Raw genomic sequence first — 576,716 nt, forward strand, 5'->3', positions numbered from 1 at the left:
ATTTCGCTAGATTATACTAAGTCTCGGCCAAAACAACAATTAAAGCCAGGTCTGAGGCCCTGCTGTAGCCTTTAGATTACTCTGCCGCAATAATAACCCGCCTTTCCCAGCATTATTAAAATAAATAGATTAACAATCTTACTGGTAGATTAATAATTTATGACAATAATTTATCTTTGGGAGCTTGAGTATTTTAATAAGATTTTTTAAGTTCTGCTTTAGTGGAAACAGTAATTATTTGAACGATGAATCGTAAGTTCGTATATTAGCGTGAATAAAATAATGATAGGTCAGTATATCTTATTATTTTATTGAACATTACTTTAAATGGCTTATTTTTTAATTCAAAGGACTGTATAATAAATATGATAAACCATTGTTATTCATCAGATGTCTACCATATTTTTGTAATTTTGTAGATACGAACGTAGCTCTGGTTCTTTGAAGTGTTCTTTTAAAGACATAAGTCGATTATTTTAGATTAATTTTATTTTGAATTATGCTAAATGTAAGATTCTATGGGGCGCCGTTTCGGACAAAATTCACATAAAATGGATATCAACAGGAGCAGATGACAAAGGAGTCTCGGACGCTAGCTTCCACAATATAGAGGGCAATGGCACCCGCGTACGTCACAGCTGTAGCGGTATCGTTTGCCATAGAGGCGCTATCAGACATTATAGCAGACGATGCTTTTGGTGGATTATATCTGGCACCAAAGTCTGCTGGGAATTTTTTTGTAATAACGGACTAACGGTGGCTACTGAGGTTCGTCCTATCCGATCGCGACATAAATATACACAATATAATTACTTTATTCAAACAGCTGTAACCGTTGGTATTAAGATAAAAGATAAGACTACATTTTGTGACTTTAAACCTACTAAATAGGGTCAAATTAAGTCCAAACTAGCAGAGAACCCCAGGTAAGCCAAGGCTTAATTAACAATTTGTGCCCACTGGAATGATTGGGGTCGGGTTTTCAAAAGATAAAAGCAAGGTTTTAAAAGATGCCGAAACACAATGTTATATATGTGTTTTAGGGCCAAAATATTCCGTATTTTGGCTACAAGAGGTTGGAAACGAAATCACTGTCTCTTACTTTTTGAGCTTTAAAAGATCGTGAGTGATTTCTTTTCCCAACCTCTTGTAGCTATCATTTAATTCAAGAAGAAATTTAGAAAAAATTAACTGAAACACATTTTAGTTTTTTAATAGTGTTATCAATTTTAGCCTTAAAAAAAGATTAAAAAGCCGTTGAAATCCAATTTTTAACTCTAATACTCGTTACGCCTAGGCTAATTATAAGCAGACGATACGTATTTTTAAAGAGAGGCTCCAGACGCGATTTCCCAGATCTCCTTTCGAGACTTTGCAGCCACGCTATTGGTTGGAAAATAAAGCTCAAATTTCCTACGAGAGGTGGCACTGGCGTAATGATTTTGGTTAATAACCGTGACGTTCGCGGATCCCATTGCCCTCTACATTATGGAAGCTAGCGTCCGAGACTCCTTTGTCATCTGCTCCTGATATCAATAATTTAAGAACGGACATCAATAATTTAAGAACGGATATCAGTAATTTTAGAACAGATATCAATAATTTAAGAACGGATATCTATAATTTAAGAACGGATATCAATAATTTAAGAACGGATATCAATAATTTAAGAACGGATATCAATAATTTAAGAACGGATATCAATAATTTAAGAACGGACATCAATAATTTAGGAATTTACATCAATAATTTAGGAATGGACATCAATAATTTAGGAATGGACATCAATAATTTTAGAAAGGACATCAATAATTTAGGAACGGATATCAATAATTTAGGAACGGATATCAATAATTTAAGAACGGACATCAATAATTTAAGAACAGATATCAATAATTTAAGAACGGATATCTATAATTTAAGAACGGATATCAATAATTTAAGAACGGATATCAATAATTTAAGAACGGATATCAATAATTTAAGAACGGATATCAATAATTTAAGAACGGACATCAATAATTTAGGAATGGACATCAATAATTTAGGAATGGACATCAATAATTTAGGAATGGACATCAATAATTTTAGAAAGGACATCAATAATTTAGGAACGGATATCAATAATTTAGGAACGGATATCAATAATTTAAGAACGGACATCAATAATTTAAGAACGGATATCAATAATTTAGGAACGGACATCAATAATTTAAGAACGGATATCAATAATTTAAGAACGGATATCAATAATTTAGGAACGGATATCAATAATTTAGGAACGGACATCAATAATTTAGGAACGGACATCAATAATTTAGGAACGGACATCAATAATTTAGAAACGGACATCAATAATTTAGGAACGGACATCAATAATTTAGGGACGGACATCAATAATTTAAGAACGGATATCAACAATTTAGGAACGGATATCAACAATTTAGGAACGGATATCAATAATTTAGGAACGGACATCAATAATTTAGAAACGGTCATCAATAATTTAGGGACGGACATCAATAATTTAGGAATGGACATCAATAATGGACAAATTTGTGGTTTGTGTTGTTTCTCTTGGCTATATCATCTTACCTAAACTTGGATAAGGACGACTTACCACGTCGGCCTCCCTTTAAATACTAACAACTTCGATAGTCAAGCACAAAACAAAACCAACTACCACTCTAAGTTCACGAAATTAACTTATTATCGTTAATCATTCAAATACTAATAATAAATTGTAATCATTAATTTACCATTTACTTATTTACATAAATTTACATAGTACAAAATATTTATATTGACCATACCATGAGTTGTACCATAAAATTATATGTTGCGTCGAGGGGTTGGCCACTCCGATGGTCGCGCAAAGTAAAAACAAATAAACCGAAAAGTGAAAAACACGGTAGAAATGGAATCGGATGGGGAAAGCTTTACCTTTCAGTGTATTGTCATACTTTAACCGGTTAAAACTTAAGCAAAGAAAGAGAGGTACACTGGTAAGCGGCGCCGGCCGGTCTACCGTCGAACAATGCCCAAAGGTGGTCTAATTACAATTTTAACTAACCTATGTTAACATCTACGCCTTACAATTTTAACTAATCTATGTTAAAATGTGTGCATTACAGGTTTTATAAAAAAAGTGTAAAGTTATATATCAGTCGCGTTCCTCTCTCTAACACTACAAATTTCAGTGAAAACAGTTTAACGTTTTGTTAAGTTACTTTCCGAAACATTTTCGGGAATTTTTTATGGTTTTGTGAAACCTTTGGTCAGTGAAAACCAGCCTATATTATTCGGAAATTTGGTTCGTGCAAACCAGCCTTTTAGAACCTAGAGAGAAAAATACTTTCCCACGCTATGTAGTTTACCCGTACTTTAAAACTTCGGTTGCAGTTGAACAGATTTTTTCCCACGATTTTGCAAGTTTCCACCAGGGCGACCGAGCAGTACCGCTTAGCAACTATATACTGAAGAAAGGTCATTGCGTCTTGGATCTTTGACTTAACTAAGCAAACTTAACTGTAAGAGTTTTTCAGTTATTTCTAGAAGTACAGGAATTAACCTGATGGACTCCAATAGACGAGATACATTAGATCAGTCAGTTTTAAGAGAAACTTTACAAAGTATAATTGCTATCGGAAGTGAAAGACTATTAGAGACGCTGAATTCTAATGTAACGGCTTTACCCGTACCAAATCGTGGGAATGCCGTTGATAGAAATTCAAGTGAAGGAGCGATTGGGACTGAATTAAGACGTGTATTTAGGCCTAATACGAATCGCGAACTCGATAATTTACCAGTACCAAGGCAGCAACCTTCACCAGAAGTACGGACAAGGTCACACGTATCGCGAGTCCCGAGTTTCAATTTTACGATGAGTTCTAAGACTACAAGGAAAAGTATTGCTAGGTAATTATGGTACTGTTTTAAATATTAGAAGTTGAATAATTGAAAAATAATATTTACAGGAAGAAAAACCAAAAGGATGAGGCTTCCTTTCAAAAAGAGGCGGTTCTCTTAGATGGTCCTAGCTGTGAGACCGTGCCAAAAGGATCTAGGAAACTTGAGTTGCATAAAGCCGGACTTATTGTGGATGCGATGACCTTTAAAAAGTCCTGGACACAGGATCAGATATTACAAGAGATTCGAGACGAATTTCATGAGAAAATCAACGATGATACCGAGTTGGTAACATTTTTATACGTGCTAACCTGAGTTAATAATATGCTAGCTCCCTATAAGTTACTCAGACTCCATAGGCGTAGTGCATCCATCGATTTCTTCCAACTTCGTGCGGGGAAGGGGGAGGCGGGAAAAAAATCCGAATGTTGCGCTCTCTCTTGTCGAAAAAACTCCCTCTTTTCTGTCTGTTTTGATCTAATTTCCTTGAATAATGCCGTTCTGTTTAAAATACATTTGTCTCAAAAATTAGAGAACGATCCCATTGCGAATTAAAAAATCCAATCCATCGAGTTAGGTCTGGACTGTTTAATTAACAGAGATCCGAGGCTTCCGACTATTGAATGAAATATTCGGCTGCTTAAATAACTCTAATACCATTCGTTAGCTCCCACTGCACGCACTTCCGGGGAAAAACCGGAAAGAACGGTAAATAAAATTTTCGTTCAAGCAGATCCTCCTTGGTTCAAGTGGCGGCCGCAGAGTGTCGCATATAGTTGGGAAGCCGGCGGCCCGGGAGAAAACGCGGGAGTATAAAAATGAATTGCCTGAAGGACCTAGCATATTATTAACTCATGGTACTAGCTAAAACGTAACCAGGAGTTCATAAAACGGGGAAGTAGCAAAATAAGGCTTTCTCCATAACCTCTTGAAGCTTTATGGCAGACTCATTAGTCATAGACTAGTACCGAAACCGAAAAGGCTTGACATATTATGAAGTTATGTTCAACACTTTTTCCTTGCCCTAACAGCTAGAGTATATAGATTCTTGCTTAAGTTGCTTATACATATCCTGCTATTGTAGTAACTGTGTCTGTAATGTGTAGCTGGGTTGGTGTACAGACCGGCGGCCGAGTCTTGGAAAAAGGGTCATCTTTAGAAGCGAAATATTTCCTCTGTTTTAAAGGGTATGCGCAGCTTTATTTGAAAAACCTTTCATTCATTTAACAAAAGATAGAATTTCTTTCAAAGAATCCAAAAATATCAAACTTTTAACTCTCCGATTTGTAGTTATTTAATAAGATAAGTTTGAATATATAAAGTTTCTACCCCCATTTTTCAAATTAGGCCGCCATTTTACCAAAGTAAAAACAAGTATATGACGTCAGATACTTGTCTTTCACTAGAGGGTTTTTGGGTCGGGACTCGGGGAAACGAAATCTTCAGTTGCGCGTCCCGACTCCCGGACCGGCCAGACCGCGCTCCACTGCGTCGTCTGCAATCACGGAGCAATTCTGTTTTGATTTTTAAAGCAAAGGGCGGCCCCATCGTTGCCCCTTTGATATCTTTCCCGCAGTACACTAGAATCTCTATCTGTACTGGTACACCACCCAGCGGTAAATTGAGGAACTGTACAGTTCGAGTTCAATTCAGACCTTTTTTTTCGAAAAAAGGCTTATGTTCAGCACTGGCTTATTTTGAATGAATTTTTTTGGGGGGTGACGGACTGACGGGGTCTTATCTTTAAAAATGGCGGCACTCCGTGTCTTTATGCTTTTTCACGAGTTCCCTATTATGATACGAAAGATTTTTTTTTGGAAAAGGAATGGAATAGCCGTGATAGTGGCTTGTGCCCTTAAATAAACAACTAAAACGTGTTTTATAAGGGATACCGTTGTAAGTGAAGTATTTAACTGGCAGGACTAACTTCGAACTTTCAGAGATCTAATCCAAATAATGAAGTAAGTTCTAAATTATTCTAAAGTAGGGCAAAGCTAAGGAGCTTTTACTATCCACTTATAGAAGTTACTACAAAGAATTTTTCGCGAACCTTGTAATACTAAACCTTCATAAAATAAAATGTTCTTGAGCCATCAAAACACAATTTAAGAATCTTGGTAATAATTGTTGGACGTTTACAATTAGACCTGAAACTAATTTCTTGTTCTTTCATCGTGGTGCACTTTTGACAACAGAGCTATTTTGAGATTGGCTAAGTGACTTTTGCAGGTTTGTTCACCCTACCGAAAAATTTGGTGTTGCGGTGAGCTACTTTGCGAAGTTTGCGTTTTTGTACAGTTCAGAGACCCATAATTTTCAAGTATCTCGCTTATAATTTCTCAACTTTGGATTTCCTGGCATTTTGTAATAGCTTTTCATTAAAATGATTGGACTTCCAAACTACTTAGTAAACAGTGAAATAACAGGAGGCTCTTGCCCTAAATGGCTACTGAATTTTCACAGAGGGAGCCTTTTTGTTTTTAGATTTGGTTAACTCGAGCCATTTTACAATTGGCATTTTGCTCGGAGAAACTCTCAAACAAAGATACTTTGTAAAGCATTAAAATGAAGCTTAGTTTCAATGAACAATCGGGTTTATATGGGGTATTTGTTGTTTTCTAATTTTCTATTTAAATTTTTAATACATACTTGTAGGCGCAAAACTTTGAAGCAAAGAAATAAAGACCAAATTTCCGAGAATAATGTTTTTAATTTATTGTCAACCCCAAGGAAACATTTTAATCTAATTTTAAACCTTAATGTTATCAACCCCCCTATTTAATATTATATTACATTAATTTTAATTTTTAGTTGCCGTGTTAATTGCGGCGAAACGGCTTTGATGCATTTCAATCAATGTTGACTTTGGTGGGCAATCTACCATACCCCTGTTTTTGTGTATAAGTTTCGGGTCATCAAGTTCAATGAGCCCCCTTTTTTTCATATTACCCTGTAAATAATACCAAAAAATTAATTAAAACGCAGTACTCTGTAATATTTTTATATGAAAGAGTGCATTTACTACAGTCGAGATTGAGGACGAGGGGGAAGAAAGCGCGTTTCACAGAGAGAAAAAAATATCCCAAATCAGTACATTTTTATTTTTGCACACGCCATCTGGCGGATGCAAAAATGTTAGTCTCTATACGGGACAATTGACGAGGGAGAAGCCACTCTGTAATAAAGTCTTTTTGTGGGTGTAAGATGGGAAGCGTATTACGCCTTTAACGCGGAAATACACTCGGGATTACTTTTTAGTTGTCGAGGGGAAAGCCGCTCCGTAATAAAGTCTATCTGAGCGTGTACGATGGGAAGCGTATTACGCTAGTTGCCTGATCCCTCGAATGCCGAGCGCTCTCGCGGGGTGCGGGTTAGTAACCTCGTATTGGTGCGGCTCTAGAGACCGCGCGCGTTATCAGGGGTATCGTAAATTATGTACGTGCGGGAGATTCAAATGTTCATTTGGATTTGGGTTAGAGAATAGGGTTTTAAGCTCTCTCTCCTTATGGAACCAACCCTAATGTTTACATTTGGATTTGGGTATTTAATCATTGAAATTTTTAGAGAATAGTGTCCCTGGATACATTTCAAGTGTTCTGCTTATTTGCGCTCTCGCGAATTTCCAGGAGGCTCAAAGTATTTGACTTATTTCCGCCCCAATTCAACCTTTTATAGCTGTGATTTATTTCGTCGGTTTTATTTTAAGCAGGGACGGAAATAAGATAACTTTGAGACACTTATAGGGGTCACTGCCTCACTGGACCAATGTCCTATAAATTGATTGGGTGTGCAAAAATGTCGTGGTTGCTGGACCAGCTTGTTTTCATTGGGAAAGCAAAAAAGCAATTCTCTTGCGAGGGGCTAGTCATTCACCAAAATTTTGTACACCTGATTACTGAACGAATTCCTTGATTTCTCTGATTACGTTTATTGCCGCGGATTACTCGTGATTCCTGTTTAAATCCATTATTCCGGTGGTTTTGGGTGATTATTTCTATTTCATTGATTATAATTTTTATTTTGGATTTTCGAATTCCTCGATTGATTATGTGTGATTATTTCACGAAAGGAGCAATTACCGAGGTGATTACATATGAATACTAGAAAATCATGTGATTATTTCTGATTTTCTCAAGATTTCACGTAATTTTCAGTGATTATAGGAGATTTCTCATTACCTTTAATTACTCACAAGAATGATTTTGATTACTGATGATTTTCTAAGTATTCTAGAAATCAAGTAATCGATTTCTGCGGTTTTGTACACCCGATTATTCAAAAGACTAACCCCTCGTTCTCTTGCAATGTTTGAGGTCAATTTGCATCTCTTCTGTACTAATTCTGGGCACACTAATTATATTTACTCACACTGAAAATATGGCGTTTTTCAAATACTTTTAACAAAAGCCTGTCCATATATGAGTAAGACTTGGCTTCGTAAACTTTAACAGTAAACCATGCTTTACTACGTTTACTGTAGCATTTAGAAAACCTGTAAATCAAGAGAGATAACATATTCACAATAGAACTATAATTTTAACTGTACTCGCATCACTTTTGAAAGAGTAGTTATTGTTATAAATATAAGTAAACTATTTTGCTGGAATTTAATTTTATGTAAGTTCCGGAGCGAGCTACGCGAATTTTGGGGCTCTGATAAAATACCAGGCAACACATTTTCTGGTCACCCTGATACTGTTATCCAGACTTTCAATTTCCCTTCAAAATATTTTTCCCTGACCATTCCAGTTGGTTTATGAACCGGTTCATGTTTATACATGACGCGAAATCAAAGCACACACAATCCACGCGACTATCTCCTCGAAAAATGCTTACTGCTGTGATCCATCTTTTGACCTGGCTTCAGCACGGCCAGTATGGTGATTGTGATCAATTGCTGCTAACTTCACTCTCATGTCATATATTTTATAGCTAATATTGATATATTATTATATTTCACAATTACATCTAATTAAATTATGTTACCCTTACCTGAAAGCAAAACGTTTACTTGCGTATTTTAGTATCATACTATGATATGTTTCCAGAAATCCATTGTGCCTACAACAGTATATGAAATTTTACATACAATGATATGTAACAGAAAGGTTTTTTCCCACAAAATCTTACCTAAAATTTGCGTAATAACTTAAGTTATTTAGAACATATTTCTGTGTCACAATGGTCCTAATTTCTTTAAATTGTTCACATTTGGATTCTAACCATTGGTGCTGTTCAATTTGTTCAGGTGTTAGATCCTCATGCATACAACAAGTGGGGGCACCAAAACCCAGTGGCAAATTCCATTCATGGATGTTACAGATATGTTGCAATAAGGACAGCCACAAATAACGCATCACACTAACGTCTCCATCACACTCCCGTGCACAATACCAAAAGTGGTTTCGGATTAATGGTGCCCAATGGGCTATTGACTCAAAACCTTTCTTCTTGGATTTCTCCATTAGTTTCTTAAGCAGATTTTTAGACGCATGCCATATATCCCAGGAATGTTTTACATTCTTGTATATTCCAGCCCTGCTGGCTTCATATAAATTCAGTAATAGTTAACTAAAAAAGCCAAAGAAAACTAAATTCCAAAAATAAATACCTAATAATTTTTTTATTTGGCAATGCGCGTCAGTTACTATCTCCACCACCTTCGTGTTTGATTTTTGGCCTAATTCATGAACTTCCGCAGCTGCTAGTTCGAAACCCATAATTTCCATGTTGACACTCTTCCCATCTGCATGCCTTACATCCCGAGTTTTAACTGACAGTATTTTATGTGTTTCCGTGTCAGCCATTGTATAACTGAGATACATAGAAGAATGCCCCGGGGAATCATTTCTGCCGTCTCCAGCCACAATAAGGTTCTTATTGGCTAGTTCCTCAAATGTTTCCTTCTGGGTCTCAATCCAAAACTCATCCACTGCAGGACTTATAAAATGATCTTGGTAGCTAAAAGATAAGATATATGTTTGTATAGCTATAAGTAGGAAACCATATTGTGGATTTTCTAGTGACATAGGTACATCCCAAAAATATGTATGTCAGAATGCATGGTAAATTAACATCGTTTCCATTGTCATTTCCCATGCAGCAGTTTTATTAGAGTGATAATTTCGAGGGGTTCAACATTTGCACCAAATCGCGTACGCTTCTCGCAAAATCTTTGATGAAATTACGAAATCTTTGATGAAATCACGAAATCTTTGATGAAATCACGAAATCTTTGATGAAATCACGAAATCAAAGATGAAATCACGAAATCAAAGATGAAATCACGAAATCAAAGATGAAATCACGAAATCAAAGATGAAATCACGAAATCAAAGATGAAATCACGAAATCAAAGATGAAATCACGAAATCAAAGATGAAATCACGAAAAGATGAAATCACGAAAAGATGAAATCACGAAATCAAAGATGAAATCACGAAATCAAAGATGAAATCACGAAATCAAAGATGAAATCACGAAAAGATGAAATCACGAAATCTTTGAAATCACGAAATCTTTGAAATCACGAAATCAAAGATGAGATCGCGAAATCAAAGATGAAATCACGAAATCATTGAAATCACGAAATCAAAGATGAAATCGCGAAATCAAAGATGAAATCACGAAATCTTTGGCGAAATCGCGAAATCCAGTACGCTTTTTTGGGAATGTCGGACCCCTCGGATAATCTATTGTGTATGATTGCATATAGGTCTAAAACTAATAATTGCTACTTTTGCCAAATTATATACGTAGATCCACTTGAGTTTTCAAGGAGCTCCCAAAGAACCAAGGCCAAACCTCATTCAGTAACAATTAATTTATTTCAAAAGTTATTGGACTAAAGGTGGAATTCATAAACGTCGGACGCAACGCAGTTTAGTACAGGCAAAGGCAGGGCGTCGTGCGCAAACTTCCGCCTTTTGCGCACGACGCCCTGCTTTTGCCTGTACTAAATTGCGTTGCGTCCGACGTTTATGAATTCCACCTCAAAACTCTTCTGAAAGTCACTTAGGTTATTTTTACCACTAATAATTCTTTCATAATCATGGCCTGAAACATCTATAATGTGTCTAGATTTATAACTACGCAAGAAAGTAACGTTTACGGGGTCGACTAATCTGCAGGTCCTCTGAATGTCTGAAATGCAGTCCACGGTAGGAAACCTACTATTTGTAGTATGCAGGTCGGTTCACATTTTCAATATAGGAAAGCAATTCTAAAATTCATTGCCTAATATACAGTCCAACAAATTTAGAGTTTCAACTCTGAAATCTTTTGACTAAAACGCAGTACTCTGAAGTGCAGTGCTCGAAATCTATTATTTTCAACTCTGAAACCAATTGACTAAAATGCAGTACTCTGAAAAGCAGTCCACGAAAATAATAAATTTCAACTCTGAAATCGATTGACTAAAACGCAGTACTCTGAAATGCAGTACTCAAAAATTATAATTTCAACTCTGAACTCTATTGACTAAAACGCAGTACTCTGAAATGCAGTCCTCAAAAATTATAATTTTAACTCTGAAATCGGTTGACTAAAATGCAGTACTCTGAAATACAGTCCTCGAAAATTATTAATTTCAACTCTGAAATCTTTTGACTAAAACGCAGTACTCTGAAATGCAGTCCAACAAAAATTATAATTTCAACTCTGAAATCGATTGACTAAAACGCAGTACTCTGAAATGCAGTCCTCGAAAATTATCAATTTCAACTCTGAAATATTTTGACTAAAATGCAGTGGTCTGAAATGCAGTCCAACAAAAATTATAATTTCAACTCTGAAATCGATTGACTAAAACGCAGTACTCTGAAATGCAGTCCTCAAAAATTATAATTTCAACTCTGAAATCGTTTGACTAAAACGCAGTACTCTGAAATGCAGTCCAACAAAAATTATAATTTCAACTCTGAAATCGATTGACTAAAACGCAGTACTCTGAAATGCAGTCCTCAAAAATTATAATTTCAACTCTGAAATCGGTTGACTAAAATGCAGTACTCTAAAATACAGTCCTCGAAAATTATTAATTTCAACTCTGAAATCTTTTGACTAAAACGCAGTACTCTGAAATGCAGTCCACGTAAACTATTAATTTCAACTCTGAAATCTTTTGACTAAAACGCAGTACTCTGAAATGCAGTCCAACAAAAATTATAATTTCAACTCTGAAATCGATTGACTAAAACGCAGTACTCTGAAATGCAGTCCTCGAAAATTATCAATTTCAACTCTGAAATATTTTGACTAAAATGCAGTGGTCTGAAATGCAGTCCAACAAAAATTATAATTTCAACTCTGAAATCGATTGACTAAAACGCAGTACTCTGAAATGCAGTCCTCAAAAATTATAATTTCAACTCTGAAATCGGTTGACTAAAATGCAGTACTCTGAAATGCAGTCCTCGAAAACTATTAATTTCAACTCTGAAATCTTTTGACTAAAATGCGGTGGTCTGAAATGCAGTCCAACAAAAATTATAATTTCAACTCTGAAATCGATTGACTAAAACGCAGTACTCTGAAATGCAGTCCTCAAAAATTATAATTTCAACTCTGAAATCGTTTGACTAAAACGCAGTACTCTGAAATGCAGTCCAACAAAAATTATAATTTCAACTCTGAAATCGATTGACTAAAACGCAGTACTCTGAAATGCAGTCCTCGAAAATTATCAATTTCAACTCTGAAATATTTTGACTAAAATGCAGTGGTCTGAAATGCAGTCCAACAAAAATTATAATTTCAACTCTGAAATCGATTGACTAAAACGCAGTACTCTGAAATGCAGTCCTCAAAAATTATAATTTCAACTCTGAAATCGTTTGACTAAAACGCAGTACTCTGAAATGCAGTCCAACAAAAATTATAATTTCAACTCTGAAATCGATTGACTAAAACGCAGTACTCTGAAATGCAGTCCTCAAAAATTATAATTTCAACTCTGAAATCGGTTGACTAAAATGCAGTACTCTAAAATACAGTCCTCGAAAATTATTAATTTCAACTCTGAAATCTTTTGACTAAAACGCAGTACTCTGAAATGCAGTCCACGTAAACTATTAATTTCAACTCTGAAATCTTTTGACTAAAACGCAGTACTCTGAAATGCAGTCCAACAAAAATTATAATTTCAACTCTGAAATCGATTGACTAAAACGCAGTACTCTGAAATGCAGTCCTCGAAAATTATCAATTTCAACTCTGAAATATTTTGACTAAAATGCAGTGGTCTGAAATGCAGTCCAACAAAAATTATAATTTCAACTCTAAAATCGATTGACTAAAACGCAGTACTCTGAAATGCAGTCCTCAAAAATTATAATTTCAACTCTGAAATCGGTTGACTAAAATGCAGTACTCTGAAATGCAGTCCTCGAAAACTATTAATTTCAACTCTGAAATCTTTTGACTAAAATGCGGTGGTCTGAAATGCAGTCCAACAAAAATTATAATTTCAACTCTGAAATCGATTGACTAAAACGCAGTACTCTGAAATGCAGTCCTCAAAAACTATAATTTCAACTCTGAAATCGTTTGACTAAAACGCAGTACTCTGAAATGCAGTCCAACAAAAATTATAATTTTAACTCTGAAATCGATTGACTAAAACGCAGTACTCTGAAATGCAGTCCTCAAAAATTATAATTTCAACTCTGAAATCGATTGACTAAAATGCAGTACTCTGAAATGCAGTCCAACAAAAATTATAATTTCAACTCTGAAATCGGTTGACTAAATTGCAGTACTCTGAAATGCAGTCCTCGAAAATTATTAATTTCAACTCTGAAATCTTTTGACTAAAACGCAGTACTCTGAAATGCAGTCCAACAAAAATTATAATTTCAACTCTGAAATCGATTGACTAAAATGCAGTACTCTGAAATGCAGTCCAACAAAAATTATACTTTCAACTCTGAAATCGGTTGACTAAAATGCAGTACTCTGAAATGCAGTCCACGAAAATTATAATTTCAACTCTGAAATCGGTTGACTAAAACGCAGTACTCTGAAATGCAGTCCTCGAAAATTATTAATTTCAACTCTGAAATCTTTTGACTAAACGCAGTACTCTGAAATGCAGTCCAACAAAAATTATAATTTCAACTCTGGAATCGATTGACTAAAACGCAGTACTCTGAAATGCAGTCCTCAAAAATTATAATTTCAACTCTGAAATCGATTGACTAAAATGCAGTACTCTGAAATGCAGTCCAACAAAAATTATAATTTCAACTCTGAAATCGATTGACTAAAACGCAGTACTCTGAAATGCAGTCCTCAAAAATTATAATTTCAACTCTGAAACCTTTTGAAAAAAATGCAGTACTCTGAAATGCAGTCCAACAAAAATTATAATTTCATCTCTGAAATCTTTTGACTAAATCGCAGTACTCTGAAATGCGGTCCTCAAAAATTATAATTTCAACTCTGAAATCGGTTGACTAAAATGCAGTACTCTGAAATGCAGTCCAACAAAAATTATAATTTCAACTCTGAAATCGGTTGACTAAAACGCAGTACTCTGAAACGCAGTCCTCGAAAATTATTAATTTCAACTCTGAAATCGATTGACTAAAATGCAGTACTCTGAAATGCAGTCCAACAAAAATTATAATTTCAACTCTGAAATCGATTGACTAAAACGCAGTACTCTGAAATGCAGTCCTCAAAAATTATAATTTCAACTCTGAAATCGATTGACTAAAATGCAGTACTCTGAAATGCAGTCCAACAAAAATTATAATTTCAACTCTGAAATCGGTTGACTAAAACGCAGTACTCTGAAACGCAGTCCTCGAAAATTATTAATTTCAACTCTGAAATCGATTGACTAAAATGCAGTACTCTGAAATGCAGTCCAACAAAAATTATAATTTCAACTCTGAAATCGATTGACTAAAACGCAGTACTCTGAAATGCAGTCCTCTAAAATTACTAATTTCAACTCTGAAATCTTTTTTTAGTCTTCGAAACATTTTTGAAAATTATTTACAAAATTATTTTTGTACCATTTTTTATACTTTTTACTTTTATTTAACTATTTCAAAATTTTTCAGATTATTATTATTTATTTTTAAAATGTTTATAACAGAATACCTTTCGAACACTTCTGCGGGGCTTTTTTAATTTTATTATATTTTTATTAGTCTTTTTTTCAAGACGTCATTTTTTGAATATAACAATAATCATTATTAAAGTTTATTAGCGAAGCATATTTAATATAATAGTTCCAATCCTTTATCCAAAAGGAACATTTTTTTAAATATGTACGACGAAAAAATGATGCAGAAAGTTAAATCTGTTATCCCGTCCTCAACAGACGGATGGATAACCGTTCTCAACTTGAAGTTGCACTTGACCTTCTGCATCATTTTTCTTCATGCAAATGCGGTAGTTGGTTCATCTATCTTAAATGGCCTTAATAATTATTATCATCATTTTCAACAATTCCGACATTTTTGGCAGTTATTACAACGCTTAAAATATAAATACTAAAAACCTAAAAAAGCTGTACAGAAGTGTGCGAAAAATATGTTGTTAAAAAGAAAATTGAAAACAATGTTTAAAAATAATGTTAAGAAAAAAATTTGAAAAATAAAAAATTAAAGAACTAAAAAGGTTAAAAGAAGTTAAAAAATATTCTTGTACAATTTTATAACTGAAACTTCTTTTACAAATGAGTCATTTAAAATGGCTATATGTTCTTGGTTACTCTGTATAGGAGTTCATATTGTAAACCTTTTTCACAAATGTTTCGAAAACTAAAAACATATCATTAAATTCGGGTGAAAAATCTGGGAAGAAATCCTTCTGCGTAGAGTTTACAAGTTCTCTCCCCGCTTGTTAAAGGAGTTTTCCTCCGCGGTCTAACCCGGTTTCTCCTTTCCATCAAAACATGCAGAGGTTAACGGTAATAGTTAGTATAGGGCGCTGTCGGTTAGCTGTGGCATAGGGGCTAGCCACCACCCCTCTATGCATTGTAAAGGCGTTACAGAAGTGGCAATAAGTCGCAAGATGACTCGGTCCAATTAGCTAGCTGAACTTACTCTACTTTTTAATCAGGCCTATAAATAATCCATTTTATATAACGAGTGATCTATAGGAGTAGTAAGCTATTTCTTTTAAATTTTATTCATTCTATCACTCACAGAGTTTAATTTAACCAGGGATAGATAAAATTTTAGAAGTAGGAATGGTGAACTGAGAACTGTGGGCGCGCGTCAAAGTTCCGGACCCCCTTCCACGGGACGGAGGGGTAAGCAAGAAGGTATCGTTCCTTTCAACCGAATTCCCAATGGACCGAAATCCCATTCGACCGAATATCCCGCAATGTTTTTAGATTTCCAGCCCAATGGCTATATTCCCGATGGACCGAAATCCCAATCGTCCGAATATGCCCCTAAAAAATACATGAATATAACTTGAAACACTGTAGCCGTCAGCGATTCGGTGGTGTAGTGGATACGATGTTGGACTGCGAAGCGATAGGTTGTTGGTTTGAATCTCCGAAAGGTATGTTAACAATATTAAAACTAAATGTTTCGTGATACTAATTAAAACGCTCACTTTCATTCCTTTCAAGGCAAGAGATATATAGAATTAATAAACAAATTGTGCTTAAATGATGTACAGTCTCAATGGTAGTTCCATCAATGTCTTTAAATTTTAAATTAAAATTTTAATATTTTGGTTTCGGGTGGGTTAGGTTAGGTCAGGTTAGGTTAGGTTAGCTTAGGTTAGTTTAGGTTTGGTTTGATTTGGTTCCAATAATTCGTTGACACCTTTTCCAAAATATGCTCCTTTTAATTAGCTACCACCTTTTCCAAAATATTCTCCTATTAATTAGCTGCCACCTTTTCCAAAACCTTCTCCTATTAATTAGCTGCAACCTTTTCCAAAACATTCTCCTATTAATTAGCTGCAACCTTTTCCAAAATATTCTCCTTTTAATTAGCTACCACCTTTTCTAAAATATTCTCCTATTAATTAGCTGCCACCTTTTCCAAAAGATTTTCCTATTAATTAGCTGCCACCTTTTCCAAAATATTCTGCTATTAATTAGCTGCCACCTTTTCCAAAATATTCTCCAATTAATTATCTGACATCTTTTCCAAAATATTTCTATTATTGCTAATAAATTGTTCGTGGTAAGAGGCGGGCTTTTAATACTCATAAAAATAATCTTTTTACCTCCAAACAAGGTTGGGTGAGGTTAGGTTAGGTTAGGTTACGTTTGGTTAGGTTAGGTTAGGTTAGGCTAGGGTAGGTGAGGTTCGCCGTAATTAAAACGTAGTTAAAATGAGTGCAGTAATACATTTTTAACTCACATTTATTTTAACAATAGTAAGTTGTGAAATTAAAAATATATTTAATGCAAAACCACACAGTATGTCTTCTTCCAGTTCAATAGAATTTCGGTCCAATGGGACTATAATAAAATCGCACCTTTGGCTACGTTCGGTCGAATGGGACCCCAAAAAAAGCCCCTTCTGTCGAATGGGAATGCGGTTCAATGGGACCAAAGCTGAAAGAAGGGGCGGGTTTAGGTAAAGAGGTAAAAAGGAATTAGGTATTTTTCACCGTCCCTGTCAGCAACGTCATCAGAACGTAGTTTAAGTGAGCCAATAAGATAATTTAAACTTTTCGTTACGTGTTGAAGGAAGGAGGCTCTATACTGGGCTATGAGTCGGACTGAAGTAATCAGAACGTAGTTTAAGTGAGCCAATAAGATAATTTAAACTTTTCGTCACGTGTTGAAGGAAGGAGGCTCTATACTGGGCTATGAGTCGGACTGAAGTAAATATTAACCGTTCTCCATTACTACTTCTAAAATTAAATCTATCCCTGATTAAACAAAACGTACTGTATCTATGTGTGTGAGGAAGGAAAGCTCATTCTAACATCTTGGAGGACTGCATTATAGAGTACTGCATTTTAGTCAACCGATTTCAGAGTTGAAATTTATTATTTTCGTGGACTGCTTTTCAGAGAACTGCATTTTAGTCAAAAGATTTCAGAGTAGAAATTATAATTTTTTAGGACTGCATTTCAGAGTACTGCATTTTAGTCAACCGATTTCAGAGTTGAAATTTATTATTTTCGTGGACTGCTTTTCAGAGAACTGCATTTTAGTCAAAAGATTTCAGAGTAGAAATTATAATTTTTTAGGACTGCATTTCAGAGTACTGCATTTTAGTCAACCGATTTCAGAGTTGAAATTTATTATTTTCGTGGACTGCTTTTCAGAGAACTGCATTTTAGTCAAAATATTTCAGAGTAGAAATTATAATTTTTTAGGACTACATTTCAGAGTACTGCATTTTAGTCAATCGATTTCAGAGTTAAATTTATAATTTTTGAGAACTGCATTTCAGAGTACTGCATTTTAGTCAAAATATTTCAGAGTAGAAATTATAATTTTTTAGGACTGCATTTCAGAGTACTGCATTTTAGTCAACCGATTTCAGAGTTGAAATTTATTATTTTCGTGGACTGCTTTTCAGAGAACTGCATTTTAGTCAAAAGATTTCAGAGTAGAAATTATAATTTTTTAGGACTGCATTTCAGAGTACTGCACTTTAGTCAACCGATTTCAGAGTTGAAATTTATTATTTTCGTGGACTGCTTTTCAGAGAACTGCATTTTAGTCAAAAGATTTCAGAGTAGAAATTATAATTTTTTAGGACTGCATTTCAGAGTACTGATTTTAGTCAACCGATTTCAGAGTTGAAATTTATTATTTTCGTGGACTGCTTTTCAGAGAACTGCATTTTAGTCAAAATATTTCAGAGTAGAAATTATAATTTTTTAGGACTGCATTTCAGAGTACTGCATTTTAGTCAACCGATTTCAGAGTTGAAATTTAGTATTTTCGTGGACTGCTTTTCAGAGAACTGCATTTTAGTCAAAATATTTCAGAGTAGAAATTATAATTTTTTAGGACTACATTTCAGAGTACTGCATTTTAGTCAATCGATTTCAGAGTTAAATTTATAATTTTTGAGAACTGCATTTCAGAGTACTGCATTTTAGTCAAAATATTTCAGAGTAGAAATTATAATTTTTTAGGACTGCATTTCAGAGTACTGCATTTTAGTCAACCGATTTCAGAGTTGAAATTTATTATTTTCGTGGACTGCTTTTCAGAGAACTGCATTTTAGTCAAAAGATTTCAGAGTAGAAATTATAATTTTTTAGGACTGCATTTCAGAGTACTGCACTTTAGTCAACCGATTTCAGAGTTGAAATTTATTATTTTCGTGGACTGCTTTTCAGAGAACTGCATTTTAGTCAAAAGATTTCAGAGTAGAAATTATAATTTTTTAGGACTGCATTTCAGAGTACTGCACTTTAGTCAACCGATTTCAGAGTTGAAATTTATTATTTTCGTGGACTGCTTTTCAGAGAACTGCATTTTAGTCAAAAGATTTCAGAGTAGAAATTATAATTTTTTAGGACTGCATTTCAGAGTACTGCATTTTAGTCAACCGATTTCAGAGTTGAAATTTATTATTTTCGTGGACTGCTTTTCAGAGAACTGCATTTTAGTCAAAAGATTTCAGAGTAGAAATTATAATTTTTTAGGACTGCATTTCAGAGTACTGCATTTTAGTCAACCGATTTCAGAGTTGAAATTTATTATTTTCGTGGACTGCTTTTCAGAGAACTGCATTTTAGTCAAAAGATTTCAGAGTAGAAATTATAATTTTTTAGGACTGCATTTCAGAGTACTGCATTTTAGTCAACCGATTTCAGAGTTGAAATTTATTATTTTCGTGGACTGCTTTTCAGAGAACTGCATTTTAGTCAAAAGATTTCAGAGTAGAAATTATAATTTTTTAGGACTGCATTTCAGAGTACTGCATTTTAGTCAACCGATTTCAGAGTTGAAATTTAGTATTTTCGTGGACTGCTTTTCAGAGAACTGCATTTTAGTCAAAATATTTCAGAGTAGAAATTATAATTTTTTAGGACTACATTTCAGAGTACTGCATTTTAGTCAATCGATTTCAGAGTTAAATTTATAATTTTTGAGAACTGCATTTCAGAGTACTGCATTTTAGTCAAAATATTTCAGAGTAGAAATTATAATTTTTTAGGACTGCATTTCAGAGTACTGCATTTTAGTCAACCGATTTCAGAGTTGAAATTTATTATTTTCGTGGACTGCTTTTCAGAGAACTGCATTTTAGTCAAAAGATTTCAGAGTAGAAATTATAATTTTTTAGGACTGCATTTCAGAGTACTGCACTTTAGTCAACCGATTTCAGAGTTGAAATTTATTATTTTCGTGGACTGCTTTTCAGAGAACTGCATTTTAGTCAAAAGATTTCAGAGTAGAAATTATAATTTTTTAGGACTGCATTTCAGAGTACTGATTTTAGTCAACCGATTTCAGAGTTGAAATTTATTATTTTCGTGGACTGCTTTTCAGAGAACTGCATTTTAGTCAAAATATTTCAGAGTAGAAATTATAATTTTTTAGGACTGCATTTCAGAGTACTGCATTTTAGTCAACCGATTTCAGAGTTGAAATTTAGTATTTTCGTGGACTGCTTTTCAGAGAACTGCATTTTAGTCAAAATATTTCAGAGTAGAAATTATAATTTTTTAGGACTACATTTCAGAGTACTGCATTTTAGTCAATCGATTTCAGAGTTAAATTTATAATTTTTGAGAACTGCATTTCAGAGTACTGCATTTTAGTCAAAATATTTCAGAGTAGAAATTATAATTTTTTAGGACTGCATTTCAGAGTACTGCATTTTAGTCAACCGATTTCAGAGTTGAAATTTATTATTTTCGTGGACTGCTTTTCAGAGAACTGCATTTTAGTCAAAAGATTTCAGAGTAGAAATTATAATTTTTTAGGACTGCATTTCAGAGTACTGCACTTTAGTCAACCGATTTCAGAGTTGAAATTTATTATTTTCGTGGACTGCTTTTCAGAGAACTGCATTTTAGTCAAAAGATTTCAGAGTAGAAATTATAATTTTTTAGGACTGCATTTCAGAGTACTGCACTTTAGTCAACCGATTTCAGAGTTGAAATTTATTATTTTCGTGGACTGCTTTTCAGAGAACTGCATTTTAGTCAAAAGATTTCAGAGTAGAAATTATAATTTTTTAGGACTGCATTTCAGAGTACTGCATTTTAGTCAACCGATTTCAGAGTTGAAATTTATTATTTTCGTGGACTGCTTTTCAGAGAACTGCATTTTAGTCAAAAGATTTCAGAGTAGAAATTATAATTTTTTAGGACTGCATTTCAGAGTACTGCATTTTAGTCAACCGATTTCAGAGTTGAAATTTATTATTTTCGTGGACTGCTTTTCAGAGAACTGCATTTTAGTCAAAAGATTTCAGAGTAGAAATTATAATTTTTTAGGACTGCATTTCAGAGTACTGCATTTTAGTCAACCGATTTCAGAGTTGAAATTTAGTATTTTCGTGGACTGCTTTTCAGAGAACTGCATTTTAGTCAAAATATTTCAGAGTAGAAATTATAATTTTTTAGGACTACATTTCAGAGTACTGCATTTTAGTCAATCGATTTCAGAGTTGAATTTATAATTTTTGAGAACTGCATTTCAGAGTACTGCATTTTAGTCAATCGATTTCAGAGTTGAAACTCTAATATTGTTGGACTGTATTTCGTAGAACTGCATATTTGGCAATGAATTTTAGAATTGCTTTCTAAGATTTGTAAATGTGAACCGAACCTGCACACTACAAATAGTAGGTTTCCTACTGTGGACTGCATTTCAGACATTCAGAGTACCTGCAGATTAGTCGACCCCAACGTTTACTTAGCTCGCGCAAAAACTTCAGTCGGCATTCAAATCCAACGCGCCTCCCTCCCGCCCATTTACTTCGTTGACTTTCCCAAGATAAAATTCCAAAAAAAAACTAGGCTGAGTTTTTCTCTCTTGAACGCAGCCACGATACTGTCTTTCCCCATTTACCACTAACCCCCCTCCCGTATAGACAGCCAGCCTACAGTCTATGTCGCGCATGCATTCACTTATAGAGACTATAGAGTACGAAGTTTTCTATAAGAACCTTGGGCAGAGCGCGCGTCTGGGGGTGGTTGGGACCCGTCACGTGTGGGAGAAGCCCTCTTAGAGTCTAGTCGAGCGGGATCTGCCTCGTTTTTTCATTTCCCCTTTATAACACTGATTCTCCCCTTCGGATGACTCACAGCAAAGAAGAAAAGATATTCCCACTCTAACCATTCCGCTGTTGCATAGCCCAATCGATCACACAACCTGCTCGCTTTATAAAAGCGGGAAATTCAAATGAGGCTAAAATTATGGAAGGCCGTGAGGTTTTTTGGGCAATATCCTCTGTTCTATTTATTTAAATTACATGAAAATTTAATGGGAGGTCTGTTTCAACGTATCGAAATATATCCAAAATAATGATAGATTCAGTGATAACACTCGAATTTCATTCAGATACACTGGTGCAAACGAAATTGGAAGTAAATAGTTATTAAAAATATTTCCAAGACTTTATTTATATGATAAATACGTTGGAACTAAACTCTCGATGTTATTTGTATCACGAGAACATAGGATTTTACCAAAATAGAAATATAATTAAAAAGAAAAAGAAAAGAACCATAAGAAATATTATTTTTGCGACCATATTGGAAGTCGTCAGCCAATATTTGACCTCCTCCCCTCTCAGTAGCTCTCTATAGCGTCGTTAGCGCGATCGAGTGAGCTAAAGACTGTACCTAGGGGGCAGTAAATGTTCTCTTTTGTTTCGCGTATTGGCGAATTAGTGGCGCTTAGAATTTAGCAAGGAAAACGTTCTCAACATTTATCCTATATTTATTACCGAGAAAACCATAAAAAATTATGGAATTGGTGCGATTTGGAGACAATATTCCGTTAGAAAGGGGGTCAACAGAGGCCTGGGCTGTAAGTTGCTCGTGTAAGCATAATTGCAGTCGAATAAAAGGAAGAAACGTGTGTCCCTGCAAAAGTCTCGATAAACCCTGCACTGAAACATGCACATGCGGGGAAGTCGGTAAAAAACAGTTAGTTTGTGTGAACAAAGAGAAGCCAGTAAGCTACACTAAGAAGATCAAATCTACAAAAGTATATGAACCTCTAGTCGAAGAGGAGGAAATACTTAATGAAGATTCTTCGGGTAATGATGATGATGAAATAGTTCAGAAGAGTGATACTGAGGATGAAGATTTCATACCACACGCATCATTTCACGAATCAGACGAAGAAATTGAAAAGGTAAGAGAGACTAGGCCTATAGTAAAGTTAAAAATTGTGTTAATTCTGAATTGTTACAGAAGAAGCTGGAATTACCAACAGAGCAGCCCAAAAAGAAAGCTGTTAGGAAAACTACTACAAAAAGAGGAAAGACAGGGAACAAAGTTTTAAAGGAAGCAATGAGCGCCATTGATCCGAAATATATGGAAAATTTAACAACTAGCTTAGAGAGTCATCACGCGCGTTTGCAGGTAATCAAAAAAATCATTATTTATTTTTCTTTTGGAAACAAGCAAATACTCATGGTTCTTATTTCTTGATAATGTTAATTCTAGGCGCTTATTGATCGAATGCCTTTAGATGCTAAAGAGGCGCTATTGACTAAAGTCAGCAAAATACTTCCCGAATTTGAAACATTGGCGAAAGAAGTTATATATGGACGTAATGTTTGCAACGAGGCTTCCTAATGCATTTGTAAAATTTTATTTCAATGTTTCTAACCCAAAGTTTTAGGCGAAATCAATGCCCCAACTGAACCGGAAATAGAAGCTCAAGAGGAGGAGTGGAAAGAATGGAAGCGGGACAATCCTAATTATGAAAAAATTGATAATTTGGATTTAGAATCAGAAATCATGGAACCATTAGATGTAGTTCCAGAAATTTCTGAAACATCAGATGTACCGTCACCAACGCAAAAATTTAGCCACACTCGTCCTAAAAAATGCATTTGTGGGCAATGCCGGGAAATGCCCACGGTGATAGAAAATAAGTGCTGCCGGGATCCCATGTGCATTACCACCACTCCTGAATTTAGGATGCTTTGCCTAGAGCCGTTTGTTTTAGTCTTGAACATGAGGATGAGAAATGAACTACTACTAGAGAGAGATATGTTGGACATTGCCAACAACAGACTTAGATTTGCTGCGTACTCAAATCTTTGCCTTTGGTTGTACGGTCGCTTAGGCGTGGGAAATAGACTTGTTTTGCCAGCTTGCGCTGTGCTAAGAATTCGTGCTCGATTTCCCAGTGAGAACGGGGAATACAAAGGTTTCCGAAGAGGCTATTACCCAGACTAACATATATCACCATTTTTTTCCCACAATAAATACTGTTTCTAAACTTTGTCGAATAATTTTTGGGGAGATTGTCACTGCGACAAATATGGGTATATAAATAAAATTGAACGTTTCTACAGAGGGCCGTTTATTTTTGCCCGAGTGGTTGGAAATTATGTATGGCTAATATTTACATCTCCTGAGAATGGACCATTCATCTTAGAGGTTTCCATTCATCTTAGAGGTTTATAATAGACTTTCCATTGTTGGTACAGTATTTCAGCAAAAGTTTTTGACCTGAAGGAAAAGCTAAAAATTCTAGGTCGACGCGCGTGAAAATCTTGCTCCCCCTTTCAAAGTACAGGAGGGAAATGTAAAAGGACTTTTTTCTCTCACTTGTCGCCATTCACGACTCGCTGGTACGGGTTTGTGAGAACCAATGATGAATTACACAGGGGGGATATGAAATCAGGACCTACTGGTGGATTGGACAGATAGCTAGAAATTTGGCCCATTTATCCCTTCCTGTTTACGCTTTTATTCTGCCTTAATCAGAGTATTCGCATAGGACTATTCATTGTGCTTTACATTAAAACAGGGATAGTACGTAGTTTTTATATTTAAAATCCCTGACTTCTCCAGCTTATCCCTGACCAACTTTTGCCAATATCCCAATGCTTACCAGATAAATAAGTGTAGAATGACACTTGTGTATAAGGTAATAGTTAAAAAATCTAAAAACCACTTTAATTACACAATAAAAAATTTTAGTATCAACGCGTGATGACTAGTTTCATCTTATTTCGAAGGCATCCTCTGGTTTGGTTAACAGTCTTTTCGCCCGTATCAATTTTTGATTCCGTTAATTCCCGCCTGTCGATTGTAAACTCGTCCGTTTTTTGGTTTTTGTAACAAAGTTCACCGACATAACTGACTATTCAAGTCATTTTTTTGGGTTTCTGTTTTTTAATTATTTGTACGTATTCTCTTAAATTTAGCTTAAAGTAATTATCTACTGTGGCGATGGTTTTAGCGTTTGCAAACAGAACAGAGTGGTCATTTTCCATGCTTATATGTTCTCCTAGCGATGATGAATAGGACTTGTTATTTTTAATGTCGTTTTTATGTTCATTGAACTGGAAACGGAAATTGCGTTTGGACTGTCCGATGTATGAATTCCGTGTTCATGTGGCAAATCATACATTGGACAATCCAAACGCAATTTCCGTTTCCGGTTCAATGAACATAAAAACGACATTATTCATCAGCACTAGCCGAACATATAAGCATGGGAAATGACCACTCTGTTCTGTTTGCAAACGCTAAATCCATCGCCACAGTAGATAATTACTTTAAGCTAAATTTAAGAGAATACCTACAAATAATTAAAAAAACAGAAACCCAAAAAATTACTTGAATAGCCAGTTATGTCGGTGAACTTTGTTACAAAAACCAAAAAAAGGACGAGTTTACAATCGACAGGCGGGAAGTAACGGAATCAAAAATTGATACGGGCGAAAAGACTGTTAACCACACCTGAGGATGCCTTCGAAGTAAGGTGAAACTAGTCATCACGCATAGATACTAAAATTTTTTTATAGTGAGATTAAAGTGGTTTTTAGATTTTTTTAACCAGAGCCCACTTCATAAATACACTTAGCTCATATTTAGCATTGCTCGAAGCAATCATGTTTTGATGTACAAAACGAAATCACTGACACTGTTGCATTTTTTAAAAAGATTTAAATCCCTGACTTTTCACTTATTTTCCATATCCCCGACTTAAACAGATTCCGTAAGAACCCTGTAAAACCAATAAAAGGTCTTACTTGTTGTAGGTGTCCTTTTTGAAAAAGAGGATTCCAGCAGTTCTCATGAACATCCCTATTTTTCCATACATATTCCCGGAAAATGGAATGCTAGCAGCGACAATTAAGTTTCCAGAATATAGTCCATCAATAACTGGCTGCGTTGCCCAATTACCCTAAATAAATAATAAGGTAAAAAATGTAGTAAAAAACTATTATTATAGTGACAATATTTGTACCTTGCTATGCCTCGCAGAATTATCTGTCTCACTACAGCACCATGTCACCTTCATAGCAGTTCCCATGTATTGTGTTGTATAGTTTATAGAACTTCCACAAATGTAACAATGAGAATTGTAAGCTTTTTTTACTAATGCCAATAATGTGGGTACGTGAACTAAAGCCATTTGACTGCCGACCACACTTTCTCTCGTTTCTGGAATTACCTCTGCCTGAAAGGAGTAAACTAAACTATCATTCATGTAAAAAACTATATAATTCTCAACAAAAACGCTTCAACAATAAGCGTATACCTTTGCACATTGTTCAATTAAAAGCGAGTCATAATCATTATGGTCAGGGAAGTCCCCGAATTCAGATGGCATCTTTAAAAATGACCAATTATTAAGTTACCGTTATTAAATCAATAGAAGGATTTAAAAAATCACTTTTTCTTCATCATTTTCTTCTCCACCATCAGTAAATGCATTAGAAAAATTCAAGGGATCTGCATCTTCCTCCCTGACACAGATTATAGTTAAAAAATTCAAATAATTTGAATGGAAGTAAGCCTGAAAGATCAAAGAATTTTCAAGCGTCCATAACTGGTATTCTAGAAATCGTATTTTCATCTTGTCTTGTTTTTTAAGATGGCTTTCCTAGCATCTAAAAGGCGATATCTATTTTATTTTAGTTTATTTTTAATTTGAAACATGATGCCAGAAGTGAAAAGATCCTTGAGAAAACATTCGTTAACTGATTTACTCCGAGGAACGGCCTCTTTTTTAATATACTTATGTTATAACTAGGAAATCATCGTGTGCAATTTTAATCGCAATAATGGTTCATTTGTTATTGACGTTGCTAAATGACTGTAAAACAATCAGCCCAAACGTTTCAATTTACATTTTATATATTTTTAATACACCTAGCCATCAAAGAACAGACCGTCCTACGCCCAAGGAAAAAAGTAATCACTCTAAGTGAAATCATCTTTGAGATATAGATAGTTTGCACACATGGATAATTCATACCATTTACAACCGGAGGCTGGGATACCTCGAGGACAATAAGGTATCCCAGCCTCCGGTTGTAAATGGTATGAATTATCCATGTGTGCAAACTATCTATATCTGAAAGATGATTTCACTTAGAGTGATTACTTTTTTCCTTGGGCGTAGGACGGTCTGTTCTTTGATGGCTAGGTGTATTAAAAATATATAAAATGTAAATTGAAACGTTTGGGCTGATTGTTTTACAGTCATTTAGCAACGTCAATAACAAATGAACCATTATTGCGATTAAATTTCTACATGATGATACCCTACTTTTAAGCTTTTAAAGTACATTACAAAAGAGTCCAACTCTCAGAGAAAATCTGTTGGCAATGACCAATGTTTGTCCGAAGCATACTTTTGCTTCTGGCATCATGCTTAAAACTAAAAAAATAGCTATCAAGGTTTAGACTATATGATGCCCTAGCAAAGTCAATCTAAATTACGAAAAACATAATAAGAATAGGCTACTATGTGTAGAAACCGAGTTATGGTCGCTTGAAAATCTGTAAATCTACGAAGCCTCGCCTTAAACAGAAAATTATCATATATATTTAAAAAAAATAGTTAACCCAATGTTTTCTAATCCCAAAGCCATTTCATGTTCCTCCACCGTAGCTAATCGACTTTTATCAATCTCACTATCGTTCTCAATGTCATTAACTCTATAGTAATTAAAGAGTTAAAAAACAAAAACAGATAATGACGTACTGTAATACAAATATGGTATTTAGCTTACATGGGAGAAAGTTCGAAATTTGCCAAGTCTAATTTGACTTTTTTGCATGGCGTAGAAAACATTTCTTTAAATTTCTCAGGTGTTTCACCATTGGACTCAAGATCGGACTCTAGTGCAAGTCCATATTCCAAATGGGTTGGTAATTCTATTAAAGTAAAAAGAAAAAGCTCAATACCATAATTTAACTCTTGATTTATAGTGTAAACTTACTAGTCGGTTTTTTTGTACGCTGATACGTTTTTGGGTTTAAACAGCTAAATTCAGTATTTGTTCCGATAGAGGAAGAACCCACCTTTACAAATATATCTGTTTGAATACCAATACTAGTAGTACTATTTTGTGGTACAACATTGCTCGTGATTGAGCCAGTCGTCCATTTTTTCAACAACAAAGTCGCGAATTGTTCATTGGTAACTTTGAGCTTTAACCGCTCTTCCCTAAATGTTTCGAAAGCATCACCAAGGCTTATCTTATTTTTTGTACCTAATGGTAATCGTAAGACTTGCTTTTAAAATTAATACTCAAAAATACTATAAATTAAATTCGGTACTCACTTTTAGGAGGCATAACCACAAACCAATAATACTGTGGTATTTCGAGAATTTTAAAATATCATTTGAGAAAATTTAGAATTTCCCAAACATACACAAGTAACTTAGACAAAGTAAGCTGTCACGAAGGTAACGCGACGTCGCGAGCTATAACCGGTGGGACTCGCGAGTTTAAATTGCGACCGTTACATTGAGAGGCGAACAATGCAGCGATACGAGACTAACATCTTAACATCATTTCAATGCTAAAAATTGGTTACTTTATTTAAGCCGTGGTGTTTGGTGCTTGGAAAAAACTGACCAATGGTGCCTAATGCACTAGTTGAGACTGAATAAATTATCTCCGATCCTAGCCCCATCTAGTGACGATTTTTGGTTCCGAAGGCGGGCCGCCCTTTGCTTTAAGAAGCGGAACTTAGCGGATAGTTTAGCTGAAATTTTACCTGTTATGTCTTCAAACTCGAGTAGTGAGTCGGATAATCTGGTCGATGTGTTGTCAGATTTTTCAATTAATTTAAGCGGTTCGTCCGAGTCTGAAGGGGAGGGTGCAGTTGTTAGGCCTAGGATTCATGAAAATCTAGGTGCACAACCCTATCAGTTCGAGCCTGAGGCGCGACCTAACCCCGAGGCGCGACCTAATCCCCCACCAGATGAAATTGTAGAGGAGCCAGAGAGAGAAGGGCATGAACGACTTAACAACAATAACTGGTAGGCATTTAAATTAATCAAGGCTACCTTATGGTTAACAAAGTTTGGTGATGAACGTTGCTTCTAAATAACCAGGTGTACTTGCGGGTTTTGTGTTCCAATGAGCTCCGTGGAAGAGAGTATTTGTTGCCAGGAGATAAGAAAAGTGTGGGACAAAATCCAAGCCCAACACACCTGCATTACTCAGCACCCAGGCACAGAATATGTTTATTTAAATATTTATAGCTTGGAGGCTGGAGTTTATGAGTACTGCGATAACAACTTCGTTATACCCAATGATGCTACAATTCACAAGTATACCAAAACTACACCAATTTATTTATATGCATATGTGTCCTAACAAACTTAGCATTTAACCACTTAAATTTTTATTTAGAACGTACCGCTACATTGCTTACCGCAAGTTCACCAGATGGATTCACAAGCGTTTGAGACGGGGCCAAAGACGCGCAATTCCTAGCTGCGTTTTGACGAAGATCAGAACTGCATTTCCATCTGAAGAATATGCTGGATTTCGTTACCCACGCATTAATGACTAAATTAAAATAATTAAGAATGGCACAAGGGCTGGGCTCATAATAGCCACATCGTACTCAAATTGATTACACTTCTTCTGGTTAAACTATAATTGTATTCCCATTTTATGGTATAAAGGTATGCCAACTTCCTATACTTATTTTAAAGAGAGAATGACATCCGCTATAACATTTCTCGTATTATAGACAATCCTTATGGCGTAAGTGTGAGAACGACAATGATGACTTAAAACTCAGATACCGTGTAACGAGGAGGCTAATTCCGTTAACACTTCTTCTGATTAAACTATAATAGTATTCCCAATTTATGGTATAAAGGTATGCCAACTTCCTATACTTATTTTAAAGAGAGAATGACATCCGCTATAACATTTCTCGTATTATAGACAATCCTTATGGCGTAAGTGTGAGAACGACAATGATGACTTAAAACTCAGATACCGTGTAAAGAGGAAGCTAATTTGACGAATGTGAAATAATTCTGACAATATTTATTTTTGTATTATTTTTTAATTAATGGATGTAATAATGTGTAGCTTATTAAAACTACCACATCGAGCGACTGGCTTTATTCGCCTTCATTTTCTTCAACTCTAAAACGTTTCTTTGCCTTGTATGATTCAATTGCTTCTGATTTTTCAGGGTGAACATATTGAGCACTTAACGGTCGTGGAATTGGTACGGACTCGACTTCTCTATCATATAAATCTTTTGCATTCTTCATGCTCAATTCCGCTCTATCCATTACAATTTTGAATAAATTCTGCACATAATCTAATTTTATCCAACAATACGAAAAAAAAAATAATTAAAACGAAGTTTACTAGTAAAAGTTTTATATTATTAAATTACCGTATGTAGATGGCTCCTTGATAGGTCTTACACTATACTCGCCTAGTTTAGCCTTAGGAAAAGAAACACTGTAACGCAAAGTGCCATCCGCTTTGCGAGCGTGAGCTTTGTTAGAGTTTTCATTGAAATGTAAGACTGACAAGAACAATCTGCAAAGTTAAATTAAATTATGTTTGTCTTATGTGGGCAAAATAAAGAAATATAATTTTACCTAGCTTCCATAATTTTGTAGGGGTAATAAACACTCTTGCTTGCAAAGTGCAACACCACAGAGTGATATGCTTCTACATTAGATGTTTGTACAGTGGGTGATAATTGGCCTATGTCATGGCTGGCGAGCTTCACAATATATGCTAGTCTATTGTATGGCTCAGATACTGCAATTATTAGTTGTTAAAATTCATTGAGAGTAGTAGACCAAAGCCATAATTTTTGTCATCTTTCTTACAATGTACGAGCCATTCTTTTGGTGTTATTTGTTCGTGAGCACACTCTGGAAACAACCCACCATGACCAGTATGCACATTTGTGACATGACGAAGAACAGAAAGCCATTTGTCTTTTGCCAACTCCGCGTTTCCGTAGCTTGAAACAGCACACCAATAAACATGGTTTACAATGCTACGCTTCCATTGCAAAAGAACTTCACAGTTTTTTTTCTTTCCTGCAGCCTCAATTTTAGTTTTAACCCCTAGATGAATATAATTTACAATTAGGCCTATATTCATTAATTTTTTTGGGGGTTTTGAGGGATTAACGAAGGCTCCCTAGATAAAATAATGGATGGTGCACACTCCTCTGGCAAGGGGGAACATAAGTTGTATAGAATAGCGTAATCTCAGAGCTAAACAGCGTTACATTTCCGTGCATTAGGCGCGAATATTTAACCCAGTAGTAGGCAAGGACTGGTTTTTCCGCGAAAATATTTCATGTAAATCAATGAGAAATTCCATTTTTGGGTTGGAAAAAAAAAATAACGTGCACCAACCGTCATTTTACCAGGGGAGCCTTGGATTTACCTTTTGCAAGATGCCAGCAATCAAAAAAATGCTTTACAGCGGGATGCTCTTCTCTCATGTGCTTCCGAATACCTTTATGTCTGTCAGTTACAATACTTCCAACTGTTATACCACTGACTTCCAAGTAACGTAAACCTCTGCGTAATCCTTCCAATTCCATTGCCTGGCTACTATTAACTTCAGTAGACTAGAAAAAGAATATTTCAAAAAGCTTGCCTCATTAATAATAATTAATTAAAGTCCATATAAAGTCGTGTTTTTGTAGATTTACCTGGACAAGTTGCAAATGTATGACTTTTTTCGTAGTGCTCTCCAAAAAACAATAACTTCCAAATAAAGCAGAATAACCTGGTGAATCACACCTACCATCTCCACCAATGTCAATGGTTTTGCCCTCAAATGATGTTAATAGCTCATCTTCTTGTCTTATCCATGCCTACCATAATGTCAGTAATTTGAAATATAAATCTTTCATGCACCAAAACCATCTTACTTCTCGAATAGCAGGAATTAGATAAGCTTCTTGTATGTTGCAATAAGCTCTTTTCTGGATCATGGCTATACCAATAGACTTAAACATTCTCAAAACTTTAGTAGGATTTAGTCCAGCGAAAAGGATAGCTGCCGCAGTCAAGAGATTCCCCAAAGGTTTTCTCATCATTTTGGGTTGACTTTCCCAAACAAAAGTGTGGTTGTTTTTGCAAACAGCTTTAACCGTGACCAGTGATCCCAAAATTGATAGAGTTTGAGTGCATGGCGCCAAACAAGAAAAACAATATTTGAACAATACTAATAACGCTGACTGAAAAACTAAGAATTTTGGCTCTGAAACTGGATTGTCAATAACATCCAAATGATCCGAAGAGCTATTAGTAATAATATAGATTTATTTTATACTTTATAAAATGTAATTCACGTATCAAAAATACATACCGAATAAAACTAGTATCTCCGAAGCCAAGACTTGAAGGAGTAAAACTAGTATCAAGTGGGTCAGACTCTATACTTTCATCATCACTCTCATGAATATCTGACATTTCTTCATCTTTTGTCATAGTTGTATTATGATTTATAAAATCAGTTTGGGTTCCAATACTGTTCACGCTGTTTAATTGGGTCGTTTGACATGCTAAGTAAAAGTTGTCTCGGATTACACATTTAAATAAAATCTAACTACGAATATTTTAATACCTTTATGCCGATTGCTGGGAAAAGCTTGAATGCCAACACTTTTGCCAAGATTATAAACTTGGATATATTTGTCTTTACCTACCGTATTTCTCTGCAATAACTTATCGCTCTGCGGTTCATCTGGGCGGCTAATTGATTCTTCACCTTTTGATTTTGAATATAATTTTTCAAGGCCGAAAGCGCGACTTCGGTGTGGCATAGGGCTTGTTGCACAGATTTTTTTTACGGGCAAAGGTCTCTGAAGTGGTTCTGCACTGCCACTGCAGCCTGCAGAAAGTTCTTTGGGTTTCTCAATGAAAGAATCGGAAGGAAAAATAGTTGGTATTGCCGACGTAATTAAACGTGACTTTTTCTTCTTTCCCAAGGTTTTTACAACGTCTGGATTATATTCAAAACATTCATTTGTAAAGTGAGCTGAACATACGAGAGATCTAGCTTTCGGTTCCCAGTTTGGTCTATCAATATTTTTTAACCATTTTTCTGCTAAAGAAGGGTCTTTAGGAAATATGTGAAACGAAATATCCTTATTTAAGTTGTTGTTTTTACAACGTGGAACTACGCAAATCGTACTCGGTTTAGACATTTTTTATATCTATTTTATATTTAGTTCAGTTACCCAGAAACCAGAAAGTACAGTAGTACACGCTACAAACAAGCAAAAGTTTAACGCGGTAAAATAAGTAGCAGACGTCACGTAACCTCAACCACGAGTCGACTCCAAAGAGTCCAAACGCTTCGCGCCTAGAGAGTCCGGACTACCGTTTTCGCATAGAGCCAAGATTAAGGCTCCATGGTTTTTCCCGCGCTTATTCAGTTGACGTCAAAAAACAAGCTGGTAAGGCAAGAGTATAGGTATGGAAAAATTCAGTTTTGACGATTTTTAAATTGATTTTAAGTATAGAATTAATTGTTAAATTATTTTAAAAAGTTGATTTTTATAAATTAGAGACTCGAAAGTGTAACTTTAGACCTTTTAAGATATAAAATAAGATATGAAATTAAAGCTGCCTATACCCTTTAAGCATAATGACTCAATTGCACGAGTTTATTGCTTTCTTGTTATTTTTGCAGCCTTGAATTATTAGTTCCATGCAGAAGCCGCCTAGTGAAACCGAAGCTTGGAAAAGGCATGGTCGTATCTGGCGCTACAATTTCTACTATTTGGAAGCAGAGGGTTTTGTACGTCCGCCCATCAAGAACTATTCTGTCTAAAAGCGACGAAGATATTGTATCTGACGAGGAATTACCAGATATTAACACATGTACTTCGTCCGAAAATAATATTGTCGCTAAATCTCACGATGAAATGGACCAAGATCTTGAAACTGAACCACATGTGCAAAGCGGAACAAATCAATCGAATACTGAACCACGCCTCGAAGTTTCTCTGTTGCCATCATGTTCCACTACTAGCCTGCCGCAAGATTTGCCATCAACTTCTTCCGGAGTTAACAATGAACAATCTTTTTACACATCAGATATGTATACTGAATTTCTTGGTTTTATAAGCGACGATTTTTACTCATCTGAAGATGCCGTTGGCCCTGAAGGAGAGGAGCTCTTAAACCCGACTTTCTCATGCGGTGGTTCAAATGTAGAGAATTCGAATGTAGAAGATGAAGTTGAAATTTCCGCTTCAGAAATTTTAAAAGATCTCGCCCAACAAATTAATTGCGAGAAAATATCTCTCTTCAACATAAATCGTAGAAGAATTTTAGATGGCGCATTAAGGGGATTTAAAAAGAAAGGGTTTAGACCAGAAAACAAAATTTCCGTGTGTTTTTCTGACGATTTGCATACCGCCGAAGGAGCAATTGACGCTGGAGGACCGAAACGGGAATTTCTGCGCCTTCTTTTAAAGGACCTTCTTTCAAGTCATATTTTCTGTGGAACTGAAAACTGCAAGTACCTCAACATGAGTCTGTCAGCTATGAAAGAGGATTTATACTTCTATGCAGGAATGGCGGTTTCGCTTTCCCTTATTCATGGAGGCCCAGGGCCATGATGTTTTTCACAAACGACATACAAGTCGTTGTTTGAAGACCCATCTAAAATCCCATTAAGCATTCAAGATGTCCAAGATTTTGATCTTGGCGATAAACTATATAGATTTCAGAATTGCCAAACCCTAGAAAGCCTGCAGAAAGCCGGGGAAGAACTGTCAGAATTAAGATATTTTTCTGGAAGCAGCAAAGCAATTCTAAGACTAGAAGATAAAGACGAAATATTAAATGACCTCTTGCGTGGGTGTGTTCTAATTAGGTGCTCTGAAGCACGTTCAAGATTCATTGTTGGACTTGAAACCTTGAATTTGTACGACATGATTAAGAGGAATCCCAAATCCTTCGAAAGTATATTTTGCTCCACTGAAGAATCGTTAACTGCCGCAACGTTTCTGAGATTGTGTGGAGTCATTAATTATTCCGAAAGAGGCAGCAATCAATTTGAAAAGGAAGTTGATACAATGACTTTCTTTCGAGAATACATCTATGACATGGAAGAAAATCCTTACGCTCTACAGCTCAAAGATGTTTTAATTTTTACCACTGGAATGGATGGCGAATCACCCTTGGGATTTGACGTTACACCATCCATAAATTTTATTCATACTGATGGTAAGTACCCAGAAGCAAGTACCTGCTCCTTGCAGTTAAGTCTCCCTACTATCCATAAATCATACGACGAATTTAAAACAAACATGGATTTCGCCTTACTGAATACCTATGGATTTGGAAAATTCTAAAAAAAAGTTGTAAAAAGTAAACAACGGAAAGATAGTTTTGGTTTTCTCACTTGTTTAGTTTTCATTTGGCCCGAGCAAGGACCCGTTTTCGTTTAAAAAATAATTTTAATCATCTTTATTCTTATTTGAAAAATTAGTATTCCCAATTAGTAAATCCCAATAAAAATGCATCCATTTAAAAATGACCAATGCCCAAAAATATTGTCAAGGTAAAAATATTATTTGTACGTCAACAAGTGTATTTGACTTTCATAAATGTAGTTATCTTTAGAATAAAAACGTCTTCATATAACAATCACATGTCTTTTTTTCCCCCTGTAACAAATTTGTTCACCCTTATCACATTAGAAGGGGTAGGTTCAGGTTTATCCGAGTAAGTCAAACTAATATAATTTTCTATAAATTAATAACCCCTTAAGACATGTGAGTATCAGTAAAAATCACCGGAAATATTTTATTGCCACATTTAAAATCGGCCACCAATGTCAACCATTTCCTACCCTTTTCTCGTTCCTTCGTGTTTGAGTACGTCCCTAATGGCCAGCGGAGCGCAGTAGCCGAACCGAAAGAAGACTCGAAAGTATTTATAGTTGGCTCTACAAGAACAACACAGAATAGTTTAAACATTTCCCCGTGATTCCATTCTTTCGCCAGGCTAACTATTACTGCCGCGAGAGGGTTTCGAATCAGAAAATCCCGATACGTTTCACTTGTCGTATGCAAGTAGTATTATACTATTTGGCCTCATTCACACCAACTGACCTTTGTCGTTGCGACCGCCGGGTCAAAAGTCGGACGGAAGTATCGTTTCCCAAAATTCAATGGAATGTTCAGACGTCTTCCGACGCGACACAGTGCGGTTACGTCTGAGCATTCCAAGGAAATTTGGGAAACGATAGGTCCGTCCGACCTTTGACCCGGCGGTCGCAACGACAAAAGTCGGTTGGTGTGAATGAGGCCTTAAAGGTATATCCACACTACAGTTGGTTTGCAAGCTTTGCTCGCGCGCTTCGCTCACACTGTTCGCTTATCTTGCACGCGTCCTATCTACACATAAGGTTTCTAGAGAGCGCAGACGCCACGCCTATACATTTTAAACCAATGAGAAGATCCTTCTATGGTGACGCGTTCAGGCAACCGGGCCTAGTACTAGCCACCAAAGAATAAATTAACGATGAACAATAAATTTCTCATATGTTCTTTTGTTTATACGGATTTTTCTATGGCTTTATAAAAGGAGCTAGAAAATCACAAAATTATTTATTTATAACTGCATTCTATGATTTCTGTACCATTTTGATCTAATATGAGTTCTACTTCTCACAAAAAATTAATGACGTAATTCAACAGCTCATCTGATTGGCTGCAGGGTCGCGAACGACGCGAAAATCTTTGGCATTTCAAAGATTTTCGCATCGCTCGGCGTAAGAAGCGAGCGAAGCGTGCGAACAAAAATACAAAATTTCTAGGTGTGGACGGGAAGCGTAATGCGCGCGCTAAGCGAGCGAACTCGCGAAGCGAAAAAAAACAGTGTGGACTTGCCTTTACGCTTTAATTACTTTTACGGAATTACGTACTGAACTTTTGTTTTACGGGACAACCAGGAGGAGATTCTGTCTGCAGACTTTAAACATGAAGTATTGAATTCCACCGAGCTAAAAAAGTTGTCAGCTATTTTTAGAATATGTAACCACATCATAGTTTCAAACCACCCGAAAATATTATGGCATAAAAATTTTAAATTCTCCTTAGGTTAATAAACTTTTCCTTTAAAATTTTAGTTAAAAATAATCCCCAAGGTCACTAGCAAAGTACATAGAAAGATCCAGAACATTTTCATATGCCCTATGTCCCCCTTTGGACTGTATAAGTTAATAAATTTGACCCTGAAAAAAGGAGCAAAACAGAAACATAAAATAACCCCTCTAGCTTGGTAAGCCTAAGAAAATCACATCCACGTGCTAAATGACATTTCCTCAGAATAATGGTGTATATAGAATAATGTAACTCAAGTTGATTTATTTGTAATTGTTGGCTTTCATATGTAACTGCTTGTATTTTAATCACAAATGTTTTCCTTGTAAAACATTTAATCACTGCCCATTAATTTAAACCTTAAAAATAGTTTAAAGGAAACGTTCCATGTTAGAATTCTTTTGACTTTATTCGAAAGAGCACATAAAATAATGAATATTACAAATTGGAACCGCGTGTCTATCTACAATATTGATGAAGATAAAAGCAATTAAGTTCTCTTAATGAACCCTACGGGTTAGTATTCCCTACGAAAAGGTTGAAATAGTTGTATTGGACTATACCACCTGACGGATTCGTCCAATTGGATTCGAGAGCCCCGTTTCGTCATCGTCATAATTAAGCCGACTTTTAGGATCCAGTCAGTAATCTTAATCGCTTATATCTTCTTTAATATTGTAGTTAGACACGTGGTTCCAATCTGTTATATTCATTATACGCTCTTTATAATCAAAGGCAGTAAAAACAGATGGCATTTATGTAACAACTGAAAATATGTTAATGATAATAAATTTTCCAATTCATAGTTTTTAATGAAGGTACCAATTATTTAATTGATTCAAGACCCGTAAATAAGTGTTGATTCCGTGGTTTCCATCTTCGGCAATAGGACTTATTAACTGTTGAAGGTGTTGAGATTGTTCCGGAGTCAAAATTATTCTACAATCCTCAACAACAACATTGTTATTGGTTTCGATAGGAGTAGTAAGAACATCTTCGGTTCCATATAATGCTGGATGAGTAGCATAATCTTCGTTTTGAACTTGATCATCGAATGAGTTCATTCTAGATATAGCCCAAAGTTGATTTGGAGAATAAGCGTTTTCCGTGCTTAAAGAATGGTGATTCCACGAATTAACAAGAGTCCTACTAGACGCTCTGATTCTTGGTAAAAATGTGTAGTGCAAACTAAATAAATGACATTCGTTGTGCGCGTCCAACATGCCATTCTCTTCCATAAACATGAAAATGCTTTTATAGTAGGCAGAAACTACTCTATTAACTTCTCCCCAAAGTCTCTCTATTCTTTGGTTATGCACAGATAATCCAGCAATGAAACTTCCTCTATTAAGGCCTCTATTTTCTATCATGTATCTTGCAACTTGTACATTTTTAGTTCCCTTATCACCTCTCACACGTAGCGGCAATCCATGTTCACGTACCCCTTCCATGAACAACTGAAGGACACTATGAGCCCTGTTATTAGTTAAACATTCTAAATATATGATCCTTCTACTGTATCCATCAATGCATCCATGAAAGACGATCCGCCATGAAATTAGTTTGTGGTTACTGTCTATGTGCCTGCAAGTATCGTTTAAAATATTTCAACAATTGTATATGTTCTGGTTATTTCTGATAAGTCCACCTTAAAATTTAAGGGAGGGTTCTTTGAGTCAAACTGAACAGCAATGGTCAAAGAATAAGGGTTGTACAAAAATTTTCTATGGAGAGATGGACCCCAAAAATAGGAAAGAACGATTTTCACTAAGCAGCATTATTCCAGCTCGTTTAATATTAATCGATAAATTAATCAAATTTCAACCAAAGAATATTATTAAACTGTTAAAGGGAGGGTAAAAATAATAAACGATTTCAATCGATTGTTCTATACTAATTATAAGACCTAAATTCATAGTGAAACAAAGAAAATACCCCTCGAACCAAAATATTGACAGTTTTGGAAAGATCCCGGTCTAATGGAATAAGGCCAGGTACTTAATGTTTCTCTATAGGTTTTAATTAGTAGAGGAATCGATAAAAATCACTTTACTTTCCTTTTCATACACTCTTCACTTGCACGTTAACATACAGGATGTTTCATAAAGGCTTTGGTTGTATCGAGAAAATGTGGTTGATTTTTATTCAAAAGCTCTATGAATATTACCACAAGGGATATGATCTCCTTTTGATATTACTAGTGTTTGTAAATTTTTCCGCAAATCAGAAAATATAAGAGCAGCAATTAAGCGAGCTTTGAGCCAATTTTCGAACTTAAAAAGATTTAATTTATAAACAAGTTTGTTTCAGACTAGTTTGTTCTCTTAATGGTTAGGTCTCTCTAACGCCTTCAACGTTCCTAAATTATAAGCTTTTGCTATAGGGAATAGGGGTCACTAGACTATTGCGTTCTAGGAGAATTTTTTCATCATTCCGAATTCACCAAAAACAAAGTGACAAAATATTGTGAAGGAATATGCAATTGAAAAAAGTATTTTTAAGGTTTAACTTAGGGCTGTGCGAATAATCGAGGACTCGAATATTATTCGCCGGTTTCGAATCGATTATTCGAATCGGCGAGTCGAATATTGGATTTTTGAAATCGCCGATTATTCGAAATTTTGAATGATAAATGGAAAGAAATATCGAATAATCGAAGTGGATTCGAATATTGATTTAAAAAAATGCGAGGAAAATTCGAGGAGATACCGTGTTCTCTATAAATATTTTATTATAGATGGAAGCTGTTGTCAGTGTTGCAGTTACTTTTCAACTTGTTAAATTGGGTTTTCTTCATTTTCCCCACGCTTCAAAGATAAGACAAACCGTGGGAAAGTTTTGGTTTTGTGTTTTTGACTTTGGATAAGTTTTAGTTTGGTTTCACTCTTAAAGATTATTCGAGTTTTGTTCGATTATTCGACTTTTTTTTCAAATATTCGACATTTTTTCGATTATTCGCCTTTTTTTCGAATATTCGAGGTATTATTCAACTATTCGTAAAATATTCGATTTTTCGATTAATCGAATCGGGTTTCGAATAGTGATTTACTATTCGAATTGTATTGGAACCGAACTCAAAATCCACTATTCGCACACCCCTAGTTTAACTTTATAATCGGGAGCTAACAGTTGGCCAAGGGGTAGAGATAGTCTGACGTCATGCAGCCCTCTGCCTGGTTGGAGTATCTGCATCCAACCGTTAAGAGGGATAGCAACACCAGTAAGAGATAGAAGGGTGTGACATTTCAAGGTCACAACTGTTAGTTCCCTATACACCTGTCCACGTAACGTAATTTTCAAACTGCCCCTAAGCGTGAAGCAATTTTTTTAGATTTTATTATAAACCACAATATTCAAATCCTATTAATTTCGCTTAATCAGCAAACTCTCACTTCTATTGGTCTCTTCCGGAAAACATTTAATATAGCTCAAAAATTTCATAGAACAAGCCTCATTCTTTTTAAGGGCCTTTTAATTTATGAGACTTATTATTAGACTTATTAGAAACATTCTCATTCTGCATAATAACAGGGACCCTTGAAATATGGTCAATATAAAATCGTAAATAAATAACAAGCTTTAAGCTTTTTCCTTTCTAAAGCTTTTTATAGAAATGCCGATACAGCTGCTTACCACAATGCATTAGCTCCTTGAACACTATATCGCCGCCTCCTTATGGAGTTTCTGCGCCTCATAGCACGTCCAACAGGATCTAATTCATTTAGTCTTTCTCGGATGCGCCATCTTGGTACACGAATACCTTGTGATCGGAGGCCCCCGATCACATATGTTTCTCCAATATTTGGGTTTGTCGTTAATATGGTTGAAATGTGCTGATCCAGTTGTTCATTTGATATCTCAACATTTTCGTTGTTAATTGACAACAGTTCTCGGTGGCGAAATAAAGTTCTTACGTTTAACCCCAGAAATGATGCAGTTCTTCCCCAGTTGAACCCAAGGTCGTTCCTACAATACAATATTTCTTCCCTAGTCACTTGATAAAGTGGCCTTCCAACACTTCCATCGTGTATAACGGGGCACACATATGGATCGTCTTCCGCGGCTTCCACAGACAACACTTCCTCTAGTTGATTAACAAGAACAGCCAAAGTCTCGTAAATGTTATTAATATGAGCAGCTAGTGATTCAAATTCATTTGTCACACGATCTGGGTCTGCAAGAGCGTTATTTTCCAGAACGGTTATAATCGCTGATAATATGCCGCAATGACCCTGCAACCTCCTGTGATAGATTTCCAATAGATTTAAATCGGAACTATAACGATTTCTTGCAGCCTCTTCAAAACAGTGACGTAGCTCATTGAGATATTCTTGAACTTCATTCGCATAAATATTGTGCAATAGAGTTACGAAAGTTAAAATATAAATGAAAGGTTTCATTTTAATAGATGAAGTCAACGGAGTTCTTAAATCTTCAACCGAATGTCATTTAGCGATCTTCTATTTCGAGCAATGTTCGTTTTAAGGTTGAACTAAAACTATGCATTTCAACAGGGGTGAAGGATTAGGGGAACTCTATTGTGGGGACATTTGACTTACGAGAGAGAGCGAGCAAAGACTGGAGGGCCGACATTTCCCTACCCCCTATCAACTGGGCAAAATAAAGGGCTCTACCTGGTGGTAGACAAGCGAACTACTCCATTCTTAAATTATTGATGTCCATTCCTAAATTATTGATGTCCTTTCTTAAATTATTGATATCCGTTCCTAAATTATTGATATCCGTTCCTAAATTATTGATGTCCATTCTTAAATTATTGATGTCCATTCTTAAATTATTGATGTCCGTTCCTAAATTATTGATGTACGTTCCTAAATTATTGATGTCCGTTCCTAAATTATTGATAGTACAGGAAAAATAGGTTTTAACCCGCAACAAATTGAAACAAAGCTGAAAATTTCAGATCTTATAGATTTTTGGGCGCTCTTTAACGTGGTGTGGTCTCCCACACTCTCCCATTGGAGGAATTTCCGCCATATTGGAAAATGGCGGACAAAATCGAGAAAACGTTTAATAACTCCGGTTCTACTTAACCGATTAACTCTTAATTAGGCTTCAATTGTAGATCACCTTCATACACATAATTCACCTCTTAAGTTAGTTTGTCCTACAACTAACCGGAAGTTCACAATCTGACCCTGAAGATTAGCCTCATATAAAAAATGGGGATTTAAAGCATTTATGGTTTCTATTTTCAGAATACGTTTCCAAAATTAAACATATAGTTCCTATTACTGACAAATTTTGTTTCTTTTCTGACAAGAGCTATAATGTATAGTACGGGAAAGGGTAAAACAGCCTTTGTACCATCATAAAACTTAATGTTTTAATATATACCATTGTTCGCCCAAACTTGTCAATACGGCTAAAGTTGAGTTAAAGCGTGTGAAACAAAGTTGACATAACCAAGTGTATACTTTAAATGAAGATTATGGAATTGAGCTTTTGAATTAGCTTCTCTTCCACCAACAAGTGCGGCAGCAAAGCAGCATTCAAGTAGTTTATCCCAAAGTTCAAACGTGGCTTGGAAGCAGCCTAAATGCTAGAGAATGGGGTTGGAGACAAGTAGGATCTGAACTGAAACCAATCGTTACTACTGCACAACCTGCTCCAGCTGAGCTTCTGCAGATGATCCCTCGTAAATGCAAGGAAGTCTGTGACTTAAAATGTGAAAACTGGTCCAGTCTGTTCTTCAATTTGTAGACAATGCTAGGGAGTATCTTGTTCAAATGAACATAGAGATTTTGTGGCTCAACCTCAAGTAGAGGACTATGATTAATCTTAAGCTTAACCAATATTGATAAATATACTAATATACAATTGGTAAACCAAAATAAACCTCTCCGATACGAGACGCAATTAAGATGTTATTCTTAAAGAATTAAGAAAATGTAACTGATATTAATTATTTTAGACGTTAGTAGTTTAACGTAATTCTACTGAAGTCGTTTTAAGAAACTTAATTCCTGATATAATTTTAAACATATAGCTATTGTTGACGTTTGAATTCTAGCGTATGCCTCTTTAACAATTTTTCGAAATTTAGGGTATATAAAGCGATTGATTCACAATAAATGATAAGAAATCCGCAATTGCATGAACCTTTGGTTGAAGCCCTACAATTGGGAGGCTAGACGTTTCTCGTAACCCTAGCCGATCGCCACGCACTTCTTGATCCTAACGTTGGGAGTAGAAGCCAAAAATTACTGCGAACACGTTTGCTCCGATTTGCCAACTGCGGACGCGGTGACCGACACACAGACAGACAGACACCCCCCCCGCACACAAGTCCAGTATAATACCTCTCCGTGACGTCATCGTCACTTAAAGAGGTAAAAATATAATGGGAATAATATATTTTAGGTTTAAAACACTCTTTGCATTTATTTTGCTATTAACCGTTTCGAAATACTCAAAAATTAGATTTGCCTTACCTTCCGGGCTGGATTGTGAACTTCCGGTTAGTTGTAAACCAACATATCTTTAGGATGAATTATGTGTTGGAAAGTAATCTACAATTGAAGCCTAATAACTTGTTAATCGGGTTAGTAGAACCAGAGTTATTAAACTTTTTCTCGATTTTGGAAATGTATTCTGAACATGGAAACCATAAAATGCTTTAAATTCCCATTTTTATATGAGGCTAATATTCAGAGTCAGATTGTGAACTTCCGGTTAGTTGTAGGACAAAATATCTTAAGAAGTGAACTATGTGTTTTAAGATGATCTACAATTAAAGCCTAATTACGTGTTAATCGGTTAAGTAGAACCGGAGTTATTAAACGTTTTCTGGATTTTGTCCGCCATTTTCCAATATGGCGGAAATTCCTCCAATGGGAGAGTGTGGGAGACCACACCATGTTAAAGAGCGCCCAAAAATCTATAAGATCTGAAATTTTCAGCTTTGTTTCAATTTGTTGCGGGTTCCCTCTATTTTTGGGCTAAAATGACTGTACTATGATGTCCGTTCCTAAATTATTGATGTCCTTTCTTAAATTATTGATGTCCGTTCTTAAATTATTGATATCCGATCTTAAATTATTGATATCCGTTCTTAAATTATTGATATCCGTTCCTAAATTATTGATGTCCTTTCTTAAATTATTGATATCCGTTCTTAAATTATTGATATCTGTTCTTAAATTATTGATATCCGTTCTTAAATTATTGATATCCGTTCTTAAATTATTGATATCTGTTCTTAAATTATTGATATCCGTTCTTAAATTATTGATATCCGTTCTTAAATTATTGATATCCGTTCTTAAATTATTGATATCCGTTCTTAAATTATTGATATCCGTTCTTAAATTATTGATATCCGTTCTTAAATTATTGATATCCGTTCTTAAATTATTGATATCCGTTCTTAAATTATTGATATCTGTTCTTAAATTATTGATATCCGTTCTTAAATTATTGATATCCGTTCTTAAATTATTGATATCCGTTTTAAATTATTGATATCCGTTCTAAATTATTGATATCCGTTCTTAAATTATTGATATCCGTTCTTAAATTATTGATATCCGTTCTTAAATTATTGATATCCGTTCTTAAATTATTGATATCCGTTCTCAAATTATTGATATCCGTTTTAAATTATTGATATCCGTTCTAAATTATTGAAATCCGTTCTAAATTATTGATATCCGTTTTAAATTATTGATATCCGTTTTAAATTATTGATATCCGTTCTTAAATTATTGATATCCAGTTTATTTGAATTTTGTCCGAAACGGCGCCCCATAAGATTCTAAAATTATTGGAGATATCAATCAAAACGTAAGTCAATTTAAACAAAAATTGTTTAAAGTTGGCATTCTTGGGTTGTCTCTGTGCTTTTTCCTCTCCGAGTTACGATGACGTCACGGAGAGGTATTACACTGGACGTGTGGGTGTGTCTGTCTGTCACACCATACGTGACCGCGTTCGCAGTTTGCGTATCGGAGCAAACGTGTTCCCAATTTCCGGACTGCATTTACAGTCCACGGAAATTTGGAAAATTGTGTTTGTCTCCGCTGGCTATTCTACTTGAGTTCCCACACCACCAGTTTTGGTTTTCGTCCACTCCACATGGACACTAGTTTGTGTATACCTCATACACACTAATCTATCCTCATTGGCGTCTAACAACCACCATCTTCGTCTATACCACATAGACACCAATCTGCAACATTGGCTTCTAACACTAACATCTACTGGTCTTTCGTCTATACCACATAGACACCAATCTGCAACATTGGCTTCTAACACCACCATCTACTGGTCTTTCGTCTATACCACATAGACACCAATCTGTAACTGTTGTGTACATAAAAAAGTAGTCTAAATAGTTTTTTATGTAACAACGTGAGATAAAGAATAGGCCAAAATTTGTATATATATATATAAGAGAAGCTTGAAATGCAGGGTCTTCAATTCGTAGTGAAGAGTAAATCCATGCTCGACCGCAAATGGTGGGTCTGTTGTCACTGGCAATTAATAGTGATAGCATCGCTGATCGTCCGGAAAAGTTTACATGGACTGTGGTTTGTCCAAGGATGGTTACAGGGTCCCCGTTGTAGGCGAAAAGCGTTCTTTCCGTGAAAGGTTCTATGTCTTCCGTTGTAGATATGGTTTTGAATTTGTCCATGGGCATAATGGAATATGCGGATCCGGTATCGTATTCCATATGCGTGGTTTGGCCATTGATTTCGCATGCGATGATCCTTGGTTTCGGAGGTTTTTCATGTTTCGAGCTGGCTCCATTGGGTCTCAGGTGAAAGACTTCGTATCCATGGTGTTCCTGATGGTTTTTGCCGGTGTCTGTCGATAATTGCGTTGGTTTTTCCGAGGTGATCAAATTCGTGTTGTGACGTTTATGTCTAGAAAACGTTCTTTCGGCGAGGCATGCTCTGGCGATGTGGCCTTTTTGTTACACTTTAAACACGTAGCGTTAAGGTATGGACAACTTGACGGTATGTGGTTGTTGTCCTTGCAACGAATACAGCTACGTTGATGTGTATGATCCGGTTTCCTCGCTGGTGGATTGAACGTGGGATTTTGAGACTTCGCTTGTGACGATTTAGCGTGAGATCTGCGTCTACGGTTGTGTATTGCGTTGACTACTGTTGGGCTGGCGTTAGGGCCTTGCTTCAATTCTCTGGAGTTTCGGGCAGCGGTTTCCATGGAGATTGCCGTGGTCGTTGCTATTTCCAGTGTTATGTCCTTTATAGTAATCAGTCGCTCGTAGATTTGTTGGTTGTTGATTCCAAATATCAAACGATCAAGTATCATTGTTTCCAGGTCTTTAAATTTACAAAACTCACTCATCTTTCGTAGCTCTGTGAGGGACGTGGCAATGGTTTCTCCGGGATGATCTGCTGTAGAATTTTTCCCTCTCTGCAATTTCAGTCGGAATGGGGTTGTAGAACTTTTTCAATGTGTCCAAAACTGTCGCATAAGTACAAGCGGCATCCTGTGGTGTGACTGGATTCAAGATTCTTCGAAGAGTCGTGTATACTGTAGAGCCAACGCAAGTAAGTAAGTGTGTTTTCTTCTTATCTTGGTCCGTGATGCCCAGAGTTTGGAAAAAGAATTCCAGCCGTTCGGCGTAATTAGTCCAAGTATCCAGATTTTCATAGAAAGGGTCAGAAAGTCGACCAGAAGCCATGTCGTTTGTGTGCGAACTGCTCCCGATGTAACCGAAAAGATGAGTCTAACGTCAACGTCCGCGTGTTTTTTAAAAGTTCGTAGTGTCCGTCGCCAATTTTTGTGTTTGTGTGTGGGGTTAACTTAAGTATGAGCCGACATTGACAAACATAATAGTTGTAGTTTAAAATCAATTTATTAATGATCACATTAAACTTTAAACATTATACATTCTAAATGAACTAATCACAGTCACGGCGCGCGTAGGAATGCTGTCTGTTCAAGCTTCTCTTATCTATATATTTACAAATTTTGGCCTATTCTTTATCTCACGTTGTAACATAAAAAAAAACTATTTAGACTACTTTTTTTGTACACAACAGTAACATTGACTTCTAACACCACCATCCACTGGTCTTTTGTCTATACCACATAGACACCAATCTGTAACATTGGCTTCTATTCCATCGTCGTCGTTAGGCTTAAGGGCTTCAACCAAAGGTTCACGCAATTGCGTATTTTCTTATCCCTTAGTGTGAATCAATCTCCTTATATACCCAAAATTTACAGAAGTTCTAATAAAGGTGTTCCCTAGAAGTATAACGTTAAAGATAGCTATGTATAAATTATTTTAGGAATTAAGTTTCTTAAACCGACTTAACTATAATTAACGTAAAATACTGACGATAAAAATGATTAATATCAGTTATATTCATTTAATTATTTAAGATAATCTTCTTTCTTTGGAATGTACAAGTGAGAGTTTATATAGAACGAGTGATTGTATCTGAATCGAAACACTACACGCATCTCAAAGTTAATATAAAGCGAGTAGGATGAAAAGATCTCTTACAAAACTATAACATTTTCTTTTTGCAGAATATTAGAAGGAAATATTTTAAATATTTCTCGGCATTACGATTCTTTTAGTAGTTGTGTAGCTATAAAGCTCTGTTTCATCCCAATATTCCCAGAACATATTTTGATATTAACATTTCAAATTTGGTGTTTACTTTTTAATTCAGCTTTACATCATTTATATATAGTGTAAACGTAACTTTCATCTTCATTAGACAATATGGATTTCAATGCTTCATAATTCCATAAGTGTTGAAACTACTGGGTCTATGAAATAAGATACCCTAGATTTAAACCAGAATTGACCTTGTTTCGTGTCCTCTTTTAGGAGGTCTTAACGGTTCAGAGTGAGCCGAAAGTTAAACACACTTTAAGTGACAGATATTAGGTTCTCATTAGAATTAATGAGGATAGACAGGGAATTATTAAACGCTTTAACCTTTACAAATGAATTTGAACTATGTATTTCCCGTTTTTCTCATTGGCCGGTGGAATTGTGTTAAGAAAGTGAATTCGTCTCGGCTCGGAGAAGTTTATTTTGGTTTCTGTTGTGTTGACCGGGTTAAATAAGTGTATTTAAGTGCCGAGTGAAAACACAATGTAATATTTAAAACTGTTCATTAGCATTAGTTAATTGTCATAATTATTATTAAATGATACTTTAAACTGACTACGGTATTATACAACTGTGGACTGATGCCCGTTACTCTATACAACGGACTTTATATACACGATATAAAAAACATTAGGTCTATTAAGTTAAATAGCATTAATACATAAAAAACTGTTGGTCTATTTTTCTAGTTAGTTTTTTACATGCGCGTCACATTCCTAACACTATCCCTTTTTTAAAGACATAGTCTTTCTGGTATCTTAATCTTCCTTCCTGACGTGCGTCTTGTGGTAACGATTTTCTTGACCGTTGGTCCTGGTGCTGTGATCGGTTGATTTGTCAGGTCTTCGTTATTCTGCGACTGCTGATTGGCTGGTTCTGATTCAGAGTCGGCTCTCCGGTGGTTGTTGACTTCCGGTAGTGGGTTTTCCATCCTCTTAGGATCTTGAGTAGCTTCGGGTCAGTGAAGGATGATACCAGAGAGAATTAAGTAGGGAGCTGAAGGTATAGCCTTTAACAGTATAAAATGTAATGTAGCTCAAACAAGCGGGTTACGTCGCGATATCTAGGCAGGCTATCTTCCGGCCACATGGCAGCTCTTCATAATCTCGACCGTTATTGGCTGCAAATGGTTGGGGGCGCTGGCACATCAGAGCCAATCAGAATCAACTCTCTGGATCTGCGTATTAAAAGCAGACGCCGAGAGGCGAAGTTTATATGGGAGAGGTTGTTTATGAATTAATCTCTCGGTTATTAATTATCTGTTTATATTTGAAACGTAATGGTGCATTATTAAGAAGACAAAAGGTACGCTTTATTCTCTATAGTATATTAATTCATTAAACTTTGAAGGTAAATTAATTAACTGCCCTTTCTTAAGGTTTCCGAAAAGGTCCAAGGCTTCCCAGATAATGCCTACGCTAATTGCTTGCAAATATGGATCATGCACGTCAAAACAAAATTCAAGAAACAGACAAGTTAATGGAGCCCCTGGAGTGTTTTTCGTCAGGTTTCTTTCAGCGAAAAGGGACGTAGAACAGTGTCAACGGTGGGTTAATGCCTGTGGTCGGAAAGATTTCACTATGCGTAACGTTTCTCATGGTACCTACATCTGTTCAAGACACTTTAATGGCTTTAGAGGTCCAACTTTAGAATATCCTGATCCTATTCCGCTAACTACTGTAGTGGAACCTATACAATCAAAGGAAGTAAGCTAATGCACGATATCAGTTTTACCTGTACTTAACATGTATTGAAAACACTGTATTTACAGAAACATTTGGCACTTATTGGAGATGCGCGAGAAAACGTCAATCAAGAATGTGAAGAACGCAATGTAAAGATGGTTTATAATTAACTTTGGCAACTTTAAATACCATATGCAACATATTTTCTTGTAGGTGGCTGATGCGAATAGACATGAAGATATCATAGACGTTAGTCTGTTATCTCCACCAACTTCATGGTCAATGGAGAAAGTAAATGAAGGTGTCATGTTTACCAAGATTATTCTATCATAGGGATTTCTCTTCAGTGCACCTACTATGACTATGGAAATCAATGCGTTGGGTTAAAACATATCCAATGATAAAATAGAGAAGCAACTGGAGATTAAAAGCAATGGTGACATATATAAGTGTTTATCCAAACTTAATAACTTTAAGATTTGCCCCGGCAATTCCGATGAAGACCTTGTTAAGCTTTACAATGAGAGGCGCCCAAACTTTCATAAACGCAACAGCTATTATTCAAACGATCTGAAAGCCGTATATAGAAATAGATGTGAATGTCTCATTCTGACTAATAAGACGCGTTGTGTTGCGTGTTACCAATATCGGTCTTTATCACTGTTAAAAAAAATGGAACTGTTTGACACCTTTAGAGGTGTTTCCTAATGCATCCCCAGTAGCACCTCTATTGGTGTTTAAAGCACCATTCGAGAGGATGTCAATACGCACCTTTCAAAACGGTGCGAAATAATACCTTCTCTGAAGGTGCTTTTTAAATCCTGTTAGGTGTTTAATCACTTAGAATAGAGGTGTATATTAATACCAGAAAAAGTGTTAATAAACCCTTAAAAAAAAGGTCTTTTTGAGACTAATTTGGTTTTTTTAAATTCCATTGACGTTGGTGCTTTTTAATTCCTGTTACGTTTAAAACATCATTCTTAATAGAGGATTATAATTATACCAGAAAGGTGTCTATAGACTCTGTAAAAGGTGTTTTTTGAAATTATTTTTTTCAAAACACATGAGTTACCATAGATTAGTCTATCAAAATAGCTGCTCAAAATCTGCTGCTCAAATCCAGTGGATTAAGGGTAAACGTTTTTCTGCTGTAAGCCTTATTCAACCGTGTAAGAATTGATATGCGTGTGAAATGGTTAATTTAACCTTTACTGTATATCCTCAATAGTTCTATTTAAGGACCTGATTTACATCATTCAAATGTGTATTTAATTTTCGGCTCACTGCGAACCGTCAAGACCTCCTCAAAGACACACGAATTCAAGGAACCAATCCGAACAACGCTTACCATAACATTTCGAAGTAACATTTAGTGAAACTAGGAAAGTTAAATTTCAAGTTTACACTGTATATAAATGTAGTAAAGCTGAATTAAAAAGTAAACACCAAATTTGAAATATTAATATAAAAGATCTTCTTGGAGTATTGAAATGAAACAGAACTTTATAGCTACAAAACTACTTAAAGAATCGTAATGCCGAAACATACTTAACATATTTTCATTTAATATTCTACAATAAGAAAATGTTGTGGTTTTGTAAGAGATAATTTTATCCTACTCGCTTTATATTAACTTTGATATGCGTGTAGTGTTTCGACTCAGATGCAATCTTCATTACTCGTTCTATATCAACTTTCACTTGTGTCGTTCCGAAGAAAGAAAATTATCTTAAATATTGAAATAAATATAAATGATATTAATTTTTTTAATCGTCAGTATTTTACCTTAATTCTAGTTAAGTGGTTTTAAGAACGTTATTCTTAAAATGATTTTAAACATAGCTATTGTTGACGTTTGACTTCTAGCGTAAACCGTTTTCACAATTTTTGGAAATTTAGGGTATATAAGGCGATTGATTCACAAATGGTAGGAATAAGCGCTATTGCGTCAACCTTTGGTCGAAGCCCTGCCATTGGGAGGCTGGTCGTTTCTCATAACTTAAGCCGATTGCGCGAACATCTTAATCCCAACGATGATAATGGAGTAGAAGCCAATGTTTCAGTTTGGCGTGTATGTGGTATACACAGAAGACTATATGATGGTGTTGTCAGAAGACAATAAGTAAAGATTAGCGTGTATGTGGTATATACCATTAGAAAAACAAGTGTGGCGATAGAGTAATGAAGTAGAATTTTTACCTCTCTCCGAGTGACTGGACGTGTCTGTGGGTCTGTCTGTCACCGCGTTCGCAGTTGGCAAATCGAAGCAAACGTGTTCGTAATTTCCGAAACGCGTTCGCAGTATAAAGAAATTCGGAAAATGTTACTTCGTTGCTATATCCATCTTATTTAACGTCAATCATTAACTATCCGTTACACCTTTATCTGCTGTCTAACAACCAATTGTTTCACCCAATGCTAACCGGTATTTAACGGTTTCTAACAACAACACCATGCACTACTCTTTCGTGTACACCACATACGCCACACGTCCACACGTGAGACATGAGAAACGTCTAGCCTCCTAATGGCAGAGCTTCCACCAAAGGTTCACGCAATTGCGCATTTCTTATCTCTTAGTGTGAATCAATCACCTTATATACCCAAAATTTACAAAAGTTCTGATATAGGTGTTTCCTAGAAGTATAACTTTATAGATAGCTATGTTTAAAATTATTTTAGGAATTAAATTTCTTAAACCTTCCTAATTATAATTAACGTAAAATACTGACAATTAAAATAATTCATAGCACTTATATTTATTTAATTATTTAAGACAAACTTCTTTCTTTGGAATGACAAAAAAGAGAGTTTATATAGAACGAGTAATGAAGATTGCATCTGAATCGAGACACAACACGCATATCAAAGTTAATATAAAGCGAGTAGGATGATAAGATCTCTTCCAAAGGATAACATTTTCTTTTTGCAGAATATTAAATGGAAATATTTTAAATATTTTTCGGCATTACGATTCTTTTAGTAGTTGTGTAGCTATAACGCTTTGTTTCATCTAAGACACACAGATACGTCCAGTGTAATATCTCTCCGTGACGTCATCGTCACTCGGAGAAATAAAAACCTGTGTCAAGGGGAAATTCAAGTGATAATTTTATGAATTACTCTAATTCCAAGACATTCCGGCATATTGAACTCTTCGAGAATAATTTTCGAATGATTGAAAAATCAAAAAAGTATAAATTCCTTCAAATATTAGAATAAGCTAGTCCTAAAAAATGTTAAATAATTTAAATTTTTAAAATCTTTGTGTTATTTTTAGGATGCTTCACTGTGCAGGTAGAATTAGTAGATTATTTCCTTCTAAGCTCATATCAATAACCTTTCACTTAAAAAGACACCATATCAGCTTAAAATGTGTAAAGTAAAGCCCAAAGGTGTTTATTCGCACCATTCGAACAGATTTATATTAAAAACACTATTTCCGTTTAAAAAACAATTTAATAAGGGTCAATTAACACCAAAAGGTGTGTCTACGTACCAGTGAATCACAATTTCCTTAAAAAATACCTTAAAAGTGTCAACTAGCACCTTTTTACGAAGAAAACACCATTTCATTTAAAAAACACTCCAAAAAGAGTGTATAAACACCTCAAGGTTTTTCCGAACACCCATGAAACACCTTTTTTTCTAACAGTGTACGCACTCTCCGTTGCCGTTACCGAGCATTATCTAACAAGCTAAAGGAAGCTAATAGAAGAAAAGCAAAAGCTAACAAGACCAAGCTCGTTATATCTCAGAAAGGGAAGCAGGAAATGAATGCGTTAAAGCGGCTTTTCAAAGAGAAACTAAAAGCAGAGAATCCTGGGTCTTTCATGTCGCTATTCATTAAACAACAATTAAGAGCATTGGAGAGGTCAAAATATGGGATGAGGTGGGACTCATTTTTTTTCTGAAATGGTGCTCCTACTTAAAAAATAAATCTAAATCAGCCTACATAACGCTGGGACAATCCGGAATCATTAAGCTACCCACAACGAGAACGTTATATCATCATGAACACAATACCGCAAACAAATCTGGATTTAACGAAGATGTTTTCAATGAAATGATAAAACCCACAAACATTGATAACCTTCCCGAACATAAAAGGTACTTCGTTCTTCTTTTGGACGAAATGTCTATCAAGCCGGACGTAATTTGCCATAAAGATACAGGGTACATAACGGGTTTCATAGATGTCTTAGACCATCATAATACGCTTAACGATACTGAGATGAGAGAAAAGGGGACTACTACACCGCCTCTTGCAACAAGTATTCTGCAACTTATGCTTCGTGGAATCACAAGCAATATCAAATTTCTATTCGCTCATTTCCCATCAAAAGGAGCTACGAGTAGCGAATTGTATTCAATAATTTGGGAAGCAATTATTTTGTTGGAAAATAATGGATTTAGAATTTTAGCAGTTGTTGGAGATGGCGCTTCAACAAATAGAAAGCTTTTTAGAATGTGCCCTGATAATGAAGGAACACCATCAACACCTTTTTCCACTTGTAATATTCGTGCAGCTGATGAAGAACGGGACATATTCTTCCTGTCAGACGCCCCTCACATGATAAAGACTGTGCGCAATTGTTTCAGTAACAGTGCTGCACATTCCAATTCCCGCAGCCTCTGGACAAATGGCCAGGATATTTCTTGGAAAGCTATCTTGCGCCTTTATTACACCCAATTTAAAAGGAAAGGGCAATTTAAAAATGCTTCCAAGTTAACGTACAGTCACGTGTTCTTAAATGCGTATTCGAAAATGAAGGTCAATTTCGCTACTCAAGTCATGAGTGAAACTGTTGCTTCGGCAATAGAATTTCTTTTCAATGATGATAAATACCACGAAACAATTAAATTTATAAGGACGTTTGACAAGTTTTTTGACATGTGCAATGTCGGTAACTGTATTGAAGCCTTAAAAAAGAGAAAACCCAACAGGAGAATATTTGACAATGAAAATGACGAACGATTAAAAGCAATTAAACCCATTATTAGTGTTTTAACCAAATAAATATAAAGTTTAAATTTATTTCAGTGGCTGGAAGTTGACTTCATAAAATATTTAGACGATTGGGAGCAAGATGTCTCAAACCGCCCTGGAGACTTTTCTAAGCGTGAAAGGAGCAGTATGCTTTTGAGCAGCGAAACTATCGAAGGACTACTAATGACGGGTAATTAATAAGCAGCTTGAGTCTAAAACCTTCCTTGTTACGAATCTATCACCTTTCAATTATAGCCATTTCAACGGTTAGCATCGTAAAATTTCTCCTCAAGAAAGGAGCAAAATATGTTTTAACGCAACACTTAAACCAAGACCCCCTTGAACAGTATTTTGGAAGACAGCGATGCTCCGGCGGTCGAAACTGTAATCCCTCTGTTGCCCTTTTAGAAGCCAACATGGACAAACTGAAAGCCTTAAAAGGACTGGTTTTACAAGCAGTTAATGGGAATACTACTATTTCTGAAAAGACGGTTATGTAAATGAGAATGTTTTAATTCTTTGTAATACAAAAAAACATAAATAATTATTTGGAACCTCTTCTCAATGAGGTATATTGCACTTCTTAACCATAAAATAAATAAAAATATCACATTGATTAGTTTTCTTATGGTAGCGATTGTTGAACGCGGTCAAGATCGGGATTGCCATTTCATAATTTGAACTTAATTACAATGTTCCTTGGGGTCAACAGATGTCTGTGGTGAGATGTTAGTATTGGGAATATGAATTCTAGAGGGACATGTTGCGTTGCTTAATGATCCTACAACACGTTCCGGAGGTAGAAATTGCAGAAACAGGTCTCGATCCGGGTCACCATTTAAGAAATTGTACTCAGAATGTTCGTTGATTTCAAGAGGTGTGTGTGGTGAGATGTTACTATCAAGAATATGAATTGGAGAAGAGATTGTGTTGCTTAACGATCCCACAAGACTTTCTTTAGGTAGATATTGTTGAAACAGGTCAAAATCTGGATCACAATTTAAGAAACTGTACTCGGAGTGTTCACTGATTGCAACTAATGGCTGTGACAACGTGTTATTATTAGGAATATGAAGGGTTGGGATTTGACTTGGTGGTGATAATTTTTTCTGCTCGCCTTTTGATGTCTTTGAAACAGTATTTCCTTTTCTTCCTGCCATCTTTTTCTTTGGAGCAGGTTGATTTTCAGACTCCTGACTCTTCTCTAATAAACGTTTTTGTAAGGTCTTCTTCGCTTTGAGCGTTTCTTTACTTTCGTACTGGTACTGTTCCAGTATATCACGCACTGAAACCTTTCCTCTGGTGTTTAAAAACACATCCAACAGTTTTAATAGCCATTGTTTACTATTACTTTTGCTATACATTAATGTCCAGAGTTCATCAATTTGGGAATTCTGTAGAATATGTTGGATTGTCTTGGTTTTTAACTCTTGGTATCTTATCTTTGAAATGTCACTTACGTAGATCAAGTCGGAAATCTGTTTCAATAATTTTATTAGATCAAAAAAAAACATTTGTAACTGAGATTAATCCGCCTCTAGAGAGTTTAAGAGTGCATGACTCTGATCTTTCTGGTTCGGTAAACTCAGCATTACATGGAATTTGGTCTTTAACTATCATTTTTGCTAGTTCTGGAGGACATTTGTTCTTCACCAACGAAAATGCACAATATCCCGCAACATATCTAGTCACAGGTGTATTGTCACTGGTTGTATTGCTATTGGTAATGGTATTCAAGGGGTAGCGTTTCTGATTTGGTGATCCAAGAAGCTCAAGCTTTTTATTTTCTCGTTCAACTCTGGCATTTTCTTTGCAAATTGCTATTTCTACCCCAACTTCCATTGTTGACATTACTTTGTGAAAGAAATCTTGCAATAAACGACTTACTACATTTTTTTGGATTTGGGGAGAAATATCGTTGAATATAGGGCAAATCCGACGGATAAGATGTCTCATTACTTCCCCACTCCTTTCTGATTTAATTAAAGCATGAGTTTGTTTAAGAAAATCTTCCCTACTACAGTCAAATTTTAAGCATTCGACTTTTACTAAAACGTGTGGTATTAGTTCTTCTCTAACCCCATTGCGGTCCATGTACAAAAGACACTTCGTTACACCTTCTCTGTCCAAGCGAAATGCAAAACTCTCTGTGCGTATCTTCTTCAAAGCAAATTGTAAACAACAGTTTACAGCACCTATAGTCTGTCAAACGAAAGAAGAGCCCTGAGAAATTTGTCCAAATTGGTGTCGCCACCATCGACCCCATAGTACTTTATCAACTTGTTTTGTTTTGTCAATAGTCGTCTGTAATATAGTCTGCTATTATGTCATTAAAATATATTGCAATGCTAGTTCAACAAAGATAAAACTGGTGTCTTGTCGTTAATTTTGTTTTATATTCTTTAATACTCGATGATCGTAAAAAACCATGAAACATAAACATATTAAATGTATATTGCAAAATGTATTGGTTCTATTGCGATTAAGCCTATCTGTTTAGAGCAGACTATATTACAGACGACTATTGACAAAACAAAACAAGTTGATAAAGTACTATGGGGTCGATGGTGGCGACATCAATTTGGACGAATTTCTCAGGGCTCTTCTTTCGTTTGACAGACTATAAGTATTACAATCATTATAAAACATAAAAGCATACATAATTTCTTTAATTAAACTTAAGTAATGAATGAATAATTACCTTTCAGTTGAAAGGCAAAGACATGCCCACATGCTTGATGCTGCCAGCAGCAGACGCCAGAAATTTGAATTTCTACCCCCAAGCTTTCCGTCCCTAACGACGTTTCTCTGTTTGGACCACCCAATGGGGCGGTGCTACTAACGTCATACCGGAAACTAACCTGCCTCGATATTTTACGTCACGTGGTTTTTGGAGCTATATTTTTCTGCCGAGCTTCCTCTCCCTACTTAATTCTCTCTGATGATACAAAAGGTTTGAAGTTGGTTCCGCTTGTCAGTTCGGGAACCGCTGGCTCGGTGATTGTACTAACGTCCTCGTTATCAATGCGGGCCTTTATTTGATCTAGATGTTAACGATGGACTCCATTCTCAGCTTCGACTTGGTACATCATGTTGCCTAAGTTCTCCAGTACCTTCGCCGGTATCCATTTTCTAAGTTTGGGTTTATTATGGTTTGCCACATAAACTAGATCTCCTATCTTGAATTGGGGACGTGCTGTTCTTGGTCGCCGATTGTCGATGTTGTCGTTCTCGATCTGGATTGATTTTTGACTCGATATGTTTCTTGGGTGGAACATGTTCAGTCGATTATTCAGGTTTCTTCCGAATAGCAATTCTGATGGTGAATTTCCAGATTTCGTAGGCGTGCTTCTATAGTTGAACAGTATGGTAGCCAATCGATGTTCTACACACAAAAAAAATTGAGTGTTTCTTTGGAGTGAAAATGGTGTACTTTTTAAATACACCTATATAACACCTAACATTTTCACATGAATAACAAAAACGGTGTTATATTGGTATTTTAAAGGTGACCATTATCTACGAAAAAACGCTAAGTTAATATAGGTGCAAAATGTATCTGGAATTACTCCTTTTTTTCAAAAAGGGTGTTATAAGGGTAGATCTCAGACTTTAAATTTTTTTAAACTGGGATTTTTTAGCACAATTCTCTAAATTTTTAATTTCTACTGTATGTAGTTAAACTGTCTCATACAGTACCATACAATAACGCGAGAGAGGCGAGAGACCAATTTCGTATTTTTTCACTGATTTATGATTACTATTAATATTAATATGAAATAGTTTTGTGGACAATTAATATTTAGCGAAATGGAAGTTTCAAAAGAGTGTAATTCAAGAAAACACTTTTTTACAAATTAAAAACACCCAAAATAGAGTTTCGTCACTTTGAGTTTTCCGGACAATTTAAGGTGTAAATTCGGTAATAAAAAATTGTAAAACACCGTTTGAAATTATACACGGAAATTAAATAATAATACTGCGGGATAGAAAATCAATAACTTGTTTCTTAAATGAAGTCTTCCGTTTCTATAAATTTTTTAATCATGAAGTCAATCCAAAGATTATAAAGTCAAGGAAAATACTTAATTGTTCGTATTTAATTAAATATAACAGCATTTTTTAAAGATGATATTTTCTTAAGAAAATATTTTTATCCCTGAGTAAAACGTAGCTAAGGAATTTGTCATCAGGTGGTATGGTAGCTTTATAAAACCTGCTAAAAGTGTTATGTGACACTTTTAAAAGCGTTACGCGACACTCTTAAAGGCGTTATGCGACACGCTTAAAAGTGTTATTTTAAGCTCGCATAAGTGCTGAGACACACAAGGAATTGCACAACACACATAAAAGAGTAACAATTATCTTTTAGTACGAAAGACGAGTTGAAAAGGTGTTAAACTGCACCTCTGTTGAACAATTTCCATTCTTATTTTCGACACCCATTGTTCAAATAAGTGTGTTTAAATCCTTTCAGCTTAATATCTAAAGAACAGTTTCGAAGTGTACCATATTTGACATTACCCATAAAGTTTTATAATCATTGTTTTGACACATTGCGTCCCGGGTTTAACATTTTTAGTCCCATCAAACAAGGTTTATTTATCGTTAAGTGCTCACGACGCCCACACTCTGCGTACACGGCCCAAAGTATCGGTTATCGGTTGAATTAATAGTTTAGAAAACCCATATAATAACAAAATTTCTTCTGCACTAAAATTTCGTGATTCTGCGGATGTAAATTTGAACTACAGACAAACCTTTCATTAAAAATCCATAAATATCTCAACAATTTACTGGAACATGTTTATTTACCATTATTTAAATATCAATCTATCTTTTTATGCATCATCTTACAATAATAACAAGGGATATGTCATGGATTATGGCTTATTTCACCTTTCCCTTATATTTAGATAAGCCTTCAAATCTTTAGACAATCTTGCAACTCTGTTATTATCAGAGAAATTTTTGCAACGAACACTTAAGTGTAGTTATTTTAGGCTATTTACCACTGTTCGAAAACCGCCTAAATTGCGGGAGTTTGGTCAAATGGGACCTTCGAATTATGGTTTCGGTCTGTGTGAAATGTGAACCAATAAAAACGACTTTTAAAGGTGTTAAAACACACTAAATATTTTTGAGTGTACAGTGAAAAGTATAGGTAGCATCTTTATTGAGTGTAACACGATGTGGTAAAGGTGGCAAACTGTATTAAAATCACGCTGTGTAATATTTCACGCCTTTTCTGCAGTATTTTCCACTTCAGTAGTTCAAATTCACGCCATTTGAAGAATATTGGAAGAACATACAAACACTTAAAGAACACCTTTTAAAAATATTATTTTTAAAAGGTGTAAGAAATAGCTCAATGAGGTGTAATAAATGTGCCAGTGGGAAATATTTTTAAGATGCAGTGTTAAAAATGGTCTATTTAACCCTTTCAGAGGTGTTGTTTAACATCTTTAAATTAAAACGAAAGGTGCTAAATCCCACCTTTTAAGAGTGTAATATTCCTTTTCTGCACTATTTGACACTTCAAGCCAAAATTGACGCCTTTTGAAGAATATTAGAAGAATATAGAGACACTTTGAGAACACGTTTTAAATATATGGTTTTGAAAAGTTGTAAGATAAAGCTTTATAAGGTGTAATAAATGTGTCGGGGGAAAATATTTTTAAGACGCAAAGTGTTGAAAATGGGCCATTTAAAACCTTCAGAGGCGTTATTTAACCACTTTAATGGTGCTGTTTTTGGACCCGTCAAAATTAAGACAAAAGGTGCTAAATCACACCTTTGATTTTAAGAGTGTAGGGTTCCGTGTTTGTGACTTTCGAACCCACTGTTGAGTGCAGCGATCTCATCTGTCATCCCTCCGGATACCTTCTTTAGCGTTGTTTTGATCGTGCATACACTTCTCTCTGCCTGGCCATTGGAACAAGGATGATACGGCGCTGTGGTCAGTTGTTTGATTCCGTTTGCTGACATGAACTGGCCAAACTCTTCGCTTGTGAAGCAGGTTGCATTATCGGTAACCAAAGTTCTCATGATTCCGAATCGGGCAATTGTCTCTCTGAGAGCTGATATTGTAGCTTCCGAAGATGGTGTTCTTCTCACGAAGACCTCTATCCATTTAGTATGTGCGTCGACGATAATAAGCAGATATCTTCCTTCTATGGGACCAGCATAGTCTAAATGAACTCTTTCCCATGGACCGTAAGTGAGAGGCCATGGGTTGTGAACTTTTGGCGGCGCTGACGCAGTTTCTAGACAAATACTGCATGTCATCAAAAGCGCATAGATCAGAAAGTGAAGAACATTAAACCTTTCCAGCCTTTAGCAACGGTATTCGTGTAAAATGAGAAGCAAGGGGGGACACAAATGTGTGGTTGGTGAGCCTCGTTTTCAACTACCAATCGAATCAGAGATATATTAGGTCATCGTTAATGTCACGCGACAAGCGGAAAGTAGTTCGCGATGGTGGCGGCTCCTGGGGATAGTGGGGAATACTATTGAGAAATCGGCTGCTTAACTAGGCTTAACGGTTGTTCTTTAGCGCTCTTTCGGTTCAATCGTCGTGGAATTTTCAAGTTTCGTTAAGTTGAATTTTGATATTGTTTTTCATGCATTCTATTGCACCTTTAAGTTTTCTGTCTTTATCAATCAGGAAAAAGTCATCGTTTTCGTAGCTTTCTAAAATGTTTGCTAAATTCAAATCTGACATTTTGACAAATGTGCCGATTCCCGACTACTTAAATGACTAGACTATATTAAGCCTTGGAATTAAACTATAGCAGACGACATGAAAATAAAGAAATAAGTGAACTATATTTTCAAGCCAACTTACGCATGTACCTTGTGTAAAACTACGCGAAAGTAACTCTCCGCCGCGGCATAAGACCAACTCTTCCCGTCGCTCTGTAAGGGGGACGGAAATCTTGAATCGACTATGGGGGAACTCATTTTTCACGTTGCGGTTTAGGCTTCTCGTTCTTCACTTTCTGGTTATCTATGCGCTTTTGATGTCATGGATGAGATTCGTATTTGTTCGTCGATTCTTGGCCACCAAATTGCAGCTCGTGATTTGGACTTCATCCGCACGATTCCATCATACGTGTTGTGTAATTCTCGTAGTAGAATTTACTGTAGTTTGCTCGGAACGACGACTCGTGAGTTAATGAGAAAGACGTCGTGCGAAATGGATAGGTCTTCCCGTCTGTTGAAATATGGAGTGATCTCGGGTCTAATTTTCGATTTCGGAGGCCATCCTTCTAGTAGGCGTTTTCGCACGGTTTGTAGTACCGGATCCTGTTTCGTGGCTTCAACCATTGCGCTTGTAGAAACGGGTCCTTCACCTATTGTCTTCATCAATAAGACGTATTCCTGAGGTTCAGGGTACTTGATGTCCGGAATTGGCAAAGGCAATCGGCTTAAAGAATCGGCGTTTGAATTTCTGGTGCCTTTCTTGTAGATGATCCGGTAATTGTGGGATTGTCATATTCACATGTAAACTATTCCATACAAGATGTAGATGGCGCTAGTCTCACTAATAAAAGGCTAGAGCCTACCTCCCGACGGGAAATCACTCTCGCTCTCTCCCCGGCTCTGGGCGGTAACCTAATCGCGTTACTCCCATCCTGAACTATGTAATAACCAACCTTTATTAAATGTAGAATAAATCTTAAGTGTATAATTATCCCGACTAATTATTTACCCCGGATTTGAACACTACAAATGGCGACGGAGATGGGATGCATCTATTCAACGACTGCAATCGCCCACAATCAATATTAAAGGAAATATTACAAAGAGCCAAGGCCCGAATTTTCACAACGAGGGATCTCGCGTGCACACATCTCTCGCACACACAACGCTAATCCTCATGGGACATTTCATCGCTTTGCAACGGACTCAATTTTCAAGTACGACGTTTATTTTCAAGTAAATTAACTTCCTCAGGACCTGAAAAACCCGTAACGCCTGTTATTTCGTATCCACGCACGATCGTAACACGTAAATCATAATACACAAATCTACGAACGACCACGCCGCGTCCAAAGCTATCGGAAATAATACAACAAGAAACTGTTTTGATATGTCCTTATTCTTAGTCTATTAACATAATGAGACGTATAAACTAGAATAACTATTTAATATAATATTTGAATGTTAGGGTTACAGAGGAGACATTTGAGTTCGTTATACTTAGTTGTCCTGTCACTACAAGTCTGACTCAGCTAGTTTCTTAGTACAAAAGTATTGATATATATAAAAAGACAAGAATGATACTCTATGGTTTAGTTCAGTTCAGTTCAGATATTAGATATTAGATATTCTAACAGAAACATATCCCATAGATATTCGCAATAATCCTACTCAACAGATTAACCATGGGAACCTTCGGTATGTTGCCAATGTTTGACGATACAAGGGATGTTTGGACCAAATATGCACCACGTCTTGAAGCATATTTCATCGCCAACGAAATCACAGACCTTCCAAAGAAAGCCGGAATCCTGCGCACGGCTATATCAGCTCATACACACGACCTTCTTGTCGAAATGTATCACCCAGCTGCTATCGGTACGAAAACCTACGCCGAATTGACCGCATCGCTCTCAGCCCATTTCGATCCTAAACCATCGCGAATTATTGAACGGTACCACTTCAACAGTCGTTCAAGAAAGCAAGGTGAAACAGTATCTCAATACATCACTGAGCTCCGCAAGTTAAGTAAGCATTGTGAATTTGGAACAGTTCGCGATGATTTACTCTTAGATCGATTAGTCTGCGGCATCAATAACGAAATCATGCAGCAGCGCTTATTTGCTGAGGATGAAAAGAAGCTCACGCTAGATAGCGCCACGAGACTTCTAGTTGCGATGGAAAACGCCTCGCGCAACACCCAAATTCTTCAGAAAAATAATGGATCAGGGGTCAATTCCAATTCTGGAATACATCAAATAACGCAAAAACAGAAGCGTCAAGGCGACCGCAAACCCAACTTCCGACAAGGACGGGTTCACACAGATTCAAATATCAACTCTACCTCTACCGTACCCAGACCTAGAGGAAAGGTAATTAACGGTCGATTCCGCCCAGATGACAATTCCTGCATCTTATGCGCTTCCATAGGACACAACCGCACCGAATGTCGGTACGCATCCTCCACATGCGCCCATTGTAACAAACAAGGTCAGGTTGCGTTAGCGTGCTTACTCGAAATCAATAAAACACTCACTCACAACTCGAGATCGAAAACGACACTCCCAAATCCTCGTAACTCTCGTCATTCTGCTCATCATATTCACCAAGATGATACAGACACTCAACCACTCACCAATCAAGTACCAGCTGTGATACAGGAACGACCAGTTCATATTCCACCCAACTCTTACGAATACGACTGCCAAATCTACCACCTCACTGCGTCACTTGCTCCGGCGGATGACAAACAATCCGCCAATCTTAATCTCATCCACGAAGACGAAGATATTCCTCCACCTGCGAAGATCATTTGCAAATTGCAGGGGACACCTACCATCTTTGAAATGGACACAGGGTCCGGATACACTATGCTCACGGAAAACGACTATCACTCGCTTCCAAATAAAGGTAACCTAGAACCTTTCTCTATCACACTAGGTTCCTATTCCGGAGACACCGTCCCTGTCCTCGGCAAGCTACTCATTGAAGTGGATTATAAGGGTATTACGGCCACACTACCATTACTCGTAGTCAAGGGGCAGGGACCTAACCTATGAGGAAGACAATGGTTATTTTCCACCTTGAACATCCTGCAACGTCCAGTGGCCACAGGAATTCATTTACTGAACCAAGTTCCTGAGATTCCAGACCCCAGCTCGTTAACATCCATTTTGGAAAAACACAAGGAAATATTCTCCCCCGGTGTTGGCAAATTACGCGACATCAAGGCTCACCTTCACGTTCAACCAAACGCTACACCCATATTCTGCAAGGCTCGCTCCATCCCTTATGCTCGAGCGGAAGCCGTCGAAACAGAAATCCGGCGTATGGAACAAGAAGGCATCATAAAGGAGATTCATTGCTCCGAATGGGTCTCTCCTTTTGTTCCGGTACAGAAGGTGAACGGAGGAATCCGCATCTGCGGGGATTTTAAGGCAACTCTTAATCCACAACTAAACGTTGACAAGTATCCTTTGCCCAAACCAGAAGATCTTTTCGCTAAGCTAGCTGGTTGCAAGTATTTCTCCAAACTCGACTTGCGGGAGGCCTATAATCAGATAGAGCTTGACGCAGCCTCACAAAAATACGTGGTGATAAATACCACTTTTGGACTATTCCAATTCACACGTTTAACTCAAGGAGTGGCATCCTCATCTACCATATTCCAGCGAATTATGGAAACATTGCTACGTAAACTCAAACACGTTCTCCCATTTCAAGATGATGTTTTAATTGGCGGGACCACGACCGCGGATCATTTGCTAACATTAAATCAAACACTTGAAATCTTCCAACATTCAAACCTCAAGCTTAACCGCAACAAATGCAAATTCTTCGTTGCACAAGTAGAATTTCTCGGACATATTCTTGACGCCGAGGGACTACATCCACAAGTATCCAAGCTGGAAGCCATCATGCGCAAGCTCCAACTCCGAAGAACTTGGAAACTCTCAGATCCTTTCTAGGATTACTGAATTACTACGCCAAATTCCTACCAAACAACGCTACACGTTTGGCTCCTTTGTACACGCTTCTCCAGAAGACAACGAAGTGGGAATGGGGTTCCGAACAGGAACAGGCGTTAATCGCAGCTAAGGACACCCTGATACATTCTAACATGTTAACGCACTACGACGTAAATAAAGAAGTCACCCTCGCTTGCGATGCATCACCTGTAGGTGTAGGTGCAGTCATTTCGCACGAAATCAACGGCCAAGAGTACCCTATTTCTTTCGCTTCCCGAAGCCTAACACAAGCAGAACGAAATTACTCTCAATTGGACAGAGAAGCCTTGTCCATAATCTTTGGGGTCAAGAAATTTAGAGACTACCTTTACGGTAAGAAATTCATCCTCCTCACGGACCACCAGCCATTGGTCACGCTCTTGGGAGCTAACAAACAAGTACCTCAATTGGCCGCAGCCAGATTACAGCGCTGGGCGCTTCTTCTTGCTGCCTATTCGTACGAGATTCGTTATAAAAACGGCATACACCACCAAAACGCAGACGCGCTCAGTCGCTCGCCGTTACCCTTCACGCCAGAAGACACTCCCGCACCCGCGGAATACGTTATTTTGGTGCGAACTCTCACTTCGGGTCCATTGACTATTCAAGAATTGGACCACTCCACGCAAACTGACCCAGAACTAACACTGGTACGCAAACACATGCGTCAAGGTTGGCCGCTCGGAAAAATTGGCCAAGCCTTGCTCCCATATCACCGAAGACGTCACGAGCTTTCCAATTTTCATAACATCATCGTCTTAGGAAACAGAGTGATTATCCCCCATTGCTATCGCAAAGCTATGTTACTCGAACTTCATAGCTCTCATCAGGGTATCGTAAAATTGAAAGCTACGGCACGCTCAAGAATATGGTGGCCCAACATAGATAGGGATCTGGAAACCCTAGTCCACGGTTGTACTGCATGCCAACAAGAGGCACCAATGCCGGCTGCGCACTTCACCCCTTGGAAACTCGCTCAACGACCATGGGAACGTGCCCATGCCGATTTTGCTGGTCCCATCGACGGGAAATTTATTCTCCTTCTCTCAGACGCTCACTCAAAATGGATTGAAGCTGAAGTCACTCGTACCACGAGCACAGAAGCAGTTACCACCTTCCTAACCTCACACATTGCGAGATTCGGGATCATGGAAACCTTGGTAACCGATAACGCGACATGCTTTTCCAGCCTGGAGTTCAAAAACTTCATATCTCACTATGGCATTCGTCACAAACTCACTGCCCCATACCATCCCTCTTCCAATGGACAAGCTGAGCGCAGTGTACGCACCGTGAAAAGCAGTTTACGCAAACTAGACGGTAGAGCCACAGATTCCTCAGACGTCATTAATCTGGGTTTAGACACCTTCACAACTGGCACTTTAGCATGCACACTAGCTCACATTCTCACGAACCATCGCCGCGCCCCAGTGGTCCAGGAAAAATCTCCGTATGACGTCATGTTTGGGGGCCGCATAATTCTGACCCGTTTGGATCTTTGCCATCCACACAAACTCTCGTCCGCTCAGGAAACTCTAACGGCTCCAATCCCTGCGCCGCATACGAGGAAATTCCAGCTGGATGACCCAGTTTTTGCCAGAAATTTCGGCAAAGGCCCGAGATGGTTCCCAGGCACAATCTCCGCCCACCAGGGCCAAATGATGTATCGCATCGATGTTCCAGGGGGCAGCATCACCAGACACCAGAATCAGATCTGACTTTCTCGAAAGATTCCAGTGCAAACTGACGGCGAAACAGCCTCTCCCAACGCTCAAGCTTTCTTGGGGACACCTCTGTCCTTGGTACCACCATCTCTAACTGCAAGCAGCGGAACGGAACCAATAGTACAACAAGTACCAATCCTATCACCAGAGAGATAGTCCTCAGTAGAACCTCCATCCATAGCGAAAGAAGCCGAGACACCGAGCCAGACCTCCAATCGTCCTATCCGGAACAGACGAGTTCCTACACGGCTAAACCTTTAAACGTCATTGCCTAAATTTAACAATCAAGTGATAACCTGACTCTGAGACAATCAATGTTAATTCCTTAGAGTAGTACAAATTCAAAATAGTTGAAGCCCTTTTAAATAATAACTTTACAATTTGTTTAACAACATTATTACATAAAGTGCACAACCACAGTCCCTTTTAAAAATGTAAAACACACTTCCTAAAGGCTATTATGAGTATTATTTTGAACTTTTAAATTCTCGCGTTTAACTTATTATGTACCTCGAACTTAAAATCTAACGGGAGAGTATTGTCATATTCACATGTAAACTATTCCATACAAGATGTAGATGGCGCTAGTCTCACTAATAAAAGGCTAGAGCCTACCTCCCGACGGGAAATCACTCTCGCTCTCTCCCCGGCTCTGGACGGTAACCTAATCGCGTTACTCCCATCCTGAACTATGTAATAACCAACCTTTATTAAATGTAGAATAAATCTTAAGTGTATAATTATCCCGACTAATTATTTACCCCGGATTTGAACACTACAGGGATGATAACAACAACGCCCATCGCTGTAGCCTTGATGCAGCCATCGGTGGAATCAGTTTCTTCTCAGAAAGAATGGATCCCAATGGTTGATGGTCCGTTATGAGAGTAAAAGTTCGACCCAAAATATAGTCTCGGAATTTAGACACGCCGTACACCAAAGCTAATGCTTCCTTCTCGATATACTCCCATAGTCTTTCTATCTTGAAATTATATAATATAATATAATATATTAATATAATTGCTAACTTTTGTGGTTTTTTAATCTTTCTTTTCATTGGCTTTTATTACCGCGTTTGTGGATTTTTTTACCTTGGCTTTTTTTTTGTATTCGTAAATTTGTCTTTTATTACCTTGGCTTTTTTTCCATTGGCTTTTTTTACCGACAACCATGTCACGGAGAGGTTCTGTAACGATCGTGGGTGTCTTTGTGTGTGTGTGTGTGTTGTTACACCCACGTGACCGCGTTCGCAGTTTCCAAATCGGAGCAAACGTGTTCGCCATTTCCGAACTACTTTCACAGTCACACCACCATCTTCTGGTCTTTGTCCATCCCACACGGACACCAGTCTGTACTTACTGGCTTCTAATCACCACCATCTTTTGGTCTTCGTCCATCCCACATGGACACCAGTCTGTACATACTGGCTTCTAATCACCACCATCTTCTGGTCTTTGTCCATCCCACTTGGACACCAGTCTGCACATACTGGCTTCTAATCACCAACATTGTTGGGGTCAGTGGTGGCGCTACATTAAGGCTATAGCCTACCTCACAATTTGATAGGGGCCCCCAAAATTGAGGAGAAGGGGGCCAAAAAACCTCAGAAAAATGAGCAATGAAAGGGGAAAAATTCGGTTTTAAAAATATCTTCAAGGTTAAGCTGATATGTAGACTAGTAAACATTTATAAAATTTCGTTTCTAGAGGCGAATCACCGCCTCCCTCTCCCACACTGTAAAATCAGCTGACAGCTTCACCCACAGTCAGTCTGAGTCATTTTTAGACTGGAAGTTTTTATTAGCATTGGCTAGCCATAGGGTGAATGTTCAAAGTTGTAAATAAGAATAGATTTTTATCGCACATAAATCTGAACAAGCATAGTCTCTTACGCTTTGTAACGGAAGGGTCTCACAATTTAAAACGCTTGAATATGAGTAGCAAAAAATAGTTATCTGGTGCGCAAAAGCGTAACGCAAAAAGAGACAAGACAATCTGACATTGAGAAGCAAAGAAAAACAATGGAAAATTTCTCTAAAAGAAGCAACAATGATTTGGAATCAGCCTCTGAATCGGACCCTTATCTCGGTAACGAGGCAAACACTGAAGAACTTGAGGAATTGAATTTCGACGGAATAACCAAGGTGCGAAGTAAGTCTCATATGGCTGTGGAGACATCCTTATCCACCAAAACCGAATTGGGGACAATCGGTGAAAGCAGCAGTTCGTCCAGGACCCTTACTTGTGCAAGTGGGTCAAGTTCTCAACATGAATTTGAGAATAAATCTGATCTTCTACTTGACCCGAAAAATGCAACGCAGGATTACCCGAACAGTTCTACTGGTGAAAGTTGGAAAATTTGTACCTTGACAACCGACACTATAACTATACTAAAGCCTCCGCCTCCAGAGCAACACCAATCGTATTTCGCAACAGACATTAGTCTTGATAAGGATTCTTAGCCAGTTAAACCCATTCTTATCCAAAGACGTACCGAGGTTCTCAAAATCGAAGTTTCAGTTCTGCATGGTTACTTAAGTATCCCATGTTAGAATTTTCAGTGCAAAGAGATATGGCCTATTGTTGATCATTTTGAAAAGGAAGGATCATCTCACCACACATGTTATGAAAAGTACATGAATTACCTGCAAACAAAAAAGGACGGAGCCAGCTCAATAATTTGTAAAATAAACAACCAGCAAAAGAAAATATAATTAGAAATAGGGAAGTCTTGTCATACCATTTCGATGTAGTTTTACTTTGTGTTCAGCAAGATATAGCTCTCCGGGGTCATGATGAAAATGAAATGAGCGAAAACCGGGGTAACTTTATCGAGATCTTAGAATTTTAAAGAAAAACATTGTCCAGATTTAAAATTAAAATCCCAAAGTATGTCTAACAATGCAAAATACACTCACGGCACTATACAAAATGAAATTACAAACATCTGCGGAAATCTAATTCAAAAAATGATAGTAGATGAGATTAATAATTCTGGCGGGTACTTTTCAATAATAGGTGACAGTCAAGAGATAAGGGTGGGACGGAGAAGTTAAGCTTGTGTCTTAGGTACCTTTGCAAAGGAAAGATTTTTCAGTTTCTCCGACTTGCACGTTTTTAATGCAGAGTCAATTAGTTCGGAGATTTTAAAACTAATATCGGAAAACGGATTAGATATAAGAAAATGCGTTTCTCAAAGCTACGACGGCGCTAGTGTTAAGTCTGGGGGAAAAAACCGTGTTCTAAAACGCATTCTATCCGCAATTGAGGGACCTTGCCCATACGTACATTGTTACGCTCATAGATTAAATTTAGTTTTAGCAGATTCTTGTATGTGTTGAAATATGAGTTAAGAAATGATGAAATGATGTATTATAGCTTCCAATCCAGTATTAAGTACTCCTTGTACCCCTAACTTAGAAAATTGCCAACGTGCTAGCCAGCACTCCTCATGATGTAGTCTAAGAGATTAGACGTCCGTAACTTCTTATTTGTACCTCAATTAATTAATAATAAACAACTGTTAACTTTAAGTGTAGTTATTTCGTGAATTGAATAGAACCCTACGAGCAGATTATACAAGAGTTACGATAAACGTAACAGTATGTCTATTGCTCGAGTAAGAGAACTACTTGGCCTTTTACAGGCCATATACAACTTTCAGTGCAATTCTGTGCTCAGAAACGAATGTTTTGTAAATGCTCAGAAAGAACTAGGCCGTTACCGAAAAGTTGTGACATAAGGTGGTCTAGCAAAAGAAAAAGGAATACACTATTTTAGATCAAAATTAGACTCAACCATTTTAGCCTTGGAATACATTATAGCAGAAATTCATGATATAACCCTCGTTCGGAGGGGAAGTATCCAGCTAAGCAAAATACGCGGTGCATCCTTGTCCCGTCGCGCAGCACCGCGGAAGCAGACAGAACTTTTTACTCCCACGAAAGAAGTGCCGTGTCAGAGAAGAGAAGTCCGCGACCGCTTTACATTATTATCTGTCGTCTGCTAGAATTTCTTTTCATGTTTATTTGTTGGTGTGGTTGATTTGTTGTTGTAAGACAGTTAGGCCAGTGATTTGGCTTAATAATGGAAATTTATCCATTATCACAACTAGAAGAAGCAATCAGAGAGTGTTCGCTTGAAATTTTTCGGCGTCGCTTTATAAAAAAGATACCAAATATACTGCTTCAAGAACTTCATTGCAAGTTTACAAACCAGCTTTTGCAATCTGAACAAGGCAACCTCATCGATAAATGTTCAAAGGTACCTAAATTACTTGAAAGTTTTGGGTTAACATTTCTAAACTTGCACCGTAATGTCCGAAACGTTGCAAATAGTCAAGATAAACTTAAAAAGAGGTTAAAAACAAACACTGAGAAATGTACCGTTTTCCTGCTGGATTGGTATACGGCTGTACCTAACCACTTGAATGAATTTAAATTGTATTTGCATAATTCTGAAGCCGATGATTATGATCTTATCTAGATTTTGCACATATATGCTTTTGAAGCATTTACATTTTTCAAGAATTCTTTGCCTGGCCGGTGCAAACAGGACTGTGAAACCCATGTACAAACAGAACACCATGACGATATCTTTCTTCGATCATTACTATCTGTGGGCGATGGATGTATTGGAGAGATTTGGAGGGTCGCAAAGAGGAAAGTTATATTTAGGAAGAAGCACAAGTTGTCTGAGAAACAAGAAAAGAAGTTCAGATTGTTGTACTTCTATTGTATGAACATTCGCATGAGTATAAACGCAAGCTGAAGTTTGCTGGAATCAAAATTAGGGACAGAGGCGGACTTTTTATTCCCCACAAGAACTTGTTGCCTTATTTGTTTGCATTTAACAAGTCAATTGTTGTGTTTCTACTGATTTAGAAATACACAAACCGTTTGTTGTTTTATAAAGTTCATTTATTAATCGTAAAAACTATACTGAGTCTATTGACCACGTTATTTACATACATCATAGTATCGCGTACATGGTAATGACTAACTTAAGCGGGAGGGAAAATCTCTTTATATACAATTCTAGGGGCTTGGGATAAGACGGTTCAGTTCAAATCAGTTCACTCAACATCCTTCCCCTAAGTTACCTAAGTTAAATTTACAAGTTAAGTTTATTAATCTTTATAATTAATCGGCCGCTTCTAGATCTAGTTTCTTTTGTGCTAGTCTTGTCTACGACAATCCCCTGGTTGGTTTGGAGTTGGTCAGATTGTTGAATGGATCGATCTGGAGAGATCTGCTGGATAGGCGGCTCTGTCTGGTGACTAGATTCCTCGGTCTCGATTGGCTCGTTGTGTTGACTAGATGCGTCGGTCTCGATTGGCTCGTTCTGTTGACTAGATGGTTGTAGCCTGATAGGTTTAGTTGGCTGGTCCGAGTCAAAAACATTTGGATCTGGAGCTTGTGTCCTAGGTATAACGACCAAATGATACCTATTTCGTCTAACAATGCCGTTGGACGTTTGGAGGATATAAGATCTTGGTTCTTCGGATACGTCCTTGACCACGGCTTCTGTTCTCAGATCGGTGATCCATACATTCTCTCCTTTTTGTAGTGAAGGCAATGGTCTAACCCGGTGACACTTGTCATAATTCTCTTTCGTTTTATGACGTCTTAAGGCTTCTCTTTCTTGAACGACGTCAAATGGAGGTATCGTTGGCATAAGTTCCTTGTCCGTGATAGGCAACGTTGTCCGGAGCTTTCGTCCCATTAAAAGCCCCTCCGGTGAATACCCGTTGGCTAATGGAGTCGTACGGTATGACAATAATGCCATATGCGGATCTTGACTTTTCTTGAGAGTCTGTTTCACGATCTTTACAGCAGCTTCGGCAAGTCCGTTACTCTGCGGATATGGAGGACTCAATGTAATATGGACAAAGCCATATTCTTTTGCCAACAGGGCGAACTCAGAGTTATTCGTTTTCTGGAACTGGGGCCCATTATCACTCTTAACGATCTCAGGAATCCCATGCGCTGCGAATACTTCTTTAATATGTCTTATGACCGCTCTGGAGCTGAGATCTTGAAGTTGTTTGATTTCGAAGTAACGAGAGTAGAAATCGGTGACAATGACTTACCATTTCCCGTGTATATAGAATAAATCCATAGCCACGATCTTCCAAGGTCGGTTCGGAAATTCGCTTGGATGGAGTGGTTCGTGAGGATTAGTTGTTTCTTTTATGCAGACTTGGCAATTTTTGACGGTTTCTTCTATATCCTTGGTAATTCCTGGCCACCACACCGATGACCTGGCACGCTCTCTGCACTTCGTAATTCCTTGATAACCCTGATGGATCCTCTCAAGTATATCTTTGCGTAGGCTAGTTGGAATAATGATTCTGGATCCTTTTATCACTATGCCTTGTTGTTCCGTGATGTCGTCTCGAAATGGGTAATATTTGGAAATTTTTCCATTTATGTTTTTGCTTGTTGGCCATTTTGTATTAGTATAATGCTGGAGGATCTTGCATATGTCGTCTCGTTTTTGCTCTTCCCATATTTGGGCAAGCCGTATGTCGGTTGCTGGAACACTTGAAGTGATTTGCTGGACGTACGCGCTAATTTCTTCTTCAAGACCGTTGTCCTCCGTTTCTTTCAGTGGTCTCCTGGACAGCGTGTCGGCTATTAGTTCTTTTCCAGGCGTGTAGAAGACTTCGTAGTCGTATCGCATCATTTTAATTCTGAGATGTTGTAAACGGGGAGACAGGTCATCAATGGCCTTGTGCTGCATGATGGATACTAATGGTTTATGATCGGTTTCTATCTGGATTCTGATGCCAATAATATAATCCATGAACCGTTCGCATGCCCATGTCATCGCTAGTGCTTCCTTTTCTATTTCTGCTCGGCCGAGGTTAATGTTTTAGATGCATAGGCCACAACTCTAGTTTCGTTGTCTGGCTGTTCTTGACGGATTACCGCTCCTATACCGAAGGAAGATGCATCCGCGGATATTGTTGTTTTCCGTCTTGGATCATACAAGGGTAATATCGGCTTTGAGGATAATATTTTCTTGACTTCTTCGAATGCCTTGTGCTGTTCATGAGACCATGCCCAATGATTCTTTGTACTTAAAAGCGATGTTAATGGTCTTATGATTTCCGACATCCTGGGAATGAATTTCGCTAGGTAATTCGTCATTCCTAGGAAGCGTCTTAGTTCCGCTACGTCCTGAGGTGGTGGTGTTGCTGTTATTGCTTTCACTTTCTCCGGATCCGGGCTGATTCCGTTCTTGTCGATAACATGTCCGACGAACTTGACTTTTGTTACAGCAAACTTGCATTTGGCAAGATTTAAGGTAATTCCGGCTTCACTGTGGCGATGAAGAATTGCCCTCAGATGTGAATCGTGTTCTTCGGAGTCTTTGTTATAAACCAATACGTCGTCTTGCAGGTTTACTTTTCCTGGGACGCCTTCCAATATCGTGCTGATTTGCCGCTGGAAGTGTTCTGAGGCGGAGGTTAATCCGAATGGTAAGCGATGGAAATAGTAGCGTCCAAACGGCGTAATAAACGTCGTAAGCAATGCTGACTCGTTATCTAGTGGAATTTGCCAGTATCCGCTATTAGCATCTAGCTTGGTGAACACTTTCGCGTCGGCTAGCTGGCCCAAAACGTGATCCACAGCAGGCATCTGGAATCTCTCTCGTCGTACGTTTTTATTTAACTGCGTATAGTCCACGCAAATACGAAGGTCCGGTGGCTTCTTTTCGTCGGTATTAATTGCTTGTCTATTTTTAAGGACTATTACCATTGGAGCGCACCAGTCAGTAGGTTCCTCTACTTTTGTTATGACTCCGTTTTGTACCATTCGATCAAGTTCCAACTTAACCTCGTCCGCGGCGTTGATAGAGAGAATGGTCTTGCATTCGGCTCCAGTTGTATTTTATAAGAATTCATCATTCTTCCTAGTCCATTGAATAACTTGGGAAACTCGACAACAGGATCTACGGCTGATTGCGTAGCTTTATCTCCTATGGTTGCTATTCTCTCAACTAGTTTCAAGTCCTCGCAGGCTGCTAATCCAAGGAGCGCTATATGTAGATCGTAGATTACGTATAAGTCGTCTTTGATCTGCGAGTTTCTATGTCGTAATGTTGCTTGAATTCTTCCAGCTACTTTTAGTGCTGTTCTTCCTGGACCGAATAACTGTTTCTCAGCTGGGAGTAGCGCAATATGACTGAGATGTTCTTCGTAAAATGCGATTGGAATTGCATTTACGTCGGCTCCGGTATCCACCTTGAACATGACTGGTACTTGATTTATTTCTATGGTCACCGTCCATCTTCTTGCCTCTGGATTCGTTAGTGAGTCCAAATTGGCGACGCTCATCTGAGAATAGTTTGTCGTCGTATGATTTTGATTTAACTGGTTTGATTCTATTTCTCCAGAAAACAGAGACGGCAGGCAGTAATCGTCCAAATCGGATTCTGGAGTAGGTTCTGTAGAAATTGCGCCCAGAAAAGCTCCCGTCTCAATTGTGTAGAGACTCTTCTTTCTACAGACTTTTGAGTAATGACCCGTCTTCTCGCATTGAAAACACTTGGCATTTTTGGCTGGACACTGTTCCCTTTCGTGTAATTGAAGGTCACCACAACGATGGCATCCCTTTTCCTTGGTATTGCTGTGAGTCTTGCGAACAGCCTTTGTAGGTGCTGGGAATTTTCCAGTTGTGTGTACGTTAACGTAGGGTTTCTTGGCGGTTTTGCGATGTTGAGTAGCCCGTATACGATCAAGTTGCTTCATTGGTGCATGTAGATCTTGCTGTTCTCGTAAATCAGAACCATTTTAAACGAAGAATCAGTTAAAAAACACGGGAGGAATATCATAAAGGTAGCGCATCTAAATGGAATTTGTTGTACAGTGATGGTGGTTGGCTCTAATTTTATATCTTTCAGGTAGTTCATGATCAAGTTATGGATGATGCTAACCTATTAGGCGTATTTTACGAATGCTGTAATAAAATTCTGAAAGTTGCAAGACCTAACTCCGACCATGAAGTCTTTTTGAAGGTGTGGCAACGTAAAATGACGCATGCCTTAATTAATGAATTCATATCTGCGAGGGACATGAAGCTTTGCGAGCAGAAAAAAGTACCAAGCAAGGAAAGAAACTCGTTAAGAGATAAGTTGTTCATTGAATCCAATGCAGATGGTCTGAATACCCAAGAACTTTCAAATAATAAGTCAAAATGTAAACAAATCAGTGTAAGAATTAAAACCGTCACCAAAGAAGAGTCGAAAAAGAGGGCATCAAACCAAACAACAATTGCATCAGATGGGCAAAGGAAAGCCTCTAAATTTCAAAATACATCCAAACAACTTAAGCCAACTAAAAAAATCAAAGAAACTGCAAAAAAAGGGCAAAGGAAAACCTCAAAATCGCAAAAGACCTCCAAACAGCCTAACTCTAACATGAAAATCCAAGATGCTTCCAATACGCTAAACGCCACTCAGAAGTTGTTGGATACTGTAGTCAATTCATTTATAAGCAACACAGAATCGCCTGAAAATAATAAAAAAACCACTTGCAATTGTAAGTAAACGCACAGAATTATCAAATACGTTGATAACACCACACGCGATTGAAAACCCGCCGGCTAAAAAGGATTCTACGACTCAAGTTGTGATTAAATCTAACTTGCCCAGTAATCTCTTCATCGCACAAAATATTGCCATGGCCCAAAAGTCAATAACAGTTCCCAAAACGCTTAGAAAGAAGATGTGTGCCAACGTTAATCATGTACACACGGATAGTAATAACAACTGTGATACAGACATCCTGGTTAAACCAGGGAAATCTATACAAATCTCAAAAAATGTGATGGAAGGGGTTATGAAGACCAGTGTTGTAACAGCAGTGGACATTACTAAGGATCTCAAAACTACTCTAGTCCCAAAGTCAATCAAAGTTCCTAGAACGCCAAGAATGAAGATGTGTCCCAACGTTAATCATAAACACGCAGATAACAATAACTGTGATACAGATATCCAGGCTAATCTAGGGAAATCTATTGAAATCTCGAAAAACGTGATGGAAGAGGTTGAGAAGACCAGTGTTGTAACAACTGTGGACCTTCTAAGGATCTCAAAACTACTCTAGTCCCAAAGTCAAAAAAAGTTCCTAAAACGCCAAGAATGACGATATGTCCCAACGTTAATCTTAAACAGGCAGATAGCTATAACAACTGTGATACAGACATCCAGGCAAAACCAGGTAATTCGATGGAAATCTCGAATTAAGCTACTCTAGTCCCAAAGTTAAAGTCAGTTCCCACAACACCTAAAAAGAGAATGAGTCCCAATGAAAAAACGAAATATTCGGATAAGGACTACAACAAACGTCCAAAGCGACAAAGAATGAACCCACTGTATCTTCGTGATTTTGAATGCAATTAAAGACTTAATTTATGTTAAAAGTGTTTTTACAGCAATTAAAGCTTCATTTTTCTTTAACTAAGAGTGCTTCATTCCTATAGCTAGCACCAGAGTGATGCTGACCATGAACATCACGTTTTGTTAAAAGTGACTTTCGCGCACAGGCAAAATTAACACTTGATAATTTACCATTAGCGTTAAATTTGTACTGCGAAAACAAACTCTCAACAGCACTTCCATTCAATCTGAGAGGGGCTAAATAATACCCTTTATATTTCTTGAAAAAAAGTATCAACTAGTCCTTCCATCCCATACACCATAACTCGTAGTAAGTCCCATGTCTATAGAAAAACAAACCATTATTAAACATAAAACAGATTACCTCATATTGGATAGTTATGAGGAATTAAATTAGTTTACCTGCCACGAGAGAAATTCTTTGTTTGGATACATGCAGTTAAAATTGGGGTTGTTTTCTGCCAAACATATCGATATATTAGTATTTGGAGTTTCATATGCATGTTTTAGTTTACCTTTTAATTTTAGAAGCCAATTCTTGAAAAAAGAAAATCCATCTCGAATATTTACAAGTGCTGTATCGTTTTTCTGACGGACTTTCGTTTTGCTTAACATGCCATTTTCAAATAACAAATTAAGTGCCTTGAGGTAGTTGTATGTATCCTTAGCTTCTTCCGAATCTGGCGGTAGTGGACCACAAGGATTTGCATATTCGTATATTTCGGACATTACATCATCTTGCTATAAATTATTTGATTCTAAAATTTCCGCATAAAGTTACCCTACACCGATCTTTCGGCAAGAGTTACACACCTGTATAATTTTTGCTGGCTTAACATTTAATTTCTTCCACGAGTCTCGATCAATGTAGCTCTGTAAAAGTTTAGGAACTAGCCTAGGAAATTGTTTATCTCTTCTTTCGTCTTCGCGGGCCTTCATCGCTATAATCTGATCCCATCCAAATTTTATGCCATTAAAATTGAAGTTCCTTGTTCCACCTTTTTTCGATGCGAACAAAGCGTTAATCAAGCTTTTCATCTGTTACGAAAATTCAACTGAATTTAATTTATTTCAAGATTTAGAAAATCGCTTTGTTGAAATACCTCATGAGACGGGCAAATAATCCAAAAGATACGATCACTTGGTGAAAATGGATTCATAAACCATGGCTCAACTGAAGCATCAATATCCACATTGTCTGAGAATTTTATTCCATAAGCTCCGAAGCGCTGTTGTGTCATTTTGATTAAACTTAGATTAGAGCTGGCTCCATCACATAAAAGAACCGAAACCTTGAAGCCAACTAGATGGAAAGCTCTTAGTGTCTCTAACAAGGATGCTACTATGTGGCGTGAATCGGTCGTTTTTTCAGCAGAAAAATATGGCCCACTGATGTCGAAACCAAAGGTTAAGTCTCTCCATAAGAACTGTAGCATGTATGCAGCTTTTGGGATATCTTTCTCTTCAAATTGAGCAAATACATCGTCCAATGTTGGTAATTGGTCTACAGCTGTAGCTAGACCTATGAGCGTGTGGTTTTAGCTATTCCAAAGCACCTTGGAAGTACCGGAAACCTCGTCAAATATCAGAATTCCATCCCCTTTGGGTTCCTTAAAGCCGTTAGCAAGCTGATCCTTAACAAAGTGGTCGTACAGTTCCTTCTGTTGTTTTAAATATTCGAGGTTAACTCCTGGTTCTTCCAAGTGACGACCCATTTTGCTTTGAATACTTCTCCACGACGGTAATTTTAAAACTTTGAAGCTTGCCAGTGCCATATAGACTGCCTTACTGCGGCAAGCGACAGCTTGGGCTATTATTAGAAGCATACGCATTAATTTCAATCCTTGCATTTTTAGCTAATGCAAGAAGTGATATCTAGTTTATTAGGGAGAAGGGATAAGATGCCTAATTATTCGCGCGCCATAGTCCCAGTCCCGTTTCAAAATACAAGGGGGACGTAAAAGGAGGCCGGGCAATTTCGACTCTCTTCATTCGGAAAATACGTAATTTTCGTCATTCGCGTCACGCTGACGTGAGTTTTCAAGAACCAATGAGATGCTGGTTCTAATTTATAGGCGGGTACTAACTCCGGACCTTCGTTAGGACTGGAGATAAAGCTAGAAATGAGGCGAATTTATACCTTCTCCCTAATAAGCTAGATATCACTTCTTGGCCAATGTTTAAGTGAATACATAAATACTCTTACCGATTCGATATGTTATGGCACTCCATCTATTTCCACTTCGGCCAGCCTCTAGAAAAAATCATTTAAACATTAATTCTATTTAATTACACATAAATGAAATGGTTTAGTTGCTTTACTTACGGTTATGTAGTTGATCTCTCTTAAAGTCTTCGATATTTTTTGCATGGTGAGCAGTACAATCTTCATTCCAAGCACTCCGAATCGTTTTCTTCACTTCGTCACTAACATTCTTACCTTCCGCAAGTATGTTGTCCAAAATATCTTTGTAATTATTGTTTATGACAGATGTAACTTTAGTCATTTCTTCACTCTGAGTTCTGCTAAGATTTATTTTTAATTCCTGGCACTTTTGTCGAAGCTTTGTGTTGGCTTGAAATAATCGTCGCTTTCTTGCTCTGCCAATTCGATTTCTTATTTTGGATGAATCTGGCAATACAAATTTTAAAGGTACGTGCGAAGATGGAGAATGTTTATTCCTGATGGACATTTTGGCAAGTAGTTTCCTATTTGGCAATCGCTTGCAGTAGCGTGATACATAAGCACATTGGCTGCACGAGTACAGTCCTGAAGATAAAGTGGCTAAAGGAGTATTTCGAGCACTTTTAAACCACACTGAGCAGGTACTCAAACATATGCGTTCGACAGGCACAGAATATTTGGCTACGTTCTTTGGGGTAATACTGTGCAATCGTATGGTTTCTATGGCTTCTTGAGTCAGTCCATTACACAAAATAAAGGCTTCGGATAAAAGGCATTCGAAAATGTCCAAAGCTTCTTTTTCCACGAAAACGTTGTCAGAGAACAAATTGTTGGAGTCATTGCGACATCTCGGAACATTTATTCAAATATACGTGCCCTGTTATTTTTCCTCACGCGGCCAAGTATCACCACCTAGCGACCTACTTTGGCAACAGCTGGACATAACAAATATTTTGCTCTCTAAGAGTGTTCTCTCTTTTTATAACGCGTAAAGTTAAGACGTGTATAACGCTGCGGCGTAGTAACTGACTGTATTTCCATTCCATTTTTTCAATGTCATATTAAAGTTTTTCGTTAGAATTAGTTGCGACTAATTAATTCAACGGGTTATGGGCCTAGCGAGCGTTAACTGTGAGTAAATTTAAAGAGATCGATCTGTTTAGTTAGGCTTAGCTGAGTTGTTGTTCTCGAGGGAAAATCCTAGTGCTTAGTTTGAGGACTGCCTAGAGATATCACAATGGCGGCAAGCAGTAGTGCAAGAGCAAAAATCAATCTCCTGAATGGAAAGAACTATGTTTCTTGGAAGACAAAAAATGGAAATGGTCCTGATAACCACAGATTTGCGGAGTATTGTTGATCAGGTAAAGCCTGTCTCAACCGACCCAACTATACTGGCGGCATGGGAGAAAGCAAATGACAAGGCCCGAGCTCAAATAATTTTAAACGTGGAAGACGACCAACTGGTACACGTCCGATATTTGCAGACAGCACGCGAGATGAGGACAACGTTTCAAAAACTGTATGAAAGAGCCACTTTTGGGACTAAATTGTACTTGCGAAGAAAGCTTTACAGTGCTCGTTTCTCGAAGGGGACGATGCACGAACATATAAATCAGGTGCTAGAGATCATCAACCAGCTCAAAAGCGTAGGAGTAGATGTAACAAGCGGCGAGCTGATCGCCGTACTCATGTGCAGTTTACCGGAGTCTTAGTCAGGATTGGTCACCGCTCTCGAGGGACGTGACGAAGCTACATTGACGACTGACTATGTTACTGGGAAGCTCCTAGATGAATATCAGCGTAGAAAGGAGAGTAGCGGCGTATCTGAGGACACAGTTGTGGCACTCCACACTACTGCAAGAAAGCACCACACCTCAAGGACAGGTGGGAAGTTTAAGGAAACTAGAGTCTGTAACTTCTGCAACAAAACGGGTCATCTCAAAGCTGATTGCTATCTATTTAAGAAACAGCAGTCAGTGAAGCTGGCAAAGAAAACGAACAGCGGTACCGATGACGAGAAAAACGTGAGACACGTATCATTTACTGCACATGTGAGCGCTAAAGTAGCAAAACCCAAGTCTTGGGTATTAGATTCAGGCGCATCTAGTCACATGACTTGTGACGAGTCCTTCTTCACTTCGCGGAGGAAACATGACGCCAACATATACCTGGCAGACAACACAATGGTTACCGCTATTGCTATCGGTGAGGGTAATGTCGTTTGGGAATCGCCCACTGGAGAATTGGCCAAAGTAGAACTACAAGAGGTATTACAAGTTCCTAATCTAAAAGATAGTCTGCTGTCAGTACGCCAGATGACAAAAGAAGGTTTTAAGTTGGTGTTTGAGGGCACCAATTGTACAATCAACAAAGGGAAAGAGACTATCGCGGTAGCTCCAGCAAAAGACAGTCTATACGAATTACCGAGCCCGACATAGGAATCGGCAAAGATCGCAGGAGTCAAAGTAGACATTCAGCAGTGGCACAGAAGACTTGGCCACCGAGATATAACAGCAATCAAGCTATTGAGTTCCGAGGAGCTCGCAACTGGCCTTCAGATTGAGAAAGGAATCCAGGAAACTATTTACGAATGTTGTATCAAGGGAAATTGTCACAACTGCCGTTTCCCACGAGCAAATCAAGAGCAACAAAGTCGTTAGACCTAATACATACGGATGTCTGCGGACCAATGCCGATACCTACACCGTCAGGAAACCGATACATGTTGACGTTGATAGACGATTACTCAAGATTTACTGTTGTCAGGCTGATGAGGAAAAAGAGCGACGTCGTAGGTATCGTGAAGGAGTATATCACAAAAATGAACAACCAATTCGGAAGCAACCCGAAAACATTAAGGTCGGATAATGGAGGGGAGTATGTGAATAACGAGTTGCTCGCATACCTCAAGCAACAGGGTATTGTTCACCAAACGACCGTTGCCCACACTCCACAACAAAACGGCGTGCCGGAACGAAAGAACCGTTCACTGACCGAAATGGCGAAATGTATGTTACTTGACTCAGGCCTTGACAGACGTTTCTGTGGGAAGCGGTGCTAACGGCCGCTTATTTGCAAAACCGACTCCCCAGTAGAAGCGTGACGAGGACGCCATTCGAATTGTTGCATGGCTCGAAGCCAGATCTAGGACATATCCGAATCTTCGGATCAAGCGTATTCTCAATCATCCCGCAAGCCAAGCGCCGGAAATTCGATGATAAGGCTGAGGAAGGTGTATTGATTGGGTACAGCGACGAAGTCAAAGGGTATCGAATCCTTGACCCAAAATCAAACACGGTATGGATCAGCAGATCGGTAAAAATCATCGAGGCCGACGAAAAGATGGAGAAGGCGAAAGAAGAGCAGAAAGCGACCAAGCCACTCCAGAACGAGAATACCTCGCCAGATTCAGAAGGGGATTCAGACGAAGAAGAAACACAAGAATCGGACCAAGAAGTAGAGGAAGCCTTACCCCCAGCGCCTAGAAGATCACAACGTCAAAACAAAGGACAGCCACCCAGAAGGTATTCCCTAAAAGTGGAAGTAGATCGTCCTCTCGAACCGTCTAGTTGGGGCGAAATGATCCAGTTACCCTCCCGCGAGAAGGTAAAATGGATGGCCGCGGCCAAAGAAGAAATGAAATCACTGATAAAACACAAAGTTTGGGAGCTGGCGACATTACCAGCAGGTCGAAAAGCGATTTCGGCCAAATGGGTGTTCAAAACAAAATGGAATTCACAAGGCGAAATCGACACATACAAGGCCAGATTAGTGGCGAGAGGTTTTTCGCAACGCTACGGGGAGGACTATGACGAAACATTCGCTCCCGTAGTGAAACATGAAACAATCCGCGTGTTATTCGCCATCGCTGCAGCAAAGAACCTACACGTCCGTCACTTAGACGTGAAATGCGCGTACCTGAACGGCGGACTAGAGGAGGAGCTTTACCTTGAACAGCCCGAAGGTTTCGAGGAACCCGGACGGGAAGATAAAGTACTCCGCCTTAAACGCAGCTTATCCGGATTAAAACAATCGGCACGCGCATGGAACAAAACGGCCACCGAAGCGCTCACAGAATCTGGGTTTATTAGCAGTCAAGCCGACCAGTGTCTCTTCTCTCGCGTTGAGAAAGACGGGGGAAGAACATACATCTTATTGTACGTTGATAACCTACTGGTTGTAGGAAGTTCATCAGAAGAAACAGCTACGATTGGACGCGCGCTAAACGAACACTTCGAAGTAAAAGACTTAGGAGCTGTCTCGCATTACGTAGGAATTCAGATTAAACGGGAAGATGGCGGATCTTTTCTGTTCTATCAAAAGACAAAGATAGCGACAATGCTCGAAGAGCACGGACTACTAGAACCAAAACCAGCAGCAACTCCAATGGAAACGGGTTTCTTCGCGAATCCGAACGAGAGCCCAAAAATACCCAACAACAAGCGATATAGACAAGCAATTGGGTCGCTTTTGTATATTACCACCGTGTCTAGACTAGACATAGCGGCAGCGGTAGGGTTTTTATGTCGACGAGTCGAACAACCAACAGAAAGCGACTGGAAGTCAGTAAAGCGCGTTATGCGCTATTTAGCCACTAGCATCGATAAGAAATTGCGTTCCCAGACCAGCAATGCTCTGGAACTGGAATGCTATGTCGATGCTGACTATGCGGGTGATCGGTAAGATCGAAAATCAACAAGTGGCAACGTAATAAAATTGGGACAGACCACCGTCGACTGGTCTAGTCGAAAACGGACCACGGTGGCACGGTCCTCAACAGAGGCTGAGTACTTGGCAGCGTCTCACGCTTGTAGTGAACTTGCTTTGGTTGAGACAGCTTGTCAAAGACATGGGGATCCAGGCAAACGGGCCAACGATTGTCCACGAAGACAACCAAGGTTGCATCAGAATGATTGATTCAGACCGCAGCAGCGCCCGAACAAAACATATAGACGTTTGCCACCATTTCCTGCGTGATCTCCGCGCCCAGAAAGTAATTGCACCGCAATACTGCCCAACGTCCGAAATGTTGGCGGACATTCTAACTAAGCCCTTGTGTAAGGACGCTTTCGCTTGCTTGTCAGAGCGTCTCGGACTACAGGACTAAACTCTATGTGCCAAGAGGTCGAGAAGAGGTGTTGGAGTCATTGCAACATCTCGGAACATTTATTCAAATATACGCGCCCTGTTATTTTTCCTCACGCGGCCCAGTGTCACCACCTAGCGACCTACTTTGGCATCAGCTGGACATAACAAATATTTTGCTCTCTAAGAGTGTTCTCTCTTTTTATAACGCGTAAAGTTAAGACGTGTATAACGCTGCGGCGTAGTAACTGACTGTATTTCCATTCCATTTTTTCAATGTCATATTAAAGTTTTTCGTTAGAATTAGTTGCGACTAATTAATTCAACGGGTTATGGGCCTAGCGAGCGTTAACTGTGAGTAAATTTAAAGAGATCGATCTGTTTAGTTAGGCTTAGCTGAGTTGTTGTTCTCGAGGGAAAATCCTAGTGCTTAGTTTGAGGACTGCCTAGAGATATCACAATGGCGGCAAGCAGTAGTGCAAGAGCAAAAATCAATCTCCTGAATGGAAAGAACTATGTTTCTTGGAAGACAAAAAATGGAAATGGTCCTGATAACCACAGATTTGCGGAGTATTGTTGATCAGGTAAAGCCTGTCTCAACCGACCCAACTATACTGGCAGCATGGGAGAAAGCAAATGACAAGGCCCGAGCTCAAATAATTTTAAACGTGGAAGACGACCAACTGGTACACGTCCGATATTTGCAGACAGCACGCGAGATGTGGACAACGTTTCAAAAACTGTATGAAAGAGCCACTTTTGGGACTAAATTGTACTTGCGAAGAAAGCTTTACAGTGCTCGTTTCTCGAAGGGGACGATGCACGAACATATAAATCAGGTGCTAGAGATCATCAACCAGCTCAAAAGCGTAGGAGTAGATGTAACAAGCGGCGAGCTGATCGCCGTACTCATGTGCAGTTTACCGGAGTCTTAGTCAGGATTGGTCACCGCTCTCGAGGGACGTGACGAAGCTACATTGACGACTGACTATGTTACTGGGAAGCTCCTAGATGAATATCAGCGTAGAAAGGAGAGTAGCGGCGTATCTGAGGACACAGTTGTGGCACTCCACACTACTGCAAGAAAGCACCACACCTCAAGGACAGGTGGGAAGTTTAAGGAAACTAGAGTCTGTAACTTCTGCAACAAAACGGGTCATCTCAAAGCTGATTGCTATCTATTTAAGAAACAGCAGTCAGTGAAGCTGGCAAAGAAAACGAACAGCGGTACCGATGACGAGAAAAACGTGAGACACGAATCATTTACTGCACATGTAAGCGCTAATGTAGCAAAACCCAAGTCTTGGGTAATAGATTCAGGCGCATCTAGTCACATGACTTGTGACGAGTCCTTCTTCACTTCGCGGAGGAAACATGACGCCAACATATACCTGGCAGACAACACAATGGTTACCGCTATTGCTATCGGTGAGGGTTATGTCGTTTGGGAATCGCCCACTGGAGAATTGGCCAAAGTAGAACTACAAGAGGTATTACAAGTTCCTAATCTAAAAGATAGTCTGCTGTCAGTACGCCAGATGACAAAAGAAGGTTTTAAGTTGGTGTTTGAGGGCACCAATTGTACAATCAACAAAGGGAAAGAGACTATCGCGGTAGCTCCAGCAAAAGACAGTCTATACGAATTACCGAGCCCGACATAGGAATCGGCAAAGATCGCAGGAGTCAAAGTAGACATTCAGCAGTGGCACAGAAGACTTGGCCACCGAGATATAACAGCAATCAAGCTATTGAGTTCCGAGGAGCTCGCAACTGGCCTTCAGATTGAGAAAGGAATCCAGGAAACTATTTACGAATGTTGTATCAAGGGAAATTGTCACAACTGCCGTTTCCCACGAGCAAATCAAGAGCAACAAAGTCGTTAGACCTAATACATACGGATGTCTGCGGACCAATGCCGATACCTACACCGTCAGGAAACCGATACATGTTGAGTTTTTCGTTAGAATTAGTTGCGACTAATTAATTCAACACAAATTTGCCCTCTTAACACATCCATTGAAAACAACAAACAGGCTCGCCTCACCAAGACTGTTAATGAGACCTTTGACGGCTTCGCAACCAAACTGGGGGACAAAAATATCTGTTCTCGTAACCTCTAGATAAACCTGAAACATTTATACAATAAGACAATAATAACGTTAATATACTTTTCAGCCATATAATATATTATTATGTTACGTCATTTGGTTAGCCCATGAATTTTGAGTTCGCAGGGTTGTGGACATACAGCGTACCATTCAATCGGTTATCAACATCGTTATTATTATTTTTTAAATTTTCTGTATATGATTTTTTTTTCTTAAAATAGTATATTTATGGCATTATATATTTAAAACCAAAAGAAATTGAGTATTGTAAAAGCGTTAAAATGGGTATTAGTTGACTGAGTGTAGATGGGTATTTAAAATTTGTATTGAGTTCCTAAGAACGGACATGGCTACGTCCGTTAAGGTAGTCGGGGGCAGACCGAACCTGTCTATAACATCCGCGAGAAAGGATGTGATTGATCCACGGGAGCCAATATATAGTCCTATCGTTTCCCATTCGTGAATGAGAGGGTATTTCTCCCGAAAATATTCGTGCGTTGGGTCCATATAAGTTTTTTTTCCCAAGTTGACTCTACCAGCTTGGTCTTCGTATTGTTCAAAACGAACTGTCGGGTCAATTATGAATCCTATTTGATTCGTATTTGGAGGAGACGTCCAATCTCTTACCCTCGCCCTGCCCTTTAAATCAACGACAACTAGATCGGCGCGTTTATTTGATTTGGTGGCCGAATCCACGCAGTGCATTTCTTTGTGCACCTCATATCCCTTATTAATTAGTGCCGCCTCAAGAATATTATCCACGTTGTTGTGTCTGGCAATAACCATTGCGTTGGTACCAGGGCAATCCTGCAGAACGTGGCATAGAGTTTCTATGTACCATAATGTTAATTTTCAAGGGCCCATAACGTCGCAACGGAGCAGGTTGTAACGAAAACATGATTTTTTTTATAGTTAACTCTACTCCGTTTTATTTGCTCATGATAGAGCCCGAGAAAAAATATAGTCGCGAAAAAAAACCCTTTCGTACCAAAAACGTAAAAAGAAGATAGTTCGCCTCGATAAGCGGCCTTTGGTCTATCCTTATTTACCTAGAGAAAAAACACCTATTGTAAGCAGCGTGGACACTAGCGGAAAATTTGGTGATTCACGCATTTTTGGTACGAGAGAGGCCCCCTTTTTACCTCTCCGAGTGACGATGACGTCACGGAGAGGTATTACACCGGCCGTGTCTGTCTGTCTGTCTGTCTGTCAGACCCCATGTGACCGCGTTCGCAGTTTGCGTATCGGAGCAAACGTGTTCCCAATTTCCGGACTGCATTGACAGTTCACGGAAATTTGGGTTTGTCTCCTCTGGCTATTCTACTTGAGTTCCAACACCACCAGCTTTGGTTTTCGTCCACTCCACATGGACACTAGTCCGTACTTGCTAGCTTCCGAGCACAACCATCTTCTGTTCTTCGTCAATTTCACCTTGACACCAGCTTCTATGCAACACCATCTTCTGTTCTTCGTCAATTCCACGTTGACACCAGCTTCTATGCACCACCATCTTTTGTTCTTCGTCAATTCCACATTGACACCAGCTTCTATGCACCACCATCTTCAGGTCTTTGTCCATTCCACATGGACGACAGTCAGTCCATTCTGGCTTCTTTTCCTTCGTCATCGTTTGGTTTCAAGATATACGCGGCGATCGGCTAGGGTTACGAGAAACGTCTAGCCTCCCAATGGCAGGGCTTCCACCATCGGCTCACGCGAATGCGTTTTTATCTATTATTGGTTTCAAGATATACGCGGCGATCGGCTAGGGCTACGAGAAACGTCTAGCCTCCCAATGGCAGGGCTTCCACCATCGGTTCACGCGAATGCGTTTTTATCTATTATTATAATGGAAACGAATCGTATATATACCCCAAAATTTGAAAAAAGCGGGCAAGAGGGGTACCCTTCACTTTAAACGTCAATATTAGCAAAGTTTCGAAAGATAATAGGAACAACTTTATTTTAAACGATTTAACTATTTTTAAATTTATTTACTGGCGATTAAAATAATTAAAAATAATTATATTTATTTAAATATTAAAGATAAACCCAAGTACCGAAGTCGTTAAATCATTGCCTCCTATATCAATCAAGGCCCGTGCATTGCGTTATATTTCCTACATTGCCTCCTGTATCTATCAAGGCCCACGCATTGTGATATATTTCCTTCATTGTCTCCTATATCCAACAAGGCCAGTGCATTGCGATATATTTTTGAGAACAACAACCAAAATGGGAAGCTCCTCTCAGAACCATAATAATTTGTTTTTTCTGTTATATGAAATGAAAATATGGATAATATTTTCGGCAATTCGATTTGAATGGCTCTTTCTGATGTATCATTCTCTCAGCACTGTTCATAATGGACAGGAACGTAGAGATTCGAGACACTAGGAATTACGATAGTGTTTCAAATCCTCTGTAATGAGGGCTTAAAGGCTTGGAGTGAGTCGAAAGATAAATACACATCCTAGTTTTTAGTTGTACCATGCGTACCACAATGTTGCCAGGCGTTTATTGAAGGATGCTTGGATACTAGTACAGACTGTTACGTCTACCAAGTTTCCTAGCATCCAACATTAAATAGGATTCATAAAAGCCAGTGTTAAGCGCATGCCATAGGTCAAGTCGTTAAATATATCGACGCAGTTAAATAGCTGATGGCATTATTTTATCCACTTTCTCATTGCGTTGCGAGAGGAAGTTCAACTTTGGCACGGACGACAGATGGCGCTCTTAACCTTCTACCCCCAAAAATCGCTGTTGTCTGCTCGTTTTCCCCTTCCGCGTTTTTTCGTTATAAACTTATGATTTAACGAACTGTTAAGATAAAATTTCATATTTCCTAAGACAGATAAGCTTTTACTCCTTTCATCTTACTCCCAGTTAGATTTAACCTTGTTAAAACATAATCAGATGAATTTGAGTTACAATGTCGTAAACTCCTGTGCATACAGTTACCTAGGAGTGATAGAGACATTTTTAACGATGCCTATATAAACTTAAGCGAAATTGTTTTACGTTTGAATAAAAATACCGCTTCCAGTAGTGGGTTTATAGTACTCCTTGTTTGTGTAAGATTAGTGTAGCTGTAGAGCGTAATCATGGTAAACGCTTAAAAATATATATTTTCAATAAAAACACCGCTTCCACTAGTGGATTTATACTCCTTGTTTGTGTAAGATTAGTGTAGGTGTAGAGAGTAATCATTATAAACGCTTAAAAATATATTTTCAACAAGTTGGGAAAACCAAAATATTACCTCTCCGAGTCAAGAGGTCTACTACTACAAACTTATTTACCTAGATATGGAATTATTTCTCTTTTTTGAAGTAAAATTTACTAAATATTGAAGCAGTATTCCAAGCATAGCGAATATACAGTAAAGCAGACGACATTTTACATCCAATAAGGATAAATCTTGGACACATGGAAATCAGTCAATGGGGAAAAGCACAGGAAATGAAGTCTACGCTTCAGCTGTTTACCGTATATTCACTTTATATTATGGAATAAGAATGAAAACTTCAAAGCTATGATCCGATAACGATTAGCCCTTTCACTGATCTAATTGCTACCATGATGCTTTCTTCTATTATAAAATCTAAATCTAATTATTTAAACGTGTATTTAACTTTCGACTCACTCTGAACCGTTAATGTCCCTTCATTACAGACACGATTATCAAAACCCAGAGTTTACTCCACCTCAGGTCTCAATTATTTACTCTTTGGTTCACTAAGCCTATTGCGGATCAAACTTGATTTACCCGTCAGAATCCAGGCCATAGCTTTCGTCAGGAAATAATTAAACCAAGGATTATTCTATATACAGATGTAGTATAGCTTAAGTAATATATAAACAGCCATTTCAAATAATAATATTAAAAAACATCCTTGGAATATCAAAATGAAACAGAGCTTTAAAGCTACAAAAGTACTAAATGCATCGTAATTACGAAAAAGATTTCCACATATTCACTTTATATTATGGAAAAGGTGAATATTAAGGTTCTGTAGGATTTCTTAACACATCAAAACAAAGCGAACTGCTAACTCGGCGCACTAGTGTGATAACGGACAGACACAAACAGACAAAAAAATAGACTGCTTTTTAACTCTTTCCGTATTAATTTTGAATTGAGAAAAGAGATTATCTTAAATATTAAAATAAATATAATTAATATTTAATATTTTCTTCGTTAGTTGTTCGCCTTATTGAGCGTTACATCGTTTTAAAAAAGAATAATTAAACAACCTTCAGAGACTTGACTAATATTGACGTTTGAATTGAAGGATATGACTGTTGTTTTGCCTTACTCAAATAGGTAGTATATAAAGGATTCGAATCGCAGCTGTAGATAAGAACATCGCAATTGCGTGAACCTTGGAGGAAGACCCCTCCATTGGAAGGCTAGACGTTTCTCGTAACCCTAGCCGATCGCCGCGTATGTCTTAACCTTAAGGATGATGGTGGTGTTAGAAGCCAGGTGTACAGACTGGTGTCCATGTGGGATGAACAAAAACAGAGACCAGAAGATGGTGGTGTTAGAAGCCAGGTGTACAGACTGGTGTCCATGTGGGATGGACAAAAACAAAGACCAGGAGATGGTGGTGTTAGAAGCCAGGTGTACAGACTGGTGTCCATGTGGGATGGACAAAATCAAAGACCAGAAGATGGTGGTGTTAGTAGCCAGGTTTACAGACTGGTGTCCATGGGGGATGGACAAAAACAAAGACCAGAAGATGGTGGTGTTAGAAGCCAGGTGTACAGACTGGTGTCCATGTGGAATGGACAAAGACGAGAAGGTGGTAGTGTTTAGAAGCCAGTAAGTACTGACTGGTGTCCATGTGGAATGGGCGAAAGACTAGGAGATGGTGGTGTTTAGAAGCTAGTAAGTTCAAACTGGAGTCTATGTGGGGTGGACAAATGAACAGAGTTGTTAGACAGGCAATGGAGTAATAGCCTGTAAGTGGAATACAATTTCCGGGACAGTAAATTCGGTCTGGAAATTGAATACACGTTTGCTCCGGTTTGCAAACTGCGAACGCGGTCACGTGGGTGTAACAACGGACAGACACACAGACACGTCGAAATTAGAACCTCTCCGTGACATACGTCACTCGGAGAGGTAAAAATGAAGAATATAGAACATTTAATTTGTATCAAAAAATATTTTGGTGCTAAGATTGCCTTAGAAAAATCCAAACGGCTAGGTATTGGTAAAAAAAAATGTGTTAGCTATTTGTAGATGAGATAATGTTTTACATGTTTTAAATGAGGCTAAAACTTCCACTATTGTGTCTAAAAAAGTGTTGGCAATGTATATTTTTTAAATATGACGGAATTGCGGTTGATATGATAGCGCCCTATTTGCGAAAAAAACCTTTTTTTAAACAGTTGAATCACTCTTTGATGATAGAATTTCAAAGGCAGAAGTTAAACGTTAAATTTGCTCGATTAATTTTGTTCGGAAAATAATATATTTAAGCGCTACGTATTACTGAAGGAGATTGATTTTGCCAATCTTTGTGAGTATTTAACTGTTTAATAATTATTTTGGTTAAGTGGGAGCCTAGCTTATGTGTGATTGGGTTGTGGCTTCCATGTTTTGGGGACATTTGCTTTTTGTGTGGCGAGGTATGATTCAGCTTTGATATGGACAAATGTTACAAATCATACTGGTAGACTAAGAATACGGTTGAGGTATAGCGAGAGAGTAGAGTTTCCACAGCAATTGAGAGATATTGAAAAGGCCTGAACAATTGACTATTTTAAAATTGAATTCCAGCACTTGCAAAGAATTAAAAAAAGCGATAGATGCATATATTTAGGTTGTTTAAGGGGTAGTGATAGTCATCTCCACTCGGAGAGGTAATATTTTGGCTTTCCCAACTTGTTTACCTCTCCGTGTGACGTAGTCCAGGAGAGGTTCTGTAACGGCCGTGTCTGTCTGTGTGTGTGTCTGTCCGTTGTTACACCCACGTGACCGCGTTCGCAGTTTGCGTATCGAAGCAAACGTGTTCGCCATTTCCGAACTGCTTTCACAGTCACGGAAACGGCTACTCTACTTGAGTTCTCACACCACCATCTTCTGGTCTTTGTCCATCCCACACGGACACCAGTCTGTTCTTATTGGCTTCTAATCACCACCATCTTCTTGGTCTTCGTCCATTCGACTTGGACACCAGTCTGTACATACTGGCTTCCAATCACCACCATCTTCTGTTCTTTGTCAATCCCACATTGATACCAGTCTGCACTTACACTGGCTTCTAACACCACCATCCACTGGTCTTCCGTCTATTCCACATAGACACCAATCTGTATCATTGGCTTCTACTCCATTATCATCGTTTGGTTTTAGGATATACGCGGCGATCAGCTAGGGTTACGAGAAACGTCTAGCCTCCCTAAGGTGGGATCGCCACCAAAGGTTTTCGCAATTGCGCTTTTTCCTTACTATTATAATGGAAACGAATCGTATATATACCCCAAAATTTGAAGAAAGCGGGCAAGAGGGGTACCCTTCACTTTAAACGTCAATATTAGCAAAGTTTGAGATGATAATAGGTATAACTTTATTTTAAACGATTTAACTATTATTAATGTTAATTATTGAAGATTAAAATAATTAAAAATAGTTATATTTATTTAAATATTAAAGATAAACCTCTCATGCAAAGAGAGAGATTATCATTGCCTCCTATATCTACCAAGGCCCGTGCATGCGATATATTTCCTTCATTGCCTCCTATATCTATCAAGGCCCGTGCATTGTGATATATTTCATTCATTGCCTCCTATATCTATCAAGGCGCGTGCATTATGATATATTTCATTCATTGCCTCCTATATCTATCAAGGCCCGTACATTGCGATATATTTTTCAAAACAACAACAAAAATGGGAAGCTCCTCTCAGAAACATAATAATTTCTTTTCTCTGTATATGAAATGAAAATATGGATCATATTGCGCTCCTTCTTTAATGGTATGAATCCTTGCCTGTCTATTAATATTTTACGTAGGAGTAATACGTTTTTAGCGAAGTCTAGAGAGGATAAACATAAGCGAGATTGTTTCGGAAAAAAAATACTGCTTCCACTATTGGGTTTATACTCCTTGTTACTGTTGTATAGAGTAATCATGATAAAAGCTTAAAAAATACGAGAGGACAGACCATTTTTATCCTCTTGTTTTATTCTTAATAAGAATATAAAACCTTTATTTTGTATCAAAAAAAAATTTTTGGTGCTAAGATTGCTTTAAAAAAATCCAAACGGTTAGGCATTGGTAAAAAAGACAAATGATATTTTTCAAATCTAATGAGATAACGCCCACCTAGTTGAAAATTGCCCTTTTTTCCGCGGGAGCCATTCTTAATGAGAATTTCGATGCTAGTAGGTTGTCAATTAAACTACCGGTATATTATTGTTGTTGGAAATTGGATATTAAATCAAATTAAGTGGTTGTAAAGAGCCAGCAGGTTTTTGCCGCTTCTTTTTGTGAGTATTTGATTTTTGTATGTAAAATGGAGGAAGATAATGTTGAAGTAAGGATGAAATGCGGAAGCGCAAAGCGCGGGAAAGGATGAGGGCAAAAAGGTCGACGTTTTCATTGGATACTTAAGTTTATATAATCTTCTCGACACGGAGAGGTAATATTTTGGTTTTCCCAACTTGTTTAAGATTCTGTACCCTTTCTATAGAGAGGGTAGTTGCAAACAATTTGTAAACCCGAAAGGACGTGTTCTTCACTTCAATAAAGTTGTTTTTCTTCTTAAATTTATATCGAAGTTTAGTGTTGTTAATTTTAATTCGCCAACCTCAGTTAAGTTTAGTCTGAAACTATTTCGAATCGTTTCATGGTGCCGAAAAAATCCGGGATGGATTAAAATTTAGAAATTATCACTAAACACTTATTTAGTAATTAGAAGTCGAGACTTTCGAGAAGTTCGTAGCCGTTAAAAAGTATGTGAATTTTCAACGAAACCTGTACGGATAAAAGAATTTCGTGAACTTTCCAAGAATTTAAAGTTAATTTCAACGAGACTTTTAAAACCGTGTGACCGTTCAAAGAAACCTGTACCGAATACGCGAATTTCTTGAACTTTCAAAGGATATTAACGAGGTTTTTAATCGAGAAGTAGATCGTTTTAATTATGGATCCACACAAAAGAAACATTAGCAAAAGAGGATACGCGAGACGAACTTTAACGCGATCGGACAATGAAATATCTCAAGTGTTAGGAGCAACGTCTCTAAGTGTAACCAACGCCGTTTTAACAAAGTACATTCTACAATTAGAAAAAATCAAATCAAATATAAGTGACTTAAATGAAAAGGTGCAAGAAGGATTTAACACGGAACACTCTTAAAAAAAACTGTTCAATGTAGGACAAAATCATGTGCAGAGGGGTGACTCTGAGATAGCACAGATTACTGACCAAATCTATACAGTTTTTATCATATCCAACTGCGCGCATAAATTTGACTGTGCAATTTTGAACGGTTTACTGACCATCTATGAACGGTTTACTGACCATCTATGAACGGTTTACTGACCATCTATGAACGGTTTACTGACCATCTATGAACGGTTTACTGACCATCTATGAACGGTTTACTGACCATCTATGAACGGTTTACTGACCATCTATGAACGGCTAACTGGCCATCTGCGAGCTGGAAAGTGACCAACTTTGAATGGAAAATGTACCGTCTTTGAACGGATAAGCGACCATCTCTCAACTAGAAAACGGACCACCCCTGGACTGGAAACTGACCACCCCTGGACTGGAAACTGACCACCCCTGGACTGGAAACTGACCACCCCTGGACTGGAAACTGACCACCCCTGGACTGGAAACGGACCACCTCTGGACTGGAAACGGACCACCCCTGGACTGGAAACGGACCACCCCTGGACTGGAAACGGACCACCTCTGGACTGGAAACGAACCACCTCTGGACTGGAAACGGACCACCTCTGGACTGGAAACGGACCACCTCTGGACTGGAAACGAACCACCTCTGGACTGGAAACGAACCACCTCTGGACTGGAAACGAACCACCTCTGGACTGGAAACAGGTCACATTTGAATTGGAAATTTCAGCTTTGAAACGAAAAAAGTACCATCTTTCTTTCGACAGAAAAGCGAGCTGTTTTCTTCAACTACAAACCTAATTTTATTTGACATAGAAGCTTATGATCTAACTTTAAAAAAGTGTTTTACACAGTATTCGAAACAAATATAAACATAAGTTTAATTTCCTATTTAAATTTAACTTAACTGGTTGACAATATTGGTCACTCCAGAAGAAATCTTTTCATTGCTAATTTTGAAAACCACCTTTTGCAGAAACTCCATGGTTTTTTGTAATCCAACAGGATAATGGAGTTGGAATGCATAGTATCCCGCAAACATGGTTGTTATTCCATCTTCTACTGTTTTAACGTCAAATGATACTCCTTCAATTTCAACCGTCAAAGGAGCCTCTAAATAGTCGTTGTTTGAAAACAATACCACTGGGGTGGATCCTTTAGGTTTCTAAACATTACGTTATACGTTAAAAATTACTGTATTTGTTGTTATACAATAAAAATAAAATCAATGCATGTTACTTACTGTTGAAGTAAAATACAGCTCCAACTTTTCTCCAAATATGCAAGGCAATAAAAGAAGACTCGCATTCAACTGCAAAACTAAAAAATAAGGAAGTTCTAGTTATTTACGTTTTATATATATTTGGAGAGGGTGACAAGTTCTAGGGAGAGGCTTGTTATGACTATTATTACAACGTAATACAATGCCAAAACAAAATTATACTTTCAGTTCTATTTTACCTTTAAATGCTTCTTTTGAAGACACTTCTTCTTTTTCCTTTAGAATACTTAAAAGGCCTTTTGCATTTTTTTTCTTGGAACACAGTTCAATGATTCTAGACACTATTGGTTGTATATGGTGTACTAACACCTTTTCCGCCGATGGCCTAATATTTTGCAAAATGTTTAGCTCTTTTATGAGCTGAAAAATATTAAGCTTTTATTAAAACTGGAACAACAAGCATTTCTACAGTGTTGTTGCTTTCTGCGTAGAAAACAAACAAATTGGTTATAGAAATTTTTACCTTGTTAGTTTTAACCAGAACAGGAAACTTTGAGACTATCTGGTCAACCCTTTGATTGTCGTAAGCCATTTTTTGCCGATGAAATGCAGTTCTCTGCATTTTCTCTTCAATTAGAACTTCATTGGGATGCCCTTTGTCAATTTCTTTGTTGAGTATATCAGTGTGCACTTTTATACTTTCTTCGTCTTCTGCCATTCCAGCCATGAGCTATGTTTTATAGTAAAGTATTAAGCATGCGCACATAGTGCGAAAATAAAAATATTTTGCGCACCCCTGGGCATATTCTTTTTGTCCTTTCATCTTTTATCTTCTTGCTCTGTGTATCTTCTTTTTCAGTGACTTCCTTATCATCAGAGCCTTCCAGCATCCCTTTCCTTTTTCTGCTGTGAATAGCTTTCATTGCCTTGACGCATTCTAAATCAGATCTATTACATCGTTCATGGCGAAATTTAGTGTGTAAAGCTTCAGCCCATGTATCCTACAAAACATATTGGTTTCAGTCGGAGTTAGTATATTTCATGTACTGATTACTCTGGTAGATTAAATATTGGTGTGCACTTACATAAGGGTTTCCATTCAGATTATTTAATTTGTCTCTAAGGAAAGGATATCTTCGCACCAACGCACTGGCCACTCTGTTTCGTTCGTCTTTGGAAGGGTAACTATGAATAGGAAAAATATATTAATTGTGGGCTTGTTCCATGACGACTTTAACTAATCTTACTAGTTATTATATTTGGTCACATCTTCATAAAGAATACTGACAATTCTCGGTCTGTATTTTCTACCAAAGACCCTAGCATCTTTTTCATTTATCAGTTTTACTATTTCTGATGGAAGGTGTGGTATGATGTAGGGATCCGGTATTCTTTGCACAACATTGCTGCAGGCTGGTATGGGAATATCTGTCTCATCAATCATAGCGGAGTTAGGAAGTTCGCCGATATTTCTATCGTACAGTGAATTATTATTATAATATTAATTGTTTAACACAAAATGATAAAAACATACTCGGTGAGGATTTTATTGTCATATGATAGCGTTTCTTCCTTAGCTGGTAGTACCAGAATTTTTGATCTATCCTCTGGTAGGCCATCCTTGAAGTCAAAGTCAACCCAGTCGTCCCAGGATGAGTCAAACACTTGGACAGTTCCAATTTTTGTTGAGAAAATATTTTCAATTTCTTCACAAAACTCAGTTTTGCCAGAGCTGGCCAAAACCTTAACACATTTCTTCTTTTGCTCGCAACTAACGTGATAGCTTCTCTCCATATTAAATACTATATATTCGTTCAGAAGAAATTATAGTTCTCTAAGAAAATAGGAAAATGTTTTACAAGTTCTCAAATTTTAACAATTTCTCAAATTTTAAGCAATTCAAATAAAAATAAAAATATTAACATTCTCAATGCATTTTTTGCATTATATGAAAATTTTAGGGCATAAATTAACTGATGAAAACGTCCGCCGACTGATTTTTACTTCAAGCATTAACATTGCAAATTCGGTGACTAAATATGATAACATTCTGAGAGTCTAGTTTATAGGTTTCCAAAGTCCTATTATCTATTTCTTTCCCCGGCTCCATAATCATCCATTCATTTAACTCTTCGACAACGTAACAATTATAATGTTTTAAATAATTTTTGCAAGTTATAATGCGGCCACACACGTGCCATTTTCCAAGCACTTCTATTAAGAAATATATTTTTATGAAAATTGGCAAATCAACTTCGTTCATTGTTACTGGAAGAAGAAAGTTTTTTTTGTACGTCACACCTTTTACTCGAATAGAAGAAGCAATTTGTGTAACATTAGGTTCTATGACAGAGACATTAAAAAATGCATGTACTTCTTTTCGGAGATTTAAAGGTAAAGAGCTAAACTTAAGGGTGAGCGTTTTCACAAAGTCATCGTTCTCTAATCCAGACGGGCCACTTCTTTCGTAACACTGAAGTAATTGATGTCTTTTTGCAAGTGTTACGCAAATGTTTACGAAATTGCGAGAATTAGCGGCTATTTGTTTGAAGTATTGATGCTTTCCTTCAAAGCGCATACACCACAAGCGTACTAAAGGTCCATATTCCAACATTAATCTTGCGTAATGCGCGAGAAAATGTATTTTCGGTATAAACCGTCCATTTGGGATCTCTTTCATAATACAATTAAAATCATTTACAAGTTCATACAAGTAAGGCATCCATGTGGGATCAATTACTGGTGATATTATAATTTCACCTATTTCAATAAGCGTTAGAAGCAATTTCCAATATTCATCATCATTAGGAGTTACGGAGCCAAACATTAAGGGAAAGAAGTATAAAAGGCACTTCATTTGTGCTGCTGTACCAACTAGACGCCCAGTACCTCTAAGGACCTCTTTAGAGATAGGTACACTTTTATCCTTCACCATCAGTTCTCCATAGGAGAAATTTTCAATAATGTCATTTATGTTTTTCAAAGATATAAAATTCTCATCTATCAGGTGATTTACAATAAGTTTTAGAACTAACGGCACAACACCCTCGTAATAATCGTGCATTATGTCGGGGGGGAGTGACTGCGTTACTTCGAAATGAGGTAGAACCGAAAAAGGACACATTCCTTTCACTCCGTACACCATTTGATTGTCTGGATTTTCCAGAACTGCTTTTAAATGATAGCGATGTACTTCTGGACTTCTAATTAACATGTTATTTTCACAAAACTTCAGCGAAATATGCTCTTTTCTAGTCATACAAAACCGACAAAATCTACCACTAGAAAAACATTGCTGATATCCACCCAACCCATTGCTGGAAAGATTATCTGCCGATATTGTAGCCAATGCTCCTTTGACATTAATATTGTTACGTACTAAGATTCCATCTGTCTGAAGTACTTCAAGGTCATCCAGAAGAGGTTTCAGTACTTTTTCATATCCGTATTGTTTAAGATCAGGATACCTTACAACCATGGCCAAGTTAATGCTACTTAATTTACTCCTAAAAACCGGGCTAATATTTCCAATCACGAAATATACTAAGGTCACTTTATGTTTACCCCTCTTAGACCCGAGGGGATTGTTCAATTCAACCTCATCTAAATAAAAATGCAAACGTAACGCCGAATTATCTTTGCTAAAAATGGGATGGTTCTTACATATTGAACCATCATCATAATCTCGTAAGTATTTGTTGTAACTCTTCGCTTTTGTTACTTCACTCCAAATATCATCATGAGCCAACATATTTTGCAATATTTTTAAAACTGGAACATAACTGAACTTTTGTTTAACAATTTTGCAATTTACCCTTTTAACACCGAGAATATAATCTATGGGCTCAATGAGGTTGAAATTATCTACACAGTATTTATGCAGGTTATGCTCTGAATTTATGTGACTTATAACTGACTGAGACAAATTTCTAGCTTCTGACATACGCTCAAGCTCCGACAAATTGTGTTGACTTAGATTAAAGCAACTGTCGATACAATTTTCAAGGATGTCTTTAAAACTCAGCGAAATGTCGTTTGCAACACTAATTGGTAGCTTGTGTTTTTCGCGAATTTTAAGCACAAAAAGAGCAGAGCTTCTTTGAAGTTGACTGATACTGTAATTTTCACGAATTTGTTCATCGTGATTGTCTTGGTTAATTTTATCAATTTCATCATAATCATTAAAGTTTTGAGCTTGAAATAAACCATCTACGTTAGCTACAATTGGTTCGCCTTTCTTAAAGTGATTTCTATAAACGTGAGTCTTAAGGGATTCGAACTTTAAAAACAACTTTTTGCAACCATGGAATGCACATAAAAATTTTCGATTAGGCTCATGAGAATGGCGAATTCTTAGGTGCTTTATCCATAAATGGGCCGTTTGTCGGTTCACTCCACAGATGGAACATGAATATGACATTGTCCTTTTCAGTTTGGCCACGACCTTGCAAATCAAAACCAAAAAACAATACTGAGCAACATCTAAATCAGTTGCTTTATTTAGTAAGAGCTTGTATATAAGGGAATGACGTTGTTATAGGGTCTTTGCCCGTGACGTCAAGTTACCTTCCCCCTTTCCTCTCCCCTTGCCGGCTGCCCGCTCTGGCCACGTTAGGACGCCATGTTGACATCCCCTGAAAACCGGTTTTCGCCCCTTACTTCATCTCCCTTTTTACTCTCGCGGAAACACCCTATTCATAGCAGTGAAACTACTCTTATTGTAAATGACTTTCAAGATACTTAAACTAAGTTAATAAAAATTATCATTCTCCCATAAATCATGTTTTTATATCCATTAGGATTAAGGCCTAATAAACGTCCCTGCAATATAATACCCATAGCGCTAAAGCTATGAAACCTTGGCGTCATTTCCTATTCTTAATGTTAATTTTTGTACAGAATTTAGAAATCATCACTTACCATAAGCTTGTTCACGGTGTTCTTAATCGTTCCTCAAGGTTTAGCAGTCTCGGAAAACATGAGAATTTGCCAAAAACCTGCTTCAGGCTGTTTAGGATATTTAAGCCTAACGGTGTCGAACGTTAAGAATTCGTCTAAAATATAAACGTAGTTTTACTCTTTGTTTAGAATCAACTTTGATTTTAGATTAAAAATAGAAACTAATTGCTTACCTATTTTCCCTTTGTCTTGAAGCGTTGATAAAAATAATTTCACCTCGCCGTACAGAAACTGAATAACCGATTACCGATAACTTAACCAAGCTTTGAAATAATTTTCTGCCTCCGAAAGCTTCGGACCGAACCCTAGATCCTAGCCTAAACTTGTGATAATGCGAGGAGGGGAGGGGTATCGAACGGCCAAAAGAGGTTAACGTAAAAACCCCTTCGCAACTCTCCCTTTTTCGTACACAATAACACTTGGGACTAGGGAGTCTCGCTTTCTACCTGCAGCATGATTCACCTGTAACATTCCTTTCTATAAACTCCCTCCCCCCGGCAATATGGAAAGGCCTAGAGGCTCAACTCTTTCTTTTTAGGGGGCAGAAAAGTAAACATGAACTTTAGCACGTAGTCCAAACTCCAAATACCAAGAAGCGAAGTATGCGTGTGTCACGTGGTCCCTTGTCGACTCAGAGTTGCCAGATGGGCGGTTTACCGCCCAAATTGGGCTTCTTTTCGATCTATGTAGCGGGAAAAAATGGTTGGGGTTGGGCGGAAGGCGGTTTTTTTGGGCTGGTTAGGTTTCTGCCGGTCTCGGCCGGCGGTAAGCGCAATTAGGCCGCATTTTTAGCATTGGAAGGTTAACAAAGTTAATTTAAGATTCTACTCGTTGAAAAGTCGAAAATCTAATAAAAAATTAACAAATTTTTAAGCTAAGATATTTTTGTTAAATAAAAACGAAGTTAATAGTAGTCTCTAGACAGTGTATCAGGGAAAGTACTGTAACTAAACAAGTTTATGATATTACCATCTATTAAATATGTTTATATTGTAAGTTAATAACCTGGCTTATTGTTAAAAAGACTTTCTGTATTGGGCGAAAATTTGGCGCTTTTTTGCAAAAACAAAATTTTTGTTTGGGCGGTAATTTGGGCTGATTTCCGCTTGGGTTGGGCGAGATCTTCAAAACTGATCTGGCAAGTGGCAACTCTGCTTGTCGTCCATATACTTTGAAGAGTACACGTGGGTCACGTAGTCCATTTCGGGGAAAATAATCGTTAAAGGGAGAATGAACCATTCAAAGGAGGAGTGAAATATATTACAAACTCTCGGCTGATAGAATCTGTTGTAATCTCAATTACATTGATGCAACAAGGTCGAGGTTAAAACATCATGACCGGATAGGTTAAATTATCATGACCGGATAGGTTAAATTATCATGACCAGATAGGTTAAATCATCATGACCAGATAGGTTAAATCATCATGACCAGATAGGTTAAATCATCATGACCAGATAGTATATTAAACTATGGTGAAATATATTAAATCGTGATAAAATATATTAAATCAAGGCTATATGAAATAAATTAATTCAAGGCTATATAAAATAAATCATGGTTATATAAAATAAATCATGAATATATAATATATAGCATGAGTTTGATAGCTTTAAATCATATCCAGGTCGCGTTTAGATAGAGTAAATCATACCCAAGTTACGTTTAGATAGATTAAATCATATTTAAATATATTAAATCAGTTTTAGATAGTTAAATCAAGTTTAAATAGAGAGTTAAATCAAGTTTAAATAGATAGCTAAATCAAGTTTAAATAGATAGTTAAATGAAGTTTAAATACATTAAATGAAGTTTAAATAGATTAAATGAAGTTTAAATAGATTAAATGAAGTTTAAATAGATTAAATGAAGTTTAAATAGATTAAATGAAGTTTAAATAGATTAAATGAAGTTTAAATACATTAAATGAAGTTTAAATACATTAAATGAAGTTTAAATACATTAAATGAAGTTTAAATAGATTAAATGAAGTTTAAATAGATTAAATGAAGTTTAAATAGATTAAATGAAGTTTAAATAGACTAAATGAAGTTTAAATAGACTAAATGAAGTTTAAATAGATTAAATGAAGTTTAAATAGATTAAATGAAGTTTAAATAGATTAAATGAAGTTTAAACATATCAAATGAAGTTTAAACATATCAAATGAAGTTTAAATAGAATAAATCTGTGCAGTTTTGGTAAAGAGCGTCCAACACTGGCTGATTATTTAAGAATCTGTGCAGTTTTGGTAAAAAGCGTCCAATACTGGCTGCTTATTTAAGGATCAGTGCAGTTTTGGTAAAAAGCGTCCAACATTGGCAGCTTATTTAAGGATCTGTGCAGTTTTGGTAAAAAGCGTCCAATATTGGCAGCTTATTTAAGGATCTGTGCAGTTTTGGTCTAAAGTGTGCAACGTTGGCTGCTCATTTTAAGATCTGTGCAGATTTGGTCGAAGTAGTGCAAAGTTGGAAGACCTCTGGTCGATTTTTTCTAAGAGTGAACCTGAGTTAGAAAAGGACTTACATGACTGTGAACTGATTCAAAGTAAAATAATAGATTTAAAAGCAAAATGCCTGGACGTTCAACATGATCTACAATCAGCAAACCAACGGTCAGGAGCATCGAGTACCACGCAAATAGTAAGCCCAAACCCATCTCCTTTATCATTTAATAGCGCGCAACTTGCAACCACGAAATTACCGCGAATTGTCATCGAAAAATATTACGGAGATATCAGTAAATGGCAAGAATTTTGGACGTCGTTTGAAACAACTATCCACAATTCTTCGTTACCCGATTCTGGAAAACTTGTTTATCTGAAGAGTTACCTAGGCGGCACAGCTTTAACTAGCGTTAGCGGAATTTCCATGACCTATGCAAACGCAATTATCACTCTTCAAGATAGACTTGGAAGAGATGATCTCGTAGAAAAGGCTCACATTGAAAAAATTAGAAAACTAGAAGCTGTCAGAAAATCTTCAGAAATAAAAAGTTTAAGAAGTTTCTTCGACAGCCTGTACATTAGCGTAATGGGTCTTGAAGCACTAAATGTTAAAACGAATACTGAATTGTTGCCAGAAGATATAGTCCTCAGTTTTACCCAGAAGAACAAAAGGGCAGACGCGTTATCGATAGATAAGTTGATAGATTTCCTAAAAGAAGACATTGAAAGTAGAGAGCAAGCGTGTAATTTGAAGAAAAGCGTCATCTCCGTTGAGAGAAAACCAGAAAACGCCTTCAATAGAAGCTCTACCTTCAATAAACCGAAGATTGCGTCAACATCTTCCTTCAAGGCAACAGTAGCCCAAGAAAGCCCATGTGGTTTTTGTAAAGGTTCACACAGGATGGAAGACTGTACCGCTCTAACCGCGAAAGAAAGAAAGGAAATTTTCAAGAAAAAGTCCCTCTGCTTTATATGCGCCCAAGGAAGACACATGGCTAGATTTTGTAAGAAGAAAAGAGAAGTTTCATGTAAATTTTGCAATAGATGTCACTCACACATGGTGTGCGAGGAAAAAAATCCAGAAGTTAATCAAAATCAAGAGACGAATGAAGGTCAAGGAAGTGAAACATCAAGTATGCCCACTATCACCTCTAAGAAGGACAGTGTTTCACCACCGATTTATCTTCGTACTGCTTGGGCTAAAATATGTCATGACGGAAAAGAAGTGAAAGTACGATGCTTGTTAGATGACGGTACCTATGTTTCGTCCGAATTATGCCAGAAGATGAATTTACCAGTCGTCGGCAAAGAATCCTTGAACCTAACCGTATTTGAAGGGAAGAATAAGAAAATAGAACGTGGGAGAGTACAACTAACACTAGGAAGTCTCTTCGATTCTCAGAGCATAACTATAGAAGCCATTGTCTCTCCTAAGCTAAGTGGAAATATACCAGGAGTTCCAAGAAAGGATTTGATAAAACTATCCAAAGAAAAGAGGTGGAATTTAGCAGACACGCCTCCTCCAGAATCACTCTCGAGCTCAGAAGAAATAACCATGTTACTGGGAGCCGATTATTATTGGAAGGTTTCAAGTGGTAAAACAGAAAGAATTGGTACATCCCTCATGGCGCATGAAACTATTCTTGGATGGACTATCCATGGTAGAGACGAAGACTCGGAAGAAGAGAAGCCCTCAACTAGCATTTATAATATTTGCGTCTTCAAAGCACTAGTCAATCAAGAAACAAGCGAAGATGAACTCATATCGGACAACTTGAAAGCCTTTTGGAAATTAGATTCCCTTGGAATTGTACACAAAAGCGACGAAGAGTTAATGATCGAAAAGGCCATTAAAAAGAATTCGATTCAAAGATTACCTATGACGGAAACCGTTACAGTGTATGTCTTCCGTGGAAAGAAGAAAGAAAACCTTCGAACAACAACTACATTCAAGCTAAAAGAAGATTTCAAGGTCAATTAAGGAAGTTTAGACAAAACCCTGAGTTATTTGACAAGTATGCTGACGTCATAGAAACGTATATAGAAAATGGAATCGTTGAGAAAGTAGAAGGCGAAGGTGAAACCAGCAAGACATTTTACCTTCCACACAGAGAAGTCATCAAGAAAGAAAGAAGCACAACCAAGCTCAGAGTGGTTTTCGATGGCTCTTCTCACTCTCCAAACTTTCCGTCAATTAACGACTGTCTCCACTCAGGACCAGCTTTGAATGTAGATCTATTAGGTCTTCTCGTCAAATTCAGAAAGAATAAAATCGCCTTCACCGCGGACATAGAAAAAGCGTTTCTCCAAGTTGGACTGTCCGAAAGCGATCGAGATGTGACGAGATTCTTACGGATTAAAAACAGAGAATTAAACCCGGATCCACTAGAATTCGAAGTACTCAGAATGACCCGAGTTTTATTTGGACTGACGTCAAGCCCTTACTTACTTGCGGCAACCATTCGATTTCATATCGAAAAGTACAAGGAAGAATTACCGGAAGCCTACCAACTGTTAAGAGATTTTCCATATGTTGATGATCTCGTGGGAGGAGCTCAAGAAGAACAGAAAGCGCTGGATCTAGCCAAGAAGTTATATCAGTAACTCAGAGAGAAGGTATAAGATGCCTTTGTATTCGCGCGCCATAGTCCCAGTCCCCCTTTCAAAATACAAGGGGGGACGTAAAAGGAGGCGCCGGGCTATTTCGCCTCTCCTCAGTCGGAAAATATGACAGTAATTTTCGTCACTCGCGTTGTCGCGCTGACGTGAGTTTTCAAGACCCAATGAGATGCTGGTTGTAATTTAGAGACGGAGATTGACTCCGGACCTACGTTTGGACTGGAGATAAAGCTGGAAATCTGGCGAATTTATACCTTCTCTCTGAGATACTAGATATAACTTCTTGATCTAGCTAAAGAAGCTAAAGGCATCTTAAGCACCGCGGCAATGCCTTTACGCAAATTCCAGTCAAACTCGACATGGCTAAAAGACCAACTGTCAGAAGAACAAAGTAATCAAGAATCAAAGGAAATTACCAGTAAACCAGAAAGCACCCTCATGATAGTATTGGGTATCTCTTGGAAACCAGAAGCGGACGTATTTTGTTTTGATGTCTCGAACCTTCTAACGTTTATCAAAGACAAAAGAAATACGAAGCGATTTATTTTGCAAGCATCCTCACGTATTTTTGATCCAATTGGGTTGATATCGCCATTTACAGTTAGAATCAAATGCCTCTATCAAGAATTATGGAAACGTGGCACTGATTGGGACCAAGAAATAGACCCAGATTTAACTGAATATTGGAACAAATGGTGCCTGGAATTGCAGCACATGTCTGAATTAGAAATTCCAAGACATTACGGTTCTAACTTTGGAAAACTTCAGCTACATTGCTTCACTGATGCCAGCGAGAGGGCATTCGGAGCCGTTGTCTATGTTCGCTCAATAAAAGAAAATGGTACTCCCAAAGTACTATTAGTGGCGTCTAAGAGTCGTGTTTCGCCTTTGAAGAAACTGACAGTTCCTAACTGGAGCTTATGGGAGCTATAATTGGATCCAGATTGATGAAAACAATTAAATCGAATTTCGAAAAGGAGAAACCCAGTTTACATTTTTGGTGCGACAACCAATCAGTCATTTCCTGGATCAAAAGTAACGCCACAGAGTGGAAGCCTTTCGTAGAGAACCGCGTTTGCGAAATCCAGGAACTAACGGAACCAGTACAATGGAGATACGTTCCGACCAAACAGAATCCAGCCGACTTTCTCCGGCGTGGCCTAACAATAGATGGACTTAAAGCGAACGATACCTGGTGGACAGGACCAGAGTTTTTAAAGAAGTCTGAATCAGAATGGCCTGTTCAACCTGCCAGATATATCAAATCAGATGAAGCTGAAACAGAAAAAGGCTTAAGTACAGACCCTCCATTGTCTTATACGCGAGCGAAATGTCAACCAAAAGGATTGAACCTGTATTAAAACTAGAGAACTACAGTAGTCATAAAGAAGGTATATTTTCAACTGTATGAATCCAACCAAGAAAATTAAAGGAGAATTAAGCACAGAAGAAATCGACCAAAGCGAAATTTATTGGATTAAAATGGCGCAACAGGAAACCTATCCAAGAGAAATAAAGGCTCTCAAGGAAAAACGAGAGATTCATCAAGGTTCAGTACTGTCAGAATTGAATCCCTTCTTAGACCAAGACGGTTTATGTAGAATAGGAGGTAGACTTGGCTTCGCGAACATGACATTTGATGAAAGACATCCAATTATCCTGCCAACCGAACATCATTATACCTACCTTCTAATCCAGAAGCAACACAGAAATGTAATGCACATGAGCGTCACCGCAACTCTATCGAGTCTTAGAGGAAGGTATTGGATTACGCGAGGACGGCAGATCGTGAAGAAACAATTGGCCGGTTGTGTAACATGCAAGAGAATGAAATCACGTCCGTTCGTTCGCGAAACCGCGCCTTTACCTCCAGAACGTGTCAACGCGAGTCCGGCTTTCGAAACGACAGGAGTAGACTTTGCAGGTCCGGTCTATGTTAGATGTTATGACGAAAAGGAAGCAAAGTTCAATCAATCGAAAACTAAAAGTTACATCGCGCTTTTCACTTACGCAATAACTCGGGCAGTGCATCTCGAATTGGTTTCGAATTTGAGCGCTGAAAATTTTATATTGGCTCTCAAACGGTTTGTCGGTCGTCGAGGCGCATGTAGACTTCTTTTCTTGTCGGACAATTCAAAAACATTTAAAAGAACAGAAAAAGAATTGTCAAAACTTTGGAACTCGGTCCTCACACCAGAAACTAAACAATATTTCGGAGAAAATAAAATTGAGTGGAAATTTATTGTAGATTATGCCCCATGGTGGGGAGGAATATGGGAAAGGATGGTAAGGACAGTGAAGGACTGTTTGAAGAAGGTTTTAGGCACAGCTCTATTGTCTTACGAAGAGTTCGTAACGGTTTTGATAGAAGTTGAATCGGTAGTTAATTCTCGCCCTATAACCTTTACCGCTAGTGACCATAACGAGCCTTCACCCCTTACTCCATCCCATTTCCTCATTGGAAAGAGACTTGACGCTCTTCCCCCACGGAAATTTAAATTGTCGGAATTAGAACACAGAAGACATGATCTAACAAGTAGATGGAAACACCGTCAAGAGTTAGTAAACAGATTTTGGGTTAGGTGGCGGAAAGAATACCTGCTAGAACTCAGAACAGCTCAGGTAGTTAAAAATGGAACTAAATGGTCAGCTCAGATTAAAGTAGACGACATAGTTTTAATAAAGGATGATAAGTTGCCAAGACATCTTTGGAAATTAGGAAAAGTATTGGAACTCCATCTAGGACGAGATGGAATATGTCGGTTTGTTTCAATAAAGAAAAGTTCATCCATCATAAAGCGTCCAGTACAACTTTTGTACCCATTAGAAGTTTAAAAGTAGTTTTTCCTTTTGTCATTAAGTTTAAAACAAAAATGTTTGTAAAAATAAGAATTCAAAGAACCCTCATTTGGGGGGAGTGTAACGAAAACATGATTTTTTTTATAGTTAACTCTACTCCGTTTTATTTGCTCATGATAGAGCCCGAGAAAAAATATAGTCTCGAAAAAACCCCTTTCGTACCAAAAACGTAAAAAGAAGATGGTTCGCCTCGATAAGCGGCCTTTGGCCTATCCTTATTTACCTAGAGAAAAAACACCTATTGTAAGCAGCGTGGACACTAGCGGAAAATTTCGTGATTCACGCGTTTTTTGGTACGAGAGAGGCCCCCTTTTTTTTTAAGATTCTGTACCCTTTCTATAGAGAGGGTAGTTGCAAACAATTTGTAAACCCGAAAGGACGTGTTCTTCACTTCAATAAAGTTGTTTTTCTTCTTAAATTTATATCGAAGTTTAGTGTTGTTAATTTTAATTCGCCAACCTCAGTTAAGTTTAGTCTGAAACTATTTCGAATCGTTTCACAGGTTAGACTAAAGGTCGATAGACATTTTTCACTTATTTTCATACAACGCACAACCTCCTTGATTTCTTCCAGACGTTTTAGAAACAAGGTGTACAAATATAACTTCTAGATTACAATTTGGGCTTTCCTCCATTAACCCATAATATTTGTCCAACTCTAAAGTTCTTTTCAGATGATACAACTTTTGACTAAACTAGATGGGTCAAAATGTTGAGTCAGCAAAAAATTGGTCAGTGATCAATTTATAATTTGGTGATGCAACTTGTCCAACTTATATTCATACGTCGCAACAAGTTTACTCAACTCAAAAAAGTTGTTTCGTTGGAAAGTGACTTAAGAAAGACGTATTTTTCTTAAATGTGGGTCAATTTAAATTTTAGTCACACGTAACAATCATTTAAATATAAATTAAAAGATGATCAAGTATTTCTGGCTAGATAGTTCAAGGATTATGCTGTGTAGATTCTAATATCTACCAGAAGTTCAATAAAAGGTGTGACTTCTTCAGCCCATTAACGCTGGATCTCTAAAGGGACCGGAAAACGAGGTAGATCCCTCCATATGGCACGTTTGCTTTAGAAAAAAATAAAAAAAGGGCAATGGTCGTTAATTTTTTTTTCAGTAGGTTTATGAAGAATCATAATTGACAGAATGGCCTTGACTGTTCCCAAATTCACAGCCCCCATCCCTTCCACTGAGCTAGAGAGGGCTCGGTTTTACAGTGTATGGGAAGCGTTTTTGGTCTCTTTAGCTGTTACTCACCCAATAGGGCAAACTTTGGTGTACGAGTCACACCTAAACCGGAGATATGAGAAACGTTATCGCAAGAAGCAGAAATATATTACTTTACACGAAGTTCACTTCTCCCTACCTCGCGCCGGCCATCATCTATGAAGTTTTTTTACAGGCTTGAAACGTTACCGTTCCTCCCGAACAGCGAGGCAGAGGTGAAAATAACAAGACGGCCCAAGGGCTCGTAATAGTAGCCACATCGTACGAGTGAATAGCCTCTATACCCTACCCTAATGAGTGAATAACCCCTCTATAACTTACCCTAATGATACTCTAAACAGTGATAAAATTATAACCGTATAAATACTGTAATTCTAATATTCCGGCGAATCGAAGAACAGATAGTTTTAGTGATAATCCCCTCGAAGAGTTTACAACATAGACTTATGCCGATGCACACTTATCGCATCATATAAATTTCTAACAAGGACTTATGCCCAGAAACGTTTGAAAGAGAAAGTTTAGTTATAGTGATTATCCCCTCGAATTACCTTTAGCAATGCTAAAATGATCAAACGCATAACGCTCATTTAACACTATGTTAGCTCTACCTAAACCCATATTTGAATTAACCGCCAAAACGTTCCAGTCAAACATAACATAGATGACGATAGCTACCGAACGAGAACGAAACACGTGAGGAGCGCGGTAGGAAAAGGAAGTATCCGACCCCACAGATAATAATTGAAATGTATCCGACCCCACAGATTAAGAGGTACCCCACCCCACCTCACCCCGACACTTTAGAGATAAGACTAAACCATAAAAACTCAGATTCTCTACCAAGTCTCTATGGCTCAGTGGTAGAGTGTCTTACTACTGTGTCAGCGACCCGGGTTTCGATTCCCGGGTCTGACCTGAAAAAATTTTAATTGTTGTAAAATCTCTAACCGACCTCAGTTATCCCTATTGGTGGGTTGAGGTACTATAGAGTTCCTTTTAAGCTAAAATCTGACGATAACGAAAGCGACAACCCCGGCCACTACTACTACTACTACTACGGATCGAGAAAACTTAGAGCCTTATCGTATACTACGATGTAGCTAAAAACACTAGCTTCGCGTAGTGAAACAAGATGGCCCAAGGGCTGGGCCTTAATAGTAATTTTACACGGCTCACGTATAGTTGATCTCCAATAAATTGTACAACTAAAAACATTTCTGAAACACAATCGTGTATCCCCTTAATTTCTAATAACGTCACATTTCAAATAATATTAATGAAACTAAATTGTGCATCCCACTAAAGTATAATTTTTAAAAACCATACGAATCAAATAATGTATCTAAAACAAAATCCTAGATCCCCTAAACCAGAAATCACTATGACCGTAAACCGTCCCCTCTATTTTACGAAACCTAACCTAACCATCCAGCATAATCTCTGATGTATTACGCGCACAAAGTGCAGTAGTGCACGAAAATTATCATCTTGTTTCCCTTCACTCAAAAAAGCCCGCGAGATTTAAACTACCTTTCTTTCCTCTCTCCTCTCCGAGCGGGATGCCCCCTCTCCCTCTCCCCCCTCTCACTAATATACCAGGCAGGTATATTATATACGCGGAGCTTCGTTTCCCTCTTCGTATCGCCATCGCGTACGCTAGCGATCTCTCTCCCCCCCCGCGCACTTTCGTTTTCCCCCTCTCTCTCTCATCGTAAGCGTTCGTTTCGGGGACGCGTCCGGCACAGGGACAGGGACAGGGACAAGGACAGGGACAGGGACATGGACAGGGGTTTGGTGCCCTTTCTTAAATTTTACCGGAGAAAAATTCCGTGTAAAATTAAAAAATGTGCTTTTCTTACAATCGTATCATGGTTGTATGCAGGCTAAGCGAAATACAGTTGAATCCCGCCGTTTCTAGGAAACGTCAGATTATCTTGGCAGTGGCCATTTATCACAGTTCTCTCTCGAGAGAAAAAAATTTTCTCTTCGAGACTAGCGCGCGTCGGGAGGGGGAAAAAATTCACGCCTCTTCACTCTTGCAAAGTTCTTTTTTTCGGGTTTTCTCTTCATAGATGATGCCCACGGTACTAACCATTATTGAAGTAAGGTAATATATTTCTGCGAGAAGGCGAATGTGCCGAACTTTTTCAGTATTCCTACACAAGAGAGGGGAGTCCCAAACACCGCGTTTGGTTACTCCATAGGCTAGATTAATGGACTCCTGCATGTACGTGAAAAACCTACGATTTTTGTTTTTCACTTCCTCGAGTGACGATGAGGTCACGGAGAGGTAGTACACTAGATGAGTCTGTATGTGTGTGTCTATCTGTATGTCTGTCACGCGTTCGCAGTTGGGAAATCGGAGCGAACTTGTTCGCAAAATCCGAGCCGCGTTCGCAGTTAGAAATATTGACTCCATTATCATCGTTAGGGTTAAGATGTACGCGGCGACCAGCTAGGATTACAAGAAACGTCTAGCTTCCCAATGGTAATGCTTCTACCAAAGGTTCAGCCAATTGCGACCTTTTATATATTTTAAATTTCCAAAAATTGTCAACAGTAGCTATTTTTAAATTGATTTTAGAAGTAAAGTTTTTTAAAAGGTTTTAACTAGAATTAAGGTAAATTACTGACGATTAAAATGATTAATATCAATTATATTTATTTAATTGTTTACGAAAAACATCTTAATTGGGTAGATAGCCCAGGTCTCGACTCGGAGAGGTTTATTTTGTTTCCCCAATTTGTTTGTTATTGTGTTAACGATAACAGTACATAGAGGTAAATGTAATTATTCACGAGTTGTTTATACAGACTAGACCATGTAATAGTGAAATTATTCGTATATACAGAGTAAGTGTACGTTAATGTCCTCTCCAACACAACGGCACATGCGCTCCAACATTAAATTCTAGGCTAATTAACAGTAGATGGAGAATAAAATTTCGAAAACAAAGCAATAAAATTTTATTCACCATTTCTCGTCAAGAAGAACAGAGTATAAAAGGTCATATTTTGTGGAAGGAAAAATTCATTCCATATTCGGAGAACTTCAACGGCAACTTTAAAATCTACGCTCTTGAACTTGTTGCCGGTAAGAAAACTTTGGCCTTTTTTTATTCGTGTGACCAAATATTAGTCGGACGGCTGGCCAAGCATTTTCGTTTGTGATTTCTAGAGATGGGCACAAACCAATATGATATCGGTTACCGATATGGCACTTTAACCGATATATCGGATCAAGATTCATTTACCAATTTTTTAGATTAAACGGTTCAAGGTTAATATACCATCTTATCGGATAATAATCGGTAAAAATGCTTGATCATTGGTATATAATACTGGATAATTGGTAAACAATGCTTGATAATTGATAAAAACGGTTGATAATTGGTAAAAACGGTCGATAATCGGTAAAAAGCGGTATAAAAGCCTGTCGATATCGGTTTCATTGGCGTAAATAATCGGTTATCTCCCAGAGTTTAAATAGCCCGTTAAAATCAGTATCGATTCCTGTAAAAGTTCGTTATGGTATCGAGATCGGTTAATTTACTAAACCGGCCATTACTAGTGATTTAAAACACACTGACCTAAAGCCCTTCTAAAAAATTTGTATTCAATGCAAAAAAATAGTATAATTGTATATTTCAAAGGATTAAGAATTGGGTTTTATTGGAAAACATCAGAATAAAATTTCTCACGCATACTAGGGTATCCAAAAAATAAATCCAGCCTAAAACCCCTCGGGTTTTATTGGTTTTGTCCCACCAAAAATAAACCTTCTTAATAAAAACTCATCACTAAAATCTTCAATATTGAAAAATTAAAATGCTCAAATAATTTTTTTAGATAGTTTAAGAAATTTCGTGTTTCAACATCGAAAGTATTCTTTAATGATTATTATAAATAGTTCACACATGGAGGATTGCACCGGAAGACCAGACTACGTGGACAACAAAAGCAGACGGGTTTCTGTCCTCCAGATAGCCTGGCCTCCCTAATGATTAAAACTCTGAAATTATGATTAATTAATTATATTAGATGTAAATATGGCCAAATTTTGCATTCAAATAATAGCTAGTGTACTGTTGTGATCAATATGGAAGAGTATAGAGCCGTGGCACGATTATTTTAACCATAACAACGCTCAAAAACATCATTATGTGGAACGTAATGTACTTTAAAATTTAGCCCTATATTGATGATCTTATAATGGAGAAGAATTTTATGAAACAATACATCTATATTTAACGCGCATTATAGATACAAATAAAAATTTAATTGAACTCCGGCTCTCCCGATTGGGTTCCGCATGGGATGGCTTAGTTTTCGAAAACCGTGTTAGAGAGATATGAAAACAGACCAATACGTGATCCCTATTTTTCATGCCTGTCGAAGCTAAACTGAGATAAACTTTAAAGAGTATAAACATGGATAAGGAATGCTCGTGCGGAAATATTTTTCACGCTATAGGATAGGCAACTCCGTATCTCGAACTACAGCTTATTCTGTATATACTCAGTTACCGCTTTGGTTGTGAGCACGAACTTTAAGTAACCGGCTTGGGAGAGCTAATCTATTGGTATTTTACGCCTACCGACTGAAAAAGTAGGCTTCCTTCCTGTCGTATAGTTGCGTTGTAAATCTAAATGGGATATAACTTATGCGAACTTGAACTTTAAGGATCAGACTCGATTTAAATCAAACAACTAATCAAACTTTTAATTTTACATTATAAAATTACAATGAACATTATAAAACATGGGCCATAGTGGTTCTCTACCTCTAACTTATTTTTGCTTCTTCCTTGTGGAAGCATCTCGCGAGAACTAAATATCTTTTCTCAAAAACCCCACTCTGGTGGTGTTAGTAATTTTCCGAAAACTCTTACACTGTTAGAGGAGAGGCAAGGGAAATTCCACCCTTGACGTAGGTGTTTTGGTAGATGACAACTATGGCCTACTTGACCCCTTCCCTCACCTCTCTCTTTTTTCTAAGCCCTCTATACAAAATATGTGACCATCCTTTTTGATCTTGATATAAAATCTTAAAATACACTGAAACACAAATATTTTGACACTTGACAAAAGAAAAACGTTCATACCGCAATTATTCTATAACTTGAACTGTTTAATTACCTAAATTGCTTAATTTAAAATTAACTTCTTCAACATAAACTCCCCACCTTGAACTTTTAGTTCAATATCAAAGGCTAAATAACTAGCTTAAACTTCTAGGTGGTATAAAAGTCTAATATGTCTTCTGATCTCGGTGCCATTGGGTAGTTTCAGCATACAAGATCTCACTAGTCAGTCACGTCCTGGAAGGGCTTCCTTGACTCTGGCTAACTTCCAGAGAAGTCGGGGTGTGCGAGGCTCTTCGACTATTTCCACGTCTCCAGCTTTCGGCGTGGTCGTCTGTTGGTCTTTGCTCCCATGATGAGCGGATCGTAGGTCTAACAGATAATCTGTTCTCCAACGATTCCAAAATTTGTCCAGAAGAGTCTGCCGGTATTTTAGACGTTTGACCAAGTCTTTTCTACTGATAGGTTGATCTGCTTTGGCTGGGAAAGTTTGACGCGGAAGCGAGGTGAGCCTACCCCCAACTAAAAAATGGGCTGGGGTCAATGGCTCCGGTTCGTCTGCTTCGTTGTATACAAATGAAAGCGGACGTGAATTCAGGATGGCTTCAGCTTCTATTAGCACGGTTTCTATTTCATCGGGTTCGAGACGTGATAAACCCAAAACCTTGCGAATGTTGTTCTTTACATTCTTGACCATCCTTTCCCAGAAACCACCTACCCAAGGGGCTCTGTCAGTGATGAAGGTCCACTTTATCTGAAGCTCTGCCGCGAAAGTTTGCACTTCAGAACTTCTCAGTGTTTCTGCCAGGATCTTCAAGTCCTGATCCGCCCTTTTGAAAGTTTTCGCATTATCTGACAGGATATGTCTAACTATTCCGCGACGCGAAATAAACCGTCTGAAGGCCAATAAAAACTTTTCTGCCGTCAAATCTGATACCAACTCAAGGTGTATGGCTCGGGTGACCGCACACGTAAACAAAGCGATGTAACATTTGTTACCCGATTTTGTATATAATGGACCCGCGTAGTCCAAACCGCATGTTTCGAAAGGGGGCGAAAGCGTAACTCGGGCTTCAGGAAGAGAAGCCATTTTCGCTGAAGAGGATTTGGCACGAAATCTTTTACACTCAAAACATTGAATTATTACCTTTTTTACTAATTGTCTCGCTTTAAGAGCCCAAAACCGTTCGCGTACGTCTATTAAAGTCTCGTTCACTCCGCAATGCATATTTCTCTGATGGGCTTGGTTGACAAGAAGTTCCGAAAGTCTGTGATTAGGGTTCAGGAGCCAAGGGTGTTTCTCCAGGTAAGAAAAACCTGTCCTGTCCAGCCTTCCTCCAATACGTAATAAACCGTTATGTCAAGAAACGGGTGCAAAGTGTATATTCTTGAACTTGATCGGATCTGTTCACCCTTTTCTAACGTATCTAATTCTTGTGAGCACGAACTTTAAGTAACCGGCTTGGGAGAGCTTATCTATTGGTATTTTACGCCTACCGACTGAAAAACTAGGCTTCCTTCCTGTCGTATAGTTGCGTTGTAAATCTAAATGGGATATAACAGAGAATAGTAAGCCTCGATACCCGCGGGCAGCGCAGGGGGGATGAAATTTTTTTCCCCCATGGTTTATACCCGCGAAGGGGGGGGACGAATTTTTGCCCCCATGCCTCCATCCCCGGAGGGGGGTTGGTGTGTCTCCCCCTCACCTCCTCCACCTGAAGGGTGAAGGTTGTTCTTGAGTGTATGCTCTCTCTTTGCGCTAAGTCCCCCTTTTTATTCAGACTTTCACTTTCTCTTTACCCAGCCCGATACCCGCAAGAGCGCTGTGAAGGCTGGAGAGTTTTTTTTCTTCTCTCTCTTGGTTCCCTCCTCACCGTCTCTTTCCCTTTGACCATCTCTTTATTTTTACGCTTGCGAATGTACTAGCCTAGCGGCGAGCGGCGCGAGAGCGCTGTGAAGGAGAGTTTTTTTTCCTCTCTCTTCGTTTCCTCTTCTCCTTTACATGTGCAAAGCGGGGGAATGCGTGTACAACCATAGCGGCGCGCGCTTTCTCTCAGTATAGCACTGAAATGTTATAGGATTTCCATCTCTCGGGTCCCTCTCTCCGATACACGTGCAAAGCGGGGGAATGCCTGTACAAGCCTAGGAATTTCTCTCGCAACGTTTTTTTTTAATTTTACACGGAATTTTAATTCCGGTAAAAGTTTTTTTTTTTTAAAGCGGGGCATTTTTTTTTTACTTTCGCAATATGTATAAATCAAGAGGCGTTAAATATTTTATCCATGTTTTATTTTTTTACATAAAGTATTTTTTCTAGTAAAGTATTAATATTACGGATGCGTTCATTAAAATGCAATTTATCGATATAATAATAGTTAAAACGATCCTCGTAAGGTATTTTATATATTACGGTAAAAGGGCAAAAAGTAACCTTTTTTTTCACCATTGTAAGAGTCTTTTAAATTCGTCTTTTCTTGATAAGACAGATATAGTCATCTTTTTCCGAAGTAACGTCTACTTCGATAGGCACATTGAGCGTCCGTTTTCCAAGAATGAAGGGGCAGTCAGGGTACAATTGTCTATGTTTATCGCGTACCGATTCCGAGGTTGTCCATACTTGAAGAGTACCGTGACAAAAGAAACATCTGAAGGTATGGTCCGTGTGGACTAGCGTTTGTTGCCCGAAAATGTATGGACAGTCTGGGTACAATTGTCTATGTTTATCGTTTACCGATTCCGAGTTTGTCCATACTTGAAGAGTACCATGGCAAAAGAAACATCTGAAGGTATCTCTACGGCCTAAATAAAACCCGTCTCGCGCTAGTTCGGCTGCATCAACGTAAAGCGACGGCCACGATTGGAAAGTTTTTAAACGGGCTTCTTCCGAATTCATGTCGTATTCAACATCTCGCGGTTCTTGGGGTCGCTGAAAATTTCTTGGACGTAGGTATCCAAAATTGCCTTTTGAATGACAGACTTTGGAATGCGAAACTCCATATAATCAGAGCGGGCGGCGGGTGGTACGTCGTGGCCCTTGTCGTCTTCGATCGGTACGTTGTTTGTTGGAAGTCCGCGGATGAAGGGACAACTAGGAAAATGCCGTTTGTGCTCTTCGTGCACAGAAGCTCGAGGTTTCCAACTGTTTAATATACCGTGACAAAAATAACACTCTACGGTATCGGTACCATACGTATATAAATAAAAAAATCCGTCTCTAGCTAAATCTCTGGGATTTGTATACGGGGCTTCCCAACGAGAGAAACTTTCACGTCTTTTCGCCTCGACGTTCATACTGGGTTATGAAGCCCAACGGCCTTTCCCGTTTGCTTATATAAAAACATGTACACCCCCCTAGCGGCTAAAATAATTCATGTCCAGACCTGTTCGCCCACTCCTTCCTTCCCCCACAGCAAAAACTAAACTTTAACTAGAACCCAACCTATAACCGGAACTCCATGAAAACTAAACTCTAACAAGACCTAGGGCCCCTCGACAAAACGAAACAAAAGAGGCCCCCGTAAAAATAATCCGTGTCTAGACTTGCATACTATAACTAAAATTCTTTAACTACGTCAATGTTACATCATCTCGGTTTTATTAGAAATGAGGCCCACTCCTTCCTTCCCCCACAGCAAAAACTAAACTTTAACTAGAACCCAACCTATAACCGGAACTCCATAAAAACTAAACTCTAACAAGACCTAGGGCCCCTCGACAAAACGAAACAAAAGAGGCCCCTGTAAAAAAAATCCGTGTCTAGACTTGCATACTATAACTAAAGCGTGTCAAGGTTACATCATCTCGGTTTTATTAGAAATGAGGCCCAATCAATCCTTAACAACAAACCCCGAATAACGGATCCTTGCAATACGTGTTTAGACACGTTCGCTCTCCTAGCTAGAAAAAATAGGCCCTGTTTAAAACTGTAATATGTGTATGTTGAAAAAATAAAATCATTTTTAGGGGAAAAAGACATTTATTTATTTTTTACATATAAAATTCGTTAAGTGTATCAAGATTGCACGAAATATTAATTTCGGCTTTGTTAGAATATGCCCATAAGGCGTAAATTAAAGCCTTGTCAAAGGCGCAGGCCGTTCGGTGCTCACCGACGGGGTGAGGGTACAAGCACCGTACGGGAAGAGAAATGATGTCCGCGGTCGTGGCTTTCGGACACTTGAAGTCGTTCAAGTCGTGAACCGTTCTGTTGAGACGGTCAGAGAGAAAGGTGACTTTTTCGTCACCCTTTGAAAAGATTAGGTCGACCCCCTGTAGACCGGCGGCGAGGCATTCGTCGAGTTTGGCGTATGAGGTCAGGCCGGCATTCCAGTCCAATCGGTGCAGATTACGCGAAACCCACTGGTTTTGCCGTTGTTTTGAAATCGAGACGTGTGATTTATTGTACGGCGGCGCGAATGTCCAGGAAACGGTAGCCGGCTTGGCCTCGATGGTTGTTATGGCCAATTCTTTCACGATAATGTCCGTGCTGCCATCACTACGAGTGCATCCGTTCAGGTATTCTAATTCAATAACGGCGGACTTCATAATAATAACTAGCAGCGAGTCTGTGGGTGACTGTTTAAAACCGAGCCGGGAGTATATATGAATCTTCTAACGACCGTAGGGCTTCTTTTATAGAGATTGGCTGACATCATAACACCAACCGAGTCGGGATTGGATACGAGAATTCACGGGGTGTGTGTTTCTCTTATAGAGGCTGGAACGGCTGACGTCATAACACGGTCTAATACCGAGTCGGGATTGGGTAAGAGAATTCAGTGGGAGGGCGTGGTTCTCTTATAGAGGTTGGAAATGATGACGTCATTCATCCACGGATCCCTCTTAAATTTCTTGAAAAACATGTTTGTGCTTCTTCTCCTCGTTCTGTGCATAATGTATACAACGCAGTATATACCGCAAGCGGAACTGTTGGGTGGCTGCAAAGCCCTCGTATTATAGTTTATTTTCGTAGAATTTTCTCTCATAAATGTTTTAATATCTTCTGTCAAGGGACCCAAACCCAAAGAATCAAAATAATAACATTGTTTATTCCCATCGATATAGAGACAAATCCAATGACTACCGTTTCCTTTGTGATTATCTAGATTTATAACAATGGAAGCCGGGTATCGAAGGATATATTTGGGTAGAACATCGCGCGGGTATACGCCCATGAAACCGCGGGTGTATCTCAAAACCCTTCTTATGGTTGAAGCGTTCATGGCGAATCTACAACGACTGTTCTATTATGATCTATGTGCATTAAACTTTGAAATTCTGAATAAACGATCAAACTCAGCGTTTCGGGTACTGGTTCTTCGAACCCGAGTTCAAGTCGCAATTGTCCTTGTCGTATAGGGTTGTAATGATTTATATCTGACGCGGTACCATCTTGAGTCAAATCAAAACAGTAAAGCGTATAACCTTTGGGATACTCCTTCATAGATATTTCGTTACCATCGTCTTTGTAATGAGTACCAGATCCGGTAAACAGAGAATAATATGATCTAGCGTAAAGACCTTTTTTGAAATTTGGTCGCAAAGGCTTAGCGAGTACTTGTTCCGAACCGATAATCGGATTAACATAATTCACGTTAAAGTTTTGGAAGTCAAAAGGGTTCCAACTCAATTTGCCGTTATACGAGTTATGAGTTACTAAACCCGCTGTTAATCTGTTTGGTAAAACCCCTAAATATACGTTATCTATAGTAGTTTTTTGAATATTTGCCGAAATGGTAAAAACTTTCACTTCTGTCCTAGTGAATGGATATTTTGCCGTGGCTTTAGTCCAAGCCGATTCTAAAGCTAACATTACTCGAGGGGCTACTCGCACTTTACGAATATATAAACCTACTTCGAGTATTTCGTGTTTGTACCATACGCCACCGGGGGGAGGAGCTCCGAGCAAAACAAAGCCTGGTTTATTTCGGGTCATCCTGACTCTAAGACTGACGCCATTGGGTATGAATTTTGAAACGTTAAACATATCAGCGTGTAGGGCTCCGTACATTTCAATCTCTTTCGATCCCTTTGCTAACTCTTTTCTAACAAGATGTCCCTGGTTTTCAGTTGCAGAAGCCATTTTCCCAGCCGTGTCTTTATGCCATAAAGAAGAAGTTAAATGAGATTTTTTAGCGTCTCCTCCATAGTTTAGCAATGTTTCTAGGTAGGCCTTGAAGGCGTAGTTTCCGGTTGAAGATGAAATAGCTGTATCATTGGCGGTCACTTCTACCGTATCCCAGAGCGAGTGTAAAAAATTGTTGATGGGTCCTACGTTATCTGTATCATCGATATCTGTACCGTCCGTATGTACTATTTTAGCTCGAACATAAAGCATAGTTAGAGAGGCGTCAATATATTCTTCGCCATTTCCGGGAACGTAAAATTCAATCTGAGAGTCTCCATCCAAAACCGAAATAGGTCGATAGCAAACATACTTGGTCGATTCTACCGATGTTTGAATCGGGACAGATTCGAAAAAATCCAGCTCAGATTTTGTCGCTTGAAACATGTTTAGGAGAATATATCGTGTCGTCTTGACCTGTAGGGTATACGACGGCGAACTGGCTTTATTTTCCTGGTAGCCGCTCGTTTTATACCTTTTTTACTTTGAGCCCGTTTTCGTTTCAAGGGTTTTTTACGTCTGCGACGTTTCCCCCCTCCCCCATGTTGTGTTCTAATATCATCTAAAGTTTCCGTTACTCTTTTCTTAGCAGCCTCTTTAATATCCTTGCCCGATACTACGTCACTGAAAATTTTGGTCCCTGTACTAACAGCTTTTCTGCCGAGAAATTTGGCACCGCTTGTAAGCAAAGGCCTAACAAACTTTACCAAACCTGAAAAAAAGGATCCGAACCCCCCGTGACCTTTCAAATTAGGGTTATTTCCAATATAATACCCTCCGGCCCCCGCTTGATTATTGTAATATCGCTTGTAGCAACATTCTCGCCTTTCTAAGACGTCGGGCTTAGGCATCGCAAGTGTAGTTTAACCGTTAAGCTCCCGTATTCAAATGGCGCCGGTTCCCCTAAACTATTCCTTATATTAACTTCGATGATATCAAAGTAATTTTTACCAACGGGTACGTAATGAGGATTGGTAAAGGTTTGAAATATTTGAGACCCGTAAGGTTTCTTGGCGTCGACCGAAACGATCCGTAGTAAAGGAACCGAGTGGTCGCCTACAATCTGATCGCTAGCGATATTTAAATAGATGAATAACTGGTCCGGAACGTGGTAATTCAAATTAGAGGGCCTTTGGCTACGACCTATACATTCGCTAGCTTCATCGTATCCAAGAATTTCGGCAACGGCTTTTTCGAATTTTAAATAAGGTTTCAATAATTTTTCAGATTGGTTTATAGTAATGTGCCCGGTTACGTTATCGTAAATCAACCGCAATGTTGGGCCATTTTTGTCGAACGAATTATTTATGACGTTTATTAAATGTTCTATAGACTTGTAAAACCCCGGGGGAACGTCGGGCATAACTAGGGTCTCCCTCCTAGCGTCTTTACTTTTTTTCTCTCTTTTCTTTCCTTCGACTACATCCCCAACTGTATATTTGCTCCCGTATCTGGAAACGTTATGAAAACTAACATCACGTTCTTCCTTAGGCCTTGGCACGTTGTAAAAAGTAGACGTATACATTATATCTACTAGAGCCACTTCCCATTTTCCATTTAAATGAATAGGATTAGGCAATTTGGTACAGTAATGCGCCCTGGTATTATCGGGAAATAACGAGCCGTTGACGTTACTTGGTAGGGTTAGGTAAAACGATTGATTCGACATCTTCTCCACGAACCCAAGAGGTTTGGGTTTTCGGGTAACCTTCCCAAGATACTAATAACTCCAATTTACCACGCCTTTTTCGCCGCTTTATGATTTTTTCAATGTTGAACCTTTCAGGTTTAACCGTTTTCTGAACCTCTTCGCGATAGAACACGCCACTTATAGGGTTTCCTTCCAGATCCTTTAACTTGTAAATCACTGGATCACGGGCAGTTCCAATAAAATCAACTTGGAAAACTTCGGTGGAGTAATTGGCTTCGTAACCCTTTTCAAAAACCATTTTTACTTTGCTAACCCTGACGTAATCACCCACTTTTATTCGGGGGTGAGGGCGTTTTTTCTGTCCTTTGCTTTCAGTCCCGTAAATATTTCTATACACTTCTAATATATTGGTTGGCTTAACATTATTTGGTGTCATCTTAATAGTACTATGCCAAGCGCCGTTATACGCCGTCACTATATCTCGCAGGTGGTCGATATACCTTCTAGTGTGGAGATGGGTAAACAGTTTAAACATACGAGACTTTAGCGTTCTATTCACTCTTTCTACAATGGGGGCGTGGTGGACGTCATTCTCGGTTGTAAAGAATTTAACCCCCTTTTCTTTGAGAAATTTTCTGACCGAGGAATTCAAAAATTCCTTCCCTTTATCCGTTTCTATTCTAATCGGTATTTGGTCTTTGAATATAAGAGCTAAGGCTCTAACAACTTCTTTTCCCGTCTTACGTAGTAAAGGCACGACCCATAGTTTTCTACTAAAACAATCTATACACGTCAATAGAAACGTGTAGTTATCATTATCTTTGGCCAAGGATCGCATGTCAACCAAGTCTATTTGGTACAAATCACCGATATTGTGAACTATAATTTGGCGTCTCTTAAACTTTTTACGAGCCGTTTTATGCAAAGTATACGGGGCGGAACTTTCCAAAAACGAAATTACTTCCGCTTTCGATATACCATCATCTTTAACAGCTCGATGTAAAGCGTCTATTCCTGAAAACGAGGCGGGGTTAGAAGGATCATAGTATATGGCTTTTAATTTTTCGGTGTTGTTGGGTTGAAGCTCAGCCATTTTGGTATTATAGAAGAAGAAGATTTCCTTTTCGTAACGTAACGAGCCCCACTTGAATTTTCTTTATTGTAATTTCTTAGCCGTCTCTTTAAGGGCGTTCTTTTTGGCGGGGAAGTGAAATGAAGGAGAGGAGGAGGAGGGGGAAGGATGGGGACTGGTTCGGGAGAGACGGCGTTTTTTGGTCCTTCAATTTCTTTTACAATGCTATGAAAATCGCTCCAGCCTTCGGGTATTTCTTTAAGGGGGGTAATGTAATGGTATACTAACTGCGCTATATCAGAATTTTTGATCTCTCGCCCGTTTACAAATAGTCTTCCTTCTTTCGACCACCTTAAGGTCTCGCCAAGCGATTGCAACTGAGTAAAAACCTTCTTTGCTCTCCCCTTATATTTGAGGGGGAACATGTCAATCCATTTTTCGGTCGGATCCGGCACGATTTCTCGAGAAACGTTATTGTACCTTTGGACTAGCTGCTGGTACATAATCCATTTGGAGCGATCGTCTAACGATTTGTTGTTTAAAACCGTTTGCATCTCCCTATTCAATTCTTGCATAACATCTGTCTTTAGAGTATCAGAGGGTTGAATAGCGGGTTGAGACGGTATTTGCCGTTCATTCAAGGGTACCAAGGTCATTTTATGGTACATTACGAACTAAAAGCTCCGATAACCGAGGAAAGAAGCGGTACGAGTAAAGAAAAAAGACCTTCTCCCTTTTGGTTCGATAAAATAGCCCTTTTCTTTTTCCAAGCTATTCTTTTACTAGCTATTTTGCGTAGGTTATTCTTATACCTGTATAGCCTACTTCTTTGACCCAAATTCAATTTCACGTTTCCGTGTAGCGTATTTAAAACTAATTCTGATATAGCGTCTATTAAACCTTTATCCGCGGATCTTATAAAGGCGTGTCTAGGTCCTTTTTTAAGTTTACTCAAGAGGGCGAGAACGTCTCGCTGTGATGTAATCGCACGGCGTTTCATAATTCAAATGAATGCTCGTGTATGATACGAGTCTTATTTATCTCTTTTTGGGCACGTACACTACCATGATCTCATCGGGAAATATGTTTGTTCTAACCCTATAATCTTCGGGACAGTTTTGCTTAAAATCTAATAGCAAATACGAATGAGGTTGTTCAGTAGCGTCCATGTAACTCTCCATTAAAAATTTCGGGTTACGCGGGTACATTTGTCTAGCTAGATAATTTATTTGCAATTTATCTCTAACCTGCTTGAACAGTATCAAATAATTTGTGTTTAAACTTATGTCCCTAGCGTCGCTGGATTTATGATAAAGATTTTGAGTTAAATATAGCACGCTTAAATTACGATGATGACTAAACTTGGTAAAAATTGAACCGATCAAACCTGATTTGTTCTGATCCATTAAATCGTCTATTACTAGAAGACAATTTCGAGAGCCGTCGTACTCGTTCATATCCGGCAAACCTTCCTTAAAGACAACCAAACCTTTCAACCTGTCGTAAAATGGTTGATATTCTGAATAATAGAAAATAATTTCAGCGATATTGGGTTCAAACATTTCCCGATGATTTTTAATGATTCTTTCGCAAAGAAACGTCTTTCCAGCCCCACTCGGTCCATTTACCGTTATGGTACACGGATGATAAAAGGGAATCATTGTTCTCCGAGCTCTCGAGCTTAAATAAATTAAACTTTAAGTGGCCAAACGTTAATATAGGGGTCGCGCGCGTCTTCTTCTTCTTCTTCGTGTCGCGGAAATGATCGCGTCGTGCATAGCAAGGAAACGCGCCGCGTGTCGCGTATGACAGGGAAGCGCGTATGACAGGAAGCGCGGGAAAAAAAGGAACAAAATCAGTTTAAAATTTTTTTTATTTTAAATATACAATATACACTTTTAAAAAAATAAATTAATAAATTAGTCAATAAATTAATAAATTAGTTTTAAATTAGTTTTAAATTAGTTTTAAATTAGTTTTAAATTAATAAATTAGTTTTAAATTAATAAATAAATAAATCAATAAATTAGTTAATAAATTAAGTTGGGTTCTGGTAGCCATAGGGGACTGTTTTGAAATTGTCTAGTATACGGATTTTATCGACCGTGGCTCTATAAACTTTGTGAGTGTCTATAGAGACAAGCGTGTGATTGGGAAGCCTCGAAATGTGTCTCGGAATTGGAACAGTTATGGGCAAAAGGGGTTTGTCTAAATCAACGCCTAGTAATCCTTTTAAAGTTTCGTGATTGACTAGTTTCTCGTTAGAGACATTAAGACGAAACCCTTTGACTTTGGTTGTATTGAACCTTTTGCCAGAGTCTGGATCTGTTACCCAATAACTATAGTTTTTGCATCCTCCACTGACAAAGGTATCAATGTAGGCGTTTTTACCATAACCTTCCAATTCGTTGGTCATTTCACCCAGAAAGTTACCAGTTTCTATTAGCGGTATTCCCAGGGGGGACATGTACACAAGAGAATCTGTATCGTAGTAAAAGCATTTATCCCCGACAATTTCCAGATATTCTAATAAACAAAGACGGGCCATGGCCGTTGTATAGCAGGCTATAGAGACGTTGGTATGCTTCAAAACAACGTCGGCCTCAGTCGTAGGAACCCATTTGACTAGCAGCGTTTCTTCATTTATGGTTAAAACGCTTTTTACTTCAACATCCGGGTTACTTAAGAGTTCGTAAAGTCTGCGGGGTTCTTTGATAATTTCCGTTTTGGTTGGTTTCACTCTTTCCCCGAATTTACCCCAAAGACTATTCAAGGCAAGTTTTGCTACGCTACGCAACCCTTCGTTTCTTTTAATCTTGACTGGGTCTAAAAGTACCCCCTCTCTAATTTTAAAATTTTTAATATAATTGTCACGTTCCTCGGGGGTAACGCAATTCGAGGGGTAACCACTAGCCGTCTGCTTATGAAGAAGGAACGAATCAACGTATTTTTGAAACAAGCCGGCCTCGCCAGTTTCAGGGTTATATTGTCGCACCTTGTATTTCCAGGCCTCTATCTTTTTTAGGATAACATAACCCCGATTTACAGCGGCACGAAGTTCATCAATCACCCAAGTGCCGATTAGTTTTCGCTCTTCGTCGGAATGGCGACAGTCTCCTTGGAAACGTTTCAAGGCACACTCCCGGCAAAGAGTGAAAACTAATTTATTGTTTAACCTTGTGGGCAAAACAGGGTGAAAGAGGCCAATTGGCGGCAAAACTTCGCATTTCAGAAATCCATCGAATGTGAAAATGTCGGGAATATTATCCAGTAAAATTTCTGGGTGCCCGACTGGCAGCTTCTTTCTCTTGTTGACGAAAGGATAGAGACTAGTTACGTCAACGTAATGCATTTTCTCGCTGCCGGATACTTTATGGTATAGTTTAAGTACCGACGTTCTTCCACCAAAAAAGGCATCGCGAGGATTTAAAGGTTCGCGTACTTTTTCTTTAATGTTTTCTGCTTCCAGAAAAACACCAATAGCCGGATTATCGGTTTTATCTTTAGTCCAATCACATTCCCACTTCGTTATTACTTTAAAGCCCGCTTTCTCGATTCGTTCCTTCTTTTTTAAAGTTCTGACGTACAAGGTGTTCAAGGTTTGACCAGGATCACCTTGCAAAGATTGGTTACGGTTGACTTTGTAGCATTTGGGGCAACCATGGAAATAACACCCGTTAAACTCTAGAACATCTTTATCACAAAGACCGTCCACTTTCATTTTCAAAACTTTGGCTTCAGAGCCGTTAAACGCAGACTGTATATTTACGCCGTTTTCGTGAGCATACCAGGATAACCATTCTATAGCCACAAGTGACTGATTATCAATCATTCTATAGAGGTTATGAGGAATAATGCCTATAGAATCTTTATCCATAAAGTGTCTCCTGTATACCCAGCTACACAAACCGGCTATAGTACACGCGACCTGGAAAGGTTCCACCTGGGCAATGTCCAAGAAAATTTTTCTAAAAGCTAGACAACCTAACTTTAATATCACAACATCCTTGATGCAATAAAACTTTAATTCCTCCAGAAAATTAAAGCCTTTTTTCTCCTCAATTTGTTTATCGTACCACTCCATAAACTCATTGAGATTTTTGGAGGTTAAATTTTCCGACCCGTAAGCTTCTGGAGGAGGCATTTGGTTTTCTAAGACATAATTTGTTGCTAATTGATTATTAAGGTCGAAGACGTGATCTTTAACCACGTTAAATAAAAAATGAGGGAAATAACCCTTTGTCGCATCTTCTAAGCCGAAAGTGGCGGCGAATTTAGAGAGTGGTACGGAGATAAAATTGAAAGAGTCAAGGAAATTTAAATTAAAGACAGTTAAATTTATAATTTTAGTGCCGTTAATTATGCAGTTAGGTTTAAATTCTTCGCCTAGAGCCATAATCTCTCGCAATAGAAACTGATTATCGTATCCGCTAGCATTATGAGCCAATAAAGTTACCTTCTTGACAGAGGCTAATGTTCTTAGAAAAGCTAAAAAATTTGAAACAGGGTTTGCTCCTTCAAAAACTCTCTGTCTCGGACCTAGTGACCCACATTTCCCGCAGACGAAACCAGCCTCGGGCACATCGATACAGCTTTCGCAGACCATCTCTGATACGCAAAGGAGAGGCTGGTGGACTAACGCCCCTTTTTTTTCCTCAGATTCTAATATCTGAATCGCTTCAAAATCATAAAAAATATAAAGCAAATCAGGGACAACTTTCTGTTTCTTAGCTTGGCGAACTTTAGGAGGTTCTTCTTTAATTACCTGAACGTAACAATAGTGTGGACTGGGAGTGTATCTACTGCACACAGAACAATAGGTCTCACAGCACGTATGGGGCTGATTTTTACGCTTAAATAAATTTATTTGCGTGAAACATTGTTTGCAATGAAATAGTTGCGCGCAAATACTCTTCCCGTCTACACCATCTTGTTTATGATAATTAAAACATTCATCTCCTTTGAAAACCTTGAGACATTTGTCACACGCTCGGTCAGCACCCGTACAAGTTTGATCTCGTAAACAATTGTAACAATAAAGATTGCAACTATGATCTCTCTTGTTTCTAAATCCTACCAGACAATTTTCACAGTAATGGTCCATCCCGAACAAAGGTCTTAAAGACGTGACGACGTTGTAATGTCTATTTTGATTAATTAATATCAAACGTGGTCTATTGTCGTCATTGTCGATTTCCCCCAAAATCAACTCGGGCAAATTATTTTTAAAAATATATATTAATATATTATATTGCGCTAATTCGGCTTTAAATTTTTGTATAGATTCTACTTTACCGCAGTCTTTCGGGTTAACTTTAGCTTTGCGGCAAAGCTCTATAGCGGCATCTCGTTGAGAGGCCGTATCGCCTCTATCCGCTCGTGTGTACGAAATCGACTTAAATTTGTTTTTAAGCGCGATATTAGTCGGGTTTTTCTTATGTTCCGAATGCGCAATTGCCACGGAAATCGCTCTCGCTAGACACAGATTATCATTGTTCACTATCCTGATAATTCCTCGAGAGTCACGAGAAAAGATATCAAAGGACCGCACTCCTTTGGGAGCAGCACGGCCAAACCCTTCTACCGGGATTCTCACCACGTGAAATTTTAAGACGATGGGTCCCAAAAAGAATCTTTCAAACTCATCATCGTATAAAACTGACTCTATCTCATCTAAAACAGATTTAGAGTCCAATTGGTCAGCTCTACGAAATGAGAGTGATATCTCGCCCCTGTTTGGCAAGCTTAAACTTTCGGCCGTTATCTGAATCATATCAGATGGAGCTAACCTATTAAGAACGGCCTGGACAATATTGGCTAAGCCTTCAACCAAATTATTAGTTATTCTTACGGTGATTTCGAGACCCGTTAGGTTAAATCTAGGGTACATTTGCACTCTTTGATCCGTAATTTCACAGTGAGGTAGAGAATCTATTGGCGTCATAACTGCCCCCCTCGCTCCGCCTCCAGATTGGTCAGGGAAATTACTAAGACCCGAAAAATCTATAGAGGCGAAATCGTTTTGAGAGGCGAAACCCAGCTCTGGATTATTGTTTAAAAAGTCGCGAGCTATACGATCGTTCTGGGAAGATTCAAATTCCCGAACAATTGATTCTTCCTTTTCGAAAATGTTTAAAGCTTTAATCATGTTTTCATCTTGCTCATCAACGAGTAGATTTTCAGCTTGCATTTCGTCTATATCGCGTTGACCTATGTCACACGTTAAAGGCAGATTATTAAAGAATGTTTCCAACTCTTTAATGTCGCGGCATTGTTCAGGCTCACGCGGTACGCTTAACATATATTTAAATATGTCTGTAAATGTTTCAAGAATAGCGTATCCTCTATTTGACAAAAATGGCGGTAATATTTCCCCGACTGTAGCTGGGTTAAGTTTGAGTACTGTACATAAATCAAAGAAAAAAGCGTAGATTTTCTCAATGGGCCAAGGTCGCGAAACAACCAACGACTCGATCTCTAATAAAATAGATTCTTGAGCGTCTATATCGCGTTGATTTATTTCTAACGCTCTTTGTTCGAAACGGGCCCTATATAGATCACGATACGCTAAAGGCACATTATTATAGAGTGTGTCCAACTCTTCCGCGTTGCGGCATTGTTCGGGTTCACGCGGTACGCTTAACATATATTTAAATATGTCTGTAAATGTTTCAAGAATAGCGTATCCTCTATTAGACAAACAAGGCGGTAAAATTTCCCCGACTGTAGCTGGGTTAAGTTTGAGAAATGTACATAAATTAAAGAAAAAAGCGTAAATTTTCTTAATTGGCCATGGTCGTAACGCGGCCAATTCCTCGATCTCGAATAAAATAGATTCTTGATCCATCTTTACGCGTTTTTATAGTAAAAAAAAAAACTTACGTTAAATGCTATCCCCATGAAAAACAAAAAAGAATATAAAAATACGTTACCTTTCAAATCAAGACGTGTCCGGGCAGGTTTTGTAAAACTTTTCTAAAAGCGAGACTATGCTATTCGTCTTTACTTTATAACTCTGAAGTAGAGAATGAGTTTTGCATACTCAACATATCGCCTTATATAGGTCATAACACTCAGCTTACCCCCCCTCCTCCCCCCACATGTTGTACGTAACGGCTTTTTACGAAGCAAAAATGTAATCTTTTTTAGATACATCCCCCCTCTCTCTCCCTCTAAAGAACCCGTGCTATAACATGAACCGACCAACACAGTTTCGTCCAGGCCTGTTTACCCTATATGAAAGAGGCCAACCTTAAACTAGAACTGCCACCCACCCTCTCTCCCCAAAACTAAACTCTAACTAGAACTTCCCCCCTCTCTCTCTACCCCCAAGCTAAACTCTAACAAGAACAAATCTTTGCCCAGACCTGTTTACCCTATATGAAAGAAGCCAACCTTTAACTAGAACTAACCCCCCTTTCTCCCCCCTCTAAAGAATGAAGACATAAGCCATGTTAGGGCTCACTTTGATTTTGACAGTCGAATAAGAAGGTCGCTTGAATTGTAAGTAGAATTTTTGCGCAACAGTTTTGGGCGCTCGCTTGGTATAATAGCAACGGTTGCTTTTTTTAAGATAAGAATGGAAGTTGATAATTTTCGTAAACGAAAACTCCCGTCCAAACCTCGTAAAATCAATTCGAGATTTCATTTGGGAGAAGTATTTCTATCTTTCGGATTCACGTCTGATCTCGCCATAGAGATTAGAATATGCCAGAAAGAACCAGATTTGTCCACGTTTCGCTTTGATGTTGACACCTGGCAAGCTTTTGCATCCAAAATTGGTCCGCTTAGCGGATGGACAAGTTGCCAAGAACCCACATCATACGACGCTATTTTAGCCGATACTCCATTATCTTCGACATCAGCACACGCAACCTTTAACAATCTAAAGCTGGAAACGAATATCAGGGGTGGAGACAGTATCGACTTCACATTGAACGCTTCAGAAGCAAGCGAGTTAAATCGATTAATGCCATATATCAATGAACATGTGAAAAAGCTTGTATCGAATGAACAGGTGTATTTATTACTTGGTGATTTGATTTGCGCTGAACTTATTACCATATATAAAATATTACACATAGATTACGGTGAATTCTTTTCTTTCGAAGAAATTGAAGATCATATTAATTTTGATCGTGTACTATCATATTTTGGCTCGTACGTTTCACCGTATAAAATATTAATGGCTTTTGAAAGTAGATTAAAGGAACGCGGAATAAGTTTTGATTTTCAATCGTATAATATATTTAATATATTAATGTCTCAAACTTCTTATTTAAAGAAACGTATAAGCGTTGTCAATCTTTTTGGCCTGGTGTAAATTTGTATTGAAATAAATTTTTTAAAACGTAATTTTTGTCATTTGATCTGGATAGGCATATATATTTATAGGACCATAACAAGACGCTTCTAAAGCATTGTGGACAACAATAACTAGTCTACAAAGAAATCGGCTAGGATTGTGTTATTATCGTTAGAAATCATTTGAACTCTGGGTCAAATTCTGTTTTTTTGTGACAGCGTCTAGACTTGTATTTATTAATGTATTGAAAGACATGCGGCAAGGGTACATGGAAATCGGTGTTATTATTATCGTTAGAAATAATTTGAACTCGGGGTCAAAATTCTGTTTTTTTTTTAGATATGTGAGATGGTCTAGACTTGTATTATTTATTAATTTATTGAAAGACATGCGGCTAGGGTACATGGAAATCGGTGTTATTATTATCGTTAGAAATAATTTGAACTCGGGGTCAAAATTCTGTTTTTTTTAGATATGTGAGATGGTCTAGACTTGTATTATTTATTAATTTATTGAAAGACATGCGGCTAGGGTACATGGAAATCGGTGTTATTATTATCGTTAGAAATAATTTGAACTCGGGGTCAAAATTCTGTTTTTTTTTAGATATGTGAGATGGTCTAGACTTGTATTATTTATTAATTTATTGAAAGACATGCGGCTAGGGTACATGGAAATCGGTGTTATTATTATCGTTAGAAATCATTTGAAGTCTGGGTCAATTCTTGTTTTTTTTAGGATTGTGAGAGGGTCTAGACTTTTATTATTTTGGGGCCTCGTTTGCTTCAATAACAACTTTTGAATATTGGAAAGATCATAAGGTTTTTGTATTGGGGGTATATAGAAAGAGCGTCGGAGACTAAAAGAACCCCCCCGGTTTCTCCATGGGTTCTATAAATATGACAATTTACCCAATACAAAAATCACTCTCAGCCTAAACACTGACGAACCACTACTAAGACTAAAGCCTGCACCAAACTTTCAATATGTGAGTATAATGTTTTTTCTCCTGAAATCATAGAATAAGTTTTTTTGTTATTTAGGGCACCCAACCCTTTACCGTTTGGGAATGAGGTATTTGAATATCTAAACCCACCTGTCCAAGATGAACCTTTGGAAGAAGAACCTTTTCCTCTAGCGGAACTAGAGGAAGTGGTGGTGGAAGGAGGGGAGGAGGGAGGGGAGGAGGAATGGGAGAATGAGGAATTGGATGAGGATGATGAAGATCCTACGCCATTGGATTGCAACATCCAACGGTAAACATTCCATGTTTTCTCCTATTTTTTAGTAGCTATATTTCCTCCATAAAATTTGATCAGGATCTTAGCCCAGATCCGTCAGGAGGCCGAGGAAGAAGAATGGCTTGCCAACAACGAAGTACGCCCGGCCATCGAACAAGTGTACTCGGTCGAGACAAATTATGTTATCGAAGCCCTGGGTCAAATTCTGTTGGGTTTCATGGTATTCCCTGTAGAGCCCCTAGAGGGGGCACCCCTAGTCGAGGAACAGCCCTTAAACATAGCTAACTGTTATTCCGGCTTGTAAGTTATATAGTTTTTTTTCTTTTTTAAGACCATTTCTAATTTCTTTTTTCTTTACAGTCTCAATACGGCCATCTTAAAGTTTTTTAAAAGGAGAGCCCGAATATACAGGGAATCCGAAGGGGAGGTTGATGCTGACGGCGTGATTGACGCCGCGTCCGTTCGGACAGCAACCGAACACGATATACGTCGGGCGAAACTGTTCCTCGACAAAGTCGCCTACGGGGTGCTCGCCCAACAGATGGTAGATCTAGGGCTTTTTCGATAACATAAATATCCGCGTCTCGGGGGGCTATTCAATTTCCCGCCCCTAGCCCCCAAAGGTTAGAAACCGTTTTTGTATATTATAAGGGGAGTGGGGGGGGGGTAAAGAGTGTCTGGGTTTCAACGGTCCCCCTCCATACTATATATACGGAGAGTTTCCCAATACTAAAATCATTCTCGCTTTAGCTTCGGCCAGAACATCATCCACCATTATCATGTGAGCATACTGTTTTTTTTTTCTGAAATCGTGGAAAGACTAACTTTTGAACTTAATAGGGCGTACAGTCATATTGACGATGTTCTTTTATACACGGACGACGAGGAGGACCCGAGACAGAATTTTCGCGAGTGGCAACAGCGTCAGCCACCCCCACATCAACCCCAGGAAAACCCGCCGAGAGTAAATGAACATCTGCCAAATGATTGCAGCCTCTTCAGGTAAAGTCTCTATATTTTTTAAAACTTTAATGGCTATATTCAAACATTTTTTATAGGATCCTTGCTGATGTCCATAAGGACTTAGTGAGGATTCGCGCGGAGAATCTCGGACATGGTTTTGATCTCCGCGAGGACGATGTTGTCTTCCGGGAGTTGAGTTCTCGACTCATACCATTCGTTGACATAACACCCACTCCCGGAAACCCTATGCCGGTTTACGTTAACACGTCTCGCTCGGGCTCGTAAGTTAATTAGCATTATTTTTTTAAAGATGGATCCCTAATATCTTTTCTTTCTATTTTTAGTCTCAATGCCGCTATCACCGACTATTTCAAGGGGAGAGCGGGAGTCCTAGACCGGCTTAGGCAAAAGCGTTTCCTCAGAGCTGTAGCCGATGATGTTCATTTACAAACAGGCCTTTAATCTTTCAATTTTTTTCTATTTAAAATTATATACAAATAAAACATGGATAAAATATTTAAAATTATATATATATACAAATAAAACATGGATAAAATATTTAAAATTATATATATACAAATAAAACATGGATAAAATATTTAACGCCTCTTGATTTATACATATTGCGAAAGTAAAAAAAAAATGCCCCGCTTTAAAAAAAAAAAACTTTTACCGGAATTAAAATTCCGTGTAAAATTAAAAAAAAACGTTGCGAGAGAAATTCCTAGGCTTGTACAGGCATTCCCCCGCTTTGCACGTGTATCGGAGAGAGGGACCCGAGAGATGGAAATCCTATAACATTTCAGTGCTATACTGAGAGAAAGCGCGCGCCGCTATGGTTGTACACGCATTCCCCCGCTTTGCACATGTAAAGGAGAAGAGGAAACGAAGAGAGAGGAAAAAAAACTCTCCTTCACAGCGCTCTCGCGCCGCTCGCCGCTAGGCTAGTACATTCGCAAGCGTAAAAATAAAGAGATGGTCAAAGGGAAAGAGACGGTGAAAGTCAGGAGGGAACCAAGAGAGAGAAAAAAAAACTCTCCAGCCTTCACAGCGCTCTTGCGGGTATCGGGCTGGGTAAAGAGAAAGTGAAAGTCTGAATAAAAAGGGGGACTTAGCGCAAAGAGAGAGCATACACTCAAGAACAACCTTCACCCTTCAGGTGGAGGAGGTGAGGGGGAGACACACCAACCCCCCTCCGGGGATGGAGGCATGGGGGCAAAAATTCGTCCCCCCCTTCGCGGGTATAAACCATGGGGGAAAAAAATTTCATCCCCCCCCTGCGCTGCCCGCGGGTATCGAGGCTTACTATTCTCTTATAACTTATGCGAACTTCAACTTTATGGATCAGACTCGATTTAAATCAAACAACTAATCAAACTTTTAATTTTACATTATAAAATTACAATGAACATTATAAAACATGGGCCAGAGTGGTTCTCTACCTCTAACTTATTTTTGCTTCTTCCTTGTGGAAGCATCTCGCGAGAACTAAATATCTTTTCTTAAAAACCCCACTCTGGTGGTGTTAGTAATTTTCCGAAAACTCTTACACTGTTAGAGGAGAGGCAAGGGAAATTCTACCCTTGACGTAGGTGTTTTGGTAGATGACAACTATGGCCTACTTGACCCCTTCCCTCACCTCTCTCTTTTTTCTAAGCCCTCTATACAAAATATGTGACTATCCTTTTTGATCTTGATATAAAATCTTAAAATACACTGAAACACAAATATTTTGACACTTGACAAAAGAAAAACGTTCATTCCGCAATTAATCTATAACTTGAACTGTTTAATTACATAAATTGCTTAATTTTAAATTAACTTCTTCAACAGGTTGTCAGCACGCGAAAAGCTAGGTCTCTATGTAACGTACTTTTGCGCTTGCTGACAAGAGACGAATGAAATATTCATGTTCAGGATTTAAAATATCCTGAAGTTTTTTAGCCTCTTTTTAGCAAGCGCAAAGCTAGGTTTCATAGAGACCTAGCTTTGTGCGTGCTGACAACTGACGTTGTAACAGAGTATATACAGGATAAGCTGTCATTCGAGATAGGGAGTTGCCTATCCTGTTGCATGAAAACAAATTTTTTCCTTATCCATGGTATAAAGTAGTTCATTAGCCTTTAGCAAATATCACTTTAAATCAAGTGCTAACTAACGACGTCACACAATCCTTTCAATACAGTGTATTATTAATACACTTAATAGAACCGATTTCAGTAATGGAAAATATTTCAAAGACGTTTATCCTCTTTGCTGTATTCAATATTGCCACTCTCGTGCAGTTGTCCGACTCAGCTTGCATAACTGACGAAGGTAAGTAGAGAACGTTAATTGTTTTAAAATACAATCCGAAATTCAATACTTGAAAAACGTTACCCTAGTCTGAATTTACTTTGATTGGATAGCTTAAACGGTTCGTCTAGTCTACTCAAGGAGGATGTATAAGAGAAGATAAATTTTGTAATGAGGCGCGTCACGTGATCGTTGTTAAAACCAGAGATATTCAAAATTATAAACAAGCTCATGAGGCAAGAGTATAGCAAGGAGGCGTGAACGCATTGCACGACAACGGACGCTATCTTGCAGCTATAAGGGGTAGCGGACCATTGGTAAAAGGCTAAAAGCCCTGCCATTGCGAGGCTAGACGTCTGTCGTAATCCAAGTCGATCGCCGCGTACATCTTAAAGTTAGCCTTAGGAGCGAATATTGCTTTCTGTGAACTGCGTAGCCCGGATATTGCATCCGTTTGCTCGGATTTGCCAAATGCGAACGCGGTGACAGACACAAACACAGACAAGTCCAGTGTAACACCTCTCGGAGAGGTGAAAAGTCGTGATAGCTCTCTTATTGAATATATTCACACTTATATCTAATTAGTATCTGAAGGCGATAATATAAGAAAGATGACACTCTGTATCCTCTTTATACTTAAGTTCTGTAACATGATTCTTCCCAGGCTGACCCTTTTTGTTTGCTCTCCCGTTTATCAAACTTCAGATGGGCATCGCACAGCGTGCTAGGGTGATTTCTGTTACTGTTTGCAGTACTAGTCCTAGGCAATCAACCCACAAACCTCCTCTTGACGTTTGACAAAAATTCATAAGCGCGTATTGACAAATAGTTAAGCGCTTATAGAGTAATGATAAGGCAACTATTTATCGCGTATGTGATTCGGTTAAGTAACCTTGGTCCAAATGTTAAGGGATGTTGGAAAGAATCATGCTATAATTACCCCGCTTTGTGGTGGTACGCTTCTCTCGAACAGATGTATTATATCCTTCTGTTAATTTATACATATATTTTATTTTTTTATTTTTTTTTTGCACTAACAGCGTCAGAGGGTGAGTATTTACATTTATCGGGAGTAATATGATAACGCCAACTTCAAAAAGTGTGAGAGTCGGGAAATTTGTGTTATTATTTTACTTTACTCTTGCGTAATATACAGGGTGTTTCTGGAAAGTCTGGCACAAATTAACAGGCATGTTCCTTGGGTCAAAAGGAATCCGAAAGGTCCTATGACATTTTGGGGTAAAGCGCTCCGTTGCGACGTTATGGGCTCTCAAAAGTAGGCCGAAAAACATGAAGATTTTGCAGAATTAGAGCATTAGTATTGTGGTTTTGACCCAATTGTTTTCGATTATTGAGCATAAGGCAATGATCGAAATAAGTTCAAACCTAGTGGAAGACCGTGAACGTGTTAAACGGTCAAAAGCGTTAATCCCTTTGTTTTTATTAATGATTGTAATTAAAGCTAAGGAAAGTAGCTCAGATATCGGTTACTTGTTTGTTCAGATGTACTGGTAACTGACCAGTCTTTTATTCTTTTTTTTTTTCAATTAGACACATTACTTTTACAATAATTCGAATGAACCCCTTAAATTTTACAATAATTCGAATGAACCCCTTAAATTTTACAATAATTCGAATGAACCCCTTAAATTTTACAATAATTCGAATGAACCCCTTAAATTTTACAATAATTCGAATGAACCCCCTAAATTTTACAATAATTCGAATGAACCCCTTAAATTTTACAATAATTCGAATGAACCCCTTAAATTTTACAATAATTCGAATGAACCCCTTAAATTTTACAATAATTCGAATGAACCCCTTAAATTTTACAATAAATCGAATCGATTCCATTAATTTTACAATAATTTGAATCGAACCCTATTACTTTTACAATAATTCGAATCGAACCCTATTACTTTTACAATAATTCGAATCGAACCCAATTACATTGTTCTACAAAAATTGTTCAAAATGGGCACCATCAACGTTTAAGCAAACTTGCGCGCGTCGATTGAAAGATTCACGAACACGTTCGAAGATTCCTAGCGTGTTACGGATGCTATCACATCCATCAATTATCCTTTGTCGTAAGTCTTCGACATCGCGAACTTCACTTCGGTATACCAAGTCCTTGAGATGACCCCAAAGAAAAAAATCACATGGGTTGAGATCGGGAGATCTTGCTGGCCACGCAACAGTTCCGCCTCGACCTATCCACCTCCGGGGAAACGCGACATCAAGATATGCTCTAACTTGAAGACTAAAATGGGGCGATGCTCTAACTTGAAGACTAAAATGGGGCGATGCGCCATCTTGCATGAACCACATTATTTGTCGCAGTCGTAACGGTACGTCTTCTAAAAGCTCCGGTAAATTGTCACGCAGAAAGGTCAAGTACGCCTCCCCATTTAGCCTCGCTTGCAAAAAGTTAGGCCCAATTAAATGATCTCCTACAATTCCGCACCAGACGTGCAAACTAAACTGAACTTGATGTTTCATGACAGTGGTCGCGTGCGGGTTTTGTTGCTTCCACTCGTGATAGTTATGCAAATTAAGTATCCCGTCACGCGAGAAATTGGCCTCGTTGGAAACTAGCAAAGTTCACGGAAAGTCTAAGTCATTTACCCGTGCCACAAACCACTGGCAGAAATCGACCCGTCTCGGATAATCAGCTTCGTTTAAAGCTTGTACCTATTGCAAATGGTATGGGTGGAACTGATGTCCTCGAAGGATTTTCCAGACGATTACATGGTTAGCGCACAATTGCCGCCCGACGTTCCTGGTACTGGTTGTTGGTCATCTTCGAAAATTGTCAAAACGGTGTCCTCTACATCCTCGGGAACAATCGCCGCACGAGGTTCAGGTCCCGACGGTTGAAGTTTCCCGGTTTCTCTCAAGCGTCTGTCGACTGCCGTAAATGTTTGTCGATTGGGAACTTGTCGTTGAGGAAAGTGCTCCTGGTACAAGCGCCGAGCTTCCACCGCATTTCCCCGAGCCAGTCCATACATAAGATGGATATCTGAGTACTTTGCATTCGTGAAGTAGACCATGATTAGTTCCAGATAAGCTTCCAAATGTGCACGTACGCCATGAAACACGTTAAGGTAGACACATTTAAGCCGTCTGTAAAAACCTACAACTTCTGACGTTGAAAACTACCCTAATGTTTAGACCAACACAGCATAATAGGTTTTTAACGGAGGTGGATAGGTCGAGGCGGAACTGTTGCGTGGCCAGCAAGATCTCCCGATCTCAACCCATGCGATTTGTTTCTTTGGGGCCATCTCAAGGACTTGGTATACCGAAGTGAAGTTCGCGATGCCGAAGACTTACGACAAAGGATAATTGATGGATGTGATAGAATCCGTAACACGTCAGGAATTTTCGAACGTGTTCGTGAATCTTTCAAACGACGCGCGCAAGTTTGCTTAAACGTTGATGGTGCCCGTTTTGAACAATTTTTGTAGAACAATGTAATTGGGTTTCATTCGAATTATTGTAAAAGTAATGGGGTTCGATTCGAATTTTTTTAAAAGTAATGGGGTTCGATTCGAATTACTGTAAAAGTAATGGGTTCGATTCAAATTATTGTAAAATTAATGGAATCGATTCGATTTATTGTAAAATTTAAGGGGTTCATTCGAATTATTGTAAAAGTAATGTGTCTAATTGAAAAAAAGAATAAAAGACTGGTCAGTTACCAGTACATCTGAACAAACAAGTAGCCGACATCTGAGCTACTTTCCTTACCTTTAATTACAATCATTAATAAAAACAAAGGGATTAACGCTTTTGGCCTTTTAACACGTTCACGGTCTTCCACTAGGTTTGAACTTATTTCGATCATTGCCTTATGCTCAATAATCGAAAACAATTGGGTCAAAACCACAATACTAGTGCTATAATTCTGCAAAATCTCCTTGTTTTTCGGCCTACTTTTGAGAGCCCATAACGTCGCAACGGAGCGCTTTACCCCAAAACGTCATAGGACCTTTCGGACTCCTTTTGTCCCAAGGAACATGCCTGTTAATTTGTGCCACACTTTCCAGAAACACCCTGTATATTTGGCAATGGGGTAGGTTGTTCCGTAACATTACCGACATTGAAGTTGATGACTGAGACCAAATTCTTTATATTTCTCGAATTTTCCATAAAGTAATGAGTATGGTAGATTTACAGAATATAGGGAAACAGCAAAAAGGGATGGGTTTCGCGAAGGCTTCTCCCTTTGTGAAGTAGAAGGCTTGTGGGAAGTTGTGGGTTAATAAAGTTGATTGGGCTAGCGGAGGTCTGACTTATGGTAGGAGGGGTTTCTTCTGTACTGATGTGTCCCTATACTGAATAACCTCTCGATTGCTACAGTTTCGGAGCCAATGAAATCTGAAATTTTAATTTCTTTCGCTCTGAACTTCTGTTTTATAAATTTCTTGAGTTTGAATTTCAAAAAATTAATGTTTTACGCGCTCCTTTCAATTAGAAATTACGCTTTCACCAGAACTATACCGTAAGTACATGAGTGAATTCGTGTTTGTCAATCATTGGAAAATTTCTGATAACATAACATTATACCATAAAAGAACGGCCTTTATCTATATATAAAAGGAAAAATAATAAAAAATATCTCTCATTACAAAATAATTAGCATTTAATTAGTCTTAAAACGAGGACTACTGCGCCGCCATTGTTTTTGTGGCTTCTGCTAGCCAGAACCTCTTACCCCTAAGGTATTGGTTGAATTCTCACTGGCTGAGATAGGTAAGGATAAGGGGTTCTGCTTACCAGACGCCACTAAACCATTGGCGGGTGTTGCAGTAGTCCTCGTTATTAAGACTAATTAAATGCTAATTATTTTGTAAAAAAGATCATTTATTATTTTCCAATATTTGTATATTTCAAAAGTCCGTTCTTCTAACGTATAATGTTATTTAACCTGACCTTTTGCTTTAAATTCTATAAAATCCCGAGAAATTAAATGAGAAATGCTTGTTTAACACGCTCCTTTCAATTAACAATTACGCTTCCTTAGAAAATATGTGTGAGTACCATTTACTTTTTAACTTATGGTTACGTAATAAAAGGTACCTTTGGAATACGAAAGTAGGACATAATCCCCCACCAGGGAAGAAATGGACTTAATCCCCTCACGCACGAAACAAAATCCCCCGGGCAATTTCTCTCCGAATAGATGTCGAGGACAAATTAAAGGAATAGCGAACTGATTTAAAAATTATCTCAAATATAAAAAAAACCTTACTTTTCTGAGAGTTTAAACTCAACTGGTTCCAAAAATATGCTTAATAAATATTTAAATATGAGGGGAAAACACAGAAAAAACACTTCGAAAAGTTGAAATTTGGGGCCAAAGGCAAATTTGCGGCGAAGATATTTTGGCGGGTTTTTCTCCTGGCTACGTCACTCACGGCATCTCGCGGAAAAGCCAAGCGCGAGCGACCGATATACTCCTGCCGCGCGAGTCTGAATAAAATAGGCTTAACGCGGTGCTGAGACACTAACAGGCGTCACGTGAGCGACATCAAGAGAGAAAATTTCTCCTTACTACGTCATCAAGCGAAACAAAATTTTAACTAGGCCTTTTCCAATCACAAAAATTTGATTGCAATTTTATAAATTTCTACGAAACCAAATACAAAAGTAAACATATCATAATAAACTAGATTTTTAGCCACATCGTTTGATGTACATCTAACGATGGGGGTATTAGTTTGGCTTGGTCTGAAGAAGAAGTATCGTTCGTCATTTTAAAGGGAGAGTGAAAAAGGGATTTTTGATTTTCAAAGGGTGGGGATTATGATTTGTCTATGAGAGTGCAATGCGAATGTACAACGCACTTGTTAATGAACGTGCTTAGAGTTAAAAGGGATAAATTGTGTTAAGGTGATATTTTTCATTAATTGGTGATTTTAAAGGGGAAAGGCTTATGATCTATCTCTAACAGTACAATGCGGATGCACTGAGAAAATATTAATGAACAAACAGTAATATCTGTAGTCTTTTATGAACGCACAAATTTTTCATATTGCCTTACCTAAAACGAAAAATATCATTCTCTCTTTAAAATTTCTTATACTTTAAGCCATGCCTTTTCTAAGAATCCGAACTTTCTATACAATGAAAAGTTCGGGGTTTACACAAAGAAAGAACTGAAGTTGGGTGTTGTACCGAATTCTTTCTCTTTCAATACGTTCTGGGCATATGTCCATGTTAGAAATTTATAAGATCCGATAAGTGTGCATCGGCATAAGTCTATGTTGTAAACAATATTGTAATATTACAATTAAAGCATAAGTAAATTTTTACGGGTAATAATTTTATATCTGTTTGGAGATGGACATTGAGGGGCTGTTCACTCTGATTTTATGCACGGTAAATCATTTAAGCATTGTAAAAGATAGCGCTATTCACTCATTAGGGTAAGGTATAGAGGGGTTATCCACTCATTAGGGTAGGGTTTAGAGGGGCTATTCACTCGTACGATGTGGCTACTATTACGAGCCCTTGGGTCGTCTTGTTCAAGGATTTTTTTTCGTATTTTAAGTTTGTGACGAAAATTATGGCACTAACTCTTTAAGAGGATTTTCTTAAATAAATATAATTGATATTAATTAATTTTCTCGTCATTAATTAACCATAATTCTAGTTAAATTGATTTAAGAAACGTTCTTCCTAAAGTAATTTGAATTCAATAGTATCCTTTTTAACAATCATTCGTTTAGGGTATAACGCGTTTGATTCTCAGTAAATGACAAGAAAACACGAAATTGCGTGAACCTTTGGTGAAAGCCCTTCCATTGCGAGGCAAGACGTCTGTCGTAATCCTAGCCGATCGCCGCGTTAGAAGCATATATTGTTTTCTGTGAACTGCGAACGCGGTCCGGACATTGCATATAAGTTTGCTCCGATTTGCGAACACGGTGACAGACACACGCACAGACAAGTCCAGTGTAATGCCTCTCCGTGACGTGATAGCTTTCTTATTGAATATATTCACACTTATATCTAATTAGTATCAGAAGGGTATAATAGAAGAAGAATTACCGTCTGTATCCTCTTTACACTCAAGTTCTGTAACATGATTCTTCCCAGGCTGACACTTTTTGTTTGCTCTCCAGCTTATCAAACTTCAGATGGGCATCACTCCGCGCTAGGGTGATTTCTGTAACTGCTTGGTACCAATCCTCAGCAATCAACCCACAAACCTCGTCTTGACCATGGAGAAAGGGGGGAGGAGTCGAAATCTTGAGCCGAACTCTGCCCCGACCCGCGAAACAATTTCCCACCAAAACGGGAGGATGGGGTGGGTTGAAATAGTAGGGGTCGCATCATCCACATCGTGGTAAACACACGTGACCTAGTCAGCTGGCGCCGTCTGTGGCACCATGGTGGCGAGTTTAATTTAATTGCCTTCTGCTACTTCGTGGCGTGTAGATTTCAACGGAGGAACGGAGGCAAGCTTTTTGTGAATTAGGTAATATTTCACGAATTAATTATTTGATTATGGGCATATACTGCGTGTATAAAAGCCAGAGTTATTATCTAAAACAATGGAAGCGTAGAAAAAAAAACAAAACCAGGCTGCCACTATATTTTGAATTTACTAAGTCGAGACATGGTCGAGAGAGGGCGTGATAAATGTAGCCAAAGAAGCATCATGGTGGTTTTACCACAGTATGCAAGAATCTTTCCCCATTCCATACCCCCACAGTTTTCTCCCACTTGGGGGTGAAACTTACTACGCATAGTGACCGAAAAACGCTACTCAATTCGACTCCTCCCCCCTTTCTCCATGTCTTGACGTTTGAAAAAAATCCACAAGCGCGGCTTGGCAAATAGTTAAGCACTTACAGAGTAATGATAAGGCAACTATTAATCGCGTATGTGATTTGGTTTAGTAACCTACTCCAAATGTTAAGGGAGGTTGGGAAGAATCATGCTGCAATTACGCAGCTTTGTGGTGGTATGCTTCACTTGAGAAGATGTATTATATGCTTCTTTAAATTTATTCATATATTTTATTTCATTTTTTTCACTAACAGCGTCAGCGGGTGAGTATTTACATTTATCGGGAGTAATATAATAACGTCAACTTCAACATGTGTGAAAGTCGGAAAGTTTGTGTTATTATTTTACTTTAGTCTTGCGTAATATATATTTGGCAATGGGGTAGGTTGTTCCGTAACCTTACCGACATTGAAGTTGATGACTGAGACCAAATTCTTTATTTATATTTCTCCAATTTTCCATAAAGTAATGAATATGGTAGATTTACAGAATATAGGGAAACAGCAAAAAGGGATGGGCTTCGCGAAGAGAATTTCATGAAGTAGAAGGCTTGTGGGTGAACAAAGCTGACTGGGCTAGCGGAGGCGTGACGTTTGGTAGGAGGGGTTTCTGCTGTACTGACGTGTCCCTTTACTGAATAACCTCTCTATTGCTACAGTTTCGGAGCCATTGCTATATCAGAAATTTTAATTTGTGTCGCTCTGATCTTCAGTCTTATAAATTTCTTGAAATTTAATTTTAAAAATTTTATGTTTTACACGCTCCTCTCAATTAAAAATTACGCTTCCACCAGAAATATACCGTGAGTACATGAGTTATTTCGTGTTTGTCAATCAGACTACTGCTTTGCTTTCCACATTTGAAAATTTATCGGGCCGGGTCGGGCTTTTCAAATTTTGGAAATCAATCGGCCTACCGGGCTTTTGTTCATTTTTCAAAATTCGGGCCGGGCCGAGCTTGATTCTCCTTTATTCTAAAATTCAAATGAAACATAATTTAAATGAATATAAGCTTCTAGAACAAATGGGACACTGTGCCGAACAATTATAAAAATAAATGAATAATACACGAAGCTAAAGATAATATGAAAGCAGTTCATTGGTGTTATGTAAAAAATTTAAAAATTCCAACTGCACTACATTTAACGGGCCCGGCCTGCTTAATTTATGCGATGTGACGGGCCGGGCGCTGAGAAAAAACTATGTACTCGGACCGGGGCCGCGGGTTTCGGACTTTTCCAAAATGCTAAATCTCGGGCCGGGCTTGGATCGGGCCTGAAAAATTCGGCCCGTGTAGGTCTCTGTTGTCAATATCCTTAAAGGAATATTTCAGGTAACATAACATTATACCTTAAAAGAACGGTCTTTATTTAAATATAATAGGAAAAATATTAAAAAAATAGCTCTTATGGCAAAATAATTAGCATTTTATTAGTTCTTAAAATGAGGACTACTACGCCGCCATTTGTTCAATGGCTTCTGCTAGCCAGAACCTCTTACTCCTAAGGAATTGGTTGAATTCTCACAGTGAGATAGATAGGGTAAGTGGTTCTTGCTACCAGACGCCACTATACCAATGGCGAGTGGCGCAGTAGTCCTCGTTATTAAGACTAATTAAGTGCTAATTATTTTGTAAAACAGATCATTGATTATTTTCTAATGTATATATTTGTCCATCTATATTTCAAAAGTCCGTTCTTCTAAGGTGTAATGTTATTTGACCTAACCTATTCCTTTCAATTTAATAAAATCCTGAGAAATTAAATGAGAAATGCTTGTTTAACACGCTCCTTTCAATTAACAATTACGGTTTCTTAGAAACAATGTGTGAGTACCATTTACTTTTTAACTTATGGTTACGTAATAAAAGGTGCCTTTGGAAAACCATTGGACAATTAACATGTATGGAGTCTAAAGAGCGCGTCATGTAAAAAACTAATTTCGAAGACTGAGGGGTTGTCAAGTGAAAATCTAGTTTCGAAAACTCTGACAGCCTGTCACGTGAAAAACTAGTTTTGAAGACTCTGACACCCATGAAATAATCCCCCTTTACATTTAGACCAATCTAGTTTTAATCTTTAAAGCTTACCACACAATTAACACTAAATCAGAGAGACGATACTGAACCCCCTCCCCCTAAAAAGGCCCATCAATTTGATCCTGGAATGATGGTCACCTATTGACCTATTGACCTATCCATCTATGCATAAATATGTGGAGACGATTTTAATATACAAAAAAAGCTAACTGTATCATTTATTTAAAATCGTGACGTCTTGATTTCATTAAAGGCGACAATTTTACATCCATAAACGTTGAAGAAATATGTGAGTTATCAGGTTTTAAATTAATGAAAAAACAAGTCGTTTACTCTTAGATACATTGAAGAGGCTTATGCCATAGATTAGTGGACAGGTGTTGTAATCAGTTCTCGTTAAATTTTATTTGGCTACTTCCGGCACTCTGTTTTTTTACCCATGCGGGTGAGAATACCCCCCTCGCACGAGTATTTTTATGGCTTTGAAGGTCTCTCTAGCATAGCTTTGGCAATGCATGGCAAGAGGAATACCGTGTGTTCTGGGGCTTTTCACCCCCATCATTCCGATTTCCATTTTTTAAACTAATCACTTATTTGGTGACTCCACCAGTACGAAATCTGGTTGAAGCCACAAAAAAAGGATAAATAGACTCCGCCTCCTCCTAAACACGCAATGGTGCCTTGGTTTAGCGTTGATGCGGTGGTTTAAGGATGGTGCTAGAGGATAGCATAAGTCTTTAGAAGGAAAGTCTGCTGCGAGTTCTATTGTTAATATTTATTAGTCTCGCTCACAACTGGAGGTATGGGGTCTAGTAATGAAATTTTTATCTCATGCTCGCTTTTTTAGCCCCTATTGATTCACTTTTTATTATCTTACATATCCCCCACGAGTGTCCTTCTTTCTGCTGGGGCAGCTTGTTGGTAAACACGTGGGTACCTTCGTTTAAATATCACTTTCCGCCTCCTTAGAGGATACACGGTAAAGCAGACGACAATTTTCAACCAATAATGATATGTCTTGTACAGAAGACCAGTCTGGGAAATAGCACACTTCCTCTGGTCCAAAACGGGTTTATTAATTGCTTGGACTTGTTTTTTAATTCAAGAAGTGGGGGTTACTGGTCCTCGGGACCAGTTTATTAATTGCGAATGTATTGGAAAACAAGGGCCGGAGATCAGTTTATTATTTCAGACACTAGGGGGTCACTGGTCCAAAGGACTAGTTTAAAAAATATCCTTATTTCTCAGACTGCAGAAGACAATCACCCAATGGGAAAAATATGAAAATGAATAGTAAAAATTTTGGCGAAATAATCCCTATGTATTGGTAAAGGCTAAAGTGTCCACTCCTCTATGCTCATTATCGACTTCATAATTAAAGGCAGTCTAAAATTCTACTCTACCTAAAAATAAACGACATTTATTTGGTCATGAATAAACTATAATTAGCATATACATAGAATTCAGACTTCGATGATTGAAACTATTTCCACCAGGAGACCAGGCTACTTGGCGGTCAAAGTGCAGTTCCAAGTGAACTCGCCTCCTTGTTAAAATAGTATCAATCCTCCTAGTCTGAAAACTGTGTATTTTATCTTTGCTATGCCGACGTCTTCGTCTAATTACATAACGTTTTCCCCTTTTTACACTAACTACATAAAACAGGCAAATATAGTAAGTGTTTTCGTGTAACAGATGTAAAATATAGCTCGAATGATAATATTAACTACAAGTATGTGCGTTTAATAATAATTATAATAAACTTGATATTTTAACATCTCGTCTAGGCATTTTCACACATGTTTCTTTAACTGCCATACTTATAGTTAATCGATTACTTAAAGGTAAATTTCAGATAACATAACGTTATGCCTCAAAAGAGAGACGAAACTCAACCAATGGCGACGCAGTAGTCCTTGTTTTTGGGATTAATTAACTGCTAATTATTTTGATATTTAATTTTTATTTTTCCTTTTGTATTTAAAAAAGGTCGTTCTTTTAAGATATAATGTTATGCTAGCCGTACTTTTCCTTTAAAAGTTTTAGCCTAATATGAACCCCTTTGCAAATTATTTTTAATCGGAGCCTCCGAGATGATCTAGGCCCGTGCGTGTAAATTTTTATGGGGGGAAATATCCAGTTTCATAGAGGAAATATTTTCACCCAATATGTGTACTAGATGGTGCTTTTATTACAGTTGCTAAGGGGGTCTTGCATAAAATGTCGTTGATATTTTATGGGCCGATTATAAAAATTTTATGAAAGAAACGGTTTCAACCTAAAATTAACGTAATTGTTTAAGGGGCTATTTACTTTTTATTGAGTCATTTGGTTAGATTGTGTGGACAACAAAATTAATTATAAAATTTTAAAATAGTTGTTTTTTTTTTAGTAAAACAGAACTTCTTGAAGTTGCTAATTCAGTTTTATTATACCATAAGAGGAATTTTTTAACCCCTTCGTAACCTTTCATTTTTTTAACGTTAGCTTTTTTATCCTTTACTTCTTGGCAATTTTGGAATGATTGTTTAATAAAGGTATTCGGAAATTTTCCAAAACCTTTTTTTACTACACGCGACCTCGGCTTCACCGTTCTACGCCTATGCCTTGAGCTAATATTGTAGCAGTCGACGGGTTCACGAGGCTGAACTTATTTTTATTTTACGATACTGAGAGCGTCCCAAGCGAGAAAACACGACGAACTAAAATAGTTAAAAAATATTGTCGCTTCGTGATATGCACGGCCTAGATCATCTTGGAGGCTCCGTTTTAATAAAAACAAACTATAAAAAATAAATATATGAATTTTTTTTTTCAATTCAGGAAATGAAAGTAAGCGAAGTTTACATTATTTTAAACTAAACATGGAAACAGAACTACTTATTTTTAACTAAACATATTCTTTTTGAAGCATGAAGTCCCTTTCAGACTACGTTAATTTCGTGTTGGTAGGGTAGGCTTGAATTAGAGAGGGGTGGACTGGAAATCTCCATACCTATAACGATGCCTCTGTACCCCACCTACGGAATGGCACCGTAGTCCTCCCAGCATCCACAGTGGCGTTTAGATAGGGTCGAAGAGTACGAAATCTTAAAGGAGGCCCCCTCTTTCTTAACAATAGAAGTTAGTTCTACAGGTTTACAGTGCACCCCTTTTGATCAGGGCTGCTCCCTAGCTGATAGGGAGCGCAGCAGAAAATGTAATATTGTAACAAACGAAATATAGGCACGTACAGTACATGAAGTAATACAGGGTGGAAGAAATCAGACCAACAGCTACCTTTGTTGACGGCCCCCAATATTGCTATCGGGTGACGTCACTATACTACAGAGTAGACCTCGTATACAGGGTGTAAATAAATACGTAGCATTGTAAGCAAAAGAGATGGTTTAATATGGAACATGTCTGAAGGCTACCAGCCTCGGAACTACGTGACTTCATGACTTAACCCCAAGCAACCTTATTTAACAACGTTAATACTACGATATTCCCTTAACATAACCCCATAGGAAGACATCCAGTGGGGTAAGGGCAGGAGACCTTGCTGACCACGGAATTGGTCCACCTCTACCTATCTAACAGTTATGTAAAAGTTCTTGCAGCCATTAACGAACACTGACCGCTCAATGTGGTGGCAAAGCTCACGAATTACTGCTAATGGTAATGCGTCTATCGCTTCACTAAACTCGTGACGCAGGACGTCCAAGTACGTTCCACCAGTAATGTTCTCATCGAAGAAGAAGGATCCGTTAAGTCGGTACCCATGAATGCCAAGTCACACATTTACCTTCCATCGCAGTTGATGGTAATGGTGTCGTAACCAATAGGCTTTTTGATGGGACCAGTAATGCATGATAAGACGGTTAACCGTACCATCCCTGTGAAATGTAGCCTCGTCGCCTTTGCCGGAATAGTGGATCGGCTGCAATTAATAGTTCACGCATGGTATGACAAATGTAATGCCGTCTTATTAAATCGTCCTCTTTTGAGGCTTAATGGCGGTGGATATGATAGGGTAGGAAATGGTGTCGATGTAATATGGCAAGAATATCTGTATGGCTTAGTCCAACCGATCTACCACTGTTACGAGGATTTTTGTCAAAACGTGCTAGAATATTCTCTTCTCTGTCTTCATTACCGATTACACGGATCTCCTACGTTCAGTGTAACATTGCTGTAAAACGCATACCAGTAGATAAGACATCAGTACGAGGTTTCTTTAGAAAGGAGTACTGTAGATCAGAGTTACACAGGCAATTCTGACCTACAGTTCTCCACGGATTATTTTAAAGATCCCACGAATGGGATCCTTATCTACGGTAGGCCAAAACGCGGGCTATGTCTATGCCCATGGCCCGTAGTTTAGCCTACTGTACTGTAGATAAGGAGACCTACACACATTCTGTAATCACAAGCGCGCGAGTTACGATGCCGCTAGTTTCTTGTTAGTGTTGTTCATTCTGTCACGTAGAAGAATGCCAGCCTATTCTAACAGCGATAAACTGGACATGATGTTTATCTTGGGTGAATGTCGCGGTAATGTGCAACAAGCGGCAGCATTGTATGCCGAACGCTTCCCAGACCGCCAACATCCGGTTCGTAGCACCTTCGTTACCATTAGAGACAATCTTCGTGATTTTGGTACTTTCGTCGTGCACGACCGTGCACGTAGACGAGACCGTATAGTCGGTGATGAAGGTAGGGAGGTGGACATCCTAGCACGGTTTGAAAGTAATCCTCACACAAGTAGTAGAGCGGTCGCACAAGAGGTCGGACTGAGCCATTTCACCGTTCTTGCTATTTTACATCGTCACCACTACCGGCCATATCATATCCACCTCCATCAAGCCTTAACGGACGATGATTACTTAAGACGGCAAGATTTGTGTCTCACCATGCGTGAATTAATTCAAGCCGATCCGTTATTCTTGCGTAAGGTCCTTTTCTCCGAAGAGGCGACATTTCATAGGAATGGTACGGTTAACCGGCATAACGTCCATTACTGGACCCAACAAAATCCCCACTGGTTACGACAACATTACCATCAAATTCGATGGAAAGTAAATGTTTGGGTGGGTATTATTGGCACTAGAATTATCGGTCCGTTCTTTTTCGATGAGAACATCACCGGAAACACGTACTTGGACTTCCTGCGTCTTGAATTTAGTGAAGCGATTGACGAGTTACCATTAGCAGTGCTTCGAGACCTGTGGTTTCTGCAGGACGGAGCACCAGCAGATTGGACGGTTCAAGTTCGTCAATGGCTAGATGAACACTTTCGCAATCGTTGGATCGGCAGAGGCGGACCAATTCCGTGGCCGGCAAGGTCTCCTGACCTTACTCCACTTGATTTTTTCCTATGGGGTTATGTCAAGGGCGAGGTGTACAGCACCGAACCGTTAAATGTAGACGATTTGAAGAACCGGATTCGAGCGGCAATTAACAGCATCACACCACAAATGCTGGAAAATGTGTTGCAGGACCTGGACAGCCGCCTTGAAGAGTGCCTTCACCACGATGGAAGATACATTGAACATCTACGCTGATATGTTTGCAAAACAGATTGTACTGTACGTTTCAGTGTGCGGCCTAAGTTCATAGGCTAAAGTGTAGGGCTATGACAATTCAATGTGTGTAGCATTCAGACATACTCCCCATTATCACGTTTGTACTGTCTTACTTTTAATAAAATGATGTGAATCCCAAGGCGTTGTTATTTACACCCTGTTTGATGTGAATCCCAAGGCGTTGTTATTTACACCCTGTTTAATAGGTCTAAATGTAGTATATTCACGGTATCTTTCGGCAGTTTTGGGGGTCGTCCACAAAGGTAGCTGTTGGTCTGATTTCTTCCACCCTGTATAATGGAATTTGACACTATGTATATGAAATTAAATTACACACACTTGAAACTATATACAAATGAAATTAAAGACTTTGAAACGAAATGCAATTAAATGAAATGAAATGAAATTATCCACACTCGAAACTATGGCGTTACGCGGCAACACTTGTCGTCAACCGATGGGTAGGGGCGTGCGTGAGGTAAACTGGAAGAGTTTCTGCGCCGCAGGTCGCCTATCATCATTTCCACTGCATCTTACCTCACTGCTCCCTAGCGTCATTTCCCCGTTCGGACGTGAGAGCCGACGGCTTAAAACTAAAATAGCCGAAACCAAAGGGACAAGAACAGGGCCGGAAATAAGAAAGGACATGTGTCCATTGATCCACCTTTGACTGGGAAATTAATAGAACTTTATTTTTGCGCACACCAGTGGACACTGGAGCGCGCAAAAATAGTGTCCCATCTTCATAGTCAAGCTATAAACATTGGAACAGTTTATTGGTCAACTGTCTAGTGACCGCCTTAGTTTTTTAAAAAAATATGGGACATTTTAACATTTTATTGAACAATGTCCAGTGTCCTGTACTTATTTCCAGCCCTGGACAAGAATCCTAAAACTTTTCATATATCGTTTGCTAAAGCGTAGCTTACTTGATCACGCTTCAGTTAGACATAACATCAACACTTGCACCCGACGAAACTAAACAATTTTCAACCTTAACCATTGAATTTTTAACGTTACATAGTCGTTGTCACGTGTCAACAGTCTAATCAATTTTTCCTTTTCTCGCCAACTACATCGAACAGATGGCTCATGTAAGTATTTGCAACTGAATTAATATATACATAGTTTACACGCAAGGAGGATTCATACTATTTGCACAAGGAGACCAGGCAACTTAGAGTGTAAAATAGCAGACAATTTTACGCTCTAAGTCGCTTGGTGTCCTTGTGTTAATGATAGGAATCTTCCATGACTGTAAACTATGTATAGCTCTAATAATAATAATATTAATAATAAGAGGTACTGTCATAAGTTCATAAGGTATGCTCCATAAGTTTGTCACTGATTACTGATAGCTTGTCTTGAAGTGACGTAGGTGAAACGTCATAGATTCTCCTAAATCTGGTGAGGCGCTGTCAAAGGCTTAGTACAGACTAAATAAGAAAAGGGACTGCAAAATCGAGTGTAGTCAATTCTTGCTTGTCATTCTCGAACTAGCTCTTAAAACGAAGTATATACAGTGCCATACTTGTGGAATATATCTTGTTAACTTATGCTACTATAATTATTATGATATCTCGAAATGATCTGAATAAGAAACACCAAAGTTGATCTGAAAAGTATTTCCCAAACAGAATTTATTCAATTCGATCCCTCTGTCTTTTTAAAATAAAAGATATGCCAGGTATTAACATAAGTTCATAAGATATCTCCCATAAGTATGACCCTATATTTCATAATGCTAGAGACTTACTAAAAGCACAATTTATGGAACATGACTTTTAAACTTATGGGTTTAGGGTGCTTAAATATATAAGCGCAATATGACCCCCTTCCTATTTCAAATACTCTCAAATGAAACCCGAAACTATTAAACATCTAATGCATACATACACTTTGTTACACGCGCATTTCGATTCAGTTACAAGTAAGTGAAGTTTACATTATTTTTAGACTAAACATAAATTCCGTAAATGAAACTAGGTAATTTTATACACCTTGTTTCAAAACTCATGTGTAGTATAGTACCCCAATGTTAATTATTTTTATCAGAAGGGGATAATACTTGTTATTAAGTTATATACATTATTAAAAAATAGTGAAAAGCTATTTCCTAATAGTCTATGTTCCCACTAACCCAATCCATTTAAATGTTGTAATTTCGTATTTGAAACGCTAATTTCAATTAACAATTACTCTGCTTCAGGAAGCTACAGTAAGTAGAGCCATTTCTTGTTTATCAACGCACATAACTTTTTGAGTTCAATTTCAGTTAAAAATTGAAAAATGTTGTATTTTTATTTTAAACGCTCGTTTCATTTAACAATTACGTTTCCTCAGAAAAGCTATGTGAGTATCATCTACGTTTTTAACTTATGGTTACGTAATTAAAAGTGCTATTGTAATACCATTGGACAAAACATGATTGGTAGCGCTGGTATATTGTATTTGTGTGTTTGTGAGTTAACCCAGGGTCATGCCCGAGTACACGAAAAAGGAGCAGCATGGATAATAACCGATTAAGGCAAGATCCACTACCACCTTGGAGCTCGTAATGTGAAAAGAACTTTGCGAAATGAAGTACATTAGCCCTATGATAATAGTTAACCCCATGTTAAGAAAAGATCATCTTCGGGCTCTTCGAAGTATTGGGAAAGATACAATATTGGCATTCAATTTCAGGCGGAAAGAGCACTATGTATAAACGCAGGGTTGCTGTTATTTATTTATAGTTGTCGTTGAAAAAATGAAAACCTTTCCTGACTCTTCAGAGTATATCTAGTTGTAATTGTAATAGGTTTTTAGCTTCGAGTGTGAAAGACATGCTGGCTTTTACGATTATGATCTGTGAGTGTGTGTGTTTGTGGTTTTCACGTGGAGTCTGGATAGACGAAAAGACCCTTTAGATAGGCGTGGTAAGAACTTAGCGTACCCCAACCGTTGGGCCATCTAGAAAATTACCTTAGCTAGTTAGAATACATGAATACTGTACTACATTAGCACATACGAAACTAACACGCTCTCCTCACTCCCAACCACGTCCAGCTAATACGGATTTTTTTTTACGTGACTTGATGCTATCAGCGATAGATTTAATTTTAGAAGAACGAATGGAGAACAGAGTAATCTGGGCGAACGTCAAAGTCCCGGACCCCCTTCCACGGGAAGGAGGGGTATGAAAGAAAAGGCGGGTCATAGCGACAGAGGTAAAAAGGAATTACGTAATTTTCGCCGTCTCCGTCAGCAACGTCATCAAAACTTAGTTTAAGTGAGCCAATAAGATAATTTTAACTTTTCGTTATGTGTTGGAGGGAGGGGCTCTTTACTGGGCTATGAGTCGGACTGAAGTAAATACTAACCGTTCTCCGTTCCTACTTCTAAAATTATATCTATCCCTGGTGCTATAAAAAAATAAAAATAACTATATCTTTTATTTATACGCTTGACGTTTTCTGATCTAAATTAAAGGTGCTCTCGTGTCAAAAGCAAAATGCTTTCAAATGGATGAAGAGGCCGGGTTATTATGTGAGTTATCAGATTTTAAACAAATAAAACTCAAGCTGGTCTAAATGCTTTCTTAAAAAAAGAAGATAGATTGAAAGAAAGAAATGCTTTACTAGAAACAAGAATAAATATATTTAATAAGGAATCACTGTGCCACCATATCTCCCATGTTATTTTCAATGCGGGATTTAAGGGGCCGGGCCCTATCCCCGTCACTCCTTATAATTCTTATGGCGTCTTTCTAACTGTCGTTTCATTGGTGGGTAGCAGCGCGAGTTCCTAGGCTGGCAAGGCGCAAGGTGCAATGCGCACCGAGGTAGATTATTAGCCAGGTAAAATTAGTCATACATAATGATTAGTTTAGCTCTTCCCACAAAATCCACCAAGATACGTTGAGTGACAATGGCTATACCAGAATTCCATTAAATTATCCAAGGAAGTAAACAATTACAATAGCTGGTATAGCGTATGTCTCTACTGGGGTAAGAACTCCTTCTAACTCCATGGATACGGGGTAAAATTTTTCCCCCTTTCCTAACACTGTTAGAAATCTCGAGCTTCTTTCTAGGAAGTCTTTCTTGACGTGAGCGGGGCGTGACTTCTTCAGCCCATGAACGCTGGATCTCTAAAGGGTAGATTGTTTGCTTTATAAAAAAAATAAAAAAATAAGAAAAAACGACCACGGTCGTTAAATATTTTCTTTTTTCAACAGGTTTATGAAGAGCCATAAAAACTGAATGACCTTGGCTGTTCCAAAATTCACAACCCCCAGCCCTTCTCCTGATTCTATGCTAAAGAGGGTTCGGTTTTACAGTGGAAGGAGGGTTTTTTCGGTTCCTTTAGAGATACAGTGTTCATATTCAGGCAATCGTATGATGAACATCTACGATGTGGGTCTTAGTTTGACCTGGCCTGTTGGTGGTGGTGGTGGGGGCGTCGTGAAAGAGAACTGCCTTCGACAGTATAAAATTTTTCGGTCGTCATTGAAGGGAGAGTGAATGGGAGAGAATTGGGGTGAGGTGATATATTTCGTTCGTGTATTTTAAAAGGAAGGGAATTATAATTGTTAGTTTAAGCATTGGATTTATTTGTACTAGCAAAGTTAAACATTGAGAATTGTGTTTTACGTTTGCTCGATATATATAAAGCGAGAGAGAGGACTATGGTATTGCCTTAATTTAAATGGAAGGTTTAATACTCGATCCCTTTAAAATTCCGGTCACCCGTGGACAATAGACCTAAAAATAAAATAAACAAGCTGGCCATATATATACGCCCGTTAAGGGGCAAATTGAAAATGAAGCAAGCGCCATCTAGTGAACAGAAATACAAACTCAAAGGTGACATTTTTTCATTGGCTGAAAACATTCTGACACTAAAATTCTGCCTCTGCGCATTTCTAAGCGAACCAATAAGATCACCCCTCATTCGTGAAAGCCCGGTTTAGAAACTCGTATGGCCGTTGTAAATTTTGAATGAATTTATTTTTAGGTGTATAAGGGTTTCACGCCATCAATCATCCCGATCCCCGATTTCAAAATTCAAAGAAATCGAGGGGGATTTTTAAGAAGCAAATCAAGTAAATACCGACGTTATATGTAGAATGGTGTTTATTATTAGAATTTACGTGTATTTCTCCTCAAATCGAGAAGAATTTTAAAAGAAAGTCCGAGCGGGCAAGAATTCTAGAAGCGCGCTTTAGAAATCCTTTTAGTTTCTTCTTAGCTACAAGGTATCGATGGGATTAATAGTTTTACCTGAGCAGTAGTCGTAGTAGTAGTAGTATTAGTAATTTAGTAACGGGCGTTGGCGATATTTGATTCTCTTTGCCAAGCAGCCATTGAAAAATTATTCCCTCTGACCGGTATATTAGGGACCGTCCATAAACTACGTCACACTCTTATGGGGGGAGGGGGTTTCTAAATTTGTGACGGTCCGTGACAAGGGGGAGGGAGGGGTTCTTAGATGCGTGACGTCACATTTAGCATTGATTTTGTTACGAAGTCAGCAAGAGGCCGATTGGCTCTCTTATGTTATAGAAGAAGAAAGACATCATTCCATAGTCAACGTTACAATAATTTACCAAATTGTTATTCCATCATCACTTAAATAGTAGAAAATTTAAGCAATTATCTACTATTTACACCTTTATATAGCCAATTTAAATAGCGCATTTAAAATAAACAGCGTAAACTCTCTTATGTCTCTGTTTATTCGCCCCTATTATTTGTGAGGATGAATCAAATCCCCCTGCCGATTGAAATGGTTTCGATTCTTTGGCAAATTTTCTAATTCTCAAGCTCGATTAGTCTGTTTTCCGTGACAGTGTCGAAACCTAAAATTGTGCCCCTTTAATTAAGCTTTATGGAACTTTTTCGAAGCTTATAAAAGGCGCATCCAGACATTAAAATTCTAAAGGTCAATCAGAAAAAGCTTAAAAGGGAAGAGAACTTGAATTTTCAGCCGAGCAAAATATTTCTGAGAGGGCGGATATCACTCAAGAAATTAATCAAATTAAATTTGTAAAGTAAGACAAAACATAGTGCGGAGGGGGGGGGGGTTAAAGAAATGTGACGTGGTTTTTAGGGGAGGGGTCTGAGAAAAGCGTGACGAAGCGTGATCTGGGGGGACGGGGGGTAAGAAAATGCATTTTTTCGCGTGACGTAGTTTATAGACGGTCCCTTTATTGTAGTAGGGATAGCGAGAGTACGTAAACGATGTGGCTTAATTATGGGCTACACCATCTTGTTTCTCTCTCAATAAGGCAAATTTTGGCGTACGAGTCGCACCTAAACCGGAGATCTGAGAAAAATTATCGCGAGGTGGCGAATGTGTCTCCCTTCTTCAGTATTGCTACACAAGAGAGGGGAGTCCCAAACCCCGCTTTTGGTTACTTCCTAGGATAATTTAATGGACTTCTGGCTATACTCAATGACGCCTATTAGCTGTATATTTTCCTGCTAAAAAACTAAATGAGGAATAAATAGCTATGCTTAAGAAGTCAACTCTTTCAGTTTCGATAATAGTAGCTATGCTAAAAGTTAAACTAGGAAAAAGGAGTATATCCTTTCACACTAAAATCATATCTTCTTTATATTTTTTTTACGCTTCGACAATGTCTTTGTCTAATTACATTTTCACACAAACTATATAAAACAGGTCTCGCGAGTAAGTAATTTATTTTAAAATGAATTTTCTTTAAATGATAACTGCACTTAAAAGTATTTTTTACTTAAAAGTTAATTTTAAGTAAAGTATACTTTTTAAAGGGAGAATAAAATGGTCCGACAACCAATTTTAATCGATTTGTATTGAAAAAATAACATCAAATCAAATCATTATGCAGGTAACGATAGTTTATGGCAAGACATATCAAATTAGAGATACTTTGGAAAACGAGACAAATTTTTTGGTTCATAAAAACGAAATCAGTGAAAAATGAAGCAAGACGGAGTGGAAAAGATGATGGGTGTGTACCTCGCGTACGCCCTTACCCGTCGGTAGACTGTTGTTCATGAAAACTAGCTTCTATTTTTAGGATTCCACACTTAACGATCCTACCTAAACGATGAGGATGTTGTCACTGATTAATGAGAGCTAGTCATGAAGGGACGTAGGTGAAACGTCATATATTCTCGTAAAGCGACGCCTGGTGAGGCGATGTTAAACGCTTAGTACAGAATAAATAGGAAGATGGACTGCAAAACCGAGGGTAGTCAATTCTCGCTTGTCATTCTCAAACTTGCTCTCAGTAAGTCTCTAGCATTACGTAGTATAGGCAGTGTCATTATTATAGAACATACCTTTTGAACTTAGGGTATTATCAATATAAATCGATTAAAAATGGTTGTCTGACTATTCCATAAGTCAGTAGCAAATTATTTCAAATAAAAACTGAAACTTTAAACATCTAATTTTTTTTCCCTGTTACATGCTACTTTCGATTCAGTTTATGGTAAGTAAAGTTTACATTGTTCAAAGCTTCTAATGGAACAAATTACTCGTGCCCACTGGTTAAAGGCGGGGTGGTGGAAGGGAAAGCGTCTGTGCCCAGGAAGATGCTCGAGGGGCCAGTCACGCATCATTTTAACGCGAGAGCTCTATTCCTATACGCGCAAAATGGCGGGATTTATTTTCACATATTGCAACAAAAAAGTTTCTAATTTAAAAATATCATTAATATACAACTTGAATTTGAGTAATTGTCCAACCCCTCAAACATGTCATAATAAACACGGATTTCACCCCTTATTTCAACACACACAGACATAAGATGCAAAGGCGAATATCATCAATATCACTCTTTCGTTCTTGAAAGGCAGATGAAAAAATTACGTTTCGTTTTATATATATGAAATCAGGAATGAATGGAACCCCCCTCCATACATTCCTGATGAAATATTGTTATAAGAAAAACCCAAAGGGATCATTTACACATTTCCCATAAATTTGGCTTTCAGAAGAAATAAATTACGAATAAATAATTAAATATTTGTCGATTTTTTAAATTATATTTAAGATAAAAGCTTAAAATTTAAATTAAAAAATGTGTTCCGCGGGTAAAACATTTCTACAGGGGCCCATGGCCTCCTAAAATATCCTGCAACAGTCTAATATTCCCGACTCTTGGGGGCTCACAGAAATTAAGCTATTATTTAAAGGTGGGGGGAAAGACATTGAAAGTATCGCATCATTCCGTCCAATAGCCCTTTCCCAATGTGTATCGAAGGTTTTCATATGGCAATTTTAAAGACACGGCTAGAACGATTTGTCGAGGAAAACAGTATTATGGGGGAGCTGCAGAACGGGTTCAGGAGGGATAGGAGAGGGTCGGATAGTTTATTTGTTGTTTCTCAGTTGATGGACATTGCGCGCATTGAGCAACGCCCAGTGTTTTTCGCGTTTCTGGACTTACGTAAGGACTACGACAGTGTCTGCCGTCCGAGATTGTGGGCGACCCTGGGGTACTTGGGCATTCCTGTTAATTACGTAAATCTCTTGGCTAGACTTTATGACGAGGTAAAATATCGCTTCTGGTTTGGAGGGGATGTGACGGATTTTATGCCTAGCGGGGTGGGTTTGAAGCAGGGGTGTCCTTTGTCTCCACTTTTATTTGCGTTATACCTGGAACCCTTAGATAGGGCCCTCAGTAAATGCAATTATGGGTTCCCTCTTCGTTATCCTGGCTGACGATATTTTTGCTGTTGCTGAGTCAAGGGTCTATCTACAAGCCGTTCTGGATATCTGTGGGTCGTACACGATCGAGTATGCACAGACAAATGTATCGACTTCGCGAAAAATTCACCAACACCTGGCGGGACGGACCCCATTTTTTTTGCAGGGTGGTGGGGTTTTGGCGGAAGTTTTAGAGGTGACATACCTAGGTGTGAAATTTAACAGTGGACGCCACTCCATGGAGAGTCAGGAGATCCGAGATTAGTTTGGCGGCGAAGGCAAACCGTTTGGCTGGCGCTATTAAGCACAAAGCGTTTCAATCTTACAACAAATATAGCGTCATGAGAACTCCATGGAAGGCGGTAGCTCGGATACTTGTCGGCGATTAGATAGGGTCCAGTTTTCCGTTGGGAAAGCTGCGTTGGGTGGAAATTTCATGACGGCCTATGCAGCCGTCAAGGGTGAAATGGCGTGGTTCGAGTTTGAGGAGAGGGAAACCAAGAGTAAGCTGCGGTATCTGGGGAGGCTGTGGTTTATGGCGGAGGCTCGCGTAGCACATTGGGTGTATCGCTATGTTCGCACAATGAGCCGTAACACTTCATGGCTAAAGAGATTATAATACCAACACGAACGTTATGGCGCCGGCTTATCGCGCAGCTCTATTGCATCAATGCATGAATGGTATCTGGAAATAGATAGAGCGGTAGTAGCTGCTTCCTAGGCACGATGGCGGTTGGAGCTAGCTCGCCATCCGAGCTTGACCCTTTACGCCTTGAAGGAAAACCCGGGCCTAGAGTCGTTCTACGACAATTCCCTCGCGAGTGGATATTTCTTCCTAGGTAGGACGGGGGCCTTGCCAACAAGCGAACGCTTGTCTGACATTTTAGGGAACGTGGTAACTAGTTGCCCTCTCTGTGGCGCTGTCAAAGAGGACATAGCGCATGTTATCTTGGAATGTCCATCCCTGGAGTTGGCGAGGGTGCCGTTTAGGACCTTTGGGTTGCCCGCGATTGAGGATACTCTGGCGCTTGGAGAGGGGCTAAACGTAGAATTGGTAGGGACAACGAAAGCGATTCTCCAAAAATGGGCAAATTTGCGCCATCTATGCCAACCTTATCCTGTTCTGCAATCCGTAGATGTACATAGTCAATTGCTTATATATATAACTGTAAATATTATAGTGATTTCTGTATTGTATTTTGCATACTATTGTTCCGGACCTGTGAACACCAAGAGTGTTCCTCCCTGATTTAAAAGGGATTGTTTTTCAAAAAGGTCAATAAACCATTCATTCATTCATAGAAAATACATACTATTATGCAAAATATTACTTTCTGCTGCGCAACCCCACTTTTAGCGAGGCACCCTGATTCAAAAGGGTAAACCATTGTACGTCAATCAATTTAAACCTGTAAATCCGGGGTTTTATACGCCTATAAGGTGGCGTCCCTGGCCTACCTATTATTATTTCTTCGCATTAAATAATTTTGCGTAAAACAATTTTAACTTAGTGTGATTAATTATTATCCGTCAACTTTCGCTTATTTAAGATTAAGCGAAGGGGTTTGCCATGTCATGTCGTGAAAACGTTAACGATTGTAGGCTAACAATGTATATTATGTCATAAGTAAGCATTGATACACGTTTATGCCTGACCCATACTGGTACCTCCAATTCGCCGCTTGCGCCTCGCAGTAAGGAGGTCCAGAGTTTGAGCCCGGAATGTGTTAGGTGAAAAACCTGTGAACAAGCCACTCTTTGTAGAGTTGTTAAAGGAGCTCTCCTCCTCCTTTCCATCAACAACAGTAATAGTTTAGGGTGCTGACAGTTAACTGTGGGGAAAGGGATCCACCCATAAAAAAGCCACTGCCTTAGACATCCTTTCAATTATAAGTGAAAACGTTAAGTAATATGTCATTGTTTGATAATTTTCTGATTTAACTTTCAGCTAGCACCTTTTACGATCTTGGTGGAGGTGAGTTGGATTAAAAAAAAATTACCAATAAGCATTAGGGAGCGTTTAAGTTTCCAACATCCGTAAAACACTCCAATTTAAAGAAAATGTTTAGGTAACATAACATTATACCTTAAAAAAACGGCCTTTTTCTAAATATAACAGGAAAACTAAATGATCTCTTATTACAAAATAATTCGAATTTAATTAGTCTTAACTACTGCACTGCCAATGCTTTAGTGGCGTCTAGGTAGAACCATGTCCTTATCTTTTACCTCTCTCAGCCTTTGAAGATTCAACCAATAACATGGGGGTAAGAGGTTAGGTTTAGCAGACGCCACTAATCCAATGCCAGCACAGTAGGCCTTGTTTTTAACTAAATGCTAATTATACTGAAATAAGAGATTAAAAAAGGCTGTTTTTTTAAGGTATAGTTAACTGAACTTTTCTTTGGACAATAATCTATGACCTACGTCAATTCACTACAAGCTCTCAGAAAACTTATGGAACATATATCTTATGAACTTACGATCTAATTATTAAAGAAATATCAAGAGATGTATTATATATTTCTGTTAATATGTACTTATATAAAACTTGTAAATTTTTCCAATAACAGTGTTATATGGTAAGTATTTACATTTAGCATTAGTAATACAATAACGTAATAATAATGCCATAATAGCGTGATTAATAAATTACTTGAGTTTGAATTTTAATTATTTGATGTTTTACATACTCCTTTCATTTAAAACTTTCTCTACCACCAGAAGAAATCCGTAAGTAGAGTCATTTCGTATTTCTCAATGTCATTAAATTCTGACGTCCCATTTCAATTAAATCTTGAGAAATTAAATGTGAAATTCTGGTTTAACACGCTTAACTTTCAAATAACAATTACGCTTTCTTAGAAGAAACGTGTGAGTAGTATTTACTGTGTTTTTAGCTAAAGGTGACACACTATAGGCAGTCAAAACGAATAGTCGGTAACCCCACTAGTTCAGTTTCTGGGGGTCTGAGTCACATGCCCTCGGATAGCTCCCTGAAATGATTAAATCCATTAATATATCGAAATGTGTGGAAACTGAATTTTAAAATGCCAAAAAACTAACATTAATCTTAAATTTTATCGTTTTGATTTAATTATAGGCAAAAATGCTACATCCGAAATGGTTATAACAATATGTGAGTTATTAGGTTTTAAATAAGTAAAAGCAAGTTGACTTGATGTTAGGTAAAACCAGGGATAGATTTTTATTTTTAAGAAGGAATGGACAACGTTTGGCCTTTACTTCAGTCCGACTCATAGCCAAGTATAGAGCCCCTTCCTTCAACACGTAGCCAATTCATTAAATTATCTTATTGGCTCACTAAAACTACGTATTGGTGACGTTGCTGACAAGAAGGGCCAAAAATACGTTATTCCTGTTTACCTCTGTCGCTATGACTACGACCCCTCTTGCGTTGTACAGATAAGCGTCTTCACAGGGATTCAAAATGGCGCCGTCTAAAAGCGAGGGAATTCGGGAATTGTTTTCAATAGCAATTAAGAAGGTAGTTAGTTAATTTGGTGCCGGTGTTTAGGATTTGATTTCATCTGTAAGGGTGGAAAGTGATCGCTAATTCTTTCTAAAGCCAATTATGTCTACCATACTCATGATTTTGTAAGCGAATTTGGTGAAGTTAACCAAGGCTTAGTGAATGGCCAGGAGTTTTGTGAGCTTAGTGTTTGGTTAAAACAGATGACGGGAATTGTCAAATTTGTTGTGGTTTTACGAAAACGGAAATAGGATCTAAAGCGCCTTCCAAGTTTCTAACATACATTAAAAGTCCACATACGAAGTACATTTCTGCTAAATGTGCGGGAGTTTTCAACTTGACAGACGAAGGGGCAGACGACGTTTATTTGACCAGGATATACATTCAACACCATAATGAAAATAAGACCCGCCTCTTCTTTCATACCCCTCCGTCACGGGTAAGGGGGTCGTGGACTTGGACGCGCACCCGAATAACCCTGTTACCCATTCCTTCTTAAAAAATAAATCTATCCCTGGCAGGGTTGGCAAAAATCCGGATAATTTGAATAAAATCCAGACCAGTGGTTTTTATTGGATTAAACCGGATTTTATTGGATTTATCCTTATTTTTTAAAAAAATGAGTCATTTTAGGTTTTTTGGAGGCAAAGTACTTCTGTTTAGCTCTTATATAAGTTTTGGGGCACTCCCCGACCCGACCCCTAGCCTCGGTTCCAATATAAAATCGTTTAACTGCTAAAATGTTTTCCTGAAATCTATTTCTTTCCTAAGTGCACGAACCTAACACTAGCGCGTCTCCAGTGGATCCCTTACAAAGGGACTTTCCTTCTTAACTCCGATTTTGGCTTGGCAAAGGCTAGTGGGCGGGATTTATACATGCACGTATAAATCCCGCCCACAAATGCCTCTAGCTTTCCCAAGCCAAAACTGGAGTTCGTAAGGAAAGTCAACCTGTAGGGGATCCACTGGAACCACGCTATGCTTTAAGTTCGAGTGATACTGGTAAAATATTTTAAGCTGAAACTGGACAGTAACCGGTAACATAACTATTAGTTTTATCATTTATAATAAATAATCTTTAGTTATCGCTTCATATATTTTTGCCTTAATTGTTTCTGGTTGTATTTTAATTATTTTTATGGCACAAATTTGATTTTTCCCCATTCATAATTAAGCCGGATATTTTAGGTGGATCTTTTTAAGTGGATTAATCCGGATTAAACCAGGTGGTTTAAACCGGACTGGATAGGTAGTTGCCAACCCTGATCCCTGGTAAAACTCAGTATCGGGATATACAAGGGGGGTTCTGGGGGGGGGGGTTGATCTTGCGCACTCTCTGTATCCAAAACCTCTAGAGCGCATGCGCCGAAAAGCGAGATGGAAGGCAGAGATTTAACCCCGTGCCTTTTTTCTAAGTTTAGTAAGTTTCAACGAAGAGTCTTATACTACACCCATCGTCCTCATAATTAAAGGGAGTGTAAAATTCCACTGTCCCTAAAAATAAACGACATAGAGCATTCCATTATTACCAAGGGATGAGAACTTTACAGGGCGCAGGGGTTCGTCAAGGTTTCAAGAAGCACCGCTAGAGAGAGTCAGGGCGAGTTGGCTAGCATCAGGCTGTAAGCGTCGCTGCTTCTTGGCGAGTTGGAGATACCCCTCCGCCCCTGCTCCTTTTATTTCTCTACAAGTAATTAAAGGAGTGATCTCTTATTCTAATTAGTGGTTTACTTTACGTGTAATGGTGTAATTTATTTCTCAATTATCGTTATACATTTGATATGTGTAGATAGTACTCAGTCTTTACGCTTATCGATGGCAAAAAGCCATCTACGAACTTTGATTAGTATATTTTAACTATGCTTTGACCACGTCTTTGTCTAATCACATTATTTTTTTCTTCATTTCACACTAACTACATAAAACAGGCAAAACTAGTAAGTGTTTTTCTTGTAATAGGTGTAATCATAAGTTCATAAGATATGTTCCATATGTTTGTGATTACTGAGAGCCTGTAATGAAGTGACGTAGGTCATAGATTCTGGTGAGGCGTTGTCAAAGGCTTAGTTCGTGTGCCTCTAAATAGGAAGATGGACTGCGAAACCGCGTGTAGTCAATTTTCGCGTCGTTCTCGAACTACCTCTCAGTAAGTCTCTAGCATTACAAAGTATAGTTAGTGTCATCCTTATGGAACATTTCTTATTCTACAGGGCCGGTAGACCCTTGTAGATGTGACTTTAAAATTCTGATGTAAAATATAATAACTACAAGTATGTGCGTACTGGATATTTTAAGTCATCTTTACACATGTTTCTTTAACTGCTATACCATAAGTTTTCAATTTATGTTCCATAAGTGTGACAATTAAACCGTTTCCCATCCCAATCACACAATGACAAAATATTTTGAGGGTTATTATAAGTGTTTGGTTTTTCTTTCTTTGGGCCAATTAGAGACGAGTGCCGGAAAGTAGTTCGTAGGTGTTCCCTAATCTCTCTAGATGTAAACTAACGGCTGCCATCGATTGAGCGAGCGAGCTAAACACTACAATTCTTAAGCGGCAAACGCGTTGCAAAATTAGTTTTAGTACGCGAATATTTGATATGAGAGAATCAAATTCAACCCAGTGTAATTTAGGAAAAAGAATAGTTGTTAAAATGAAAGAGAAAGCGAGTCAAACTAACAAAGTTTTGACGGGAACGCTATTCTCTGATTATGAAGTTGAGCAAAGGCTTAAGTATCGCCACCGCCAGAACTTATTGAAGATAGTGTAAAATAATTTAAGGATACTGTTATTATCAATCAAATTATTGAACCTTTCATGGTATTAATCTGAGCTAATCTTGGACTAAAATTATAAGCAAACCAAGACCAAACTCGGAAAGACTCCGAGTCCGAGCATGGTCTGAGGCAGCGAGGCTCCGATGTAACTATCGATCCTACCACGCATTGATACATTTCCGCGAGCTTCAGAGAGTGCCCTCTAAGAGGTTTATTTCAAAATTTGTGACGTCATGCAAACAAGATGCCCAAGACACTAAGACTGGATATCAGTAAAAACTTTACCCGATTGTCACACTTATGGAACATATATTATAAACTTATAGCCATACTAATAGTTGCTTAATTATTTAAAACTATTGGCCTAATATGAACGCTATTTGATTATTATTTCAAATGAAAACTGAAACTAATAAATAATGTATGAATTTTTCTTTCAATTCAGGAAGTAAAGGTAAGCGAAGTTGGCATTTTTTTAAGTTAAGTATAAATTATTTAATAGACTACTGGCGGTAGAGAGGGGCGTAGACTGGGTATCCCTCCATTTGGGCGCGCTCGTGTAAGAGCAGATATTTTACGCGCCCAATAGGGGGATGACACTCAGCTAAGAGATAGAACTGTATGACGTTCGCATACGTAGTACTGCCATTACTCTATACATGGGAACATAACTACCTATTTTTATACATCATAAGCTTTTTCAAGTAGGCTATAAACTCTCATTCAGACTACTTTAATTTTGTTTCGGTTTCGTCGGTACGCTCCTTTCCTCGTTCAAACGTGAGAGCAGACGACTTAAAATAGAATCGCATATATGGTGATTTTTTTAAACTAAAGCTTTTTAGTACTAAAATTTGACGAAGCCGAAATGACAAATACAGCCAAGAATCCTAATACATTTCATATATCGTCTGCTAAAGCGTATAGCTCTCTTTTTCACGCCTCAGTGAGACATGATCGAGAAAACTATGGCCAAGAAGGGGTATCTAGTTTACAAGGGAGAAGGTGTAAGATGCCTAAGTATTCGCACGCCATGGTCCTTTAAATGTCCCCCTTTCAAAATACAAGGGGGACGTTAAAGGAGGCCGGGCTATTACGCCCAGAGGCCTGCACGGGCCGAGCTTTTCAGACCCGACCCGAGCCCGACCCGGGATTTAGCATTTTGAATAAGTCCGAAACCCGGCCCGAGTCCGAGTATATGGTTGGTTTTTCGGCTCGGCCCTACACATTGCATGAATTGACCAGGGCCGACCCGTTACACGTAGTGCAGTTGTAATTTTTATATTTTTTTACATAAAATCAATGAATTGAATTCTATGAGAGCTGAGAGCGGTAGCTCTCGCTCTTAATGTATAAGGAAGGTTTTTTGTTTGGATATAACTTTTTTTTTATTATGTTAACTGTTTTGAAAAAATTCCACGGATCTACAATCCAGGCCCTTAACACGTGGTTAAAATTTCAAAGAGATCCTTGCTATAGCTTTTTTCATAGAAAATAAATATGCTAAGGGTAGATTTCATTTTCATAAAATTATTCAGTCAATTTGGCAAAAAAGGGAAATTTTCCCATAGAAATAACATGGGAAATGTTTGCTGTGAGCCTGTGACAGCCAAAGTTTCTCGACCATTTTTTGAAGACTATCTAATCGCTTGGTCTGAAAATGGTTTTAAATGAAAGGTTGAACATTAAACTGGTACCTTTTGAAGTTTCATTAAAAACAATTAAGTTTAAGTATTGGTTTTTATAATTTTAATTACGTACTCAAAATTGCGTTTTTTACCCTGAAACCAAAAACGGATTTATGGGATAAGAACGTCGGAGTTAGCGAATTCACTCCCCATCCTCGCATACTTTATTGAGAAACTTCGTCTGCTTATATTTTGACTCCACCCACAAATTCTGTATTCTAGAGATAGAATTTGTGAGTGGAGTCAAAATATAAGCAGACGAAGTTTCTCAATAAAGTATGGGAGGATGGTACTAGAGGCTAAAGCTACGATCCGACGTTCTTATCCCATAAATCCGTTTTTGCTGAAACTGTGGAACATACGACTTTTTAGTGGTATGGGTTAGGTAGTCGTTTCACCGCGATTATAGCGCCTTTATAGACGATTATACTAGGTTAACGATCAAGGGTAATAGGCCTTTCCATTTATCCGCCATATTTCCATCCCCCACGTTTTCCGCCAAAAATTGGAAACTTGTACTCTTCCTATAGCAGATCTGCCAGACATTGAACGCGGACAGTGCGTCTTATCTATGTAACCGATTAATATAACTGAACGAATTGTACCTTATCGGTTTAGCAGACCGCCCTAAAAGTTAGGCCTTGGTTTTTTTAACTGTTATTGATATTTAACTAGTTGTGCCACCATGGATATTTTAAAATTCTTTCCTAACATTAGAATAAGGTACACACTTTGGCATTTTCGCGCATGAGCCCGAGGTTAGGAAAAAAAAACACTGGCAGCCTAGGCCTTATTCGTCACCATGACCAAAGCAAAGTAACCAAAAACTCTTGGCAACAGAGCTGCCAGACTACAAAGTTTAAGAAACACAAAATAGTGAAACAGTGCTAGTCCTTTTTTAAACAAAATTATATGTTCTTTCTGGACTGGTACAGTTTTACTACCCCCATTATAGGAAAGGCCGATTGAATTAGATTAGCGATCAAGGGTAATTGAACTAGGCGAGCGATCAAGGGCAATTGAACTAGCTTAGCGATCAAGGGTGATTGAACTAGGTTAGCGATCAAGGGTTATTGAACTAGATTAGCGATCAAGGGTGATTGAACTAGGTTAGCGATCAAGGGTGATTGAACTAGGTTAGCGATCAAGGGTGATTGAACTTGGTTAGCGATCAAGGGTAATTGAACTTGGTTAGCGATCAAGGGTAATTGAACTTGGTTAGCGATCAAGGGTAATTGAACTTGGTTAGCGATCAAGGGTAATTGAACTTGGTTAGCGATCAAGGGTAATTGAATTAGATTAGCGATCAAGGGTAATTGAACTAGGCGAGCGATCAAGGGCAATTGAACTAGGCAAGCGATCAAGGGCAATTGAACTAGCTTAGCGATCAAGGGTGATTGAACTAGATTAGCGATCAAGGGTTATTGAACTAGATTAGCGATCAAGGGTAATTGAACTAGGCGAGCGATCAAGGGCAATTGAACTAGCTTAGCGATCAAGGGTGATTGAACTAGATTAGCGATCAAGGGTTATTGAACTAGATTAGCGATCAAGGGTGATTGAACTAGGTTAGCGATCAAGGGTGATTGAACTAGGTTAGCGATCAAGGGTGATTGAACTTGGTTAGCGATCAAGGGTAATTGAACTTGGTTAGCGATCAAGGGTAATTGAACTTGGTTAGCGATCAAGGGTAATTGAACTTGGTTAGCGATCAAGGGTAATTGAACTTGGTTAGCGATCAAGGGTAATTGAACTTGGTTAGCGATCAAGGGTAATTGAATTAGATTAGCGATCAAGGGTAATTGAACTAGGCGAGCGATCAAGGGCAATTGAACTAGGCAAGCGATCAAGGGCAATTGAACTAGCTTAGCGATCAAGGGTGATTGAACTAGATTAGCGATCAAGGGTTATTGAACTAGATTAGCGATCAAGGGTAATTGAACTAGGCGAGCGATCAAGGGCAATTGAACTAGCTTAGCGATCAAGGGTGATTGAACTAGATTAGCGATCAAGGGTTATTGAACTAGATTAGCGATCAAGGGTGATTGAACTAGGTTAGCGATCAAGGGTGATTGAACTAGGTTAGCGATCAAGGGTGATTGAACTTGGTTAGCGATCAAGGGTAATTGAACTTGGTTAGCGATCAAGGGTAATTGAACTTGGTTAGCGATCAAGGGTAATTGAACTTGGTTAGCGATCAAGGGTAATTGAACTTGGTTAGCAATGAAGGGTAAATGAACTTGGTTAGCGATCAAGGGTAATCGGCCTTTCCTATAATGGGGGTAGTAAAACTGTACCAGCAGTGGCGCCGCCAGGATATTTTTGGAGATAGGCCAAGGAAGATTTGGGGCCCCTTAAAAAATTTCAAGAGAAAAATCTAGTTTCACAGCGTCGATAATATTAAATTAACAACTATTTTTATCATATCATTGATATAGAGAAGTTAAATGTATTAAAGTTCAATATTACCAGACAATAGACATATTATTATAAAAACTATAGTTTGCGAAAATAATAAAAACACCAAGTCGGAGTGATAGCGGAAGCTGAGGGGGATTTTCAGTTAAGCCCCCTATGAGGTCATTGTACACTGTCGATGTGGTGAGGAAAAGTTAAGTCGGTTTACCAAAAGAAGTCTGACATAGAAGTTATATGTTAGCAGAAGGAATGAGAGAGAAGAGGGTTAAAGAGCACGAAACAAAAAATCAAAAAGCTAGATAACTTTTTATGCTAGTGAAAATATTTACCACGAGTGTGTTAACCCATTTTCCATATTCTAGAATATTGTAAAAACTATGGATGAAGCGGTACCGATACCATATCGGTATCGGCACCGATACTCGGGGTTTCCCGATAGTAGTGTACCTCGTATGAGCAGTTCCCGGTAGAGCAGTTCTCGAAATAGCAACCACGATTCCAAAAAACAGCGCCGTTGTTCAAAACTGCTGTTTTAGCAATAAAGGCTGCTGTTTTAGAAAAAGCGGCTGCTATTTTGGGACATAGCAGTGTTTGTGTTGAGTTTCGAGCATTTCTTAACAATACAGCTATATTCGTTGGTTTCAAAAACTACCTTTTTCTGTGATCATTTAATCAATAATGTGACCTACTAACGGATAGTGTTTTTGAATTTTTTTAAGTACACTTAAATATTATAATATTCTTCAGGCTGCATCAGTTGACAAATCTCATACCAGGATAGAGAAATAATTCGAGAAAGCTGTAACCGCTTTTACCTAGCTCTGCAAAATAAGTTAAGTTTCCCTACGAGCGGCTAACATAAGGCACGAGGCTTCTCGAAATCTAAAAGTGGGTTCAACTTAAGTCTAGGGGTACGAATAGGTTTAAGAAATGGAGAGGTTTGAAATGTCCAAGCGAATGACAGAATTTAATCGAATGATCAAAATACTACAACCAAGGCAGAAGGCCTTGGCCAAACAAAAGATAAACAATGACAAATCCCCTTACTATATATTTACACTGGCCCCCAAAATAATATAAACATGCGAAACAAATATTTAAACATTGACCCCAAAGTAAACATGCACACTATCCCCCAAAATAATATAAATACACTGTACTGTTTCAATCAAAAAGTTTACGATACCCAATCGTCGCTCGCGAGCTCTCTCTCTCTCGTTTTCGCGGAATATTTCGCTGAGGGAAACGTTCGCGCACAAACTTCACCCGGCAATTAAACTATTGCCACGCACGGGGACTTCTAAACTGGCTTCCCAAAAGGTACTGGAAGCCTCCTTCTCCGATTAAAGTTGGAGTCTTGGAGCAGGTTTTCCACCAAAAATGGCTAAGTATCGAACCTGGTTGTTCCTCTAAAAATGGCTAAGTATCGAGCCTGGTAGTTCCTCTAAATGGCTAAGTATCGAGCCTGGTTGTTCCTCTTTGAAGCGGAAGCGGTGAACACCGTGCTTCCTTCGTGGTCTAGCTCTCCTTCCAAAGTGTCCTCTTTTTCTTCTAGGAACCATGTCCCTTGATTATAGTTTTCGCGGGTCTTTTTCCTAAGCCAATCAGGTAGCGCGACCCTGTCCAATTTGTTTAAGTTCTCGGAACTCAGGTAAGGTCGAAGGTCAAGCGAGAGAGAGCTATTTCTTGGGCTCAAAGGCGACCCGAGAGAGAGCAATTAGGGAACAGTCTTCCCGGTGCCATTAAGTGGCGACCCTAAGACGCGAATGGTCTGGTGCCATTAAGTGGCGACCTTAAGACGCGAACGTTGAACACAATACATTTTTGAAATATAACAAAAAAAAAAAAATCAAAGTTCAAATGGCCTAAGCCGCCTAAATACAAAAATAGTTTCTTAACCCTTATATACCGAAAAACCTTCGCTTGGACATTTTTGTAATACAAAGAGATAGGGGCATGATAAATGACTGTCAGAAGCGGGGCTCCACGAGAAGCCAAGACCTACAGAGCCGCCGGTTACCATTTGGGAATAATTAACCAAAAATCGGGGAATTGGTAGAGATAAAGCTTAAAGAAAGTTCTCGTTCGGAAAAATATAAAAGATCTAAAAATATAGCCGTGACAAAGCTTATCTCATTTCGGAAGTCGATAATTGTGAACAGTAATTTTTTGGAAAAGGCATATTATCATTTGGGAAGCCAATAAAGATAAACAAAAATATCTTGAAAAAGGCGTAACATTGTTACACTATTTCCAAATATTACTAGCCTAAGTCTAACTAAACGAAACAAAACCTAACCGAAAGCATCCCAACACAGCCTATCCTAACCTGACCTGACCAAGTAATATTTAGCTGAAAATAATCAACTTTAACCCAACCAAATTATCCATATCTGACCTATAGTTCTTTTTGAGTTCATCTAACCCAGATTAAACCATAAAGAGAACTATCGTTTTTCGCATATCTGTTTTGCTTCTCTTTAGAGAACTGCTGTAACGGTACGCCGCGTTAAGGAGAACCACGGTATCGGTAATTGCTATAACGGGTAAACTGCCATTTCGGGAAACCGCTATTTAGGGAACTACGCTCATACGGAAAAGGCTCATGTGAGGGCTTCCCGGTTTAATACGATACTAAACCGATACTCGTTTAAAATGCGCGTTAGATGGTGCTACATGACATTTAGGTCTTTCAGTAACGTATTGATGGTGATAATTTCTCATTTCTATGAATGTCAATCGTGATCAGTTCTCATTTAAATAAAAAGAACCTGAATTTAGTCTATCTAGTAATTAATAAGCGAAAATAGCTATAAAACTGTTGATAAAACTAAAAAAATGTTTTATATCACCATATTTTTAAACTGAAAGTTAGCTTCGCAAATATTTTTCAAATTTTTAATAAATTTAACATTTTGCTTTCAATAATTCAATGAAAACTCACTAACAATTACAAAAGTATAAGTATAAAAGGGCCTCTCAGCATATACTAGTTCAAAAAGACAAGTTGGGAAAACCAAAATATTACCTCTCCGTGTCAAGAGGTCTACTACTACAAACTTATTTACCTAGATATGGAATTATTTCTTTTTTTTTGAAGTAAAAATTTACGAAATATTGAAGCAGTATTCCAAACATAGCGAATGTACAGTAAAGCAGACGACATTTTACATCCAATAAGGATAAATCTTGGACACATGGAAATCAGTCAATGGGGAAAAGAACAGGAAATGAAGTCTACGCTTCAGCTGTTTAGCCTATATTCTGATAGCTACATTCACAACTGGTTTGCAGTGTAAACACTATCGTCTCGTCTCACCTCAACAATATTCTTAGTTTGCCAACATGAATGTTAACGTTAAATAACACCAAAGCTAAATTGTAGCTAGACGCACTAATAGTCAATGCGCACCATAAAGAGAATAATAAGTCTGTAGCTACTACCCGTTCACCATTAGCCCTGTTACTAACTAAATTGCCACCATGATCTTTTCTTCCATTATAAAATCTTTACATGATTATTTAAGAGTGTATTTAACTTTCGGCTCACTCTGAACCGTTGATGTCTCTTCATTTCAGACACGAAAATCAAAGCCACAAGTTTACTTCACCTCAGGCCTCAATTATTCACTCTTTATTTCACTAAGCCTATTGCGGATAATACTTGTTATACCCGCCGGAGTCTAGGTCTTAGTTTTCTTCATGAAATCTCTAAACCAAGGATTATTCTATATACAGATGTAGTATAGCTTAAGCAATATGTAAACAGCCATTTCAAATAACAATATTAAAAAAATCTTTGGAATATCAAAATGAAACAGAGCTTTAAAGATACAAAAGTACTTAATGCATCATAATTACGAAAAATACTTCCACATATTCACTTTATATTATGGAAAAAGGGAATATTAAGGTTCTGTATGATTTCTTAACACATCAACACAAGGCTAACTGCTAACGCGACGCACTAGTGTAACAATGGACGGACACACACAGACACAAGGAGTATAAACCCATTAGTGGAAGCAGTATTTTTTTTCCGAAACAATCTCGCTTATGTTTATCCTCTCTAAACTTCGCTAAAAACGTATTACTACTATGTAAAATATTAATAGACAGGCAAGGATTGATACCATTAAAGAAGGAGCGCAATATTATCCATATTTTCATTTCATATACAGAGAAAAGAAATTATTATGTTTCTGAGAGGAGCTTCCCATTTTGGTTGTTATTTTGAAAAATATATCGCAATGCACGGGCCTTGATAGATATAGGAGGCAATGAATGAAATATATCGCATGCACGGGCCTTGGGCAGATATAGGAGGCGATGATAATCTCTCTCTTTGCACGAGAGGTTTATCTTTAATATTTAAATAAATATAATTATTTTTAATTATTTTAATCTTCAATAATTAACATTAATAATAGTTAAATCGTTTAAAATAAAGTTATACCTATTATCATCTCACACTTTGCTAATATTGACGTTAAAAGTGAAGGGTACCCCTCTTGCCCACTTTCTTCAAATTTTGGGGTATATATACGATTCGTTTCCATTATAATAGTAAGGAAAAAGCGCAATTGCGAAAACCTTTGGTGGCGATCCCACCTTAGGGAGGCTAGACGTTTCTCGTAACCCTAGCTGATCGCCGCGTATATCCTAAAACCAAACGATGATAATGGAGTAGAAGCCACTGATACAGATTGGTGTCTATGTGGAATAGACGGAAGACCAGTGGATGGTGGTGTTAGAAGCCAGTGTAAGTGCAGACTGGTGTCAATGTGGGATTGACAAAAAACAGAAGATGGTGGTGATTAGAAGCCAGTATGTACAGACTGGTGTCCGAGCGGAATGGACGAAGACCAGAAGATGGTGGTGATTAGAAGCCATTATGTACAGACTGGTGTCCATGGGGATGGCCGAAGAACAAAAGATGATGGTGATTAGAAGCCAGTAAGAACAGACTGGTGTCTGTGTCGGATGGACAAAGACCAGAAGATGGCGGTGTGAGAACTCAAGTAGAGGAGCCATTTCCGTGACTGTGAAAGCAGTTCGGAAATGGCGAACACGTTTGCTCCGATACGCAAACTGCGAACGCGGTCACGTGGGTGTAACAACGGACAGACACACACACAGACACCCCGACAGACACACACACACAGACAGACACGGCCGTTACAGAACCTCTCCTGGACTACGTCACACGGAGAGGTAACAAGCAATGATATTATTTTGGAAGTACCTCTAAACATTGTACTTAGTAGTATAATTCATGAAATTACTCTTTAAATTATTAAAGAGTACTTTTAATTCATATGTAAGTGGCACTGAACTACTAAAAATATCGGTATCGGGTTTTGGATCATAGTGAGCATATATCGGTATCGGTTTATTTTTGCACCGGTATTGATCGGTATCGGGTTAAGCCTGCGGTATCGGCCATCTCTAGTAAAAATCAAATGCTCATCATCCTTATGAAACGTTGTAAAACTAAATTGTCTTGTAGGTCATAATATTGTAATAATGGTGTTTTTTGAAACCTAATTTCGGGGCCCCTTCTGAAATTTACGGGTAGGCTGTAGCCTACCCAGCCTACCCCCTGGCGGCGCCACTGTGTACCAGTCCAGAAAGAACATATAATTTTGTTTAAAAAAGGACTAGCACTGTTTCACTATTTTGTGTTCCTTAAACTTTGTAGTCTGGCAGCTCTGTTGCCAAGAGTTTTTGGTTACTTTGCTTTGGTCATGGTGACGACTAAGGCCTAGGCTGCCAGTGTTTTTTTTTCCTAACCTCGGGCTCATGCGCGAAAATGCCAAAGTGTGTACCTTATTCTAATGTTAGGAAAGAATTTTAAAATATCCATGGTGGCACAACTAGTTAAATATCAATAACAGTTAAAAAAACCAAGGCATAACTTTTAGGGCGGTCTGCTAAACCGATAAGGTACAATTCGTTCAGTTATATTAATCGGTTACATAGATAAGACGCACTGTCCGCGTTCAATGTCTGGCAGACCTGCTATAGGAAGAGTACAAGTTTCCAATTTTTGGCGGAAAACGTGGGGGATGGAAATATGGCGGATAAATGGAAAGGCCTATTGAACTTGGTTAGCGATCAAGGGTAATTGAACTAGGTTAGCGATCAAGGGCAATTGAACTAGGTTAGCGATCAAGGGCAATTGAACTAGGTTAGCGATCAAGGGTAATTGAACTAGGTTAGCGATCAAGGGCAATTGAACTAGGTTAGCGATCAAGGGTAATTGAACTAGGTTAGCGATCAAGAATAAGTTTTCGCTGTGAAAACGAAGGGAAAGCTATTTGGGTTGAGCTGGTCGTTGATTGTCATGTCAACCAGTCAGGATTGAAACTTTAAATAATGGACACCAAAACCGTTAGACTTAAAAGGAGAGCCTGCTTTTTTCTCCTAAGGTTTAAAACGCTAGTTTCTAATCAACTTTAATAAATATTAAGACTGAAGTCCTAGATATTAATAAAAACTGTCTTTGCAGACAAAGACTAGAAAAAGTAAGAGATAAGTTTATAAATTAATTTAAATTTTGACTTTTGAAGACATGATTATAAAACATTTTATACTTGAAAAAAAATTATTACCTGAGTTTTTTTCACCAAAATTTAATTTGCCGAAAATATTTTTCAACATTATTTAAGCAAGTATTTTGCTCTTAATAATAGTTCTAGAAAAATGCATTTCCAAGACTATTTTAAGGGATTCTGGATACTACCTATATACCAGTGGTTTATTTATTATTAACAACTGCTTTTAAGAACTTCAAATATTCGGATATCTGAACAATTGAACTTGATGAATTTAATTTTTGATATTTTAATATTGAAAATATTGCGAAGCGGAAAATAACATAAGCCGTTTGACTGTGATATAGTTATTAAAGTCGAAAAGATCTGTACCTTGATCGTGATCTTTTGAGAGCTATACAACACGTTCATGTTTGGCACTTCGAAAACTTAAAATTAACTAACACGTTTTGTTAGGTCTTAATACTAAATTTATTTTATCAGCTATCATCGATTTTTAGTACATTTTATTCTCCTTGTAGAGCCGAATACTCAAACCTAACTGTATATTTTTAATAGAAAGTAAAATGCACATGAGTAATGTTTTTAAAACGATGCAGATATTTCATAATGAAATATTTTTACTAAAGGTATTTTGGTGAAAAAACAAAGATAAGAATTGTTTTCAAATATTAAATGTTTTATAATCATGTCTTTAAAAGTCAAAATTTGGATATCTGTACTTCACGCAATTAATTTATAAACTTATCTTTTACTTTTTCTAGTCTTTGTCTGCAAAAACAGTTTTTATTAATTCATATTTGCTTTAGCGTCGTGTATTATTCATTTCTTTTGATAATTGTTCGTCACATTTGTTCTTAGAAGCTTATACTCATTTAAATTGTCTTTCATTTGAATTTTGGACTAAATGAGAATCAAGTTCGGCCCGGCCCGAATTTTGAAAAATTAACAAAGCCCGGCCCGGCACAGACCGTTAATTTCCAAAATTTTTAAAGCCCGACCCGGCCCGGCCCGATACTATTTTCAAATGTGGAAAGCCTGGCTCGGCCCGACGCGATCGGGCCGGGCCTCGGGCTCTGATTTCACCTCTCCTCAGTCGGAAAATACGTAACTTTAGTCATTCGCGTCGCGTTGACGTGAGTTTTCAAAAACAAATAAGATGTTGCTTGTAATTTAGAGGCGGGGATTAACTCCGGACCTATGTTTGGACTAGAGATAAAGCTAGAAATGTGGCGAATATAAATTCTCCCTAATAAACAAGATATCGCTTCTTGCTATGGCTAAAGAAAAGGTTCAAACGAGTTGTGGCCATCTGAACACTGCCTGCGACGGAATTGAAATATTTTCCAATAAAACCCTCGATTCTTTAAAGTAGTCGTTGTCACCTGTGAACATACACCTTTTTTACATCCTAGAAGCTTATCGCAGTAGGACAGGGACAGGCGTTCGTTGCCTTTCTTAAATTTTATATGTCATTGTCTAATCAGATCATTTTTCTTTTCTGTCCAACTGCATCAAACAGACGGATCATGTAAGTATTTATTTGAAACAGAAGTTGTACATAGCTCTAATAATAATAATAAATACTATTCGAAATGATTTGAACATTCTAAACAGTAGCTTCCAAAAAAGATATTAGATCCCTCTCACCATAAGATATGTTCCATAAGTTTGTCACTGGTTAGTGAGAGCTTGTCATGAAGAGACGTAAATTATAAACTTTGCGTTAGCCATGGAGAATAGATATTTTAAAAGAATTAAAACGAAGAGATGACACATGGTGATTAAAAATACGAATTACTTTACTAATTTTAAAATATTAAGTGATCCGGAGAGCTTTCGACCCGTGGGTCTGCATCAGTCCAATAATTAAAACAATGAAAAATATCATATATGCCTAGTTAAAACATTCTCAAAAAATATGACACGGATTACTTAATATTTCAAATTTAATTAAGTAATTCGTATTTTTAATCACCATGTGCCATCTCTGGTTTAATTTTTTTTTTAAATTTTGAAGTGACGTAGGTGAAACGTCATAGATTCTAGTAAAGCGACGCCTGGTGAGGCGCTGTCAAAAGCTTAGTACAGACTAAATAGTTAAAGGGACTGCAAAATCGCGTGTGGTCAATTCTCGCTAGTCGTTCTTGAACTAGCTCTCAGTAAGTCTCTTGCGTTATGAAGTATGAAGTATAGGTAGTGTCAGACTAATGGAACATGTTTTATGAAATAATGGTTTAAGGGTACTTAAATATATTGGCGCAATATGAACCCCTCCCTATTTGCAAATACTATCAAGTGAAACTCGATACTTTTAAACATCTGATGTATACATTCACTTTGTTACACGCGCATTTTGATTCAGTTACTCGTAAGTGAAGTTTACATTCTTTTTAGACTAAACATAAATTCCGTAAACGAAATGGTGTAAACCTATATGTTAAAAAAGTGTGAAAGTGATTTCGACCCGAATATCCCTTTTCAATTAAATGTTGAGTTTTAATGTTTTAAACTCTTCTTTCAATTATCAATTAATCTGCTTCAGAAGACAGCAGTAAGTAGAGTCATTTCTTGTTTATAAATGACCTTAAATTCTTGTGTTCAACTACATTTAAATATTGATAAATGTTGTGCACGCTCCTTTCATTTCACAATTACGCTTTCTCAGTACAGACATGTGAGTAGCATTTACCTTTTAAACTTATGGTTACGTAATTATAAGTGCCATTGTAATACCATTGGTTAGAAAATGGTTTGCTCCCATGATTTGAACGCTCGTATTAATTGAGATGTCGAATTTTATTATAAAAAAAGTTGATTATATCTTTCATTTATGCGTTTGACCGGAGCCTACGTTAATAAAGGCCCGCGCATACTGGCTTTCCAGGATTTTTTTTTGGCATTTTGGTTCGCCGCGTGTCTCCGCTTGGTGCGCTCTTAAGAGTACGGTTTTAAATTTAAAATTGGTTTTCGCGGGCGATTGCAACGTGTGTCGCAATCCAAATCCCGTTTCGTACGGTGCTGAGAGCCGAGAGAGAGAGAGAGAGAGAGAGAGAGAGAGAGAGAGAGAGAGAGAGAGAGAGAGAGAGAGAGAGAGAGAGAGAGAGAGAGAGAGAGCAGAAGCATAAGTGCTGGGTTGGAGCCGCTGGATCTTTCCAATAAGAATTATAAAATTTATCTTTCCAATAAGAATTATAAAATTTATCTTTCCAATAAGAATTATAAAATTTATCTTTCTAACTCTAAATATAAAATTGATCTTTCTAACTATAATTATAATATTTATCTTTCTAACTATAATTATAATATTTATCTTTCTAACTATAATTATAATATTTATCTTTCTATAATATGAAATGAAAGGAAATATTGGTTTATTGTGTACATAAAAAGTTACAAGAACTCACGAGAATGTACACAGAAAGTTTTCGAAATGTTTGGTTATAATTTAAATAATACTGATCTATTATCGTATACTCTCTATACGAGATGAGAAAATGTCAAAGTTTGTGGCAAGCAAGTTGCAAGAATGTTGCATCCGATTAATAGGTATTAAGTTTTTACCTTTTATATAAAATGTAGAAGGGTTAATCCTAGAATACCTAGGAACTAAAAAGTTTAGTTTTGCTAACAATTCTGGTAGTGGTATAACGTTATTAATTAATTTGAAAATGAATTTAAAATCAATCATAGAGCAGTAATTGTTAATTGTAGGTAAGCTAAGAATCGATAAGATGTTTTCATAGCTGTACTCATGACTGTTTAAGAAATTATAAAAACAATATTGAACAAATTTCTTCTGGACGCTTTCTATTTTATCCAACAAATATTTACTACATCCCCCCCAAGCAACCCATCCGAATACCAGACGTGACCTCACCAAACTTAAATACAGTAACCGAAAGTGCTTAAGTGATTTTAATTTTCTAGCTAGTTTTAACACCACCGCAAGGGTACGGCGACAACGGTTGATGCAGCTAGAAATATGGTCTTTGAAGTATAGGCCACAGTCAAATAGAGTGCCGAGATCCTTCATGACGGTTTGCTTACGAACTTTAACATTGTCGATATCTTTCTAATTATAATAATATATAATGAATATTTGCGACTCCAACATTAAAATAAAAATTTCAATCGGAGCCTACGTTATTATAAATTTTATCTTTATAATAATAATTATTATAAATTTTATCTTTCTAATAATAATTATTATAAATTTTATCTTTCTAATAATAATTATTATAAATTTTATCTTTCTAATAATAATTATTATAAATTTTATCTTTCAAATAATTGTTATTATAAATTTTATCCTTCTAATAATTATTATTATAAAATTTATCTTTTAAATAATAATTATTATAATGATATATAAGAAATGCACGCGTTTCATTATATAAAAAATATTTTAGTCAAAACAATTTTATGCATGATCCCTCTAATCTTCCCGCTCTACAAATTCAAATAAATGGAAGATCCCTTAACATTTACTATCTAAAAGCGCCACCATCCGAGAATCAAGCGCAAAAAACAAGCTGGCGCGTCCTTTCAATGCCGCCCATAGCCAGAAGGCTATGCGCGGGCCTTGATTAACGTAGGCTACGGTTTGACGCTTTCTGATCTAAATTGAAGGTCGTACCCTGGAGAAAAGCAAAGAGTTAGAAACCGATAAAGCAGCTGCGTCAATATGTGAGTTATCAGCTTTTAAACAGATAAAACGCAAGTAGGCCTAAAGGCTTCCTTTTTTGAAAAACAAAAATGCAATCCTAGAAACAGGGATTTAAAAATGAATCATTGGATAACCATATCTCCCATGTTGTTTCCATGCGGGTTTTGTAGGCCTGGCTTAAGAACTTATTATACGCGCCACGTCTTATAATGTGGCCAATACACGCTCAATGTTTTGCGCAAATTAAATGCAGAGCATCTATAAAAATCATCATCTTAAAAATCATTCCAAAGACTTTTCACTAATTGAGCAATTCAAAATGCATCATGATGTTAAAAGCTCAATATTTAGAAAAAACCTTAAAACTTTATTGGGCAGATATATTGATTAAACTCAACATGATATATTCAATTGTATTGAATATATTTTGATCACAATAAAAACGTTTATTCCATAGACCGGGTACAATTTTATTGTCCAAACATTACATATAAAGCGTTAAATACACAGACTTTAATGTTATTCGAATGCGAAATATTGTTCAATTGTTTGAATAACATTTTGCACGATAAAAACTCATTGAGATTTTTTACGCAAATAATGTCCAAAATTTACCGCAAATGATGTACAATTTCCAAAAAATATATATTTTGGCATTATATTTGAACTTTGCACAAATGTTAGTCTGGATAACGTTTTATTTATACTTCGTAACTTAAACAACTGGCCCCCATGTTTTTTCCGCCAAACTGTGATTTCATTGGTTGGTGGCAACGCGGTCAGGCGTGCAAGGCACAGCGAGATAGATTATTCGCCAGGTAGAATTCGTCATAAATCATGATTAGTCTAGCTCTTGTCTCAAAATCCGCGTGGATTCGTTGAGATAGTGGCATCGCAATGATTCCTATTAGCAGAAGTAAATAGAAGGAAGTACTTATCTCCATCAATAGCTTGTGCAAGGCGTCCATTTCCCGGAAAAACACGGCTTGCAGCACAAAATTTGAATTCCTCCAATCTGAGAGAGGCAACTTATCGATCGAAATTTTCTTACTCGCGCCACCACAAGGGGACACTCAACGCCTCACGTACCAATATTGAATCATACTATCCACTATTTACTTCTGCTACTAGCTATACGTATTCCTCCTAAAAATTTAAGGAAATTTCAGGTAAAATAACATTATACCTTAAAAAACTGCCTTTTCCAAAATATAAAAGGAAAATTATATATATAAAAAATTCTCTTTTATTACAAAATAATTAGTATTTAGTCTTGTTTATTTGCTTTAAGTATCCTCATTATACTTTTTATACGCTTCGACAATGTCTAATGACATCATTTTGTCCCCTTTTCGCGCAAACGCAAACTACGTAAAACAGGCAACATATGTAAGTATTTTCTCGTAACAAAAGTAATTTATTTTAAAATGGTCAGTTGCAAATTATTTCAAATGAAAACTGAAATTTTAAAAATCAAATGAAAACTGAAATTTTAAAAATCAAATGAATAATCTTCGTTACATGCTCCTTGCGATTCAGTTTATCGTAAGTAAACTTTACATTGTTAAGTGTCATACTTATTGAACATATCCAATGAACGTATGGCATTATCAAAATAAATCGATGACAAATTTTTGTCTGACCAAGTCATTATTTCAACTTTAAACATCTAATGTATATTCTTTATTACATGCTCCTTTCGATTCAGAGCTTGGTAAGGAAAGTTTACGTAGTTCAAAGTTCCTAATTTAATCAGTTAAGAGGTTCTAAAACGCCACTTGTACTATATTCTCCTCTCCACAAAGATTTCCAACGTCTTACGCTTTCTAACTTCTAAATTAGTTAAAATACAATTTATATTCATTATCTTGAAATCCTGAGGTTGTGATTAAAGATGTGCAATGGAACATTTTGATGTAACCAAGAGGGAAAGACAAGGGGCTAAAACTCTACCATCCTTCTCGCTTTTTGGCGCCTGCGCTGAAGCATCGCCCACTCGATGAAGCATAGCCCACTCGATCACGCGCATGACGACGCAAGCTGCTAGCAGCGCAGCGTCCGCGAGCGTGGACCGAGTGGGCTATGACTGTAGTCTTTTTGTATCCATGAGAATGCGCAGAGACAGCAACATATCAACCCCGTGAATGTCTCGATTCTGACTGTTGCCAACCCCCTTTTTACAACGAAAAGGTCTATAATCCTGATTTATACCGATTAAAATTTTGGGATAAATAACATTACTGTTCTGTCGGGCTGTACGGTGATTTTTTGAGCACTTTATACGGATCATATCTGACCTTAGTAAATAAATATGCGGATCTAGGGTTCTGAATCGGTAAATTACCATGATAATTACGGCTTTATTTGCCATTTTCCAAAATTACTGTAATTTTCGAACCATGTGCGGATTTGATCCGGTAGCTTGAAACAAATTGAAAGTGGTCTATCAGGTTTGAGTAACGCGAGACGTGGCTCTGACCGCTCAATTAAAGAGAATTAACTAGCCCCGCAACCCCCCTCCCCCCGGTGGCTATATACTTTCAGATTGTATAATAATAATTTTATACGTCTTTGTTTTCCTGCTATTTTCTGAACCAACTTGAAGACGAAGAAAAAAGAAACGCTGGTAAAGGTGAGTTGGAAAAATTTGCCCCTTTTTCAACGGAATTTCTAAAGCGCGTTTGGATCTCTTTCTCCTTTATGGTTGAAGTTTGCTATTGTAAAAATATTTTAATGATACTTTCGTGAATCATGTGTGATCAAATCTCATCTCTGTCCCTGGGTTTTAGCCCCCACCCCCAGTTCGGAATATAACAAACTGTCAATCATAATGTATATTTATTTGTTCATGGACATCTATATCTATATAAATCAAAGTCCTGACTGACTGACTGATAATCAACGCCCATCCCAAACCGCTCGGCCTAGATTGCTGAAAATTTCCAGGAACGTTACTCTTAAGTTGCATGCGCGTACTAAGAAAGATTTTTCCAATCATGAAAAAAGGCGACCGGAAATGTAAAAACCTTCTTTAAGCAATTATGTCCTCGCGTTTCAACCAATTTCACAAATGTTCAGTACACGGATTTCCTTTATCCTATAGACGGGCTTTATGTCCTTGTGGGTTAAGTTTTTTACCATCTTTTAAAATGGCGGCCGGAAATTTTAAAAACCTTCTTTATGGAAGAACGTCCACGCGTTTCAGCTGATTTCGCTAATATTTATTACACTGGTTCCCTATAACCTTATGCTTCTTTGGGTAGGTACTAAGAAATATTTTTCAAATCCACTTTCATCTTGGAAAATAGTGGTCACAAGTGTACCGAGCCTCTACACAATAACAGTAGCGTTGCTAGGGTTTGAACATTGGAGTTATTTTAGTATGAACAACTTAAATTTAATTATGAAACTGAACAGGCAATGATTTCTAATTTAATTAACGGAACACTCCAATCTTCGAAGGAGAAGCTCGAATAACATAAGATTTAACCTTAAAAGAACGGCCTTCTTCTAAATATAAACTAAAACTAGTAAAAAATATAAATAAATGACCCCTTATTATAAAATATTTAACATTTAATTATGCATAGTCTTAAAAACTAGGATTACTGTGCCGCCATTGCTTTCGTGGCGTCTGCTAAACCGAACCATCCTTACCTCTCTCAGTCTGTGAGAATTCAACCAATTCCGTTGGGGTAAAATGTTCGAGCTATACACTGATAAAAATGAGCGTGCTTTTTGGCATTCAAAAATGATGGCAACCGTTCAATTTTGAACAAGCCTCTATTGACGAATTCAGATTTAACCAGAAACATTCAAGAAGTGTCATATCGATCAAAACTTAACGCTAGCATTCAGTTTTGAGCAGCTTATATATTACCATTCAATAATGAATCTTTATCTGATTCAGTTTTGAATAACCGCGTTGTTGTGGATCTTTTTTAAAAATAAAAATTTAACCAGTTTTATTTTCAATATGAGTTTTACAAGAACTTTTTTTTTCGTGACCCGTCTTCTCGCTTTTATACCAATTTTTTCAAGAGAATTTTTTCTTTTTTTTTGTTCCTCTTAACTTGAAGTTATCCTTCATTTTATATTTCGAGATATATACTTGTGATTTTAATTTTTTATCTTGTTGTACTAACCTTTAAATTTCTTATTATCTTGAACCCATTAAATTTAATCTTCTTAAGTATACTCAACCCTAACCCTTTAAATATAATCCTTTCAAGTATACTCAATCTAAAATATAATTTAAGTATCTTTTAGTAATTTACCAATTTAACACGACTTGCGGTAAATTTGCGTTCAAACATGGTCGTTTTGGCGTTCTAATAGGATTGTAATAGTACTCAAACTTGAGCGTTTTAGGAGTTCAAATAAGAGTATTTTGGCGATCAAATTAGATTGTTTTTGGAGTTTAAAAGAGAGAGTTTTTGGCGTTAAATCAAGAGCATTGTGAGCGTTCAAACGCGAATGTTTTTGGTGTTCAAATGAGAGCGTTTTTCGCTTTTAAACGAGAGCGTTATGGAGTTCACAAGAGAGTTTTTTCTGTTCAAATGAGAGCTTTTTGGGCGTTCACGGGAGAGTTTCCTGGCGTATACACGGGAGTTTATTGCGTGTATTATTTACAATGGTATATATCCAGGTTTACCTGCTATTTAATCACGACGTTAAGGTACTGGCTAAACCAAAATCTTAATATAATTTTGGGTTGGGTTAGGTAAGGTTTAGGCTAGTTTATATTAGATGTCTTTGAGTCCTACAGATAAACTTTAAGCATTAAGCCTCTTAATTGTAGACGTGTGCATAAATCCATATCCTATAAATTTTATATATTAAATAAATGTTTTTTCAATAATGTGAATCGGCAGCGTTTAAAAATAAAATTTTTGCTAATATCGTTTTGAGCCACTATATTACGTTAGGAAATTATTAGTTAAACCACCTTGAAATGCGGTAAATAGGGTCCTGAAATGAGGTAATTGTGGTGAATAGAGGCTCGAAATAGGGCTTTAATATGGGAGAATAATGTATGCAAATGGCGTGATTTGACCAGGAAAATGATGTTGAAGTACACCATAACCTCTCTCGTTTGAATGATAATCAAATCATATTTGAACACAAAAACGGTCTCGTTTGAACACCAAAATGGCTTACATTTGAACACCAAAATGGCTTACATTTGAACGCCAAAATCGCTTACATTTGAACGCCAAAATCGCTTACATTTGAACGCCAAAATCAGTTACATTTGAACGCCAAAATCGCTCACATTTGAACGTCAAACACGCTCTCGTTTGAACGCCGCAACGCTCTTTTTTAAATGCTAGTTCAATCATATTTGAATGGCAAAATGACCTAATCTGAATGCTTCATTAGCGTACATTTTTGAGTATCAATATTACCGTTTATATATAAACATTTCGTAAGCGTGTACAATTGAATACCACTTAATACGATCAAATTCGATTACTAATGCATACCACCACAGTGGAACGGTTTTGTACGCTAAAACATTCAATTTTGAATGTTCTTTTTGCTAATTGAGATCATTTATTTTTTATTATAAATTTTTCCATTCATATTTAGAAAAAGGCCGTTCTTTTGAGGTGTAACATTATGTTACCTGAACTTTTCCTTCATGACTGCCTTTAATTTCTGACAGACCTTTTTATAGCAAACTCAACGTTGAGTCCAGAACATAGGGCGACATGATTTCCTTATTTACAAACATTAATTCAATTAATTACAGGTCGCCATAATAATTTATTTGGCTAATTCGTAACGGGAATCTTCAAGAGCACGGTAACACCAAGGGATTAGTGCTCAAGGGGACAAGCAGCACATCTTTAATATTATGAATATGCCTTTAATAACATTATATTTATGCAATTCGAAATAAAAAAAGTATATATTCAGCATTATAAGCAAATTTGTTAAACATCTTTTCACCGATTTTAGTACATAAATAAATACTGATAATTGTGAACACGTCCTAAATCCCATTTAAAGGAAAACTTTGCGAGGTCGAAAAATGTTCCAAATTTGGCTTAAAGGGAGACTCTCAGCTGAAAATCTTAGTGCCGTTTTTTATTTTGTTCCGGGTTCGTTTCAATTAAATATTAATCAAAAATGTCTTGATTAGAAGTTATCACTTGACTGAAGGATCAGATATTAATTTTAATTTTAAGTTAAAACTTATAAAACTTAAAAGGAGTGCTTGAGAAAAAACAACGTTCCATTACCGTATTATATAACAAGACGGCCCAAGGGCTCGTAATAGTAGCCATATCGTACGAGTGAATAGCCCCTCTATACCCTACCCTAATGAGTAGATAACCCCTCTATACGTTACCCTAATGAGTGAATAGCGCTATCTTTTTCAATGCTTAAATGATTTACTGTGCATAAAATCAGAGTGAATAGCCCCTCGATTCCCTACTCTAAACAGTGATTAAATTATAACCGTATAAATTTACTTATGCTGTAATTCTAATATTCCGGCGAATCGAAGAACAGATAGTTTTTAGTGATAATCCCCTCGATGAGTTTACGACATAGACTTATGCCGATGCACACTTATCGCATCTTATAAGTTTCTAACAAGGACTTATGCCCAGAAACTTTTGAAAGAGAAAGTTTAGTTATAGTGATTACGCATTTTAGTGATTATCCCCTCGAATTACCTTTAGCAATGCTAAAATGATCAAACGCATAACGCTCATTTAACACTATGTTAGCTCTATCTAAACCCATTTTTGAATTAACCGCCAAAACGTTCCAGTCAAACATAACATAGATGACGATAGCTACCGAACGAGAACGAAACACATGAGGAGCGCGGTAGGAAACGGGAAAAATCGTTATCTATTTAATTAGCACATACATAAAAAATATATATATAAAAACCCCAAACATACAAATTCAAAAGTATCCGACCCCACAGATAAAAATTCAAAAGTTTCCGACCCCACAGATTAAGAGGTACCCCACCCCACATCACCCCGACATTTTAGAGATAAGAATAAATAATAAAAAACTCGAGGTTTCTATCAAGTCTCTATGGTTGAGTGGGTAGAGCGTTTGTCTTCTACACCAGCGGCCCGGGTTCGAAACCCGGGTCTGACCTGAAAAAATTTTAATTAAAATTAAATCTCTAACCGAGCCCAGTAACCCCTATGGGTGGGTTGTGGTAATATAACGTTCCTTTTAAGCTAAAATCTGACGATAACGAAGCGACAACCCCGGCCACTACTACTACTACTACTACGACAGCTCGGGTCAAACTAAGAGCCTATCGTATACTACGATATGGCTAAAAAAGGACTTGGTTTCCCCAAGCCTAAAAAACAAAACGATAAGAGTTTTTTCCAGTTGACTGAAGCGCGGATATTTTATTTTTCTATATAATTTTAAAGACAATCCGTATTTTACTACTCTTTAGAATTTAATTCAATCTCCTGATTTTACTGGTAATGGATTTATTTCCTATAAATTAATTGAAATAAAAAATTACTTATCTCAGATTTTTCACGATAAAATTTTGCGAAAATGGAATTGTTGTTGAAAATCTGAGATAAGTAATTTTTTATTTCAATTAATTTATAGGAAATAAATCCAATACCAGTAAAATCAGGAGATTGAATTAAATTCTAAAGAGTAGTAAAATACGGATTGTCTTTAAAATTATATAGAAAAATAAAATATCCAAGCTTCAGTCAACTGAAAAAAAACTTATCGTTTTGTTTTTTAGGCTTGGGGAAACCAAGTCCTTTTTTATATAATATCTGTTCCTTCAGTCTGCATTTGTATTAATCTATTATAAAACAATTTTTTGCCTGAAATTCGAAATTTTTCACTTCTAGGACGAGGTTAAAAATGGCTCTACACTTCTACTAATTTTTATAAGATACGGCTCACAATTCGTTTTAGAACCCGAGCTTTATGGTCAACTTCAAAACCAACATCCTGCCACGATTTTTAAACTATCAAAGCCGTATCTTTTACAGTCCACTTTACGATTGCAATTATCCATGACATTGCGTTCACTGCTGCCCTTGTACGTTTACAATGAGTGGCACCGTGGCCAGTTATTTTAATTAAAATACCTAGGCCACAGGTCCAGTTTTAAAAAAAAATCCTTATTTCCAACACTGATCCATCTATCCTTCACGCTTTTACAATGACTCATTGCATAGACTCACTCAATAGTCTGCCTAAGCATGGATTTATAATAGAAGCTTACGCTTCCTGGATATTTCACTCACCTTAAAACGCGCACAACATTTATTCCTCGTCTGAAATAGTACCAGCCTGGCAAGCGCGTTTGTGACGTAGAATTTGAGGCAAATTCAGAGGGGGGTTGAAGTTTTTCACGTGATCGAGTTCTAATTTTGAATAGCGCGCGCGCACGCGCGCCAAAAGAAAAAGGTTTGCCTCAATTTCTACGTCATCAGACCCCCCCAGTCCCCACCCGCGCGAATTTTTATGACATAAATGTGTTTAAAATCAAAATGCCCTACTGAAAGCTACAGTGAAATATCCATGAAGCGTAAGCTTCTATTATAAATCCACGGCCTAAGGAAGGCAACTTAAGCCTTGGTCGAAACTAACATCTAAAATATAAATTAAAAAGGTATCTTAAGTATAGAATTTCAACCGAGACACATAATAAAAAGAAAATTAGACCCGCCAAAGAAAGTTTTAATAAATATAGTGTTATATTTATTGAAAAATATCAAGTTAAAGTTTCAAGGCGGTGAAATGGCAAATTAGCGTCGTCTACTGTAGAGTAATGAACAACTAGCGTCGTCTGCTGTAGAATAATCTTTTGAGGTACTTACATTTTTAATTAAATTAACATACTTAGACTTAATTAATTTTGATGAAACTTGAAAAAGCCACACCTTGAATAGTTACTTGTTAATTTGAAAGTATTCCGAAACGTAACTTCGCTTTAGTTTTTAAATGATTCGATGTGCAGGAGCACCAAAAAACCCATGTTATTCCTATGGGAAAATCGGCGAAAATCTGTGAATTTTCATTTAACATTACGGGAGGGTGTGGGATCTTATCTAGAAGGGCCTACCGGCCCTCTAGAATTCCGTTGAAATAACTTATTTTACTAGTAATCAATTTCAAAAATTTACTTATCTCGGCTTTTCGACCAGAATTCCATTCCCCGAAAACATTTTATCATTACATTAATTACTTTTGAGAGAGTACGTGTATGACATTGCATTTTAAAAGGTTCTCAAAGACGTTACATCCCCATTCGTGCCCGGCACGGTTCGCAGTGGAACTTTTTAATTATTCTGTAAATTGAATAGCGACAGTAAGATTTTTACTCGTGGTTATGCTCAATGATGTAATATCAAGTGTACTTTAGACAACCGTCATTCTGTTCTTTCTCATAGCTCAGGGCATGATTAGGGTTACTTCATTCTGTCTAGTTTCAATCAATGGTTAGAGACTATATGATTTCGCACAACACAACCTTAAGAGAATATGCAGCCAGTATGGAGTAATTCAAGATGGCGGCCACTCAAGGGGGAGGAGTCGGTTTTTCCCGGTCTCTCTCTCTTTACCTGTCAAGATTTGATTGATTGATTGTATAGGCTTATAACAAATGATGGTTTTGTAGGAATAAAGACTATAATATAAAGTTAAGAACATTTATTTCGCAATAACAATGATATTAAATAGATTAATGAAGATTTATTTGGTATTAATAAAAAAAAGTCTGCAGACAAACCGCCCCAGTTAATTAAATGCTTAAAAACTATACAATTATATACAACTTTACAAATTTAAATTTACTTAAGATACCCGTAAGGGGTCGTGGTGTAATCGGGGAAAACTCTGACTTTGTCGACAACTACCTGATATGTTTTAGTTTGATCAATTGTAATTAAAGTATGATTAGGTAATCGTCGAATTTGGGGGCCAATCGGTACTTGTACAGAGTTCATTTCTGGTTTGCCGTTGTTGTTTACGCCTAACAACTTTTTCATAATATCAAAATTGACATGGTTTTCTGTTGACGAATTTAAATAGAAACCTTTAACTTTAATTATGTTGGTGATTTTTTCTGTTGCAGGATCGTATATGTTCATAGAATAATTTTTTGCCCCCGCGCTTCCAAACTCACAAATGTAAGCGTCTTTCCCGTATGGCTCTAACTCATTCTTTAACTCACCAAGATAATCTCCTGTGGGGAGTATAGGAGCGCCATCTGGTGAGAGGTAGATCAGGCTGTCCGTATCCATATAAAAACATAGGTCTCCCACCATTTCGAGATGTTTTAAAAGGTGAAGGCGTGCTATAGTTGTTGTATAGCACGCTATAACTACATTTGTATGCTTGTGAGCTATCTCGTTTTCTGAAATATCTTCTGATTTGACTAAGATGGTATTGTCATTTAGTGTCAATAGCGTTTTCACCTCTTTGTCTGGGTTAAGCAGTAACTCATATAGAGTCTTGGCGTCTTTTATTATATCTGTTGACACGTGTCTGGTGTTTTGTCCGAACTTCCCCCAAAAAGAATTCAACATGAGCTTACTTAGGCATCTCAACCCTTCATTCTTTTCAATTTTATTGATGTCTAAGTCGATCCCTTCAACTTCTTTGTAATTTTTGACATAGTTTTCTTTGTCTTCCTGAGTGACACATTCGGCAGGGAAGCCGCTAGCCAGAGTTTTATACTCCAGAAAGGCGTTTACATAGTCTTTAAAAAGCCCGCCTTGTTTAGTATTGGGATCGTATTGTGTTATTTGATATGACCAGGCTTCATACATCTGCGTGATTTTGTACCCTCGTTCTACGGCGTACCTCAACTCATCGGTTACCCACGTGCCTCGTAGTTCTCTTTGATCAGGTGTGTGGGTGCAGTCCCCCTGAAATTGTGTCTTACAACAAGTGTAACATAGGGGGAATGTTAACTTCCCATTTATTCGAGCTGGCAAAACAGGGTGTACTAGATTTTGGGCCGGAAGTACGTCACATTTGAGAAGTCCATCAAAAGAGAAGATGTCGGGGAAATTATCCAAAATAATTTTGGGATGACCAATAGGAATTTTTCCCGTTTTGTTGACGAAAGGGTACAGGCTAGTGAAATCCACGTAGTGCATTTTCTCTGTACCTGTTGTTTTATGGTAGAGCTTGTTCGCACAGCAGCGTCCCCCGAAGAAAGCGTCTCGGGGGTTTAATCTTTTGGATGTTTTAACACGAATGTCGTTCCGTTTTAAAAATTCATTAATGTCGGGGTTATTTGTTTTGTCTTGTTGCCACTCACATTCCCATTTGACATTGACTGTATATCCCAGGGCCTCTAGTTTGCTAATTTTCTTCTCGGTTTTCGTGTACCTGGTGTTTAACGTTTCAGTAGGGTCACCATGTAACATCTTGTTTCTATTGATGGGAAAATGTATTTTGCATCCATGATAATAGCATCCCATATATTCGAACACTTCTTTGTTGATTGAACAATAACCGTCTACCTTTAGGGTTTGGATTTTAACTTCCTTACCCCTAAAAGAGGATTGAATGTGGATATTTCTCTCATGAGATGTCCATTCAAGCCATTCAATGGCGCCTAAAGACTGATTCTCACCAAGTCTGTAATAGTTTGCGGGAATGATACTAATGGTATTCGATTTAAGATAATTTTTCCTGAAAACGTAAGAACAAACGCCAGGGAGGGTAACTGAGCCGCAATTAAAAGGATCTACGCTAGTGACTTTAAGTAGAAGGGACCGAAAGGTTAAACATCCTAGAAAGAGAAGTAGAGTATCGTTTTCGCAATAATAATACAACTCATTTAAGAAGTTGAACCCTTTCTCTTTACTGACTTCGGAGTTGTGCCATTTCATAAAGGTGTCCAAGTTTTTCCTTGTAAAGTACTGGCAACCGTAAGCCTCTGTGGGGGGTAAAGTATTTTCTAACACGTAGTTTGTCTCCTCCTGTCGGTCTATATCGAACTCGTGATCAACTACGTTGAAAAGAAAATGGGGAAAGTACCCCTTGGCGGCATTAGGTAACCCAAAAGTGGCAGGGAACTTAGATAAAGCTACGGGGATAAAATTGTACGAATCGAGGAATAATAGATTAGAGAGTTTCATTTCTAAAATGCGCGTACCGTTAATTTTCAGAGTTTCGGGGACAAATTTCTCGTCCCGATCGATAATTTCCCTAATTAATATTTGATTGTCGTAATTGCTCCCAAAATGCGATAATACAATAACCTTCTTTACGTCGAATAGGCTGACTAAATAATCCAGGAATAAAGCTATAGGTTTGCCTCCTGAGAAACGTTGTTTTCGGGGTCCAAATTGGTTGCATTTGATACAATTAAAATCTAGGGATTTTTCGTCAACGCAATCTTCGCAAACAGAGATACTGACGCATAAGATGGCTTGATGTTCGTAAGCACCCAATTTTTCCTGACATATTTTCGTCTGTATGCATTCCACGTCAAAGAAAACATACATTAGTTCCGGTATATTACGACGAGGTTTTTTCGAGGGGATAACGCTGGTGTTTTTGTCCTTTATCACTTGAATGTAGCATAAGTGATCGCTGGGTTGATGTTTTCCACATACTTGACAAAAAATTTCTCCGCAAATATGGTTAGTCTTACGGTTTGCGAAATCTATTGTTTTAAAACAATTTTTACAAAGGTAGAGCCTCTCACAAAGAGGTTTTTTGTTACCAGTTGGAACCAAGTGACTGTTATAACAATCATCACCCCAGAATTTTCGCAAACATGAGCCACATGTTTTTTCACGGCCATGACAAATAGCGGGAAGCATACATTTAAAGCAAAAGTCATTGCATTTGTGTGATTGAATTCGCCAGTATGGGGTAAGACACTTCTCGCAAAAGTACTCGTGACTAAAAAGAGGCTTTAAATTGGTAATTACATTGTAGTGATTATTTTCGTTAAGTAGAAAGAGGCGTGGTCTGGTGTCTGTAGGGTCATTTTCGCCCAATATTAAAACAGGTACCCAATGTTGGGCACATTTATTTCGATATATCTTTTTACCTATCAAAATATTTTTGTTTTCGCCCCTATCAATTTTTTACCTATCAAAATATTTTTGTTTTCGCCCCTATCAATTTTTTACCTATCAAAATATTTTTGTTTTCGCCCCTATCAATTTTTTACCTATCAAAATATTTTGGATTTCGCCCCTATCAATTTTTTACCTATCAAAATATTTTGGATTTCGCCCCTATCAATTTTTTACCTATCAAAATATTTTGGATTTCGCCCCTATCAATTTTTTACCTATCAAAATATTTTGGATTTCGCCCCTATCAATTTTTTACCTATCAAAATATTTTGGATTTCGCCCCTATCAATTTTTTACCTATCAAAATATTTTGGATTTTGCACCTATCAGGATAGGTTTTTACAAGTTCCCGTGATGAAATAGATAACAGACATAAGGAGAAGGAGCTTAGTTACTAACTTACTACCGCGAAATTTCCAATTAATTTTATGTGTAATTTCTTTTGACTGATCACTAGAATAAATAAACCGATTCGCGGAAACAATCCAATGAATGCAGGCCAGCTTCGGAGGGAGAAATACCGCGAAAAGGGACAGCTTCAAAATAACTGAGGAGTTACAGCCTTTCATTCCTTCGGCATATTGTCCATCGCTTGAAACTTTCGTTCACACCGGGAGGGTGGGACCGTGGGAGGGGTGGCGAGAGTTAGCAGATTCCGGGTTAGAGCCCTGAGACCTAACCGAGGCTCTTTTTTTTTTCAGGCGCATGCGCGATTTTTTTCTCCGGACCGTCGGCCGCTAAAATTTACTCTCGCGTGAGTCGCGACGGCGCGAGTCGTTAGGCTTAGAAATTTGAAACTTGGTTTTTTTCTCTCTCTAACGTCAGTGATGACGTACTTGCGCACCGCTGATGCGTAGTAGCTACTAGTCGGCCTCGGGTAGATCTCTCTCCAGACCTACCGGGAAGAGGGAAGGAAGGAATTCACTAAAATTTTATTAAATATATTAGAAATATCATTTTTGCTTTCAAATATTTTTAATAGGTAGCGATACCTATCAAATTTAAATCAAATTAAATATTCTTAAAAACTAATGAATCAGGAAAAGTATCAAAAAAATTCCTTACGAATCGGAACTTTCAAACTCAATTTTTCAAGCCTATCATTTATAGGTTGATCTATCACTATCAAAATCGGTCAAATGATAGGTAGATTTTTTTACAACTATCAAATAAAGTATCAGATTCAAAAAAGATATGATAGTGCCCATCACTGCAGGTACCCTATTTTCGAATTTATAGACAAAGATGGAGTAAGCCGGTAAATAAACTTTAAATTTCTGGAACGAGTCGGGGCTACCACATTCAGATAAAGCGACTCCTGCCTTACGACATAGCTCTAAAGCCGCTGTTTTTTGCATTTTGTTGTGGGGACCTATTCTGGATATGCTCTTGTAATGAGCTTTTAACTCTTCGTTGTTTTTGTTGTTCATGTAGTCACGATGAGAAATAGCTACACAGAGACCTCGAGCTAGGCACAGATTATCGGTACTTGTAATCCGACGTATTCCACGCCTATCTTTAGAGAAAATATTGAAGGGTTTAAGTTGACGACGATTAGATCGACCGTATCCTTCGGGAATTCTAACTATATGGAAAATAATTTTTACGGGGCCTTGAAAAAAATGTTCAATTTCATCGTCATAAAGTAGATCGGCTAGTTGGTCAAAGAGAATAGAGGGATCTACTTGGTCTAGTCTTTTAAATGACAACTCTAATTCTGGCCTGCAATTTATACCTAGACTTCTCAATGTTATTTGGACATAATCAGTGGGTCGATATTCGCTTAATACGTGATCCGTAATAGTACTTATACTATCTACGGGGTCGTCAGTAATGTTTAGAACTAATTCTCTACCGTACATATTAAATTGGTCATAGAATTTTTCGCTCTGTTCCAAGATTTCGCAATGTGGGACGTCCTGAATAGGTGAAGGTGGGCACCCACCACCCCATTGATCGTACGCATCGGCCTCGACTTCTTCCGAGTCCACGAGAGACTCCTGTTCACTGGGTAGGTAGTCGGAGAAGTTAAGAGACAGGTACTCAAAAGGGTCGTTTTGTTGACATTCCTGATTCAAAAATGCCGCCATCTCTATATCGTATTGTGGATTGTTGAATTCGGCGATTAAGGTTTCTTCCTGGTTAGTGGGTAGTAATTCATTCCGTCGACTTTCTATGCGATCGGCGTAAGAAATATTTAGAGGTCTAGGGATTAAGTTACTTAGGTGGTCCAATTCGTCTATTGTATGGCAGTCTTCCGGTGTTCTAGGGACGGTTCTCATGTACGCGATTATGTCCAGAAAAGTTTCGATTATATTTAAACCACCATTCATAATAAAAGTGGGTAAAGTTGAGGGTACATTAGCAGGGTTGATGTGTAAATAGGCACATAGGAAAAAATAAAATTTGTATAGTGAAGTTAGGGCCCAAGGCCTATTTACAGCTAATTCATCCAAATTCCAGCGAAGTGATTCAGGATCCATCTTGATGTTACGAGATCTAAAGTTAGAATGTGGTATTCTGTTGATCTCTCTCGTTATTCTATACTAAATTTCTCTAGGCTTTTTAGCAGGGGGGAGGGGAGGGGGGTGGAGGTTTACCTAAGCTTCTACTGGCCAATGGTACGTTGACCTTTCGGACGAGTTTAAACACGTCTACTATTGTTTGGCAATCAACAGTAGGTGACATAAGATTGACATTCGAGTGATTTTAAAAGGTGGCAGATGGTAACAAAAGGATGAGTCATCAATAGATTTCTTAATTCAACAAAAGGATTATAACAAAAGAGATGATGCGTCATTCCGTGGGGTTTTTACGACAATACATGAAGATGTAAGAAAAGTATTTCTTCAAACAATCAAATATTGACAGGTTACGGTTGTCTCTATTAATAGATAAATAGGTCAAGTTTACTATTGTATAATTTATTTATTCGTAAGCTGCTACGGAGTCAAGTACACAAAGGCTGTCGAGAATTCGTCAGATCTTGGAGATTAATCCCCAAAAACTACTTATTGTATTATTTATTTTATTGATTTTGGGAATGCTTTGACTGTCTATTTTTTTTAAAAAAAAGGGTGTAAGCCGGGGGGGCAGGTATGTATTGGATAAACAAGATAGTTATATAGTTGTTCAATCTAGCTATCCATAGGTCACTGGGTAGAGGTAAAGCTTCCTAAAATGAGGGACTGAAGGGTGAAGAAGCCTGGGGAGATATAATCAGCGGGGGGAGGGAGGGGATATTTAGGATAAAGAAGTTAATAACAGTTGTTAAATGTATCTAACCATAGATCAATCGGTAGTACGATAGAATGACAACACAAAATATTTTTAGGTGTCGAAGACACTTCTTTACATTTTATCCATAAGATAGCAATACTTTGTTTAATGCATGTGGTAAAAGACAGAATAGAGTAATTGTCTTGATATTCAGTTTATTGACTCATAAAACGAAATAAATACACGAGATGTTAGAATAGGGCTTGCCCCCATCCCACAAATACTATGTAATATAATAAGGAACATATAGTCATTTATAAAATGAATTTCAGTTATAATAAAATACTAAAATATTTTTAATCTTTTTTTTAAATTTTTAGTATTTTAACATTTTTTTTCTTAACTTTATTTTAAACTTTTTTTAAATTTTTTTTTAACAAAATACTTTTCGAACATTTCTGTGGAGATATTTGATAATTTTTAACTATTTTCGTGAGGAAAAAATGCTGCGCAAGGTCAAGTCCGACTTCAAGTTGAAGTCGGTTATCCTTTCCTCTTCGGAGGGAAGGATAACACACTTGACCTTGCGCAGCATTTTTTCCTCGCGAAAATAGTTAAAAATTATCAAATATCTCCACAGAAATGTTCGAAAAGTATTTTGTTAAAAAAAAATTTAAAAAAAGTTTAAAATAAAGTTAAGAAAAAAAATGTTAAAATAGTAAAAATTTAAAAAAAAGATTAAAAATATTTTAGTATTTTATTATAACTGAAATTCATTTTATAAATGACTATATGTTCCTTATTATATTACATAGTATTTGTGGGATGGGGGCAAGCCCTATTCTAACATCTCGTGTATTTATTTCGTTTTATGAGTCAATAAACTGAATATCAAGACAATTACTCTATTCTGTCTTTTACCACATGCATTAAACAAAGTATTGCTATCTTATGGATAAAATGTAAAGAAGTGTCTTCGACACCTAAAAATATTTTGTGTTGTCATTCTATCGTACTACCGATTGATCTATGGTTAGATACATTTAACAACTGTTATTAACTTCTTTATCCTAAATATCCCCTCCCTCCCCCCGCTGATTATATCTCCCCAGGCTTCTTCACCCTTCAGTCCCTCATTTTAGGAAGCTTTACCTCTACCCAGTGACCTATGGATAGCTAGATTGAACAACTATATAACTATCTTGTTTATCCAATACATACCTGCCCCCCCCCCCGGCTTACACCCTTTTTTTTTTAAAAAAATAGACAGTCAAAGCATTCCCAAAATCAATAAAATAAATAATACAATAAGTAGTTTTTGGGGATTAATCTCCAAGATCTGACGAATTCTCGACAGCCTTTGTGTACTTGACTCCGTAGCAGCTTACGAATAAATAAATTATACAATAGTAAACTTGACCTATTTATCTATTAATAGAGACAACCGTAACCTGTCAATATTTGATTGTTTGAAGAAATACTTTTCTTACATCTTCATGTATTGTCGTAAAAACCCCACGGAATGACGCATCATCTCTTTTGTTATAATCCTTTTGTTGAATTAAGAAATCTATTGATGACTCATCCTTTTGTTACCATCTGCCACCTTTTAAAATCACTCGAATGTCAATCTTATGTCACCTACTGTTGATTGCCAAACAATAGTAGACGTGTTTAAACTCGTCCGAAAGGTCAACGTACCATTGGCCAGTAGAAGCTTAGGTAAACCTCCACCCCCCTCCCCTCCCCCCTGCTAAAAAGCCTAGAGAAATTTAGTATAGAATAACGAGAGAGATCAACAGAATACCACATTCTAACTTTAGATCTCGTAACATCAAGATGGATCCTGAATCACTTCGCTGGAATTTGGATGAATTAGCTGTAAATAGGCCTTGGGCCCTAACTTCACTATACAAATTTTATTTTTTCCTATGTGCCTATTTACACATCAACCCTGCTAATGTACCCTCAACTTTACCCACTTTTATTATGAATGGTGGTTTAAATATAATCGAAACTTTTCTGGACATAATCGCGTACATGAGAACCGTCCCTAGAACACCGGAAGACTGCCATACAATAGACGAATTGGACCACCTAAGTAACTTAATCCCTAGACCTCTAAATATTTCTTACGCCGATCGCATAGAAAGTCGACGGAATGAATTACTACCCACTAACCAGGAAGAAACCTTAATCGCCGAATTCAACAATCCACAATACGATATAGAGATGGCGGCATTTTTGAATCAGGAATGTCAACAAAACGACCCTTTTGAGTACCTGTCTCTTAACTTCTCCGACTACCTACCCAGTGAACAGGAGTCTCTCGTGGACTCGGAAGAAGTCGAGGCCGATGCGTACGATCAATGGGGTGGTGGGTGCCCACCTTCACCTATTCAGGACGTCCCACATTGCGAAATCTTGGAACAGAGCGAAAAATTCTATGACCAATTTAATATGTACGGTAGAGAATTAGTTCTAAACATTACTGACGACCCCGTAGATAGTATAAGTACTATTACGGATCACGTATTAAGCGAATATCGACCCACTGATTATGTCCAAATAACATTGAGAAGTCTAGGTATAAATTGCAGGCCAGAATTAGAGTTGTCATTTAAAAGACTAGACCAAGTAGATCCCTCTATTCTCTTTGACCAACTAGCCGATCTACTTTATGACGATGAAATTGAACATTTTTTTCAAGGCCCCGTAAAAATTATTTTCCATATAGTTAGAATTCCCGAAGGATACGGTCGATCTAATCGTCGTCAACTTAAACCCTTCAATATTTTCTCTAAAGATAGGCGTGGAATACGTCGGATTACAAGTACCGATAATCTGTGCCTAGCTCGAGGTCTCTGTGTAGCTATTTCTCATCGTGACTACATGAACAACAAAAACAACGAAGAGTTAAAAGCTCATTACAAGAGCATATCCAGAATAGGTCCCCACAACAAAATGCAAAAAACAGCGGCTTTAGAGCTATGTCGTAAGGCAGGAGTCGCTTTATCTGAATGTGGTAGCCCCGACTCGTTCCAGAAATTTAAAGTTTATTTACCGGCTTACTCCATCTTTGTCTATAAATTCGAAAATAGGGTACCTGCAGTGATGGGCACTATCATATCTTTTTTGAATCTGATACTTTATTTGATAGTTGTAAAAAAATCTACCTATCATTTGACCGATTTTGATAGTGATAGATCAACCTATAAATGATAGGCTTGAAAAATTGAGTTTGAAAGTTCCGATTCGTAAGGAATTTTTTTGATACTTTTCCTGATTCATTAGTTTTTAAGAATATTTAATTTGATTTAAATTTGATAGGTATCGCTACCTATTAAAAATATTTGAAAGCAAAAATGATATTTCTAATATATTTAATAAAATTTTAGTGAATTCCTTCCTTCCCTCTTCCCGGTAGGTCTGGAGAGAGATCTACCCGAGGCCGACTAGTAGCTACTACGCATCAGCGGTGCGCAAGTACGTCATCACTGACGTTAGAGAGAGAAAAAAACCAAGTTTCAAATTTCTAAGCCTAACGACTCGCGCCGTCGCGACTCACGCGAGAGTAAATTTTAGCGGCCGACGGTCCGGAGAAAAAAATCGCGCATGCGCCTGAAAAAAAAAAGAGCCTCGGTTAGGTCTCAGGGCTCTAACCCGGAATCTGCTAACTCTCGCCACCCCTCCCACGGTCCCACCCTCCCGGTGTGAACGAAAGTTTCAAGCGATGGACAATATGCCGAAGGAATGAAAGGCTGTAACTCCTCAGTTATTTTGAAGCTGTCCCTTTTCGCGGTATTTCTCCCTCCGAAGCTGGCCTGCAGATTCATTGGATTGTTTCCGCGAATCGGTTTATTTATTCTAGTGATCAGTCAAAAGAAATTACACATAAAATTAATTGGAAATTTCGCGGTAGTAAGTTAGTAACTAAGCTCCTTCTCCTTATGTCTGTTATCTATTTCATCACGGGAACTTGTAAAAACCTATCCTGATAGGTGCAAAATCCAAAATATTTTGATAGGTAAAAAATTGATAGGGGCGAAATCCAAAATATTTTGATAGGTAAAAAATTGATAGGGGCGAAATCCAAAATATTTTGATAGGTAAAAAATTGATAGGGGCGAAATCCAAAATATTTTGATAGGTAAAAAATTGATAGGGGCGAAATCCAAAATATTTTGATAGGTAAAAAATTGATAGGGGCGAAATCCAAAATATTTTGATAGGTAAAAAATTGATAGGGGCGAAATCCAAAATATTTTGATAGGTAAAAAATTGATAGGGGCGAAAACAAAAATATTTTGATAGGTAAAAAATTGATAGGGGCGAAAACAAAAATATTTTGATAGGTAAAAAATTGATAGGGGCGAAAACAAAAATATTTTGATAGGTAAAAAGATATATCGAAATAAATGTGCCCAACATTGGGTACCTGTTTTAATATTGGGCGAAAATGACCCTACAGACACCAGACCACGCCTCTTTCTACTTAACGAAAATAATCACTACAATGTAATTACCAATTTAAAGCCTCTTTTTAGTCACGAGTACTTTTGCGAGAAGTGTCTTACCCCATACTGGCGAATTCAATCACACAAATGCAATGACTTTTGCTTTAAATGTATGCTTCCCGCTATTTGTCATGGCCGTGAAAAAACACGTGGCTCATGTTTGCGAAAATTCTGGGGTGATGATTGTTATAACAGTCACTTGGTTCCAACTGGTAACAAAAAACCTCTTTGTGAGAGGCTCTACCTTTGTAAAAATTGTTTTAAAACAATAGATTTCGCAAACCGTAAGACTAACCATATTTGCGGAGAAATTTTTTGTCAAGTATGTGGAAAACATCAACCCAGCGATCACTTATGCTACATTCAAGTGATAAAGGACAAAAACACCAGCGTTATCCCCTCGAAAAAACCTCGTCGTAATATACCGGAACTAATGTATGTTTTCTTTGACGTGGAATGCATACAGACGAAAATATGTCAGGAAAAATTGGGTGCTTACGAACATCAAGCCATCTTATGCGTCAGTATCTCTGTTTGCGAAGATTGCGTTGACGAAAAATCCCTAGATTTTAATTGTATCAAATGCAACCAATTTGGACCCCGAAAACAACGTTTCTCAGGAGGCAAACCTATAGCTTTATTCCTGGATTATTTAGTCAGCCTATTCGACGTAAAGAAGGTTATTGTATTATCGCATTTTGGGAGCAATTACGACAATCAAATATTAATTAGGGAAATTATCGATCGGGACGAGAAATTTGTCCCCGAAACTCTGAAAATTAACGGTACGCGCATTTTAGAAATGAAACTCTCTAATCTATTATTCCTCGATTCGTACAATTTTATCCCCGTAGCTTTATCTAAGTTCCCTGCCACTTTTGGGTTACCTAATGCCGCCAAGGGGTACTTTCCCCATTTTCTTTTCAACGTAGTTGATCACGAGTTCGATATAGACCGACAGGAGGAGACAAACTACGTGTTAGAAAATACTTTACCCCCCACAGAGGCTTACGGTTGCCAGTACTTTACAAGGAAAAACTTGGACACCTTTATGAAATGGCACAACTCCGAAGTCAGTAAAGAGAAAGGGTTCAACTTCTTAAATGAGTTGTATTATTATTGCGAAAACGATACTCTACTTCTCTTTCTAGGATGTTTAACCTTTCGGTCCCTTCTACTTAAAGTCACTAGCGTAGATCCTTTTAATTGCGGCTCAGTTACCCTCCCTGGCGTTTGTTCTTACGTTTTCAGGAAAAATTATCTTAAATCGAATACCATTAGTATCATTCCCGCAAACTATTACAGACTTGGTGAGAATCAGTCTTTAGGCGCCATTGAATGGCTTGAATGGACATCTCATGAGAGAAATATCCACATTCAATCCTCTTTTAGGGGTAAGGAAGTTAAAATCCAAACCCTAAAGGTAGACGGTTATTGTTCAATCAACAAAGAAGTGTTCGAATATATGGGATGCTATTATCATGGATGCAAAATACATTTTCCCATCAATAGAAACAAGATGTTACATGGTGACCCTACTGAAACGTTAAACACCAGGTACACGAAAACCGAGAAGAAAATTAGCAAACTAGAGGCCCTGGGATATACAGTCAATGTCAAATGGGAATGTGAGTGGCAACAAGACAAAACAAATAACCCCGACATTAATGAATTTTTAAAACGGAACGACATTCGTGTTAAAACATCCAAAAGATTAAACCCCCGAGACGCTTTCTTCGGGGGACGATGCTGTGCTAACAAGCTCTACCATAAAACAACAGGTACAGAGAAAATGCACTACGTGGATTTCACTAGCCTGTACCCTTTCGTCAACAAAACGGGAAAAATTCCTATTGGTCATCCCAAAATTATTTTGGATAATTTCCCCGACATCTTCTCTTTTGATGGACTTCTCAAATGTGACGTACTTCCGGCCCAAAATCTAGTACACCCTGTTTTGCCAGCTCGAATAAATGGGAAGTTAACATTCCCCCTATGTTACACTTGTTGTAAGACACAATTTCAGGGGGACTGCACCCACACACCTGATCAAAGAGAACTACGAGGCACGTGGGTAACCGATGAGTTGAGGTACGCCGTAGAACGAGGGTACAAAATCACGCAGATGTATGAAGCCTGGTCATATCAAATAACACAATACGATCCCAATACTAAACAAGGCGGGCTTTTTAAAGACTATGTAAACGCCTTTCTGGAGTATAAAACTCTGGCTAGCGGCTTCCCTGCCGAATGTGTCACTCAGGAAGACAAAGAAAACTATGTCAAAAATTACAAAGAAGTTGAAGGGATCGACTTAGACATCAATAAAATTGAAAAGAATGAAGGGTTGAGATGCCTAAGTAAGCTCATGTTGAATTCTTTTTGGGGGAAGTTCGGACAAAACACCAGACACGTGTCAACAGATATAATAAAAGACGCCAAGACTCTATATGAGTTACTGCTTAACCCAGACAAAGAGGTGAAAACGCTATTGACACTAAATGACAATACCATCTTAGTCAAATCAGAAGATATTGCAGAAAACGAGATAGCTCACAAGCATACAAATGTAGTTATAGCGTGCTATACAACAACTATAGCACGCCTTCACCTTTTAAAACATCTCGAAATGGTGGGAGACCTATGTTTTTATATGGATACGGACAGCCTGATCTACCTCTCACCAGATGGCGCTCCTATACTCCCCACAGGAGATTATCTTGGTGAGTTAAAGAATGAGTTAGAGCCATACGGGAAAGACGCTTACATTTGTGAGTTTGGAAGCGCGGGGGCAAAAAATTATTCTATGAACATATACGATCCTGCAACAGAAAAAATCACCAACATAATTAAAGTTAAAGGTTTCTATTTAAATTCGTCAACAGAAAACCATGTCAATTTTGATATTATGAAAAAGTTGTTAGGCGTAAACAACAACGGCAAACCAGAAATGAACTCTGTACAAGTACCGATTGGCCCCCAAATTCGACGATTACCTAATCATACTTTAATTACAATTGATCAAACTAAAACATATCAGGTAGTTGTCGACAAAGTCAGAGTTTTCCCCGATTACACCACGACCCCTTACGGGTATCTTAAGTAAATTTAAATTTGTAAAGTTGTATATAATTGTATAGTTTTTAAGCATTTAATTAACTGGGGCGGTTTGTCTGCAGACTTTTTTTTATTAATACCAAATAAATCTTCATTAATCTATTTAATATCATTGTTATTGCGAAATAAATGTTCTTAACTTTATATTATAGTCTTTATTCCTACAAAACCATCATTTGTTATAAGCCTATACAATCAATCAATCAAATCTTGACAGGTAAAGAGAGAGAGACCGGGAAAAACCGACTCCTCCCCCTTGAGTGGCCGCCATCTTGAATTACTCCATACTGGCTGCATATTCTCTACCTTATATACATTTGTAAATTCTTAGTACCACAAAAAGATAAAAGAAATCCAATTTTTTGATATTTAGGCTTGAAATGAATAAACTCATGATACTAGTTATTGCGAACGGAAAGTCAGGGTAAAGAGCAGATAAATGAGAAAGAAGGTTGCTTCAAGTTAGCAGAGGGGGATGGTGGTGAAAATAGTAATCTGCAATTTTATTTGCTCAAATCTTAATTAATTTTTAGAGCATGATCGAGTGGGCTACGCCTGGAACCGAAGTCCTCCCAGCATTGTCAGGGTTTTTTTATAGGGTTTTACTGTACGGAATCGAAAAGGATGGTCCCTTTTCTTAAAAATAGGAGGTACATCTCTCAGAAATACAATGGCGCTAAGCAATAGTTTTCGGTTGAGGCGTCACAAGGTACACTGGGAGAGTTTCAGTGCCGCAGGTTGTACATGATATTATTTCCACTCCATGTTACCTCATTTCTCCCTGGTCGTACTAGTAGCGGGTTAAGCTCTAGTTTGTTCATGGTTTGTCAGTATCGAAAGGGTTATATGGTGCTTGTAACTTTTTGGTCATGGCTGCTAAACAGACCGGCATTACAGTTTTTATTGTGTTAAAGATTTTTTTGATACGTTATCTCTCAAAAGTAAATAATGTAATGATAAAATGTTTTCGGGGAATGGAATTGTGGTCGAAAAGCCGAGATAAGTAAATTTTTGTTATTTCAACGGAATACGATACGGTAATGGAACGTTGTTTTTTCTTAAGCACGCCTTTAAGTTTTAGATTAAAATGAAAATTAATATCTGGGACCCTATTCTCTAACTACATTTGGATCGTTCCTAATCCAAATGATTTGGATTTGGGGTCGGCTCATCCCCAAATGACACTAATCCGTATTCTGTAACTCCAAATCCCTTTTCATTTGGTTCAAACCCTATCCAAACATTTGGCAAGCCAAATGGCCGGCCAAATCGTCATTTGGATAGCTCTTTTCCCCATTTTCACCCCGTTTGTGGCCGCCATATTTTTAAGGGGAAAAAATTTGAGAATGGGATCTTTTTCGTGGTCATTTTCATATTTTTTGAGGATTTCCTTATGGATGGATTTTAAATATAATATAAAGTAGGTCTCAAGCTTTAATATAAGCCTAATATCATAATTTTCCACCTTTTTATTGTCCCACAATCTATTTCTAAACTTGGCCCTTTTTTAAGGCGGTGAAATTGCGCTAAGCCTTGGCCTACCGTTAATTTTTGCCATTTAAATGTTTGCCTCTCGTTGCCCGTTACTTCGCCTTCTCTTATCGTCGTATTTTTAAAGTTTAGACTTTGGAAGTAGTGCTTTGTTTTCTTAAATTTAACTTAATTGTATAAGATTTCAATAATATAATTGCGTTAAACGTCGGTATTTACGAATTCAAGGGACGCGCCTTGCATTTGAATTTAGTTCCCTCGAAACTACCCCCCCCCCCCCCCCGGATAATTTTTCTTTATTGCCGTCTCGCTTCAGCCCCGCAAACAGCTGTTATTTACTAAAAATGTATGCGGTCAGTGTGTTGTTTTTGCATTTTAATGCTTCTAATCGTGGTGCGCGTCGAGGTTTACGAATCCAACGTCTGTTGCGAAATGAAAATCAAGGGTGGATACTATATGATCTATGCTTTAAAAGGAATTTGACCGCGAAAGTCAAGCAAAACGGTATTAGGCCTTGCCAAAAGATTATCACATGCCATATGATATAAGAAATTGACCCTCGGATATCCTGTGACTAGAAGATGGTTATAAAGTTACTAACTCTCGATTTTGGAGGTAGTTACTGTCTAGTGACACTTAAAGTAACGATTTAATCTTATAAACAGACTACCATCATAAGCCCATATCGTAAATTAACCGATGTTGATATCAAAGCTTAACTCAATGAATCTTCAATATCAACATCAAAAATTATCTACTGAAAGAGATATCTACTTATATTCCATTCAAATTTCTCGCAACATTTCAAATTAACGAGTAGAAATGTGCAAATGAAGTTCAAACCGATTAATTGGGCAAATTGCTATATTGGTCACCGTTACCGATCACAGATAGATTTGCGTCCTTCAGTAGTGTTTATTATGCTTGTGAAATGGTAAGCGAAATCTGTGATTAAAGTTTAAAATAGACATGAGCAAAAAGTGCTTCAAGTCATATCAACTCGATTACCGAATATCTAAATTTGACCAAAATTAACAAAATATTCTCTTCATGATTAAAAATCTTGTTTGAAGAAGCAAGCCATCTAATCCTTATTTACCTTCTTTTGAAAAAAAATAGGTTGATACCTCTTTCAGTAGATGATTGATTGATATTTCAGTTTCATTGAGTTTAAAAAAATTGGTTCCACCATTGGTTAATTTACAATATTGACCAATCGACAATCACAAATTTTATTAACTAAATTACAAAAACCGGTTCAAAACCTTATTAGTTTTGAAACGAGTTAAATTCTAATATTAATCATATGTACTAGTTAATTCCTCGTAGGTAATTAATTTATTGCCTTAGTGAAATTAATGCTGAATTTTATATACACAAAATAAATAAAAAATTAACTTCTAAAATTTAAATGTAAAATGTGTGCATTACTTCCCAATTAATAAAAGATATCCACCTATTTTTCATTCAAATTAATTTCCCAATTAATATTAATTAGGCCTAATAAGCTAAAACTATCAAATTAAGAGGTTTCTTAATTTTACAAAATTATTACAATCTAACATGCAAAAATCCAAGGCTTAAATACATTTTACTTTTATATTAAACGCTGCAAAAGAATTGACCAATAAACACTAAGTAAAATTGCGTAATAAAAGAGGATGTACATTTGGTTTGGATAAAGGTTTGGCGGGAGATCCAAATGTCGATTTGGATTTGGGTTAGAGAATACGGTTTTAAGCGCCCTATCCAAATGGAACCGATCCAAACGTTTAGATTTGGATCACCGTCCAAATGATTTAGATCCTTAGAGAATAGGGTCCCTGATCCTTCAGTCAAGTGATAACCTCAGTCTTATCGATACTTTTTAAGTCTTGATTCTAATCAAGACATTTTTGATTAATAGCTGTTACTTCAGTCGTAATTGTTTATTAATTTATTTTCATGTTAAATCTAGGGTTGATTTTAGCCATTATTTCATCGCGTATTCCTTCATACCATATAATAGGCCTTATTATTTAATTTCCGATGGAGGCTGACCAGAAATATACCAAGCTGATAATTTTTAAAGTCTGTTTCAAATGCCATTCTTTTAACAACTGATTTAAATACGGATATTTCTCTTAACTTTCAAGTTTAACGTAAATGACTTTAAAGTGTTAGTGCCACGTTTTTTGAAAAGTGGCTAATTTTCGTTTTAAAACATCAATTGGGTTATAATAACAGTAGATCCAAAGTAAAAAGTCGTATATAAATTTATTCATTTTGTAATATGAAAAAGAAAATTGATATTTCACATACCTCATTAAGACGGAATAAATTATAAATATACCCCTGGTGACGTCATAAGAGGTTGACCAGCGCGAGACAGATTTCATTACGAGAGCTAAGACTAATTTTTAAACATCGCGCGCGCGTCAAATTCTGGATATAACCCCGCCTCGCGGAGTCGCGGTTCAACTCCAGGTTGGTCACCAGGGGTATATGGAGTACCGCGAAATTTAACTGTCAAAATAGTTTTAAAAAATTCTGCGAGTAGGTTCCGAAAGCCGGGGTTTTAATAATTTTTGAAAAATTATAATGCATTATATAAATAGATATTCTGAATCAGAAAGATTTGATCTTTCAGATGGGAATAAAACCTTTTAGTTTTAAAAATGGCCATTTTTGGTGACTCTAACACTTTAAAGTACGTTTTATTCCCATAGTCGCAACTAATCGAGGAAAAAACAGACGTTAATATAAATAAACTAACTAGGAATAATTTGAAAAAGTAGCAATTTTTTTGGGTAAAAACATATCCAAGTTAGTATTATCATTAAAAAGGAGGCAATTTGATAATGATTTGAAAGCAATAACAGGCGCAGAAGAAGAAAAGGGCCAGTTCTGGGACAATGTTATTCCTATGGGGTTGCACCCATAGGAATTACATGGGCTGCACCCATTTTATTTTTTTAATTTTTTTTATGTTTTGTTTTTTATTTTTTTTAGTATACGATGAGGCTCTTAGTTTGACCTGAGCTGTCGTCGTCGTCGTCGTAGTTGTAGTAGTGGCCGGGGTTTTCGGTTCGTTATCGTTAGATTTTAGCTTAAAGGAACTTTATATCATAACAACCCACCAATAGGGGTAACTGGGCTCGATTAGAGATTTAATTTTAATTAAACTTTTTTCCAGGTCGCAGACGGGAATCGAACCCGGATCGCTCACGCAGTAGACAGACATTCTACCACTGAGCCATTGAGACTTGATAGAAACCCCGAGTTTTTTATTATTTATTTCTATCTCTAAAATGTCGGGGTGTTGTGGGGTGGGGTACCTCTTAATCTGTGGGGTCGGAAACTTTTGAATTTTTATCTGTGGGGTCGGATACTTATGAATTTAAATGTTTGGGGTTTTTATATTTATTTTCTTTTTATTTATGTGTTAATTAAATAGATTACGATTTTCCCCGTTTCCTACCGCGCTCCTCATGTGTTTCGTTCTCGTTCGGTAGCTATCGCCATCTATGTTATGTTTGACTGGAACGTTTTGGTGGTTAATTCAAATGTGGGTTTAGATAGAGAGCTAACATAGTGTTAAATGAGCGTTGGGCTTTTGATCATTTTAGCCTTGCTAAAAGTAATTCGAGGAGATAATCACTAAAATGGGTAATCCGTCTAACTAAACTTTCTCTTTCAAAGGTTTCTGGGCGTAAGGCCTTGTTAGAAATTTATAAGATGCGATAAGTGTGCTTCGGCATAAGTCTATGTTGTAAACGCATCCAGCGGATTATCACTAAAACTATCTGTTCTTCGATTCGCCGGAATATTAGAATTGCAGCATAAGTAAATTTATACGGTTATAATCTTATAACTGTTTAGAGTAGGGCATCGAGGGGCTATTAAATCTGATTTTATGCACGGTAAATCATTAAAGCATTGAAAAAGATAGCGCTATTCACTCATTAGGGTAAGGTATAGAGGGGTTATCTACTCATTAGGGTAGGGTATAGAGGGGCTATTGACTCGTACGATGTGGCTACTATTCGAGCCCTTGGGCCGTCTTGTAAAATTTATTATTATTTCGAGAGTGCGAGTGCGAAAGTCGAGTGTTTCGTTTCGCGAAATTGATGGGAAATTCCACGAGGTAATTGTAACGGGAACTAAAAACCAGAAGTAACCGAATTTTTGGTTAAAAGATTATCAAATCACGAATGAAATCATATGATTTTTTTTTCTCGGTAATCCACATTTGTTACGTTAGTGGTAAGATTCGTGTGATCAAATTTCACGGACCATTAAGAAGGGTTCCCCTTTCATTAATGGATCGGGTGAAGACAGCGCTAAATGAAATGGTTGAGATGGGCGTTATTGCTCCGGTAGATGAGCCAACCGATTGGTGCTTTGGAATGGTTCTCGTGATGAAGCCTCAGAAGGAAGGTACAGCTGAACAGTCATTCAGGATATGCGTCGACTTAACGCCACTGAATCAATATGTCGAACGAGAGTTACATCCACTACCCGTTACCGAACACGTTCTCGGACAGATTTGGGATGCCAAGATATTCTCAAAGTTGGACGCGAATTCGGGATTTTGGCAATTTGAGCTCGCCGAAGAATCGCAGTTGCTGACAACTTTTGTTACTCCCTTTGGGCGCTTCAAGTTTAAACGTTTGCCTTTTGGTATTTCGGCGGCTCCCGAGTTCTTCCAGAAACGGATGATGGAGATACTAGGGGACCTTCCTGGGGTACTTTACGATATGGACGATGTTCTGGTAGTAGCAAGTCAGTTGGAGGTCCATGACGATCGGCTACAAGGGGTCCTCAAGCGGTTACGCGATCATGGCCTGACTTTGAATCCAGATAAATGCGTCTTCGGCGCCTTCCGGATAAAATTCTTGGGACATATCATAGACGGACATGGCGTACATCCTGATGACCGGAAGGTTGAGGTGATTGTGGAACTGCGACCCCCTACCAATACCACCCAGCTAAAACGTTTCTTGGGCATGACATCCTACCTGGGCCGTTTCATTCCCAATAAAGCGGAGGTGACGCACCCGCTGACTGAACTACTGCGCACCACGAATCAATGGATCTGGGGTCCGAGTCAGCAGCGGGCTTTCGACAACATCAAGGAATCCTTGACAAAAGCGACGATCCTGGTCAATTATCATACCAGAAGAGAAACCATAGTTTCGTCCGATGCGTCGTCATATGGTTTGGGAGCTGTCCTAAAGCAGAAACCGGATGACGGTACCTTTAAGCCCGTCTCCTATGCCTCGAGAACTCTCATCGACACGGAGAGGCGTTACGCTCAGATTGAGGAGGGTCTCGCCATTGTCTGGGCCTGCGAACGCTTCCGAGACTTTATTACCGGGGTATCTTTCAAGATTGAGACGGACCATAAACCACTTGAACCAATCTTCTCAACCAAATCACTTGATGATATTACTCCACGACTTCAACGCATGCGGCTCAAGCTCATGAGATATTCGTTTGAAATATTTCACACTCCGGGGAAAGAACTCGTCGCGGCAGATACACTGTCACGTAGCCCACTTGAGTCGGCGGAGCCTAGCGACATCAAGGGCGATGTCGTGGCCTATATTCAAGCGATTAAATCCAGTTACCCGGCAACGGATGTCAAGCTGAAGGAGATAGAAGTTGCCCAATTACAGGACGAAGTTCTCCAACATCTACGCTTTTATACTCTCAACGGGTGGCCGGAGAAAAATCGTCTTGCGTCTGGATGCGACGCTTATTGGGCTCACCGTCATGACATATTCGCTGCTGATGGATTATTATTGAAGGGGTCCCGTATCTTAGTACCAGCTGCATTACGAGAGAACTTACTTGGTTGCCATCATCAGGGCCATCAGGGCATAACTAAGTGCCGGCGTCGCGCACAACAGTCTATTTGGTGGCCAGGGATCTCAGCGCAGATTGAGACAATGGTTCGGTCATGCTCCAGATGTATCCAGTTTGAATCATTTAGGCTTTCTCTTTTTTCGCTAGTTGGAGGATTTTGACTAGTAGAACAGTTATCACAGTTTGAATCATTTAGGCTTTCTCTTTTTTCACTAGTTGGAGGATTTTGACTAGTAGAACAGTTATCACAGTTTGGATCGACACGCAGCCTTTTAAACCTTGTATTTCCGTTTTCTATATATTGAGGTAACCTTACAATTCCATTTCCTGACACCTCATTTGTATTGGAAGCCATTTGAAAAGCAGTGAGGTCTTCTGCAAAATAACCTAAAGGAACCTAACAAGTTTTGGTCAAAATTATCAATATGTTTTTCAAACGGCAATAAAATATAATGCGAATATAAAAACAAATAACTGTACTTAATTAGTTTTCTTAAAACATTTGTTTTAAAAATAAAGTTATCATTAATGTTTATGTGAAAACAATATCACACTAAATTAATTTCATAATCGAAAGGATGTTTAATAAATAAGAAAATAATAACGCAAAATAAAATTTCCGAGGTCGTATCAGTTTTAGCCGCTAGAGGGCGCAGCGAAAGCGTAATCTGGCCGGGGCCATCTTGTTTGATATGACCAAATGAGATATCACTAATTCTGCGTTTAAAACGTCATACAGCTGGGATTATAAAAAATTACTTTGAAATCTCAAAAATATAGGACTTTATTTATTTGGAGAATTATAGGACACTTTAAAAAATATGGGACAATCAGTCTATAAGCAAAATTTGGAAAGGGCCCCCAAAAGCCTTGGGCCCGCCCGCAGTTACGCCACTGATCTAAACGTGTCGTAAAGAAACACTCCACTCAGATTATCGGATGTGTTTATTCAATAACAAAAAAATTCTATTAACTTGATGAAGCGTATTACCACATGATATCGAGGAAGACCTATATTTATTTCGCGGACTTACTTTAACTAAATCTGACTTCGATTGTCTAAACTTGAAGTATTTCTATCCATATAATATAGTTGAAAACGTTGTCATATACTAAATTCAATTAAAAGGTGCTGTAGGATAACATTTTCATAAAACTTGCTGTTAAAGAACTAAATTCTTCAAGAAGTTATGCTTTTTGAATAAAGTGGGGTTGAAACAGCTGTAAAATGAGGAAATCGTTTTGTTAAATGAGCAAATATTAGATAAAAGTTATTGTAAAATAAGCAAAATTTATACAAAAGTGTTGATAAAATATGGTTGATAGTTTCGATAAAAGATAAAAAGATGGTTACATGAGCTGATAAATGATTTAAATATGGTTGAAAGTATACTTTAATTGGCTAAAAAGATGTAAAAACATGATTAGATGGCTAAAAAGAGGTCTAAAACATCATTAAATGAGAAAAAAGAGGTTGAAAGAGTTATTTTAATAACTAAATCGTGTATGAAAATGTTTTTAAATGATTAAAAAGTCGCACAAAGGGTTATTAAATGAGAAAAAGATATTTGAATGTCTTGATAAACGTGTTGATTTATGACTTAAAAGTGGTTAGAAGTGTCGTTAAAAGACTAAAATATGAATGAAAATGTAGTCAAATACTGTAATATGAATGAAAATGTAGTTAAATACTATAATATGAATGAAAATGTAGTTAAATGAATATAATATGAAAGAAAATGTAGTTAAATGAATATAATATGAAAAAAAATGTAGTTAAATGAATATAATATGAAAGAAAATGTAGTTAAATGAATATAATATGAAAAAAAATGTAGTTAAATGAATATAATATGAAAGAAAATGTAGTTAAATGAATATCATATGAAAGAAAATGTAGTTAAATGAATATAATATGAAAGAAAATGTAGTTAAATGAATGAAAAGTGGATTGAAGTGTAGTTAAATTACTGAAAAGTGTCGTGAAATGACTAAATCGTGATTGAAAGTGCTGTTAAATGAATATAAAGTCGTTGAAAGGGTTAAGCTGGATTCTCACTCGGCAGAAAACACGACGGAAACTCGGCGTTTAGGGCTCGACGTAAAAAATTTGGCGTCGACCCCGACGGAACTTCGGTTTCGTCGGACAGAATCGCGGTTCTATTTTTTCGGTCGTGTTCGGCGTTACGCCGGTGTCTCAGCCAATGAAATTATCTCACTGACTACGTCATAAATTTCAAGTGCGCACGCATACGCGAGATAGATTTTATAGCCGCCATTTTTTTTGTGGTTGACCAAGGCTTAGCTTAAACATGCCACCAAGAAAGAAAATTGAAACTAATGGAAGTTAAAGGAGATTAGATGTTAATAGGAAAGAATTTAGTGAGGAGGCTAGAAAATATCCCTTCTTGTACGATCGAAGCGACAAGGGGACAAAGATAAACATTCAGAGTGCGAAAGAGATGTTGTGGAAACCACTCAAATCTGCCACGTGACCCAAAAATATCTACCGCCAAACTAAAAATTCAGCCGTAGTGTGAACGGTCTACCGCTGGACGCTGGCGTAAGTTAAAATTTCTACCGTCGGCTGCGTGATTTCCGCCGGGTTTTTTCGGTCGAGTTGGAATCTAGCTTAAGTAAATGAAAAAAGAAAGTCGAATGTGTTGATAAACGACTGAAAAGTAGCTAGTGTTGATAAACGACTGAAAAGTAGTTAGTGTTGATAAACGACTGAAAAGTAGTTAGTGTTGATGAATGACTAAAATGTGGTTGAAAGTGTAGTTAAATGACTAACACATAAATGAAAATGTCGTTCAATGACTATAATATAAAATAAAATGAAGTTAAATGACAGAAAAGCGGTTTGAAGTTTAGGTAAATTACTGAAAAGTGGTTGAAGTTAAATAACTAATTTCAATGACAAGTTCTGCTTTTTCAATAAAATGTGGTTGAAAAGTGATGTTAAATGAATTAAAAGTGTTGTTAAGTGAATACAAAATAGTTGCAAGTGTTAATAAATGACAAAAAGTGGTTGAAAATTGATAAATGAGAAAAAATGCTTGAATGTGTTGATGACTTTAAAGTGGTCGGAAGTGTCGTTAAATGGCAAAAACCAGGTTGATAATATAGTTAAATGGCAAATAAAGTGGTCGAAAGTGTGATTAAATGAGCGTAATGTGGATGAAAATGTTACTTAATAAAAAATATTCAATTGAAAGTGATGAAAAATGGATAAAAACTGTTCAAAGTCTTGTTGAACGACTAAAACACCCAGAATGAAACTTATTTGAATGATGTTAGCATTTTTAAATGGAGGTTTTAAAAAAATCTTGCAAAGATATAAACGTTTTCCGCGGTTCTCAACGGTCCGTGAAATTTGATCACACGAATTTTACCAGTAACGTAATGTGGATTACCGAGAAAAAAAATCATATGATTTCATTCGTGATTTGATAATCTTTTAACCAAAAATTCGGTTACTTTGGTTTTTAGTTCTCGTTACAATTACCTCGTGGAATTTCCCCATCAATTTCGCGGAACGAAACACTCGACTTTCGCATTCGCACTCTCGAAATAATAATAATAAATTTTAAAACCAGAGGTATTAAAATGGCGCCGGAAAAAAAAAAATAAATAAAAAAACAAAAAAAAAAAATAAAAAAATGGGTGCAGCCCATGTTATTCCTATGGGTGCAACCCCATAGGAATAACATTGTCCCAGAACCGGCCCTTTTGCCCTACTCGCAGTTTTAGTGAAACGTCGCTCCTTTGGGCTGCTAGATATTTTCAATTCTGTGTAGGTTGCTAAAAGTTGGCATAAGCTACTTTAAGGTCGGCCCTTTCGTACACTTGAAATTGGTTCCTGCCTTTGGTAGGGAAAAATTCTAGTGTAGATTATTAGGCAGCATGTTAGGGCAGGCAATGGAACTGTGTTTAGCTTTAGCATTAAGTGCTGGCAATAACTATTTACTTGTACTTGTGAAATGAATGGTGAAATTACGTGTAGTCAGCTATTTTAGCCATGGTAAATGGAGTTAAATGAGAGTACAGAAATTTAATTTAGGGTCAATAATTTTATTCAAAAACACTTCTTCATATAATAATTACTAGCTGTTACCCGCGGGGTCACGCGAGTGTAGTAAGAACTTCCATAAAAATTATATAAAGAATAGGTAGATTTTACTGATGGCTAATATATTTGTACCACCCTGGGAGCGAAAGAACTTGGCGTTGCCCGTCAGCCCGTCGGGACATTTTTTATTACTTTTCATGCGGACATTATTCCATAATGAAGGGTTTTAAGTTCTTGTGTTATTTGGAACTTATATAGTTTGAGCCAATACAATGGTTATTTCTTTGAATACCTTTGTTGTTCGGATTCCAAAGTCACTTTCACTCTCTGAACGCGCCAATCCAAAGTGTCTGTTATTTCAGTAGAAAAATTGAATATGGATATTTCTTTACAATCTGTCGTGGGTCTTGTTGTGGTTTATTTCTTTCAGCTCGGGAAGTTCTAAATTGACAAACGTTTTGTTTGATAACTCCAATAATTTCAGAATCTTACATTTAGCATAAACCATAAATAAAATTATTTTAAAATAATCGACGTATGTCTTTAAACGAACACTTCAGACAACCAGAGCTACGTTAGTATCTAAAAATTATAAAAATATGGTAGTCATCTGATGAAAAGCAAAGGTTTATCATGTTTAATATACAGTCCTTTGAATTAAAAAATAAGCCATGTTAAGTACTCATGAATAAAATAATAAGATATACTGACCTATCATTATTATATTCACGCTAATTTATGAACGTACGATTCATCGTTCAGATAATTACTGTTTCCACTAAAGAAGAACTTAGAACAGCTTATTAAAATGCTCAAGCTCCCAAAGATAAATTATTGTCATAAATTATTAATCCACCAGTAAGATTTTTAATTTCATTTATTCTAATAATGCTGGGAAAGGCGGGTTATTATTGAAGCCAGAAGTGGATCATATTACAGCTCCCTAGAAGTACAGGACGATATAACATCGCTGTGCATCAGCATTGTCTCCCAGTACTGAAGGCCCAGGTAGCAAAAACCAGTGATTTACACGTCTAAAAGCGGTGTACGGTAAACCTAATTATGAACGTGTAAAAAACCCATACCTTGTCACCTCTAAACACCGTCTTATTCACGTTAACAAATAGTGAAGATCACGTTGTTTTTATTAAATATGTAAACAATTTTTGACTTAAAATTCACGTGATAATAATGTAAGGTAATTAAATGTTCGTAACGTGCAATTTACGTGGGTAGCACGTGTAGCCAACGTTTCTCGGGTACCCAAAAACCCGTTATTTACACGTCTTAAAGCGGTGTACGGTAAACCTAATTATGAACGTGTAAAACACCCATACCATGTCACCTCTAATCACCGTCTTATTCACGTTAACCAACAGTGAAGATCACGTTGCTTTTATTAAATATGTAAACAATATTTGCCCTCAAAATTAACGTGAAAATAATGTAAGGTAATTTAGTGTTCGTAACGTGCAATTTACGTGGATAGAACGTGTACCCAACGATTCTCAGGTACCCAAAACCCGTGATTTACACGTCTAGAAGCGGTATACGGTTAACCTAATTATGAGCGTGTAAAATACCCATACCATGTCCCCTCTAAGCACCGTCTTATTCACGTTAACCAACAGTGAAGATCACTTTGTTGTTACTAATAAATATAATAAGATTAACTTTAGATGCGTGAAAATGAATGGCACATGATCATTTAACTGTTATATGTTGAAGTCCAAAATATATCCAGGTTAAATTTTAAACGCAAAGCTGGAAACTAACCTCCAAAAACGAGCTGGCTCTTGCTTGTTCTACTGATAATATAATCTGGTTAGGTGATATCAATATTGATATCACCAAATATCTCTTAAATTATAATGACCCTAACACTATAGACTATCTAACTACCTTACATGAAAATGGCTTTAGACCATATATAAATGATCCTACGAGAATTACTGAACATTCCGCCAAATGTATAGACCATGTATTTGTTAAAAAAAGACATACTACTCTCTTAAAACTCATGGGTTGAATGAGTTGGGCTATTTGAATTTTAACTAAAATTTGGTTAAAAAATAACCCAGTAGCAGTTGAATAAACATTCCCTGGTAGTTTGGTATGATGTTGTTTCAAAGCCAAAAAATTTGCTTATTGCAGTAACCCAAATTGGGTCATTTGCAATTTTAGGCAAATCTAACATACAAATACAAGATATTGTACACTAGATGGATGTTGAGGCGACTTTGTTACTCTTTCTCTATTAACTTTGAGTTGATAAACATGATTATCTTAAATATTAAAATAAATACAATTAATATTACACATTTTCTTCGATAGTTATTTACTTTATTGCGGGTTGCATCGTTTTTAAAAAATAACTATTGAATATTATTGAGATACAGACTAATATTGACGTTTTAAATGAAGTATACGCCTGTTGTTTCGTCTTACTCAAATCGGTACATTAGGCTTCGAATCTTAGTAATGGATCAGAGCAGCGCATTTGCGTGAACCTTTGGTGGAAGCCCCACCATTGGGAGGTTAAACGTTTCTCGTAACCCTAGCCGATCGCCGCGTACATCTCAACTTTTACGATGATGATGGAGTAGAAGCCAGTGTGTACAAACTGGTGTCCATGTAGGATGGACAAAAAGACCAGACGATGGTGGTTATTAGGAGCCAGTATGTACAGACTGGTGTCCATGTGGGATGGACCTTTAAGTAGAGGATGGTGGAGTTAGGCAGACAATGGAATAATAGCCAGTATATAAGTGAAATGCAATTTTCCACATATCCGAGACCTGTAAATGCGGTCCGGAAATTGAGAGCACGCACATATGCTCCGATTTTCCAACTGCGAATGCGGTGCCCTGGGGTGTAACAACAGACGAAATTAGAACCTCTCCGTGGCATCCGTCAGGTAAAACTAATCAGCGATCTTAAAATATGGTGGAAGCTGAAATATGGAACGCGAGGTGGGAAAAAACGCTTAGCTTTGTAATAAACAGCAATCTGGGTTCTATTTTGAGAGGTTTTAAACAATACAAATTAGGGTTTCGTTCAACCCAAAATTATGTAAGAATTTAACCCAATTTGTGGCTACCTTTTATCCCAAAGTTGCGTCAAAATTACAGTTAAACCTTGCTAGGGTTGTTTTTTACCCAAATATGATTTTACAATTTAGCCAGTAATGTGGTTACTGTTTAGCCCAAATCTTAGTTATCGTTTACGTAGACTCAACATTGTGATAAATAAACAACCAATTTTAGGGTCAAGGAACAACAACCCAAAAAATGGGTCGGTTAAATACTGACCCAGCAAAGAGTTGAAAAATAACCCACTTTGGGTCAGAAACAACCCAACATTTTTAAGAGTAGTATTATCCAGTCACTCGTTTATGAAACAAAAATCACGGACCATTTCGCAACCATCATTGGCATACCTAACTTACGTAGGAATGAAACTAGAACTGGTAAACAGATACAAGTACATATTGGAAAATAGACATATAAAAAAGGATTTGACCTAATTGTGTTAAAGCGCTCCGCTAGGGGGTGTGTCAGAGGCTAGTTGTATTCTAGAGATCGTCTGATTCTTCCTAATCAGTCTAGTGAAACCTCCTGCCGTAATAGTCATGCTTTACTTTTTTGTTTTAAATAATAAACTAACTAACTACCGTTTTCAATAGTGGCTATTATTTCACACTCGCGAACTACAATAATTCAACAGTACATACTTCAATAAATTATGAAACCCTAAATGCTAATATAACAAATGAAACATGGTCTCGAATATTATCTATCGAGGACAGGGCCGGATTAACAATATTTTGGGCCCTTGGCAAGGCCTTAGTTCCGGGCCCCCAGCCCCCAACCCCAACAGACCACAGTTTAAGAGGATCTAAGAGACATACTATCTTTTATTATTTTAATTGACTTAACACTTAACTGCATATTTAAATTTCTTTTTGAACTCAATAGTTAAATTTCTACTCAAGAAATTAACAATTATCTCTTCATAGTCTATGAAGTCGTTTAGTATATCCTTTTCAATATACAGGGTGTTTCTGAAAAGTCCATCACAAATTAAGGGGCGTGTTTATGGGACCAAACTGAGCGGAAAGTACCAAAGAACATGGGGTGTACAACATTTTGTTACGGAGATATGGCCTTCCAAACATTCGCCCCTAAAACAAGGAAATATCCAAAAATGAGGAGTAACACTTAAGACCGACTAACCAGCTTGTTTAAAATTACTAGACAATTTCAATAGCCTTTAATCGAACAATTGATTTCTACCTTTACTAATCAGAAGCGTATAAATGAGTAGAAGTATGCCTACGGTGGTAATGTAAAATTAATCCCAAGTGACATGATGTTTCAAGATCTTCCCAGCACCAAGTAAAATGGTTCTGATTGAAGGGACTTTTATTAGCACAGCGTAAACAACGTTATTTTCAGGAATTAGTCCAAATGTCCACGGGCGGCATTACAAAAACGAGGCAGTCTTTCGAATGATACTTGGACATGTTGGAAGATCCCTGGCTTGTTCCTGTTATCTCAAACCGTAAAAAGCTACGCAAATCTTCATCATCACGGACAACACTCTTGTACGTTAGGTATGACCTTGAGAAAACCTAAAAGGACATCTCGAATGTATTTGAAAAACCCATCTCCAATTAAGGGGCGTGTTGTTTGTTTCCAACAGAGTAAACTCGCCCAGAGAACAATTACAATGCAGAGCCACGTTTCGGCGTTAATGGCCCACAAAGGTGGTCCCAAACAAAAGAACAAACTTTAATTTGTTTCGTTCAGTAAGTGTTTCATGTGTCATAGATAAAACGCCATGATTAATGCACGAAGAAAATGTTATTGACAAGTTTTCGGACCGCGATGCTGAAATGTGGTGGTGCACCATCGTGCATGAACCACATTCTGTTTATTAAACCTAAGGGTACGTCTTCGAGTAGTTCTGGTAAATCGTCCCGTAAGAACTACAAGTAAGCCACACCGTTTAACCTGGGCTCTAGGAAATATGGCCCAATTAAATTGTCACCCACAATACTACACCACACGTTTAAGCTGAATTGTACTTTGTGAATTCTAACGCAAGTTGCGTGTGGTTTTTTCTTAATCAGCAAACCAATTGGCGGCTGCTTGTTTTTGGATCGTCCTCGAAAATAGTGAGAACTTCGCCTATTCTTAAAAAACAGAGCACTAAAACAGAGCACTATGTTTTTTAAGAAAGGAATAAAAGAGGTTTCACGTACATGTGTTTGTTTTATTAAACTCATAATTCAACGAAGTCTGTTACAATGCCTTTCTTCACAAATGCCGAATATGCGGATATGCACCTAATGTATGGACTAGCCGAGGGGAATGCCGCTGCAGCTGTACGCTTGTATCAGGAAAGATTTCCGCAGAGGCGACTACCAAATCGACTGACGTTCGAGGCTGTGGACAGACGTTTGAGGCAAGATGGACGAATAAAACCGGCTGGACCTCAACCTAGAGCGAGAGCCATCCCAGAGGCCGTAGAAGACGAAGTTCTCACCATTTTCGAGGACGAGCCTGAATCAAGTACCCGCCAAGTTGGTCGCCGATTAGGCGTAAACCACACGCTCGTGTGGAAAATCATCAGAAGCCACCGGTTTCATCCTTTCCATGTTCAAAAAGTTCAAGGTTTGAATCCAGCGGACTACCCACGACGCACGGCGTTTTGTCAGTGGTTTCTGGCTAAAGTAAACGATATCGATTTCCCACGGGATTTGTTGGTTACTGACGAAGCTAACTTTTCACGGGATGGTATTATTAACTTACATAATAAACATCAATGGTCCCAGCTAAACCCCCACGCAACTTGCGTTAGAAGTCACCAAGTACAATTCAGTTTAAACGTGTGGTGTGGTATTGTGGGTGACAATTTAATTGGGCCATATTTCCTAGAGCCCAGGTTAAACGGTGTGGCTTACTTGCAGTTCTTACGGGACGATTTACCGGAACTACTCGAAGACGTACCCTTAGGTTTGGTAAACAGAATGTGGTTCATGCACGATGGTGCACCACCACATTTCAGCATCGCGGTCCGAAATTATCTTAACGCGACCTTCCCTTTGCGGTGGTTAGGTCGAGGTGGACCTGTGGAGTGGCCTGCTCGATCACCCGATCTGAACCCTTGTGATTTCTTTCTTTGGGGCCACCTGAAAGACTTAGTTTATCAGACTGAAGTGCCCGATGTTGAAGAGCTACGTCGACGAATAATTCACGGCTGTCAAACAATTCGCGAAACTCCAGGCATTTTTCAACGTGTAAGGGAATCATTTGTAAGACGTGCTAATGTGTGCCTTAACGCGGGTGGTGAACACTTTGAACAATTTTTGTAACTAGTTGCAATTAAATGTTAAAACTTGTCAATAAATTCATTTTCTTCGTGCATTAATCATGGCGTTTTATCTATGACACATGAAACACTTACTGAACGAAACAAATTAAAGTTTGTTCTTGTTTTTGGGACCACCTTTGTGGGCCATTAACGCCGAAACGTGGCTCTGCATTGTAATTGTTCTCTGGGCGAGTTTACTCTGTTGGAAACAAACAACACGCCCCTTAATTGGAGATGGGTTTTTCAAATACATTCGAGACGTCCTTTTAGGTTTTCTCAAGGTCATACCTAACGTACAAGAGTGTTGTCCGTGATGATGAAGATTTGCGTAGCTTTTTACGGTTTGAGATAACAGGAACAAGCCAGGGATCTTCCAACATGTCCAAGTATCATTCGAAAGACTGCCTCGTTTTTGTAATGCCGCCCGTGGACATTTGGACTAATTCCTGAAAATAACGTTGTTTACGCTGTGCTAATAAAAGTCCCTTCAATCAGAACCATTTTACTTGGTGCTGGGAAGATCTTGAAACATCATGTCACTTGGGATTAATTTTACATTACCACCGTAGGCATACTTCTACTCATTTATACGCTTCTGATTAGTAAAGGTAGAAATCAATTGTTCGATTAAAGGCTATTGAAATTGTCTAGTAATTTTAAACAAGCTGGTTAGTCGGTCTTAAGTGTTACTCCTCATTTTTGGATATTTCCTTGTTTTAGGGGCGAATGTTTGGAAGGCCATATCTCCGTAACAAAATGTTGTACACCCCATGTTCTTTGGTACTTTCCGCTCAGTTTGGTCCCATAAACACGCCCCTTAATTTGTGATGGACTTTTCAGAAACACCCTGTATACCAAAGATAAAGACTTAATTTTTCCTGGGCTAATGTGGTTATTAAGTAGTTTTTCACTCTTTTTAAAGCTGAAAAGGATCTTTCGCCACTTGCATTGCAAACACAAGTATATTCTCAAAATAATTTCTAAATTTCGAAAAGTTGAAATGATATTATTGGTACGAATGAAGAAATGAAATAATTCTGGGTTTTTGCTTTCTTCATTCTTCACGAAATCCTTGAAATGTAGCAGTTCGTTTTCAAGTTCTTTAAAATTTAAATCATTGCAATACGTTTCTGCCAATTCTTGGAAAGGTCCAGAGAAAGATTCATTGGGGACATTAATGTTAAAAATAGGTTTGATCTTTTCATCAGTGTCCTTGTTAACTTCAAATAGTTTTTTTAGTATTTGTCATTAGATTGTCACATAAGACGTAAAACACTCAGTGTGTTATCATCGTTTTTAGCCACATCGTATGATGTACATCTACGATGAGTCTCTTAGTTTGGCCTGTCCTTTTGTACTCGTACTCGTACTAGTAATAGCACCAGTAGACGTGAAAGAGTAGCGCGTTTGGCGGTATAGAATTTTTCGTTCATCATTTAAGGGAGAGTGAATGGGACAGAATTGTGGTGATGTGATTTTTACGTTCGTATATTTTAAGAGCATGGCGATTATAATAGTAACTTTAAGCATTGCATTTAATTGCACCAGTAAGGTTAAGCATTTTGAATTGTGTTTTACGATCGCTCGACATATTTAAAGCGATATAGAGGATTATGGTGTTACCTTAATCAAAATGGAAGGTTTAATACTCTCTTTAAAATTCCTGTCACCCGTCGACACTAAAGGTTTCACGCTTTCAATCCCGCTCCCCTATTTCAAAATCCAAAGAAATCGAAGGGAATTTTTAAAAACCAAAAGGAAGTATATTCCGACGTTATATTTAGAATGGTTTAAGGAGATGTTTATTATTGGAAGTTATGTGTATTTCCCCAGAACTTTAAAAAAAGTACTAGCTTATGGCCCTAAATATTACAATTATAACGTAATATTTATTGAAGTAAGGATTCGGGGTTATTAGTTTTGTTAGGGCATCACTCTCATTTTCTCTACTTCTTTAATTGGGCATTTATTTATATTTCGTTTAACCACTGTTAAAGGATGTATAAGCCTTTACCTGTCTTTCTTCATTTGCTGTTTATGGGGTGGGGTTGGGTGTTAGACGTCTTACTAGAAAGGTGAAGTTGCAAGACAAACACCTACCTCTTTTCACTTATGATTCTACCTCGCTAACGCTTGAAAAGATGTTAGAATGCAGTCAGTTATGGAGAGTTAAGGCCTTTAACGGGAACGAGGGGCTTATAAAATTTCTGAATCAAAAGTGAATGGTTTGTGTCAATTGAGATTCAAAATAGTTTCTAATCCAATTTTTAATATCCAACATAATATTCAATCTTATTCATAAATTTTCACAAACTTTTATAGGGGTTAAAATAAAGTAATTAAACAAAAAATCAAACTTATATCAAAGGGAGGTTTGTACTTTGAAACCTCTATGGAATGTCTCCTTTAAGATTCAAATTTAAATTTTAGGGGTGTTTAGGTTAAAATTGTGCAGTTATGCACTAAAAATAATAATGTTCAAAAATTGATGCACTAAAAATAATAATGTTCAAAAATTGAAAGTTAAGATTTTTTTAAAATTGAATCAATCCGTCAACCATAATCTAAGTTCTTTAACCATAGTTTCAAGTCAGTTTATCAAAATAGTTTCAAGTTTTCAATTTCTTACGACAAGTTGATCCTCTTCCATATTCTTCTTAAGGGTTAAGGGTTATTTTTTCTTCTTTCTCGAGTTAAAGAGATAATTATGAATTTTTTCTTTTCTCGCGATTTAAGGGTTAATTATTATTTTTCTTTTAATATTTCGCGCACTCGCGCTCTTTCTCTTCTTTTTAGGGGTTAAAAAAATATCTCCGAGTCTTCTCCGAAAAATTAAGGATTCAAATTGATTAAAAATAATGGTATCAAAATGAATAAAATAAAATCTCCGATTCTCTTCCGAAAAATTAGGGATTCAAAATGATGAAAAATAAAGGTATCAAAATGAATAAAATAAAAGTTTCGATTTAAAATTTACTCCGTACGTCTTAGGATTTCTTAAGGGTGAGCCGACAGGGTTTCGTTTAGACAGTTCAGGTATTGACTGAGGGTGGGACAGGAGGGACTTCGTATATATAACTTCTAGTTTTCGCGAGGATCTCTAGAATAGGCAAAACTTTTAAATCTGGGACCAAATTGGGATTGGTCAGTTTAAGGGTTAAAAAAAAGTTCTATTGAAGTTTATTCTCGGGTCAAACGGGAGAACCCTCGTTCCTTGCTTCTCCAATTGATTCCTGGTCCAGACTCTCGTTTTTCTTTCAAGTTCTCGGTTTTAAAACCTTGACTCACGTGGTTACTTTTGGGACCCGGATTGACCCTTGGCCAATTAATGTTAGCCACTTTCAAGACCCGGATGATAGGTGGCCAATAAAAATACGTAAAAGGTATGCAAAAAGCCTTAACACGTTTGTTAGCAATGAGCTTTCTACTTCCATGGAATATCTAGCCAGGCAATAATTTATTTTTCAATATCCTAATAAGTGTAATCAAAAATAAAACATTGATGAAATATTGTTACCACTAGCGATGGCCGATACCAGGCTTAACCCGATACCGATCGATACCGGTACAAAAATAAACCGATACCGATCGATACCGATATTTACTCACTATGATCCAAAACCCGATACTTCAACCGATACCGATATGGTATCGGTTCATCCCTAGAGTAGTAGGCGCGTACTAAGAAAGATTTTCGCTTATTAGTTGTTAGACAAACTGAATTCAGGTACTTTTTATATAAATGAGAACTCGTCACGATTGAAATTCATAGAAATGAGATATTATCACCACCATTACGTTACTAAAAGACCTAAAAATGTCATGTATCGAGTATCGGTGCCGATACCGATATGGTATCGGTACCGGTTCATCCCTAGTTACCACCATACTGTAGAAAAGCCAAGAAACCAGATTCACAAGCAAGAAAAAGACAATTTTCACCCTTGAAATTAATATAATAATATATTTTCAGCACTTCGATTTAGGTACCGATTCTAAATTTAGTGACATTTTACACAAGTGTAGTGAACATGTTAAAGTTGTTTTTAAATTTTTTTCTGTTGCTATATAGTTAATTTTATTTTAGTCTGACTTTATCCCGTAAAATCATAATTAATATAAATCCGTGATTAATCAGATTTTTTAGAAACTGTGAAATGTGATTTCTTCTGAAAACAAGATGCAAAATTTCCAACTGTTAACACTATGTTATAGTAAAATGGCCCCATAATCAAATTCACAACAAAGAAGATGACGATTTTCGCCAATGAAAAATAGTCATACTTCAGATACAATGAAAATATCCCAGCGTAAAGATCGTAAGCTATAATAACGCCCATTAAAGTTAAAAATATTTCTCCTTGAAATTTTAAATCAGCAAATAAGGTAATAAATAATGATATTAGATAAAGCACATGCCCTTGAGCGAATGTTCGAGATAATTGAAACATTATCCAGTACTTTCCGCGAAAAATGTGATTCTTCTCCAAGCAAGTGAACCCCATACTTGCTCTGACCTTTTGATTTTGAAAGTCTTTGACAGTAAGAGTACCTTGTTCGAGAATTTTACCTTCAACCCAACCTTTTCGGTAACCCTTAATGTGAGCGTTAAAAATAAAATATATGAATTCTATAATGGAAGAAGATGGTCCTCCATCGAAGGAAATTTCTTTTTCAACGCCATTGTTACAAACAACGAACGAACCCTTGCCCGCAGAAGGTAGCACGTTTAAAATTTTAGAAAATATTCTAACATGACCTATATCCCATATCACCCTATTAGCTACGAGCATTTGCGTTAAAGTTTCGCTTAAATTGTCGGGATCGTACAATATAGCCCCTTCTCCAACGAAATAATTCCCGTCGTGAATGAAATTGACGATTCCTTTCAGAGCTTCGGAAGTTAGAATACTGTCTTCATCCAAATGCACAATCCAGTCTTCGTCCGTAAGACAACTGACACCTTCTTCTAAGCAGTATTGAAGATTCCGGCCTAGATTTAGATAAAATTTTAATATCTTTGAAATTTATCAAAATAATGTATATTTAAACAAAAGGTCTAGATCAAGGACGGGCGCCAGATCATACCCGTTTCCCTCATTTCCTACCCCTTTTAAGTCGTCCTTCTTCGAATCGCTAGAGTGCTACGCCATGGGTTGATTTAGGATAGTTGATTTAATGCTTTGGCCTATGTCATCCAATTTTCGAAGGCGACCGTGGCGCCCCATATTTTCGTAAGGAAAAACGGGGGGATATTGAGATTGGGGAAACTAGACCCTCGCCCGGTACATCTAATTATGTTCCGTAAGAAAACTAGAGGTCGCTATAAGCACTAGCTTCTGCAACACTTCTGCAATGCCTCTACCGCACGGTAACGGAATTTGCCAGAGTCGACTCTCCTGGGCCGCGTTCAGCAGAGCTCAGCGTTGAGTCAGCGCTGTTAGCCATGTCCTACTGAACAGGATTTTGTTTTGGATTTTGACGTCACGCAGCTCAGCGCTGAGCCGGCCCAGTCACCAAGAAAGGGTCGGTTTTTGGGATCACGTGACGTGAAACGCTTAGTTCACAGCTTGGCGAAAAAAAAGATCATGGAGGAATTATTACAAATAGCTCTTGCTGAATCTGATGAGACTACCTATTTCATTGCCGTGAACCCAGTTGATCAGGCGAGAATTTTAAGAGATATGTTAGTGTTTCAAATTTTAATTATTATTGTTGTTCTTATTTATCTCTATAAATATGTTTTCATACACGTTTTGTTAAGTCCTGGTATGTTCCACGCTTTATTGCGCTACCGTCATTTTTAAAACACCGATGACTGGTAAAAAGTGTTCAGCAAAGGCGCAAAGCTATGACGACCGAGATGACGGCATAGCTCATCGGTCAAAGTTTTCCAAAATTCGCTTTTTTGCTTAGTGAGCTTGGCTGAACGCAGCCTTGGTTTGCAGTTTAGGCCTAGTTACTGTACCTGCGGTATCTCGTATTTTGCTCATACTGATGACGAAAGGGGTAACATATTTCGCCAATATGTAGAGAACGCCCGAGCGAAAAACTTTACCTAATATTTACGATGTTTTAAACCTAATAATCACCGTGTTTCATTTAATTAAGAGTTAGTTGATTTTGAACATAGGTTACGTGTCGTTTTTGCCGCATTAGAGTTGTGAACCTTTGTAAAATACTTGAAATTCCCTAAAAAGCGTTATACTTAAAATAATTAATTTTGCCTAGATTACACTGTCACTCACTCTACCCAATGAAATGAACTAGATGAGTACAACCTGTAGTTAATAGGTCAACAAGGCCAAAAAAAACTATTACTTAGCTAAAACTGCCTGTAATTGGGCGAGAGCAGGCTTGCATTGACTGTTACGATCTTTGCCAACATTATTAATCCAGGCCTGAGCGCGCTATCTCCGGGAAGGGAGTAAAGGCGTATTTGGGCACCACGCATAGGTGGCGCTTTTCAGAACCTTTTTTCTCCCGCGCAATTTTAAAGCCAGAAAAACTGTGGGGTAGAGAGATGAGTTTGGGTAATTCAAAATCACGAATTATTAGAATCTTAGGGAATTGTTTGCACTTTTACATTTAAAATTACATTTTCTTATCACATAGGAATGTTACAACATTTTAAAACTAAGAATAAAACAGTCTCACGATTAAAAATATAAATAAAATAGCGTCACATATTAAAAATAGGACTAAAATAGTTTTACGTTTTAAAAATATAAATATAATGTTGCGACAATTTAAAATTAGCAGTAAAATATTGTCACATTTTAAAAATATAAATAAAATATTGCCACATTTTAAAAATAGGCATAAATAGGGTCACATTTTAAAAACAGGAATAAAATAGGGTCACATTTTAAAAATAGGAATAGAATTGTTTTAATGTGGCACTATATTATTCGTAGTTTTAATCTAGCACTATATTATTTATTGTTTTAAAATGTTTTAAAACAATCTGAATCACTTTTGTTTTAATTAAGTAAATTCCAATTTTTAAAATGAGATAAAATAAAAAAAACTTACTAGAAAAATTAAACAAATAGAAAGGTTTTTTTCATTTTTAAATTCCTTGTTTTATATTTTAAATTTAGAAGTTCCAACGATTCCCTAATATTCTAATAATTCTTGATGTTCTATTACCTAATCTCATCCCTCAGCCATTTAAAGAGGGAATGACCATCGTCTACTATATGGATCGACACCAAGTTTTGCTGCGTTTCAAATTTCGCGGGAAATTTAGGCTCTAAAGCGCGCCCCTTGCGGACGCATTCGGCGAATTAAAAGATACCGAAAAAATTCTCGAAATAGGAGCGCGCTCAGGCCTGGATAATAATGTTGGCGAAGTTACGATAATAAGGTGGCACTCACAAAAAAAAGTTGGAAACCGAAGACATTTTGTTAAAACACATATACTTTTGATCATAGATAAAAATAGAATTACCTTTGAACAATGTTCCATTTTTCGTTTCATAAGATTGCGGGACTATAATTTTAAATACGTTTGATGGCAATTCCATCTCTTTCTCCGTTACTATTTCAATAACAAATTTCTTTAGTCCAAAATCTTCACAAATATTTTTAATCAAGTTGGCGTTTTTGCTGACTAGGTTCGGATAATCGCCCCGAGTCACGACTCTGAATGAAATTCGCGGTAATTTCTCTAAACTCGCTTTGATTTCAACTGGTCCCGGGAAACAATCGTAAAATATTAAACCAGCTATGCCAAAGATAACCACGAAAAGTCTATGAATAACACCTATATAGCTCAAAATTAAAATGAAATAGTTGTCATAATTTGAAGCTGGATTCAAAGAAAACATTCCAGTAAAATTGTTCTTGAAGAAGAAAATCGATTGCACAGACAAATAACAAAGAGTCAATAAGACTATGCAATGAGATATGTGTCGCGTGGAATACATCTGGAATTAAGGAAACTTTAGAATTAACGTTTTAGCTAGCGAGTATAAAAAAAAATTAATAAAAATAGTACTTATAATTATACAAGTTTCACAGCCCACTTGATGGTAAAAGAAGTCGTATTTCGTTGTGCCTGTGTGTTCACGCTAGTGTTTATTTGCGAGTTTCCTACTAATAACACGAAATCAGTAGGTTTTGTTCGTTAGCTCAGGGGCGACGCGTTGTCGTCAATGTATCACTAGCTGATATTTCAATTTGCTTTAGGAGGTATTCACCAAATTTAAAGATACAAACGATTGATTTTTAAAATAACCACATTGAAATGGGTAGAAATATTTCGTTTTAACGTAAATTTTACTTACATTTTGCTCCTCTAGTCTTTTATGAGTTAACCGCGATTCGCGAATAAGTATTAACAAAACTACGATGTAGGTGGAACATTAGTTTTCATAACATTTTCCACGGTACAAGTTGAATCGTCCATCTGTTCTACAAACACTTAAGAATACAGACGTTCAACAACAACAACATCTACTCATAATATTTACCAAAACATTTCATTTATATGGAACACTATACTGTAAAAAAAAAACACTAGTACCATCAAATATCTACTATGGTATTTTTCTTTTAAGAGTACTACAAAATTCCATCGTGTAAAGGTACTCTAAACTACCTCTTAAAGAAGGTATTTTTTGAGGAGTACAAGGTATTTTGTATTACCAAAATGGGTATCAATTACAACCCAAAAAAGATCAGAATTATACTTTGAAATTTGGAAAGGTAGCCTATTCCTTATTACCGAAGTGGGTACCTGTTTCAACCCAACAAGCTGCCCCATCAGAAAGGACACTCGTGCGGGATATGTAAGATATTAAAAAAGTGAAACAATAGGGGCTAAAAAAGCGAGCATGAGGTAAAAATACTAGAGGAATATTTTGGTCGAACCATTAAAGCCGACTTTTAACACATTGATATTACAAGAAATAATTATATAGACTAAAAACTTTGCAGTTTTATGGTGGATGATGGAAATTTATTAAGACAAAAATAAATAGATGAAAATTTATTAAGACAAAAATAAATAGATGAAAATTTATTAAGACAAAGTCAAATAGATGAAAATTTATTCATTCTTTACTAGACGTCATACCTCCAGTTCTGACTCTGAGCGAGACTAAATATTAACTTAACAGTAGAACTCGCGATCCTCGGCGGAGGCAGTCTATTTAGTATTTACCCTTTTTTGTGACTTCAACTAGAGTTCGTTCTGGTGGAGTCACCAAATAAGTGTTTACTTTAAAAAAAAATAGAAATCGAAATGATGGGGATGAAAAGCCCCGAACACACGGTATTCCTGTCTCCATCCATTACCAAAGCTAGGGTAGAGAGAGACCTTGGGGGGGGGAGTAAAAAGGTTCGAAAATATACTTTTAAAGGTAATTCGGAAGTATTAAAAGTAAAATAAAACATGGTGCAATGGTCTTAAAATGAATGGAATCAAAAATTGTGGTTTTTAAAAGGGGACCTATGACGCAGAGGAAAACCTGTGCTACGAAGTGGGCTTGTCCTAATAACAGAGGTTTAGTCATACTACATCAAAAGGGTATATGAGTATGAGAGAGGGAGTCAGGAACCCAGGTCAGAACGAAATAATATGGGCTACTGAATGGTTGTGCCCCAAAATTGTGACTATATGTTTTAGTTATAAAACCAAGTCTTTATACTTTGTCGACGCAAAAACTTAGCTATCGAAATTAACCTCGAAGAAACTTTAGCTAGTTATTTTACCTCTATCAATTGTTTCAGTACGATTGATAGCAATTTAACATTATAGAAGATCTCCAAAAATAGGAGGACCGATTAAATTGTAGGAGGTAAATTAGGAAAATTTAAACTACTTTCTCCCTCCGATAATCAACAGCCCTGTAAAAACTTAGGACGATGAAACCACCGGAAAATACAAGATTCTGTGACAGTTATGAAACTATGGAATTAAAAAATAAATAAAAACTTAAAATTAATCGGTATAAGATTAACTTCAATTTTATTACTCTTAAATAAATGGGATTTTAAAGCTCAATTGAAATTATCTAACGAACATTTAAAATTTACGGGACGTTAAAGTGGGATATGTTTGATTTCACATTAAAATGGCATTGGCATTTAAAAAAAATTATTCACATTTTTATTTTCCGTAACATACTTGTTAAATACGTAAATGACAGGCCTTTGAATCCAGAATGTGAACATACAGCGTGGAACAATTGAAGTGAAACAGGTTGAAACTTACAGACTGCCTTACTGATAATCAACGCCCAGCTCAAACCGCTTTTCGTAGAAGACTTAAATTGTGTATGTAGTATGTGGGCACTAAGAAATGTTTTTATAATCCGTGGTCATCTTGAAAAAGGGCGGCCAGAAATCTACTAAACATCTTTTATTTAATAACGTCTACGTTTCCCAACCAATTTCGCTGTTACTTTTATACTGGTTTGTTATATCCTATAGACGGTCTAAATGGTTTTAGGGGTGTGATTTGCAGCCATTTTTTGCTAGGTGTGGTAACGTAATCCAACCTGGCTTTGCGATGGTGTTTTGTGTGTGGCCCCCGGACACACGAAAAACAAGCGCTAATAGCAACCGAGTAAAGCAAGATCCACGATCACCTTGGAGCTCTTAATGTGAACGAAATTGCAAAAGAAAAATATCAGCGCTATGGTATGAGTTAACAGCAGTTTTACGACTTGAGATGGACGTAAAACAAGTTTGTCGGGGCGCTTGTTAAGAAAAGAACCTTTTTCGGCTCTTGGAAGTATTGGGAAATAATTCTACAGGGTCGGTAGGCCCTTGTAGATATGACTTGATACCGGTTTGTAATGCTTAACGAAAAAATCACCATTTTAGGGTTAGCGTCCCATAGAAAAAGCATTACATTTTACCCGGTTTTTTAGGGAAATTGTAATAGGCGATACGGAAAAACTATTAAAAAATTATTAATTTCATGATAAAATGTTTTCGGAAAATGGAATTGTTCTTGAAAAAGCGGAGATATGCAATTTTTTGAATAAATTTAGAGGGAATAGATCGATTAAGAGTAAAATCAGTTGATTGAATTAAATAGTGATTAAGGATTAAACTACTAAAAATACTTAAAGAAAAATTTCAATATCTGAACTTCAGTCAATTGATAAACCTCACTCATATCGTTGGTTTTTTAGGTCTTGGTCCAAACAAAGACGTTTTTGTATAATCAACATTGGCATCGTCAAACAATTCACCCGGTTAACCTAATACGGCTACCCTCAAGTTTAATTTTAATGTGATTGACGACTGCGAGGCTGGATAGACGAAATACCTTTTTAGCTAGGTGTGGTAAGACCTTAATGTACCCCAACCGTTGGGCCATCTCGAATATTACCTTAGCGAGTTAGAAAACATGAATACTGTACTACATTAGTACATACAAAACCAACACGCCCTCCCCACCCCCAACCACACCTAGCTTATACGTAAATTTTATTTACGTGACTTGTTTAAAATGGTGTCAAGGAAAGTATATGAAAAATGTCCCGACGGGTTGACCAGCAACTCCGGGTGCCTTTGCTGCAGTCTTTCGATATTCAGTAAGAGCTGTTTGAAGTTCTTAAGACTAAATTTCTTTAATTGAAAAAGTCAAAAACCAAACAACCGTCGTCTACCTTAATTTCTCTGAATTTTACTCCTCAAAGGGAAACATTCGAATATACATATATATACATATACAGGGTGTTTCTGATAAGTCTGCCATAAATCAAGGGGCGTGTTTTCTGGGTCAAACTGAGCGAAAGTGTCAAAGAACATGGGGTGTACAAGAATTTGCAACGAAGATATGGCCCCCCAAACATTGGCCCCTAAAACAAGAAAATATTCGAATATGTAGACTAAAACAAATTCAGCCTTATCAACTTGTTTAGAAATAATGAGACAATTTCAATAGTTTCCCTCTAACATCGTTATTGAACTTTCACCTGGCAGAAGTGTATTAAATGAGTAGAAGTATGCCTACTCTAGTAAAGTAAATTCAAAGTATCATGGTACCTTTCGGTTGGTATTACTTTTATTCTTAACAAGTTAACATGGACGTTACAGGTATTGTTCAAAATGTCCACCAACGGCGTTAAGACAAACATGAACCCGTCTTTCGAAAGATTCTTGGACATGTTGGAAGATTCCTGGCATGTTCCTGATTGTTTGACAACCTTCAATAATTCGTCTTCGCAAGTCTTCCTCATCACGGACTTCATTCTTGTACACGATGTCTTTGAGATGACCCCAAAGATAGAAATCGCACGGATTTAAATCCGGAGATCTGGCTGGCCACGCAACTGCTCCTCCACGCCCAATCCACCTCAAATTAAACGTAGCATTAAGATGTTCTCTAACTGCACGGCTGAAATGTGGGGGTGCCCCGGACTTCATTCTTGTACACGATGTAAAAAAAATCTTTGAGATGACCCCAAAGACTTTTTAGCAAACCACCGTTTATTGTTTACGTTTGTGAATAAAAAACAATGCTGACAGTCATGACGCAAACGTAAAAACTAAACGGTGGTTTGCTATAAAGTAACGCGATGTTGTTGATAACGTCACAGTATCAGTTCGAACGAACGTGTGGTAGTACAGTATGGCGTATACCAATGCAGAATATGCAGACATGCATCTCATGTATGGACTGGCGCAGGGCAATTCAGTGGAAGCACAGCGGCGATACCAGGAACAATTTCCGCAACGACGCATACCAAATCGTCGTACGTTCGAGGCTGTTGACATGCGCTTGAGGGACATCGGACAAGTACAACCCAACAACGTTCGAGAGCGAGACATTCCAGAAGACATGGAGGAAATCGAGGAAGACGTCCTTGCCATGTTCGATGAGGACCCCTCGACAAGTACCAGACAAGTTGGACGACAATTACATGTTAATCACGTTTTGGTCTGGCGAATTCTCCGCGGACATCAGTTTCACCCGTATCATATTCAAAAGGTGCAAGCTCTTAACCCGGCAGATTATCCAAGACGCATCGACTTTTGCGAGTGGTTTTTGGCCAGAGTAGAGGACAATCAATTTCCATGGGTCATTTTAGTAACCGACGAGGCACATTTTTCCCGGGATGGAATTCTGAACTATCACAACCACCACGAATGGCGCCAATTAAACCCACACGCAACTAGTGTTAGAAGTCACCAACAGCAATTTTCTTTAAACGTATGGTGCGGCATTGTCGGTAATCATTTACTAGGTCCGCATTTTCTTCCACCCAGACTAAATGGTGAAGCATATCTCACGTTCTTAAGAGACACTTTACCTGAACTACTCGAGGACATACCGTTAGCATTACTTCGTGACATGTGGTTTATGCACGACGGGGCACCCCCACATTTCAGCCGTGCAGTTAGAGAACATCTTAATGCTACGTTTAATTTGAGGTGGATTGGGCGTGGAGGACCAGTTGCGTGGCCAGCCAGATCTCCGGATTTAAATCCGTGCGATTTCTATCTTTGGGGTCATCTCAAAGACATCGTGTACAAGAATGAAGTCCGTGATGAGGAAGACTTGCGAAGACGAATTATTGAAGGTTGTCAAACAATCAGGAACATGCCAGGAATCTTCCAACATGTCCAAGAATCTTTCGAAAGACGGGTTCATGTTTGTCTTAACGCCGTTGGTGGACATTTTGAACAATACCTGTAACGTCCATGTTAACTTGTTAAGAATAAAAGTAATACCAACCGAAAGATACCATGATACTTTGAATTTACTTTACTAGAGTAGGCATACTTCTACTCATTTAATACACTTCTGCCAGGTGAAAGTTCAATAACGATGTTAGAGGGAAACTATTGAAATTGTCTCATTATTTCTAAACAAGTTGATAAGGCTGAATTTGTTTTAGTCTACATATTCGAATATTTTCTTGTTTTAGGGGCCAATGTTTGGGGGGCCATATCTTCGTTGCAAATTCTTGTACACCCCATGTTCTTTGACACTTTCCACTCAGTTTGACCCAAAAAACACGCCCCTTGATTTATGGCAGACTTATCAGAAACACCCTGTATATATATATATTTTCATATTCTCATTAACGAGTAATAGAATATTTTTAACGGCCTGTAGTAAGGCGAATAATTTTATATCTCCTAATGAATCTCCAGCTTCCACCCCTTGCTCATACTCCCTGTCGCTTTTTAGCTTGTACCGGTATGTAAGAAGATAATTGAAAACCTTAATTTTCGCCTTTTGCTCCAAATAAAAATAAAATGAGGGAGATATGTTTTAGTAGTTAGAAGGTTCGAGAAAAGGCGTAGTTGTTACAATTCAATATTCCAAAATGTGTCTCGATATTAAAATTGGATTTGAATTTATTTTAGGCGTTCAGAAGATACTGCTTTAAAAATTATTATGAAACCACAACGCTGAAGGATTTAGTTTGAGACGCATGGCGAAACACTCCATCATAGTTCCGGGCCAGTAAATAAGTAGCGTATAGATTCAGGTTTTACTTGCGCTTTTAATATTCTAATAAAAATTTAATCGACGTGTTTGAACGCTTTACCATACCTTCAATGCACTATCATTTAATATTCATTGAATTAGTAATTCAATACCTTTATTTCCTTAGTGATTATCGTGATAATATTTATCTAGCTCACGTGTGGATACATAAGATATTCATTATTTAGTCACGCAAAATATGCCGTTTCATTTTCCTTGTATTTTCTCGTATAAATGTTAATTATATTTTTCCAATTACGTGAGTAAACATATTTCATATTTCTTACGTTAACACATCTACAAAAATTCCCTTACTTCGAGTAGTATGATGTAATGAGTGGCAATTCCACCGAGTCCTTCCTTCAGCCGAGTTATATTTACTCCGAAAATATAATCAACAAAGCGTTCTAATAAACGACAATAACCTGCACTGACATTAAAACCCGTGCTTCTCGTTGCTACATTTCAAATTTCGAAACTTACTTGAGAAACGCCATCGAAAGATTCATAATGTGTGAGAATCAAACCCTAACCGTGGCCGCTTTGGATGTAAGAGCATAATTATTAACACCAGAAGTAAAATAAAGGACTAGAAGTAAAGTGCTCTAGCATTGGTAATAGTTCCTGGCACTAGTGAACAAATTTGAGGAATTTGTGTCGCTTCCATCGCGCCTACATTAGAGAGAAAAAATTGGTCGAGTTCCAAAACAAATTCCTATCCCTTTCCCCACAACCTAAAGCCGCGGAACACGGACGCGGGTGCTTGAATCTAGTTCGGCAGTCTACCGCCGCGAGCGTCTCACGTTTTGGAGTGAAAATTCAGAAACCGCTACCAAGTGAAGAATTTGGTTAGCTCGATACTTCTAGTCCTTTACCTTACTTCTGTTAACGCTAAGGAAATTTGTTCCCTTTAAAATTCATTGAATTTCAAAAATTGCCTTGGTCAGTGTGCATTCTCAAGACCATGTATATTATGCACTCGTTCACAATCTTGGAAGGGACATTTCAGAAACCAGTTTTACCTAAAGTTTGAGGTCCTTCCAAGTTGGTTAAAGAACAGTTAGCGCAATTTCCATAAATAAACTTCAGACCACTTTTGGAAATATAAAGGACGTACATCTGAAACTCTATTTTTTAAAGCGCTTTATTTTCAAGACACCTTCGTTCAGATTTCCGATGAAAGATATGCATTCAGAATTTCATGGACGCGAGTTCAACGTTTTGAAAATTCTGTCGGAAATATTGTCTTTTAAGTATGACTTTTAACTTATTAGAACTGGAACTCGGTATGCCTGGTATTGGGTATCTTTCTATTAGAATTTCTTTCCCCATATGGCATTCATACCTTTACGGCTTGGAAGCGCAGACTCACACAGAAAAAAATGTGTTAAAGATTTGAACACATTTTAGTGTTCAAAAACCAAATTTTGGTTTCTTGATATGTTTAAGTGAGGAAAACTTCTAATTTTTGTTTGTATTTTAAAAAATTGTAACCGTTGAACACTAAATCTGAACATTTTCACAATGAAAGCGTTCAAAATTTAGGAACAGCGAACGCGATCATTTGTTTTCTTGTTCTGTAACCATTGAAGGAGTACTTCGAGGAATGTTTTCAAATTTTAAGCATAGCTTAGTTGTATTTCGCACGTAGACACGGTTCCATGGGTGAAGAATGAGCGTGAGGAAATTTGTTTTCTTGCTACAGCATTGTTCTCAGCACGCTCTAACCTATATCTCTATGTAACGTAGCTTTTTGCGTGCTGACAACCGAATAAGCTCCCGTCGGAGATAGGAAGTTGCTTATCCTATAGCGTGAGTACCTATTTCCTCGCGCGCATTCTTTATATCCACAGTTTTTCTTTGTCGCCCGAGAGTGAATTTAAAGTTTAAGTATTAATACAATTCAAGGAATCAGTGGTGTCGCTAGGCCTTTTTTTGGGGGGGGATATAGCCCCCCAAATTTCAAACTTATACCCCTCAAAAAAATAATCCGTAAACCCTACCAAAAATTGCTCGTAGCCCCCTAAAGTTCTGTAGCAATATATAAAAAATTATATTGATAGATTAGTTAAGTTTCAATGAACCACTTATGCAAAATTTTGTTATTAATTTCTTATAATAACTTTAAAATAGATTGCCCAGACACCTCGTCCCCCCCCATTTCAAACCCTAGCGACGCTACTGCAATGAATACGAATGTGTCAATTCGACTAAAAACATGGTAAGCATATTTATAATTAATATACGTATACTTGGAATGTGAATTTAATTAACCTATGCCTTGAAAACGTTTCTTGGCAAAGCGCCGACTATGAACTCTCCAGTCTCTCCTACGAAGCATTTTTTGCAATACCTGTTATTTATGTTTGGTAAATTTCAATATTCCCCAAAATTCGTCTGCAACCTTTACTGCTGCTAAATTGCCAATAAGAAAACTGATCCCGAAAGTAACAGCCCGTAAGTTTGGGCCGGATTTTTAAGCCTGGTGGGAGCTTCAGGAGATTAAAGGTGTAATCTTTTTTGAGGGTAAGTTTTAAGTAACTATTGCGCGATAAATATATATTTCAATACTTAATAGTGCTTTTGCTAGCAATATAACTTATAACTCAGTACAAAAATACATATTAATTGTTAAATACCAGAAATTCCGTACATATCCCTCTCGGAATGTGGAATGAGAGAGGTACTTAATATGTGCATATGCAGAACACTTAAAAGACGTTCTAAACCGAGACAAATAAGTCTTGAACACATTAGAAAGTGAACATATTTTTACTCGAACATGTGCTCATTTTTGAACATGTATAGGAGAGCGTCGCATAAAGGTGTTCAGGGATTGTGTTCAGCTTCCCAACACATTTTCTGTGTAATTAACATGTCAGAGGCTGAACACTGAACTAATAACAAGTTCAAAACCGGAACATAAAGTGGCTTGAATACATTAGAAAAAAGAACATATTTTTAATTGAACATGTTCTTATTCTTAAACATGTATAGGAGAGTGTAGCATGAAGGTGTTCAGAGATTGTGTTCAATAACTTCAATTTCCTAACACATTTTTTTGTGAAGGTTGTCATATACCATAATTTGTAGGGTTTTGGCACGCGCACCTAGGCCGTGTAACTAAGCCTTGAAGTGGATAGCTCAAAAGAGTTGGTCTTTTTCAAAATGTATTTATAGTTGCATGTCAGAAAGAAACTTTTATAACCTAGGAAAGGGAAAATTACTACGATTTTGAATACTAGCTTATAATGGTCGTCGGTTCTAGCAAACACAGTCGGGCTATCTGGCTCTCGGGAGTGCATGGTGACACGGGAAACGTCGGAGCGGGGCGGCTCACAACCAATCACAAGAGATATTATCCCAATTGTGAAGAACCGCTTAAAAACCACAAATTAAAGGAATACTCTGCTGCGTTCGAGCCCCTTGAGATTAACTTCACTGCGCCCAAAAAAGAGAGAAAATGTGCTGCCGCCTAGGTGTGAAAGCTTGCAATTCAATTTTTCCTCTAACGGTTTTTCAGTTCTCCCCTTCCTCCCACCCGTTTCCACGGCAAGGCAAAAGCAGTTGTCCCCTTTTTTCGTTTCTTTATTTCCCCTCTTGCGAGTTAGTTTTTAGTGGGATTCAAAGAAGGAAAACTACCCTAGGCGTAGAGTTCTATAGGCCCGTGGGGCCCGAGCCCCCCCCCCCAAATATTTTAGAAGTGGCCACGGGCCCCTCCAAAAATTTGTCATCCATAATACCGAAATCATGAAGATAGTGACCTCATAAAAAGAATTTTTGCGTTTAACTGACTGCAAAAAACCCATTAAAACCACTACAGAGCAGTGTTTCCGAACAGAATAGTTTTATTTTGTTCTGTAAAATTATCGTTGATATTTTAGGGGTCAGTCATAAAATTTTTATGATAAAGAAAAGTTTCATCCTAAAATTAACGTAAATGTTTTTATGACTCTTCACTTTTTATTGTATCTTTCGGTTAGATTGTATTGATGACAACAAAATAAATTATTTCAATTAAAATAATTCAGTAAGAGTAATAAAAACGTATACTTACAATCCGCGACCTTGGCCCAAATACTTAAGCAGTCGACATGGTCAAGGGGTTGAACTTTGTTTATTTTACGGTAATATAAGCGCCCCCAAGCGTAAAACCGCGGCGAACTAAATTGGTTAAAATAATATTCTCGCTTCGCGACACGCATGGGCCTAGTTCATTTCGGAGGCTCCGATTGAAAAGTGCAACTGGTCTTCTGAAAATAACCCATTTTAGCATGCTCTACTCTAGTATAGTCAGAAGCCGATTAGGCTTTACACATGAAGTACGTAACATGTGCCATTGTGCCTCGAGGAGCTACACGATATTATCTAAGCTCCTGGGAAAGAACCTCCTCTTATACGGAGGAACATAATTCGGTAACGCGGCTCCTTCAGATCCTTGCGATTCTTCCGCTTTAAGAACCGATTTACCAGGTACATAAATTAGGGAACTACTATAAAGACTGAATATTCTTTAGTTAAAACTATACACAATACCAAAGATTATTTGGGAGTAAGGCACGAAGATCTTATCAATCTGGGTAGCTTTTGCTTAGACTATTTAAGACTCCGTGTATCTGTTTTTTTACGAGGATTATTTTCTGTTCTCGCGGCTACGGCGAGCCGAGCCGCCAGGGCTCGGAAATCGGGATACCGCCGATACCTAGCCGAGGCTTAGTGTAGTTTTCGAGTCTACTTTTACTCGCAGAGCTATTTTTCTGTTGAAATTAAAAAAATTCTTATAATATTTAGTTGAAGACTTATTAAATGACTCGAAAATTTTCGAAACTTGAGCTTTAAAACGTTGAATATAATATAACGACTAACGAACGATACCGCAAATTTGCCTTTCCAGCTTCCCGGTTATGTTATATTGCCGGCGAGGTCTAGTCGAGGTCCCATGCAAGAAAATAGTAATATTCGTCGCCATTGGTCTGGCATTAAAGAGGCTATCTACGGTTAGGGGACTTATGATTGGTTAAAAGCTTTTTTGTTCGTCTGTTTAGTTTTTACTTCGGGAATGTCATGAAATCTATGGCCAAAGCTATGGAAAAGTGGGACTTACGTACTTTATGTGTGAAGCATTATCCGTTTTTGGTATAGTGCGACGAATGTAAGGCCAGGGATACTAGATGCTTTAAGAGGGATTCGAAAGGAGACGGAAATTGCGACAGAGTTATCGGCGTGTCATGCGTAGTACAGTCTACCGGACTTCTAGATTTTAGTGCTATAGTATTGGTCCATTTGAGCGCCGCATAGTTCTCAAGAATCTCGCGGCGTTTTCCGCGGGAAAAATAAAATCAAGTGATCGGCCGCCATTTACGGAGAGAGGGATTTTTTTTTCGAATACCTAACTCGATCACGTCCGTGAGCGGGTGGGCCGTTTTGGTAACTGATTATCGTCTGCTTCATAATTGAGAGAACTACAGGGCACAATTATAAAACGGCAGCGTCCTAGCCTTATTCTTTAATTTTTTACTATATTTTGTTCCACGTTTAGAAATTGAGCTTTCCAATTTTATTAAATAGTATTGAAATTAAGCCAATCCCTTACAAAAATCTTCTTAAGAACTCTTAAGAAAATTCCTTGGGAAATTTCTTTGGAAATCCTTAAGGCGTTCTTTAGGAAATTGGGGAATATTGGCCCCTTTTTCTTTGGAAATTACTTTGGAAATATCTTTGGAATTTTCTTGGGAAATATCTTTGGAATTATCTTGGGAAATATCTTTGGAATTATCTTGGGAAATATCTTTGGAATTTTCTTGGGAAATATCTTTGGAATTTTCTTGGGAAATATCTTTGGAATTTTCTTGGGAAATATCTTCGGAATTTTCTTGGGATATATCTTTGGAGTTTTCTTGGGAAATATCTTTGGAATTTTCGTGGGAAATGTCTATGGAATTTTCTTGAGAAATAAATAGGGAAGATTATGGGTTAATTCATTTAGCCACTTGAAACGAGGATAGTTCTCACATGGAAAACCATATCCCAATACAGAGAGTGTAGTTCTTATATGCTGAACTACATCCCTTATAGCGAGGGAAGTTCTCGCATGCAGTGTGAAATTGCTTATAAAGTCAGACATTTAATCTACTTAAAAACATCCGTAAACGGCAGAAAGTTTTAAACCTGTCCAATTGTATGGGGTAATAAGTGGGTTTTGGAGGCTTTAATGGCCAAGCAGTAGATACAGACGTTGTTGTTAAATTTAATAATGTATATTCACTGAGAGTTTTTCGAGTATCGGAAACGCGTTTAAGCTAATTTTGTCTACAATGTTTTCAAAAAAATATTTATTTTGGACTCTAATTACGCTCGAAATAAAGATAAAACATGCCATAAGAGAATTAAGCAAAAATTCCGACTGACAGCTTAGATTCCCTGTAAATCTAAACATAACGATTTTAATTACTCTTATTTTACTTTTAATCTATTTCATCCTTTACATAAACACCTCACGGATTATTAAAGGCAAAAAAAAGATAAAAAAGAAAACAATAGGTAAATATAACATTCCATTTCAGCGCTTGCTGAGTCTTATAGCTACGGGACAAGCCTTCGTGAAACGTTTTTAATTTTTTTAACCATCAAGTTAATGTCTATCTAGGAAAACTCTAGCTAAACAATTAGGGTAAAAATATTGTTTAGATAATTATATGTAAAGCATAATTGCAATATATCTGGCCCTTTGAAATTCATCTCTAAAATTCTAAACTAAATTCGTTGGAAAATAAACCCTAGACCTTCTTTAGAAATTTATCTCTTGAATTCCAAACGAATTTCATTGGAAAATAAACCCTAGATCTTCTTTGGAAATTTATCTCTAGAATTCTTAAAGAATTTCTTAGGAAAATAAACCCTAGAGCTTCATTGGACATTTATCTCAATAATTCCTAACGAATTTCTTTGGGAAATTAACCCTAGACTTTCTTTGGAAATTGATCTCAAGAATTCCTAAAGAATTTCGTTGGAAAATATTCTCTAGACGTTCTTTGGAAATTTATCTCTAGAATTCCTAAAAAATTCTATAGAAAATAATCCCTAGACCTTCTTAGGAAATTTATCTCTAGAATTCCTAAAGAATTTCTTTAGAAAATAATCCCAAGAAGTTCTTTGGAAATTTATCTCTAGAATGCCTAAAGAATTTCTTTAGAAAATAGTCCGAAGACATTCTTTGGAAATTTGTCTCTAGAATGCCTAAAGAATTTCTTTAGAAAATAATCCCTAGACCTTCTTAAGAAATTTATCTCTAGAATCCCTAAAGAATTTCTTTAGAAAATAATCCCAAGACATTCTTTGGAAATTTGTCTCAAGAATTCTTTAGGAAATTCCAAGGAAGTCTTTGGAAATAGTTTCTTTAGAAAATTATCCCAAGGGCTCCGTAGGGTTCCAAAGAAATTCCTTTAGAACTCTTAAGAAGATTTTTGTAAGGGATTAAAGTTTCCGTAAACAAAAATTAACCTTTAGGGATGTTCTGTGTCCAAATACGGAATGAATAGCAGCTGACGACAATCAGTCCAAAAAATTCTAGGGAAATGTGTCTGGCAGCATTGCACCTCCGAAAATGGCGCTAGGTTTCGCTGCCGAAAATGAGCGACCGCCGTATCGGCGGCGTTACTTCAATATGGACCAGGACTATTCAAAGCCAAATCAAGGATGATGGCGGGAAGATGCGAAATCTGAGAGAAATAGGCGCGCTGTGGAAAGGCTTAGGTCCGGTGGAACGGAAAAAATGGGGGAATACTCGGAATAGGAATTCAATTTGTCCTTGATAGGTAAAAACAAAACGGCGCGCGTTATAGATCCCCGTTAAAAAACCCATTGCCGCAGTCTCGTCTGAACGTACGTGAGCTGATCATCCCTCTTTAAACATCTAGTGTCCCTGGTAAGGCACGCCGCTGGCCAACTCCATAGAGTAGATAAACAATTTTCAAAATGTTTTTCGAGGCACAAGTATAAATTAGTCTTATGGGTTAAGTCGCTCTCATGGTTTCCTAAGTTGGTGATTTTCCTGAGTTCTGAAAGTGGTCTCGAAATTTTTGAAAGGATTTTAACATTCGCATTGTAATGCGCAAATACGGATAAATTTGTTTTAAAACGGTCTAGATTATCTTTAGAGGAAAACATAGTCCATGGATATACTTAATAAATACTATATAATGTAGTATATATAAATTTATTACTTAATATCCCTTACAAAAATCTTCTTAAGAGTTCTAAAGGAATTTCTTTGGAACCCTACGGAGCCCTTGGGATAATTTTCTAAAGAAACTATTTCCAAAGACTTCCTTGGAATTTCCTAAAGAATTCTTGAGACAAATTTCCAAAGAATGTCTTGGGATTATTTTCTAAAGAAATTCTTTAGGGATTCTAGAGATAAATTTCTTAAGAAGGTCTAGGGATTATTTTCTAAAGAAATTCTTTAGGCATTCTAGAGACAAATTTCCAAAGAATGTCTTCGGACTATTTTCTAAAGAAATTCTTTAGGCATTCTAGAGATAAATTTCCAAAGAACTTCTTGGGATTATTTTCTAAAGAAATTCTTTAGGAATTCTAGAGATAAATTTCCTAAGAAGGTCTAGGGATTATTTTCTATAGAATTTTTTAGGAATTCTAGAGATAAATTTCCAAAGAACGTCTAGAGAATATTTTCCAACGAAATTCTTTAGGAATTCTTGAGATCAATTTCCAAAGAAAGTCTAGGGTTAATTTCCCAAAGAAATTCGTTAGGAATTATTGAGATAAATGTCCAATGAAGCTCTAGGGTTTATTTTCCTAAGAAATTCTTTAAGAATTCTAGAGATAAATTTCCAAAGAAGATCTAGGGTTTATTTTCCAATGAAATTCGTTTGGAATTCAAGAGATAAATTTCTAAAGAAGGTCTAGGGTTTATTTTCCAACGAATTTAGTTTAGAATTTTAGAGATGAATTTCAAAGGGCCAGATATATTGCAATTATGCTTTACATATAATTATCTAAACAATATTTTTACCCTAATTGTTTAGCTAGAGTTTTCCTAGATAGACATTAACTTGATGGTTAAAAAAATTAAAAACGTTTCACGAAGGCTTGTCCCGTAGCTATAAGACTCAGCAAGCGCTGAAATGGAATGTTATATTTACCTATTGTTTTCTTTTTTATCTTTTTTTGCCTTTAATAATCCGTGAGGTGTTTATGTAAAGGATGAAATAGATTAAAAGTAAAATAAGAGTAATTAAAATCGTTATGTTTAGATTTACAGGGAATCTAAGCTGTCAGTCGGAATTTTTGCTTAATTCTCTTATGGCATGTTTTATCTTTATTTCGAGCGTAATTAGAGTCCAAAATAAATATTTTTTTGAAAACATTGTAGACAAAATTAGCTTAAACGCGTTTCCGATACTCGAAAAACTCTCAGTGAATATACATTATTAAATTTAACAACAACGTCTGTATCTACTGCTTGGCCATTAAAGCCTCCAAAACCCACTTATTACCCCATACAATTGGACAGGTTTAAAACTTTCTGCCGTTTACGGATGTTTTTAAGTAGATTAAATGTCTGACTTTATAAGCAATTTCACACTGCATGCGAGAACTTCCCTCGCTATAAGGGATGTAGTTCAGCATATAAGAACTACACTCTCTGTATTGGGATATGGTTTTCCATGTGAGAACTATCCTCGTTTCAAGTGGCTAAATGAATTAACCCATAATCTTCCCTATTTATTTCTCAAGAAAATTCCATAGACATTTCCCACGAAAATTCCAAAGATATTTCCCAAGAAAACTCCAAAGATATATCCCAAGAAAATTCCGAAGATATTTCCCAAGAAAATTCCAAAGATATTTCCCAAGAAAATTCCAAAGATATTTCCCAAGAAAATTCCAAAGATATTTCCCAAGATAATTCCAAAGATATTTCCCAAGATAATTCCAAAGATATTTCCCAAGAAAATTCCAAAGATATTTCCAAAGTAATTTCCAAAGAAAAAGGGGCCAATATTCCCCAATTTCCTAAAGAACGCCTTAAGGATTTCCAAAGAAGTTTCCCAAGGAATTTTCTTAAGAGTTCTTAAGAAGATTTTTGTAAGGGATTCGTTAGGAATTTATATACATCATATGCATGCATCATGCATGATGCTATCTATGTATTGCTCCAGGCTGGTTGGGCCGGGCCCCAACAAACATGTACGAAACTCTACGCCTATGAAAACTACTACAGTCTTCGCCCTCTCTAGCAGAGATCTTCCGTGATGTGATATGCTATACGTTCTTCGGTTAGGGCTGTGCGAATACTCGAATAACATTAGTTTAATTCGAATCGCATTTGGAGAAAAACGAGTATTCGAATCCCAAAACGATTATTCGAAAAGAAATTAGAATACCCAATTTAAATACGAATACAGTTTCCTAAACCGAGTAATCGTTTCCAAGGGGTTAAATTCGAATAGAAAACGAGAATTCAATTGAAAGATTTTGCACTTCGTGGTATTTTTTCTCTCACGAAATACAAGTCTTAGCGTGGGAACCAGAGTGAAAGGAAAAATTCAAATCTATGCGGGAACTAAAATATTTTTAGACTACTACATGTATTTAGAAAACGATTAATCGTTTTGAAACGAGTATTCGTCTGGTGAAACCGAGTAATCTATTTTCTAGCACTCGTTTTGAAAAAAAGGAGTACTCGAACAAGATTTTTTGAAAAAGAGTAATATTTGTTTGAACGAGTACTCGATTCGGATTTCGAGTAGGAGATTTACTATTCGATTCAGTTTGAAAACCACTATTTGCACAGCCCTAGTTTCGGTTTATAAAAGGGGGAGGGAGGTATATACTATTCTAAGGGAGCGGTAGCTCCCTTAGATAAGGCCTGATGATGGCTCTAATGTATAAGGAAGGTTTTTTGATTGGATGTAACTTTTTTCGTATTATGTTTAGTGTTTTCAAATTTTTCCTCTGAACTACAATCCTGGCCCTTAATATGTGGTTAAAATTTCAAGGAGATCCGTCCAATAGTTTATTTTATAAACCATAAAGTTGCTAAGGGTGGTTTTCATTTGCATAAAATTAATCACAGATTTTGAGGAAAAACTAGAAAATCGCCATAGAAATAACATGGGAAATTTTCCAAACTTCCCCATTTGGTAACTACCCCTACAGAATTAACAATACGTTCGTTAGATTTGAGAACGGTCTTGAATGAAAGCCTAATTTTTAGAGTTGGCGCCACTCTTGGTTTCATTAAGATCAATTAAGTTTAAGTATTGTTTTTGACAGTTTTAAATACATACTCCGACTTGCGTTGTTTTACCCTAAATCAAATACTGTTGAACTTACGATGTTTTATCATGGGTTAAGTCATGTTTAAAGCCACTCTTGGACTTACGTTGTATTACCACAAATCATAGCACAAATTACTAAAATAGAGACTACCGCCATGGATTTAGTATAGAACCTTACACTTCATGGATATATCACTGTAGCCTTCGGTAAGGCAATTCGATTTTAACTACATTTATGTCATAAAAGTTAGCGAGGGTGGGGGTACAAGCTGATGACGTAAAAATTGAGGCGAACTTTCTTTTTCTCGGCGCATTCCCCTTGAATTTATCTCAAATTGTACATCACAAACGCGCGTGTCACTGAATTTGCCTCAAATTTTACGTCACAAACCAGTTTGCACCATTTCAGCCGAGGAATAAAGGTGGAATTCATAAGCGTCGGACGCAACACAATTTAGTGAAGGCGAAGGCAGGGTGTCGTGCGCAAAAGGCAGGACGTTTGCGCCAGTCTTGGAAATAAGGATTTTTTTGAAACTAGTCCTCGGGACCAGTGACCCCCAGCGACTGCAATATTAAACTGGTTTATGGGACCAGTGACCCTATCCCTAATTTATTGTTTACTAATCCTATTGAAAAATTTAGGGAGTATTTCTTTGACGCACAGCCCATTCAATCGGGCTATAGATGCAAAATTATGTCAAAAATCAGAGTTAACTCTTAACATTTCCGTCATCGGGGGGAACACCGTTTTTGGTCCTAATTTTGAAAGTACTGGTTGAAATCTCTTGAAATTTTAATGAGATTTGCAAAAAACGTTCGGTATTTTTGTGCAAAATTTTTCTCTTACAAAGCTTTTTGTAACAACATTAAAGCGAAAATTAACCATATTTTAAAGGCTTAGTCTCAAACAGTTTAAATTTGTTTCCTTCAGTATCACTGGTTCGAGTCTCTTGAAATTTTAGTGAAAGGCATATTGAAAGGTTTTAAATTATCGTGCAAAATTTGGAACTTTTAAAACGAATAGTTCTTTTCCTATAATTTCCCTAAGCGACTCAATACACCTAAAAATAAATTCATTCAAAATTTACAACGGCCATACGAGTTTCTAAACCGGGCTTTCACGAATGAGGGGTGATCTTATTGGTTCGCTTAGAAATGCGCAGAGGCAGAATTTTAGTGTCAGAATGTTTTCAGCCAATGAAAAAATGTCACCTTTGAGTTTGTATATCTGTTCACTGGATGGCGCTTGCTCCATTTTCAATCTGCCCCTTAACGGGCGTATATATATGGCCAGCTTGTTTATTTTATTTTTAGGTCTATAGGTTGTAGGATTATGCACAAGCACAATTTTAATGAATGTTTTGGAAGTGAATTGTTTCTTTGAAAACTTTGAAACTTTGCATCATAATTTGAAACCGTTCAATGTGCCTCTCACAAAAATTTCAAGAGATTCGAACAAGTGAAACGGAAGAAACTTATTAAACCGTTCCAAGACCAAGCCCTTCATTTAGGGCTAATTTTCGTTCTAATATTTATACAAAAAACTATAAAAGGGAAACTTTTTAAAATTTCCAAAACATAGCAAACGTTGATTTGCACATCTCTTTAAAATTTCAAGAGATTTGCACGAGTATTTTCAAAATTAGGGCTAAATAACCATGTTCCTCCCATAGCCGGTCATGTTAAAAGCTGGCTCCTTGGATTTTTCGAGCGAAAAAGCCGAAAATTACCAACACGCGCTTTTACATAGGAAAAACCATGAACGCTGGATCTCTAAAGGGACCGGAAAACGCCCGCCTTCCACTGTACAAACCGAGTCCTCTCTAGCATAGCGTCGGGGGAAGAGATGGGGGTTGTGAATTTGGGAGCACTCAAGGCCATCGGCCTTTTGTGATTCTGAATAAACCTATTGAAAAGAAATTTAAACGACCTTGGCCGTACCCGTTTTTTTTTATTTACTTTTTCACAAAGCAAACGTGCTATAGAGAAAAATCTATTCCGTTCACCAGTCCCTTTAGAGATCCAGCGTTCATGGAAAAACATTGTGTGTAGGGGCTTCTATAGCGTGTGAAGCCAAAGCTTGATCGAGTGGGCTGTGGTTGTAGCAAGGAAGGCAAGAATCACATGAATGAGAAAAAGTCAAGGCTTGGAGACTATATCCATGGAGTAGAAATTTATAATGACAAGAATTTTTAAACTGGTCCCTCCTGAATTTTCATAAAAATTCTCAATTAATAAACTGGTCCCAAGGACCAGTAACCCCCGGATTTTGAATAAAAAAACTGGTCCGAGCAATTAATAAACTGGTTTTTGACCTGTGGACCTGTGCTATTTCCAAGACTGGTTTGCGCACGACGCCCTGCCTTCGCCTGTACTAAATTGCCTTCCGTCCGTTGATTATGAATTCCACCTTTAATGTAGTGCGTGTTTTAAGGTTAGTCCATGAAGCGTAAGCTTCTATACTAAATCCATGCTTCCGCCGACGTAAACTAGTTCATAGCCCACTCGATCCGCGCTCGCGGACGCTGCGCGTGATCGAGTGGGCTATGTCTAGTTGGTAGGTACATAGCCCACTTGATCCCGCGCATCACGATGCAAGCTGCTCGCGCTATAGAAGCCCGATCAAAGAATTCAGTTTACATGTATAAGCGCGACCTTTGAAAAATTTAACATTAAGTTCTATGGGAGGAGGTCAGTTTTTTCGCCATATACTCTGTCCTATTGATCGAAATTACATGAAATTTTAACGAGAAGTGTGTTTCGACGTGTTTTATTATACTAAACAGGATTCAAGCTTCTAGAGCGGATAGTGTTTTTTAAAAATTATTTTCAAAATTAAAATGAGGGGTTCAGTACTAAGACTGAATATATCTTCGGATCTACTGATACAAACGTCCTGAAATTTTAATGAGAGGTGTGTTACAATCTATTCTATTATATTAAAAAGGATTCAAGCTTTTAGAGTGGATAATTATTTTCATAAAAATTAATTTCCAATGTCATAATTGTAAATTAAGTGCTTAATGCACAATATCTTCGGATCTAATGGCCCAAATATCCTGAAGAAGTCAGACTTAGATTCAATTGCATCGGATGAAGTGATCTTTGGATGTTTTTTAAATACGATGAACTAACGCAAAATGTAAGACAAGCCAACGACCAAACTTACGGTGACATTCTAAGCAGAGTTAGAATTGGAAATATTACGGAGGCAGATGTTGCAACCTTAGAAAGTAGATTGGTTGCCATTTCTACGAGAAAAAAATTAGTCAACCACATGTCACTTTGAACGAGATGCTTCTTAAAAGTAAATGGCTCGGTAAACGGCTAATTATTCATAAGGATGAATCGTTGGCTGAGGGACATTATGTGAACTTTGTAAAGAAAGACAACGGCTGGTACGAGGTCAGACATGCAATGATTAGAAAAAGAGAGCGATTCATCTGTGTTCTGCACTTGGAAATAGTAAAAGCATTTTAAAGGGAATGTAAAGGGCATGGAGTCTTTATGAAATTTAACCAGGAGGAAAGTTAATGTTACCTGCCAAAGATGTACGAATAGTTTCATATTCCCTTTAAGGTAATTCATGACTGGGTAAAATTATCGGCTCTCGAGTAAGTTTAAGATTTACGATAGTTCAAGGTTAACTTTGGAGTTGTCCTGGCAATAGCTGTGCAAAGGGAGGGAAGGGAGGGTTGTAGGGCCTAGCTATGGCTACGAGAGAAAACCCCACGAATTTTGCGTTAATTATAGAATTTCCAAGAGGTAAAAAGAAACTAAAAGCGTAACCCCTGTTGGTAAAGCGTTGCAATTAAATACAATTCCATAATAAGCTCGTGAAAAAGGCTACTTAACACTGAACAGACTTGATGAACTGAAATTTAGACACTAGTATCCAAATTTTAAAGCAATATCAATTCCAATTAATTTTTTGAAGGAGTGCACTAAATATCAGTTTCACAACTTCATTACCAACGCTCTAAATTTTTAACGTTAAGACTAGGGGTCGGCATTTGGATAGGAAAATATCTGTTTGTTTTATCTTTATTCATTATTTGAAATTATCCACGGGAAGTCTATGATAAATGCAATGTAATCACGAATAATTATCTGATTATTATTTATGAATAACTGATTAACCAAAATTCTGTGGATTATCTTGTCCAAACGCCGACCCCTAGTTAAGACACCCTTTAAATTTTTACATTACTAATTTTAAAAAGTTTCAAAAAGTCCACAAGATTTTATAAAACCATAGAATTAATAATCTAATTTTAAGCATTTATAACTTGAACACCCTAATAGCTGAGATTTATGATAATATCTATAAGTATATGCTTTTATTTGCATAATTTTCGAATAATATACCCGGCCCAAATTGATAACAATTACATTACTTAAATTTTAAACTAGTTAGTAGTTTTTCCTAGGGGTCGGCGTTTGGACAAGATAATCCACAGAATTTTGGTTAATCAGTTATCCATGGATAATAATCAGATAATTATTCGTGATTACATTGCATTTATCATAGACTTCCCGTGGATAATTTCAAATAATGAATAAAGATAAAACAAACAGATATTTTCCTATCCAAATGCCGACCCCTAGTTTTTCCAAAATAGCAATATGAACTAAATTATTTGTCTGGTTAACTAATACCCTACTATTGGTGTAGAAATTTATTTTTTAAGTGTAAAAGAACTTTTCACTATTGTGGTTACCAAAAAAATATAGAAATAGCCCCCATAAATAGAACAATTACTAAACAATTTTTCTCAAACAAAATATTCCAGGAAGTTTTGCATATTCTCTTTGTGTAGCTAAACAGCTGGCGTGACAGGTGCGCGTTGCTTAAAATTCAACAGGGGTAGAATTTGCCAAAAGTTTCTGGAAAATATTTAAAATACATTTAAAATTTAATAACCATTTCATTGTCCCTTTGCTAACCCATGCACAAAATAATGATTATATAAAACAGCAGTGTTCCATAAGTTTAAGCTAAGAGTTGCGTGACAAAATTTTAAAAACATAGCCTAAAATTTTATTCTATGAGACTTACGGCGTTTTTGTCGTGCTTTACGCCGTTAGAGGGATATTAAGCAAGAAAATGGCGTTTGAGCCCGGGTGCTTGTAGGTGCTTGTGGGTGCTTGTAGGTACTTGTGGGTGCTTGTAGGTACTTGTGGGTGCTTGTAGGTACTTGTGGGTACTTGTGGGTGCTTGTAGGTACTTGTGGGTGCTTGTAGGTACTTGTGGGTGCTTGTAGGTACTTGTGGGTGCTTGTAGGCACTTGTGGGTGCTTGTAGGCACTTGTGGGTGCTTGTAGGTACTTGTGGGTGCTTGTAGGTACTTTTGGGTACTTGTGGGTGCTTGTAGGTACTTGTGGGTGCTTGTAGGTACTTGTGGGTACTTGTAGGTGCTTGTGGGTACTTGCCCCGGGTGCTTGTGGGTACTTGCCCCGGGTACTTGTGGGTGTTTGTAGTTACTTGTGGGTGCTTGTAGGTACTTGTGGGTACTTGTGGATGCTTGTAGGTACTTGTGGGTACTTGCCCCGGGTAATTGATCCTTTGATTATGTAATAGTCCTATTTGCCCCTTCCCTCCTTCGTTAACATTTGCTCCATAGGATACTCCGTATACGGGAAAAACCTGGAAACTCAGGGAAGTACATGGGGAAAAGCCTGGAAATCTCAGGGAAATTTATTTTCCAAAAGTTGTATGAAGCTTGTTATGGAACATATCTTATAAACTTATGGTTTTAGATATATAAAATTTTACCAAGAAGCGATATCTAGTTTACTAGGGAGAAGATATAAGATGCCAAGTATTCGCGCACCATAGTCCCAGTCCCACCACTTACCCCCCTCCGATTTAATTTTTGAACTAGACCAGGCAATTTTTAAACTGGTCATTTTCCCTGTGTCACCGCCTTATTTCCCACGCTGGCGCGAGTTGCTTTGCGTTGGCGAATGCGTGATGGAGTAGGCTATGCCTGGAGTCCCAACCTTGAAGGAGAGAGGAATGGAGTGGAAACCCTAATACCTATAGCGTTGCCTGTGTACCCCCACCTACGGCACCATAGTCCTCCCAGCATCGTCAGCGGTTAGGTAGGGTCGTACTGGACTAAATTGTAAAGGGCGCTCCCTCTATCTTCAAAATAGAAGCTAGTTCTCATACAAATGTAATGGCGCTACGCGGCAACACTTAGCAATCGCCTACCGAAGGGTAGGGGCGTGCGCGAGGTACATTGGGAGAGATACGGTGCCGCAGGTCGCCAATCATCATTTCCAATCCATCTCAACTCCCTTATCCCTGTCCCAACCCCCGCGACTTCCAACCACTAGATAAGCCCACTCGATCACGCTCTCTTTTCCCCGGCTACATATTTTGAAGATGGCACTTTTTAGGCGTATTAACAATCTTGGATCATCTTTGTGAACTTTTAGGGTAGCCCTGACTATATTTTGTTTAAGGTTTTAAGCTTAAACAAACAGACGTTAGTTTTTGCTACATAAAAGTTTGAAATTGACAATCTCGGATCGTCTTTGTGAAGTTTTAAGGATATCCGAATTTCATATTGAGCTTATGACAATTTTGAGCTAAATGTTAAACGGACATAAATCAGCATTTTTAAAAATTTTGTAAAATTGTCAATTTGGTCCTATTTCTGGAAGTTTTAGGGGGCGCCTCGCGTTTCAAATATGATTGTAAAAAATTTAATTATGTTAATTACAATAAGAATCCGAACTTTTAATGATTTACGTTTTTTTTGAAGTGTCATTATAAATAAATGTCTGATTGAGCTAAAGTTATGGTTCCCTTTATATATGTTTCTGCTTAGAGCAGATTTTGAAAATGTAAAACAGTTTCTTAACATTCTTAATTAAAATGAAGACTGAAGGAACAGATATTAATCAAAAATGTCTTGATTAGAATAAAGACCTAAAAAGTATCGATAAGACTGAGGTTATCACTTGTCTGAAGGATCAGATATTAATTTTTCTTTTTAATTGAAACTTAAATGCATGCTTAAGAAAAAACAACGTTCCATTACCGTTTTCCGTTGAAATAAATTATTATACTGGTAATCAATTTCAAAAATTTACTTATCTCGGCTTTTCGACCACAATTCCATTCCCCGAAAACATTTTATCATTACATTAATTACTTTTGGGAGATAACGTGTCAAAATAACCTATAAAACAATAAAAAAACTGTAATAGCAGTCTGTTTAGCCATGACAACAACCTTTTAAAAGTTACAAGCACTATATAACCCTTTCGTGTCTAACAGGACCTGAGCAAACTATAGCTTAACCTGCTACTAGTACGACCAGAGAGAATTGATGTAAACTGGAGTTGAAATTTCATCATGTGCGACCTGCCGCACTGAAACTCTCCCATAGTTCCAGTGTGTGTAGAACATAATTTTTTCGCTGTTATCTGCCAAAATCAATCTTTCTAGGTAGTGCCGCCTCCTCACTTGAATTTTTCATGATATATTAAGGTTTGAACGAACAAAATTCTAGATTACTATTTTCACTACCATGTCCCTCTGCTAACTTGAAGAAAACTTTCCTCTCTTTTTGCTGCTCATTACCGGTGCCATTCCCTTGACTTTCTGTTCGTTATAACTACTATCATGAGTTTATTTATTTCAAACCAAAATATAAAAAATAGGATTCTTTTTCCTTTTGTGCTACTTAGAATTTACAAATGCATATAACGTTGTGCCGTGCCATATGAAAAAGTCTCTAACCATTGTTAGAAACTAGAGAGAGAAATTGGGCAGTAACACTGATCATGCCCTGAACTATGAGAAAGAACAATACAACGGTTGACTAAAGTACACTTGATATTATATCATTTTGCAAAACCGCGAGTAAAAATCTTACTGTCCCTATTGAATTTGGCGACATTGGTTTTAGAATAATTAAAATAATCAACTTCGAAGCGTGCCGGTTACGAATGGGGATGTAACGTCTTTAGGAACCTTTTAAAACGCAAAACCATACACGTACTCTCCCAAAAGTAATTAATATAATGATAAAATGTTTTCGGGGAATGGAATTGTGGTCGAAAAGCCGAGATAAGTAAATTTTTGAAATTGATTACCAGTATAATAATTTATTTCAACGGAAAACGGTAATGGAACGTTGTTTTTTCTTAAGCATGCATTTAAGTTTCAATTAAAAAGAAAAATTAATATCTGATCCTTCAGACAAGTGATAACCTCAGTCTTATCGATACTTTTTAGGTCTTTATTCTAATCAAGACATTTTTGATTAATATAGTTTGCCTTGGTCGCTTTCTACATAGACTAATGGCACCCCATGTTATCCCCTCGTAGAGTTTAATTCAGTCCAGGGGGCACTGCCATTACTCTATTCAGTAGGTATTGAGTAGCTATAAAAATGTTTCTTTATTGTGTTTATTTTGCTAAAATGTTGAAATAATTAATCAAAGAGGCAAATAAGGACATGCAATTGACATATCCTTTTTTCACCTCAAATTACATAATTCCTTCAAGTGAGGTTGAACATGGAGCAAAAAAATTTAATTTATTAGTTCAAATTGTAAATGTACAGTCCTAAAATTGAGGTTTTGTCATTAAATATAATTTGTTCACACTTTCTGATATGAAATGTTCAGGTACTAGTTTTATTCAAAACTAATGTGTGTAATCGGCAAGTCCTGTTCACATTATCGGAATCAATTAATTTGGTAAAGTTGAATATACTCATTTTAAAAAATAAACACAAATAATTGTAATTCTTACCCTAATTAGTCAAGAAGAAATGGAGCCAATCTCTCATTATTTGAACCTCTACCTATCCTAGCTCTCTCAGCTTTCCACCGTTGAAATCCTAATTTTAAAAATTGCATTCTAGGCGTAGTTTCTGGTGAATCAATAAACATAAGTTAAATATAGCTAAATATAATTTTGAGCATACATAATGTGTTCCGAAATTTTAAATAAAGAACATGGCGATCACTTTATGACAAACCTTTGGAAGCCATTTCAGTTTGATGTTTGGAAATCAAACTTTATAATCCCACTCGAATTTTTAATGTAAATGAATTCCTATTTAACAAAAAAAAACTGAATAACTAAAGCGTTTAGAATATACAATAGAATAAGCGGTAATATAATTACTTACTATTTAAAATAACAGCTGTAAATCCTCTAATGACAGAGCAACAAGTGTTTCCAAATTTCACTATAGTCTGTCAAACGAAAGAAGAGCCCTGAGAAATTTGTCCAAATTGGTGTCGCCACCATCGACCCCATAGTACTTTATCAACTTGTTTTGTTTTGTCAATAGTCGTCTGTAATATAGTCTGCTATTATGTCATTAAAATATATTGCAATGCTAGTTCAACAAAGATAAAACTGGTGTCTTGTCGTTAATTTTGTTTTATATTCTTTAATACTCGATGATCGTAAAAAGCCATGAAACATAATCATATTAAATATATATTGCAAAATGTATTGGTTCTATTGCGATTAAGCCTATCTGTTTATAGCAGACTATATTACAGCCGACTATTGACAAAACAAAACAAGTTGATAAAGTACTATGGGGTCGATGGTGGCGACATCAATTTGGACGAATTTCTCAGGGCTCTTCTTTCGTTTGACAGACTATAACAAATTTCGCGTCGCGACCGAAAGAAAAAATAACCAGCCTAAACCCGTAAACCGGCGATATGGCATCCGAATTCCAAAACGAAAACTTTCCCATGGGCCGGATGGGGAAAGAAATTCAATTAATAAATGCGGTGTGAGAGAGAGGAAAGACACGAGATTTACCAAAATCCGGACCCCCAAAACCCAGCGCTTCTGCAAGCCACGCTTTCTGTTATATTTCTCAGTCCCTAATGTAAGGTCTTTGTACCACGTGACTCAATTGGCCAATGGTGGCTGATGTACATATTTCAAATGAAACGTACCCGCCCCCTGAAGGTCCCTTACAAAAATCTTCTTAAGAACTCTTAAGAAAATTCCTTGGGAAATTTCTTTGGAAATCCTTAAGGCGTTCTTTAGGAAATTGGGGAATATTGGCCTCTTTTTCTTTGGAAATCCTTAAGGCGTTCTTTAGGAAATTGGGGAATATTGGCCTCTTTTTCTTTGGAAATTGCTTTGGAAATATCTTTGGAATTTTCTTGGGAAATATCTTTGGAATTTGCTTGGGAAATATCTTTGGAATTTTCTTGGGAAATATCTTTGGAATTTTCTTGGGAAATATCTTTGGAATTTTCTTGGGAAATATCTTTGGAATTTTCTTGGGAAATATCTTTAGAATTTTCTTGGGAAATATCTTTGGAATTTTCTTGGGAAATATCTTTGGAATTTTCTTGGGAAATATCTTTGGAATTTTCTTGGGAAATATCTTTGGAATTTTCTTGAGAAATGTCTTTGGAATTTTCTTGAGAAATGTCTTTGAAATTTACTTGGGAAATGTCTTTGGAAATTACTTGGGAAATATCTTTGGAATTTTCTTGGGAAATTTTTTTGGAATTTACTTGGGAATTTTTTTTGGAATTTACTTGGGAAATGTCTTTGGAATTTACATGGGAAATATCTTTGGAATTTTCTTGAGAAATGTCTTTGCAATTTTCTTGAGAAATGTCTTTGGAATTTTCTTGGGAAATATCTTGAGAAGTGGGTAAATTAATTTAGCCACTTGAAACGAGGATAGTTCTTACACGCAGAACCATATCCCAATACAGGGAGTGTAGTGAACTACACCCCACATAGCGAAGGAAGTTCTCGCATGCAGTGTGAAATTGCTTATAAAGTCAGACATTTAATCGACTTAAAAACAAACGTAAACGGCAGAAAGTTTTAACCTTGTGCAATTGTATGGTGTACTATGTGGGTTTTGAAGGCTTTAACGGCCAAGCAGTAGATACAGACGTTGTTGTTAAATTTAATAATGTATATTCACTGAGAGTTTTTCAAGTATCAGAAACACGTTTAACCTAATTTTCTCTACAATGTTTTCTAAAAAATATTTATTTTGGACTCTAATTACGCTCGAAATAAAGATAAAACATGCCATAAGAGAATTAAGCAAAAATTCCGACTGACAGCTTAGATTCCCTGTAAATCTAAACATAACGATTTTAATTATATACTCTTATTTTACTTTTAAGAATTAGTGACAGCCGGGAGTGTGGCGCACTCCTGTAAGCCAAGCTTCTGGGCGGCAAAGTTTGAGGGAATAAGACACATGTCGGCGATCCAACCCTATAAGTGCCGACTGCCCCGTGTCCGCCGGAGGTGACTTGACCCCCACACCCCTTCCGTCACCTCCCAAGTAAACCTCATTTCCTTCCCTGCTTAAATACATACTGAACCCTGACTAATCGCATCCTTGTCGCGGACGTATGTGCCCTACTTACATTGAAACATCCACAATAGAAAAAAAGAGTTAGTGCCATAATTTTCGTCATCCACAAACTTAAAATGTGAAAAACTTTGGAAAATAAACCCTAAACCTTCTTTGGAAATTGATCTCAAGAATTCCTAAAGAATTTCGTTGGAAAATATTCTCTAGACGTTCTTTGTTAATTTATCTCTAGAAATCCTAAAGAATTTCTTTAGAAAATAATCCCAGGAAATTCTTTGGGAATTTACCTCTAGAATTCCTAAAGAATTTCTTAGAAAATAATCCCAAGAAATTCTTTGGAAATTTATCTCTAGAATTCCTAAAGAATTTCTTTAGAAAATAATCCCTAGACCTTCTTTGGAAATTTATCTCTAGAATTCCTAAAGAATTTCTTTAGAAACTAATCCTAAGAAATTCTTTGGAAATTTATCTCTAGAATTCCTAAAGAATTTTTTCAGAAAATAATCCCAAGAAATTCTTTGGAAATTTATCTCTAGAATTCCTAAAGAATTTCTTTAGAAAATAATCCCTAGACCTTCTTTGGAAATTTATCTCTAGAATTTCTTTAGAAAATAATCCCAAGACATTCTTTGGAAATTTATCTCTAGAATTTCTAAAGAATTTCTTTAGAAAATAATCCAAAGACATTCTTTGGAAATTTATCTCTAGAATTCCTAAAGAATTTTTCAGAAAATAATCCCAAGAAATTCTTTGGAAATTTATCTCAAGAATTCCTAAAGAATTTCTTTAGAAAATAATCCCTAGACCTTCTTTGGAAATTTATCTCTAGAATTCCTAAAGAATTTCTTTAGAAAATAATCCTAAGAAATTCTTTGGAAATTTATCTCTAGAATTCCTAAAGAATTTCTTTAGAAAATAATCCTAAGAAATTCTTTGGAAATTTATCTCTAGAATTCCTAAAGAATTTTTTCAGAAAATAATCCCAAGAAATTCTTTGGAAATTTATCTCTAGAATTCCTAAAGAATTTCTTTAGAAAATAATCCCAAGAAATTCTTTGGAAATTTATCTCAAGAATTCTTTAGGAAATTCCAAGGAAGTCTTTGGAAATTGTTTCTTTAGAAAATGATCCCAAGGGCTCCGTAGGGTTCCAAAGAAATTCCTTTAGAACTCTCAAGAAGTTTTTTGTAAGGGGTCTCGCCATCTAGCGTTAAAAATCGGTAGTTTACGGAGGAGAGTATTCCTTTAATTCCTCTTTGACGCGTTTTGCATCAGCTGCTTACGTTAATAATTGCCAACCACTTTACAGTCTCTTTAAGTTTCTGAGATTATCGAAACTAGATATCAAAGAGACGTATGTCAACCTTACCAAAGTTTTCATAAAATTGACAATTTTGGGTCCTCTAAACTAGCTTCAATTTGGAAGAATAACAGGGGTGATCGAAATTTGCAAAATCGCTACGGAAAAAAGCTATAACTTGCTTTCAGACCTAAATTAATCATTCAAGTCCAAATTATTATAAGTTTCCGAAGTTATCGGTGCTGAATATTAAACAGACAAATGTCAATCAAATCAAAAATTTATTAAAATTAGCAGAATAACAGGAATATTTGGGAACTCGCGACGGAAAAAATAGCTATTACCAAAAGTTTATTAGGGGAAAGTATGCTACGCGCCATAGAGCCAATGTTAAAAATAACGTCCATCAAATTCGCGCCATAGAAAACATAGCCTATAGTCCTTGTAATGGACTAGCAGTAGATCGTGACGTTTCCATGGTTACCTCCAAAAAATAGTACGTTTCCAAGCAAGGCCGACTGTATAATAAAGTCGGCCTTGTTCCAAGGTAGAATCGTAGGAAAAAATGGCGTCGCGATCATCAACTGCGGTGTTTTCATCCCAATTTGGCCCAGAACTTAAATCAAAACTAGTCAAAACAACTGTAAAATACAAAATATTGCAAAAAAGGGGACACCTTTGTAATTGCGACGAAGTTTCAAAAGAAGAACCTCCCTGTAAACGGGTGAGGACTGAGGCTTGAAGAAAACTGTCAGGTAAGGTTTATATTATCAAAGTCTGATTTTGAAATATATAACAATGTTTTTCGTACTTAAATTGCAATAAATATATAAACTTAATTACAGGGATGTTCTGAAAGTGTAACATTGGCCAAAGTGATGGCTTGGCTTATGAACAAAGATAAAAATAAATGTCTCTTAATAAAAGAAAAGCTCAGTCTTCTTGGCAAAGAGGTAATGATTTTCAAGTCATTGAGTTCCAGTCTGAATAAATTTTCTCTCAATTTAAAGATACTTTTGGAAATAACAAGGAAGGATCGGTTCATATTAAAGTACGGATTGGATCCAATTAAAATTGTTATACAAGATGATGGGGAAGCGTCAGTTTTTCACGTCTTTAGGGATTGCGTAAACAAAGTTCAACTGTTTAAACAAGAAGTGTTCCTTGAAAATATCGCGATGAAAATTTTTCACCAACTTTTAGATGATACCTTTTGTCATGTGCCCAGGCCTTACTGAAGACTCAATTAAATTGATAAAAACATTACCATTTATCCCACAAAAAATAATCAAATTAGCTTATCCTTCCGAGCATTACCTTTCGGAATTATGTTTGGCATGGTTTAAGCCCCCCAAAAATGCCCCAATGATTGAACTTGAATCTGGAAGCTATCGATGCACTGAATGCAGTTATCTTTCTCGATATTCTAAAACGTTGTGCAATAAAAAGTTACAATCTACTAGAGATGAAGACTTCACCAACTTCGAAACTCAAATTGAAATATTTGTCCCCAAACTCGGTAAAAATCCGTCGAAGAAAAGAGAGGTGTAGAAAGCAACGGTTATTTCCAGTTAATTCTAGACTTTCGGAGAAGTGTCAAAATTTAAAATTAAATTTTTCGGAGAAAAAAAGTAACGAAATGAGCAACGTAACGCAGATCATCAACAGAGATTTCAAAAGCGAACTAGAAAAACTTCTAAGCGAGCTACCTTCTGCCAACGAGAATGAATGCGAAATAAAAGATATGATCATGAATTCATTTACTAACATGAATGTCCATGTTAAGCATTCCCCTGTAGTCCACTCTCAAAAAGAAATAGGAGGAGCCAAATTTTCGCGCCACTCGTGTGACGTAAATTTTACATCCAATAGGAACCATACCAGAAATTCTTCTTCTTTCGGGCGTGTTTTACCGTTTATTATTAAGCAGACAGTTCTTTGGGATACTGGTTAATCTATCTGTATCGGGTTGTCGTTTTACTCACTTAATTTAGTTCTTAACATTTAACTCATAGCATGATAGTATTTTTGTTGGGTTCGTCGCTCAACGTTTTATAAGTGAATCAATAGTCTCAATTATTGCTTTAATACTTTATTGTTACTAAACGATAATGCAATCATAAATATGAATTTGGGGAGTCCTTCATGCACGAGTGCCGGTCCGAGAGTGCCCTCTCGCCCCGCGTCTCAAACGTGAGCGCCCTACGCCGCGCCCTCTATTGTGTACATTGGCATTGTAAATGGAATTCTACAATACCTCCCCCCTTTTTTATTTTTTGTTTGTTTCACTTTTTTTTTTATGGTGAGGTTATGTGTTGGGACGAAAACATGACGATTAAGGTTGAACATGGAAGTTTACGGTTGTACGTATCTAGCCGGCAGGCGAGGATGACGTCGCGGGCGCGAAATAGCGATAGAATCCTGGTAAGGACGCGGGTCACGATCATGACGAGGGGAAGCACGAGGCGACACGGCGTCGCGAGTAAAAGTGCCAGGGGTACTTGAAAAAGCCGAATCCCAAATATCGAGATAGTCGTCAGAACCAGCTTGAGCCGACGGTTCGCACACGTTGTCGCCCACGCGAGGACGTAGCTGGTTTCTATGACGACGAAGATCGCCGCGAGGCGTTGTGACCGTGTACATCATTGTGCCGTGGATGCCACTGATGGTGCCGGGAAGCCATATGGGTCTTTGGCCATGGTTGTGGGCGAAAACTTTGTCGCCGAGATGCCAAGGATTTTCAGGACCGAATGATGGTGTCTGTGAAGACGGTGCCTGAGCCACGGATGGATGGCATAGGTCGAGTGACGCTGTTACACGTGGCTAGAGACCTTCTTCAGGGTGTCCTTTACCGTTCTAACATTCCGCTCGGCAGCACCATTAGAAGCTGGGTGATATGGAGCGGAACGCAAATGTTTGATACCAAGGTGTCGAAAGAACGCGGATAATTCCTGACTTGTGAAACAAGTTAAATTGTCTGTTACCAATTGTAACATTATACCGAATCTGGCGATTAGGTCTCGCAAACACGAGATTACAGCTTGCGAAGATTCTGATTTGGTGATAAAAACTTCGAGCCATTTGCTGTAGCTATCAACAATGATTAGCAGATAAACCCCTTCAACCGGAACGGCGAAATCCATATGTACTCTAACCCATGGGGCGGTAGTGGTCGGCCATGGTTGGTAAGATTGCGGTGGCAGCGAAGCGAGTTCTCGGCAAACTTGGCAAGTTGCAGATAGGTTCGATATGTCCTTATCAATGGTGGGCCACCACACACGAGACCTTGCAACGGCTTTCATTTTTACAGGTCCTTGGTGCGAGCTGTGTAGCGTTTGTAGGATGTCTTTTCGTTGAGCCTGAGGGATGACAACACGGCTGCCCATCATGAGGAGACCGTTGAACGTCGAAAGTTCATCACGACGACAATGATAGACTATCATGTCTGGCGGAAGATCCGAACGTGGCCAACCCGTTTGTATGTATTGACGTGCACGCTGGAGAGTAGGGTCGTCGCGAGACGCTGAAGCAAGTTGACTCGGCGTGAGAGGACCTTCGGTGGTAATGGCGCACAGCGCAAATACGTATTCCGCTGGGACAGGCGTGCTTGTCTGAAGCGATGGGAGCGGCGAGCGACTTAAGGCATCAGCGTTGGCATTTGCGACGCCTTTACGATATTTGAGTTCATAAGAAAATGCCGCGAGAAACAAGGACCAGCGCTGAAGCCGGGCTGCAACCATGGGCGGAATCGGTTTATGCGCAGTGAATAAAACCACTGACGGTTGGTGGTCCGTGTATAACGTAAAGTGTTTGCCGTATATATAATCTTTGAACTTTTTTACAGCAAAGATGATAGCTAACCCCTCCTTGTACAGTTGGGTGTAATTTTTCTCAGCCGGAGTAAGGCTCCGAGACGCGAAAGCGATTGGTTTTTCGACGCCCTCAACAGTATGCGACAGTACAGCGCCCACGCCGACGGGTGATGCGTCGCAGGCCACGGATATAGCCTTCGAGACGTCGTAGTGCACCAACAAATTCGATAATCGAAGTGTTTCTTTAGTTGCCTGGAACGCGTCGCGCTGGAGGGGACCCCATGTCCAAGTGGAGTTCTTGTGCAGAAGTGCGTACAAGGGAGCAAGTCGTGTAGCATTATCAGGTAAAAAACGTGCGCAATAGTTCAATACTCCCAGAAAGGAACGGAGTATCTCGACGTTGTTCGGAGCCGGCACGTCCATAATGGCTTTCACTTTACGTTCTTGCGGATGGATGCCGTGTTTATCGATTTTATGGCCCAAGAACTCTGTTTCAGACTGTAGAAACTTGCATTTTTCCCTTTTTAACTTGAGTCCATAGTCAGCCAACCTTTGAAGAACCGCGTCAAGTCGTTCGAGGTGATCGCGACGATCGCGGCCCCCGATTAGCATATCGTCCTGGAAAGGGGTGACGCGTGGTATGGTGGATAAAATCATTTCCATGACGCGTTGAAAAATAGCCGACAAGGATGCGATGCCGAAGGGAAGGCGGTTGTAACGAAAAAGGCCTAATGTCGTGTTAATGACCGTGTACTGGCGTGAATCGATATCCAATTCAATTTGGTTGTAAGCCTGCTTCAAATTCAGTTTAGAAAATAATTCACATCCAGCAAGCGTTGCGAAAATGTCATCCGCTTTCGGAAGCGGGTACTGATCAACATTTATTTGTTGATTTAAGGTAGTTTTAAAATCTGCGCATATCCTTATCAGGCTTTTGAATAGATACAATAGGAGATGCGTAATCGGGATAGGCTACCTTTTCTATGATTCCTTCGCGCTCCATTCGGCGGAGCTCCTCCTTCACCATGTCCTTCCTCGCATACGGAACGGAGCGTGCCTTACAGTACCTGGGTACCGATCCTTCCTTGACATGGATATGAGCTTGAACATCCCTTATTTTGCCAAGGCCCGGGGAGAAAAGTGTGGCATGTTTTTCCAAGAGGGCATCTATGTCACGATCGCCCGTCTGGATGGCGTGGACCTGGTCGGATGCGTTGTTGAATGAAGGCAAGATATCCAGATCCGAATAAAGCCAATTACGATCGCATAAATTTGGCTTGTCACCCTTGACCACCAATACAGGCAAGAAAGCTCGTCGATCGCGGAAGTCGACTTGGACGTTGGCTTCGCCCAATACGTCGATTGAATTCCCCGTGTAAGATTCTAATTTCCGGGGGAAATTGTACAATACGGAGTTTTGACCGACAACTGTGAAGTCCCGCTCGGAGCGAAACGTATAACCCGAACCGTTGTCCAGTTCGAATTTGACCGGCTCCCCATTTATGAGCAGTTGGATGAGCTCAGGAGGAGGGACTTCGTTGACTGTTGACGGCGGAGACGAAACATTGCCGATAGTGTCCTGTGAATCCGGGTTGAGTATTGGATTCGTAACTCATTGAAGTCTGTAGCGCCTTTTCCTGTGGTTTTAAAGAAAACTCTTGAGCAGACGACGCGTAAAAGATAAAGTCAAACCAGATTGGCGGTATTCGAACTTCCCTCCGTTTAGAGCAGCCAATCGTGCTTCAAAGCAATTACATCATCGAAAGTAGTTCGAGTGAGGAAATGTAAAGCCCCGCCCATTGACATGCGCGATAACCACAGCAACACGTAGATGGCGAAAAAATCTACTTTTTGGCGCGAAATTTAAAATGCTTAGTTATAGATCATTGGTGTTGCTATAGGTAACGTTAGTTCAAATCATAATGAATAGGTGAATATTTGTGTTATATGTATATTTCCTACCTCGTACACATTATTTATTACTAAACAATAAAGGGTTTACATTTATTATTATTAATCCTGACGTTTTGAAAAATGGTTTAGATTATTGGTAGACCGAGCGATGATGCCTTGATTGGAAAATACCTGCCCTTGCGTCTATGCAAGTTCACGTCTTTTTTTTTTCAATAGCTAATTTGTTTGAAGGATCATTTTTCTGTGAACGTTTGCAGTTAATTGCAGGATGAGGAGAGTAGTCTTTGTAAAGAGCGGCTCTTGGAGTCAATTTAGCTCCCACAAATGTAAATAATGACGATAATGACTTGTTTTGTTATGGTCTTAACTTTGCATTAATTTTGCCCAAGCAAAGTAAGTTTAACACACATTCATTCTATTTCATAATTGCGATTACTTACGTTTTTGGCCAATTCAATTAACTTCAAGCGTAGCACTTTACAAAAACGTCTCTCCTCATCCTGGAATTAGCCTCAATAAATAACAAAAACAATCCTGATTGTAAACGAGCAAGAGATGTTATTAAATCCAAACTTGTTATACATTTCCTCTGTTCATTCTTTTATTCATCTCAGACATAGATATTGTGAATGCAACAGTTGGTTTTGGGGCTTCAATTGAAGGAACTGCATTTGGGAGTTTCTTTATTCTTTCTACCAAAGCAATTCAGAGAAAAATGATAATGCAAACGAAGTGGCTATTAGTAAACCATTAGTCTTTCATTGATAGAACAAGACATTATCTTGCAAAAGACGGAAGTGCCGGTATTATCCTTTTAAGGCATCATTGCTTGGTCCACCGATATATTTAAACATTGTTTCCTAACTTTGGGATTATTTGGGAAATATACATCCATTTCTGTGTTTCTGCAACTCGGGATTGGACATTTACAACTCATATTTATTTAAGAAATAATAAATTTAAATCCTAAAGACAACTTATTCCCATAGTTATACAATAATAATAAAAAACTCATGGACTTAAAAATATTAACTTATATTGTTTAGTAATAAACAATGTGTATGTTGTTTAAAACATGTCAAGAAATATATTTTAGAATCTATATAATACCACGAATATTCATCTTTTTATTAAGATTTGAACTAACATCATCTATAGCAAAGCCAATGTTCTAAAACGAAGCAATTTCAGCAATTTCAATTTCGCGCCAAAGGATAGATCTTTCCCGCCATCTACGTGTTGCTGTTGGAAGTAAAACATCCAGTGGTTAGCTTGCATGTCAATGGGCGGGGTTTACCTTTCCCCACTCGGTCTAATAGTCACGTGTACCAGGAACTATAACTTCAAGAGGTAGGGATACAAAGGTACAAGTGATTCGCCGCCGCGTTACTGTGGTTTTCCGCTAAGGCGGGGACGTTTAAGAGAGCGAGAGAAATAACACGTTTCATAACAACGCGGAAGTTCTTCACTTTCTGTACGTAGTAGCCTATTCACTTTTGCTAATATTCATATTCACGGAATTCACGTTTAAAATTCATAACAAAAAACATAAATATCACTAATAAACTTTTGATATCACAATAAAAATACACCACCAAACTTTTTAATCCACCTTGGTTAGGTCTTTGGCAAGGATTACAGATAGCAGTACAAATAGTAGACGAACAACCGCGTTACTTGAACATTAACACATAAGGACTTTGGTTGTCTTTGGGGATTTTTAAGGAGGGCTTGTCTTTATATCAGGTTCCTAAACTAAAGTTGCTCAATTCGAATTAGAAATGTTTCGGTTTCAACATTAAGAACTCTTTTGTTTCAAGTATTATAAAACTGATGGATGACAATAATAAGTTTTCTGCTACAAACTTTCAATTTCAAGTGGTTTCATTAAAAAATTATATAGAATCCTTCTGCGTAGAGTTTGCAAGTTCTCTCCCCGCTTGTTAAAGGAGTTTTCCTCCGCGGTCTAACCCGGTTTCTCCTTTCCATCAAAACTTGCAGAGGTTAACGGTAATAGTTAGTATAGGGCGCTGTAGGTTAGCTGTGGCATAGGGGCTAGCCACCACCCCTCTATGCATTGTAAAGGGACCAACCTGTAAATAAGCCAAAGGCTTAGTGTGCAAATCCCTTCGTAGACAAAGCTTAGATTATTATTATTATTATTAAGTTACAAATTCAATACCACTTTAGTTAATAAAATAAAAAGAATAGTAGCGCCTTTTAATGAACGTATGTAAAATTTTAAATTGCAGCCTTAATTAAAGTGGATTTAAGTTTCTAACTTCTATCTAAGATTGGTGTTTTTGATTAAGTTTCATTACTTTAAAAATAAATGTCTGGTTGGGCTAAAGTTACTCTCTTATTTTCTTTGCTTCTGCTAAGTGCAGATGCAGCAGATTTTAAAAACTCAATACCTTCTCAACAAACTTAATTAAAATTTAGACTGAAGGAACAGATATTAATAAAAAAAAGTGTCTTAGTGGACAATAACTATAAAAAGAAAAAGGATATAAGGATATAGTGAATCGTTAAGATATAATTCTAATTTTAGTTTTGAAATCGTAACTCCATCTGATGGCCAATATGGAGTATGTTACCTTAAGAGCAATTATTGTACTGGAATGGTGGGAATGGTAGCTCGACAAGTAAATATGCGGCTCTGCCCCATTGGACCGAATCGCATTCGGCCGAAACCAGTCCCAATCAACCGAAAAACACGCACTTTTGGCTTATTCGGTCCAATGGGACAGTCCCATTGGAGCGAAAACCCGCACTTCTCCGGGTTTCGGATTCGGTCCATTGGGACGAGAATGCATGCGCATATACACCCGATGGAACTAAAATGAATTTAATTCCCGGGAGCGCAAAGATTGCATCTTTGCAAGCAAACAATTTCTTTGACTTATAATAAAATAATGGTCAAAGAAATTGAGCACCATACGCGAACATTCTTTAAAATATTAAGCACCCATTTTAGCTTAGAAGAACCAAATACTTTCAAATCCCCGAAAATTTACTTTTTAAAGGGAATTGTAGTTTTTATCATTATTTTAAGTCATATTTATCACGTTATCAGCTAATTAATAGGAGAATGTTTTGGAAAAGGTGGCAGCTAACTATTAGGAGAATATTTTGGAAAAGGTGGCAGCTAATTAATAGGAGAATATTTTGGAAAAGGTGGCAGCTAACTATTAGGAGAATATTTTAGAAAAGGTGGCAGCTAATTAGTAGGAGAATATTTTGGAAAAGGTGGCAGCTAATTAATAGGAGAATATTTGGAAAAGATGGCAGCTAATTAATAGCAGAATATTTTGGAAAAGGTGGCAGCTAATTAATAGGAAAATATTTAGGAAAAGGTGGCAACTAATTAATAGGAGAATATTTTGGAAAAGGTGGCAACGAATTATTGGAACCATTGTTTTGGAAAAGGTGGCAGCTAACTATTAGAAGAATATTTTGGAAAAGGTGGTAGCTAATTAGTAGGAGAATGTTTTGGAAAAGGTGGCAGCTAACTATTAGGAGAATATTTTGGATAAGGTGGCAGCTAATTAATAGGAGAATATTTTGGAAAAGGTGCCAGCTAGCTATTAGGAGAATATTTTGGAAAAGGTGTTAGCTAATTAATAGGAGAATATTTTGGAAAAGGTGGCAGCTAATTAGTAGGAGAATATTTTGGAAAAGGTGGCAGCTAATTAATAGGAGAATATTTTGGAAAAGGTGGCAGCTAATTAATAGCAGAATATTTTGGAAAAGGTGGCAGCTTATTAATAGGAAAATATTTAGGAAAAGGTGGCAACTAATCAATAGGATAATATTTTGGAAAAGGTGGCAACGAATTATTGGAACCATTGTTTTGGAAATGGTGGCAGCTAACTATTAGGAGAATATTTTGGAAAAGGTGGTAGCTAATTAGTAGGAGAATGTTTTGGAAAAGGTGGTAGCTAATTAATAGGAAAATAACCTAACCGAATCGAACCTAGCCTACCCGAAACCAAAATATTAAAATTTTAATTTAAAACTTAAAATTGATGGAACTACCATTAAGATTTTACTTCATTTTAAGCACAATTTGTTTATTAATTCTAAATATCTCTTGCCTTGAAAGGAATGAAAGTGAGCGTTGTAATTAGAATCACGAAACATTTAATTTATATATTTTAAAACTACACCAACGAATCGCTGACGGCTATCGTGTTTCAAGTTATATTGATCTATTTTTTAGGGCATATTTGGACGATTGAGATTTCGGTCCATCGGGAATATAGCCATTGGGCTAGATTTTGAAATTCTAGCCAAACATTTTCTGTCGAATGCGATTCTGTCCATTGAGATTCGGTTGAATGGGAACCCCCCAAATATGCAATCTCTTGGAGTTCTGATGGTTCATTTTATCTAACACGGGTTAAATACCTAGGAGGCTGACATTGCTATTTCGACCATAACTCCAACGGCGGAACGAGAGATATTCGTTGATTTTTCACATTCTTATCTTCACACTGGTATGACTTTAGTTACCCGAGCGCCCAGTGTTTTCAGAGTCAACAAAGCCTTGTTTCTAACAGAACCGCTGGAAATTCAAGTATTTTCAACCATTTTACTATTATTAAATAGACATTCTATTTATTCCTGATGATATGCAAACACGCAGAGGGGAGGCCGCCATCTTATGTTATTTCCCTAGCGCCAGGAAGCACCGAATTTGTAATTTTAGGAAAATAATCTATAGAATTTCGTAATCATTCGATTCATCTTTATAAATATCCTATGGAATTTGGGATTTAGCGAAAAAATCTACAAATACTCAATAAGGCAAAAAAATATAAAAATAAAAAAATAGATTTCTATGAAAAAATAGGGCAAAAATAAAAATCCCACCAAAAATACTAAATGAATTAGATTTTTGATTCAGCAAAAACTCACTAATTGATTTAAAAAGTCGAAAATACAAAGAAATATATAAACTTGCCCCGTTTTTGTATCGAATGACCGACCCCTTGCCATGCAAACTTTCACGTCTCCGAGTTCCTGAGCTCATGGTGGAGTCAATGAAACACCTCAGGGGAGCTGATAAAAGTGCGTACGCGATTCTGAGGATGAGAGTGGCTTCTCTTTTTTAGCACTGGACCTTTGAAAAAACTTGATTCCTAATTTGCTATTAACAGAAGTTTATGACTTCTTATCCTGGGAAGTATTGGACTCTAACCATATCCGGAACCATCTCTGTTAGCCAACTTCTTATTAGGTCCGATCACCGCGCCACCTACGGCGTTTCCCTCATTTTGAGCTGTCAGGTTGATTTGCGCGCCAGCAGCGGGAAAGTAACGAAACTTTAAGGTGTGTTCTGTGGTTTGAGGTAACGAATCAGAAACGGTGACAAGAACAGCTGTTAATAGAGTTTGCTACAAATTCCGGTCAAACCAGTGTGGGGGTCCTAGGCCCACGGATTGTAATGGATTTTCATAGAGTTCTAGACAGACGGCTTTTCAACGATTGGCGCTGAAGAAGTTTTGAACACGCCCCACAGTTTGAGTGCCACAGTCTCTCGGCGTGTTTTTTTTCAGTAGATTAGATAGTTTTCCTAGTGGGGAGGAAACTTTCGACCCTCTTTTACGATTGCCATAGGCAATGTTGACTAGCAGGGATGGACACAATATAAAGCCTTAGTGTTCAATACTTCCCAGGATAAGAAGTCATTAACTTCTGCTATTAAAAATAATGCGGTAAATTTTATCCTATGAAAAACATTAACATGTACAAAAATGGGCCAAGCCTCGCTTCGTGCCCTCTCCGCCGTAAAACGTTCTGAGATCCCATGTAGAGCCAAGTCTGTCTTTTGTTCTCACTCAATCGCCAATTGAACAATTATGTTATAAATTAAGTCCTTTTCCTAATTAATAACCAATATTCTTTGACTCTATCATTATTATACATCTTTGTTCGTATCAAAAATATCGTGACTTGGCAATCGCAGATAAGTAATATTGAAAGGAAGTCGAGGGGATATTCACCAAATAGTTGCCGATTTTAAAAAAATCGAAGGGATATTCACTAAATCGTTTATGGTCGAGGGGATAGGTACAAGTTTATAAGATGAGTCATGCACAACCCTGTGTACAAATTATATGGTGAGTTATGCATAGCCCTATTTACAAGTTTATAAGGCGAGTTATGCAAAACCTTATGTACACCTGCGCTTGCCAAGTCACGATATTTTTGATACGAACAACAGGGCTCCCACCAGGTCCCTAAAAGTCCCTAAAGTCCCTATTTTCCTACAAGGTCCTTAATCTACCCTAAAATTGGTATTCGGTCCTTAAATCACCCTATTTTTATAAACCTCAGAAAAAGTATAAGGGTGACTTGAAAATGTCTTGTCTGAGATTTGACCAGAGACCCAAATTTGCGTAGCTCGCTTCGCTCGCTCCGGTTATTTATGATTTACTTAATGTTAAATTTAAACGAATTAATTGGCAAATTTTTATAACAATAACAACTCGTTCAAAAATTATTCGACTGAATTTAGACTGGTTTTCATATATGTTTGCCATGTACGTTATTGCAAATGGTCAGAGAAATTTGTTCAAGTTAGTCAGGGAAAACCTGGAAAAGTCAGGGAATTTCATTCCAAAAATGTTGTACGAACCCTGTAAAGGTCCAAATTCTAGTTCAGTGGATTTTTTAAAAAACAGTAAACATGATACGAAAATAGTTACTTCTAATCAAAAAAACGTTCCTTATACATTAGAGCCAGTATCAAGTCTTACCTACCGCTCCCTTAGTATAAGAATATAAACAAAAGAAAGTTAGAAATAATACCCTATTTTGTCGAAAAAATAGAAAAGAGTAATAGGTTCCTAACTGTCTGTTTGTGATATTTTCACAGAATAGATATCATTTTGTTTTACCAGTGGTCCCTTTTTGGTTCCTAATTTTAGAATTTAGGTCCCTATTTTACCCTATTTTTATCGTGAAAAGTCCCTTTTTCCCCTATTTATTTTTGAGATTTTGGTGGGAGCCCTGGAACAAAGATGTATAATAATGATAGAGTCAAAGAATATTGGTTATTAATTAGGAAAAGGACTTAATTTATTACAGAATTGTTCAATTAGCGATTGAATGAGAACAAAAGGCAGACTTGGCTCTACATGGGATCTCAGAACGTTTTACGGCGGAGAGGGCACGAAGCGAGGCTTGGCCCATTTTTGTACATGTTAATGTTTTTCATAGGATCTCACTTCTTTTTGTAGACCCTCTCGTTATACTTCGGTAGTTATATTAAAACAAGACCCTCTCGTGGTACTTCGTTTGCCAATATAATCGCTAACGTCTGTCCATATTTACGCTGAATTACCCCTTTCGACCCGAAGAGAATATGCAATAAAGATTGTACGCGATATCCTAATAAAAGAATGTAGCATCAGTTACGACACATTTCTTTTAAACTACTACTCCTATTAGCTTTAATATATATTTAACTTTCGGTTAACTTTGGACCATTGCGTCGTTTCATCAAGAACACACATTATTTCTGTTGAAAAGACGGCAGCGCCATCTAGTTTTAAAATAAAGAACTAAAGAACAATTTTATAAAAATTTCGGGATGTTTTAATTTTTCTGTGCTTTATAAAATAAATGAAAACTAAATCCTGAATTTTAAGTTTCTATCTCCTCTAGAAGTACCTTTGAATTTTGATGATCGGTGAGTGAGTGAGTGAGTGACAAAATAAGGTAAATTTCACCTGCGATATTTCGAAAAGTATATAGGGTAGGAACTTGAAATTTGGAAACTATAGCTACGATTGACAGTCCTCGCGGCAAGCAAAATTTCAGACTTTTACCTATACCCATCACGAAGTTACAGTGGGCTTAAAAGTGCCACGAGTTGCTTCGAGAAAAGGATGTCAGTGCTCGACTTGGCTGGGAGCACTGCCGTGCTCCCAGATTTTCCTCTTAAGCTCTGGATATTCATCGTGTGTTTATTGACTGCAATGATTGTAATCGTGAAACTTTTAATAAATTGTTTTTGGAATGAAAAAAATATTTGTTGGAATGAAAAAAATATTTGTTGGAATTTAGTGGAAATAACTTTAGGTCAAGGTGAGAATATCCTAAAAGGCATGCACGAATCGAAAAATCTCAAGTCTTGTTTTCTAAAGGTATTAAGTCGAATAATATTTAATCGACGATGTGCGTGGTTGTTCTTCTTACCACGATTTTACTTTTCGGAACAATGAAGGCACTTTACGCCTCTTACTTGAAGTCCGCTGCGAGTTTGACTCCTGTCACGTCACCAGTTGACACCTTCGAACAAATGGCCCAGTTAATCATATCAGAAGGTTACGTTGTTAGTTCTGTGGAAGGAACCTCAATTCAGCACACTATTATGGTATATATCAACCATCAACCTATTTGTTTTTACTAAATTACTACCACCCAAGATTTCGATAATAGAAATGTTAAAAGAAACTGGTAGATTTGATGGTATTATTGTATTTATGCTATTTCACGAGGTGAATAATCTAACACCAAGTACATAGCTTTCCAGCTTACGAATGAGGGTATTGTGTGTCAGGTTCTCTCTAACGAACGTCTCATCTCGAGTGTTCCTAAAACTTGAAATCCCAAGGCTAGGCCGAATAGTAGTGGAACACCCAAAGTTTTTCTATCCTAACATTTTTTCTCGGCGCCAACTAACATCAGCCGCGGAAAGCTGGGTCTCACTAAAAAAATTCCACCCCACTTAAAAAATGTACGAAACTTCAGTTGTTTGATTGGAGGTTGGGTCCGCTTGTGATGAGCTTATCGGCCAATAGAGAGACGGATATCTTATAAGACGATCGGAGTTTACGTTATGGCGGAGCAAGTTACGAATCGGGTGTTAATGTACTAATTTAGAAATGGATAAAGGGCTCTCAAAAAAAAAAACTCATAGTATTTCCGCCCCAGAAAAATATATTTCTGTCGGGTTCTAATTTATCCATTATGTCGAATTAATGCTTTGGTCCCATTGAACCGAATTCCCATTCGATAGAACGGTTTTTTGTGGTGTCCCATTCGACCGAACATAGCCAAAAGGTGCGTTTTTATTTATATTTTAGTCCCATTCGACCGAAATTCAATTGAACTGGAAAAAGACATACTGTGTGGTTTTGCATTAAATATATTTTTAATTTCACAACTTATTTTTGTTGAAATAAATGTGAGTTGAAAATGTATTACTGCACTTATTTTAACTACGTTTTACTTACGGCTAACCTAACCTAACCTAACATAACATAACAGGTAATGTTTTGGAAAATGCAAATTATTTGAGAAGTCAATGAAGCTAACCATCAATATTTTGGAAAAGGCGTAACATTGTTAAATGAATTATAAAATATTACTAACCTAACCTAACCTAACCTAACCTTACCCTAACCTAACCTAACCTAACCTAACCCTAACCTCACCTAACCTAACCTAACCCTAACCTCACCTAACCCTAACCTCACCTAACCCTAACCTCACCTAACCTAACCTAACCAAACCAAACCTAAACAAACCAAACCAAAACTAACCGAACCGAACCTAACCTACCCGAAACCAAAATATTAATTTAAAACTTAGAGACATTGATGGAACTACCATTAAGACTATACTTCATTTTAAGAACAATTTGTTTATTATATAAAAAGGACTTGGTTTGCCCAAGCCTAAAAAACAAAACGATAAGAGTTTTTTCCAGTTGACTGAAGCGCGGATATTTTATTTTTCTATATAATTTTAAAGACAATCTGTATTTTACTACTCTTTAATTCAATCTCCTGATTTTACTGGTAATGGATTTATTTCCTATAAATTAATTGAAATAAAATATCTTATCTCAGATTTTTCAACAACAATTCCATTTTCGTAAAAATTTTATCATGAAAAATCTGAGATAAGTAATATTTTATTTCAATTAATTTATTGGAAATAAATCCATTACCAGTAAAATCAGGAGATTGAATTAAAGAGTAGTAAAATACAGATTGTCTTTAAAATTATATAGAAAAATAAAATATCCGCGCTTCAGTCAACTGGAAAAAACTCTTATCGTTTTGTTTTTTAGGCTTGGGCAAACCAAGTCCTTTTTATATAATATCTGTTCCTTCAGTCTTTATTTGTATTAATCTATTATAAAAGAATATTTGCCTGAAATGCGAAATTTTTCACTTCTAGGACGAGGTTAAAAATGGTTCTACACTTCTACTAATTCTTATATGATACGGCTCACAATTCGTTTTAGAACCCGAGCTTTATAGTCAACTTCAAAACAAACCTGAAACTATTTTAAACTATCAAAGCCGTATCTTTTACAGTCCACTTTACGATTGCAATTATCCATGACATTGCGTGCACTGCCCTTGTACGTTTACAGTGATTGGCACCGTGGACAGTTATTTTAATTAAAATACCTAGGCCACAGATCCAGTTTTAAAAATATCCTTATTTCCAACACTGATCCATCTATCCTTCCAGCTTTTACAATCACCCATTGCATAGACTCACTCAATAGTCTGCCTAAGCATGGATTTATAATAGAAGCTTACGCTTCCTGGATATTTCACTCACCTTAAAACCATAGATATATTAAAAGGGTAGATACACAATTCAATGGGAGGTCGACGCGGAAGGGGCAACGAGCAGACAGCCGCTATTTTCTGGGGGTAGCCGTATAAAACGCCATCTATCGGGAACTTTCGAAACTAAATTAAGGGATGAGCTTAGAGTAGTGGCACTCTATGTTAACCCCCTATAGGGCATAATAAGTCAAACCCTCGGAGATGCCATTACTCCATTTTATACGAGCTAAGAGCGGAAAAACGTATTTTATAAATTTTACACCTGTAAAATCTTTTAAAAAACACTTGGAACTTGTATTTCTACTTACTTTCGAGGAAATACCACCGTTTTCTGAAGGTAAGAGTCTTTTTATATACATTTTTTAGTAATAAAAACATTTAAGGCGAGCTAAGCCTTGGTCTTGTAAAACACGGCAGATTCATGGTTCATCCATGGCAGATTAGTGATTAGCGTGTTTTCAGCGTACAGCCTCTTTTCTCTATGTGCAAATCTACATTATGGCCATGACCAAGGCTTAGCTCGCCTTAAATGTTTTTATTACTAATAAATGTATAAAAAAAGACTCTTACCTTCAGAAAACGGTGGTATTTCCTTGAAAAAAAGTAGAAGTTCCAAGTGTTTTTTAAAAGATTTTACAGGTGTAAAATTTATAAAAAACGTTTTTCCGCTCTTAGCTCGTATAAAATGGAGTAATGGCATCTCCGAGGGTTTGACTTATTATGCCCTATAGGGGGTTAACATAGAGTGCCACTACTCTAAGCTCATCCTTTAATTTAGTTTCGAAAGTTCCCGAAAGATGGCGTTTTATACGGCTACCCCCAGAAAATAGCGGCTGTCTGCTCGTTGCCCCTTCCGCGTTTTTTCGTTAAGCCTAAGCCAGCGAAGTGGATCTAGACCCTTTATAGTTTTACTATATCTATGCTTAAAACGCGCACAACATTTATTCCTCGTCTGAAATAGTACCAGCCTGGCACGCGCGTTTGTGACGTACAATTTGAGGCAAATTCAGAGGGGGGTTGAAGTTTTTCACGTGATCGAGTTCTAATTATGAATAGCGCGCGTGCACGCGCGCCAAAAGAAAAAAGTTTGCCTCAATTTCTACGTCATCAGCCCCCCAGTCCCCACCCGCGCGAATTTTTGTGACATAAATGTGTTTAAAATCAAAATGCCTTACTGAAGGCTACAGGGAAATATCCATGAAGCGTAAGCTTCTATTATAAATCCATGGCCTAAGTAAGGCAACTTAAGCCTTGGTCGAAACTAACATCTAAAATATAAATTAAAAAGGTATCTTAAGTATAGAATTTCAACCGAGACACATAATTAAACGAAAATTAGACCCGCCAGAGAAGTTTTTAATAAATATAGTGTTATATTTATTGAAAAATATCAAGTTAAAGTTTCAGGGCGGTGAAATGGCAAATTAGCGTCGTCTACTGTAGAGTAACGAACAATTAGCGTCGTCTGCTGTAGAATAATCTTTTGAGGTACTTACATTTTTAATTAAATTAACATACTTAGACTTAATTAAATTTGATGAAACTTGAAAAAGGCACACCTTGAATAGTTACTTGTTAATTTAAAAGTATTCCGAAAGCTAACTTCCATGCAGTTTTTAAATGATTCGATGTACAGGAGCACCAAAAACCCCATGTTATTCCTATGGGAAAATCGGCGAAAATCTGTGAATTTTCATTTAACATTACGGGAGGGTGTGGGATCTTATCTAGAAGGGCCTACCGGCCCTCTAGAATTAATTCTAAATATCTCATGCCTTGAAAGGAATGAAAGTGATCGTTTTAAATAGTATCACGAAACATTGACTTTTAATATTATTAACGTACCTTTCGGAGATTCAAACCAACAACCTATCGCTTCGCAGTCCAACACCATATCCACTACACCACCGAGTCGCTGACGGCTATAGTGTTTAAAGTTATATTGATGTATTTTTTAGGGGCATATTCGGACGATTGGGATATCGGTCCATCGGGAATATAGCCATTGGGCTAGAAATCTAAAATCATTGCGGGATATTCGGTCGAATGGGATTTCGGTCCATTGGAAATTCGGTTGAAAGGGAACATACCGAATTGATGACCCTCTTTAAAAGCCTTTAGCACGCCACTCGATACGCTGTCGCCATAAAAAACGTAAACACCGTGCACATGGATGAAACCTCCATGCTTGAACTTACTCAGATAAAAAAATAGCCCCGCCTTTTTAACTTCACTCTCCACCGCTGTGGGGCGCTGCTTCAAACCTCGTTCTCCGTCGTGGCCGAGATTTTAGAAATTTTATCTCTCCATTCACGCGAGCTTCGTTGGGAACGTAAAAAAGCTTAACGTCACAACTTTCAGAACTAGAGGCTACGGCAAAAAATCTTATTTAAGATCTTGGTGTTAGATTATTCTCCTTGTGGCTATATCTTGTACACTTTTTTCACAGATATCCAACCATTTGGACATCGCCCTTCGAAAATTTACGACTTGATTTACAAATATTGAGATATTGTTTCAATGGAAATAAAATATACCCCATATTACTCAGGAATTGGTGAAAAAAAATTAGAATCGCTTCAGTAGATACAGAGATTGATCCGTACATAAATACAAAAAGAAATTTACTTCTTTAGAAAATTATAATATTAGTATAGATAAAATATTTTTCAAATATTTTTTCTAGACTTCCGACAACGAGTATTTGAAAGTTTACGCTAATTCGATTGAAAAACATGGTTTTAAGCTTCCAAAAACGGGAGAAGAGGGCGTGAATCGAGTTTTAAATGAAAAGTACGCTTTTATGCTATACGAAAGGGCATTGGTATTCTATGTTATGAAAATGAAATTGCCGCGGAAAGCCTTTCACTTCGGTAAAGAGATTTTATTCGTCGATCAACACGCAATCGTCTTTCGCAAATCACTATCGTGCAAAGAACACATCAATAAATGGTACGTTGTCATTAAAACTTTAAAACTGAGAATGAAGCCGAAGAGCACGGCCTGAAACCACTATTGTTCTGTAATATAATGTTGAATCCTGAAACCAATTTCAGGATTCATCGTTTAATGAGTGTTGGAATATTTTCTAAATGGGAATTAGAAGAATCGCGTGATTGGATGACAAATTTCAACGAAACCGAAATCAAAGGGAGCAATTTCATCAAATTGGACGATCTCGAATTGATATTTTACGTCTTGGTGGTGGCATAGATCAGCGCATTTTTCCTACTTGTTCTACAAATTTTAAAGACACTTGCTACATAATTCAATATATATGTTCTCAAAATATATCATTTGTATTTCTATTTAGACAATGAGGATCGTTTCCGATGAATGAAGTAAAACACCTTATAAAAATCTGCTTAAGCCCCAAAATTATCTACACTGTTAAAAATAATGGTTCCTTAATGCTATAAAAAGGGTATATCCTCTCCCGCTGCACCATTAATGGTTTAAATTTAGCTAGACCATGGATGAAAAAAAACTAAATCTTCATTGGTGTAATTGTTGCTAGCCAGGTTTTTGTCTAAAACATCTTTCAAAACGTTGTGCGTATCTTCTTCTATTTCATCACCATGAACAGAAATTACTTTAGTTAATCTTCTCTTCAGACGTACTATTTTTGCTTTTAAGTTATGAACAAGACCCTTAGTTGATTTCAAATTAGCCACAAGGCAATCTTTGTCCATGTTTTTGAAATGCGTTAGCTTTCGGTGATTCTTATTTTGGTTTCGTCTTAAAATAGTTTTGAGACATGCTCTTTGTTTAACGCAATAAAAACCTCTAGATCTTTTTTCATTAATTTCGATAAGGCAGCACCTTTCACTGTAAACTCCACCTGTTATCAGGTTCAAGAATGCAGTAGAGCTGTTACGATCATTAAACATTTTCACAAACTCAACCTCAGTATTGCCATTGCACATTTTCATTTTATCCAAGCAGTTTATAGCAATCATTAAGTCAGTAGTGTTCTTTATTTCGTTGGGGATAGGGTTAATTTCCCAAAGAAATTCGTTAGGAATTATTGAGATAAATGTCCAATGAAGCTCTAGGGTTTATTTTCCTAAGAAATTCTTTAAGAATTCTAGAGATAAATTTCCAAAGAAGATCTAGGGTTTATTTTCCAATGAAATTCGTTTGGAATTCAAGAGATAAATTTCTAAAGAAGGTCTAGGGTTTATTTTCCAACGAATTTAGTTTAGAATTTTAGAGATGAATTTCAAAGGGCCAGATATATTGCAATTATGCTTTACATATAATTATCTAAACAATATTTTTACCCTAATTGTTTAGCTAGAGTTTTCCTAGATAGACATTAACTTGATGGTTAAAAAAATTAAAAACGTTTCACGAAGGCTTGTCCCGTAGCTATAAGACTCAGCAAGCGCTGAAATGGAATGTTATATTTACCTATTGTTTTCTTTTATATCTTTTTTTTGCCTTTAATAATCCGTGAGGTGTTTATGTAAAGGATGAAATAGATTAAAAGTAAAATAAGAGTAATTAAAATCGTTATGTTTAGATTTACAGGGAATCTAAGCTGTCAGTCGGAATTTTTGCTTAATTCTCTTATGGCATGTTTTATCTTTATTTCGAGCGTAATTAGAGTCCAAAATAAATATTTTTTTGAAAACATTGTAGACAAAATTAGCTTAAACGCGTTTCCGATACTCGAAAAACTCTCAGTGAATATACATTATTAAATTTAACAACAACGTCTGTATCTACTGCTTGGCCATTAAAGCCTCCAAAACCCACTTATTACCCCATACAATTGGACAGGTTTAAAACTTTCTGCCGTTTACGGATGTTTTTAAGTAGATTAAATGTCTGACTTTATAAGCAATTTCACACTGCATGCGAGAACTTCCCTCGCTATAAGGGATGTAGTTCAGCATATAAGAACTACACTCTCTGTATTGGGATATGGTTTTCCATGTGAGAACTATCCTCGTTTCAAGTGGCTAAATGAATTAACCCATAATCTTCCCTATTTATTTCTCAAGAAAATTCCATAGACATTTCCCACGAAAATTCCAAAGATATTTCCCAAGAAAACTCCAAAGATATATCCCAAGAAAATTCCGAAGATATTTCCCAAGAAAATTCCAAAGATATTTCCCAAGAAAATTCCAAAGATATTTCCCAAGAAAATTCCAAAGATATTTCCCAAGATAATTCCAAAGATATTTCCCAAGATAATTCCAAAGATATTTCCCAAGAAAATTCCAAAGATATTTCCAAAGTAATTTCCAAAGAAAAAGGGGCCAATATTCCCCAATTTCCTAAAGAACGCCTTAAGGATTTCCAAAGAAATTTCCCAAGGAATTTTCTTAAGAGTTCTTAAGAAGATTTTTGTAAGGGATTACAATTCACTCGTTCGATTGGGTAGTCATCTCTTCCCAACCATTTCAACCACCGCGTACATAGGTCAAAAGACCTCTATGGCTTGGAAATGGATAAAATTGAACGCCCTTCATATAATTTTTATCATTGTACCGCGAATCACTATTGCAACCTTTATAAACACAAATTTTGGTACGCGGCATCGCGAAAATTGTGTGCCAAGGCTTAATTGATTTCGTCTATTTTCTTTCAAAATCTGTTGAAAACGTACTTTTGAGTACTAAATACCTGAAATTTCAATATCAATTAAGGAGGAACATATTAACTATCTTAAAAACAATTTATGCAAATTCCAACCCTATCAAATCATACGAAAATTCTCAAACGTCTAAACTCTAAAGTTAACGGAATCGACATTTTTAAATTAAAGTTCCCGAGGTTACCACGAGATGGCAAAATTTCTATAAATCTACTTCCGAATTTGAATCGGTAAATGAGCTAAAAAAATTAAATCGACATCAAATCTGGCAGCCTTGTTGGTAACAAACGTGTTTCACTCTTAGTAATGTAAAGTCTACGAGTTTGATTTATCCCTGTTAGTTTTTTTTCATCCATGGCTAGACAATGGTGTGATTATGGTTTGCTTTGATTGGCAAACCATTGATGGTCTATGAATGGTTTATCTTAAATTTTTGACTATTCCATATATGGTTTGATAATGGCATGTTAGGATAAGTGGTTAAAATATGGTTAAGAAATGGTTTATGTTAAAAACTTTAGGCCATTCCATATATGGTTTGATAATGGAAAGTAGGATATATGGTTAAAATATGGTATAAACATAGTTAAACATTTTTCTATATTCCATATTAGGTTTGATAATGGAAAATTAGGGTATATGGTTAAAATTTGGTTTAAAAATAGTTAACAATTTTTACTCTATTCTATAACAGGCATAAAATTTAAACCTTGGCACATTAGTTTAAATTTAAACTGTTGGCACAGCCATAGTTTTTACCTCTCCGAGTGACGATGTCGTCACGGAGAGGTATTGCACTGGACGTGTCTGTGTGTGTGTCTGTCTGTGTGTCTGTCTGTCTTAGTCTCTGTCTGTCTGTCATCGCGTTCGCAGTTGGCAAATCGGAGCAAACGTGTTCGCAATTTCCGGACCGAGTTCGCAATATACAGAAATTCAGAATATTTTACTTCCTTGCTTTATCCATCTTATTTAACGACAATCATTAACTATCCGTTACACCTTCATCTGCTGTCTAATCACCATTGTTTCACCCAATGCCAGCCGCTATTTAATGGCTTCTTTAATACGGCCCAACACGGTTTTCGACACAACCACTCTTGTGTTACCAATTTACTAGTTGCAACCAACCTATGGACTAAATGGTTAGACGACGGCTCCAGTGTTGACGTAATCTACCTCGACCTTGCCAAAGCCTTCGATAGTATTCCCCATGATTTACTTTTGAAGTCCCTTAGCAATGCTGGAGTCACAAGCAGGGCTCTCCTCTGGCTGCAGAATTACTTATCGAATCGTCGTCAGCGTGTAGTAGTCAAAGGCAAACACTCACCTTGGGCCCCAATAGAGAAAGGCGTACCTCAGGGTTCAGTCCTTGCCCCCGTCCTCTTTAATGCTTTCATAAATTCCCTTCCTAATGTAGTACGCTCTGCCTCATTATTGCTTTTTGCTGACGACGCTAAACTATTTCACCGCATCCGCTCCCCTTCAGACGTCACTAATCTTCAGGCAGATTTGCAATCTATTGAGAACTGGGCTACCACTCATGGCCTCAATTTCAATGTCAATAAATGTGCAGTCCTACACCTAGGCTCATCAAACCCACGTCACACATACTTACTCTATGATAGCCCTATTAAAGCCTCCTTGTCAGAGCCAGATTTAGGTGTTATTGTAGAACCTGACTTGAAATTCTCTCAACACACAAATAAAGTCAGCAAACGCCTAAGTAGTATCTCTGGGTTAGTTCGGCGTAACTTTTCCACTCGGTCCTCAAAACTAATTAAGACAATTTATAATTCCCTAGCCTTACCCCTAATAGACTATGCATCCCCAATCTGGACCCCTTCCTCCTGTAATGGTATTACAACCCTCCAAAAAGCTCAAAACAGGATCACTAAATTGGCTCACAAGCTAGATCACCTGCCCGCCCCTGTTAGACTGTCAAAACTTTCCATTGACCCAGTCCTAACCCGTCATCGTATCAACAACCTATGCTTATTACATGACTTTTTCAATAATAAACTTGCCCTGGATATCAGTAACTTCTTTAGTCCCGCACCTATCCACTCTACACGCGGGCACTCCCTCAAATTACTTAAACCTAGGGCCAACACCACTGTTCGTTAACAACACTTTACTCACTCCGTAATAACTGATTGGAACACACTCCCCGAGTCCATCATAGCCCTAACTGATAAACCTAAATTCCGTGACGCCCTTTCTTCCCACTTCGATAAATTTCGCAATAGTCAATAACTCCACTTTATGGTCAATCATTCCTGATTTAAGATCTCATCTTTATAAAGAAGCTCATAAAAATAAAATTAATGTTTTTTTTTATTTGATTGTTGTTCCACATTTTCTTTTTTTCCTCCCTCTTTAATGTATAACTACTTTTACTTCAATAATCTTAAATTTAACTTGTCCTCTTGAATTCAAACTTCAACCAACAATCAACGTCTGTTGGGAGGAAACCGAGGCTTAATAAAAATGCCAAATTGTTTTTGTAACGGTTGTAGGAATGATTCAAGGTATTCGCTTAAAAATATATGAAAGGAATATCCTTACACGCGTTTGCAAAGCCAAAAACCCAGATAGAAAAATGTAAAAGAAGGATATTAGCTTGTGGAAGACCGATTTCCACTAGCTTCTATTCACTTTCAATAAATTTCAAGCTTTGTTTTTGTTAGGGAAATGGTTTGAAAACGATATTTACCATGTCGGGTCTTGTTAAATATTTAAAGTTACTTGAACAATTAAAGAACAACACTTTTTATAGTTAACCATGGCAGAAATTCAAACACGACCTTCCCCTTCTAGTTCAAAGCCGGTTTTTAAATTTGACGCGTGCGCGCGGACACCGCGATGAGTCCCCGAGTCAGCGCCAGAGACTCGCAGGCTGGGAAATAAGGATATTTTTTAAACTAGTCCTTTGGACCAGTGACCCCCTAGTGTCTGAAATAATTAACTGGTCTCCGGACTGGTCCCAGCCTTTGCTCTCCAATAGATTTGCAATTAATAAACTGGTCCCGAGGACCAGTAACCCCCACTTCTTGAATTAAAAAACTAGTCCAAGCAATTAATAAACTGGTTTTGGACCAGAGGACGTGTGCTATTTCCCAGCCTGCCAGAGAGAGACGAGTTTAGCTAGGAAAGCGAACGAACGCGCCTATTCACTTTAACACTCCCCCTCAAGTCTCTCCTCCCTGGTTAAAATATGGTATAAACATTAGAGATGGGCCGATACCGATGCCATATCGGTATCGGTACCGATATTTGGCTTTAACCGATATATCGGTATCGGTTATAAATGAACCGATATTTCTACCCGATATTTTTTAAAGAAAATAAATTCTTATGTTAAGATTAGGTGGCCTAAACTCTGAGACAGCACAGTTTTTCATCTATTTTTGGATAACGTTACTAATGTCCAAAATGGGTTTGTCGTATGATAAGTCAGTTTTATAGTTTCAAGTACCGAAATTAGATCGAGAATCATCAATAGAGATGGGCCGATACCGATACCATATCGGTATCGGTTTGATATCGGTTTAATCGAAGGATCGGGTAAAATATCGGTATCGGTACGTATCGGTTTCCGAAGTATCGGATCATATCGGTATCGGTTTAAACTGGTATCGGCCCATCTCTAATTAATCAAAAATGTCTTGATTAGAATCAAGACCTAAAAAGTATCGATAAGACTGAGGTTATCACTTGTCTGAAGGATCAGATATTAGTTTTTCTTTTTAATTGAAACTTAAATGCATGCTTAAGAAAAAACAACGTTCCATTACCGTTTTCCGTTGAAATAAATTATTTTACTGGTAATCAATTTCAAAAATTTACTTATCTCGGCTTTTCGACCACAATTCCATTCCCCGAAAACATTTTATCATTACATTAATTACTTTTGGGAGAGTACGTGTATGGTTTTTGCGTTTTAAAAGGTTCCTAAAGACGTTACATCTCCATTCGTGACCAGCACGCTTGGCAGTGGAACATTTTAATTATTCTAAAACCAATGGCGCCAAATTCAATAGGGACAGTAACATTTTTACTCGCGGTTTTGCAAAATGATGTAATATCAAGTGTACTTTAGTGAACCGTCGTATTGTTCTTTCTCATAGTTCAGGGCATGATCAGTGTTACTGCCCAATTTCTCTCTCTAGTTTCTAACAATGGTTAGAGACTATTTGATAAGGCGCGGCACAACGTTATATTCTAAGTAGCACAAAAGGAAAATGAATCCATTTTTCTATATTTTGGTTTGAAATTAATAAACTCATGATAGTAGTTATAACGAACAGAAAGTCAAGGGAATGGCACCGGTAATGAGCAGCAAAAAGAGAGGAAATTTTGCTTCAAGGTAGCAGAGGGACATGGTAGTGAAAATAGTAATCTAGAATTTTGTTCGTTCAAACCTTAATATATCATGAAATATTCAAGTGAGGAGGCGGCACTACCTAGAAAGATTGATTTTGGCAGATAACAGCGAAAAAAATTATGTTCTACACACACTGGGACTATGGGAGAGTTTCTGGGCCACAGGTCACACATGATGAAATTTCAACTCCAGTTTACATCTGTTCGTACTAGTAGCAGGTTAAGATATTGTTTGCTCAGGTCCTGTTAGTCTCGAAAGGGTTATATAGTCCTCGTAACCAGTGGCGTCGCTAGGCCTTTTTTTGGGGGGGGCTATAGCCCCCCCAAATTCCAAACTTAGCCCCCCCAAAAATAATCAGTAAACCCTACCAAAAAATTGCTGTTAGCAACCTAAAATTCTGTAGCAATATATAAAAAAATTTCAATATCAAACAGTAAAATTTTGAAGAAAAAAACAGATGGAAACAAGTAAAATGTTTCATGTTCTTTCGAAGGGAGTCCCAATAGTGTGGACTAAAAGCTAACCAAAACTAAAAATAAACCTAAGACGAGTGAAAATCCAGGCGCAGCAGTAAGACACGCTACCACTGTGGGGTCGGACATTTCTGATTTTTTGTTTAGGGTCTTTGAATTTTTTTCTTTTTATTCATGTGCTAATTAAATAGATAACGATGTGGCTACTATTAAGTCCCAGCCCTTGGGCCATCTTGTTTATATTAAGTTCTTATAATAACTTTAAAATAGTTTGCCCAGATTTAGCCCCCCCCCCCCCCAAATTTCAAACCCTGGCGACGCTACTACTTGTAACTTTTAAAAGGTTGTTGTCATGGCTTAACAGACCGCTATTACAGTTTTTTATTGTTTTATAGTTCATTTTGACACGTTATCTCCCAAAAGTAATTAATGTAATGATAAAATGTTTTCGGGGAATGGAATTGTGGTCGAAAAGCCGAGATAAGTAAATTTTTGAAATTGATTACTAGTAAAATAATTTATTTCAACGGAAAACGGTAATGGAACGTTGTTTTTTATTAAGCATGCATTTAAGTTTCAATTAAAAAGAAAAACTAATATCTGATCCTTCAGACAAGTGATAACCTCAGTCTTATCGATACTTTTTAGGTCTTGATTCTAATCAAGACATTTTTGATTAATATCTGTTCCTTCAGTCTTCATTTTAAGTAAGAATGTTAAGAAACTGTTTAACATTTTCAAAATCTGCACTAAGCTGAAACAAATATATATAGGGGACCATAACTTTCGGTCAATCAGACATTTATTTATTATGATACTTCAAAAAAACGTAAATCAATAAAAGTTTGTATTCTTATTGTAATTAACATAATACAATTTTTTTCAATCATTCATTGAAACGCGAGGCGCCCCCTAAAAATTCAAGAAATAGGACCAAATTGACAATTTTACAAAATTTTTAAAAATGCTGATTATGTCCGTTTATCATTTAGCTCAAAATTGTCATAAGCCCAATATGAAATTCGGATATCCTTAAAACTTCATAAAGACGATCCGAGATTTTCAATTTCACACTTTTTTTGTAGCATAAACTAACGTCTGTTTGATATGAAGCTTAAAACCTTAAACAAAATATAGTCAGGGCTACCCTAAAAGTTCACCAAGATGATCCAAGATTGTTAATACGCCTAAAAAGTGCCATCTTCAAAATATGTAGCCGGGGAAAAGAGAGCGTGATCGAGTGGGCTATGCTAGTGGTTGGAAGTCGCGGGGGTTGGGACAGTGATAACGAAGTTGAGATGGATTGGAAATAATGATGGGCGACCTGCGGCACCGTATCTCTCCCTATGTACCTCGCGCACGCCCTTACCCTTCGGTAGGCGATTGCTAAGTGCTGCCGCGGAGCGCCATTTTATTTGTATGAGAACTAGCTTCTATTTTGAAGATAGAGGGAGCGCCTTTTACAATTTAGTCCAGTACGACCCTACCTAACCGCTGAGGATGCTGAGAGGACTATGTTGCCGTAGGTGGGGGTACACAGGCAACGCTATAGGTGTGGGGGTTTCTACTCCATTCCTCTCTCCTTCAAGGTTGGGACTCCAGGCATAGCCAACTCCATCACGCACTCGACAACGCAAAACAACTCGCGCCAGCGTGGGAAATAAGGCGGTGACACAGGGCAAATGACCAGTTTAAAAATTCCCTGGTCCAGTTCAAAAATTAAATTGGAGGGGGGTCAGTGGTCCACGAGACTACTAAGAAAGTTCAAGGGTAATCAGACTCCACACATTAAAATTCTCATATTTTAATTATCTACTTCTTTAGTTTAGCAGACGACGTGCTCTGGTCAATGGTAACGGACCAGTTTATTTTTTCCAAGTCAGGAAAGTCACTGGCCAAATGTCCAGTTTAAAAAATGCTTATTTGGTCACGGACCAGAAAACTCACGTAAACGCGACGCGAATGACGAAAACTACGTATTTTCCGACTACCGAGAGGCGAAATAGCCCGGCCTCCTTTTACGTCCCCCCTTGTATTTTGAAAGTGGGACTGGGACTATGGGGCGCGAATACTTATTCATCTAATACCTTCTCTCTAGTAAACTAGATATCGCTTCTTGGTAAAACTTTATATAACTAAAACCATGAGTTTATAACATATGTTCCAAAACAAGCTTCATACAACTTTTCGAAAACAAACAAATTTCCCTGAGATTTCCAGGCTTTTCCCCATATACTTCCCTGAGTTTTCCATGTTTTTCCCGTATATGGAGTATTCCATGGAGCAAATGTTAACAAAGGAGGGAAGGGGAAAATAGGACTATTACATAATCAAAGGATATCCCTGTATCTCTAATAAAACCAGAGTTACGAGCTTCCAAAATTTAGTGTAATGTTAATCCTATGGAGGAGGCAAAGTACCTACAAGTACCCGGGGCAAGTACTTACAAGCACCCGGGTCAAGTACCTACAAGCACGCGGATCAAGTACCTACAATCACCCGGAGCAAGTAGCTACAATCACCTGGAGCAAGTACCTACAAGCACCCGGGGCAAGTACCTACAAGCACCCGGGGTAAGCACCCAGGAGCACCCGGGGCAAGTACCTGCAAGCACCCGGGGCAAGTACCTGCAAGCACCCAGAGGCACCCGTGGAAAGTAACCACAAGTAACCACAAGCACCCACAAGTACCTAAAAGTACCTTCAAGCACCCACAAGTACCCACAAGTACCTACAAGTACCCAAAAGTACCTACAAGTACCCAAAAGTACCCACAAGTACCCACAAGTACCCACAAGTACCTACAAGTACCCACAAGTACGCACAAGTACCCACAAGTACCTACAAGTACCCACAAGTACCTACAAGTACCCACAAGTACCTACAAGTACCCACAAGTACCTACAAGTACCTACAAGTACCCACAAGTACCCACAAGTACCTACAAACACCCACAAGTACCTACAAACACCCACAAGTACCTACAAACACCCACAAGTACCCGGGGCAAGTACCCACAAGTACCTTCAAGCACCCACAAGAACCCACAAGTACCCACAAGAACCCACAAGCACCCACAAGAACTCACAAGTACCTTCAAGCACCCACAAGTACCTACAAGCACCCATAAGCACCCACAAGTACCTACAAGTACCTACAAGCACCCACAAGTACCTACAAGTACCTACAAGCACCCACAAGTACCTACAAGTACCCACAAGCACGCACAAGTACCCACAAGCACGCACAAGCACGCACAAGTACCCACAAGAACCCAAAAGTACCTACAAGTACCCACAAGTACCTACAAGTACCCAAAAGTACCTACAAGTACCCAAAAGTACCCACAAGTACCCACAAGTACCTACAAGTACCCACAAGTAGGCACAAGTACCCACAAGTACCTACAAGTACCCACAAGTACCTACAAGTACCCACAAGTACCTACAAGTACCCACAAGTACCTACAAGTACCTACAAGTACCCACAAGTACCAACAAGTACCCACAAGTACCCGCAAGTACCCACAAGTACGCACAAGTACCCACAAGTACCTACAGGCACCCACAAGTACCTACAAGCACCCACAAGTACCTACAAGCACCCACAAGTACCCAAAAGCACCCACAAGTACCCACAAGCGCCTACAAGTACCCACAAGTACCTACAAGTACTCACAAGTACCCACAAGTACCTACAAGTACTCACAAGTACCCACAAGTACCCACAAGTACCTACAAGTACCTACAAGTACCCACAAGTACCTACAAGTACCCACAAGTACCTACAAGTACCCACAAGTACCTACAAGTACCCACAAGTCCCTACAAGTACCCACAAGTCCCTACAAGTACCCACAAGTCCCTACAAGTACCCATAAGTACCCACAAGTACCTACAAGTACCCACAAGTACCTACAAGTACCCACAAGTACCTACAAGCACCCACAAGTACCTACAAGCACCCACAAGTACCTACAAGCACCCACAAGTACCTACAAGCACCCACAAGTACCTACAAGCACCCACAAGTACCTACAAGCACCCACAAGTACCTACAAGCACCCACAAGTACCTACAAGCACCCACAAGCACCCACAAGTACCCACAAGTACCTACAAGCACCCACAAGTACCCGCAAGTACCCACAAGTACGCACAAGTACCCACAAGTACCTACAGGCACCCACAAGTACCTACAAGCACCCACAAGTACCTACAAGCACCCACAAGTACCCAAAAGCACCCACAAGTACCCACAAGCGCCTACAAGTACCCACAAGTACCTACAAGTACTCACAAGTACCCACAAGTACCTACAAGTACTCACAAGTACCCACAAGTACCCACAAGTACCTACAAGTACCTACAAGTACCCACAAGTACCTACAAGTACCCACAAGTACCTACAAGTACCCACAAGTACCTACAAGTACCCACAAGTCCCTACAAGTACCCACAAGTCCCTACAAGTACCCACAAGTCCCTACAAGTACCCATAAGTACCCACAAGTACCTACAAGTACCCACAAGTACCTACAAGTACCCACAAGTACCTACAAGCACCCACAAGTACCTACAAGCACCCACAAGTACCTACAAGCACCCACAAGTACCTACAAGCACCCACAAGTACCTACAAGCACCCACAAGTACCTACAAGCACCCACAAGTACCTACAAGCACCCACAAGTACCTACAAGCACCCACAAGCACCCACAAGTACCCACAAGTACCTACAAGCACCCACAAGTACCCGCAAGTACCCACAAGTACGCACAAGTACCCACAAGTACCTACAGGCACCCACAAGTACCTACAAGCACCCACAAGTACCTACAAGCACCCACAAGTACCCAAAAGCACCCACAAGTACCCACAAGCGCCTACAAGTACCCACAAGTACCTACAAGTACTCACAAGTACCTACAAGTACCCACAAGTACCTACAAGTACTCACAAGTACCCACAAGTACCCACAAGTACCTACAAGTACCCACAAGTACCTACAAGTACCCACAAGTACCTACAAGTACCCACAAGTACCTACAAGTACCAACAAGTCCCTACAAGTACCCACAAGTCCCTACAAGTACCCACAAGTCCCTACAAGTACCCACAAGTCCCTACAAGTACCCACAAGTACCTACAAGTACCCACAAGTACCTACAAGCACCCACAAGTACCTACAAGCACCCACAAGTACCTACAAGCACCCACAAGTACCTACAAGTCCCTACAAGTACCCACAAGTCCCTACAAGTACCCACAAGTACCTACAAGTACCCACAAGTACCTACAAGCACCCACAAGTACCTACAAGCACCCACAAGTACCTACAAGCACCCACAAGTACCTACAAGCACCCACAAGTACCTACAAGCACCCACAAGTACCTACAAGCACCCACAAGTACCTACAAGCACCCACAAGTACCTACAAGCACCCACAAGTACCTACAAGCACCCACAAGCACCCACAAGTACCCACAAGTACCTACAAGCACCCACAAGTACCCACAAGCACCCACAAGTACCCACAAGCACCCACAAGTACCCACAAGTACCTACAAGCACAAACAAGTACCCACAAGAACCCGGGCAAAGCACCTACAAGAGCTCAAACGCAATGTTTTTCTTGCTTAATATCCCTCTAAAGGCGTGAATCACGACAAAAACGCCGTAAGTCCAATATAAAAAATTAGGGCTAAAATGCGTGTCTCTAACTGTGGTAAAACGCCGTAATTCCAATACCCAAAACAACGTAAGTCATAGTATGTGTTAATAATGATAAAAATCGATACTTAAACTTAATTGATCTTAATGAAACTAAGAAAAGGCACATCTATGGACTGTTATCTTTCATTTAAGATGGTTCCCAAACGTAACGAATGATTAGTTTTCTTTATACACGATCCCAATTAAGGTCATTTTTCAAAAAAATCCCATGTTATGTCTATGGAAGAATATTGTATCTTTCACCAAATGTCTGATTAATTTTATGGATTCTAAAACCACCCTTAACAACTTTTTTCTTTATAGAACTAACTATTAGTTGGATCTCTTTGAAATTTTAACCACATATTTAGGGCCCAAATTTTAGTTCACTGGCAAAATTTCAAAGCAGCAAACACAATACGAAAAAAGTTATGGCCAATCAGAGAACCCTCCTTTAGCATTAGAGGCAGTATCAAGTCTTATCTAAGAGAGCGACCGCTCTCCTAGAATAAACATAGTTAAACATTTTTCTATATTCCATATTAGGTTTGATAATGAAAAATTAGGGTATATGGTTAAAATTTGGTTTAAAAATAGTTAACAATTTTTACTCTATTCTATAACAGGCATAAAATTTAAACCTTGGCACATTAGTTTAAATTTAAACTGTTGGCACAGCCATAGTTTTTACCTCTCCGAGTGACGATGTCGTCACGGAGAGGTATTGCACTGGACGTGTCTGTGTGTCTGTCTGTCTTAGTCTCTGTCTGACTGTCATCGCGTTCGCAGTTGGCAAATCGGAGCAAACGTGTTCGCAATTTCCGGACCAAGTTCGCAATATACAGAAATTCATAAAATTTTACTTCCTTGCTTTATCCATCTTATTTAACGACAATCATTAACTATCCGTTACACCTTCATCTGCTGTCTAATCGCCGTTGTTTCACCCAATGCCAGCCGCTATTTAATGGCTTCTAACAACAACACTGTGCACTCGCCTTTCGTGTACATCACTTACACAATAATCTGTTCTTAATGGCTTCTAACACCACCATCTACTGGTCTTTCGTCTACACCACATAGACAGCAATCTGCAACATTGGCTTCTACTCCATCATCATCATTAGGCTTAAAATGTAAGCGGCGAAGGGCTAGGGTTAAGAGACACGTCTAGCCTCCCAATGGCAGGGCTTCCACCAAAGGTTCACGCAATTGCGCATTTACTTATCGCTTGGTGTGAATCAATCGAATTATATACCCTAAATTTACAAAAGTTCTGATATAGGTGTTCCCTAGAAGTATAACGTTAAAGATAGCTATGTTTAAAATTATTTTAGGAATTAAGTTTCATAAATCGACTTAACTATAATTAACATTAAAAACAGACGATTAAAATATTTAATATCAGTTACATTTATTTAATTATTTAAAATAAACCTCTTTCTTTGGAATGACACGAGTGAGAGTTTATATAGAACGAGTAATGAAGATTGCATCTGAATCGAAACACTACAAGCATATCAAAGTTAATATAAAGCGAGTAGGATGAAAAGATCTCTTACGAAACGATAACATTTTATTTTTGCAGAATATTTTTAAATATTTTTCGGCATTACGATTCTTTGAGTAGTTGTGTAGGAATAAAACTCTGTTTCATGTCAATATTCAAGAACATCTTTTGATATTAACATTTCAAATTTGGTGTTCACTTTTAATTCAGCTTTACTACATTTATGTATAGTGTAAACGTAAATTGTAACTTCAATAGATAATGTGTATGCTATAACTTCATTTCCCCAGTGTTGTTACGATTGGGTCTATGAAATAATATACCTTAGATATAAACGAACATTGACCTTGTTTCGTGTCCTCTTTTAGGAGGTCTTTATGGTTCAGAGTGAGCCGAAAGTTAAATCCACATTAAAGTGATAGATATTAGGTTCTCATTAGAATTGAGGATATATAGAAAATGATTAAACGCTTCAAACTTTACAATTCCCTTGGCAATAACTCGACAAATTTGAACTATGTATTTCCGGTTTTTCTCATTGGCTAATGGACCTGTATTTAGAAAGTAAATTTTTGCTCGAAAGAGTATGCCCTCGTTTAAACTCCGAGACGTTTATTTGGTTCCCCAACTTTTAATGGAACAATTTACAATTTATTTTATATTACCTCTCCGAGTGAATTATGTCACGGAGAGGTCCAATTTTGACGTGTGTGTCTGTTGTTACACCCCCGGGGACCGCGTTCTCAGTTTGCAAATCGGAGCAAATGTGTTCTCAATTTCCGAACCGCATATACAGTGTATTTTTTGTGTACTTTTGTCTATAGAAGTATATACAGTACAGAAGTAGTATTTTTTTATAAAAATAATAACATTAAATTTTTTAAGATGATTCTTATTTACAAGGATGTCCGTTCTAATAAATTTAATTTGACTAAATTAGCGAAATAAATATAATGTAGAATTACGGTGTTTTTAATTTAAAATTGTCTTAATATAAGTGTTGATGTCATTTCCATAGGCGTAGAGTTCTATAGGCCCGTGGGGCCCGATCCCCTCCCCCCCAAAATTTTAGAAGTGGCCACGGGCCCCTCCAAAAATTTGCCATCCATAATACCGAAACCATGAAGATAGTGACCTCATAAAAAGAATTTTTGCGTTTAACTGACTGCAAAAAAACCATTAAAACCCCTACAGAGCAGTGTTTCCGAACAGAATAGTTTTATTTTGTTCTGTAAAATGTAAACAAGACGACTCAAGGGCTGGGCCATAATAGTAGCCACATCGTTATCTACTTAATTCAATAAATTTACTTTTGTTATAATTGTAATTGTGCGACACAAACAGAGAACTTGAAATTTACTTCTGTTATATTTGTAATAGTGCGACATAAACAGAAAACTTGAAATTTACTTATGTTATAATTGTAAGCTTTTGCTTTTAAAATTCCCCACGATTTCTTTGAATGTTGAAATAGGGGAGTGGGATGGAAAGCGTGAAACACTTGTCGAAGGGTGATAGGAATTTTAAAGGGAGTATTAAACCTTCCATTTTAAGGCTATATCATAATCCCCTCTCTCTCTTTCTCTCTCGCTTGAAACATAGAGCAAATGTTAAACAAACAATGCTTAACCATACTAGTACAATTTAATGCAATGCTTAATCCTCTCATATTCTATCTTACTTCAATGGCGAACGAAAAATATCACCTCACCACAATCCTCTCCCATTAGCTCCCATTGACTCTCCCTTCAATGAGGAACGAAAAATTTTATACTGCCAAAGGAGTACAAAGAAGGCAGTATAGAAATACTCCTACAATGCCACCGCCAACAGCGCAGGTCATACTAATGTCCACATCGTAGATGTACATCATACGATGTGGCTAAAAACATAGGCGTAGAGTTTCGTAAATGTTTGTTGGGGCCCGGCCCAACCAGCCTGGAGCAATACATAGATAGCATCATGCATGATGCATGCATATGATGTATATAAATTCCTAACGAATATTAAGTAATAAATTTATATATACTACATTATATAGTATTTATTAAGTATATCCATGGACTATGTTTTCGTCTAAAGATAATCTAGGCCGTTTTAAAACAAATTTATCCGTATTTGCGCATTACAATGCGAATGTTAAAATCCTTTCAAAAATTTCGAGACCACTTTCAAAACTCAGGAAAATCACCAACTTAGGAAACCATGAGAGCGACTTAACCCACACACAAAAAAAATTGAGTGTTTCTTTGGAGTGAAAATGGTGTACTTTTTAAATACACCTATATAACACCTAACATTTTCACATGAATAACAAAAACGGTGTTATATTGGTATTTTAAAGGTGACCATTATCTACGAAAAAACGCTAAGTTAATATAGGTGCAAAATGTATCTGGAATTACTCCTTTTTTTCAAAAAGGGTGTTATAAGGGTAGATCTCAGACTTTAAATTTTTTTAAACTGGGATTTTTTAGCACAATTCTCTAAATTTTTAATTTCTACTGTATGTAGTTAAACTGTCTCATACAGTACCATACAATAACGCGAGAGAGGCGAGAGACCAATTTCGTATTTTTTCACTGATTTATGATTACTATTAATATTAATATGAAATAGTTTTGTGGACAATTAATATTTAGCGAAATGGAAGTTTCAAAAGAGTGTAATTCAAGAAAACACTTTTTTACAAATTAAAAACACCCAAAATAGAGTTTCGTCACTTTGAGTTTTCTGGACAATTTAAGGTGTAAATTCGGTAATAAAAAATTGTAAAACACCCGTTTGAAATTAAACACGGAAATTAAATAATAATACTGCGGGATAGAAAATCAATAACTTGTTTCTTAAATGAAGTCTTCCGTTTCTATAAATTTTTTAATCATGAAGTCAATCCAAAGATTATAAAGTCAAGGAAAATACTTAATTGTTCGTATTTAATTAAATATAACAGCATTTTTTAAAGATGATATTTTCTTAAGAAAATATTTTTATCCCTGAGTAAAACGTAGCTAAGGAATTTGTCATCAGGTGGTATGGTAGCTTTATAAAACCTGCTAAATGTGTTATGTGACACTCTTAAAGGCGTTACGCGACACTCTTAAAGGCGTTACGCGACGCTCTTAAAGGCGTTACGCGACACTCTTAAAGGCGTTACGCGACACTCTTAAAGGCGTTATGCGACACGCTTAAAAGTGTTATTTTAAGCTCGCAAAAGTGCTGAGACACATAAGGAATTGCACAACACACATAAAAGAGTAACAATTATCTTTTAGTACGAAAGACGAGTTGAAAAGGTGTTAAACTGCACCTCTGTTGAACAATTTCCATTCTTATTTTCGACACCCATTGTTCAAATAAGTGTGTTTAAATCCTTTCAGCTTAATATCTAAAGAACAGTTTCGAAGTGTACCATATTTGACATTACCCATGAAGTTTTATAATCATTGTTTTGACACATTGCGTCCCGGGTTTAACAATTTTAGTCCCATCAAACAAGGTTTATTTATCGTTAAGTGCTCACGACGCCCACACTCTGCGTACACGGCCCAAAGTATCGGTTATCGGTTGAATTAATAGTTTAGAAAACCCATATAATAACAAAATTTCTTCTGCACTAAAATTTCGTGATTCTGCGGATGTAAATTTGAACTACAGACAAACCTTTCATTAAAAATCCATAAATATCTCAACAATTTACTGGAACATGTTTATTTACCATAATTTAAATATCAATCTATCTTTTTATGCATCATCTTACAATAATAACAAGGGATATGTCATGGATTATGGCTTATTTCACCTTTCCCTTATATTTAGATAAGCCTTCAAATCGTTAGACAATCTTGCAACTCTGTTATTATCAGAGAAATTTTTGCAACGAACACTTCGAAAACCGCCTAAATTGCGGGAGTTTGGTCAAATGGGACCTTCGAATTATGGTTTCGGTCTGTGTGAAATGTGAACCAATAAAAACGACTTTTAAAGGTGTTAAAACACACTAAATATTTTTGAGTGTACAGTGAAAAGTATAGGTAGCACCTTTATTGAGTGTAACACGATGTGGTAAAGGTGGCAAACTGTATTAAAATCACGCTGTGTAATACAGCCTTCCTACTATATTTCACGCCTTTTCTGCAGTATTTTCCACTTCAGTAGTTCAAATTCACGCCATTTGAAGAATATTAGAAGAACATACAAACACTTAAAGAACACCTTTTAAAAATATTATTTTTAAAAGGTGTAAGAAATAGCTCAATGAGGTGTAATAAATGTGCCAGTGGGAAATATTTTTAAGATGCAGTGTTAAAAATGGTCTATTTAACCCTTTCAGAGGTGTTGTTTAACATCTTTAAATTAAAACGAAAGGTGCTAAATCCCACCTTTTAAGAGTGTAATATTCCTTTTCTGCACTATTTGACACTTCAAGCCAAAATTGACGCCTTTTGAAGAATATTAGAAGAATATAGAGACACTTTGAGAACACGTTTTAAATATATGGTTTTGAAAAGGTGTAAGATAAAGCTTTAAAAGGTGTAATAAATGTGTCGGGGGAAAATATTTTTAAGATGCAAAGTGTTGAAAATGGGCCATTTAAAACCTTCAGAGGCGTTATTTAACCACTTTAATGGTGCTGTTTTTGGACCCGTCAAAATTAAGACAAAAGGTGCTAAATCACACCTTTGATTTTAAGAGTGCATAAGACTAATTTATACTTGTGCCTCGAAAAACATTTTGAAAATTGTTTATCTACTCTATGGAGTTGGCCAGCGGCGTGCCTTACCAGGGACACTAGATGTTTAAAGAGGGATGATCAGCTCACGTACGTTCAGACGAGACTGCGGCAAAGGGTTTTTTAACGGGGATCTATAACGCGCGCCGTTTTGTTTTTACCTATCAAGGACAAATTGAATTCCTATTTCGAGTATTCCCCCATTTTTTCCGTTCCACCGGACCTAAGCCTTTCCACAGCGCGCCTATTTCTCTCAGATTTCGCATCTTCCCGCCATCATCCTTGATTTGGCTTTGAATTGCACTAAAATCTAGAAGTCCGGTAGACTGTACTACGCATGACACGCCGATAACTCTGTCGCAATTTCCGTCTCCTTTCGAATCCCTCTTAAAGCATCTAGTATCCCTGGCCTTACATTCGTCGCACTATACCAAAAACGGATAATGCTTCACACATAAAGTACATAAGTCCCACTTTTCCATAGCTTTGGCCATAGATTTCATGACATTCCCGAAGTAAAAACTAAACAGACGAACAAAAAAGCTTTTAACCAATCATAAGTCCCCTAACCGTAGATAGCCTCTTTAATGCCAGACCAATGGCGACGAATATTACCATTTTCTTGCATGGGACCTCGACTAGACCTCGCCGGCAACATAACATAACCGGGAAGCTGGAAAGGCAAATTTGCGGTATCGTTCGTTAGTCGTTATATTATATTCAACGTTTTAAAGCTCAAGTTTCGAAAATTTTCAAGTCATTTAATAAGTCTTCAACTAAATATCATAAGAATTTTTTTAATTTCAACAGAAAAATTATATAAAAACGTCTTGGTTTGGACCAAGGCCGAAAAAACAAACGATATGTGTGAGGTTTATCAATTGACTGAAGTTTCAGATATTGAAATTTTTTCTAGTTATTTTTATACACTCAATCCTTAATCAATATTTAATTCAATCAACTGATTTTACTGTTAATCGACCTAGTCCCTCTAAATTAATTGAAAAAATTACATATCTACGCTTTTTCAAGAACAATTACATTTTCCGAAAACATTCTATCGTGAAATTAATTTATCATGTTGAGGATACAGTATTGAATATTTGAAATGTTCTACTGGATGTCTAAAACAAGCAAGCGAACTTTGGCATAACTCGAATGGAAAATGTAAATATTTGATCGTGGATGCCAAACAAGGGTGTTGCGCGAATTTGTACATTTAATTTCGTATATCGAAATGCTACATTTCTATTGTCGCCTCTTTGATGGTAAAGTTGCACTGGAACTTCCTTTTCCGTACTTAAGAATTTCTTGGTCATAACTCAGTCTATGGTAATATTGGCTGAGTGTGTTGCGACGGCTCAGATGACCCATACACTGAAACCACTGGTGATTATAAAATGCCATATATTGGGAAAATAGAGGAAGGGAGGGGGTGTCGGAGTTAAATGTGACCTTCTTGGCATAACTAGTAATGAATGATTTGTTTAACCATATTATTTCCGCGGGAAATGAATATAACAAGTCTGAGAAGTATTTCTGTTTATGTGATCTTTACCCTTTACCACACAGGATAAACTTTGTTGCTTTGTCTTAAGTAGACGACATTCACTCTAAACGACAGTCTTATCAACAACTTAAAACAGATTTAAACTTCTTTTGGTGCAAACTTGAAAATTTGTCAAGCCAGCAAAAATTAAAACTATGTCGGTCAAGATGCTCACAAGTTAGTGAGTATCGACACGAAATCCCTTCAAAATAATTAATTTCATGATAAAATGTTTTCGGAAAATGTAATTGTTCTTGAAAAAGCGTAGATATGTAATTTTTTCAATTAATTTAGAGGGACTAGGTCGATTAACAGTAAAATCAGTTGATTGAATTAAATATTGATTAAGGATTGAGTGTATAAAAATAACTAGAAAAAATTTCAATATCTGAACTTCAGTCAATTGATAAACCTCACACATATCGTTTGTTTTTTCGGCCTTGGTCCAAACCAAGACGTTTTTATATAATATCTGTCGCTTCAGTCTTAATGTAATTAAATTTTGAGTAATTATGTTTTCTTTACCGCTTATTATTATGTCCAATTACGATGGTCAAAACATGTATCTAGCAGGGCCCGAACGTTGCACCTTCCGCGTGTTAGGCGGACGAGATAACCACTACACTACACATACCTGGTAATACTGAGATTCCTAAGAGATCTAGCTTATTATTATGTCCAATCACGATGGTCAAAACATGTATCTACCAGGGCTCGAACCCGGGACCTTCCGCGTGTAAAGCGGACGTGATAACCACTACACAATGAATACTTGGTTATTCTGAGTTTTCGAAGAGATCTAGCTTATTATTGTGTCCAATAACGATGGTCAAGTCATGTATCTACCAGGTCACGAACCTGGGACCTTCCGAGTGTAAAGCGGACGTGATAACCACTACACCATAGATACTTGGTTATTTTGAGTTTTCGAAGAGCTCTAGCATTATTATTATGTCCAATCACGATGGTCGAAACAAGTACTTCTGTATAGTGCTTAAAATTATGAACTGTTTCTTCTTTTATGACATCTGATTGCGATATCTTTCCCGCGAAATCGTCAACAGTTCATTGAACGTCGTATTTACTTTCAGTTATTAAATCTGATCCGATAAGGTGATAATTTTCATCCGACCTAGCGCTATCTGAACGATTTATATACTTATATCTGTTCAGATATCTTTTTAATTTTACAGATATCCGTGTTTAACTTTATACACTGATTACATGTACAACCATTCCAGTACACATTAAAACCCTCAATTATTTAGCCAAGACTGAGATACAGAGATTCATGTAATTTTACAAGCAGGAATAGAGAACAGGGGACTTTTTGCGCACGTCAAACACCCTTCCTTGAGTCGGGGCCGGGGGTTGCGTATGAAAGAAGAGGCTGGTCATTAAGACAGAGGTAAAGAGCAACGATCTATTTTTGGCCGTCTCCGTCAGCAACGTCATCAAAACGTAGTTTAAGTGAGCCAATTAGATAATTTAAAATTTTCAATACGAGTTGAAGGGATTGGATTTATACTGGGCAATGTGTCGGACTGAAGTTTACACCATGAACCTTCTATATAATGGACCAAAATCTTAATGGCGGATCCCATGTTAAAGTTTTCTTGCTAAAGTGTCCCAAAATAATAAAGAAAAAAAGCTGGCAGACGACAAGGTCTTGGAGAAAGACGGTACAATGTAAACTAGTAAAATGGCCGCTTGGTCTCATTTCGCTAAGACTTTGGACAAATGTAAATTTTTTTGCATCAATTTAAAAGTAGAGTTTAATAAAATAATTAAAAATAGGAAAATTAAAGATTTGTGCGTTTGGCAATTGTGAGAGTGATTCAAAGAAATTAAAATGTAAAAACATAAGTTTTGTACTCTTCCCAAAAGCGTCACGTTTGTATACGTTGTACCGCGGTGCGCGTACCCTGCAAAATTGGCGGGAACTGCGCACAGACGTTGTAAGCAGAAAAAAACCTCCCAGTTTCTGGTCCTTATAGATTGAAGGTTCATGTTTAAACTAACCGTTCTCCATTCCTGCTTATAAAATTACATGGATCCCTGGTCAAGGCTTGTTACTGTGTTCTGATAAGTCATCGACAACCTCTCGCACGATCAGTTCTTTCTATTTTTATTAAATAGGTGAAATAAATTACAATCGCAACCAATGTTGTAATTTTGAATAAATTGGTACCACAAAAATAATTGCTTGCTTCTAGGAACAACTTTTCCCTCGTACCTAGAGATGTGAAATTAATGTATATTTTAAAAACGGTAACTTACAGTTCAGTCACTAAATTTGGTAATTTATATTTTACGTGCTTACAGTAAATTAAATTTAAACAGCGTTGAATTGTGAGCACTATATAAGGTGCTTTACATAATTTTGCGGCTTTTGCTACCAAGACGGCAGCCGTGGCCTTTCTAATCTGATCTTTAACTAACGATTTTTAGAGCTAGCTGGCGCCTGGCGAGTCCATTTAGAAGTAAATACAGAAATAGTTGATTATTTAAATATAAAAATGTGCATGTGACTACTTGGTCGGGCTTTCAAGTAAACACTACTTAAGTGACTAACAATATGAGGATGTGTGAACCACTATTTTAAGCTAGAACAGCTGCATGAACGAACGGGAAGTCGAGGAAAACGGGAATCCGAAGTAAAAAAGGACGTAGTTTTAGTCTTTGGAAGGCTAGTACACTAGGTTTCACTCCCAGAGGTTTGTATACTCTGAGCAAAAAAATTTTAAAAATTTTTTACAGCTCCATTATAAAATTACGGAAATTTGGTATATTACCGACTCACATTTCTACTAGTACCAAGTCAATTATTTGGGAAAATAAACTGAACTGTTTCCCTCCGAGGTAGGTTAGATGTCGAGGGATTCCGAATCCCTCGACATCCAACATACAACAAATACGCAATTTGTCTGGATGTTTTTTGAAGTATATGCGTTATGAATACATTTTAAGCGTTTAAATTCATAAAAGGTATTAATCCGAAACTACGTCCGATGCCACAGATATCTGATTCAAATGTCTACAATCTCGCTTTTATCTCAGATATGATGTGATCCGAATGTGTATCACAAAAAGGCATCTGATCTGAAGTGAAAATGGCTCTCAACTGTTTAACTGATAACTGAAGTGAACCAAAGATATTTCATCTGTTCGGATCACAAATCAGATAACTGTGTTCGGGTTAAACCACTACTTCTGTAATTAACTAAAATTAACATACTTAGACTTAATTGTTTCTGATTAGACTAGCCGATCGCACACCCTGAATACTTAATTGTTAAATTAAGAGTATTCCGAAAAGTAACTTCGCTCTAGTTTTTCAGTTAGAGGTGGTTAAATATCACGAAAAACCCCATGTTAATCTCCATAGGAAAATTGGTAAAAGCATGTGAATTTTGATTTAACGTTACAAAAGAGTATCAAGTCATATCTACAAGGGCCTACCGGCCCTGTAGAATAGCTCTGCGAGTAATAGTAGACTCGAAAACTACACTAAGCCTCGGCTAGGTATCGGCGGTATCCCGATTCCCGAGCCGCCAGCGGCTGGGCTCGCCGTAGCCGCGAGAACAGAAAAAAATCCTCGTAAAAAAACAGATACACGGAGTCTTAAATAGTCTAAGCAAAAGCTACCCAGATTGATAAGATCTTCGTGCCTTACTCCCAAATAATCTTTGGTATTGTCAAAAGTAATATAAGAAACCTCCCTACGGGAGGAAAGTGTACAAAGGCGAATTTTTCCCGATACATCCTCGTACCGCCAATGTCCCCGCGCACTTATACGGCCGTAAACAAAGTTTAAAAAATAGGGCTGGGCCGCGTAGAGCGTAGGAATACATTCTCTGATCTCGCGATTACGTCGGCTGCTTAAGCGATTGCGTCGGCTGCTTAAGCGATTGCGTCGGCTGCTTAAGCGATTGCGTCGGCTGCTTAAGTGATTGCGTCGGCTGCTTAAGTTTGTCAATTTCACAAACTCATTGTAATTTTAAACTTTTCCAATGAAATAATTCATGCAGTATTTTTAGATTTTGATGATAATCAATCATTAATAGACAGGCAGTGACTAGATTGTAGGATTTTCATAGTTCTTTGCGTAAAATTTGAAATAAACCCTTACTTTGCCAAGGTATATGACTAACACTATACATAGATTTCAAAATGGTGTTATTATCTTTCTCGAAATTTTATTCTTGTATTCATAATTTTCATCTTCTTCTTGGCTTCACAATAAACTAGATTTTCGTTTCGAAATAAAAGTATGTGAATATTTATTAACAAAATCAGGAATCTCCTGTTTCTTTAAGACAGACGGCTAAGCAGACTACACTAGTTTGAAGCGCTTTTTCCTCTTTCCTTTTCCAACGACCATATCGAAAGACTACCGTACCTTGTCCATGAGCAATAGTGTCTGAATATGGTATTTGGCGGTACGAGGATGTATCGCGTGTTTTAACGTTATGCCTATGGCGTCTTGTATACTTCCCTCCCGTAGGGAGGTTTCTTATATTACTTCTGGTATTGTGTATAGTTTTAACTAAAGAATATTCAGTCTTTATAGTAGTTCCCTAATTTATGTACCTGGTAAGTCGGTTCTTAAAGCGGAAGAATCGCAAGGATCTGAAGGAGCCGCGTTACCGAATTATGTTCCTCCGTATAAGAGGAGGTTCTTTCCCAGGAGCTTAGATAATATCGTGTAGCTCCTCCAGGCACAATGGCACATGTTACGTACTTCATGTGTAAAGCCTAATCGGCTTCTGACTATACTAGAGTAGAGCATGCTAAAATGGGTTATTTTCAGAAGACCAGTTGCACTTTTCAATCGGAGCCTCCGAAATGAACTAGGCCCATGCGTGTCGCGAAGCGAGAATATTATTTTAACCAATTTAGTTCGCCGCGGTTTTACGCTTGGGGGCGCTTATATTACCGTAAAATAAACAAAGTTCAACCCCTTGACCATGTCGACTGCTTAAGTATTTGGACCAAGGTCGCGGATTGTAAGTATATGTTTTTATTACTCTTACTGAATTATTTTAATTGAAATAATTCTGAGAGAGCGGTAGCTCTCTTAGATAAGACTTCATACTGCTTTTAATGTATAAGGAGGGTTTTTTGTTTGGATGTAGTTTTTTTTGTATTGCTTTAATTGTTTTGAATAAATTCCACAGATCTACAATTCGGGCCCTCAATATGTGGTTAAAATTTCAAAGAGATCCATTAATTAGTCTATTTTATAAAAAATAAAGTTGCTAAGGGTGGTTTTCATTTCCATAAAATTAATCACACCTTTTGATGAAAAACAGGAATTTTTCCCATAGAAATAACATGGTAAATTTTTGGAAAAAAACAAATCGGTTATTCGTGATTTAGAAAAACTATACGTTGGTTAGTTTTGGGAACGATCTTAATTGAAACTTTACACTATAATCTAGGACCATTTTTCTTGTTATTAAGAAAAATTAGTTTTAAGTATGTTTAATTTAAATTTTAAAAATTGCCCCAATCTGCGATATTTTAGCATTTATACACTGTTTTATTGGGAAATATCAGCGTGACCAATATTGGCCTTTTTTAACGTATAGTTGCCTCATAATAATCCGATTGTTTCTTCTTATTGCCTTTTGGTTGGAATGGCCTATCGATAGTGTGATAAGATGGTTTTAATATTGCCGCCGCGACGATGATGCGGCCGCTGCGGTGACGCCATCGGTACTTGTGGGTGTTTGTAGGTACTTGTGGGTGCTTGTAGGTACTTGTGGGTTTTTGTAGGTACTTGTGGGTGTTTGTAGGTACTTGTGGATGTTTGTAGGTACTTGTGGATGTTCGTAGGTACTTGTGGCTGTTTGTAGGTACTTGTGGGTGTTTGTAGGTACTTGTGGGTGTTTGTAGGTACTTGTGGGTGTTTGTAGGTACTTGTGTGTGTTTGTAGGTACTTGTGGGTGTTTGTAGGTACTTGTGGGTGTTTGTTGGTAATTGTGGGTGTTTCTAGGTACTTGTGGGTGTTTCTAGGTACTTGTGGGTGTTTCTAGGTACTTGTGGGTGTTTCTAGGTACTTGTGGGTGTTTCTAGGTACTTGTGGGTGTTTCTAGGTACTTGTGGGTGCTTGTAGGTACTTGTGGGTGTTTGTAGGTACTTGTGGGTGTTTGTAGGTACTTGTGGGTGTTTGTAGGTACTTGTGGGTGTTTGTAGGTACTTGTGGGTGTTTGTAGGTACTTGTGTGTGTTTGTAGGTACTTGTGGGTGTTTGTAGGTACTTGTGGGTGTTTGTTGGTAATTGTGGGTGTTTCTAGGTACTTGTGGGTGTTTCTAGGTACTTGTGGGTGTTTCTAGGTACTTGTGGGTGTTTCTAGGTACTTGTGGGTGTTTCTAGGTACTTGTGGGTGTTTCTAGGTACTTGTGGGTGCTTGTAGGTACTTGTGGGTGTTTGTAGGTACTTGTGGGTGTTTGTAGGTACTTGTGGGTGTTTGTAGGTACTTGTGGGTGTTTGTAGGTACTTGTGGGTGCTTGTAGGTACTTGTGGGTGTTTGTAGGTACTTGTGGGTGCTTGCCCCGGGTGCTTGTGGTTACTTGCCCGGGTGTTTGTGGGTTCTTGCCCCGGGTGCTTGTGGGTACTTACCCAAACTTTTAATGATTTACGTTTTTTTTTTATAGTATCATTATAAATAAATGTCTGATTGAGCTAAAGTTATGGTCCCCTTTATATATGTTTCTGCTTAGTGCAGATTTTGAAAATGTAAAACAGTTTCTTAACATCCTTAATTAAAATGAAGACTGAAGGAACAGATATTATTCAAAAATGTCTTGATTTGAATCAAGACCTAAAAAGTATCGATAAGACTGAGGTTATCACGTGACTGAAGGAACAGATATTAATTTTTCTTTTTAATTGAAACTTAAAGTCATGCTTAAGAAAAAAAAAACGTTCCATTACCGTTTTCCGTTGAAATAAATTATTTTACTGGTAATCAATTTCAAATATTTACTTATCTCGGCTTTTCGACCACAATTCCATTCTCCGAAAACATTTTATCATTACATTAAAACTTTTGGGAGATAACGTGTCAAAATAACCTATATAACAATAAAAAACTGTAATAGTGGTCTGTTTAGCCATGACAAGAACCTTTTAAAAGTTTCAAGCACTATATCACCCTTTCGAGAGTAACAGGACCTGAGCAAACTATAGCTCAACCTGCTTCTAGTACGACCAGGGAGAATTGATGTAAACTGGAGTTGAAATTTCATCATGTGCGACCTGCGTCCCTGAAACTCTCCCATAGTGTGTAGTAGTGTGTAGAACATAATTTTTTCGCTGTTATCTGCCAAAATCAATCTTTCTAGGTAGTGCCGCCTCCACACTTGAATTTTTCTTGATATATTAAGGTTTGAACGAACAAAATTCTAGATTACTAATTTCACTACCGTGTCCCTCTGCTAACTTGAAGCAAACTTTCCTCCCTTTTTGCTGCTTATTACCGGTGCCATTCCCTTGACTTTCTGTTCGTTATAACTACTATCATGAGTTTATTTATTTCAAACCAAAATATAAAAAAATAAATTCTTTTTCCTTCTTAGAATTTACAAATGTATATAACGTTGTGCCGTGCCTTATCAAATACTCTCTAACCATTGTTAGAAAATAGAGAGAGAAATTGGGCATAACCTGAACTATGAGAAAGAACAATACGACGGTTGACTAAAGTACACTTGATATAACGTCATTTTGCAAAACCGCGAGTAAAAATCTTACTGTGCCTATTGAATTTGGCGCCATTGGTTTTAGAATAATTAAAATGTTCCACTGCGAAGCGTGCCGGTCACGAATGGGAATGTAACGTCTTTAGGAACCTTTTAAAACGCAAAACCATACACGTACTCTCCCAAATGTTTTAATGTAATGATAAAATGTTTTCGGGGAATGGAATTGTGGTCGAAAAGCCGAGATAAGTAAATTTTTGAAATTGATTACCAGTAAAATAATTTATTTCAACGGAAAACGGTAATGGAACGTTGTTTTTTCTTAAGCATGCCTTTAAGTTTCAATTAAAAAGAAAAATTAATATCTGTTCCTTCAGTCACGTGATAACCTCAGTCTTATCGATACTTTTTAGGTCTTGATTCTAATCAAGACATTTTTGAATAATTTATTTTGTTGTCATCAATACAATCTAACCGAAAGATTCAAAAAAAGTGAATAGTCATAAAAACATTTACGTTAATTTTAGGATGAAACTTTTCTCTATCATAAAAATTTTATGACTGACCCCTAAAATATCAACGATAATTTTACAGAACAAAATAAAACTATTCTGTTCGGAAACACTGCTCTGTCGTGGTTTTAATGGTTTTTTTGCAGTGAGTTAAACGCAAAAATTCTTTTTATGAGGTCACTATCTTCAGGATTTCGGTATTATGGATGACAAATTTTTGGAGGGACCCGTGGCCACTTCTAAAATTTTTTTGGGGGGGGGGCTCGGACCCCACGGGCCTATAGAACTCTACGCCTATGGAAATGACATCAACACTTATATTAAGACAATTTTAAATTAAAAACACCGTAATTCTACATTATATTTATTTCGCTAATTTAGTCAAATTAAATTTATTAGAACGCACATCCTTGTAAATAAGAATTATCTTAAAAAATTTAATGTTATTATTTTTATAAAAAAATACTACTTCTGTACTGTAAGTACTAATTGCTACTGCGGAGTACTATAGAACTGTATATACTTCTATAGACAAAAGTACACAAAAATACACTTCATTAACAATTCCCTGCCTTAGGCTGTAGATGTAAAAAACCGAAATGTAATTGTGAAAATGTATATTAATGTATAGTACACCTTGTTAGTAATTTTTGTTATTTTGTAAATAAGTGCTTTGTTTTTAATTTTGTGTATTATTAATTGTTTGATGTAAATTTTGTGTAAATAATTTTGTATTTTGATAAGAGATTTCCCCTAGAAGCGAAAAATAAGCCTTGTATAGAACTGTGTAAATTTACCGTGAAGGGTTTTAAAAAGAGATAGAAGGTTGGTAGATGTTTTTGGAAAATAAATTTTTCCCAACACGTCACCAAAAACCCTCCACAAAGAAACTGGTAAAAAGGGGGAAAGGGTCCCAAACGAGGGGATCCAAAGAAATATTTGTTAAAAAAGAGACAGAATTCTCTAAGACTTGAACTGAGAAGGAGCAAAGCGTGCTCACTGCTCCAAAGTAGAAATACTTTAGAAAAGCTAGTAGAAGCTTCGTGGAAATAATTAGAATAGTCCTGCTGATATAATTTAGAAAGCTAAAGGTAGCTTCAGAGGATGTTTTAGTTAACTGTGAAATAAAGTTTGTTTTTGTTTTATTATTTTAAAACTAAATCGTCATTAATTCTATTAAATCGTTCCTACTACGCGAGGAAAACGTGCCTGTCCCGCTAAAACAATTAAAAAGAAACTACTGCGGTGTTTCAGTCCGCCACGGTAGTATAAGTTAAAGCTTATTTGCTCTCCCAGATCTATTCCGGACCTCAAAATCTACAGTAGACGATATGTGAAATGAAAGGCAACTGCCCTCCTCTCAACCCCCTACACAAATTAACCAATCAGGAAAGAACTTCTTGACGTCATAAGTTTAGAGAAAATAGTTCATGATGCTGGCATTCCAATCTTTAATTTTGGTACTAGCTACTTTATGAGCCTATTCACGACTTGTTTCCTATGCCACCTGTGCGTAAGGGGGCGACACTAATTATTCTAAATGTTTGCGAATTTCCTTGTTTTAGGAGCTAATTTTTGGAGGCCCGTACCTCCGAAACTAAATGTTTCAGGCCTCATGTGCTTTGACATGACCCAAAGAACACACCCTTTAATTTATGACATACTTATCAGAAACACCCTATATATATATATATATATATATATACTACTGCAGTACTATATGTACTATAAAAACTCCAATATACAGGGTGTTTCTGGAAAGTCTGGCACAAATTAACAGGCGTGTTCCTTGGGTCAAAAGGAGTCCGAAAGGTCCTATGACGTTTTGGGGTTAAGCGCTCCGTTGCGACGTTATGGGCTCTCAAAAGTAAGCCGAAAAACAAGGAGATTTTGCAGAATTATAGCACCAGTATTGTGGTTTTGACCCAATTGTTTTCGATTATTGAGCATAAGGCAATGATCGAAATAAGTTCAAACCTAGTGGAAGACCGTGAACGTGTTAAACGGTCAAAAGCGTTAATCCCTTTGTTTCTATTAATGATTGTAATTAAAGGTAAGGAAAGTAGCTCAGATATCGGTTACTTGTTTGTTCAGATGTACTGGTAACTGACCAGTCTTATTCTTTATTTCAATTAGACACATTACTTTTACAATAATTCGAATGAACCCCTTAACCTTTACAATAATTCGAATGAACCCCTTAACCTTTACAATACTTCGAATGAACCCCTTAAATTTAACAATAAATCGAATCAGAAGTAAATAGCAGAAGTGGCCCAATAGACTAATTTAGCGAGGCGTCACTTTTTGGAAAATTTCGCGCCGTCCTAACTAGGTGATTTTGGCGGGAAAACGCGGATGAATACATGGATTTCCAGGATTGGTAGTAGTCGTCTGATTCATTCCCAACCATAGGGTTATTTTCACGCATATATTTCAGAGGAGTTGCACATTCATCAGACAAATCAGTACCTTGTAGTTTTCTTTTAACAATCTGTGCCGCTGAATGTTGTTTAGCGCCAAAAACACCAATTTCCAAATTAGTTCCAGGATTTTTCAAATTATTATCCTTAATTTCAACCCCTTCCCTATCTGCAAGCTCGCCAAGGCTTAAGTCTTCCGTAGAGATATTCTTAGTTTTCACATCTGGTTTGGTTTGACTTGCTTTAGTTTTTCCTTTAAATACAGTTTGTGTCTTCTTCTCACTTTGATCTTTGTATGTAAGATCACATTGCGTTGAAATATTCATATTTAGATTTGACGAACGGCACGCGAGTTCTAAGTATAGAATTTCACGACAGACGACTGAAATAGTTGAGAAGCTTATCACCAGGTAGCGATAAAATGAAAATGAGAACTACTTTCTGGGCTCCTCCTGATTGGCTTAATTAAAATATTGAGCGCGGGAACCGTTTTTGAGGGGTTTCGCGACGCCTTGCACTAGCCAAAGGTACAAAGGGCCACTTCTGCTATTTACTTCTGATCGAATCGAACCCATTAATTTTACAATAATTCGAATCGAACCCATTAATTTTACAATAATTCGAATCAAACCCATTACATTTACAATAATTCGAATTGAACCATTACATTTACAATAATTCGAATGAACCCCATTAAATTAACAATAATTTGAATGAACCCCATTACCAAATGGGGAGGCGTACTTGACCTTTCTGCGAGACAATTTACCGAAGCTTTTAGAGGACGTACCGTTACGACAGCGACAAATAATGTGGTTCATGCACGATGGCGCACCGCCCCATTTTAGACTTCAAGTTAGAGCATATCTTGATGTCGCGTTTCCCCGGAGGTGGATAGGTCGAGGCGGAACTGTTGCGTGGCCAGCAAGATCTCCCGATCTCAACCCATGCGATTTTTTTCTTTGGGGCCATCTCAAGGACTTGGTATACCGAAGTGAAGTTCGCGATGTCGAAGACTTACGACAAAGGTTAGTTGATGGATGTGATAGCATCCGTAACACGCCAGAAATCTTCGAACGTGTTCGTGAATCTTTCAAACGACGCGCGCAAGTTAGCTTAAACGTTGATGGTGCCCATTTTGAACAATTTTTGTAGAAAAATGTAATTGGGTTTCATTCGAATTATTGTAAAAGTAATGGGGTTCGATTCGAATTATTGTAAAAGTAATGGGGTTCATTCGAATTATTGTTAACTTAATGGGGTTCATTCGAATTACTGTAACGGGGTTCATTCCAATTATTGTAAATGTAATGGGTTCAATTCGAATTATTGTAAATTTAGTGGGTTCGATTCGAATTATTGTAAAATTAATGGGTTCGATTCAAATTATTGTAAAATTAATGGGTTCGATTCAAATTATTGTAAAATTAATGGGTTTGATTCGATTTATTGTAAAATTTAAGGGGTTCATTCGAAGTATTGAAAAGGTTAAGGGGTTCATTCGAATTATTGTAAAAGTAATGTGTCTAATTGAAATAAAGAATAAAAGACTGGTCAGTTACCAGTACATCTAAACAAACAAGTAACCGATATCTGAGCTACTTTCCTTACCTTTAATTACAATCATTAATAAAAACAAAGGGATTAACGCTTTTGATCGTTTAACACGTTCACGGTCTTCCACTAGGTTTGAACTTATTTCGATCATTGCCTTATGCTCAATAATCGAAAACAATTGGGTCAAAACCACAATACTGGTGCTATAATTCTGCAAAATCTCCTTGTTTTTCGGCTTACTTTTGAGAGCCCATAACGTCGCAACGGAGCGCTTAACCCCAAAACGTCATAGGACCTTTCGGACTCCTTTTGACCCAAGGAACACGCCTGTTAATTTGTGCCAGACTTTCCAGAAACACCCTGTATATTGGAGTTTTTATAGTACATATAGTACTGCAGTAGTATATATATATATATATATATATATATATATAGGGTGTTTCTGATAAGTATGTCATAAATTAAAGGGTGTGTTCTTTGGGTCATACTGAGTGAAAAGTGTCAAAGCACATGAGGCCTGAAACATTTAGTTTCGGAGGTACGGGCCTCCAAAAATTAGCCCCTAAAACAAGGAAATTCGCAAACATTTAGAATAATTAGTGTCGCCCCCTTACGCACAGGTGGCATAGGAAACAAGTCGTGAATAGGCTCATAAAGTAGCTAGTACCAAAATTAAAGATTGGAATGCCAGCATCATGAACTATTTTCTCTAAACTTATGGCGTCCGATGGAAGCCTATTCCCTGGTCTCAATCTCCTTCTTACCATCCAAAGGCAGCAAACCAAAGCATTTTAACGTTCATTGAAATGATTGCTCCATTTTGCGCCGACAGGGATTTTCTCTCTCCGCCTTCGCGCGCAAGGAAATTCATTACAGAGGGTTTTGTCTTTTATAAAACGGTTTTCAACAGAACGAGGGTGGAAGATTAGATTCCGGCTGTTTTCTAAAACTTCACAGTTTCCCGGAAATTTAAAGGTATTTTTAATATACGTGTTTAAATTAAATTTATGTTTTGTTCAATTATATGTTCTTCAAATTTGATTCAGTTATGAAGATAAATAAATACATTACTGTAAATGAGAATTAACGTCGCTTTAACTTTGAGTCGAAAAGAAAGCTTTTTCGAATCATTTGAATTTTTATGTTTTTACCTTGGCATAAAAATATTAATTCCGTGAAAAGTCCTGGGAAGAAATAAACCATATTCAGTTTATGTTAGCAGTACACCTACACAGTCCTCTATTCTTTCGTGTGCTAGCGTAACATAGATTGGAGGCTGAGGCAGGATTCTTTCGTAGCGGTTAAAGACTTTTATAGGGTAATGGCAGCCCTCTGCCTTCGACTGTATTAAGCTCTATGGGGAAATAACATGGGGTGCCATTAGTCTATTTAAGCTTAGGCAGCGGAAGGATTTGCTTAATCAAGCAAAAAGAGAAAAAGTAGCGTTGTAAATCTCATTGTCATGGACTTTCTTAAGTTTCCGTTCGAAATTTCGAATGGTAGAAAAAAGCAGATACCTCGAACTTTGTTTCATGGAACCACACTTACTAATAATGACACTGCCATTGCCAATATGAACCTTCTAGTAATCTTTCTTACTGAGCACCTACTATTTAAAGAATAACGTCCCTGGTAGATTTCGGGTTCCTAGGTAAAGCTGTTTGGGATCGAAGTTGATTAACAGTCAGGTCGTTGTTTTATACGTACAGATTTTGAGAAATGAAATCCATTATCCACAAATTAGTGGATAACCGATTATTAATAAACAAAGTTGTGGGTATAATTCGATTTAACATGCAGGTTCTGTGGACAAATTTCGAGTACAAATAAGGATAAAATGACGTGGATAATGTATAGATAATGCCGAGCTCTAGTTCCTGATGCTTAATTAACAATTAAGATTTTTATAGTTAACTGAGGCATGTTTCTAAAATTAAGTGATATGCAAACGTGCTATCTATAAAAATTACATCCCAAATGTAATAAATATTTTATAATTAGAAAATACCAAATAATGAAGTTTCCTTTAAACTAGTTTCGCAAACCTTGGTTTTAATATTCTCATAATTTCAATTATAAATTTGAATATGCTGCGTGCTGTTTACCGCCCATAGTTACAAGGCTACTCTGCGCTAACCTCTATAACACCAAAAACGGATTTATGGGATAAGAACGTCGGAGTTAGCGAATTCACTCCCCATCCTCGCATACTTTATTGAGAAAATTCGTCTGCTTATATTTTGACTCCACCCACAAATTCTGTATATAGCTACTTCTAGAGATCGAATTTGTGGGTGGAGTCAAAATATAAGCAGACGAAGTTTCTCAATAAAAGTATGCGAGGATGGTACTAGAGGCTTAAGGTACGATCCGACGTTCTTATCCCATAAATCCGTTTTTGATAACACCAATCCATTAAATAGATGCCGAGAAACCAACGCACAGGGGAGGGGCACGAGGGAACTAGCCTAATATGGCAGCCAGACCCCTGTATCGTTTGTTTTTCCCATGGCATTACAGGAATAGTCTATACTGGTGTCGTTCATGTATTTTACCAATGGTTTAGTGCTTGATTTCAATAAAATACCGCTTTACTCATTGGATATTATCTAATTGTATCAAACAGATTAATCAAAAAATCCATGTAAGACCCGAAATAGCTATTGTAATTCTGTGACCTCATACTTTTTCCTCGGATCGTTATATGCTGACGGTAATGCATGAGAGATCCGGGAAACAAAGAGGGATGGTTTGATTTGAACTTTCTGAGATCTTAAATAGGTTCTTGCTTAGATCGAGGCTAAACACATATCCATGGTTGAGTTACTTCTTTTGTTAAAAAGCTTGTATAATCGTATCCTAGTTTAAAATAACCTCCTTTTTGGAAGGGGAATTAGCTAAAACACTCTGGATGATCTAATCGCGAACTGACTCTACTCTCACAACCTATAAGCATTTGAAAATAAATACGATGGCACTTCTTTGCTTTTTGGAAAAATAATTAATCACATCACCGAGATTTATCACGGCTGAAAAGAAACGTTGGATTATTTTAGAGCGAAATTATCCACATAACTTGACATGTTAAATAGTACTATATCCACAACTTTTTTTATTAATAATCGATTATCCATTAATTTGTGGATATTATGGATAGAAAATGCCTACCTCTAGATAATTTTGAGCAACATTTTATTTGGCATGTATACAACATAATTTTATAATTTTCCGTCCTCACTTCGCAGACAATTCAAAATTCAAATATGACCAGTTATATTTTCCGGTTCGCGACATTTAGGTGCCGGTCATATCTGCGAAATATCATGTAAAATTCCATACTGGCCTCCAGGGCCGTATTAAGTAATTTTGCACCCTTCCCTTAAGTCGGAAAAGGGAACAGAAAATGTTTAATTCAATGCGCCCCCAACAAGCCTTGCGCCCGGGTGCCTATATATTAACAAAAGCTATTCTAATCTCACCTTACCAGATTTACGTTAAAAACTGAAGCTCACCGGCCCGAAAAAAACTCCCACTTGGCCCAGATGCCTCTAATAATAATAAAAAACAACCTCCCCAGTTCCTATAATTACTGCACCTGTTCATATGCATTTAAAATATTAAATAATTTATGAAGAAACGTTTTGCCATAAAAATCATCAGTGCACGTGGTGACGCTGATTATGAGAAGATAATCGTAACTTTAAATCTGAAACCTTCAGACTAAAGAAATTAAGGTAATCTATAAAAACTGTAACGAAAATAAAACAAACAGACCTATTTTTACACTATTAATCAGCTTTATATCCTTGTGTATATCTAGAGCTCGGCATTATCTATTCATAATCCACGTCTTATTATCTTTATCCACACTCAAAAATTATCCACAGAACTTGCTTGTTAAATCGTATTATATCAACCAATTTGTGCATAATGGAATAATGGATAGAAAATGCAGAGATCTATGCATATCTTAAATCTTTCGAGAAAATCATACTGCAAAGACAGACTTCAAATATGTGCGGTTTAAGTGAGATTTAAATTTAATTGTGAACAAATTATCGGCGCTCAAATGTCCCGTCTGCTTAGAGGAAGGGCACAAATATCCTGTCCCGTATATTTTCCATATTAAGTTATATAATAGTATTGAGACCTCGCACGTTTTAAACGTTTTGACAACTTCTTTGAACGCTCCTACTTCTATCCTCAAGAAAATTCTTGTTGCCGGCACTAACAGTTACCAACACTGGAGGGTGTTTTAAATTGAAGTGATGATGCCAATACGTTTTTTTAGAGTATTTCACGCCACATAAATTTCACCTGTTTTGATATTTCAAACAAAAAAATAAAAAAATGTTTCGCCGACTGTAACTGCGAGGAATATTTTTCAATAATTTAGAAATGGATTTTGAAGACATCATTTTGGAGTCCGCCCTTCGCGACTCGGCGTTACGAAATGGGATACCAACAATAGATTCGGCTCTCAGCCCTGGAAACATAAAACGGCACACCAATAAAGAATTTCTATTGGATCAGTTCAATTTTGCTAGAAGAACGGCTGAATCGTTAACGGTTCAGGAGATTTTCTGTGAAGCCGAAATAGAAAAAATTTCTACGTTAGTTGATTTCAACAAATATCTCAGTATAGACAACGTTGTCAATATTGATTTTTTGACGAAATCTGTTAATGAGCATTTGAAAGGTAAGGTATTTAATATTCAGATACTTTATTATGCAAAATCAATTAGCCATTAAGTTATTTTATTTGCACCAACAAATTTATTTATGGCAAATAAATTTAAATATAAAATTAGATCAAACGTTTCAACAAGATTGCCAACGCTAAAGTTAATCCCGGGTGAAAAAGTAATCCAACGCTAACGTCTCCCGTTACAAAAAGTGCTCAATTTCACAATTAAAATTGCCAATAACTATATAAGAGGGTAAGGCTAAAAATCATTGTACCTTTTAAAGAATATATATCAAACTGGCCAAAAAATTGCCAAAATATATTAAATATATATATATATATATATAAAATATTGTTTTAAAGTGGGGAAGTTCCGTAGTTTTTGTTTAAGTAGGGAAATAAAGCATTTTCGGTTAAGTATAGGGAAGTTAAGTAATTTTTGGTTAATTATTGAAGATAAGTAGTTTTTGGTTAATTATTGAAGATAAGTAATTTTTGGTTAATTATTGAAGCTAAGTAATTTTTGGATAATTATTGAAGTTAAGTAATTTTTGGTTTAGTAGGGAAGTTAATTAATTTTTGGTACCGCATCTCGCCCAAACCGATAAAATTAGTATAAAACTAACTAGTCATATTAAAATCATTTAGCATGTTACACACTGCTTTATAAACAACAGACTAGCATAGGTTAGGTCTACCGGTTTTCCCTTGAAAACGGTCAAAATGAACGGACGTATTTCATCGGAACAATTTTGCTACTATTTCAGGCCTCCATTTTCAAAGAGGCAGGCACATTAAAACTAAAAACAATACATAATTTGCAGAGATTTTCAAACAGTTTACAAAATAACAGTAAAAGCGGTTAAAGTGGTGTATTTAATTTAATTTGAATCGTTCGCGCTTGATCAAAAATATCTTCTAAAGTTCAACGATTTAAAGTGGCAAAACAAGGTTTAATAATGGGTCAGTTATAGGATTAAACTAGTACGTTGATCAAAATTATGATCATAATTTTCATAAAATTTAACTTATCTTTGAATCTCAATTATGATAATAATTTTCATAAAATTTAACTTATCTTTGAATCTTAATTATGATAATAATTTTCATCATATTTAACTTATAATTGAATCTATATTGTGATAATAATATACACCATAGTTTTCATAAAATTTAACTTTATCTTTGAATCCCTATTATCAAAAGTAAATAGATATCAAAAAGTTAATAGCTTTAAGTCAATCATACCTTCCCGCCTGCATGCAATGTAAAATGAGTATCGAGTATCACGTGGCTTGCTTGTAACCAATAGGATATTCGCATGACGTCATAGAAGCGACAAGAGATATTGGAAAGCAGTACAAATTACTGAGCATCATGGGAGTAAATTTAGGGCAATATCATTGGTAGCCGCGCTTATGTGATGGAAAATGGCGCCGTAGTAGTGCAGGTAATTGCGGAATTATGGTAAATTATATTAAAATACTAAAGTCTAAAACTGTAATTAGTTTCATAATGCCGCGCAAAAAACGATTTCAGTTTCGCCTTCGGTATCGACCCAGTGCAATTTTTATCTGAAACCTACGAATAATACCGCATACTCTTCCATCATGTTGCAAACAAAAGTTTTCAAACGTCCTTGGCTCTCCCAACATTGTAGTATTGTTTTACGTTCATCTTTTTGTTTCACGAATTCGTCATAATCATATTCCTTATCCATTTTTCATATTACTATTTTATCACATTCATAGGCAATCATATGTAGTCTTCACAGATTTTGTCCTAGGCCTAGGCTATACTGTCACAGTCTCACAGCAGACAGCTGATTGAAATTACCTTTAGAACGCATGCGCGTCGATTAAACCTTCATCAACCCGCACTACTTTGTCTGAGCGGCGCGACACTAGATACGTTAGGTACATGTCAAGTGGTTGTTTATAATCTATTTACTTCTGCTATTATGACCATAATTTTCATCAAATTTAACTTATCTTTGAATCCCAATTATGATCATAATTTTCATCAAATTAAACTTATCTTTGAATCCCAATACTAATCATAATGTTTTTCAAATTTAGCTTATCTTTGAATCACAATTATGATCGTAATATTCATCAAATTAATCTTATCTTTGCATCACAATTACGATTATAATTTTCTTGAAATTAATCTTATCTTTGAGTCCTAATTTTGATAAAAATTTTCATAAAATTTAACTTATCTTTGAATCAAAATTAACAATCATTTTTTCTAAGGGCTAAAATTCAAAGTCTAATATAAAGACTCCGGAATATTAAAACCACTGCATTGATATAATATATTCTAATTGATCTAATTAAACTTCCTTGCATATCGAATTTCTCTTAGGCCACCCAAATTCGGAAATATAATAAATTGAACCCTTTTGAAAAACGTTTCAGAAGCAACAGATAAAAAACCGGTTTTTGCATACAAAGCAAAATAACTATTCCTTGAATAAAATCTAGGGTTTCCTCGATTGCGAAGTTTTTGCGTACCCAAATGAAGTGTTAAAGAAGATTCAAATGTTCCCCGAGTAAAAACAAAAAGAATTTCGTCTGGTTAAATTTACTGCACTGTGTGGAAATAGTTTTCATTGTACAGGTACGGAAAAAGGATTTTTGAAAGAGAGATGCCCTGCCCGTTCACATCTACACGCTCTCCCTCGTTCTAAATTTAGCTACCCCGACTCTTTAAGATAAAGAAATCGCTCCTAGTAACGTTCCCAAAACGGCCTCCCGAGATCTCTCTTACATCCACTATAAGAACTATTTAATGAAACTAGGAACACTATGGGACTAGACTACTTACAATCCCTTGAGCCAAGTTTGGGACCATTCTAGTATGCCTAGGGATCTGTGGCAGTAACTTACCAATTAACATGGTAAATGTTTACCCTTGCAAATTACAACGATAAATTACCATCGAACATCGAAAAAAATCTCGGAACAAAAATTTAATAGTTTACAATTTTTCAATACCTAGAACGATGTCGAAGTTTTAACTATTTTAAACGCAGTTTTTAAATACAATTTAAGGAGTTAGGGTTAGCCTATTTTTCTCTTTAAAATAAAACCTGTTTCGTTAAAATCGGTTAACATTCCATCAAGATTAATATTTTTTAATAATTTAAAAACCAAGGTGACCCGAAAATCAATTGTATATTTTCATTATGATACATAATAATAAATATATGATAAATTAATTTTTTACCTCTTCTGCGTCATAATTACGTAAGAGGTTAGCTCCAAATTGAAATTTCAAACTAGAAGCCAAATTTTGAACATTTTTCTTTCAGGGGACAAGATATATTTTTGATATACCGGTAATGTAGGTTTTAGCTTGATCTATGTTTCTTTAAATGTATTTTATACGATCTCAAAGAATCGTTTAAAAAGAGAACCTTATTATCAAATATGGTATTTTGACATCCCTAAGTATGGCATAACACAAATTTTCGACCATTTTAGTCTTTAACTTTTTTGTCGCACCATATTGGTTACTTAGTTTCTGAATCTTTACGTAACGTTGGAAGTTTTTCTCCCACATGTACAATTTTGCCGCGCCCAAGGCTTGAAACAAACTCGCACCCCCGAGATGCGTTAAGTAATTCATAAATGGCTCCCAATGATTTTACTTGAGGTTAAAAATGTCTCTCCATGTTCTTAATTACATTAATGCGTTCTTACTCGCACATGTTTACCACACTTCTTCCGTTCCATGAGTGGAAAATAAATTCCAAAACTTTTTGAAATATTTAAGTTTAAATAATACTTTTGTCTATATTTTTTTTTCTATAAATAACCAAACTTTTTGAATTTCCATAAACTGTGATATTTCGAACGTACTTCGCGACATAAATGCTTAAAAGATAAGGTAAATCCGAAAAAGGTAGTTTTGCTTCGCTCGTCATTAAAAATTGAGATTATTATGTTACTTCGCAAAAATCATGTTTTATGGAATAATTAGTATCCTCTTTCTCTTAAATACCCAGTATTGTAATTTTACAAGTATTCCAATTTTCAAAGTACTTTATCACCATTCTAATTAATCCTATATGTATCGTTGAATCTAAAATTTTAAAATAATTTTGTATTTTTATATAATAATCTCTTTTGTACAGGCAAGGTTTTCCTCGGTCTTGTAATTACCAAGCCAACCATATGGAACAAAAGCACATTTTTCTTGGCTGAAGATCCAGATGGGGAACGCGGAGTACGCATCATCGTTGACAACAAGCCACTCCCCGACATCGTGGTTGGAACTTTCGTGGCAGTTATCAATCCACATTTCAAAACAACTCCTGACGGAGGCATTGAAGTACTAAAATTAGGGTTTCATTCAACGTTTGTGAAGTCGTATACAAAAAAAACACAAGTTAGGCAAAATACTTTGCAATGCAAAAACTCTCAGTACCAGTGAGAAACTTATGGATCACAGGTTATAAAAAGTCTAATAACACTGGTTCTACATACCCGATTCACGCGTGGCTAGGAATTAAATGTCTCCTAATATACAAATTCATCATTCATCCTGAAATTTTCTTGTATAACTAATTAAAGTTCACAATTTGGCCTTGAAATCAAGCCCAATATATAAAATAGGGATTTAATACATTTTGAAGTTTGTATATTGGGTACTCTTTCACGTGGTGTGGTTTCGCACATCACGTGAGACCACACCACGTCTAATAAATCTGGTTTTAGTAACTGATAAGTCTTCAAATGTAGCTTTATTCTCATTATATTTTACATTAGTATTTAAATCAAAACTAGTTGAGATTAATTATCGTCATCGTCTTCAAAATGAGCTTCAATATATCTATGTTCATTTGAACAAGATATTGCGTTGTCTACAAACTGAGGAAGAGACTAGACCCGTATTTCCGAATTCAAATTTCAAATGCTCCAGAAAACATGTTCAATCCTAAAAAACAGCGGTTATCTTATCTCCCGGAGTCAACCCCTAACACTCGAAATCATACGCCACAACGCTCACAGACCCCGGATAGAACACTAGCTTTGATACAATCTAACTAATTTACTCTAAATTTAGATATAGATAATTATTTCGTAATTTTTACCTCTTCGAATTACGATGACGTCACTTAGAGGTATTACATTGGACGTATCGTCCTGTCTGTCACCACGTTCGCAGATTACAAATCAGAACAAAGGAGATATACATCTCCGCGACGTCATCGTCACTCGGAGAGATAAAAACCAACTGAGATAAAAAATGAAGCTCAATCCGACTCTGGCCAATATACATATAGATAAAACTTAACTAAACCGATGTAATAGGTCCAGAACCAGTTATTTTAGGAAATATAGAGATTTTCACGTTAACACAACAAACACCTGGCGTGTAATAAATAAACTATTAGGGACACCCAAAAAAATCAGATACTATTAGTTAATCCAAACATTAACGCCCATGATTTTAATAATTTCTTTAACCCATCTAATGCACCATCAACTAAGGACGGACGGTAACTGGTTTAATACCGTTGTTAATTCTATGGCGCTACTACTGGTTAACGAGAATGATATTTCAATAGTAATCGATACACCAGAAAATAATTTAATAACCTAAAATTTAGTGCTAATCGAATTGGTTCATTGGAAAAATTTAATTAGCATTTTACTCTGGTAAATACCCTAGCGTCCTAAAAAATCACTAATCTTCCCTATACTCAACAAGAAGGCCCAAGGGCTGGGCCTTAATACTAATTTTACACGGCTCACCTGGCCGCCCATATAGTTGATCTCCCTAAGGTATTATTAAAATAAATCGTTCAACTAAAAAACATTTCTGAAACACAGTCGTGTATCCCCTTAATGTCTAATAACGTCACATTCCAAATAATAATAATGAAACTAAATTGTGCACTCCACTAAAGTATAATTTTTAAAAACCATACGAATCAAATAATTTATCTAAAACAAAATCCTGGATCCCCTAAATCAGAAAGCACTATGACCGCAAACTGTCCCCTCTATTTTACGAAACCGAACCTAACCATTCAGCACAATCTGATGTATCACGCGCACAAAGTGCACGAAAATTATCACCATGTTTCCGTGTAAAATTAAAAAGGGTGAACCTAATAACTATTGTACAATATCCATCCTTTCTTTATTAGCAAAAATATTTCATAAAACATTCTACTCGACCAATATTAGCTACTCTCGGATCTAGAGAGGCATGTAGACAATACTAAACTGGTTAGACAGTAATAATTGTGTGATCGGTGCTATTTATATCTAAAAAAGGAATTTAATCTTATACGACATAATAGACTAGAACATAAAGAAATAATCTGCATATCCTATCACCATGTGGGGCAGATTGAAAAGTGGTTACGAATGGTTTGAGTTCAGATTCTTCTCGTCTCCGGCCGCTCTAGGCCAAACATCAATTCGAGCCAGACTTATTTTCCAGGGTTGACTTTATCTGGATAGTTTCAACCAAATTTACTTTGCGTTTACTTCCAGTGGAGTTTCTGAAAGATATAGATAGTCGAATTTTGACAACATAGGAAGCAAAAGACCTTTTCGATGAAAAAAGGGGTAGGTAACCCACCGTATCGGGACATACAAGAGGGTTGAAAAATTGACGTTTTTGCGCACTATCATGATACAAAACGCCTATAGCGCAGACGCCAAAAAGCGAGATGGAAGGAAAAGCTCTCCCCTGTGTCTTTCCCTCTTATTAACATCGAAATGATCTATATGTTGTTCAAATTAGGAAGTTGCTTTCTTTGATCCTCAGTTTCAGTGCACGTGACTTGCATCTTGTAATTTTGTTAGGAAAGTTTCTCAAACATTTCATGTAGCCTGTGATTTTTCTTTAAACTAAGGGCTGTTAACCACTCACTGCATATAACTGCAGTAAAACTTTAAATTTTCTCACTCTTCCATAGTCAAAAACGTAAACACGACTGTTCACTTTCCTTGGCTCATCGCTGATGTTCAAGCTTAATTCTAGAAACTTCAGTTTTAGTATTGTTTTTAGCAGAAGTAAAATAAACCATATGAAAGTTTCCCTAGATGAGGATACAAAGGTTTCAGTTACATACTCCCACACTATCGTGTCCGTGGTCATTAAAGAAAAAGACATTTTCAGTTAAGGGAACCATATGCTGTGTTTTTGCACTGTATTCCAAAAACAGAAACAAAATGTATTAAATATATATTTTTGGTATTAGGAATTATTTCATGGCCCAAGTGTGAACTTCCGGTTAGTTAGGTCAATAAGACAAAATGTCATAATATATGATTGATAAGGTTGGACGTAAGCTAAAACTACACATAAGAATCAGGTTACTACTAAAAAACGAACTTTAATTTTTATTGATTTTGAACAAATTTTTCCAGTATGGCGGGAATTTCTTCAGCGGGAGAGACCACGCCACGTGAAAGAGCGGACAAAAATCTGTTAACTCCGAAATGAATATTGGAAACACAGAAAATGTATTAAATTCCTATTTTTATAGTGGACTTGATTTCAAGGTGAAATTGTGAACTTCGGTTCGTTATAAAACGATATGTCTTGAAAGATTAATTATGGGGTTGAAATTGACCAGAGTTATTAGACTTTTTACTGATTTTGGCCGCTATTTACCAGTATGGAAATAATTCCAAGATGAGAAATTTACAGCTTTGGTTTCCTTTGCTTCACATTGTTCAGGGTTCCCTCTAATTTAGGGTTAAAATTACTGCACTACAATGTATTTACCACTTTTGTTTCTTACATTAATCTCGCCATATTTGTAACGCAAAAATATACAAATTCCAATTCGATACTTAAATTTCAAAATTCAACTACTTAAATTCAAACTCATTTAAATATAATATTCTTCCTCTTCTCAAAAAGCCACTTCACGCCTATTCAATGCTGGCCATTGTTCAGGCGTGGTAGCTGTCAACCCTGGTAGTCCGAGAGATCTAGGAAAGTTACTGGCAAGGGCTTCCCTAACTCCCGTTCTAATCCCTTTTTCAAACATCACTGTCCCCTGTATGGAAAGTTACCATTTCAACTAAAAGCAATGTATAGCAAATAAGAAAACCCCCGACGTCATCGTTGGCGTCAACGACTTACCCAAAAACCCAAAAGGACGGGTTAAAAAGAAAAAGAGAAAGCTCGCTCTCTCGCTCCTGACCCATCGGCCGAGATGGTTCGCTTGAACTTTAAAGCAACGACGAGTTAAAAAAAAACAAAATGGTTAAAAACCTATGTCGGGAACGCGAGTTCAAAATTAGGAGAATAAAAACTCCGATAAGGAGAAATCGCGCTGCAACGCGAAACCAACAAAACCCAGCAATGGGACGTGAAATAATCGCGCCCGAACTAATTAAGAATTAATTACCTTTCGTGTATCACGTGTGTGCGCGTGCCGCCGTACTTACGGACCCATCATTTGGGATCAACCCGACGAGGACACTAAAAGACGTCACTTCACGTAAAGTACAATTTAAGTTTAATTAATGTGGCTTGAGAAGCCTAAGTGTAATATCTTAAGTAATATCTTTGAGATCATTATAATACATCTAATACAATGAGGCCTAAAACACTCCAAACAAAGAGTGCCCCTTTTCTTAAACTAAGAAGCGCTTCAAATTTTAGTTTTATTTATTTTGTTTATTAAGTGTAATATTTTTGTTTTATGATTCTTAATAATTCATTTATATTAAATGTCAATTGAAATGGTAACTTCCCCATATTGACTATTTATTCGGTATCCCATTAATTAATTTAACTGAAACCAAAGACACCCTGGATTCACTAGTCCAGTTTCTTCATTAGCACCACCTCCCAATAGTGAACAGGTAGGTCACCCGGACCAGATGGTTTCACAGCTAGTGTGACGATAGGGAATGAACAGAAAAGATAATTTCCACGTTACATATTATCAAGTCTAATTAATTTTTTTTCTCTTTTTGTTACAGTTAAGGAGTTGCACTCAAGGTGAAAACGATATTGTCATCCTAACTCCAAATGAAATTAACGAGAAGTTTCCAACAATAAAATGGCTCAGTTTGGAAATAGACTGTGGCCATAACTTTACCAATAACAATAATGATAACAACACAGAGCCCAAGAATATTGCGCACCTAAGAAAAGAGGGTAACACGCACTTCGTGACTGGAAATTACGACGAGGCTATAATGGCATATACTCAAGGCCTTTCATTGTGTTCAGACGACGAAGATCTTCTGGCAAACCGTTCTCTTTGCTACCTTAAATGCGAGCAATTCAAACTTGCTCTGAAAGACGCTCTGTTTTGCCTCAAAAAGAATCCACGTCATTCGAAAGCCATTTATCGCGCTGCCCAGGCTTATTTGGGTTTGAAGGAATACGAGAAAGCAAAATCGTTCCTAGTTTCGAAATTAAAACTTGACGATGTCCCGAACAAAGATTTAAGAAAATTGTTAGTTAAAACGGAAGGTCTAATTTCTCAGCGAATGAAAGGTCAATATGATATGAAGAATTTATACATTAATATGGAGAAAGATTTTCACCAAGAAATATCCGATTATGTGGGACCAGTCAAAATAGCCAACGCTGGTTTAAAAGGTATTAAAAGGTTTCTACTACTATAGAATTATTAAATAAGATAATCAAAGTTCCTCAGATTAACAAAAGTTTAATTAACTGTGATTTGTTCCTTAAAACGAAAGAATATTAGGCGATTTTGTAACAAGGTGCTTTTAACTTTTTCGCGCCCCCTAGTGGCTGTGATAGAGGAATCTATAAACTTCAATCGCGGGAGCGAAAAACTCCCGTCATCTCTGCTTTTCCCACAGAAATATACAATTTTTAAGCAGACATCTATTAGCAGGGCCTTAAATAAGGAACATTTCTTATAGAAAGTGTCCCGTGACCCACTCTTTGACTTGAAAATTTAAAGGACATTGTCCACTGGAGTGTGCAAAAATAGTGTCGCATCTTCATTGTCAAGCTATCAAAACTTTAGAAAATTTATTGGTCTAAATTTCCAGTCAACACTTCGTTTTTAAAAAAATTATGGGACATTTTAAATTTTTTTTGGCCAATATCCAGTGTCCTGTGCTTATTTCCGGCCCTATTAGTATTAATTACAAATGTGTGAAAATGGGGGGTAGAAAAAATTTCCGCTTTATACAAAACACAATCGGTTTTCTCCATCATTAGTTGGTGCACATCTAAAAAACCAAATAAATTCTGCGTTCAGTTACAGATAATGGAAGCTCCATTTATTACCTATTCAATTCAAAACCATGTTTCGTAATTCCGCCTTAACGTCACGTTTATCAAAAAAGACCCGAGCAATGGAATTTGCAGTAAATGATCTTCCAGAGTATTCATTTGAGTACAAAATGTTTATAGAATCGGTCTAGCAGAATTTGAATATGATAAGTTTTTCTATCATACTGTGTTGTAATTAGGTGCAATGAAATACATATTTCAAAACGTTAATATATTTTATAGCTTAAGCCTTGGGTATAATAATATATATTATGTATTTCCCTTTATAGAACTTTATGATCATCATTCATAATTTTTCCAAACACTCAGTAGGATACAACTTCATGTGACGTAATGTTATAGAATTTAGCTCAACACGTTTAGGTTCCATTCAATGCTTCTGAACGTAGCAATCATCGGTTCTTATACTTATAGCAGCGTAAATTATTCACTCACTGGCGTGTTTTCTCAGTGTTCATGCGACGGGTACAAGAAGTGTCTTGTAGCATTATTGGGTTGCCTAGTCACTGTCATTGTTCTCATACTACAAGAGGTCAGCGTCAGATCGGTTCATGACAGATTTGCGCAATGAAGTTTTTACCAGCTCTGATCAGATTATCTCCTACTTGCACTTGAAGTTGCGCTCTTGGATAGGAGATTGGAGCCGCCCCCCACCCAAGCATATTCTTTACCCTTTCTAATTCGTCCTCTCGGATGCGCCTTAGAGAACTATACGCCAGATAAGCGACGTCGTTGGTAGTAAACAGTACACTGGACGTTGTCCAATAAAATTTGAAAATGTCCCATAAATTTTTCTAAGAACTAAGGGTTCACTGGACATTTTGACCAATAAATTTTGATAGCTTGACTATGAAGATGCGACACTGTTTTTGCAAACTCCAGTGGACAATTTCCTATAAATTTTTCAGTCAAAGAGGGCGTCACTGGACACATGTCCAACATGGAATGTTTTCTTATTTCCGGCCCTGGTAGTAAAGGAATTACGTTTAAAATTTCTTTCGTATACACCTCTTAAACACACGCATGCATAGAGGAACGCTATACTTCTATGTTCATAATCATAATAAATGCAACAATCTCAAAACTTCATCTATTTTTTTATCATAGGACGGGGACTCGTAGTTACTCGTGACGTAAAACCAGGAGAACTAATTTTATGCTCTCCGGCGTTTGCGATTCACATTGCTCATCAAGAAGACTACTTCGAATCCATTTCAAACTTAATAAAAGTAATCGTTATCAAGTTGCAGAAACACCCAGAATTACGAAAGGAATTGTACAAGTTATCTGCTGGCAAGGAAATGGGATATTTAGATTCAAAAGACTTTGAAAAGTCGAATAAAATTGACATTAATAGAATTCGAGGTATCATAAAAGTAAACCTCTTTAGACATCATCTCAACAATGGATCAGAATGTTTCGGACTGTGGCTTCTACCGTCATATATCAACAACGATTGCTATAATTCTAACTGTTCAAATACTCTCTTCGGAAACGTGCGCCAGATCAGATGTATGAAACCTATGAAGAAGGGAGATGAGGTATCAAATAGATCACAATTTTTATTTATGGAAAGTTTAATATCACAGCATTGTCACCGCATGTCAAATCTGAAATCTTGAATGATCTTTTTATATACAGAAAATAATGTGCCACATAGAAGGTCTAACCCACATTTTACCTTGGTTTTCATTACATAAATATCGTGATGGTATCGATGTTTATGAGAATGAATTTGAAATTTCGGTCAAATGAGACCAAATAAACTCCTTTCGATGTGACTTGAATAAATGTTTATTAAAATCTTTCATGCATAGGTTCTGATATCTTATCGCACAGTAGCTGCTCCACTATGGCAACTCTCTATTAATGACCCAGAATTTGGAATGGTTTGCGAGTGCAACTTATGCAAGTATGAGACTACAGAACCCAAGTCTAATCGATTAGCCAGAGATGCGACGGTCAAATTGATAACGGAAGGAAGTTTAAACCACCCTAAGGAGGTCGAAGACGTAATCAGAAGAATCGAATCCTGTTCGTCTAGTTCTCCATACTTGAAGTATTATTTGGCGTATCCTAGGTTTAAGTTGGGCTCCATATATTTTATGATGAAAGATTACGTTAAAGCTAGAAAAGAGTATAAAACGTTTTTGGACAGTTGGCCAGAGTGCGGTGGTGATTTTACTCTTTTGTTATGTCTCGCCAGTGAGAGGATTTACAAGTCTTATGTATCGGTTTTTGATTTTGTTAATGCAAAAAACTGGAAAGACTTATGTTTGGAATTTGTCAGTCTACGATATGGCAACGCGGATAATGACTTTTTAGAAACTGTTTATCCAGGAATCACTTTGTCTTTCAAATACGTTGATCAAGCCTAGTGAACATAGGCAAACTTGTGTAATATTAAAGATACATTAAATACATTAAATCAAAATATGCGTACACACTGAATATATTTCCGTCTTTCTCATCTTAGTAGAATGTTTCTCACGTAATTGCACGATTTTCATTCCAGTTTTGATATGAATAGATGAACGCGGACAAGAGCATGTCGTTCCCATTTCAAGATCAACAAGCTGCTCCAGGGAGCATAACATTTTTGCACACCTAATAAATTTATAGGGAATTGGTCCGGTGAGGAAGTGACCCCTATAGGTGTCTCTTATTTCTGTCCCTGCTTAAAATAAAACCGACAAAATAAATCACAGCTAGAAAAGGTTGAAAGGGGGCGGAAATAAGTCAAATACTTTGAGCCTCCTGGAAATTTGCGAGAGCGGAAATAAGCAGAACACTTGAAATGTCTCCAGGGACACTATTCTCTAAAAAATTCAATGATTAAATACTTAAATCCAAATGTAAACATTAGGGTTGGTTCCATAAGGAGATAGAGCTTAAAACCTTATTCTCTAACCCAAATCCAAATCGACATTTGAATCTCCCGCCAAACATTTCACCATCTCAAATTATTCTCTTATTTCTTTAACTCAAATCGACAGTTGAATCTCCCGCGAAACACTTACCCAAATGTACGTCACTTCCCCTTTCATTGCATAATTTTATTTCAGCATAAATTACACTAAGGCAGTAAATTAATTATCTACGATAAATTAATTTATTTAAAATCAATGAGACGAAAATAACAATATCAAACAATTATCCACTGGAAAAGATATCAAGCTATTCTTTAATTTAAATTTCTCAGGTTAAGTTTCGAAAGAATATGAATTTTATTATTTTCTGACACAAAAATTGGAAGCTTCTTTGCATAATTCCCGAAGTTTTTCTTTTCCAAAATAGAAATATTAACGTTTTGTGATATTAAAGGAGAAATATAAATATAATTTTTGTTTCTTTTGAACTAGTTTCTATAAAGGAACTTTAATCAAATGGCCATTTGTATGAGTACACTTACCGATAATGGATTTTACTAATCTAGACAATTACTGCGTCTTTTAATTAATATTTTATAAAAAATACCTGAATATTTTTTAAATATGAAAGATTATATTTTTTATTTCAGATTAATGAGTTAAAAAATTGGTATCCGTGTTTTAGTTAAGCTTTGATATTGACATCGGTTAATTTACGATATCGGCTAACGATCCTAGTCTGTTTATAACATTAAATCGAAACTTCAAATGTCACTAGACAGTATATAACTTCAAAATCGAGAGTTATATGTCCTGAGAGTTTTGCTTGCAATGGTCAAGCTAAAATTCATCTTAAAGTATTAAATAAACAACACTTGACGCCATCTTCTAAGGAGCTATTAGTAAAATAATATATTACGAACAAAAATGGTCACACTTAGACCACAAAAATTATACTTAGCTTGAAAAATTATACTTAGCTTGAAAAATTAATATTTAAATCAAAGTAGAAAATTCAGTTAAGCAAAGGCTTAGAGCATTGCCGTCGGCAATTCGAATCGCCGTGAAAGCGAGCGTTGCCTACGTTAATCAAGGCCTGGGCGCGGTGGCTTCGAAGGGGGCGACTTTTAAGAAACACGACTTCTTATTTTCTCCCTATTTTACCGCGACATTTCGTTGATAGCTGGACCGAAACGCGCGCGAAAATGAGTATTTAAAATTCTAAGTGCGAGAAAATGAACTCGGCGCCGCGCACAGGCCTTGATTAACGTAGGCAACGTAGCGAGAAATCCGCACGACGCGAGCCCCGAACGAGGGATCAGGCACTAGCGTAATACGCTTCCCATCGTACACCCTCAGAAAGACTTTATTACAGAGTGGCTTTCCCCTCTTCAACGAGAAACGCACGCCGTCCGAGGGATAAGGCACTGGCGTATTCCCCCGGTATTACCTCTTTGGAGGTTTTAATGCCGTAAATTCGGGCAATATGCATACAATCCGTTCTAATATTGAAATAAAAACTGTAAAAAGTAATCCCGAGTGTATTTCCGCGTTATACCGCGTAATACGCTTCCCAGCGTACACCCTCAGAAAGACTTTATTGCCGAGTGGCTTTCCCCTCGTCAATTTTCCCGTATAGAGACTAAAATTTTTGCTACGCCATCTGGCGTGTGCAAAAATAAAAAGAAAGCGAGGAGAATTGGAGGACAAATTGACCGTGCTCGAAAACGGATAATTCAAACTTCCTGCACCTTAACAACCTAACTGAGGCTACCACTTCAGTATCGAAGCTAAACTGCTTTATAACAAATAAAGGCATCGAAATGCGAAAAAATATTTCGCATATTTTCATTTAATATTTTGAATAAAGAAAATATCAAAGTTTTGTAAGATTTCTTTACATACCGTATGTATGTGTTGGGCAAATCGCGAACTACGTTGTACTACCAAGCGGGGGAAATTCCGTGAATGATAAAAAATTTCGCGAATTTGCCCATGCACCTATGTATATACGGGTAAGAACAAGTGCGAGTCGAGATGAGAACTAGCAGCTCACTTATTTGCCTAAATATGTATTATGTTCGTTACTAATAATTACTCACAGTTTAGTTAACTCAACATAAAGGTATTTATTATCCTACTCGCGTAGTAGGTCAGTTAAAATACAGATGCGTGTGGACGGTGTGGTTCGATACATTGCCCGATGAGAAGTGTCATATTATCCTAAAGAGCTCGCTTATATACAGTTAATGTGGCGCTATGTCACATGGTCTACAACTCCGATAGATTAGATAATAGAAATAGACTTAATAAATAAGAACTTAATCATAGCGTAATGACTAAATCTATAACATTACAATATGCAACTATTGATATTTATTGATAAGCTACTGCACGTGTTAAAATTAATGAATTATTCCAGCGTTGAACACTAAGTTCTCGTTACACCTCAACAACATTCTTATTTACGAATGCTAACGTTTTGTCCATACTGAAAATAAATCATCATATGGTAAAAACAAGAAGGAAGTATTAACTAAGGTGTAGAAGCGGTACCCTTTTTAGGAAATATAAACGCTACTGCTTCCGTTTTGCATCTCAACAAATCGTTAACAAGTCACTAAACGTCTTTCGCAAAATCTACGTGTGACGGCATTTGCATATGAGTGCATTTTTTTAGAAAGTAATGTTGTGAACTTTACAACGTTTGTTCAACTCCTAATTCCTATTCCTTTTAAAATCCCACAATGAAAATCCCGTTTTTTTTGGGAAGTAGCCCATCTACTTGCTGCTACCTGTAACCCCTATGTAACCGTTAATTCCAATCCCTTTTAAAATCACGAATGAAAACTACCAATGAATCTCTATCCCTTTTAAAGGCATCAATGAAAATAACCAAAATCAATGACGCGCTATCTTAAACAGTGGTAAAATAATTATCGGTATGCCTGATTCATCCTTTGATCACAATGCAATAGCTGAAGAATTTTTATAATTATTATGTAATATCAGATACTTTCACGCGGTTTCAAAAAATATTTAGCATAGAAAATTTTTCTGCAGTCTATTGTATTTTCCGACCATTCCAACTGTAAGTTACGATTTAGTCAAATACCATATCATTGTTCAATTGGACGATTGAGTTTGACAATTCCAGAAATAATTTATTTCCAAAAAACGTTTCTCCCAAAAAAGGAACGACTTTTGCTTCGCAGTCCGTAAAAAAACTGCATTTATACACAATCTTTGGCAACACTTTTTCAACCCCACAAAGGGCCAGAAATTATTTTGTATTGCAATTTTAATTTAAATTTAATCGATATGAGAAATTTGGTTATAATTGCGTAGTTCAAACATTTGTCATGATTCGAAATTTTACAACTAAAACGTGTATAAATACGGCGTTTCGAGATAAAGGGAGCTGAGATTTTCACATATGAAATCGTATAGAATCTATTTTTGTAAAAACTTATGAAATACAAAATGAGCTTTAAGATTTTTAATTATTCAGGGTGGAACAGATCAGAAGAACACTTAATTCGAGTAAAATGTCGTTTCACTACTCCTAAAATGAGAGTTGTTACACCTTGTATGAGTAAACTTTAATTTTAACTCGATTCATAATCGTCCTTGATTTTACTGAATGTAGGACATAATCCCCTTGGACATCCACCGGTCATAATCCCCTCATCAGAGAAGAAATGGACACGTAGGAGACAAAATCCCCCGGACAATTTTCCCCGAATGGATGTCTAGGACAAATTCCCCCCAAACTGTGATTGAGAGCGACGGAAATCTCAATTTATTAAGTAATAAAAATAAAGAACAATATTATGCTAAAAGCAGTAATGTTATATCGGAAGTAAATATAAACTATAAACTAAATAAATGCTATATTAAAATAAATTTGAATAAATTTGAATTTGAACTTTAATTTTTTGGAAAAGGCATCCCTTGCGAAAATACCCTGATCAAATATTGGGAATTTGATAAAAAAAAAAAATACCAAAAGATATAATAATTGATAAAGTAAAATTTTGATAAGGCTTGTTGGATCTAATTTTGATAAATTTTTGATAATTTTAAACTCAGTCAATCTAACTCTATCATACAATGATAAGAATCGACCCTATCATGTATACTTGATCGACTTTTAATAACATTTACCTTTATCAAATAAATCTTTGATCTATATTTGATTATATCTCGCCCTATCAAACACAATTTGATCAGTGTTTGATAATATCTCTCCCTATCAAATTAAATATGATCCATTTTTGATAAAATCTTTCCCTATCAATTAAAATTAGATCCATTTTAAATAAAATCTCTCCCTATCAAGTTGAATATGATCCATTTTTGATAAAATCTTTTCCTTTCAAATTAAATTTGATTCGTATTTGATAAAATACCTTCCTATAGAATTAAATTTGATTCGTATTTGATAATGTCACAACACCTCAAACAAAATTTGACAATGACTAAATACTAATTTTTTTTCAGAGGTTCGGAATTTTAAAGATTGATAATGATACAGTATTCATTTTCCGCCAATATTTTTTTCTCTCTCAATAGGGCAAATTTTGGCGTACGAGTTGCACCTAAACCGGAGATCTGAGAAATATTATCGCGAGGTGGCGAATGTGTCGCTCTTCTTCAGTATTGCTACACAAGAGAGGGGAGTCCCAAACCTTGCTTTTGGTTACTTCCTAGGCTAGTTTAATGGACTTCTGTAAATACGTATATTATCATAATGAAGTAAAACTTTTCAATGCTCAATGGCAGTAAGACGTTAGGTGTTGTCACCATGCACAAATATCCTATTTCATCTCTTAACACAAGTTTCTCCTCCAATACATTCGACTCCATTATTTGTAGAACCCTATTAATAACCAAAAACATTGATTAATATTTTGCTCAAGATTTGAAGTGTTTGACGCTTTGATCAAACTTTAATGGGCTTAAATCGATTAAAAGTTATAATTGGAATGATTCACAGATGACCCCTTAAATATGTTAGCATTGTCTTTAACAGCGTTGCCACATGTCAGGGAAAACCTAGGGAATTTGAAATTGGGCCAAAAACGTCATGGAATTGAGGAGTTTACACAATACATTGGAATTTAAATTTTAAAAATATTTATATTTTAATAAAATTTGTTCATAAATTGTAACTCGAATGTTAAATAAGAATATTTTTACTCTTAAAAAGACAACTTGAATGTTCTGTGAATTTGACATGGTTGTCAAGTTAAAATTTATTTGGAAAACTGTAACCGTTTGAGCATGAACATGTATAAATATTAACGTACTAGCTGTTACCCGCGGCGTCGCTCGCGTGTAATAAGAACTTCCATCAAAATGACATGAAGAATGGGTAGATTTTACTGATGACTAATATTTTTGTAGCACCCTAGGAGCGAAGGCACTCGGCGTCGCCCGTCAGCCCGTCGGGATATTTTTTATTACTTTTCACGCGGACATTATTCCATAAAGAAGGGTTTCTAAGTTTTTGGCCGCCATTTAAAAAGATGGCAACAAATCGAACCCAAAATACCATTCAGCCCGTCTATAGGTTAAAGGAAACCATTGTACTAAATATTTCTGAAATCGGTTGAAACGCGCGGACTTTATTGCATAGAGAATATTTTCTTACATTTCTGGGCACCATTTTAAAAGATGGCGAAAAATCGAACCCGAAAGACCATTCAGCCCGTCTTAAGGTTAAAGCAAACCAGTGTACTAAATATTTGTGAAATCGGTTGAAACGCGCGTACTTAATTGCATAGAGAATATTTTTTACATTTCTGGGCGCCATTTTTTAAGATGGCGGCGGATTGGAAAAATCTTTCTTAGTACGCGCCTACTACTTATGAGTAACGTTCCTGCAAATTTTCAGCCTTCTAGGGCAAGCGGTTTGAGCTGGGCGTTGATTATCAGTCAGTCTGTCAGTCAGTCAGGACTTTGATTTATAGATTCCCAGCTCGTCTAAAGAGCCACCAAATATGCGGTAAAATTAACCCGGGATGTAAATACAGTGGGTAGGAGCTATATATTACGAGGGGGAAAGTAACTATAGCTCTTCGGCGAGTCCTGAGCAGGGCCGGAAATAAGAAAAATTTCTTATTCTATGAGAGCGGTAGCTCTCTTAGATAAGACTTCATACTGGCTTTAATCAGAAGTAAGATGAGACTAGAAGTAAAGAGCTCTAGTATTGGTAATAGATCCTGGCACTAGTGAACAAATTTGAGGATTTTATGCCGCTTCCATCGCGCCTACACCAGAGAGGAAAAAATTGGTCGAGTCCCAAAAAATTTCCTACCCCCTTCCCCTCAACCTAAAGCCGCGGAACACGGACGAGGGTTCTTGAATCTAGTTCGGCCGTCTACCGCCACGAGCGTCTCACGTTTTGGAGGGAAATTCCAGAAACCGCTACCAGAGGGCCAACCGTTGTTGTGTTATCAAAAATATTCACTTTCGCCAAGTGAAGAATTTGGTTAGCTCAGTACTTCTAGTCCCTTATCTTACTTCTGCTTTAATGTATAAGGAAAAGTTTTTGATTGGATATAACTTTTTTGTATCGTATTAATTGTTTTGAAACAATTCCACAGAACTACAATTCGGGCCCTCATTATATGATTAAAATTTCAAAGAGATCCATTTAATAGTTTATTTTATAAAAAATAAAGTTCCTAATGGTGGTTTTCATATCAATAAAAACAAAAACGGATTTATGGGATAAGAACGTCGGAGTTAGCGAATTCACTCCCCATCCTCGCATACTTTATTGAGAAACTTCGTCTGCTTATATTTTGACTCCACCCACAAATTCTGTATTCTAGAGATAGAATTTGTGAGTGGAGTCAAAATATAAGCAGACGAAGTTTCTCAATAAAGTATGGGAGGATGGTACTAGAGGCTAAAGCTACGATCCGACGTTCTTATCCCATAAATCCGTTTTTGATAAAAATAATCAGTCGTTTTGACAAAAACCTCGAAATTTTTCCATAGAAATAACATGGGAAAATATTTTAAGAATAACCATTTTGTGGAAGCCGTAATGCAATAACTATTCGTTTGTTTGACTTGAAAACGGTTTAAAACGAAAGCCTGGCATTTAGATTTTCCGCTTTCCAATTTTCATCAATTAGATTTAAGTTTAAGTATGTTTAATTTCATATTTTCAAAACCATTCCAATCTGCGATATTTTACCATGGATAAGAGACAGTTTATGATGTTAGCACGGTTAAGGCTATTTGGTCCAATTTTCGTAGTGGTTAAAAAACAAGGGGACCTAAGCGTGTGTTAGCTAACAAGTTAAATTGGAAAAGGACCCCACACGTATATATTAAGTTACCAACTGCCTTAGAGACAGTAACAATAAAGGTGACTTATCAAGATTACCTACGACTGGTAATTAAGCTAGATTACCGACGACTGGTAATTAAGCTAGATTACCGACGACTGGTAATTAAGCTAGATTACCGACGACTGGTAATTAAGCTAGATTACCGACGACTGGTAATTAAGCTAGTTTACCGACGACTGGTAATTAAGCCAGATTACAGTTGACTGGTAATAGAACTTGATAAGTATATGACATGTGTTGGTGCTCAGGTGTACGGAATCTTTTTGTGGTATAACTATGTACAGCTTCCTCTGTATATGCATGTGAAAATGACGGGAAAGCAATTTGAGTTTGACCGGACGTTCATTATCAAGTCAAGCAGTCGGGAATAACAGTTTTTTAATAGATGGTTGGTTAGTTCAAACGCGTTAACTAATGTATGCACAATGCCCTAATACTTTTACTCTCCTATGGTTTCTGAACAATTTGAAAGATATTAATAAAAACTGTCATTGAATTGACTGACGTTACAGATATTAAAATTTTCACTTTTGAAGACATGATCATAAAACATCGATTATTTGAAAAAATTCTTATCTTAGTTTTTTCATCCAAAATTATTATAGTTAAATTATTTTGTCATGAAACATGTGCATCATTTTAAAAGTAGTACGCGTGTAAATTTTATTTTACATCAAAAATTTACAATGAGTTTTGAGTATTCGGTCCTATAAGAAGAATAAAATAATCAGAAAATGGTTGGAAAAAAAAACTGTGTGAAAACTTGACAAATCGTAGTCGTTATTTTGAAAGTTTTAAAAGTATCAAAATTAACGTGATGTATAGCTCCCAAAATATCTTTTGGACATTAATAACTACAACACAGTCAGACGGCCTTTGTAATTTTCTGCTTGGCAATATTTCCAATTTTAAAATGTAATGTATTTGAACCTTAATGTTAGTCAAAAATAAAACCTATCAAGCCTGTATCCCTTAAAAAAACTTGAAGATACCATTTTTCTCTGGAACTACTATATAGAGCAAAATACTTCTGTAAATAATGTAGAAAATTATTTTGAGTTTAATGAAAATTTGGTGAAAAAGCTAAGATAAGAATTTTTTCAAATAATCGATGTTTTATAATCATGTCTTCAAAAGTGAAAATTTTAATATCTGTACTTCAGGCAATTCATTTTCTACACTTATCTTTTACACTTTCCCGTCTTTGTCTACAATGACAGTTTTTATTAATAGGACATGCATCCAGTGACACACCCTTTGACTGGAAAATTTATAGGACATTGTCCACTAGAGTGCGCAAAAATTGTGTCGAGTCTTCGTAGTCAAGCTTTCAAAAGTTCGGATAAATTTACTGGTCAACCTCCTTAGTTTTTACCTCTCCGAGTGACGTATGTCACGTGAGAGGTATTACACCGGTCGTGTCTGTCTGTGTGTGTGTGTGTGTGTCTGTGTGTCTGTGTATCTGTCTGTCAGACCCCACGTGACCGCGTTCGCAGTTTACAAATCGGAGCAAACAAATACCCGATTTCCGGAACGCGTTCGCGGTTCACGGAAATTTGGTCATTCATCTACCAACACCAGTCTTTACTAACTGGCTTCTAAGGACCACAATCTGCTAGTCTTTGTCCATCCCACATGGACACTAGTCTGTACGTGCTTGCTTCCAAGCACCACCAACTTCTGTTCTTCGTCAATTTCACCTTGACACCAGCTTCTATGCACCACCATCTTCTGCTCGTCGTCAATTCCACATTGACACCAGCTTCTATACACTACCATCTTCTGTTCTTCGTCAGTTCCACATTGACACCAGCTTCTATGCACCACCATCTTCTGTTCTTCGTCAATTCCACATTGACACCAGCTTCTATGCACCACCATCTTCAGGTCTTTTGTCCATTCCACATGGACGCCGGTCAGTACATTCTGGCTTCTTTTCCACCGTCATCGTTTGGTTTCAAGATATACGCGGCGAGCGGCTAGGGTTACGAGAAACGTCTAGCCTCCCAATGGCAGGGCTTCCACCATCGGTTCACGCGAATGCGTTTTTATCTATTATTTGGTTTTAAGATATACGCGGCGATCAGCTAGGGTTACGAGAAACGTCTAGCCTCCCAATGGCAGGGCTTCCACCAAAGGTTCACGCGAATGCGTTTTTATCTATTATTATAATGGAAACGGATCGTATATATACCCCAAAATTTGAAGAAAGCGGGCAAGAAGGGTACCCTTCACTTTAAACGTCAATATTAGCAAAGATTCGAAAGATATTATGAACAACTTTATTTTAAACGATTTAACTATTTTTAAAGTTATTTACTGGCGATTAAAATAATTAAAAATAATTATATTTATTTAAATATTAAAGATAAACCCAAGTACCGAAGTCGTTAAATCATTGCCTCCTATATCTATCAAGGCCCGTGCATTGCGTTATATTTCCTACATTGCCTCCTGTATCTATCAAGGCCCATGCATTGTGATATATTTCCTTCATTGCCTCCAATATCTATCGAGGCCCGTGCATTGCGATATATTTTTGAGAACAACAACCAAAATGGGAAGCTCCTCTCAGAACCATAATAATTTGTTTTCTCAGTTATATGAAATGAAAATATGGATAATATTTTCGGCAATTCGATTTGAATGGCTCTTTCTGATGTATCATTCTCTCAGCACTGTTCATAATGGACAGGAACGTAGAGATTCGAGACACTAGGAATTACGATAGTGTTTCAAATCCTCTGTATTGAGGGCTTAAAGGCTTGGAGTGAGTCGAAAGATAAATACACATCCTATTTTTTAGTTGTACCATGCGTACCACAATGTTGCCAGGCGTTTATTGAAGGATGCTTGGGTACTTGGTACAGACTGTTACGTCTACCAAGTTTCCTAGCATCCAAGAATAAATAGGATTCATAGAAGCCAGTGTTAAGGGCATGTCATGGGTCAAGTCGTTAAATATATCGACGCAGTTAAATAGCTGATGGCATTATTTTATCCACTTTCCCATTGCCTTCGAGTGGAAGTTCAACTTTGGCACGGACGACAGATGGCGCTCTTAAACTTCTACCCCCAAAAATCGCTGTTGTCTGCTCGTTTTCCCCTTCCGCGTTTTTTCGTTATAAACTTATGATTTAACGAACTGTTAAGATAAAATTTCATATTTCCTAAGACAGATAAGCTTCTACTCCTTTCATATTACTCCCAGTTAGATTTAATGCTTAAAAAATATATTTTCAATAAAAACACCGCTTCCACTAGTGGATTTATACTCCTTGTTAGATTAGTGTAGGTGTAGAGAGTAATCATTACAAACGCTAAAAAATATATTTTCAAAAATGAAGAACATAGAACATTTATTCTATATCAAAAAATATTTTGGTGGTAAGATTGGTTTAGAAAAATCCAAACGGCTAGATATTGGTAAAAAAAGACATGTGTAAGCTATTTGTAGATGAGATAATTGTTTTACATGTTTTAAATGAGACTAAAACTTCCACTATTGTGTCTAAAAAAGTGTTGGCCATGTATATTTTTTAAATATGACGGAATTGCGGTTGATATGATAGCGCCCTATTTGCGAAAAAAACCTTTTTTTAAACAGTTGAATCATTCTTTGATAGAATTTCGAAGGAAGAAGTTAAGTGTTTGATTTGCTCGATTAATTTTGTTCGGCAAATAATATAATTAAGCCTTACGTATTACTGAAGGAGATTGATTTTGCCAACCTTTGTGAGTATTTAACTGTTTAATAATTATTTTGGTTAAGTGGGAGCCTAGCTTATGTGTGATTGGGTTGTGGCTTCCATGATTTGGGCACATTTGCTTTTTGTGTGGCAAGGTATGATTCAGCTTTGATATGGACAAATGTTACAAATCATACTGGTAGACTAAGAATGCGGTTGAGGTATAGCGAGAGAGTAGAGTTTCCACAGCAATTGAGAGATATTGAAAAGGCTTGAACAATAGACTATTTTAAAATTCAATTCCTGCACTTGCAAAGAATTAAAAAAAGCGATAGATGCATATATTTAGGTTGTTTAAGGGGTAGTGATAGTCATCTCCACTCGGAGAGGTAATATTTTGGCTTTCCCAACTTGTTTAAATATTCATGGGACATTTTAAAATTTTATTAGAAAATTTGCAGTGTCCTTTGCTTATTTCCGGCCCTGGTCTTGAGGTGGTGTGTTTGAAATTTCGCCCATGCGCAGAGAGGATTTCAATCTTACTCGCAAAGTGTGGTGGGGAGATTGGAAGTCATATTTTTTCTCTTCAAATCGGGCGCCCAAGCGAAATGCCTTGACCTTTTCAGCCTTTGCTAGTGCTGTAAAGTTAGGTTGGTAAAAAGTGTACCCCCTTGGTCGCGAAACCTTGGGCCTACCTCGTAAAAAATTATCCACCTTGTAATGTTAAGCTTCATAACATTACGATTTCGAATTGAGTATAATCCCGTCAAGGATTTTTTTAATATCAAGAGAAAGTAGAAGAGAGTATAATACTTCTACCGCGGGATAAAGTTTAAATTTGACCCAAGTATTATACTCCAAGAAGTTATATCTAGTATCTCAGAGAGAAGGTATAAATTCGCCAGATTTCCAGCTTTATCTCCAGTCCAAACGTAGGTCCGGAGTCAATCCCCGTCTCTAAATTACATCCAGCATCTCATTGGTTCTTGAAAACTCACGTCAGCGCGACGACGCGAGGGACGAAAATTACAGTCATATTTTCCGATTGAGGAGAGGCGAAATAGCCCGTCGCCTCCTTTTACGTCCCCCCTTGTATTTTGAAAGGGGGACTGGGACTATGGTGGGCGAATACTTAGGCATCTTATACCTTCTCTCTGAGATACTGATATAACTTCTTGATACTCTTCTATTTTCTCTTGGGGATTCAAGATACAAGAAATGCTTCCATGAACTTGCCAGTGTTCCCAGTTGAGACTTGAGAGACGGAAGAGAAATCGCAAGTTCAACCAATTGGTCTCCATGACGACTCCTTAGTTTTACTAGTCATTACTCATTGATGAGGTTTCATATTATACATAAACGAGTTTTGCTTCGCAGTCCTTAAAAAAACTGCATTTATACACAATCCTTGGCGAAACCTTTTCAAACCCGCAAAGAGCCAGAAATTAGATATTGTATAATCGTAAATCTAGTGTGTGATATTCAAATTGAATAGGTAATGTGGTTCCATGAGGGTAGAGCTAAAACTAGCCTTTGTTAAGCTTAGTGGGCCGTTAACTCCACCCCTTGATTATGGGATCATCTAGTGCCGCAGTAGCGTCGCTAGGGTTTGAAATTTGGGGGAGGGCTAAACCTGAGCAAACTAGTTATTATAAGAACTTATAAAAAATATTGCATAATGGGTTCATTGGAAAATATGTAGACCTTTAAAACTATCCATAAATTTGTGTCAACGTGAAATTATTCGTATTTTAAAGATATATAACCTTTAATTGATAAAGACTACGGAACCGATTATGAAGGATTTTCACTCGTATTATGTTTATTTTTAGTTTTGGTTAGATTTTAGTCCACACTATTGGGACTCCCTTCGAGGGAACATGAAACATTTCACTTGTCTCCATCTGCTCTTTTGTTCAAAATTGTACTGTTTGATATTGAAATTCATCTCTGCAGAGATGAATCTTAACGAATCTATCATTATAATTTTTTATATATTGCTACAGAATTTTTTTTTAGGGTTTACGGATTATTTTGGGGGGGGCTAAGTTTGGAATTTGGGGGGCTAGCGATGCCACTGAGTGGCATTAGTTTAAATTAACCTCAGCCGAGACTTAATACTATACCTCTCCGTGATACGTCACTCAGAAAGTTAAAAACTCCTCTTCTATGCGCTAATAAAGAAAAGATAAAGAACAAATTAATGCCTCTATATATATTGAAATTAAGTTTAATAATAGATATTAAATTTTAGAAGGTAATTAATATTTTGAAAATATGTATACTAAAGACATATACTTTAGCTTGTGCTTTAAAACAATAAAAATATAGTCGTCAGTCTGCGAGGTTCTATATCATGCTTCGTTTCAATTAGTTACATTTAATTACCGGTATTTTTTTATTTTGCACCAAAACCAAAATGTAAACCAATTTCCGCAGTTTTAATTTATCTAATTTCAGGAAACAATAAAAAGTTACATTTATAAACTAAAACATTTAATTTTCCATGTTTTTATCCATTAAACATTGTTAAATAAATCAGTTAAATCAAACGTATACAGTCTCAAAAAAGTGTAATTTCAAAATTCATCAGTATTTAAAATAAATCGATTTTGCCAAAAAAACAATTACAGGGCTAATGTTCTTAAAAAAATAACCTAAATTTTTGCGATTCATTTTTCGTTAAAAATGAAGTTTCTCTTACAAGTAACTCATTTAATAACAAATGCAGATGCAGATGCAGATTATACTAAAATACCCAACTAGTATCGCCGAGAAAAATAAATTATAATTAAAAACAGATTTTGAAATTAAAAAGAACGATATTACTACAGTAAATACAAATGTTTTATGCAAAGACAATATTTAACATCGAATTGAGAGATTTCATTTTTATTTTTTACCGCTTCTTTTTCAGGCTAAATTTCTCGATATTTTTTATAACTGTCCATAAATTTCCCTTGGTAAATGGTAAGTAAATTTTAAGCTCTCAAGTTAGTGGCATAGGTATATTACTTAAATAGTTTGCTTTAAAATACTTACGACCTTACGCCCCTAATGAGACTACATACAGTTAATTGCATTTAGGGTATATAACAATATATTTTTGTTTATATGTCTAGGATAAGGTGCGTAACAGTTTTACTTCGTATTCCCTTATAAGGCAATAGAAATGCGCGTCAGTTTCATGCTAACTTATTAACATTCGAAGTGAAAAACTAAATAGGGGCTAATATCTTCCATAAAAAGAATTGCTTCGCTGTAATTTGTACACAGTTATCCTATGAAAAACATTAACATGTACAAAAATGGGCCAAGCCTCGCCTCGTGACCTCTCCGCCGTAAAACGTTCTGAGATCCCATGTAGAGCCAAGTCTGCCTTTTGTTCTCATTCAATCGCCAATTGAACAATTATGTTATAAATTAAGTCCTTTTCCTAATTAATAACCAATATTCTTTGACTCTATCATTATTATACATCTTTGTTCGTATCAAAAATATCGTGACTTGGCAATCGCAGGTAAGTAATATTAAAAGGAAGTCGAGGGATATTCACTAAATCGTTGCCTATTTTAAAATAATCGAAGGGGATGACCTGCTCTTGCCAAGTCACGATATTTTTGATACGAACAAAGATGTATAATAATGATAGAGTCAAAGAATATTGGTTATTAATTAGGAAAAGGACTTAATTTATAACATAATTGTTCAATTGGCGATTGAATGAGAACAAAAGGCAGACTTGGCTCTACATGGGATCTCAGAACGTTTTACGGCGGAGAGGTCACGAGGCGAGGCTTGGCCCATTTTTGTACATGTTAATGTTTTTCATAGGATCTCACTTCTTTTTGTAGACCCTCGGTAGTTATATTAAAACAAGACCCTCTCGTGGTACTTCGTTTGCCAATATAATCGCTAACGTTTGTCCTTATTTACGCTGAATTAGCCCTTTCGACCCGCAGAGAATATGTGATAAAGATTGTACGCGATATCCTAATATAAGAATGTAGCATCAGTTACAACTTTCGGTTAACTTTGGACCATTACGTCCTTTCATCAAGAACACACACTATTTCTGTTGAAAAGACGGCAGCGCCATCTAGTTTTAAAATTAAGAACTAAAGAACAATTTTATAAAAATTTCGGGATGTTTTAATTTTTCTGTGCTTTATAAAATAAATTAAAACTAAATCCTGAATTTTAAGTTTCTATCTACCCTAGAAGTACCTTAGAATTTTGATGATCGGTGAGTGAGTGAGTGAGTGACAAAATAAGGTAAATTTCACCTTCGATATATCGAAAAGTATATAGGGTAGGAACTTGAAATTTGGAAACTATAGCTAGGATTGACAGTCCTCGCGGCAAGCAAAATTTCAGACTTTTACCTGTACCCATCACGAAGTTACAGTGGGCTTAAAAGTGCCACGAGTTGCTTCGAGAAAAGGATGTCAGTGCTCGACTTGGCTGGGAGCACTGCCGTGCTCCCAGATATGAAGACTTATCGCGTATGTGGCAACGCTTGCCTGAAAAGTAGGCGAGAGCCGACTGACTACCTGAGATAAAGCTCTAAAATAAGAACTTGTAACTAATTTTGGATGTTACCTCAAAGATAATTAGGTGCTGATTTGTTTAAAATTATGTATGATAGTTGTTCGTTGAAAACCTATTTTAAATTTAGCAAAAATAGTTAATGCGCAGATTTTTTTTTTTTGGAAACAGCAACTTTGGTGTTTTACGACAAATTCGGTTGTTTCAGACGAGGGCCGTCGTGAGAGTTTGCGGCCCCATTAAGACAGCACTACAGGTGGCCCGGACTCCCTAGAAGGTCCGGCCCCTGAGAAAACTGACCTAATTGCCCCCTCTCTCGAGATGGCCCTGAGTCTTGTTGTAGGCGCGGAGTAAGCAACGATAGTTATTAATTATTTTGGTTCGTGTAATTTGCCAATTTTAATCATTTTTGGAAATTTGCAGTTTATCATGAGCTGAATTCGTTTTAAAGCGGGTTAAGCAAAACTAATTTTTGCTTAATTATTATTTATTTGACGGTAAAAAAAATGCTATCAGGTCTACATCATTATCTCGAAGATACGCGTAGTCTCGTTAGAGGCATTAACGGAGGTTGAAATGGAAAATACAACTGACATTCTTACCCTACAACTCGAAATCAACGCCGAACCATAACATACCAACTTAAGTCTATTTTCAAACGTGTCAATTAGCTAGAGTCTAGCGACAAAATGCTCAACTGTTTCCGAATTGAATAAGCTAATACTATTAGGACTCACCATATATACCCGCATAACCACTCAGTTAATCAAAATAAAAAATCAGTCGGTCTGAAGTTACGTTACAAAACTTCAAATTATATTGCAGCATATATGAAATAAAATGCCGTTATAAGAAGTACTTCTTATAAAACTCACATTTTAACGAACATAAGCTACTTGGCAAAGGTGATTTGTTTTCAAACATAACTGGTTTCAACAATAGAGAGTGCAGCAGTGCTTATTGTTATTCCCAGTTTACACATTATTAAGAAGTTTTTCATCTTCGTTATAGATCAACAAATTAAACATTGCCCTCTTCGACGGAGAACGAAATGGCCTGACAATAATTTTAAATCGATAAAATAACATGGAAATAATTACTAAAACTTACCGTTAATTTTATAATATTTATCAAAGTTTAAAAAGGTGACATGCTATGCCTTTTTGAAAAAAGAAGCCGTTTAAAGAAAAAGAAAAAAACTCACAAGGTAAAAAAATCAGTAATCAATTCGAGTATACCCATTTCCGCACAATTTTCGAGAATCATAGTCCAATTCGGCACAATTTTTATGGCCCATTTGGGCACAGTTTTTACATCGAAATTTTGGTTCACCCTTATTTTACCATAACTCATTTCCGCAAAGATTTAGGGTTGGGTTTTGTTTGGGTAGAGCGTGATTTATTCCGCGATTAAAGCGAGTGCTACGAAGGGCTAGAAATAAGCACAGGACGCTGTCCAGTAAAATTTTAAAATGTGTAATTTTTTTTAAACTAAGGGGGTCGAAATTTTGATAGCTTAATGTGTTAGAGTCACCAAAAATCGCTATTTTTAAAACTAAAAGGTTTTATTCCCATCTGAAAGATCAAATCTTTCTGATTTAGAATATCTATTTATATAATGCATTATAATTTTTCAAATATTATTAAAACCCCGGCTTTCGGAACCTACTCGCAGACTTTTTTAAAACTATTTTGACAGTTAAATTTCGCGGTACTCCATATACCCCTGGTGACGTCACGATCCGAGAGCGCGTGAGCACGCGGCACGCGCGACTCCGCAAGTCCTATTTTTTAATGATAGGTGGTGCTTTCAAAGTGATCGAATTTGACGCGCGCGCTTTGTTTAAAAACTAGGCTTAGCTCTCGTAATGAAATCTGTCTCGCGCTGGTCAACCTCTTATGACGTCACCAGGGGTATATTTATAATTTATTCCGTCTTAATGAGGTATGTGAAATATCAATTTTCTTTTTCATATTACAAAATGAATTAATTTCTATAAGACTTTTTACTTTGGATCTACTGTTATCATAACCCAATTGATGTTTTAAAACGAAAATTAGCCACTTTTCAAAAAACGTGGCACTAACACTTTAAGTACGAAAATGCGACGCTATTTTTGCACAATACAGTTGACAATGTCCTATAAATTTTCCGGTGAAAAGATGGGGGGGGGGTGTCCACTGGACACATGTCCGATAAGATATTTTTCTTACTTGCGGCCCTGGTGCTACGAGTTTTTTTTTTTTTTTTGCGATAGCCAAAAGGCGCGAGCTTTTTAATTAGTTACTGGCTTTGAAAGCGGTTTTTCTAAAAAAGATCTTTGTTTTACAAAATTAAGAGTTGGGCTGGCTAAGCATGTGAACTTTTGAAACGCTAAGGTTTTGGCAAGTTTTATTAAGGCTTTCAAATTTATTTTATCAATAAAAATCGATTAACAAACAATCAGGCAACAATTTAATTTAATCGCATTATCTAACAATATAAAATATCAGAAACAAAATGTACCAAAAATATTTGGTTAACTTCTTTTAACTTTACAAGTTTCGAATTTTGACGTGATAAGCTTAAGACTCATGTTCGATTTATAAACCGCCATATCAAACTCTACCTAATTAGCAACTGCAACACCATGTGGCGTTTTTATTGTCGCTGTCAGTTACTAAAGTTTGTGTATTTTGTGTAAAAATACAAGTTTCGTTTATCAGAAATGAGTGTTATCAGAAGTGAGATGAGACTAGAAGTACTGAGCTAACCAAATTCTTCACTCGGCGAAAGTGAATATTCTTGATAACACACCAACGGTTGGCCCTTTAGTGGCGGTTTCAGAATTTCCCCTCCAAAAACGTGAGACGCTCGCGGTGGTAGACGGCCGAACTAGATTCAAGCACCCTCGTCCGTGTTTCGCCGCTTTAGGTTGAGGGGAAGGGGGTAAGAAATTTTTTTGGAACTCGACCAATTTTTTTCTCTCTAGCGTAGGCACGATTGAAGCGGCGTAAAATCCTCAAATTTGTTCACTAATGCCAGGATCTATTACCAATGCTAGAGCCCTTCACTTCTAGTCTCATCTCACTTCTGGTGTTAAGCATAGAACTTGCTGAACTTTCGAAACTTGGAAAATTTATATAAAATTAACGGAAACTTTATGTTACGTTTTATGTACTGAATATTCATGAAACTTTAATTATGGTTGTCCGGCCACTTCAGTCTCCACAACTGACGTTATCAATAAGAAAACAACGGGAAAATGAGACCATACTAAGTACGACATAGTACGTCTATAAGTTCATAAGATATGTTCCATAAGTTTGTCACTGGTTACTGAGAGCTTGTCATGAAGTGACGTAGGTGAAACGTCATAGATTCTCGTAAAGCGACGCCTGGTGAGGCGCTGTCAAAGGCTTAGTACAGACAGGGAGGGGAGACTTGAGAGGGAGTGTAAGTCTAATGTAAAAGAAGCAATAATATAAATGGAATGGGAAAAAAGGGAGGGTAAGAATTTGTATCCCTCTCCCTCGATTCCAGCTAACGCGCACGCGCGAGTTGCTACGGTTACCACACTACCGCCAGCTCCCACTTCCAGTTCAAAGCCGGTTTTTAAATTTGACGCATGCGCGCGGACACTGCGGCGAGTGACTGAGCCAACGCCGGAGAGAGAAGATTTTAGCCAAGAAGCGAACCAATCCGCCTTTTCACATAATTACTCCCTCTCCAAATCTCTCCTTCCTGGTACAGACTAGATAGGAAGATGGACTGCAAAACCGAGCGTAGTCAATTCTCGCGTCGTTCTCGAACTAGCTCTCATTAAGTCTCTGGCATTACAAAGTATGGGTAGTATCGGTCATACTTATGGAACTTATGTATGTCGTATGGAAATCTTTTCTGAATATAATTAGCTTCTGCGTAGTAAATAAATAGCACTTAGAATAAAGCGACAGTTGTATTAGTTACATTTTCCCATTTCAACCTTCGTTTGATCTAAAATTCATACCTTAATTTTAATAAAATTGGTTGAAAAGTTTAGGAAATACATTAAAAACATTGTTATAAAGCTGCGTTAAAGGGTATCATAAAACATTTTCATACTGGGTGTATACACAGTGTATATAGTTATGTACGAGGCAAATTATAATGGAATTGTTGGTCAAAGATTTTTCTTATTTTGTTTTTTTGTTTTTCTTGTAATGTTACCATAAAGCATTTACTGGTTATTCTTTTGGGTACTTATTTACAAATTGAGCTTTGTTTTTTTTAACTGGATTTATATGTAATCACCTCCCATTATCTCCTATATTTTATCTTAATACTATAAAGTAATCCCAAATGTCCTCATGATATCCTGAATGAATGAAAAATGTATGATTGTCCATATGTAATAATAGTTGACCAATTTTTTGTTTTTTAAAAAAAAAACAAAACAATTTTATAAAAAATTAAAAAAAAACAAACTTAATTAAAGGTGGTTAAAAATAATAGTACAGAGGGAAATACAAAAGTGATGGTACAGATTGTGAACAGTTCTCTCTATTTTACGTTGCTAAATGTTTTCAAAATATTAACTTATACCATATTGATTTCATTTCAATTTTATCTTAAATATATTTTAAATATTTACGATTTAGTAATTAACAAAGAAAAACTGCAATATATGTTTGTGGTACCGAATGTAGGCTAAAACATATCCAGTTGTATATGGAAAAATTTCTCATTTACAGTTCGTGCCTATTTTTCCTGTAACAAATAAACGTTTAATTTTGAAGGTTTTTTTTAATTTATTTTCATATGTTTCTGAAAGACTATGGCTCCACCTATGTTTTTTAGCTGCATCGTAACTGCAATAATGCACTTTGTTTTTCAAATTTGCGCAATTTTGATGATTTTTTTTTTTATGTTTTTAGTCTTTTTTTCCAAATTGAAAAGAATTCCCGTTAATTGTTTGAAGTTTTCTTTATATAGTTTCAAAAATATTAATTACAAAATTAAAAAGGTTAGTATTAATTTTAATCGTATCTTAAATTAAATTTAAAATTTGAGTAAAATTTTCCAAGTTTTTTGAGTATATATATAAAATTAAAACTGGTCAAATGAAACGTTAAATTTTTCTTAATTTAAAAATATCGTTGTGGTTTAAGCTGTTGTGGACTGTGAAAACTTTACCATACAAATACGATGACACGTCACGGGTATCAGTATCAAAATCCCCCCGGGATACCTTTTACCATAAAGGTACGATGAACTGTTCAAGTTATTCTAGGCTTAAAACCACGTGAGTTATTTTACATTAGATTCAACAACTAACGAGTAATTCCACATTATCCTCTAAAAGGCCTGCGTAATTAAGAACCCCAAACTTTACTATTAAGCGCAGGGCTAAGATCTAAGTTCAAACGAATTGATTGTACCCCTAAAACTCTATTCAAAAGTGGTTGAAAAAACCTAATAAATCACAGTAAAAAATCATAGCTTAAAGCTTGAAGGGGATTACAGCGCGTTCTGGTAAAGAATCAGTAGATACGAATACATAATCTAAGAATTACTGGAATTATGCCACCACGATAACAATTACGTCTTACTTCATTCCTTCCTATTTTTGTCACTGGATTGATCAGAATTAATTCACATTTAGACCATCGGTATCAATATTAAACCTAATTTGCTCAGTGACATTTCCGCAACAGTTTAAACTTATATGAAAAATAGTAGAATTATCACTCTTTTTACTCTTGTTCGAGGAATATTTTAGGAATTCTTTTCAATTGCAAATGTACGCGTTAAATACGCGATATTTAAAAACATTATGAAATTTCATGATGCTAGTAAAAAAAAAGCGGGGCCTTTGCTATCTGGAGAAACTGATACTATTGGACTGTTGCACGCCGGACAAGTTGTTGTTGGTACCGGAGTTGTTGACAGAGTTATTGTTCTGCGTTGTAGAAGGAGCGTACACGGCTGAGAGTTCAATTTCGGCCAGCAAACTAAAATGATCAGAGGGGATGTGTGGATGAGGACAGCCTACAATCTTGTTTTTTTCCAGCCACTCCATGTCCACGGGTCCCAATAAACCCGTGACAGTCATGTGCAATTTCGAGAAGAAGATGTAATCAATGATGCCTTTGAAGTCATGCCTAGAAATTTAAATCTCAATTTTAAGTTCAGATATTATAGTAACCATAAGTTTATAAGATAAGTTCCATAAGTATGACACTACCAATTCTTTTGAAATGCTAGATACTTACTGAGAGCTAGTTGGAGAATGACGCGAGAATTGATTACACTCGGTTTTACAGAATGCTAAGCCTTTGACCGCGTCTCACAAGGCGTCGCTTTACGAGAATCTAACCTGACAAGCTCTCAGTAACCACTGACAAACTTACGGAACATAGCTTATGAACTTACGTAGTAACTAATATCAGTTTACCAACGCGGTACTAGACGAATGCAAGTTCAGTCAATTGGTCATATATTAATTTACATCCTTATTATAAAAAGTACATGTAAAAAACACAAAATGTCTAACATCCCGCTCTTTCAGCCACATTTTCAAAAACATTTCAAATTGCCCTTTACCTATTCACTCACTACGAATAAAAAATGGTACTATTTTTCCGTCACGTAGTACTCTAGAGAAACGCGACACCGCTACCATAGTTGCCCGTTTGACCTCTTGGAGGCACAGGCCATATTTTACCGAAACGAATACCTCATCAATGAAGAACCAAGACTGCCTTAAATGATTTCAAATCGACTGGCGTCTAGCTGTTAGACATTTTGTAGTTTTATCTACGTTCTTTTGGTATAACGAACCAGTAAGGGCCTGGCTAGAATTTTTCCAATTTCGTTCCATATAAAATAATGAATATCTAAGAATAGAAACCTGGTATCTATCTACAATATAAGCAATTGAGCTTTTAGCGGAACCCTATTCGTTAGGTCTCGCCATGAAGCTCATGAATTAAATTTTTAGGTCTGGATTGGCAAATTACCATTCCTACACATCATTAGATCATGATATGCTTAACAGAGAGGCCTGACACACCCGCTACTCTAATTTTGCTTGTATCTTCTTTAATTTTGTAGATACAAACGTGTTCCAGTTTGCTCTTTCAAATATAAAATAAAAAATTATAACCTGGTCCTAAACTTCAATTAACAGGTAAATAAATTAAGTTTCAGCCTTTTATAAACGATAGTGACCACCTTAGTGTAATTAATATATAGTATTTAGTAAAGAAAAAATTATGAAAATTTTCGAAACGGGTTTCAATAATAATGATGATTTTAAATTTGTAACGACTACTTAGCTAACAGAGTTGAATGAAGACTACAAATTTAAAGGAATAGCGACCTGATTTAAAAATGATCTCAAATCTAAAGAAAACCTTACTTTTTTGAGAGTTTAAACTCTTCTGATTCCAAAAATATGCTTGATTAATATTTAAATATGAAGGAAAACACAGAAAAAAAAACTTTGAAAACTTGAAATTTGGGGGGCAAAAGCAAATTTTGGGAGAATATTTTTGGCGGGTTTTCTCCTGGCTACGTCACTCACGGCATCTCGCGGGAAAGCCAAGCGCGAGCGCCCGAAACTCTAATCGCGAATCTGAATAAAATAGACTTAACGCGGCGCTGAGACACTTACTCCTTACTCCGTCATCAAGCGAAACCAAATTTTAACTAGGCCTTTTCCAAACACATAACTTTGATTGCAATTTTACAAATTTCTACGAAACCAAATACAAATGTAAACATATCATAATAAACTAGATTTTTCAAGGATATTTTTTTAGCATCTTAAGTTTGTGGGTGACGAAAATTATGTCACTAACACTTTAAGTATAATACATCATGGTAAATACTAAATACAGTGAAATGGCAATCCTTTACGAAGATACCATAGGAAACACAACCTCCGAGAGTACCATTCTGTAACTCCAAAATCTAATGGCCTCCGCGCCACCTTCATCTTTTTACTTCTATGTGAATATCGAAATGTAATGCCCTGTCCCAGGAAGCCAAGCAGATAATTTAAATTCCTTATAGGAAAAATACTATTGGATTCTTATTTCCCCAATTATAGGGAGAAAAAGTGTTTTTTTTATAGGAAAGTATAGTAATAGAAATGCTTGTACAATGTATAATACTATTTTGGCAAACTATGTAGCAAAGTCTAAAAAAATTAATTCTACTTTAAAAAGAGTAACTTAATTCAAATATATAAAAAAAAATCCTGAGCAAGCGAAGGGAGCTCCGCAATTTCGCTGCCTAGTCAAATTTTACCAGTCGCCCTTTCAAAATACAAGCATGGACCTAAAAGGAGGACTGGCTACTTCGCCTCGCCTCAGTCGGAAAATACGTATCAAGAACCAATGAGATACTGGTTGTAATTTAGAGGCGGGGTTTAACTCCGGACCTACGTTAGGACTGGAGATAAAGCTAGAAATGTGGCGAATTTAAACCTTCTCCCTAGTAAACTAGATATCGCTTCTTGATGTTATGTTAGCTAAACTTTTAACTAATTAGAGATGAGAAGGGGCAAAGAATAAGTTTCTCAGCTATGAAACTTAAAAGTCACGCCTTACAGACCCAGTAACTTATAACCATAAGCCTTGGCTCCGTACGAACCCTGCAACACTTACGTGTAGTTGGTGTATGGCATAAGCGAATCACTGTATGCACTGGCCAGTTTGAACGGATGAGTGTACTCTATAGATCCTACAATCGCGCTACTTATGTTTGTACTGCTCAGTCTTCGCAAGCAATCTTTATAACCTAAACCTTTGAAGTCATTGTGACCAGACGAAATGTGACCCGCACTCAAGAGCTCAAAAACACCTGAAATACAACATCAAATGTTACAAGTCATATTTTGTTATAAAATAATCGAGTGAAAACAAATTTAAAGCAAATGTCGGCTGCTCTTGTGGTGTCCCCTAACATACTGGCTTTTACCTTGTCAAAAGGAGGAACCAATCAGACCTCGTCCGCAATGGTGGGCTAAAACTAGCCTTTGCTAAGCATAGCGGGCCACTCTACCCTTCGACTATGGTAGCATCTAGTGGCATTTGTTTAAACTAAACCACAGCCGAGACTCGCTTTAAGGCAGGCATTAAAATTTCTAGCCATAAACTTACCGGAATCCGGAAGTGAATTGAAGTCGCCACATAAAATAAGTGGAATAGCTGATGCAGCGTTCTTCTTTGAGATCTTAAAGAGATAAGAGTAGTGTTGAGTTTCTTCTTCCACTATAGTTTGTAACTCCTTCATTAACATCATTGTCTGGATGAGTTTCACATCGCAAAATTCGGGATCCCAATGAATATGCGCCGTGCAAACCAACATCGGCTTGCACATGTTTGATCCTCCAAAATCATTGATGTGACCTTTTCACACATTATATTTTTATTATGTCTTATTATTAACTACACTCAAAGTAGAAATGAAAGGTAAAACTTTCATTGGCTTAAAACTAGTAGATGCTAATCTGAGATTCTAAAGGATATAGATATAACACGTCGGCAAAAAAAGGGGATTTATAAAGGTTGCCATTTCCAACAATAGTGCCCACATAAATATATAAGTGTTCATACAACTTTTGGAAGGAAAACTGATTTCTCTGACATTTTCCTGAAATTTCCAGGTGCAATGCCGATTAATAAATGCAAAAGTGCTTTTTTGGAGTAATAGCTATGCGAGTGATTTTTATTTGAAGCAAGCCATTCAGAGCAAACTTTCTCAAGCCTCAAAAGTTTCCCTGATTTCCCTGAATTTTACCAAAAATAGTAAATTTCCCCGGAATTTTTATTCATCAATTTACTTCCCCGACATTTCCAGGTTCTTCGAGTTTGTATGAACCGTATGCAAATAGAAAAGAATTCAAAAGCTTAAAGGGAATGAGAAGCTTCGTCTGAAAAACCTCTGATTTATATAACAAAAGATAGAATTTCTGTGAATTCAAAAATATCAAGCTTTTAATTCTCCGATTTTAATTATTATTTGGCAATATGCATTTGAAAAGGCTTCATATGAAATTATTTGAAATCCTCTTTTTATGAAAGGCTAAAACGTTTCCCCGTAGGCTGACGTCACAGATGTATTTTTCACGTGAGATGGTGCCACTCTCTCCGCTTTCAGACCCAGAGTTTAGACTGGCCAGAAGCTCGAGACGCGTATCGGATTCCCGTGCTTTTTTTCCTGACGTCATAATGATGTCATCAAACGGGCGAACAAGCTCGACAAGACAAAATTATTGATATATCGAAACTGCAGAGTTTTCGCGATTTTTCAATGGATTTTAAAAACAGAAACTTTGATTCAATTATATTAAAAACTTGATACTTTGAAAGTAGAGACTTGAAAGTGTAACATAATACCACTTTCGTGCTAAAATATGATATGAAATTGTAAATTCTTATTCCCATTAATACTGTTTTATTCCACGCAATTAGCGTTGTGACATCGAAAGGGGGCGCGTGGAGAACAAAATAATAGTTCCGAGTAATCTGCATTCTTCAAATGAAAAGGGCGGAAGTTGGTGTTGGAAGCTAGCTATTCAAGATGCCCTTACTAAAATATTGTATGATAAATAGGCAGGTATTGCGTGAATTCGAAGTGATTGTTAACGAGTATTTGTGAATATTACGTGACACCACGAGTCAATGATTATCACTTGTGTTTGAGAATAATTTCATTAGCGAATACGCGCTCTCTAAAACGTCACGTTACATTGCTTTTCATACTTCAGGTGATTCATGGGTGACACACACATCACAAAAATATACCCATGGATACGGATTACGTCCAAGGTAAAGGCTTAAAGAAATTAGAGTTCCTGATAGCAATATCAGGTGAATAACATCCGAGAATCACTACTGTTTGTTAAGAACTCAGTAGGTGCATGTCGGATGAGTATCGGACATGGAGTTAGGTGTAGATCAATAGTGAGTGAAACATTATCACATATGTCAGGTGTATCTCAGATCAATAACGAGTGAAACATATGTCAGGTGTATCACATTTCAATAGCGAGTGTGAAATTATCACTTGTCTGGTGTATCACATTTCAATAGCGAGGTACATTATTAATAAAAAAATCTATTGCGGTACAGTCATTGGAAATGTAAGAGAGGAACAATCCTTATCCTTCAATTCATTATTGACTTTGTCAGTTTTTGCACTTAAGGATATGAAATATCTTGAAGTTTAACAATTGAATTATTTTAAGCCAACAAAAATATTACCTCTCGTATTAAGTTAATTTGCTTTACCATTTATAACCCGATCATCCTTAGGTTGCAAAAGGCAAGCTAGACCAATGTTATCTTTGGTCATTACTCGGTTGAGCATGTGGTCAGATCCCTCTGCATTTGCCATTGCAAGTTGATTGAACTCAAACAAATAATGACGCATAATATTAAATCTAGAAATGGAAAAGATAGTACAACTCTTATTACAAGATAACAAAATTAGGGGTAAAAATATATATCTATTAAAGCAAGTCTCGGCTGTGGACTCGGGTTTAGTTTTAATAATCGCTACTAGATGCTCCCATAGTCGAGGGGTTCAGTTGACTGGCCCTCTAAGCTTAGCAAAGGCTTATGTTTTAGCTCCGAATCATTGTGGACGAGTATTGGTTGGCAAGGTAACATTAGTGTATAGGAGAATAGCCAGCATGTTAGCTATGCCACAGGAGCCGACAGTCGCTTTAATTGAAAAGGTTCAGCCAGGGTCTATTTATATGGATGGTCCTAGCTCCAGTTCCTTTATGTGAAACACACATGGAACGGGCACAAGGGTTGATTTTTCTTGGGTATAATTGTAACTGTCACGTTCTCTGATAACTTTCTAACATGGACATTCTGAAGGAAGGATCACTTCTTTGGTGGAGGGGGGTACATTTTTCCGGGATTAACAATTACTAGCACATGATCAAATCGAATTCCAACATATGAGGCCATCATCAATTATGTCGCATTAAAGAGGGTACAGGGTTCATACAACTTTTGGAAAACAAATTTCCCTGAGATTTCCTGGTTTTCCCCATATACTTCCCTGAATTTTCCAGGTTTTTCCCTTATAAGGAGTATCCTATGGAGCAAATGTTAACGAAGGAGGGGGGGGGGCAAATATGACTATTACATAATCAAAGGACATCCCGTATCTCAAATATAACCAGAGTTATGAGCCTCCAAAGTTGGGTGTAATGTTAATCCTATGGAGGGTATGTTCACGAACATTTTGCTTAATTACTCGGCCCCCGTTTGACGCAAATTTCCCTGATTTCCTTGAATTTTACTAAAAATCCGAACTTTCCCTGGGGTTTTTGTCAACTATTTAAAATTTCCCTGATTTTTCCAGGTTTTCCCGGTTTTCGAGGTTTGTATGAACCCTGTTTGAAGCTAGCGGCTTTGACAAGTCATTTTTTGAGTTCTCGCGTTTCTTATTTATTTAATCGTTATATTGTCCTCCTAATATCCGGTTCACCGTTTTCGACCAATTACAGGGCAGAGAAAAGTTACTCGCGCACACCGGAAGCTTAGAGGTAAATTTTCAAAACGAGAACACTCCAGCCAAGCCTTCTACTCCCCTCTTTGGTTGCATCGAGTGCAGTCTTGGAAATAAGGATTTTTTTGAAACTAGTCCTCGGGACCAGTGACCCCCAGCGTTTACAATATTAAACTGGTTTTCGGGACCAGTGAACCTATCCCTAATTTATTTTTTACTAATCCTATTAAAAAATTAAGGGAGGATTTCGTTGACGCACAGCCCATACGATCGGGCTATATGTGCAAAAGTATGTCAAAAAGGCCGTCAATGGGAGGAACACCGTTTTTTGGTCCTAATTTTGAAAATACTGGTTGAAATCTCTTGAAATTTTAATGAGATTTGCAAAAAAATGTTTGGTATTTTTGTGCAAAGTTTTTCTCTTACAAAGCTTTTTGTAACAACATTAAAACGAAAATTAACCATAATTTAATGGCTTAGTCTTAAAATGTTTCAGTTTCACTGGTTCGAGTCTCTTGAAATTTTAGTGAGAGGCATATTGAAAGGTTTTAAATTATCGTGCAAAATTTCGAAGTTTTAAAACGAATAGTTATTTTCCTAAAAGGGAAACTTTTGAAAATTTCCAAAAAAAAATATCAAACGTTGTTTTGCACATCTCTCTAACATTTCAAGAGATTTGAACTAGTAGTTTCAAAATTAGGGCTAAATAACTGTGTTCCTCCCATAGCCGGTCATGTTAAAAGCTGGCTCCTTGGATTTTTCGAGCGAAAAGCCCAAAATTACCAACACGCGCTTTTACATAGGAAAAAAATTGTGTGGAAGGGCTGCTATAGCGTGTGAAGCCAAAGCGTGATCGAGTGGGCTGCGGTTGTAACAAGGAAGGCAAGAATGAGAACCAGTCAAGGCTAGAAGTCTATATCCATGGAGTAGAAATTTATAATGACTAGAATTTTTAAACTGGTCCCTCCTGAATTTTCATGAAAATTCTTAATTAATAAACTGGTCCCAAGGACCAGCAACCCCCGGATTTCGAATAAAAAAACTGGTCCGAGCAATTAATAAACTGGTTTTTGACCTGTGGACCTGTGCTATTTCCAAGACTGATCGAGTGGCATGGAGGAAGGATACAAGGTATGGCCTCTATAGAAAAGGCCAACTAATAGGTGCGCGAGGCGCCAAAATCGACACTGTGGCGTCACCAGACGGCAAGCAAAGTAACGAAACCTTTAAAATAATCTTGCGCAACAAAGGTCTGTCTGCTTCAACTAGGTTTTTTTAACTCCGTAAGTCTTTATAGTAAACAACTCTGGAGTCTGATAAATTAATGAATAAAATGATTTCAACATTGCTGATGTAAAACTTAAGCAAATTTTCGACTTTCTTAGTCTCACATTTAAAAAAAAATCAGTCTCTTCATTCTGAGCCGGGAAAACAAGTCTTCAATCGCTAATTGCGTTTTTGGACAAATTGTTGATAGAAAGATTTTGCAGGTTTGTCTTTTCAAAGCCACATGATCTTCGCTTTCAAATTCGTTTCGTGTGTTAGCTAAAGTTTCACATCAGTAATATTGTAATAATTTTATTCATTCATTTATCAAATTCCAGAGTTATTTACAATAAAAACTTACGAAAATAAAAAACCCCTAAAAGAAGCAGACAAACCTGGTTTTTTATTTTATCGCCGCCTGCTTGAGCAATCGTGTCAGTTTTTGGCGCCACACTCGCCTATTAATTGGCCTCTCTTATAGAGTCCATAGTTTGTATCGGAGCCTCCAAAATGAACTAGGCCCATGCGTGTCGCGAAGCGAGAATTATTTTTTTAACCAATTTAGTTCGCCGTTGTTTTACGCTTGGGGGCGCTTATATTACCGGAAAGTTAAACCCCGTGACATTGTCGACTGCTTAAGTATTTGGGCCAAGGTCGCGGATTGTAAGTATACGTTTTTATTACTCTTACTTAATTATTTTAATTGAAATAATTTACTTTGTTGTCATCAATACAATCTAACTGAAAGATTCAATAAAAAGTGAATAGCCCCAAAAACATTTACGTTAATTTTAGGATGAAACTTTTCTCTATCATAAAAATTTTATGACTGACCCCTAAAATATCAACGATAATTTAAGGAAGACCCCTTTCACAACGGTAGTATAAGCGCCATCTCGTACGCATATATGGTGAGAATATTTTCCTTAACAAACTGGATGTTTCCCCACATAAAATTTGACATGCATGGGCCTAGTGCATTTCGGAGGCTCCGTTTCAATCCTTCCTCCATGATACCACTGACAGACTCTGCCAAGTAGCCATTTTTTAGTTATAACCCCTTAAACTTTGAGATAAATATTTTTCGGAAGTTTGCATAGTAGCCACAGACGCCAAATCACCTCTAGATGAAAGTATCCGGGTTTTGCCTTAACCTCAACTACTAAGTAGTGGATAAGTGTTTATGAGCTCAAGTATTGCTTGCGTTAACCCCGTGAAACAAATACGGAAAAAGATGTATAAATAATACAGGCAGTGTGCAAGTATGCGAAGGAGGCTCGGAGAAACCAGATTCTCCACCAACCCCCCCCCCCTTTTCAAAACCAGTGGTCCTTGTATTTTAAGACCAAATAATTGCTAATTACTTTCTAATAAGAGTAACGGAACTACGAAACAATTTTGGGAAACAATCCGCGGTAACTTACTTATTCGCTTTATAAAATATAGCGCATCCATCTACATGTTTTCGATCATTTTTTGACATAGTTTTGGCTCGGGATTTTGGAGAGAAGATACCTTCGTATCCATCTTTCTTTAACTCAGGCAAAAAGTACTGGTAAAATTGTTCCGTTTCCACCTCCTAAGAAACATTAAATTACGAGCTTTTAATTATCTTACTACATAGAAATTCAAATCAGAAATAATTAAAAACAAATCAATTTACTTGCAAACAGATAATGTCCGCGCCATATAGACTTATTTCTTCCATGATACCCTTCCGTCTGTAATCCCATGACAAGGCCCAATTCGGGCAGTAGCCATATAGCTGCCGTGTGGCATACTTATCACATAAGATATTGTAACACATCACAGTGAAAACAACTGAAATTCAAAAACATATCACTAAAGTTCTCAAATACGTTATGTAGGATATAGATGGATGAAAAGGCCGGCTCAATGGTTAAAGCAAAGCGCGGCGGATCACGTGGTTCCCCTACAAGTTGACTTTCCTCCTGAACTCCGGTTTTAACTTGGAGATTAAGGTTAGCGGGCGGCATTAATTGTGTACCTATAAATCCCGCCCACAAATGCCTCCTGCCTTCGCTAAGCCAAAACAGGAGTTGTAAGGAAAGTCAACTTGTGACCCGCCGCGCTTTGCTTTAAAACAATAACGCTGTAAAAATTTCTGAAAAAGTTGTAATTTAGTTCAAGAAATAGTTGGCCAGTTCATTAATCGGAAGAAGCGCGGCTTAACTCCTACTCCCAAAATACTCACATGTTGGACGTGTTCGGTCATTGGATGCGCAAGTGATCCATGGCCTCTGAGGTGGATGAACTGTCGTCACTAAAAGTAGACAAACAAAAAACATGTACATATAGTCAAACCACTAAGCTGATAACGTCAAAATGCAAGAAAACATTTAAGAACAATGGTTAGGGACGAATGACGCAAAACTTACCAACTAAATTATCCAATAAATAAGTAAGAAGTTTCTGAGTCCCATTGGGCTCGTTGTACAAAACACCAATCTCTTGAGATAAAGGATTTCCCTTAAGGGTCAAACGTTGAAGCTGAAAGAGCTTTCCCAGTTCGTAAGGTAGATTTCTAAGCATATTGTTGTTGAGCAGAAGATCTTTGAGATTTTGAAGATCGCCAATTTCCGCTGGAAGCCTTCGAATTTTGTTACATGAGAGGTCGAGATGAATCAGAGATGAGAGTAGACAAATATCCCCAGGAATTTCGGTTAACTTATTGTCATTTATGTACAATGAGGTGAGATGTTGCATCCGCCATAGGCTTGGACTTAAGTTACATATTGTACCTGAAAATGTAATCAATAGTTCCATCAAATATTTATAAAGCATATACATATTGGAACTACCGCGGTTTTATCAGTGTTTCTTGTTATGTATGATAGCGTAAGTTTATAATAGTAACTAGCTGTTACCCGCAGCGTCGCTCGCGTGTAATAAGAACTTCCATCAAAATGATATAAAGAATAAGTAGGTTTTATTGATGACTGATATTTTTGTAGCACCCTAGGAGCGAAGGCACTCGGTGTTGCCCGTCAGCCCGTTGGGGAATTTTTTATTACTTTTCACGCGGACCTTATTCCATAAAGAAGGGTTTTTAAATTTCGGGCCGCCATTTAAAAAGATGGCAACAAATCGAACCCAAAAGACCATTCAGCCCGTCTATAGGCTAAAGGAAACCAGTGTACTAAATATTTGCGAAATCGGTTGAAACGCGCAGACTTCGTTGCATAGAGAAGATTTTTTTACATTTCTGGGCGCCATTTTTTAAGATGGCGGCGGATTGGAAAAATCTTTCTGAGTACGCGCCTACTACTTATGAGTAACGTTCCTGCAGATTTTCAGCTTTCTAGGGCAAGCGGTTTGGGCTGGGCGATGATTATCAGTATTATAGATAATGATATGGCTTTATTGAGGGATAAATCTGTAAGGGACAGAGAGGATCGAGTCGTGAAGGGCTTGGGATAGTGAATTCCAAAGGGCTATGGAGTATGGCGCTGCAACGTGGTCTAACTTCACGTAGGTGAGTGAGCAGAGAGAGAACCTAACTTGAAGTTTTGTGGCTCGAGATAGAGTGTCATAGTTGCGCGTATCTCAGACACGACGAAATAGTGTACTTATGCAGGACGGTACTAGGCCGGCCTGGAGATGGTACAGAAAAAGGTACATGTGAAGGGTGTGGCGCTGGTTGAGATCAAGCCACTGCGCGGGCGTCATTGTCTGAAGAGCGCCTGGTTGTACCAAGTATAGTCTTAGCAACGCGGTTTTGGAGAGTATGTAGGGAGCGAAGGGAGGTGGCAGAAGCTGTGTTGTATATAATGTTGCCATACTCATAGTTTTATAGAGGAGGTACACGACACCGACATCGAGGGAAGGTTTGAGGGAACGTACGCATCAGAGGCGCCGATTGACCTTTTTGCATGAGTAGTCGGCGAGGGTCGACCAACTGAGCGACTCGTCAAGCGTCAAACCGAGGTGTTAGGGTTGTGGAACGCGTTTAAGGAAGGTAGAAGGCAGTAACTGAGTGGGTTGTTATTGCGCGTAAGCGGGCGGGAGAGAGGGAGGGCGAAAATCATGATTTCCAAACTCTACGCAGAAGGGTTTGTTCCCATGGTTTCACAAGGTGCCACAGTCCGCGATTGAACCCGAGTCCATCTTGCTGCGAGGTGAAAGCGATAACCACCACGCCACCACATAATAGCAATAAAACACACTTCTATCGTACTCTAAGCATCTTACCGGTAATCTCCAATTCTGGCCAGAATGATTTCTTCCCATTGCTGGCCTCCTCAGGTGACATAATGGTATGCATTCTTCTGCCAGCCTGATAGTTGTTCTGCCATTCCGATTTGGAGTCATTTTTGTCTTGCCTCGACATTTGACCCGAACACTCTCTACAATAACAATGCATTATTACTTTTCATTAAAATATTCAATCAGGTGTAATCAAGAATAGGAATTCTTTCATTGAACTACTGAAAAAAAAAAGATTATGCGACCCTGCCTGCAATCCTTAAGACTTTTCAAAAGAAATTTCACAGTAGTAACACTTGACCTTAAGCTTCCGAGATAAAATAATAACCTGGGCAAACCCATGTAGAAGGGGAGTTAACAGCAGCAGTCGGGGTCATGGATAGTTTTAGTATGAACGAAATAGTGAACTTATAGAGCCCTAAAAGCTACTCACAACTTTGTTTAGAAATCATTGGTTTAAAAAGAGAGAATGAAGAACTCTCCTTGGAAATGGACATAATGTATTAGATGTTAAATATTTTAATAAGCGCGATGTATGCTCTGACCCACTAATTAGCCTGCATTTCACTCAAGACTGTTCATAGTGGCTTTCCCTTTTATATTACACTTTTAGTGTTAAGCTCGATGTTAGGTGTATGAGTTATAAAATAAGCCGTGTCTTGAACATGAATATTTAATACTGATTTGTTATTACAGAAAATAGTAAACGAGAATTTCGATAGTTACAAGGTGAAGTCTGAGCGCGAACTGAGGAGAGGTTGTTCGGCTTGCTGGTTATTAGATCTATTTCTATTAGCGGTAGGGGAGCCATCTGTTATCGAATATGTGACTAAGAGGAAGGCGCGAAACTTAAATGTTAGTCTTATGTTATTTTTATGATATGGCCCTAACCATGAATTAACTAACGCTAGGGATTGTTCACTAACCGTGTTTCCCATGTAATACTCTCGCCAACTACATGTTCCGAATTATTCCTTGATTCCCCTCTTCATTCCCCCAATTTATTGGACCAAAACGGATGTAGATATAGCGCCATCTCTAGGCAAAATAAATCGTTTTTGCGGATTTTAAAGATGGCGGCGCCCAATTTTAGGCGGGATTTCTATTTTTGACGTCATAGCACACGTGACATTTGGTCCAATTTTCTTATAACTTCCTGTTAGGGATAGTAGCTGCGGCTAGGGGGCGTTTGGAATACGCATGCTTTATCTTTTAGGGGGAACGAACAATCCCTAGCGTTAGTTAATCCATGCCCTAACACTCGATAACCTATAGAGAAAGGATAAACTGAATATAAGCAGGAAGTTGCTAACGCAAAAGCGCAACTTTTCATTCAATGGTATATCCGTCACTTTCCGAGAGGAAGAATTGTAAAATTACAGCTACAATCTTATAATTATAACAGGTGACAGATAGGAGTCATTGTGATATCATGCATATGTGTTAATATTATGTATTATAGATTCCCAACTGTTACCTTCCACATTGCATTTTGTTCACACGCCTTATAAGGAAAGAAAAATATGATTTTTAACTACCCACCCCAACCGTAAGACAGAAATACGTATTTTTCTTGGGCGAAATTTCAAACTGACCACTCAGGAGAGCTTTAGTTACTTTTCCCCACATGAGCTAACTACTTCGAACTCAGTTTAGAGCCATATCACACCAGGGATAGATTAAATTTTAGAAGTAGGAATGCAGAAGGGTTAGTATTTACTTCAGTCCGACCATATAGCCCAGTTTAGAGCCCCTCCCTCCAACACGTAACGAAAATTTTGAATTATATTATTGGCTCACTTAAACTACGTTTTGATGACGTTGCTAACAGGGACGGTGAAAAATACGTATTCCTTTTTATCTCTGTCGCTATGACCCGCCTCTTCTTTCATAGCCCTCCGTCCTGTGGAAGGGGGTCCAGGAATTTGACTCGCTCCCACATTACCTAGTTCTACATTCCTACTTCTAAAATTAAATCTATCCCTGATCACACCCACTGATGTCACATAGCCTGGGGTGCATGGAATGTAAGAGTTTGTGTTCAAAAATTGTTGTAGAACCCGCACTGTCAACATCCTCAGGCCGATTACTCCACGGAATGATGACACGGTGAAAGAAAGAATACTTGACCGTATCACTTCTGGAATGCGGGAGATGGGAGTTTCCGGCTATTGCCACGCGATGTTATCGTTGATGCAGTGTAAGAAAAGTAACTTTGTCCAGGATGGCGCAGAATGTTAAATAGGGGAACAAGGTCTAGATAGAGACGACGATCCTTTAGGGACAATAAGTTAAGAGCCTGCAATCGATCCTGCCTATTGAAATGTTGTAACACAAACGGAATTTTCGAGGCCCGGGCCTGCACATTTTCCAAGAGCAAATGGTAAGAGTCCACAGGCTTAAAGCCGATTCCCGTAAGGGCCTAAGAAAAGCGTTGAATAACAATGTCTTGTGCGACTAGCCAGGAAAGTTATGTTTACGGATGACGTGAGCGTTCTTGCCCATAACGAAATATGGTGAAGGTAAGCTGGGATTGATTTTAGCCGTTTAAACTCATTAAATTATAGGTCGTTGAAGGTGGACCTATCTTCAAGTGTGCCAAGATCATCTTGAAGAAATTTGAGGCCAGAGTAAGAGTTGATGGCGCGGTAGATTTTTTGGTCATAAGTGAACAACCGGCAGTCGGACGTTAGCAGTTATGATAGGTCATTTATCTATACCAAATAGAGCCGGGGACCCAGAACACTTCCCCGAGGCGCGCCACTATATATACTGGCAGCGGTGTACTCAACGTCCTTTCAACACAGACCATTTGAGAACGTTGACATTACTGAGGAAAACTTCATAGAAGTAATTTGCCATACGGAGCGAAGAATCTGTTAGATTGTTAACATCAACTAGTGTACTGAGGCGCGATCTCAGTACTCTGATTTATTTCCATACAAAACGATATAAAGTTCGTGGACAGTTCTTGTTGACCAAGAACTTCTTGTAAGTTAGGACTGAGAACGAGCTCAGAAGACAAGCTTATTCACCTTCGCCACTTGGTCTTTGTACGCTTTAAGCGATGAGACGTGAGCATCGTATAGAGTAGTGTCGGTAGAAAGGGGAGTAGAAGGTGTATCCCTCCCTCTAGGCGCGCTTTTGTAAGAGGGGATACTGTACTCGCCTGGTAGGGGGGACGACACTTAGCTAAGAGATAGAAGGGTATGACGTTTGCATACGTAGAACTGACATTACTCTATTGTAGTGTTGCATCCAATTTACACAACTTCCACTAGAGCTTGCTCTTTATATGTTCTATGAAGGTGAAGAGTAGTCCCTTAAAGTATAACCAAGCCAACTCTATAGGGAGCGCGATAAAACTGAAGAAAGCAAACACGACGCAAAAAAAAAAGGAAAGCTAAAACTAAAGACTCTAGTATAAAGGTTTCTAAAACACTCCAATGATAGTGACCACGGATCAGATGAAATCAGAACTCCCATATAGGTTTTACCGCTTATTTTGGTGGCGCTAAAAGCGTATGATAATTTTGGTCGAAAATCAATAATTGCTCGGCATTTGGATAATAATTTCAGAATTTTCATTTGGCAACGCTGCAACAATATCACATAAAACATAATATTTGAATTGCGTAAAGAGCATCCGCTAAAGCGACAAGGTGGACTTTGCATCAAGAATTACACTGACCCATTCTACATTTTACACATTGCTGTAGAACTCTGATATGGACTTGGGAATTCGGGCTTAACTCCGCCCCAGCGCCATTATAGTATGTTTTTTTAACAGAATGAAAGCTATATAAGCCCCTCCTGGTGTGTTTGAAGGTAGCGTGACGTTGCATAACGTAGTACTGTCAAGTCCCTATTCAGATTTTACACCTTGGGCCTACTTGAAGCACACCACAATTAGGTCACTCAAGGAGTCACGCTTCTTCTACATACAAAAATTTCTGATAGGGGTACTTGAACATGGATTAACTAACGCTAGGGATAGTTCGTTCCCCCCAAAAGATAAAGCACGCATATTCCAAACGCCCCCTAGCAGCAGCTACCATCCCTAACAGGAAGTTATATTGGACCAAATATCACGTGTTCTATGACGTCAAAATTGAAATCCTGCCTAAATTGGGCTGCGGGAAAAAGATTTATTTTGCCTAGAGAAGGCGCTATATCTACATCCGTTTTGGTCCAATAAATTGGGGGAATGAAGAGGGAAATCGAGGAATAATTCGGAACACGTAGTTGACGATAGCGTTACATGGGACACCCGGTTAGTGAACAATCCCTAGCGTTAGTTAATCCATGGGTTGAAAACAGGGTTGGAAATAAGGCAGGTATACAAGTCCAAAACCAGTTTATTAATTGCTCGGACCAGTTTATTTATTCCAAAAGTTGGAGTCAGTGGTCCCAGGGACCACTTTATTAATTATGGTTTTTGGAAAAAATAGACGGTGGGACCAGTTTATTAATTCGGGGTTCCTTTATTAGAATTTTTCTAGCTCAACACATTTTGTACCAATTCTACTCATATGTAGTTAGTACTCCTTGGCTACAACTTCCCTACAAAAGTTTTGAAGTCTATTGACTATTGATCTTGTCTAGCGTCTATACTCTAGAATGAGTCTCTTGTAGTCGACAGCCTAGACGATAGTCAGTACTAGTTGTCAGTAGTAGTAGGCAGTAGTGTATGGTCACATTACAGGATTTTGATCTGGCTTACTGATAGCGAGAGAAGATATTGCCGCCGAATTTATGGAAAATGCAATAAGGAATAAGGATAGTTCAGAAAAGGATTAAGAACTTCAAATATCATTGGACATGTTGATTGATATTTAGTGGCAATGGCAACTAGTTGAAAAATTGTGATAACAAATAAAAGTTAACTGTTATGGATTGTAAAAAATTCAAAATCAATAGAGTAATATTTGCTGAGGGGGGTGAGACGTGGTTGGTTTTTCAGCCAATGAAATTAACAAGCCAACAGATGGAGTCACCTTCTGGTGGCTATAGAGCTCATGTTAAATTCTGCCGCCAAAATGGCGAATGGGCGGAGTTTAATGTCACCCTCCCCGTAACCGATATTACTCTATTAGAATTTTCAGCTTCTTTACTTTTGTGTCTTTACGTGCTTTTTATTCTCACCATTTTAGAAATTTAATTTATAGTGGGACCGGTAAAGTAATAATTAATGCGAGGGTCACTGGTCCAAAGGACCAGTTTAATAATTCCAACATGAGGGGTCGCTGGTCCCGAGGACCACTTACAAAATTCACCTTATTTCCAACCCTGGTTGAAAAGGTACTTATTTAAAACCAGAGCCTTGCACTTCACAAGCTATCAGCGGTGGCCTAAATATTAAACACAATGTTACCTAAAAGTAAAATATATCAGTTTGTATGGCACTTGATCTTGTAAAGCTTAAATCGCCTAAGGTTTTCAAATGACGAAACTAAACACTGATATCACCAAAACCAAATTTACGCTAAATTTATATTCAAAGGTATTGTCATTGTTTCGCATGTCCATTGCTTCTGACTCACATCAAATAAATCCAAGCATCACAGATTCACAGTAAAAGTAACGGTATTAATTACCAAAGCATCGTACTTTTTAAGAACCATATTATCTGTGAGGCTTAAAAAGAGTTCAAACTTTTGATTTCCTGTCAAACCTATAAACTAGCCAACTCCATGAAATTGCAAAAATAAGGAACTACGAGTGAAGCCTCGGCTCTGGAGCGAGAGGCATTTTGAAACTGAGAGTATTTCGAATAATCCAGAAATAGAATGGTAAATATATATTTCTTGTGAATTTTATAAAGTTTTAGAGATTAAGACAATGAAATAAACAACATACCTTTATATATCTTACCTTTACTTATATTTAACGTTTAAAAAATCAACATTCATAAGCATTTTGACAAAAAATACTCTAGCAGAAGTCATAAGATGACAAAAGCCTACTTACATCGTCATTAAATGTATATCATCTAAAATGAGCATCTTTCCCACTTGCGGCTTGCCTCCAGTGCCGTCTGCTTGGATATGACATCATGTCAAGTTTAAGGCCAGGGTGGGAAATAAGGATCTTTTTAAAACTGGACATTCGGCCAGCAACCCCCCTGGTCTGGATTCTCTGGAATAAATAAACTGGTTCATGACCAGGGCGCGTCGTCTGCTAAACTTTTGAAGTGGATAATTATAATAGTTTAGATAATATCTTGACTCTGGTTACCCTTGAATTTTATTATGGGTCCAGTGGACCACTGACCCCCCTCCGATTTAATTTATAAACTGGTCCAGGCAATATTTAAACTGGTCATTTGCCCTGTGCCACCGCCTTATTTCCCACGCTGTTTAAGGGCTAACTGCTCAAGTCACGTGCTTATTAATGTGCAACGTGAAATATCTTAGTATTATTGTCGCTTTAACCAACTTTGTTTGATGAGGAACATATACAGCTAATACGAATCATTGTGTAACCATTTTTATATACGTATCTAGGCGACTTTGTGGGAAGAGGATTCATTATGTATGACCATAGTTCACTAGATCACGCGCTCACAAAAGTCAACAATCGCCTATCGACTCCATTGATTTTTCGAGCGAAAATGCCGAAATTTCCTGTTACGCGCTTTTACAATGGGAAAAATTGTTTCAACGGTCCTCTGTAGCTCGTTAAGCAAAGCGTGATGGAGTGGGCTGTGGGCATGGCCAAGCAGTGCCCACAGGGCCAACTTTGGGGATATCAATTGAGAACTTTCGTTGGGGGAGGAGCTAAGATATGTGAGATAATTTAGACCGCCTTATTGGTGGGTTAGTTGCATAAGGAAATCTGAAACCCACTGATGTGGCTGCCAAAACCGTGGTAGGACTTAGGAGGTGTGTCGTACTACTCAAGCAACAGAAATCTCTCAATTCGGCGTTAAGCGGACCATAGCCCACTCGATCAGGCGCATCACAGCGCGAGCTGCTCGCGCTATAGCGCAGCGTCCGCGAACACGGATCAAGTGGGCTATGAGCGGAACTAACGGCGAAAGTCGGAACTAGGAGGTGAACTAGGCGCATTTGTTAAATTGCTAGTCGTTTATGGGGCCAGGGAGCACATTATCCATTATTTTTGTGCTCACTGATGGGGCCATAGCAGCGCAAGCAGCTTGCGTCGTGATGCGCGTGATCGAGTGGGCTAGGATCATAGATATAGATATAGTTTTACTATATCTATGGCTAGGATAGAAAGTTGGCTATCTAAGTTGGCCATGTTCGAGTAAAGATTAGATGGCAACTTGGTAAGGCCTGTATCCGCGTATCATTTTCCAAGTTGGCCATGTTTCAGGCTTGAAGGAGAGAGTAATGGAGTGGAAACCCCCATACCTTAAGCGTTGCCTTTGTACCCCCACCTACGGCACCATAGTCCTCCCATCATCCCCAGCGGTTAGGTAGGGTCGTGCCGGACGAAATTGTAAAGGACGCTCCCTCTATCTCAAAAATAGAAGCTAGTTCTCATTCAAATAAAATGGCGCTACGCGACACTACTTAGCAATCGCCTACGGAAGGGTAGGGGCGTGCGCGAGGTACACTGGGAGAGATATGGTGCCGCAGGTCGCCCATCATCATTTCCAATCCATCTGACTCCCTTATCCCTGTTTCAGGTAAGATTCAAGAAAGGTAACGATGATGAGAGCAGGGAGGAGGAATGAGAGAGTGGTGTTCAGTAAATGAAAAAAGAATGAGCTAAGTAGTGAGCGGCTGACAATTTCACATTTTCAAGTTCTGCATCTGTGACTGTGAGTACACATGAACTGGATCGTTCACACGTTGGTTGGAACATTGATGACTTGCCATTCATGCTAAAAATAATATCAATAATATTTATTTCATGATCAAAGTTACTGGCAACCACAGAGGCATAACAGCCTAGCTGACGTGACAGTTCTAATATAGTAAATTAACATTTTAAAAATCAATCAAAAGAAGTAATGTAAAACTGTTTTTACAAAGCCAATCGTCGTAGAAATATTTAGATATTGGAAAAGTTATTTCGTTTGCCAATTCCCTGATATTCGTGGGAAGAGTGTCTAGAGATTCTAGTTAGTATTCGAAGCACAGTTAGTCGCGTAGTCATAAGAATGTGAGAACATTGGACACAGTTCGATAAACCCAAGACCTAAAACAATATTTGCGTAAATTGAAGTTTGAAAAATGGCAGAAAGTGATATCGAAATTGCTAATTCGAATTCTGACTTAAGCGTTAAAACACGCGTTAGAAAACCGAGTTTGACGTATCAGTTATTTGAAAAAACGACTGTAGATTTGTTATCGTCATTTGATTTATGGGAAGAAGCCAAGCTAAGATGGCTAAATATCGTTCAAACATCGGACACAATTCAAGAAGAAGGCGGAAATCCAATGTATCTAGCCTTTAAGTTTTTCTCGTGTCAGGAAAATTTAAAAACGCCATTACATAGTTCTAAACTAAACGAATTCTTTATTCAACATCTCTTGTCAATCCACGAACGTTTTTGTTTGGATTGTTTTGCTTCAAACAAAATATGCCAAAGTGAATCTGGTTACGTAGAAAAGCAAGTAAACGATGAACGTGATGAAACTTCACGATCAGACTCTGAAAGTAAATGTTTAGTGCCAGATAAAACTCGGAAAGCTGGTCTACGAAGATCAACGCTTGAGAATACGACACAAACGGATGAATTAGAATTAAGTTTACTATGCGATTTGCCATCGAAGAATTTAACAACAGGAGGAGCTTCTAAAACCGCGATAAAACTGAAGAAAGCAAACACAACGCAGAAAAGGAAAGCTAAAACTAAAGACTCTAGTATAAAGATTTCTAAAACACCACTTAGGAGTAGCTTAAAACAATCAAAAAGAAATGTATCCAATGAAGATATAGACTCCAATGATAGTGACCACGGATCAGATGAAATCGAACCTCAGAAATCCAATTCAAAAGATGATGACTATGACCTCTTAGAAAGGTATGCCTTCAATTTCTCGTTACGGTGAGGCTGCTGAGTGTGAGAAATACCCTTACTGATGGCATATTCCATACACCTGCTCATAGATCACTCGCGATTTGCTCCGTTACAACATAAAATCCGACAAAGAGGGGAAAAATCACTAATTTTGAGATTATTCTAGAATAGAAATAAAATACTCTCAATTTCCACGGCTTCTTTAAGTCATTTTTAAAACCTTTAAATACACATGGACTGGAATGATTAGCTTAAACCCCGGTTCTTTTAATGGCATTGCCTGTTGCTGCCCTTAGTGGGAGAGTCCCGCAACTTTTCGACTTATAAATCATGTTATGACTATCATGGATTAACTAACGCTAGGGATTGTTCACTAACAGTGTTTCCCCATGCATTAATATCGCCAGCTACATGTTCCGAATTATTCCTCGATTCCCCTCTTCATTCCCGCAATTTATTAGACCAAAACGGATGTAGATATAGCGCCATCTCTAGGCAAAATAAATCGTTTTTGCCCAATTTAGACAGGATTTCAATTTTGACGTCATAGAACACGTGATATTTGGTCCAATTTTCTTATAACTTCCTGTTAGGGATAGTAGCTGCTGCTAGGGGGCGTTTGGAATATGCGTGCTTTATCTTTTGGGGGGAATTACGAACTATCCCTAGCGTTAGTTAATCCATGTGACTATGGTTTGAGTCGAAGAAGTTTCAATAATGGTCGCTGCGTGGCGCTAGAGAGGCGCTGCTCCAAAAGAACCACGCGCCGTATCTGTGTTTAAAGCAAAGCACAGTTCCAGTGCATACCCTACAAGTTGACTTTCCTAACGTGCTCCAGTTTTGGCTTGGCGAAGGCAAGAGCCATTTGTGGGCGGGATATATACGATAAATCCCGCCCACTAGCCTTTGCCAAGCTTAATCCGGAGTTCAGGAGAAAAGTCAACTTGTAAAGGTATCCACTGCACCCGCGCTTTGCTTTAAACGTGCCAGGATGACAGGTTCAGCAGGTTTTACTAACAGTTGAAATGAGGTTCCTGGTCTGTGTCTTGCTCCTTGCCTCCATAACGTTGCTCCCAATCGCTATGTACAAAAAAACTACATTTTTGTGCATCTTATATAGAGCTATTTCAATTCGGGGGGGGGGGAAGGAGAGATTTTGAGGCGGGGTTTCGCTAGTCCCCGCCTACTCGCCATATTGTGCGGGAAATTTAGCATAGAGTTCTTCAGCGGCCCGCACGGAGGGAGGGTGAAAACCGGCTCCGTTTATTGGCAGGCCCAACTGTGACGTTTCCCCCCTTCAACTGATATAGCTCTATACCGAAAGTTATACAAATTCTTAGCACTGTGGCTTGAAGTTGAAAACCCCATTGAGTAATTTTACGTTGTTCTTTTACAACAGGGTACCATTTGATATTAAAGAACTGAGTGAACCATCTGACAAATCAGAATCTGATGAAGAGTCTGATAGTGATTACAGTTTGCCTGCAAATGATAATCATGAATCTCCTCCTGAGAGTGACGCGGAGGCTGAAAATTCAAAGAAAAAGTATCCATTATCTTAGAATTTTAAAAGTCTCAATTAGCCTTATTCCTGATCAGCGCCATCTACCCATAGCGGTGACTTTGAGAACTACTGTAAGCGGCAAGCCAATCAGATGTCGCTAAAATCTGGTGACGTCATTTTTGGTAAGACCCGAGAGTGCCAGTCAGTGACGTCACCAGATTTTAGCGACATCTGATTGGCTTGCCGCTTACAGTAGTTCTCAAAGTCGCCTCTATGGGTAGGTGGCGCTGATAAGGAATAAGGCTAATTACTTACTTATTAATGAATGTTTTTTTATTTATTTATTTGTAGATTTCACGTTAAAAGAAAAGGGTTGAGGCAATCGAGTGACACTGAATTTGATAAGAAAGCCTTTGCTTGTGAATTATGTGGAAAGGAATATAAAGCGCCAAGCACTCTCAGAATTCACATGGTATAAATAAATGGCGTAATTATTCGCAGTCGTATTAGTGAACGGGAAATGGCTTAATGGGAATTGTGATCGATTTTAATTTACTGGAATGTGATATCTTAATTACTGTTGGTGATAGTCGCTTGAAGCTCCCTAGAAATGTCTAAAAGACTGCTATTATTGCTTTTAAACTCGTGCATTTAAGCGTAAGTTCGTAAGATATGTTCCATAAGTTTGTCACTGGTTACAAACTGGAGCTTGTCATGAAGTGATTGAAGTAGATCATAGATTTGAGGTAAAGCGACGCCTGGTGAGGCGCTGTCAAGGGCTTAGTACAGACTAAATAGGAAGATGGACTGCCAAATTAACCCAGTGTAGTCAATTCTCGCTTGCCGTTCTCGAACTAGCTCTCAGTAAGTTTTCGTCTGCTCTTTCGATTTCAAAAAAGTTCAAGGCTTAGTGAACTGTTAGTATGTTAGAAGTGGTTATAAAGTTGGAAGTAACATAAAAAAATTAAACACATTATTAATTTTTAATTAATAATTAATAATAATTATTAATAATTACGTTGTGAGCTTGTGGTAAAGCGAAATCTGCTCTAAGACAGTTCCTAAATCACTTTCACCTGAAACTTCAGTTCCCAAGTTCCGCCATTAAATTTTTAAAGTACACTTCCTTGCCACTACTGCGCAAAATCGGCCCATAGCCGTCTAAACCAATCAGATTAATATACTGATTACCCAGAATGCTCTGTCAATCCTCAAAAGACGGTTGGGAAATTTGAACGATTTTCTTTAAGGGTCTATTGCGAACTTGTATAGCTAGTGGCATACTTATGGAACATATCTTATAAACTTATGATTTAAGCGATCCCTAAAACACAATTCTCAAAAAACTTGAATTCAAAAACTTTTCAGTATACAAATAGATTGTCCTCTATTGTATTGGAGCCTCCCAGATGATCTAGCCTTTCGAGAAGCGAAAATATTTTTTTAACTGATTTAGTTCGCCGTGTTTTCTCCCTTGAGGGCGCTTTTAGTACCGTAAAATAAAAATAAGTTCAGCATCGTGACCCCGTCGACTGCTACAATATTAGGTCAGGGCATAGATGTAGAGCGGTGAAGCCGAGGTCGCGGATAGCAAAAAAAAAATGTTTTAGAAAATTTCCGAAGACCTTTATTAAACAATCATGTCAAAGAAGTAAAGGATCAAAAAATTAAGGTTAAAAAATTAAAGGTTATCAAGGGGTAAAAAAATTCCTCTCATGGTGTATTAAAACTGCGAATTAGCGAGTAGTTTTTTTTTACTAAAAAAACTACAATGTTAAAATCGCATAATTAATTTTGTTGTCCATACAATCGAACCAATAGATTTATTGATCAATAAAAGGAGAATATCCCCTAAAATAATAACCTTACAATGGTGAAACCTTTCTCTTTATAATTGGCCCCTAAAATATCAACGATAATTTATGGAAGACCCCGGTTGGATCTGTAATAAAAGCGCCATCTAGTACACATAGTACACATATAGGGTAAAAATATTTACTCTATGAAACCGGATATTTCCCCACATAAAAATCGACTCGCACAGGCCTAGATCACCTCGGAGGCTCCGATTGTATTTTAAGTTTAGAGGTGGAATTCATAAACAGCGAACGCAACGCAATTTAGCACAGGCAAAGGCAGGGCATCGTGCGCACGACACCCTGCCTTTGCCTGTACTAAATTGCGTTGCGTCCGACGTTTATGAATTCCACCTTTAGGACGTTTGCGCACGACGCCCTGCCTTTGCCTGCGCTAAATTGCGTTGAGTCCGAGGTTTATGAATTCCACCTTAGGTCTTTTTGCCACCATTGTTTTATGACATAATTACGTTTTAAAATAATTTGGCCCCACTTTATTACAGTTGATGCACAATGGAAGTTTAGTTGACTGTCCAGAATGTGGAAAAAAATTCAAAAGCACGTTTTCAATGAACCTACATCAAGCGAGAGTCCACGAAACGAAGAAAGACATATATCCGTGCCTCGTGTGTGGCAAAGAATTCCAAACCAAGTCAATATTAAAAGGGCACCAAATTGTACATAGAGAAGAAAAAGACTTTGTCTGCGACATCTGCGGGAAGGGCTTCAAGCGAAAGTATTATTTGAAGGAACACAGGGGCGTACACACTGGCGAGAGTTGTCACAAGTGCAACCTATGCGATGCCACATTCAAACATAAAAGCCTAGTTTACAGGCATAAGAAGGAAAAACACGGTTCTAGGGACCAACTTTGCAAGGTCTGTGGCAAATCGTACTTTACATCGGCCCAACTGAAACGTCACGAACTAACTCATTCCGAAGAACCGTATTACAAATGCAGAGAGTGCGGTAAAGGTTACAGATCAGAATCGGGGCTCGAATCTCACATGAACACTCATAAAGATACCAGTCCTAATGTGTGCCATTTTTGCGGCAAGTCTTTCATATCAAGGTCTAACATGTACAAGCACTTGGCCAGACACCAAGGTATTAAGCCACACACGTGCGTGTGCTGCGATAAAGGTTTCGTGACCAAACAGGAGCTTACGGCGCACATGAAATCACACGATGACAAGTTGGATTCCCGCGTTAGACGTTCCAAACCTAAACAGGTGCTAAACACCGAACACGAAAGGAGCAAGCAGTCCCAACCAGGACCTAGTGGAACTTGTGTTTATGGGTACAGTGGGCATTCTAATTTTTCAGGGGGCAGTTCAATAGCTATGGCGGGAACTAGCGGTAGTGGTGCCATTTCAACTAATGATAATCCCAGAGAAAGTGTACCCGTGATAAATTATGGTCAAAGTCTCTTTCCTGGTTGCGACGATTATAGATATTACTAATAACATGCTAACTTGAAGATCTTCTACTATAGATTTATTGTATAATTTTAATACTCTTAGAAAATAACATAAATTGTAGCAAAACATTTGTCTCAAGACGATCTTAGCCCGTATGTATAGCATAATACGAAAACGAGTTTTGCTTTGTAGTCCTTATAAAACTGGATTTGTACGCAATCCTTGGCTAAACAAGGACACCTTTTCAAACCCACAAAGGGGCCAAAAATTTGAAATTAATATATGTATTGCAATTTGGATTTAAGTTTTTTTTTCGACATGAGAAATTTAGTTTTAATTGCGTATTTCAAACATTATTAGTAATTTAAAAAAATTGCAATACCCTTGTGGGTTTGAAAAAGTGTCCTTATTTCGCCAAGGATTTAAAGTGTTAGAGTCACCAAAAATCGCTATTTTTAAAACTTAAAGGCTTTATTCCCATCTGAAAGATCAAATCTTTCTGATTCAGAATATCTATTTATATAATGCATTATAATTTTCCAAATATTATTAAAACCCCGGCTTTCGGAACCTACTCGCAGAATTTTTTAAAACTATTTTGACAGTTGAATACTCCATATACCCCTGGTGACGTCACGATTCGAGCGCGCGTGAGCACGGGCACGCGCGACTCCGCAAGTCCTATTTTTTTATTGATAGGTGGTGCTTTCAAAGTGATCGAATTTGACACGCGCGCTTTGTTTAAAAACTAGGCTTAGCTCTCGTAATGAAATCTGTCTCGCCCTGGTCAACCTCTTATGACGTCACCAGGGGTATATTTATAATTCCGTTTAAATGAGGTATGTGAAATATCAATTTTCTTTTTCATATTACAAAATGAATAAATTTCTGTATATGACTTTTTACCCTGGATCTACTGTTATTATAACCCAATTGATGTTTTAAACGAAAATTAGCCACTTTTCAAAAAACGTGGCACTAACACTTTAAGGACTGCCAAGCAAAGCCCGTTTTTGTATAATATTTGCCTCCTCTTGGGGATAAACTAAATTAGTTAAGGAATTGTCAATCTAAATCGTCCCATTTTTAATGAATAATGATATAGTAATGTAACTAAGAGGGAAAGACTGCCTCCATCTCGCTATTTGGGGCCTGCGCTGTAGCCTCTTCGTATTATGTGAGTGCGCAGAGACGGAAATATATCAACCCCTTGTACGTCTCAATACTGAGGGTTGCCTCCCTTCTTTTGGGTCTAACTCGCAAAACAATAATGACCTCGGAATGTTAAACCCCATGGAAATAATTATAACGAGGTCGGATTGAATATAATTAGTTAGCATTATCTGAGTGTGCTATTCAGCGGCTGTTAATAATTTCAGCGGTGAGTTCAGCAGAGTGCAACTTTTTGTTTCGACGAATTTTTATACTTTTGGATTTGATGTCATGTTGCTAATCGGTCAAATTATTAAGTAATGGTTATGTACAACGCGCCAAACAACTTGTGACGCCATTTTGAAAAGACCAAAGATTGGTTTTTGCGCAACCCATCAAACTACTTGTGATGTCGCATTGTCCAATGAGAGGAAGCTTAACATCCTGTTGAGGGTTACTGGACGAACACATATTTGCCATGAGCAAATACCAATAATATCCCTTTTCTTTTAAAATTAAATTAAAGTTTGATGGTTTTTTAATCATTATTTGTTCGAGCTGAAAGGTTTAGGCTGTAAACATCCAATTTACTTGTTTTTTTCATAAATTAATTTATTTAGTAACAAAACCGTGTCCCTCTTAATTTAATTGAATTTAATTTTTAAGTAACTAAACTAACTACAAGAAGCGTATTTCAGCTGTCAGATACCCAATTTGTTTTCAAAATTTATGTACGGTAAATTGTTCTTAAAACCTTGATATTTTGATTTTTGTGTATTTGATTATTGATTTTTCACTGTGATATTGGTAGTTTTCCCTACCTACCAGGTAGTCAGCGTGGACAAAATATGTGAGCTCATGGTGTCTCATCCTCAATGAAGGCTATTTGCGGTGTTCTTAGCTAAACGAGCTGTTCAAAGAATATAACCAAGAAGTTATATCTAGTATCTCAGAGAGAAGGTATAAATTCGCCAGATTTCCAGCTTTATCTCTAGTCCAAACGTAGGTCCGGAGTCAATCCCCGTCTCTAAATTACAACCAGCATCTCATTGGTTCTTGAAAACTCACGTCAGCGCGACGACGAAAATTACAGTCATATTTTCCCCTCTGAGGAGAGGCGAAATAGCCCGGCGCCTCCTTTTACGTCCCCCCTTGTATTTTGAAAGGGGGACTGGGACTATGGCGCGCGAATTCAAAGGCATCTTATACCTTCTCTCTGAGATACTGATATAACTTCTTGATATAACCATGGAGGAAGGATACGAGCTATGGGCTCTATAGGAGAGGCCAACTAATAGGCGCGCGAGAAGCCAAAGAGAGTTACGGTGGCGCCGCCAGACGGCGAGTAAAGTAACTAAAGTTTAAAAAAAATTATTGCGCAATAACGTGTAAAAAACAGGTATTTTTGGGAAATCGGAAAAAGACAAATTTCTAGCATTTCCTTTATTATTTTTGCAGTTAGGAGAACTGCAATCATTTATTAACCACATGTTTCGATTTGTTGTTCCCTCCATGGTTGAATTTTTTTCAAACTTTAGTTACTTTACTCGCCGTCTGCGGGGCGCTACAGTGGCCCTTTTTGGCTTCTCGCGCGCCTATTAGTTGGCCTCTCCTATAGAGCCCATAGCTCGTATCCTTCCTCCATGATATAACTAACACAGTTTACGCCTTGATTTTGAAATTTTAATGAGCAATTATTGTTCGGCTTTCATGGAGAGGTAAATCGGGTGTGGTTGACTTGGGTATGAGTTTAAAAAAAAAGAAATTCGAAAGACTGTAATTGTAAGTTAAATGTTTTCTACTGACCAAATTGTAAGTTAAATGTTTTCTACTGACCAAATTGTAAGTTAAAGTGTTAGTGACATAATTTTTGTCATCCTCAAACTTAAAATGGGAAAAAAATCCTTGAAAAATCTAGTTTATTATGATATGTTTACTTTTGTATTTGGTTTCGTAGAAATTTGTAAAATTGCAATCAAAGTTTTGTGTTTGGAAAAGGCCTAGTTGAGATTTTCTTTCGTTTGATGACGTAGTAAGGAGAAATTTTCACTCCTGTTAGTGTCGCCGCGCCGCGTTAAGCCTAATTTATTCAGATTCGCGCGCGCGCCGCATTAGTAGACTCGGTAGTCTCGCGCTTGGCTTTTCCGCGAGATGCCGTGAGTGACGTATCAAGGAGAAAAACCCGCCAAAAATCTTCTCCGCAAATTTGCCTTGGTCCCCCAAATTTTAAGTTTTCAAAGTGTTTTTTCTGTGTTTTCCCTCATAATTAAATATTATTCAAGCATATTTTTGGAATCAGAAGAGTTTAAACTCTCAAAAAAGTAAGGTTTTCTTTAGATTTGAGATCATTTTTAAATCACGTCGCTATTCCTTTAAATGTTTTCTACTGACCAAATTAGTTCACAGTTTAAGGGCGCAAATTCAATTTCGCCATCTTCCTTGCATCATACTAGTTTGGGAATACAGGGTGTTTGAAAAAAGGGTGGTAAAACGGCAAACATTTCTTAGAACATTTTCTTCTCAAAATCACCCAAGAGCCAACTGGGATCAATAACCCTGTATATGGGGAAAAAGGAAAACTTCAGTATTTTTAAAGGGATGTACCATCTGTTATGTAGGGGCGGGGACTATATCAAGCTTATCTTCCATCAAATACAGCTCTACCTCACATGCCTCAATTTCATTTTAAAGGGCATGAGAATTTCCGTTCAATCTATATGCGGAGGCGTTCCACGCTTATAATCACGTGGCATTACCTGGACGCTTACAGACACGTGACATTACCCACACGCTTACAGACACGTGACATTACCCACACGCTTACAGACACGTGACATTACCCACACGCTTACAGACACGTGACATTACTCACACGCTTACAGACACGTGACATTGCCTAATCACTACTTCAGTAAATAGTAACACTACTACTTCAAAGTGCTAGATACTCCCCTACATAACCGATTGTGAATTCCTTTTCTGGCGTTGAAAGGCTGATTTATCTTGATATACCATGAATTTTCCGCTGCAAGATTTTTAAATAAAATTCCGTGGTGATTTTAATGTTGAGACTCTTCTAAAATGCCTCCATTGCCAGACCAATAGCAATTTTAATCATATCCTGGTTACTATTTATACTATTGAAGATCTATCTTTAAACATGGTAATTTTTTATGAGCGTCTGAAAAAATGAATAAAACGAGATTTTTTTTTTTTTCATAAAAATCATTCCTGGATAGACATTCAATTTGAATGGCTTATCTAACCTTTATGCGTAACTAGCCGTTACCCGCGGCGTCGCTCGCGTGTAATAAGAACTTCCATCTAAAATGATATAAGAATGTGTAGATTTTACTGATGACTAATATTTTTGTAGCACCCTAGGAGCGAAGGCACTCGGCACAGTCCGCAAGCCCGTCGGGATATTTTTCATTACTTTTCACGCGGACATTATTCCATAAAGAAGGTTTTTAAGTTTTTGGCCGCCATTTAAAAAGATGGCAACAAATCGAACCCAAAAGACCTTTCAGCCCGTCTATAGGTTAAAGGAAACCATTGTACTAAATATTTGTGAAATCGGTTGAATCGCGCGGACTTTATTGCATAGATAATATTTTCTTACATTTCTGGGCACCATTTTAAAAGATGGCGAAAAATCTAACCCGAAAGACCATTCAGCCCGTCTTAAGGTTAAAGCAAACCAGTGTACTAAATATTTGTGAAATCGGTTGAAACGCGCGTACCTAATTGCATAGAGAATATTTTTTTACATATCTGGGCGCCATGTTTTAAGATGGCGGCGGATTGGAAAAATCTTTCTTAGTACGCGCCTACTACTTATTAGTAACGTTCCTGCAAATTTTCAGCCTTCTAGGGCAAGCGGTTTGGGCTGGGCGTTGATTATCAGTCAGTCTGTCAGTCAGTCAGTCAGTCAGTCAGTCAGGACTTTGATTTATATAGATATAGATGGTTTTAAAAATTATATTTTTCCAAATTATCCAGATTTTTGGGAACCATGAAATTTTCCGAGTGACGTAAGTCACGGAGTTCTAATTTCGACGTGTCTGTCTCTTGTTACACGTAACTGCACCATCTTATGGGCTTTGTTTGTCCATCTCACTTAGACACCAGTCTGTACACTGGCTTCTAAAGTTTCTAAACACTACCATCTTCTTGTCTTTGTTCATCTCACTTTAACACGAGTCTGTTCTTACAGGCTTTTACTCCATCAGGATTACGAGAAACGTCAAGCGGGGCTTCCACTAAAGGGTAATTCAATTGCGCTGTTTTTATCCACAGCTGCGATTCGAAATCTTTATATACTACCATAAGTTTATAATGCCTCTAAGTAGAGAAATGTCTGCTACTCCTATGGCAATAGTGTTTGTCTGGCTCCCTTTAAAGGGAGACTCTCAGCTGAAAATCTTAGTGCCATGTTTTATTTTTTCCTGGTTCGTTTCAATTAAATATGAAGCCTCAAATTTTTTCTGATTTTTCAAACAATTTTTTCAATGAAAATTCAATTTTTTAAAATTTGTTAGGCTTAGCAATGGGTCTCGATTTTAGCGCACTTACCTACCGGCCAATAAAAACATATTTAGGGATAGAGCCAAATCAGCCAATCCCGTGAAGGTTAGAAAATATTAAGTCGTATGTTGTCTGCTTCAAACAGTAAAAGCTGAGTTCCCAAGGGCGGGAAATAAGTATTTTTTTAGAGAGGGCTCGTTACCAGTGACTCCGCGGGGCCCGTCGTCTGCTGAAGTTTGAGGAGGATAGTAATTGTGTTGCAGCTTGACTCTGCTCAGTCTGCTGAGGTGTTAAAGATGGGTTTTTAATTTTTTCTATCCCGAAAATCACAAAAAATAATAGAAACAATAATCTAAGAACACAGATCTTCCCATTCCAAAGGCTAATAACTAGACACTCAAGATATACAAAAAATACGACCCGCCACATTTTAACATAATAAAATTACGAGAGTAATTTGAGTTTAAGTGAAACGTAATAGCATAAATTTGCTAATTACTAAAGTTCCTAAACCGCTTATCGTTAGACGATCGAACCGGCGTCTTTCTTTCGAGTACTAAAAAGTAGAATAGATATTTCTGAACCTAATGCAGACGACGCAAATGAGACTCGCGCGAGAAAACCTTTGGGGATGGCCTCTTATAAATCGCGGGCGCTCATTGGCCGGTAGGTCGCTTTACCAAAATTCAAATGCATGTTTTGGATACAAAACTTCAATTACTGTTTAGTACTATAAATAGCGCTTCAAAAAAATCAGAAAAAATTCAAGGCGGCATATTTTAACATAAGGAATCAGAATAAAAATACTTAATTTTTGCCAATAGTATCCCTTTAATGAAATCCTATACTCTCTCCGTATCATTTATCACCTCAACTTCAATACAAAATTGTACCGCCTAGCCTAGCGTTTCTTTTATCCCTTTTAGAATGTTTCAGGACTGAAACCGCCTCTATCTCACGAGAGAGAGGGATTTTGGGGTTGCTAAAGTAAAATTCGTTCCCCCCCCCCTCCCAATGCCTGCCTATACGAAACGTAAAAATCTCCTTTATTCCATTGAATGATTTTTTTTCATGAGACCAATTTAGTAATTGTCTCGACCGCTTGGTGGCTGCACCGCGACAGAAATTTCAAAATTTTCTCTCTTCGGATCTTAGCGCTATAAGAGTTCTGACGTCACAGTAGCGCACAGAAGATGCCCAGTTGTAACCCGTATTTGTGTACTTAGAGGCATGATAAACTTATGATACTACCGATTTATGTAAGGCGAAACAAAAGGCGTATGATTCATTTCAAACGTCTGTATTAGTCAAGTCTCTCAAAAATGTTCAATAGTTCTTTTTTAAAGGGATGTAACTCGGAATAAGGTGAAAAATTAACGAAGAAAATTTATAATGTTGAAAATATTTATTTTAATATTTAATATAATCTTGTTTCTCAACTCAAAATGAATACAGAACGAGTAATGAAGTCGAAAATCTGTGTATGTTTCCGTTGGTACACTAGTGTACCGCGTTAGGAGTTCGCCTTGTGTTGATATGTTAAAGAAATCCTACAAAATAATATTCTTTTCTTTCTTCATAATATCAGGGATAGATGTAATTTTAGAAGTAGGAATGTAGAACGGTTAGAATTTACTTCAGTCCGACCATATAGCCCAGTTTAGAGTCAGCACGTAACGAAAATTTTAAATTATCTTATTAGCTCACTTGAACTACGTTTTGATGACGTTGCTCACGTGGACGGCGAAAAATACGATTCCTTTTTACCTTTGTCACTATGATCCGCCTCTTCTTTCATAACCCCAGTCCCGGGGAAGGGGGTCCGTGATTTGACGCACGCCTAGATAACTCTGTTCTCCATTCCTGCTTCCAAAATTACATCTATCCCTGATAATATAAAACAAATATATGGAAATATTTTTCGCAATATTTATAGGACATCGTCCACTGGCTTGTGCATAAATAGCACTATCATCGAGCTATACAAGGCCCATGCACGCTCACTTCGAAGGGGGGGGGGTCCCTCACCCATATACTTTTGACTTGTGTGGTTGATAGATGGCGCTTCTTAGTCTCTTTAATACACTTACTAATAAGTAAATATACAGGGTGTTTCTGAAAAGTCCATCACAAATTAAGGGGCGTGTTTATGGGACCAAACTGAGCGGAAAGTACCAAAGAACATGGGGTGTACAACATTTTGTTACGGAGATATGGCCTTCCAAACATTCGCCCCTAAAACAAGGAAATATCCAAAAATGAGGAGTAACACTTAAGACCGACTAACCAGCTTGTTTAAAATTACTAGACAATTTCAATAGCCTTTAATCGAACAATTGATTTCTACCTTTACTAATCAGAAGCGTATAAATGAGTAGAAGTATGCCTACGGTGGTAATGTAAAATTAATCCCAAGTGACATGATGTTTCAAGATCTTCCCAGCACCAAGTAAAATGGTTCTGATTGAAGGGACTTTTATTAGCACAGCGTAAACAACGTTATTTTCAGGAATTAGTCCAAATGTCCACGGGCGGCATTACAAAAACGAGGCAGTCTTTCGAATGATACTTGGACATGTTGGAAGATCCCTGGCTTGTTCCTGTTATCTCAAACCGTAAAAAGCTACGCAAATCTTCATCATCACGGACAACACTCTTGTACGTTAGGTATGACCTTGAGAAAACCTAAAAGGACATCTCGAATGTATTTGAAAAACCCATCTCCAATTAAGGGGCGTGTTGTTTGTTTCCAACAGAGTAAACTCGCCCAGAGAACAATTACAATGCAGAGCCACGTTTCGGCGTTAATGGCCCACAAAGGTGGTCCCAAACAAAAGAACAAACTTTAATTTGTTTCGTTCAGTAAGTGTTTCATGTGTCATAGATAAAACGCCATGATTAATGCACGAAGAAAATGAATTTATTGACAAGTTTTAACATTTAATTGCAACTAGTTACAAAAATTGTTCAAAGTGTTCACCACCCGCGTTAAGGCACACATTAGCACGTCTTACAAATGATTCCCTTACACGTTGAAAAATGCCTGGAGTTTCGCGAATTGTTTGACAGCCGTGAATTATTCGTCGACGTAGCTCTTCAACATCGGGCACTTCAGTCTGATAAACTAAGTCTTTCAGGTGGCCCCAAAGAAAGAAATCACAAGGGTTCAGATCGGGTGATCGAGCAGGCCACTCCACAGGTCCACCTCGACCTAACCACCGCAAAGGGAAGGTCGCGTTAAGATAATTTCGGACCGCGATGCTGAAATGTGGTGGTGCACCATCGTGCATGAACCACATTCTGTTTACCAAACCTAAGGGTACGTCTTCGAGTAGTTCCGGTAAATCGTCCCGTAAGAACTGCAAGTAAGCCACACCGTTTAACCTGGGCTCTAGGAAATATGGCCCAATTAAATTGTCACCCACAATACCACACCACACGTTTAAACTGAATTGTACTTGGTGACTTCTAACGCAAGTTGCGTGGGGGTTTAGCTGGGACCATTGATGTTTATTATGTAAGTTAATAATACCATCCCGTGAAAAGTTAGCTTCGTCAGTAACCAACAAATCCCGTGGGAAATCGATATCGTTTACTTTAGCCAGAAACCACTGACAAAACGCCGTGCGTCGTGGGTAGTCCGCTGGATTCAAACCTTGAACTTTTTGAACATGGAAAGGATGAAACCGGTGGCTTCTGAGGATTTTCCACACGAGCGTGTGGTTTACGCCTAATCGGCGACCAACTTGGCGGGTACTTGATTCAGGCTCGTCCTCGAAAATGGTGAGAACTTCGTCTTCTACGGCCTCTGGGATGGCTCTCGCTCTAGGTTGAGGTCCAGCCGGTTGGATTCGTCCATCTTGCCTCAAACGTCTGTCCACAGCCTCGAACGTCAGTCGATTTGGTAGTCGCCTCTGCGGAAATCTTTCCTGATACAAGCGTACAGCTGCAGCGGCATTCCCCTCGGCTAGTCCATACATTAGGTGCATATCCGCATATTCGGCATTTGTGAAGAAAGGCATTGTAACAGACTTCGTTGAATTATGAGTTTAATAAAACAAACACATGTACGTGAAACCTCTTTTATTCCTTTCTTAAAAAACATAGTGCTCTGTTTTAGTGCTCTGTTTTTTAAGAATAGGCGAAGTTCTCACTATTTTCGAGGACGATCCAAAAACAAGCAGCCGCCAATTGGTTTGCTGATTAAGAAAAAACCACACGCAACTTGCGTTAGAATTCACAAAGTACAATTCAGCTTAAACGTGTGGTGTAGTATTGTGGGTGACAATTTAATTGGGCCATATTTCCTAGAGCCCAGGTTAAACGGTGTGGCTTACTTGTAGTTCTTACGGGACGATTTACCAGAACTACTCGAAGACGTACCCTTAGGTTTAATAAACAGAATGTGGTTCATGCACGATGGTGCACCACCACATTTCAGCATCGCGGTCCGAAAACTTGTCAATAACATTTTCTTCGTGCATTAATCATGGCGTTTTATCTATGACACATGAAACACTTACTGAACGAAACAAATTAAAGTTTGTTCTTTTGTTTGGGACCACCTTTGTGGGCCATTAACGCCGAAACGTGGCTCTGCATTGTAATTGTTCTCTGGGCGAGTTTACTCTGTTGGAAACAAACAACACGCCCCTTAATTGGAGATGGGTTTTTCAAATACATTCGAGATGTCCTTTTAGGTTTTCTCAAGGTCATACCTAACGTACAAGAGTGTTGTCCGTGATGATGAAGATTTGCGTAGCTTTTTACGGTTTGAGATAACAGGAACAAGCCAGGGATCTTCCAACATGTCCAAGTATCATTCGAAAGACTGCCTCGTTTTTGTAATGCCGCCCGTGGACATTTGGACTAATTCCTGAAAATAACGTTGTTTACGCTGTGCTAATAAAAGTCCCTTCAATCAGAACCATTTTACTTGGTGCTGGGAAGATCTTGAAACATCATGTCACTTGGGATTAATTTTACATTACCACCGTAGGCATACTTCTACTCATTTATACGCTTCTGATTAGTAAAGGTAGAAATCAATTGTTCGATTAAAGGCTATTGAAATTGTCTAGTAATTTTAAACAAGCTGGTTAGTCGGTCTTAAGTGTTACTCCTCATTTTTGGATATTTCCTTGTTTTAGGGGCGAATGTTTGGAAGGCCATATCTCCGTAACAAAATGTTGTACACCCCATGTTCTTTGGTACTTTCCGCTCAGTTTGGTCCCATAAACACGCCCCTTAATTTGTGATGGACTTTTCAGAAACACCCTGTATAAAGTAGGAGGAGCTAATTGAAAAATATAACAAATCGTCACGAGCGACGTTTCTAGCCTGGAGAAATTATGCTCGCGCTCAAATTCGTAAGATCATGGAAAGAATGCACGTGAGGAAATTTGTTTTAGTTTGAAAAAAAAAATCCTCACGAGCATTCTACATCTAGACTTACGTCTCGTGCAAAATCGCGCGCAACTGTGATGACGTTTTCTTATTTTTTGACAAGTTGAGCAAGACCAAATACTTTATATATTCACCTATTTGGCTTCTTTCACATGAAATCCCCCCGCGCGCTCCTTCGCTGGAGATTCGAAACTTGGAGCAGGCAGCTGCTCACGTGAGGCATGGACGAAGTAATACTGTAGGACCGATGGCAGCCCACAGAGCCCCATACTAAGCGAGTAAACAACCAATGTTAAGCTTACTTCCCCTTTTCAGCCCCAAAATGGAGGGGGGCTATGAAAAATACCGAGTCAAATCCCGGAAAAAGCTAGCGCCATCTAGACAAAATAAGACGTTAGATGCTTCCCTCTTTAGAACGTTGATTCCCCCATAAGCCCCCCCCCCCCACTATCCGGTTAAATTAATTTGCTACAATCTCCCGCTAGAAGGCGAATTAACAAGTATTTTTCAACTTTCTCCCTCTGCCATCCGTCCTTCAGTATTGGTTTTGTTTGTCCATGAGTGACCCCCTTAGTTTTTAAAAAAATTATGGGACATTTTAAAATTAAATTGGACAATGTCCAGTGTCCTGTGCTTATTTCCGGCCCTGCCCACTGCCCATAACAGTCTGGGAAATAGCACACTTCTTCTTGTCTAAAACCAGATTATTGATTGAAAATCTATAGAAGAACAAAGGCGGAGACCAGTTTCGGACACTAGGGGTCACTGGCGCCAAGGACTAATTTAAAAATTATTCTCATTTCCCAGCGTGCTCCAGAATCTTACTTTTCTCCTCCAAGGCGCAAGAAGCTTGCTTCCATGGGTGCATGATCGAGCAGGCTATGCTTCAAGGATCCTTCTTGGGAATCTTGGCCTGGCAAATGACCAGTTTAAAAATTAAATCAGAGGGTGGGGGTCAGTGGTCCACGGGACCACTAGGAAAATTCAAGGGTAACCAGAGTCCAGGCTTTAATTCAAATATTTTAATTATCCACTTATTTAGTTTAGCAGACGACGTGCCCTGGTCAATGGTCATGGACCAGTTTATTTATTCCAGGCCAGAGGAGTCGCTGGTCAAATGTCCAGTTTAAAGAAAACCCAAGCCGGGAGTGTGGCGCACTCCTGTAAGCCAAGCTTCTGGGCGGCAAGTTTGAGGGAATAAGACACATGTCGGCGATCCTACCCTATAGGTGCCGACTGCCCCGTGTCCGCCGGAGGTGACTTGACCCCCACACCCCGTCCGTCACCTCCCAAGTAAACCTCATTTCTTTCCCCTGCTTACACACCCACTGAAACGTGAGTAATCACATCCTTGCCGCGGTCCACTGACCCTATTCGCATTGAAACCTCAAAAACAGAAAAAAAAACAAAAAAACGTACCCCTTATTTCTCACCCTGGTTGGTACATCCAAAGCGTGATCGAGTCGGCTATGCTTATATACAACTTCCTACCGTCCTACGGTCTGGAAAGGAAAGGAAAGGAAAGGCAAGCCGGGAGTGTGGCGCACTCCTGTAAGCCAAGCTTCTGGGCGGTAAAGTTTGAGGGAATACGACACATGTCGGCGATCCTGCCCTATAGGTGCCGACTGTCCCGTGTCCGCCGGAGGTGACTTACCCCAATTCCACCTTCCGTCACCTCCCAAGTAAACCTCATTTCCTTCCCTGCTTCTACACATACGACCTAGCGGCCCCCGTCAGTGCTGGGCCGCGTAGGGTCTCCCGCTCAATTCTTCCTGGTGCTCAAAGCCTAACGGCTAAGCACTAGTGTTGTAGGTGAAAAAAAAAAAAAAAAAAAAAAAAAAAGGAAAGGCAAGGCAAGGCCCTTGAAGGTGAAGGCGGCCGTGGCTATCTTATCTAAGCTGAAGCTCAACCGTATTACCTAGGCTTATCGTTGTGGAAGTCGGAGTGTCGGACGAAACCTTATATCATTTTTTCTTATCTAGAAGTATTAACGAAGTAGTGTTAGACATTTCAGCAGAAATGTTTTTGCTAAAGGTAATATGCAATTCCGTTTTTACAACTTAAGCAATTAAATATTAAAGTGTAAAGAAAAGTAATCATTTTTATGAAGCGGTCAAAGTATCTATTGGCCTTGGCACAGTATTGAAATGGCTCTTTCAGTCTTAAAAGGAGATATCAACAGACTGCTACAACCAAAGTTAGCTTAAAACCGGACTTATATTATACAGTATCATTTAGTAACTTACTTCCTTGGGCTACAAAACACCCATCCTTAGAAGGGTTTGAATAATCCTGGTAAAATATAATTATGAAGGATGTGTAAAATGGACAACCCCCTTTAGTTTTAAGACTGATATCTCATAGCTAGTCACTTTGAAGCCCAATCTTAAACCGAGGGGTTTGTTTAGTCAGACTAATATTAATTGAAAATGGGAAAGGGTTACAGTCTTACAGACCAATTTTCATATTTCCTTGAAAAATGTTTACAGAATTTTCCAGACACTGCTCTTACAAACTGAAATGCAAAAAATGCTGATGTGACGAAGAAACTTGCGTAGATTGATTAATAAAGGAGTATTGAAGTATATTATCCGTTCTTGTCGAGAAGTCGAGGATAGCTAGAACTTCACCATGGCAGCGAACTTTGATCCTTATGACCGGCACAGGTAAGATTGACTTTCACCAGGATGTTAATTAAAACGTTGTTTCAAGAAATTTTCAGGAAACGCTTTAGGGAAGCAAAGTATGACGTTAATTATATAAGTGGTATTTTGATAATATTCAGTGTTGCTGTGTCCCAATACATGTTTGTCACTTTTAAAGAATTTTTGGCTGATTTTGTACACACCAATCACAATTCTTTCGCAGTCCAATATCACAATTAAACTCCACTCGAGGGGTCGGTCATTCATGAAATCCCGTACGCTACCCGTGAAATCCAATTTAAGAAATCCAAAATCAATTCTGATTTCAAAATCAAATAAAAAATCCGAAATCAGCAACGAAATCACAAAATCAGTTAAGAAATCATAAAATCAGTAAAAAAAAATCACAAAATCAACAAAGAAATCACGAAATCAACATAGAAATCACGAAATCAGAAGCAAAATCACAAAATCAGTAAAGAAATCGTGAAATCCATTACAAAATTCATGAAATCCAAAATCAAAAGAAATCACAAAATCCGACGAAATTACGGGGAAAAATCTCAAAATCCGAGGAAATCTCGCGAAAAACATAAAATCCAACGAAATCAAGGGAAATATCGCAAAATCAGTTGAAATCACTGTAAAAATAGCAAAATCCGACGGAATTACGAGAATAATCTCAAAATTCGATGAAATCCATTGAATTTTATCGAATTCTGAAATCAAACAAAATCCGACGAAATCAAATGAAATCCAACGAAATCAAACGAAATCAAATGAAATCCGACGAAATCAAACGAAATTAAATGAAATCCGACGAAATCAAACTAAATCAAATGAAATCCAACGAAATCAAACGAAATCAAATGAAATCCGACGAAATCAAATGAAATCCGACGAAATCAAACTAAATCAAATGAAATCCGACGAAATCAAATGAAATCCGACGAAATCAAATGAAATCCGACGAAATCAAATGAAATCCGACGAAATCAAATGAAATCCGACGAAATCAAACGAAATCCGACGAAATCAAATGAAATCCGACGAAATCAAATGAAATCCGACGAAATCAAACGAAATCCGACGAAATCAAATTGGATTTCGAAATCCCGTACACTTTTTCGTAAACGTCCGACCCCTCGACTCAACCCGTTGACCATGGATAAATTATGCGCGAGAGGAAATTTGTTTTCTCGCTATATGTGATGGTCAACTCCCTATCTCCAACGGAAGATTATTATTATTATTATTCGATATAAACTCTGTTCCAGCTTCGGTTGTCAGCACGCGCAAAGCTAGGTATCTATGTAGCATAGCTCTGTGGGCGTGCTGACAAGAAACGAAAGTAATACTGATATTCAGGATTTATATTCTCCTGCAGATTTTAAATCCTAAAGATGAGTTTTGTTTTCGTCTTGCCCAAAGCTAAGTTACATAGAGACGAAGGTTTGCCCGTGCTGACAACCGAAGTTGTAACTGAGTACGTATCGATTAATCTGCTGTCGTAGATAGGGAGTTGCCTATCCTGTAGCGTGAAAACAAATTTCCTCACACGCATTCTTCATCCACGAATAGACTATGGGGCCTTAAGAGTTGTATTTGCTCAAACTAAACCACAGCCTGGACTTGCTTTAATATTTTTGATACCAGTACAGTTTTGAAATTGAAAATAAGCCCGATATTTGTCTTCAGCATTCAATTTTACAACATAAATTCCGTTTACCATGAATTTCTGACAAATTTGAGGGTGCAGAACACATACATGCTATACCAAAAATAGTTAAAAAAATTTACAATGATAATTTCCTCTTAAAGGGATGTACAATCCGTTATGTATGGGCGTGTCTATAAGACTCAAGAACTATATTTTTTAGTAGTAGTGTTACTATTTCCTGGAGTAGTGATTAGGCTGTCGTCTGCTTGAACGTCTGTTTCTACGGTAGATGCCCATTCCCAATGCACTGATAATGCTACGAACTTCACACATGCTCAGTAGAGCTATATTTGATGGAAGATAAGTTTGATACAGGCCCCGCCCATACATAACGGATTGTACATCCCTTTAAAGGAAGTTCAGGTAACATAACAATATACCTTGAAAGAGTGGCCTTTTTCTAAATATAATAGTGTAGCATGGAGGCATAACACCCTGCCAGATCCAAGAAGTAGAAACTCCAGGAATCTGGCAGCCATGGAAAAATATTTAAAAAAAAAATGATTTCTTATTACAAAATAATTAGCATTTAATTAGTCTACAAGGACTACTGCGCTACCATTGTTTTAGTGGCATCCGCTAACCACTTACCCCTAAAGGGATTGGTTTAATTCTCACAGGCTGAGAGAGAACTTGCAGCGTGGGACATAAGGCGGTGGCACATGACCAGTTTAAAAATTACCTGGACCAGTTTAAAAATTAAATCAGAGGGGTTAACTTGACCACTAATAAAATTCAAGGGTAGCCATAGTCCAGACATTATCTCAGATATTTTAATTATCCACTTCTTTAGTTTAGCAGACAACGCGCCCTGGCCAATGGTCATGGACCAGTTTATTTATTCCAGACCAGGGGGGTCGCTGGGCCAATGTCCGGTTTTAAAGAAAATGCTTATTTCCCACAGCCCACTCGATAACGTGCGTAAAAGGTTCAATTTAGCAGACGCCACTTAAAAAAAGGCGGATGGCGCCGTTTTTAAGCCTAATTAAATGCTAATTATTTTTTGAAATAAGAGATAATTTATATTTAGAAAAAGGCCTTTTAAGGTATAACGCTATGTTATCTGAACTTTTCGCTTTCTTATTTTCTAAAAGTATCCCATCTTCATTGAATAAAATGGCCTTAATTGCATGCGCTAATTATCGTTTTCAGTTGGTTTTTTGGTCCTCTAACGCGTCAGGAAGCGACGGATATGTTAATGTGTGAGAATGAGGCCGGAGTGTTTCTTGTCCGAAATAGTACAACAATTCAAGGAGATTTAGTTCTTTGCGTTCGGGAAGATAACAAAGTTAGCCATTATATCATAAATCGTATACAACAAGCGGAGCAGACGAGGTTTAGGATTGGAGATCAGATGTTCCCCGATATTCCTTCTCTCTTAAGCTTCTATAAATTACATTATCTTGACACTACGCCTCTCATAAAGCCCGTATGTTTTTTGCATTGCCACTCACTATCTTAACTAATTGATATTGTTCGATTTTATTTATCCAAATTTTTCCGTATTCAGGCAACCAAGAAATTTGAAAAGGTTCGAGCGAAGTATGATTTTGAAGGAAGTGTAAGTATCATCTTAAGAAACCTTAAAACGTCAAAGCACGTAGGGGTTGCAGATGGGAGCGAAACTAAACTAAACTGATTCGCCCAATGCCCGTCCTTCATAGAGCTATCTCAGAATGCTTAGTGTGACGTCAGCCATGCTATTTGCCCATAGAACCAAAACGGTACCTAACATGGCCTCCCACTGCCAAACCCGTGACATTTTACCTAGGCACTGACGTCACAACTGAGATAGCTCTATTGCTGGAGCCGTTGATTAATTCCATCGACAGAGATAAAAAAGGAACTACGTATCTTTCGCCGTCCCCGTCAGCAACATCATCAAAACGCGTTTTAAAGCCAAGGGCGGCTCCGTTCATGCCCCTGAAAGATGTCTTTTCTGCTACACGTTGGCTAAGCTTTTCAAAGGCTAGTTAAACCAAAGGCAGGAACCAATGGGACCTAGTGCATTAGGTCTGATTGGTTCCTGCCTTTGGCAAGGTAAAATTCGTGTCCAGAAGATTAGCCAGCATGGAACCGCCTGTTACTTTAAGTGATCCAATAGGGAGCTAACAGTTCTGACCCTGAAACGTCACACCCTCTTATCTCTTACTGGAGTTTCATCCCCCTAACGGTTGGAAACAGTATTCTACACGCAAAAATGCCAACCAGAGAGGGGCTGCGTGACGTCAGACTATATCTTCCCCCTAGCCAGTTGTTAGCTCCCTTTAAAATTTTCGTTACGTGTTGATGGGAGGGGCTCTATACTGAGCTATGAGTCGGACTGAAGTAAAGGCGAACCGTTCTTTATTCCTGCTTCTAAAATTACATGGATTCCTGGTTCTTTATTGTTGAAAGCCTAATTTTCAAGAATAATATATAGGCCTATATAGAGGGACTATTAAAGGGACTGCTAAGAAGGCATCGGCTGGTGGGTAAAATTATTTGAAATATGTCACAGACATCACGTGATGCCAAGATACAAAGGCTCCTCGTGAAGTGGAACTGGACATCTAGTCCTTGTTTTTCGCGAGATTGCAGCGCCAATTCCATGAAGTGGTAGTTTTCGAAATAAAACGAACTAAGCTTCTTTGAACCACGCCTCTCCTTCATTGACTTCCCAAAATAATATGCCTTTTCCAAAATATTGTTGTTTATCTTCATTAAATTCCCAAAATAATATGCCTTTTCCAAAATATTGTTGTTTATCTTCATTGACTTCCCAAAATAATATGCCTTTTCCAAAATATTGTTGTTTATCTTCATTAAATTCCCAAAATAATATGCCTTTTCCAAAATATTGTTGTTTATCTTCATTGACTTCCCAAAATAATATGCCTTTTCCAAAATATTGTTGTTTATCTTCATTAAATTCCCAAAATAATATGCCGTTTCCAAAATATTGTTAGGTTTTTTTTTATTATTATTATTGTTTTAGGATATGTTTTGTAAAAACCGGTAAGGTTTCATGTCCTTTAATGGGGATTGCGAACATAGTCATGCAGTGACGCACAGGGACAATACACGGGTTGCCAAATTGAGAGGTCATTACGGATTTTTAGAAGAAATAGTGGAAAATTTATCGGCACATAAATGTCTCGACGCCTAAGTGTCACGGCGCCTAATTGTCTTGGCGGCGCCTAAATGTCACGGACCGCCACCCCTCGTGTTTGGGATAATGTAGTGGCATTTGCTTAAACTATTCACAGCCAAGACTCACATTAACGCAGCCCCTGACATCACAACTGAATGTGGTGGTCTTTTCAGCAATTCTATTTTTTGTGTGTAGGGAGATGCGGATGACTTGCCTTTCAAGAAAGGAGACATATTAGTCGTAATAGCCAAAGATGAAGATCAGTGGTGGACAGCCAAGAATAGCCTGGGTCAAACAGGCTCCATACCCGTACCTTATGTTGAAAGGGTTAGTAAAACTGGGAATGTTCTGACATCTCTATGTATCCTCATTCATAAGATATATTCGATAAGTTTGTCACTTGTTACTGAGAGCTTGTCACGGAGTGACGTTGGTGAAACGTAATAGATTCTCGTGAAGCGACGCCTGGTGAGGCGCTACCAAAGTTTTAATACAGACTAATAATCGCGTGCAGGCTGGGAAATAGCACGCTTCCTCTGGTCCAAAACCAGTTTATTAATTGCTTGGACTAGTTTTTTAATTCAAGAAGTGGGGGTTACTGGTCCACGGGACCAGTTTATTAATTGCAAATCTATTGGAGAGCAAAGGCTGGGACCAGTCCGGAGACCAGTAAATAATTTCAGACACTAGGGGGTCACTGGTCCAAAGGACTAGTTTAAAAAATATCCTTATTTCCCAGCCTGATCGCGTGTAGTCAATTCTACCATGGATTAGCTAACGCTAGGTATTGTTCACTAAACGTATTTCCCATGTGTGTGATGGACGACTTCGTCTTTTGCCGGCAAAAATAAACTTGAAACTATCGCCAACTACATTTTTCGATTTAATTCTTGATTCCCCCTATTTATTGGACCAAACCGGATGTAGATATAGCGCCATCTCAAGGCAAAATAAATAGTTTTTGCGGATTTTAAAGATGGCGACGCCCAACTTAAGCGGGATTTTAATTTTGACGCCATAGCACACGTGATATTTGGTCGAATTTTCTTTTAACTTCCTGTTAGGGATAGTGGGCCCTGCTGCTAGGGGGCGTTTGAAACATGAATACTTTATCTTTAAGGGGGAACGAAAGATCCCTAGTGTTCGTTAATCCATGATTCTCGCTTGTCGTTCTCTAACTAGCTCTCTGTAAGTCCCTACCATTACAAAGAATAGGTAGTTTCATACTTATGGAACGTATAAACCTAAAAAATCGTGAAATAAAATTTGGTAAACCCTTAGTTGGAAGATGGCGTGACATTGGATGGTCAACCGCAAATGAACCAACAAATGCCACAATCAAATCCTGGTGTTGTCAATAGTGGATTATGGCAACCAAGCGCACTCTCGCCCCCCATATCAACTGTTTCTAGTCAAGTGACACAGTCTCAGAACTCTTCTCCTAGGCCCCCCGCTCCACCTACGGAACCAATTAAATACAATACACCTACAAATATACAGGTATGATTATGTATTGCGTATGAGCCTCACTAGAAATATCACTGTCAAGTAACCGTTTTTACCGTGTTATTATTGAATTCGGATTCCGGTGGCAAGGCTTAACAAAAGTTATTGTAGAATTAATAGGCCATTGGTGTTTGGAAGAGGAAGAACTGAAAGGACGCGCTTACAGGGTTCATACAAACCTGGAAAAATCAGGGAAATAAATAGTTGACAAAAACCTCAGGAAAATTAAGGGAAATTCGAATTTTTAGTTAAATTCAGGGAAATTTGCGTCAAATAGGGGCCGAGTAATTAAGCAAAATGTTCATAACCTGGAAAACCTGGCTAAGTCAGGGATTTGGAAAATAGGGGAAAAAGTCAGGGATAAGTCGGGGATTTAAGATGTTTTCCTAAAAAGTCAGGGATATGTCAGCGATTTCGTTTTGTATATCAAACAATGCTTCTAGCAATGCTAAATATGAGCCAGGTGTGATAAAGTGGGCTCTGGTAAACACCTTAAAATAGTCAGGGATATTGCCAAAATTTGGTCAGGGATAACCTGGAAAAGTCGGGCATTTTCAATGTAAAAAATTTCGTGCGAACCCTGATAAACATACCCTCCATAGGATTAACATTACACTACCGCCATTTTTATTGGACCCTCCTAAACTTCCACACCAGGAAAGTGGGATAATAATACCCTGGACCACCTTTGACCTTTCCCTAATAAAAAGTCTTGACCGCTAAAAGCTGTTAAGCAGTCACCAGTCATGATACAATGTGCGCTGGGCGTGGGTGTTTGAGGCTATCGAGTCCTAAACTCTACTTTTGAATTGGATTCATCTGCAAATTAATTATGTTATTAGAATAAGGAACAAGTCGGCCATTTTAAGCTCTAAGACTAAAGCAAATGTTAATCTTATTTAGTTTTTGCATGATAAATAACCTTATGGCCGCGTGTGAGTCAAGACTTCGAAACTAAATTAATTAACGCGGTTACAGTTGGTAAATTCTTTGTTATAAATATGTTAGAAATTTTTAGAGTTTGTCACTGCAGTGCTTTAGAAAACTAAAAAACGCAAAGACTAATAATTTTAGTATAATAAGTATATCTAAACACTTAAGCAAGCATTATTGTGATTACGAGAACTTTTTTAGAGGAAGTTACCCGCTATGGCAAGAGTGAAACAGGCTCGAGTACCAAATGCGTATGATAAAACTGCTCTTAAATTAGAGGTAAGATTGCTTCCCTCTATTCACAATTAGTTAAAAATAAGTCCAAAAAAATTGTCTTAAGGCAAAGCGCGGGTCACGTGGTTTTCCCTACAAGGCGACTTTCCTTACGAACTCCAGTTTTGGCTTGGCGAAGGCAGGAGGCATTTGTGGGCGGGATTTATACGCGTACTTATAAATCCCGCCCATTAGACTTCGCCAAGCTAAAACCCGGACAGAGTTCAGGAGGAAAGTCAACTTTTAGGGGATCCACTGGACCCGCTCTTTGCTTTAAAGGAAAAGGGAAGCTAACATAACATTATACCTTAAATCAACGGCCTTGTTTAAAATAAAAATGGAAAATCATTAAAAAAAATATGTATCATATCTTATTGCAAAATAATTAGCATTTAATTAGTCTTAAAAATGGAATAATCCGCCATTGGTTTTGTGGCGTCTGCTAAATCGAACCATTTTCCCCAAATGGGATTTGTTGAAGTCTCATTGGCAGAGGAAGGTTATGTCACGGAAGGGGTAAGTGGTTTGATTTAGCGCAGTAGTCCTCTCGTTTTTTAGGACTAATTAAATGCTAATTGTTTCGTAATAAGAGATCATTTATTTTTTTAAGTTATTTTGTATTTATATTTAGAAAAAGGCCGTTCTTTAAGTACAGTCATTTTAGCCCAAAAATAGAGGGAACCCGCAACAAATTGAAACAAAGCTGAAAATTTCAGATCTTATAGATGTTTGGGAGCTCTTTAACGTGGTGTGGTCTCCCACACTCTCCCATTGGTGAAATTTCCGCCATATTGGAAAATGGCGGACAAAATCGAGAAAAGGTTTAATAACTCCGGTTCTACTTGACCGATTAACACGGAATTAGGCTTCAATTGTAGATCACCTTCAAACACACAATTCACCTCTTAAGATATTTTGCCCTACAACTAACCGGAAGTTCACAATCTGACTCTGAAGATTAGCCTCATATAAAAATGGGAATCTAAAGCATTAAAATAGAACCGGAGTTATAAAACGTTTTCTCGATTTTGTCCGCCATTTTCCAATATGGCGGAAATTCCTCCAATGGGAGAGTGTGGGAGACCACACCACGTTAAAGAGCGCCCAAAAATCTACAGGGTCTGAAATTTTCAGCTTTGTTTCAATTTGTTGCGGGTTAAAACCTATTTTTCCTGTACTAAAGGTATAATGTTAATTTACCCGAACTTATCCTTTAATTCTAGTTATATAGTAACTTAATTTCCCATTATTTGTTATAACAATGAATATCTAGGTTGGTGACCTCATCAAAGTAACAAAAATGAATATCAATGGGCAATGGGAAGGAGAGTTACGGGGAAAAACTGGTCATTTTCCGTTTACGCATGTCGAAGTTATTGATTCGGATAATCCGGACGAAGAAGAATCCTAATGTTGTTTTTGCCAAGATTTAGTTGGGAAGTTACACGTATTTTTTTCTATTTAAGAAATTTGTGGCAAAACTCTAAAAAAAAAAAAAGGAAATTCCTAAAAAAAAGTCTCTCTCTCCATGGCTAAAGAAGTGAAAATATATTGCTTGAAAAATTGTGCAAATGCGCCGCGGAAAATGGAACACTCCAGCACCTTTGTTCTTCCCTAAATCGGATGCAAACAAGTTTTGTTCATTCAATACTGTTTTTTTTTTTTTTTTTTTGGTTTTTTAGTTCAAACGGTTACGTAAATTGAATGCGTGGGTTGTGAAACTATAAACATAAAATGCTTCCAAGTACCCAAAATTCTCCAAAAATCCTCACTCCCAGCGAGAAATTGACAAAAAATGGAGTTAGTATTTAGTATATGAAAAAAAGCAAGGTAAAAACGAACATTAGTGAAAGAGTTTTTCGATTAAAAATGATTTCAGTTTGATTTCTATACCAATTTAATATATGGCTCATTGTATTTATCCCCATACGGTTTTGTATAGTCTTACAATTAATAAGTTCAAAATTAATTATCCTCGAATATTTAGGTTACGATGTGCTCTCTGTTTTTCAAAAGCAATTGGTTCGAAATGATTGATTTTATTCAAGTTGCGGTAATGGTTTTGTCATTTAAATGTTATTTATCTTTTTCAATTCGAAATTAATGATTTTACTTTAAATTAATTAATTAATTACGAATTATGCTATGTATTGTTTTTGTTTCAATTTTCGGAGCTCAACTGTATTGATACGATTTTTTTTTTAAAATAAGAATCATTGCATCCGATACTACTCAGATCTAGTAGCAGTTTTAAAAATTTGCCACGATGGACTGACAACTGAAAAAAAAGCAATGTGATTGCTGTTAGCGGAAATCAGTTTTTTTTTTCAGTTGTGTTCCACCTGTAGGCGCGAAATTTATTAACTTTATGTTCAAAACTTACAAAATAATCAACTTTCGTGGCAGATTGTGGCGAAATAAATTTCCATTTGATGGAATATGAAATAGAATGCTTAGGCCTTGATTAGTAGCGGAAGTTATGTAGGAAACACAAGCCTCTTAGTGGAAATAGTATGTTACTCTACCACAAATTCAAAATTATTCATGAATTTCTTGATATAATTCTAAACTATATGGCCGAACTGATTAAATGGACACGAGAAAGAGTGGCACCAACTTAGACGTAAGGAAATAACTTGAATGACACATCCGGAATGGGAATCTTTCAAGCAAAGATTCACTTGATAATAGGCAGAAACAGCATTGGCACACATATTTTTTATAATGCTAGTTAAAGCGCCATCTGGGATTAGTTCTAGTAGAGCTATCTTGAAAGGCCAAGTGTGTTATCATCCGCACTATTTTCCCATTGTGCAGGCCCATGACATTTTTCCAATTGCTTTGCCACTGTTGAAAAGCAGATAATGGCAATTCAAAATTTTGCAAGCGTTTATTGTTAATTAGTATATCGCTCTCTTATACGAATGTAATATTTTAATGTTATCCTTGTTTCCATATATTTATGTAAATTTCTTAATTTAAATCGGGCCGTTAACATTGAAATCAGTGGCAGTAGCTAACCTAATATCACAACATCAAACTGCACGCTAAATGCATCGCACTCACGTTTATCACCTTCAGGGCTGGATTAAGCAATTTTGCACCCGGGGGCCGAGATAGTGTGCGCCCCCTTAAGTCGGTAAAACGGAACAGCAAATGTCCCTAAGGGGGAATAGTTAAACTCAATGCGCCCCCAACAAGCCTTGCGCCTGGGGGTCAGTGCCCCCCTGCCCCCCCCCCCCTAATCCGGCCCTGATCACCTTAAACCAGAGCGACCCTCGCTTTGGTTCCCCTACAAGTCGTTCCTTACGAGCTCCAGCAGGAAGCATTGTGGGCGGGATTGAGTTCAGGAGCAAACTCACTTTGTAGGGAATAAACTGGACCCGCGCTTTGCTTTAAAGCAAGTCTCGTCTCTAGATTAAACAAATGCCGCTAGATGGCCCCATAGTCGAGGGGTGAAGTTGTCTGGCCCTTTATAGCAAAGCGCGGGTCCAGTGGATACCATACAACGTGCCTTTCCTCCTGAACTCCGGGTTTAATTTGGCGAAGGCTAGTGGGCGTGATTTATAAGTGCTCTTATTAATCCCGCCCACAATTGCCTCCTGTCTTCGCCCAGCCAAAACTGGAGTTCGTAAGGGAAGTCAACTTGTAGGGGATCCACTAGGCCCGCGCTTAGAAAAGCCTAGTTTTAGCTCCACCCACGTGGTCGTAGTGCCGCCATTTTCTTTAAAATTATTGTGGCTGGATTATTTAAATTTTTCGGGAAGTCATATTGGTTTAGTATAATGGAAAGACGAGCTTGTCTTAGTCCGAAAGTATTTTTCGATGCCTCTCTTCCTCGTGCCATGGAGAGCTTTCAGTTGGAGGAGGAGCTGAGTCTCGTGACATAATTTACGCTGCCATATTGGTGGGTTTAAAGCGGGAATGAAGCTGAGACCACCCAATATGGCTACCAGAACAGCGGTAAGACTTAGGAGGGTGTGACGTACTACTACCCCAATTTGAAAGCTCTCTATTGTGCCGAGGTCAAATTTGTTTAGCATACAGCCGTCTGATGGCACGCGGATAGTCACTGCGACAAGACAAGGCGTGGCTACACGGAACTTTTCTGATTTGGAGGTCAGATGAAAATGTATGGTTAGAACTTTATGTGATCCACATACTTCTGAATAAAACGCAGAAATCATTAATAATTATCGCTTATAACCAAGATAAGAAACTAAATACTAAATTTTACACCCTCTGGATAATAATTTAATATGAAGCTTATATATTATTGACTGTTAACTGCAAAAATCGAGTACAGTTTTATTCATAGGCAATTATCAAAGGCAGTGAACGAGCCTGAATTTCATTTAATTTGTAGGTAACTCGTAAAAATAAATTAATTTCAAAAGAATTTTAATTTTTTAAGCGTTGAGGAAGGTTTCTATTTTTGAATCTGTTGAAAGAGTTAAAATAGTGACAAAATCTTTCCAACAAACGTACATTTAAAATAGTAATTCAGTTCTATAAAAATTGCCAAAGATTTAAAATGCGTACAATCTCTGCCAGTTAACAATTACAAATTTTTTTAACATAATATTTTATGAATAATTGAAATTATTAATTGTCATTTTATTTGAAATATGGTTAATATTAATATACTCTTATAATTGGAAACTTCCTTTCTAGTTGTTCCGCCTTTATTTTGAAAATTAATTTTTCTTACGTGTTTCTTAAGACTTTGACATTATTAATTAGATTATTTTGAGAAGTGTCTCTACATTAACAATTACTGAATAAAATATGTTAAGGCCAAGCATAATTACGCGCAACAATTTTAACTTCTCGAATACACACGTATATTAATTTCCTAGAGTTTGTTTTCAAAACTTAATTAATTAAATTAATTTTAGAATGTAGAAATGAGCCAAAGTTTTATAAAGCGTCGTATAGGAACTATTTATAAAAAAAAAATTATAAATTTGTTTTAGTAAAACTAAAAATTGCTTTTAAATATGAGATAAAAATCACTTTTTTACACAAAACATGATATTGAAACAAAGCGTAAACAATTAAAACTAAAAGAAATGTCACTCTATATTAGGAATGACGAAAAAAAAGGAAATTCTTTGCCTTAAATAGAGCACTTTTAAATGTGTCTGTGATGCTCAGTGTGCGTGCATGATGAGTTAAAAAAAATAATTCTTCAAAAAGTGGAATGCTTCTTTATAGCAAACTGCGGTCGAGTGGTGTTAAAACGATATCGGTAATGACATTTTATTAACAAAATATGCTACAAGGATTGAATACGGTACGGTATATAAATGAATGTTTCAGATAAAAAACATATATACTATTTGTGAATATTGAAAATGAAAATGAAGAAAAAAAGGTGGTGAAAAAAATTGGCATATGTATTTTAATTTTTTTCCTTTTTAGAATTTAAAGAGAATGCAAAAACTGCCTAAAAGAAGTCAAAGTGAAATTAATAATAATAAGAAAAAATATGTTATTTTTCGTTTCTTCTTATTTAATAGTACAATTATAACACGGTTTTCGCAAATAAAGCACCTGGAATATAGACAGCCTTAGTTCAAAACCGAAACAACTGTTTCTAGTTTGAAAACTTCGTGCCTTTTGAAGAGCGCATGATTCAATGCAAATATCACATTCGTCACTAGTGGAAAAGAGAATTAAAAGGGTACAACCATAAGTTTATAGATTTGTTCCATAAGTATGACACTACATATACTTTGTAATGCTAGAGACTTACTGAGAGCTAGTTCGAGAACGACAAGCGAGACTTAATGTTGAAGTCCATCGTCTTATATAGTTTGTACTAAGCCTTTGATAGCGCCTCACCAGGCGGCGCTTTGCGATAATCTATGACGTTTCACATTCGTCACTTCACGACAAGCTATCAGTAACCAGTGACGAACTTATGGAACATATTTTATGAACTTATACTACAACCAGGACCACAATGATTCTTGGATGAGGGAGGAGCTTATATTGTATGCCATTATAAACGTCACCATGGCCAAGCATCGTGAGTCTACCCTAGCCCATATCTTGAAGCTTATTCCTTCATTGTGTATGGGAGATAAGATTCTATGTGTCGCTTTTATGTTTTCCTGATTCCAACGTGTTCAGTGAATTGGTATTTTCACTCACTTTTCTCGAGCTAGTCAAGATTGCCCGTGATTTCTACATTTCTTAATGGAATGTAGAGGAACGACGTATTGAACAATCTTCCTTCAGCAGTTGGCGATTAGTGTTATTTGTTGGACATATTCACAGTAGAAATTGGGGTGATCAGAGTCTGGGATTTAAATTAATTTCCTATTAGGTCAGGGATTTCTTTAGGTATATCAAACCATGGTAGGAGCAATGTTAATTATGGGCCAGGTGTGATGACGTGGACTCTTGTAAACACCTTAAAATGGTCAGGGATAACGTGGAAATGTCACGGTTCGTGTAAATGTCAGACCCGTCAAGTTGACTGGACCGCTAAGCTTAGCAAAGGCTAGTTTTAGCTCCGAACGCGTGGTCGATTTCCGATTGATTCCTGTCTTTAGCAACGCACTGGCGTGTAAAAGTTTAGCCAGACCAGGGACTGAAAAGGAGCCGCGATTTGCGTTATGGACCTTGACCGGCTGAAATTTTGTGCACAAAATTAAACCCATCGTTTCAGTTATGTTGCTTTTTAAAAATTCTGAAAATAGAGTAAATTTGTACCACAAAATATTACCGAAAATGGATATGCAACACCTAACACAATTTTGATTAATACAGAGAACCAATTTGCGCTCGCTCTTTCAAAAAAAGTGAGTTGTGACGGCGACTCTTTGGCAAAATGATGCAATCTGATAGGTAGTTTTTTTCTTCTGAAAATTGGAAATGGGCTTAACTCATAATCATAAAATTAAGATAATTTGAAACTTTGCACCGATATTCGAGACCAGTTTTTTTTACTTAACAGAATTTTTTTTCGTGGTAGGTTAAAAGTTACATGGAATATGAAATAATAATCAACCCTTACAAGCCCTCTACAATATATTTTAGAACCAAATAATAACGGATTCAAGGTACGTAGCATACCTATCATAGCATAGGATAAAAGTTCTTCTATATGGACATAATAATGGGTTAACATACGATACAAATTCAATATTGATAACAACAAAATTAATCTCTGATATTATACACGAAACGATATATATTCTTTATATATTTTTATATTAAGACACATACATAGGAATCAACTTTTCTAAAACTTTATTTCAAATGCCTTTTTTTTTATAAATTTTTCGTTATCATAATGCAACTTATTTCTACTTCCGGAGAAGTAGACCTAACAATAACTACGCAATTTTTAATCATTTTTTTACTTAAAATTGAGTTAATTAATAACAAATTTTTAACTTACTATTTTAGCAACAGATGATGTTTTCACAATTTCTTTGGGTATTATTACAACATTACAGTCACTTCGCGTATCAGTATGGTGCCCGATAAATTTACGCATTGCCAGAAGGGGATAATAGAAGAAGGATAACACTCTGTATCCTCTTAATACTTTATTTATGTAACATGATTCTTCCCAGGCTGACTCTTTTGGTTTGCTCTCCTGTACATCAAACTTCAGATGGGCATCGCACCGTGGTACTAAATCCTCAGCAATCAACGCATAAACCTCGTCTTGACGGAGGACAAAAAAAATCAACCACCGCACCTTGGCAAATGAGTAATGATGTTGAACTATTTACCGCGTATGTGATTCGGTTTAGTAACCTTGCTCCAAATGTAAAATGATGTTGGGAAATGGAAGAATCATGTTACAATTACCCCACTTTGTGTTACACTTCTTTCCAAGAGAAGTATTATATTTCTGGTATTGCCGACCGGCAACTAAAGAGACCAAGCAATAGATTATGTACTGTTGACGGGAAGGGTTGGTAGCCACAGCCTCCTTTTTGTCTCTGTTATAGCTACAGTCCTCGTTGTTGGCCCTATATTCCAATCATTTTTTTATTTGTTTCTCACTTTGTATTCCCTTTAAACCATCTATAGAGCTATCTCATTTGTGAGGTCAGCGCCAAAGTAAAACGTCACGGGCTTAGCTTTGACAGTGGGCGGCCATATTTAATACCGCTTTGGTCATATTGGCAAATAGTGTGGGTGGCGTCACACTAAGACTCCTGAGATAGCTCTATTACATTATACATATTGTTATAAGAAAGGGTGGTACGACTTAAGTACATTGGGTTCTATGAGAGATTTCGAGTCGAAAAATGCAGGCATAAAATTTAATGATGTCATGAGTTACACCCGGTACAGCTTTAACAGGAGTAAAATAGATTTTTCGTTCAAAACATTAATTAAGCTTTACTTTCATTCACTTGTTGCTATTAACTATGATACCCGATTCTTATTTTTGTGCCTGTTCTAAGAATAATCGGTTATAATATGTCAGCAGAAATAGATTTAATTTTAGAAGTAGGAATGGAGAACAGAGTAATCTGGGCGCGCGTCAAAGTCCCGGACCCCCTTCCACGGGACAGAGGGGTATGAAAGAAGAGGCGGGTCATAGCGACATAGGTAAAAAGGAACGACGTATTTTTCGCCGTCCCCGTCAGCAACGTCATCAAAACGTAGTTTAAGTCAGCCAATAAGATAATTTAAACTTTTTGTTACGTGTTGGAGGGAGGGGCTCTAAACTGGGCTATGAGTCGGACTGAAGTAAATACTAACCATTCTCCATTCCTGCCTCTAAAATTACATCTATCCCTGATGTCAGATAACATCATAAAAACCACCAAACTATCAAATGTATCTAAATTGGGAAAGGTCTTAGGAATCCTTCGAGGCCTAACAAGCCTTTCAAACTGAAACTGAGCATTTTTAAAATCCTACAAACCGTTTCTGAGTTAATCAAAATTTTGCCCCTAAAAATTGTACAAAGAAAGTGTCTTCGATTCGGGAACTTTATTTTTTATTGGTAAAAAAAAAAATAAATCAATCGATATAGGTTTCAGTAGATGATAGGTTGATATTGATATCAGTTTCATTGGGTCGGGTTCAGTTTAAAATCGGTAACAGTAAAATTTCAATATCACCCACCATCAGTATCGACACCGGTTAATGGGGGCATTTCTCTAACTTTTTAAAGAAAGTTATCGCAACTGATAACCATGGACAAAGCAATACTGAAGGAACGATGGCAGAGGGAGAAAGCTGAAAAATACTTGTTAATTCGCCTTCTAGCGGCAGATAGTAGCAAACCGGGGGCATATGGGAGAATAAACGTTGTAAAGAGGGAAGCACCTAACGTCTTACTTTGTCTAGATGGCGCTAGCTTTTTCCAGGATTTGACTCGGAATTTTTCATAACCCCCTCCGGCATTTTGGGGCTTAACATTGGTTGTTTAGTCGCTTAGTATGGGGCTCTATGGGCTGCCATCGGTCCTTCAATATTACTTATTTGCTTTGTCCGTGTGATAACTCGTCTAAAGGGTTGGTGTCAACCTCGAGCCGTCTATGAGAGTGCGATATCTAAATAGGTGCTAAGTCTTAGGTGTCATCAAACCTTGAACGAACAGCGGCGGATGTTTCACGATTCCCCTTGTGCTAATAAAAACAAGGTGGTCAAATTAAAATTTTACCGTTTTTAATTTTCACGAGAGTGATATCTTACCAAAAGCGTTAAGCAGGTCGATAAGTTATCGCTAGCTTTATAACTAAAGACGGTAAAATTTTAATTTGACCACCTTGTTTTTACCTCTCCGAGTGACGTATGTCACGGAGAGGTTCTGTAACGATCGTGTGTGTCTGTTGTTACACCCACGTGACCGCGTTCGCAGTTTCCAAATCGGAGCAAACGTGTTCGCCATTTCCGAACTGCTTTCACAGTCACGGAAATGGCTACTCTACTTGAGTTCTCACACCACCATCTTCTAGTTTTTGTCCATCACACACGGACACCAGCCTGTTCTTACTGGCTTCTAATCACCACCATCTTTTGGTCTTCGTCCATCCTCATGGACACCAGTCTGTTCATACTGGCTTCTAATCACCTCCATCTTCTGTTCTCTTCCGTCTATTCCACATAGACACCAATCTGTATCATTGGCTTCTACTCCATTATCATCGTTTGGTTTTAGGATATACGCGCCGATCAGCTAGGGTTACGAGAAACGTCTAGCCTCCCTAAGGTGGGATCGCCACCAAAGGTTTTCGCAATTGCGCTTTTTCCTTACTATTATAATGGAAACGAATCGTATATTTACCCCAAAATTTGAAGAAAGTGGGCAAGAGGGGTACCCTTCACTTTAAACGTCAATATTAGCAAAGTTTGAGATGATAATAGGTATAACTTTATTTTAAACGATTTAACTATTATTAATGTTAATAATTGAAGATTAAAATAATTAAAAATAATTATATTTATTTAAATATTAAAGATAAACCTCTCGTGCAAAGAGAGAGATTATCATCGCCTCCTATATCTGCCAAGGCCCGTGTATGCGATATACTTCATTCATTGCCTCCTATATTTATCAAGGCCCGTGTATTGCGATATATTTTTCAAAACAACAACCAAAATGGGAAGCTCCTCTCAGAAACATAATAATTTCTCTTCTCTGTATATGAAATGAAAATATGGATAATATTGCGCTCCTTCTTTAATGGTATCAATCCTTGCCTGTCTATTAATATTTTACGTAGTAGTAATACGTTTTTAGCGAAGTCTAGAGAGGATAAACATAAGCGAGATTGTTTCGGAAAAAAAATACTGCTTCCACTAATGGGTTTATACTCCTTGTGTCTGTGTGTGTCCGTCCATTGTTACACTAGTGCGTCGCGTTAGCAGTTAGCCTTGTGTTGATGCGTTCAGAAATCATACAGAACCTTAATATTCCCTTTTTCCATAATATAAAGTGAATATGTGGAAGTATTTTTCGTAATTATGATGCATTAAGTACTTTTGTAGCTTTAAAGCTCTGTTTCATTTTGATATTCCAAAGATTTTTTTTAATATTGTTATTTGAAATGGCTGTTTACATATTGCTTAAGCTATACTACATCTGTATATAGAATAATCCTTGGTGTAGTGATTTCATGAAGAAAACTAACACCTAGACTCCGGCGGGTATAACAAGTATTATCCGCAATAGGCTTAGTGAAATAAAGAGTGAATAATTGAGGCCTGAGGTGAAGTAAATTTGTGGCTTTGATTTTCGTGTCTGAAATGAAGAGACATCAACGGTTCAGAGTGAGCCGAAAGTTAAATACACTCTTAAATAATCAGGTTAAGATTTTATCATGGAAGAAAAGATCATGGTGGCAATTTAATTAGTAAAAGGGCTAATGGTAAACGGGCAGTAGCTACAGACTTATTATTCTCTTTATGGTGCGCATTGACTATTAGTGCGTCTAGCTACAATTTAGCTTTGGTGTTATTTAACGTTAACATTCATGTTGGCAAACTAAGAATATTGTTGAGGTGAGACGAGACGATAGTGTTTACACTGCAAATCAGTTGTGAATGTAGCTATCAGAATATAGGCTAAACAGCTGAAGCGTAGACTTCATTTCCTGTTCTTTTCCCCATTGACTGATTTCCATGTGTCCAAGATTTATCCTTATTGGATGTAAAATGTCGTCTGCTTTACTGTACATTCGCTATGTTTGGAATACTGCTTCAATATTTCGTAAATTTTTACTTCAAAAAAGTGAAATAATTCCATATCTAGGTAAATAAGTTTGTAGTAGTAGACCTCTTGACTCGGAGAGGTAATATTTTGGTTTTCCCAACTTGTTATTAGCACAAGGGGAATAGCGAGACATTCGCCTCTGTTCGTTCAAGGTTGGACGACACCTAAGACTAATCACCTATTTAGATACCGCGCACTCATAGACGGCACGAGGACAGTTGACATCAACCCTTTAGACGATAGTTAGAGAATGGCTCCCAATTTACGATATCGAGGATCAATTGTTTCAGTACTTCAAAAACGGTCTGTAACGTTACATTTGGTATGTTTAAATAATGTTACTACGCATATTTTAATAGCCATAACCAATTAAAAACAACTTTATTTACTTCCCTAACTCTCTTATAACACTTAAGGGGTTAAACTTATTTTAGTTCAAGGTTCAATACATACAACATACATTAATTAAAAAGAAATTATTACCCTTAAAAGAAAGTAGAAACCCGCATTTTTTATATAGGGTCAGTGTGCCTAACTTTGGACAGCTGCAACTTTAGACACTTTTATTATAAAAATCATATTTAATTACTGGATGCATCAAATTGATAATGAAATAGCTTATTTTAAAGCTTAGAATGTGAGGAATTTAGAAAAAAATACTTCAAAGTCGTAGAATAACATCCGACTACGTTACGAGCCAAATTAGCCCACTCCCCAAACTCGTCCATTTAAATTACGGCCAAATTTGACGGGGGTCAACCCTTTGGTCCCGGGAAATAAGGTTTGACGAAAATTAGAGAAATCATACCTGAACAAACTAGAAACCATTCGAAAGAGCAACTTTTTGGCTTCATAATCCGTATTTTAAACACTGTCTTACGCGGGAAATTCGACGAAATATTCAGCTTTAAAAACACATGGGCAAATTTCTAACTTTGGACACTTTCATGCTGGCCGATTTCTCCGTTTGTTAACACTAATTAACTCGCGATAGGCCTAGTAGATGTAGGACTGGGCTTAAAAAGAAACGTTTTATTCCCCCCTATAGGCCTAAAAGGAATGAAGTATAGGTAGGCCTAAATAGGCCTAGGCCCTATATACCTAAAAACCTACATAAGTAGCCCCATATTTAATAAAGTTTGTTTTAAAGAAATTTCTGATTTTTTATATATTTTAGGCATACGTCTAGGTCGGCCTAAGCGTATAGGCCTATTTTTACTTTTGAAATTGTGATTCGCCTAATGCGTCCCCAAGTCACCCTTTTTTCGCTGTCCAAAGTTAGGAAGGGGTGTCCAAAGTTAGGAAGGGGGCGTCCAAAGTTACATAGAAGTGTCCAAAGTTGAGCACGAATTCGTCCTTTGGGGAACTCTACTTTGTGAAAAATGTATTCAATTTAAAAAGTTGAAAACTTGTGAGAATGTGTCTTAAGAATGCTTCTCTCCATTGCTTTTTTAATTTTGAGTCTAACATATAAGCAACGGAAGTTATTCAAGGTTATGCAAAAAGTGTCCACAGTTATGCATACTGACCCTATGGTTTCTACCTTCTTTTGAGTTTGTTATACAAAAATAGTGTTGTGCTGGCCCGATATTATTATTATTATTATTATTTTCAGTTCATAGCGCATTAAAGCTCTGGTGTAAACTGCTATAGCAGAAACTACGCAGAAACGCGCGCGATTAATATTACTGTTCATTGATGGTCTGTGTCAATAATATGATTTTGACGCGTTGATGGTGAACAGAATCTTACAAGTCGGAGATAAATCTCTCGTAACATATAAGCAAATATGATATGAACCAAAAAATGCGGAGAACAAACAATCCTACCAATTAATACAAATATCCATTAATCCAAACAAGAATCCAGAATCTTTATCACTTTTGTATTACAAACTACCCATGACTCAAAAGTTTTGAGTCAAAACGAAGACTATATGTAGGCAGCTGTTTATATTTTCTTAAATCTTTAAACATTTCTTAATTAAAACTCCCAATTTTTACAAGACATTCTTTTTTAAAAATAATATTCTCTTACACGCGACGTAACATTTAAAATATCCCAGGGCTATCCTATATATTTCCTCAATGGTATTCAAGTGATTAATGTAATTTATTTTTTTTTTCATCAAGATGGGCATGGGCAATTCCTCTCCCTCTAAGAAGACTGATGCTGCTGTTGCTCGTATCTGTGAATTTTCTTCTTTAACATCATGTTGTCGTGGCGCAGTTTGGCCACTTCATCCTTTAACGCCGAATTTTCCTTTTCAAGGTACGAAGCTCTGAGCACGATTTGATTCTCCTTGACCCTCCGGGCTTCCCGAGATCTCTTAGCAGCCATGTTGTTCTTACGACGTCTAGCCCAATATTTGTCATCCTTAAACTCTTCGGGTACAAACTGTTTCTTGGACTTTTTGATCATTGGCTGCGGTTTCAATTCGTCCTCCGAGAATGAGCAATTGGCTGGGTCAAAGTTTTGACCCGGAACACAAGCTAACGCCAGTTCATTTGGATTGATTTTGTAATCGACATCCAAGCCAAGTTGAGCTTTATTTTCCTGAGCTTTATGGAAGCTGCTGCTTGAACTTGCCTTTCGGCTTCTGCCACGGGATTCTGAATTGACAGCTAGTCCTACAGCGAATTTAAATTAAACATTAACACAAAACATATTAGGCTACTAAATGTTATAATGCAAATTGACCATTTTCAAATTTCGGGGAGAAAACAGTCTGGTGTTTCACCACCTTGTTTTCTTAAAGGGAGGGTGAAAGGGAAAATTAAGTAATTTTTTGTCCCTTCTACCGTTGCCTACGGAATAAGTATTAACAGGGTTCGTGCAAAATTTTTGGAATCAAATTCCCAGACTTTTCCAGGTTTTCCCTGACTAAATTTCAATAACTTACATGGCGAACATATATGAAAACCAATCAAAAATCACTCAAATCATTTTTGTACGAGTTATTATTATAAAAAGAAACCTACTATACCGTTCCGCGAATTTGGGCTTCTGGTCAAATCTCAGACAACACATTTTCTTGTCACCCTTACCCAGACTTTAAATTTCCCTACAATATATTTTTCCCTGACATTTCCTGACCTTTAAGGTCCATTTTCAATTTCCATGACCTTTTTAGGCCCATTTTCAATTTCCCTGACTTTTCCAGGATTTCCAGGTCGTGTACGAACCCTGATATTTAAGGCCAGTTCAAGCTTGGCTGAAGGTGGGGGACTTCACCTTACCTCAAAAATATATGTTTCGTCGCGTGATGGCGCTCTTTGCTATCCTTCTATAAAGGGATCATTCATAAAAGTAGATTTACTTTGGTTCATTGATGATTTTAAAAATTTTACTATTTAATTTTTTTTATTATTTTATTAATAAATACAAGTAATTTAAGACTAAAAGCTGAAATTCTGAATCGAGAACCATAGACAGCGCGAGGACTATAACCTTGTAAAAAAATAACGGCAAAAGAAACTTCTTTTTTAAAGACCCCCAAACATCATACTCTATTTGCAACGGTTCTACATTCTATTCGACTCATTCTATTTAATGCAGTCACCCAGGGGAAAGGGGTGAAAACCGGTGAGAGGATGATAAAGAAATCTACCACTTTAACCCTCTGCCCCGTACACTAGGGATGTCGAAAAACCGGTTTTTTCAACTCCGGAGCACCGGTTTTTCAATTCTTCGGTTTTGATCCGTTTTTTTAAAATGAAAACCGAAAACCGAATCGGTTTTTTTTTTAAATCACAAAATGAAAAGTTTTCGTTCCTCGTCACTTATTACTTAGCTTCGGTTGGATGCTAGCAATCTACCACCATGGAGACATATCGAAGGAGACACAGATGCGTATAATGCAAATTTTAAAGGAACTTGCGTTCTCACTCCAAGAGAATTACTCCATCTGTGGAGTAATTTTCCATTGGCATATTGTAGAATGCCAATGGAGAACGGCATTACTTAACGCCTATAGGTACTAATATTTGGTCTTTTGAGTCTACGTTGCAGTATAGCATTTTTCAACATTTATCATAAAGGGCCGGATAATAACCGGTTTTTGGATCGGTTAAACCGGCCATTAAAATTAATCGGTTAACCGAAAACAGTTTTTTTTTCCTGGGAAGTTGACATCCCTACCATACACCCCTCAGTTCGGTGGGAAAAAACTTTCAAATCGAAGCGTGGCGTCACTTAAAGGGATAGCAAACAGCGCACCTATCAGAGATTAAAGGCGAACTAAAATGTCAGAAATATAGTCTGAAAAACCTACGGCGAAGTGGCATTAATACTTATTCCGTAGGCAACGCTTCTACTAATTATAAGACCAATTTGGATCGTAAAACATCCAGGAAATTCCTACCAATGATTTTAAAACTCGAATTTTAGATTAGGACCTCCGACCAATTGTGTTACGCGCTCTACCTTATTGATAACAAAAATTCCTTTCGAATGAAATTAAGTCAGAGATTTGATAAAAATAGCCCGCAATGTGACAATTATGGCGCTAGATACGGAGCGTGAGCATGCCACGAGAAATTTGTTATCAAAAAGGCAGGGCGTTACGCGATTGGTTGGAGGTGCTACAATAAAATCACCAACGAAATCTCAAACTAAAATCAATTTTAAAATAATTCTGAGGTATTTCCCTGATGTTTGAGACTATGAAGATAGGTCTTATAATAAGTAACTTTATTTTCCTTTTCACTCTCCCTTTAATTTGCGTATAGAGAGCTTTCAATTGGAGGAGGAGCTGAGTCTCGTGACATAATTTACGCTGCCATATTGGTGGGTTTAAAGCAGAAATGAAGCTGAGACCACCAGAACAGCGGTAAGACTTGGGAGGGTGTGACGTACTACTATCCCATCTGAAAGCTCTCTATAGGCGATTAGTAACTAACAAAGAAAAAACAACTTACCTTGACTAAAGCTCTCATTTGAGGCACTAGAATTGGATCCTGGAGAGTCAATATTTGAATTGGGGACATAACCACCAGATCCAGATGCGTTTTTATTTGAAGGCCCCTCACTAGGGCAGTCAACGTCATCAGCTTCTGGACTAGATTGGTCAGCTCCCTGGTGACACAAATCCACTTCATCACTGTTTTTGTTTGAAGGTTGCGATTCGTTGGGGGACTTGTTACCGCTGTTGAAACTGATTTTGAAGCGGTTTATTTCATTGTCTGAAATTCCGTTGTCTTGCAGGAATTCATCAAGATCCAGGTATTCCAATTTGAAGTCAGAAAGGGTTTTATCCCACAGGTTTGGGCCCAGAAAAGCGGCAGTGGCGTCAAATTGTTCAGTTACGTCATCTGGATCTTTCTCTTCTTTGTTGTTTGTAGTTATCAATGCTGAGCGAACTGTAAATTAAAAAGTTTACGCGCACTGTAAGTATATATCATTAAACATTTATTAGGTATTCCCCCTCTTAGTTGACCTCCAGCATGACACAGAAATAGTGCTATCCTTGTAATTTTAAACCATCAAGCTCAGGAAACTGCACGTTAATATTTCCCGCCTCTAAGTTAAGATGCTAACCAATGAGATAGAATATATGTATTAAACCTAGAGTCACAACGTGGGATCTCGAGATTGACGTTTCGCGATCGATACACATTTTGTCGAGCATGAATCTGTAAAAAAATACGGGTGGCGCCACCTATTAATCACTCCAAGAACTGTTTTATTACCGTCTGCTGCTATAATCCGTGTAACAAGCTGTCAAGATGGGTTTTTAAACGTGTTAAATAAAATACGCGAGTTGAATAATAAAAACTGCAGTTCTTTTTAATCTAATAAATTTTAGATGAAATAAAAATCATAACGATGTTTCTGATTGCAAATAAGCGAGTAAAAGTTGTAATTAGTTCCGCTAGAGGCTCACAGGTGGCGCTGTCACGTTTTGATAAACGTGCTTGATAAACCCAATGCGTTTCGCGGTAAGCCGATTTGAATTGTAACTCTATCTCATTGATGCTAACGGCCTGGTCTGGGTTATTTAATAAGCTGTACAAATATAATAAGATTAGTTTTCGTTCGGGGTTATAAGGGTCATAGTCTGTGGTTTTGCATTGAAATAACTGAAATTAATCATCACGACGCCACAAGAACTTGCCTAAAGTAAGTCTCGGCTGAGGTATAGTTTAAACAAATGTCACTAGATGCTCCCATCATGGATGAAGGATGCGCGTGAAAAACATTCGACGCTCTACAGGATGTGCAACTCCCTATACTAAAAAGTAGACAAGTCGATACTAGCGCCGCCTGGCTACCAGCGCTGGAAACCCTCGCGGGAAAAATAAAAATACTGGACATAAGAAAAAAAAACACTGTTTTGCTTCTAGCAGACGACGCTAAGAAAAAAATCGACGGTAGCGCGTGTTTTTTTCTCGTGTCCAGTATTTTTTATTTTTCCCACGAGGGTTTCCAGCGCTGATAGCCAGGCGGCGCTAGTATCGACTTGTCTACTTTTTAGTATAGGGAGTTGCACATCCTGTTGAGCGTCGAATGTTTTTCACGCGCATCCTTCATCCATGCTCCCATAATCGAGGGGTGAAGTTGACTGGCTCTCAAAGGCTAGTTTTAGCTCCGCCCTCATGGACGAGTTCCTATTGGCTCCTGCCTTTGGCAAGGTAAAGTTTGTAAGCAGAAGATCAGCCAGAATTTTAGGGATGCCACAGGAAAAGACATTTGCTTTAAAGGAAAGCGCGGCTCCGTTGATGCCCCTGAAAGATGGCTTTTCTACTACACAGTGGCTAAGCTTGCTAAAGGCTAGTTAAGCCAAAGGCAGGAACCAATGGGACCTAGTGCATTAGGTCTGATTGGTTCCTGCCTTTGGCAAGGTAAAATTCCTGTCCACAAGATTAGCCAGAATGCTAGGGGTGATCATGGAGCCACGCTTTCCTTTAAGTACATGTCCTTATCATTTGAAAAAACACCACCTAAGCATATGCTTCGTTTCAAAAGACACCATCGAGACTCTACAGTTTGAGTGGGGCGCTTGTAATTTGAAAATCGCTTAAATCATTCCCGCAAACCCACGTCTTACGCTCTAAAAGTATATCCTTATGCTGAAGCCCCAAAGTGAGCTTTTTTCCTGTCAGCGGCGGATTGGTAAAATTTTTTTGAAAATATGTCAGAGCCTGTAACGGAGAAGCGGCGTGGTTCAAAGAAATTTACTTCGTTTTATTTCAAAAAATAGGACAACTGGCTGCAATGCAATCTCGCGAAAACAAGGACTAGGTGTACAGTACCATGGAGGAAACCAGGAGGATTGACTCTGGAGGTTTCTGTAACCATCCTGTAGAGGCGTGACAGAAGCATTGCAGAAACTATTGCTCCTAACGGCCACTAATTTTCTAACAGAATAAGTGCTATATGTTAGGGGCGAGGGACTAGTTTCCCCACTGTTAATATTCGTACGTAAATAAAGAGGGCGCCAGGATAGCATTTCGAAAATCGGATTACATAGGCTAAAAGCAGAGTCAATCATCCTAACTTAATCCATGACAGTACCAATGCATACGGAGTCTTTGAATATTGCCTGCGACGTCTTTCGCATACTTTTTACCCACCCGCCGTTGTCTTCCTTGGAAATCTCTTAAAGAAAATGTTGGCTTATATCTTCTACAAACCAATTTTACTTGCCCAAAGGCAACAACCAATCACAACTCGTCGCCAAGGGAGGAGCTAATTTGCTAAGCTAGTGGGCCAGTCAACACCATCCCCTTGACTAAGGGAGCATCTAGTGGCATTTGTTTAAACTACAAGATAGGCATTAGCTGCCAGAGAGTAAACACTTTTCCACAGTAGAAGTAAACTAAATAGCCTTATTTCTATTCAGCGCCACTGGCGGAGGTTCTGGAAACTACACCCATAGAGACTGCCAGACTGGTGAACAGTGACTTACAAAGGTTCGCAGAATCACTGCCAGATTTTTGGGAACGTACTTTCCCCAAGAGTAAAACGTACTACCCCAATGGGAGGGTTTTTGAAAACGTACTTTCTCCCTTTGGGGGTATTAAAATTTCCTTTCCCCTCTACGAAGGCTTTTGGCGCCATCTTGCGGCGTAATTTTCGTCCCATAGACGCTAATGTTAAAAAATGGAATTTGAAAATGTACTTTCAAACATCAAAATGTACTTTTCGTACTGAAGACTTTAAAATGTACTAAAAAGTACAATTGTACTACCAAGAACAACACTGCCGCCAGGTGACTCAAGAGCCGCGCCACCTGACGGTGATTCTGCGAACCTTCTTTAGTTACCCAATCTCTATGGGAGTAGTTTCCAGACCCTCCACCAGGGGCGCTGAATAAGGCTAATTGGATATCATTATAAATTTTGTGGATATGTAGGTAAATTGTGGAATTATTTATCTGTATCTGTGGTACAGTGATTAGATTAGATAGTGGTAGGTTCCTTAATTGGTTATGTAATAAAAGTTTGGCCCATTCCAAAACAATCATTCCTCTTTATGTGTTTATGCAAACATTGAAGCTATAGATAGTTTTCACACATGGAGAATTCATACTTTTTACACCAGGAGGCCGGGCTACCTGGCGGACAACAACCCGTCTGCTTTTGTCCTCAAGATAGCCCATCTTCCTGGTGTAAATGGTATGAATCCTCCATGTCTGAAAACTATCTATAGTTCTTAATCAGCTTGGGTGTGATTAATTGCCATTAAACTCTAAACTGCCAGCGATCTCAATTTCAAGGTAGCGATATTAACCCACAGTGAGCTAAGCAGCCCAAGCATGGTGGAGGTTTGTGAATTATGCAGCATAAAGCAGCGTAAAATAAGTCTATTTTGGTATAGCTAAATTATAACATTAATGTGCAATGCTGATGAAATGCAACGGTTTCTTAGTTGCTAAGTAAGCTGCAACTTTACAAACAGAAGGCAGCTTCATCTTAGCAACAAGATAATCATTTTAACCGTGTTAGAAGATGGCAACCTGGCCCCCAGTGAACCATACCCATGCCTTAGAAAACTAACCTACACATCCAACTCAACTAGCATTTTTTATAGCTCAAGCATAAAACGACATATATGTTAATTTATGAGTACAAAAAAATAATATTTAGCGTACTAATTATCGCTGTAAATATAGGTACTTAAACAACCCTCCTCCTCCCCCTCTCTTGTATAAATGTAGAAGACAAATTTCAACATACCTGACATTGGATTCCTTAAATCGTGTGTTTCTATCAATTCTTGAATATTAATGCTAGGATACCCGTTTATAGCTGGTAAATCTGATGAATTGTCATCCATTTTTGATTTTTCTACACAAAAATTAGGCTAAATACGGTAGTAAAAACTCAAACAGTCGCGGTTTTAGTCTAAAAAGTTAGAACTGCACGATAAATTAGAACAGTGGCTCGCCTGGGAAACTGTCCTTGCTACGCACCTCTTGAGTCTTAAGCCTAGTTGTTGGGTCACGTTTTTTAGCTAGCTGTGGGTGGAAGTGAAAACTGGAAACTACCAATCCGCGCATTAATAGGAGGCTTAAGGGGGGGATAATTTGGCTTCCACGCGGTATTCTCCTTGGAAAATACACCTTGTGTATTGCCGCCGCATTGGATTAAAATCTCTTTCGCGTTGTTTGTGTCCTAGATGGCATTTAATTGTGGAAAACTTCACTTGTTTTGTAGTTTAACCTCTAAGGTCCTGCGTCATCTTAAGACAATCAAATGATACAAAATTAGCGATTAATTTTCACGTGATAATGACGCAATATCCTGCTAACGACAAGCCAAAGCGTCTTGAACTCTTGATTCCGACTCCGGAAATCCGATCTCAATAAAACCATAGCCTACTCTATCTCGCGCACATAGAAATATGCTTGTGCAGTTCAGCTGCAGAAGAAAGCTGCTAAAAGTACGTTCAAAGATAGGTGAAGTCATGAATCTAGTTATCAAATTGTATGATATTGGAAAATATGTTAGGCTCACAAATAATGTGGTATTTCTCTTCGAAAATAAATTTTATTTATTTATATGCTAAAATAATAAAAATATAAATACATTCGTTATTGGAGTGCGGATAATTTCCATCAAATCAAATCAATCGGTTTGAATCAAAAGTACAAATAAAAAGCAAAATGTATACATAGTTCCCACCAGGCTTCGCATTAATACAAGTTTACAAGCAGAGTTGGGCACTCCTTTTTAGATAGATTTTTTTTCTATCAAACTATCATAGATGGCGAAACTATCAATTCTTTTGGCTATATTTTAGAGTGGAACTCCTTCTTAGATAGATTTTTTTCCTCTCAAACTATCATAGATGGCGGAACTATCAACTCTTCTGACTATATTTTAGACTGACATTGCTGGTTAGATCGATATTTTTCCTCTCAAACTATCATAGATAGCGAAACTATCAACTCTTCTGACTATATTTTAGACTGACACTGCTGGTTAGATAGATATTTTTCCTCTCAAAACTATCATATTTGGCGAAACTATCAATTCTTCTAGCTATATTTTAGACTGGCATTATTTGTTAGATAGATTTTTTCCCTCTCAACAAATCATAGATGGTGAAACTATCAAATCTTCCTTCAATATGTTAGATTGGCTCTCATTGTTAGATAGATTTTTTGCCTATCAAATCAAATTGAAATCTTTAGGGACGACTAAATTAATCGATTATTTAATTTTCGGACTTTAAATTTGATTGTTTTCGATCAAACTGATTTGGTCTCTACCTAATTTTACTCTGTTTAATCGATTCCTGATATTTCCTGATTTTGTAGAATTTCTAATATTTTCATATATTCATATAATTTCCATAATCTCATTTCTCAAGTTTGACTTTTAACTGTCTATAGTTCAAAAGCTACTTTTCATAATTTTTAAAATTATTCGCCCTTGATTTAATCTAAACCATCTACTATAAACGGTTAACTAATAATAATTAAAGGCAAAAATTGCAATTAAAAACTGTGGGTAATAAAAATCAGAAAATTTACACTTTAATTTATCTACTTCTACGTTTGGATGATTTCGTGGAATCGTTCTTCCTCCTCGAGTAGTCGTTCACATCAGTGACAGCACGGAGCTTCTATATACAAGAAGCTCCGTCTTCACAGTTTGAACTGTTGAACCATCGTTTATTTTATTTTTATTTATTTGTTTGAGAGGGTTATAACGACCACCAAGTACAGAATCTTCTTATAGAATAAACCTACACTTGCTAACGTTAAAATATATTAAAAACTTCGATATCATTCAAAAAACGACTTATCTTTCCAGAAATTTTCATAACTATCAATATTGCCTATCAAAGATTAGCTCATAATTTTTTTAAAATCAAATCAGAAAACAGATGTCGCCAAATAAAATCACTCAAAAAATCAATATATTTCTCAAGGAATAATGCCTATCATTTTTTATGATTTCTAAAAGATGGGGTTAGTAGCCAGATCACGTTGAGAATCGATATTTTTCTCTAGAAGATTTCAACGAATCAATGAATCATATCAACTTCGAGTGCACTTTCTAAGCTATCAAACTCAATCGATCATTATAATTCAAATTTTTCTCGAAAATAACTATCAAAATTGATACTTTGATTGGGGCAGATTTAGTTTTCTATCGTATCAAGTGGTAAAACTATCAAATGATATGATAGTGCCCTAGTGGAAAAAATGATTGGAAACCAATTGGGAAAACGCAGTTCAGAAACCAATTGGGAACCAATAGGAAACCAATAGTGTTTTCGTCACATTTCCGATAGGATATACCAATTACTGACCGATAAGATTGACCAATTACCGACCGATAAGATTGACCAATTACCGACCGATAAGATTGACCAATTACCGACCGATAAGATTGACCAATTACCGACCGATAAGATCGACCAATTACCGACCGATAAGATTTACCAATTACCGACCCATTAGAATGACCAATTACCGACCCATAAGACTGACCAATTACCGACCCATAAGACTGACCAATTACCGACCCATTAGAATGACCAATTACCGACCCATTAGAATGACCAATTACCGACCCATAAGACTGACCAATTACCGACCCATAAGACTGACCAATTACCGACCCATAAGACTGACCAATTACCGACCCATAAGACTGACCAATTACCGACCCATAAGACTGACCAATTACCGACCCATAGGCTCACACAGAACATATGAAAATTAATTAATAATATGGCGAACAAACTAATTACTAGGCATGTGCGAGTACTCGAAAAGGTTCGAGTACTCGATCGAGCTTCGAGCCGAGTACTCGGCTCGAAGCTCGATAAGCGATTTTTGAAAAGCTCGATACGTTTTCGAGCCTTGACCCAAAGCTCGATTAAAGCTCGATAGCCAAAATTGAGTTCCCAACCATCTCTCAAAAACCCTGGATGCGCGAAATACTACTTTTTCGATCTGCGCAGGGGTTTATGTAAGCTTAATTCTTATTGGCTTTTGAAATGGTGTGACACAGAACCAGGTCCGATAAATAAGACGACTTTTGATTGGCTCTTATAGTTTGAGTTTGAGTTATTCGTAGCATGAACCATCAATATAGAAAGTTCATGCTCTGTTCGTAGCATGCATGATAAACATGATGCCAGACAAAGAAATTATTTCATCATCCTACGTTAGCCGCGTTGTTGGAGGAAATTGGCGCCATTTTTCCCGCCGAAAACAAGTATCAAATAATCAAACAGTCTTTAGTTTTTTAAAAACTTAAGGCTGTTTGATACTTGTTTTTATTTACTTTCGTGATACTGTCTTAGCAAACTTAGCTTAAGGTTAATGCCAATTAGTTCCTTCTGAAACAAGCTAGAATAATCAAAAGTCGTCTTATCTAAAAAGAAGAACATTCTTAAGGCTCGAAATCCGATTTTTCACTAACTTGAAAGCTCGATAAGGCTCGAAACCCAATTTTTGACTAAACCTTAAAGCTCGAGAGCTCGATAAGAAAATCAAAGCTCGGCTCGAAGCTCGATAAGAAAAATTTTCAAGGCTCAAGCTCGGCTCGAAACTGAAAATTCAGGGCTCGCACACCCCTACTAATTACCACAGGCTCCACAATACTAATAAAACCTTCACAATTGAAATATTTTATTTTAAAAAGGAATTTTTTTTTTTTTTTGGTTTTTTCAATTTGGCGCGGCAATAATTTTTTTTCGCAAATCGGAAATTTTTTGGGTCAGGGCGTGGTTCACTGCCTTAGCCGCCATCTCCTGGGCAGACTGATCTTTCCCCTTTTTCTTGGCGTAGTAGCGAACACTACCTGCAATAATAACAGTTACTATTGTATGATTGATACAAATTTTTAAGCTTTCATTTTTTTAAACTTACTCTTAATAGCCGAAACCTTTTGTGGAGTAAGAGATGGCCTCGCTTCTAACGCCTTAGTTTTTTTTGAACCTATTTGACGATGTTCCTGTCAAGCTTCTATAATGAAACTCCCCGTTAGATTTATTTGGAACACTTAGGATTGTGCAAAAGAGTTCAATTCATTTACACCTTATAACACTTTGTACATTCTGACATTTCAATATGAATTTGTGAGAAACTGAGAATGACACAAAAGCCTCCCAAAAAAAGCACACACACACACCCACACCCACACTTGAAACATTAACATTAAAAATATGGCACAAGCAAAATGGTTTCAATCCACTTTTTTAATCTACAGAGTTTTTGAAAAACTATATGTTAAAGGGAGGGTAAGCGCGTTATGTAGGGGTGGAGCCTTTAATAAGCTTCTCTCTTGCATTTTGATGGAAGATAAAATTCAGAGAGAAGCTTACTATTTTTGACTTGTATATGGATTTAAAAAACAAGTAATTTGATCTAAACAGATCCATGATAATTATGATGTGGAACTCATAATTTTTCCAAAGACCTATTCGCTTTTAAGAATTTAAGAGAAAAAATATCATACTTTTACTGCGCATCTCCTCGTCATCACTAGACATATCATCTGGTAACAATTTAAGAGTTAATTTATTAGAAATTGAGACTATATAGGGAAGTCTACTCTTGTGTGTTAGAAGAAACTTACCGTAATTTACTCTCACTAACCCACCATCTCTCATCATCCCTTGGGGCTCATGATCTCTTATGCCTTTGACTATCTCTTGAGGTTCATTATCACTAATCATCGTTTTACGTTCATCACTAATCATCGTCAATATAACTTATCAAAAATGTCTCGTTCATTTATAATGAATACGTTTCTAAAGGATATCCACCACTTTTCTAAAGGTAAAAACTACTTTTATGTCGTTTTAGAGATTCTACAAATTCAAACTCTGAAAACAAGGGCCAAGGCTTAGCGAGTAGCAGTACTTTAGAAGCTTCAAAAACGTGATAAAGTTGTTCTTACCATTAGAAAATTGCTGAATATCCTTTAGAAACCTATTTGGAGCAAGATTTAATCGGATTTCATGAATTAGTTCCAATAATAACGCTGAAATTGAGTCGAGTTGAGTTTATCGAGCGTTGTAGCGGGCTAAACCTTGACCAGAGAAACGAGCATGGCCATGGAGGAAGGATACGAGCTATGGGCTCTATAGGAGAGCCTGGAGGGGCCAACTAATAGGCGCGCGAGAAGCCAAAAAGGGTCACGGTGGCGCCGCCAGACGGCGAGTAAAGTAACTAAAGTTTTAATAAAAATTCAAAACCATGTCAAGAACAACAAATCGAAACATGTGGTTAATAATTGATTGCATCGCTCCTAACTCCAAAAATAATAAAGGAAATGCTAGAGATTTGTCTTTTTTCCGATTTCCCAAAAATACCTGTTTTTTCACACGTTATAGAGCCATAATTTGTTTGAACTTTAGTTACTTTACTCGCCGTCTGGCGGCGCCACCGTGACCCTTTTTGGCTTCTCGCGCGCCTACTAGTTGGCCTCTCCTATAGAGTCCAATAGAGTTCCCTGTTGGAAACCAATTGGAAATGAAAAGAGTTCCCTGTTGGAAACCAATTGGAAATGAAAAGGACTTTAATTTGAAAACATGACCAATACATGTCCAATAGAGTTCCCTATTGGAAACCTATTGGGAATTAAAAGGAACTTAATTTGAAAACATGACCAATACATGTCCAATAGAGTTCCCTATTGGAAACCTATTGGGAATTAAAAGGAACTTAATTTGAAAACATGACCAATACATGTCCAATAGAGTTCCCTATTGGAAACCTATTGGGAATTAAAAGGAACTTAATTTGAAAACATGCCCAATACATGTCCAATAGAGTTCCCTATTGGAAACCTATTGGGAATTAAAAGGAACTTAATTTGAAAACATGACCAATACATGTCCAATAGAGTTCCCTATTGGAAACCTATTGGGAATTAAAAGGACCTTAATTTGCAAAAATGACCAATACATGTCCAATAGAGTTCCCTATTGGAAACCTATTGGATATGTAATGGTCTTGAAATGGCAAGAAACCCCAATTCATTCCCAATAGAATTTCCAATCGGATGGTTATCGGAATGAAATGGACTTCTATTGGCAGATCATTTCCTATAGGTCGCCAATAGAAATCTTCAAACACCAATAGGATCGAATTTGTCACCGATTGGTTTCCAATCATTTTTTCCACTAGGGTGCCCATCTATGTTTACAAGTCCAAAACCAGTTTATTAATTCGGTAAACCAAACGACCAAACCAATCATAAAAGAGCTTCATGACGTCATAGGTGTTTAGAAAGTAGTACACAATGCTGGTCATCCAAAAGTTAATTCTTGCGGGCAAGCTTCAATGAAGTATACTTTTTGTTTTTATGAATGTTCTTTTGGTTGTTTCTTGAATGAAATAGAGTGCTGTCAGTTTTGACGTCAGATCCAAGGTTAAACGCCACGAGTCTGCCTTTAGCAATGGGCGGCCATGACGGTTACCGTTTTTTCTTTATGGGAAAACAGCATGGGTGACGTCACACCGGCGCTTCTGACAGCACTCTATAGTGAAAATTGAAAAATGCTCCAATATTTTGTTCATTTGGTTATGTCTGCGTGCGCGAGATCGAGTGAGCTTGAATATTTGCGTAGTGTCGTCTGCTTAATTGTCTCTGTCTTATGATTGAGGGTCCAATTTAGTTCGTAAATCAGAATTTGGAAGGTAAACAGAAGTGTACGTTGTTAAATTTTTCTGTTATTTAATTTTCATTGTTATAGGAAAAGAAGAAATTTCGAAACTCAAGTTATTATTATACAATAATATTGTGCTCAATGTTTGGGAAAAAAGTCTCGGTCCAAGACCAGCTCCGGCAACAGTCGAAAGACCTAAGGAAAACCCAGAGGGATTTGGAAAGAGACAGACGAGAGCTGGAACGTCAAGAAAAGCAACTAGAACTAGAAATCAAAAAGGCAGCTAAGCAAGGTACAGCCCAAGCTAGCTGCTCGTACCCACAGGGTTTTGTCTTTTGTTTTTTAATTTCATCTGTGTCCCAGGGTTGCCAAAGGGTCAGGGAAAACCTGGAAAAGTCAGGGAATTTAAAAATGGGCCCAAAAGGTCAGGGATTTTAAAAATGGGTCCAAAAGGTCAGGGAAAAGTCAGGGAATTTTAAAAATTTCAGCAAAGTCAGGGAATTTGATTTTAGTGGGTAAAATTTCTGGGGATAAGTCTTTATTGAAAGAGTAATGAAAGTTTCTCCTCATCCGCCCTTAACACAGAAAACTCTAGAGCAATCCTAAATACATAGTTTACAGGCGTAGAGGATTCCTACCATTAACACCAGGAGACCAAGCGACTTAGAGTGTAAAATCGTCTGCTATTTTACACTCTAAGTCTCCATGTGCAAATGGTATGAATCCTCCACGCCTGTAAACTATGTATACCTTTAAAAAATCTCTTAGTCTGTTATTTATAGTTAAAATGTTTCTTATTCATTTTCGTGCAACAAATACATTGGAAAACTTAATGTCAATAGTTTATTTAATTATCAGCGCTTAAAACGTGCTGTAAACATTCACACTTTCAGCCTAAAAGGTCAGGGAAAATCTCAGAAAAAGGTCAGGGAAAATCTCAGAAAAAGGTCAGGGAAAATCTCAGAAAAAGGTCAGGGAAAATCTCAGAAAAAGGTCAGGGAAAATCTCAGAAAAAGGTCAGGGAAAATCTCAGAAAAAGGTCAGGGAAAATCTCAGGAAAAGGTCAGGGAAAATCTCAGAAAAAGGTCAGGGAAAATCTCAGAAAAAGGTCAGGGAAAATCTCAGAAAAAGGTCAGGGAAAATCTCAGAAAAAGGTCAGGGAAAATCTCAGAAAAAGGTCAGGGAAAATCTGAGAAAAAGGTCAGGGAAAATCTCAGAAAAAGGTCAGGGAAAATCTGAGAAAAAGGTCAGGGAAAATCTGAGAAAAAGGTCAGGGAAAATCTGAGAAAAAGGTCAGGGAAAATCTCAGAAAAAGGTCAGGGAAAACCTGGAAAAGTCAGGGAATTTGGTTCTGAATATTCCGTGGCAACCCTGTGTCTGGTTTAAGGCAAGTTTGTTTGTAAGGAAACTAGCTTCCGATTAAAACATTGGCCAGGGACAGGGCTGTGACAGTGTCATTTGGTAGGGCATTCCAAGGGAGGATTACCGGACGGAAGAAAGAATATTTAACGGCGTTCAATTTCAAATGTGGGAAAAGTAACTTGCTATTGTTGTGGCACATTTTAGAGGAAGCCACCAGTGCGAAATGGGACTGAGTCGGTTTTATTTAGAATTTTGTACAACACAACAAGGTTGCTAAATGCTCTGACGTATGACTTTAAAGGCTCTTTCAGACGATCCAACTTTTTGACTCAGCTTGATGGGTCAACTCGAGTTGAATCAACAATTTGGAACGTGTGAATACAATCTGGATGACTTGAGTCACAAAAAAGTTGGCTAGGAAAAATTGGATCAGTGATCCAATTTTTGCTGACTCAACTTTTTGATTTCATTTCTCCACCCAATCAAAATGAAATACAAAAAAAGCCTTTTTCGCGGGTTATTTCGTAGGTGCCAAGGTAGGTGGCCCTTAAAAAGTTCCATTTGGCGGTAAAAGTTTAGTCGTGTGAATAGGAAGGATTTATTTCACTTTTCCCTTCAAAAGTTGGGCAAGTTGATACAACTTTTTGACCCGTCGAGCTGAGTCAAAAAGTTGGATCGTCTGAAAGAGCCTTTAGTCTGCTTTAAGCAAGTTTCGGCTATGGTTTAGTTTAAACAAGTGCCATGGTTTTAGTTTAGGGGTGGAGTGCCTGCTAAGGGCTTGAATCCCTGAATTGGTCCTGTTTAGATTCGCATCATTTATACTTAAGCCTATTTAATTTCATCAAACCTTTGACGACATCTTTTCTATAGCTCATTTTCATCTAGGGTAGAAAGCATAACCTGTTGAATAACATCTAAGAGGATTAATGTATATATATATTAGCCTTATTCATGATCAGCTCCACCTACCCTTAGCGGCGACTTTGAGAACTTACTACTGTAATAGGAAAGCCAACCAGATGTCGCTAAAATCTGGTGACATCACTGACCGGCATTCTCGGCCCTCGGGTGTGACCATGGATTAACTAACGCCAGGGATTGTTCACTAACCGGGTGTCCCATGTAACGCAATCGCCAACAACATGTTCCGGATTATTCCTCGATTCCCCTCTTCATTCCCCTCTTCATTCCCCCAATTTATTGGACCTAAACGGATGTAGATATAGCGCCATCTCTAGGCAAAATAAATCATTTTTGCGGATTTTAAAGATGGCGGCGCCCAATTTAGGAAGGATTTCAATTTTGACGTCGTAGGACATGTGATATTTGGTCCAATTTTCTTAAAACTTCCTGTTAGGGATAGTGGGCCCTGCTGCTAGGGGGCGTTTGGAACACGCGTGTTTTATCTTTTAGGGGGGATGAACAATCCCTAGCGTTAGTTAATCCATGGTGTGACCAAAAACTAGCCAGCTTTATTTTATCTAAAGCAGCAAGCCAAGGCTAAGCGAGTAGCATTACTTAAAAAGCTCCCAAAACGCCATAAAGTAAGTGTTGGATATCGTCGAGAAAGAAGTTTGGAGCCCGATTTAGTCCTATTTTATAATTTAATTCAATTATTGACGCTGAAATTATTTTTGGTCGGACCCCGAAAGTGTCGGTCAGTGACGTCACCAGATTTTTAGCGACATCTGGTTGGTTTGCCGATTACAGTATTTCTCAAAGCCGCTATAGGTAGGTGGCGCTGATCAGGAATAAGGCTAATTGCACAATTAAAATTCATTTATAAATGAACTATTTTTATTTTCATATTTTGGTTTTAATCCATATGGAATTGGTTAGATGGCACTTGGTATTATTTGGAGTAATAAAATTATACCGATTTAATTACACTATATATTATAAACTCTTAATTATAGTGACATTATAAACTAAAAAATGTAAAATACCAGGGGTGTGCGGGTACCCGATACCCGAAAATCTCGGGTGCCCGTCTTCGGGTCCGGGTCGGGTACCCAACCCGATGCCCGAAACACATTTTTTAGGACCCGAACGGGTACCCGAGTCCCAATTTTAAGCCTTTGCCAATACCCGCCGAGTCTGACAAAATCCCCACGGGTTCAGTTCATGAAGTTAACGCGCATTTTTCAATACTTCTGCCTTTCATAATTAAATAATTTAATTAGTAACAAGTTATTAATTAATATTGTTTAATGAATTACACTATAATTATATAATGGCTCAGCTTTGAAATCTAGCTTTTAATGTGACTGTAAGGAAAAACAAAGACCCGAATTGGACCCGAAAGCTAATTTTGGGGATTTTGCAAGTTCCGAGAACCCGACTGGTGATTGAAAATTGGACCCGATACCCGCGAGGAAAATATTCTATTACCCGAAGTTTACCCGACACCCAAAAATCTGCGCCCGCACAGCCCTGATCTATACCAATGAGATTGAGTTACAATTCAAATCGGCTTACCGCGAAACACAATGTTTTTATCAAGGACGTTTATCAAAACATGACAGCGCCATCTGTGAGCCTCTAGCGGAACTAATTACAACTTTTACTAGTTGCTTATTTGCAATCAGAAACATCGTTATGATTATTATTTCATCTATTTATTAGATTAAAAAGGACTAGAGTTTTTATTATTTAACTCGCGTATTTTATTTAACACGTTTAAAAAACTATCTTGACAGCTTGTTACACAGATTATTATAGCAGCAGACTGTAATAAAATAGTTCCTCGGGTGATTAATAGGTGGCGCCACCCGTATTTGATAAACAGGGTTCGTACGGAACCTGCATAATCCGGAAAACCTGCATAAGTCAGGGGTATGGAAAATAGGGGAATAAGTCAGGGATTTGAAACAATTTCCTGAAACGTCAGGGATATGTCAGGGATTTTGTTTGGTATATCAAACCATGCTTCGAGCAATGCTAAATATGAGCCAGGTGTGATGAAGTGGGTTCTGGTGAACACCTTGAAAAGGTCAGGGAAATTGGCAAAATTTGGTCAGGGATAAACTGGAAAAGTCAGGGATTTTCAATCTAAAACTTCGTACGAACCCTGATAAAAAGATTCGTGCTCGACAAAAGTGTATCGCGAAATGTCGATCTCGAGATCCCACGATGTCACTCTAGGTTTAATACATATATTCTATCTCATTGATCTATACATGTTTGATGTTCCACTGAGTTCTTGGATATTTTTTATTTATAAGGTAACAAACAAGTTTGCACTGTGTTGGCCAAACAACTAATTCAAGTGAGGAAACAGAAAGGTCGATCATATAATGCTACATCTAAGGTCATGTCAATCGGAGCGCAGTCTAAGGTCATGGGTGCCAATGTCAAACTGGCGGGAGCAATGGCCACGACCACGAAAACCATGGGTGCCATGAATAAAACCATGAATCCAGAACAGGTCATGAAGACTATGCAAGATTTTGAGAAGGAAAATGCTAAGATGGGAATGAAGGTAAAATTAGTCGCTCGTTTTAATGAAATGTCACATTGCGCGGAGATGAAACCCAAAAATACATTCATTCAAAATTATCATCGATTGCGCGTGCAAGCGTCTGAAGCGCGATCTCGGCAAAAGACACACTTAGCAATATGGAGAGAAACAATTTTTTTTAAATATCCAATGGAAAAAGTCACCATTGTGTTTTCCGTTAAATAGATATGGCTATGACTTTATTGTCATTTCTGCCCCTTTAATCTCAATAAGTGTCTTTTAGAGCTTAGCTCTACAAGACCTTGCAATTTAAAGGGAGGATGAAGAGAAAAATAAAGTGATTTTTTTTATCGGTTCTTCTACTAAATCTCGGAATCATTTTAAAATTCAATTAGGTTCAGATTTTATGGATAATATGAAATCAGGACCTCCGACCAATCGCGTAACGCCCTGCCTTCCTGTTAACAAAATTTCCGTGGCACGCTCTACATCTCGCTCCACGATTGTCACATCGCGAGCAACTTTTGTCAAATCTCGCCCTAAATTTCATTTAGCATCGAGCGTGCCACGAGAATTTTGTTAATAAAATGGCAGGGCGTTAAGCGATTGTTCAGAGGTCCTTATTTCAAATTATCCTTGAAAATCTGAACCTAATTTGAATTTTAAATTCATTCGGACATATTTCCTGGATGTTTTGCAAAATGGTCTTATAATTAGTAGAAGAATCGATAAAAATCACTTGATTTTCCATTTCACCCTCCCTTTAACTGGCTCAGGTAAAAAACTACACTAACAGGTTTGCGGAATTATTATTTCAAAAAGTGTGCAAAGCCCTAGAGTGTGTTGACTGCGGAGTAATACAATGTCAGTTGTAGGGGAAAAATCGTTCGATTTTCATGATGGGGTCTTTCAAATTTTGGTCCCTTCATATCCATACGTGTCCACCAGGGCTTAGCTCGCCTCATGTTAATTTAAAGAAATCCACAACGAGCTTACCTCAGGCTCAACATTGAAACAATGTTTCCTTGGAGCTCAATGCGAACTCAAGCTCAACTAAATTTGATAAATGAGCTAATTCAAATATTTTTATGGGCTTACTTTGGGCTCCGGCTCATTCAAATATCATTTGCGGGGCTCACCTCGAGCTAAGTACTGCTGGGTTAAAAAACCAGGTTTATTTAAAAAAAGCGCAGCCTACAGGGTTTTATTGGGTATCTGGGTTTTTTATCTTTAGCAGCTACGTGCATGGTAGAAATTTTCATTCAAATCTAACTGCTTAGTATAAAAAAAAGTCTAAAAATGTTTCATAAAGATAATAAATAATATTAAATGGTATTTTTAAAGTTGAAACAACAAATATCTTTAAAATGAAATTATTCTACATTCAAATTCATCATAATCGAAAATCTTAGTGATGGGTTTTATTAAGTGAGTTTTTTATGGTGGGTAAAACTTAATAAAACCCGCGGGTTTTTTGGGCTGAGATTTTTTAATTTCGAAGTACTGAAAGTATTTAAGGCTCCCCTCAACCTCTTTTCTGTATCATAGCTGTAGATCAGGGATAGCCAAGGCCAACACGCCGTCCTCTTGCGTACCACCTAATTTTATTTTGCGCCCTGCGAACCTAATCTGTCATTAACTTTTATTAACCCCATATTTAATGCCAGAACAATATATAACCTTAGCAATAAATAGTTTTCCAAAATAGTGGTGGGTCTTGGTGGGTTCTATGGGTGTTTTTGAGTATTATCAGAAGTGTATAATAATACTTCTCTTCAAGAGAAGTGTAACGTCATTCTATCCAACATCGGAACATTTGGAGCAAGGTTACTAAACCGAATCACATACGCGATAAATAGTTCCCACGTCATTATACTCTATTAGCGTTTAACTATTTGGCAAGACGCACTTGTGGATTTTTGTCCCATCCGAAGACTAGGTTTGTGGGTTGGTTGCTGAGGATTTAGTGCTAAACAATTATAGAATTCACCTTACGGTGCGATGCCCATCTGAAGTTTTATGAGCGGGAAAGCAAACATAAAGGGTCACATAACTAAAGTATTAAGAGGATACCGTTCTAAAGCGAAAAAAATCTATTTGTACGAAGAGTTTTTCAATTGAAACTATCATATTACAGGAAGAAATGATGGAAGACACTCTGAATGACATTTTTGATGAAAGTGGCGATGAAGAAGAACAAGATCAAATTGTGAACCAAGTTCTTGATGAAATTGGTATTGAAGTATCGGGTAAAATGTCCAAAGCTCCAACAAGTCATCTTGGTGAAAATGTTGGCGAAACATCAGCCTCAAGGAATAAATACACCGATGAAGAAATTGAGAAGAAACTAGCTGCCTTAAAGACATAAGATGAAAAATTAAAAAAAACAAAAACGTATAAAGAAGAAATAAATATTATTGTTATGTATCTATTAATGGTATTTGTACTTTTCATGAAAACAGAGTGATAAAATTGTAAATTTTTTATTATCTTTCAAAATTCGAAACCAATGCGAAGCCTGCCTTCTATGTAATATAATTTATTAATTTCAATGAATGAATTTTTACTATGAAATAAGAAGTGGTAAATTAGTGTTGGCAAAATGTACAATGACAAAAAAGTAACTCGGGCAACTTCTGACAAACGGTTAAAATGTACATCGCTATAAACATTTTTATTTACTTCGCAGCGTCACGCTTTCAGTTATGATCAAAGAGAATGAAGTGTATGCCATTGCGGTATCCGGGATTTACGAGAGGTATTTCTGTGGGCGCTGACATTCAGACCAACTCTCTGAAAACCTCGTAAGTACCGTATATGTTTATGAAAAATACGCAGTAAAAATACGGGTTGCTCCAAAAATGGTGTTAGATCCGAACTACAGTGCGTTCTACTAGCAATTTCGGGTCGAAAATGTTCTATGACATATGAGAAATCTTTTATTGGACGAGATTCAAACTTAGCAATTTCAGTTTTTTTTTACTTAATTTTAAATGGTCAACCGTAAAACGCTTCAGTCAAGATGTCGAAACATTTTCGACTTAAAATCGCCCATTGAACAAACTATATGTCGGTCCTACCACGCTATTTGGAACACCCAAGAAAAAACATCCTGTAAGCAGGGATAAATGAGGTAACTTGGATTGGAAATGACGGGCGACCCCGACCTGTGGCACCGTAACTCTCGATCCAGTGTACCTCGCGCACGCCCCTACCCTTCTTTAGGCGATTGTTAAGTTCTGCCGCGTAGCGCTATTATATTTGTATGAGAACTAGCTTCTATTTTTAAGACAAAGGGGGTGTCCTTTACGATTACGTACTGTACGACCCCACCTAAACGCTGAGGATGCTGGGAGAAGTTCGGTGCCGTAGGTGAGGGTACAGAGGCAACATTATACTTAATGGGGTGTCCACTCCATCCATCTCTCCTTCAAGCTGTAATTATTAGCTTTTTTTGTCGTTAGGGATCGACCAAAGCAACTGCAGATAATTAGACGAATTCTGTTTCCTTTGGATAATTGTGTTGCACCGCTCTTATCTTTTTTCTTTAAATTTATCGTTTATCAGTTCGGAATACACAGGTTATTTCATCGTGTATGTTACAATATGTTTGTGAATATTAGCACCTGGTTCTTGATAAAGACTTAACTCTGTACCGTTTTAAAACCACTTCATATCTGGAATCACTCTTCAACATGAAGGCTATTTTCTGTAAGTTGCTTAAAAACATTAGGAAACCTTTGCACGACCTAGTTCAACGTTTTATGTTTTTTCAGTTACATTATTTGTCGTTTCCTATTTAATTAATGGCTGTTTAAGCGAAATTGACGAAGCATTTGTTCGAACTTTCCGAAATTATGACGGTAGGACCATCCAGTCTTTATCTGACGGGAAAACAATGGTCACAGCTATATTCAACTCTGACAACGTTCTGATAGATTGTGATGTTATGAAAGACAACGCCACTGTTTCTAAAGAGTTTATCAAAGAGGTTTGTGTATTATACTGCAGTCTTTCTTTGAACGGTCTTAAAAAGGGCGAAATGCTCCTCATCTAGCAACGATATTTTTGGAAAAGGCGGAGCCTCCGAGATGATCTAGGCCCGTGCCTATCGCGAAGCGAGAATATTTTTTTTAACTGATTTAGTTCGCCGTGTTTTCTCCCTTGAGGGCGCTTTTAGTACCGTAAAATAAAAATAACTTCAGCCTCGTGACCCCGTCGACTGCTACAATATTAGGTCAGGGCATAGACGTAGAGCGGTGAAGCCGAGGTCGCGGATAGCAAAAAAAAAACGTTTTAGAAAATTTCCGAAGACCTTTATTAAACAATCATGCCAAAGAAGTAAAGGATAAAAAAGTTAAGGTTAAAAAATTTAAGGCTATCAAGGGGTTGAAAAATTCCACTTATGGTATATTAAAACTGTGAATTAGCTAGCTTATTTTTACTAAAAAAAACCACAATGTTAAAATCTCATAATTAATTTTGTTGTCCATACAATCGAAACAATAGATTCTATAAAAAGAGAATATCCCCTAAAACAGTAACGTTAATTTAAGGGTGAAACCTTTCTCTTTCATAAAATGTTTATAATTGGCCCCTAAAACATCAACAATAATTTATGGAAGACCCCGGTCGCAACGGTAATAAAAGCGCCACCTAGTACACATATAGCGTAAAAATATTTTCTCTATGAAACCGGATATCTCCCCACAAACAAATCGACACGCACGGGCCTAGATCATCTCGGAGGCTCCGGGAATGGCAACGAAAGAAAAGGTTAAAAGATTATCACCTCGTACATACAATTTTTCATGACGAAAGAATAATAGACCATTTTCAAAACTTGGAGGTAAAATGGTCTGTTGGTTGACCACCACCTTTTTATAAGACGGAATATCCGCTATGTGGATTCAAAAACGTAAACGGGTAACGTTGAAGAAGTCCTATCTGAATCTGACGTCTTGGATCCACATACCGGATGTTCCGTCTCAACTCTATATCAAGCAGACCATACTGCGCGCCCCCCCGCTCGTTTTTAAAAAAGGTCTATTATTATTTGTTCCTTCTTTTATCACGCCGTTTCTGTACAAGCACACTTGATAAAATAAGGAAAAAGCTTAAGCTTGTGAATGCGCAATGTTAAATCGCATAGGAAAAAGTATTGTTTATCAATAATGTTTGTACATTCTTGTATGAGTGAGTTCTTGGTAAATACTATTATAGATTACAGTGAATATTTATGGAAAGTTCGAACTTTAATTCTACCAAATAATTATAAGTAATCGGTGGTCGCCCGTTTCCGCACAGTTTGCAAAAAAAAAAAAACATTTTTATTTTCTTGTTGATTACATTTTATTATTATAAAATTATCGATGCTATTTAACGATAGATTTATTTTTAATGCAGAGTTTACAAACGGAATTAAAAAAATGTTCCTTTTATTTCTATTTTTTAACAAAAACACACTTGGTTTAATTCTTACGTCTATCAATACACTTTTATATATCGATACTCGATAGCGATATTGCAATGGTCAAATCACAAGTTTAATAGCATGCCTCTAATGTTGCACAGCCTAACCGAACCGAACCTCACCCCAAACGAGCTGAACCAAACCTAACCCTAAAAGAATCGAACCAAACCTAATCAATAAGAAAATAAAATAAATTTATTTGCAAACTGTGCGGAAATGGCTTATGGTAAAAAATGGTAAACTAAAATTTCAATGTAAAAACTGCGGAAATGGGCCATAAAAAGTGTGCGGAAATGGGCCATGAAAAGTGTGCGGAATTGGGCTATAATTCTCGAAAATTGTGCGGAATTGGGCATCCTCGTAGTAATCAAACGTTACATTTTTGTAGCTCAACGTGGTATGTACGAGGTTGAAAATCCACAATTTTTCAACGTGTAAATTTCGGAAATATTTTTCCACAATCAAAGGCAATTTCTTACTATTTATAATTATTAAGACAGTTCAAATTTGATAATAGCAAGATGGTCTAGACCAATAAAAAAGCCACTCTCGTTATCCCTACTAGCATATTATTATTGTTGATGAGGCGGGGCTCACGCCCTAGCACCGATGCCAAAGGCATATTGTGCAACCTCATAATCAGGCCTTGAATAGGCCCGTAGCCGCAGCGTAGCGAAGAATTCGCTCCACCGTAAAAGAGGAGACCCGCGAGGGCTCCACAGTGTGTGAATCAAAATGTTCTAGTCTAAGCGAGGCGAAGAAGTCGCACTCGCAAAGTACGTGAGCGGATGTTTCTTCCTTCTCCTGGCACGACCTGCAGAGGGGGTCGTCAGCAAGACCCATCAGATGGAGGTGCCTATTTAGCCGACAGTGTCCGGTCAGAAGACCGGTGGCCAGCCTAATATCCCATCTGCTGAGCGAAATTAGGTCTCTAGCACGAGACCTACAGGGACCATTGACTAACTGTTTTGTCTGTCTCTGGCCATCCATGTCATGCCAGAGCTGGTTTTGTATGACAGTCATCCTGTCATGCAGGCTCCGTTTGACATGCCCGTAGGGGATGGGGACGGCCGGCTCCGGCCCCAAGAGCTTGGCCTCCGCGCCCCTTTTCGCAAATCTATCGGCTTGCTCATTGCCATAATAACCGCTATGCCCTGGCACCCAGTACAACAGAACCCTGTTGTAGGACGCCAGTTGCGCTAGCAGATCAAGGCAGCTACGCACCAGTTGAGACGTAATCTGACACTGGTCCAGCGCATTCAGGGCGGCCTGACTGTCAGAATAGATCCTCACAGTCCGTCCGTTATACCCTTTGTTAATGCAGTAGTCTGCGCAATAACAGATCGCGGCAATTTCCGCTTGGAACACACTAGCAAAGGTGCCCAGGCAAGCAGAAAAACCGACCCTTGTAGTTTGGCAGTAATAGCCGGCGCCAGCGCCGGAATCAGTCTTGGAACCATCGGTGAACCAAATAGTTTCACCCCCAGTGCCAAGAGGCAGCAGGTTAGTCCACTCGGCCCGACTGGGAAAGTGGATGCTGAATGGCTTAGTGAAATCAAAGCTGGTAACGGTTTTGTCAGAGCACATCGTTAACGACGGCTCAAGTGCAGCGTACTCCCGAAAGAGCTTCGTATGGCTGTAATCCCAAAGTCTTGGAACCCAACAGCCATTAATGTGGAGCCTGTAGGCCCCCATGACAGCCTCCTCCTCAATGAAAAGATGAAGAGGTAGCATGTCAAGAAGCACCTCCAGGGAAGCAGTTGGGGTCGATCTCATGGCCCCTGTAACACCAATGCAGGCAAGCCTTTGAAGCTTGCGCAGGGCAGCCTGCACCGTCTTCAGCCGGACCCTTGTCCACCAGACAAGTGCCCCGTAAGATAGTATGGGTCTGATGATCCCAGTATAGAGCCAGTGTACAGCCTTGGGGTTGAGGCCCCAAGTCTGGCCGACTGAGCTCCTGGTCCTCCAGAAAAGCATCTTGGCCTTCTTGATACACCGATCAAGATGCGGCTTCCATGTGAGTCTGCAGTCAAAGGTCACCCCCAGGTATTTCACCTCGGAGGACTTTGTCAGGACCTGGCCAAAGAAGGAGATATCATTGAACAGATCCTTAGTATTCTTCCTCGTAAACGGAACAAGGACAGTTTTATCAGGATTAACGGAAAGGTTAACCGCCTGACACCATTGCTCCACGCTAGAGAGAGCAGATCTCATAAGTGTGGTGACAGTATCCGGGAACTTCCCGGTAAAGACTATTGCTACATCGTCCGCATACCCGAAGCAGCTACAGCCCCCAGCACCCCCGAGTCTCTCCAAGAGTTCGTCCACCACCAGGCACCACAACAGGGGGGAGAGCACTCCACCCTGAGGGCAGCCCCGGCTGGTAGTCACCCCTAGAGAGTCCCCAAGGAGGGACGCCGACACCTCGCGGTCGGTAAGCATGGACTTGATCCAGCGGCCAAGAGTGTCGCTGATGCCAAATCTCTTAACAGCTTCAGTAATAACCGAGCTAGAGACCTTGTCAAAGGCCCCCTCAATATCGAGGAAGACGGCCAGTGAAATTTCCTGAAACTCGAATGCCCTGTCCAGGCAATTCGTGAGGCCGTGAAGGGCCGTCTCAGTTGATTTACCTTTTTGGTAAGCAAATTGTGAAGAAGAGAGAGGAGTTACCGAAAGTACCTCGTCTCTAATGTACCTGTCCACCAGCTTCTCCAGGATTTTGAGGAAGAAGGAGGTCAGGCATATGGGCCTAAATGCCTTCGCCTCGAGGTAGGAAACCTTCCCGGGCTTGGGAATAAAGATGACCCTAGATCGCTTCCAATCACAAGGTATGTGACCGAGAGCAATGCAAAGTCTATAGATTTTGCATAACGGAGAGGCGATGTGGTCTAAGCCCTCCTGCAAAAGCCGAGGGAAGACCCCATCGGGTCCCGGAGACTTGTAGGGCTCAAAACAGTTGACAGCCCAACGAAGCTTGGGAATCGTAACAACCTGCCTGGCTATAAGCCAGTCCTCTCTCTTCGCCCTGTGCAGAACAGGGTATAGAGAGTCAGGGTTTGTTGGATTGATTGGAGTGGAGTCAGGGAAGTGGACCTCCAGCATATGCTTGAGAGTCTCAGACCCAGACTTAGTGTACACACCCTCCTGCAACTTAATAGTGTTAAGACGATGTGTGTTGTCGTGCGCTAGGATCTTCATGACCCTAGCCGTGGCAGGGACATTGGAGACTTGCTCACAGAAGGTCCGCCAAGAGTCCTTCTTAGCAGCTCTAATGGCCCTGTTGTAGGTATTAAGGGACTGCCTGTATCCAGTCCAGTCTCCCGTGCGCTTGGCTTTGTTGAAGAGCCTGCGCGTGTATTTCCGAAGCCGGCTGAGATCCGCATTCCACCAAGGGACAAGCCTCGAGCGGTTAACGGTCTTGAGTGGGCAGTTCCGGTGAAACGACTCAATGATAGAGCTCTCTAAGTCACCAGCAGCCCTATCAAGTTCGTAAGGTGAAGTGAGTTTAGGGGTGTGACCATCTCAGTAGCGTAGGATAAGGTCTTCCTTATAGCCGGTCCAATTGGTCCGTTTTGGATTGCGTACCTCCGTCCCCGCCGGGACAGAGGTAGTCGCGACAGTAAAGCAGATGTGCCTATGATCCGACAGAGACGGCTCAGTAGACACATGCCAGTTAGACACGGAAGACGCGAGGTTTTCCGTGGCTAGCGTGAGGTCAATGACCTCCCTTCTATTAGAAGTAACAAAAGTGGGTTCATTGTTTTGATTAAGAATATGGAGTTTACAACCAACTAAATATTCTAGTAAATCATCACCTCTCCTGTTGCAGTCAGAACTGCCCCACGTGATGTGATGAGCGTTGGCGTCGCAGCCAATGATTAGTTTGTCCCCTCTCCTTTCACATTGATCGACCAAATTGATCACCTCAATTGTCGGGAGAGAGTCCGCGTCGTGGGCAAAGTAAGCAGAGGCGGCCGTGATAGTCAACTTGGCATTCCCAGTGGCCAGGACTAGCTTCACGGCCGCCGTGTCCTGGGACGTGTACAGCGGTAGAGAGGTACAGCAAAGATCCCTCCGAACCAGAATACACGCCCTAGGTCTAGCAGCAGTATGGTCATAAAATAGTGACCCTGCCGCGTCAAGACCGAGGATTTTGCCATGGCATATCCACGGTTCTTGTATGAGGGCCAGATCAAGACCCTCTATAGCAAACCTCCTGCAGAGTACCGCAGAGGCCGCCTTACTATGGTGCAGATTGATTTGAATCGCACGTAGCGTCCCCATGGTCCCTAAGAGAGGGGTTCAGAAGGGACCTAGCTACACCTCATCAGTCCCGAGAGGGCCAGTGGCACCTCCCCCCCTGACAGGCAAGCTCCCAGTCCCAAGATCCTCCCCCTCACCAGGACCACTAGAACGCTCATCGGCTGAACCCCGAAGGGTCCCATCCGATTCTTCCAGTAGGGTGGACTCATCCATGGAAGAACAAACTTCCGAATGAGCCCCCCCCTCCCCCTCTGTGCCTAGAGCGACGCCAGAGAGCTCCACAGCGAGATCCCCTATCTCGCTATTCCCACCCCCTGCCGCAGACTCGGCTACAGTGGTTTTAGTGGCTTCCGTGTTCTGAAGGAGTTTGAAGGAACCCTTGTCCACTCCAGTGTAGCCCACGAAGCCAGCATTCTTAATGGCGTCCAGCGAGGAGCCATCAATGGACAGTACCCAGTATCGCACTGCCCTGTCCACGTATGTCCGAATGCACTTCCAGTATTCGGTAGCAAAGCCATCGTTAAGGGCCTTTAGGCGCCGGAACAGCACCGCCGGCTCTTTAGTGATCTGGTCTCTGGTGCGGAACATTACCTTAAACGGCTTAGGGAGTTCGCTAGCCCTCATTACTGAGAGCACCGCATCCCCCACCACCGAGTCGGCTATGTTTTCCTTCAACCATTGACCAGTGAACGTATCCTCACAGGAGTATACCAGGGCCCCGGCCGTCAGGCTAAAATTCGCAAGGCGCGGTAGACGGCTCCCCGAAGGTATCCCATCCAGCGCCCCTAGAATCGCCTTCTGAATAGGGCCCACGTCCTCCTCCGTGATGGCCGCCTTCGGATAGCCTTTTTTAACAATGGCCATCTTCTCGGCGCTGGCAACGGCACTATAGGACTTAGCCTTTTTAGCCGCCGCCTGCGAGGTACTGGGCGAGGGAGTCGAATCCTCCGTTCTAGGCCTCTTCAAATGGGTGTCACGTGTCGCCGCACCCCCAGCGGGGGTGGAGACCGTCCCAGACCCAGATTTGGCCTTTTCCCGAGCAATCTGTCGTTTACGGCGACGTTGCACGGTGCGTTTCGAAGCCTGACCAGTCACACGCACCGATAAATCGGCACGAGTATCGCTGGATACAGGCCCTAGCGTAGTGGTATCAGTGTGGGTTCTGCCCTGAGCAGACCCCTGCACCGTAGGTTTAGTAGTTTTGGAGTTGTTTTTGTTTGAGGTTTCCATAAGAATCCCACGAGTAAGGGGGCAAGTAAACGGTCACCACCCGGTAGTCCCCCACCCGGGTGGAAGGCTAGATACAACGGGGTGTCGCCTGGTGCCCCGAGGGGACCGTTAGCGATACCGCAGTTTTACTTCCCCGGTACCATGCAGCCCTCGGCACGATGCCTCAACACCTTGACTTGGGAAGGACGCGTATCCGCTCAGCCCACACATCGCAGTGGTTACCAGCTCTCACCACCGAGGAGGTGTGATACATCGCATTGATGAGGACCCAAGCTAGCGTGTGTGAAGTTAAGAACGCGAGCGGGAAGCCAAAGCAAGGGGGGGAAAGAGAACACCCCATCTAGCTTGCGTCCCCAACTTCGAGAGCCATACTACTAGCATAAGTTTATAAGATATGTTCCATAAGTTTGTCACTGGTTACTGAGAGCTTGTCATGAAGTGAGGTAGTGAAACATCATAAAGTCTAATAAAGCGACGCCAGGTGAGGCGCTGTCACAGCCTTAGTACAGACAAATAATGATTCTGAAGATGTACCGCAAAATTGACTGTAGTCAATTCTCGAACTAGCTCTCAGTAAGTTTCTACCATTACTGTCAACGCCCAGCCCAAACCTCTTGCCCTAGAAGGCTGAAAATTTGCAGTAACGTTACTCATAAGTAGTAGGCGCGTACTAAGAAAGATTTTTTCAATCCGCCGCCATCTTAATAAATGGCGACCAGAAATGTAAAAAATATTCCCTATGCAACGAAGTCCGCGCGTTTCAACCGATTTTACAAGTATTTAGTACATTAGTTTAGTTTAACCTATAGACAGGCTGAATGGTCTTTTGGGTTCGATTTGCTGCCATCTTTTTAAATGGCGGACAGAAATTTAAAAAGCCTTCTTTATGGAATTATGTCCGCATGAAAAGTAATAAAAAATGTCCCGACGGGCAACGCCGAGTGCCTTCGATCTTAGGGTGCTACAAAAATATTAGTCATCAGTTAAATATACCCATTATATCATTTTGATGGAAGTTCTTATTACATGCGAGCGCCGCCGCGGGTAACAGCTAGTATTTTTTTAAATTATACTACTATTGAAACTTCCTTACTTGATATAATTTCTAATAAAATATCTATGCCGATTACTCGCGCTAGTATCATAGTGGAGTTTTCACCAACTTCATTGATTTCTCATTATCCTGGCACATACTTCTACTGCTACAGGTTGGGTAAAGTCCCATCGATTTAATATAGGGGAAAATAAACCAGAATGCGAATGTATAACAAGCCACGTAAAATAATTTATGTATTAGATAGGTGTGGTTGGGATGGGGAGGGCGTGTTACTTTCGTATATGCTAATGTAACACAGTATTCATGTTTTCTAACTCTTTAATTAGGTAATATTCGAGATGGCCCAACGGTTGGTGTACATTAAGGTCTTACCACACCTTGGTAAAAGGGCCTTTTCGTCTATCCATTTTCCACACACAAACCAAAAACATACACACTCACAGATTATAATTGTAAAAGCCAGTAGGCTATGTCTTTCACACTCGTAGATAAAAACGTATAACAACTATATATATATATATATATATACAACTATAAATAACAGCAACCTTGCCTTTACTCATAGTGTCTTTTCCGTGTAAAAATTAATCTCTCATTCTAGCTATCTTGTCCGCATTCCCCATCCCCCCGCGCCAACCCAGCAAACTGGTCTATGAAGGAAATATCCGCAAAAATTGCCTCCTTCCGAATACACGCCATATCCCGTTTCTTAACGCAATCCCCGCCACACCACGTCCACTCTCTTTTTAAACAGCACCTCCCCCGGTTTCCTTCGGTGAACCAGGCCCTTCTCGAGACTTCCAGCGCACATTCCGCCATACCTTTTTATTCTGAAGCGTTCAACGCATGGTTCCGTCTCCACATGAAAATTGAGGCCGGTTTCTCTTCCAAAGAAGTGATCCTAGGACTTCCGATTGTACATTCCCCCTTTTAACGTACCGTTACAGGACTAGCTCTTACCCACGCTACCGTCGGCGGTCTTCACTCCCTCGGCGTCACCTCAATTGGTCACCTCCTCGACGGTCGCGGTCGTTGGATTCCCCAAGGATCTCTCTTCCGTGACCGCCCTGTTTCCCAATTAGTTATTTCCCAGCACCGCATAACGATTAACGCCTTAATTCACACCTTTCCTGGTTGTTTTACGGACCGTGGCCTTAATCCCGCTTTTTCCTTTAATCTCGGTGGAGGTCTATGTATCGTCACTGAACAGGTAATAGCCGGCCATTCACGCCGTTATCGACTTTCCGAGTCCCCACCAACTAAAACCATATACGACTCCGTCATTCATCGCCGTTTCCCACCACCATCGCCCTTTGCCCCACCGTCCACAGACCTGACCCCATATACCTGGTGGTGGTTAGCCTCGAAGCTTTCCCCCTTGAACACCCGCGCTGAGCTTTGTATCCGATGGCGCGCCCTCCATGCCTCCGTACCGGCCCCTGCCCGCCTATTCCACATAGTCGAAAGCCTAGACTCGTCCGCCTGTCCGTTCTGCCCAGCCCTCGGGACCTTCGCCCACTGCTATTTCGATTGCCCCTTTGTTGAGGCTGTTTTTGTCCAAGTCACCCGACGCCTTGAGCGCTGGGTAGGCCACACACACTCCCATGCAGATTCCTGGAGCCTGGTTGCCCCCCCCAAACCCGAAACACAATTTGTGCAATTTTACGTTTACCATATTTTTAGTCGTCCTCGCTGACCTTTCATTAAAGTTTTCGCTCTTGTTTTGAAGTGTGAATCCTTATCGCCGACGGGTGTGAGAAATTTTAAAGGGCTTCAGGCCAGTAAGAATAATCAGTACACCCGATATTATTCAGTTTTTCTTTGATTGACAAGATCTTTAGTTCAACTTGTTGTTTTGCCAAGATGTTCCATTTTCTTATATCACTTTTGGTGAAGCTTTTTTTTTATTTTCTTGTATCACTTCGGATTTGACTTTCTCAATAATAAATATGTGATATCATAAGTACAATTATGATATCATATATTTATTAATAAAAACTGTCATTGTAGACAAAGACCGGAAAGTGTAAAAGATAAGTTTAGAAAATTAACTGCCTGAAGAACAGATATTCAAATTTTCACTTTTGAAGACATGATTATAAAACATCAATTATTTTAAAAAATTCTTATCTTACTTTATTTTACCAAAATTACTTCAGAACAATATTTTTACAAGAAACATGCGCATCATTTTAAAAATAGTACGTGTTAAATTTTCTATCAAAAATTTACAATGAGGTAGAGAATTCGGCCCTATAAAGAGCAAGAAGTTATATCTAGTATCTCAGAGAGAAGGTATAAATTCGCCAGATTTCCAGCTTTATCTCCAGTCCAAACGTAGGTCCGGAGTCAATCCCCGTCTCTAAATTACAACCATCATCTCATTGGTTCTTGAAAACTCACGTCAGCGCGACGACGCGAGTGACGAAAATTACTGTCATATTTTCCGACTGAGGAGAGGCGAAATAGCCCGGCGCCTTCTTTTACGTCCCCCTTGTATTTTGAAAGGGGGACTGGGACTATGGCGCGCGAATACAAAGGCATCTTATACCTTCTCTCTGAGATACTGATATAACTTCTTGTAAAGAGTATAAAATGGACAGAAAATCGTTGAGAGCTGATAAAATAAAACCGTATGAAAACTTAACAAAACGTATTCTTTAATTGTAATGTTTTCGAAGTATTAAATATTAACGTGCTGTATAGCTCTCAAAGATCACGATCAATCTACTGATCTTTTCGACACAAATAACTAAAATACAATTACTATGTTACTTTCCGCTTCGCAATATTTCCAATTTTAAAAAAAAAAATTTAAACTCTTCAAGAGAAATCATTTCAGATATCCAAGTATTTGAATATCCTAATAGCAAATGTTAGTCGAAAGTAAAACCTAGCATCAAGCTAGTATCCCTTAACTTCTTCTAGGTGCCATTTTTTTCTTGAACTACTATTGAGAACAAAATACATGGGTAAATATTGTTGAGAAATATTTTGGGTAAATGAAATTTTGGTGAAAAAAAGTAAGATAAGAATTTTTTTAAATAATTGTTGTTTTATAATCATGTCTTCAAAAGTGAAAATTTGATTATCTGTTTCTTCAGGCAGTTAATTTCCTAAACTTATCTTTTACACTTTCCGGTCTTTGTCTACAATGATAGTTTTTACTAATATCTGTTACTTCAGTCTTCATATTAACTAAAATTGTTTAGAAAACACAGGAGAGAAAAAGCTTTATTACCAGCCGTCGTTAATCTGGCTTAATTATCTGCCGTCGGTAATCTAGCTTAATTACCTGCCGCCAGTAATCAAGATTAATTACCTGCCGTCGGTAATCTAGCTTAATTACCTGCCGTTGGTAATCTAGCTTAATTACCAGTTGTCGGTAATCCGGCTTAATTACCAGTCGTCGGTAATCGAACTTAATTACCAGTCGTCGGTAATCGAACTTAATTACCAGTCGTCGGTAATCGAACTTAATTACCAGTCGTCGGTAATCTAGCTTAATTACAGTCGTCGGTAATCCGGCATAATTATTAGTCGTCGGTAATCTAGCTTAATTACAGTCGTCGGTAATCCGGCATAATTATTAGCCGTCGGTAATCTAGATTAATTACTAGTCGACGGTAATCTAGATTAATTACCAGTCGACGGTAATCTAGCTTAATTACCAGTCGACGGTAATCTAGCTTAATTACCAGTCGACGGTAATCTAGCTTAATTAGCAGTCGTCGGTAATACGGCTAAATTACCAGTCGTCGGTAATACGGCTAAATTACCAGTCGTCGGTAATACGGCTAAATTACCAGTCGTCGGTAATACGGCTAAATTACCAGTCGTCGGTAATCTAGCTTAATTGACAGTCGTGGGTAATCTAGCTTAATTACCAGTCGTGGGTAATCTAGCTTAATTACCAGTCGTGGGTAATCTAGCTTAATTACCAGTCGTGGGTAATCTAGCTTAATTACCAGTCGTCGGGAATCTAACTTAATTACCAGTCGTCGGTAATCTAGCTTAATTACCAGTCGTCGGTAATCTAGCTTAATTACCAGTCGTCGGTAATCTAGCTTAATTACCAGTCGTCGGTAATCTTGTTAAATCACCTTGTTTGTTACTGTCCCAAAGGCACTTTGTAACTTAGTATATTAGTGTGGGGGTCCTTTTCCAACTCAACTTGTTAGCTCACACAAGGCGAGGTCGCCTTGTTTTTCAAGCACCGCGAAAATTGAACCAAATAGCTTTAAACGTGCTAACATCGTAAACTGACTCTTTACAGCGAATATCCTTGCTAAAATATCGCAGATTGGAATGGTTTTAAAAATTTTAAATTAAACACACTTAGACTTAATTATAGTTAATGAAAATCGCTTAGCGCCAAGTAAAATATTGTACCTTTCATTTAAAACCGTTTTCAAGTCTATCAAATGTATAGTTATAAGTGCCTGGACAAAATGGCTGTTTGGGAAAAAATCCCATGTTATTTCTATGGGAAATTTCCAGTTTTTCGTCAAATGGGCTGATTAATTTTATGGAAATGAAAACCGCCCTTAGCAACTTTATTTTTTTATAAAATAAACTAATTAATGGATCTCTTTGAAATTTTAACCACATATTCAGGGCCAGAATTGTAGTTCTGTGGACATTTTTCAAAACAGTTAATACAATACAAACAAGACGGCCCAAGGGCTCGTAATAGTAGCCATATCGTACGAGTGAATAGCCCCTCTATACCCTACCCCTAATGAGTGGATAACCCCTCTATACCTTACCCTAATGAGTGAATAGCGCTATCTTTTTCAATGCTTAAATGATTTACCGTGCATAAAATCAGAGTGAATAGCCCCTCGATTCCCTACTCTAAACAGTGATTAAATTATAACCGTATAAATTTACTTATGCTGTAATTCTAATATTCCGGCGAATCGAAGAACAGATAGTTTTTAGTGATAATCCCCTCGATGAGTTTACAACATAGACTTATGCCGATGCACACTTATCGCATCTTATAAATTTCTAACAAGGACTTATGCCCAGAAACTTTTGAAAGAGAAAGTTTAGTTATAGTGATTACGCATTTTAGTGATTATCCCCTCGAATTACCTTTAGCAATGCTAAAATGATCAAACGCATAACGCTCATTTAACACTATGTTAGCTCTATCTAAACCCACATTTGAATTAACCGCCAAAACGTTCCAGTCAAACATAACATAGATGACGATAGCTACCGAACGAGAACGAAACACGCGCACACACAGGAGCGCGGTAGGAAACGGGGAAAATCGTTATCTATTTAATTAGCACATACATAAAAAGAAAATAAATATAAAAACCCCAAACATACAAATTCATAAGTATCCGACCCCACAGATAAAAATTCAAAAGTTTCCGACCCCACAGATTAAGAGGTACCCCACCCCACATTACCCCGACATTTTAGAGATAAAAATAAATAATAAAAAACTCGGAGTTTCTATCAAGTCTCTATGGTTCAGTTGGTAGAATGCCTGCCTATTGCGCCAGCGACCCGGGTTCGGTTCCCGGGTCTGACCTGAAAAAATTTTAATTAAAATTAAATCTCTAACCGAGCCCAGTAACCCCTATGGGTGGGTTGTGGTAATATAAAGTTCCTTTTAAGCTAAAATCTGACGATAACGAAAGCGAAAACTCCGGCCACGACTACTACTACTACTACGGCTCGGGTCAAACTAAGAGCCTATCGTATACTACGATATGGTTATAAAAGTTACATCCAAACAAAAAACTCTCCTTATACATTAAGATCAGTAAATACAAAAAAAGTTACATCCAAACAAAAAACTCTACTTATACATTAAGAGCAGTATGAAGTCTTATCTAAAAGAGAGCTACCGCACTCATAGAATTTGCTTGATTTTGTTTTTAAAGGCCAAAGACTATTGTGATATGATTGGTCCGTGACCGAAGTCTAGTGGTCGGCATTTGGATAGGATAATATCTGTTTGTTTTATCTTTATTCATAATTTGAAATTATCCACGGGAAGTCTATGATAAATGCAATGTAATCACGAATAATTATCTGATTATTATTCATGAATAACTGATTAACCAAAATTCTGTGGATTATCTTGGCCAAACGCCGACTACTACGTGTTCCAAAAGAGGGCAAAAATGTTCTATAACATTTTGCACTAGTTATGATTGTAGTGATTTACGGATGACCCCGTTATTAATTTAGCATTGTCTTTGAATTACTTTGTTAACCTAAAGTTGTCATTCGTATAACTCTTCGATCATAGCTTGTGAACGGACGGCAAACTTCATAGAACATGTTCGAATCAAAATCGCACATAGAACACACCTTAATTCGGCCCTACCATCCTTTTTAGAACACCCTGTATGTCTCATTCCAAAAATATATTTAGGAATGTAGCTCTAGTCATGATTAGTCATTGAAATCTCCTTTATTGTTGACGGGGCTTTTTTCATGTAGGTCCTGACCAACTCGATTCCTTCGGGTGTCCGTATCAATTCGGTTACGCTTGACGTGAAAAAACTGGGAAGGAAATGTCGGAAATTTTCTCGAGATAATGTACGTTGTTTTACTTTTAATATATGCAGTCTGACTAACACCTAATTATCGGAATTACCCTTTATCTAAGATAATGTTTTTTCTTTAATTTAGCTTAGAAAACGGGGACCAATTTTAAGTAAAGAGGAAAATCTCTCGAAAAAACTTTTCTCATTGAATACACCTGCACAAGGTAAAGACGACATTGAAATTTTAATCCAAGAATTTTTACCGACGAGGAAAAACGGGGTTATATGGCGGTTTTAGGTTTGATTTGCAACTGTCTTCTAAAATAACGCCCAGAAATTTGAAAGAAAGAAAAAAAAATGTTTTTATGAAATAGCGTCCGCTTGTTTAAACCGATTTCACTAATTTAGTACACTGGTTCTCTATATCCTGCAGACGGGTTTAAGACTTTTGGGTTTCGATTTGCCGTCATCTTTTAAAATGGCGGCCTAAAAATAACCAAACTTCCCGACACAGGATAGAGCTCGGCATTATCTCTCCATTATCCACGCTATTTTATCTTTATCCATACTCGCAAATTATCCACAGAACTTATATGTTAAATCGTATTATAATCCACAACTTTGTTTATAAATAATCGGTTATCCACCAATTTGTGGATAATGGATAGAAAATGTCGAGCTCGAACACAGGGTGCCTTTGCTGATTGTGTAGTATATTTAGTATAGCAAGAAGAAATATACCTATATTGGTTTATCTCTTCTTGGTATAGAGTGTATTTGTTTGGTATTAAAATGGGAAGAAATTATTACGCAAATAAAATCTCTCCATTCAAATAATCTGATTCCTAGCAAGTGGAAAACTGCAACTGACTGAAAAATTCTTTCAACTTCTTACTATGTCTATACCGACAGGTACAAAGTGGTGCACTAGAAACACTAGGTCATCCCATTTCGAAAAGCTTGGACGTAACTTCAAACTCGACTCCTGTTGTAAAATTATTCACAAAAGCCCGAATTCGATAGCAGGTGAAATTAATAGGAATGTGTTCAACCAAATAGATATTTTGAAAATATTTCTTTTCCAATTTTACATTTCGAATTTAGCTTTTTCATTCCGGGACGGATTGCTTAACTTCTATCCATGGAACTTACCTTCATGCTCGAGTATCGCGGAATTTAAACGTTGCAACGATGACCTGGTAGAAACAGAGCGAGGAACGTTTAGCGAGATTTATTTGAAGGAACTGGCGCTACCTTGCGTGGTAATAGAAACCGTTGAACTTTGCACTGAATATGATGAATGGGCTTTGAAGTGCGTAAAATACGCTGAAGTTTCTCGAGCTGTACTAAAGCCTGTGGAATAAAAATTTAAAAAATAATAATTTAGCTCCTATCTTTTATTACAAAAACTGAGCGAACATTAACTGCTAGCATATATTTTCATGGTAACTCACAAACACCGGATTCACCAATATTTCGAAAAGAAAAAAACATCTAAGCTAGAACATTTATGTCTCCCTTTGAATTTAATCATAAGTTTATCATGCATGATAAACTTGTGATTTAATAAAAAGTTATTTGGAGTGTCTACTAGTTTGTCATATAGGAAGACACCCTGCATGGGATTTTCAAGATATCTGCGTAAAACATTTTAAAGCATAGCGCGGCTCCAGTGGATCCCCTACAAGTTGACTTTTCTTACGAAATCCGCGAAGGGTAGCGGGATTTATATGTGCATGTATAAATCCCGCCCACTAGCATTTGCCAAGCCAGTGCAGCCCGGAGGAAGGTTCCTTGTTCCACTGGAGCCGCGCTATGCTTTAATTTCAACTTTTTGTCTCAATTTTATAAATATATTCAACTTTTTGTCTCAATTTTATAAATTTATTCAACTTTTTGTAACAATTTTATAAATTTATTCAACTTTTTGTCACAATTTTATAAACTAAAACGGTTTCAGCGAAACTAGCCACAAACCACTTTTGGTATTATCCCGTAGGGAAGTTTCTTATATAGGGAGCAAGCAGCTGGCTAGGGGGAAGAGATAGTCTGACGTCTCGCAGCCCCCTCTGGTTGGCATTTTTGCGCGTAGAATACTGTTTCCAACATGGCCGTCTATGGAGGAACACCGTTTTTTGGCCCTAATTTTGAAAATACTGGTTGAAATCTCTTGAAATATTAATGAGATGTGCAGAATAAGGTTTGTTATTTTTGTGCAAAGTTTTAAAAGTTTCTCTTTCATAGTTTTTTGTAAAAAATTATAACAAAAACTAGCCATAATTGAGGGGCTTAGTCTTGAAACGGTTTAAATATGTTTTCTTCGGTTTCATTGGTTGGAATCTCTTGAAATTTTAGTGAGAGGTATATTGAAGGGATTTAAATGATCGTGCAAAGTTTCAAAGTTTAAAGCTGACTCTTTTGGGTTAAAATGTGTCATAAGCGTTTTGAGGCCGAATGAACGGGCTAGGATATAAAACCAGTTTGTTAATAGCTTGGACCAGTTTTTTTTATAATTCAAAACGTGAGGCTCACTGGTCTCAAATCTCAATGACTAGTTTATCAATATCCACTTTTATTAAAAATTTATATAGGGACCGCTGTAATTATTATAACCAAGAAGTTATATCTAGTATCTCAGAGAGGTATAAATTCGCCAGATTTCCAGCTTTATCTCCAGTCCAAACGTAGGTCCGGAGTCAATCCCCGTCTCTAAATTACAACCAGCATCTCATTGGTTCTTGAAAACTCACGTCAGCGCGACGACGCGAGTGACGAAAATTACAGTCATATTTTCCGACTGAGGAGAGGCGAAATAGCCCGGCGCCTCCTTTTACGTCCCCCCTTGTATTTTGAAAGGGGGACTGGGACTATGGCGCGCGAATTCAAAGGCATCTTATACCTTCTCTCTGAGATACTGATATAATTTCTTGTTATAACTGTAACATAAAATTTCGACTCCAGAAGTTCCGTTGTGAATTTTTGTATACACTCCTAGATTGAGAGACTAGAGAGAATCCCGAGAGATTTTTTTTAGGATAGAGTCCTGTCAGAAGCCTTGGTTTTGAATTAATAATACGTCACGTTAGGGCAACATTCTTTTGCCACGGTTTGCAGCGCCATCTCTATTTTAAAATTTCTTAATATGATCCAAAATAGGTGTCGTGGCGGCCATTAGAGTTACCGAACACACCCTCTGATTTTCAACAGAGCTTGGGCTAAAGCTTAGCTTCTTTATCCATTCTTCGCGTCTTTTTTCGGACAATACTTTAGTTTTATTACATCACACTTGGAATATCAAAAAAGCGAAGCTCAGGATATTTTTTACTGCTTCTGCGACAAGTACTTACACAGCAAACTCTACCCATAATAACTCAAAAGCGGTAACAGTAATGGCCGCGGTTTGTTTTGGTCTATTGTTTGTTTCTGAAACATTAGTACGGAAGATGGCGCTACAATATGATTTGAAAACAATATGACAAAGTCCGCTGGTAAAATGACGTCAAATAGTTCTTATAGAGACCTGCCACGGCGGCCAGGCCTAGGCCTAATTCTATAGCAGTGCAGTCTGGGAAATGAGGATATTTATAATCCCCCCTAGCGTCCAAAATGGTCTCCGGAGTGGCCCCAGCTTTGGTTCTTCTATAGATTTGCAATTAATAAACTGGTCCCGAGGACCAGTAACCCCCACTTCTTGAATTTAAAAAACTAGTCCAAACAATAAACTGGTTTTGGACCAGAGGAAGTGTGCTATTTCCCAGACTGATAGGACTTCTGTACGAGTTTAGGGAGTTGGTACTCGGGATACGTCACACGAATGACTGGCAAGCAGAGACTTTGTTGCAGTTCGACTGCTACAAGGAAAACCAGACTGAAAACTATGACTCTTCAGAATTTGAAATATCAGTAGATATGATTCTAGATAATTCTCAGAGTTACTTTTAAATATATTTTATACTCAAAGCCTAGGGATAAAGAAAGGCCAAAATAATTTTAGTATGAAAATTTTATTCAGAAAAAAACCTTATTTCCAAGTCTGCTTCTATAGCACATGCAGCCAAAAGCGTGAGCGAGTTAACTGTGTCCCTAGAAAGCTAGACTGTTTATTTCACGCATTGCATGGCCAACTTAGATTACCAGTGGTAGAAGGCCTGCCAGCTTTATCCGAGCCCCATGTTAAAAACGTCTAGTTCTGACTTTCGCCGCTAAGTGCCCTACCTACCCAGTTTTCCTCGTAATGCATTTTCTATGGGAAAAAAATTCGGAAGTGGACTCGGTTTTGGAGCATTTTATATATTTACCGATTTTTTCGTGGCTGAATTTTAAATGAAAAGTCAAGTAAGTTCTAATTTATATTTTGAGACCTATTTCATAATTTTCCTTCTGTTATTTGACGAATAATCAACATTCAAAGTTGGACTTGTTTTTAAGGCGGAGGAATTAAATTTCTCGGAAAACCTAAGCCTTGGTCCAACGGCGCCATTAAATTTTAAACTTCCTTCAGACCAAGGCTTAACTCTAAACGGCGCATTTATCCGCCTCAAAAACCACTCCAACTTTGAATGTTGATTATTCGCCAAATAACGGAAGGAAAATTATGAAATAGGTATCAAAATATAAATTAGAACTTACTTGACTTTTCATTTAAAATTCAGCGACGAAAAAAAATCGGTAAATATATTAAAAATGCTCCAAAACCGAGTCCACTTCCGAATTTTTTTCCCATTGAAAAAGCATTGCGAGGAAAACTGGGTTGGTAGGAGGTAGGGCACTTAACGGCGAAAGTAGGACCTAGAGGCGCTTTTGCTAGTCGTTTTTTAACATGGGGGTCGGATTAAGCTAGCAGGCCTTGTACCTCTAAAAGAAGGTTATCTAAGTTGGCCATGCGTATTGGCGTATTGCCTCATTGTCAGAAAGCTGTCTGCTTTTGCTGCTATGAATTGTGTTACAGCAGGTTCGCGTTCTTAACATGAGGCAGTGGAGGATGACAATGATTTTGTCGCTCAGGGTTTCGGTGAGCTTTATTTTATTGATAATTTTTGTATATCAAAATTTTCCGATAATCTAGAAAGAAAAGGATAGTTCAAGTTAAGTTAATTGTAATTTTTGTTATATTAGCAAAACTATCCACTACCAAGACCAACAAGGCTTTCATAATTCAAAATTTACACTGCTCCCTTGTTAAATTATGGCTGATTTGGAAGTTTTAGTGCCGAAAAAAGACAAAAGTAACATTGAACCAGCCCTCGTAAACCTTAACGAAGTGCCAAAATATGGAGAGCTCTTTAAATTAAACATGTCAAGATTAGATAGTTCGAAATTTCCCCTTGCATCATTATCAAGATACGATGAAGTACCAAAATCAGCATCTAAAACAATAAGGAAAAAAACTAAGAAAAAGGTTAAATTCAAAGAGGCAATGACTATTGATTGCCAAACTGATGTCCCTATATCTGATGATGGTTTTGGTTTGGTATCAACCGACTCTGAAACAAACGGTTCAACTGATAAACCAGATTTTGCTAGTTCCGGACCTTTCATTAATGGACTTACAGACTCTAAAAACACAGGAGCAGCTATCAAAATGCATACTCCCATTCTAGGGAGAGCTAAGGCTACATTGCCAACTGGTATTCAGCCGACGGATGATAAAGCTCACAAGACTCTTGAAACTGTTTGTTTAACCCCCTGTGTTACAAACCAAAGAGCGACAGGAAGGAGAGCTAAGGCTACGTTACCTACTGGTTGTCAGGTGACAGAGGACAAAACTGTTGAGGATTTTAATTTAACAGAAGCGTGTGTTACAATTGAAAGACTCTCAAATTCCAATATTGAAAGCTGGACTAAGATAGTCAAAACACGTCCGAGGAATTCGAGGGAAGAAAAGGCAGACTCCAAAAACGAACAAGAATTCAATCATGAGAATAAAGAGACTGTAGTTATGCCTGATTGCATTGAAATGTCTGTGAGCTCTTCTAGAGGGCGAACGAAGAGTAAAGCTCCAAAGGGATCTAAAAGATCTACCAAAGATAAAGACAGAGGTAAATCTACCTCTGATAAAGAGCAGACAGAGGTGGTGTCAAAGAAAAGATTAAGGAGCTCTTCTACTGGTCGCGAAAAAAGTACAAAGGAATCACCGAAAAGTTGTCGACCTAGCAGCGACATGCGACAAACTGTGAAGAAATCTCAGAACAAAGTTACAAAGAAGCGAATTGTTTCAAATGACGAATCATCAAGCAAAGCATCTCAGGTTGATTCCATTGAAAAGTCATCGAGTAAAGCATCTCCAATTGTTTCCATTGACGAATCAGAGATTGAATGTACCAATCAAGTGATTGAATCTGTAATAGAATCCTCTAGACGCTCTGTCTCTGAAACAAATAAAATTAATGAAGCTGAATCTACCTCTGATAAAGACAAAGGTAAAACTACCTCTGATAAAGAGCAAACAGAGGTGGCGTCACTCAAAAGATTAAGGAGCTCTTCTACGGGTCGGGAAAGAAGTACGAAGGAATCACCGAAAAATTGTCGACCTAGCAGTGACATTAGTCAAACTGTGAAGAAATCTCAGATTAAATTTACAAAGGTGCGAATTGTTTCAAATGACAAATCACCAAGCAAAGCATCTCAGGTTTATTCCATTGAAAAGTCTTCAAGTAAAGCATCTCCAGTTGTTTCCATTGACGAGTCAGAGATTGAATGTGCAAATCAAGTGATTGAATCTGTAATAGAATCCTATAGACGCTCTGTCTCTGAAACAAATAAAATTAATGAAGCTGAATCTATCTCTGATAAAGACAAAGGTAAAACTACCTCTGATAAAGAGCAAACAGAGGTGGCGTCACTCAAAAGATTAAGGAGCTCTTCTACGGGTCGGGAAAGAAGTACGAAGGAATCACCGAAAAATTGTCGACCTAGCAGTGACATTAGTCAAACTGTGAAGAAATCTCAGATTAAATTTACAAAGGTGCGAATTGTTTCAAATGACAAATCACCAAGCAAAGCATCTCAGGTTTATTCCATTGAAAAGTCTTCAAGTAAAGCATCTCCAGTTGTTTCCATTGACGAGTCAGAGATTGAATGTGCAAATCAAGTGATTGAATCTGTAATAGAATCCTATAGACGCTCTGTCTCTGAAACAAATAAAATTAATGAAGCTGAATCTATCTCTGATAAAGACAAAGGTAAAACTACCTCTGATAAAGAGCAAACAGAGGTGGCGTCACTCAAAAGATTAAGGAGCTCTTCTACGGGTCGGGAAAGAAGTACGAAGGAATCACCGAAAAATTGTCGACCTAGCAGTGACATTAGTCAAACTGTGAAGAAATCTCAGATTAAATTTACAAAGGTGCGAATTGTTTCAAATGACAAATCACCAAGCAAAGCATCTCAGGTTTATTCCATTGAAAAGTCATCAAGTAAAGCATCTCCAGTTGTTTCCATTGACGAGTCAGAGATTGAATGTGCAAATCAAGTGATTGAATCTGTAATAGAATCCTATAGACGCTCTGTCTCTGAAGCAAATAAAATTAATGAAGCTGAATCTATCTCTGATAAAGACAAAGGTAAAACTACCTCTGATAAAGAGCAAGCAGAGGTGGCGTCACACAAAGGATTAAGGAGCTCTTCGACGGATCGGGAAAGAAGTACAAAGGAATCACCGAAAAATTGTCGACCTAGCAGCGACATACGACAAACTGTGAAGAAATCTCAGAACAAAATTACAAACAAGCGAATTGTTTCAAATGACGAATCACCAACCAAAGCATCTCAGGTTGATTCCATTGAAAAGTCATCGAGTAAAGCATCTCCAATTGTTTCCATTGACGAATCAGAGATTGAATGTACCAATCAAGTGATTGAATCTGTAATAGAATCCTCTAGACGCTCTCTCTCTGAAACAAATAAAATTAATGAAGCTGAATCTACATCTGATAAAGACAGAGGTAAATCTACCTCTGATAAAGAAGACAGAGGTACATCTACCTCTGATATAGAGCAAACAGAGGTGGCGTCACTCAAAAGATTAAGGAGCTCTTCTACGGGTCGGGAAAGAAGTACGAAGGAATCACCGAAAAATTGTCGACCTGACAATGACAGTAGACAAACTGTGAAGAAATCTCAAAACAAAATTACAAAGGAGAGAATTGTTTCAAATGAAGAATCATCAAGCAAAGCATCCCAGGATGTTTCCATTGACGAATCGGAGATTGACTGCACCAATCAAGTGATAGAATCTGTAATAGAATCCTATAGACGCTCTGTCTCTGAAACAAATATAATTAATGAAGCTGAATCTACATCTGATAAAGACGACAGAGGTAAATCTACCTCTGATAAAGAGCAAACAGAGGTGGCGTCACTCAAAAGATTAAGGAGTCGGGAAAGAAGTCCGAAGGAATCACCGAAAAATTGTCGACCTAGCAGTGACATTAGTCAAACTGTGAAGAAATCTCAGAATAAATTTACAAAGGTGCGAATTGTTTCAAATGACAAATCACCAAGCAAAGCATCTCAGGTTTATTCCATTGAAAAGTCTTCAAGTAAAGCATCTCCAGTTGTTTCCATTGACGAGTCAGAGATTGAATGTGCAAATCAAGTGATTGAATCTGTAATAGAATCCTATAGACGCTCTGTCTCTGAAACAAATAAAATTAATGAAGCTGAATCTACCTCTGATACAGACAAAGGTAAAACTACCTCTGATAAAGAGCAAGCAGAGGTGGCGTCACACAAAAGATTAAGGAGCTCTTCTACGGATCGGGAAAGAAGTACAAAGGAATCACCGAAAAATTGTCGACCTAACAATGGCATTAGACAAACTGTGAAGAAATCTCGAAACAAAATTACAAAGGAGAGAATTGTTTCAAATGACAAATCATCAAGCAAAGCATCTCAGGTTGATTCCATTGAAAAGTCGTCAAGTAAAGCATCTCCAGTTGTTTCCATTGACGAGTCAGAGATTGAATGTACAAATCAAGTGATTGAATCTGTAATAGAATCCTATAGACGCTCTGTCTCTGAAACAAATAAAATTAATGAAGCTGAAAATGTATGTAAAAACGCTAATCATTATCAAGAAAGAAAGAGTTCCAAGAAAAAGAAATCAAAAATGAGAAAGGAGTCAAGAGAATCATTGAGTGTCAAAGATAAAATCGAAAATTCTAAACAACTCGAAAATACTTCAGGTAAAATTGGTAATGATATTTCCAAGTCCAAAACCTCGGAAAAATTGCCTCCTAGAAGAATTGATAATAGCAATGAAAGCCTGAACGAGCCTAATAATGGTAATGAAAGCCTGAGCGAGCCTAATAATGGTAATGAAAGCCTGAGCGAGCCTAATAATGGTAATGAAAGCCTGAGCGAGCCTAATAATTGTAATGAAAGCCTGAGCGAGCCTAATAATGATAATGAAAGCTTGAGCGAGCCTAATAATGGTAATGAAAGGCTGGACGAGCCTGATAATGGTAATGAAAGCCTGGACGAAATTAATATTGGTAATGAAAGCCTGGACGAAATTAATAATGGTAATGAAAGCCTGGAAGAAATTATTAATGGTAATGAAAGCCTGAACGAAATTAATAATAGTAATGAAAGCCTGAACGAAATTAATAATGGTAATGAAAGCCTGAACGAAATTAATAATGGTAATGAAAGCCTGAACGAAATTAATAATGGTAATGAAAGCCTGAACGAAATTAATAATGGTAATGAAAGCCTGAACGAAATTAATAATGGTAATGAAACTCCCGAAGACACAAAATTACGAAAAATGCAAGAACTTAAAGCTATGTTTAGTACAGCGGGAATAGATCTTAAAAAGTTGGCAGAAGAAATTGACATTGACGAGTTCAAAAAGAAACTTGAACAACACAATTGTAAAACTATGACTCTTGAGCTAAGAAGAAAACCAGCTCTCTAAAAAAATACAACTCATTTTGTTTTCTTGTAGTTCATTTTGATGTTATGCTTCTTGGGCGTGTAATTTTCGAAGTTGATAACTGAATTAATATTAATTAAAACTAAGGAATTTCATGTAATTTTTTTAATTATGAAACAACTTTTAAGCGAAATAAAGTTATAAAGTAAAATATTTTGTCCCTTAATGTTGATGACACTTCATGTTGTTGTTCGGACGTAGCCTCCTACAAACTAATAGTTATTTTCCGAAAAATTACCTATGTAAAGCCTGGTTTTCACTGCCGAAATTTTCACTGAACAGAAAAGAAAAATCCGCAAAATTTTGCGGAAAATTCCTTAAAAAGCGGTGGCAAAACGTTTTCACTTGTAATATGAAAGAGTGCGAGTTCGTGGAGACCAAGGCTTATCAGTTATGTTGAAAATGCACCAATAGCAACCTATCTATTTTCTTAGACTTAATTGTCTTTGTAAAAACGTTCAATTTTATCATATAAATAACGATTAAGCCAAATTTCTTTAGCAAATCGTTAACTATAAATTTTTAGACATTTAACTCGACAACAGAAGCGCCTTGAAAATAAAAAAATGGCGTCGAAAAAAAGCCTCGCGAGCTGACCAAAACCAAGCCTATGACGTCACGCATTCGTCGATTCCTATTGGCCACCGCTTTCCTTTCCGTAAAAATTTGCGGAAAAATAGAAAACCAAATCCGTGCTTGCCGCAAAGAAAACGCGAAACTTTGCGGCAAGTTACCTCTAAAAAACGGCGCGGAACGCGGTTTTTCCTGCGTTTTGGGCCAGTGAAAACCAGGCTTTAGACAGCTAAGTTAAAAGCTGACTCCTTTGACAGGGTTGCCACTGGTCAGGGAAAACCTGGAAAAGTCAGAGAATTTAAAAATGGGCCCGAAAGGTCAGGGAAAAGTCAGAGAATTTAAAAATGGGCCCGAAAGGTCAGGGAAAAGTCAGAGAATTTAAAAATGGGCCCGAAAGGTCAGGGAAAAGTCAGGGAATTTAAAAATGGGTCCAAAAGGTCGGGGAAAAGTTAGGGAATTTTAAAAATTTCAGCAAAGTCTGGGAATTTGTTTTAGTGGGTAAAATTTCTGGGGATGTCTTTATTGAAAGAGTAATGAAAGTTTCTCCTCATCCTCTCTTAAGACAAAAAACTCTAGAGCAATCCTTAAAAATGTCTGGAATTGTTTTTAAAAAAATCTCTTAGACTGTTATTTATAGTTAAAATGTTTCTTAATCATTTTGGTGCAACAAATACATTGGAAAACTTAATGTCGATAGTTTATTTAATTATCAGCACTTAAAACATGCTGTAAACATTTACACTTTCAGCCTAAAAAGACAGGGAAAACCCGGAAAAGTCAGGGAATTTGGTTCTGAAAATTCCGTGGCAACCCTGTTTGATTTTTCCAAGGATGATGGGGGGTGGATACGAATTCTGAGAGAAATACGCGCCGTAACTTCGGAAATGATTGGGTCTGGTGAGACGCTAAAAGTGGGGGAGGAATACTGGGGACGAAAGGCAGGTGGGCTACTTCAGAAATATACACTCTTTAGCGCCATCGTGTCGGTCTACTTTTGCATACATATGTCAAAGTTATTTTAAACGATTTTGATTATAAATAAAATTTGCAATTCAAACACTAAATTTTATATAGAGTTAATATTGAATAATTATTGCTTCAAAATTATTGCTAAAATAATAGTGTACGCTGCAATAGGGAAATGCCGGTAGGGATTTACTTGAACGCGCTAGATGCATGTGCTTGAGTTCTTACTTCCGCTTTCAAGGAGTATTGAAAGGATTGTAAGATTAAACTGTTGATCATTTTTATGCACGAAATAAGGAAAGATATAATAACCAAAGTACGTTTTTTCAAACAGTCAAATCATGTTTGGTTTCATCACTATGCGTAGTAGTTTTTAGCTTAACATTAATTGTGTTACTATATGTTTTGTGCAAAGATCTGATTGACAGGATTAAATTTCAGATTGATTAAAGGATGCAAATATGAGGAAGACGTGTGTTTTCAAAACCTGTAAGAGCTGCTCATTTAAAGACCGAACTCTGAATTTCATACCTTTCCCGAAACATGCTCGAACATTTGAAAAATGTCTGCGGTGGCTTGAAATTGTTAATCGAAAAGATCTGAACCTTAACAACATTTTCGACCAGTGATGCCACCATGGGTTAATAGATTTTTTCCAAATTTGGTACACCATTAGATACGATTAAGAAACTAAATTTTGCAAGATTTTAGCTCAAAATATTGAGAAGTTTTCAAAATATTTAAATTTCCCCGGAACCCTCCTTTTTCATAACGATTTTTTGATTTTTGCACCCCTTTATATGTATGAACCTAACTTTTTTTCTATGGGTATTTCTGAACAAAATTTAACAGACTTATTAAGTGTTGATAGGGCTACTTATTGGTAAAAATTACACGGTTCTAGCTCAAAGCACTGCCGAGTTATTAAGCATCTAAAATTAAAATTTTGTTTTCGGGGGGTCCCATTCATGGTGGTTTATGGTCATGTGGACAAGTGAAAAATTCATATATTTTAGTACCATTAGATACCTCTCAAAGAAATCTTTAAAATGAGCTCTTAAAAAAATATGGTTTTTCTTAGTTTTGATTTGACAGAAAAAAAAACCAATTTCTCGAAAATGACTGGTTTTTAAAATTTTATATTACGAACATTGGCAAGTATTTTAGCTTCTTTTGGAAAATAGGGCACGAATGTTTTCCAAATCATAATCTTTTAAATTAAATGATCTCGCTCTGGATGCAATGGCCGTTGGCTCTGATATCAGACGCAAAATGGAGTTAAGAGGCACATGACATTTGTCGTCTCTTTTGGGCCATGAAGGCGATTAGTGTCCTTTTCATGAATTTATTAAGTAAATCGTTCTCTACTGGAAAGGTTTCCAATACCAAACCAAAGTACCAGTCTTGGTCAAAAATGACTCCAACATATTGACCAGCTGTCACGTCACGAAAGAAAAGCTCTTCGTCATGTTCGTGGCACGTACTCTTCTACCACAACTTTGACTTTCTGACCTAAATCGTCCGCAGATATTCATACTTTTCCTCTCATCCACTTTTGGTCTGTTAAATTTTGTTCAGAAATACCGTATAGAAAAACAGTTAAGTTCATATATATAAAGGGGTGCAAAAATCAAAAAAAAAACTTTATAAAAATGAGGGTTCCGGGAAAATTTAAAGATGCCTTTTCTGCTACACGTTGGCTAAGCTTGGCAAAGGCTAGTTAAACCAAAGGCAAGAACCAATGGGACCTAGTGCATTAGGTCTGATTGGTTCCTGCCTTTGGCAAGGTAAAATTCGTGTCCAGAAGATTAGCCAGCATGCTAGGGGTGATAATGGAGCCGCCTGTAACTTTAAGGGGCTATAGCTCAATGATTCAGTGTGATTGAGTGGTCCGTGATTTTAGACAACGTTTCCTACTACTCCGCTCGTAAGTTCTCCTTGCTCCCAGGCACTGTCGGCATTTTCCTTTCGGTGCAAGTTGGAAAGAAGTTGGGATTAGAAATAAGACATTCTATCGGTAAAGTTGGAATTTCTATCAGTTGTAAATATGCAGTGTGGAAAAGAACACCTTCCATTGTGGACGAGTCCCAATACTGCCAACTGATGATGTCACTTAACTAAATAATAGACCTCTAGGGGCGTTTAGGACTTTAGGTTTTTTGTTAGCAAATGAGAACATACGAAAGAAATATTGGGAAATATGAAACAAAATGTTTTAAAGCGGCATTGCTTTATGCTGAACGTTTTTGTTAGGGTTAAAGTTTCATCTTAGTAGAGATGAATTTCAATATTAATCAGTACAATCAAAAGCGGATGAGGGGAAAAGTATGAAAATGGCCATAGAGACCGTGATAAAAAGCGTGGACATCAAAGTTTCGCCAATAACTATTTAGTTTACTAGTGACTGGTGGACTTGCAAACTCGCGATTGAAAAGAGTTCACAAATTTATACTCCTTGGTTTAACCTTCGGCGTTGAAGGGATTACACAACAAAATGGAGGCGATAGTAACGTCGGTTGAATTCGTTGTGTTATCGGCTCCTTAATAACACCACTAATTAAAACATAATAACAATATCGACTTTATTCAGTGGCAGTGCTCGTCGTACTAACATATTTACAGGTTAAGGAATGACTGAATACTTCCTTGTTAGATCGTACTCTTATTATATAGGCCTGCCCGAGGTACAAAGTTCTATCATATAAGTCGATTTAGTTCAGTTTCTACATTATACAACATCTTTTCTCTTAAGCTAATTTACATATCGTTACGATTTTATTAATTTCATAAATTAAGCTTTAGGATCTTTTTCACCACTCGGCCACTCTTCGTTCTTACTTCTGGTGGCTTGTCAACAATTGCGATTGGAGTTGATGATTCTGACTCGTTGCTGCTGGACTCTGCTGCTGTCGACATTTGTGGCTCAGGACTTCTTGACTCTGCTACCACTGATCGATTGACTTTAACACCTATGACTCTTCATAATTGGATTCCCTTGTTGTTGAGGATCGTGGCTCAGGAGCAAACACCTGTGACTCTTCATAATTGGATTCTCTTGTTGTTGAGGATCGTGGCTCAGGAGCAAACACCTATGACTCTTCATAATTAGATTCTCTTGTTGATGATCGTGGCTCAGGAGCAAACACCTGTGATCCTTCATAATTGGATTCTCTTGTTGTTGAGGATCGTGGCTCAGGACCATCGTAGTCGATTGGCATTGAAGGTCGTAACTCGCAGTTTGACTGTGGCTCTGGTGCAGGTCTGAGGCGCGTTAGTAGTTAAACCCTGTACTTTAAGAGAAAAGTAAACCACCACGCCCCCAAAGTAAACAAGTGTCGTGTTAGCGAGCCCACCTCCCCGGGGTAGATATTTTTCCTGACTATAAATGACGGATTTTGGTGAAAAGCCTCATTTCATCGATAAAACAGGACAAGATGAAGGGTTCACCAGATGCTCCAATTTATTTTTGTTTTGAGCATGTATTAATATCCGTGGGTATTATAGTAATTATGCTTTTAAATACACCGTCAAAGTATCCTATCGCTGTGTTTTTGGTATTGTTAATGTCGATTACTATCCCTATATCATTCGTAATAGCCTTGCTAACAAATGATATATATTTTCTACTCGTATTTTTTTCGCCATTACTATTTATTTGTCGCATCATCTACGAGATATTAAAGAAAGTAATTTTGTTACCGTATTGGTTAGCCGAATCGTTATTTTGTTTAAGTCACGAGTATTATAAATATGTCACCCGTATGAATTTTTACTCTGTACCGAAATCAAATAAAATAATTTTGTAAAAATAAAACATTTTTTTATTGATAATTTATACATGGTTTCAAGAATTTTCTTTTAAACCGAAATATCCTCCCACGCGCTCTCTCGGAGAGAAAGCGAAAGTCATCCAAACCAGTTTAGCCGCCGCGGAGGTGTAGGGCGAGCGCGCTGTATAAGAGTGAGAGAGGGAAAAAAGTTGTTCAACTAGTTTATAATATAATTCTCAATAACATTACTTGCTATAACGCGCTGGAGATTGAATTCGAAAGCCACGGTGAGTGTTTTTTCTGTAAACCAAACTTCTTAATTAATTTAACGTTCGTCTAAGCGTTTTTTTTGGAACACAATTGATTAGATTAATACAATTAAGAAGTTTGGTTTACCGTATATGTAGAGTTTCACTATCTCCAAACAGGAATTTCAACGCGCCACGGAACTTTTATGGCGAAAGCTCTGTAAAAGAGACGAGATTTAAGTTCAAGTAGTTAATAATATAATTTTCAATAACATTACTCTACCGCGCTGGAGAATGAATTCAAAAGCCACAGTGAGTGTTTTTGCATTCTGTACGTAAACCCACAGTCCTGGATATTTATTTTTCTCCGAACATTTTACTCAAATGTACTGATTAAAATAACGCATTCAAGACTGTGGACTTACCGATCCGGCACCAAGAAGTCACTGTAGTTTACTCCAAACTTTGATATGAATGTGGATTACCTGTAAACCCATATTAATTCTTTTCCGACCATTTTACTCAAATGTAGTGATTAAAATATTATATAGTGGGGCTTACCAAGAAAACAGCACCAAGAAAGACTGCCAAAACATTTTTTACTCGCGCTGATTATTACCGCAGAAAATCATTGTATTGATCCTGGGGAAACTCTCAGTGAGGAATGAGTGACTTTCTTGGGGTATTTATACTAAAATATACTTTTATTTACCTTTTTTAATCCGATTCTGGAGATATGCGAGGTTAAAGTTTAGCATTTGCCCTTGTTATTATGTTAACTTTTTTTTTATTTGAAACAGGGTGTTGATTTAAATAACGCCTAACCAGATAAATTTCTTTTCAAATGGGTGTAGCGTTGCTCAATTTATATTCATCTGTATATTATCTTAAAAAATCTTAGCATTTCTTGCTTAATAAAATCTTAGCATTTCTTGCTTAGTAAAATCTTAGCATTTCTTGCTTAATAAAATCTTAGCATTTCTTGCTTAATAAAATCTTAGCATTTCTTGCTTAATAAAATCTTAGCATTTCTTGCTTAATAATTTTAAAATGATTTTCTATTACTCAATTTTAGACACGAAAATTTATCATGGTATAGAATTAATTAATTTTTTCTTGAAATTTTTTTGTACTTCTTTGGTATTTCATCATGGCATAAATTTATGCAAGAATTTTCTCCTTGACATATATTCCGCAATTTATCTTGACATGGTATTTCAAGTAATTATGTTGGTAATTCCCTCTATTGCCAAATCTCTCTTCTTAAATTTATGGTAACCATTTTATGAAATCAAATTTCATAATACCGAAAATGGGGTATGAAAAAAAAAATGGTGTATAAAAGCTGGTATGGATAACACCCAAAATCCATTGCAATCTTCACTTCGAGTGGATCAAGTCTTTACCGCGTTTGGATCAAGAAAAGGAAGAAAACCAAATGGATTCTAGCAAGGGAAAACGATCTGGCAAGTCTGAATATTTATCTTTAGATAATGAAAAGTATAAATCTTCCGATGATGACTGTTTTGAAGTTAGTTGCGAGGATGACGAAGGTGGTTTAGAAAGCGTATATACTCGAAGCTCTAACCAATGCGCTTCGATTGTTAAAATACCGCAGAAAAAGGGTGAATATTACCTAGATATTAAAGCTACTAAATATAAAGATTTAAAACGGTGTGCCAAGCAGGATGTTTGGACAGCGCCTTCAAAGCGCGTACAGTACATAGGCGATTTGAGCGAAAATGATTTAAAAGGTATTCTAATTTTAATGAAAAAGCTCGGAGAAAAGATAAAAGAAAATCCCCATAAGAAAATCTTAAATATCGTCAAAGCTAAAAAGGCAAAATCGCACGACTAAATACTTTTTTGCATTACCAGATTATTTTTTCGTATTATTAATATTATAGGTAAATGGTGACGGTTTTTAATATTTAACCTTACGTTGTTTTCTTTCGAGCGCATTTAATATTTCGCATTACCCAGAATGGTTTCGATAAACGAAGCCATTCGAGACTATAAACATTTTTACAAGATAGAGAAACTTTCAGTTAAAACTTCTAGAAAATACAAGTGTAACCAGGTTAATTTTCGCGTTGATATCGAAAACACGGACGAAATTAGATTAACGCATATGTACGAAGATTTGCAAAACATTCTCGATTGTGTTTTAAAGGAAATCAAAAATGAATACCCAACGTACGATAGAGTTCGCTTATGCATTCAATCCGAGGAGCTCGAATCTCCTATAAATCTAAAATTAATGGCGTTAAATTCGCTAACTAGCGAACGCGTTTTGGCTGCAATTGAGCACGTAGCACAATCGAGAAGGGGTTTTATTTTAGATAGTTCTTTAAGATTTGATGTTGTTTTCCTCGACTGCGATTTTGAGATATCCGGGCTTTCCAACCGAAAAAGCGTTAGAAATAGAACTATAGTAGAAATGGAAAAATTTGTTCAAGCTGACAAAAATTTTATCACTCTCCAAAATAGCGACGATCTTTGTTTTGCTAGAACGTTAGTGATTGGGAAAGTTTTGGCGGATTTGAGATGTTGTAAATCGAAAAAGCGATCGGATCTTTATACCTATTTCGTTAAAATGAAAAGCTCCACGAGTTCATTACAGAAGGTGGAAGCTCTTAAACTGATTACATACGCTCGTGTACTACCCGGTCCAGTAAATTTAGCGGGTATTCAAAGGTTTCAAAATTATTTGCAAGGAGAATATCAAATTATTGTTTACAACGCGGAAGATAACTTTCAAAAGTACTACGTCGGCCCATGGAGTAGAAAACAAATTTTTATTTTGCTTTTACGAAACCACGCTGTAGCGATAAAGAGTATTTCGGGAATGTTTGGCGGCGAAAGTTATTGTTCCAAATGCCTTGTTGTTTTTTATAAGTCTAGCGAAAAAAAGCCCACCATTGTTCGCAGGGTGAATTAAATAGTAAAAGATGTTCATCACTTAACGTCTTCCATGAGATCAAAGAAATTCAGGTTATCAGGTGTAAATCTTGCAATCGTTATTTTAAAGGTAATGAGTGTTTATCGTTACATATTTCGAATGGTACTTGCGATCGACTAAAACGTTGTCAGCAATGCGGTCAAGAAATCGAAACTCTGAACAATAGCATTCACGAATGCGAAAAAAGATGTAAGCAATGCTTGATTGTGCATGAAAAGAACCAGTGTTACGTTATGCCTTTAAAAGAAAAATATCCTCCCGTGAAATATGGATTTTTCGATTGCGAAAGCTACGTTTCCGACTCTAAAGAACATGTAGCCATCCTACTTGTCAGTGCTATGGAGATGGACGATGAAACATACGAATTTAAGACTTTCAAAGGGCAAGATTGTTGTAAACAGTACTTGGACTACTTGTTTCAAACAGAGGAATCGTTTGTTCAGCACGATACCAAAAGAATGAAAAAAATTAAACCGCGATTTGAGAACTACGTCATTTTTTCTTATAACGGTTCCCGTTTCGACTCGTATTGGATTTTAAACACTTTAGTTAATCACTACTTTATTAAACCTCAAGTAATTTTCAACGGCAGCCGCGCTTTAGCTGTTTTTATCAAAAACCAAAATATCAAGTTTTTGGACTCGATGAATTTCGTCGCCGGCTCTCTTAGATCTTTGAATAAAACCTTTGAACTGGGGGAATGTAAGAAACAGTTTTTCCCGTATATTTTCTTGACTCACGACACGATGAATTATAAGGGAAAATTGCCAGACAAATCTTATTTTCAACCTGAAAAAATGAAGACTAAGGATTACAAAGAATTCGAAATTTGGTACGAAGAAAAGCGTAAGACCGAGTACGATATGAACAAGGAGCTGGAGGAATACTGTCAAATGGATGTTTCCGTTTTAAAGGAAGCGATGGTTAAATTTAAAAATCTTTTTCTAAAAGCTACCAATTTCGACCCTTTCAATATGAAATATTTCGGGTGCTTGTCTACGTTTTTTCCTTCACACATACTTGAAAGAATACGCTTTAGCTATCGTGCCGCAAAATGGGTACCTATACCAACATCAAAATCAAAGTCGTGAAGCTATGAAATGGATCTCCCTCGAGGCTAAACAAAGGAATGTAAATTTCCAAACTACTTTTTCTATCCAGGGTGAAAAATACTTTGGAAAGTTCCCAGTCGATGCTTATTGTCCCGATCCTGAAATTATTCTCCAATATCATAATGATTTTTTTCACGGATGCGTTAGACACACAAAGCAGTCTAGCTTCAATTCATTTCTTGGAAAAACCAACGAAGCGTTATACGAAAGAACTCTAGACATTGAAGAATACATCAAAAACGCCGCTCCGAATGCTGAATTTAAAACCATGTGGAGTGGCGATTTTGAAGAGTATCTTCGAAACCATCAGGAAGATAAATCTTATTGCGATACCGTATCATTTCCTTCTTCTATAGGATCGAGAGAAATGATTGTTGGGGGTAGGGTAGAAAACTTCAAATTGTTGCATATCTGTCAACCGGGTGAAAAGATACTGTATCGAGACGTCTGCAGTCTTTATAGTTTCGTCATGAAATTTAAAGACTTCCCAAAAGGGCACCCTACTATATTTACGCGAAATTGTAGTTTAGAAAAAGATAAATATTTTGGCGTGTTAAAATGCAAGGTTTTAGCCCCCAAAAAACTATACATTCCGATTCTTGCATTTAAATCTAACTCAAAATTATTGTTTAGTCTATGTCGCACCTGCGCAGAAAAAAGCTTATCAAGCCCTTGTCAGCATTCGAGAGAGCAGCGTATATTCGAAGGTGTGTTCAATACTCCCGAAATTTATTTGGCAATGGAATTCGGTTACGAGCTGATTTCTATATCCGAAGTTTGGCATTACCCTGAGCGATTCAGATACGTGAAAAACCAAAGTTCTGGATTGTTTGGGGATTACATTGACAAGTTTTTGAAATTGAAAATTTGTAATAGCGGTTGGCCTGACAATGTAGAGACTGAAAGTCAGAAAAAGGATTATTTACAATCCATTTACGAAAAAGAAGGCATCTCGATATCAATCGAAGAAGTGACTAACAATCCAGCTTTAAGGAATATTTGCAAGCTAACGTTAAACTCGCTTTTCGGTAAAATGTGTCAAAATCTGGACAGAGGGAAGACTGTTATTATAGATAAATACGAAGAACTAGTGGCTATATTAACCGATGAGACTAAAGATCTGGAAGATATTCGACCTCTGAACGATTCATTGGTTTTGCTAACTTACAAACATAAGAAACCTTTCGTTCCTTCTTTACGAAGTGGCAGTCCTGTTATTGGAGGTTTTATCACAACCTACGCTCGAATAGAGCTATTTAACGTTATTCACAAGCTTGGGAAACGTTTGCTTTATATCGATACTGATGGTGCCATATTTTTAGAACGAGGGAAAGATGATTGGATCCCTCCCGAAGGAAGTAGTTTGGGAGAGTGGAAATCAGAAATAGGCGCTTCGCATATAACAGAATTTGTCAGTACAGGACCAAAATCGTACGCTTATAAAACATCAGACAATCAATGCGTGGTGAAGTCGAAAGGTATCACGCTTTCTCGCGAAAATGAAAAAATTATAAATTTTGAATCTATGGTAGACGCCTTACAAAACCCAGAAAAACGGAATACGGTAGATATCCCGTTTAACGTTGTTCGACGCAAGCGGGACTTAACTTTGCTCTTAGGAAATTTAAAAAAACAATTTGGGGTCACCTTCTCTAAAAGGGTTCTTCTAGATGACTTTACTACATTACCCTTTGGGTATTGCCAAGAAGAAGAAGCAAGTTATTGCCAAGAAGAAGAAGCGAGTTACCTTTCATCACATTGTTAAAGTTCATTGGGTAGGATTTTACTTTACCTACCTAACCCAACCAACACTTGATTCTGACTAATTAGGCCACGGGGAGTTCGGAAAAAATAGTGAAAAAATTCTTAACCCGCCGCAAGTTGGTTAAAAAAATTTTTGAAAATTTGAAAATTGCATGTACTTACCGCCATTCAGACCGCTACGCGCCTAAACGCATTCTGCCCTCGATCTTGAAAAACTACCCGGGGGGGGGGGGTAAATATAATAATAAGGACTCGCGACGGAATTCAAGGAGCACATACTGCGGAAATATAGCTATGAAATTTTGAACACCCACTGAAACATTTAGAATTCTCATACCAGGATAGAAAAATATTTGAAGCGAGCTCCAATTTTAAAATAAACAACGATATTTTGCTAAATTGCGTAGATTATTTCGGAAGTAAATAAAGATAAACAATAATATTTTGGAAAAGGCATAATATTATTTGGGAAGTAAATGAAGATAAACCACAACATTTTGGAAAAGGCGTAACATTATTTGGGAAATAAATGAAGATAAACAATAATATTTTGGAAAAGGCATAATATTATTTGGGAAATAAATGAAGATAAACCACAATATTTTGGAAAAGGCGTAACATTATTTGGGAAGTAAATGAAGATAAACCACAATATTTTGGGAAAGGCGTAACATTATTTGGGAAGTAAATGAAGATAAACCACAATATTTTGGAAAAGGCGTAACATTATTTGGGAAATAAATGAAGATAAACAATAATATTTTGGAAAAGGCATAATATTATTTGGGAAATAAATGAAGATAAACCACAATATTTTGGAAAAGGCGTAACATTATTTGGGAAGTAAATGAAGATAAACCACAATATTTTGGAAAAGGCGTAACATTATTTGGGATGATAAACAACATATTTTGGAAAGGCGGTCACTTATTTGGAAAATTATATACAATTTGCTTAAAATGTGGCACTTAGCGTTACCCGAGAAACACCACATGGAGGTGGCCACACGTCGTTTCTCATGGGGAGTTTTGTTTAGGCAGGTCCCCTTGCCTACTGCCGTATATATTTACTGAAATTCCACCAAATCTCGTAAAAATCGGTAAATAATAAATTAATTAAGATGACTCAATTCGAGAACCAAAATATCTAGTAGCCTCATCCAAATATTTTATAAGTCCTGAATGAATATCATATGAATAAAATCTACCCTGATTTTCCGGTTTTTTCATGTAAATGAAAAGATCTGCAACCTTACGTTCGTCCTGCCTTGAACAATCTTTCCAACGAATGATTCGCCAAAAATTGTATTCCGATATTCCATTCAATATGCAGAATGCTACAACTTGCATTCTTTTTACATATGTGCATTCGTCAAAAAATGCACACACAATATGTTCAGGAACGCTGCTAAAATCAGATACATCCTTTCCATTTAGCAACCTTCGCATCGCTGCAACGCGATTACTTTTGAAAGCCATAATTATCAACTTTAACTCGATAATTTTTATTTTTACAAACCGTTAATCCTTTTCAATAAATGGTTTGAAAAAAAAAAGATCTAGATCTACCTTTTATTGTGGGCAGAAGCAGGTTCGGTTAGGTTTTTGGTTTGGATAGCTTAGGATTTCACTTCACGTGGAAAAAATGAATTTTTGTTCTTTTTTTTTTTTTTTTTTTTTTTGAAGGGTTTCAATGCGAGTGGGTCAGTGGACCTCGGCAAGGATGTGATTATACAGGTTTCAGTACGTGTGTAAGCAGGGGAAGGAAATGAGGTTTACTTGGGAGGTGACGGAAGGGGTGTCGGGGTCAAGTCACCTCCGGCGGACACGGGGCAGTCGGCACCTATAGGGTAGGATCGCCGACATGTGTCGTATTCCCTCAAACTTTGCCGCCCAGTAGCTTGGCTTACAGGAGTGCGCCACACTCCCGGCTAAATTTTTGTTCTAGATTTAAAACATCCAAACCCACCGCCGGCACAATGGTTGTCATGGTAACGTGGCAACCTTCTTCTTTGCCATGGCAACCGTTCGCGCATGCGCGAACCGTTTTTTAGTAACAGGTGACTTTTTAAGACAATTCTTTATTACTCATCAGACGCGTTTGAGCGAGCTAAGCGAGAGGTTTAATAAAACTCAATTTTGTGGCATTATTTTGTTGGGAAGAGATATTTTTGTTGGGAAGAGATATTTTTGGTGGGAAGAGACATTTCTGGTGGGAAGAAACACATTTTTGGTGGGAAGCATTTGGTTTTGTGGCTGGCCTATTTTCAAAAATGGAAAATCCAACTTTTGAAAACCCTAATTTTGAAACTGCGGAACAGTTTTTCCACAGTATTTCGTTAAAAAATTGGGGTGGATTTTTTCCATGTATGAACGAAGAGTTAAGGGCCAAATCTGAAAGGGACGCTAAAACTCTGGTGATTTCATTGGACTTGGTTCCAAGCGTTACTTCTTTCAATGAAAGAAAGATCGCTTGTACTTGCGGAAATAAATCCGACGATGGAATTATCGATGGATTTCTTGTGGGGGTGTTTAACAACCAAAGTCGGTTTGGATACGTAATCCGATGTTCCACTGGGCAATCTCGAGCCAACAAGCGAAAGGCTTTAAGGGCATTGAAGAAAAAGGTTCCCGATCATTTGGTTTCCGAGTGTGTGAAGGCTTTCGTCCCCTCCAAAAACACATGGTTCTATAATCAAAATTTGTCGGTTACCGACAATCTTTTCCTCGTTTTCCTTTGGGTTTGTAAAATGAGCGTCACTGACGCTACAACCCATAGTGAATGTTCCTCACGAACAGTTGTGGATTATTTTTCCATGTGTCGTGAGGTAACGGAGATTGTCATTTCTAATAGGGCCGACAAAGTTCAGATTGGAGGACCAGGACTGTTTGTGGAGGTGGACGAAACCTACCTTCATACTCGCAAATACAACCGAGGGGCGGAGTTAGCCGGGGAAACCATTTGTATCTTTGGAATTTATTGCCGGGATACAAAAGATGGTCTATTTTTGAAAGTGAAAAATAAGTCCCGTGCTGTTCTGTGGAGGCAAATGGCAAAATATATAGCCCCTGGGTCCATCATCGTGTCTGACGGAGCCCCTATGTACATGAATTGTACGTTAATGGGCTTTCGGGAGCACCTTACCGTGCTTCATAAGTACGAGTTTGTCAACTCGGAAGATTCTCGCGCCCATACGAACAACATCGAGAACCGAAATAAACACGTGAAGGATGCCATTAAGCCCCACAGAACAGACAGGTCATTAAGTAGCTATATATGGCTTCTTATTGGTACCGATGCCTATTTTTCAAGGACCAGGATGGAAACTGGCTTCCTCCTGGAACCAATTTTGCTCGGTTCTTGGAAGACGTAAAGTCTTGCTACCCTGGACCGGGCAAAAAAGGCCTTGAATTAATTGAAATCGGGGTCTCGGAGGAAGAGCTGGCTACTCTCGATCCCGAGACAGAACCAGCATTTTTAATTGCTGGCCAAAACGAAGAAAACACTGCCGAATTCACTGACGAATAAGGCAATGTTTTCTTAGTTTTTGGCAGTAGGCAAGGGGCCTGCCTTATCAAAACTCCCCGGTTGGATTATAGCGGCAGTAGGCAAGGGGCCTGCCTTATCAAAACTCCCGGTTGGATTATAGCGGCAGTAGGCAAGGGGGGCTGCCTTATCAAAACTCCTCATGAGAAACGACGTGTGGCCACCTCCAAGTGGTGTTTCTCGGGTAACGCTAAGTGCCACACTTTACTGCATAGCCATCGGTATAAACAGTTTTGCAGTTAATAATGTATAATTTTTCATATACTCTTCCTTCCAACATATTGAAGCCTTTTTAAAATATTGTTGTTCACCATCATTTGCTTCCCAATAATTGGCCGCCTTTTCAAAAATATTGCTAATTGTCTTCATTTACTTAACAAACAATATTATGCCTTTTCCAAAATATTGTGCTTTACCTTCATTTACTTAACAAACAATATTATGCCTTTTCCAAAATATTGTGCTTTACCTTCATTTACTTCCCAAATAATGTTACACCTTTTCCAAAATATTATTGTTTATCTTCATTTACTTCCCAAATAATATTATGCCTTTTCCAAAATACTATTGTTTATCTTCATTTACTTCCCAAATAATGTTACGCCTTTTCCAAAATATTGTGGTTTATCTTCATTTACTTCCCAAATAATGTTACGCCTTTTCCAAAATATTGTGGTTTATCTTCATTTATTTCCCAAATAATGTTACGTCTTTTCCAAAATATTGTGGTTTATCTTCATTTACTTCCCAAATAATGTTACGCCTTTTCCAAAATATTGTGGTTTATCTTCATTTATTTCCCAAATAATATTACGCCATTTCCAAAATATTGTGGTTTATCTTCATTTATTTCCCAAATAATGTTACGCCTTTTCCAAAATATTGTGGTTTATCTTCATTTACTTCCCAAATAATATTATGCCTTTTCCAAAATATTGTGGTTTATCTTCATTTACTTCCCAAATAATATTATGCCTTTTCCAAAATATTATTGTTTATCTTTATTTACTTCCGAAATAATCTACGCAATATAGCAAAATATCGTTGTTTATTTTTAAAATTGGAGCTCGCTTCAAATATTTTTCTATCCTGGTATGAGAATTCTAAATGTTTCATTGGGTGTTCAAAATTTCATAGCTATATTTCCGCAGTATGTGCTCCTTGAATTCCGTCGCGAGTCCTTATTATTATATTTACCCCCCCCCCCGGGTAGTTTTTCAAGATCGAGGGCACCCCCCCCCCCGGGTAGTTTTTCAAGATCGAGGGCAGAATGCGTTTAGGCGCGTAGCGGTCTGAATGGCGGTAAGTACATGCAATTTTCGGAAATTTTCAAAAAAATTTTTCACCAACTTGCGGCGGGTTTAGAATTTTTTCACTAATTTTTTCGAACTCCCCGTGGCCTAATTAATCAGAATCAAGTGTTGGTTGGGTTAGGTAGGTAAAGTAAAATCCTACCGTTCATTGGCTACCCGATAGCGAAGCTCGAAGGAACGAGTGGCTGTACACCGCCGCGCGATTTAAAGATAGAGTATTTCTTTTGAACACCCTTTTGAAACCAATTTTTGAACGAAAATTAAAAGAATCATAGTCGACAATGTCCTGTCGGTTGAAATTCGTAGCACCCTTTCAAATGATTGTTTCCGGCGCGTCTATGAGCGGAAAGACGAATTTTGTTTTGGAGTTATTGAAAAATCGTCAAAAAATGATAGACCCACCCCCTCACAGGATCGTATATTGCTACTCTCTATTTCAAGAAAAGTTTCACGAAATACGCAAAGAAATACCAGAAATTGAATTCCTGGAAGGATTGCCGCCTGATGATACGGATTTCTTTAACCCCAAAGTTAATAACCTGCTAGTGTTGGACGATTTAGCCCCTGTTGCTAATGCTAGTTCGTTCATTTCTTACCTTTTTACGGTTGGTTGTCATCATTTAAATTTAAGTTTAATTTTAATTACTCATAATCTATTCTCGATGGGGAAGGAATCTAGAGTTATAAGTTTGAATACTTCTTATTTTGTAATATTTAAAAATTTAAGGTCTCGGAGTCAGATTTCCCACTTGGAAAGACAGATATTTCCGGGTAAAAAAATAATGTCAAAAGCGTACGAAATGGCTACATCTGACAAACCGTATAGTTACATAATTTGCGATTTGCGCCAAACTTGCGACGACTCTTTGAGATTAAGAACAAATGCACATCCCAATGAAGGAAACATGATATTTTTTGTGGAATAATAAATATTTTTTTAAAACAAAGTCCCTGGTGGAGATTCAATTCATTGTAGTGAAAGATGCCATCCAAGTCATTTCGAAAACATTATCCTTACCTTAAACTACACTGTTAAAAAATGTTGTCCAAAATTGGATGTAAATGGATCCAAACGGCTGACTCTGAGACAGCACAGTTTTTCGTCTATTTTTGGATAACGTAACTTGTGTCCAAAAAGGGACGATCAAATGATTAGCCAGATTTGGAGTCTCATCCAAAATTGGATCGAGAATCACCCATTGAGGGATCAACTATCATCCAGAAATGGTCAGGATAATATCCATATTTTAAGCAAGTGGACAAAAATTAACTCGTACCGTCCCAATATTGGACTAATATCAAGCCCATAGTGGACTAATAGCAAGCCCGCATTGGACAAATTTCTAACCGATATTGGACTAATATCGAGCCTATATTGGACTCATATCGTGCCCATATTCGACTAATATCAAACAGATAATGGACAGATATCAAACAACATTGTTCTCATATCAAGCCAATATAGCAGCTAGATCTGTAAGTGACGTTCATCATGAAGAGGTTATATTATCATTATATCTGTTTGTGTGTCGGTCTGTACTTTGTTACACCCCAATAGACCAAGAGCACTTTCCCAATCTGAGCAAACTTGCAAAGTGTTCTTTATTTCCGGATCGCATAAACAATTCACGGAAATCTGGACAATTGTATTCCACTTAAGCCATTGACCCATTCGTTCTGGCCACTATTATATTACCTTTCTTCACCATTAAGTCTAACACCACCACCTTATGGTCTTTCAGACAATCGCGAAATAGGCATACTCTAGGCGTCAAACTTCAATAATAGCTTGGTTCAAATGATGTTAGGTAAAACGTTTCTTAAAACGATATAACTAGAAGTTTGACGAGTAACTCTCGATAAAAATATTAAATATAAAATATAATTAATAAATTATTTGAGGAAAACCTCATTTAACCGAAACCTCTCTAGTCAAAGTTAATATAGGACAAGTAAGGAAGTTTGCGTATGAAGTCGATACACTGTATACATTTCATAGTTTATAAAAAGCTAGTAATTAAGACTTTACTCCACAGTATTACAAATCATGAAACAATCCAAAGTTAATAGAAGACGAGTATTGAAATCGTTAGTTAAACGAATAAGATAAGACGATTTGGGATAAATGATCAAATAAAGTTTCAAGTGTGACTCTTTATTTATTTATTTAAGTTCAGCTAGCTAATTGGACCAAGTCATCTTGCGACTTATTGCCACTTATCTAACGCCTTTACAATGCATAGGACGAGTGGATTTTCACCTCTCCGAGTGATGAATACCACGGAGAGGCTCTGTGCCTAAGGTGTCTGTCTGTCTTTGTGTTAACTTCTGCTATTGCTTATTAATAAATTGCAATAATTGCATGTCTAGGTAAATAGGTTTGTAGGCAGTCTTCCTCTTGACTCAGAGAGCTAATATATTGGTTTTCCCAAGCTGTTCTTAAATAATTTAATAAATACAATAATTATTAATTATTGTGTTTACTTTTCAGTGACAAATCAAAAAGCACGGTCTTAAAATAAATGCGGCCTAAGTAGGGAGTCAAAAAAGTCCTCAAATATTATTTCACGCTCCCTTTTTTACCTTAACACTTTTCATATATTAACCCTTTTTTGCTAGGCTGAAGATCGTCTATATTGAGCTAGTAAAGATAGTTTTAGTCACAAGAATTGAAAGAACCAATTTTTGGAATAAAGCTACCATTTTTGGACTCTTACATCACTTTCCATCCAATTTTGGACTACTTTGCGCAAATTTGGATAGTTTAAGCACCAATAATCGAAGGAATCCATTTTTGGATTAACGTTAGCATTTTTGGATCCTTCCATCACTTACCATCCAAATTTGGACTACTTTGTGCAAATTTGGATAGTGATTGGACTAATTTTTCTAACAGTGTACTGGGAGATATTAATCCTCAACAAAGGAAAACTTTAATATCGTTATCTAGCAAAGATCAGTTAAAATCTATTTGCACTATATGTTACAACTTGAAAAGAAACGCCATCGCTCTTCCGCAAAGCAAAAAAAGAAATTTGAGGCGGTACGAAAAAGTTATAAAATCGCTATCTAATAAACGCCGTAGCCCAAATCAGGTTCGACAGTTGTTGTACAAGCAGACTGGAGGATTTTTTCTGCCTAGCCTGATTGGTGCTATAATTCCAACTCTTTTGTCAGCTATAACCGGTGGAGAATGAAGAAAATGATTCTAGTTCCGGCGTCCTCAATTATGACCGATGTTGAAAAACAGGTTTCTTCGTTGGATAATGAAATTACCACCATTCTCAACCAACCTGGGAATCCCGATGATAAAGCCAGACAATATCTAAAATCTCTTCAACAATACCTTACAATGAAAAACTTGGTTGAACCTCCCGAAGTTAGAATAGCTACTCAGCCAACGCCTGTATCGTCAACATCCATGCCTTCATCAAGCTATCTAAAATCTCACCAATATACCGGACAATCGTACGAACCACCGGTTCCGGTAATTGTCAAAACGAAACCTCGAAAAAAAATTGTGTTAGTTAAAAAGACCATTGGAAGTAATTATCAAGTTCGACGTTCTCAAAAGATGAAGAAAAAGAAAATTAAGCTTTCAAATCCATCTCTAGAAGCAGCAAAATCCTCCTGTTCTGAAAGAGATAAAAACACCAAGGACTGTCAAGAGATCCCCGTATGAATTAAGACGAGAGAAAGGAAAAAAACCCAACAAATGGTTAGAATTTTGATTTTATTCATTACAATATCGAAACTCGTGATTTAACAAATGTGTACACAAATTTAACAATGATATGTTATCGTTATAATAAAGGTTTTTCTTATAAAGCAATTGGATTATTTCTTTCATACTGTAACCCTCGCATTTGGCGAAACAGTACATTAAAGTATGCAAACCGCAAAAATCGCTATCGATAGGCTGAATTACACAATCGTTGTAGATCCATTCTGAAGCGTAGGGGGTCAAATCAAATCCGTAATTGGTAGGATTCCTTCCAAAGGAGCAAAAGAATTCCGCTCTTTCTCGGTTGACGAAGAAAGCGACCCAGTGTCCATCGGCGATATAAGAAGGTGAAGTATTAACGACGAAAAGATAAACATTTTTCTCTAGAGGGGGTGATGGTAGCTTGTCCGAAGGAAAAACACCGATAAAAAATGGTGAAGTTCGAGGATCGCAGTGCAAGACTTCGGAGAGTTGTTGCGTATTCATAGCCTCACTTGTAATAATTGCGGTTCGTAAAAAGCGCCTCTGATTGATACACCTTGACCATCTTTAACGTTGTAGGCTGGAGGACTCCGATGCAGGACTTTATCTATGATGAAATTCTCTTTGGTCCAGTTGGCAGTTCCTCCCTTTTCGAATCTAGTTTTCGAAGTTGCTAATTTAACTATCATGCCTGGTTTGAGAGCGGGTTTCTTTCCCTTCTTCTTATCTCCGTATAATCTAAACCAAACTAAATGCTCGTTATTGATATTAACATCTTTTGGTTTAAAACCAGTTGTCGAATGGACGCTCGAATTGTAACTTTTAACCAAGTTTGGCAAAACTTTAACGTAATCATACTTCCCGCTTCTGGTAAAGTATTTGTATATCTTTGACGACTGTGTAGCGTTGAATCTCTCTACTAAGGATGCTTTTGTATCATTTACTAAAGCGAATGAACTGACGTTGTGTTTCTTTAAAAAATTGTCAAACCTTTTATTTACAAATTCTCCGCCTTGATCGAAAGTGAGTTTGGAAGGTTTGCGAGATTTAAAAATACTAGAGAAAGCTTTAACAGTACTTTCCGGTTTTTTATCTCGAAGAGGGATAGCCCAAGCGAAGCGCGATAACACGTCGATGATAGTTAATACGTAGCGTTTTTTATTATTATACCGCTTAAACCGGTTGAAATCCATAAGATCGCACATCCATTGTTCATCTTTAGAAGTTACATAGACTTGATTTCTGGGGAATTTGAGTTTTCTAGGTCGGTGAGTTATGTAGGTATTCTGAGCTAACAACCAGTTTCTAGTATCCTTTTTCGAAATTCCTTTAACACTATTTTGTAATTTCTTTATACTTCCTAACCCAGCCGGGTGAGAGAGATTGTAATAAACTTTCTCCAACTCATCGAGTCTCGACATTGGTGTGGAAAATGAGTAAATAACTTTCAATCAGGTGAAATTTATATTTCTTTATTCAGAACATTTATCCGTAAACAATCATATTTTTCAAATTGGTTAAATTATTAATAATATCGCTATAAAGGATGTACACGTCTTTTAATTTCGTTCCATCCATTTCTTCGTAAAATTCGACCAAAACCTCGTCGTAATTCATCCGCGGAAGCGCTTGTTCGATATTCTGTTCCACCGCTTGACACCAGTTGATATTATCGGCTCCGCAGGAAATATCGTGAGCTAACTTGTGATGACAACAACTGTTTTCGCATTTGATGGTAATTGAATAAAGTATATTCGTCAATTTTTCCAAAACGATCCTTTTCATAACATCCTTAGCGTCGAGTAAAACTTTGACTTCGCGATCGATGGTACTTTTCAAAGACTTTAAACTTTTCCACGATTCTTGATTCAGGGAGAATCCGCGAGCGGAAGAGTACATAATGTGATAGTTATGATTCGCGCCGCGAACGTATTGTCTAAGGTCCAACTGCTTTTCCTTTCCAACGGTGAGACACTCTAGCAGAATATTATCTTTACTCATCCAAGTGTGAAACCTTTCAGATTCCCCATCGAAGTGAGAATCAATTTCGGGTTGCACCTTCCAAAGATCGTTCCAAATAGAATGATGAAACGAAACTTCCGAGTCGTTGTCTCGTCTTCGAATGGTAACGTAAGGATCGACGATATTTCTTACTACGATCTCCAGATCGCTGGAAAGATTGTGACTGACGAACATCTTGAAGATTAATGAAGAGTTGGTCGAGATATTGTTCCATTTATAGTCGCTATTTTCTTAACAATAATAGGGAAATGTTTAGGAGATCGGAAAAGTCGAATCATAAGGTCAACTCCAGGAAGCATGTACTTATTCGTACGAAATAAATCTGCCGGTAAATGTCCAATCATTTCAATTTGATTTGATAATTTTGTTCTAGCGGCTCTTTTCAACATTCCGTTTTCATTTGTTTTGTTTTGTTGAGTAAACATTTCGTCCGGGGAAGTTGGCGAGTCTTTGTAAAAACATTGTAAACCGAGTTGAGATTTTTTAGCATCTTCGGAACAGCTTAAAACTGTTTCAATAAGGGGTCCGTATTGAGCGCAGTTGCTCGATGCTTGAGTCGGTGTATTTTGAGCCAAAACATCGATTGGACTGAATAGGGAGAATAAAAACAGATTGACTGGTCCAACGTTAACCTCGTTAGGTTCGAGTACCGTTCCGTCTTCGTGAAGAATTCTAGCTTTAACTTTAAGCTTTGTCTCGGCAAGATCCATATACTCTTCTTCGTTCGATTTAACGTAAAAGGTTATCGGTCCAGAGTCTGTAATCGCGCTAATCGGTTGATAGGTTACTTCGGTAGACGATATGACATTGCTGTTTTCCGTTGGAATTTCAAAAATGTCTAGCTCGTTACGCATCTCCTCTCTCACCTCCATGGTTTTTGATTATGGTAGAAAATCTCTCTTACTGCGATTCTTCTTAACGCGTTTACTTTGCTTTTTAGCTCCGCCTTGTGAATTTCTTTTCCTTTTTCGACGAGCACCCGAACCGAACTGCGAAGTAGCTACGTGATCACCAGCTTTATGTAAAAAATTACCTCCAGCTAGTTTTAGATTCTTTTTAAAAGCCTTTTTCGGGTCTTCTCCAGACTGGATATCGGTATACATTCTGGTACCGATACCTAAAGCCTCGCGTCCGACGGCCTTAGCCACGGGTTTTACAACTGGTGTAATGAATTTAATTAGCTTGCGAAATAAATTTCCAAGACCCCTCCCGCGTTGAAAAACAGGTCCAGAAAATGTTGGGAAGCTGCTACTACCTGATTGCTGCAGGTAATACTGTAGATAACTATCCCTTTGAACCATCTTTTACGAAATGTAGCTTGAGGATAGTCTTACCTAGTTTAAATGGTACGTGTAAATTTGCGTCGGTTTTTATTTCTACCTCGATAATTTCTAGTTCGTTAAGTCTTAGCGGATAATAATCAATATTAGTAAACGTTTGAATGAACGTTTTCTTGTCAGCATTATCCGGTCTAGCAACGATTCGTAAAAGAGGAGCAGCGACGTCACCCACAAATTGATATTGAATAATATTCGTATACACGAACAGGGCTTCGATACCTCTGTTTAAATCCGCAATGTATTCTCCGGTAGTATGATCTTTCAGCTGAACCCCGAGTTGACTTTTCGCGAAGCCTAACATTAAACCAAGACCCGGAAAACCAGTGGGAAAAGCCAGGCTATACCCTTTGTCGCACCAAATAGTAACGGTTTGGTCTTCATTAACGAAAAATCGAAATTTTTCTCTATAAGCATCGGGAATTGTTTTTTTCATAGCTCTTAAAATATCTTCAATATCATGATAAACACCCGCGGGTATGATATGCGTCAATTGATTAATCTTTGGCTTGATGGCTTGATCATTTGGCAAATCGTCGTCGCTGGAATCCATCATAGGCTGATCCTCAAGTAATTCATCCTTAAACGTATCACCCTCTTTAGCGGGTTGATCATTAGAGGGATGATCATCAGGTAGATCTTCCTCACCTTTTGCATCGTTAAGAGCTACATCTTTTTCTCTAAGACCTCTATTTCTAATTGGTATTACGTTAATATCAATCGCTTTGAGCTCGTCATCGACAGTTTTGGGTGCATTAATCGGATGGTCATCTTCATCGTCTACACTTCCCGTTCTTTGTAGATTTACGGCTTTGAAATCCTTTTTTCTGGACCTTATTTCGATATAGTTATCCTTGTAAGAAATGGATAAAGTTTTGGCGTGACGCGATAAGGGGAAACGGGAAACGTACCGACCCGAGACGAAATTTTTCTCTCGAAACTCTAGCACGAGTGAAAGAGGTCCTTCCGGGATTCTTACTTGCACATCCGGGTGTATATTCATCAAAAGAAACCTTTCTTCCGATTTTCGACCAACGACATTCGGATGACGATCCACCTTCATTTGCAATAAATCTCTATATTTGGGTTTTATTTGATCGCGCAGGATATCAATTAAAGTTTTATGTAAAGAATATTTAACCGTATGACCTTTTTTCGTTCTTTTGCACTCATAATCACCTGGTGGTATTTCTAACTTGTAAGTAAACCAATTAGCATCATCGTCGATAGAGGGTGCCATGGTTAAAAATCTATCATAACCCTGAGTAACATTATCCCATACTGGTGGTAAAACCACTTCAGCCAAACCAACCTTCCAGTTTGATAAGAGTTTAATAGGTTGCGGCAACTTCACCTTAAAAGATGATTGGTTGTTCTCGGGGAAATCGTCCATAGACGCGTTACTGGGCAAAGTGACGTAAAACGAGTCTTCCATAATTAAGAGATTTCAAGAATACTGAGTCAAAATGGTGAAAGAGTGAAGGTTTTATAGTCGAGAAAGAAATATCTACCCCGGGGAGGTGGGCTCGCTAACACGACACTTGTTTATTTTGGGGGCGTGGTTGTTTACTTTTCTCTTAAAGTACAGGGTTTAACTACTCGCGTTGACGCTGACAGTTGTGGCTCGTAGCTATTGAACCCTATGGACTTTGATGGCATTGCTATCAAGTGATACCGGTTTCTTCGGATTACGCCCCGAGGGGTATCGAGGATATATGATCTCGATTCTTCTGCGTGACACTTGACAGTTCCTTGAGTCTTGAGATCAGTTATCCACACGCTTTCCCCTCTTGAGAGTGAGGTTAATATTCTGGCTCTATGTCGGTTATCGTAGTTGTCCTTCAATTTCTTCTGGCTGCTTTCTTCCCTTTGTCGGACTACGTCATAGGGCGGAATACTGGGTAACAGATCCTTCGAAGTTATTGGCAAGGTGGAGCGAAGTTTGTGTCCCTTCAAGAGCTCCGCAGGAGTATAACCGTTAGCCAATGGGGTTGATCTATAAGACAAAAGGGCTCGACAAGGATCGTCGCCTTTCTTGAGTGTTTGCTTTACGACTTTAAAGGCCGCTTCGACGAATTCGTTGCTTTGTGGGAATCTTGGACTTGAGGTTCTGAAGTGATGGTCTTCCGAAATTGTGGTCCATTGTCACTTTTCACTACTTCTGGAATACCGTGTGGCAAAGATTTACTTGACGGCGTTGATTACCGTTCTGGTGCTCATATCACTTAGTTGCTTTATCTCAAAATATCTGGAGTAAAAGTTTGTTACAAGTAAATACCATTTTCCTTGCAAATAAAATAGGTCCATCGCGAGTATCTTCCATGGACGATCTGAAAACGCAATGGAACGTAGCGGTTGATGAGGGTTGCTGGACTCTTTGATGCATGTTACACAACTATTGACTTTGTCCTCAATGTCCTTAGGGATCCCTGGCCACCAAACAGCGGACTTTGCTCGTGCTCGGCATTTAGTAATCCCCTGATGACCTTCTTGTATTTTCTCGAGAATATCCCTCCGAAGGGCATCCAGTACCAGAATCCTTTGGCCTTTCATGAGTAAACCCTGTTGAATTGTTATTTCGTCGCGGAACGGAAGATAGTTTCGGAGAGTTTGATGAACATCGTTCGGCATAGGCCAACCGACTTGAGTATATTGTTGAAGTTACTTGACAAACTTATGAAACATAACGTATGAACTTACCTTGTTTTCCGGTTAAATATTTTATCGTGTTCTGGATTGATACAAAAATGGGAGTTCAACGATTTACGATTTTTGTCGACAAATAAAAATAATACCGAAATAGAAAGGAGTGACGAAATTAATTACATCAAACTGGACGATCTCAAATTAGTATTTTACATATCAGCAGTGGGATGGATCTGCGCAAGCGCCTTACTTCTCCCACAGATTATATGGTGGCTGGTACTTTAGATTTTTCAGGAAACATTCTCATGAAGTGAAAACCCAGCATAAGTTCGCTATAGACGGTTTTTTTACGGAATTTTTTTAAAGCAAAATGTAAAACGCCTTGTGTGCAGACGCAATGTTGTTGCTATTTTATGAAAAATGGCTTCGGTTTTATAATAACGAATGGCTTTGAAGTTAAGAAATAAATTTTAATTTTTTTTGGCATTAATTATGTTATTAAATTAACATAGTTTGGAAATAAAGTAACTTTCAATTCTGGAGTTTATTTTATTTGACTAAAGGCCCATTCAGACAAAATTAAAATCCCGAGACATATTCAAAAGTCTTGGCTCAAACATCACTGTATACGCGACTCGCTTTAAGTCGTCTGTCCTTACTTCTGAATATCCTTATTTCCCAGGCTGGTCGGTATTAGTCTACCGACGCCACCGAAACTAAAAATAACGAGGCGACCGACGGGGACGAAATATTTTACTGCAGTCTGAGTGAACCTTTATAGACTTGAGAATAACTTGACCGGCACACAATGATATCTTGTTTATAAATCATAAACAGCCTTGGAAGGAGTTGAATGAGCCCACCATACAACTGAATGGGCTCGAGTATTTATCAAAATGACATTAAATCTCCCTCCATCCAAATTCACGTGACACTTTCAGTGAACGTTTTAGTGTCAGAAAAGTAAAGAAGAATTATATCCAGGGCCGGATTTACAATTTTTTGGGCCCTAGGTAAGGCCTTAGGTCCGGGCCCCCAGCCCCCCCAACAGACCACAGTTTAGGAGAATCTAAGAGACATACTATTTTTATATTTTTAATTGACTGAAGACTTAACAGCATATTTAATTTTATTTTTGAATTCAATAGTTAAATTTCTATCTAAGTGAAGGAATTTATCAATTATCTCTTCATAGTCTATGAAGTCGTTTAGTAAATCCTTTTCAATATATATCAAAGATAAAGAACCTAATTTTTCTTGGGCTATGTGGTTCTTAATTAGTTTTTCACTCTTTTTAGAGCAGAAATGGATCTTTCGCCAATTGCATTGCTAATTGGCAAACACAAGTAAATTCACAAAATAATTTCCAAGTTTGGAAAAGTTGAAATAATATTATTGTTGCGAATAAAGGTATGAAAGAATTCTGGGTTTTTTTTGCTTTCTTCATTCTTCACGAAATGTTTGAATTGTAGCAGTTCGTTTTCAAGCTCTTCAAAATTTAAATCATTGCAATACATTTCTGCCAATTCTTGGAAACCTCCAGAGAAAGATTCATCGGGGGCATTAATGTTTATAATAGGTTTGAACTTTTCATCAGTGACCTTGTTAACTTCAGATCGTTTTTAAGTGTTTGTCATAAGATTATCACATGAGACGAAAAACACTTTTATTTTGAAAGCGTCCCGTCCAGTTAGTGTGTTATCATCGTTTTTAGCCACATCGTATGATGTACATCTACGCAAGCATTTTGAATTGTGTTTTACGATTGCTCGATATATATTTAAAGCGAGATAGAGTATTATGGTGTTACCTTAATTCGAGGGGGAAATAACTCCCTGAAAAGGTGTACACCAGATTTAATATCACAAAGTATTAAAAAAAAAATTGGGATTATTCAACAAAAAGTGGGATTAATAATGACGAAGTAATCTCTCTGCGGTTAATTTGATATTAGGCAAGATTAAATGGGATTACACTTTAAATTCGAAGATTCATTAGGATTAATAAGGTTTATGTAAGATTAAATCGGATTAAATTTTCAAGCTGGGATTCACTGGTATTACGCTTTTTGGGAGGGATTCACTGGTATTACCAGGAGTTCATAATAACGGGGAAGTACGAAACTGGTTAAAAAGCCCGTAACAACAAAGTTTCGCCGTAAAGCTCAGCGGATTTATACACCGCTTAGCTCCCAAAGAAATAGTTACCCCAATTTTTAGAGCCCAGGCGCATTAACTTCCACACTTCCGCTTTAGCACTATTTTTATCTTGTGATTTTGGGAGTAAAAATAGCTCGCGTCTGTGTCGGTGGAAATTAAGCCTTGGCTAAGAAGTTTATCGATGATTTCTAGTTTTGTACAAAACATTTAAACGATCGTCATTAATGTTTTGTTGTGATGTGTGTGAGTGAGAATTCCGTGGTTAAATTAAAACGGTATGAACAAATTTATTCCCAGTATCTTTAATATAAAAATTCCATCGGGTTTCTACGTCCACCATAGTCGCCATTTTTCTTAACGACGGAGATCCCAGCCAACGGAAGTTTTGGAACGAAAACCAAGGAGCATAGATACCACTACAAAGTACTGTAAGTTGTATGTCCATCAACAGGCTAGTCCTTTCTATGCGCAACGACAAAATCTTGTTGTTCGCGATTTTTACCATTAGCTCTATGGCCAGTTTCGTACTTCCCCTCGAAGGGGATTATTATGAACTCCTGGTATTACGCTTTTTGGGAGGGATTCACTGCTATTACGCTTTTTGGGATTGATTCAGGAGTTTATTACGTTTTTAAAGAGGGATTCACAGCGATTCACAGGTATTACGTTTCTAAACAGGGGTTCACCGGTATGACGTTTCTAAACAGGGGTTCACCGGTATTACGTTTAAGGGGAGATATACGGTTGGTATTATACAGGGTATACCCCAGTTACTTTAATGACCGAAAGGCGAAATTGAAGAAATACATTATTAGTGAAACATAGGCGAGGCTTTATTATACGTTTCAAAATTGACTTAAACCACCTCGGTTTTAATTAAAATTTCGAATTTTTTATATCACAAAATCGCACAAAATATTTGTCACAAAACTGTAAAGTGAGAATGGAGTCTGACGAGTGATTTTTTTATCGATTCCTTATCCTTTAAATAGGTCTAATTCAATAGTAATTTTTTTTAAATTTTTGTCAAAGAGTCGCCGATCAATCAGCGAGCAAGCGCGCCACCTAATACCGAGTTCGCTGATTGACCGGCATAATAATTTAAATCCCCTGTGGATCTCCGCTAAGCCTAATTTCTGAGTAAGTTAAATTGAGATAATATTAGCTTGTAAATTTTTTCTACTGAATTAGACCTATTATGTTGTCAGACTTCATTCTCAATTTAAGTAAAAATAATTTTTCTCACTTGAATAACAAGAGGTTTATTTTTAATACTTAAAGTAATAACCTGCTTATTTTATCACAAAATATAGTTATTAGGCACTTCTATTCCAAACGTTTTTTTTTTAAATTTGGGTACTTGGAGTTGAATCACGACTATTAAACAAAACATTTTTAATAGGACTAGTTCATATCACAAATAAACTTTTTTTACGCTTTGAAAAATGAGGTATACTTTTAAAGAACATATGTATAGGAATGATTTATATAGCAGCTAGGAATTATTTTAAAATCTGGAAACTGTAGCCATTAATGCCTTGGCTAATTCTTAACGAAATGTAATTTTTGGATTTAATTCCTTAATTTTTTAAGATGTTTTAAAATTTCCTGGTTTAGAACTAAGCTGTTTTCTTTCGTGTCTGGATGGGGTATTGATCCCTTGTAGTTCTTTATATCACAAAAACCATGGGAACGAATTTGAGCAGGCTTCAATTTTCCTTCCTTATCCCAACTGTACCAGTTGCATAACACACCGATTCCTCGGCCGCCTCGCATTGGGGGTTTTATTGGTGCAGTGCTGCATGAATACTCTCTCGCTTTTCCTTTTCCAGTGAGGTACGAGAATCCCAAGATTAAACCCACTAGAAACCCCTTTCCTTCCATTCTCTTGAACACTGTCCATTCCCCAATCGTAACCAATTCATTCTTTTGAAATTTTTGGTTTTTAGCCACATCGTATGATGAACATCTACGATGTGGGTCTTAGTTTGACCTGGCCTGTTGGTGGTGGTGGCGTCGTGAAAGAGAACTGCCTTAGACAGTATAAAATTTTTCGATCGTCATGGAAGGGAGAGTGAATGGGAGAGAATTGTGGTGAGGTGATATTTTTCGTTCGTGTATTTTAAAAGGAAGGAAATTATGATAGTTAGGTTAAGCCATATACCCTCCCTTAAAAATTCCTCTTACCCGTCGACAATAAGAGTTTCACGCTCCCCTATTTTAACATTCAAAGAAATCGAGGGAGATTTTGAAAGCAAAAGCAAGTATTTACTGACGTTCTTGGTGTTTTACCGAATTCTTTCTCTTTCAAACTCTTCTGACCATAAGTTCATGTTAGAAATTTATAAGAAGCGATAAGTGTGCATCGGCATAAGTCTATGTTGTAAACTCATCGAGGGGATAATCATTAAAACTATCTGTTCTTCGATTCGCCAAAATATTACAATTACGCCATAAGTAAATTTATACGGGAAATAATTCTATCACCGTTTAGGGTAGGGCATCGAGGGGCTATTCACTCTGATTTTATGCACGGTAAATTATTTAAGCATCGTAAAAGAGCGCTATTCACTCATTAGGGTAAGGTATAGAGGGGTTATCCACTCATTAGGGTAGGGTATAGAGGGGCTATTCACTCGTACGATGTGGCTACTATTACGAGCCCTTGGGTCGCCTTGCTATTTTTCTGAATTGGACCAGAGTCTTTGGTTTTCGGTGTGCCTTCACAAACTCTACGCGTACGGTCGTTACTTAGATGGTTATCTGTAGAGGTCAATAACCAACAAAGTGAGGATTTCCTGACAATAATATTTCGTCCGCTTTTTGTTGTTAGTGGGACAAATATACTTTTTCGACTTCGTCCTTCGTTATACTCAAAACCTTGTGTCCCATTCGACCGAACGCGTTTCCCATTCAACCGAAAACAGCCCAAATGTGCGGTTTTGGGAAAAATATATCAAAATTTAAAAAGCAAACGTTTTCACTTTTTTTAAGGAATTTTTTTACCCTACAGTTTTCGTTGTATATATATATTGATGTTTGAAATGCAAAGTTTAATTTTAAGAGTGATTGATAATGGGGAGAATTGCATTGTTTTAGAAAAGGTGGCAGCTAACTATTAGGAGAATATTTTGGAAAAGGTGGCAGCTAATTAGTAGGAGAATGTTTAGGAAAAGGTGGCAGCTAATTAGTAGGAGAATGTTTTGGAAAAGGTGGCAGTTAATTAGTAGGAGAATATTTAGGAAAAGGTGGCAACTAATTAATAGGAGAATATTTTGGAAAAGGTGGCAACGAATTATTGGAACCATTGTTTTGGAAAAGGTGGCAGCTAACTATTAGGAGAATATTTTGGAATAGTAGGGAGCTAACTATTAGGAGAATATTTTGGAAAAAGTGGCAGCTAATTAGTAGGAGAATGTTTAGGAAAAGGTGGCAGCTAACTATTAGGAGAATATTTTGGAAAAGGTGGCAGCTAATTAGTAGGAGAATGTTTTGGAAAAGGTGGCAGCTAATTAATCGGAGAATATTTTGGAAATGGTGGCAACTAATTAATAGGAGAATATTTTGGAAAATGTGGCAACTAATTAATAGCAGAATATTTTGGAAAAGGTGGCAACGAATTATTGGAACCATTGTTTTGGAAAAGGTAGCATCTAACTATTAGGAGAATATTTTGGCAAAGGTAGCATCTAACTATTAGGAGAATATTTTGAAAAGGTGGCAGCTAGCTATTAGGAGAATATTTTGGAATGGTGGCAGCTAACTATTAGGAGAATATTTTGGAAAAAGTGGCAGCTAATTAGTAGGAGAATGTTTAGGAAAAGGTGGCAGCTAACTATTAGGAGAATATTTTGGAAAAGGTGGCAGCTAATTAGTAGGAGAATGTTTTGGAAAAGGTGGCAGCTAATTAATAGGAGAATATTTTGGAAAAGGTGGCAACTAATTAATAGGAGAATATTTTGGAAAATGTGGCAACTAATTAATAGCAGAATATCTTGGAAAAGGTGGCAACGAATTATTGGACCCATTGTTTTGGAAAAGGTAGCATCTAACTATTAGGAGAATATTTTGGCAAAGGTAGCATCTAACTATTAGGAGAATATTTTGGAAATGGTGGCTGCCAATTAGTAGGAGAATGTTTAGGAAAAGGTGGCAGCTAACTATTAGGAGAGTATTTTGGAAAAGGTGGCAGCTAATTAATAGGAGAATATTTAGGAAAAGGTGGCAACTAATTAATAGGAGAATGTTTAGGAAAAGGTGGCAGCTAACTATTAGGAGAATATTTTGGAAAAGGTGGCAGCTAATTAGTAGGAGAATGTTTTGGAAAAGGTGGCAGCTAATTAATAGGAGAATATTTTGGAAAAGGTGGCAACTAATTAATAGGAGAATATTTTGGAAAATGTGGCAACTAATTAATAGCAGAATATTTTGGAAAAGGTGGCAACGAATTATTGGACCCATTGTTTTGGAAAAGGTAGCATCTAACTATTAGGAGAATATTTTGGCAAAGGTAGCATCTAACTATTAGGAGAATATTTTGGAAACGGTGGCTGCCAATTAGTAGGAGAATGTTTAGGAAAAGGTGGCAGCTAACTATTAGGAGAGTATTTTGGAAAAGGTGGCAGCTAATTAATAGGAGAATATTTAGGAAAAGGTGGCAACTAATTAATAGGAGAATGTTTAGGAAAAGGTGGCAGCTAACTATTAGGAGAATATTTTGGAATAGGTGGCAGCTAACTATTAGGAGAATATTTTGGAAAAAGTGGCAGCTAATTAGTAGGAGAATGTTTAGGAAAAGGTGGCAGCTAACTATTAGGAGAATATTTTGGAAAAGGTGGCAGCTAATTAGTAGGAGAATATTTTGGAAAAGGTGGCAGCTAATTAGTAGGAGAATGTTTTGGAAAAGGTGGCAGCTAATTAATAGGAGAATATTTTGGAAAAGGTGGACACTAAATAATAGGAGAATATTTTGGAAAATCTGGCAACTAATTAATAGTAGAATATTTTGGAAAAGGTGGCAACGAATTATTGGAACCATTGTTTTGGAAAAGGTAGCATCTAACTATTAGGAGAATATTTTGGAAAAGGTGGCTGCCAATTAGTAGGAGAATGTTTAGGAAAAGGTGACATCTAACTATTAGGAGAGTATTTTGGAAAAGGTGGAAGCTAATTAATAGGAGAATATTTAGGAAAAGGTGGCAGCTAACTATTAGGAGAATATTTTGGAAAAGGTGGAAGCTAACTATTAGGAGAATATTTTGGAAAAGGTGGCTGCCAATTAGTAGGAGAATGTTTAGGAAAAGGTGGCAGCTAACTATTAGGAGAGTATTTTGGAAAAGGTGGCAGTTAATTAGTAGGAGAATATTTTGGAAAAGGTGGCAGCTAATTAGTAGGAGAATGTTTTGAAAAAGGTGGCAGCTAACTATTAGGAGAATATTTTGGAATAGTAGGGAGCTAACTATTAGGAGAATATTTTGGAAAAGGTGGCAGCTAATTAGTAGGAGAATATTTTGGAAAAGGGGGCAGCTGATTAATAGGAGAATATTTTGGAAAAGGTGGCAACTAATTAATAGGAGAATATTTTAGAAAATGTGGCAACTAATTAATAGCAGAATATTTTGGAAAAGGTGGCAACTAATTAATAGGACAATATTTTAGAAAATGTGGCAACTAATTAATAGCAGAATATTTTGGAAAAGGTGGCAACGAATTATTGGAACCATTGTTTTGGAAAAGGTAGCATCTAACTATTAGGAGAATATTTTGGCAAAGGTAGCATCTAACTATTAGGAGAATATTTTGGAAAAGGAGGCTGCCAATTAGTAGGAGAATGTTTAGGAAAGGGTGGCAGCTAACTATTTGGAGAGTATTTTGGAAAAGGTGGCAGCTAATTAATTGGAGAATATTTAGGAAAAGGTGGCAACTAATTAATAGGAGAATGTTTAGGAAAAGGTGGCAGCTAACTATTAGGAGAATATTTTGGAATAGGTGGCAGCTAACTATTAGGAGAATATTTTGGAAAAAGTGGCAGCTAATTAGGAGAATGTTTAGGAAAAGGTGGCAGCTAACTATTAGGAGAATATTTTGGAAAAGGTGGCAGCTAATTAGTAGGAGAATATTTTGGAAAAGGTTTCAGCTAATTAGCAGGAGAATGTTTTGGAAAAGGTGGCAGCTAGTTAATAGGAGAATATTTTGGAAAAGGTGGCAACTAATTAATAGGAGAATATTTTGGAAAATGTGGCAACTAATTAATAGCAGAATATTTTGGAAAAGGTGGCAACGAATTATTGGAACCATTGTTTTGGAAAAGGTAGCATCTAACTATTAGGAGAATATTTTGGAAAAGGTAGCATCTAACTATTAGGAGAATATTTTGGAAAAGGTGGCAGCTAATTAATAGGAGAATATTTAGGAAAAGGTGGCAGCTAAATATTAGGAGAATATTTTGGAAAAGGTGGCTGCCAATTAGTAGGAGAATGTTTAGGAAAAGGTGGCAGCTAACTATTAGGAGAGTATTTTGGAAAAGGTGGCAGCTAATTAATAGGAGAATATTTAGGAAAAGGTGGGAACTAATTAATAGGAGAATATTTTGGAAAAGGTGGCAACGAATTATTGGAACCATTGTTTTGGAAAAGGTGGCAGCTAACTATTAGGAGAATATTTTGGAATAGGTGTCAGCTAACTATTAGGAGAATATTTTGGAATAGGTGGCAGCTAACTATTAGGAGCATATTTTGGAATAGGTGGCAGCTAACTATTAGGAGAATATTTTGGAAAAAGTGGCAGCTAATTAGTAGGAGAATGTTTAGGAAAAGGTGGCAGCTAACTATTAGGAGAATATTTTGGAAAAGGTGGCAGTTAATTAGTAGGAGAATATTTTTTAAAAGGTGGCAGCTAATTAGTAGGAGAATGTTTTGGAAAAGGTGGCAGCTAATTAATAGGAGAATATTTTAGAAAACGTGGCAACTAATTAATAGGAGAATATTTTGGAAAATGTGGCATTTAATTAATAGCAGAATATTTTGGAAAATGTGGCAACGAATTATTGGAACCATGGTTTTGGAAAAGGTAGCATCTAGCTATTAGGAGAATATTTTGGAAAAGGTAGCATCTAACTATTAGGAGAATATTTTGGAAAAGGTGGCTGCCAATTAGTAGGAGAATGTTTAGGAAAAGGTGGCAGCTAACTATTAGGAGAGTATTTTTCAAAAGGTGGCAGCTAATTAATAGGAGAATATTTAGGAAAAGGCGGCAACTAATTAATAGGAGAATGTTTAGGAAAAGGTGGCAGCTAACTATTAGGAGAATATTTTGGAAAAGGTGGCTGCCAATTAGTAGGAGAATGTTTAGGAAAAGGTGGCAGCTAACTATTAATAGAGTATTTTGGAAAAGGTGGCAGCTAATTAATAGGAGAATATTTAGGAAAAGGTGGCAACTAATTAATAGGAGAATATTTTGGAAAAGGTGGCAACGAATTATTGGGACCATTTTTTTGGAAAAGGTGGCAGCTAAATATTAGGGGAATATTTTGGAAAAGGTGGCAGCTAACTATTAGGAGAATATTTTGGAAAAGGTGGCAGCTAATGAATTAAAAGCCTGATATTCTACCATGCTGCTGCGGTGATTCGAAATCCTCACAGACATTTAATTAACTAATTCTTTCAAATAAATTCCCATTCAGCAGAAACCCGCCATTGGGCTGGAAATTTAAATATATTCTCCATAAAAAACCAAAATGCGGTTTCGGTCCAATGGTATTCGGTCCAATGGAACTTTACCACTTAAAATAGTAGTCTTTAAGGTTTGAGCCTCCCACAGCCGAGATTCTAGACAAATCCTCAGAAAGATCCCTGGTTTGTTCAACCTCTTCCTCTAAACCGAGTTCAAAACTTGAAATGGCGCCAGCTCCTCCTTCACTACTAGTAGGATTCTCAATATCAGATTCCGATTCACTTTCACTCTCCAGGTTATTAGTTAATTCAATCTGAGATAATGGAGGCAGTGGACAGTCAAATCGTTTATCTGAAGTCGAATCTAACCCAAGCCGCAAGGCATCGTTCAAAGCACATTCTCTGGCTCGTGCAACTGCGTCATTAATTTCATCTCTTGAAGGAAGCTCATTACCTGACTCCATTCGTTGCCTTTGATTATGTCGCGGAAATCTCAACTGTAGATTTGTGTTTTCGCCTTCACATTGACTTAGATATCGCTCTGTAGTTGGATTCGTTTAAGTCTATTCAATATATCTAACATGCTAAAATTAACGACAGTTGAATACGTGCTCGTTAATGAACGAGTTGCTCTAAAAAAGCTCTCGCACGTCTGACTACTGTACATCCACGGCAAAAAGTACTCTTCCTGGTTACTATCTTTCAGGTTCCCAATGATTCTAATTAACGAATGCGCGTTCATTTCAACACAAGCGTACGTGTTGTAAGTAATGAAGTGGTCTTTGACATTGTAGTCGGGATGATCAATAATCCACGCTCACCACAGACGTAGAAAAAATACTACGTACCAAATATTAAATACTCTTTCAATCGCTAGCATATCTTTACTTAGAAAGGATTCAAGTAACTTTTTTAATAAAATCAGGTACTGTAGAGTTCCTTCGCTTTCAGGAACTTCTTCAAAAAGATTAAGAACTTTGCTGTCACAAATCTTCTCTAATGCTTTAAAATTCATTTTGTCACGCGGCTCCAAGTCTGATTTAGAGAGACTATGAACGTCTTTCGGGTAACGTTCTAAGATGATATTAAGTGTGAGATTGAAACCAACTTTTGTCCAATGGGCAGTATACTAGAAAATTTCAATAATTTGGTACGGAATTTAGTTCCAATGTGAACGGTATCCTGAACAGTTTTAAATGAGGTATTTGGTCCCGCTTGAAACCATGGTCTGTTGGAATCAGCCTGCAGAAGCTCTCGAGGAGGTAGATTTGAAACTAGACGCATGCTTTTTAATAGCCTACTGTCCCCGTCGGATGACATGCCTAAAATTTCAATTCCAAGTTCTGAGGCTCTTTGTTGAATTCTATTCCATCGAGAGAGAACATGATGCGCTTTGAAGCGGTTATCCGTACCGTAAATACATAAACAAAATGATGGTGCACCAGATATCAATGGCTGTGCCATGATGACATATGCCAGCGCCGCTGGGCAGTTGTTAGAATTATGGTCTTCCATTTCTTTAGCTGAACTGGCCGGAAATTCTAAGGGGATAGGAAATCCCGTTTTTTCATTGGTGCGCAAAACTAAACCAACTATTTGGTTGCTTTTTGGGTCGTACTGTACTCTCCCAGTAATTCTTCCATTCTAATCCATACTTTCGATGGAAGGTTTTTCTCAATGAGGAACTCCTTAAGTCCAGTCATTCGAAGCCATTTCAGGGCCATTGTCTTTAAGGCACTTTAACACTGTAGTAACAGATGGCAAAGGTAAATTTCATTGAAGAGTCTCGTACAACAAACGACCCCCGATGATAAACATGTAGGTTGAAAACCACTTTAATGGATTGTCATAACGATGACCAGTTTTGCCTCTTTTACAATTTAAACTAGCAGTTTTCATAAGCCCTAAAAGAAAAGGGTATACACTTTCATCAAGAGCCGATACAGAAGCATCAATTTCTTTGGTCGGATCGTGAATTCTCGATAGTAGTGTTTCACTTAGTTTACGGTTTTCGTTAATTAAAATCTGAATTTTGTCTAAAATTCGGTAGTAGGATGTAATTCTGTGTTGAGTGAAATCAATTGTATTTAATTTTCTTCTTCTTCTTTCGAGCCTACTGTATTTGACATGTTTCCACTTGCTCGTTGGAACCTTAATAACATTTTGAGCTAAAATGACGTGGTCGGCTCCGATTCCACGCCATTCCTGGCTTCCCCCGACAATTATATTTTCCCCTCGTTATCTATGTATTTTAGCATTTTTTGATTTTGGATCATCAGCCTCGGCATCATCAACGTCCGTGTTGTTAGCGTTATGTGTCCTTTTCCTGTTTGTATCCAATTCGTGAATTTCTCCGTTTGCTTTACTTTAAGATGAGATAAAATTGATCCTTGCTTCGGGTCTTGCTTACCAGTTAAAGCGACGCTATTCAAAGATAAATCTGAGAAGGCTAAGTGACTTTTTAAATGTTTGGGAAAGTTAGATATGACCCATCGAAATTTTCCACTTTTATAGAAGTGTTGAGGGAGTTTAATGTTAGTATCGCAAATTGGACAATTAACGTGGGCTGTAAATTGTATTTGCCCTTGACTGTCTACCGGAGCTAAAGCTTGGACAGTAATTTGTAATTGCGCTACCTTTTTCTTAATTTCAGAATCATCTTTGAAATGACCATTTATCCACTGCATAAGTAAGCCTTTAATTACTTCCTGTTGTTCCTGTCCATTATTTTTATCTACTCCCTGTTGCTCCTCTTCGTTCTCTTCATTGCCCGATATATTAATTACTAGGGGTATTTCTTTGCTTGACGATGACACACTCCCTGAACACCCAATAACTTTATTTTTCTTTGTTGAGCAGTTAGGCTTTTTTAATTTCTAAAATATGGAGCCGAATTGGGTAAAGTAGTTTTGTGGTTTAGTCTCAATTAACTGTTTAGCCCTCTCCAGCAACCTTTTATGGCCAGGCAAAATTTGGAATTTATCCTTTTTATTACCATAAAGTCCATAATAATCCTTTGGGTCATAATTTGCGCCTAAAAAATCCGCCATATTTCCTCTCTAGCAAATCTCTCCATTTCAAAATATCTTCTGATGTTATGGATCCCATTGAAACAGGATTATCGAATCCCATCATTTTCAATAAGTTTTTTTAAATATATATTTAAAATTGATCTTCGGAAGTGTTGGAGGCCATCTAAGAAAAACAACAATTCTTTAGAAACCATCCGCTTGAAGTGGGTTGAAGTCACTAATTCGCGAACATTGGAAATGTTGTAGAAGGAACGGCTTGTTTGTCAAATTTAAAACGAGTAATTTTAAACGAATTTTCCCTACTTTTGAGATATTTTGATAGTTTTCCCAGCTTAACACTATGCAAAAAAATTATAATTTCCCATCTAGTTCATCTCCCAGCCCTACGGCATACCTTCGATGCCACCAACCGGGCACCAACATCTATGACGTAATTGGTAATGGAGGATGAAACCAAGGCTTAACAAATAGTGAATAACACTACGGATTTAAGTCATGGTTTCATTTACTGTTTACAATCAAAAACGGCTAGTAAATATATGCTCGTAAAATTATTTAAGGATGGTAAACATATCAATTAAAAGAATTTAATTTCAATTTACTTACATTCGGATATTATTTAGGTAGCGAAGGCACCGATCGGCACGCTGCTGGCTGGGCAGACTGGCAGCGTTTGCTAAACACCGATTCTTGCCCAATAAGATTTCGCGACATTTTGGGGGATTCCCTATAGAGTGCTGTCAGAAGCGCCGGTGTGACGTCACCCATGCTGTTTTCCCATAAAGAAAAAACGGTAACTGTCATGGCCGCCCATTGCTAAAGGCAGACTCGTGACGTTTAACCTTGGATCTGACGTCACAACTGACAGCACTCTATAGTGTATCTTGTTTTGTAGGTAGGTATTATACTAATTTTTGTGGAATACAGTATATCACTGGGATTATTCTATAAATTCCAAGATTAAATTATATCCGCTAGGATTCACGTTAAACATTGAGATTACAGAAGTATTTTGAGATTATTCGCTATTATTAAATAGTTATAAAAAAATAAGCATCCTTCAAATATTTTAAGTTTTATTTGGGATTAACGACATTTTTCATGGATTAAGGGGGATTATTTGCTATTAATTTATGATTATAAAAATAGTAAGTATTCTCAAAATTTTTCTAGGATTCACGAAATATTGTGGTTTTTCTTGGGATTAAAGGCAATTTTCAAGTATTAAGGGAGATTAATACGGTATTAACCTAAATTTTTTGTATTAAGGAGATTATTTTGAAATTGCAGATTTTTCTTGAGATTATTAAAATTATCTTGGATTACTGAATTTTATTCGGGATTACTCAACGAGTGTACACCAGATTAAACAAGTAATTACCCCCTCGCCTTAATTAGAATGGAAGGTTTAATACTCCCTTTAAAATTCCTGTCACCCGTCGACAATAAGGGTTTCACGCTTTCAATTGCGCTCCCTTATTTCGAAATTCAACGAAATCGAGGGAATTTTTAAAAAGCAAAAGAAAGTATATTCCGACGTTATATTTAGAATGGTCTTAAGCAGATGTTTATTATTAGAAATTACGTGTATTTTTCCACAAATAGAGAAGAATTTTAAAAGAAAATACTAACTTGTGGCCCGGGATATTACAGTTATAACGTAGGTAAATTTATTGAAGTAAGGATTAAGGGTTAAAATTTTTTTTAGGGCATAGAGGGTTATTCACTCTAATTTTCTGTACTTCTTTTAATGTGCATTTACGGGTATTTCGTTTGACCATTGTTGAAGGATGCTCATCGTGGGAGTACTCACGTTTTCCTGTGTTTGTGTCACACTATTATAATTATAACAGAATTAAGTAAAAAATTTAAGTAATCATTTTAAAACAGTTAAGGTAGCGCATCAAATATTCTGTACGCCTGTAAAGTATGGTACGATGTGGCTACTATTAAGAGCCCAACCCTTGAGTCGCCTTGTTCTTTCCTGCGCCTCCATCAAAGAACCGTTTGCGTATTTTTTTCCTTTTCTTCGTTACTTTTGTAAATTATCTCTTTTGTGAGCGATTGCGACTTCTGAAGATGCATTTCCATTGAATTTTCAAGTTTCTTTCCGTCTTTTTCTTTCTTCCTTTATAAATTGCCACTTATATGTTTATAAGTGGCCATAATGTTTTTGAGTAACGGGTTTTTCAACATTAGGCTGCCGTTACATCTCTCACCTGGCTTTTCCATGGTGTCAGTGACGCTATGTTTCTCGAGAGAGAGAGAGAGAGAGAGGGGGGGAATATATTTTTTGGTTTTTCATTTTATCAATTTTTGAAAACTAGCTGATTACGGGCCCCTCTGTTATCCGGGCCCTAGGCAATTGCCTTACTTGCCTAGTGGTTAATCCGGCCCTGATTATATCCTTTAATAATAAACGTTAGAGGCTCAATATATTGATTGTAGATAACTGAAATTAAAAATTAATAAGACTCTTTTTTTCTTCGCAATTTTCTGTATCGTTCTGGGCAATTATAGTTTCGGAAAACTCGACAGGTAGCCCAATGTTTTGGATAATTGCGAGAAATTTCGCGTGACAACATTCTCATTTATACGCTAAAAACTAAACTCTCGTTCAATGGACCCTTTCATCAATTACTTGCAGAGAAACCAACACAGGGGCCGGAGACCGCCGACTTAGGTTGTTCCAGAGACCGAGCTTAATCAATGGAACCATGCCTCATATCCAGATAATGATGTTTTCCAGGGCCACAACGCCATGACAGCAGATCAGTCATATAAATCTCCGCCATTTGAGGATCCTTCAGAATACCTGAGGGAAGCGGCACTTTTTGACTCTGACCCGTTTTATGTTCAGCTCCTTACTATTGATGAACTTTCAACCCAGACCGACACCAACGCTTGGCTGGCAACGATATGCCTTGGTAATTACCCGGTGCACTTCAAAATCGACACTGGATCCCAGGTGAACGTCTTGCCCTACGATGTCTACCAACAGCTGATAAATCCTCCCATGATACAACCAACATCTCGACGAATCATGTCCTACTCAGGACATCAAGTTCCCATGCTGGGACATCTTTGCATCATCATCATCATCATCGAATACCTCTCGACGCTCTTGCCATTTTTACATAACGCCACAGCAGACCTTACCCATCCTAGGCGCAATTACATCAACACAATTGGGTCTGATTCAGCGTATCGAAACAGAAGCTCACATACCGAAAATTGCCACATCAGCAGTAGCACAAACTCAGGTCTATGCACTCCAATCACCAAATATTATCGCAGCTCCGTCAGAAAAAATTGCGGAATTCCAAGATTTATTTGGTCCTATGGGTTGTCTGCCCGGATTTTATAATATTACCTTACAAGCCGTCGCCAAGCCAGTAATTGTTCCCCCGCGTAGCATACCTCATTCTTTTCGCGAGCCTTTAAAGAAAGAACTTCAAAGGATGGTCGCACTAGGAGTAATTGAGCCAGTTACGAAACCCACGGACTGGGTTCACCCAATTGTAGTAGTCCCGAAAGCTAAAAAACAACCAACACAACAAACGGTTCCGTCTAATAACCGGAACGAAGAAACAGAAATTCGAGTCTGTCTGGACCCGAGAAATCTAAATATATCAATCAAACGTCAACACTACAAACTACCGACATCTCAAGAAATATTAAGCAATCTACAAGGTTGCAAAGTCTTCACTGTGCTGGATGCAACATCTGCTTTTTGGCAGATCAAGCTGACTGAAGAAAGCTCGTACTTGTGTACGTTTGCCACGTCGTACGGTAGATTCCGTTTTCTACGTCTCCCTTTTGGAATATCAAGTGCTTCTGAAATCTGTCAGCAGGTAATGCATGAGATTTTTGGAGATATTCCAGGCGTGTATATATCGACAGATGACTTCCTGCTGGCTGGTATTGGAATCTTACATCACAACGATGTTAGATATTCAATAAGATGGCGCTTAGTAATGTGTAATGTTCATTGAAAAGATAAGATAATCTCCTACTGTGTAAAGTTTACGATAAGGGTTTTTGAGATAACCCCAGGCACTTGATGTTTGACAATCATACTAGACGGTCGCTTAAATTATGAGCTAATAAATAATGTTTTTTACTTCAACGGCCTTGTACTTCATCGGGACTACAACAAACGACATCTTAAAAGCCGTTTTAACACGGGCACGGGGTAATGGAGAAACATTCAGTGCCAAGAAACTTCAACATGCGGTTCCAAGAATTTCCTATCTGGGTCATATAATCTCACAGTACGGGGTGCAAGTAGATCCCAAGAAAATAACTGCTGTTCAGTCTCTCACTCCACCGAGAAAAAAGAAAGAGTTGCAAAGGTTTCTTGGAATAATAAACTATCTTAGTAAATTTATAGAACAGCACTCCGAAAAGACGATGCACCTGAGGACATTATTAAAAGCAACATCTGAATTTATATGGGACGGCAAGTCGCCAATACACAACGCCTTTTCGACCGCCTGAAGGAAGACATCACGAAAGCTCCCGTATTAGCTTTTTATAATCCCGACAAAGAGAACCTTATTTTCGCCGACGCCAGTCAATTTGGCATTGGAGCGGTCCTTTTGCAGGACGGTCAACCGATAGAATACGCTTCCACCACTTTGACAGAAACACAACAGCGCTGTTATGTTTTCAACTAAACTAAGTTAAAACACATGGTGATTCGTTAACAAAACTATTACTTTAATGTTCACTTTAGGGAATGGGGTTATTTACTGGTCACTACTAGTTCTAGCCTGTATTATTCTGCTTGGTAGTTTTAATAGGTGGCGTTACAAAATGATATGGTTTTATAGGTTCGGAGGGAAAGTTGAATGATAGAAAAAACACATAGTAAAACACGACATCTCCCTTTTCTTTTGAAAAGGTTCGAAACTTATTACTAGAGTTAGTTAAATTTCGTCGATAAGGCGTTTCGGCGCGGTGTGATGTTGGCGAAGGTTGTATCGAGGTGTAGGGAGTATGTTGTCGACGATTGGAGTGTGTCGTTGTTGGGTGATCTCAGGATCATCGTCGGCCAGAATAAGTCCGTGAAGCGTGCCTTGTAACTGACTGGCCATTTCTTTCGGCCGTGATCATTGATCCATTCTGGGCGGTTATGGCATACGGTACGGGATCAAAGTAAGGTGCCATTTTGTGGGTGCGAAAAGCTTTTAACAAAACGAGATCATCTACCTTGAATGAATGGGTTCGCACATGTTTCTGGTTATCGTGACGAATCTTCATTTTCGCTTTGGCCCTACTATCAGTTTCTTTGACCGTGTTCGCTGGTGGTGAAGGAACGGGACTGAGAGACGGTAGTTTGGTTTTTAGTTGACGACCGAACAAAAGGTCGGCTGGTGGTACTCCGGTCGTACTGTGGGGAGTATTACGGTAATTTGATAGAAAACGGTGGAGTTCGTCTTGCCAATCTATTCCTGCGACATCCGCAGCACGTATGGTTTTATTAAGCGACGCCATAAATCTTTCTGCGGTACCATTGGCTTGCGGCCAATATGGCGTGATTTTACGATGGCGGGCTCCGATCGTTGATAGGTATTCTGCAAACTGATGAGAATTGAAGGGAGGTCCGTTATCGGTTTTGATGACATCGGGTATTCCGAAGATCGAGAAGACTCGAGTCATTATCTTGATGTTGGCGTCTGCTGATGTGGACGCTACAATTTCGGCTAAGGGGTAACGCGACTGTTCATCCATAAAGACTAGTAGGTACGTTCCTTTGAAAGGACCAAGATGATCGAGTGCGATGTGGGACCATGGTTTGTCTGGGAGGTTTGATGGGAGTAAGGGTTGCTTGATGTGATTTGGCATGGAAGATAAACAAGGTTCGCACGAGCGAATGACTTGTTCAACCTTTTCATCCATCCCAGGAAACCAAACCTTGGTTCGAAGGAGTTTCTTTGTTTTCACCAGACCCTAGTGTCCTTCGTGGGCAATGGCAATGACGCGGTTTTGCAGCGCTTGTGGAATGTAGATGCGGTGATGTTTCATTAGGATACCGTCGATGATAGACAGTTCAGATTTACTCGCTTCGATAATTTTAAAGGCAATCTGATCTACATCTGTAGGCGCGATTCGCCATTGATTGGTTCTAAGGCATTGACTGACAACTTGGACCAATTTATCTTCATGGGAAGCCGTTTTAATGTCGTCATAGGTGACGGCTTTCGGTATTGCCTGTTGAACTATGTAGGACAGGTGTGCTTCGGTGGCTGTCGAGAGACAAGAATTTGTTTGCAAATGGTTTCGCACTGGATTTCTCGAGAGATAATCAGCGGGGTTGAATTTTCCAGGTTGGTAAGCGAGGTGAAGGTCATAAGGTGCGAGGCGAAGATTCCACCGCTCGACTCGTGCGGAGGTTCTTGCCTTGGGATTGCCAAGGAGAGTTAATAACGGCAAGTGGTCGGTGATTACGGTGAATGACGATCCATATATGTATAGATGGAAGTGCTCGCAGCTCCATACGACGGCTAGTGCTTCGCGTTCTGTTTGGGAGTATCGTGTTTCAACGTCCGTGAGAGCTTTGCTTGCAAAAGCAATGACGGTGATTCGAGAATTTGAATCCTGTTGAGTCAAAATAGCTCCAAGACCTGTTGGGCTGGCATCGACGTAAATGGTGGTATGGTGCGAAGGGTCAAAATATGACAAGATTAGGTCATTGGTGAGGTGTCGACGCAATACGCCCAAGGCATGATCATGTGTTTCTGTCCAAACCCATGGGACGTCTTTCTTTGTGAGTTGTCTCAATGGAAGAGTAACGTCCGAAAAGTGTGGGATAAAACGAGAGCAGTAGGTGGCTAATCCAAGAAGGCTTCGTATTTCGTCCGGTGTATTGGGCGTAGCCAAGGATTGTAACGAACGTATTTTCGATTGATGGACAGAGACTCCGGAAGAGCTGAACACATGTCCATAGAAGTCGATTTCGGACTTACCAAAAGCGCATTTCGCTCTATTTAGGGTGATTCCGTGGTCAGATAACCTCTGTAGAACCTGTTCAAGAGCGGTATCATGGTCCTCAGGTCGTTGTCCGAACACCAAAATGTCATCCGAGACATTGAGGGCTCCGGCAATGTTGTGGACTATGTTGTAGATAGTGTGATGGAAAATTTCTGCTGCAGAGCTGATGCCAAAACTGAGACGTTTATAACGATAAAGTCCAAGATGAGTACTGAAGGTGGTAATGTCGCGTGACGATTCATCGAGGAGCAACCAGGGTTGTTGATTTTTTTGATTTTTTCAAAAAAATCAAAAAAATCGATTTTTTTGATTTAAATCGGATTTTTTTGATTTTAATTGATTTATTTGATTTTTTTGATTTTTATTGAACTAATAGGTAGTAAATTACCAACATGAAAACTTTTCAGTCAAAATTAACCAAAAGCAAAATAATCATGACATTTAAGCAGCTATTGGATATTATTACAATTCATATGCTTGTATAAAAAGACTAGCTTGACTGCTATCTCATTTCCTAGCCTTTCCAGCAAGACAAACTGGAGTACTGGGAAAAACTTACATTGAAATATACCAAAACCATGATTATTTTAAATTTTAGGTCTTTTCTAGTTAAGTTTCTTCTCGAGTTTCTTAAACTGCTTCTTGGAATCTTAGAAAACATTTTTTAAAAATAAAAATATATTCTTGATTTTAATCAAATGATTTTTTTAAAAAAATCTGTTGATTTAAATCATGATTTAAATCAGTGATTTAAATCAAACTGATTTAAATCAAACAACCCTGGGAGCAACTGATGGTAGCCCTTATTGAGGTCAAGTTTTGAGAAAACGGTAGCACCATTTAGTTGGTGTATGACGTCTTCAATGGTGGGCATAACATGCCGTACGCGAATAATGGCGGGGTTTGGTATTCTCATATCCACGCATAAGCGGAGATGTATTTGGCTGTCGGTGGTCGTCTCAGGTGGTACTGGTTTCTTGACTATTAAGACTGCAGGTGAAACCCAAGTACTGTGTCCAGTAACTGGTTCAATGATGTCATCATCCTGAAGTTGTTGCAACTCAGCCTCAAGGGCTTGCCTCATATGAAACGGAATCCGGCGGTGTGGTTGAGCGACCGGCGTGATAGAGGGATCAATGGCAAGTTTAACCTTGAAATTTTTGATAAGGCCGATACCCTGAAACAACTGAGGATATTTGCAACTGATTTCAGTTACATCAATAAAATTGACTGCATGACAGGTTCGTTCTGTGGTATCCATCATGAGATTGAGCTCACGTATGCTCGGATAACCCAGTATGGATGGAGACTTCCAGCCATTATCGCTGGTTACATGAAAACATCCCTGTGCTTGACTGGTTAACGTCTTAATCTCGGTGGTAAATTTTCCTAGAAGTTTGATTGGTGTGTCGGATCCATAGGGGTAGATTTTTAGCGATGAGGCAGACAGAGAGGGTGTATTGGTCAGGGTTTCATAGCTTCGTAAGTTTAGTAAATTTACACTTGCACCCGTATCCATTAAGAGGGTAACGGGCGTGTCCCCTAGAGTAACATCTACTAGAGGTAAGGAAGCTGATGAGTCTGTGATGCCCTCAAATAAGGTGAACAGAAACTCTGTGTCGTCTTCTGTCTCCGTGGCTCTGGTCTGTGGAACGAGGGTCATTGCGTTCACTCTTGGTTGTGGCTGACGGTTATTGGAAGTGGTAGATGTGAGATTTGGTTGGTTGGTGAATTGAGTACGCGCTGTAGGTCGACGGTTGAACTGGTTGGTTGATTGAGGTGGCATAGACATTGGGGTAGATCTGCATACCAAACTGAAATGATTCAGTCTACCGCAGCTGTTGCATGTTTTTCCTTTTGCTGGGCAAGGGAAGTCTGTGAGTGGGAAACGTCCTCCACATAAGCCACATGTCTGTGCTTGCTTGAAAGAATTCGGTCCGTGACTCTGTTGTTTTTTCGGTATCTTTGGTTGATGGGAACGATTCGATGGCAGTGTTGGGGTCACCACGTGCTGGACAACTTCGCGATGAGAAGAATGATGTTCCATAGTGGATGCTTGAGATTCAGAGATTTCCATCAAACGCCCTTTTTCCAGTAGCTTGTGCAGAGTTAGAAGCGGATCTTCCAATGCAATACGTCTGAGTTTTTTACATATGCAGGTTTGCATGATGTGGCGCTTTAATTCTACATCTAGGTCTTGAAAGGCACAAAAGCTGGATAGTTCACGTAAGCGGATATGATATTCATCGATAGATTCTGTATTCATTTGCCGTGCTTCTCTGAACTTGTAGACTTCGAAGTCAACGTTTTGTTTTGGTGCAAAGTGGGTAGTGAGGAGATTCTTTGTTTCGTCGTAAGTTTTGATTGTTTCATTCCCCGGTAAGGCATAGAATATATCTTGTACCTGATCTCCTACGCAGTGTAACAAGAGGGCTTTCTGACGTTGATCATCTTTAACGCCGGATGCCAGGAGATAGTTGTCGAATTTGTTTGTCCATTTTTTCCACGCTGCGTTCAGGTTGGCAGCATCGGTGTGGAGTGTGAAAGGTAAAATGGCTGGTAGAGATAAAGCCATGGTCGATAAGCCTTGGTTGATAGACGGTTTAATGGTGATAAAATGGACAAATCGTTGTTTAAGGTTTCCACGCGGGAACGAAAAAGAGCTCCGTCGCCAATGTTATGTTTTCAACTAAACTAAGTTAAAACACATGGTGATTCGTTAACAAAACTATTACTTTAATGTTCACTTTAGGGAATGGGGTGATTTACTGGTCACTACTAGTTCTAGCCTGTATTATTCTGCTTGGTAGTTTTAATAGGTGGCGTTACAAAATGATATGGTTTTATAGGTTTGGCGGGAAAGTTGAATGATAAAAAAAACACATAGTAAAACACAACAAGCGCTATGCGCAAATAGAGAAAGAAATGCTCGCGATTGTCTACGCTGTTGAACATTTCAACTACTATATTGTTGGTAATAAGGTTACGGTTTAAACTGACCATAACCCATTTATTGCCATCATGAAAAAAGCCATCGCTACACTATCACCCCGACTACAACGGATGGTTCTACGACTTGCCCGTTACGACTAGAGCTCGGCATTTTCGATCAATTATCCACAAATTGGTGGATAACTGATTATTTATAAACAAATTTGTGGATTACAATACGATTTAACATGTAAGTTCTGTGGATAATTTTCGGGTATGGATAAAGATAAAATAAAGTGGATAATTGATCGAAAATGCCGAGCTCTAGTTACGACCTGACACTCAAATATGTGCCAGGGTCGCAAATGTACATAGCCGATGTGCTTTCTCGTTCACCTACTCCGACCATAGGCAGCAACACCGACTTCCTGGAAGGGCCCGCAACAGCATTGTATTCTATGACTGTCATGTCATGGGACAAAGTTCTTGACTTTCAACATGCCATACGCCAAGACATGAACATGCAAAAGCTTCAACACTATGTCCAGCACGGATGGCCCAAATACGCATCTATGGTTGACGCAAATCTAGCTTCCTATTGGCCCATCAAGAATGAAATTCATAGCGATCAAGGCTTACTGTACTGAGGGAACCGTTTGATCGTCCCTTTATCACTACGGCCCATGATTAATCAACTTCATGGCGCTCATCAAGGAATTAACACCTGCCTTCGAAACGCAAGAATGCATGTGTACTGGCCAGGCATGACAGATCAAGCTTCCAAAGTCATTCAGAAATGTGAAATTTGCTTAAGAAGAAGCAGGGCAAATACACACGTCATAACAAAACCACATGAAATACCAATGCTCCCATGGGAAACAGTGGGAATAGACTTATTTCATACGGAAGGAAAACCCGCTCTCTTATGTGTGGATTATCACTCCAAATTCGTCGAAGTTGACGAATTATGGTCAACAAATGCAAAATCAGTCATAAAAGCCTTAAAACCTCATTTTGCACGGTACGGGACGCCACAAAGGATAGTTACTGACAATGGACCACTTTTCAACTCTTCCGAGTTTGCCCACTTCCTATTGCAGTGGGGAGTAGAACACCGGACATCAAGTCCTCATTTCCCACAATCCAACGGGATGGTAGAAAGGCACATTCAAACGGTAAAAAATCTTCTCAACAAAGCAGCTCAGACTGGAGTAGATCCACACTACATTTTACTTGAATATCGAGCCACACCTCTCCAAGACCTTCCGGATCCGTCAGAAATGTTAATGGGTCGTCTGATTCGGACAAAGAGGAGGAAAATAGGGAGAGATAATCGCATAGGCAGCCGTGATCCATCCGTATTGAGAAGAGGGGAAAATGTGTGAGACGCGGCGGCTCTTAACGCGCAACTTATTCGCGCACAGTTGACGTTATTGGTTCTCCTCTTTCGGGCTACTACGTCACCAAAATTGCTCGGAAAGGTTTAAACGTTGTTAAAACGTACGCTTTAAAAATAAAAAGCCGAGGCTTAAGTGAAATGATCAGCCAAGTGGGCTTTTTTAAGCAAAGAGTTATTTATTTATCAGAGGTAATTTAAAATGGTTTACCACAAAAAAATGCTGCTACTTGACTTGTAGTAGCAATACGCGGTATTCAAGTAATCCAAAAATGAACGGTATAACTTTTAAACCATTTCGAAAACCTATAACCAAATATCAACAATGTGTAATTAAAAAACATCATTTCGTGGGTTCGTGTGCTCAAGCCATTTATCTAATGGTGATAGTGATCCATTAGCAGGATTTGGTGTTATATGTTTACAAGTAAGATATTTTGAATATTTTCCTGAAACATTACACGGCTCTAATCTTATACTATCTATCTAAATTACCTCTGATAAATAAATAACTCTTTGCTTAAAAAGCCCACTTGGCTGAACATTTCACTTAAGCCTCGGCTTTTTATTTTTAAAGCGTACGTTTTAACAACGTTTAAACCTTTCCGAGCAATTTTGGTGACGTAGTAGCCCGAAAGAGGAGAACCAATAACGTCAACTGTGCGCGAATAAGTTGCGCGTTAAGAGCCGCCGCGTCTCACACATTTTCCCCTCTTCTCAATACGGATGGATCACGGCTACCTATGCGATTATCTCTCTCTCTATTTCCCTCCTCTTTGATTCGGACACCAGAAACAACAACTTCCGCTATCTTGAAGCCTCACTTCCCATCACAACGCACATGGCAAGCACTAGAAGCTCGAAGAGCGCGAATGGCAAAAAATGATTCACGACCCATATGAATTCTTTCAATATTGGCGAAAATATTATTTTCAGTGTTGGCCCTCGTAGCTGGCAAAAAGCAACAATCACTGGCATCGCAAATGAACCCGATTCCTATATAATCACGACACCGAATGGAGCACAATATAGAAGAAATAGAATACACCTGAGACCAACGTTTGAAAATCTTCACCACGAAGTAAGGACCAATACATCGATGACAAAGACAATGACACCAAAGCCAATCACGGCGAAAGCAATGATTCCATTCCGAAGCGTACAGAGGGAGAAATCAGTATAGATGTAAAATTTCCTGGCGAATTGGTAAAGAGCAAGAAAATCAGAGAAGAAGGACAACAACCTCTATTGGAATAACAAGAATACCCGAGAGACCACTACTAACGGCTTAATAAAAGTTGCCAGGGCCTCAAATGCCTCAAGCTCAAGTGCAAGAAACTGGCAAAAGTTCTAGAAATGGGCGGCAAATAATCCCACCGAAGAGTTATCAAAATTCTTAGTTTTGTGTAATTACTATTTAAGCAGAATTTTGTTCAGAAAGCATTTATAATTAACTAATTTTTAACTCAAAAAAAAAGAGAAACATGTTACATAAGATGACGTCACACCGCTAGGCGGCGTGACTAGCAATAATCATAGTTGTTCTGTAAACTAGTATGCTCTCAAGTAGACATTACAGTGCTAGACCTTTCCGAATAAACAAGCTTTACTATAGCTAACCTTAGTCGTTATTTACTCGTGCACACATACGTAACACCTAGAAGTACAGGACGAGATAATATCGCGGTCAGTGATGTGCAAATTGGGCGACGCTTCTAGCTGAATGAAAAAAATATGTTTTTAAGCGCTTCTTTTCGCGAATTTGTAGCAATATATATCGAGCGGAAATGTTCATTTGTCTTATATTACTTCCATTCGCGGGTAACTCCCAACTCGAAAGTACAGGCAGTTTCAGGTTGATGAAGCATTTTTCAAAAAAATGTTTACTGCTTCTTAAAGATGGAAGCATTACAAGAATGAAGAAATTTAGAGCACGGGTTCGTCTTTGATCGTATGCTGTGAAGCATTTCTCTTGAATAAACAAACCGCTTCAATGTGAGGAAAAAAACCAAGAGAATTCAGTTTTTGCTAAGGAAGCATTTTTGGTGAATAGCGAAAATGCTTCGCGAATAAATCGCTTTCCTTCATGCTGAAGGAAAGTGCGACAAGGAGCGTAGAAGCAAATTATAACGAGTGAAGGGAATTTTTCAATTCACATTTAACATTATTTATATAGAAGCATTATCGTCATTATCGTGGCAAAATGTCCATAGATGGCAATACTTGCGCGTTTTAGATCAATCTTCGGTTAGTAATTTTTATAAAACAAAATGGTCAAGTCAGTAATAAAGCAGCTACTTTGACATGCCTAGTTTCATGCCTACATTTTCTCCCCTTTAATTCAAGCAGATGGACCCAGAAAATGACCTGTTACAAGTAGAAAAAATCGATGTATTCCTGCGCTCGATCATATTGAAAATTTCTCGTATAGAATAACGTTCGATCCTATAAGGTAAAAATGTGATCCAACAGAATTATTATCTATCCTAAGAAATCGATCAAATAAGACCTTCTTCGATCAGTCTAAATCAATGTAAGTAGTAGTTACGACTGACTGACTGATAATCAACACCTGGAGCTAAAATCGCTTTAACTATGATGGCTGACTTGGGTCGTTACTCTTAAGTAGTAAGCCCGTACCAGGAAAGATGTTTCTAATCCTCCGCCATCTTGAAAAAAAGGTGGCCAGAAATGCAAAAATGCTTCTTTATGGAAAGGGGTCTGCATGTTTAACTGATTTTACTACAATTTAGAACACCTGTTCCCTATATCCTATAGACAGCTTTATTACTTTAGGGATTCAATTCGCCGCCATATTTTAAATTGGTCGCCCTAAAGTAAGTAAAATATACCAACTGGCTGACTGGCAACGCCGTGTACCTTTGCTGCTATTAAGTGATATAAGAGTTTAAGGAGGATCCCTAATATATTTATTAATAATCTTTTGCAAGATAAACGCTGCCAGACCGTCAAAACAGATCTATATTGTGTTACTTAGAATTTATTGTGAATTTCGACTTTAGGTTAGAATGAAAGAAAGGAGATAAATAACAAATACCCTTAAAATGTTTCTTTAAAAAAATATTTACCTTTCTTGCGGGTTTTAACTTTAATGCTCTGTAGTTTCTAGTTCTGTATGAATTACGGTTTTGTGCTAAATAAACAATTGTGCGTTTTATTTACTGAAATTTCATTCCTACAAGTCGCTGTTGTGTTTGGCTATTACATCATAACAAGTGAAGGTATTTTAAAAGTATAAATTATACAGATAAGAAAACAATTCCGGTATATTGATTTAATTTCAAATTTGCAAATAAAGAATTTCCGTATCGATTTTTTAGCCACATCGTATGATGAACATCTACGATGTGGGTCTTAGTTTGACCTGGCCTGTTGGCGGTGAAGGTGGTGGTGGTGGTGGTGGTGGTGGCGGCGTTGTGAAAGAGAACTGCCTTAGACAGTATAAAATTTTTCGATCGTCATTGAAGGGAGAGTAAATGGGAGAGAATTGTGGTGAGGTGATATTTTTCGTTGGTGTATTTTAAAAGGATGGGGATTATGATAGTTAGGTTAAGCCATATACTCTCCCTTAAAAATTCCTCTCACCCGTCGACAATAAGAGTTTGACAGCTCCCCTCTTTCAACATTCAAAGAAATCGAGGGAAATTTTGAAAGCAAAAGCAAGTATTTACTGACGTTCTTTTTAGAATGGTCTTAAGGCACCGGGATATTACAATTATTGGGTGTTTTACCGAATTCTTTCTCTTTCAAACTCTTCTAACCATAAGTTCATGTTAGAAATTTATAAGAAGCGATAAGTGTGCATCGGCATAAGACTATGTTGTAAACTCATCGAGGGTATAATCACTAAAACTATCTGTTCTTCGATTCGCCGGAATATTACAATTACAGCATAAGTAAATTTATACGGGTAATAATTCTATCACCGTTTAGGGTAGGGCATCGAGGGGCTATTCACTATGATTTTATGCACGGTAAATTATTTAAGCATTGTAAAAGATAGCGCTATTCACTCATTAGGGTAAGGTATAGAGGGGTTATCCACTCATTAGGGTAAGGTATAGAGGGGTTATCCACTCATTAGGGTAGGGTATAGAGGGGCTATTCACCCGTACGATGTGGCTACTATTACGAGCCCTTGGGTCGCCTTGTTTATAAAAATAAGCATATTAGGGTTCCTCGTAATTATTTACTTATTGTTATAATGCACGATATACCGAACAGAGAAATATGTGTTGACTTATAAACCTAGAATTAAAATAAACGTTTTTACCCCTGGAAAGCTCCAAATCCTTTAAATAATATTAAATTTCAACTATCTTGCAAATATTAATATTTGTCAAGATCTTCAAAATTTTAGCCATAAATTATTTTGATAAAATTTTGCTATGCATTTGATTAAAATATTAATCAATTTTGTGTGGTTAATTGAGAAAAACATTATTGGAAAATAGCCTAAATGTTCAAGTATCGTTTTAAATTCATTGTTTCATGTGTTTGATAAATTGATCTTAAAAAACTTTACATTTTGAAATATGAAAATTAAGGATTTTTCATAAATTTGACTTTAAAACTCCAAAAATGATTTAAAAATAACAAGATTGCGCCACTGTTGAAAAATCAACTGCACAAAAAAGACATTGGTGTATTCAGAAAAACCAAAGTACGACTTAAAAGTTTCAAGTAATAAAACCACCAGCCTTTAGGTTCATCAAGTTAAACTCTTACTTTTGGTACCTTAATAGTCATGGTCTATATTGGAGTAACTCCGCCGCTACGGTGGTTGCTAAATTTTCGGCGGCGAAACCTAGTTACATTTTCGGAGATGCAATGCTGCCAGACACTTCCCCATTATTTTTTGGTCTGATTGTTGGGTTCTTTTCTTTCCGTTTTTAGACACAGAACATTCGTAAAGGTTATATTTTTGTAGCGAACTTTAATTGCCTTTATTTCAATACTATTTAATTAAATTGGAAAGCTCAATTTCTAAGATGTCTCTTCTGATCACCCTAAAGACTGATTCATTCATTTCTAAATTTTCACTATCAACATGCACTTCAGAGAAATTCTTAACCCTCTCTCGAAACTTTGTTCTTAGATATTTCCATGCACAAATTACTAACGTTAATCATATTGGTCTGGCCACTTGAAACAGACGATTTGGGAGTATTAGTTAACCGTATACTCGTCCACCTAACACTGTCTCTACTGTAATAAACATTTTCCCTTACGTCTTTACGACAAAATATGCGCAGCAAAAAACGCTTAAATCGATGTCCAAATAGGCAATACACCACTAAATTAGCGGAAGAGTTTATAACGACTAGAAGATTTGAAATGTAAACTATATATGGTATATCGTACTCGAAAAACTCCAAGATATTCGTTATGGGCGCTAAAACATTACAAACGATAAAAATAGACACAACACCCAGTAACATAACTGCCAATCCGAATTCTTTTTGCAGACGTCTTGAAAGAAGGCGTCTATCTCGATTAGCGGAATGTACAGTCTTCCAAATCAAAGCATTCAGAACCGATAGTACTATGAAAGGTACGAAATACATTGCTAGAAGGTACATACCGATATAGTACACTTTAAAATACACTTTATTCTTTCTAAAATCTGACATCGACACCATGTAGTATGTTTCGTTAGTTTCGGTGTCTATGAAACCAATCCGCTGAACTTCAAAAAACCGCGGAATGTTGTACGCGATCGCAAACACTAACACCGAAAGATTGTAATACCGTGCTCGACGGTACGTGCAAAATGAACGCGCTTTAAGCGGGTGACATACCGCCACGTAGCGCTCGACAGTTACAGCTACCGTTGTCCATATAGATCCAGTTTGGGCCACTAACGCAACTGGATACAGAAAGGTGATTATAAAAGGAGAAATTTTCCAAGTGTACTCGTGAAGTAATGACGTTTGACCACGACCAAGGGATCGTAGTCCGAAGAGGAATATGGCACATACAAGAACGCCTATGTCAAACATGGCTAAACCTTGCAAGCAACAGTTTACCGATGATTTCATCTCTGGTCTGGCAAAAACGCATAATGATATGACATTAGCCACTATACCGAACGCAGCCACTGACGTTAAAGAAATTCCAACGACCACCAGTTCGAAGGTTTCGACCGGTGGTAGCGCCGTAAGGTTGGCCGTGTCGTTCATTTCTAATAAAGGAAAAAAATTACATTATTATTAAGCTACTTATACAAAATCCAGATCGTGAATCCTTAATACAATTTAATAATTAAATCACTTTAGTTTCAAAATCATTATAACCGGAATTATGGACAAAGTGTCAAGTTGTATTTTGCATTTCAATATAGCCTCAATGTTGACATTAATGCAATTTGGTCAATTTAAATTAATTTATATTCAAGTCTAATACTTATATTTAGTTTTGACAGTATTATCATAAGTACCATAATTACCCCTGATAAGTAAAACACGCCTGTTGGACTAATGTAACCAGCATGTTCATCTGCGTCTTATACAAGTTAGGTATATGCGACGCCGTGCGGCCTTTTTTGCCCCAACCTTTTTAGCCAATGGGAGACGTTTCTAAGACTGCCTCTAGCTTTCCAGAAGTCTGACTTAGAATCTCGGTAAATGGATAGAATTCTTAGATTCTCAGTCAGAATTCTGAGTAAGTAAACATTAAGGTTTCGTCTGCTACACTAATGGGCACAGGCAGGGTTGTTTGATTTAAATCAGTTTGATTTAAATCACTGATTTAAATCAACAGATTTTTTTAAAAAAATCATTTGATTAAAATCAAGAATATATTTTTATTTTTAAAAAATGTTTTCTAAGATTCCAAGAAGCAGTTTAAGAAACTCGAGAAGAAACTTAACTAGAAAAGACCTAAAATTTAAAATAATCATGGTTTTGGTATATTTCAATGTAAGTTTTTCCCAGTACTCCAGTTTGTCTTGCTGGAAAGGCTAGGAAATGAGATAGCAGTCAAGCTAGTCTTTTTATACAAGCATATGAATTGTAATAATATCCAATAGCTGCTTAAATGTCATGAATATTTTGCTTTTGGTTAATTTTGACTGAAAAGTTTTCATGTTGGTAATTTACTACCTATTAGTTCAATAAAAATCAAAAAAATCAAAAAAATCAATTAAAATCAAAAAAATCCGATTTAAATCAAAAAAAATCGATTTTTTTGATTTTTTTGAAAAAATCAAAAAAGTCAACAACCCTGGGCACAGGCCACAGAAGCCTAAGCTACAAATATTGTAAGTGTTAATGGTTATTGTTATTTAACCTACATAAATTGATGAATTAGTACCGTTTTATATATGTCGCAACAAAAATAATGTCTTAATTACAACCCTAAACCATGCCTACACTCGCGCGCTTCAAGGCCGCCATTACACCAACACTGGTCCGTGGCCTACAAGATATCTGTAGGGGAGGTCTGAAAATGAGCCTCCGCGTACGATTTACAGTTTCAAATGACTACAAGAGGCCGCCTCCTTAGTTTTTTGGGTGAAAATGCCGGTTACATTAGTCCAACAGCCGTGTTTACTTATCAGGGGTAATTATGGTACTTAAGGTAGTTTCATGTTCTTACTGTTTAAGAATATATTCGTGGCAGTACAAATGCTGCTATAAATAACAACTGATTTAGTAATTTATTTTTTTCGACAAAAGACTAATTTAAAACTACTTTCTCTCTGCTGCATGTAAAAATTGAATTGGGACTGTACGATATTGTTTCCAGAGTTAAGCTTATTTTCATTGTGAATTGTGCAATACTTCGCATTGATAATGATAAACTAAAACAAATGAAATATGTTTCCTTTGCATGGAGGTTTCCAGATAGCTAAAGCCCTCGAGACGTTGTAAAAGTGATTGAGTTTCCTATCGTTGGCTATGGAATTTTTCCATATCTTCCATAATTATCCTCATTCATTTTCAAGAAATGAAAACCTTCTGGTAAAACGAATCGACAAAATTAGTGGATATCTCTGGCACCCAGCTATGCGACGAAGGCGAAAAATTCTCGAAATACTTCTTATACTGACGTAGAGATGCCTGCTGTGAAAGAAAATTTTAAGTTTAGTTACTTGAAAACCATTTGCAGAGTTTCACAATGAATGAGAGGTTAAAATTTAGCATGATCGAAAGGTTCAAGACATAATGGAATAAATTTACTTCTATTTTTGTAAATAACTAAAAAGAGTAAAATGCTACTTTTACACCTTGGTTGTTTTCTTAGTACGAGCGCTATAGCGAGCAACTTCTCTTTTTGTTATTCACATCGTATGATGTATATCTACAATGAGGCTATTAGTTTGACCAGGGACCCTATACTGTAATTTTCTCCATACATCCTGTAAACATTACTGTTCCCGTCAAGTTTACAGTTTTCCGTTTTTAGCATAACGGTTAACTGAAAATTGCTATTCTATAACTTTTCCGTTGAGTGAAAACATTTTTCACGTTAATTTTTAAATTCCCTTTGAAATTTCATCATAGCGTTTTCGATAGGCTTAAGTTGAACTATTGGCTTGGTTTTTCTTCACTATTTAATTATTTATAAATGGTCACCTTAATTAAATTAATTTTCATTTATCTCGAAAAACGCGTTGACACGCAAAGTGTTGCCTTCTTTCTTGCCAAGCAACGCACAGAATTGCCATTTGTATTAATCGGTAGGCCAATTTAAATATCACTCTTGAAACGTAATTGAAATTATGGCCAATAATAAACACAAATGCAATCAATTCAGTTTGTATCACTATAGTAGTGAATAGGCTTAACAACTTTTTTTAATCCGTAAAGTCACTAACGGATGCCTTCGAGCTCACGAAAAGTTGCCTGTAATAGTAGTAGGAGAAAGATTATTTAGTATTATAGTAGTACCATATATTTCGCTCGTCTTTGAAGGGAGACTGATTGTGGCAAGGTAATAATTTTTTCCATCTTTCGCATATTTAAACGGAGAGGACGATGCTAGTAAGGTGAAGCATTGTTGTGTTTTTCGTTCGCTCGTTGTTTTTAAAGAGTTTTTGCTCGTTCATACCAAAGAGAAAGAGAGAGGATTATGGTTTTGCCTTATTTTAAATGAAAGCTGTACTACTCCTTTTAAAAGTTTTCTCACCCGTCGAAAAAAAAATATTTCGAGCTTTCAATACCGCTCCCCTATTTCAACATTCAATGAAATCGAGGGGAATTTTAAAAGCAAATGAAACAAGTTGGGAAACCAAAATAAACCTCTCCAAGCCGAGACGAATTTACTTTCTAAACACAGGTCCACCAGCCAATGAGAAAAACCGGAAATACATAGTTCAAATTGGCGAAATATTGCTAAGGTCTTTAGCAAAGGCTTAAGCGTTTAACAATTTCCTTTGTATCCTCAATAATTCTAATGAGGACCTAAAATGTATCACTGAAGGGTGTATTTAACTTTCGGCTCACTCGGAACCGTTAACACCTCCTATAAGAGGAAGCGAAACAAGGTCATTTCTAGTTTAAATCTAGGGTGTCCTATTTCACAGACCCAATCATTTCAACACGTGTGGATAGATGAAGAATTAACATCCATATTATCTAATGAATATAAAAAATGCGATTACATTATATCAGGAGAAAATAGCAGGAGTGGCTCTTTGTAGCTTTGACCAGTGCAAGGCGTCCCAAAACCAACGAAAACACTCTCGCGATACAGATAGCCAATCAGGAAGAGCTCTTGGGAGAGGGCGAAAGTAGTGCTAAATTCAATTTTGTTCCCTCTTGCGACAAACTTTTACACTAAACTAGAGCTGTCTGCTCTTTCAAAATGCGCGGGGCAAAACGTGTTTCGTAAGTTTTGGTTCCGTAAATTAGCCTGACAATGGATAATTCTACCCAGTGTGACTTAACATATAAAGAGAAAAGTGACAAGAAGAGTCAGACTTCTTTTAAAGGGAAAGGGAAAGCTGTACAAACCAAAATTGAAGTTAAAAACCAATCAGTCGCTACTGAAAACTTAAGCCTTGGCAACTTATCAAATGATGATGGAGATCATTGTGAATCCCATGCCGGCCTTTCTAGCGTTAAAGAATTAAAATGTGAGACAACCGCATATCAAATCGGAATAATTGGTGCTAAACATTATTCTGAAGATGTTAAAAATAAAAGGAAAAATTCGGATTTGTCGTGTGAGAGTGAGACTGACATTCAGTCTAAATATTTAAGACCAACTAACCCGGCTGTGATTGACAATGAGCCAATTCGTCAAGTTTATGAACTTGTTAAAGATCAGTCTGGTAAGTTGTAATATTTTGATTTTAATGTATGAATATACTGAATTAATATAAACAACATTAATTTTTGGGCATTATTTCTGTTAATATTTGGGCATTATATCTGTTAAGGTCTGTGTTGCATTTATCAGTACAAGGCCGATGGGTCAATATCGTGTCTGGAGATTTTGAGGAGGAATATGCTTACAAACATTGGTGATTTATATGAAATCCCTGTCAAAATCAAGTTCTCTTCGGATGGGATTGCCTCAATTATCCTTGTATTTAAACCTGTTATTCAAGAGACTTTCTGGAATTCAGAAACCTGCAAAATAAATGCAGAAACTGTTTTTCGTGCACTAAATTACCTTGATGAAAACAACGTGTTTTGTTCTGGAATTAAAACTGTGAGTACAATCAGACACTCCCACATTTATTTCATTCAAATGAGTACTAATTTATTACCATTCCTAGGAATTTCCATTTGCGAAACCACGAGTCTTAGATACTATACACCATCCTTGTGAAAGAAGACAATCCAAAAATTGCCCTATTCTCTTTAGGATTCCTACGAAGAAAAACCTACATTCCACATCCACAACTGCCAATAAAGAGACATTTATGTGTCCTAAATGTTCTGCCTTAGAAAAGTAAATATAATATGCCAATCATGTTGTGATTTTTTTACAGACCTATATGTAAAAAAATTCCATTTGTAAAAGGTATCTGAAGAAACGAAAAAACACAATTGAGGCTTCCCAAAGGACCAAGTTAAATAGGCGGCAAGTCAACTCTAAATTTCCCATACAAGATTTGACACCGATAAGCAGGAAAATTAGAGTTAAGAATTTACGTAACCAACGTTATCGGCTGAATAAAAGAATAGCGAAAATGGAAAAGGAACTGAAAGAAAACGCAGTGATTCTCAATGCCGAGCAGAGTTTGGAGTTATCTCAAGCAATGAATGAAATTAATGTGAATCATAAAGAAAAGTTGAAAAAGATTTTAACAGAGGTTAAAAGACGGAATCCGATTCTAGGGAAGGCATTTTCGAAATCGTGGGAAAATGACAGTGAAGAGAACAAACTCTCAGTATTTTTAAAAGATCAACAAAGAAATAATGAAGACAGCACTGGAAATAGATGGAGCCCTCTGACGTACCGCTTAGCTTTAACACTGTATTCACGATCACCAGCTTCATACAGAGCCTTAAAGTCACTCAGTATATTTAATTTGCCAAGCGTTAGAACAATAGAAAAAAAAGTTCGCAATATAAAATGTGATGCTGGTATTGACATTGAATATCTAATGAGAGAAAGCAGTAAGTTTAAAAAATGCTTTTCAAGCTATCCGGAAAGTGAATGACCACCTCAAGATGGTGTATTAGTGTTAGATGAGGTCAAAGTCATTGGAAAAATGGTCTGGAACTCAAGTAACAACAAATTTATTGGATTAGCCATGGATCCGAATGAGCTGCCATCTCTTCATAATTTTTACAATCCCAAATCTGTAAATAACTGTTTAGCTGCACAATACGTACTTCAGTATGTCTGGCGGTGCGCTGGAGGAAAGTATGATGTTATCGGGCCTTATTTTCCTAACAGTGTCCCATTCACCCATGATCAATTAACAGCAATAACTCAGAAATGCATGTTTGCCTTCCAATCCACCGGATTTTTGATATCAGCCATAGTTTGTGATGGCGCCAGTTCTAATTTAACTATGATAAAATCAACGCATGGCATAACAGGACAATACTCTTACATTACTGGTGAAGATGGAACGCAAAATTTTCAAGTTTTCCCAAGATTTCGCAACCCTTCCGTGCCAGATCGTTGGGTTTATTGGATTATTTGTCCCAGTCACCAACTAAAAAATTTAATAAATGGCCTCAGCCACTCCAAAGAAAATGGGACACGAGCGTTTGAAAGAGGTGGCGTATCCTTCGGCTGGAAGCAAATTGAAGAGGTTGAATTGAGGGAGGACGAGAGAAAATCAAATCTTGAACTTTGTCAAGTGAAAGGGCTGCGTCACTCCTACATCGAGAGGGATAGTTGGACTAAATTGAATGTCACCCCAGCCAAAATTTTACAGCAATTACCCTTTCTAAGCGAATTGTACAATTATGCCCACCCTAGTAGTGTATCATTGCCTACTCATGCAAGTGACGAAGTTGAGAATGCTAGTAATATTCCCGAAAAGAATACAGGGATAGACATCCTCCCTAAGGATTACAAGGAAGTCATGGCATGTTATGACTATCTCCATGCATGTCATAATCTATTTGAAGTGGGCTTCCTTTCACATGAGAAGGTCTACTCAGTGGAAAGTGAACCTGTTCAAAATATTTTGAAAGGATTTTCGTACTTCGAAAATTGGGCAAATGAAACAATTGCTAGTGGGAAACCGTTATCAGGCGCCGAAGGGAAATCATTTCTAGCATGGCAAACGTGGGACCTTCTGCGGGTTATTGTATTTGGTTTTAAGGGTTTCATAAATGAATACCACGAAAGGAATCCTACATTTTACGTGTACCCGGTAAAAATTAATGGCAGTGTTGTCGAAACATTATTTAGTCAGATGCGTTTTGTTACCGCTGGCAAGCTTACAAGCTCTAATTTTAAACCAGCTAGAAGATCACTACTAATAAGTTCCGATATGAGAAGCCCTAAAAAATATACAGATACCTCCAAAAGTGGGGAAAGTGCGTATCGAGGCGTAGAAATGAATGTTTCATCCATTTTAGATTTCACCAATTAGCGATACTAAACAATTTTGGACTGAGTATATCGCTATTTGAACAATCATATGCTCACAAAGACGACTACTTGTTTTCTAGTTTGAGGTATATTTCCTTTAATCATAGATCATGATCACATTTTCATAAAAATTATTTTAACTACTGTCGAATATTTTTATTTTCAACATTAATTTTGATTTTATTTCCCTACGAATTGTAAATTTATTACGTAATTAAATATCACATTAAGATCACTTTTTTTTGGCTTATTATTATTTACAAAGATCACAAAAATAGCACTTTTTCCTGACTTCAAATACTATTTTACGAAAATAACAATAAATATCACTTTTCCCTGACTTCAAGTACTATTTTACAAAGATCACAAAAAATATCAATTTTCCCTGACTTAAAATATTACTATACACAGATCACATGAAATGTCAATTTTCCTTGACTGAAAATATTATTTTAAAAAGCCGGCATGGATTTTTTCGCATTTGTATTTGGCTGAAATATCACCTTTTCCTTTGACTTAGGGTGAACTTGATTAATATACATATTCATTTTTAAAATTGTTTTTCCGAATTCTCCCTCGGGATGAGATCTGTGTTGTGTCGTGAATTTTTACATCTTCAAGTTCCCGATTTTGAGAGGTTTTCTTGAACCTGGGTACCTTACTCTCTGTTTTCGTTGTAGTCGATACTTTACTATGATTTTGAAATTGAATATTGCTAATTTGCTTTTTCCCCTCAGTTTTCCCAGTCGGAGATTCTTTGCTATGACTCTCTTGATTTTGCACTTGATTCTTGCTAATTTGCTTTTTTCCCACAGTTTTCTTCGTTGGAGATTCTTTGCTTCGACTCTCTTTATTGGATTTCTTGCTCCTTCGCACCTTTCTCCCAGCTTTTTTCATAGGAGATTCTTTACTCTCTTGATTTTGAGAGGGTGAGGGTTTCTTACGCTTTGATTCATTTATATTTTTCTTGAGGTTACAATTCTTGGTACTCTCTGTTTTTTTTTCTTGCCCTTCCCTGAAGTCGATGACATCTGATAAAGTTGGTCTCTTAAAAGTTGGCCTCCTATGCCACGTTGATCATCTTTTCTATTCTTTTTATCCATCTTGGCATTTATAAAATCATTTATCAGGGCATGCCCCATTTTTCTTAAATGAACTAGCCTGAATTCTTCCAATATTTGTAGTTGAAAACGGCATTCTTGTACTTCCTTTATTGAATTAATACACTGGAAGAACAGAGTTTTCAGGTGTTCATCGTTAAACAACAATTCCAAAGTTTTTTCTGAAAAATAAATGTCAATGATAATCACCACCAGTTCATAAATCATTAGTTTAAAAATTTGGGCTCATGGGTAAGCATAACCATTTTACTCACTTATAACATTTCGTTCATCGATTTGACAGATTTCATTGTAGACATTGGCAACGTTTTCTCCTACTGCTTTGGCATATCCGAGCAAATTCTCATGCAGAAAGTGCATCTTGCCTCTATCCATATTATGCAAAGTAGTTGGGATAAATTGACTTTTCTTCTCAGTGTCACGAAGCAACAGTGCCAGTTTATAAAAAAGACTAGATTTATTTCTTTGGCAATTAGTTAAAATACTGTTTTCCATTCGTTTTTTGTGAAGATTTATCATTCCTCCCAGTGTCCCTCCTCCTAGCCTATAAGCTGCGTAGGTTATATCTGTTTCTACTTGTCTCAGTGACACTTCTGTTACAGTTGATTCCACCATCCCGATAGTTCTTGGTAATTGACGTGATATTTCTCCCTTGTTATGAGTGTCTAATATTTCTCCGGCAATCCACTGAATTATGATTGCTATGTCTTCAATGACACCATCTGATTTATTATTCAGAAATAACCGCGTTATCGACATAACTGTTTCATCGTCAGTTGACGTAATAGAAGGGCCACACTGTAGACGCAATGTTTTGGAAATTAAAGACGTCACATAACTCTGCCACTCGTTTAAAAAATAGGAATAGCCCCCTATTTTAGGGTCCAACTCTCTGGGTTTAGAAGTTTCTTTTAAGCTAACAAATTTATCTTTCATTATCCTAAAAAGGACATCTAGATTCCCACTCTCTTAGAGTCGAAAATATAAAATTTCGTTTCTCATAAAGCGATATAGCCTTAAAGGCTTCTTTCGACTCAATTTCATCCATTTTGTAATCTTCTGGTTCAAAGTTCAATAATTACAAACTAATTATTATTAAAATTTTAATTACTTACCAGATAAGAAGTCTTTTAAGCACTTCTGTAAGTTCTGTTATCACTTACACGAACCTAACTCTAACCTAAGACTATGAAGCAGACGAATTATCAACTTTTCGCCGTAGCACCTCTAAAACGTGTATTCATCCGCGAATTCCCGCGAAAACGACCGAGCTAGGAACGCGGGAAAATATCGAGAATGTGACGCCTCGCGTATCCCTGCTAGAGGGCCACTCCTGCTATTTTCTCCTGATTATATATAAATGTTGTAAAGCTGAATTAAAAAGTAAACACCAAATTTGAAATGTTAATATCAAAAGATGTTCTTGGAATATTAAGATGAACAGAGCTTTATAGGTACTACTTAAAGAATCGTAATGCCGAAAAATATTTAAAATATTTCCATTTAATATTCTGCAAAAAAGGAAATGTTATCGTTTTGTAAGAGATCTTATCATCCTACTCGCTCTATATTAACTTTGATGTGCTGTAGTGTTTCGATTCGGATGCAATCTTCATTACTCGTTCTATATAAACTCTCACTTGTGTCATAACATAAAAATAAGTTTGTCTTAAATAATTAATTAAATATAAATTATATTAATTATTTTAATCGCCAGTAAATAACTTTAAAAATAGTTAAATCGTTTAAAATAAAGTTGTTCCTATTATCTTTCGTAGCTTTGCTAATAGCGATTTCCACTGACTGCACTAGAGCACTCTAAGTGCACTCTCGGCGCGTTTTCGTCCGCCACTGGGAACACGAGCGCAACACGCGCCCAGAATCGCGTTTTCCACTGACCCCAAAAACTGCCCGAGAATTGCTCTTTCGTGCTCTGAAAAATTCGACGGAGCGACGGTGCTCGAGTATGACGTAAAAAAATCAAAATGGCGGACCACGTGGTATCTCATAGAAGACAGGCTCTCGCTTATGCTTATTTCTGGAATCATCTTCTGAAAGTTCTGAAGATGAAAAATACGAGGTTTTATGATTACTTTAATGATATTACGCCTCGTCCTAAAACAATAATTATATCAGAGACGTTGTCGATCATTACTCAAAATAGATTTTTTGTAAATTAATTGAAATGTTAATTCTATTAATTGGTTTTAGCCCATTTGCGTCAAGATATACACACTTTATTACAATTTCGTCTCAGGCGCCAATTTTGATTATTCAGAGCGCACTCGAACCTCTCGATCGTGTTCCACTGACGAAACTATTCTCTCCAAAACTCGCTGAGGGCAGTTACGTCATCCTAACCCTGAGAGCACTCTTTGGAGCAGTCAGTGGAAATCGCTATAATATTGACGTTTAAAGTGAAGGGTACCCCTCTTGCCCGCTTTCTTCAAATTTTGGGGTATATATACGATTTGTTTCCATTATAATAATAGATAAAAACGCATTCGCGTGAACCGATGGTGGAAGCCCTGCCATTGGGAGGCTAGACGTTTCTCGTAACCCTAGCCGATCGCCGCGTATATCTTAAAACCAAACGATAACGATGGAGAAGAAGCCGGAATGGACAAAGACCTGAAGATGGTGGTGCAGAGAAGCTGGTGTCAATGTGGGATTGACGAAGAACAGAAGATGGTGGTGCTTACGAGCCAGCAAGTACAGACTAGTGTCCATGTGGGATGGACAAAGACTAGCAGATTGTGGTCCTTAGAAGCCAGTTGGTAAAGGCTGGTGTTGGCAGATGAATGGCCAAATTTCCGTGAACCGCGAACGCGTTCCGGAAATCGGGTATTTGTTTGCTCCGATTTGTAAACTGCGAACGCGGTCACGTGGGGTCTGACAGACAGACAGACAGACAGACACGGCCGGTGTAATACCTCTCCGTGACATACCTCACTCGGAGAGGTAAAAAAAGCTGACGATATTTTTACCCACATCTTATGATGTACATCTACGATGAGGGTATTAGTTTGACCTGCCCTGTCGTTGTACTCGTACCCGTATGCCTTTGCCAGTATAAATGTTTCTTTCGTCAATGAAGGGAGAATGAATGGGAAAGGATTGTGGTGAGGTGATATTTATCGTTAGTGTAAAATGAAGGGGATTAAAATAGTAAGTTTAAGCATTCCATTTAATTGCACTAGTAAGGTTAAGCATTGTGAATTGTGTTTAACGTTTTCTGGATGTATTTAAGCCGAGAGAGAAGTTTATGCTATTGCCTTAAAATAAATGGGAGGTATCCTACTTCTTTTAAAATTTAGATCACCCGTCAACAATAAGAATTTCACGCTATCAATACTCTCCCCTTTTTCAACATTAAAGAAATCGAGGGGAATTTTAAAGTATATACTGATGTTACTTTTAGAAAGGTCTGAAAGCTGTGTTTATTACTATCCCAGATGTTACGTTCTGTGCGCGCGATGGCCACATCGCGCGCACAGAACGTGCCACGAGAATTTAATTATTGTCAAATCGTGGCGCGAGACACGGAGCGTGCCACGAGAATTTTATTAATAAAAAGGCAAGGCGTTACGCGATTGGTCGGAGGGGGATACTTCAAATTATTCTTAAAATCGGAATCTAATTTGAATTTTAAAACCATTCGGAGGTATTTTCTGAATGTTTCACTATGCAGACTGGTCTTATAATTAGAAGAAGAATCGATAAAAAATCACTTGATTTTCCACTTCACCCTCCCTTTAAAGCGAGGAAAAAATCGCTACCCGCTCCGATCAGATTGAAATAGATATTCTCGATTTATCAAGGATATTTTTGGAATCAGAAGAGTTTAGACTCTCAAAAAAGTAAGGTAGATTTGAGATAATTTTTAAATAAGGTCGCTAGTCTTTTAAAGGTAGTGCATCGTCAGCATCGAGGGGCTGTTTACACCATTTTTCTGGACGTCTATAGTTAGGGGTTACGTGTGGGTTGCACATAATCACTGTTAAAGATGGTACAACGAGGAACTACTCACTCCAATTCTCTGTTAGAGTCGCCCTACGATTATCACAATTAAATTAAGATAATTTCCACTAGAAAATTGGTTCGTAGAAGAACAGAAGTATGGATACTTTGTGGCTTTGACCATCTTGTTCAAGATATAATCAAGAGATTATATCTACCAAGCAGGTCAGGTTCGCTAATAGAGCCTCGCTGTGATGTAAAGGCTAAGATCAATTAGGCTTAGCTCAAGGAATTAGCCATGAATTTAGTAAGAGATGCCGCATTTTGTGACGACCTTAGAGCTTTCCATAAATTAATGTCTATCAGAAGTAAATAGGGGGAAGTACGTTTCTCCAGCTTTAGCCAGTGTAAGACGTCCCTTTATTGTAAAATCACGCTTTGCGGCCCAAAATTTGAATTCATCCAATCAGAGTGAGGCAACATTTCCAGGGAAATTTTCTTTCATACGCCACCACTCGGTCATATAGTTAACTAAAATCGTTCAACTGGAAATTAGCATAGGCCTACAAAATTTGAAATAGTTTTTCGAAATCGCCGTTTTCTTTAAGGTTCTGGAACATATTTTTCCTATTTTCATATAATGAGACCGACTTGAATTCCTCTTTAGCCTTTTCTATAATTCAGGCTAGTTGTTAAGCTTAGGCAGAGGCTTAAGTTCATTTTAAAATTTTACGCATCTGATTCTAATCACAAATAAACTAATATAACCAGTAAATATTTAGCTTTATTATTCCATTTTTTTATATAGAAAACCTTCAGTTATTACTATTTTCTTCTGGTTATTATTAAAAACTTACGAGAACAGGATATCAGGCCGAATAAAATTATACGCTGTTACCAGGGCCAGGCAGTCGGCTCCGTAGTCCGTAGCTGGCCCGGCACGGCGGCCAGCTACGGAATACGGAGCCGACCTGACTCTTGAGTTGAATATGCTAGAATGAACAGGAGCAGACGAAAAGAAAATAGTTTCGGGGAAGTGTATTCATCCGCGAGTTCCCGCCAAAAACGCGGTAGCGGAAAGGCGCGAAAAAAACCATAACTCGACGCCTCTCGAAATCCCCTTTGGTACGTACTTCCCCCTATTTACTTCTGTGTCTATATAATGTCCGTATGTTGAACGGGGTGAAAGCAGAAAAGAAAAGCCTTCTTTCAACCCGCGAAAGGACTTTATTGATCCGTCTATTTCACTGCCCTAAGGGAAATGAGGCACGAGAAAGTGTCCATTTTAAATGGTTGTCCGTACACCAAATTTCTTTCGTTATTTTCCGTTTGAAAGCAATAAAGAAATCCCGTCAGGGTTTTTCTATTTATAATAAATCCTAAATTTTATTAAATTTTCTATGGAGTTTATCATTACGATGTCATTATGTTTTTGCGAGTGAGGCTCAAGGTTTCTCGACCAAGGGGGTACACGTTTATTACAACCTAACTTCATAGCACTAGCAGAGGCTGGATATGTATAGTATCTCAATTCTTGTAGTATGAAGTTAAGTTGATCAATTCTAGAGGGTCACTAGGCCCTTCTTAAAAGGAACCCACACCCTCCCGTAATGTTAAAGAAAAAATCACAGTGTTTCGCTAAATTTCCTATTGGAAAAGCATGGGGTTTTTGGTGCTCCAGCACATCGAAATACACTACAGTGAATTCACGTTTCGGAATACTTTCAAATTTACAAATATTTATTCTAGTTGTGCCTTTTCCACGTTCCATAAAAAAAATTAGGTCTAAGTATGTTATTTTAATTAATTTTAAAATGTTAGCACGCTCAAAGCTATTTCCTCCAACTTTCATGCTTGTTGAAAAATAACAGGCCTAACATTATGCGTGCTAAAACGTTAAGTGGGTTAACCCGCTTTATTCTGAGGGAGATAAGATTTCATACTGCCTTTAAAGTATAAGGGTGTTTTTTTAAGGATAGGACTTCCAATTCAAATCTCGTGAAATACCAATAATCTCGTAAAGTGATACTGTAATGAACAACATAAAAAATTTCAATTAAGAAAAGTCAAAACGTGTTACGCTTTTGACGCTAATGTTTTGACGTCGTAAATTTATAATCTAGGTTTTATTAATGAATCTAACATTATTTTAATAATTCAAAAAAAGAATAATAAAATGTTTTGTGCAGTCAGTTCTAGAGAGTCTATAGACCGAGTAGCGCCGATTGGTGAAACTCTTATCATAAGGGGTGGACGGAATTTGTTTCGTGTTAACGTGAATAGATCACGTTATATTAATAAGCAACTATAGGTGATAAAATTTTAAGTAATGAATAATTCCGGTGTTATTAAGAGTTCCATTGACAACTCGATTAGCTTTTAAACATTACCCCCTCGCTACACCTCAAAAACATTCTTAGTTATCTAGCATAATTATTAACGTTTCTTAGTCTTAAAGATAAATTTTCTCTAGTCGCTCAACACCCAACAAAGAATGAAAACTTGCCCGATCATACGCATAACCACGGCGATCTAATTCGGTCGTGGATCTTGGTATAGGAGTGGCGCGAAACGTATTTTGACCACTCTCTAACCCAGGTGTTGGGTCTTAACTCAACAGCCTGGCCCCATTCCCATGTCACGGAAATCCTGATCACGTGGCAGGCGCGAAAAAGCGCCTGGCGGAGAACCACCTATCCTAAACCTACAACCGTCCCCCACAACATCTGTTTTCAATTGCATTTGTACTTAGTTTCATTTGTACGTTATTTCATTTTGTATTTAATTTCATTGGTGTTTAATTTCATTTATGTATTTCTGTACTTCTTGAATGTATCAGAGTCACATTTTCACTGCTTCCCAGTTCCCACCAGGGAGCCGCCCTGACCAAAAGGGGTGCACTTTGTGTCTACCAAATTAAACCTGTTTGCTTCAAAGCCAGTAATCAGAATGACGGATGCTATTTCACGAGTAGTAAAGCGAAATTTTACTCGAAATAAGTGTTCTTCTCATCGGTTCAACCCTGAATAATTAAAATGGTAGAAGCTCAATTTCTATTTGCTCGCGTTAAACATTTTACATAGATAAGTTTTTACGAGAACAGATTCTGTATGATTTCATACATGAAAATCAGAGCTCCCTTTATCTCGAAACGCCGCATTTATACCAGTTTTTGTCGTAAAATTTCAAATCATAAATGTTTCAACAACGCAATTAAATCCAAATTTATCGTTTCGGTTAAACCTAGTTTCAAATTGAAATACATATAATAATATCTAATTTCAGGCCCTTTGTGGGTTTGTAAAAGCCTCCTTGTCTCGCCAATGATTGTGTATAAATGCAGTTTTTAAAACAAGGTGAAAGAAAACTCGATTTTGTATAATATCTGTCCCTTTTTGGGGAGAAACTTTATTCAGCAAATATATTTTCAAGCTAAATCGTCCCCTTTTTTATGAACAATAATATCGTATTTCACTAAATCATTAGGTGAAATGGTTGGAAAATACAATGCCCTGTATTAAACCACACGATATTCGTTGGAACCACGAAAACTAACTCATATTTACCAAATAATTATAAAAATTCTCCAGTGATCATTAAATATCAGATTAATAATCTGAGATTTCACCTTAGGTTTAGGACAACAAAAAATACTCTTAAAGGGGTTTTGAAAAATCACGAAACCTTAATTTGAGAGCCAAAATGGTGATATGAAGCGCGATATTAGATTTGAAACTTTTAATGAAATGCAGCGCTTGGTTTAAATAGAATGTTTTTTGAAACCTATAAAATTTGGTCAATTTCATCCTACGAGAAATGAAATACCATACCTTTTCAGCCTTTATTAGTACTGTAAAGTTAAGTAGGTTGCGAAAAAGTGTACCTCCTTGGTCGGGAAACCTTGGGTATAAATCAAGTAGTCCACTAAGCCTTGCGAAACCGTATAGTTAACGTAAAGTCACGTATCCAAATACGAACAGAACGCCATCTGATAACTATTCTTAAACGATTCTTTCGGACTTAGGTAATGGGCGCCCTCTTTCGGATGATTTACGAAATTAAAACGTTAACGATACGGTTTCGCAAGGCTAAGTGGACTACTTGCTTTATCGCGAAAAAATATCACCTCGTAATAAGATAAATATTACGGGATTTTCTAAATAATGACAACGCTGCCAGTCGGTATTATGGAAATTATACATAAATTAGTTAATAATCTTACTTGTAGAATAATCAATTATTATTGTGTTTATGGCCATATTATAATAATGGCCATACCTTTCCAACGTTGTCAATAGGTATTAATGATAATATAAATTAACTAAGTAACAATCTAACTTGTGGAATAATCAATTATTAGAGTGTTATTTGAGATTAGTGGGTCATATTACTAAGCGGTTCCGACTTCTACGTTAGCGAAATCAATAGTTACATGAACTATGAATCCTACGCTGATTAAACACCTCCGTCAATATAATGCCCAATTTTATTGAATAGTAATTTGCATTTCTAATTTTTTTTAATTCTAAGGACTACAATAAACATGAAAAACTATTGCTGTTCATCTGACGTGTAACATATGTTTTTAATTTTAGAGAGTCGAACGTGGATCTTGTTATTTGAAGTGTACCGTTCTTTTAAAAACGTTAATATTACAATTTTTCAAGTAAATTACATAACACAATCCTTTCTTAAGTTTCTGAAATTATTGGAGCTTGTTATACAATTTAAATGTCAATCTCACCAAACATTTACTTAAATTGGCAATTTTTGGGTCCTGTTAACTAGAGTCGATTTTGGTTAAATAACAAGAGAGACTGAGAAATAATGCGGTAGCCATGGACAAATGTCCACTTAAAAATATTAGCTGGGCCAGTTTAAAACTTAAATGCTGGCCACTTAATTAAAAACGTTAAAAAATTACCCATTTTAAGTGGCCAGCGTTCTGGTTTTTTAATTAAAGTGCTTGGGCTGTACTGGCCACAGGTCCAGTTTAAAAAATAACCTGCTTTTAGGCCAACTAATATATTTAAACGGATGGGTTTACGAATGTTTTGAGCTAAATACCCTTACCAAAAGTTAATATAACCAAACATTTATTAAAATTGAAATTCTTGGGTCGTCTTAGCGAATTTTAAAGGAGATTTTCAACTTTATATTGGGTTCGTGAAGTAAAGTTATTCAATTCGAATTAGATATGTTTCTGTTTCAACATTACTTATATTTACGATACAAACTTACAAAGTATCATTACTTTAAAAATAAATTCCTGGTTGGGCTAAAGCTACGTTCTCCTTTTTTTCTGCTGCTGCTAAGTGCAGATTTATAGAACGCAATACCTTTTCAACAGACTTAATTAAAATTATGACTGAAGGAAAAGATACTAATAAAAACTGTCTTAATGGACAAAGACTATAAAAAGTTAAATGTATGGGAACCAAATGGAATGACTGGAGTACCAAATATTGAAATGTTTCAGTTTATAGATATGATTATAAAACATCAATTATTTGAAAAAATACTTATCTGAGTTTTTTCATCAAAAATCCTTTTACTAAATTTATTTTATCATGAAAGGGTTCGTGCCAAGTCATTACTATATATAACAAACACACGCGATATTTTCTTACATTTACCGATAGTTCTCCAACGTACTCCTTAGGAAAAATCTTAGCTGATTGGGGATATTTAAAGCGATAGTAAGGTTTCATTGCAACTACTTTACGTTTTAAATTAGACTTGAGATAATGGAAAGTAAGCCCAGTAATGAATGAAATACATATGCCATCGTTTGTCTGTCTCCACTTACGTTTTTCGTGATCGACGTTTGTTATACACCGTCTACAGCATGTTCCTCGTACATAAAATACTATATCAAAGGGTATTTTAAAAATGTCTTTTATCCGAATTTGAAGGATCAAATTATAAATCATATTCAGTCGTCGATACAAAAAGTGAGAACCAATGAAACCGAAGCAACCTACAGCGGAATTTAAGAGGAAAATCACGATGAAAGGTAGTTTCGTGCTTCGATTTCAATGTCAAAAAGTAAAACACCTGCTATTTCGAAAATAATGCAAAATTTCATGATAAAATATTTTAGGAATTTTTTTGGAAAAACGAAGTTGAGTTTATTTTAAATAATTGACGTTTTATAATCCTGTATTTAAGCTGTAAATTTTCAAAATATGGACTTCAATCATTCCCTTTTGTTTTCTTATCTGTTACTTTTTCTAGTCTTTGTCGACTAATTATTGGCACAATTTCCACTTGTGTTCGATCATAAAATTTCAAAAAACTTTGCATTTAATAATCTTAAAACAAAAATTTTACAAGGTTTCGGTTTAGTGTGATTTTGGCGTAGCAAAATGGCAGAAAAATATAAATCTTTCATTATTGAATGCATTTCGCTTCAAATATGTCACGCAAGGAAAAAAAGCCTTTTAGAAACAGGAATTAGTATGCTATGATAAGAACACAAATTTTTCAATGGGAAAACTATTAATTCATTCTTACCTCCTACATTTCCGAACACAAGTAGAGTGCGAGATTAAAGCCAAACCCTAGCAGGTCCCCGAAAGATAAACCGCTACAAACTTTACAGACCTTGACATTAGAACTAGCTCGGATGAAGTGCCACGAGTCTTCACGTCCGCGCAACTAGCACGGTACGGAATGGGATTGAGAAAGTCAGCAATCTGTTGCTCCTGGCAAATTTTTCGCTTCTTTTAAAAAATATTTCTAGCCCGTTTTGCAAAGAGCTTGATCTCTTCCGACCTTCTCTTAATATATGCATATTATTCAACCGGTATCGACTTGAATAACGACACGGTCTATGTAAACTGGGTGACGAAATAAATTTCCCGCCAGAGGGATATTTGAATAGATGTTTCCATAGAGACTCTGTAGGTAAATGTTTTCCGCAGTGTTGAGGTGAGTTCTATGATTTGATTTACAGGCTGACGATTACCAGCGCACACAAAAAGTTTAAATTTGTATATTAATCGATCTTATAATGCAGCAAGAACGAATTCAGTTCAATAAATTTCGTTAATGTCGCGATTTTCTTACCAAATTAAAAAAAATTATCAACGTAAAAAATGCTCAATTAATAGTTATCGGGGAACATCATAAACGTCTCGTACGTTTAACTGGCTGCTTTGGTGTTGCGTATTGATAAGAGGAGCTTAGGATCAAGTAAATGATAGTCACTTAAAATTTCACAGCACATGTTTAAAGTGAAGGTCTATATTGTTTAACTAGGCGGTGGGGATTAGATTTATTCTCTTACTCTCAGATTTCTTCTTTGCTTGCATTCTTTAGAAATACTAAATCCATGGGTAATCTGGCATATTAATCGCTTTTAGAAAGAAACGGTGTCTGTAAAACCTTGTTATCTTATGTGCGTATTATTATAATATTACTGGGGACTTTAAACTCTATTAAATCCACCTCATGATTCCCTATTTGACTGGGTATAGAAAGAAATATTATTGGATTCTTTGCCTTAAATATCAATAAAAAATATTTTAGCTTTAGAAAGAGAACTAAAATATTTTATCATCCAATCAATTCGATCTTCAGCTGATATTATATTTTCCATCCAAAACAATTTTCATATAACAGATCAGATACCACTACACAATGAAATGAATGACTGGCGTGTCAAGTGCTAAATACCATCGAGATCCTTTAAAATTTTTGAAGCTATAGCGTAAATTAAAACAATAGATTTCTTTGAGACACTTTGAGTAATATTAATTTATCTAGCCTTCAATTGTTTTGCGAAATAATAAAAAAAGGAAAGCTGATGATCAATCCTACAAAAAAGAAAAAGTGCTTATTATTCACGCTTGCATGTTCGTTAATTTGAAAAAATCAATGTTTTATGAAGTGTAGATCACTCAAGTTCTACAGGGCAGGAAAGATTTACGCTACAAACTGTTTTGGATTGTTTTAAATTTTACAATAAGTGTTAAATCATAATAACATTAATAAAAACAGTTTTGTGAACAAAAAAGATAATTGACTATTATCATAAATGTATTCATTTAACATTGACTAGTTAAACTACATATTCAGGGATGGGAGGGGCTTAGTTTGCTTGACGTCAGAGAATTTCCGGCGGTTTGTATTTAAAGCTAAAGCTCTTGTCATGCGAAAGGCTAATTATGCTTGTAAATTGATCAACTACCGCATTAATTTTACCTCTAACAGCAGGGAAAAAAAAGCATGATTAATTCTCACCATTTCAGATGTTGATAGTTAATTTTCAACCGTTTCATTTTCTTTATGGCCAAGGCTTAGCACTTTACCAACAGTTTTCAGTTTTAGATTAGGAAAAACATTGCACGCTCTTAATATAATTTCCTTTAAAAGATCAATATCACCTTCGGACATAGTGTTGAGATATTTATTCACGTATCGGCGATAATGTTCAATATTCAGTTGACGCAGTTTGTTAAACCTAACCGAAAATTGTATCCCTCATAAAGTTTTGTTAAATTGGTTGTCTGCTGTTCGAACTTCCAGGTGTCTCGATTTTGATTGGCTACCGCGATGACGTTAAACGCGTTTGTAATAGAAAGGTCCCTCCCATCCCTGAATAACATGATAGAAAGGTTAATGATACCCATATATATTCAAGTTAATGAATAAATTCATGCTATTATGGGTGGACTGAAGTAAACATATTCGAAGTGTTAATGACATGATTATAACAAAATTATTTGAAGAAGAAAAAACATTGGTCTTCAATGTTCTTACTCAAATTACATTTGCCAAAAGTATTTTATCACGACGAAACACTTTTTAACATGAGAAATCAATATTGAAGTTAATATCCGTGGATTGGGTTACCTTTAAAGCTTGTAGGACAGTAGGAGATAGATGACGAGAAATCTCTATGCCTATAATATCGTTGCTCCTGAACTCTCATCAAGGGCAAACAAGTCCTTCCATTATTTCCAGCGTTTCGTCACTCCATATTCAAGATATAAGTTGGTTCTCACACAAATGAAATTTAAAAATATCGCAACGCGGCTACACTTTACATAGTCCCTACCGAATTACAAGGTATTATGGGAAGTGTTAATTCCGGTCCATGACCTATAAATCATTCTCCTCTACTTAACTGTTCCCAAGTTTAAAATGGGTTTCATCTTTTTTAAACCGAGTGGAAAAATCGAAGGGAACTATTTTCCATCTGTTGTGCGGTTCTCTTAAGATGAAAGATAAGATTTCATAAGTGCTACTATTAGAAGGAAAGAATAATAACTTTCAAAATATTTTTTCGTTTCTCGGGCTCATGTAACCGTCCTACACCCTTATCCTTCTTCCCTCCTACTAATACAATCCTTTTTTCATTACTGGTTTCCAATTTTAATCATTGCTCGGAAATATATATGTGGATCATTACCGGCTCGAAACGCAATATTTCTAAATCTCCCTCGATTACTGTGCCTCAGAGATAGATAATTAGAAACGAACAGAGTATAGGATTGAATGCGAGCACAGGCGAAAATAAACCAACTTCATGCAAGGCCCTACTTTTATTTTAGCCTGTCATCAAAGGTTTAATCGATGGATTCGTTGGAAAGCATCATGCAAGTGCGAAAAGAATGTCAATGTAAAAATAAAGACGTAATTATATTTTCACAGAAAATACATCTTTAACTACTTGATTGGTCAACCTGGTAATATCCTATTGGATAGAATCCCGTTGGATCGAATTCAAATTTCTAAAATTGTAGCCAAATTTAAAACAATTTATAGCCCAAAGAGCGATTTTCTACTGAATGGGAATATTTAAATGGAAGAGCTTTCGACTGAATGGGATGGGTTTACACATATAAAATCATAGCGTTTTCCTTGAGTTGCCGGGCTCCAGTAGCGCAATGGATAAAGTGATTTGGATGATCGAAGAAGTTAAGCAGCATCGAGCGCCGTTAGTACTTGGGAGGGAGATCTCTTAATGGTAAGGTTAGACTACGTTAGGTATGGTTAGGTTAGGGTTAGACAATTTCCAAAAATGGAAGTTATTTTCTGAAATTTATTGAAGAGTGTTATTGGTGAACACATATTATTTGCTGCAGTATCAAGAAGTTTAATAAGAAAATCAATTTTATTTTTAGGTTAGGTTAGGTTAGGTTAGGTTAGGTTTGGTTAGGTTTGGTTAGGTTAGGTTTGGTTAGGTCAGGTTAGGTTAGGTTAGGTTTGGTTAGGTTAGGTTAGGTTAGGTTTGGTTAGGTTAGGTTAGGTTAGGTTTGGTTAGGTTAGGTTTGGTTAGGTTAGGTTAGGTTAGGTTAGGTTAGGTTAGGTTAGGTTAGGTTAGGTTAGGTTAGGTTAGGTTAGGTTAGGTTTGGTTAGGTTTGGTTTGGTTAGGTTAGGTTAGGTTTGGTTAGGTTAGGTTTGGTTAGGTTTGGTTAGGTTAGGTTAGGTTAGGTTAGTAATATTTTATAAATCATTTAACAATGTTACGCCTTTTCCAAAATATTGAAATTTAGCTTCATTGACTTCTCAAATAATATGCCTTTTCCAAAACATTACTGTTATGTTAGGTTAGGTTTGGTTTGGTTTGGTTAGGTTAGGTTAGGTTAGGTTAGTAATATTTTATAATTCATTGAACAATGTTACGCCTTTTCCAAAATATTGATGTTTAGCTTCATTGACTTCTCAAATAATATGCCTTTTCCAAAACATTACTTCTATGTTAGGTTAGGTTTGGTTAAATTAGGTTAGTAATAATTTATAAATCATTTAACAATGTTACGCCTTTTCCAAAATATTGAAATTTAGCTTCATTGACTTCTCCAAAAATATGCCTTTTCCAAAACATTACTGTTATATTAGGTTACGTTTGGTTTAGTATTTTCTGCAATAACAAGAAGTTTAATAGGAAAATCAATAGAAAAATAGGATTGAAAGGAAAATTCATGATTGGAAAACCGCCCAAATTGCGGTATTCGGTCTAATGGGATTCGGTCGAACGAGACATTCGATCCAATGGGATTCGACCCAATGGTAGACAATCGTCAACCTCCGACCAATACTATTTATCATCACACTGTCATCAACAACTTTCAAATTGGTTTCGAAGATGAAAATAAGGTTCAAGGTCATCAAAATCCAGGTCATGTTTGTCTAATGTAATATTTCTATGTACTAGTTTTCGTTTATTTTAAAACTATCTGGAATATATCACGACAGAAGTAAACAAAGCAACTTCGTCACCACACTGTCACTGTCGGCAACAACTTTAAAATGGTTTCTAAGATGATGGTTAAGAAAAGAACGTCATCATTATCTTGAAAATAAGGTTGAAGGTCATCAAATTTTAGGTCATCTTTTTTTTCTAGTATCATTATTTCCAGGCACTAGTTTTTCCTTATTTTACTATTATCTGGAATTGATAGAAGTAGCCAACCTTTTCGGCTTAATGACCAAATTCGAAAATTCGAACCATGTCACGGGTTGCCTGTTTTAAATTTAAAATCAAAAACCCAGAAATTAGGAACATAAGCACTTTTATTTAAAACTGATTGCATAAAGCACGAGAAAACAACATCCCAAATTATTGAGACTTAATAGGAAACAAGTTGGAAAAACTAAAATTTTACCTCTCCGAGTCAAGAGGAGGACTACTACTACAAACTTATTAACCTAGATATAGAATCATTTATCTTTTTTAAGTAAAAATTTACGAAATAATAAAGCAGTATTCCAAGCATGGCGAATATACAGTAAAGCACACGACACTTTACATCCAATTCTAAGGGAACGGTAGCTCCCTTAGATAAGGCCTGATAAAAGTTCTAATGTATAAGGAAGGATTTTTGATTGGATGTAACTTTTTAGCCACATCGTATATATACGATGAGGCTATTAGTTTGTCCCGCGAGCCTGTGGTGGTGCTAGTGGTAGTGGTGGTGGTGGTGGTCGTCGTCGTGGTAGTAGTTTGTCGCGATTTGGAATGTGGTCAGAGTTACCCAAAGAAATGGTTATGTCAGAGCTAACCGAAGAAATGGTTATTTTACGCCTTTGGCAGTATAAAATTTTTCATTCGTCATTGAAGGGAGGGAGAGTGAACGTGAGAGAATTGTGGTGAGGTGATATTTTTCGTTCGTGTATTTTAAAAGGATGGGGATTATAATAGCATGTTTAAGCATTGCATATAATTGTACAGGTATGGTTAAGCTTTGTGAATTGTGGTTTACGTTTCCTCGATATATTTAAAGCTAGAGAGAGGGAGGATTTTAGTATTGCCTTAATTTAAATGGAAGGTTTAATACTCCCTTTAAAATTCCTGTCACCCGTCGACAATAAGGGTTTCACGCAATAAATCTTCCCGCTCCCCGATTTCAAAATTCAAAGAAATCGAGGGGAATTTTTAAAAAGAAGCAAAAGCAAGTAAATACCGACATTTTATAGAATGGTGTTTATTATTAGAATTTACGTGTATTTCTCCTCAAATCGAGAAGAATTTTAAAAGAAAGTCCGAGCGGGCGAGAGTTCTAGAAGCGCGCTTTGGAAATGTTTTAGTTTCTTCTTAACTACAAGGTATCGATGGGACTAATAGTTTTACCTGAGTAGTAGTAGTAGTATTAGTAATTTAGTAACGGGCGTTGGTACGAATATACAGTAAAGCACACGACACTTTACATCCAATTCTAAGGGAACGGTAGCTCCCTTAGATAAGGCCTGATAAAAGTTCTAATGTAAAAGGAAGGCTTTTTGATTGGATGTAACTTTTTTCGTATAATGTTTACTGTTTTGAAAATTATCCACTGAACTAAAATTCGAGCCCTTAATATGTGGTAAAAATTTCAATATTATACTTCTAATAGTTTATTTTATAAACAATAAAGTTGCTAAGGGTGGTTTTCATTTCCATAAAATTAATCACAGATTTCTCCTTAGAAATTACCTGGGAAATTTTCCAAACTTACCCATTTTGTCCATAGCCTTACAAAAATAACTATGCGTTTGATAGATTTGAAAATGGTCTTAAATGAAAGCCCCTTTTTAAAATAGGCGTCAATTTTTGTTTCATTAAGAAAAACAAAGTTTAAGTATTGTTTTTAATAGTTTTAAGTACCTTCAATGAATTACTTGATTTACCCTTAAACTGTGGAACTTACGACTTTACATGGGTTAAGTAGTGTAGAAAGCCATTCTGGAATTTTCGTCGTTTTACTGCGGATATAGTGGCTTTAGCTAATCAAACTGGTAGGACAATTAGCTAGCTTAATTCTAGTTACGAAGTACTGATTAAATCTAATAAAACTGGATTACAATTAAAGATAATTAAACTGAAATACCAATTAAAGATGAATAAACTGAAATACCAGTTAGAGATAATTAAAATGAATTACAAATTAAAGATAATTAAACAAAATTACCAGATAAAAATAATTAAATTAGAATACCAATTAAAGATAATTAAACAAAATTTCCAGTTAAAAATATTTAAATTAGATTCAAAATTAAAGATCGTTACATATGATTACCAATTAAAGATAATTGAACTAGATTACCAATTAAAGGTAATTTAAGTAGATTTCCAATTAAAGTAATTAAACTAGATTACCAATTAATGGTAATTAAACTAAATTGCCAATTAAAGGTAATTAAACTAGACTACCAAATGATGATAATTAAACTAGATTACCAGTTAATGGTAAATAAGCTAGACTACCAAATGATGATAATTAATCTAGATTACCAGTTAATGGTAAATAAGCTAGACTACCAAATGATGATAATTAAACTAGATTACCAGTTAATGGTAAATAAGCTAGATTACCTATTAAAGGTAATTAAATTAGATTACGGATTATTGGTAGTTAAACCAGATTTCCGATTAAAGATAATTAAACTAGATTAACAATTGAAATAATTAATTAAACTTGATTACCAAATGAAGGTAGTTAAACTAAATTACCAATTAATGGTAATTAAACTAGATTAACAATTAATGGTAATTAAACTAGATTAACAATTAATGGTAATTAAACTAGATTAACAGTTAATGGTAATTAAACTAGATTACCAATTAAAATAATTAGACTAGATTGCCAATGTCTGTGAAATCTGTTTTTGCCCAAGTCTAGAACATCTGCTTGTTCACAAGACTTCTGTTAGCGCACAGGTCTATGGAATCAGCGCACAAGTCTGCTTGTTCACAAGACTTCTGTTAGCGCACAGGTCTATGGAATCAGTGCACAAGTCTATCTTATCTGTGCACAAGTCTATGGCATCAGTTTTTCCACTGGCGTACGGAATCTGTTTATGCGCAGGTCTATACATTAGTTTGGTGCAAACGGATTTAAAATCTGTTTATGCACAAGTGTACAGTTTATTTTTGCGAAATAGGGTTTAAAATATGTTTATGCGCAGATTTTCAGAATATTTTTGTGAAATAGGGCTTAAAATATATTTATGCACAGATTTTTATGCAAAGGGGTATAAAATCTCTGTGCGCAGGTCTAAGGAATCTTTTTGTGCATAGCTCTATGGAATCTTTATGTGCCTACTGCACAGGTCTATCGAAGTTCTTTGTGCACCGGTCTATGACACAGGTTTGTGAATAAATCTTTATAAAGACTTCTTTTTGTACCCAGGTCTCTGACGTTTGTTTGTGCACAAGTCAATGAAATCTGTTTATGCACAAGTCAATGAAATCTGTTTATGCACAAGTCAATGAAATCTGTTTATGCACAAGTCAATGAAATCTGTTTGAGAACAAGTCCAGGACTTCTGTTTGAGCACAACGTATTACATCTCTTTTTGCGCAAGTCTATGACTTCTGTTTGTGCACGAGGCTATGACTTCTGTTTGTGCACAAGTCAATGAATTTTGTTTTGCACAATTCAATGAATTTTGTTTGTGCACAAGTCAATAAAATTGGTTTGTGCACAAGTCAATAAAATCGGTTTGTGCACAAGTCAATGAAATCGGTTTGTGCACAAGTCAATGAAATCGGTTTGTGCACAAGTCAATGAAATCGGTTTGTGCACAAGTCAATGAAATCTATTTCTGAACAAATCAATGAAATCTATTTCTGAACAAATCAATGAAATCTATTTCTGAACAAATCAATGAAATCTATTTCTGAACAAATCAATGAAATCTATTTCTGAACAAATCAATGAAATCTATTTCTGAACAAATCAATGAAATCTATTTCTGAACAAATCAATGAAATCTATTTCTGAACAAATCAATGAAATCTATTTCTGAACAAATCAATGAAATCTATTTCTGAACAAATCAATGAAATCTATTTCTGAACAAATCAATGAAATCTATTTCTGAACAAATCAATGAAATCTATTTCTGAACAAATCAATGAAATCTATTTCTGGGACCCTATTCTCTAAAAATCTAAATCATTTGGACGAGGATCCAAATCTAAACGTTTGGATCGGTTCCATTTGGACAGGGCGCTTAAAACCCAAATCCAAATCGACATTTGGATCTCCCGCCAAACCTTTATCCAAACCAAATGTACGTCACTTCCTCTTTCATTACGTAATTTTACTTAGTGTTTATTGGTCAATTCTTTTGCAGCGTTTAATATAAAATTAAAATGTTTTTAAGCCTTGGATTTTTGCATGTTAGATTGTAATAATTTTGTACAATAGAAACCTCTTAATTTTGTAGTTTAAGCTTATTAGGCCTAATTAATATTAATTGGGAAATTAATTTGAATGAAAAATAGGTGGATATCTTTTATTAATTGCGAAATAATGCACACATTTTACATTTAAATTTTGGAAGTTAATTTATTATTTATTTTGCGTATATGAAATTCAGCATTAACTTCACTAAGGCAATAAATTAATTACCTACGAGGAATTAACTAGTACATATGTTTAATATTAGAATTTAACTCGTTTCAAAACTAATAAGGTTTTGAACCGGTTTTTTGCAATTTAATTATTAAAATTATTGTAAATTAACCAATGGTGGAACCAATTTTTTTTATACTCAATGAAACTGAAATATCAATCAATCATCTACTGAAAGAGGTATCAACCAATTTTTTTCAAAAGAAGGTAAATAAGGGCGGTACGCGACAATTTGGTCTCGCCGTTATGGTCTCGCCGATTTGGTCTCGCCGTTTTGGTCTCGCCGTTTTGGTCTCGGGACAAATGGGTCTCGGGACAAATGGGTCTCGGGACAATTGTGTCTCGGGACAAATGGGTCTCGGGAAAAATGGGTCTCGGGACAAATGTATCTCGGGACAAATGGGTCTCGGGAAAATTGGGTCTCGGGACAATTGGGTCTCGGGACCTAACCCAACCCAACATTGTTTGGGGGTAAGAAGATTATTTATATGAGTATTAAAAGCCCGCCTCTTACCACGAACAATTTAATAGCAATAATAGAAATATTTTAGAAAATGTGTCAGATAATTAATAGGAGAATATTTTGGAAAAGGTGGCAGCTAATTAATTGGAGAATATTTTGGAAAAAGTGGCAGCTAATTAATTGGAGAATATTTTGGAAAAGGTGGCAGCTAACTATTAGAAGAATATTTTGGAAAAGGTGGGAGCTAATTAGTAGGAGAATGTTTTGGAAAAGGTGGCAGCTAATTAATAGGAGGATATTTTGGAAAATTTGGCAGCTAGTTAATAGCAGAATATTTTGGAAAAGGTGGCAGCTAATTAATAGGAGAATATTTAGGAAAAGGTGGCGGCTAATTAATTGGAGAATATTTTGGAAAAGGTGGCAGCTAACTATTAGGAGAATATTTTGGAAAAGGTGGCAGCTAATTAGTAGGAGAATATTTTGGAAAAGGTGGTAGCTAATTAGTAGGAGAATGTTTTGGAAAAGGTGGCAGATAATTAATAGGAGAAAATTTTGGAAAAGGTGGCAGCTAATTAATTGGAGAATATTTTGGAAAAGGTGGCAGCTAACTATTAGGAGAATATTTTGGAAAAGGTGGCAGCTAATTAGTAGGAGAATGTTTTGGAAAAGGTGGCAGCTAATTAATAGCAGAATATTTTGGAAAAGGTGGCAGCTAATTAATAGGAGAATATTTAGGAAAAGGTGGCAACTAATTAATAGGAGAATATTTAGGAAAAGGTGGCAACTAATTAATAGGAGAATATTTTGGAAAAGGTGGCGACGAATTATTGGGACCATTGCTTTGGAAAAGGAGGCAAACAATTAGGTAACCAAATAATCACGAGACCAAACCGTCCCGAGACCAAATAATCACGATACCAAATAGTCCCGAGACCAAATAATCACGAGACCAAATAATCACGATACCAAATAATCACGATATCAAATAGTCCCGAGACCAAATAATCACGATACCAAATAGTCCCGAGACCAAATAGTACCGAGACCAAATCGGTGAGAAAAATTAGTCCCGCGACCGAATCGGCGAGACCAAAATGGCGAGACCAATTCGGTGAGACCAAATTGTCCTGCTCCGAAATAAGGGTTAGATGGCTTGCTGCTTCAAACAAGATTTTTAATCATGAAGAGAATATTTTGTTAATTTTGGTCAAATTTAGATATTCGGTAATCGAGTTGATATTTGTAAAGCACTTTTTGCCCATGTCTATTTTAAACTTTAATCACAGATTTCGCTAACCATTTCACAAGCATAATAAACACTACTAATGGACGCAAATCTATCTGTGATCGGTAACGGTGACCAATATAGCAATTTTCCCAATTAATCGGTTTGAACTTCATTTGCACATTTCTATTTGTTAATTTGAAATTTTGCGAGAAATTTGATTGGAATATAAGTAGATATCTCTTTCAGTAGATAATTTTTGATGTTGATATTGAAGATTCATTGAGTTAAGCTTTGATATCAACATCGGTTAATTTACGATATGGGCTTATGATGGTAGTCTGTTTATAAGATTAAATCGTTGTGAGTGAGTAGCCCCTCTTTGCGAATTCTTATATAATTTAATATGGGGGTTTATACCTTCTCGTGTTGTTAAAGATTAGATTTAAGACAATTCTCTAACAGTTCGTTCATATTCATCTCGTCAGCCTGAAGATTTTTTTCACAATAATTCCATGTCAGAGGCCTTGATTAGGCGCAGCACCTAGCTGGGGGCTCGTCATATTCCAAATTGAACCTGCGGAAATGCCGTCAAGGCACACGGGATCGGCCAGCGGCCCCGACAAACGCCCCTTCAGCACGTGACAGAAGCTGGACACCGTCAGCGGCGAGCCCAGCCAGAAGGTGGTCGGTGACAGGGAAGGATTAAGGCAGCAGGAGGCTCGAGGGGACGGAGGATTTTCCTCCAAGCACATCAGTGCCACACGACCGAAACAATGTATCCGCGACCCTCAGAGGGTTGCCAATAGCGGGGTGAGCCAATCAGGGCAACACCTGGGCGACGGCGTAGCGGCCGAGAAAAACCTTCAGGGAACGGGGCAAGGAACGGTCTGAACCAAGGGCGATCCCAAGCAAGTCCCGAACCGGCAAACCGAACTCGGGCCCCCTCCGCCACAAGAAGCCATTGTGCTCTGATCCATCACAGCTAGTACAGCGACAATGTCCACGCAATGCTGAGCAAACTAATTCGGATCGTCTACATCCACATTTCTTCACACCAGAGGTTCCGCAGTTACAGATAATGAGTATTAAACGTTGGTCTTGAGTGGCGTGAATGGGACTTAGGATTCGGGATCGCGAACCCATCCCCATTCTTCACGGTTTAAATGGTTTCCCAGCTATTGTAGTAGCGGAATAGCTTGGTTCTTTCACACAAAAAAAATTGAGTGTTTCTTTGGAGTGAAAATGGTGTACTTTTTAAATACACCTATATAACACCTAACATTTTCACATGAATAACAAAAACAGTGTTATATTGGTATTTTAAAGGTGACCATTATCTACGAAAAAACGCTAAGTTAATATAGGTGCAAAATGTATCTGGAGATACTCCTTTTTTTCAAAAAGGGTGTTATAAGGATAGATCTCAGACTTTAAATTTTATAAACTGGGATTTTTTAGCACAATTCTCTAAATTTTTAATTTCTACTGTATGTAGTTAAACTGTCTCATACAGTACCATACAATAACGCGAGAGAGGCGAGAGACCAATTTCGCATTTTTTCACTGATTTATGATTACTATTAATATTAATATGAAATAGTTTTGTGGACAATTAATATTTAGCGAAATGGAAGTTTCAAAAGAGTGTAATTCAAGAAAACACTTTTTTACAAATTAAAAACACCCAAAATAGAGTTTCGTCACTTTGAGTTTTCCGGACAATTTAAGGTGTAAATTCGGTAATAAAAAATTGTAAAACACCGTTTGAAATTAAACACGGAAATTAAATAATAATACTGCGGGATAGAAAATCAATAACTTGTTTCTTAAATGAAGTCTTCGGTTTCTATAAATTTTTTAATCATGAAGTCAATCCAAAGATTATAAAGTCAAGGAAAATACTTAATTGTTCGTATTTAATTAAATATAACAGCATTTTTTAAAGATGATATTTTCTTAAGAAAATATTTGTATCCCTGAGTAAAACGTAGCTAAGGAATTTGTCATCAGGTGGTACACTCTAAGAAATAGAGGTGTAAGTCTACACCTTTTTAACTCTTTTTGATGGTGCTAAATTCAACACCATTTCCAGTGTTGGTTTACAACCCAAAGGGTGTTAAATTACACACTCTAAGGTGTTCTTTAACACCTTTAAAATAAGTTTATATGGAACGAAATTTGACACCGTTTCAGTTGTTCCTTTACACCCCTGAAAGGATTTAATAACACTTTTAAGCAATGGGTGTCAAAGATAAGAGTGTCGCATAAAACCTTTAAAAGTGTCGCATAAAACTTTTAAGAGTGTCGCATAAAACCTTTAAGAGTGTCGCATAACACCTTTAAGAGTGTCGCATAACACCTTTAAGAGTGTCGCATAACACCTTTAAGAGTGTCGCATAACACCTTTAAGAGTGTCGCATAACACCTTTAAGAGTGTCGCATAACACCTTTAAGAGTGTCGCATAACACCTTTAAGAGTGTCGCATAACACCTTTAAGAGTGTCGCATAACACCTTTAAGAGTGTCGCATAACACCTTTAAGAGTGTCCCATGAAACCTTTAAAGAGCGTCGCAAAACACCTTAAAGAGTGTCGCTTAACACCTTTCAGAGTGTCGCAAAACACCTTTAAGAGTGTCGCAAAACACCTTTAAGAGTGTCGCAAAACACCTTTAAGAGTGTCGCAAAACATCTTTAAGAGTGTCGCAAAACATCTTTAAGAGTGTCGCTTAACACCTTTAAGAGTGTCGCTTAACACCTTTAAGAGTGTCGCTTAACACCTTTAAGAGTGTCGCATAACACCTTTAAGAGTGTCGCATAACACCTTTAAGAGTGTCGCATAACACCTTTAAGAGTGTCGCTTAACACCTTTAAGAGTGTCGCTTAACACCTTTAAGAGTGTCGCTTAACACCTTTAAGAGTGTCGCTTAACACCTTTAAGAGTGTCGCTTAACACCTTTAAGAGTGTCGCTTAACACCTTTAAGAGTGTCGCTTAACACCTTTAAGAGTGTCGCTTAACACCTTTAAGAGTGTCGCTTAACACCTTTAAGAGTGTCGCTTAACACCTTTAAGAGTGTCGCTTAACACCTTTAAGAGTGTCGCTTAACACCTTTAAGAGTGTCGCTTAACACCTTTAAGAGTGTCGCTTAACACCTTTAAGAGTGTCGCTTAACACCTTTAAGAGTGTCGCTTAACACCTTTAAGAGTGTCGCTTAACACCTTTCAGAGTGTCGCTTAACACCCTTAAGCATTAAGTCAACCATTTGATCATCTTAAAATGCAGTGTAAAATTGCATGGAAAAATCGGTAAATTTTCCCGTATTAAACCTTCTGAGAAAAGGCAGACAGTTTGCGATTTGTACAAATGCAATGGAAATTAAATTGGTTTTTGAGGCCATAATATTCAGGCAGTAGATTTAGACGTTCTTCTTAAATTTAATAATCTCTTTTCACTAAGAGTTTTTCGAGAACCAGAAACGCGTTTAATCTAATTTACTCTACAACATTTACAAAAGCAAAACCCTTTTTGTACTCTAATTTTTCTCAAAATGATGATAAAACATGTCAAAAAAGCAAGTGCCCCACAAGTTGGCCTGTCAACACTAGACTAGAGGTCTGAAAATGGTCTCTACATGGTTTAAACTTAAACATCATACCAGTAGTAGTTTAAATTTAGGTGTATTATGGTTTATTTTTTTACAAAGGAAACGTGCTATAGAGAAAAATCTATCCCGTTTACCAGTCCCTTTAGAGATCCAGAGTTCATGACGCTACTATTGATATTACTTCAATCCTAATTTTTTTAAGAAAAAAATACTAGCGTTGTGGTTTTAAAACCTAGAACCATCAGAGAACATTTGATTATTGCCATAAGAGAAGCAAACACAACAGGGCAGGGCTGCCATCGGAGGTGGTTTCCCTCACATCAAGAAGCACCGTTAGAGGCAGAGGGAGTTGGCCAGCCTTCCGCGTGTAGTGACCGGGGCTTCGTCTGGTGTTGCCTAATGCCAATATTAATGAACTAAGTCTATATTTATTCAAAACCAAGGAAATGAATATAAAAATCATCAAAAGCTGAACTAAATATAGATGGCGCAACAAAGAAGGTTAATTTAATTTTAAGTGTACACGGCGCCCACACTCTTCCTAAAAGGCTCAAAGTGCTGGGCTTCGGTCGAATAAAAATTTTTTAGAAAACCCTAATAATAACAAAATTTATTCTGATCTAAAATTGCTTGCTTCTGCTGATATAAATTTGAAATACAAACAAAACTTTCATTAAAAATCCATTAAAATCTCAACAATTTACTGTAAATTGTTTATTTCCCCCGATTTAAATATAAGTTTATCCTTTTAAGCATCATTTTGCAATAATATCAAAGGATATGTTATTGATTATGGCTTATTTCACCTTTCTTTTATATTAAAATAAGCTAGCAAATCGTTAAACAAGGTATCTCTTTACTACTCTATTATTATCGGAGATATATTAGCATTATACACACTCAGTAAGTGCCGTCTTTTGACGCTATTTCGTACTTTGGTAAAACCGAACTAGGCGCGGGAGTTCGGTTAAATGGTACGTCCCAAGGTTGGTTTCCATTATAAATTCTGTTCAAGGGTAGGGAAAAAACACGACCATCAGAGAAATATTTTCATTATTGGTAACTCTTTAACGTTAAACAACCAGAAAACCTGACCTTGTAACTTCGCCAATATTATTAATTCAGGCCTATTTCGACAATTTTTTTCGGTACCCTTTAATTCGCCGAATGCGTCCGCAAGGGGCACGCTTTAGAATCTAAATTTCCCGCGAAATTTGAAACGCAGCAAAACTTGGCGTGAATATCCATATAGTAGACGATGGTCATTCTTTTTTTAAAGGGCTGAGGGATGAGATTAGATAATAGAACATCAAGAATTATTAGATTTTTAGGGATGGAATCGTTGTAACTTCTAAATATAAAATAAGGAATTTAAGAATGAAAAAATCCTTTCTATTCGTTTAATTTTTCTAGTAAGTTTTTTATTTTATCTCATTAAGAGTGTCGCCTAACACTATTAGGAGTTTCGCCTAACACTATTAGGAGTGTCGCCTAACTCTATTAAGAGTGTCGCCTAACACTATTAAGAGTGTCGCCTAACACTATTAAGAGTGTCGCCTAACACTATAAAGGCTCGTTTTCATAGGCGCGAGTTGCGTGAAAATTTCGAGCGAAAGCGGAAACGTTCGAAAAAAATACATTACCGCGCGTATTCAAGCTCGTGAAGCGTGAGCGTTTTCGAATTTTCTAGCTTCTATGAAAACGAGCCTTTAAGAGTGTCGCCTAACACTATTAAGAGTGTCGCCTAACACTATTAAGAGTGTCGCCTAACACTATTAAGAGTGTCGCCTAACACTATTAAGAGTGTCGCCAAACACTATTAAGAGTGTCGCCTAGCACTATTAAGAGTGTCGCCTAACACTATTAGGAGTGTCGCCAAACACTATTAAGAGTGTCGCCTAACACTATTAGGAGTGTCGCCTAACACTATTAGGAGTGTCGCCTAACACTATTAGGAGTGTCGCCTAACACTATTAGGAGTGTCGCCTAACACTATTAAGAGTGTCGCCTAGCACTATTAGGAGTGTCGCCTAACACCGTTAAGAGTGTCACCTAACACTATTAAGAGTGTCGCCTAGCACTATTAAGATTCTCGCCTAACACCGTTAAGAGTGTCGCCTAGCACTATTAAGATTCTCGCCTAACACGTTTAGCAGTGTTTTATAATGGTACAATACCGCCTGATTACCAATTTCTTAGTTATTTTATTTAAAGGAAAAATATGTTCTTTCATGAATATCATCTTTAAATAAATGTTTAACAAATAATTTTTTACTCTAATATTCAAACATTAATGGAAATAAAAGACCTTATTTAAGAAACCAGCCATATTATAAATTTCCATGTTTAATTTCAAAGGGTGTTTTTAAAGTGTTACTTTACACTGTATTTACACCTTAAATTGGCCACAAAAACTCAAGGTAATAAAAACTCTCTTTTGGGTGTTTTTATGGTGTAAAAAAAAGAGTATTCTAAATTTACACCCTTTTAACACATTTTTAACACTTCGATTTCTTAGAGTGTATGGTAGCTTTATAAAACCTGCTAAAAGTGTTATGTGACACTTTTAAAAGCGTTACGCGACACTCTTAAAGGCGTTACGCGACACTCTTAAAGGCGTTACGCGACACTCTTAAAGGCGTTACGCGACACTCTTAAAGGCGTTATGCGACACGCTTAAAAGTGTTATTTTAAGCTCGCAAAAGTGCTGAGACACATAAGGAATTGCACAACACACATAAAAGAGTAACAATTATCTTTTAGTACGAAAGACGAGTTGAAAAGGTGTTAAACTGCACCTCTGTTGAACAATTTCCATTCTTATTTTCGACACCCATTGTTCAAATAAGTGTGTTTAAATCCTTTCAGCTTAATATCTAAAGAACAGTTTCGAAGTGTACCATATTTGACATTACCCATAAAGTTTTATAATCATTGTTTTGACACATTGCGTCCCGGGTTTAACATTTTTAGTCCCATCAAACAAGGTTTATTTATCGTTAAGTGCTCACGACGCCCACACTCTGCGTACACGGCCCAAAGTATCGGTTATCGGTTGAATTAATAGTTTAGAAAACCCATATAATAACAAAATTTCTTCTGCACTAAAATTTCGTGATTCTGCGGATGTAAATTTGAACTACAGACAAACCTTTCATTAAAAATCCATAAATATCTCAACAATTTACTGGAACATGTTTATTTACCATAATTTAAATATCAATCTATCTTTTTATGCATCATCTTACAATAATAACAAGGGATATGTCATGGATTATGGCTTATTTCACCTTTCCCTTATATTTAGATAAGCCATCAAATCTTTAGACAGTCTTGCAACTCTGTTATTATCAGAGAAATTTTTGCAACGAACACTTAAGTGTAGTTATTTTAGGCTATTTACCACTGTTCGAAAACCGCCTAAATTGCGGGAGTTTGGTCAAATGGGACCTTCGAATTATGGTTTCGGTCTGTGTGAAATGTGAACCAATAAAAACGACTTTTAAAGGTGTTAAAACACACTAAATATTTTTGAGTGTACAGTGAAAAGTATAGGTAGCACCTTTATTGAGTGTAACACGATGTGGTAAAGGTGGCAAACTGTATTAAAATCACGCTGTGTAATACAGCCTTCCTACAATATTTCACGCCTTTTCTGCAGTATTTTCCACTTCAGTAGTTCAAATTCACGCCATTTGAAGAATATTGGAAGAACATACAAACACTTAAAGAACACCTTTTAAAAATATTATTTTTAAAAGGTGTAAGAAATAGCTCAATGAGGTGTAATAAATGTGCCAGTGGGAAATATTTTTAAGATGCAGTGTTAAAAATGGTCTATTTAACCCTTTCAGAGGTGTTGTTTAACATCTTTAAATTAAAACGAAAGGTGCTAAATCCCACCTTTTAAGAGTGTAATATTCCTTTTCTGCACTATTTGACACTTCAAGCCAAAATTGACGCCTTTTGAAGCATATTAGAAGAATATAGAGACACTTTGAGAACACGTTTTAAATATATGGTTTTGAAAAGGTGTAAGATAAAGCTTTATAAGGTGTAATAAATGTGTCGGGGGAAAATATTTTTAAGACGCAAAGTGTTGAAAATGGGCCATTTAAAACCTTCAGAGGCGTTATTTAACCACTTTAATGGTGCTGTTTTTGGACCCGTCAAAATTAAGACAAAAGGTGCTAAATCACACCTTTGATTTTAAGAGTGTGGCCTAATAGTTATTTTTTTGAAATCGCATTGAATATAAAGAAAAATATTGCATGTCTAAAAAGGTTGTTCAAGTAAATGAGTACTATTATTAAGTAGATAAACGTCAATATATATACTTTATTAGAGACCAATTTTAATTACAATAATTTCTCGGCTTTCACAAACACTCCTTTTTTTGGCTTATTACCTACAAGCGATGTCTCTCTTTCTAAGTAACCCTATAAAAGGAATTCGTAGTGTTTTGTTGACAGTAAAATGAAAAGCAATAAAGGAGATAATAGAAGAAGGATTCCGCTCTGTGTCCTCTTAATACTTAGTAATAAAACATGATTCTTCCCAGGCTCACCCTTTTTGTTTGCTCTCCTGCCCATCAAACTTCAGATGGGGTGAATTTCACAACAGTTTGGTTAATAAAACATGATTCTTCCCAGGCTCACCCTTTTTGTTTGCTCTCCTGCCCATCAAACTTCAGATGGGGTGAATTTCACAACAGTTTGGTACTAAGTTCTTAGCATTCAAGCCACAAACCTTGATTATCTTAACGTGGGACAAAACCGCACAGGCGCATGCGCCTTGGCAAATAGTTAAGCGCTAATAAAGTAATGATGAGGGAATTATTTATCGCGTATGTGATTCGGTTTAGTAACCTTGCTCCAAATGTTCTGATGTTGAGAAGAATCATGTTACAATTACCCAGCTTCTTGGTACTTTTTACATACTTTTGAGCATATTCATGTTACAATTTTAGCTACCTATTCCTATAATCCAACTATTTAAAGAAAACTTATAATTTCGGTTCTTGACTTAGCACAGTGGCCAAAGCTAGTTTAACTTCCAACAAGCCCAATCGCATTACAATGCAGTTACGAGGTCCATCTCCAAATGGTTGATAAGCCAAGGAGTTTAACTTATGTTTGTTCTCGGGAGAGAACCTAAATTACATTTAAAATTATTGTCCAAAGCGTAGGGTGCCTAATGGAATCTTTAAACAATGATTTCTAGCATCCCGTTCGGGAATGAATTTGTCTAGTTCTTACCAATATTCGGGGTCATTGTGAAGTAAGTCGATAGAAACATCAATACAAAAACCTTTCGGTAGTCGTAGGTTACCGTATGTTCTTTCAATGCTTGTTAGTCTCGTAGGACTGCGAAAAGGATTAAAATACGTAAAGAAAAACAACTAGAAATGGTTTCCGTTTTGTCAGTGACGCTCTTCGTAACTTTTTTAGGTTTTAATTTTTTAGTATGAAATAACTAGAAATGTAGTTTGTTTTTCTTAATTTTCCATATACCTTATATCTCAATTACAAGGTTGAACAATTATTGTATATTAAACTTATTTGTTGATATAATGATCTTAGTTTATTTGACTATCGAAGAAATTGGCGCGTTTTAAAGATTGCCATGCTTAAAGGAATAGCGACGTGTTTTAAAAATTATCTCAAATCTAAAGAAAATCTTACTTTTTTGAGAGTTTAAACTCTTTTGATTCCAAAAATATGCTTTATAAATATTTAAATATGAGGGAAAACACAGAAAAAACACCTCGAAAACTTGAAATTTGGGGGGCAAAAACAAAATTGCGGAGATTTTTGGCGGGTTTTTCTCCTTGATACGTCACTCACGGCCTCTCGCGGAAAAACCAATCGCGAGCGCCCGAGACTCCCGAGTCTACTAATGCCGCGCGAATCTGAATAAAATAGGCTTAACTCGGCGTGGAGGCACTAACAGGCGTCACGTGAGCGACATCTAGAGAGAAAATTTCTCCTTACTACGTCATCAAACGAGAGAAAATTTTAACTAGTCCTTTTCCAAACACAATACTTTGATTTCAATTTTAAAAATTGCTACTAAACCAAATTAAAAAGTAAACATATTATAATAAACTAGATTTTTCAAGGATTTTTTCGCATTTTAAGTTTGTGGATGACAAAACTTTTGTCACTAACACTTTAAAGAATAAGTAAAGACATTTTCCTGGAAAGGTTGATTCCTTCATTTTTGGTAAATATGAAGTGAAAAATGTTCATTTCTAAAGTTTTATAAAAATCTGACGAGCGGTTATTGAATTATAATGAAAACAAAACGAGATTTAGAAAATCCACCTTTTGTAAACATTGAACACGTGCAATATAGATCTGACGTCAAGAGAGGTGGCTCCGTTATTGGCTGGTATAATGCATTGGTTTGTTATGGGAAGGCGTGTCTAATTCAGTCCCTCTAAGAAAATATTTCTGACTGGATACTACCAAATAGTACCGCGGCTAGTGAAAAACTCCCAGACCGCTTCGGTTTCCTACTAAACCTCAAAGGAGACTGGCTGCACTGGCAGTCTAGCACTATCAGTAGGAGGCGAGATACTAACTGGTGGGAAAATATGGAAAGAAAAGTACCAATATTACTACTATCAGAGCGGTCTAAATCCCTAAGCTATGAAGTCAGACAGCAGAGACAAATTCAATTCTATTTTGCGGCAATTTTAGCACCTCTTTTTTATCAATATTTGAAGTTTATTTTTAAATATTTAGAGGTTGATTTTTGGTGAAAATTTATTTTATTCTGAATGAGGACGTTGAAATCTATAGAAATGTATGATTTCTATAGAAATTTAAGAAGTAGTCAAAATGTCTTTACTTACTCTTTAATGTACGAAGTTTTGCCATGGAAATGTGCAACAACGTACATACTTTGAATTACCTTCTTTTACCTTCTATCAATGATATGTATAAATACTAACGTAATACGCTGGCATTTATACATAAAAACATGCTTCCACAAGGCTTCACGGTTATGCTAGGAGTACGTTGAGGAGGAGATCATGTAGAAGAGTTCCCCAGAGTGAAACGCACATGTGGCGTCTGGTACAAATAACCAAATTTAACCTGATTTAATTAACCTTTACTAACCTAGTGCAATTTGAGTTCAAATAACCAAACCTACACCATCATAAAAGACTATTTTTCACATCCCTGTTGTACTGCTCTTTGGGTAAATGCACAAGGCAATTATGTAACACCAAGGGGATTGTTTGCCAGCTTACGAATGCGGGTATTTGTGTCAGGTTCTCTCGACTCTTTCTCGAGTGTTCAAAAAACGTAACATCCCAAGGCGAGGCCGAATGTATTTACTGTAGAGTAAACGGTAGTTGAACGCGAAAACTTTTCTCTTCTTACGTATTTTCTCGGCTCCAACTAACGACTGCCGTGAAAGCTGTCTCTAACTAAGATAAATTACTGAAGGCAATATTTAACAACTCGCCAAGGTTTAAATTAAAACCATCAGATTCTAGTAAATTAAAATGGGTTTCATTTCTTAAAGGTTTTTTAATGTGTATTTCGAATTTTTCTTTATCTTTTATCTCTTTAGCTAAGGCTTCTAATTTATCCATTATGTTTAATTATATACCGTCTTTAAAAAAACATTACCACGCCACACCATAAACCGTCGTCATAGAAAACGTTAACAGCGTCCACATGGATGAACCCTAAATTTTCATATTATTTACTCAGTCTAAAATAAGCCCCGCCTGTTTTACTTCACTCTCCACCAATGTGGACCGCTGCTTCGAAAGCTCCTATTTGATCGTGTAGAGAATTTCTCTCCATTCACCTGAGCTCGGTTGGGAAAGTAAAAAAGCTCAACGTCACAACTTTCAGAACTACAGGCTATGGCAAAAAGCCTGATATGTAGCCTTGGTGTTAGATAATTCCCTTGTGGTAACTGCTGTAACGGTCGCAACCGACATTTAGGCGCCGGTCATTTAGGCACCGCCACTTAGGCGCCGGTCATTTAGGCACCGCCACTTAGGCGCCGGAACAGTTAGTCACCGCGACATTTAGGATCCGCGACAATTTGGCACCGAGACATTTAGGCTTCGCGACAATTTGGCACCGAGACATTTAGGCGCCGCAACATTGAAGTATAGTTTTCGTGAAAGATTTGAGGTATTTAATAAAGGAACAAGACAAGTACTTTTATGCTGATATTCTTTTTATTCAACTGACATCAGAATTCAACCATATTGTTGTTTATCTTCATTGACTTCCCAAAATAATATGCCTTTTCCAAAATAATGTTGTTTATCTTCATTGACTTCCCAAAATAATATGACTTTTCCAAAATATTGTTGTTTATCTTCATTGACTTCCTAACTTAGGTTAGGTTTTTTTTATTATTTTAGGATATGTTTTGTAAAACAGGTAAGGTTTCGTGTCCTTTAATGGGGATTGTGAACATAGTCATGCAGTGACGCACAGGGACAATACACGGGTTACCAATAGTGATTCCACGAATACTCGGTTACTATTCGGTATTCGGCCATTTTTTCGTATTCGGTATTCGGCCGAATATTTCGTAATATTCTGCCGAATACCGAATCTCCAATCATGAAGGAAAAAAACGGAAAAATTACTCAAAAATTATTTATTTCAATAACAATTTTTACTCAATATTTATAATCTACCAGTGGTAAGTTGTGATGAATTAAAAAAGCATATAGTGACACGATCTACTCGCAAATGAACCAAAAACCTAAAGACGCTATAGAAGGGTCCTTTAGTGTTAAAGAGAGCGCGTTGAAAAATCGTAACTTCCCCCTTTTCAATTCCCTCCTTCCCGAGTTTATCACCAACGTTGAAAGCTTCCGCGCAGGCGCGCTGTTGCAGAGGCGGTAGAGAGCGGATCTAAACAGTGTATCCCTCTCTCTGCTTGCGCGCCAATATTGCGCAGAGCAGTAATCGCGTTACAGCTAGTGCCTAGAGGAGAGGAGAGTTTTCCCACGTGACCCTACATTTCGCGTAGCCGTCTGCCTATTCACCTCACCTTTCCATACCCTTCTTCTTCCATGATGAGACCTGTCCCATAGGGTGCTTTCAGTTTGCTCTTTCTTGCGTCATTTGCGAGGAAGTTCTTGACCAACTTGTTTTTTTCGTATTTCGGCGCCATCTACAGTTCGAAAGTAATCTTTCTAACCTTAAAAAAATAGTCGGCGTCGCCATTACGTGTACCGGTTAGGTCGAACTAAAAGACTTAAGTTTAAATCGAGTATGGGGAGAGTTTGCTGCGTAAATTCTTGCCGCAAAAGCAGCAAAAATTATCCTCAGCTGAGTCAGCTTAGGTATTTCAAAATACCCGCAGTTATAAATAATCAATGCGATAACACCAAGTTGTTGTCTCAGGAGAGACGCGATCTGTGGCTGAAAGCTCTAAGCCTTAGCCCAGACACTGTTAAAAACCACAGAGTATGTTCTATGCATTTTAATTTCGGTAAGATAAAATTAAAATAAAATAAGCCTTGCCGTGGCCTTGCTTTCCACCAAATTGATTACTTTTTTCTTGATATAAGTCCGTCAAAATTATTTGAGAAAACCAGTCCCGATTGGGTACCAAATAAATTTATTGAAGCTTCTGTTATGACGTCTACACCAATTAGGCGTCGGAAGGAATTAAGGCAAATTGCTGCTGCTGACGAACAATTAGATTCATTAGATGTAGACAGTGGTATATTAAGTTTTCCATGACTTCTATGGAAAACGATGGAGCAGAGAGTGAAGTACTTACTATACATCCTTGTACCGATAATTCCGATACTGGAATGTACAGTGGAGAGAATTGTGGGATAAACAGCTACAGTTCAAACCAAAGTGATAATGTTTGTAGTGAAAATCTGGAAATAATTGAAGGTGTTGAAATTCAGAAGTCTGTAACCAATCAAAATATTCAAACTGAAAACCTCGGTATAAATAAAGAAATACAGACAGAAAAAATCGGAACAAATCAATGCATACAGACTGAAAAGTGTGGCTGCACCAATCAAGAAATTCAAACTGATAAAGTTGGCGTTGATGAAGCAATTCAAACGGAGAAGCTTGGTGTCACTCAAGAAACACAAACTGAAAGAGTTGAAACTCATTCCATGGAAACTCAAACTATGTTTCGTATTTCCTATAAATTTGAATTAGAAGGGGCTGAATTTGAAATTCAAAACTTGAAGTCAGAGTTGAATGAACTAAGTTTGAAGTTAGAAGAAGCCCACAAAGAAATAGAGTCTGTTAAAGGACGACTCTCCTCTGAAAAAATTAAATTAAACATAATAGAAGTAAACCTGAAGAAAAAGTCATTTTGCGAAGAGACTTTTGATGGCGATGATGATAGGGTTAAATTTTTCAGTGGACTTGAAAATTTTCCTTATCTTTTAGCCATATTTCGACAAGTTGAGCCATATTTGTTTAAGCGCTCTAAACTCACAGAATTTCAACAGTATGTTTTAACACTTATGAAACTTAGGTTAGCTCTATCAAACAGGCACTTATCATATATTTATGACGTTTCTGAAACTACCGTAGGAAAAATATTTTATAACAGCTTAAACGCGCTATACAGACGTCTTTCTCGATGCATACATTGGCCTGAAAGAGAAAATTTGCAGGCTACAATGCCTCGTTGTTTTAGAGAACATTTAGGTACAAAAGTCGCTGTAATAATTGATTGCTTTGAAGTGTTCACCGAGAAACCATCAAGTGTATTAAGTAGAGCAGAAACCTGGTCTAATTATAAGCACAATAATACAGTGAAATTTTTAATTGGGATAACGCCACAAGGGACCATTAATTTTATTTCTAAGGGATGGGGTGGACGTGTGAGTGATCAAATGCTAACTATTAACTCTGGGATTCTTAAGAAACTTTTACCAGGGGACGTAATACTAGCTGATAGAGGCTTTGACATAGCTGATGAGGTTGGTTTTTACTGCGCATCACTTAAAATCCCAGCGTTTACTAAAAATAAAACTCAACTAGACCCATATGATGTAGAAGAAACTAGGAAATTAGCTAATGTGAGGATCCATGTTGAGAGAGTGATTGGTTGCATGAGACAGAAGTTTGCAATTTTACATACGAAAATCCCAATTGAGTTATTGGACAGTGTCCCAGAGGAAGAAATTTCAACAGTAGACAAAATAGCCATTGTAGCGTGCTCCTTAACAAATCTCTGCTCATCCGTAGTTCCACTGGATTAATTAAAAAAATTAACCATTTTAATTGTTACAGATAAAAATGAATAAAAACTTGTAATATTTTTTGAGATTTTAATAACTTTATCATTTATTTTTCTTTAAGTTCCTATTATCCCTTCTCTCTAGTTTGTTCCTTTTGCTACATTCTGGACAAAACCATTTTCCACTTTTGATAATGTCGATTTTCAAACATGCTGCATGGAACCACTGTATAACACAATCATCCCTATCACACCCAATCATAAGTTCATTGCCCTCTTCTTTCTTACAGTAGCACGCCCTCTTCTTTCTTACAGTAGCACGATAATTTTGGGTTCGGTTTTTTTTTGTTTCTTATTTGGAGATAAATCCATTAGAGGCATGCGTCTGGTCTCCTTCTTCGAAGCCTTACGTGGTGGTCTCTTCAAAGATGTCTTTGGCTGACTAAATCTTTGCGTCTACGTAGGTGATTTACATCTAAATTTAAATTTTAGGGCTGCAATTTCTTAGCAGGCGATTTGGGTAGTTGGTATCGTAATGTCAAAGGCGACTTTGGTGGTGGGTTTACTTTTGAAGGCGTCTTTAGCTGATGGTGTCCCTTGGAAGGTTGAAGGTGTGATTTGATAGGGGAGGATGGCGGCTGGAGTCCTTTGATAGGGGAGGATGGCGGCTGGAGTCCTTTGATAGGGGAGGATGGTGGCTGTAAACCTTTGATAGGAGAGGATGGCGGCTGTAAACCTTTGTTAGGGGAGGATGGCGGCTGTAAACCTTTGATAGGGGAGGATGGCGGCTGTAAACCTTTCATAGGGGAGGATGGTGGCTGTAAACCTTTGATAGGGGAGGATGGCGGCTGTAAACCTTTGATAGGGGAGGATGGCGGCTGGAGTCCTTTGATAGGGGAGGATGGCGGCTGTAAACCTTTGTTAGGGGAGGATGGCGGCTGTAAACCTTTGATAGGGGAGGATGGCGGCTGTAAACCTTTGATAGGGGAGGATGGCGGCTTTAAACCTTTGATGGGGGAGGATGGTGGCTGTAAACCTTTGATAGGAGAGGATGGCGGCTGTAAACCTTTGATAGGGGAGGATGGTGGCTGGTGGCCCTTGGTAGGGGAGGTTGGTGGTTGTTGTGCCTTGGTAGGAGAGAATGGACGCTGCCGTCTGTTGAAAGTCAAATGCTGTATTTGTTTCAAAGGCGACCTTGGTGGCTGCAATCCCTTGATAGGGGACAATGGTGGCTGTTGTCCCTTGATAGGGGACAATGGTGGCTGTTGTCCCTTGATAGGGGACAATGGTGGCTGTTGTCCCTTGATAGGGGACAATGGTGGCTGTTGTCCCTTGATAGGGGACAATGGTGGCTGTTGTCCCTTGATAGGGGACAATGGTGGCTGTTGTCCCTTGATAGGGGACAATGGTGGCTGTTGTCCCTTGGTAGGAGAGATTGGACGCTGCTGTCTGTTGAAAGTCACTTGCGGTATTCGTTTTAAAGGTGATGTTGGTGGTCTTTTTGAATTCGATTTGTTTAAACTTGAAGTATTTGAAAAATACTTTCCACGGAGTTCGGGAAGGATTGCCTTTTGAAAAAACGTCTTAGCCTTAACGCATTGTTCTTCCCAGAATGTCTTGTCAGGATAGATTCTTTCAATGAAATGGTCTACTGGGTTCCAAATACAGAAATCACAGTACAACCGCTCTGTCAAAAATATTTGAGCCTGAACTTGATAATAGTAGGCATGGTCCCTTCTTAGCCTAACTCCGTTGACCATTTTTTCCAAGCATGAATTTGAGTCAATTGTTGTTGAAGGTTTTTCCTTCAGAGTGTACGGGCATTTAATCTCTACCACACCTTTTCCACAACAATCACACTCTACAAGACCATCTGGAGATGCTCCAAGAAAGGGTATGGATGAGTTCAAAAACAAACCAGCCCTTTCAAATTTGGATTTTTGGTGTTATTTCTTTGACTCGTCCAAATAAATTTTGGACATCGTTATTTCATTTTTAATCCCCCATTTTGTGGCTGGAGTTTCAAATATATGGGTTGCGGGATAACATATTTGGGTTATTAAAGATACGGATGGTTTTTCAGGCTTAGAGTGACAGGCTCTTCGCAGGTTTGACGCTGTAATCCTTCCAGCTCTGAATTTGTGCCGAAGTTGGTTTTTGGACTGCATCTTGGTATCTAATTCTAACTTCCTTGCTTCTTCCACTGTAAAAGCTAGTTCAATTTTATCACAATAGTCCAAAAGTTCATTCAACGGCAGTGTAACATTTGTCTTATTAAAAAGATCAGTTAAAACTGGAGGATAGTTAACCGGCTTTGGTTTAAATTGATCTTGGAAACCTGGGATAACCGTAAAAAGGCCAGCATTCGGATTTATTTCAAACAGACTCTGTGTGAAATTGAACCACTCTTCATTGGTTGGCAGTGGCACTTCGTTTTGTTTTCTTATATTTGACTTTGCAGGTGCTGGTGGATTCCCATCTACCATATAATCAAATTCTTTTTTCCTAGCTTTCGCAGATGACAGATTCAGTTCATGAACTGGAGCATAGGTAACTTTCTTGGTGACTGGCACAGTCCAATAAGCTCTCACCCCAGTTACTGTTACACTTTCTCGGTGCCGCACTCCACTCTCGATGTAAAAGAGTAAGGCTGCTATGTGAGTGCAACACTCGTCCAGACCTGCCATACAATCACAGTGGCCACATAAAATTGTTCCATCCGCTGACACAATGACCCAAACATGAAGAGCCTTTTCATTTAACCGCTGAGAATGCATTACCTGAAGAGAATTGAGGTGGTTACACCCAAGTAACAAGCTTAATTAACTCTTAAAAAACTTACTAGGCATTTTATGATCACGTTGGAAGATTTTTCCATTTTCTTAACCTTCACATCCCTAACAAAACCGCAGATGAATTGGTCATAAGCCTCTAGGCTTTTGTAGTTTTTCAGTTCTTCATTAGTGTAAGCTGACACATGGTTAATTAGATATAGATACAAATCCGGAAACGTAAGTGGTGGGACAATTTCCGCGCCATCTCCCAAACCATCCTTGTCATGAACGGCTACAAATTCCTTATCAGCTATTTCATAAGGGTTTAATCCGTCACAATGCAGGCTTATCTTATCTGAATACCGTTTTTTAGCTGCAAACTGTTAAAGTTTCAAAATATTGGGCACCTGACCAAACCGTTCTTGTTTTTTTTTTGTTTTATTACGTTCATATTTAGCGCGAACTCGGAACTAGCCACGCGAAAAGCGGTAACCAATATGGCCGCCGATAACAACTGTTTTTTGGTTTCTTTGAGCCAGAGATGGTGCTGTTAACCGTGCGAAAAAGTTGACCTAAGTGTGACGTGCCATAAATTAAAAAACGACACTTTTGAAAGCGCTCTATTGCGGTCCGTGCGGGGGATGTACGTATTTCGCGGAACGGGTTACAGCTCATAACCGGTTTCGCGCGAGTTGCACATATCTCACGGCCGAATATTCGGTGCTTCGGCCGAGAGCATGGCCGAATATTCGGTTTTCGGTATTCGGCAAAATCAATATTCGCGGCATCACTAGTTGCCAAATTGAGAGGTAATTACAGATTGTTAGAAGAAATAGTGGAAAATTATCGGCACGTAAATGTCTCGACGCCTAAATGTGACGGCGCCTAAATGTCTCGACGCCTAAATGTCACGGCGCCCAATTGTCTTGGCGGCTAAATGGCAGCGCCTAAATGTCACGGACCGGTAACGGTACGCCGCGTCAACGAGAACCGATGTATAGGGTCTGCCGTAACGGGTAAACTGTGCTTTCGGGAAACAGCTATTTATAAAACCTGCACCTTTTCACGGTCTAACGAGTCAAAAAAATGGCGCTAAAATGTTTTGGCGCAAATGATTATTAATGGTAGAAAACCAAATTGTAAAAAATCGTGTAAAAATGGCGGGAAATTCAAATTTGACATGTTTACCAAGTGACCTAGGTGAATTAATGGGCTGTCGTACATGTGTTTGACGCCTTCTAATGAAATTTCCCAAAAATATTTCAAAATTGTTTCCTAATATTCTCATTATTATCACTGCACCAAGGATTATTTAAATTGTCTAGGGATAAAACGCACACACAGATCTCTATAGTAGGATAATGTTCTCTAGTTGTTCCGAAATTTTAACCCATCCCCCTCTTCTCCACCTACTGTTTTGGTGCGTCAAACGGAAAAGAAATATCGGTATGGCGCCACCTATCTTATTTTCGCGAAAGCATAGACGAAAGAGATAGATTTCTAAAGCATGTTGTATAGTCCTTGTATGAATTGTCAACGGTCGTTAAAAACATTCCGTATTTCTGTTCAAGAATGAGGTGAGTTTCTAAAAATCATAATTTAATTTTATTAATAGACAAGACCAAAGCTAAAAGTTTTTATAAATATTATTTGAAGATTAAAGCGAGAGTGTTATACAAACATGTGGATTTTTTTGTCCGAAATATGCCAAGAATATGGACTTAACTTATGTCCTAAAATTCTAATGTTTGACTACGAACTTGCTGCTCACTTAGCGGCGAAAGATGTTTTCCCTAACTCGACTCTTAAAGGTTGTAGATTTCACCTTGGCCAATCATGGTGGCGAAAAATTCAATCGATACCCTCGCTTCGAAAAGAATATAACAGAAAAGATTCGGAAATTGGCAAATGGCTAAAAATGTTTTTCGGGATGGCCTTTCTAGATCCAAAAGATGTGCCAGACACATTTGTAATTCTCATGGCCATTTGTCCGTCACCGGTTTGCGAAGAATTTTCAGATTACGTTTTAGAGCATTACATAGAGACAGAGCATTTTACGCCTTCATTGTGGGCATCAACTCCAGACGGCAACCCAAGAACTACAAATGGGGCCGAAAATTACCATCTCCAGCTAAGCAAAGAATTTTATAAGTCACATCCAAACGTTTTGCTTTTAATTACAGTTTTAATAGAGATTCAGATAACGACAGACTTAAAGAAAAAAGAAAAAATAAGTGGCGCTAAAAAAATTAAAAGAAAAAGAGACCGAGAGAGAGAAGCTTTTCTCGAAGAAAAATATTTATTGCTAAAAAATAGGGAAATCGATGTACAAGAATATATTAAAGTGCTAGGACACAGGTTTAAAGGTTTTAAATTGTAAACCACAATCCAAGACCAAATAAAAATTTTATTTTATTTTTCAAAGTGTGCCGTTTTTGGTTGTCGGAAAGTGTGCCGTTTTAAGCTATCTATTTTTTGAGGGTGGCGAACAAAAATGTGCCGTTTTGGGCGACCTCCCCATAATCCATAAGTTCCAGAATATATGAGGTGAGTCTGCACTAATTTAGTTTAATAGGCAATGCCAAGGCTAATATTAATTAATATTTTATTAATATTATTTTAAGATTATTGATTTAAAATGGCACGGCACAAGATTTGTGTGTACCGATCTTGCAGAAGTGACACACGCTCTTCTCACAAAGATTATATGAAAGGCGTTTGGTTTATTCCTTTCCCAAAGCGTCGTAGAAATTTAAGTACTTGCAAGGAATGGATTAATTGGCTGGGCAGAGATGACTTCCCAATCGAAAGAGTTAATGGTCATACATATTTGTGTTCTAAGCATTTTGTCAATGGAAATGGTCCAACCATTGAATTTCCAGACCCCATTCATTCTCAAAAAGTAATTGAGGTATTTCATAGGCAATCCATTTAATAAAATATTTATTTTCAACGTAATAGGATCTGGTTTCAATCTTGAGACCACAAGCACAAGAAGCTAGTGGGGAAAAAATACTAGGGGATGTGGGAAATAAGCCTTCATACGTTCAGCCAGAAAACCCTCACAATTATGTAAGCTCGATGCAGCTTAAATCCTCCAAACCACTATCTTGCTCAGAATTAGGTCAATCTGAGGTTTTGGCCGAGGAAACCAATGAAAGCCTAAATGCTATGAAACCGTTAGACATTGATGAGCCTTTGAGCAATCAGGAAAATGGAGTAAAATATAATTAGCTGTTTTTTTCACGTTTAGCATAGGGAATTGATTAAATACTTTTTGTCTTTGCATATTTGGTGCTTATTACACAAACCGTAGAAAATAACCAAAACGTTTCGTCGGGTAATATGTTGGAGAATAATGATTTTAAAATACTTTCAAAAGATTTGAATTGTCCTTTGGGCTGGTCAATCACAATCCTCGAAGATTGCCTACGTATAGGCAAGATCAATAAAGAAACTGGTGCTACCGTTTTTGGTATTTCCATTAACAGTAGTTTGAAAGCCAAATATATGGTCAATGCCAAGAAATTTCCTGAACATGTTCGCTGTTCTACCCGTACAAAAATTTTAAGCTGTAATTCATCTGCATACGCGCTTTTTTATCGCTACCACGCTGTAATAGGTATACATTAAGGCTACATTTTCTGCAGCTCGAAAAACGAGAAAATTTCACAGCAATTCCAGAACTGCAAATTGTCTGCCGTTTCTACATTTTCTGTTTATTATCTGTTAATTGTCTGTACTGGCAGAAATATGCAGCGCGATTCTGCAAACGCGATGCAAAAGTAGAAATAACCGCTGCTAGTTTAAAACTGTAATTTGACCACAGTTATAGACATGTTACAGATCTGCAAAAGTGATGGAAAAGTAGAAATCCAGCTGCCAATTTAAAACTGCAATTTCACTATATTTATTGACATGTTACAGGTCTGCAAAAGTGATGAAAAGGTAGAAATACCAGCTGCTAGTTTAAAACTGCAACTTGACCACATTTATAGACATGTTACAGGCCTGCAAATGTGATGGAAAAGTAGAAATCCAGATGACATTTTAAAACTGTAATTTGACCATATTTATAGACATGTTACTGGTCTGCAAAACTTATAGAAAAGTAGATATTCAGCTGCCAATTTAAAACTGCAATTTAACCACATTTATAGACATGTAACAGGTCTGCAAAAGTGATGGAAAAGCAGAAATCCAGCTGCCAATTTAAAACTGTAATTTGACCATATTTATAGACATGTTACAGGTGTGCAAAAGTGATAGAAAAGTGGAAATACCAGATGCTAGTTTAAAACTGTAATTTGACTACATGTATAGACATGTTACAAGTCTGAAAAAGTGATAGAAGAGTAGAAATCCAGCTGCCAATTTAAAACTGCAATTTGACCATATTTATAGACTTGTTACAAGTCTGAAAAAGTGATGGAAAAGTAGAAATCTAGCTTCCAATTTAAAACTGTAACTATTCCACATTTATAGAAATATTGCAGGTATTCAAAAGTAGAATTTCCTTCTTTTGAATACCTGCAATATATCTCTAAATGTGGTTAAATTACATTTTTAAATTGGCAGCTGAATTTCTACTTTTCCATCACTTTTGCAGACCTGTAACATATTTCTGCCAGGCTAGACAGTTAACAGTTAACAAACAGAAAATGTAGAAACGGCAGTCAATTTGCAGTTCTAGAATTACTGTGAAATTTTCCCGTTTTTTCAGCTGCAGAAATGTAGCCTTAATGTATACTTATACATTATGTATGTTTAGCGCTAAAACAGCAGTTTTCCTGGTTGCTGATAGACGTAAAACAAGCCTGCCGGGACCCTTCCCTTCAGTTGTAATCGGTTTTTAGCTACAAGTTTTAAAGACTTTTTCGATTATGTTCTGTGAGTGTGTATGTTGTGGATGTTAGATAGACGAAAAGACCTTTTTAGCTAGATGTGGTAAGAATTTAATGTACAAGTACCTAAACAGTTGGACCATCTCAGATATTACTTTAGCAAGTCAGAAAAGCGTGTATTCAGATGAATTACAGCTTAATATTTTTGTAAGGGATGAGTACAAGTTGGGAATCCAAAATAAACCTCTCCAAATCGAGACGCAATTTAGAGGCTATTTTTAAATATTTAAATAAATATAATTGATATTTATTAATTTAATCGTCATTAATTTACCTTAACTCTAGTTAAATCGTTTTAAGGAACTTTATTCCTAAAATAATTTTAAACATAGCTATTGTTGATGTTTGAACTCAAGCGTAAGCCTCTTTAAACTTTTTTGGAAATTTAGGGTATATAAGGCGACTGATTCACAATAATTGATAGGAAAACCCGCAATGACCCTGCAAAGCATCTGAAACGCGCCTGCAATGATCCTGCCAAGAATCTGAGATGCACCTGCAATTATCCTACAAAGTATCTGAAACGCACCTGCAATGATCCTACAAAGAATCTGAAATGCACCTGCAATGATCCTGCGAAGTATCTGAAATGCACCTGCAATGATCCTGCGAAGTATCTGAAACGCATCTGCAATTATTCTACAAACTATCTAAATCGCGCCTGCAATTATCCTACAAAGTATCTGAAACGCACCTGCAATGATCCTACAAAGAATCTGAAATGCACCTGCAATGATCCTGCGAAGTATCTGAAATGCACCTGCAATGATCCTGCGAAGTATCTGAAACGCATCTGCAATTATTCCACAAAGTATCTAAATCGCGCCTGCAATTATCCTACAAAGTATCTGAAACGCACCTGCAATGACCCTGCAAAGTATCTGAAACGCACCTGCAATTATCCTACAGAGTATCTGAAATGCTACTGCAATGATCCTGCGAGGTATCTGAGACGCGCCTGCAATGATCCTGAAAAGTATCTGAAACGTGCCTGCAATTTTCCAACAAAGTATATGAAACGCTCCTGAAATTATCCTGAAAAGTATCTGAAAATGCGCCTGCAATTATCCTAAAAATTATCTGAAAAGCACCTGCAATTATCCTACAAAGTATATGAAAAGCGCCTGCATTATCCTACAAAGTATATGAAAAGAGCCTGCAATTATCCTAAAAAGTAACTGAAACGCGCCTGCAATTATCCTAAAAATTATCTGAAAAGCACCTGCAATTATCCTACAAAGTATATGAAAAGCGCCTGCAATGATCCTACAAAGCATCTGAAACGCACCTATAATGATCCTGAAAAGCATCTGAAACGTGCCTGCAATGATCCAAAAAATTATCTGAAACGCGCCTGCAATTTACATACAAAGTATCTGAAACGCGCCTGCAAATTTCCTAAAAAATATCTGAAAAGCACCTGCCATTATCCTAAGAAAGTATCTGAAACGCGCCTGCAATGATCCTGAAAAGTATCTGAAACGCGCCTGCAATTATCCTAAAAATTATCTGAAAAGCACCTGCAATTATCCTACAAAGTATATGAAAAGCGCCTGCAATTATCCTACAAAGTATATGAAAAGAGCCTATAATGATCCTGAAAAGCATCTGAAACGTGCCTGCAATGATCCAAAAAATTATCTGAAACGCGCCTGCAATTTTCCTACAAAGTATCTCAAACGCGCCTGCAAATTTCCTAAAAATTATCTGAAAAGCTCCTGCCATTATCCTAAGAAAGTATCTGAAACGCGCCTGCAATGATCCTGAAAAGTATCTGAAACGCGCCTGCAATTTTCCAACAAAGTATATGAAACGCTCCTGAAATTATCCTGAAAAGTATCTGAAATGCGTCTGCAATTATCCTAAAAATTATCTGAAAAGCACCTGCAATTATCCTACAAAGTATATGAAAAGCGCCTGCAATTATCCTACAAAGTATATGAAAAGCGCCTGCAATTATCCTAAAAAGTATCTGAAACGCGCCTGCAATTATCGTATAAATTAAAGTATCTGAAACGCGCCTGCACTGTAAAAAAATGTGGCGGAAACGCTCCTATAAAGGTATTTTCGACCCCCACCCCAGACGTACCATATAAGGTATGAATTCGCACCCTTCATATAGGGTATTAATGTGAACCCCTAGATAAGGGGCGTTTTTTTATACCATTGGGTAATTTTTCGCGCCTTAATAGGTACATATTAGTAACATAGTATTTGTCTTTGAAGCAACAGAAGGGAATAAATATGTACCCTTCTTGAGTGATTGGGGTATAAATAAACTCCATATATGGTGCTTTTCCGGACAACAACAATTTGAATTAGGGGTGCGAAAAAGCGCCCTTTCTCCATTTAGGGGTGCGTTTTCAGACCATTAAAGGTATTTTCTTGGATATCAAAAATTTGGCTCAGGAGTGCGAAAAAGCACCCTTTCTCCATTTAGGGGTGCGTTTTCAGACCATTAAAGGTATTTTCTTGGATATCAAAAATTCGAATTAGGGGTGCAAAAAGCGCCCTTTCTCCATTTATAGGTGCGTTTTCAGACCATTAAAGGTATTTTCCCGTACCCTAAAAATTTGACTCAGGGGTCCGAAAATATTATTTTTCTCCATTTTAAGGTGCATTTTATTACAATTAAAGGGGTTTAAAGGTTTGAGCAAGGAAATGTGATTATTTTCGACGAAATAGTTTTATAGCCATGAGGTATCTATTGTGATAATTCTTTAAAAGAACTTCAGTGTATAGTTAACTTTATCGGGGTCAATTAAGATTCGGACTAAAATACTTTAACACTTTGATTTATTTTTAAATTATTTATACTTCATTAATAAAAATTAAAATATAACTTTTTTATTGAACAAATAGCTACTTTAAAGCCTATAAATTAATTTCACACTACAATATAATTATTGGAACATTAAGCTTAAACCTGATAATCTAAATATTTAGTACTATGAAAAACTAAACACTTACCAGAAACTATTTCTTAAGAAACCAGATATTAAAAAACTAATGATATCTCACCCCTATATAAAAATTTAATTAATTTATACCATAATAAATCTTCTCTAGTCAAATCAAAAACAAAGATTTTTAACAATATTTTTAGAAAAAAAATATTTGATTACAGAAAGATGACTTTGTTACATTTGTACTAAAATTTCCACCACAGAAACAGATATTATAAACCGCTTGAATAGTTGGTCGACCTTTTTTGACTTAATAAAGATTATTCAGTTGAAGTCATCACGATTAATATAACCCTGCAATGAAAATATTATAGAACTGATTTAAAATTATCTTAAAATATCAAACCGCCGTTTTTAGACATTTTCAAACTCACATTTAAATTTAATCCTTTCCTGTTACAACACTCTAGAACATTACACAACAAGATTCCATTTTAAAGGCATGATGTTATGACTGCTATTTACTGTATCTTTTGTAAGCATTCCATGAAATTTTACATATCAGGTTCATACAAACCTGGACATGTCAGGGAAATAAATTTTTGACTAAAAACTGAGGGAAATTTTCAGTAAAATTCAAGCAACTTCGTGAGGCTAGAAGATTACTCCACTCTAAAATACATCCTGAAACTATTACTCAAAAAAAAACCCTGTGGAGTTATTTGGTGGTGCCAGAGAAATATATGGGGAAAACCTGGATTTGTCAGGGAAAACGGGACTCCAAAAGTCTTATGGATGTACTTACAACTTACCTAAAACTTTATCATTTTTGACCAAATACCACAATTCTTTTCATTCACATCTTACGTGGAAAATACCTAAATTCATACCAACCTGGGTTTCAGCTGTTTCAAAATTTCACATCACTTAAGTTGTGATTCATGAACTAACCCATCAGTAATGATTTTTTGTAATGCTAAGTGTAAACGGAAAAGTTGCCTTCTGATGGCTGAAAATAGAGAATAAATTAAAATTAACTGGCCAAAGGCTTGCCTTACTTTAAAGGATGAGATCCGTTAGTCAGAACTTTAGTTTTTATGGCTCCTGATTCAAACAAGTCTGAAATAGGAAACATTTTTAAAATTCACACAGTTTATATTAATGTATTACACATAATTATTACCTTGGTTGGACTTGTGAGCGTAACTAATTTTCAAATGGACGTAGTCGCTTAAATGAGTGTCGCTAAGCCTAGTTTGAAATTTTTAGGGTTAAAAAAATATGGCACGCGACGCGCGCGAATTTATTTCACGATGGCGCGTGCGCACGTGACTTTCAAGTAAAAAATTCCTTTTGAGGTATAAATAAACGGTATATAACCATTGAACAGAATTCCATTGGAACGAAATTCCATTGGACCGAAATAAAAAATAAGTTGTTCTAATTGACCGAAGCTAGCCGGCTGTTCCCAATGGACCTAATTCCCATTGAGCAGACTTCCCATTCCTGTTGGACAGAAGTCTCGTTGGAGCGAATTTCCCATTGGCGCGATTTCGCATTTTATCGTATTCCCATTGAGCAGACTTCCCATTCCTGTTGGACAGAAGTCTCGTTGGAGCGAATTTCCCATTGGTGCGATTTCGCATTTTATAATTAATTAAGGTCGTTGAAAAATAAACATGGGCCTTTTCCAAAATATTCTTATTTTCTAGGTTGGCCTAGGGTTAGGTTAGGTTAGGTTAGGTTAGGTTACGTTAGGTTAGGTTAGGTTAGGTTAGGTTAGGTTAGGTTAGGTTAGGTTAGGTTAGGTTAGTGTAGGTTAGGTTAGGTTAGGTTAGGTTAGGTTAGGTTAGGTTAGGTTAGGTTAGGTTAGGTTAGGTTAGGTTAGGTTAGGTTAGGTTAGGTTAGGTTAGGTTAGGTTAGTGTAGGTTAGGTTAGGTTAGGTTAGGTTAGGTTAGGTTAGGTTAGGTTAGGTTAGGTTAGGTTAGGTTAGGTTAGGTTAGGTTAGGTTAGGTTTGCTTAGGTTAGGTTAGGTTTGCTTAGGTTAGGTTACGTTAGGTTAGGTTAGGTTAGGTTTGGGTTAGGTTCGGTTAGGTTAGGTTAGGTTTGGGTAGGTTTTGTTAGGTTAGGTTTGCTTAGGTTAGGTTAGGTTAGGTTAGGTTAGGTTAGGTTAGTTTATTTTAGGTTAGGTTAGGTTAGGTTAGGTTAGGT

At 37.4% G+C, this 576,716-nt stretch overlaps 33 protein-coding genes and 6 long non-coding RNA genes across 48 annotated transcripts; 22 read left to right on the plus strand and 17 right to left on the minus strand.

Annotated features, from left to right (window-relative positions):
• Positions 1-2,734: 2,734 nt before the first annotated feature.
• On the plus strand, positions 2,735-34,904 carry LOC149682639 (uncharacterized). The gene is made up of 4 exons (XM_089834297.1): positions 2,735-3,486; positions 3,546-3,918; positions 3,978-4,193; positions 33,963-34,904. Exons 2-4 carry the CDS (start codon positions 3,575-3,577, stop codon positions 34,894-34,896), a joined length of 1,494 nt encoding a protein of 497 aa, XP_089690423.1. The 5' UTR covers positions 2,735-3,486; positions 3,546-3,574; the 3' UTR covers positions 34,897-34,904.
• Positions 5,634-6,609, plus strand: LOC149682640 (uncharacterized). The gene is made up of 3 exons (XR_016365455.1): positions 5,634-5,870; positions 5,932-6,026; positions 6,105-6,609. It is a non-coding gene; the product is annotated as an uncharacterized LOC149682640 (long non-coding RNA).
• LOC149682641 (uncharacterized) lies at positions 6,600-28,710 on the minus strand. The gene is made up of 14 exons (XM_089834295.1): positions 28,589-28,710; positions 28,245-28,517; positions 28,035-28,179; positions 27,868-27,960; positions 26,690-26,762; positions 26,555-26,626; positions 26,261-26,473; positions 26,043-26,197; positions 9,521-9,870; positions 9,040-9,454; positions 8,902-8,970; positions 8,746-8,841; positions 8,278-8,401; positions 6,600-6,859 (listed from the first exon to the last, which is right to left on the minus strand). The coding sequence occupies exons 1-14, from the start codon at positions 28,599-28,601 to the stop codon at positions 6,710-6,712; spliced, it is 2,241 nt and encodes a 746-aa protein (XP_089690421.1). The 5' UTR covers positions 28,602-28,710; the 3' UTR covers positions 6,600-6,709.
• On the plus strand, positions 21,740-24,234 carry LOC149682642 (uncharacterized). The gene is made up of 4 exons (XM_089834167.1): positions 21,740-23,179; positions 23,239-23,409; positions 23,494-23,599; positions 23,672-24,234. The coding sequence occupies exons 1-4, from the start codon at positions 22,787-22,789 to the stop codon at positions 24,232-24,234; spliced, it is 1,233 nt and encodes a 410-aa protein (XP_089690293.1). The 5' UTR covers positions 21,740-22,786.
• LOC149682643 (P2X purinoceptor 7-like) lies at positions 29,034-30,394 on the plus strand. Its single transcript, XM_089834296.1, has 5 exons — positions 29,034-29,293; positions 29,369-29,587; positions 29,670-29,947; positions 30,016-30,147; positions 30,216-30,394. Exons 1-3 carry the CDS (start codon positions 29,034-29,036, stop codon positions 29,830-29,832), a joined length of 642 nt encoding a protein of 213 aa, XP_089690422.1. The 3' UTR covers positions 29,833-29,947; positions 30,016-30,147; positions 30,216-30,394.
• LOC149682644 (uncharacterized) lies at positions 30,320-33,898 on the minus strand. Its single transcript, XM_089834294.1, has 9 exons — positions 32,892-33,898; positions 32,634-32,829; positions 32,194-32,566; positions 31,972-32,136; positions 31,701-31,887; positions 31,130-31,372; positions 30,893-31,058; positions 30,682-30,830; positions 30,320-30,603 (listed from the first exon to the last, which is right to left on the minus strand). The coding sequence occupies exons 1-9, from the start codon at positions 33,472-33,474 to the stop codon at positions 30,398-30,400; spliced, it is 2,268 nt and encodes a 755-aa protein (XP_089690420.1). The 5' UTR covers positions 33,475-33,898; the 3' UTR covers positions 30,320-30,397.
• A 14,199-nt stretch (positions 34,905-49,103) lies between the features above and the next one.
• Positions 49,104-55,275, plus strand: LOC149682645 (uncharacterized). Its single transcript, XM_089834206.1, has 10 exons — positions 49,104-49,240; positions 49,312-49,321; positions 49,395-49,491; positions 49,535-49,722; positions 49,788-49,850; positions 49,915-49,992; positions 50,179-50,280; positions 53,564-54,685; positions 54,746-54,881; positions 54,947-55,275. Exons 1-10 carry the CDS (start codon positions 49,104-49,106, stop codon positions 55,189-55,191), a joined length of 2,178 nt encoding a protein of 725 aa, XP_089690332.1. The 3' UTR covers positions 55,192-55,275.
• On the minus strand, positions 54,413-58,073 carry LOC149682646 (uncharacterized). 3 transcript variants are annotated; one of them, XM_089834298.1, is made up of 2 exons: positions 57,703-58,073; positions 54,413-57,629 (listed from the first exon to the last, which is right to left on the minus strand). In XM_089834298.1, exon 2 carries the CDS (start codon positions 56,203-56,205, stop codon positions 55,375-55,377), a length of 831 nt encoding a protein of 276 aa, XP_089690424.1. In that variant the 5' UTR covers positions 56,206-57,629; positions 57,703-58,073; the 3' UTR covers positions 54,413-55,374. The 3 variants fall into 3 exon arrangements, with proteins under 3 accessions (XP_089690424.1, XP_089690426.1, XP_089690425.1); XM_089834300.1 differs by having other exon boundaries at positions 54,413-56,851; positions 57,393-58,073; XM_089834299.1 differs by having other exon boundaries at positions 54,413-56,893; positions 57,393-58,073.
• A 4,058-nt stretch (positions 58,074-62,131) lies between these two features.
• Positions 62,132-64,462, plus strand: LOC149682647 (uncharacterized). 3 transcript variants are annotated; one of them, XM_089834303.1, is made up of 3 exons: positions 62,132-62,632; positions 63,075-63,382; positions 63,470-64,462. In XM_089834303.1, exons 1-3 carry the CDS (start codon positions 62,574-62,576, stop codon positions 64,453-64,455), a joined length of 1,353 nt encoding a protein of 450 aa, XP_089690429.1. In that variant the 5' UTR covers positions 62,132-62,573; the 3' UTR covers positions 64,456-64,462. The 3 variants fall into 3 exon arrangements, with proteins under 3 accessions (XP_089690429.1, XP_089690427.1, XP_089690428.1); XM_089834301.1 differs by having other exon boundaries at positions 62,135-62,632; positions 63,075-64,462; XM_089834302.1 differs by having other exon boundaries at positions 62,137-62,613; positions 63,075-64,462.
• A 13,286-nt stretch (positions 64,463-77,748) lies between these two features.
• LOC149682648 (uncharacterized) lies at positions 77,749-78,793 on the minus strand. Its single transcript, XM_089834415.1, has 5 exons — positions 78,637-78,793; positions 78,347-78,571; positions 78,049-78,274; positions 77,936-77,991; positions 77,749-77,856 (listed from the first exon to the last, which is right to left on the minus strand). The coding sequence occupies exons 1-5, from the start codon at positions 78,772-78,774 to the stop codon at positions 77,785-77,787; spliced, it is 717 nt and encodes a 238-aa protein (XP_089690541.1). The 5' UTR covers positions 78,775-78,793; the 3' UTR covers positions 77,749-77,784.
• Positions 78,794-96,081: 17,288 nt separating this feature from the next.
• LOC149682649 (sterile alpha motif domain-containing protein 3-like) lies at positions 96,082-98,325 on the minus strand. Its single transcript, XM_089834305.1, has 8 exons — positions 98,059-98,325; positions 97,772-97,996; positions 97,610-97,709; positions 97,319-97,525; positions 97,048-97,254; positions 96,764-96,944; positions 96,546-96,622; positions 96,082-96,467 (listed from the first exon to the last, which is right to left on the minus strand). The coding sequence occupies exons 1-8, from the start codon at positions 98,316-98,318 to the stop codon at positions 96,201-96,203; spliced, it is 1,524 nt and encodes a 507-aa protein (XP_089690431.1). The 5' UTR covers positions 98,319-98,325; the 3' UTR covers positions 96,082-96,200.
• A 117-nt stretch (positions 98,326-98,442) lies between these two features.
• On the minus strand, positions 98,443-102,135 carry LOC149682650 (uncharacterized). The gene is made up of 3 exons (XM_089834304.1): positions 101,657-102,135; positions 101,445-101,578; positions 98,443-100,968 (listed from the first exon to the last, which is right to left on the minus strand). Exons 2-3 carry the CDS (start codon positions 101,445-101,447, stop codon positions 98,530-98,532), a joined length of 2,442 nt encoding a protein of 813 aa, XP_089690430.1. The 5' UTR covers positions 101,448-101,578; positions 101,657-102,135; the 3' UTR covers positions 98,443-98,529.
• Positions 102,136-102,790: 655 nt separating this feature from the next.
• Positions 102,791-374,603, plus strand: LOC149682651 (uncharacterized). The gene is made up of 3 exons (XM_089834207.1): positions 102,791-102,806; positions 103,920-106,646; positions 374,477-374,603. The coding sequence occupies exons 1-2, from the start codon at positions 102,791-102,793 to the stop codon at positions 105,908-105,910; spliced, it is 2,007 nt and encodes a 668-aa protein (XP_089690333.1). The 3' UTR covers positions 105,911-106,646; positions 374,477-374,603.
• Positions 105,977-106,533, plus strand: LOC149682652 (uncharacterized). Its single transcript, XM_089834208.1, has 2 exons — positions 105,977-105,993; positions 106,041-106,533. The coding sequence occupies exons 1-2, from the start codon at positions 105,977-105,979 to the stop codon at positions 106,531-106,533; spliced, it is 510 nt and encodes a 169-aa protein (XP_089690334.1).
• Positions 108,031-109,383, plus strand: LOC149682653 (uncharacterized). Its single transcript, XM_089834209.1, has one exon. It carries the CDS (start codon positions 108,031-108,033, stop codon positions 109,381-109,383), a length of 1,353 nt encoding a protein of 450 aa, XP_089690335.1.
• Positions 115,953-118,476, minus strand: LOC149682654 (uncharacterized). The gene is made up of 3 exons (XM_089834210.1): positions 118,458-118,476; positions 117,175-117,271; positions 115,953-117,057 (listed from the first exon to the last, which is right to left on the minus strand). The coding sequence occupies exons 1-3, from the start codon at positions 118,474-118,476 to the stop codon at positions 115,953-115,955; spliced, it is 1,221 nt and encodes a 406-aa protein (XP_089690336.1).
• On the plus strand, positions 131,632-132,928 carry LOC149682655 (uncharacterized). Its single transcript, XM_089834306.1, has 2 exons — positions 131,632-132,076; positions 132,147-132,928. The coding sequence occupies exon 2, from the start codon at positions 132,153-132,155 to the stop codon at positions 132,894-132,896; it is 744 nt and encodes a 247-aa protein (XP_089690432.1). The 5' UTR covers positions 131,632-132,076; positions 132,147-132,152; the 3' UTR covers positions 132,897-132,928.
• On the plus strand, positions 132,633-135,066 carry LOC149682656 (uncharacterized). Its single transcript, XM_089834307.1, has 6 exons — positions 132,633-133,866; positions 133,922-134,134; positions 134,198-134,419; positions 134,480-134,742; positions 134,870-134,900; positions 134,960-135,066. Coding segments are annotated over exons 1-4 (645 nt in total). The 5' UTR covers positions 132,633-133,864; the 3' UTR covers positions 134,688-134,742; positions 134,870-134,900; positions 134,960-135,066.
• LOC149682657 (uncharacterized) lies at positions 150,348-153,147 on the plus strand. The gene is made up of 2 exons (XM_089834308.1): positions 150,348-150,449; positions 151,607-153,147. The coding sequence occupies exon 2, from the start codon at positions 151,696-151,698 to the stop codon at positions 152,764-152,766; it is 1,071 nt and encodes a 356-aa protein (XP_089690434.1). The 5' UTR covers positions 150,348-150,449; positions 151,607-151,695; the 3' UTR covers positions 152,767-153,147.
• Positions 163,868-165,474, minus strand: LOC149682658 (uncharacterized). Its single transcript, XR_016365507.1, has 3 exons — positions 164,536-165,474; positions 164,359-164,465; positions 163,868-164,265 (listed from the first exon to the last, which is right to left on the minus strand). It is a non-coding gene; the product is annotated as an uncharacterized LOC149682658 (long non-coding RNA).
• On the plus strand, positions 185,150-333,100 carry LOC149682659 (uncharacterized). The gene is made up of 6 exons (XM_089834310.1): positions 185,150-185,707; positions 320,111-320,413; positions 324,543-324,739; positions 329,371-329,998; positions 331,778-332,211; positions 332,488-333,100. Exons 2-6 carry the CDS (start codon positions 320,113-320,115, stop codon positions 333,046-333,048), a joined length of 2,121 nt encoding a protein of 706 aa, XP_089690436.1. The 5' UTR covers positions 185,150-185,707; positions 320,111-320,112; the 3' UTR covers positions 333,049-333,100.
• Positions 222,484-226,197, plus strand: LOC149682660 (uncharacterized). Its single transcript, XM_089834211.1, has 3 exons — positions 222,484-223,032; positions 223,122-224,037; positions 226,096-226,197. The coding sequence occupies exons 2-3, from the start codon at positions 223,729-223,731 to the stop codon at positions 226,195-226,197; spliced, it is 411 nt and encodes a 136-aa protein (XP_089690337.1). The 5' UTR covers positions 222,484-223,032; positions 223,122-223,728.
• On the minus strand, positions 227,976-229,896 carry LOC149682661 (glycolipid beta-1,4-mannosyltransferase egh-like). The gene is made up of 3 exons (XM_089834212.1): positions 229,884-229,896; positions 229,303-229,788; positions 227,976-228,133 (listed from the first exon to the last, which is right to left on the minus strand). The coding sequence occupies exons 1-3, from the start codon at positions 229,894-229,896 to the stop codon at positions 227,976-227,978; spliced, it is 657 nt and encodes a 218-aa protein (XP_089690338.1).
• On the minus strand, positions 237,901-238,726 carry LOC149682662 (uncharacterized). The gene is made up of 3 exons (XR_016365508.1): positions 238,527-238,726; positions 238,094-238,452; positions 237,901-238,029 (listed from the first exon to the last, which is right to left on the minus strand). It is a non-coding gene; the product is annotated as an uncharacterized LOC149682662 (long non-coding RNA).
• On the minus strand, positions 259,149-260,205 carry LOC149682663 (uncharacterized). Its single transcript, XR_016365509.1, has 4 exons — positions 259,720-260,205; positions 259,567-259,643; positions 259,338-259,458; positions 259,149-259,252 (listed from the first exon to the last, which is right to left on the minus strand). It is a non-coding gene; the product is annotated as an uncharacterized LOC149682663 (long non-coding RNA).
• On the plus strand, positions 263,399-264,670 carry LOC149682664 (uncharacterized). The gene is made up of 3 exons (XM_089834309.1): positions 263,399-263,968; positions 264,059-264,166; positions 264,224-264,670. Exons 2-3 carry the CDS (start codon positions 264,092-264,094, stop codon positions 264,449-264,451), a joined length of 303 nt encoding a protein of 100 aa, XP_089690435.1. The 5' UTR covers positions 263,399-263,968; positions 264,059-264,091; the 3' UTR covers positions 264,452-264,670.
• LOC149682665 (uncharacterized) lies at positions 264,675-269,055 on the plus strand. Its single transcript, XR_016365457.1, has 3 exons — positions 264,675-266,455; positions 266,524-266,994; positions 267,058-269,055. It is a non-coding gene; the product is annotated as an uncharacterized LOC149682665 (long non-coding RNA).
• On the minus strand, positions 351,524-373,132 carry twin (CCR4-NOT transcription complex subunit 6-like twin). Its single transcript, XM_089834311.1, has 10 exons — positions 373,109-373,132; positions 367,124-367,278; positions 365,311-365,673; positions 365,127-365,195; positions 364,575-364,732; positions 364,336-364,490; positions 360,409-360,560; positions 358,276-358,524; positions 357,781-357,976; positions 351,524-355,269 (listed from the first exon to the last, which is right to left on the minus strand). The coding sequence occupies exons 1-10, from the start codon at positions 373,114-373,116 to the stop codon at positions 354,984-354,986; spliced, it is 1,791 nt and encodes a 596-aa protein (XP_089690437.1). The 5' UTR covers positions 373,117-373,132; the 3' UTR covers positions 351,524-354,983.
• Positions 374,604-374,792: 189 nt separating the features above from the next.
• On the plus strand, positions 374,793-382,833 carry LOC149682667 (uncharacterized). The gene is made up of 5 exons (XM_089834312.1): positions 374,793-374,927; positions 375,030-376,136; positions 377,533-377,679; positions 377,989-378,109; positions 379,997-382,833. The coding sequence occupies exons 2-5, from the start codon at positions 375,343-375,345 to the stop codon at positions 380,954-380,956; spliced, it is 2,022 nt and encodes a 673-aa protein (XP_089690438.1). The 5' UTR covers positions 374,793-374,927; positions 375,030-375,342; the 3' UTR covers positions 380,957-382,833.
• On the minus strand, positions 381,901-391,862 carry LOC149682668 (uncharacterized). The gene is made up of 3 exons (XM_089834213.1): positions 391,312-391,862; positions 389,917-391,222; positions 381,901-381,984 (listed from the first exon to the last, which is right to left on the minus strand). The coding sequence occupies exons 2-3, from the start codon at positions 390,613-390,615 to the stop codon at positions 381,901-381,903; spliced, it is 783 nt and encodes a 260-aa protein (XP_089690339.1). The 5' UTR covers positions 390,616-391,222; positions 391,312-391,862.
• Positions 391,863-393,838: 1,976 nt separating this feature from the next.
• Crk (Crk proto-oncogene, adaptor protein) lies at positions 393,839-407,667 on the plus strand. Its single transcript, XM_089834313.1, has 8 exons — positions 393,839-394,033; positions 394,489-394,665; positions 397,517-397,793; positions 397,875-397,925; positions 399,693-399,824; positions 400,779-400,997; positions 402,138-402,215; positions 403,483-407,667. Exons 2-8 carry the CDS (start codon positions 394,631-394,633, stop codon positions 403,618-403,620), a joined length of 930 nt encoding a protein of 309 aa, XP_089690439.1. The 5' UTR covers positions 393,839-394,033; positions 394,489-394,630; the 3' UTR covers positions 403,621-407,667.
• Positions 407,668-414,260: 6,593 nt separating this feature from the next.
• On the minus strand, positions 414,261-423,487 carry LOC149682670 (thyrotroph embryonic factor-like). 2 transcript variants are annotated; one of them, XM_089834315.1, is made up of 3 exons: positions 423,090-423,487; positions 418,830-419,270; positions 414,261-416,522 (listed from the first exon to the last, which is right to left on the minus strand). In XM_089834315.1, exons 1-3 carry the CDS (start codon positions 423,187-423,189, stop codon positions 416,068-416,070), a joined length of 996 nt encoding a protein of 331 aa, XP_089690441.1. In that variant the 5' UTR covers positions 423,190-423,487; the 3' UTR covers positions 414,261-416,067. The 2 variants fall into 2 exon arrangements, with proteins under 2 accessions (XP_089690441.1, XP_089690440.1); XM_089834314.1 differs by having other exon boundaries at positions 414,261-416,540.
• Positions 423,488-426,989: 3,502 nt separating this feature from the next.
• Positions 426,990-428,759, minus strand: LOC149682671 (uncharacterized). 2 transcript variants are annotated; one of them, XM_089834317.1, is made up of 5 exons: positions 428,280-428,759; positions 427,956-428,152; positions 427,836-427,874; positions 427,247-427,315; positions 426,990-427,178 (listed from the first exon to the last, which is right to left on the minus strand). In XM_089834317.1, the coding sequence occupies exons 2-5, from the start codon at positions 428,077-428,079 to the stop codon at positions 427,045-427,047; spliced, it is 366 nt and encodes a 121-aa protein (XP_089690443.1). In that variant the 5' UTR covers positions 428,080-428,152; positions 428,280-428,759; the 3' UTR covers positions 426,990-427,044. The 2 variants fall into 2 exon arrangements, with proteins under 2 accessions (XP_089690443.1, XP_089690442.1); XM_089834316.1 differs by having other exon boundaries at positions 427,956-428,205; positions 428,280-428,756.
• A 1,205-nt stretch (positions 428,760-429,964) lies between these two features.
• CHMP2B (Charged multivesicular body protein 2b) lies at positions 429,965-437,325 on the plus strand. Its single transcript, XM_089834321.1, has 4 exons — positions 429,965-430,024; positions 430,081-430,285; positions 434,580-434,836; positions 436,953-437,325. The coding sequence occupies exons 2-4, from the start codon at positions 430,135-430,137 to the stop codon at positions 437,181-437,183; spliced, it is 639 nt and encodes a 212-aa protein (XP_089690447.1). The 5' UTR covers positions 429,965-430,024; positions 430,081-430,134; the 3' UTR covers positions 437,184-437,325.
• Positions 437,326-437,456: 131 nt separating this feature from the next.
• LOC149682673 (uncharacterized) lies at positions 437,457-454,969 on the plus strand. Of its 3 annotated transcripts, XM_089834320.1 has the most exons (7): positions 437,457-437,619; positions 438,383-438,526; positions 438,592-438,806; positions 453,310-453,408; positions 453,502-453,580; positions 454,269-454,382; positions 454,461-454,969. In XM_089834320.1, the coding sequence occupies exons 2-7, from the start codon at positions 438,511-438,513 to the stop codon at positions 454,718-454,720; spliced, it is 783 nt and encodes a 260-aa protein (XP_089690446.1). In that variant the 5' UTR covers positions 437,457-437,619; positions 438,383-438,510; the 3' UTR covers positions 454,721-454,969. The 3 variants fall into 3 exon arrangements, with proteins under 3 accessions (XP_089690446.1, XP_089690444.1, XP_089690445.1); XM_089834318.1 differs by having other exon boundaries at positions 454,269-454,969; XM_089834319.1 differs by lacking the exon at positions 437,457-437,619 and having other exon boundaries at positions 438,361-438,526; positions 454,269-454,969.
• Positions 454,970-458,279: 3,310 nt separating this feature from the next.
• Positions 458,280-463,444, plus strand: LOC149682674 (uncharacterized). The gene is made up of 2 exons (XM_089834322.1): positions 458,280-458,367; positions 458,472-463,444. The coding sequence occupies exon 2, from the start codon at positions 458,542-458,544 to the stop codon at positions 463,273-463,275; it is 4,734 nt and encodes a 1,577-aa protein (XP_089690448.1). The 5' UTR covers positions 458,280-458,367; positions 458,472-458,541; the 3' UTR covers positions 463,276-463,444.
• Positions 463,445-517,801: 54,357 nt separating this feature from the next.
• Positions 517,802-540,556, minus strand: LOC149682675 (FMRFamide receptor-like). Its single transcript, XM_089834416.1, has 2 exons — positions 540,418-540,556; positions 517,802-519,647 (listed from the first exon to the last, which is right to left on the minus strand). Exons 1-2 carry the CDS (start codon positions 540,494-540,496, stop codon positions 518,533-518,535), a joined length of 1,194 nt encoding a protein of 397 aa, XP_089690542.1. The 5' UTR covers positions 540,497-540,556; the 3' UTR covers positions 517,802-518,532.
• A 28,557-nt stretch (positions 540,557-569,113) lies between these two features.
• On the plus strand, positions 569,114-570,180 carry LOC149682676 (uncharacterized). Its single transcript, XM_089834417.1, has 3 exons — positions 569,114-569,242; positions 569,320-569,597; positions 569,657-570,180. The coding sequence occupies exons 2-3, from the start codon at positions 569,334-569,336 to the stop codon at positions 569,927-569,929; spliced, it is 537 nt and encodes a 178-aa protein (XP_089690543.1). The 5' UTR covers positions 569,114-569,242; positions 569,320-569,333; the 3' UTR covers positions 569,930-570,180.
• Positions 570,181-574,255: 4,075 nt separating this feature from the next.
• Positions 574,256-575,869, minus strand: LOC149682677 (uncharacterized). Of its 2 annotated transcripts, XR_016365459.1 has the most exons (4): positions 575,689-575,869; positions 575,083-575,624; positions 574,940-575,029; positions 574,256-574,859 (listed from the first exon to the last, which is right to left on the minus strand). It is a non-coding gene; the product is annotated as an uncharacterized LOC149682677 (long non-coding RNA). The 2 variants fall into 2 exon arrangements; XR_016365458.1 differs by having other exon boundaries at positions 574,940-575,624.
• Between the last annotated feature and the right edge of the window lie 847 nt (positions 575,870-576,716).

This window comes from Phalangium opilio, unplaced genomic scaffold (assembly GCF_054372755.1).
Source record: "Phalangium opilio isolate 3A_F unplaced genomic scaffold, DU_Popi_V2 ptg000038l_1, whole genome shotgun sequence".
NCBI lineage: Eukaryota > Metazoa > Arthropoda > Arachnida > Opiliones > Phalangiidae > Phalangium > Phalangium opilio.

What these genes read in the sequence shown, in the direction of transcription:
- LOC149682639 (XM_089834297.1), top strand. Translation starts at nt 3,575, where the DNA reads ATGGACTCCAATAGACGAGATACATTAGATCAGTCAGTTTTAAGAGAA. An exon ending in ACAAGGAAAAGTATTGCTAG is followed by an intron (nt 3,919 to 3,977) that starts GTAATTATGGTA and finishes TAATATTTACAG; the next exon opens with GAAGAAAAACCAAAAGGATG. An exon ending in AAAATCAACGATGATACCGA is followed by an intron (nt 4,194 to 33,962) that starts GTTGGTAACATT and finishes TTATTTTTGCAG; the next exon opens with CCTTGAATTATTAGTTCCAT.
- LOC149682642 (XM_089834167.1), top strand. Translation starts at nt 22,787, where the DNA reads ATGGAATTGGTGCGATTTGGAGACAATATTCCGTTAGAAAGGGGGTCA. An exon ending in CAGACGAAGAAATTGAAAAG is followed by an intron (nt 23,180 to 23,238) that starts GTAAGAGAGACT and finishes GAATTGTTACAG; the next exon opens with AAGAAGCTGGAATTACCAAC. An exon ending in GTCATCACGCGCGTTTGCAG is followed by an intron (nt 23,410 to 23,493) that starts GTAATCAAAAAA and finishes TGTTAATTCTAG; the next exon opens with GCGCTTATTGATCGAATGCC.
- LOC149682641 (XM_089834295.1), bottom strand. An exon ending in AATTTCGAACTTTCTCCCAT is followed by an intron (nt 27,961 to 28,034) that starts GTAAGCTAAATA and finishes TAATTACTATAG; the next exon opens with AGTTAATGACATTGAGAACG. An exon ending in AAAAACGCCATATTTTCAGT is followed by an intron (nt 6,860 to 8,277) that starts GTGAGTAAATAT and finishes TATTATTTACAG; the next exon opens with GGTAATATGAAAAAAAGGGG.
- LOC149682643 (XM_089834296.1), top strand. Translation starts at nt 29,034, where the DNA reads ATGTCTTCAAACTCGAGTAGTGAGTCGGATAATCTGGTCGATGTGTTG. An exon ending in CGACTTAACAACAATAACTG is followed by an intron (nt 29,294 to 29,368) that starts GTAGGCATTTAA and finishes CTAAATAACCAG; the next exon opens with GTGTACTTGCGGGTTTTGTG. An exon ending in AATGATGCTACAATTCACAA is followed by an intron (nt 29,588 to 29,669) that starts GTATACCAAAAC and finishes ATTTTTATTTAG; the next exon opens with AACGTACCGCTACATTGCTT.
- LOC149682644 (XM_089834294.1), bottom strand. Translation starts at nt 33,474, where the DNA reads ATGTCTAAACCGAGTACGATTTGCGTAGTTCCACGTTGTAAAAACAAC. An exon ending in TACATTTGCAACTTGTCCAG is followed by an intron (nt 31,888 to 31,971) that starts GTAAATCTACAA and finishes TTCTTTTTCTAG; the next exon opens with TCTACTGAAGTTAATAGTAG. An exon ending in AAAAGAATGGCTCGTACATT is followed by an intron (nt 31,059 to 31,129) that starts GTAAGAAAGATG and finishes TAATAATTGCAG; the next exon opens with TATCTGAGCCATACAATAGA.
- LOC149682645 (XM_089834206.1), top strand. Translation starts at nt 49,104, where the DNA reads ATGGCAGCTCTTCATAATCTCGACCGTTATTGGCTGCAAATGGTTGGG. An exon ending in AACCTATACAATCAAAGGAA is followed by an intron (nt 49,723 to 49,787) that starts GTAAGCTAATGC and finishes CTGTATTTACAG; the next exon opens with AAACATTTGGCACTTATTGG. An exon ending in ATTCAAACGATCTGAAAGCC is followed by an intron (nt 50,281 to 53,563) that starts GTATATAGAAAT and finishes ACAACAATTAAG; the next exon opens with AGCATTGGAGAGGTCAAAAT.
- LOC149682646 (XM_089834298.1), bottom strand. Translation starts at nt 56,205, where the DNA reads ATGTTTTTTTTTGATCTAATAAAATTATTGAAACAGATTTCCGACTTG.
- LOC149682647 (XM_089834301.1), top strand. Translation starts at nt 62,574, where the DNA reads ATGGGACATTTCATCGCTTTGCAACGGACTCAATTTTCAAGTACGACG. An exon ending in AGTACGACGTTTATTTTCAA is followed by an intron (nt 62,633 to 63,074) that starts GTAAATTAACTT and finishes CCTACTCAACAG; the next exon opens with ATTAACCATGGGAACCTTCG.
- LOC149682648 (XM_089834415.1), bottom strand. Translation starts at nt 78,774, where the DNA reads ATGACACAACAGCGCTTCGGAGCTTATGGAATAAAATTCTCAGACAAT. An exon ending in AGCCAGCAAAAATTATACAG is followed by an intron (nt 78,275 to 78,346) that starts GTGTGTAACTCT and finishes AATAATTTATAG; the next exon opens with CAAGATGATGTAATGTCCGA. An exon ending in TTGGCTTCTAAAATTAAAAG is followed by an intron (nt 77,992 to 78,048) that starts GTAAACTAAAAC and finishes TATGTTTGGCAG; the next exon opens with AAAACAACCCCAATTTTAAC.
- LOC149682649 (XM_089834305.1), bottom strand. Translation starts at nt 98,318, where the DNA reads ATGGAGAGAAGCTATCACGTTAGTTGCGAGCAAAAGAAGAAATGTGTT. An exon ending in ATCTGAATGGAAACCCTTAT is followed by an intron (nt 97,526 to 97,609) that starts GTAAGTGCACAC and finishes TATGTTTTGTAG; the next exon opens with GATACATGGGCTGAAGCTTT. An exon ending in TTCTGGTTAAAACTAACAAG is followed by an intron (nt 96,945 to 97,047) that starts GTAAAAATTTCT and finishes AATATTTTTCAG; the next exon opens with CTCATAAAAGAGCTAAACAT.
- LOC149682653 (XM_089834209.1), top strand. Translation starts at nt 108,031, where the DNA reads ATGGCGCAACAGGAAACCTATCCAAGAGAAATAAAGGCTCTCAAGGAA.
- LOC149682654 (XM_089834210.1), bottom strand. An exon ending in TCCCAAGCCGGTTACTTAAA is followed by an intron (nt 117,058 to 117,174) that starts GTTCGTGCTCAC and finishes TATTGGAGGAAG; the next exon opens with GCTGGACAGGACAGGTTTTT.
- LOC149682655 (XM_089834306.1), top strand. Translation starts at nt 132,153, where the DNA reads ATGGAAGTTGATAATTTTCGTAAACGAAAACTCCCGTCCAAACCTCGT.
- LOC149682656 (XM_089834307.1), top strand. An exon ending in TTGGATTGCAACATCCAACG is followed by an intron (nt 134,135 to 134,197) that starts GTAAACATTCCA and finishes AAATTTGATCAG; the next exon opens with GATCTTAGCCCAGATCCGTC. An exon ending in GCTAACTGTTATTCCGGCTT is followed by an intron (nt 134,420 to 134,479) that starts GTAAGTTATATA and finishes TTTTCTTTACAG; the next exon opens with TCTCAATACGGCCATCTTAA.
- LOC149682657 (XM_089834308.1), top strand. Translation starts at nt 151,696, where the DNA reads ATGCCAGCCTATTCTAACAGCGATAAACTGGACATGATGTTTATCTTG.
- LOC149682660 (XM_089834211.1), top strand. Translation starts at nt 223,729, where the DNA reads ATGCCTTTCTTCACAAATGCCGAATATGCGGATATGCACCTAATGTAT. An exon ending in TAGGCGTAAACCACACGCTC is followed by an intron (nt 224,038 to 226,095) that starts GTGTGGAAAATC and finishes CATCGTTTTTAG; the next exon opens with CCACATCGTATGATGTACAT.
- LOC149682661 (XM_089834212.1), bottom strand. An exon ending in AAATCAAAAGGTCAGAGCAA is followed by an intron (nt 228,134 to 229,302) that starts GTATGGGGTTCA and finishes GGGTCTTGAAAG; the next exon opens with TGGCTAACATTAATTGGCCA.
- LOC149682664 (XM_089834309.1), top strand. Translation starts at nt 264,092, where the DNA reads ATGGCTTGGCTTATGAACAAAGATAAAAATAAATGTCTCTTAATAAAA. An exon ending in TCAGTCTTCTTGGCAAAGAG is followed by an intron (nt 264,167 to 264,223) that starts GTAATGATTTTC and finishes CTCAATTTAAAG; the next exon opens with ATACTTTTGGAAATAACAAG.
- LOC149682659 (XM_089834310.1), top strand. Translation starts at nt 320,113, where the DNA reads ATGGATTTTGAAGACATCATTTTGGAGTCCGCCCTTCGCGACTCGGCG. An exon ending in AGCCAACGCTGGTTTAAAAG is followed by an intron (nt 329,999 to 331,777) that starts GTATTAAAAGGT and finishes TTTTTATCATAG; the next exon opens with GACGGGGACTCGTAGTTACT. An exon ending in CTATGAAGAAGGGAGATGAG is followed by an intron (nt 332,212 to 332,487) that starts GTATCAAATAGA and finishes TTTCATGCATAG; the next exon opens with GTTCTGATATCTTATCGCAC.
- twin (XM_089834311.1), bottom strand. An exon ending in ATATTTTATAAAGCGAATAA is followed by an intron (nt 360,561 to 364,335) that starts GTAAGTTACCGC and finishes TTCCATTTCTAG; the next exon opens with ATTTAATATTATGCGTCATT. An exon ending in CAATTCACTTCCGGATTCCG is followed by an intron (nt 357,977 to 358,275) that starts GTAAGTTTATGG and finishes GTTGTATTTCAG; the next exon opens with GTGTTTTTGAGCTCTTGAGT.
- LOC149682667 (XM_089834312.1), top strand. Translation starts at nt 375,343, where the DNA reads ATGGCAGAAAGTGATATCGAAATTGCTAATTCGAATTCTGACTTAAGC. An exon ending in GCTGAAAATTCAAAGAAAAA is followed by an intron (nt 377,680 to 377,988) that starts GTATCCATTATC and finishes ATTTATTTGTAG; the next exon opens with ATTTCACGTTAAAAGAAAAG. An exon ending in GCACTCTCAGAATTCACATG is followed by an intron (nt 378,110 to 379,996) that starts GTATAAATAAAT and finishes ACTTTATTACAG; the next exon opens with TTGATGCACAATGGAAGTTT.
- LOC149682668 (XM_089834213.1), bottom strand. Translation starts at nt 390,615, where the DNA reads ATGCCTTTCTTCACAAATGCCGAATATGCGGATATGCACCTAATGTAT. An exon ending in TACCGGAACTACTCGAAGAC is followed by an intron (nt 381,985 to 389,916) that starts GTACCCTTAGGT and finishes GGGACGATTTAG; the next exon opens with ATTGACAATTCCTTAACTAA.
- Crk (XM_089834313.1), top strand. Translation starts at nt 394,631, where the DNA reads ATGGCAGCGAACTTTGATCCTTATGACCGGCACAG. An exon ending in CTACGCCTCTCATAAAGCCC is followed by an intron (nt 397,794 to 397,874) that starts GTATGTTTTTTG and finishes TTCCGTATTCAG; the next exon opens with GCAACCAAGAAATTTGAAAA. An exon ending in AGTATGATTTTGAAGGAAGT is followed by an intron (nt 397,926 to 399,692) that starts GTAAGTATCATC and finishes TTTTGTGTGTAG; the next exon opens with GGAGATGCGGATGACTTGCC.
- LOC149682670 (XM_089834314.1), bottom strand. Translation starts at nt 423,189, where the DNA reads ATGGATGACAATTCATCAGATTTACCAGCTATAAACGGGTATCCTAGC. An exon ending in TTTAAGGAATCCAATGTCAG is followed by an intron (nt 419,271 to 423,089) that starts GTATGTTGAAAT and finishes TTTAATTTACAG; the next exon opens with TTCGCTCAGCATTGATAACT. An exon ending in AAATGAGAGCTTTAGTCAAG is followed by an intron (nt 416,541 to 418,829) that starts GTAAGTTGTTTT and finishes AATTCGCTGTAG; the next exon opens with GACTAGCTGTCAATTCAGAA.
- LOC149682671 (XM_089834317.1), bottom strand. Translation starts at nt 428,079, where the DNA reads ATGATTAGTGATGAACGTAAAACGATGATTAGTGATAATGAACCTCAA. An exon ending in GTTAGTGAGAGTAAATTACG is followed by an intron (nt 427,875 to 427,955) that starts GTAAGTTTCTTC and finishes AATTGTTACCAG; the next exon opens with ATGATATGTCTAGTGATGAC. An exon ending in CGAGGAGATGCGCAGTAAAA is followed by an intron (nt 427,316 to 427,835) that starts GTATGATATTTT and finishes ATCGTCAAATAG; the next exon opens with GTTCAAAAAAAACTAAGGCG.
- CHMP2B (XM_089834321.1), top strand. Translation starts at nt 430,135, where the DNA reads ATGTTTGGGAAAAAAGTCTCGGTCCAAGACCAGCTCCGGCAACAGTCG. An exon ending in CAAAAAGGCAGCTAAGCAAG is followed by an intron (nt 430,286 to 434,579) that starts GTACAGCCCAAG and finishes TTTATTTATAAG; the next exon opens with GTAACAAACAAGTTTGCACT. An exon ending in ATGCTAAGATGGGAATGAAG is followed by an intron (nt 434,837 to 436,952) that starts GTAAAATTAGTC and finishes ATCATATTACAG; the next exon opens with GAAGAAATGATGGAAGACAC.
- LOC149682673 (XM_089834318.1), top strand. An exon ending in CTAAAGAGTTTATCAAAGAG is followed by an intron (nt 438,807 to 453,309) that starts GTTTGTGTATTA and finishes TTTTTCATGTAG; the next exon opens with GTCCTGACCAACTCGATTCC. An exon ending in GGAAATTTTCTCGAGATAAT is followed by an intron (nt 453,409 to 453,501) that starts GTACGTTGTTTT and finishes TCTTTAATTTAG; the next exon opens with CTTAGAAAACGGGGACCAAT.
- LOC149682674 (XM_089834322.1), top strand. Translation starts at nt 458,542, where the DNA reads ATGGCTGATTTGGAAGTTTTAGTGCCGAAAAAAGACAAAAGTAACATT.
- LOC149682675 (XM_089834416.1), bottom strand. Translation starts at nt 540,496, where the DNA reads ATGAGAGTTCAGGAGCAACGATATTATAGGCATAGAGATTTCTCGTCA. An exon ending in CTGTCCTACAAGCTTTAAAG is followed by an intron (nt 519,648 to 540,417) that starts GTAACCCAATCC and finishes TTCCTTTATTAG; the next exon opens with AAATGAACGACACGGCCAAC.
- LOC149682676 (XM_089834417.1), top strand. Translation starts at nt 569,334, where the DNA reads ATGGCACGGCACAAGATTTGTGTGTACCGATCTTGCAGAAGTGACACA. An exon ending in ACCCCATTCATTCTCAAAAA is followed by an intron (nt 569,598 to 569,656) that starts GTAATTGAGGTA and finishes TCAACGTAATAG; the next exon opens with GATCTGGTTTCAATCTTGAG.